Source organism: Mixophyes fleayi, chromosome 4, assembly GCF_038048845.1.
Source record: "Mixophyes fleayi isolate aMixFle1 chromosome 4, aMixFle1.hap1, whole genome shotgun sequence".
Lineage (NCBI taxonomy): Eukaryota > Metazoa > Chordata > Amphibia > Anura > Limnodynastidae > Mixophyes > Mixophyes fleayi.
In genome coordinates, this window is record NC_134405.1 from 103,786,954 (window position 1) to 104,305,053 (window position 518,100).

Sequence of the window (518,100 nt, forward strand, 5' to 3'; positions counted from 1 at the left end):
GTTACTATTCCAGCCATGACATAACTGCCTGTGTTTGCGTCTCTTTGTTTAGATTGCAGCCTCAGTGGGGTCACCAGGTTTTGCAGCTGTATATTTATTTTTAAAATGAAAAGCTGCCGTACTGGCAAACCTGTCACAATTATTAGGGAATAATGAGGCACAATTGAATGGAGTATAGTGGTGACATTATTAATGGACCATCATAATAGTTTAAATAATGTGGTATAAGTGTGGCTCGATAAAAGGGTTGTCCACTTTTCGAAATTCCCCCCCCCCCCCCCCCATCTTATTAAAACCTTGGGTCCCACCTCATGGGTACCTGAAGTTGGATCACCGCACAGCTTGGTCAGTTTCACAGTAGTAACTTTACAGCCCAAAGCTGAGACCTACAATCTATCCAGAGGACTGGTTGGTTGAATCCTCCCACGAGATAAGGTAAAGTGTAAGTTAAGCAAGATTCAGGTAACAGGGGGCTTCCAGCATTTGCTATATGGGCAGAGGGGATAGGGCACAATGAGTAAAAGTCACAGATATGTTTTAAGTCTAAATGGAGTATTCTACACCACACTACATACTATGACACACTATTAAACCTACCTCAGAATGTCAGTTATATGTCTCCATTAACATGGCACCTGCTGGACATACTATTGGCTCTCAGTACACAGTCCATGTACAGTATGGGACAGATTGCATGTGGTCAACAAATTATGTCACCAACAATAGTAGCCAATTAGTGCTGAGCCTCATCAACCAATAGGAGACAGAGGGTAAGTGTAGACCTAGCCACTGTACAGTCAGCGAACAGCACAAGGAGGTCCTGATTTGTGAGTCACCAAATCAGAGTGGTCTGTGTTTGTATGGAAGGAGCAGAAGGAGATGCCATATTAAAGAGAGGCAAATCTGGGAAGTTACAGGGTGACAATGACAGCTCTGTCTTAGAGAAAATAGAAACCCATCATCATGGGGTCCACTGGCCTACAGGGAAAACTCCTGGTGAGACCTATGGCCAAATCGCCCCTGAATATATTGGGCGCTGATTGTCAAGTGCCTATTGTTAAAATGAGGTTTGGGGCTAGATTTACTAAGCTGCGGGTTTGGAAAAGTGGGAATGTTGCCTTTAGCAACCAATCAGATTCTAGCTATCATTTTGTAGAAGGTACTAAATAAATGAAAAGAGGATTTATGTACTTACGTTAAATCCGTTTCTCTGATTCCGTCTGGGGGACACTGCTTACCATGGGTTGTGGAGGGGAGCTTGGGAGTTGGCACCTAACTAGTTAATTTAGTACTGCTGGCAAACCCCCTCCCCTCTACAAACCCCCTGCCTCTTCCTGTCCAGTTAGTTTTAACAAGCCCAAGATAAAAAAGGGCAGTCACACAAGAACACACAGAAGGGAGGGATCGCAGTGTCCCCCAGACGGAATCAGAGAAACGGATTTAACGTAAGTACATAAATCCTCTTTTCTCCTTCATCCGGTCTGGGGGACACTGCTTACCATGGGGACTTTCTAAAGCAGCCCCCTAAGGGTGGGACTACTCTGAAAGCCCTGCTCGTAAAGCACTACGAGCAAAATTTGCATCCGCAGAGGCAAATATATTAAACTGGTAAAATTTGGTAAAGGTGTGGACAGAGGACCAGGTGGCTGCCCTGCAAAGCTGGTCCGCAGAAGCTCCATTTCTTGCTGCCCACGAGGCCCCCACCGATCTGGTGGAATGGGCCGTAAGTCTCTGCGGCACAGCACGGTTAGCATTAATATAAGCTTGCCTGATGGTAGACGTAATCCATCTGGCGATGGATTGTTTTGAGGCTGGCCAGCCTCTCTTATTAGCGTCATAAAGAACAAACAGTGAGTCAGTCCGTCTAATCTGGGAAGTTCTTTTAACATAAATGCGGAGAGCTCTAACCACATCCAACTTTTTCATCGATTGCTGATCCGTATGAGAAGTGGATGAGAAAACCGGAACAATTATTTCCTGGTTTAGATGAAAAGCCGAAACTACCTTTGGCACAAAGGAAGGAAGGGTTCTTAACACCGCTCTGTCCTCGTGGAACACCAAATAAGGTTCCCGACAGGACAGGGCTCCTAATTCAGAAACTCTGCGAGCAGAGGCAATAGCCAGAAGAAAAAGGACCTTCCAGGTCAAACACTTCAAATCCGCCTTATTCAAAGGCTCGAAGGGGGGTCCCTTGAGCATGTCCAGAACCAGATTGAGATCCCATGGAGCTGTAGGAGGGACATAAGGAGGCTGTATATGGAGAACTCCTTGGAAAAAAGTCCTAATGTCTGGTAAGTCAGCCAACTTCGTATGGAAAAATATCGAAAGGGCTGAAACCTGAACCTTTAAGGAGCCTAATCTAAGGCCTGCTACTAAGCCATGCTGAAGGAAAGCTAACAAGCGAGGGAGGCGAAAGGAGGACGAGTGGTATGTCCTACTTTCCCACCATCTAATATATGCCTTCCAAATCCGGTGATAGATGCGAGATGACACTGGTTTCCTAGCTCGCATCAACGTTTGAATTACACTGGAAGAAAACCCTCTAGCCCTCCAAAGGCTGGCTTCAACAGCCATGTCGTTAAATTGAGCTGATGTAAATTCTGGTGATGGAATGGACCTTGAAGAAGAAGGTCGTGACTATACGGAAGGTGGAATCCCGGACCTTCCGCCATAGATATTATTTCTGCGAACCACACACGCCGTGGCCAGAAGGGGGCTACCAGAATTACTGGTAGGGAACCCTGTCGAACTCGTCTGAGGACGCGAGGAAGCATGGGGATCGGAGGAAACAGTTATCCCATCCTGAATTCCCATGACATCGTCAGGACGTCCACTGCCGCCGCTAGGGGATCTCTTACCCTTGCGCAGAACCTGTGGACCTTTTTGTTGTGTCTGGAAGCCATGAGGTCTATGTCTGGAAGACCCCACCTGTGAACCAGAGATTGGAAGACTTCCGGGTGAAGTGACCACTCCCCCGGCATCATCTGGTTTCGACTTAGATAGTCCGCCTCCCAGTTTTCTATTCCTGGAATGAAAACTGCTGATATTGCCGGAACATATAGCTCTGCCCAAACCAATATTTGGGCTGTGATATCCATCGCCGCTGCGCTCCTGGTTCCTCCTTGTCTGTTGACATATGCCACGGCCGTGGCATTGTCGGACTGGATACGGACTGGGTGGCCCTGAAGAAGGGATTGTGCTCCCTGAAGGGCTAGAAGAATGGCCTTCAATTCCAATACATTTATTGGGAGAGCCGACTCCTGAACCGACCAACATCTATGGAGCCGGAGGTGCAGGACCACCGCCCCCAACCTTTGAGGCTGGCATCCGTCGTGGCTATGATCCACGACCAAGGTGCGAAGGATCTGCCCACATTCAAGTGATCCTGGCACATCCACCACTGAAGAAATGTTCTCGCCCTCTTGGATAGAGAAATCTTTTGAAGATCTAGGCGTAGGTGTGAACCTGACCACTTCGACAATAGGTCCCACTGGAAACATCGAGAATGAGCTCGACCGAAGGGAATGGTCTCGAAGGAGGCCACCATCTTTCCCAGTAGCCTCATGCACAAGAGCATTGAGGGTCTGGGAGAAGACAGAACCTGGGAGGTTACCTTCTGAATAGAGGTGATCTTCTCTACTGGGAGAAATATCCTTTGTTTGCTGGTGTCCATGATGAGTCCCAGGAACACCATGCGCTGACACGGAACCAACTGGGATTTCCTTAAATTTATCAGCCATCCGTGGCCCTCGAGAACCGCTTGGGTGAGGGATAGGTGATAGCTTAGGCAACTCTCTGAGGAAGCCTTGATTAGCAGGTCGTCCAAATAAGGAACGACCTGAACACCCTGCAGGTGAAGACATGCTGCCATCACTGACATAATCTTTGTGAAGACCCTTGGCGCTGTTGATAGGCCAAAGGAGAGGGCCCGAAACTGATAGTGAACTGATCCCACCGAAAATCTGAGAAGGGACTGATGGTGGATCCAAATGGGAATATGGAGATACGCGTCCTTTATATCTATGGACGCTATGAACTGATCTTTCTCTAGGCCGTTTATCACTGACCTTAGAGATTCCATCCGAAACTTGTCCACCCTTAAGTGAACATTGAGGCCCTTTAGATTTAAGATAGGGCGAAAGGAGCCGTCCGGCTTCGGGACTAGGAATAGGTTGGAATAAAACCCTGTTCCTATCTGGCAATCTGGAACCTTGGCGATGACCCTCTGAGCTAGAAGAGAAGCTACACAATCCTGTATAGCCTGTCTTTTTACTGGATTTCGGGAAAGAGGGGCCTGGAAGTAACGGCGTGGAGCCGGGCCTGAAAGGTCTATTTTGTACCCCTCTGAAATAATTCCCCGAATCCAAGGATCTTGGGAAGACGCTGCCCACTGTTCGTAAAACAGAGACAGACGTCCCCCCACAGGCGCCCCCTGCAATACAGGGTGGTCGTCAGGACGCAGGCTTCTCCTGAGATTTAGGGGCCTGGCGTTTGGATGCAAACGAGGACCTCCCTCTGGTAGAGGAGCCTCTGGAATTGGATTGCCTGCCTCTAAAGGGCTGTCCCCTATGGGGAGAGGCCCCACGAAAGGGCTGACAAAAGGCGCTACCCCTCGGGGCGCGGCTCCTGCTAGCATAGACTGGCAAGGACGTGCTCTTGCCCCCTGTGGCCTGGGAAATAAGGGTATCTAATTCCGGGCCGAACAAACCTGCAGCCGAGAAGGGGATAATTTCAACGGACCTTTTCGATTCCGCATCACCTTCCCAGGATTTCAACCAAAGCGTCCTTCTGGCTGAAATGGAGGCCGCCTGAATGGAAGAGGAGACTGCCGCTGAGTGCTGCTTCATAAATATACCCCGAAGCCTCCTTTAGGTGTAAGGCTAGGGGAAGAAATTCGGAGTCCTGTAAGGCCTCAGCTAGCTGGCCTGCCCATGCCTCCATGGCTCTAGCCACCCAGGCCGAGGCAAATGTGGGTCTAAAGGCAGAACCCGCAGCCTCAAATATGGATTTGAGCTGTGATTCAACCTTGCGGTCATTGGCGTCCGGCAGGGACGCTGAACCCGGGGCTGGGAGTAAAGTATGTTTTGCTAAGCGAGCAATGGGAATGTCCACCTTGGGAATACTTTCCCAGCGAGCCACTTCTTCTTCCTGTAAGGGATACAGGGAAGAGAACCTCTTGGGGATAGAAAATCTTTTATCGGGATGTTTCCATGCCCCTTCAGCGATATCTCCGCGGAGGGGGGAAAACGGCTGGCCTTCCTCTTGGCCTTTTTAAAGAGACTTCTGTCTCTGGGGGTTACATCTTCCGGTTCCGGGAGATCCAACGCCTGTCTTGCCGCTAAAACCAAATCGTTTACAAATTGGCCCTTAGACACTTCTCCCTGCTCAGAGGAATGACCTTGGTCAGTGTCCGAATAAATTTCCCCTTCTTCTTCAGACTCTTCCTCAGAATCTGAGAGGGTCAATAGGGGATTAACATATCTAGGCCTCTGTCTTTTAGCAGGCGGGGTACTAGAGGGGTCAAGTAGCTGGTTAAGCTTATTCAGCCCTCTGATAAAATCTGTAGACCATGCCGGTTCTGTAGCAACCAGGGCTGGGTCAGTCTGTAATGAGGATGGTCCCGGCAAACTCAAAGCACTAGAACCTGAGGAAGCCGGGGGGTCTGACTGTAAACTTGCATTACTAGCCACAGAAGTTGCCACAGTAGTCAGCAACTGGTTAGACTGAAGGACCATTTGAGCTAAAGAGCTAACCGACTGCGTAAGGGAGGTAACCCAGGCCGGTTCCACCGACGGTGGGACTGAAACCTGCGGTATCTGTGCAGTGGAAGCATCTGCTTCGCATGTCGTGCAGAGCGCCAACGGGTCCCTCTGAGCAATAGGTAATTTAACATTACATTTTGAACATGTGAAATATTTTGGCATAGGGCCCTTTCCCTTATCTGTCATATTTATAAAGGAAGGCACACCAAGCACACAGAGTAATAAAAAATCTAGCTGAATATACAGATAGATAGTTAATATAGAGAGAGAGTAAAATAAGCAATGAAAAACAGAGCAATACCAAGTAAACAACTGATATATTCTAAAAGTTGTACTTGAAATAGTAAACACCATAAATATCAATGGCTAGTAGGAGGCTATAATAGTAAACCTGCTAGCCCAGTATAACCACATCAGATATGTGTGTAAATAAAGGTGATACTTAGCCAAAGGCCACCCTGGGGAGCAGATCTGACAGCAGTCTGTGCTTTCTCCTCAGCTCCGTTCCTTTTCCCGGGCTTGTGCTGGCGCCAAAAGACCTGGGAAGGACCATCTCTCTCTCTGAAGGAAGGGGGGAACTCTATGTATTAACTCCCCCTTCCTGTAGTTCTTTTTCCCATGTCTTCTCCTTCTTTCTTCAAAAGAACTATCATAATAGTGGCAGAGTGGTGGAGACCTCTAGGACAGAGGTCTCCGCAGCGGAAGGTATCCGACGCCCCCCTCCTATGACTGAGGGGGGAATCTTGGTTTAGCCCCTTCTGCTCGGCGCTTCTGCCGAAATCCAAGATGGCCACCGCCATCTTCATTACCCGATAACCAGCGCTCTATGCCTGTAATGGCAGCGCCGGTTATCGGGGAGGCTATGGGAATGCAGCGGTCCATGAGACCGCTTGTCACTCCCTTCAATCAGGAACCTTGTCTTCAGCCCCTGTCAGTGAGAACCGCTGGCTCTCAGCTGACAGGGAAATGCCTGCGCTGCCAAGCTGTGAGTGTGTTCTCTATATTAGAACACACTCCAGCGCTGCCACCTAAAAAAGTAAAAAGTAAAGGAAAAAAATAAATTTTTAAACATTAAACTAAGCAGTAAAAAAAAAAAGGCTGCCCAAACTCCAGGGCACCTAAAAAAAACTGGACAGGAAGAGGCAGGGGGTTTGTAGAGGGGAGGGGTTTGCCAGCAGTACTAAATTAACTAGTTAGGTGCCAACTCCCAAGCTCCCCTCCACAACCCATGGTAAGCAGTGTCCCCCAGATCGGATGAAGGAGAAAGCTAGAATCTGATTGGTTTCTATAGGCAACATCCCCACTTTTTCAAACCCGCAGCTTAGTAAATCTAGCCCTTGGTCTTAATGGGAGCAACATATATTTTTCTAGTTGCTATTATTGCATACATTACTGATTAAAACAAGTAATGCATTTTCATCTCATTGAGCCTTTTAAAACCCCCACAGTCTATGTACCTCTTCATTTCTGATTTCCATTCTCTTGTACACAGCCATTGTTTAAGCTGGAATAGCTCCCGTTACATTTAATTGGACACATTCATACTACTAGCTGGAGTTCCTTCTCAGATATCCACTGGCACTTTGGAGTTAAAATTACCGGAGTTCCAAATTGCACCTTAATTACTCTACAGCTTTATCGGAGCAAAAAAAGAACATTCTGTTGCAAGATAAGTATAGAGTGAGACTTGGCCAAGACTGCACAACACTGCAGGTATCTGTGAATGTTGGAATAGACCACATATCAATTATACCAAAAAAAAATTATAGAACAAGTCAGTGCGGAGGAGGTCATTTTGTGGCATGCCAACAGTAATTGTATAATGCAGGAACATTTTAATGTATTAATAGATCCAGAAAATTCCTCCTATGATGTTATAAATTGAGGCTGTATTTGAAAATGTTTGATTATTCTCATGCAATCACTGTGCTTAGTTATTGCTAAATAAAGGAGATCAATAAATATCTATACAGGTTTAACGGTCTGGAGTTCAAAATAATAATTGTTTTATGTGTTATCAGTGAAAAAGCATGTTACATAAAAGCACTTTAAATACAATGCATGATAAAAGATTTATTAACTAGTGAAAAATATTTTTGCGGTGTTTCAGCTATTTAGCTTTGTATTTAGTTTTGACAGTGAACAATTCATTTCTGCAACAATTTCTTGTAAGGATTCACAGGTCCAGGGGCAGGCTGGGCTGGGGCAATCAAAACCGGTTATAAAACTGAGATGTTTTAATTAAAAAAAAAAAAATATGATGGCCCTTCTGATCTTCAGTTCTCAGATGCAGTGATTAAATAAAAAAAATAAAATATTTTTTTCAATTCATTAACCTTGTGGTGAAGCTATTGTTTCTGCAGTCTTATATTATATGAGCAATGACCAATATTCATATACATCCTATGTTCGTGCCTATTGAAGGAAATGTGTATAAGAGTCTTCATTTACATATAACAAGCCCTCAATTATTTTGTTTACCGTTTGCCCTGTTAAATTATACAACTATAAAAGTCAGATGACTGTGTGGTTAAATGCTTTAATTAGCAGAACCATAATATCTGTAATATTGCAAACTCATCTCAAATGCAAAAATAGACAGACATTTGATGCATTTCACCTACAGTCATGTGTTTAATTAAAAATGTGTGAAATTACTTAAAAGCAAATATAAGTTATTACATAAATAAAACTAGTATTGGAAAACCAAAGCCTAAAAAAAATTTAAAATCTATTTCCATCCAAAACTTATTTCGTTTTGGGTGGAATGAAGTTAGATTAAATAAAATACCTAATGTTAGTTACATGCAGTGCAGCAACCCAGCCTACTCCCTGATGCATTAAATGGTATAGAGGAAAATATCTTATCCCCTGCTTTGATTGCTTTCTTCACCCAAACACATAGCAGCACAATGGCTTAGTGGTTAACACTTCTGCCTCACAGGTCATGAGTTCAATTCCTGACCATGGCCTTATCTGTATTTGGAGTCTGTATGTTCTCCCCATATTTGCTCCGGTTCCTCACACACTCCAAAAACATACTAGTAGGTTAATTGGCCGCTATTAAATTGACCTTAGACTTTATTGGTCTGTGTATGTATATGTTAGGGAATTTAGGCTCTAAGCTCCAATGGAGCAGGGATTGATGTGAGCGAGTTCTATGTACAGAGCTGTAGAATTAGTGGCGCTATATAAATAGCTGATGATGATAAAGGACCTCCAGGTGAACTTCCTATTCATTAGAAGAAGTGTTCAGGGAAAGGGGATTAGACAACCCTGATCCTAGCCACCCACCCTCACAGGGGAAGGACTGGGGCAGTAGATAAATAACAATTAGTATTCTATTTCAATTCCACTCAAAACTAAAAAAAATATATATTTAGACTTCCATTGTACAGATATGTCAAATAGTGTAACGAGTCTGCTCCTTGTAGCTCATCTCTACTCCAACTGGTTTTTTCCACAGATGAAATCCAAATGAATGGAGAAATAATTAGTGTTGGGCTAACGCGCTGTTCTACTAAGCAACATTGGAAAACCTTAAATTACTGAAAGCTAATGCATGTAAATGAATCAAAACCATCCACTATAAAAAGTTTATATGAAAGGCGTTCATTTTTAGCCAAATAAGAAATGATACATGATTAATGTTAAAAAAGAATAGAGTGACTGGTGTGAGTATGGCACAATCCAACAGGTCATCTGCACCTTGGGAAACTGCTTTCAGCTTGCTGAACAAAATGGGCTTGTGTGTTTGCAGCTAAAAGTTTTAGATAACTATAAAAACCAAATATAATAGATAAAATTATGCATATGTGGAATTTTGTTTTTCCTATGTACATTACATCTCCTGTTTGTAAGTCAACAGATGAAAACTTTTACAGTAAAAACAGGAAAAGTAAAGTACAGATTACACGCTACATATAAAGGTTGCATACAAGATCTGACATCGAATGAAGACTTTTTCATATACAATAGAAAATGCTAGAGGATGTCTTCAACTATTGGATGTTTATGCAATATGTGGTTAGTGGCCCTTTAATAATGACTTCACTACAAATTCTGAAAAATAAAATCGTTTTCTTAACAAATATTATCCAGTGCATTTTTATATACTGAAATTAAATATATAATAACAAATTACAAGAAACACCCAAAGCCTTCTTACATTGACACTTCAAACTGGAAGCATATCAGTAGAGGCTGGATGTTTGTATATTAAAGGGCATTATTTGTATGATCACCCAGAGAAAGGACCCACATTAAAGGAACAATGGAGAGCAATACTGTTGGGCTTATGTGTCTTCAAGTTGAATATAGAGTGGATCCCTAATCACAGCAGTTACATCACACAGCCAATAGGAAACAAGCAGGATGTGCTCTGGTGCCTCCAGATAGTTTTATGTAAAGTGGGTAGGGTTAGAGTGAAGTGGGGAGGTCACGCTGCTATATGCCTCTTTATGTGTCCCATTCACCACTCATATATTCACTTTTCTCTTCGTCATCAGAGTCATTGGATACTTTTTTCATTCTCTGCATGGCTGCTTTAATACTCTGCTCAAATTCACTTTCTTGCTCTTTCTTCACATGGTCTTTGCTGACTTTCCTCAGTTTTACTCCTTGTTTAATAGCTGCTAGTATATTGTCTCTTACGTTGCTGATTGATGCCTGTGGTTGTTCCACTTTATGGAGAAGAGTTTGCCCTCGTTTCAATGATGCCAACACTTCTTCCATGGAACCTAAAACAAGATACACACATGACAGATGGGAAAAGGAAAAATATGTCTTCCCCTGTGGCAATTTCACCTAGAGGTAATCTGCATCATTATTACTATGATTAATATGAGTAAGATATTACAATATTATTTAAATATATTGTTCCCTAACAAAACAATAGGGTGCAAAATGTCTGCTGCCACTCTGCCTGGGGGATGGGTGTACTTTACTTAATTTGCAAATGGTACTAGCAAAGTCCCTGAAAAACTGCTCCAAACAGATGTATTACATTTACATATAATAGTCTTAAACTGTTATAAACTGTTACCTTGCAACATATTTTGTCTCTTAGTTTGGAAAATAACAATAAAAAAAAACCCCTTAGACCAGTGGTTCCCAAAGTTTTGCAGTTCGCGGCACCCTTAAAGTCTCCATAATTTTTTTAAGGCACCCCTCCAAAATAATTACAGAGCAGTCCTGTTTTAGAAGTAGTTGGGTCAAAAAATTGTAATAAGTATGTAGGTCAGGACAGAAATGCTTATTTAGTTGTATGCAAAAATGCCCCCACTGCATCCAGACACTCTGCCCTCTCTCACGCTGCCCCCTCTGCCCTCTCTCATGCTGTCCCCCCTCCTCTGCCCTCTGTCACGCTGTCCCCCCTCCTCTGCCCTCTGTCACGCTGTCTCCCTCCTGTCATGCTGTCCCCCTCCTCTGCCCTCTGTCACGCTGTCCCAGCTCCTCCGCCCTCTGCCAAGCTGTCCCAGCTCCTCTGCCAAGCTGTCCCAGCTCCTCTGTCACGCTGTCCCAGCTCCTCTGCCCTCTCTCACGCTGTCCCCCTCCTCTGCCCTCTGTCAAGCTGTCCCAGCTTCTCTGCCCTGTCACGCTGTCCCAGCTCCTCTGCCCTGTTTCCCTCCTCTGCCCTCTGTCACGCTGTCCCAGCTCCTCTGTCACGCTGTCACAGCTCCTCTGCCCTCTCTCACGCTGTCCCCCTCCTCTGCCCTCTGTCAAGCTGTCCCAGCTTCTCTGCCCTGTCACGCTGTCCCAGCTCCTCTGCCCTGTTTCCCTCCTCTGCCCTCTGTCACGCTGTCCCAGCTCCTCTGTCCTCTGTTTCCCTCCTCTGCCCTCTCTCACGCTATCCCAGCTCCTCTGCCACGCTGTCCCCTCCTGTCACGCTGTCACTCTCCTTTGTCCCTCTCCTGTCACGCTCCTCTGTCCCTCTCCTGTCACGCTGTCACTCTCCTCTGTCCCCCTCCTGTCACGCTGTCCCTCTCCTGTCACGCTGTCACTCTCCTCTGTCCCCCTCCTGTCACGCTGTCACTCTCCTCTGTCCCTCTCCTGTCACGCTGTCACTCTCCTCTGTCCCTCTCCTGTCACGCTGTCACTCTCCTCTGTCCCCCTCCTGTCACGCTGTCACTCTCCTCTGTCCCCCTCCTGTCACGCTGTCACTCTCCTCTGTCCCTCTCCTGTCACGCTGTCTCCCTCCTGTCCCTCTCCTCTGTCCTCTCTCAATTTGCCCCCTCTGCCGCGCACCAGCCATAAAAAAAACAAACAGAAACACTTACCAATCTGCGCGGCGCTGGGACCCAGCATCCTCCTCTCTCACGCAGCAGCTGTCACTGATATGACAGCTGCTGCGTGAGAGAGGAGGATGCTGGGTCCCGGCGCAGCGCAGATTGGTAAGTGTTTCTGTTTGGTTTTTTTATGGCTGGCCCGCGGCACCCCTGAGACAGCGCCGCGGCGCACAGTTTGGGAACCACCGCCTTAGACCATAATATTTAGGAAACATATAAAGTTATAAATGTTTGTTCTACCATTCATGATTATATTTTTATTATCATCCATTAAGGCACACTTTATGCTTTGAAAAAAAAGCAAACAAAAAAACCTGGGCAATAAATAACCTGTGCCTTATGGGGTGGATGTGGCTCTGCAGCACAGCTAGCTGCTGTTACTAACAAGTAATGTGGCATCCAATAGGACGATGTAAATCCTGTTCTTCTGAAAATGATCCAATCAGTTGTACAATGGTGTCCCCAGACGAACTGCAATCATCCAGGGGGCGGCTACTGTACAAGCAACGTGATATCTGATTGGATGCCTCTGACTACTAAATGTATAGAGCAGTCTCAGGAAAGGGGATTGGAAAGAGCAGGGAGATATGCAGCAATGCCAGCATCAGTAATGGTGGAAGCGTTTTCTAGGACATAAAAAGGGGACGGAGGGGGAGGTATTTCTTTTTGGGATGTACTCATTCTGGCATCGGTGAATATGTCACTACTTAAACTGATAACTCCAAAATGGTGACAGTGTAAATGTAGACATTCATTCTGTCAACTTGTTTACAATGGTGACAGTAGTAATGTTGACATTCACAATGTTGACATTCAAAGGCCAATGCCAGCTGCATGGATGGTATATGTGGGGTAATTAGAAATAATTCTATAATAAAGGCACGGTTTTGCCTTGGTGCACTACATGCAGGCTGCCAGTAAAAGTTTGGGCATGCTGGTGCTTGCAGCACTACAAGCACTAGCACTGCTGCGGCTGCCAGGGCATGCTAGCACTTGGGGAACCACACGTGTCAACATGCTCTGGCATCCAGGATCCGCTGGGAGCTGTAGTACACCAAACACAATTTGAAGGGGAAAAAAAACCCTTCCTGTAAAAATAATTTTATTGTAAATGAATAAAAAAGCCCAGTAATACTCCCCAAGCACCTTCATTAACGTAATTTGTTTAAAAACTATCACTTTTTTTCTATCATTCCATTAAAAAAACAAAAAAAACATGACCTCTGTCCCAAGAGGAGATCTGGGAGAAAAACAAAATTCACTGTGGGAGCGTAGACACCGATGTGGGATTGGATGGATCCATTCCGTTTTATTATTCATTGACCTGCCAGTGTAAACTAGATCTTACTTGATAGCATAGGAACATTGCATATAATTCCTTACCTGAATGTTGGTTCAAGGTTGATTTTGATGTTGCTGGTACTTTATCTACCAACATTTCATTAGGTTTTAGTGTTTCTACTGAACGAGGTAATGGAGCTGGGCCTATCAAAAGAGGCGTCAGGGATGGTAGAGGCGGCGGTGGAGGAGGCAGAGGCAGACGCAGTGCTGGTGGAGGAGGCAGTGGTGGTGGTGGTGGTGGTGGCGGCGGCGGCACAGTAGGTGGTGGTGGAAAGTGACTGGCTGGCTTGAAGGCTTCATCAGTAGGAGTTTCATGTCTAAAATTTCCTTTCTGAACAAAAATCTGCACAGGGATGTCTGCTGGAGGACTTCTGCGCCTCTTTGTTATACAGGGGGGTTGTAAGCTCTCGTGAGATTTACTGGATAAACGAGACTGTATTCGAGAGGTTTTCAGTACCACATTAGATTCCTTTTTCTAGAGAACGGAAAAAAAAAAAAAGTTACAAAGAAATGCTCCATTAACAAATACGCTGCTTGCTTCTATTCACAATTTTACATTCTACTTCAAACATAACATGACTGTGCACAACTTGAACACTGCAATTTAACACTCACATCTTTAAAGCTTTTTAATCTCTGTAGAGTTTTTTGACGTTCCTGATCGACCCATTCTTTTTTCTTTCTATCCTCTTCTTTTTTCTTGTCTTTTTTCTGTCATAACACAAAGAGCGGCTGTTAAAGTGTCTCCCACACACTGTTTTAAATGGTACAGAAGCCTCCACTTGCACTAAAGGTTGGCATGAAATCAGACAAGTGAAAACAAACCATTCATAGACTCGGTACTCACCATCTGTGCAGAGTGATGCTGCTGGAGCTGCTTCTGGCTTTCTTGGTACTGTTTTTGTTTAAGATCCTGTACCTCTATGCACTGATCCTAAAAGCAAGAAGATGCACACAAGAATTAACCCACATGTATTTACCATTACTGTAAAGTGCTAAACAGACTATTCAGATTATAACTTGTTGTGCAATCTGCACAACAAGTTATAATCCGCATGGGGCCAGTTCAATGTAGGCCTTCTGTATCCCTAGGTAATTCCCCTACATTTCATACAGGTTACCTGGCTTGTTCCAAACACGTTTAGAAGATAATGAAGTAGCTATGAAGGTTAGTACGGACAAGGTATTATAAAATGAATGAGAGTGTAGCAATATTAACACTATACCGATCATGCAGAACTTGAGGTAACGGATGTGGTCAATGGAGGATTAACACCTTGGAGTCCTGGGCAATAACAAAGATATGGGCCGCTGCCATTTATTCTCAAACCATCCTCCCAACTGCTGTTTAACTGACAGCTAGGAGCCAGGGCCAGAAGTAATTTTGTAAGGAGCTGTACAGTTTGTTTTTTTAGGGCATACTATAACATATTATACTGCACAGCTTAGCATAAAATTGAGATGTATATTGCACATCACAAAAGACCTAGTTCAGCAGAAGCCGTTGAGCCCAACTCACTATGTCAGCAAAAGGCACTGAGGCCCCTTGCTAGAAGATCTTGCCTCCCCCCCTCATTATATTTGAATAACAGCAGAGAAAGGGTTAAATTATGCTTTCAGAAACAGGAGCTGGTAGCCAACTATCTTAAACAGATTAACTAACCCACATTAGATGCAGAGAATATACAAAATGTTAGAGGCACCCTTTTCCATTTAGGAACTAGAGGAGGCATTTAAGACGACACCCTCAGGAAAGTCCTGATGGTTTTACAGTATCATATTACAAAACTTTAAACTAAAATTGGTCCCACTCATGCTTCAGGCCTTCAACTCTATATCCGCACAATCCCACTTCTTACAACATTCTCTGACAGCACATATTATAGTTTTGCCTAAAGAAGGGATAGAACCAGCACTATGCCCAAGCTATAGCTCCATATCACTGCTCAATGTGGACATAAAACTATATGCCAAACTTCCAGCCAACAGGTTAAAACCACTCTTGCCTAAGATAATCCACTTTGATCAAGTGGGGTTTGTCCCAGGTCACAAGGCTCGACAATACTACAAATATTATTGACCCGATTCAGTTTGCTACATCCACCAACACCCCAACTGTTCTGCTGTGCACAGATGCAGAAAAAGCGTTCGATAGAGTAGACTGGGACTTCATACTGGGTATACTGAGTCACCTGGGTTTAGGATCATTGGGCCTGGAACGGATTCGAACCTTCTACACACATCAAACGGCTAGAGTCAAGTTAATGGAGACATGTCGAACCCAATTGGAATTACAAATGGAATGGAGACAGGGCTGTCCCTTGTCTCCAATGATTTTTATCCTATGTATGGAGGCATTAGCTTGGTTTATTAGAGCAAATCCAGACATCTCAGGATTGCACATGGGAGACAAAGAATTTAAACTTGCCCTCTTCGCAGACGACCTTCTTGCTATTCTCAGGAATCCTGTAATTTCGTTGCCGAATTTAATGACAGAATTTTGTATTTTTGGAGATCTCTGCAAGTTTCAAATCAATTATTTGAAATCTGTGCCCTTAATATTTCGACACCTTTGGACATAGTTGAAGGTCTGAAGCCAGCATTCCCTTTTATATGGCACCCCACACAACTTAAATACTTGGGGATGGTCATAAACAGACAACTCAAAGATTTACGCAAATAATTTCTTGCCCATAACAACCTGAGAGACTGGCTCCCAAAGGACTTTACCCTTATAGGTAGAGTTAACATAGTGAAAATGAACTTACTCCCTAGAATCCTCTACCTACTACACAGTTCCGATTCACATTCCCACCTCATGGTTCAATGAACTTCATAGGGCCATACAACACTATGTTTGGAAATGTAGGAGACCCCGCTTCAAACACAACAGTCTATATAAGCGCAAACATGCTGGTGGTTTACAACTACCACATTTCTCTACGTTCTACGATGTCGTCATATAAAATAGAGTATTTGTCTGATCCCCCCCATCCTCGTCCAATCAAACAGTGAGTTTGGATCATGGGATATTCACTACACACACAGATTAATCTTACTTGCTGGCGATCATTACTTCAACACCATTAAACAACCGACAATTTCTTCTACCCTCGACTAAATGGTCACCACTTCCCAGATACACCTTATCCTCCATATATAGAATCCAAATTGAACATGCCTTTAATAAACTACCCCAATTCACTAGCGATTGGGAAAGAGAGTTGGATCTGTTATACCCGAACAAGACTCAGGTGATGTATTCCACCACTCAAGCAAGCTCAATCAGTGTGCGTGTGGTCAAAACACAATATTAAGTGTTGACTGTCTGGTACCGGTGTCCCAGTCTATTGGCTAAAATGTTCGCTGTGGTCCCAAATCTCTGTTAGAGATGTCAAATGGTGCTGGGTACTACATATTTGGTGGGAATGCGTATCACTCAAACCCTTCTGGGACATAGTTTTACTTATCTCCAAAGCAATTGTAGGAACAGAGTTACCAAATTGCCTGAAATTTTGGCTATATTTATAATATTGCCGATTTCCCAATATAAAAAAAAAAAATCTCCTGTAAAGTACCTCAGCTGTGCAGCAAAGGCTGCGAGACTGGTCCACTGGAAATCCACAATAGCCGCTTCTATCAAGGAATGGTTTGAACACTTGGGGCTAGATTTACTAAGCTGCGGGTTTGAAAAAGTGGGGATGTTGCCTATAGCAACCAATCAGATTCTAGCTGTCATTTTGTAGAAAGTACTAAATAAATGAAAGCTAGAATCTGATTGGTTGCTATAGGCAACATCCCCACTTTTTCAAACCCGCAGCTTAGTAAATGTAGCCCTTAGACTTTTATATGTCAATGGACAATTTCATTTACTCCTCCACTATGTCAATGGACATTTTCATTTACTCCTCCACTGCTAAGAGTATACCACTTACTATGGTTTGAATGGATGGAGTTCAAAGAAACCACACTGTATGCCCAGTGAAAATAATGGAAATAAAAGAATAAATAAATAAAGCTCAACCCCTCCTACCCACACCCCCCTCCCCAAAAACACACACTTTTTCTCTCCCTTCCTCTTTTTCCCTTCTTCTCTCTATCCCCTATCCAATAGAGTTCTTAATTAATTACACATCTCTTGGTGTGTTCATCCATATCCTCCATAGTTCTGTGTGCGAAACTTGGTGTTCAATGAACGAACTGCCTTACGGATGTCGTAAACTTTTTGTACACATGTTTATACTGTTAAATGTATTACACACATACATACATACACACGCTATTTCATTTTCAATAAAAACAGACTAAGAAAAAAAAAAAAAAAAATGCTTTCAGGAAATGGGAAGGTGAGAGGGACAGATGAGGGCAGGGTGCTTCAAGCTATGTGAAGCCTATCAATATAGAGAAGTGCCACACAGAGTACGATTTACTAAAAAAAAAAAAACTAATTGCTTAGGAGTAAGTTGGTTTATCGGCCTTTGACACCTGATTACACACACACACAGTTGCCACTTTACTAGGTATACCTTTCTAATACAGGGTAAGACCAATCTTTGCCCCCAGAGCAGCCTGAATTCTTTGTGGCATGGATTCAACAAGGTGCTGGAAACATTACTTAGAGATTCTGGTCCATGACAACAAGTTAGCATCACACAGTTGCTGCAGATTTGTCAGCTGCACATTTATCCTGCGAATCTCCTGTTCCACCACATCCCAAAGGTGCTCTATTGGTTTGGGATCTGGGTGGAGGCCACTGGAGCACGAACCCAGTGTCATGTTTGTGGAACCAACTTGGGATTTGTGTGCTTTGTGCCATGGCATTCGTTATCCTGCTGGAAGTAGTCATTACAAGATAGGTAGACTGTGGCCATAAGTGGATGGACATTGTCAGCAACAATACTCAGGCCGCGGCATTTAAACAATGCTCAACTGTTATTAAGGGCCTAATGTTTGCCAAGAAAACATTCTTCACACCATTACACCACCACCACCACCACCACGAGCCTGCACAGTTGACACAAGGCAGGATGGATCCATGTAGTCTGAGTAAACCATATGCATCAGAAATTGAGATATACTATATGGACAAAAGTATTTGGCCACACCTGTTAATTATTGTATTGAGGTGTTTCAATCAGACCGGTTACCAGAGGTGTATAATATTATAAAATCAAGCCCTAGCCATGCAATCTCCATTTACAAACATTTGAGATACAAAATGGGTCGTTCTGAAGAGCTCAGTGACTTCAAGCGTGGTACTATGATAGGATGCCACCTTTGCATTAGTCGGTTTGTGAAATTTCATCCCTGTTAGATATTACACAGTCAACTATAAGTGATATTATTAAAAAGTGGAAGCATTTAGGAACAACAGCAACTCAGCCACAAAGCGGAAGACCACGTAAATTCACATAACGGGGTCAACGACTGCTAAGGTACATGGTGCGTAAAAGTCGCCAATGCTCTGCTGATTCACCATCCATCTGGCACCAGCTATCATTCCACGGTCAAAGTCACTTCGATCCCATTTCTTCCACATTCTGGCGTTTGGACTGAACATCAACTGAACCTCTTGACCATGTCTGCATGCTTTTATACATCGAGTTGCTGATTAGAAATTTGCATTAACAAGCAGCTGTAACTAATAAAACGGTCACTGAGTGCACATTATAAATCTAAAAGTACACCATATATATTGATAACAATAGTGTGCAATAATAATCTTTCGTAAATATTCACTTAAACAAATATACTCAATTCTCAAAAGCTCAACTTCACCTTAAAATCTATTATAGCCAATTTAAATAATTTAGTAGCAATGGTAATTGATAGTTTAACTAATGATTTATAAAATTCATCAACTAATTCCCATAATCACAGACCTAAAACAAAGATCTTGTTGAAACAATACAGTCTGGGAAGAAGGAAAACTGAATTCAACTGTTATACAGTCCTTTGTATCAATGGTGATTAAGCGCAGAAATACATTGTTAAAAGTTAAAGTTTATGCTCTGCAGAGGTTGTTTGAACTTAAGTGATTCAGTGACGCATGCGTAGAAAGTTTGGCAAGGACATGGACTATCAGTTCACTAATGAGCAGAGCCGGATTTAGACCTCATGGGGCCTTAGGCAAGATACTGGTTTGGGGCCCCCTCCCTGAAAAAATCCATAGCACTATAGTTTTTTAGCATAACATATACCCCTATTCAGGGGCTGGCTGGCAGACTTTAGCCCGGGGGGGCAAGCATATAGAACTAGCCCATAAGTAGCGGCCCATTTTTAAAGGGTGGTCTCACTTCCGGCCCTGGGAGGGCCCTGGTGGGGACCGCTGGGCCCTAGGCAATTGCCTAGGTTGCATAGTGGTAAATCCGGCCCTGCTAATGAGTGTCAGCTCTCATGTGACGCCAGTCATGTACATCATTACAAGTGTTCATTTTTAAAACAACTTGCTCTATACAGATGTGGGCAGCACTGTGGCTAAGTGGTTAGCACTTCTGCCTCACAGCACTGAGGTCATGAGTTCAATTCCCGACCATGGCCTTATCTGTGTGTTTGTATGTACTCCCTGTGTTTGCGTGGGTTTCCTCTGGGTGCTCCGGTTTCCTCCCACACTCCAAAAACATATTAGTAGGTTAATTGGCTGCTATCAAATTGACCCTAGTCTCTCTCTGTCTGTCTCTCTCTGTCTGTCTGTGTGTGTGTGTGTGTGTTAGGAAATTTAGACTGTAAGCTGCAATGGGGCAGGGACTGAGTTCTCTGTACATCGCTGCGGAATTAGTGGCGCTATATAAATAAATGATGATGATATAGAGTAGAGTAGTACACAACACAATGTAGCTATAATCAAGAACTTCACAGAGCTCAGCTAAATTATTTTAGGGTCTTGTCTGCATCTGAGCAGCGGTTCAAGGAGTGTGAATTGAGTTTTCAGAAGGTCCAACACACATTTCTATTTTTAAACTTTAATCTTTATTATGTTTCTATGTGAACTGTATAATGGGGTACAGCATATTGCGTAGTTGAAAGACACAGACTTATGTTACAGAAAACATGGTGAGTGAATAACCATATCATTACAGTGAATGATCAATGATCAAATATATCAAGAGCCTCCTGGCAGTTATCATTGTATACAGTGCATCATGAAAGTATTCACAGCACTTCACTTTTTTCAAATTTTTACAGCCTTATTCCAAAATGGAATAAATTCCTTTTTCCCCCCACAATACCCCATAATGACAACGTGAAAAAAGTTTGAGATTTTTGCAAATTTTTGGAATAAGGCTGTAACATAACAAAAATGTGGAAAAAGTGAAGCACTGTGAATAGTTTCCGGATGCACCGTACTTTCCTTCAGAACAAAACGCATTTCTTAACTGTGGTTAACTCCTGACTGCTGGGAAAAAAATCAAGAGATATTTACAATTTCTTCTCTCACTCCCGATGATAGCTGCTATCAGGGATGCCAAGATGAATTAAGGGCCCCGATACAGCAAGTTCATGGGGCCCCGCTTATAGTTGAGCATGGCAAATTAAAATGTTGTGTGGCTGTGCGTGTCTAGCAGGTGAAAAGTGCTAGGCCACACTCAGAGAAAAAACCCTGCACTGCTGTGTACACTTGCCGGAGCGTGACAAATGTCCCATCAGTCCTGACTTTCAGGACAGCAGGACAGTGACCTCATAGTGCCTCTTGGTTGTGCACTCATAGTAGAGGCCCAGTTAATACTGTGGTAAATAGTCCTCCCCACAATTCATAACATACCACATAGTAGAGTTACCAGTTCATATTATACCACAGTAATGCCCCCAGTTCATGTTATGTCACACATAAGTGCCCACAATCACATTATGCCTCACATAAGTGCCCCCAGTTCACATTCACAGGGGGGGGGAATACAATGGTAGAGGTCCACCAGAGGGGGTGTGGCCAGCCACTGGAGAGGCCTAACCAAACAACCAGAGGGGGTGTGGTAAGCCCACGAATGACATCTAGCACCATAGTGTAGTAGATAAAGAATGCAGTGTGTACATAAATAGTTCACAGACTCGGCCTTCCCCCTTACATTGGGCAGAACAGTCACCAAAAATTGTGATTGCCCCTCCTAGAATCAGAACATTTAACAGACTGTCCTGCTCTCTCCTACCTGTTCTTGTCACTTTCGCCACCTGTGGCTGCAGGATTCTTTAGTTGCAGCTTGTTTGGGTCCTGGAATGTTGGAGGCCCATTTGGAAAAAACATGGATACATTTAGAAATTTCCAACCAACACCGGCGTTAAATGAATAGCACCCACAATTAATAATTAGGCCTTCCTCCATCCCCAACATTAAAATAGTATTCCCATTTAATAAATAAACCTATGTCCCTCCCTCCAAACAGCCCCAGCAATAAATAGTATTTACATTTCATAAATATACCCATTTCCCCGCAACCATCATTGCCATTAAATAATTCATAGTCACATTTAATATAGAGACCTCATTTTCCCCAAACTCACCCCCATTCAACAGCCCCCAAACCACCCCATCTTAAATTAATAGTCCCCACTATTAAATTGCCCCATCATCACCCCACAAACAAAAAAGCACCCATTAATCAGCCACCACCTACCTCACACACACTACATTGCCACAAGCCCCAATGCCATCATACTCACATTACTGTGCCCCTTCATCACCACCATGCTGAGCCCTACATGCTGCTTTTTCCGTCTTCACCTGGCCGTCCCTTCATCACACTGTGCCATGCTCCCCCCCTCTCAACATCACACGGTGCCTTTCTGATTCCCTCCGCCCCTCTCATCATCACACAGTGACTTTTTGCTTCCCTCTCCTTGCCTCCGTTCCTTTACTTACCTTTGTATTGGCTTCATCTCTTTCCTTTTGTCTTCTTGCTGGGTCCTCTCTGCGCCGCTCCTCACTGAATGTCGGGTGCGACGTGATGATGTCATGCCCAACATTCAGTGCGAATGGAGCAGAGTGAAGGGAAGAGGGACGCCGATGCCGCGATCATGTGGGTATTTGATTTTTTTTTTTTTTTAAAGTACCCTGCTCCCCCCACCAACGAAGGGGGCAGAGCCACGACTCCTGGAAAAAAAAACCAAAAAAAAAAAAACAATTTAGGTTAAAAAAACCCAAAAACAATCGGTGAGGGTCCGGGCCGGACACCCTGGCATGTCCAGACAAGGGTAATTAGTACCCACCCCCCTCAGCGGCCCTGAGTACTATCCAGCTAAAGCAGGGGAGTAGGAGGAGCAATGTTCAGTACGGATACTCCTCAATGGAGAAAACAGAGACCCCGATAGCCAGTCAAGTGTCATGCAAGAGAATGCCTAAGAAGGCTTAACTAGCTCAACATAATGCCTCTTGATTTTCATATAAGATACCTGTACATTCCATAAAATAGGGTCAATAGCAAGATGAAGCAAAAAGAGATCTCTGCTTATAATACCTTACATACAGTATTTATCTATCAGCAATTGACTACCACTTAAATGGAATATGACATTTATCCTTTAACAGTAAATCATTTTATCATCATTTCCAACTAACAGTTCCTTTCATTAGATAGCATAACACAAATGAAATGCCAGATGCATATATGTTGCTCCAGCTTTGTTCTATCAAGTGTATGACAAAATTATCTTACCCTGTCTTATCACTGATAAGGTTGATTGACAAGTAAAAATAGCTAGTTTGTAAACAGTCATTTTGTGGCCAACATCAGATTTGCACGAGTATAGAACTGCTCCATGTGTGGCTGTTGTGAAACTACAAGTACCAGCATGCACTGTCAACAGCTAGAGAGCCGCAGGTTGCCTACTTTGACATTCAAACAAATAAATACATAAATGGTGAATTTATAAATAAATAAAAGCTGAAAGCAAACCTTTAAATTTATTACACTCTTAGACATGTAACAACCCATTCCCAAAAATATTTTTGCCAAATTGGATTAACTAGTTTACATTCAAAGAATATAAAATGATGCTTGGTAAGTGCTAAAATATATAAAAGCTCATTATGTGAGAGATGGAAAATGCTGCTGCTCCACAAATATTCTACGGGGGAAAACTGGCACAAGAATAGGCCCTAAGACCATTGTCGTGTGTGGTCATTAGCTGTCATTGTTTATAAGGCGCCAAAAAAAAAACCTCTGCAGCGTTGGACAATCAGCAATATAAAGCATACACAATACAAATCGCACATAAAAATAGAACTAGTAAATAGAAGGATTACTATGGGGGTGCAGACATGAGACAGAAGGCCATGCTTTTTAAAAATTTAAGTAACATGACCGCTCTAGGTCTATTTGTTTATTAAGCCCAACGAATGTTAGTCACACACGGCGGCGACAGTATCTTCAGTAAGGATAGAACATACTTTTTTGTTCCTCAGAAGAGCTCGCCTTGCACAGATATTCCCTCGTTTTGACTCCAGCTGCTGAGACTTCCCTCTGAGCGTCATGTACATAGAACTGTGCTTGTTATGGGACTGCTCACATGTCTGTAGTTCCTGAGGATCTTCACATGTGTCATAGTAGACCACCTCCTCCTGCTTCTCTGTAACCATAAGAATACTTGATAGTTACTGGTGTACAATTCTATTCTCTCTAGAAATATCTCAACCATACCCCCTCACACTTCCTTCTGGATATTAATGAATGCACATATACATTATTTTTATTGTCTTTTGTACTTTGTTTTCCACATTCTCTGTTTAATTGCTAAACGGTTTCTTTAAGCAGGAAATCTTAACCAGAGTTGCTGAATTGAGGCCACTATGGCTTCAGGTGGTCAGATAAAACGCTTCTTGTAGCCACAAACACTACATTCCCTTGTTGCAATAAAGAATGTGCTTGAAGAAATGAGTAAAAAAAAAGCGAGTGTGTCAGCACTGACCACAGTTATAGATGTGCGTTTCCTCCAGGCTATTGCTTATGTTCCGAGTGACAGCTGAAAGCTGGGTCAGTTTAAAAAAAAAAAAATCTTCCTCTGCAAGATACACTGATATCTCCTATTAATGATCCACATACAAAGAAAATAATGAGCCTGTACATGTACAAAAGTCTCACAAAGTACTTAGGTGGTAGGTATGTCATTAACACATATCATCAGCTATTTATATAGCTGATGATATGTATGATATATATATATGCAGCGCTTTACAGAGAACTCACATCAGTCCCTGTCCCATTGGAGCTTACAGTCTAAAATCCCTATCACACACACACACTAAGAGACTATGATCAATTGATAGCAACCAATTAACCTTCATGTATGTTTTTGGGAGTGTGGGAGGAAACACACGCAAACACAGAGAGAACATACAAACTCCACACAGATAAGGCCATGGTCGCAGGGTCGGACTGGCCCGCCGGTGGACCGGACTATCGACCGGTAGGCCCCGACCCTGAATCGCTCCCCTCTTCGTTGGTGAGGGGAGCTAGAAACTTTAATAGAAAAAAAAAAAGAAAAAAAAACTCACGTGACCGCAGCGCCGGCTCCGTCCGCACTGAATGCCGGGCGTGACGTCATCACGCCCGACGTTCAGTGAGGAGCGCCGGCAAGACAGAGGAGAAGAAAAGGAAGAAGCAGATAGAAAAGGTAAGTGATAGGGGAGCATGGAACAGAAATAGAAGTATGGAACAGAGAAGGGGGAGCATGGAACAAAAATAGGAGTATGGAACAGAGAAGGGGGAGCATGGAACAGAAATAGGAGTATGGAACAGAAATAGGAGTATGGAACAGAGAAGGGGGAGCATGGAACAGAGAAGGGGGAGCATGGAACAGAGAAGGGGGAGCATGGAACAGAGAAGGGGGAGCATGGAACAGAAATAGGAGCATAGAACAGAAATAGGAGTATGGAACAGAGAAGGGGGAGCATGGAACAGAGAAGGGGGAGCATGGAACAGAGAAGGGGGAGCATGGAACAGAAATAGGAGCATAGAACAGAGAAGGGGGAGCATGGAACAGAAATAAAAGCATGGAACAGAGAAGGGGGAGCATGGAACAGAAATAGGAGCATTGAACAGAGAAGGGGGAACATGGAACAGAGAAGGGGGAGCATGGAACAGAAATAGGAGCATGGAACAGAAATAGGAGTATGGAACAGAGAAGGGGGAGCATGGAACAGAGAAGGGGGAGCATGGAACAGAGAAGGGGGAGCATGGAACAGAAATAGGAGCATAGAACAGAGAAGGGGGAGCATGGAACAGAAATAAAAGCATGGAACAGAGAAGGGGGAGCATGGAACAGAAATAGGAGCATTGAACAGAGAAGGGGGAACATGGAACAGAGAAGGGGGAGCATGGAACAGAGAAGGGGGAGCATGGAACAGAAATAGGAGCATAGAACAGAGAAGGGGGAGCATGGAACTGAAGGGGGAGCATGGCAGTGTGAAGGGGGAGCACAGACAGTATGGCAGTGTGTGAAGGGGAGCCAGGAGAAGGGGGGAGCAAAAGCAGCATGGAGGGCGCAGTGTGATTATAAGGAGGCACATCATGGTGATGAAGGGGCGCAGTAATGTGTGTGTGATGGCACAACGGGCTTGTGGCAATGTAATGTGTGTGTGGTAGGTGGTGGCTAAATAATGGGTGCTATTTTCTTTGTAGGGTGAAGATGGGGCAATTTAATTTTATAGTGGGGACTATTAATTTAAGATGGGGTGGTTTGGGCGCTATTAATTGAATGTGGGGCTGAGTTTGAGGAGCATGAGGCATATTTATTAAATGTGAATATGAATTATTTAATGGCAGTGACGGTTGCAGGAAATAGGTATATTTATTATATGTAAATGTGATTCATTTATTGCAGGGGCTGTCTGTTGGGAGGGAAATAGGTTTATTAAATGGGAATACTATTACTTTTATGTTGGGGCTGGAGGAAGTCCTAAGTATTAAATGTGGGTCCTATTGATTTAACGCCGGGGCTGGTTGGAATTTTCTAAATGTACCCATTATTTTTTCCAAATAGGGCCCTCAACATTCCAGGATCCAAACAAGCCACAGCTAAAGAAACCAGCAGCCACAGGTGGTGACAAGAACAGGTAGGACAGTCTGTCAAATGTTCTGAGTCTAGTGCAGGCTTGGCTAACCTGTGGCACTCCAGGTTTTGTGAAACTACAAGTCCCAGCATACCCTTCCAGCAATAGGCTGCTATATATTGGTAAAGCATGCTGAGGCTTGTAGTTTCACAACACCTGGAGTGCCACAGGTTAGTCAAGCCTGGTCTAGTGGGATAATCCCGATTTTTGGTGACTGTTCTGCCCAATCTAAGGTGCAGATCAAGACTGTACTCTTTATACACACTGCATTCTTTATATACTACACTATTGTGCTAGCTGTCCTTTGTGAGCTGACCACTCCCCCTCTAGTGTCTGGTCCCGCCTCTTTGATGGTTGGCCACACCCCCTCTGGTGGGCCCCTAGCATTGCTGTCCCCTGGTGGGCCCTTCATGCCCCAGTCCGACACTGCATGGTCGGGAATTGAACTCAGGACCCCAGTGCTGTGAGGCAGAAGTGCTAACCACTAAGAGACTGTGCTGCATGCATAAGGTGTTAAAACAGATGCTATTAGGATGGATGAGGGAAGGGTAAATAGAACAAGGATTTTGAAAGACCGGCTATGACTGGATAACATAGAAATAATTTAGTGTAGATATTTAGTTTAATTAAGGGTGCAGTGCACCGCAGTGCATCATTGCAAATGTACTGATTTTTTTAATATTGTATTGTATTTCGGTATAGGAAATATATTGATTTCTAATGTATTACGCCAGGTTAGAGGAAATCTGAAATGCTAAGTAAGTCTTTTCATCTCAGACGTGACAAACACATGCTTTAGCCTGAATGCCCAGCAGGAGGTCATTACCTGTTATCAGGTCTTGTTAGAGAGGCAGGAAACCTCTTTACAATGTAGACAACAAATTTGAGGAAATCACCGGTTGATGTGAAGGTTAAATTGTGTTAAAAGCAAAATAGACAAACTACATGAATAATACTAACAGCTAGTTTTAGGAAATCCCAAATTTATGTAAACTTCATCTAAACTTGTGTTAACTCCACTTCTAGAGAAATATCACATCCTGGCGATAAATTATCTGATGTGACATCAGATGTTTCAGTGCCTGGTCGGATCAGGGGGGTGGGCTACCCCCTGACAACATGTGTGTCACAATCTGTATAAAAAGGAGCTCTGTGACATCATCCATATTACAAATTCCAGGAGATCCCCAACTATTATGCTCTCTCTGGATGCTGAAAAAGCATTTGACAGGATCTCTTGGGACTTTATGAAAGCGGCTCTTGAGTCGTTCGGCTTCGCTGGCGACTTCCTCACTGGCGTCCTAGCATTATACACCACCCCTACTGCTAAAGTCCTGGTTAATGGCACTCCCTCAGAATCATTCTCCATTCGAAATGGAACACGACAGGGTTTCCCCCTTTCCCCTCTGATATTTGCTCTGATAATTGAACCTCTGGCTTCCCAAATTAGGTCTAATCCTAGCATACAGGGGGTCAAGGTGGGTAATACGAACTCCAAGATCTCACTCTTTGCAGACGATATCCTCCTATCACTTACCCAACCTGGGATCTCCTTGCCCAACCTATATGCCATCCTTCAGAACTACAGCGATGTTTCGGGCTATAAGATAAACTACACCAAGTCAGAGGCCATGCTGCTTCACGTTTCTCCTCGGGATACCGAGCTCCTCCGGGCTAACTTTAATTTCAAATGGCAGAAGAGGAAGATCAAATACCTGGGGGTTTTCCTCACTTCTCGCTATGACCTCCTCTTTCGTGAGAATTTCCTACCCCTTTTCTCCAAGACGCAATCAGACCTGACCTCCTGGAACCGCCTTATTATTTTGTGGCTGGGCAGGATCATAGCTGTCAAAATGAACATACTCCCCAAATGGCTGTACCTCTTCCAAACCCTTCCGGTAGCTGTCCCTGCCTCTTTCCTTGCCAACATCCAGAAGGCCCTCACCCGCTTTATTTGGAACCATAGACCTCCTAGAGTCTCATCCAATATCTTAAAACGACCAATCCCTGGAGGAGGAAGAGGCCTTGCCGACATCAAATTATACTACTTGGCATCCCACCTTTCGCAAATCGTTGCCTCCTACGCTCCCTCTGGCTTCACTGCATGGCTTGATATAGAATCGGCCCATCTAACCCTGCCCGATCTCTCCTCTCTCTGGGGCGTATCTCCCGCCCGTCGCCCCCCTGCTGTTAGAGCACTGCCTTCTATCAAATTTGATGCTATGCTCTGGGACTCCAACTCCTTCAAACTAAAACTTTCAACTGCAATATCTCCTTTAACCCCCATCTGGCATAACCCGGTGTTCCCTCCCGGATCTGCCTCTACAACCCACCGTAACTGGTCTCGTGCAGGGCTTAAATTTCCAGTAGATTTTTCCAAACAGGGCCGCTGGCTTTCGCTAGCGGATCTCCAACCCCAATCCCCGTCCCAAATCCTCAGCCCCTTTGAATTCTTCCAAATTAATCATTTCTTGCGATCCCTGCCACCAACCTATGTTCTTAGGGACCTTACTCCATTTGAATCTCTTTGTAGAAAACATCCCTTGGACAAGGGCATGATTTCTCAAATATATAGCATTCTTCTCACTTCTGCCCTTCCCTCTCCAAACCCTCATAAAGACGAGTGGGAAAAGGACCTTGGTCCTCCCCCGGATGAAGAGGCTTGGGAGGACATGAGACTGGGGATAGCTAAATGCTCTATATCAACTAAACTCAAGGAAACCTCTTACAAAATGTATTACCGTTGGTATTACACTCCCACAAGACTCCATAGAATGTTTCCCTCTTCCTCGCCCTGCTGTTGGCGGGACTGTGGCCAAAGGGGTACGATGTTTCATATTTGGTGGTCTTGCCCAATTATCACCACCTTCTGGGATTCAGTCCATAGTTTCCTAAATACCCTTTTTGAAGCTCCTATCCCGAAAGATCCCTGGATATTTCTTTTATGTTACCCTCCCCAAGACCTGGACAAATTCTCCAAGAAATTAACTGCCCACATCCTGACAGCAGCCAAATCACTCATAGCCCCTAATTGGAAAAAGACCTCACCTCCATCCCTTTTGGCTCTCAAGAAGCAGATTTGGCACGTGGCCGCTATGGAGGAGATTACGTACTACCTCCACGATAAAGGCCACGTCTTCAGTCAAGTCTGGGCTCCATGGCTAGCCGTGGAACACACCTTCCCCCCTCAACGCTCCACGTCCTCCGACCTGACCCATGTGCGATGACCCTAACTCTTCCCGACACATATCTCCCCCTCTGCTATAGGCTCAACACACCCTAGTTATCCTCTAAATACTTACAGTGCTTATCTTTGTGGTCTTACCCCCCTCACCCCTCCCCCACAATCCATTTTGTTCCTACACCCATTTTATATTACTCTTTAAAAATGTAAAAACCGGTCATTTTTGTCTAAAGGTTTCCTAATATGCGATACACCACAATAACTGTTGTGATTTTACTGTGCATGCTACACAGTGTTATCGTTTTGCTGTCTGTATTTTCTTGATTGACCACTGAAAATAAAAAATTATAAAAAAAAAAAAAAAGGAGCTCTGTTTTATCATATAATGTATCATTTCCATCTGTACGTTATGAATGATCACCAGTACCTCAAACTGGTGTAGAAAAGTTCTGGTCAGGACTCTAGAGCAATAAACCATCACTGCTTAAAAATTCTGCCTGTGACTTATCTGCTGTATCCTGTGACCAACTGATAAGAGCTTACACTCTAATCCGTTCCCCGGCTGTCCTGTACTGAAGCCAGCATCTGTGTCAACACTCTGCCCACTACCCAGCAGTCCTGATCCATAGTAAGTGGTCAGGAGGTACCAGCCAGCTCACAGCAAAGAGGCACTGAAGTAGGTATACCAGCTACCCCAGAAGTAAGCGGTTCTGGGTGCTGCAAAGGAGACCAGTGGAGGCAGCCGAATTCTCCTCCAATTATTGCGCAGTTGGCCTTCGCAGTCGGCGAGTGTCTGGTGGCAAGGCGACGCCAGAAGGAGTGGTCAGCAACAGTCGGTTACTGACTGTGAGAAGGAAACCAAGATAAACTGTGCAGGAAGAACATCCCTCCTTTCCTCTTCCCTCTACAGACCGGGTGGCAAAGTAAGCCCATCCGGTCACACTGACCTTGATTATAGCATTACAGGTTAATGTAATGGATACCAACAAAATCCATTTGTATTAAAATGATCTCTAAAGCAGAGATGTAGAAGATAATTTTACCTCCTACACCCCATACTGCAAGCTTTGCTAGCATTATATATATATATATATATACATACACACATACATACATAATCTGGAATAGCCAGTTGAATAGGGATTCATTCTACCTTGAAACAGAGTGGTCCACCTAACTATGCTCGACCAGTTAATATGAGACCAGAGTAACAGTTCTGTTTTCAGCTGATATTTCTTTCATGACATAATGGGAGCGCAATTACATACTTTTTGGATTTTACTGTGTTTAATCATTTTAAGTGATTTATTGGAGAATTGTCTCCTTTTATGCAATGGCCTCCCTGTTTTATATACACACACATGTACATAATATAGAGAGTCATGTGCTCCCAATAAAACTATGCAGCACATGAAGGCTGCTGGAGTTATTCTTCCAGGTAAACTGTACTGATGCTTTTACTGGGGTCTGCCCTGTAGAAGTGAGGGCTGATGTGTCTGATAAGAACAAGATCAGTGGTCACTAGTTAAAAAAAAAAAAAATATTTATTTTTCTTTGTTTTGTTATTGAATATAGTCAGCTAATGTATGATTTACATTTACTATGCAATCTATTCAAATATTTTTAATGTACAACACTTACATACCCCTACAGTGTCCACTTATCTAGTATTTGTGAAGAATTAAAAGTTTCCATTTGGACTACAGTACTTCACGCTAAGGCCCCTCACCCACAGGCATCAACATACATTCATCTGTGATCATTACTGCTAGTAAGAACATGTAAATGAATATGAAAATGGAACCCATGTGTTCCAACAACCTCATACCTACAGATATTTGCAGTCATTACTACTGCATGTGAAATGTGATTGTGTGTCACTGGTGTTTAAAGCTACATTAGTGGGTAATCAGACTAATTTTGCCTATACAGCTCAAATAAACCACTATGATGTTCATGTGAGAAAATTCCAAGCAACAAGAAGTCTGAGCTATAACAGAACATACAAAATTTAAATGGATATGAATAAAACATTTTGTACTGTTAAACCAACACATAGCACAAATGCTAAAATTGGTCTGGTCATGAAAGCACAAACTACCTTCAGTCATGGAGAGGTAAAACACATACAATCACATTGTTGACAGAAATTAAAATATAAAATACTAAAGCAAATTAGTACACTAGTGTATTGGTTGTTGTAGGTGCTACTAAGAGGTGGACCACTTAATCCTCCACGTAGAGCTTGCACCCATTTCCCATCTTGTGTACACAGTGGCCACTTTAATAAACCTCAACCCGCACCTATTAACCCCAATACTTAACATCTCCATTCCTGCACCTTCCTCTTCTATCTCTCACCCACCAAGATGAGTCAAGGATTAGGGGGCAAACCAGGTAATGCCTCCAACCCTTCGCTTTTGCTGGTGTCTGATATTCTAGTAAAGTCAATTGTGTGGGAACAGGGATATACAATTCTGCAACCCCTTATTATCAAAGGGTTATCAGTGATACTCACCCATCCCCTATATCTCCCCATATACTGTGGAATCCCCTATGCTTACCTGTCTACTGTGGATCAACGTATACTATATGGACAAAAGTATTTGTCCACACCTGTTATTTTAATTATTGAATTGAGGTGTTTCAATCAGACCCATTGCCAGAGGTGTATAAAATCAAGCACCTAGACATTCAGTTTCCATTTGGAAACATCTGCGATACAAAATGGGCCGTTCTGAAGAGCTCAGTGACTTCAACCGTGGTACTGTGATATGATGCCACCTTTACAATAAGAGGGTTCGTGAAATTGCATCCTTGCTGAATATTCCACAGTCAATTGTAAGTGATATCATTAGAAAGTGGAAGCATTTAGGAACAAAACCAACTCGGCCACAAAGTGGAACATCACGTAAAATCACAAAGCAGGGTCAACGACTGCCAGAGCCGTAACTTAGAATTCTAGCGCCTGGGGCGATAAAGACAAATGCCGCCCCCCTAGCGCTCAATTTTAACGAAATGAATCTAAAATATTCCTTCAGCGTTGCGCCCTGGGCGATCGCCCCCTTCGCACAACCCTAGTTACGGCCCTGACGACTGCTAAGGTGCATGGTGCGTAAAAGTTGTCAATGCTCTGCTGATTCCATGGCTGAAGAGTTCTGAACTTCCACTGGCATCGATCTAAGCACACAAACGGTGTGGTAGGAGCTTAATGGAATGGGTTTCCATGGCCGAGCAGCTGCATGCAAGACTCACATCACCAACACCAATGCCAAGCGTTGGATGGAGTGGTGTAAAGCACACTGACACTGGACTGTGGAGGAGTGGAAACGTGTTCTGTGGAGTGACAAATCATGCTTCTCTGTTTGGCAGTCAGATGGGCGAGTCTGGGTTTGGTGGATGCCGGGAGAACGTTATCTGCCTGACTGCATTATGCCAACTGTGAAGTTTGGTGGAGGAGGGATAATGGTATAAGGCTGTTTTTCAGGGTTTGGGCTAGGCCCCTTATCTCTAGTGAAGGGCAATCTTAATGCTTCAGCATACCAAGTCATTTTGGACAATGCTATGCTTCCAACTTTGTGGCAACAGTTTGGGGAAGGCCCTTTTCTATTACAACATGACTGTGCCCCTGTGTACAAAGTAAGGACTACAAAGACATGGTTTGATGAGCTTGGTGTGGAAGAACTTGACTGGCCTGCACAGAGCCCTGACCTCAACCCCAATGAACACATTTGGGATTAACTGGAATGGAGATCGCAAGCCAGGCCTTCTCGTCCAACATTAGTGCCCGACCTCAAATGCTCTACAGAATGAATAGGCACAAATTCCCACAGAAACACCCTAAGATCTTGTGGAAAGCCTTTCAAGAAGAGTGGAAGCTGTTACCGCTGCAAAAGGGGGACCAACTCCATATTAAAGTATGTATTTGAATACAGTGTCATTACAGTCCCTGTTGGTGCAATGGGCAAGTTTCCGAATACTTTTGTCCATATAGTGTATGTTGATTCATCTATTCTGGGACCCCCAGTGCCTCTGTCTGTTATAGCCTGCCTGTCTCCGACAATTCATAAAACACAAAAATAAACAAACAAAAACATATTTACAAAACATGAAACAGCTGTTTGCACACAAACGTATATAAACAGTAATTTTTATAAATGTTGAATATTTTAAACCAATTAACCACTGCATGAATAGCTAATATTCAGATAAAACCCACATGGATTTCATCCTCATAGCAGGACCGTTTGGTTATAATCAAGTGCATCCATGTTTGGTTCCTACAAGACATACGAGTAACCCACACCACAAACCCTTATCTGGAAAGCTTGGGATTTGAGGTATTCTAGTTGAGGTTATTTTCCTGTAATTTAGAGCACAATCAAAATATGCTAAAACATATTTAAAAGTCAGCCCCATCATTTGACATCCCCTTCCTCATGCAGTTGTTTAGCAGCACTCCTCACAGTGACTATTGGAAGAAAGACTTGGTAATTATTTTTGAGTGTATGATAGAAGGACTGAACAGCAATATCTAACCTTTTTTTTTCTTTTTGGTTATCAGAACTTTCTGAATAACAGGTTTACAAGTAAGAGTTCCCCTGTCTGTATTTTATTTTAAATAGACTGAAACATATATGGACAACATTTACACCTACACTTTATATACATTTCTTGGGGCACTAATGTGTTTTATAGGATGTGATCTATGTGATCTGATGTGAATGTGTTCTCTGTACAGCGCTCCGGAATTAGTGGCGCTATATAAATAAATAATGATGATGATAGGAACCACTTAGTTATAACCACCCGGGTCCTGCAGTGAAGAGTGCAGATGAAATCCACGTGGGTTTTATGTAAATACTAGTATTCAAAGTTTTTAAAAATGAAACTGTTCCTTTCCTCACTGCATCTGTAAGCAGCACAAGCTCTCAGCAAAGAATGAGCAAAACGCTTACCCTTCATTTGTCTCTGCAGTGTATTCAATTCTGCTATCAGCAACATTTCTTCATGCTTCAGTATTTCAAACTGAACATCATACAGTTCAAGTTGTGTTGCATAGTACTGCAGCTCCAGCTCGTCCACCAGTACCATGGCCCCGTCCAGCTCACTCAGGTTTCCCATCTGCGGGGTCAAGTATAAGTGTACAAAATATACATGTATAAAAATAGCTGGAATCACGTCTATTGAAGATCATATACATTGTATAGTTCTCGCTCCTAATGAAGTGTTTTCGTTTTTTTCTTTTATGAGACAAACCCTCCTCAAGAACAGCAATACCAACTATTTCAGTATCCAATGATATTTAATGTTACAAATAGGATGTTACTTATTACGAGTTCTTGTTTCTATAAAATTCATAAATTAAATGCTACGTCGATTGTTGACTGCAGCTCTTCCTAGGCATTCTAGTTGCTAGGATAGAAAGAAGGTAGATAGAATACAACACTTGGCTGGATGGTGCAATCAATACACAGCTTAACTCTATGAAGTATCTAAAAGGTCTATGTTGCTCCTCCAGTGAAGAGAAGTAGTTGCAATCAGGTTGTGAGGATCCTAGGTAGCGAGACTTTTACCCATGAGCTACATGAGAGTGTTTAATAAGGAGGGGGCCGTCCTACCATGGTTGACAAGGTCATAAAAGTTTCTTATAAGACTGAGCCATCACCTTTCACTAAATCAACTTTCAAAAAGTACTTCTAAAACTTCCAGCAATTAGTTAAATTGTGTTTACAGAATATTACTCTGCAAACTTTTATAGGTAAAATTAAAAAGTGTTTGTTAATAAATATTAAGAAATGAAAACATACTTCCAAATCAGACTCTGATTTACTTGATGTTGAAATGTCTGTCTTTTGACTATTATTTTTGTAGACAGTATCAGACATACTATATACACAAATGCCTGCAAGACTCTTGCTGTTGGTTTTTTAATCACACAAAGGGGTATATTTACTAAACAAGAGTGACTGACTTTGGCCAAGAGGTGATGCTCTGCCAGAGATTCGCTGTGGAACATATCCCACTGGATTTCCTCACTTGCTGGACCTGCTATTGTTAAAGGTACTGTGCGTTATTTAATCCTGTTATGCAGAATAAATAATCCTATTTTTCCTCTAATAGCGTGTCTGAGTGATTTTGGAACCACGTTTGAAAAAGTTGGGATATTGCCTATAGCAACCAATCAGATTCTAGCTGTCATTTTGTAGTATGTAGTAAACAAATGATAGTTAGAATCTGATTTGTTGCTATAGGCAACATCTCCACTTTTTCAAACCTGCAGTTTAGTAAATATACCCCCAAGTGTTTTAGACTACTTTTCAGAAAGTGGTTGGCAATTTCAATCAAGGTTTATGACCATCATTAGGACTAGTAAAGCACAGTCACTGGCAAAATGCCACTGCATGTCAAGGGATAGTCCACAGACAACCCTGCATTCACTTACGTCTTAAATACTTTTACTAGCATCATTAAAAAAAAAAAAAAAAAAAAATACATATCAAATGAACTCTCAAACAAATTATTGAGAATTGACTTCCCTTTGATTTAATGACTAGAGTACATTCTTGTCAGTATGGAGTCCCTGAGCTTATACTGTTTGGTATTAAATATTTCCAACTGCAATTTACGCATTTAAAGGGGCACACATTTTCGTATCCTGTACATTTTATAAATATAAATAGGTATCTTATAATCAAATACACTAAAAATATAAAACAAAGAATATTATTATAATACTAATAATAATAATTTATTTGTTTAGTGGAATTTTAATCACTGTGGACTTTATTTACAGTTAGATGCAAATCCAGCAAATTTGCATTTAAACAAAACATTCTGCAGGGGGTGCAAATGCAATTTTTTTTTTTGCATACAGGGAAAATAGTGGCTGCTTTCGCATATAGTACACAAATACGGGACAGGTTTATTGTTACACTGCACTTTAGGGTTGAGCGATGGCGTAACAGAGGAACTTTTATGTCACACTGGGTCAATGTATCTCACTGTATCCTCACTTCAGAATGCAGCGGTTTAATGGTCAAAAAACTGCAGTGCCTTTGGTCTTAGGTAACTCTTAACTAATCAGTGGTAACATCTGTGTATTTGCAGGATAGTAGGAAGCCATTAAGGCGGAGAGAAAATAGATACTACCATGTCAACTGAAGCTTCCAACAATGTATTGCGATGTGAGAAAACCACAGGTAAAATAGAACAGACTAGAGATCTATTGATCTCTATCCGGCGTCATGTATGCTGTCCACATGCACAGCAATGATAGATACGGCATGGCACAAACAAGGGAATCATGCTGGTAGACCTGCTCTATTTCACCATCAGTCTTCCTGTGTTGCACTACATTTGAAACCAAAGCAGACAGACCGCTCATGTAGTCAAGCCCTAAATTGTATCATTTAGGTGTAACTATAACAATTTTACACAATTTGGACAGTGCCTCTGCGATGTCCCCCTGCTTATGTACTTATGCTGACCCCTAAGTGGAAGCTGCTCTTTTGATGGTAAAGCCCCATCTTTTGTAAAAATCTAAAACAGCAACCTAACTTTGCCTTTCTAAAATGAAATTTAGAATTATTCCAGGGTAGAATAAAGGGATTTCTATGTTTTAATAACAATTATGAAATCTGTCACTCAGACAAGTTACAATGTAAACAGAACAACATTTCAGAAGGGACCGTGTAAAATATCTCAGGAGACTTACATTCCGCTTGATATCGGCCCTCTTCTGGTTAAGGCACAGCTCCTTTGATCTCATATGTTGAAGAGATTCTTTAGCCAACATGGATTTTATCTTCTCCAGTCTAGGCTGCGCCGAGGACCAAGTGGTTTGTCCAAATCTCCTTTTATCCAACTCCATTTGTTTTTGCATTGCTGTTAGAAAAATAAGTGTCACCAACATTAGAAAGCTGTTCATGCACCGAGCACAAAAGCCTCAAACATTTTAAGCATTTGTTTCTAAACCAGAAAAACGAAACAAAAAAAACCAACCTGCATAATTTTGAAATTCAACACTTCAGAGCAAGAAGAAAAAAATATTCTGGAGGCCTAGCCATAAAATTAAAACATTTGGTTGGCTACTTAGCTTGATATGGATTTAATGGGCTGCCAAAATAAATAGAATGCTTCATCTGATTCCTATTACGTTAAGAAGAGGCAATGGGACATGTCTGGATTTACAACAATGTCAAAGAACCAATACGAGCAAAGCCAGATAAAAGATATTTTACATTTAATTGGCACCTTTCACACACAGACAGTGGAGGTTTTGTTTGTGAGCAAAACCAAAGTTCAAGAGAATGCAGCCTATAGATTTACAAAGTGTCTGAGTGATATCACTGGTTAACAATGACTTGCTTGCCTGTGTTTTCATACTGGTGCAGCCAATAAAATGGCCGGCTCCACTCTGTGTAGGTGACAGCTGTACTTTAAGTACAGTTCAATGTCAATACTCTTTAGCAACAGAAGGATGAAACACAGGGCAATGACAGTTACTAATAGATTAGGAAAAGCAATTGATGATTTCTCTCTGATCACTGTCAAATCCACTCACTATAGATGTCATTAGTCCCTTAATATCTCCAGAGCTCCCACATTTCCTGAGCCTTGTTGGATATCTCCTCACTGAAAGAATGAATTCTGCCACAATAATGAGAAAATCGTTCTATTCCAAAAAGGATGCGACAGAGATCTGCATCATTCAAATGCATTGATTGATAACGTAAGCACACGATCTACCATATATGCATAATAGTCTTGGTGACTCGGGGTACTGTTTAAAGTTATTCTTTGGAAATTTTATGCATCCTTGACCAAGCAAAAAATATGGAAACTAGAAAAATACAAAAGACATGTGTTCCTCTAGGCACAGTGAACTTATGTCCAGAAATGTCTTTATATGGGCAAGAACACAATGTATTTGCTTTGAGGTCCATGTGAGTTCACACATACCAACAACAATAGGTCTGAGGCAGAAACTTGTGCGATGTCATTACTTGAGTAATGTGCAGATAAGGATCTTGGGTGGCAGAGCCACTCAGACTTAAGAGACCCAGATCAGCTGTTCTCCAGAACCACAATGTCCCACAAAGCCTGAATGTGATCTGATGCCTAAGCTGATCTAAACTGGGGTCCTTATGGTGAAAGAGTACCCCCACTAAAGTGTAAAAATAAAAATATTAAAAAAATAAACTCACGTTATTTTAAACATTAACAGTTAAGTAAATCAGCAGCTGAGGCGTTTTTCTTGACGAGCATTGAGCTGGAAATCAGAATGGAAAGGAAAAAAAGCAGAAAGCCGAAACTTTTCATTCAAAACAACGCTTCCACTCAGACCATTCCTAATTGGAAATACATTAAAATTAGTGATTCTGTGGAGGAAGTGTGTGTTTTATACATACTCTGTAAAACATGTCACATTGGGAAGTCATCTGGACTATATCTAAACAAATTATATCTAAATATTTAATAACCACTCTTATTTCCATACCCGCCAGTGCTTTTTCAGTCTCCTTGAAATAATTCACAGTCACACTCTGTATAGAGCTCACAGCCTCTTTTGCTCTTGAGTTCCATTTATCAGCCTCCTTTTGCAATGCCTCAATACGTTTTGGACCCAACTCATCCATTTCCAGGGATTTCTGTATACACAAAAATAAAAAAAACATAACTTTTAGTGACTGCCGAAACACAGTGGAGGTCGACATTTGCGGATTAAACAGATATTCAACTTATCAAACCACTGTGTACCAAGTACAGCAGCTATAGAGATTGCCACTCTCCAATGCAATAAATGTATTTGTCAATGTTTTAGTGCATCAGCACCACCATTATTAAGTTAATGTTTAAACTGATGGTGGGTGTTGCAGTCACTCCACGTCTCTTTACCCATAATGCTTGTTAGCCGCAGGTCTGTGATTCTCTAATCGTCCAATGCATGGTGTCTAATAAAGTCATAGGTTGCCTTCTCATGAATATGGATTCAGACTAAAATGACTGCCTCCAAAGAGTGACAGCAACAGGTACACTTTAAGGGGCTTGCACATGGAGATTCTGCTTCAATTCCATTTGCAAATAATGAGTAGATTATAGCCAGCTCAAATAGCAGGGGTCATTAGGCCTATTTAAGAAGCTGTGGACACAAGGTAGAGTAGCGGTCCACACAGAGATGGGGAGTGGAAGAAACGTTAAGTGCACACCCAGATGCACAAACATGGTGTCAGACAACCAATTAACACCATAAAAAGGGAAGAGATGGTAGAGGGAAAAATAAAAATAATATTCTGATTAAAGAATGAGAAAACTAGTACCAGTGACAAATTATGTATAGCACATTATGATGTATGAGGGTGGCAAGCCTGCAAACCCATCAAATCATTCCATTCCACCCAGGGATAGGAAACAGAGGGAGGTACACTGATCAAACATTTCCGTCTAAGTAAGTGGACATAAAAGATTAACATCATGGGAAGAAGGAGACAATAATTTGAGGTTAACGTTTAACTAATTTGCTGTGATGATGACCGAATCAGGGACTAAGGAAATAAGAAAGATTGTAATTTGTGAATTCACTGTGTACAAGCAAAGAAGAGGTTAATCTGACTATGCAGACATCTCCCCTGGCCATTTGTTCTCGCATAGCAATCTGCCTGTATTATACTACACAGCAGGGGGTGTCATATTTAGGAGTCTTGATGACTCCCACCCCCAAACTAAGAACAGTATATGAGGTTTTTAAAGCCCCGGCTGAATGTGTCAATATCAAAGACACATAGGGGTATATTTACTAAACTGCGGTTTTGAAAAAGTGGAGATGTTGCCTATGGCAACCAATCAGATTCTAGCTGTCATTTTATAGAATGTACCAAATAAATGACAGCTAGAATCTGATTGGTTGCTATAGGCAACATCTCCACTTTTTCAAACCCGCAGTTTAGTAAATATACCCCATAGTGTCAGTAAAATAAGATAGATTAGATGTGTCACACTAGAATAGTATGGAGCAGAGGTAACAGATTAATGTCATATCATCCTTAGGTGATTATATTTCATAGTCATATTTCATATGTAGCTGTGTGAAAATGTATACTCTGCTGATTCAATGTATTATGTTTTCATGATGTTCTGGTAAAAAAAAATATTTTATTCATAAGAATTCCTGAATATAAATGTACTTTGATTACAGGTCTTAAAGACACTCATAAATCTCAATTAACATAGACATCTTTTAGTGACCTCACAATTAATGGGGGAAAATGGCTGCATAAAAATTAAATATTAAGGTTGTCAGTCATTTTGGGGGTCAATCTGACCAAGTAGCTGCCTTTATTCTTGCCATCGCTCAAACCAACAGACTACATGAATATATGTCAGTGGTAGTTTTCTGTTCTTTTTATTTTAAGAACCTGTTTAGCAATATCTTAAAGTATGTAAATGTATTACCCTTTTTTATATCTTAAGTATTGTGACATTTTTTGTCATATTAAACTCCATTTAATAAAGTTCTGTCTGTGTTCTTAAATGATTCATGTGATAGATAAATGTGTTTATAAAATAACCAAGCTTAAGGCAGGTAATTTTTTCGTTAAATTTATGTTCTAAAATACCTTGAGATGCCAATGAGTAACCAAAGACATCCTGTGAAAGTGTAAATTTTAGAAACAAATCTTGATGGCAGAAAATAGTTATATAGGGAGTATATTAGAATTAGTATTTTGAGGGAGTTTAGTCATGTTAAGCAAACTGGGTGGTATGTTACTGATTAACCCTGTCACACTCACACAGGTCCAGTGATTGCCAGAGGTGACAGAACACTTATCAGCTGAGTTGAAATGCTGAAAAATAGAAAAGGCCCTTGTGGTAGTGTATCGGTAGTGCAACATTTACTTGGGACTCCTTTTCTATAAAATATAGTCCAATAATTTCAAGTCTGAAACATCATACAAGATTTTAAAGTAACCAGAAGGCAAATTTAGAAGTTGGATTTGCTATGCATCTGTCATTCTGACTAGTATATGTACTGTTACTGAGTTGATGGGATATTAAGCAACACACAAAGATAAGAAACAAATGTGCATGGTAGATTTGAAATTCAATAAGCACAGGCTGCATTTAGACTGATACAATTGCAAATATAAATCACTTTGACTATAATTGGTTCAAACTACTTTGTAAACAAATCCCTTAAGTATTTCCAATAGAAAAAAGCTTAAAACCAGATAAAAGAAGTAATTCCTTACCAGTATCTCCAGCTTGTATAATATCGCAAGCTCTCTCATATCCCTGAAAGGCTGCAGTAAGTATTGATAGAATTGGGTTGCCACGGTAACTAATTCCATAAACGCTTCATCTTCTTCCTCATAAACTTTAAGTAAACACATCATTTTATCTGTATTTTTGTGCTGATGAAGACTCTAAAACAATAAATACATTAAAATGAATGTCAATAGAGTTGCTACCCTAGTAATTTTTTCTGGTTCTCATAAAAATGATACATAACACATAATCCCCAAAGGGCATGATCTATGAGGAACTTTACTTTTCAATGTTTATTAGGCCTGTTACTATAAAACAGTAACTTCACTCTGGATAAACATCTTGAAATCTTTACAGCAAAGATGGCAAACAGCCATATTAGGCTCTAAAAAGCTAAACTATCTAAAGCGCAAATTGAGAGTGCGTAAAAGAAAGTGGACTAATGTGCAGGGTGCCAACAAAATCACGTTTAAGATTTATGGCATCAAACCCCCCCCCCCCCCCCCCCCCCATCCCCATCTGCTGCTGTTTCCTACTTATCAATCTTTGTCACTCCTTCATTTGGATGTATTACACCCCATTGGGCCTCATTTAGAGTTAGCAGAAAGGAAAAAAAATAGCCCCGTCTCTCATTATATTTGGACCACCTCCGTCATTTTAATTCTTCCTATATTGTTCCTGAAATACAGCTAACTTGGCATCATTTTTTTTATGTAAATTTAAGACAGTAAGGTGGCTGCCATTATGTCTATCATCATCAGCAGCTACTTATAAGGTACCACTAATTCCGCAGCGCTGTACAAAGAACTCACATCAGTCCCTGCCCCATTGGAGCTTACAGTCTAAATTTCCTAACATACACACAGAGACCAAGATCAATTTGATAGCAGCCAATTAACCTACTAGTATGTTTTTGGAGTGTGAGAAACCAACGTAAACACGGGGAGAACTTACAAACCCCACACAGATAAGGCCATGGTGGGGAATCGAACTGATGACCCCACTGCTGTGTGGTAGTGATGCTAACCACTAAGCCACCGTGCTGCCCACGTATCACAATTTTATTTTTATCAACAGCTGGTTAATGTGTACATATTCATGTATTTCCTTTATAAAATGTATCTAGAGTGAAAAACGTTATCCCATTGAAAGTAAAAGGTCTAATTACTGCCACCTCCTAAGTGGTGAAAAAGATGAGGCTGTTTGGAGCAGATTGCAATGATCTACAGATCAACTGCTAAATTGGGAAAACCAGCAAATATGTTTAACTTCTTGGGGCTCACTAGAATATCTAATCCTGTAACAAAAGAAATTCTCATTTTGTTCAGGATATGATACATTATTGCACCTAGTCTTTAATTATATGTAGAGCACCATCACATGCCTATGCCCACCAAACAGTGAGAAAATATTTGCTTATACACAGCTCAGCAAATAAAAAATAATTGAATTGATCCTGATAAGTGGGGTTAAAACAATTGATGTCAGTTTCAGTTTTTCTTGATTCTCATGTCAATATAATTGGGCTTTAGCTCCAAGTACTAACTGCTCTCTTCTGTATACCGCACTGTAACAGATCAGTCAGTGATGTCAGTGTTGAACTCATGATCTCTGAAAGCACTGAGAGCAGGAAGCTCTACAAAGTAAACTAGTTGTTTCCAACAAATACATCTTCAAACTGAAAGTGAAAATAGAAGGGGCTTAAAAATACATTTTTGTTTTTTTGTGGGAGAATCCCTTCTGACATGACTTGGTCTGACCTCACTAGGGAACTAAACTATAGTACTACAGTAATACATACAACTGTAATTCTGTTTAAGTCATGTACAAACACTTTATGTTCAATTAACTTGCACTGCTGAAAGTTGGCCAAAGCTGTCAATCAGTATTGGCCAATGATTAGGCTACCTGAGGCTCTCCACCTGTTGTACTGGCATCACTGCCTGTGACCTGTATTTACACAACTGAGGGAGAACCTCAGGGTGCTCATGTCTGCAGTAAGCTCTTAGTTCTGGGCACCTGTCTCTCTATTGCCCTCATGCCCCCATGCTCGCACCCTTCGCAGGTTCTCCTTAGCCCGGGTCACTTGCTCCTCCAGACTCTTCTTGCGAAATTCGTGCAGGTTTTCAAAGTATTGCTCGTCGTCCTCCAGATCCTCCGGGAACAGCACGTCCAGCACTATCTTGCGCCCACATTCTTCTATGGCATATCCCAGATACACCTCCAGTGCCCGGCAGACCGCATCCAGCTCCTCCGAGCTGCCCTCCCATGACGGGGCACCAGGGAACAGCAGCGTCCACATACTACCGGCGGGCTGCGGGGCTGGCAGGCTGGGGAAGCTGTCTTCCAAGCGGTTACACACCGAGCTCAGCTGTCGGTGAATGTGTTCCAGATCCTGCACGGAATAGAGCCCGGCTCAGCTGCTCTGCTCCCCGTCCTCCCCCTCTTCCTCCCGCCGCCTTCTCCGCTGCAGGGTCCGGTTGTGACAGGTCACCGCGAACCTGCTCTCCACCTGGTTCCAGGCCACGATGAAGCCCAGCTTGTACTGCTCCGGCTCCTCGAACAGGTTGGGGCGCACGGCCACCCAGCCTTCCAGGCTGTCCATCCTCTCACACTCCATGCCTGGGGCCCTAGATTCCGGGGACCCGGCTCCTGTTCCGGTGTGGGCTCAGTGACAGGGAAGCACGTCACGTGAGAGCCCTTTAAACTGCCATGTGACATGTTGTGTCCCTGTGCCCATGTCTGAGGGTCATCACGGTGCCCTGTGCCCACATGTTTACACTACGGGGCAGAAGAAACAACTTTGTGGCCTCTTCTCCTACGTCTCGCCGCTACCGGCTCCCTATCTCTCCCCGTTTATTTCCGAGCCTTTTACAGATGATTCCATGTAAACATGACCTTTGTACACAGTGAGAGGAGGGAACAACCTTTCGGGACTTTCCGTATTAATAGCCATTGGCTGCCTCTTGTAAACGTAACTCAGTGACGAACACTGAGCTCTACTCTAGCTAAGAGCAGCAGAGGCATCATGTTATGTCATCGTTCATGTGACACTAGTGTGACTGGCTGATTATAACTTACTGAACAGTCTGACATTTATGTAGTCTCATTTTATTCTGAATAAAAAGTGACTTCGTTTGTGTTTCATATACCTTGTCCATGTGACAGGTATAGAGTCACTTTTTATAAAACGAGATGTTAGTTTTACCAAATACTTAATGTTTTCTACCAGGCTGAAGTTAGCTTCTTATTCATGATCCATCTTCTTATTCAGAAAAGCATTTTGAATAAGTAGCTGCAGTTTTGCAAGAGTTAAATGCTGAAAATGCTATCTGCCCATTTTGCCATCTGATTTCATGCCCAAAACAGTGTTGGGCCAGGCAAAAGACAGGTGTTTTATATGTTAACTGACCACCCTGTGTTGATTCCCACTGTCAAATTGGTGGCCCAATGGCATTTAACGCTTGCATATCTGCAGCTACTTCTTGAAAATGATAAAATATGGTAACTTTGCCCACTTTGCCCCCTGATTTCATGCCCAAAACCTTGTTGAGTCAGGGTAAATACTATTGCAGTTTGTATAAGGGACCCCCTTTAGTGTTAATCTGATGTGAAATCAGTGATCCAACTTGATTTAATCCTTTAAAAATAAGCTTCTCTGAATAAGAAGCTGGAGGAGCATGAATAAGAAGTGAATAGGAAGCTAACTTCAGCTTTCTATATTTTCTGCTGTCATGATAGTTTCTAGACAAACTGCCAATTAGATGGAACTTGCGTGCCTTCTGCCTAGTATTGTTTCTGCCCATTGTCATACACTCTGTACACCCTGGATAGGGTCACATAGCTGGTTTATCAACCCTTGGTTACCCAGTAACTTAGCTAATGCGGTACATAGTAATAAGTACCATCTAGATAAATACCCGTGAAAATAAAAATGAAGTATTTATTGTTAGCGTCCACCAAAAGGCTATAAAGCACATTATTATTATTATAATACAATAATAACTGGTAAAACAGGAGGATTACACGCATGAAAGCACACTGCGGTGCTGATTCAGAGTGAGTACTACACAAGTTTGTATAGCGTATCTTACAAGAAAACTCTGCGCATGGCAAGTGGGTGCACACATATGTGCCCATGCAGATTTGCGTGATTCTGCCACTTATGCCAGCCTTTACCTGGAGAGGTTGGAGGGGGAGTCTTAGGCATACTTGCCAACTCTCTCGGAATGTCCAGGAGACTCCCAAAATTCGGGTAGGTCTCACGGGCTCCCGGGAGAGCAGGCAAAATATCCCGCATATGGCAATATGCTCCTTAAAATGACGCGTCTCGCAGGGAATTGCGTCATTTTGGCCCCACCCCCGCGAAAAAAACGGCATTTTGTCGCGGGGATGGAGCCAAAATGACGCAAATTACCAAGGCCCCGCCCTCCAACCACGCCCCGCTGCCTGGGATCTCCCAGAATTAGCTTGCCAAATGTTGGCAAGTATGGTCTTACAATAAGTACAATAAGGATGTGCTTGAACAAATAAAATCTGATGCAGACCGGGAAAATAGACGCGTATACGCCTGAGAAAGCCCTTTTATTTGTGAGTAGTGAGGGGCAAATAGAAATAGCGGATGATTTTGATAATGTTCTTCGGCACTAGCAAACTGCTTGTGATTGGTTGTTAGCGATGATACTGCTGACGCTGATTGGAGTTTTCTTCGTCGCTCGGGCATTTATTATGTTTTTGTGTGCATGTTTAAAAAAACCAAATTCATGGTTGTGCTGTATTAGTGGTTTTTTTACATTTTTTTGATGCTAATAGCGAATATTTTTGTTGCATATAAAATAAATGGATAAAAACATGGGTACAAGTAGTACGCAAGTGTCTATGACATGTGCCTGACATAAAACAAGTGCATATGCTACTGCTGCGGATCTGCACGGAGCTTAAGATGCGTATGACTCATCATATGGCATAAATACACTTTTCTTACATGCAGTATTTTTTATATTAAATATTAAATAAATTACACCCAATTTGCAACCAATGCTGCATAAGCTCCTGAGTGACTAGCCCGGTTACCTTGGAAATGTTGAATGGAGTTAGACAGCACTGCTTGGTGTTCCACACCAAATAAAAGCAGCTTTGGTAAGACGTAACCCTACTTTTGACTGGCAAACACCTGTGAAAGCAGATCGGTCAATCTGCTATTTGATGGAGAATTCCTGCACTTGCACACATGTTCTGGGTAGGGATGTGCACCGGCGACTTTTGAGGTCTCGTGTTTTGTGTTTTGGATCCGGATTTTCTCGATGTTTTGGGTTCGGATTTGTTTCGCAAAACACCTGCCGAAAGATTTCGGTTCGGATTTAAGCTTTTGGATTCAGATTTTTTTTGAAAAAAAACTAAAAAGTGTAAAAATCAAGTTTTTGGGCTTATTTTCACTCCTACGCTATTATTAACCGCAATAACATTCAATAACAATAATTTCCACTAATTTAAAGGCTATTCTGAACACCTAACACCTCACAATTTTTTTTTTAGTACAAAACGTTGCAACGAGGTATCTTTCTGGACTGCGTAGAGGAGTGTTCCCCACAATATAATTAAAAACCTATTAACTGGTCTGAATTACACCCAAAAATAGTATCTGGACTGCGTAGAGGACTGGCCACTGGCCACCACAATATAATATATAGAAAACCTTCAACAGGTCTGAATTACACCCAAAAATAGTATATATTGTGGTGGCCAGTGGCCAGCCCTTTACGCAGTCCAGATACTATTTTTGGGTGTAATTCAGACCTGTTGAAGGTTTTCTATATATTTTTTATTGTGGTGCCCAGTGCCCACTACTCTACGCAGTCCAGATACTATTTTTGGGTGTAATTCAGACCTGTTGAAGGTTTTCTATATATTATATTGTGGTGGCCACAATATATAATATATAGAAAACCTTCAACAGGTCTGCATTACACCCAAAAATAGTATCTGGACTGCGTAGAGTAGTGGGCACTGGGCACCACAATAAAAAATATATAGAAAACCTTCAACAGGTCTGAATTACACCCAAAAATAGTATCTGGACTGCGTAGAGGACTGGCCACTGGCCACCACAATATAATATATAGAAAACCTTCAACAGGTCTGAATTACACCCAAAAATAGTATCTGGACTGCGTAGAGGACTGGCCACTGGCCACCACAATAAAATATATAAAAAACCTTCAACAGGTCTGCATTACACTGCACATACGGCTGCTCCTCCATCCTCTCCATCATATACATGTTGGAGTTTCAGCGTGTAAAAACCTCTTGTTTTTGATAATGTCAGTGCATTTTGAATATTCTTCAATTTGCCCCACAACACTGAATGTACTTTATCTATGATACGCATCTATCTTTCTTGACTGCGTAGTGTGGTGGCCCCGGTACACAATTTGGTACCGAGGCCACAATATAATTAAAAAACCCTCCACGGGTCAGAATTCCACCAAAAAAGGGTATGGACTGCGTAGTGTGGTGTGCCCGGAACACAATTTTTTACAGCGCCAACAATATAATTAAAAAATTGGGCATCAACTGTCACCGTTGTTTAATATCTGATACACCTAAATATGGACTGCACAGTGGAGTGGCCCCAGTAGTAAATTTGGTGCCGGGGCCACAATACCTCCTCCAACTTCCAAGTGGAGTGTTTATAAAGACAGACAGCGTCTAAGTGTTATTAGTTGACTTTCTTAACCCTAAAATTGTCCCTGTTGTAAATATTCGTGCAATGGAGAGTTACTTTTTCATTGAAAGACTCAAGCTTTCAAGTGTAGTGTTTATAAAATATTAACAACAATACAGTAGTTTTAGAGCACGTCAATACCTCTTGTTTTAAATTATGACAGGGCATTTTACTTTTGGTTTAATTTCTTGAATTTGTTTAAATTTGGTTTTACTTTTTGAACATGGCAAACGACTGTTGATTGGTCATATAATGCAAAAAAAAAAGTTCCAAGATGGAATTGTCCTTGGGCCCTCACATCCACCCTTATGTTTTGAAATAGGACATGCACACTGTAACAAACCAATTATTTCAGCGACAGGGCCTACCAAACAACTTTGGCTGAAATGATTGGTTTGTTTGGGCCCCCACACCAAAAAAGCTATTCATCTCTCCCTGTACAGACAAAACAGGCTCTACTGAGGCAAGATGTCGTCCTCATCCTCAACCTCTGATTCCTCTCCCCCTACAGTGTGTACTTCCTCCTCATCACACATTATCAATTCGTCCCCGCTGGACTCCACAACCACAGGTCCCTCTGTACTATCTGGAGGGCAGTGCTGTACTTCATTGAGGAATTGATTATTCATTTTTATAAACATCATTTTTTCAACGTTATGAGGAAGCAACCTCTTTTGCCGCTCACTGACCAGGTTCCCCGCTGCACTAAAAACTCTTTCCGAGTACACACTGGAGGGGGGACAACTCAGGTAAAATAGAGCCAGTTTGTACAGGGGCTTCCAAACTGCCTTTTTTTCCTGCCAGTAACAATATGGACTGTCTGACATGTCTACTTGGATGGTGTCAGCAAAGTAATCATCCACAATTTTTTCTATTGTGACAGCATCCAATGCAGCGAGAGTAGACATGTCTGCAATGGTTGGCAGGTCCTTCAGTCCGGACCAGATGTTATCAGCATCCCTGCCAGCGCCTCTTTTAGGAAAACTGAGCTTTTTCCTCGCAGCCATAGATGTGGAAGAAAATGAGGGTGGAGCTGTTGGCATGTCACAGTCCTCTTCAGAGGACAATCTCCTGACCAGCAGGTCTTTGCACCGCTGTAGACTTGTGTCCGCCGGAAACAGAGACACAACATACGCTTTAAACCGAGGATCGAGCACGGTGGCCAGAATGTATTCCTCTGACTTTAAAAGAGTGACCACCCTCGGATCCTGGGAAAGCGTACGAAGGGCTACATCCACAAGAGCTACATGCTTGGTGTAATCGCAATGGCTTACCACCTCACTTTCTCCAGCTGCTTCTGCAACAGCCTGATCAGGGGAATCACCTGACTCAAGCTGGCAGTGTCGGAACTGACTTCTCATGTGGCAAGTTCAAATGGCTGCAGAACCTTGCACAACACGGAAATCAGTCTCCACTGCGCTTGATGAGGCGCATCCCCACTCCTTTGCCTATGTCGTAGGTGGCTGTGTAGGCCTGAATGGCCTTTTGCTGCTCCTCCATCCTCTGCAGCATATAGAGGGTGGAGTTCCAGCGCGTCACAACCTCTTGTTTGAGGTGATGGCAGGGCAGGTTCATGCTTTTTTGATGTGCCTCTAGTCTGCGGTAGGCACTGGCTGAATGCCGAAAGTGTCCAGCAATTTTGCTCGCCACCGCAAGCATCTCCTGCACACCCCTGTCACTCTTGAGGTAATGCTGCACCACCAAATTAATGGTGTGGGCAAAACATGGGACGTGCTGGAAATTGCCCATATTTAATGCCCGCACAATGTTACTGGCATTGTCTGACACCACAAATCCCCATGAGAGTCTAAGTGGGGTAAGCCACTGGGAGATACTTTCCCTCAGTTTCTCTAATATGTCAGCGTTGTGCCTCTTATTAAAGCCTGTAATACACAATGTTGCCTGCCTTTGCACGAGCAGCCATTTTGTAGATGCTGCTACTGATGCAGCTGTTGCTGTTGCTGCGGAAGGGGATGCATCTACCCAGTGGGCTGTCACAGTCATATAGTCCTTTGTTTGCCCAGAACCACTTTTCCACATGTCCGTGGTTAAGTGGACAGTGGGTACAACCGCATTTTTTAGAGCACTGAGGACACTTGATCGTACTTCTCTGTACATTTTTGGAATCGCCTGCCTAGTGAAGTGGAATCTCGACGGGATTTGGTACCGGGGACACAATACCTCCATCAACCCTCTAAATCCCACTCCACTGATGGTGGACACCGGGCGCATGTCTAACACCAACATTGCAGTTACAGCCACAGTTATACGCTTTGCAATAGGGTGACTACTATCGTATTTTGTGGTCATGGCAAACGACTGTTGGACGGTCAATTGTTTTGTGAAAGACTTAGCGGTCTTACGACTTCCCCTCTGGGAAGATGACCGACTAACAGCAGCAACAGCAGCAGTGGCAGTAGTAGGCGTACCGCTGCAGGATTCCTCGGATGAATCCCGTATTGAGGAGGACTCAGTCTGGCTGCTGACTTGGGCTGCAGGACTGAATCTGATGGAGATCGTGGAGGAAGTTGACGAGGAGGGTGTTGCTGGTGTGTATCCAACTGGACCACGGGATTTAGGTGTCCCTGTACCGATGAGGGTCCTAGCCCCAGTTCCTGAACTAACCACTGAACTATGAAGGTTATTCAGGTGACGTATAAGGGAGGATGTTCCTAGGTGGGCAAGATCCTTACCCCTGCTTATTTGAGCTTTACATAAGCTACATATGGCCATACATTGGTTGTCTGGATTTGGATAAAAATAACTCCAGACCGAAGAGGTGCATTTTTTGGTCTTCTGACCAGGCATGACGATGGGCTTTTTCATCCCATGGACATCAGCTGTTTCCCCCCCTGGTGCCTCATTTACAATAACCACATCACCATCCTCATCATCAAGTTCCTCCACAGCGCCAGCTACATCATCAATAGGCTCCTTCCGAGCCACCTCTTCCCGTACAGTGATGGGAAGGTCAGGCTTGACAACCACCAACACCCTTGGATTCGCCTTGGGGATTTGTGATAATTTCTCTTTAGAAGGCAGAGTTGTTTGCTGTTTTGTTGCTGACAGCATAACTCTCTTCAATTTTCTGTAGGGGGGGGAGGAGGGGGAGGGCTAAGATCCGTGGGTGAAGCTGAACCACTAGTCATGAACACGGGCCAGGGCCTAAGCCGTTCCTTGCCACTCCGTGTCGTAAATGGCATATTGGCAACTTTACGTTTCTCCTCAGATGATTTTAAGTTTCTCTTTTTGCTACTTTTTCTTAACTTGGGCTTTTTGGATTTTACATGCCCGGTACTACGAGATTGGGCATCGGGCTTGGAAGACGACGTTGATGGCATTTCATCATCTATGTCATGACTAGTGGCAGCAGCTTCAGCATTAGGAGGAAGTGGGTCTTGATCTTTCCCTACTTTATCCTCCAAATTTTTGGTCTCCATTATATGTAGCACAAGATACTGCAGAATGTGTGAACTTGGTAATATTGCAGTACCAATGGACTTATACTGCTGGATTGGTTTTGCAAATTTGGTTATAATTATTTATTTATTTATTTTTTATTTTAAAAATTTTTATAACTTTTTTTTTATTTTTTAAAAACTTGGGAATAATGGGGAAATAACTATGCCCTTAGAAGCACAGAGCACAGGACACAGCACCACTGGACTGAACAGGACACAGCACAGGACCCAGCAGCACTACTGAACTCAGCAGGACAGAGCACAGGACACAGCACCACTGGACTGATACTGCAGAATGTGTGAACTTTGTAATATTGTAGTACCACTGGACTTTTACTGCTGAATGTGTGAACTTGGTAATATTGCAGTACCAATGGGCTTATACTGCTGGATTGGTTTTGCAAATTTGGTTATAATTATTTTTATTTTATTTTTTTTATAACTTTTTTTTTATTTTTTAAAAACTTAGGAATAATGGGGAAATAACTATGCCCTTAGAAGCACAGAGCACAGGACACAGCACCACTGGACTGAACAGGACACAGCACAGGACCCAGCAGCACTACTGAACTCAGCAGGACAGAGCACAGGACACAGCACCACTGGACTGATACTGCAGAATGTGTGAACTTTGTAATATTGCAGTACCACTGGACTTTTACTGCTGAATGTGTGAACTTGGTAATAATGCAGTACCAATGGGCTTATACTGCTGGATTGGTTGTGCAAATTTTGTGGTAATTAAAAAAAATTAAATTAGTTTTTGGTATTTTTTTAAATAACTTTTTTTTATTTTTTTAAACACAGGGGAATATTGGGGAAATAACTATGCCCTTAGAAGCACAGAGCACAGGACACAGCACCACTGGACTGAACAGGACACGGCACAGGACCCAGCAGCACTACGGAACTCAGCAGGACAGAGCACAGGACACAGCACCACTGGACTGATACTGCAGAATGTGTGAACTTTGTAATATTGCAGTACCACTGGACTTTTACTGCTGAATGTGTGAACTTGGTAATATTGCAGTACCAATGGGCTTATACTGCTGGATTGGTTTTGCAAATTTGGTTATAATTATTTATTTATTTATTTTTTATTTTAAAAAATTTTATAACTTTTTTTTTATTTTTTAAAAACTTGGGAATAATGGGGAAATAACTATGCCCTTAGAAGCACAGAGCACAGGACACAGCACCACTGGACTGAACAGGACACGGCACAGGACCCAGCAGCACTACGGAACTCAGCAGGACAGAGCACAGGACACAGCACCACTGGACTGATACTGCAGAATGTGTGAACTTTGTAATATTGCAGTACCACTGGACTTTTACTGCTGAATGTGTGAACTTGGTAATATTGCAGTACCAATGGGCTTATACTGCTGGATTGGTTTTGTAAATTTGGTTATAATTATTTTTATTTATTTTTTTTTATAACTTTTTTTTTATTTTTTAAAAACTTGGGAATAATGGGGAAATAACTATGCCCTTAGAAGCACAGAGCACAGGACACAGCACCACTGGACTGAGCACAGCACAGCACAGCACAGCACAGCACAGAACTGAACTGAACTGAACAGCACGAGATATAGCAGGACAGAGGACCACCTAACACACCCTCCCTCTACCCTGATCAATGCCCGAGTGAAGATGGCGGCGACTAGCGGGGAATTTATAGGATCCGAGTATCGCGAGATCCGACAACGGGATTATGAGTCAGAGCCTCAGTTTCACATTTGAATTTGGCGCCAATACCCGGATCCGACTCGGATCCGCAACGTTCGGGTGGGCTCGGATTTCATAAATCCGAGTGCGCTCATCCCTATATATGTGCAGACTGCATATTATGAGATTGTTATTGTGATTCTATATCCTTGCTGTGTTCGTTGTGTAGAATGGTTTGGGGTTTGGTTCAGAATTTTTTTTTCCTTTTTTCCTCCTCTAAAAACTAGGTGCGTCTTATGGTCAGGTGCGTCTTATGGAGCGAAAAATACGGTAACTCTTATTGCTCTGGACAGTTTTTGCTGCGACAGCTATAAAATAATGTTAAATCGGGGGATAAGAAATTTTGTAATCACTGTGATAAGTGTTTTATAATTTAGCCTCTGTATGTACTGTGTGGATGTCAACTTATGCTTAAACTTTTCCTTGGTCCCACTTTTATATGCATGAAGTTCCACCTGATGTTGGCTCTCTAGTGCTGCATTTACATGTGTGCCGAATTCAGGGCTTCATAATCTAGGGGGGCCTCGGCCTCTGGCAAAAAAAAAAAATTACCATTAATTTTATTTCATTTGTAATGATAAAATTCAGGGGTGTACTTAGGCCAAAATAATGTGTAAGCACAATTCCAAAATTCAGGAACACATTGATGGGAGTGCCAAATGCACCTGCCATTTAATCCTTGATTTCACTATTTTAACTCAGTTGCTTAGTAACATCAAACATGTGACGTATGAGTCTAGGTTATATTTACTATACGGCGGTTCTGTAGAAGCATCGATTCCTGGCGCTTTGAAGTCATTTTCTTCAAATGGCACTTATATTAAAGACAAAACTCAATGGGCTTTATCATGTTATAATTAGAGATGGGCAGGCTCGGTTCCCCGAGATCCTAACCCACCCGAACTTCACCTATCCGAGTACCGAGCGATTGCCCCGATCGCCCCGCCCCCCTGGATCCGCCACTGGTCCCCATTCTGCCAGTCTCTGCACTGGTTCTTGCCCCGCTACCAATTTTCTCAATAAAATTATAAGAGAGAGCAAGTCACAAAAAATTCAATACAGGAAGTGCTTTTGTGGTGAGATATGCGATGTGCGATGAATGAATGAGTCAGATCTGCAGGCTTCCTTTTTGCAGTATTCGCTTCAATTCAATTCTATTATTATTACTTATTCTATTAGCAATTGTTAGAGCAGGAAGAAAGGAGGATAGAGGAGGCATTTTTTTTCCAATATTTTGCACTACAAGTGCTTTGGGGTGTCCCATATTCCCCAGTGTGAAACAATAATTTTTCTGGCTGTAAAAAGTCATATCTAGCAGCAGTATCTATTGAATATTTTGCACTACAAGTGGTTTGGGGCTCAGTTTCAGATTTGAATTTGGCGCCAATACCCGGAACTGTCTCGGATCCGACTCGGATCGGCAACGTTCGGGTGGGCTCGGATTTCATAAATCCGAGTGCGCTCATCTCTAGTTCTGGGACGCATACGTATAGTCATCACTACCCTGTAGTTGGTACAAGTTATACAGCTAAAAAACACGTATCTAAGAATTTGAATTGGCCATATGTGCATGCGCTCAACCTCGGCACGCCCTTACTGTGCATTGCCTATGTCAGTCTGCCCCTTCCCACCCCGTTCCACCCCTTTAAGTCATAAGAGTCAGTTATGTTCAGACATGAATTGCATGTAAATGCATTCACTGGCGTATGTCTCATTCTGGTGAATGCACAGAGCAGTTTCACACAAGATACAGCACACAAATGGACTTGCATTCGAAGAAGAATCAGGCACAAGTTCTTTAAGCAGTCACTTGTGGTGGGATGAGGCTATGCAAATATTGGCACTGACAGGCAGCGAGGTCTTGCAATAGAAACTGGCACCTGGCTGACATGGGGCCTGAATCATTAAGGATCTTAACTTAAGAAACTTTTTATTTAAGTCTCCTGGACAAAACCATGTTACAATGCAAGGGGTGCAAAATTAGTATTCTGTTTTGCACATAAGTTAAAAACTGACTGTTTTTTCATGTAGCACACAAATACTTGATAGCTTATTTGTACACTGACATTTAAAGTTGATATGTGTGTGCTACATGGAACAACAGTCAGTATTTAACTTATGTGCAAAACAGAATACTAATTTGCACCCCTTGCATTGTAACATGGTTTTGTCCAGGAGACTTAAATAAGAAGTTTCTTAAGTTAAGATCCTTAATGAATCAGGCCCATGGTGTGAATAATTACTACTGTGTCTCCTCCTTCTAGACTGTAACACAAAAAAATAAATAATGACTAGCGTAGAGTAATATATCAACTGTGGAAAATTATCCAAAACTCAGTTGTCCAGAATATAATATAGCACCTATGTCCAGAATTTGCAGCATATAATGCACGCCCAAACTTTAGGTATCCGAGTACCAAGTGATACTCTCCCGCCTACTCGGATTTGAAAACGAGGGACAATGTCATCGTGACGTCGTCAGAGCTTGGTTCTCGCGATGTTTCAAATGCATAAATATCCGCCTCCACAGCAATCCAGCGCCATTTGACAGAGTGAGAGAGAAGGGTTAGGTCACAGCATTAAAGCATGAAAAGAACAGTGATTACAACACTTATTACAGCAGTAAGAGAGCAGTTATTAGAGCAGGAAGAAAGGAGGATGGAGGAGCCATTTTTGCAAAAATTACAAACTGTTTGGGGTGTCATATTCCCACCTAAAGAAACAATTTTCTGCCTGCAGAAATAGTAATATACCAGCAGCATATATTTCTGAATTTGCACTACAAGTGCTTGGGGTGTGACATATTGCCCTGTTCCAAAAAATCGATTTTCTGGTGCTGAAATTATCATATACCAGCAGTATATATTTCTGAATTTGCACTACAAGTGCTTGGGGTGTAAGATATTCCCCTCTTTGAAAAAATCAATTTTTCTGGTGCTGAAATTATTATATACCAGCACTATATCTTTCTGAATTTGCACTAAAATGGATTCACAGCAGTTCACATATGAGCAGGATCTGCAAGCAGCTGCTGGCACCAGTCCTGATGGTAGTCTTCCCTGTATGTCATCTGGTAAAGACTATGTAAAAGTACATAGTCTTTTTAAGTCAGGGAAAAAAACAAACAAAAAAAGCCCTTTTACCTTGGTGAAGAGAAAAAGAGCTGTAACTGTAACTGATGAAAAATTAACTGCCGAGAAAAAAAATATTTGCCAACATGCCATTCTCCACACGCAGTGGCAAAGAAAGAATGAGGCCGTCGCCTTTCTCTATTAGTGTGAAATCTAAAAATGTTATTGAGCTTTCTTCTTGTAAGGTCACTCGTGACCAAGCAAGACCAAGTAATTTGGAGTCCAAAAGTGGTGCCCAACTACTGTTACTTGTGAAAGCTGAGCTGCAAGAAAACAGTAAGGCATTAGAGGATAATGTATGCTCAGAATCAGAAATGACACCAATCCCTGAGGAGAGTCCATCCACGAGTGGTATGTGTAATCGTGAGCATTCTGGTAGTGTACCCATAGCATTTCTGCTGATGTGTGCCTGAACAGCCCGGTGATACACCAAGTGAGGATGACACTTTGGAATTAGAAGAGGATGAGGGGGAGATTTGTGTAGCCGACGAGGGCACTGATGAGGATGCAGTTGATTGTGTAAGTCCTGCACCAGTGGCAGCAGTGTGGCACCAGTGGCAGTAGTTCTGGCACGTGAGGTTTTGGCACCAAATTGCACTTTCCAAACAGAAGCAGGGATGACGCAGGTGGCAGACCACAACAGTTTGACATCTGGGCTGGTTTGAAAGATTTTACCAAAAAATGTGTGACCTTGTGTCACGGATCTCAAACAGAAGTACAGCTAGGAGTCACGAATTTGGTGAAAACACTCTGTGTTTATTTGCAGAGAGGTATTAACAACAGGTAATAAGGAGCAGTGATAAATACCAGGTTCCAGCTGATGCAGAAAGTAGCATGAATGTCCAGAAACAACCAGGTAAACGGTAATGCAGGGTAGCAGAGAGTAGGTATTAACAACAGGTAATAAGGAGCAGTGAAAAATACCAGGTTCCAGCTGATGCAGAAAGTAGCATGAATGTCCAGAAACAATCAGGTAAGGACAACAGGAAATTACATCAGGATTGGACAACAGGAAAGGACATCACAGGATGGGACAACAATAACCAGCCCTGTGTGCTGGGAGTGACAGGTATATAAAGGGAAAACCACACCCAGGTGCATGGGATAATTGGTGAACAAGTTAACCCCTAAGGCAAACAAGAAGGGCATAATAGCAGCACCTCTGGTAATCAGAGGTACTGCTGCAATACAATACAATAATAGGACACAAAGGGCAGGAGCTGCCATGCAAAGCAGCATGTAATGCATAAGCTGAGGGCAGATCGTGACAGTACCCCCTCCCTTAAGGGCGGATTCCAGACGCCTAATTACCAGAAATGTCTGAATTCATCGGAATCATAGTCCAGAATTGGGGGCCCGGCAGAAAAGTCCTCGTCCAAGGGCGGAAAGGCAAAGGAGACCATGCCAGTTGCCAGTTCAAGCACTGCAGAACCACCTCTTTTCTTACGTCCTCCTCTCTTACGGGACTTCCTTAGAGTTGGGACCTGTGCCAACTGGGTGGAGCACAAGGGTAGTTCTCGAACTGTAGTGCCGGGTAGTGTTGCTGAAAGCACCGGTGATCCACAGGATGGCACTGCAGGGGTTGGAGAAAATTTTTTGATTGCTTCCTCAACAAACCGTTGTAGGTCAAACAGGATGGGATCTTGGGTTTCAATAAAAGGATTTGCCCATTCCAAAGCTTCTCCTTTAAAATACGAAATAAGGAACAGTACAAGTCCCTTAGGGTTGTTAACAAGCTCTGGTATGGAGGGCATATAAGAGGCAGCAAATTTCAGAAGAGCACAAAGTTGGGAAATGTGCCCCTCAAAGAAAGGCAATGGCTCAGCCTCGGCACCCTCAGCACAGGATGACTCGGACTTGGCAACAGACCTGACAGGGGACCCGGACTGGGCGGCAGACTTGGGAGCAGGCCCGGACTGGGCGGCAGACTTGGGAGCAGGCCCGGACTGGGCGGCAGACGTGGGAGCAGGCCCGGACTGGGCGGCAGACGTGGGAGCAGGCCCGGACTGGGCGGCAGGCTTGCCAGCACTTTGAGAAGCCTGAGGGCAGACAGCACTTTGAGAAGCCTGAGGGCAGACAGCACTTTGAGAAGCCTGAGGGCAGACAGCACTTTGAGAAGCCTGAGGGCAGACAGCACCAAGTGGTAACTCGGGCTGAACCGCATGGACTGGCAACTCGGGCTGAACCGCATGGACTGGCAACTCGGGCTGGACCGCATGGACTGGCAACTCGGGCTGGACCGCATGGACTGGCAACTCGGGCTGGACCGCATGGACTGGCAACTCGGGCTGGACCGCATGGACTGGCAACTCGGGCTGGACCGCATGGACTGGCAACTCTTCTGGAGCAGACTGGAGGGACAGGACCCCCTCTGGAGAAGTCTTTAAGGGCAGCGCCCCCTCAGGAGCAGACGATAAGGGCAGCGCCCCCTCTGGAGCAGACTGGAAGGGCAGCGCCCCCTCTGGAGCAGACTGGAAGGGCAGCGCCCCCTCTGGAGCAGACTGGAAAGGCAGCGCCCCCTCTGGAGCAGACTGGAAGGGCAGCGCCCCCTCTGGAGCAGACTGGAAGGGCAGCGCCCCCTCTGGAGCAGACTGGAAGGGCAGCGCCCCCTCTGGAGCAGACTGGAAGGGCAGCGCCCCCTCTGGAGCAGACTGGAAGGGCAGCGCCCCCTCTGGAGCAGACTGGAAAGGCAGCGCCCACTCTGGAGCAGACTGGAAGGGCAGCGCCCCCTCTGGAGCAGACTGGAGCTCAGGAACAGAGACAGTGGCAGGAGACTCGGAACTGGACACAGTGGCAGGAGACTCGGAACTGGACACAGTGGCAGGAGACTCGGAACTGGACACAGTGGCAGGAGACTCGGAACTGGACACAGTGGCAGGAGACTCGGAACTGGACACAGTGGCAGGAGACTCGGAACTGGACACAGTGGCAGGAGACTCGGAACTGGACACAGTGGCAGGAGACTCGGAACTGGACACAGTGGCAGGAGACTCGGAACTGGACACAGTGGCAGGAGACTCGGAACTGGACACAGTGGCAGGAGACTCGGAACTGGACACAGTGGCAGGAGACTCGGAACTGGACACAGTGGCAGGAGACTCGGAACTGGACACAGTGGCAGGAGACTCGGAACTGGACACAGTGGCAGGAGACTCGGAACTGGACACAGTGGCAGGAGACTCGGAACTGGACACAGTGGCAGGAGACTCGGAACCGGACACAGTGGCAGCAGGCTCAGGACCGGACACAGTGGCAGCAGGCTCAGGACCGGACACAGTGGCAGCAGGCTCAGGACCGGACACAGTGGCAGCAGGCTCAGGACCGGACACAGTGGCAGCAGGCTCAGGACCGGACACAGTGGCAACAGGCTCCAAGCTGGAGGCAGATGATGTGACCTCAGAGCTGGAGGCAGATGATGTGACCTCAGAGCTGGAGGCAGATGATGTGACCTCAGAGCTGGAGGCAGATGATGTGACCTCAGAGCTGGAGGCAGATGATGTGACCTCAGAGCTGGAGGCAGATGATGTGACCTCAGAGCTGGAGGCAGATGATGTGACCTCAGAGCTGGAGGCAGATGATGTGACCTCGGCACAAGAGACAGAGGCTGGCACCTCGGCACAGGAGACAGAGGCTGGCACCTCGGCACAGGAGACAGAGGCTGGCACCTCGGCACAGGAGACAGAGGCTGGCACCTCGGCACAGGAGACAGAGGCTGGCACCTCGGCACAGGAGACAGAGGCTGGCACCTCGGCACAGGAGACAGAGGCTGGCACCTCGGCACAGGAGACAGAGGCTGGCACCTCGGCACAGGAGACAGAGGCTGGCACCTCGGCACAGGAGACAGAGGCTGGCACCTCGGCACAGGAGACAGAGGGAGTGGGTGCCTCAGGACAGGCGGCTGGAGCTGGCAGATTGGGTCTCTTCGCAGAGAACAGGAATGCTGGAGCATAAACAGATTTGGAGTGCCGAGAGGAAACAACAGGAGATGGTTCAGTAAGCTGACGTGGTCTATGGACAGGACAGTCCTGCAAGAAATGTGCATTGCTGGCACAGTAGAGACACAGTTTGTTGGTTATTCTGCGCTGTCGCTCCACGTCGGTCAGATGGGGGCGTGGCCCACTTGTGAACCGGGCATTAGTTAAACTGCAGTTGTTAGTTAAATGCAAATTTGACATGGTATTATTGCAAGGTGCTGGCGGCACGGATTCAGCAGCAGACAGAGTTGGCTGGGTCAAATCAACAGTATTAGATTTCAGTGAAACAGTCTCTGATAGTCTCCTGAGTGGGTCCAAAAGCAAAGTGGAAAATTTAGCCAGCTGGGAGCGTAGCAATATAATGTCCATTTGTAAGGTTTGTAGCAGTGGTAATTCCATGATTGGTAAAACAGACATGTTGCAAAAGACAAATGAAAACTTGATTGCAGCAAAAAAGTCCCAGAATAAAACAAAACTTTCACCTGATTCCAAAGCTGTTTTTTGGGCTGGTTATACTGTCACGGATCTCAAACAGAAGTACAGCTAGGAGTCACGAATTTGGTGAAAACACTCTGTGTTTATTTGCAGAGAGGTATTAACAACAGGTAATAAGGAGCAGTGATAAATACCAGGTTCCAGCTGATGCAGAAAGTAGCATGAATGTCCAGAAACAATCAGGTAAGGACAACAGGAAATTACATCAGGATTGGACAACAGGAAAGGACATCACAGGATGGGACAACAATAACCAGCCCTGTGTGCTGGGAGTGACAGGTATATAAAGGGAAAACCACACCCAGGTGCATGGGATAATTGGTGAACAAGTTAACCCCTAAGGCAAACAAGAAGGGCATAATAGCAGCACCTCTGGTAATCAGAGGTACTGCTGCAATACAATACAATAATAGGACACAAAGGGCAGGAGCTGCCATGCAAAGCAGCATGTAATGCATAAGCTGAGGGCAGATCGTGACACCTTGCCCATAACTCCAACCAATCCTACTATTAACAAGCAAAGGATGGTAGAGGGCCTAGCAGGGATTAAACTGTATTTTCCCTAACTTGCACTAATAAGGTTTAGGTGTAATATACACCCAAAGACTAGTGCTCAATTGCTAAGAGTCATTGATGAAGAGGAAGCTAAGCAGGCTTGTCTGTAGAATTTGCAGGCAAATTCTACAGCGTTATATAGGTAACACCCAAAGAGAAGAGCTCCATTGCTAATTGTAATTGCTGAAATAGAAATTATAGGCCTGCCTGGCTTGGTCTAAATCTGCACTTACATTTTATTGTGCCATAGCTTACTCAGAAACAGGAGAGGTGGCAGGGTTTAGTGATAATCTTCCTCAAACAATACTAATTCATCCCACTATCATAGAAGTCTGTGTACTATGATGTAATTGTCGATTGCCTCCCGAATGGAATTAGTAGTTCATTTTAGGGCAGAGCTGTGACAATTTTTGGCCAATTGTTTTACAGCAGAGCAAATATCAAAATGTTGTGCTGACTCATCTGCATCACCACTGGGTGTCTTGGGAAAGCTACTATTTTTCCGACAAGCAGTTGTCAAAGAAACTGAAGGAGTAAACGTCATTACAAGATGTTGATAGCTCTTGGATCCTGGCAAAGTGAATTAACTAGTTAATCTACAATTAAAATATAGTTAGCACATTTACTTTGTTTTATTTCATCTGTTAAATTTCTGTAGCTCCTTCTCAAAATGTATAATGAAGGCAATCACTTGACTCAAGCTAACCGTGCCTGCACTCTCTTCACAGATGACTACTTCGCTGGACTAAAGTACATTCCCCTCAAATGCTAGTCTTCTTTCAGCTGCTGCATTCTCCTACATGTTGTTGCAGAATCCCGAAAATGACCCTAAATTTTTCGGGACACAAACAGTATCTCCTGCATGTCATTGTCATTTTTTAAAAGTTCTGTAACACCAAGTTGATTGTGTGAGCAAAACAGGAAATGGGATGGAATTAACTCCCCCCCCTCCCCCCCCCGCTGTAATGCTTGAACAATATTGGTGTCGTTATCAGAAATGACATATCCTCAGGAGAGTCCAAGCAGGATTAGCCATGTTGCAATGACATCCCTTACTTTTTGGAACAGATTGTCAGCTGTATGCCTCTAACTGAAGCCGCTGATACACAGAATAGCCTACTTCTGAAAAATGTGATGTACTTGGGTACATGCTGCTGCTATTCATGCTGGTGAAGGCGAATCACCAACCCAGTGGGCTGTCACAGTCATATAATCTTTAGTTTGCCCAGTTCCGCTTGTCCACATATCTGTGGTTAAGTGTACAGTAGGTAGAATGGCATTTTGTATCCCAATAATTACATTTTTATGAACCTTCTGGTAGAGGTGAGGAATAGCTTTTCTAGTAAAATGGTGTCGAGATGGAATTTGGTAACAGGGACAGAAGACCTCAAGTAACTGTCTAAAACCAGCTACATTAATAGTGGACATTGGACGCAGATCTAATACTAGCATTGTCCCCATGGCGTCTGTGATCCGCTTTACGACTGGGTGACAGCTTTCATACTTGCTTCCTTTTGCAAACGATTGTTTAACAGTCAATTGTTGCTTCTCTGCATATTGATGATGAAGGTGTTGGGGGTGTAGATTGCAGGTGCTGGGATCTAGATGAGAGAAGGGAGGTAGATGATGCTGGACTGCTTGTTGTTATTTTTTTAACATAAGTTTCTAATTTTCCCAACAGCTTTCCATGAACTCACTTCAAATGCCGTAACATGGATGAGGATCCTAGATGGTTAAGGTCCCTACCTCTACTGAGTGTGGCTTTAAAAACGCTACAAATGGCTAGACAACTGTTGTCAGGATTTGTGTAAAAATAATTCTACATTTAAGAGGTGGATTTTTGGTCTTATGCCCAGGCATGACAATGGCCTTTTTCTTATCACTGGCAAGAACTGCTGCAATCTTTGTTTGAAAGTGTATGAAAATAATATTGTGACCTATGAGGTGGTCAAAGTTGAATGGAAATGACTGGAAATTAGTGGTAGTGAGGTTAATAATAATGTAGGTACAAAATAATACCTAAATTATGTTATTTTAGCCCAAAAATGGAATTTTTAAAAAAATAGCAAAACAAAACCAAAGCCAAAACACGCAAGGGCGGTTTTGGCAAAACCAAAACACGAAGGTAATCCAGATTCAAACCCAAAACCAAAACACGGGGGTTAGTGAGCATCTCTACAATAAAGCCCCATTCATACTCAACATGGTATATACTCTGTGCACAGCATATTATTTAGCCTCCCAGTTGTTCAGTATATAATTTATCATCCAGTGTTGACTACTTAATGCAACCCCCAATTGTCAAATATATTACACAGCTCATAGGGCCATGACCACTAACTCCAGGAGATAAAGTATTAAGTGCCGATTTTTTTCAACTTGCTGCTATTCGGTGAGTTTGCAGTGAAAATTTAAAGCGGCAATGGCTCTATAGACAAAACAATGCCTTTAAAGCCATTGCCGCTTTAACTTTTCACTGCAAACTGAATAGCGGCGAGTTGAAAAAATCGTCACTTAATACCTTTACCCCTAGGTTGGCCTCTTCCACCCCTTAGTAGTGTCATTTGTTACCACCACGAGTTGAAAAATAATTCTGGATGCATTAGCCGGTACTTGCAACCTGTATCTCTATTGCATAATGATTACATGGGCCAATGCAAAGATATATGCCTGAGGCATAGTATTACTGTTTTTGCCCTGCCCTGAGTCAAGCGATTCCCTTAATTAAACTTTTGTAAAAGCAGCTTGAGAAACTGAAGGAGGAGATTAAACAAAGCAATTATGCTAAGTATGTCAGACTTGTAGATCAATTACTTTATTCGCTTCGCCAGTATCCAAGAGTTATCAAAATCTTGAAATCGGATCACTACATTTTGGCGACTGTGCTTGATCGTCGGTTTAAGAGCTATGTCTTCTCTTTGTTTCCAACTGATCCAGATCTGAAGAGATGCAAGGAGCTCCTGTTGAGCAAGATGACAGCTCAAGTGTTACGCGACAGGACGGCGTTTTCTCCTTAAGTTTCTCACTCAACTGCTGCTAGGAAAAACTTTGCTTTCCCAAGACACCCAGGGATGATGCAGATGTCTCTGCACCAAATTTTGACATCTGGGGTAAATCTATGAAAATCCCATTTCTGCAAGTCGCCGGAAATCGGCGACTTTGCAGTGACAATTTAAAGGGGCGATGGCTTGTAATGGCAAACTTGCCTTTACAAGCCATCGCCGCTTTAAATTTTCACTGCAAAGTCGCCGATTTCTGGTGACTTGCAGAAATGGGATTTTCATAGATTTACCCCCTGGTCTGGTCTAAAAGAATTGACCAAAAAACGTGACACCTTTGCCGTAACTCCACCTGATCCTACTATCAGCATCCAAAGGATGGTGGAGGATTATTTTCACGTCAGAATAGAAATAGACAGATCAGACAGTCCCTTTACATACTGGGAGGAAAAAATTGGAATTTGGAGACTCATGTACCAACTTTGCACTGCCTAAGCTGCCCACCCTCTAGTGTGTACTCGGAAAGAGTTTTCAGCACAGGTGGGAACCTTGTCAGCGATTGGTGTAGGAGGCTACTTCCTCAAAATGTGTAAAAGATGATGTTCATAAAAATGAACTTCAAGTTCCACGAGGAAAGCCTTTCCCGCCAATTACATCAAAATACTGAGACTTCTGTAATGGTGGATTCCAGCGGTGATTAATTAATAATGTGTGAGGATGATGTACACACTGATGAGGGTGAGGATGAGGCTTAGGATGATGACAACAACATCTTGCCACAGTAGAGTTAATTAACAGCACTGTTACCTTAGGTGGCTTTAGGCCATTGTTACCTTGTTTTGTGGGGGCCCAAACAATCCAAGCACTTCAGCCACAAGGAGTGGCACTTTTGTGGCTGAAGTGCTTGGTTTGTTAAAGTGTGCATGTCTTTTTTAAGATCCAACATAAGGGTGGGTGGGAGGTCCCGGGTGGGTGGGAGGTCCCAAGGGCAATTCCATCTTGCACCACTTTTCTTTTTTGCCACTGCTGTGTGACAATGTTTCCTAGATGTGGTAGGAATTGCCATGAGTTTGAGTCATTGCTCTGTTGCTTACAATCCAGCCAGGTCGCTGCAGTATTTGTCCGAAAGTGTATGAAAATAATATTGTGACCTCTGAGGTGGTCAAAATTGACTGCAAATGACTTGAAATTAGTGTTATTGAGGTTAAAAATAATGTAGGATAAAAAAAGAGCAAAATTATGTGATTTTATCATATTTTAGTAATTTTTCTAAAAACATACAGATCCAAAACCAAAACACACAAGGGTGGTTTTGCCAAAACCAAAACACGAAGCTAATCCTGATCCAAAACCACTTCACGGGGGTCAGTGAGCATCTCTAGCAGCTACCCCCAGCAGGAGTGGGGGATGAGAGCATATGTGTTTACAACCACCCACCCCACTATAGCCTAGCTGTGTGGGATGAGATCTCCGAAAAAGGTGAATTTATGTCTAGCTCATCCACATCAGACGCAATTTTTTTTAAAAAAAACAACAACAATATTAATAACACTTTTATTTATTACACATTTTTGGTCTGAGATTATAATAGTAGCCAGTTGAGTGTTAGTCTTGTCAGTTGGACAAGATCTGTTTATGTTCCTGTTTGCATAGTCCAACTAGTGAAAAAAACATCTAAACACCTACTGCTTTCTTGTATGCTAAAGTCTGCCAGGATCTAATACCCTGAAAAGTGAAACAAACTACCAGTATATCAGTAGATCTACCAATCTCACAGATATAATGCTCATGGAACATCTCGTCTACATCCAACACAAAGATTCTTACACATTTATACTGGTAGGAGGAAAACAGCTTCAATTTATTCAGCCTCCATCTAAATAGCCTAAGTCTAGGCCTGATTGAACTGACGGCTTTCCTTTAAACAGTAATATCCCTTGCAAAATTAAATATACACCTTAGTTTTCTACAATAAGATTACTGTCTACTTCTATTCTTTTGTTTTAATGTAGCAGGAATTTAGGGGGGACATTTACTAACCTGCAGTCTAATCAAACCGCATGGCAAACTGACATTTTTTAGTTAAAAATAAATAAATGTAGTACTAGAGGGAAAGGGAACGCTGAAACCGCATGCTGTTTGACTTGTCTTGCCTGTCATAATGAAAATATAAATAAATAGATAAGCAAAAAAAGAAAAAACTCAAACCCTCCCTTACATTTTCAATAAGGCCATTCTACTCAGCAAGGCGCACCTAGAGAGCTCCATCCCAATGCTGACTAACACTATGCCCATTCTGGTCCCTGGCAGGTGGGTACCAGGATAATAAAGTAAAAATAGAGAACAGCTTTGTGGCACTACAAGTGCTAGCATCTACTGGCAGCCCATGACTGTTCTGGCATGCTGGTCCTTGTAGAACTACAAGCGCCAGAATGCACATGGGTGACAGTGCATAATTGTAGTGTCGCAGGAGTGTGCCACAAGTGTTGGCCCCCTAATAAATAATATGAAAAAGTCTGCCCCTTTATCTAAATAAATTAATAGTAGTCATTTTATAATATTAAATAATCCACTGTGCACATTTAGAATAAATAAGTAAATAATTAATTGCGCCACTCTTAGAATACACAATAAAAAGTCACAGGAAGCTAAAGCCCTGTGCTCTATGTATTTACCCCAATTATGTGTTTTCCCAGTTGTACTGCGACCTATCCCCTTTCCCATTTTACTATTGCCCCTGACAGACCCCATAACAATGATGTAATCTGCAAATGCTACAAACTGCATATATCCTTCCTACTCCCCTTTCCTAGTGTAACTTACCCAAAACCACCCCCACGCCACTTCAGTGCATTATAAAGATAATAGTATAGTCTACAGCTCCACATCCAGACTGAGTCTATGCACTGAATAATGTGTAAAAATTGCTTTATTGATTACCCCACCTTCTATCCCACTTTTGCTTTCTGTACCCTTTCTTAATGGAAGCTTTAATTTAAAAAAATAAGTCATCCAACTTATGGCAGATTTTATATTCCTCATAACACATTCAAATCTGTATTGGAGATGGGATATTGCAATATATATATATATATATATATATATATATATATATATATATATATATATATATATATATATATGTTCATGGTGTATTACACGAATATCCTATCTTTTCCCCTAGTGAATATTCATGATTGTATCTGTGTTTGTCAGGTTGTAGTACTAAACACTGTGACATATTCTCAGCCACACTTCTGATACGTCTCCCATCTGACATGAGATGAGAGCAGGACAGCTGCAGGAGATCTATATTTGTCGTCCTCTCTCACTGCTGGGAAATCAGTATTTCTGGACACACTTTAAAATGTCTAAAATTACCTTAGTGCTATCACGCTTCTCCCCTAGAAGCTGAGCCTAAAGCCTCCTGTATATGGTTGTCTTACAAAGGGATAGGAACCCAAATTACCAGGTAATTGTGTGCATGACTATTTTATCTCTGTATAACATTTAATAACTTCACACTGTGGCTATAATGCATTTTTGTATTATAAAAGCACATGCTCCGCAGTGTGGGATTTAAGAACCACATAATACACATCTAATATTCTTTTTAAACTTTACAGTCTTGGACACTTTATTGTCTAGCTGTTGTTGAACTGCAATTCCTAGCTTGTTATAGCTTGCAGATAGATGATGCAAACTCTGGCTTGTAAGCTTCCAATGTTCTATGTCAAGTATGGTAATGCACACAATAAGCATTCTACGCAAGGTTGTGTGTATTCTGCTGTAGGTGTTTTCATTTTACGTGTTACAAAGTTGAGAGTTCATGACATTTGAATACGGTTTAAATAAAGGACATGGAAGAAGTGCTTCAGTTGCGGGTAATAGTCTAACAATAGCTGTAGCAGTTTATGTAATAATTTGGGCCTGCATGAAATCTGGTAAGTTTGCTGGAAGGGGAGGGTCTCAGTCCTTAAATATGGCTCTGCCACTAGATGGAGTAGTAACATTTATGGGTGTTAGTGGTAACAAATGAAGGTGTCCTTGTTTATGCAACAGGGTAGACTACTTGCTCTTGCATATCACTGTGGTTTACGCAAGGGTAATTTACAATACAACTTGTGGCTGTGAAAAGTGCTGATTAGAATTGATCAGTGATAATTTTAACCCTCCAGTGTTCAACAGATCAAGGGCACAAGGGCCTGGAGCTGAACCTTAACAAGGGCCTATTATGAGAAGTGCGGTCCCACTAGAGGAGGTTTGGCCAGGGATGTGTGGCCATGGCAAGCACCATGGAGGGCATAGCTAGCATCTCCACCAGACCACTTACAATCCCCTCCCATTTTCACTTGATCAGTGGCTGCTTGGCCAGATCCTGGAATGTTGGGGTCCTCTTTGAAAAACAGATAGTTATTATTCATCTCCTGGAAATCTGAGCAGTGAGTGAACAATCCCTTCTCACCAACCAGACAGACATTAAATCAGAAGCTTTTTTTTGTTTAATATAAACAGGCCAACTTCCACCCAAATAGCCCCAAAATGTAATTGATAGCATTCCTATTTAATAAATGTGCCTATTTCCCTCCATACAGCCCTGGTGCTGATTAATAGCACCACATTAAACAGGACCCTAACCAGCTCAACATTAAAATAATAGGGCCTGAGTCATTAAGGAGAGCAACGTATGAAAAAGGAGTAACTTTGCACCTGGCCAAAACCATGTTGCATTGGAGGGGGAGGTAAATTTAAAATGTGCCGACAGATTTATAGTTGGGTTAGGGCATGTCCTAAATCAACTTTAAATTTCATTGTAAAAATAAAGCTATCAAGTATTTGTGTGCTAGATGGAAAAGCAACCAGTGTTTAACTTATGTGCAAAATAAACTAATTTCCATCCCTTGCATTGTAACATGGTTTGTCCAAGATCAAAATTACTCATTTTTTCCCTTGCTTTCCTTAATGACTCAGGCCCATAGTGTTTACATTTAATAAATAAGCCTCCTTCCTCCCAACCAGCCCCAATATTAAATGAATAGTATTCTCATTGATAATGTAGATCTATTTCCCCCCGACATTAAGTTAATAGAATTCCCATTCAATAGACCAAAATATTAGCCAACAGCAGCCCCAACAATAAGTGAATAACATTCCCATCTAATAAAGAGACCTATTTCTTCTCCACAAGCCCTAACATTAAATTAATTAGTCATCATGAATAGTCAGAGTAGTCTGTATGTCATGAGGTTGCGTGCATTGGCTACATTTTATTTGAAAATAATGGAAGTCCTAGCTAAGCCCTAGGTTCAAGAGTTTAACTCATCCCCCTGAACTTTGCTCTATCCCAATGCAAGAATGTCCCCATAACCCTGTACAGCATATCTAATTTAACTGATTTCTTCCCCCAAAAACAATTCATGCTGCCTTTTATCATATAAGCATGACATTCTTTTGTGTCTCCAAGCCATCGCACACTGTCTCAGCTTTACTACATGAAAAAACAGCCAGTATTTAACTTATGTGCAAAATAATAAACTCAATTACACCCCTTGCTTTGCAACATGGTTTTGTCCAGAAAACTTAAGTAAGAAAACTTACTCAAATTGTTGCCTAAGTTCCTTAATGAATCAGGCCCAATGGCTTTCTGGGGATCGCATGGACATAGAGATACCCCTTAATTTATTATTAACATTAGCATGGCCATTAGCATTAGATGGTGGACAGCACAGTGACTTAGTTGTTAGCACTTCTGCCTCACAGCACTGGGGTCATGATTTCAATTCCCGACCATGGCCTTATCTGTGTGGAGTTTGTATGTTTTCCTAATGTTTGTGTGGGTTTCCTCTCATAATCCAAAAACATACTAGTAGGTTAATTGGCTGCTATCAAATTGACCTTAGTCTGTGTGTGTGTTAGGGAATTTAAACTGTAAGCTCTATTGGGGCAGGGACTGAAGTGAGTGAGTTCTCTGTACAGGGCTGCAGAATTAGTGGCGCTATATAAATAAATGATGATGATGATATATTTATATATTGGCAGTGTTCTGTAACACTGAATACATAATTGTCCATGAGGCCTACATGCACTTATGTACACTACTAGGTTTATTCATGTTTGAATTATTACTAGGTAATTCATAATAAAAACCAAACTAAAAACAACATGGTAAATTAATTTCTCTTTCTTTTTCTTGAAACATTCAGTTGACAATGAAATAACGTCATTGGGGAAGTAAATAATGGAGACTGGTAAAGTGGAGGAATTTGAAGTTGTCAGACCAGATGATGATGAATCATCTATAGATAGCGCAGAAGAACAGCTTGAGACTATAATAGAGGAAAATGAACCAGAGCAGGAGGACTTGACTTTTTATCACACTGATGTGTGTGATTCACAGGGAAGATTAGGCATCGTTCCTGAAACAATAAAGGAAGAGCACGAAGAGGAACTGGAAGAAGCAGCCACAGAAACGTGGTCTCCTGGTTCAGACCAGGTACTCTCAGGTTTACAAAAAGAAGTTGGTGAACTGGCAACGGTACATGGATTGTCTGAAGATAAAGATTCATGTTTAACAACACAATCATTGCAACACACCCCTAGAAATCAGAATGCCCCAGATACAGAGAAAACCTTGCACAAACAAGATAAAATAAGCAAATCTGTGGAAGAGAACGATTTTGAAGGCAACAAACTGCTTCGCCTCCCGAGTACTGAAATCAAACAAGAAAGCGAACATCTTAAATTTGAAGGAGGTCATTCTGAGCATATAGACAAACATACTCAGGATGAAATAGAAGAGCAAGAACAGGAAGTCAAACATTCCAGATATACAGATGGACACTGTAAAGGCAAAGAACTTGAAGAAAATCCAGGGCAGGAAAACGAGCGCCAAGAACAAAGTGGAAGTCCAGTACATAAAGATGAATGCACTGAACATACAGAGGCTCACCAAGAAAACAGAGAACAACTTGATACCCTTGGAGATGCAAGTTCAATTGTTAGCAAAACAGAGGCTATAGAAGGTCCACACACAGATAATCAGGTCAATGATGAGAAAGAGGAACCACCAAACATTTTCTGTGTTTCATGCAAAACTCCTATCAGAGCCTCTGAAACATCTGGCATACACAAAGGTCATGACGTCAAACAAATTGCTGCTGCTGTAGAAGAGATCAAGGTAGGATTAGACATACTAATTATAACATGCACCAGTATAAACCTGTGTATGTAAGGATGTATGGATGCACTGAATTAGGGCTTTGGTTCGGTATACCAACCATTGCTTGGAATTTTGTTGACCACTTCATCAATTATTGCTTTTGGGGGCCAAAATTCTAGATACAATGTTTTTTTTATTTTAATATTATTATGAAAGTGTAGATTAAATGGAAAAGTGCATGATGGAAAAAATAAAAATGCCCACCTGCAGTAAGGAATGTCCTCATCAATCCTCCCATCAGAAGATCCACACTTTTGCACCTCCAAAAGATTGATGTGCATATGCTTCCTGGTGCATTTATGTAAAAATAGCATAATTTGCGCTGTGTATGTAAAATAATATTTCTACATATATTGTGTGGAGCAAGAAGCTGCTTAAAAATTGACCTTCAATTTGCTTTATAGGAAGAAATACAGAAAAACATGTGCAAGCTGGAAGAGCAGATTGCACAGATGGACAACTTTGCAAGTCACCTGGAAGAGATATTTATCACAGTAGAGGTAAGTCATATAAACAGAGTTAACTAGTATGTTCAGCTGGCTAACTTATGGCATATTACAACTTCTAGGAGAATTTTGGGAGACAAGACCAGAACATTGAGATGCATTACACAGAAGTGATGGACACAATTACTTCTAAGCATGAGGAAAAGCTTCAAGCTCTCGGCGAGGAAAAGAAACTGAAACTGGAGTCCTTGTTTGAACAATTAATTGATTGTGGGAAAAGTCTTGACACCTCTAAAGATTTGATGGAGAAAACACAGGAGTTATTTAAAAGGAAGGACAAAGTGAAGTTTGTGAAGGTATGAGCTTTAAATGCTTTCACATTTATGTACATTGTTGTCTTATAAGAAATCTACATACTGTTTCGGTAACTTATGAAAAGTTTTTTTTATAGGAATAAATACAAATTATCTTATATATAAGGAATTGTCTGCTCTAGGACTACACCACCTCATGTATATAGTCTTTTTAAGGATATTCTTATGTCTATCTCAAGCATAATTAAATTGCTCTACTGTATTAGCCTCTACTGCCTCTGAAGAGAGGCTTTTCCACTTATCCACTACCCTTTCTCGGCAGTAGTTTTTCCTCAAATTTCCTCGGAACCTATTTCCCTCCAGCATCCCTCCTGTACCTTGTTATATTTGAAAGTTTCTATCATGTCCCCCTGGTCCCTTCTCTGCTCCAAACTATACAAATTAAGATCTTTTAGTCTTTCCGGGTAAGTTTTGTGCTGTAGGACATGCACCATTTTAGTTGCCCTTCTTTGTACAGTCTGTAATGTATTTATATCCTTCTTGAGATATGGCCTCCAGAACTGAACACAGTATTCTAGATGAGGTCGTACCAATGACCTATACAGTAGCATTATTACTTCTTTCTTTCTGAAACATACAACAGGGTACATTATTATGATTGTACATTTGATATATATATTTTAAATATTTGGACGCTCTTAACTGCTGTTACTTAACAATTTTTTTGTTTGGTAGCTTAAGTTTGGTTTGGAACAATTAAATGATAATTGTTTACTATCATCTGTGTATTAATACTTTATACTCCTAATTCATATTGATAGTTTACCATTACTGTATATTGATTAAATAATTCTTGTTTTTGTTGTTTTTTTTTTCTCCCTATTGTAGATTGCACTTGACACAACCAACAGGTAATAATATGTTGTTTAGTTCTAACTGTAAATGACTGAAAACATTTTTAGAGAATACCACATCTAGCATTTGTCTCCCAAGTACGGTAGTGATGGTATTAGTGGAAAGTGGGTCTGTAGATCACATAGATGCCATATGTCTTGCCGAGGGTAATGTTAGAAGATATATTAATTATTTACTCCTAGGTTTTTCTATACATGGATTAAATAAATGAACCCTTACCTCTGGATATGATTTATGTATCACTTGAGTAGACTCAGTGTCATTATTATAATGATTATTTATAATGCACTAATGTATTACACAGCACTATTGTTTGAGGGGATCATGATACAAACAAATGACATACAATCAGTGCGCTAAGTGAGCGGTATTTCCCGGTATGACATACCAACACTTCTTCCCGCTTCCTTTCAAGAGAGCATAATCAGTGGTGGTAGGATGATTAGGAGGAAAGGAAGGCACGAAGAGTAAGGGCATTACTTTATTGCATTTAAAAGTTGCAATTCTGGAACATCTATATACAGGGGGAAGTCAATTTTGTATGGACGTTGTCATAGAGACGCAGCTCTTACTTCCATATGCAGGAATTACATTTTTTCCCCAGCTACCTAGTAGAGTGGTAATGGAGAGCCAGATGACCCTGTTCTAGACCTAACGGATAGGCAATGAAAGACACATTACATAGGTTAGCCCTCTTATATTCAACCATAATACACCAGGTTCCTACACCTTTAGAACTGCTGAAACAACAGAATGTATCACACTGAATACTACCTGTTGACTTTTACCTTTTTCCAATTGCGGAAGGGGGTGCCGAAGTGGATAGTCAACTACGGCTTCCTTGCAAGAGCCACGGGCCCACACCTTATCTAATTGATGGGGTTTGTCATGGAGATATTATGCAATACTCTCCCTGCTTGCGACATGCCAAATGTAATTCTGTAATTCCTGCATAGAGGGAGGGTTAGGGTATTTGGATATTAGGCAATTGCCCCCTGTCCCCCATCCCATGTTGTCACTGCATAGAATGACATAAAATAGAAGGTAAAGATGGTCCAGGTCAAATTAGTTTACAATCTAAGAATTGTGGGGTACATTTGATACATAAGGTAACAGAATAACAATTGTAGCTGTTGGTAGAGATACATGTTCATGTACACAGACACTGTGCTAGTTGTTGGCTCCAGGCAGTTGATAATCACAGGTACAGTGCTAGCTACTGGTTTAGGTAGTTGATAATTACAGGTACAGCACTAGTTCCTGGTTCTAAGCACTTGGTGACTACAAAGACCAAGTTCCTGGCTCCTGGCATGTGATAATTACAGGTGACTACAGGCATTTGGTTCCAGGCTCCAGCCAAGTCCCAGGAAACTCACTGCAACAAAACTCCATTTTGCCAGTATTAACCACCTGATCAACGGAAACAGGAGCACTTCCTACTACAGGTCTCTCACGTCTGATGTCACGATCCTCCCGTCAGCCAACGTGTTTCGGCTCATCTAGAGCCTTTCTCAAGGCATGTTTCCCGGGACTTGGCTCGCTACATATATGTACCATCAGACACGCTTTTTGCCTTCCTGAGCACGGTAAGGGTCCACCTAACCCTACTTATCAGGTCCCGCCTGACGTTTATCTGTCTGTTTGTTTTTATTGTTTTTTAATAAATTACCTATACGATGTTACACTATGGAGCATTTCTTCTTGTATTGGAGTCTGGTTTAACCGAAGGAAACTCTACATGAGCGGATTGATGTATATCAAGAAATACACCTTGGTTATGGTTTCGGTTTGACCAAATGATCTGTCCGGTATTATCGAGTGAATTTGTATTAGAGGACTGACGAACGTGAAGAATTACATCTTTTGATACAGGCTTGTTTTATCAGACTATTTGGTGAGTGCGCAACCCTGAGGGGTTAATTTTAACCCGTCATCACGTGAGGTGTTCCCGTTTATTTAATATTGCACGGAGTACATAGGGATTTTTTTCTCCTCTATCTACAACTTGATATATATGTGGATTGCACTATGTTTTTTGTTTTCTTTTTTTCTTTCCTATGTATGATCTACGAGGAACATTGATTTATTCGGGACTTTATTAGAAGATTCTACATCCGTGCTTTTTGGAACATAGGATTTCCTGTGTACCCATTTATACCTCTTTTGTTTCTGGACTTTTCACTATTGAATGTTTTGGATTTATAGATGATTGGCGCCTGTTTGCAAATTTTGCTGTTTGTCTATATATATCTGATAGGGATTGGTGTTTCCTATATAGTTTGCTACAAGCTGCCTTTCTTGATTTGATACATTGTTTTGCACCGTGGACTTAGTCATCCTTTATCTTTACCTAGGTAGGACAGTCTGTCAAATGTTCTGAGTCTAGTGCAGGCTTGGCTAACCTGTGGCACTCCAGGTTTTGTGAAACTACAAGTCCCAGCATACCCTTCCAGCAATAGGCTGCTATAAAGTGGCAAAGCATGCTGAGGCTTGTAGTTTTACAACACCTGGAGGGCCACAGGTTAGCCAAGCCTGGTCTAGTGGGATAATCCCGATTTTTGGTGACTGTTCTGCCCAATCTAAGGTGCAGGTCAAGACTGTGTTCTCTTTATTTACACAATGCATTCTTTATATACTACACTATGGTGCTAGCTGTCCTTTGTGGGCTGACCACTCCCCCTCTAGTGTCTGGTCTCGCCTCTTTAAAGGTTGGCCACACCCCCTCTGGTGGGCCCCTAGCGTTGCAGTCCCCTGGTGGGCCCTTCATGCCCCAGTCCGACACTGACTGGCTCTAGACATGTGATAAATACAGGTGACAGCAGGCCCTTGGTTCCTGGCTCCAGGCCTGTGATAAATACAGCTGACTACAGGCATGTGGTTCCTGGCTCCAGTCAGTTGATAATTACAGGTACAAATCTCTGGACAAATCTTGGATAGAGGTACAGTGCTAGTTCCTCGCTCTGCGCCTAATGAGCATATAAATTACTGAGTTAATTAATCGTCATGAAATAACTGAAGTGTATATGTTCAACTAACTAACTCCCCTTGCTTTCTTTCACTCCTCTGCAGCAGTTGTGTTGTCCAGAAGGAAGTTCATCTCTAACACAGCAGATACAGAATGACTGACCACTTAAGAGATTTGCTGTACCAAAATGCAATATGTGGCCTTGTTGATTCATAGACATAGACATGAGCAGTAATGTCAGAGTGGCTCAAATGACTTTAGTCCAGTATATTGACCTATATTAGATCCCATTAAGGGAATTTCCTATAGATGTGGGAGGAACTTCAGCTCATTACTGTTCAAGAGATCTGCAGTGGAATGTCAAGTTAACACTGAACAATATAATTTACTTTCATGGTTCATATCTGAAAATTTCAATTTTGGGGTTTAGTGGTCCATTAAGTTGCAAAGCCAGATTGTACTGACTGATAATTGCAGACTACATATATTGATGTTAGTGTTGCATATCTATTATAAGCTGTATATATGGGTGCGAAACCACATGATTTAAAAGATGCAGTGAAGAAAGAATGTGGTGACAGATGATGAGAACAACATTGATATGAGATATATAGGGAAGATAAGGTGAAGTGATGGATACAGGAGGACAGCAGGATAATATAAGAAAAATAAGGATTTGGGGAGCTCTATACACTTAACTCTATCACTAAAATGATAGTGATTATCGTACTACTTTATACTGATACCCAGTGCTTTTAAAATGTAATTATTCTTTGTGTTTGCAGATTGCAGGAATACTTCAATACCGACATCAATTTAAATATTTCCACAAATGCAGATTTTCAAATCAATAGTTCAGACTTCTCTGATGTGGAGCAGCTTTTGGATTCCATCAATACACTCCCCGGTATGTGCATTGCCATTGTGTAGCCTGGCATACATGGGCGTTTTTTAGTCATCTGCAATGTGAAGGGTTGCATTGCTAGAAATGTATATGTGACCACATTGAAGGTTAATGTTTGCTGATATCTTTGGGGAACGCTCTAGGCCGCAGTCATTAAGGCACGCAAAACGAACGTAATGTGCGTTTTTTTTAAAACGCACATACATCGGGCACATGCACATCCGTATTCAACAGGGAGTGGTTGTGAAGATACGTCTGCTGATGAATACGGGTCTAGGTCCACTCTGCTATAATAAAAAATACACTGCAGGATACGTCTAATACATATATGGAATATGATATGCGTCCAATAAATATGTGGAATGTAAAGTCACAAAAGAATGTACAGAATGTACGCCCATACACCCCTCTATGCTGGCAGATGCGGGAGAATTGCCAGCTCTCTCGGAATTCAGGAGTCTCCCAGACATTCCAGGAGAGTTGGCATGTATGACATATATACCTTTGAGATGCCCAATGCTTGAAACAGACGCTGCTGCGTGCGCTCTAGCTTGGCACATCCTTACTGTACACTGACTACATGCATGCGCCCAGTCCCCTCCCCATTCTGTCCCTGAAATCCTAGGCTGTAGCAAAGGTCCTTTGCGCCCGAAGATTATGTGAATGTTGCTGCATTCACTGGCATAAAGTCCGGGCATGCGCAGTGCGATTTCACACAAAATAGAGCACGTGTCGGCATTTACGATCCTTAATGATCCAGGCCCTCTCTGTGCACACAGGCAATGTAGGGCAGTTTTTGGGTGTGCTTGCAGCACTTCTTTGCATCCAAAGACTGCTCAGCATTCGCGGTGAGTGTCTGAGCGTGCAGAGAGTGTTTCCCATAGGGACTAATGAACCAAAAGCTTTAGTGTGGTTATATATTCATTTAAATAAACCACTGAAAAAATATTTGGATGTACGAGGCCTCAAGGACCGATGTAAATAAATAAACAAAATGGTTTTCAATAAATGTAACAAATATTCTGCTTAAAGGTAAATGATAGATGCAATAAGATACAATTTTTACCAAATAGGAAGTATGGGTGTCTTTTATGGGCTCAACCAAACTCATGCCCCTTGGTTTTCCCAGGTTTTCTGTTTCAAACTGATGTGAAACCTATTATTGTGACATAATGCAATAAATATTGTGCATAGTCCATAAAATTGTTTTATAAGGATGAAGGTTTCTGGAACTAAAGTGCATCAATGGAGTAGAGAGAGATGTGGGAGAAAAGTGAGAGATGATTTAAATAGCTGCTGCTGATGGTAACCAGTCTAATCACAGCTAGAGTTCTGCACATTCCACTCACCAGCAGTCCTGCTCTTCATTGGACAGTCCCATGAGAACTAACCAAAGACTGGTTATGATGCTTTTTCACTTCTTGAGAATTCCAAATGCTTAGAGATAATACAGCAATGTTTTTTATGTGTGTCAAATAAGCCATATAATATGGTCTATAACAGAATAATGCAGTCTGTGGCTCTCCAGCTGTTATGGAGGTGCAGGTTGCAGTGTGCCTGAGCCTATTCGTCAGTTACTTTCAGTTGTTATTTGTTCTGAGATTGCATCATTCAAGGCTGTGATTTGTACATGCATTCAGTAATGACATCGCTCATATTGTAGTTCCCTCAGCTCCTGTAATCAATCCTCAGACACCTAACTCCGCCACAGCCACATCTCTCCGTGTGTGCTGGAGCCTGTTTTCTGATGACACAGTTGAGCGCTACCACCTGTACTATAAACCAGTTTCTGATGTTACACCGGGAGAGGATAGAGAAGGTAAGAGTTGGGCCTCTTAAACTATGTTACTTATAATCTGCCTCAGATCTAATTAATATGCCCTAATTTCACAATTGTTTAACCCATTTTTCTAATCTGACTGTATATAATATTGGTAAAAGAGGTGAACACTGATCTATTAAAACGATACGATTTGAGTCAGAACTATATAACTATACTACTAATTATATAAATCTTTATCTTTCCCACTTAATGTATTACCAAATTTTTCGAAAGAGAGTAGATATATCTAATGTCCACTAAACAGTTCTGATCAAGTTCTGCTCATTTTATCTGAGTAATTTAGGAGAACTCCATGAAAATTCCTAGAGGAGTGAATATGTGTAAGAGAGAGAGAGGGAGAGGGAGGGTATAGCCCCTTATCTCATGCAGTCATGCACAGTATTATCTATGGTCTACCGATTCACCCCCTTAGGGCTGCTTTAGTAGAGTAGGGCGCACCATTAACACAGGGGCAGCTGAAGCACAGCACCATTGTTTTTTTATTTATTAAATAAATAACTGTTATAAAAGAACGTTTGTTCATCCAAATTCTTTTTTTTTTTATTCACAGAATTTATAATACGATCCAAGGAAACATATTGCACAGTAAAAAACCTGATGCCAAACACACAGTATGAATTCTGGGTTATTGCCATAAATGCCAGTGGCGAGAGTCCAGCAAGTGAAAGTGCTGTGTATGTGACAGGTAATTGTACTGTTGTATCATAATAAGACCACACAAAGTCTGATACAATATATCTGGAAATGAATACCCATTAGTGAAAATATACAGACTCAGTACTACCTGAATGTTTGCTACAAACAAACTGTAGACTGTTTTCATTGAGATTATGGGCTAGATTTACTAAGCTGCGGATTTGAAAAAGTGGGGATGTTGCCTATAGCAACCAATCAGATTCTAGCTTTCATTTATTTAGTACTTTCTACAAAATGACAGCTAGAATCTGATTGGTTTCTATAGGCAACATCCCCACTTTTTCAAACCCGCAGCTTAGTAAATCTATCCCTATGTCTGCTGTACACTGGATATGTCCATGTGCAATTTCCATTGAGAAGTATGTGCTGTGCTGCACACTATCTACAATGGCAGCACACTTTTATTTTTAGAGTCTCTACTTGGTGTTTAAAGCCAGGACACCTATCAATCCTAAGGTTTATTCAGGCCATAAAAGTGACCCAAATAATAGGTCTCATATACTGTATATAGGAACTTGTGCTATTATTTTGGGTTAATTTAGATTAAATTTAAAAAAAATAAGTATTTTGAGTTATAGATTTTGGGTGACAAAAAAAGGACTTTATTGGGGAAAGCAACACATATGGGAATCCTACTTATAGGTGAAACGTCACATTCAACCATATAAGCTTCTCTACAGCACTATATTCTGAGTTTCAGACAGTAACAGTCAGTCAGGCACCTGTGAGTTACAAGGGTTGTCAGGATCCATTGAAAAGCAGAGTGGGCTGTGACAGACAATTGTGTTTTCAAAGGCACTTTGTGAAGGTCAATTTACTGCATATGAGCAAATGCGTTAAAACAGCTTTTGTAAGTACTTTGTTTGCAACAGAAGGCACTTGGACGATTGCTAAATTATCTATCGACTGGAAATATTACTTTTTGGGGGAGGGAGAAGTACATTGGGAAATTGGTTGGAACTTCATTTTTTAACATAGAGAATGCATTTCATGTCAGCAAATAATATATGTTATATGTTTTAGCACCAGCCCCTCCCATCATTAAAACCAGGGAATGTCTGAGTTGTGAAAATGCAGCTTTAATTTGCTGGGAATCTGGGAACATAAACCCTGTTGACTCGTACACAGTGGAAATATACAATGTGACAAATGAAGTAAAAGAAAGTTCTATATCAGAGTAAGTATTCTTTCTATACTCAAGTTATACCAAAAATTATGAACTGTAATGTCTATGGAACTTACAGACAGGGAATGGTTAATGGACCAGTTGATCAGTTTAGGGATATAATTCAATCACTTAATTCCATTGTATAATTAAAAGTTTAAAAATCTAAATGATTGTCATACAGGTGGTTTTTATAGCTTTAGTTGTTCCTGTGCTTAAAAACTCTTTATAAAAGCTACATACAGTATTTGTAGCGGGTTGTTTGTTTAAAACTCAGGAACATTAATTGCCTGACAGGTCACTTAAACACAAATCCCATTGAAATCAATAAGTTGAATATATGAGGTGCGTTGAAGTGGAAGTTGAAGATGAAGTTCTCGTATCCATCCATTCTTCCCTTCTCCCCCTTCCTCGACTCCGTCTCCGTTTCTCCCGTCTCTCCGTCTCATCCATGTGTCTGTCTGTCTTCCCCTCCCTTTAGATGGTTCGCTTCTTTGAGCAGGGCTCTCCTATCTCCTGTTTCCATCACTTTTAACTGCGCTCTCCAGCTACTCAGCTCACCTCCTCTCGGTCCCTCTGCCCTCTGTCTCCTCTCGCTTCTCTCCGCTCCGCTCAGTGACTCTCAACCTGTCATCCGTGCCCACCCTTTTGGGCCATAGTTACCTGCCTATACTCACATTTCCCCTCCCTCCCTCTCTTTCATGCTGTGCCTGAGCCCCCAGAGTTATAGTGTTTACTGTTACTTGTACTGTGCTGTTTCACCTTGTACTGTGCCATTGTTTGTCCTTGTACGGCGCTACAGATACTTTGTGGTGCCCTATAAATAAAAATGAATAATAATAATAATCATAATAATAATAATAATAATAATAATATCCATTGTAGGTGTGCTTGCTTTACCTGATTTTTATTTGAATAGCCACTTAACTCTTATCTGCAAATGAAGCAAAATGCATAAAAGATTTTATTAATTTGAGCGTTACAAATGGGGAAAAAGAAATAATGAGACCACAAAATAGTGACAAAATTACCAATGTTTTGATGTGGAGCTTTGCCATTAAGTAGAGTTGCCAGACTTTCATAGACTAGCCTATCCCATTCTATGCGGGTTCTAATTGCCTGCTCCCAAACTTAGCCATAAGAGTTCTTGAGCAGACAAATTACTGTATGGAATGAGTCAGCTGATGGCTCTGGAACATCTATTTAAAATCAGACAGGCAGACACTAGTCAGATGGCACACCTTCGTTTGACTTACATGGCGTGATTTGGTGCCAGTTGGCAAAGTTCGGTCTACTGAGTGTGCCGCTAGCCCTAATCTCACACTCGCAGAGAGGTTTATGTGAGGGTTTTTTTGCTGTGACCTTCTGATTACCTGTATTTAGAAAATCAAATGCCATGTGACGCTACTCCGTGTTTGCCCATGGCTCCATTGCAACAGACGGCTAAGTATGACTTTCTTCTAATCTTACTAGGTGGACAATACCATGTTTGTATTTCACACGCAGCAAAGTGTCCTCATGTGTGTATTTTACTTCTCTTTGGTATTTCATGTATGTTTTGCTTTAAATGTTTGATTTTGGCGTCCTATTTTCATTGCTTAGGAGAAAACAAAATTGTGGAAAACAATTACTAGGTAGTATAGATAATGATTGCTCCCATTAAATACCTTTCTGAGCCACAGAACGCTCTCAGACTTGTATGCTAATGAACTTTGTACACTCTCACTGCTGGAAGAGCTGTACAAGTGTTTATTTTGCTGTCACTTGGATGTGTGTGTTACTCATAATTCACAATTTTTTTCGCAGGTCTATTGTTGGAATTCCTATCTGTGAATCTCTCATCCAGCTGAATCAAAGGGAGACATATCACATCAGTGTCAGAGCTGTGAATGTGGGTGGGCCGAGTGAGAGCAGCAAATCTATTACCATTCACACCACAGGTATCTTAACAACACTATCGACTGTGTTACACACAATAAGAGCATCAGTATAGAGGCCAGAAATTACCTTCACATGGGGAATTTAGAGTTTGTGGCCTGAACCATCAAGCATGAGATACAAAGTGCCTCTCGCCTCATTGATGTCACTAGTTCCCAGTGGACTGGCTGCATGCTCATGAATATTTGTTCAACCCTCCATGTGATGTAGGTGATAGGTATATACATTATTGGCATTCAACAAGGCGTTGCAAAACTTCTCAGAAATAATGACCTATGTATGAAACAGGTGACAGTATTGACTTCCTTTATTGAGCTTTTGTGCCACCAGGTCAAAGAACACTGCATGAGTTCTGGTCAATACGAATGAACATTTTCTTATTTCAGTAGTAAATGAGAAACAAGCTATACATAATGTAATGAATTAATTCTGCAGCACATAGATTGTTGTGATGCTATTGTGGGTGGCCAAATTGGATGGGATCTAGACATTTGGAGCATAGAGAGAAAAATAGGGGATGAGGACTCATCAGGAGAGGAAACAGGAGGGACGGGAAGAAGAGACATAAAGGAGAAGGGGAGGGGGAGCACATGAGGGAAGCCAGGTAGATCATAAGGGAGGAGAAGCAGAGATCAGCCCCTTGCCCTGACTGGCTGTACATGTGCTGTGCAAGCAGGAATACATTTTATAGTGTGGCTGGCTGGAGGAGCCAGCCACCAGGAAAGATCACAGTGCCAGACTAGCCCCTATAAGTATGGGACATTTTTTATTTAGGTAGTGCAACCAATATTGGCACATGATTGATATTGATATATCTTTATTGTTTCCTACTGAAAACAACGTGCTTGAGCTAAAAACATATGTACTTCTGAATCACAGCACTCTCTACCCTTACAATAAAGCAAAGATTCACCAGTATAATAAAATACTAAATTATAATGGAACATCTTGGTTACTTTTTTCATAAAGATAAATAATGCATACTTGAATATTAACCAACATTTGAAAATAACTTCAAGGGGCACCTTGCTGCTGAACATGTGGATCTAAGGTCTTAAAGTATGAGCAGTGAGAAGACCTTTTGACCTCAGTGTTATGAACCTTAGTGAATGGTACTGGAAATTAAATGTCCTAAGCCCTGTGCACAGTAATGTGTATTTCCCTGTCCTTTGATTTCACATTTGCTTTTATTGTGCCTGATTCATTAAGGAAAGTAAGGCAAAAAAGGAGCAACTTTGCTCCTGGACAAACCATGTTACAATGCAAGGGGTGCAAATTAGTTTATTATTTTGCACAGAAAGTTAAATACTGGCTGTTTTTTCATCTAGCACACAAACAATTGATAGCTTTATGTGTACGCTGAAATTTAAAGTTGATCTAGGACAAGCCCAACTATAAATCTGGCTTCGAATTTTAAATTTACACCCCTCCTCCAATGCAACATGGTTTTGCAAAGATGCAAAGTTATTAATTTTTTTTTGCTTTACTTTCCCTAATGAATCAGGCCCATTATCTTGTATGTTCCTGCCCCCCCTATCCAGTGCTGCAGAGTACTCTGGCTCCTTACAAGTCAACAATTATTATAATACTGCATAACTGCGTGTTTAATATGATATACTTACACTGAGCCCACATAGCCCACAAATGTGTTATCTATATAGGTACATCATTTTATCTTAATGAAGAAACTGCTCATCCGCGTCTGGCTATTTCTGATAATGGATTTACAATTTCTTGTGAAGAGGAGGAAAGTCTGGAGGATTTACCTTACCACTGCAACAATTTTTCAAGGTATTGTACTGAGAATGAAAGAGTAAAGTAACTGTAACCTTGCATTTTCTCATAAGTTCCTGTACTGTTTTTATGGTGCCGTCAATTTGTTTCCCAGTTTGTACAGTACTGCAGAATACATTGATGATCTATAAATAAATGAATAGTTGACATTTACAAACATAAATCATTAAAATAGTACTTTTCAAAGATCAATTGACTGAATCTATCAGTTTTGTGAGTTTAATGTTGAGATTCATACCAGGAGCATGGCAAGTGATTTACCCAATGCACAGATGAATGAGGTTTATTGGTAATATACAATGTCTTAGTTAATGCCTCTCTACCCTTCTGTCTCACACCTGGGGCCGATGCAAGGTTTTTCGGCGCCCTAAGCTAATTTTCAGCCTACCGCCCCTCCACCCCCTAATTCCCACTTCCTAGCACACACTTGACATTTGTAAAATGAAAATAGTAACTATTACCTCCTCCTGGCTGGCTGGTAAGGCTGCAATCCAGATGCACTGATGTCCAGATGTACTGATGTCCAGATGTACTGATGTCCAGATGCACTGATGTCCAGATGCACTGATGTCCAGATGTACTGATGTCTGACCAGTGGCGGATCCAGGGGGGGGGGGGCGATCAGGGCAATCGCCCCCCCTAGCAGGGGTTTGCTGCCGGCGGCTGCACACTATGTGCAGATCCGTTCAGCAGAGAGAGTTAGGGAGAGAGTCCTGCCCAACTGCTCTGATTGACACAATCAGAGCAGCCGGGCAGGACTCTCTCCCTAACTCTCTCTGCTGAACGGATCTGCACATAGTGTGCAGCCGTCAGCAGCCTTAGGTGTCAAAAAGGGGGCGGGGCTAAATCACCCCCCCTAAATCGTCCCCGGTACAATTAACTTCTGGATCCGCCCCTGTGACTGACGCAGAATGCTGTCCAGGCTTGACTGCTGCCCAGGAGCAAACGCAGGATATCTATAGGGGAGGCTCCAAATGTTAGATTTTAGAACAATGCAATAAAAACCTTGACACAACTCACCTGTTACATACTGACATGTCCCCCGCTGCCCACCAGCTTTCTCACATGCCCCTTACCCACTAGCATTTCTTTCATATGCACCCCTGCCCTAGCCAGCTTTTTCACACATGCCCCCTTGCACACCAGCTCTTCTCAGACATACCCCCTGCCAAACAGTTTTTTCTCCAATGCCCTCTTGCCCACAACATTATAAGAACTACACAGCTCAATGCTGTATATATGTCATTTGGACTACCTTTTGCTTATGTGTTATCTATGCTATTGTGTTTTCTGCAGATTTAAATTAATTATACTAATAGATAGCAATGGGGGGGGACAAATAGTGCGCATATAATAATAAAATAAATGGTTGCTCAAACCTTAAGTTCCTTTAAATTAATAGTATGTAACTCGGGGTCTCTGAGCAAATAAACTGTAATCGCACTAACGGTAATACTGCGCACTTTTCCCGTAGTAACGGTAATAGTGCGCAGGTCACGTTATTCCTAGAAAAACGCTGCCGAATTGAATTGGCCCCAAAGGATGAGTTTAAGAAGTTCAGTCTTTAAACTATACTTGTTAAATAGAAATCCAATATTTGAAGAAATATTTGAAATATGTAATATTAGAATATTCCTACATCAATACTTTGCTGTAGAAACTTAAATCCATTCCACATGTGGAGTAGAAGATACGTCAGTTTTCTGTGTATTTTCTGCAGCTGGCGAGCTCACAGGCTGTAACTTAATATGCGATTGGCTAAAAGTCTTGAAAATAAACCATGACTGCAATGTGTTTGTGTCCCTGTCACAAACAGTACTCATCTGAGCCTGTGTGACATATGGCAAGGGGTTAATATCTACAAGACCACCCGGTCTGCCTAAAAATTCTAAAAACAAAAAAAAAAAAACCAACAAAATTATGCTTCACACTTACTATTTATTGTCCAAACTGCCACCTCCAAGAGTTTTATCAAAGCTAGCATTTTGTAGGGGCTTTTAGGTCCCCTAGTTGAGCCCTCATTTCCTGCAAGGTAACGAAAAGCGGACTGTGTGTATGGTAATAGGGTTTTTTTATGATTTCCCCTGAACACAAAATTCTGTGGGGAATTCTTAAAGTTGAACTATTCCCTGGCCATTAATTTACACACAGATTTATATGAAAATGGAAATATTATAAAGTATAGTATAAATAAAGTATAGTATCGGGGACACTAAAGTATTTCAGTAACTTCTCTGACTCATTAGGGATTGGACTCCACAAGACCTCTGAAGGTGTCCTGTGGTATCTAGTACCAAGCACATCCCAGTGATGCTCGATTGGATTGAGATCTGGGAAACTTGAAGGCCAAGTCAACACCTTTTAAGAAACTCTTTGTTATGTTCCTCAAACCATTGCTGAACAATTTTTGCAGTTTGGCAGGGCGTATTAGTCATCTTGGAATACCGTTGTCATGAATTGGTGTACTTGGTCTACAACAATGTTTAGGTATATGGTACGTATCAAAGTAACATCCACATGAGCTATCCAGCAGAACATTGCCTCTGCTGTTTCCCTTCTTCCCATAGCCGTCCACATGATGTAAAAGAAAACGTGATTCATCAGACCATACCAACTACTTCCATTGCTCCATGGTCCAGTTCTGGGGCTCACATGCCCATTGAAGGTGTTTTAGGCAGTGGACAGGGGTCAGTATGGGCGCTCTGACCGCTCTGTGGCTGTGAAGCACCATACACAGACTGTGTGTTCTGACACCTTTCTATCAAAGCCAGCATTAACTTTTTCTGCAATTTGTGCTAGAGTAGCTCCTCTGTGGGATTGGACCAGATGGGCTAGCCTTTGCTCCCCACGCACATCAATGAGCCTTTGACGACAATGACCCTGTTGACAGTTCACCAGTTGTCCTTTCTTGGACCAATTTTGGAAAGTATTAACCACTATATACCGGAAACACCCCACAAGACCTGCCGTTTTGGAGGTGCTCTGACCAGTTGTCTAGCCATCACAATTCGGCCCTTGTCAAAGTCGCTCAGATCATTACGCATTCCCTTGTTTCCTGCTTCCAACACATGAAAGTCAAGAACTGACTGTTCACTTGCTACCTAATATATCCCACCCCTTGACACGTGGCATTATAAGTAGATCATCAATGTTATTCACTTCACTTGTCAGTGGTTTTTATTAGTGCTTAATCCCACTGATGATAAATACACATAGACATTGATGCCAGTATTGGTATGAACACTCTTCCTTTGATGTTTTACAATTCCTATATGCCATACTGTTCCTTACAGCTAGTGTCCCTTTTGTGATTTGAAAGGGATTTCAAATCTCCTCGCCCCTCTGTGGAGTTGTATCATAATGGTAGTGAAAGAGCAATACCAACTAGTGAAGTGTAAGACTAGCCAACTAGTGAAGTGTAAGACTAGATCTAGGAAAGGGCACGATCATAGCAGTGTGCCAGGATAGAGCAAATGGTCAGGTAAGATAGCCTATCTAAATGAACCCCTTTATTATTTGACCACAGTGAGTTACATCAATTCATATTTTATATTTTAACCCCTGATTGTATCATAATACAACATTCCTCTTTTGAAGCAGTGAAGAAATGACCCTTTAAAAATGTTGCCTAAAGTGAGGTAAGCTGGTATTTTAAGTGTAAAAGCCCTTAAAGCAGTAGTGGACAACAGGCATCCAGCAGGCCAGTAAGATTGCCCCTGAGGCCCCCAAGTCTGTGCTCCATCTGACCTATCCCCTGCTATGTTATAAAGTGTCATGTGTGGGCATGTGGGTGGTCTGATTGGCATGTGTACATGTTGTATCTGACAGCATGTGAGAGCATCTTATGGCCTTAAAGGGAAGGAAGGATATTGCTCCTATCCAGAACTCATTTAATTTATTTTAAATATATGATTTTTTTTTCTACTTCCTAGATGCATTGCTGTCCTAGGAAATCTCATACCCTTCAGAGGGAAGCATTACTGGGAGGTAGAAGTTGATGAGTGCACAGAGTATAGGGTTGGAGTAGCCTACGAAGATACGAACAGAAATGGTGTTCTTGGAGCTAACAACACTTCCTGGTGTCTCAGACACATCTGTACACCTAAAAGGTAAAACAAGCCTACTTCAAGCAAGTATATCTCATTCACAGGCAAACCTTTATGTCTATCTATACATGTCATGCATAATATGTGCATATATCTGAATACTCTGCTTCCAGTGATGAGAATGTTTGGGAGTACTCGGCTTTGTGCAGTATATTGCTCAAAGTTAACACATTATGGGGGATCTTTATGAAAACGGTTTCTACAGGTAACACAGATGGTGGTATTGTCCTTAGCAACCAATTACATTCTGTAACTTTTCTAGTACAGTTTAGAACAGTTATGGGCAACAGCAATCCCTAGGACCACCTGCAGCCATCCGAGTCTTAAGCTGAGTCCTTCTTGTTTTTTGACCCATTATTCATTTTTTCTGTCAATCACAGCTGTTATTTTCTGTGTTATGTCCCTTGGCCCTCGCTTTTATTAAATGAAATTTCGGGTGAAAACTGAGAATAAGACCGAATTTGGTCTTATTCTTTGCCAACTTCCGCACCATGTGATCTCCTTAGTACAACGCAGGGGGTCATGCAGCACTAGCAGCATATCGGAGATCAGAGAATGAGGAACATGCAGTCTACATCACATGGTCTCTCTCCTTGCTCATGGGAAAGAGCTGCATGATTCCTGCTTAGTTCTTTAAAGTAAACTAAGGACTTTTTTAGGCAGGACTTGTCATGTCACTGTGTGTTGCAGAGTTGTAGTCTACTTTTGGTTCCACTTACACATGTGTGCAAACATTCTTGATCATGGGGTACATTAAAAACAACAAACTCAACAAGTTGAGGGATGGAAACCTCTCTGCAGAACTGCGTTGTGGCTATTCCAGCATTGCACATAGCTTTCCAAAGTTGGTGAAAAATCGCCCAGAAGTTACATTGATTTATCAGATTTGTCTGTTACAACTTGTAACACTTGTTTATCTTGCATTGCAATACCTGCTGATATGTTATTATACATTAATTTCTCTTTTGTTTCTTTAAATGTATTGTTTTAACTTATTACTGGGATCAAGGGTAATGTACGGTCCTTTTAAAGGTTAGAGGGCTGCAAATGTGTGATAGCAGTGTAACAGGTTGCTTTTGTTTGCTGTGGGCAACACCACATTACACAGTTGCATGCAAAACAGTTTTTATAAATGTCCCCCAATGCTGAGAGCTCCATGTGGGGTCCAGTACAAATGACAGACAGAGCCATACGCCCCCTCCAAAAATAACTTTGTCACAACCTCATCACAAAATCCTCCCACGTACTCTTTACTTGCTCCAAAATTCCACCACATGGCTGACAAGTCCTCCATGTTTTTATATTTAAACTATTCATTTGTACTATTGTTTTGAGGTGGTGACATTTTTTCCCCTTTTAACTTCTTTTGTACTGGGAAAATAGACTGGTGCATGGTACCTGACTCTTGTCTTCCCTGTCCATCTGCCATAATTTGCCCAGTACCCCATAGAGTAACCCTTGGTGATGTAATCATGTGCAATGCCGTACATGTTTAATGGGGAAGATGATAGTTAAAGCAAAGCTCATGGGCAACAGAGACAAACGCAGGTATCTTGATACTAAACATTAGATTTAGTACCATCACTAATGCCATTATAATGAGCGACACCCGCATGAGAAGTATCACAATGGGAGATACAACTGATCACATCACAATGGGTGAGGTCATTCATGGATTACAATGGGTTACATTACAATGATATAAAAACAGATGACATCACTATGGACAACCTCCTAATCTGTGACATCACGGATGACATTGCAATGTTTAACATCACTGGTAATATGAGAATGAGTAACATTACTAATTATATCAAAATAGATGGTATAACAATTTGTGACGTCACTGGTGATATGCAATAGGTGATCACATACGTCACAATGGCTGATGCCAAAATGACATCAATGTATGTGACATTACTAAGGCTCATTTACAAACCACAAAAATGCAAATCTACGCTGTATTCTGTATTTGTGCAATTGGTGAATTTCATGGTGTTTGTCCCATTTCTCAGGACTTATCGGGTATCAATCTTCAACTAGTTTGCAGGTTTACAGATTCACATTGTGAAAAGAGTCAAGTGTGACTTTAATTGTCCATCCCATATCCCCACTTCCGCTTTCTTCATAAATACTGCTCGGTTTAGCTTATTTAATACCTGGAGGCATCATCAATGTGTCACTGTTGTGTGTTTGAAGGTTTTTAATATTGTGGCTAGCAATGTACTTTCCTGTAAAATGCAACATGTGTGCCATCAGACGTTACAATCTTGTTGTTACAATGTTGTTTTCCATAGGCACAAATACGAGTTTTTGCATTGTGGAGTGTCTCCAGATATTCGGATAACAATACTGCCATCGAGGATCGGAATCCTGCTTGATTACGACTGTGAAAGAATATCGTATTTCAACATGAACATTCTACAGCACCTGTATACATTTGAATGTCATTTTCGGCATTTAGTGCATCCATGTTTTGCTCTGGAGAAACCAGGATATTTAAAGATACATAATGGTATTCCAATACCTCAGTCACTTATTTTGTCCTGAGAAAATAGAATAAAGTTTACATTAACTCCGTACAACTGTATACCTAAAGTGCAGCCAACACAAACATTAGAAGAGAATGGCTGGAGCTGAGCACCAAGTAACCGTGCTGCTGTAAAATTAGATTAACACAAGAGTTGATTAGTTTGAAGTGATCCAATTGGCAAAAGGATTTTAGTAGTTAAAAGAGATTCTAGTAATGTTCATGGAATTCCACCTGCATGAAAAAAAGTTAATTAATTATTTTGTTTGATGTTAAAAGAGCCAATAATAGCACCCTGAGCCTGAATGTTTTGTTGTCTTCACTCCATTCAAGATATTGGCACTTGCCCACTTTTGAATATGTGTTTTATAAATGTTAATAGTAATATTCACTCTCTCAATATATACAGATATAGAAATTCACATCTTCAGTTAAATAGCCTTATCTGTTTTATCTAGAAAGCACAAAATAAGTGTTGGCAGACAAAGTAGGTCATGAATCATCACGTCATACACTGACCTGTTCTTCTGCCATCTTTTATAGGAGGATAGTATCAGTAGAGTCTATAGATCTTATTTAGACTTACTTTCTTATTCCTCCATAAACTTTACATGGAATTCTCTACAAGCTCCTTGTGGGATTCAAACTCAGGACGTCAGATTCACAGTCACTGACACTACCAATGAGCTATTTTTTCAGCTACTGTAAACGGAAAATAACAATAGCCTGGAAGAACTACAATGGTTCGTTAACAATGAATAGATTATACAAACCTATTGGAGGGATTATAATCTACACACTTTATAGGATTTCAAACTTCATTTGATGTTAAAAGAGCTAATAATGGTTCTCTGAGCCTGATTGTTTTGCTATTGGTAACTTCCTGTTCCACTCCATTCTAGATATTAGTATGTTTCCACTTTTGAATTTGTATTTTATAAATGTTACTAGTAATGTTTCCTCTCTTTCTATATATATTTATAGTAACTCACATTTTCAGTTAAATAGCCTTATAAATTGCTTTAGTTTTATCTAGAACGTACAAAATAAATGTTGGCAGACAAACTAGGTCACTCTAGTCACCACTATGGAAACTGGCCAAATCTTCTGCCATCTTTTATAGAAGGATAGTATGAGTAGAGTAGATATCTTGCTTAGAATTAACTTTTCTATTCCTCCACAAACACCTTGTAGGATTCAAACTCAGGGCCACAGTCACTGACACTACCAACAAGCTATTGCTTCCATGATTGTAAAAAAAAGAAAATAATAATATACATGCCTGCTAGTTGGGAGACCTATAATGGTTAGTAAAGAATGGATAGACTATACAACCTTATTGTAGAAATTATAGTGTACTTACATAACCAATTTTACTAGACATTTGTATCACCTGGTATTTCCCACTTACATTTTAACTAAAATGGGCTCAATTAACTGAGTTGGTGCAGACAAAGACTTTTACATCAGTTATTTCATGAAGTCCAGGTCAATTCAGTGAAAGATTGTTAAACACCACAGAGGACAAATGTTCCCACATAAAAAGGGTCATGTTGGTATGTTTGTAATATTTAGGAACATTATATCATTGTTCTCCTCACACTTGGTCCCGCTCAGGCCTTGTGCACTATTTGACCGTCCTTTGAATGCTTCAATCACCCTTCTTGAATGAAAAGCTTCTGCTGCTTGTTTTTGTATGATTGATCCCTATGTATATAAATAAATGTTGCTGATGATGATGTAAACATACCTGCAGTGCGCACATATTTTTAAGCAAATTGAGGGCTGGTCACAAATCACCATGCACAAACTTTTTATCAACCCATCTTCTGTTTTCTGAAATACCGGAGTACACTGAAGATCCATTTCACAGAGGGATCAAGAATGACCAACATTGGCTGCAGTAGCAGCACATACGTGCAGTGGGTGTATGCACCGGCCAGGCATGTTCAGAAGAGACCCCCTCTCTGTTCAGAGCAGAGCTGGAGACCCAGGACGATACAGTGTCATCTCCGGGTCCCTACCCACACTTTGCTATGGGGCCTAGTCTTGAACAGTTCCACTCCTACCTACGAAAGGTAGATTTATCAGTATCTTTATTTATATGGTGCCAAAATATTACAGTGCTGTCAAATAAATTAATTCGTATCAGCCCCAGTGGGGCTTACAATCTAATTTCACACTAGAGCCAATTTAGTTACAAATGCACCAAACTGACAGTATGTTTTTGGATTGTGGGAGAAAACTAGAGCACCAGGAAGAAAACCCACTCGAACACGGGGAGAAAGTACAGATTCCATCCTTGGGGCCCAGCAATGCTAACCAATGTGCTGTAATTACTGACAAGTACATGCTCTGAACACATTAAATTATTACATTGTTCACCAGATTTAATGGATGGTTTTGATTTATGTACCCCATAAAGAAAATATATGTTTCTGACAACAGGTAAAATACTTAGATATTATTAATTGAAGGGTTTGAAAGAAACAATGCTATAGATAAGGTAACGGTTGTTCATGAATAAAATTATACTTTGTAAAATTCTGAAAATACTGTATTTCCATATATAAATAGAACTAGGGATATTGATTGTGTCTATGTGTGAGAATAGGGTTTAACCCTTTAAAATATTTTTTAAACACAAAAGGTTTTGTAGCTATTTTTATCTATGGAGTTTTTGATTGCACAAGTTATTTCAAGGTATATTTCCTACTCATATTAAATTGGACATAATTGGCTTATTTAAAGGAATATAAAGCCTGCACATAAATGAGGATATATGCTTCATTTAACACTGCTGCTGAAATGTTTATCATGTGGCCCGTTATGTTTAGTTTAAGCCTAGTAGGTAACTGATCCCAGAATCTGCATCAACTAGTGTCATACAGCTTGGATCTTAGCATGTGTTAGGGCTGAACAGTAGAAAGAATAGGTCCTTGCATTCCTACATTAATACTTCTTACACTAGGCGAAGAAGGTTGTCCGAATAACCGCTTGTTGCCTTCTAGTAAAGTCTATTTCTCCTCTTGCTATTCTCAGGTATTGTTAAACTTAACCCTAGCCCTATACAACAAATTCCTTATCCGTCTGCATGCTAATGTATGTAGCCTTTTAAAGAAACTAATCTTAATACAGACGTGAACGATACACATGGTGCTGGATGTACTTGTTGTATGTGAATCCTGACATCCATGTCTCAACTATCTGTTATTCAGACCTAATAGATTAACCAAAAGCTGTGATGTAGCCACCTACATGACAAATTCATGGTCATAACTCTGGACACATTAAACAAATGTCCTTAAACATTGAAATAGCAACATGAGTGTCCCTCCGCTTCATAGGTTATAGACCCCCATGCTTGGAGTCATAACTAGCGTCTACTATGCATACCAACGGAAACAAGTATACTGGGGGACCTTAATTATGATAAGACCTCAAGAACATCCCTTCCCTTAAATCCTTCTGTGAACCTATGCGTGTCAATATGAAAAATCCTACAAAAAGTACACTATTACTTGTCCTCCTAGTAAGTAAATCCCATAATTTAGTTACTAATGCTGGGGTCTCAACTACAAGGGTTTACTATTGCTTTATTGCTGGCATAAGAACAGTCTTTACACCAATGTGCTTAGTCAAAACTCACTTAAAGGCTAGAAACTGTTGTTGGTTTACGTCAATATTGAGGGAGCACTAGTAAAAACAGATACTCTCTGGAAACTATTGTGCACATCCAACAATTCAAAAGACTGGTAATCTTCCAGAAATGCAAAAAAATATTGTGAAAAGCTAATCTGCAAAACCAAGTCCAACTCTTAACACTCTGAACTTGATGTTGCCTCCAACTGCCCCAAGTTCTGGTCTACAATAATATAATAGAGATGCTTTTTGGTGTAAACCCCTGAGCCGAAAATAGAATCTACACCAATCTCTGTGTTTTTTACACTTATACACCACACTCCCAGGGTCAGAGTGGCATAGATACCTAGTGGAGTAAATATTGAGTGGTGGCAGACCCAGCTCGGCAACAGTGAAGGTCTGGGCTAGTTCCCACCCTGACACGTGAGGACCCCAGAGCCTCATAAGAGAAGTCTCTTCCAGCATTCACATTCTTTTGGAGGTTTGAGACCCTGTTCCTACACTCATCTACCTGCAGGTCCGGTTCTCCTGCAAAGGCCAGGAAATGGTTTGTTCACTACTACCCAGATGAATGAAGTGGGGACCACATCAGAAACAACATATTAGCCAGGCAAGTGATGCATATTACAACCACCTGCGACCCTGTGGACATAAGACTCTGCAACATCCCGCCTAGGCAATGTCTAGCTGGACGCTGGACTGCTTAACGACAAATGATTTTTTTTAGAACTGTTTTAGAAATAATATTTTTTTTTATTTATTAAAATGAGCTTCTGAAGTGTGCACCACCTATTCCTGGAATTAAGGATTTTGTAGACAAATAAGATAAGACTGTTAGACCCTCTACGATCAACTAACGAAAATATAGAACGTCTAAGAGGTCCTCGAAATGGGCATGAGCTTAAATGAATATTACTGAATTATGCATAAGCTGTTTTACTGAAAATGTATAGAAACCTGTTCATTGTAACTTTATGTATGCTTTTGGATTGAAGATTTCCGAGACGTATACATTCAGAGACGGCTGCTGTGTTAAACCTTTTCTGAAATATTGATTGAAGTAAACCTTCATTACCTCTCCTTACTTTTGATCTATACCTTAAAATCTGCCTTATCATAGATTATATGCATGTAGTATAACACCTGGATGATTTGTTAAAAAGTTGAGGCAGTGATTAGGGGGCAATTTGCTATGGGCCTGTATAGTATGAGATTTGCGAACGGAAGTGAAACATCTGGTTTTAATCCATTTGGCGCAGGGTGCTCCACAGGAGCAGTCCGTTCATTAAATAGGGAATTTTTTCTTTCTCCTTATGGATTCCCATTTGAATATGCTAGACCAAGAAAGAAGAAAGAAAAAAAAAGAAGATTTATAGGTATTTATAGGTATTTATTAGGGTGCCAACATTTAATTATTATTTATTCTGGCATTCATTTATTATTTCTTATGGGGGCAATATTTCTTATCTTATTAATGGGCAACCCTTTGCATCTGATTCTTATAGTACTACATGTACAAGTATGCAATAACACCCATGGACTGTCAGTCCATGCTGGCACTTGTAGTACCACAAGAGCATGCACTATATTTTGACATTTTTACTCTGGCATCCAACATCCAGGGGCACTGCGAAAACGTCTGAAATGCATCCTGTTCTAGGTGGCATGTTAGTTTAAGATTGAGACGTCTACTAAAATATTCTCAAATATCTCCCCGCCCCCTCTCTTTAAAGACAAGAGTCAAGTTTGTTAGAAAACATTGTGTTATATTGTGTAAGCAGAACAATATGTACAAGAGTATTGGTTGTACAGTATTGAATGCTACACGTGAGTATTTGGATGAAAACATAAATGAACAAGCAACTCACTAATCTTAATATTAAATAGATTAATATAAAAGACTGAACTGGTTGCAAAGGTTCCAAAGTGGAACGTTGGGTTACTGCTATCTTGGCAGCTTGTAAGGCATGTTTGTGTTCCTCAGTCCCAACAAATGAACTTTCCTTTCTCATCACGTTATATATGGGCCTTAGTATCATTTTCAAATGCAGCATAAAATGTTTCAAAAAGCCAAAAAGTCCTAATATTTTCTGTGCTCCCTTTACATCATGAAGAGTAACCAGTCTAGTCTTTGCAGGTTTTGCTATCACCTTTTGGGGGCCTGACCACATCATGGCCAGAAATGTCACAGTCTGGGCAGGCCCTTGTACTATCTTTGGATTGATGCACCATCCTCTGGTTTGCAAGAAGTCAGTCAGTACTTTAATTGCTTTGAGACCTGTTGTTCCTCAGCTCCATATAGCATAATGGCATCAATGCTGGTGCTTTCTGCTGGTAATCCATGGCATATAGTTACGGTGGTGGCCATTGTTGCGGCTATCACAATGCCGACAGACTTTACAACGATGTTAAAATAACGATGAGTGTAACAGCGACAAGCACACAATGTACACTTACCATCTAACCCACAGTGAATATTTCCCACACTTTTAATATCCCGGTACTTCTAAAATGCGACTTTCAGAATCTCTGCAGTAAGTAATGACGTCACTTGTAATGGTCATAGGGAAAATGCTGGTTTTAAAATGGCAATGGCCGGACCCACCGTCTGGGTTACATTATAGATTTATATATAAAAACACTATTTTATACAGAGAGAATTGCTTGGTAAGAACATAAGGACCAGGGGCCTTATTCATTAAGGATCTTAACTTGAGAAACTTCTTATTTCAGTCTCCTGGACAAAACCATGTTACAATGCAAGGGGTGCAAATTAGTATTCTGTTTTGCACATAAGTTAAATACTGACTGTTTTTTCATGTAACACACAAATACTTGATAGCTTATTTGTACACTGAAATTTAAAGTTGATATTTGTGTGCTACATGAAAAAACAGTCAGCATTTAACTTATGTGCAAAACAGAATACTAATTTGCACCCCTTGCATTGTAACATGGTTTTGTCCAGGAGACTGAAATAAGAAGTTTCTCAAGTTAAGATCCTTAATGAATCAGGCCCCAGATCATTTGTAGTAGATCCTGCTGCGAATAAATGCTGTGAATTTACAAGAGAATAAGTGTTGGGTATAGTTATTCCTGGGGAAAATATATGCATCTTAACCTTGTATTTAATGAAAGGCCATATGCCTATCATGGGAATAATCTTTAGGAATGAATAATGTAAGGCAATTTAAGCTCTAACATAAATAAACCTATAATTAGAATTTCCAATACTAGGAGTAATGCCCCAAGTGAATATACTCATATACCTAATTGATCTTGTTTTATAGTTTCACGGGAATCTAATTCCCAGAATGTAATAGTCACTCCAGAGAAGTCTATGGGATATATTAGAACACAAGCAAGAGCTTCCTCAGGATGTGTTATTTTACACCATTGTAATCACTTACTTCTACTATTCACTTTCTATTAGAGAGAACCTTTTTTCTTTTGTCTTTACATATCCTATGTCATACAAGAATTGCAGAGCATCAATAATGGCATGCCATGGCTTTACTGCAATGAGCTCTCACTGATTATCATGTACAATGCCTATGCAATTAAGTATCAGGAACAACAAATACATTTTTCTGTTTGTATCTCTAGCCAGCCTGGCCAACCCTTGTGACACTAGAGCAGTAATAATGATGCCCATCTGGCCAGTGATCTCAAAACCCATATTAAAATGCCTTTTCCCTGACACTGTGCATATCTCTGTCCAATTTCATTGTTCTGCAGCTGTGTAGTTACCAGATTCTCTAGTTAGAGTTTGTTCTTCTTCTGTTCCACTTCTGTTCCACTCCTCACCTGTCTCATATCAGTGTCTCTTGCAGCCGTGGCTGCTCCTGTTGCAATAAGCTCAGTGACATCCTCTCTAGTCCTAGGGCCTGATTCATTAAGGATCTTAACTTAAGAAACTTCTTATTTCAGTCTCCTGGACAAAACCATGTTACAATGCAAGGGGTGCAAATTAGTATTCTGTTTTGCACATAAGTTAAATACTGACTGTTTTTTCATGTAGCACACAAATATCAACTTTAAATTTCAATGTACAAATAACCTATCAAGTATTTGTGTGCTACATGCAGGGGTGAACAGAGGATTGTCGGGGGGGGGTTCCCCCCCGACCCCCAAAAAAAACCACCCCCCCTCCGTTTCTTCAGCGCTGTCCTATACAGCAGCCGCGGCGCTGTCTAAGAAGCGTCTGCGGCGGTGCTGTATACACTACAGCACTGCCGTGGACGCTTCTGTGACAGCGCCGCGGCTGCTGTATAGGACAGAGCAGCTATAGCGGCCACTTAGTTAGCGCAGGGGGGGGGGGGTTTCTGGAGACTCAAATCCCCCCCTACGTGCGCCACTGACATGAAAAAACAGGCAGTATTTAACTTATGTGCAAAACAGAATACTAATTTGCACCCCTTGCATTGTAACATGGTTTTGTCCAGGAGACTGAAATAAGAAGTTTCTTAAGTTAAGATCCTTAATGAATCAGGCTCCCTAGTGGTGATTACTGGTGTCACTTCTTTTTCTTTCCTCCTCCTTTCTAACCCAATCCTGATTTTCAATGTCCTCCCATTGCCTTTCTGTCACTAAATCTCAAGTGCCTGCAACAGGCGACCTATAGTTTTCTTCTTTTTGCTAGAGCACGCACTGCATAGTCTGTGCACCTCTCCTCTAAATCTATCTGCAGCTCCATTGGCCAAGATGCATCCTGGCACCATGACTGATGCTGGAGCGCTTGCAGCCACAAGGGCCTGGCAGCAGCTTCCTGCTCCGCATGAGGCAATGCCCATAAATTTAGATTTATTAAGTGTTGAGGGAGATTATCAACATTGATGAGTTGCTCATATCTGCACAACTCACGAGCCAGTGATGTCCAAGGTCTGGGTACTCTGGGATGCTTTGAGTTTGACCATCTCTTCTTTTTTTCTTTAACCAGCTAACCATCCTGTTTTTATAAGCAGGTATGGTGAATACTGGTACCACAATAACACCTAACCAAGTCCCAAACAAATGATAACAACAATCAATATAATTTCCCAAGTATACATTGTATGAGCGGAACCCTGCTCGTTGCGCCATTCATGTACCCTGAAGCACAGCACAGTCAGTGTTGTTACAAAGTTAAAGATATGCAATAGATATACACAAAAGTAGGGATGAGCGCGCTCGGATTTCTGAAATCCGAGCCCACCCGAACGTTGCGGATCCGAGTCGGATCCGAGACAGATCCGGGTATTGGCGCCAAATTCAAAAGTGAAACTGAGGCTCTGACTCATAATCCCGTTGTCGGATCTCGCGATACTCGGATCCTATAAATTCCCCGCTAGTCGCCGCCATCTTCACTCGGGCATTGATCAGGGTAGAGGGAGGGTGTGTTAGGTGGTCCTCTGTGCTGTTTAGTTCTGTGCTGTTTAGTTCTGTGCTGTTTAGTGCTGTGCTGTGCTGTGCTGTTTAGTGCTGTGCTGTGCTGTGCTGTGCTGTGCTGTGCTGTGTTCTGCAGTATCAGTCCAGTGGTGCTGTGTGCTGTGCTCTGTCCTTCTGAGGTCAGTGGTGCTGCTGGGTCCTGTGCTGTGTCCTGTTCAGTCCAGTGGTGCTGTGTCCTGTGCTCTGTGCTTCTAAGGGCATAGTTATTTCCCCAATATTCCCCTGTGTTTAAAAAAATAAAAAAAAGTTTTTTTAAAAAATACCAAAAACTACTTTAATATTTTTTAATTACCACAAAATTTTCACAACCAATCCTGCAGTATAAGCCCATTGGTACTGCAATATTACCAAGTTCACACATTCAGCAGTAAAAGTCCAGTGGTACTGCAATATTACAAAGTTTACACATTCTGCAGTATCAGTCCAGTGGTGCTGTGTCCTGTGCTCTGTCCTGCTGAGTTCCGTAGTGCTGCTGGGTCCTGTGCCGTGTCCTGTTCAGTCCAGTGGTGCTGTGTCCTGTGCTCTGTGCTTCTAAGGGCATAGTTATTTCCCCATTATTCCCAAGTTTTTAAAAAATAAAAAAAAAGTAAAAAATAATAAAAAATTAAAAAAAAAAAAAATATATAATAATAACCAAATTTGCAAAACCAATCCAGCATTATAAGTCCATTGGTACTGCAATATTACCAAGTTCACACATTCTGCAGTATCTTGTGCTACATATAATGGAGAGCAAAAATTTGGAGGATAAAGTAGGGAAAGATCAAGACCCACTTCCTCCTAATGCTGAAGCTGCTGCCACTAGTCATGACATAGACGATGAAATGCCATCAACGTCGTCTGGCAAGCACGATGCCCAATCTCCTAGTACAGGGCATGTAAAATCCAAAAAGCCCAAGTTCTCAAAAAACAGCAAAAAAAGAAACTTAAAATCATCTGAGGAGAAACGTAAAGTTGGCAATATGCCAATTACGACAAGTAGTGGCAAGGAACGGCTTAGGCCCTGTCCCGTGTTCATGACTAGTGGTCCAACTTCACCCAAGGATCAAAGCCCTCCTCCCCCCCCCTACAAAAAATTTAAGAGAGTTATGCTGTCAGCAACAACAACAAAACAGCAAAGAACTCTGCCTTCTAAACAGATGACATCACAAATCCCCAAGGCGAGTCCAAGGGTGTTGTTGGTTGTGAACCCTGACCTTCCCATCACTGTACGGGAAGAGGTGACTCCATCCAGCATTTGCAGCACGCCCTCTGCATATGCTGGAAGGATCACCCACAGTCCAGTTACAGATTTGGCTAATGAAGGTGTGAATGTTGTGCACTGGGAGGAGGATATTGATGTAGCTGGCGCTGAGGAGGATGTTGATGATTATGATGCAGACAGATACCAAATTGCATTTCTCAATTTCTATTTATATTCTAGATTATATAACGGCTGAAAAGTTTTCTGTTTTACTCCTAGTGGAGAGGGGATCTGATGCAGACAGATACCAAACTGCCTTTGTCCATTTCTTTGTATATTTGAATTGCTAGTTCTACAGTCTATGCAGGCTGCTTTATTTATATTCAACTACAAGTGTAGGGCGGGGGGGGGGGGGGCATAGATAGCCACCAAAGTAACGTGGTCCATTTAATTTCACTTTCTAGCTCCACAGTCTGTGCAGCCTGCTTTTTTTTATCTTCAAAGTATTTATATTTACAAGCCTTGCAATCTAAATTAACTAGAGGTAGTGACGTGGTAGAACTCCAAAAGGCAGTTTGGAAGCCCCTGTACAAACTGGCTCTATTTTTTAACTGAGTTGTCCCCCCTCCAGTGTGTACTCGGAAAGAGTTTTTAGTGCAGCGGGGAACCTGGTCAGTGAGCGGCGAAGGAGGTTGCTTCCTCACAACGTTGAAAAAATGATGTTTATAAAAATGAATAATCAATTCCTCAATGAAGTACAGCACTGCCCTCCAGACAGTACAGAGGGACTGTGGTTGTGGAGTCCAGCGGGGACGAATTGATAATGTGTGAGGAGGAGGAAGTACACACTGTAGGGGGAGAGGAATCAGAGGTTGAGGATAAGGACGACATCTTTCCTCAGTAGAGCCTGTTTAGTTTGTACAGGGAGAGATGAATTGTTTTATTGGTGTGGGGGCCCAAACAAACCAATCATTTCAGCCACAGTTGTTTGGTAGGCCCTGTCGCTGAAATGATTGGTTTGTTAAAGTGTGCATGTCCTATTTCAACAACATAAGGGTGGGTGGGAGGGCCCAAGGACAATTCCATCTTGCACCTTTTTTTTTGGCATTATGTGACCATTCAACAGTCGTTTGCCATGTTCAAAAAGTAAAAGAAAATGCCAACAAATTCAATAAATTAAATCAAAAGTTAAATGCCCTGTCATTATTTAAAACAAGAGGTTTTGACGTGCTAGAATTAGTGTAGTGTTAAGATGTTATAAACACTACACTTGGAAATTGGAGGAGGTAATGTGGCCCCGGTATCAAATTGGGTACCGGGGCCACCCCACTATGCAGTCCAGATACTTGTTTGGTGGAATTCCGACACGTGGAGGGTTTTTAAATTATATTGTGGCCTCGGTACCAAATTGTGTACCGGGGCCACCACACTACGCAGTCAAGATACTTGTTTGGTGGAATTCAGACCAGTTGAGGGTTTTATTATTATATTGTGTGGACCACTCTATCTATACCACACTACAACTCTATACCACTCTATTTCCTACTTTAATTCTATTTAATTCTATTTCCTACTTTAATTCTATTACTAATTAATTACCATAAAGAGGAACAAAAAAAACCAATTTTACCAAAAGTATAATATGACTTAGACTTACAAACACTACACTTGAAAGATCGTGCCTTTAAATGAAAAAGTAAGTCTTCATTGCACGACTATGTGCAACAGGGACAGTTTTTTTCTTTACAAAGTCAACTAATAACACTTGGACCCTGTCTGTCTTTAACATACTTAATGGGATCTCAATGACGAATTGTCTGTAGCATGTTTGGAGGAGGTATTGTGGCCCCGGTATCAAGTTGGGTACCGGGGCCACCCCACTACGCAGTCCAGATACTTGTTTGGTGGAATTCTGACACGTGGAGGGTGTATTTATTTTATTGTGGCCCCGGTATCAAGTTGGGTACCGGGGCCACCCCACTACGCAGTCCAGATACTTGTTTGGTGGAATTCTGACACGTGGAGGGTGTATTTATTTTATTGTGGCCCCGGTATCAAGTTGGGTACCGGGGCCACCCCACTACGCAGTCCAGATACTTGTTTGGTGGAATTCTGACACGTGGAGGGTGTATTTATTTTATTGTGGCCCCGGTATCAAGTTGGGTACCGGGGCCACCCCACTACGCAGTCCAGATACTTGTTTGGTGGAATTCTGACACGTGGAGGGTGTATTTATTTTATTGTGGCCCCGGTATCAAGTTGGGTACCGGGGCCACCCCACTACGCAGTCCAGATACTTGTTTGGTGGAATTCTGACACGTGGAGGGTTTTTTAATTATATTGTGGCCTCGGTACCAAATTGTGTACCGGGGCCACCACACTACGCAGTCAAGATAGATAGATGCGTATCATAGATAAAGTACATTCAGTGGTGTGGGGCAAATTGAAAAATATTCAAAATGCACTGACATTATCAAAAACAAGAGGTTGTCACACGCTAAAACTCCAACATGTATATGATGGAGAGGATGGAGGAGCAGCCGTATGTGTAGTGTAATGCAGACCTGTTGAAGGTTTTTTATATATTTTATTGTGGTGCCCAGTGCCCACTCCTCTACGCAGTCCAGGTACATTTATTGGTGCGAATCAAACAAGTTGATGGTTTTCTTATTATATATATTGTGGTGACCCACTCCTCTACGCAGTCCAGGTACATTTATTGGTGCGATTCATAAAAGTTCAGGGTTTTTAAGATATTGTGGTGACCCACTCCTCTACGCAGTCCAGGTACATTTATTGGTGCGATTCATAAAAGTTCAGGGTTTTTAATATATTGTGGTGACCCACTCCTCTACGCAGTCCAGGTACATTTATTGGTGCGAATCAAACAAGTTGATGGTTTTCTTATTATATATATTGTGGTGACCCACTCCTCTACGCAGTCCAGGTACATTTATTGGTGCGATTCATAAAAGTTCAGGGTTTTTAAGATATTGTGGTGACCCACTCCTCTACGCAGTCCAGGTACATTTATTGGTGCGATTCATAAAAGTTCAGGGTTTTTAAGATATTGTGGTGACCCACTCCTCTACGCAGTCCAGGTACATTTATTGGTGCGATTCATAAAAGTTCAGGGTTTTTAATATATTGTGGTGACCCACTCCTCTACGCAGTCCAGGTACATTTATTGGTGCGAATCAAACAAGTTGATGGTTTTCTTATTATATATATTGTGGTGACCCACTCCTCTACGCAGTCCAGGTACATTTATTGGTGCGATTCATAAAAGTTCAGGGTTTTTAAGATATTGTGGTGACCCACTCCTCTACGCAGTCCAGGTACATTTATTGGTGCGATTCATAAAAGTTCAGGGTTTTTAAGATATTGTGGTGACCCACTCCTCTACGCAGTCCAGGTACATTTATTGGTGCGATTCATAAAAGTTCAGGGTTTTTAATATATTGTGGTGACCCACTCCTCTACGCAGTCCAGGTACATTTATTGGTGCGAATCAAACAAGTTGATGGTTTTCTTATTATATATATTGTGGTGACCCACTCCTCTACGCAGTCCAGGTACATTTATTGGTGCGATTCATAAAAGTTCAGGGTTTTTAAGATATTGTGGTGACCCACTCCTCTTCGCAGTCCAGGTACATTTATTGGTGCGATTCATAAAAGTTCAGGGTTTTTAAGATATTGTGGTGACCCACTCCTCTACGCAGTCCAGGTACATTTATTGGTGCGATTCATAAAAGTTCAGGGTTTTTAATATATTGTGGTGACCCACTCCTCTACGCAGTCCAGGTACAATTATTGGTGCGAATCATAAAAGTTCAGGGTTTTTAAGATATTGTGGTGACCCACTCCTCTACGCAGTCCAGAAAGATACCTTTTTGCAACGTTTTGGACTAATAACTATATTGTGAGGTGTTCAGAATACACTGTAAATTAGTGGAAATGCTTGTTATTGAATGTTATTGAGGTTAATAATAGCCTAGGAGTGAAAATAAGCCCAAAAACTTGCTTTTTAAACTTTTTATGTTTTTTTCAAAAAAAATCCGAATCCAATACCTTAAATCCGAACCGAGACCTTTCGTCAAGTGTTTTGCGAGACAAATCCGAACCTCAAAAATAACGAAAATCCGGATCCAAAACACAAAACACGAGACCTCAAAAGTCGCCGGTGCACATCCCTACACAAAAGATGTAAATAAGTCACAGCTTTTTTTGATTATTGAAAAGCAAGATACTTAGATTTGCTTATGAGATCAGAACAGCTTCTAAAGTCAGGGAGACCTCCCCCCCATAATTTGTCCTGAGAGGTGATGGTCAATCACAGTAATCTGGCATATTCACGTGCAAGATTGAGGCTTAAGAACGTTTGCTCACAAGTTCTCAGTATATAAAATATATATCAAACTACATATGTAATGCCAAACAATCTTTGGCAGGTGTACAATTAATTGACCTATACACAGTTTTACACTCCTTATGTTATCTTAAGTGAGTAAGAGAACTGTCTGTTTAAATTGCTCACAAGCCATCAGCTACTTTCTTTGATCTCCAGCACCCTTTCTGTTATAAAAAAGGAAGGAAACAATTTGAATAGATTTTTTTCCGACCACATCAATTCAAAAAGCAATCAAGTGCTTTTCTCACCATCAGTAACCAACATGCTATTTCTGCACTTCCTTAAAAGGAGACGCCATTCTTTATTCATGCAGTAGAACCATACTTTAGCGTCATTGGCATCTGTTCCCATAGAAACTAGTGTAAGGAAAGATCTCAACAAATGTGTCAAGCAATATTATACCGGAGTATATTTATATGTACTGCTGTGATTGCTTCCAGTGGCTTCAAATAGGTGTGTAATACCCTTCACTGCCTGCTGTGCATTTCATCACGGAACACGTCAGGATGTGTTAAGATATAAATGGGAGGGATTTGGAGTATCTTGAATAAAAGAACAGCATCAGGATATAAATGTGAAGAAAGTTTACATTCATTGAGTAACAGGTACCAGAAATGTCTTTATTTACAAATGTAACCAGGTGACTACATTAGCTTGTGGAAATTCAGAAGTCTATGTGAATGCTCTGAAAATTATCAGTAAAGGCCAGTTTTCCATTGTCTCCAACATGTGGCTGATTCCACACATTCTTATTTTATTGTACTTCCTTCCTGCACCTTAGAGCACATTTTCATGCTTATGCCATGTGGATAAACCTCGTTTATTCAGGTGTAAGAGTCAATTACCATTTAGCAATGTACTCAGATCTCTGGTCTAAGTTTACTGTGATTTTGGCTAGATGGCAATTTTGGACATCAAAAATAAGCAGTGCTTATAGACAACAGAATGCGAATGAAGTTGAACCCCTAAGCTTTGTATGGTCCCCTGTTTAGGAGTGTAAATTTGTAGCCAATGCAATTGTGTTAAAGCCAGTTGAATATCCTACGTAGTTATGAAAGGTTTTTAAGTTACAGGAAGGGCCATGTAAAAAGAAGTATTTTAACAGCTCACATTCCTAAAATAAGAAGTTGCTACAGAAAAAAAAAAAGACTCAGGCGTTATCATTCTCAAATTTATCAATATACAACCATTCTAAATTTTACAATAGCATCCGTCGAAATGTAGAAAACTGGGCACTATTGATGTCCACTCCAAGACCGTGTCAAGTGCAACATTACCTTTCTATCCATATGGGGTTTTCTTTTAGAGCATCTCTAAAGATTATTAATGTTCAATTTAAATGTTTGTGTGTCAAATAGTCCTTAAAAACAAACATTATTACGTTCCATCTAATGCTGCAAATAATAACTAATGTTCCTAAAGGCATATTTAGAAAAGGTAATTATAACTTTTATTTTCATTCATAAGGTCAGATTTGCGATTTGGACCCAATGTCTTTTTTTCCACCGTAATCTCTGAAAGCACTGTGTTTTTTTTTTAAAAGTCTGCAGTAACAAATTGTCAGTAATCAACTGTTAAAAGTTGTGTAAAAGCCACTAAAGTTGCCCACATACGGACAGGTCTTATCAGCCAATTTGATGCTTTTTGATCAGAGATTGCAATGCCTGTGGCTTCCCACACACATCCCAGTGGGAATGGCCATGAAGAATGAAGCACTATTTGCAGTCTTATAAGATGTCCCAAACAATCAGATCTGTGCAGTTTGGCCCTGTCTGTATGGGGCTTAACTTGCTACAAATCTTATCATTTGGCAATCATGCCAAATAACCAGATCTGTCTGCCTGTTAATAGCTTAACATGGTTAAATCCTTCGGATTATTAACACAAAATAAAAGAATAATAAAAAATACCAACAGTTGACAATTCTTAAAATATACACTTTATTGTTACTGGTGCTTATTGTGAATGTCTTATTTAATTTGTGAAGGTACATACCTTTCCAAACTGGACTTAAGTAATACCTTTGCAAAACAAAATAGAGAAGCTACAAAATGTTTAAATATATTTTTCCTCCCCCCCCCCTCCAACTTTGCTGTGGAATGCATTGTAGAAATATTGTAGAAAATAAGGCAGACTTCTGATAAGGAACCAAACTGCAAAATATGGGGGAGAGAAGAGCATGGGCCGCCCTCTCCCCTTAAGAGCCAGTGGAACTTCCAACACATTGCATAGCAACTCCTGGCGCCCACTGGCATCACAGGGTAAAATCAACCGATAGTAAAACAGGGCCATCACCCAATGAAATAGTCTAAAATGCCCATCCTGTGGCACTAAATGCAATGCAACTGGATCCCTCTGCAACACCATTCAGAATAAGGAACATTTTCAATCAACATAAATCAGTGAGACTTACAGTGCAATACAAATGTGTCATTGGAATAATATTTATGTATTTGCATTATGAAAATAAAAGGTATGTACATCAATTAAGGTATAGTAATGACTATGAATCATGTGAATTTGTAATGCATCTAAAGTCGGCTTTGGCTTTTTTATTTTTTGTTATTTTTTTTTTTATAAATTCATAGAAAATATTGAACATCTAATAAAATAAATAAAACATATTTTAATCATAGATGCTAATGATCAAGTTCAAAACTCTTCTGTGTAGTTTTCTTTATACAATTTGCTACTAAACAGCCTTGAGAAAGCTCCCTACCAGTAGTGTGCAGAGGTGAGTGATTGCCCCTTCTGTGATAGTAAAAAATAGAGTAGATCTATTTTTCAGAGATCAAAAACTCCTTCATAAAGAGTGCATTTTAATGTGTTGATTGTTACAACTATAAGTGCTTTAAAAAAAAAGCAGAGTGTTCTCTTAAAAGCTGAGAGACACGAAAGACGATTTTCCTTCACTTGCAAATTCGAGTTTGTTTTTTGTTTTTTGAGCTATTTCTTGGAGAAAACTTTTATCCAAGGTATCTTCAAGGTTTTCATACAGGCATGAAGAAAATGAACAGATATTTCTCGTGTAGAACCCGTCAGTACTGATATTGCAGCAATCCAGTGTAATTTAACTTGAGAGATTAAGTAATGCAAAAGGCTTTTTTATTTTTTAAGTTTACTGCAGAGTACTGGAGGAAACTTCTGACCTGACAATCCTTGTTTCATGAACGTCTTGTAAGATGAAGAAGGTGGTTCTGGTAACGATGAATTAACCAAAACTAATTGGACTCCTTATTAGGGAAACCTCATTGGCTGAGAGGTGATACCGGGTGCCAGATTCAGCTATTCAGGGGGCGGTCGCAGAGTCTTCAGCTGTCTTTCGTCTAGTGATTTCCAATATTTGAAATTGTTATCCAAATGTTGCATTAAGTTGGGCAAGTCGGCAAACGCTGTCGGGAGAAAAAACAAAAAAACATTAGAGCTCTAACTGTAAAGAATTTGCATCATTTGTTTTTAAATTCAGTATCAGGATCAAGAGAATATTAAGTTAAGGAAACTATAATCAAACCTATAAAAGATAATTTGATTTTAAAGTGGAACTAAACTCAAAAATATATTTTGCATGTTAGAAGAGTGCTATATACCGCAAGAGATGGAAAACAGAAGTGGCTCACTGACAATGTTTTAGTCCATACCACGACCTTAGGATCAATAAACACACTTCTTTTAATTCTGTTCCTTTTTTTATATCATAAACAAAATCTGCAATAAACTCACAAAACATTCATTTTATTTACTTACCACCCACTTGGAGTATGATAGTAGGCTCCAGTGACATTGTAGAACGGAAGCATTGTAAATACCAACTAATAACTTTTATATGTACAGTATAAATAGATATTTTTTCAATATCATTTTAATAAATGTAATTTTTGGTTTAATTCCACTTTACATGAAAATCACCATAAGTTTAATACATACTTTTTAAAATACATTTTTTTTTTTTTTTTGCAGGGAAACCAGAAAGGTGGGGGGAGGGGGGGGGGGGGAGGTAGTAATAAATGGATTCAACATAAATATGTTCAGCAAGACGGGGTCTTGAATGCATATGAGTTCTATGTATAGCCCGACAAGTATATTACAACTCTCCACCAAACACCTACACCTCTTATTTGACTCCTCAAACTCATGGCTCTGCCCTAGATCCATCGCTAATTGGGCTGTCTTCTGCTGCATGTTGATCTGCCAAACTCCTATCATGTCCCCAGGAGAATTCATTACTTTTCACAGAAAAAAAAAATGATTGTGTGTGTTAGGCAGGTTGTATGTATGCCTTAAGGTGCAGTTCCCATTTTCCACAGTCCTCTTTTTTCCACCAGTAAAGTTACTTATTTCCATATAATTCAGACTCCTAAAGGCCCGAAAATTGACAAGATAAGTGGGAATAGGGTCTTATACAAGTTTAATATTATGTGGAACATAAGTATTATTATTAGCAATGATCAAAGTGGAGATGTAGAAGTGGCGTTATGAAATTTTGAAGTGATGGTATGAAAAATATAATGGGAATGTAAGTGAATGGAATCTGATAGTATTACAATGAAGGCAGTAGGAGAAGTGGCGGTGTGGCGTACCACCGTATACACCCCCGGTTTGACCGCTGATTATTAGTGGATTAGTGGGCAGCACAGTGGCCTAGTGGTTAGCACTTGTGCTTTGCAGCACTGGGGTCATGAGTTCGATTCCCGACCATGGCCTTATCTGTGCGGAGTTTGTATGTTCTCCCTGTGTTTGCGTGGGTTTCCTCCGGGTGCTCCGGTTTCCTCCCACACTCCAAAAACATACTGGTAGGTTAATTGGCTGCTATCAAAAATTGACCCTAGTCTCTACCTCTCTGTCTGTATGTGTGTGAGTGTGTGTCTATATTAGGGAATTTAGACTGTAAGCTCCAATGGGGCAGGGACTGATGTGAATGAGTTCTCTGTACAGCGCTGCGGATTTAGTGGCGCTATATAAATAAATGATGAAGATGATGGATTATTTTATGGTCTAAACATGGGTATCCTGGTTTTCACTTAGGGAATGTGGAGCCCTCTGTTTTGGTATGTACTTTATGTAATGTCTGCATATCTTAATAATTGTACAACGCTGGGAAAAATCTGGTGCTTGCAAAAAAGGAATTCTATTAACAGTAAGTGCCAGCAGATTACACGCACAATAGAATAGATAGAATAATAGATAACTATTGTTGCTAGAAACATAATCTTACCATCCCACGCATCAAACATGTCAGTGATGAAATAATCCACAAAGGAGATCTGAGATTTAGGAATGCTGCACGTATTCCTGTCAAACACAGGCATTACCACAGGTAAACCTTGTCGCTTCTCTTCATCCGTCTGCAGAAACAAAAAGCATTACATCCAAACAGAACATACGGTTCACATACCACTAAATGGTCTGATGTACAGAGAATACAGAGAAAATGGCATTATCCATTAAACTAAAATGGATTTGTAAATATATTATTGCTGTGTGGGACAAAGATACTCCCAGGGATAATTGTTGTTGGAGAGCAAAGAGGAAACCCTGAGCTCCAAGCTGCAGGGGCAAAATCGACCTAAATTAAACCTGGCCCTAGCTCAACTTACCTATTTTATAAGTGTATTTGAACCTGAGAATAGTAGAATTCCCACTGACCCCAGTACTCCCATGTTAGTGTGATGAAAATGATTACTTAATAAAGAAACGATTCCGCCACAACCTAGCACTGTTTTATTGAAGTTTATAGACAAAACATTACAATACTGTTAAGTAATCAATAAGGTCGCTTTCACAGAGTCAGAAAACTAACATCCAGATAAATCAAGTGTCACTTCATTTTCCTACATATATTCAATCAAACATTTGGGCAGACATCATAGTAAGAATTAACCAAGCTTTAAATTGGATATACTTTTACATTTGACCTATTAATTACATTGTTTAATAAAACTAATCATTTATTTTCATGTAATAGAATCAGGAGAATCATTATGTTCTGATCTGAGTATAATAATCATCATAACATTACATATAGGTGGGAAAAATGTAAATCACACCAAAAGGCCATACACAAATGCTCCTTATAGACAAGAGCAACAAGGGACCTGTCTATTCAGTTCAATTCCCAACCATGGCCTTATCTGTGAGGAGTTTGTATGTTCTCCCCGTGTTTGCGTGGGTTTCCTCCGGGTGCTCCGGTTTCCTCCCACACCCCAAAAACATACTGGTAGGTTAATTGGCTGCTATCAAATTGACCCTAGTCTCTCTCTCTGTCTCTCTCTCTGTGTGTTAGGGAATTTAGACTGTAAGCGTCAATTTGAATGAGTTCTCTGTACAGCGCTGCGGAAATAGTGGCACTATATAAATAAATGATGATATTATATATGCCTTGGTTTTTTTCAGCCTATTTAAATGAGGGTGTAAAAAAGAAACTATGTTCTAAAAAAGTACTGACAAAAACCCTAAGGGGTATATTTACTAAACTGCGGGTTTGAGATGTTGCCTATAGCAACCAATAAGATTCTAGCTGACATTTATTTAGTACATTCTACAAAATGACAGATAGAATCTGATTGGTTGTTATAGGCAACATCTCCACTTTTTCAAACCCGCAGTTTAGTAAATATACCCCTATATCTGTTTCCTTGTTTTTAAAAACAAATGCATTCTTTTATTTTCAAACAAGCATTAGGGGGCGTATTCAATTGTCCGCGTTAACGCTGAAAAACGAGCTCTCAAAAAATATTACCATTTATACGGTAATATTGCGCGCGAAAACCGTTAATACGGTAGTTTACTCGCGGAATTTCAGGGAGCGTGGAGCTGAAATTCCGCGAGTAATTACCGTATTAACGCTAAGATTTTTCGAGCGCTCGTTTGTTAGCGTTAACGCTAACAATTGAATACGCCCCTTAAAGTCCATATAAAGTATGCGCTGTGCATACTATACAAACTCATCTTGAATGGACATAAAACCTACACATGTGTACTATACATCCTAATGTGATCTATTCTTCCTTTGGTCCTGAAGTTTTTTAATCTACTCTACAAAATGACAGCTGAATGCTGAAAAACCAACCCTCACATTTCCACGACCAATACAATCATGGCATAGTATTTATCAGTTATGGATAGAAAGACATGTATAAAACACTGCCTCTGGCCAAAAGATGTCCCGTTAGAAATGTGACTTGTGCACTTGCAGATTCAGATTACAAAATTATAAATGACTGTGTTCCTGACATTAACAAAAAGCAAAATAACTCCTGATTTTATCTATCACAATTGTGCAACTATTTCAATAAACACAAATGTAATTTAACTTTTAAGCAGCTTTTTACTTTCAAAACAGTTACAGTAGCTGCACAGCAGATACATAACACATTTTCAATTATAAATATATAGCACTTTGTGATTAACATTTGTTTGCATTTGCCTAATTTTGCACATTTTCTGGTGTCCAACTATCACTGCTAGTGCTGCCTTACCTGTGCAAAGTACTCCTCTGATATCCTTCCAGCCCACTCTATGCATTGCTCCAGCGCGCGGCATGGATTGGAGATATCTGCGCACTTAATAAGCATCCTCTTTATGAGTATCCTATTTTCCGGAGATGTCAATACATTCTTGACAGAGTCATCCTCACCAATGATGCTCTGCACCAAAAGCAAAGGTGATTGATTTATGACAGAATAAGGAACAACTCAGGGGTTAAAATCACTGTCTGCATAACAATGACAAATACATTTAATGCAAAGTATGGTTTGAATTCCAGTGACAATATACTATGTGACCATAAACAAGTCACTTTGCAACAAGCACCACAAAAGCTAGATTGTGAGCTTGAGTGGGTAGGAGACTGTTCCTGACCAATACTGTGTACATCGATGCATAAAGCGGTGTGCGCTGTATAAAACAACTATAAATAATAATATATGTAACTAGAGATAAACAAATAGGCAGATCCCAAGATAACATTTAGTTAAAAGGCGCACAATCCTAAAATATAAGTTGTCTGACATTAAAGAGCTGCCAGTAACATTCACATCAATAACTAAATAGTTTCAGAGCTTGTCGGAACTGAACATAACAGAGATAAAGCTTTGATTGTCTGGATATATTTTCCCTATGAAAATGACAGATTCTGATTGTTTGCTATTAGTTACAACTACTTCTTGGCTATTTGCGTATCAGTTTTAATAGATGTCACCCAAAGTTTAATCTCTTAATCCATGCTATGGGAAGCAAAGGTAACTGTACCTGTCTCAGCACATTAGTTGTTAGGTAAAACTAGTTGGCAGCAGAGCACTCCTTGCTCCCAACACACACGCAGTGCGTCATTCACCCAAGGTCACTGGACTCATAGTCCCAATACCAATAGGCTGCTATCGTCTACTTTAAATCCACTGAAAACTTATGCACAAGGAGCAGATTTTCTCTGACTTTCCCTAGTATGACATACATACTAAATGCATGTTGTGGACTGAGAGGTAGTTTATTTATCTATATTCGGTTTCTGCATCACATTTAAATATTAGTTACTCTCTTGTGGTAACATTATTTGACTTGTTGTGGATACTTTAAAGTGTAACACTTAAGAACGGTGACATATCCTGGAGAACGGATTAAAGACACAGCTATGCTCACCCCATTTTCGTCTAGTGCTGCTAATGGCTTATTGATGCTGTTGACAAACTTGTTTACGTGTTCAAAGTGCTTTGTCATTTCTGTTGCTAAAACCATATCGATGATTGCTTGCCGCAGAGTACGGTATTCATTCCTGTTAAAGTAGCAGAAGATAAAATGCTTACTAAAAAATACTACCTAGAAAAAATCTAGAGCTGTGCAGAAAACAGTGCTTACAGTGAATGTTTTGGTAAACCAAGGAAATAAAGTAAGTTAACAAAGAGACCCTACTAAACCCTGTATACTAATTGTCAAGGAATCCTCCATTTCTCCTGCACATACCAGGCTACGCTCCTCTTCTACCCCTGCCCCGCACCACACATGGATTTACACAATGGGTAATGGAATCCATACAGAGTATAACCTAATGCTGTACATCTTGGTATGGAGATATATGGGAACATGGGAAGGATTGAAATGGATTAAGGAATTTAAGATGACTATGTTAAGATATTTTTATATGTGATAGATGATAAGGACTCAACCATGACTGATATGAGAGTAGAGTAATAATGCTAAGCTTTTGTTACTATTGAGTATATATTGAGCTTGATGTGATGTATAAATTACTGGAAATGCGGCCTGCTTTGTGAGAATGCTGCAAGCCTTGTGGGTATGCCGCGTGCCCTGCTGAAATGCCGCCTGCTCTGCGGGAATGCCGCCTGTTCTGCGGGTATGTCGCCTGCTCTGCAGGAATGTCGCCTGCTCTGCAGGAATGTCACATGCTTTGTGGGAATGCCATGTGCTTTGTAGAAAGGTTGAATGCTCTGCAGGAATGCCGCCTGCTCTGCGGGAATGGCGCATGCTCTGCGGGTATGCTGCGTGCTCTGCGGGAATACCACATGCTCTGCGGGAATGCCGCCTGCTCTGCGGGAATGTCGCATGCTCTGCAGGAATGTTGCAAGCTCTGCGGGAATGATGCAAGCTCTGCGGGAATGTTACATGCTTTGTGGGAATGCCATGTGCTTTGTAGAAAGGTTGTATGCTCTGCGGGAATGGCGCGTGCTCTGCGGGAATGGCGCATGCTCTGCGGGAATGCAGCGTGCTCTGCAGGAATGCCGCGTGCTCTGCAGGAATGCCATGTGCTTTGTAGAAAGGTTGTGTGATTTGTGGGGATGCCGTGTGTTCTGTGTAAATGCAGTGAATTATTACTACTGCGGTTGTAGAGGGGTGTATATATTGATGTTATGATACATGTGGAGTTTGACTTGGCACAGACGTGTCAAACTCGCACCCCGTGGGAAGCATGCGGCCCAAACGCATAATTTTTGCAGGGCCCGTAAAAAAGGTGAAGGGGAGCAAAAGCGGCATGAAGGGCACAGTGTGAAACAGGGGAGACAGATGAAGGGGAGCAAAAGCAGCATGAAGGGCACAGTATGAAACAGGGGAGACAGGTGAAGGGGAGAAAAAGCAGCATGGAGGGCACAGTGTCAAGCATCAGGAAGAAAACATTAAACTTTATTTTTGTTTTTTCTTAATACTAAGCCTTAAAAAATGGAATATGAGACTTTTTCTTTTTCTTGCGTCCCCAACAATCTTAGACTTTGATTATTTGGCCCAATTGGATTTTTGAGTTTGACACGTCTGACTTAGCATATAATATAGTTTGGGATATGTATGAGAATATGGTGCATGGCATACATGTGAGAGACAATAATAGAGTTTGTGTTTGATACATTGTACTTGGAGTTTGATAGTAGATATATGAATAATACTGGGTCTATGGAGCATATAAAATGCATGGGATGATGAAGGAGGTATACTGTAGATGACTGGGACTAAGAACATATATACAGCAAACAGTGAAATGCGTGATGTTGTATGAAGTTTATGATTGAGACATGTGGAGTTTGTGATTTATATTGGGCAAGAGGATAATAGCTGCAATGTTAGGGACCTGTAATAGATTCTGTAAATAGATAGTGTGTAAGGCTATGTAATGTATTATCTTTATGGAGATTATACTGGACGCATTTTGGAGATCATATTTTGTGCGCATTATGGAGATTATATACTGTGCTTATTATAGAGACTACATATTATGCGCATTATGGAGATTATATACTGTGCTTATTATAGAAACTACATACTATATGCATTATGTAGATTATATACTATGCTTGTTATAGAGACTACATACTATGCACATTATGGAGATTATATACTGTGCTTATTATAGAGACTACATATTATGCGCATTATGGAGATTATATACTGTGCTTATTATAGAAACTACATACTATATGCATTATGGAGATTATATACTGTGCTTGATATAGAGACTACATACTATGCACATTATGGAGATTATATACTGTGCTTATTATAGAAACTACATACTATGCACATTATGGAGATTATATACTGTGCTTATTATAGAAACTACATACTATACACATTATGGAGATTATATACTGTGCTTATTATAGAAACTACATACTATACACATTATGGAGATTATATTCTTTGCTTATTATAGAGACTACATACTATGCGCATTATGGAGATTATATACTGTGCTTATTATAGAAACTACATACTATGCGCATTATGGAGATTATATACTGTGCTTATTATAGAAACTACATACTATGCGCATTATGGAGATTATATACTGTGCTTATTATAGAAACTACATACTATATGCATTATGTAGATTATATACTATGCTTGTTATAGAGACTACATACTATGCACATTATGGAGATTATATACTGTGCTTATTATAGAGACTACATATTATGCGCATTATGGAGATTATATACTGTGCTTATTATAGAAACTACATACTATATGCATTATGGAGATTATATACTGTGCTTGATATAGAGACTACATACTATGCACATTATGGAGATTATATACTGTGCTTATTATAGAAACTACATACTATGCACATTATGGAGATTATATACTGTGCTTATTATAGAAACTACATACTATACACATTATGGAGATTATATACTGTGCTTATTATAGAAACTACATACTATACACATTATGGAGATTATATTCTTTGCTTATTATAGAGACTACATACTATGCGCATTATGGAGATTATATACTGTGCTTATTATAGAAACTACATACTATGCGCATTATGGAGATTATATACTGTGCTTATTATAGAAACTACATACTATGCGCATTATGGAGATTATATACTGTGCTTATTATAGAAACTACATATTATGCACATTATGGAGATTATATACTGTGCTTATTATAGAAACTACATATTATGCACATTATGGAGATTATATACTGTGCGCATTAAGGAGATTATATACTATGCGCATTATGAAGATTATTTACTGTTCACATTATGGAGATTATACTGTGCGTATTATGGAGATATGTGATTATTATTATTATTATTAATATTTATTTATAAGGCGCTACAAGGCATCCGCAGCGCCGTACAGAGACAAACAAAATCACAATACAATGGGAGACAGCACAGTACAGTAAACACAGCAACTCAGTACGCTCAATGCACAGCTAGAGAAGGCGGGGAAGGGGGAGGGAGGATCCAAAAATGACGGGGCCCAAGAAGGGGGGCGTGGAAGACAGGGAGACCCCCAGGGGGGAGGAGGGAGCGAAAGTGGATGTGGGGTGGAGGACCTTTGAGGAGGAGGGCTAAGTAGCTGGAGAGCAGAGTTAGAAGTGGTGGAAACAGGAGGAGAGATGGCCCTGCTCAGAGGAGCGTACAATCTAAGGGGAGGGGTGGACAGACAGAGAGACGCAGGGGAGAGAGGGAGAGTAGGGGGACAGAGGCAGAAGATAAGGTAGGAAGTTAAGTGGGAGACAGAAAGGCTTTAAGAAAAAGGTGGGTTTTTAGGGCCCGTTTGAAGCTGGATAGATTAGGGGAAGTTCTGATGGAGGGAGGGAGCTTGTTCCAGTGGAGGGGGGCAGCGCGGGCGAAGTCTTGGATACGCGCGTGGGAGGAGGTTATAAGGGGGGAAGAGAGGCGACGGTCAGAGGCAGAACGGAGAGGGCGGGATGGAGCATGAATAGAGAGGAGGGTGGAGATGTAGGGCGCAGTGGAGTTGGCGAGGGCCTTGTAGGTGAGTGTGAGGAGCTTAAAGAGGATTCTGAAGGGGAATGGGAGCCAGTGAAGGGCTAGGTAGAGGGGGGAGACAAAAGAGGAGCGGCGAGAGAGGAAAATAAGCCTAGCTGCAGCGTTAAGGACGGATCGAAGGGGATCGAGATGAGAGTGGGGGAGGCCAGTGAGGAGGAGGTTGCAGTAGTCCAGGCGGGAGATGATCAGAGAGTGGATAAGGCATTTGGTGGCATCTTGGGAGAGGAAGGGCCGGATGCGAGCGATGTTGCGCAGCTGGAAGCGGCAGGATTTAGCAAGAGAGAGGATGTGGGGGCCAAAGGAGAGAGAGGAGTCGAGGATGACACCAAGGCAGCGAAGTTGGGGGACAGGGGAGATAGAGGTGTTGTCGACAGTGATGGAGAGGTCAGAAGGGGATGGGGTATGAGAGGGAGGAAAAACTATGAGCTCAGTTTTGGCAAGGTTAAGTTTGAGGTTAAGTTATGTGATATCAAGTATATGGAGACTTGGTTGGTATAGGACTATACAGATCCATTTATGGAGTGATATAGGAGTAAATGGTTGCATCTGTATTTATAATAGTGGTAATGTTTCATGTAATGGTGGCGGTAGTGTTGTGCCCCAGAAGCAATGACGTTATAGTTCTGTGCATGATAATAGGAGTTCTATACTTCTAGCTGTAGTATTGCAATGGGCTAGGTATATATTGGGCACAAGCTGTATCGGGCATAAGGATTATTAGGCTATTGCTGCACTATATGTAAGGCAGAGGCCGCAGAGCTAATGTAGCTATAAAGAGTTCTGAGATGCACAGAAGCACGTACATCCGGAAAATACTTGTACATATTTATGAAGAAATCAGAAATAGAAGTTAATGTACCTACACACAGAGATTGTATCATCTGTATAAGCTCGGTGTGTAACATTATGTTATTGTGACATTATTGTATAAGTAATGATTTTATTTCAAACATATAGTTTGTGATTAAGGACTTTATACTCTTGATACTGTAACTATTGTACAGAGAACTTGGTGCGGGTGTTATTGTGTTCAAAGTGGTGGAAAGAACTGGAGTAGCCTTATGAGGAGAAGTGTAACAAGGAGTGTTGGTGTTTAACAAGGCTATTTAGGAATAGACCACAAAGATAACATGCACAACTAAGACACCCGTTTGTTTAACAGTAATCAATGAGAAAAGGTCTGTACTTTATCATTACTTATAGAAAAAAAAGCCTCTCAGGGAATATCATTTCCATTAATGTATGAAACGTTTTAATTAGGCCTTCAGTTTATCTATACCATGAACATTTACACAGCACCACATTATAGTATTTACCATGAGGACACAACCATATTAATAATGGAGCATAAGGGGCACTAGCCCTGTGCCCAACATGACAGGAGACCTACACTACATAACACCTCCTAACATGAAGCCTGGCTAGGAGTGGCCAAAGCTTCTATCTCCGGCTTCCGGTGACGTACAAGACATGTCACCCTCTGCTCTGAAGTCAGTTACTTGACCATTGAGAACCTAGGATTTACTTGGTCAAAATAAAAATACGTAAAAAATGAATTAAATAAATCTCAATAACAGTCTGGATCATAACAATTATAATGCCCTAACATTATCTGTATTTACATCAAGTTTTAAAGGATAATTCCATCCAAAACTGATCATTTAGTTTTGGGTGAAATATGCTAAGCAAGATAGGGTCCAGCAGGATCCAGAAGTCTTATGCATCCGCCGCTGCTCTGCCTGCTCCTTCACCCTCCCGGGTCAACAGGTATGAGCAGAGTGTAACGGATATCACTAGACTTTTCTTCACTCCAGTCCACCTAGTATTATGTCAGACAACTTGCTACATGCTGGAATGCCAGACCCCGGGTTAATAACCTTTTGGGACCTGAATTTACCTATGATATTTCAGCTAACATTGAGCCAAGCCCTAATCCAAGCTCAAGTCCTAGCTGTAGCTTGAACAGTACTCTGATTCTGCTTCCCCATGCTGTCAACATGTAAGGAACCCTCACACAGCATAATCCAAGTGGAGTCCTACAGAAAAAAGATCTTAAGTAAACTGGATATGCTTTACTTTGTGATGCAGTAATGTCTTGTATTTTACAGAAGGGTATACAGGCCCACTAATGTGATCTTTGCCTTGGGCCCACTAACCCAGGGTCTCTTACCTCTCCATGTTTTTGAATATATTGCACTTGTCATCTCTCGTTGTCAGCTGGAAGGCCAGTGCCGCATGGTGGCTCTCCAACACCGCCGTATCATTGTAAAGGATGGCCAGCTCACTGCCAGCATTGCAGAGGAATGAATTTGTTCTCCCGGGATGATCCACGTCATGAACAGTGGCAGCAATAAGAGCAGCAACCTCATCAATCTGGTCCAGGGTTTGCTGAACAGAGGTGTGACATCAATAGCATGATTTATACTTATGCAATGTGCCCACGTGAATGGGAACAACTATACTTCTATTACAATTGTTTTCTGGCTGTTTCCTATGGAGCCAGCAAGGTCCTAGGTTTACATGGTCACATCACTAGGGAGTGAGGCCCTAGTGATGTGACCAATCCACTTGCTGTATAGATACATAGGTGGGTGGGAAGGGTTCAAATAAGATCACCAAACACATCACCAATTCTGTTATTACACTTGTCATTAACATAATATACTCTCTAAGCAGGACAGACATTCTTCTGCTCAGACTTTTAGAATCAACAGTATAACCAGACTGACAAATCCACGGAATGCAAGTACCATTCTGGATCTTAACACAATTAATTGCACTCAAAACTAAGGGCCTAAGGCGAGCAAAGTATTAAAAAACAGTAACTTTGAATCTGGGCAAAACCATGTTGCATTGGAGGGGGAGGTAAACTTAAAATGTGGCAACATATTTATAGTTGGAGTAGGGCATGTTCTAGATCAGGGGTCGGCAACCCGCGGCTCTTTCAGCCACCTGCTGCGGCTCCGGAGCCGGGTGTCAGTGGCAAAGGGGGTGACAGAGCGCCTCTCTGTCACCCCCTTTGCTAAACTAATTGCGAATAAAAAATATAAAAATATAATGGGAGCCGACAGAGGAGAGAGCGCTCCTCCCCCGCCGCAGCTCCCTGCTGGCTGAATGACGGAATGACGTTGACGTGACCCTAAGGTCGCGTCAGCATCATTCAGTTCGCAGAGAGCGCGCCGAGGAGCAGAGAAGAGAAGATCCAGGACTTAGACATCACCTGAGTGAAGGTAAGTAAATAAAAAAAATATTTTCTTGAGGACTGCATAATAAAAAAGGGGGCTACATTATAAAAAATGGACCTACAAGGGGGCTACATTATAAAAAATAGGACCTACAAGAGGGGGGCTACATTATAAAAAATAGGACTTACAAGAGGGGGCTACATTATAAAAAATAGGACCTACAAGAGGGGGCTACATTATAAAAAAGGGACCTACAAGAGGGGGCTACATTATAAAAAATAGGACCTACAAGAGGGGGCTACATTATAAAAAATGTGACCTACAAGAGGGGGCTACATTATAAAAAAAAAATAGGATCTACAAGAGGGGGCTACATTATAAAAAAGGGACCTACAAGAGGGGGCTACAATATAAAAAAGGGACCTACAAGAGGGGGCTACATTATAAAAAATAGGACCTATAAGAGGGGACTACATTATAAAAAATAGGACCTATAAAAGGGGATTACATTATAAAAATGGGACCTATAAGAGGAGGCTGCATAATAATGGTTTTGTGGCTCCCAAAGTTTTTTTTTCCCCGGCAAAACGGGTCCAAATGGCTCTTTGAGTGTTTAAGGTTGCCTACCCCTGTCCTAGATCAACTTTAAATTTCAATGTAAAAATAAAGCTCTCAAGTATTTGTGTGCTAAATGAAAAAACATCCAGCATTTAACTTATGTGTAAAATAATAAACTAATTTGCACCCCTTGCATTGTAACATGGTTTGTCCAGGAGAACATTTGCTCCTTTTTTTGCCTTACTTTCCTTAATGACTCAGCCCCTAAGTGTTTACATCAGTGCAAATTTACTTTTATAATATGTATGCATCATGAAACATATTACTCATCAGATTGTGCTGTGTGTGACTGCTCTGTATGGCAAAGTTTTGCAAATGTTTTGCAATTTAATGGCTACTTTAACAGCTCTCACAAAAGAAAATAGATGCCAAACGGTGACCTATAATATATTCAATTCAAATTAAAATAGTTTTAAAACAGCTCGCAACATAATTCTCTTTAAAAATGGTTATTACACCAACTGTGAATTATTTTACTGCCAATTGAGATTGTTTTCAAACTTTTAACATGTTTTTATCGCTTTTATTTTTATAAAATAAATCCCTCAATGCCCCATGCCTCAGTGATGTCACTAGTTCATAGTTAATAAGTTGAACACTGATTTAGCCCATAAATGGTTTTCTCCATTGTGTATAAGCTATGTTAATATGAGAGATGGAGTACAGAATAAATATATACACTTATTTTCTAAAGCAACATAAAATGAACTTGATAAGAGCTTACCTTCACCCTTTCTTTGCTCAGGAAGTAAGCAGTGGCGTGTAACACATCGGCGGAATGTGTTGAATTATGGTAAGAGTTGCTTGAATGGTAGTTTGACTCAATAACATGCAGCCAAGACCTCAAAGTAGCTTCTGAGCAGTTTAGGAATGAACAAACCCCAAATCGAGCAAACATTTTAAGGCCAAGGTAAACTAAAGGCCTGCATGAAAGGAGTAAATTGATTCAGTCAAAAGAAGTGGAAAAAAAATCGAATTGACAGAATGCTTGTGAAGAGATTACATAATAAATGACACTATTAGTAGCCAGTGTAGAAATATATCAATACAAAGCTATTTATGAGACTCAAAATAGGGGTAATAAAGAAGAAAATAAGATTGTAGTACAAAAGAGACACGGGGGAGGGGGTAATTATATTGTACAATATTTTGCTCTGCACTGTTTAACCAGAAGGTGCTTGCAGCTCCAGTGGACCTTAAAATAGTCATCTGATAATCAGGGCACTACATATTTTGTCTAAATGCACCTGTGGCTAACCAGATATTTGGAGTCGTGGTCTGGGCACAGCTCTGCTAAAGTGCGGTGAGTATAGACAAAGCATTCCTCATAAGTCACTATTTTAAGGTCTAAGTTGATTTTAAATGTCAGACGGATGTACAACCGCACCAGTACATACACTAAAAGAGGATGACTGTACTGTACTTTAATTAGTTGACTGACGGGAAGTCTACTGTGTAAATAGAATGTCAAATATTTCAAATTCTGTCCAGGTATAGTATGGTTAGATACACATGGAAATCCTTTCTTTTAGACAAGTAGCGTCATTTGTTATTTGTTAAATGGAAGTTATTGATTGCAACATAGTACAACTCCACCTACAGACATATCATTGTACGTGAGTGTGGTATGGCCTAAGGTGGGTGGCACAATTGTTGCGCTCTGTGACAGGGGCCCAACTGCACCTCTTGTCTCACAGAAAGCGCTCCATCTATAAATGTTTCAGCAGTTCTAGTATACAAGACATGTATTTTAGGTTACAGCACCATTTTTTCTTTCACCCCAGATTCATTATAAACTGATCCGGCCTACAGTCCTTCCAATACTACATTGAGCAGAGGAAAAGAAACGACAACGACCATGCCAAGAGACTTCTCTTTAAATACCAGTGTGTTAAGTCTATAATACCACTGCTTCTGACATTTTTGGTGTTGTGACAGACATGCCACACAATTCATAATTTTCTGACACACTATTGTTAACATAATGTAATAGATGAAACCAGAAAAATGAATAAATACTATAAAGAATATTCACCCACTTTGGCATTTTTCATTTTCTTAACATTATGGAATAAAACTGGATTTGTTTGGTCATTCTTACCACTGATCAACACAAAATACTCTGTAACGTAAAATAAAAACAGGCCTTTTCTTAACTAAGAAAATAAATCTTCTTGTATAAAAAAAAATCCAGACATGAACTGATTACATGGCCATTCACATAAGTATTCAGTTGTAATAATACTTGGTAGAAGCACCTTTAGCTGTAATTACAGCTGTGAGTCTATATAGGTCAGTCTCTACCTCCTTTACATATCTGGGCACTGGAATTTACACCCTCTTTTCTCATATTGAACCGTTGGTGAACAGCAATTCTCTGATTATTCCACATATTATCTATATGATTGAGATCTGGGGGTAAATGTATCAATCTGCGGGTTCTTCAACACACGCGTGTTCAGCCTCTTCCGCGATTAAATTTCAAGCGGCGCTGCATTGTAAAGGGTTAACTTCCCTTTACAAAGCAGCGCCGCTTGAAATTTAATCGCGGAAGAGGCTGAACACGCGGGTGTTGAAGAACCCGCAGATTGATACATTTACCCCCTGGAGTTTATCTAGTCCAGACACTGATTTGTAGTATTTCAGTAATTGTAATGTGGCTTTGTTGCATGCTTTTGGTCACTGCCTTGATGGAATATAAATCTCTCCCAAGTACAAGGTCTCGTGGAGACTGCAGCAGGTTTCCTACAAGAGTTGTCTTTGTCTTGCTCCATCCATTTTGCCATTTTAACAAATTTCCAGTCTCTGAGAGGCATCACTATAGCATTATGTTCCCTCCACAATGTTTCACGGTTAGGGATAGTGTTCTGATGGTTCAGAGTGTTAGTCTTGCATCAAACATAGGGCCTAGCATCAAGGCCAAGAAGGTAAATCTTGGTCCCATCAGACAATAGACTCTATATGCTTCTCCCGACTATGCTTTATGGGATTTCATGATGAAGCTCTTGTTTGGAAATGCACAACCAACTATTGAGGAATGGTGGATCCAGGGAGGGGGGTGGGATCCCCTAACAGGCGCACACTATATACAGGTCTCTGTTGGCTGAGAGGCAGACAGAGAATCCTTAAACACAATCAGAGCGATCGGGCAGCATCCTCTGTCTGGTCTCTGCTGACGAGGACATGAACAGAAGAGAAAAAGGTGGTGGGGTAGGAAATCCCCTCCCCCCCCAGCTACCACCACCTAAGAAAAAATCTAGGTCCGTCTCTGCTATTTAGGTGTATTTTAACAAAAGGGACGGACTCTTATGTAATCAATTATTGACTGTTTTTAGTGCTGATATTTTTTTTTTACAGAAATCTCCCTCATTTTTAGAGGTGTGAGCAAAAATGAGAGCCAATTTTTTACCGTAGTAATGGTAAAAATGCATGGTCGCGATGTTCTGAAGAGCATCGCAGCTAATTGAATCTGCCCCTGTACATTTCAAAATTAAAGTGACTTAGAGCTAAATTAAATACAGCTATCAATTCAGTAAACTACAATGTGTGTATAATATATATATATATATATATATATATATATATATATATATATATATATATATATATATTACATATACATAACATATTATTTAGTTTCCTTACTGAAAACTAGTTGGTAATTAGTGGTCTATCATCATCATCACCATTTATTTATATAGCGCTACTATGCTGTATTACGTTAAGACTATTCTATAAGAGCTAAAGGGTTACTCACTGTAAATCTTATGGAGTCCACCTATGAAGGAACACATGGAGGAAAGAGTCCTACTGTATGTTGTCCCATTGCTGGGATCATACCGTGTGACTTCATTTCAATGAAATCAGTCAAATGAAATTTGAGCAATGTTTGTCATTTTCCATAAATCAATGGTGACCTACCAGTTTTCTGTTAAATTAGTGGAATACCATTTATTTACAGTGAGTGCGTGTGTGTAGGAGTGAGTACATTTTATTGCCCTTTTGTATTTGTTTTCACAGATCTATTGATCCCCAGGCTGTGCCACCTACATGGGCAGCAATGAAGAACGCATCACTGAAGTGGCTGCAAGACAATGTGTCTGCACACTTGTCTCACAGCTTCAGCATGCTTGGTACGGCATATGGATCATCAGATTTCTTGCCAATGGTACACCCGTGGCACATTTCGTTAGGAGTGCCACGCGAGTAGACAGGTGGAAAGATTTTCGCATCTTTTTAAGGGAAATTCAGCACAAGGTCACGTAGGAGCCTTGTACAACACCTAAAACATGTGATTTTCGATAGCACCTCTATGAGGTACGAAGGAAAATCAGTACCGAATATCCCACGGAGACGCATCAATTTGAATTGAATTCCCCCCTTACTGTTCTACTGAGACTGCTTCTATGACTTTTCACATGCTGACCAGAACATCCTACTCTGCACCAATGAGACCAAACTAGGACACAATATATCTGTCTGTAGGTGGATGTTATGTGCCAGCACCAACTTGTGTAACGCTCTAAAGTCAGTGGGTGGGGTATAACGCACAGTGCTGCCAGGTATATAGCATCACTTAGAAAGTCCTTCTGCTTTTGGAAAGGCTTAATTGCAAGTTGATTCTAATTTACATATATTGGATTTTATTAGCGATCTAATTCAGTGGTACTCATTACAGGAACAATGCCCATCTTATTGTATTTATCCCACATACAGTAAATTATTTTGCTTGTGTAATAAAGACCATGATTGATTACTGATATGCGATATTTGCAAGTTGTAATAAAATAATATATATGTATTCAGCTATTTTTGAACCACAATCCTGGGTTGCTCCTAGCAAAAGGCATCTATAAACATCTGTTGCCCATAGTAACTTCACGAGCTAAACCAATCACTACTTTCTATTGCTGTGTTTCAAACACAGTTCCCTTCCTTCCTACAACCACAGTGATTATCGCCTCAATATACTGAATAAACAAATAGACTGTTTTTGTAGTTTACCAATGGTGATAAATCACATAAAATAGAACATATTTTATAGGAAACTAAAGCAAGAAAAATAAATGCACTACATTCCTTATCTGAAGCAGATATTGTTTTGTATCAGACATTCCCAAGTCCTCTGGCAAATACTGATGATTACAGTGAAACATAATATATTACAAAAATAGTTGGGGTTAAGGATGCATATGACAGACACATTACTCCCTGTATACACAGTCACGTATAACGGCTGCCAATCTATTTAAAGCTTCCTGTGAAAACAGCCTCTTCACAGAAGCACTGTGACAGCTTATGAAGGAGATCTAATTATTATCATTATTACCCTTCATTTAGATAGTGCCGACATACATAGTAGCACTTTGCAGTTGGATGCCGACTGCAAATCAGTTTTGACACTCCTGGATATTTATGATCCTACAATAAGCCTGATGACTGGTGATGACTGAGGTATCAATTATTATAAGCTGTGTATGCATGTCTCAGTGGCAGCCCTTATTCCTCTGCTCATGTAATGTTGGGGGGTGTAGTGCCTTGCTTGTAACTAAATACAGCCCCTCTCTATCATGTGACATCTATGACTTTCCTATTGCTCCTGTCAATCAAAAAAAGTATCCCTGGGAATTGCATAGACATGTTGACAGCTAGAGGGTTATAATATATAATACCACCAGCTGTACAGCCTCAATGGAGGTATATATTCGTAATCTATCAAGGTAATACAGCATTAATAAGGCTATACTGACTATATAAATGTTTAGCAACATTTAACGGTAACATTTTCTGACTGTGTTCAGGGGCAAACGCAGGATTTGTAGAGAGGGTTTCCACACCACGCCACCAGTGGGTGTGACCAGCAATCATGGGGGCATGGCTATAATATCAGACAGTGCTTGGCTGCTCTCCAACTCTTCCTATACCTATAATATACATGGGCAATGCTGCATGCACTACTGTTAGGTGTACACAGCTCTCCCTTTTCAAGCAGAGCCGTGTGAAGCGGGGACAGGGTTCAGCCACCCCAATTATACAGTGCCCCAGGCTTGGAGGGGGGTTACCGGGCACTAGGAAACCCCTCCTCGGTTTGCCTATGGTGTTTGTGTTTATGTGTTTAATAAATGTTACAAAGATGGTGGCTATAGTGCTGCCCTCTGTGCTCTGTCAAAGCAGAACACATCTGCTCCCATGGAAACTTCCTACTGCAGAAAAGTTACACTCCTCAATACAACCTGAAGCGGATGCCATACAGACGTATTACACAATTGTGCTTTTCCAGTAACACAAGCAGTTTGCTCTGAAGCACACATAGGGGTATATTTACTAAACTGCGGGTTTGCAAAAGTGGAGATGTTGCCTATAGCAACCAATCAGATTCTATCTGTCATTTTGTAGAATGCACTAAGTAAATGAAAGCTAGAATCTGATTGGTTGCTATTGGCAACATCACTTTTTCAAACCTGCAGTTTAGTAAATATACCCCATAGTGTCACCTTGTAGTGACCTTAGAAATGCTATTTCTCTGTAACACGACAGCTCTTCAGTGCAATGTTTCTTAGTAGCCCAAGTTGTTATTTATTTTAATTTCACAAATTATTTGTGTTTCAAACTTACTATTGTGGGGCACTAAGGGAGCATCCGAACACCTTCCTTTTCTCCTGGGAACAGTGGGAATTTTATATACACCGACCTGAGTACTTTACTCAACAACTTGAGTAGTATATAAATAAAGCGAATGTTCCATTCAAATGAAAGAAGCCTGCTCCTATATATTTACTATTTTTCGAACCAAGTTTCTGCTTGAGCAGATTACAGAGACAATATATGTACATTGTACCTTTTATGAGTGGCAGCCTCTAATTCAAAAATATCAAATTCCCAATCCTCTTCATTCTCCATCGCTTGTGCTATCCGCGGCGGGATGTCAGTAAGGGAGAGAGATGAGATTAGGTGCCCAGAAGACGGATGGACATCTGCTCCAATGAAGTAAAAACAGAAAGGCAATGTATACATTTTCTCTACAACTTAAGACTACCACTTAATGTTATTGTAGTAAAGACGTCCCCTGGAAGAAAAGAACTTACGTTTTGATGCGAAAATGTATTCGTTCCCTGATAGTCTTCTTAAACCGTCCTAAGAATCATAAATTACAGGGAAAATTATATTTTCAAACAAACTTCTATGCAAGAATTTATAGAAATACAAATTTTAATTCTAGCAGAAAATATTTCCATACATTACTATTCCAACAATGCTTGCAGCAAGAAACTTGTAACAAAAACAGGACTAGTAGCTACAGGTAAAATACACAGACAGCACACCGATAGCATGTTCCAATGCTAATGGATGGAACTGTTCTCCACTCATGTTGCAGTAATCTTTACAAACTGCTAGCAGCACAGTGCCCTCCAATGTTACCACCATACTTGCTGCTACTGCTGTGCTAGTAAGCACAGCTGAGATTGGAGAGGCACCAGTAACATGAAAATCCCTCACTATGTACAAAGAAAGGACCATTAGAACAACATTATGCCACATAGGGCATATACCCAGCTTAACCGCCACTTCTAAACTTCCACTTGGACCACTGTATGAAAATGGAGAACTGGCGGTATGAAAAATATAATGGGAATGTAAGTGAATGGAATATAATCGTTTAACAATGAAGGTAGTAGGAGAATTGGCAGCGTGGCATTCCACTGTATACCGTCTCACTTTGACCATTATATATATATATATATATATATATATATATATATATATATATATATATATATATATATATATATATATATATATATATATATACACACACACACAAGTTAACCCGTGCATGATACTCATGCATTCTAGTCAAATCAAGATACTTAAGGTCTTAAAAAGGTTCTTGTCATGCATTTGGGCCTAGCCCAGGCCTCCTCAGGGGAAGATCGTTACTTCCTGAAGCAAGCGCCCTTTTTAATGTGTGTTCATGAGGTAAAATTACCTCACGAAAATGAGTTTGACCCCTCAACTCGTAAATTTAGCCTTTACTACCCCTCCCACGGGGGGAAGGGGGGATGATGGAAGTTAACTGACTTGACTATTCTAATTTTTTTTGTCAAATAATGTCAGTATACCAAATTTCAGGTCAATTGGATGAGCCCTTTCTGAGAAAATAGTTTTTTCCACACACACACACACACACACACACACACACACTCTAACGCACGCCTCTACACATGTGTGTTCATGAGGTAAAATTACCTCACGAAAATGAGTTTGAGCCCTACCAAATTTCAGCCCTTTTTGAATTTTTTTCCCACACACACTAAGAATTTAGTAGGTCAGTGTATAACTCTGCCCAGCAGGTGGCGCTGCAACTTGTTTTTTTTTTTTCACACACACACACAGACAGACAGACAGACGCCACTAAGCATTTATATATATATATATATATATATATATATATATATATATATATATATATATACAGTGGCGCATGCAGGGGAGGTTTCTGGATCTCCAGAAACCCCTCCCCTCCGCTAAAGAGGTGCCCCTGTACTATCCAGCAGCCGCGGCGCTGTCAAAGAAGCTGGATAATACAGTGATGCTTTTTTTTGGGGGGGGGGGGGGGGGGGGTTGGGAAATCTTAAAAATCCTGCGTGCGCCCCTGATAGATTATATATACACACACACACACACACACACACAAATCTATACGGAAGCACAGCGAGTGTGTGACCATAAGAGGCAGTGTCTGGGTGCCCAATCTACGGCAGATAGGCCCAAGCAAACGCTTTGAGACAAAACAAACACATGTGTATTCAGTGCTCAGACAGGAAAGGCTGGTGCTTAAACTGGCGTGCATGCACATATATAAGCATGCCAGCTGCCCTCATTCTGTGCTTGGATGTATTCAACCTGTCTGCTGATCCTGGCATGTTCCTGCTCTGGATTTGTCCTGACCACACTGTTTGGTCCTGAGCTCATTGCATTCTACTGCTACTGCTCCTGGGCTTGACATAAAAGGTATGTCTGAGCCTGCAGATCATTATTAAAGACTTACTGCTGGCACAAAACTTGAAGTTCCCACAAATAAATGAGGTTGACAGGTGTAGCTACAAGACAAATATGCGGAGCAGTGATATTTCATAACATTGTCGAAGAAAAATAGCATGTCCGACAATCACAACCTCCAGTCCATTCATTAAGATGACTACTGTGTTCCTGTACATCACAGCTTTTCAAATACCCCAGTCAAGAAAAACACGGATGCTTCTCTCCTGTGGTTCCTCATCAGAAAATAAATAGGCAGGCTGTTTTTCCTATGCATAACATAACTTTTATCAGAAGAATAACCTCTAACATGGGCAGCCACATAGAGCAGGATGTGGGAAAGACAGAGCTGTCTTGATGTCAGGACTTTCTCCGCACACTTCCTGAATGCTGGCAGTGACATGTAAATAGCATGTCTGCCAATCTGTTAACCCATCGCAGGACACACCGACAGGATGTATACATTTGAAGTAAAAAGCGATGTAATGTAACTTTGGTGTTACTGTGTAATATATTGTACTAAAGTGACACTGACTAGGATAAATGATGCATAATAAATATACTCTTTTTTTCTTTATGTTTAAGAATGCAGCAAAGTTGTTACAAGATAAAAAAGCACATTTTCTACATATCCTACCACTTTCCTTATCCTTCCATTCTTAGATCTCCTTTGTCAAATTGAATAAGAAGCACAATAACTATTTATCCCTGTTTTATTATCTACCTCCGCAGAAGCCACTTACAAATGTGCCCTCCTTTAACTATCCTCACATTTTAATAAAGACCCCTGTGGTGCACGAGACTGACACATTGTAGCACCATGCTGTCTCCTGTCCAACAAGCAGCAATACATAGTGCGTCCTCTGGCGGGCCGATGTACCGCTATAGCAGTGGATCCCAAACTTTTTCGGTTCAAGGCACCCTCAGGGTCTCCATAATTGTTTCAAGGCACCCCTAAACCAAAATAATTACCAAGTAGTCCCCGCCTTGCTTACCACTGGCCCTGGCACCCCTGTGAGATCGCCGAGGCACCCCAGGGAGCCTAGGCGCACAGTTTGGGTACCACTGCGCTATAGTATAGTTTTGCAATGATACGAATAAAAACAACTAAAAAACAAACAAACAAATCAATAAGTAGCAAAAGCGGTACAGCCTGGACTGGTTCCCACTAAAGCAGTCGTACAATGACCATGGGGTTATCTGTTAAAGGGGTAACCCACCTCTCTGTTTAGACATAGAAAGTAGGTGCACATTAAACTATTTTGTGCCTAAAAATTTCAGAGGTTTGTTTTATCATAGACCACAAAAATCACTAAATTCACTATCTGGTAATATGGTTTTCACTACATCTGCCACTATACAGTAACATAATATCAGCTCTGCTGGTTGACTTACTGTCATCAAACCTCCAACCAAGTCGCTGGTGTGAGGATCTTCGTCTTTGGTTCCAAGCTGCGGAGAATACAACTCTGTAGTTCTTAAGATCTCCAGCACTCGGTCCAAGGCTTCTGCCACTGGCATTGGGCTATTTTCTTGTGCAGCATTGATGATGTTTATTACCTAGTTAAAAATGAAGATTTTTTTAGCAGAGTAGCAACATATTATAGGTAATATAATTATAATGATATTAATATGGTTGACATAATGATATTTAAGTGACCATCATGTCTCAACATCAATAGCTTAGTGTAGTCCAGTGTTGGCTAACCTGTGACACTCCAGGTGTTGTGAAACTACAAGTCCCAGCATACCCTTCCAGCAATAAGCTGCAATATATTGGCAAAGCATGCTGGGACTTGTAGTTTCACAACACCTGGAGTGTCACAGGTTAGCCAACAGTGTAGTACCTATTTGTAAAAGCCCTTTATATTTGGCTATAAGTGTAAATGCCTGCAAACCCGTTTTACAGGCTGATGTGCTAAATCTCTCACATAGATTTCATAGGTTGTTATGGACACACATAAGTCCTCTTGTTATAGGTACTCGCTGAGATACATTGTTGCATATTAGGAGTTTAGAAATAACAATATTTATTTAATTGGAAATGAAATGTATTGTAGAAAGTACATGAACTTCTTAGGTTTTATGAGTCCTCTAACTACAGTACAATACAGTAGATCATTATTGTAAAGCAGAAAAAACAAAAACAAAACACATTGTCCCTAAACAGAGATATTGCTTGTTCTTTGCAGAAAAAGAACTGGCAATGCATTCTATGGCAGGTACATAGTGATGCAATGAGTCCACCGTTTACTAAACAGTGGTGCTAGGTGAAGATGCCCCAACGTGGGGAGATGAACCTGCCATCTTTTAGATGGTGAATGTCAGTATAAACTTAGGCAAATGCTGGAAAACCTGCTGTAATCTAGCTCCTAAGGTTTAAATGTCATTTCATCAAGAGGTATGTAATAATTGTAAGTGTATGTTATTGCTGGCTTGTAAACTGTAAAGCACTTTGAGTCCCATGGGGAACAGTGCTATGTAAATATAAATGTATCCACTTAATCCCCACAAAGATGCAAGGAGGAAACAATACAATAGACACCAGACAGGGGGGTGTGTGGGGAGGGGGCTGTAGTGCAGAGGGTGGGTGAAAGCCCTAACCTTGTGCTGCCGACCCCAACCTGCAATCTGCTGATATGGAAAGTCTACCTAACCCTGACACAATGGAAATTAGGAGAAAGTCATATTCTCTACTCTAGCACTGGGAGCTGTAGTTCAAGTTCATCTGGTTTTGCTGGGACCCTGGTTGCAGTAATTCTGATGTTGCCAGTATCCCCCAATGCAGAGCCGGCTGGGGTACACAAAGACTCTCAGGGGACATTCCAGATTATATATTCTTCAGTGAGGTCTGAATAGTAAGAAGCAGGAGTTTTCTTTTAGTAATGATGCTTATCCACAGAGGGCCTGAACGCAACTTGTACTAAGTTGCATTTTTAAAAAGGGCACGGACCGTATTCAAATCCAAGCATATCTCAAGGTACATTTCAGTTTTAATCTGTGTGGAAGTAAACGTTACTTGCGTTAAGTAGATCGACAGATCAGACTGCAGTATACACACATGTATATGTACAATAAAGGTCACATCACAACACATAAAACTTTTTATTTTATCATAAAATAACATAACTCTTAACAGTATGTTATTTATATGAATATTTATTTTCAAATATATATTTTGTATATATAATTTTTTCCCCACATTTACCCAAATAAAGATACATTCAATACGTACAATAGGCCTGATGCATTAAAGCACGCATCTGCCTGGCCAGAACCGGGTCATACGCCACTAAGCCCAGCAAAGTTCACTGCGTCTACGTATGCAAGGGACACTTACTACAGCCTATGATTTCTGGGAGTGAATGGGGATGGGAAAGGGCATTCGCCCATAGTCAATGTATAGTAAGGGCCAAACTTGATCGCACGCAGACACGTCTGAATCAAGCTTTGGGCATCTCAAACTGACTTGTATTTCTGCTATATCTCTTGCTCCAGGTACAGGGCTAGTCTAAGTCCTGACTACTAGTGATGGCAGTTACGTATGTATGCTAAAAAATGTGTTATTTATGTTTAGTGGACATTAAGTTCATCATATTAAATGTATTTCATGGGAATATATATTGTTTTTAGCTGTTTTGTCATTAATGCTTATATTATTAACTGGTAACATTAATTCAATACTTTTATTTCTTTTTTCTGTGCGTTCTTTTGTGAATGTAAACTCCACATAGGCATTGGACGTAGCCTGCAGTGTCTGGTGTCGTAGAGCAGACGAGTCCTGCACCTGTATCCTCAGATCCGTTCTTTGGTGAATTTGGGAGGACACTGGTTGTACTCACAATGTGTGCCTTAATGAATCAGGCCCAATGAGTTTATGTAGTATATATTAGTTGCATACAGTTCTGTAATAGCTACTTACAAGCATATATGTAATTTTTAAAGCAAAGACTGCTGTGTGAGACATCACTATCAGTCGCATTTACACTTGCCCTCTAGTGGGTGCAAAAGATACAGGTGAAACCAACTGTGCCAGGGAAAGCGAGAGGGCTGTATTTAACACAGGAGTACACATCTGGAGCAGGGGACAGGGAATTCCATATACAGCTACAAGGAAGAGATTAGTCAGAATGAGGCCACCTTAAACTTAATGTTTATGATGGTGATCTAGTATCAGCTGATGTTGTAAATTCCCGTAATTACCAGTCTCTACGGCTTAGAATAAAACTATCATGTTTAGAAGAGAACAAAGGTTTTAGAATTTAGATAATGTAACTTTGCAGAAATTGGAAAATGTTTAAGTATTACCTTGCCTGGTCTGAAAGTACGCAGAAAGCCACTGAATTAATAAATAACTGACTGGAACCATTCAAAAAAACGGAACACAAGTGGGAGAGTATACATTAAGGGATAACAATTATTATGTTGAATGAGACAAAAGCATAGCTATTAAACACTATCTTACTCAAGAGGAAGTAGGTGTTTAACGTAATCCTCCCACCTAACAGCATGGAGGACACGACACACCCTCTACAAACTTCTGCAGCATATAATGTCATAGTGCTAGGAAGGCAGCTGATATATTGGCAGTCTCTCAGTTGGGATAAGACCTTGGGTCTGATACATTAAGGCGATGTTGTGCATACAATGTACACAATTACTCTGTGTGTGCCCAGATCCGGACAATACGCCACAATTAATTCATATTCGAGTGCAAAGTAGACTTACTAAGCCTAGGATTGCTGGGAGTGAGCAGGGTGGACAAGGGGCTTTTGCCCAAAAGTCAGTGTACAGTAAGGATGTGCCAATCTCGAGCGCACACAGCAGCCTCCGATTAAAGCTCTGGGCATCTCTCAGGTACTCGACATTCATAACATACTAATAAATGTATTTCATGGAAAAAATAAAATAGTTTTTTTTTTATCTTTTTAATGTTTTATCATTAATACCTATATTATTAACAATGTGACATTAATTGAATAGTATTTTTTTTTTTTTTTTGTGTGCACTTTGTGATTTTTTATTCCACATAGGTATTGGACATATCCTGCAGTGTCTTGTCTAGTAGAACAGAGCAGACCTAGACCCATACTCATCACCACACTTATTAGTGTCGTATACCCGATTTACGTGCGTTTTAAAACACACACTGCGCTCAGTATGTGTGCCTTAATTAATCAATACCCGTATGTCTAAGGCTTCTCAACCAAATATCTGGGAAATGTGAATCATCCCCTTAAAGTTTATGTCTAATATACAGTATATTATTTATACATAGGGGGGGTTCAATTGGCTGCATTACTGTAAAAAGTAACGTGGCCTGTGCATTATTACTGATATTACGGTAATGGTGCGCTTAAATACTGTTATTACGGTAGTTTACACTCCGGCTTTTTGCTGGCAGTTCCCTGAGCTGCGAACAGAAAGCCGGGTTAAATTTACCGTAATAGCAGTAATAGGTTAAGCGTGGCGATACTCTGGGGGGAACTGAATTCCCCCAATAGGAAATTAATATAAGATAAAGTGCCAAATGCTGCCCATGTTAATGCAGGATCATGGCACAGTGTTTTATATCTCTCATATGAGCAGCTTAAATGAATATCAGACTACATGACACAGTGAGACTTTAATTGAGTGCACTTAGTGATTATGAGGACTTATCCGAATTTAGAGGCGCTCAATGTGTTAGCTTTCATTCTTGGCATGGAATGATGGGGAGGACGATCAGATGCAAGATTTGCACTAAAGACACATTGTAAGGACACATTGTTAGATAAGCCTGAGGGGGAAAAGCTACAAAGTCACAAGGGATTGGCTTGAGTTTTAACATCCATGGATATGTTGTTGTCTGAACAATACATGGCAAAATGTTGCAATTAATGGACTACATTCAGAAGAAGGTCAGGTTCAAGTGCAATGCCTCTGGCACTTGTGCTATAAGCCCATGCTTTTATCTTGATGCTACAGATGGCCTAGAAGCAAAGATGTACTTTCTTTTATAGATGGCACGGAGACATTTAACACCACACTGACAAGATGTCTTTTAAAGTGGGAAAGTTCTCAAATATAAAGTGATAAATGGTCATAAATATTGACTTAACTATCTACAGTTTAGAACAGTGATGGGCGCCCTGATACACTCTAACCTTCACAGGGGCCGCACATTGTCATTAGTCTCAGTAATCATTGTAAACACTACATATAATTACAGGAAGAGACACCTATCAGTAATGACATATTAGCATGTATATTAAACAAGTGTTACACGCTATAACAAACAAATCTGGCAATAAAGTGGGATGGAGCTGGGAGCCACAGGAGAAGGCTTGGAGGGCCACAGGTGGTCCTAGGGCCACCTTTTGCCCACCACATAATCAAAATGTATCTCGAAGTGGGTGGCATAGAGAGCAAAGACAATTTATATGATAAAAAACATTGTTTACCACTGTAGTCTATCACGGTGGCTTAGTGGTTAGCACTTCTGCCTCACAGCACTGGGGTCATGCGTTCGATTCCCGACCATGGCCTTATCGGTGTGGAGTTTGCATGTTCTCCCCGTGGTTTCGTGGGTTTCCTCTGGGTGCTCCGGTTTCCTCCCACATTCCAAAAACATACTAGTAGGTTAATTGGCTGCTATCAAATTGACCCTAGTCTCTCTCTCTCTGTCTGTGTATGTTAGGGAATTTAGACTAAGCTCCAATGGGGCAGGGACTGATGTGAGTGAGTTCTCTGTACAGCGCTGCGGAATTAGTGGCACTATATAAATAACTGATGATGATGATCTTTAAAAGCATAACACTGAAATGGTAGAGGAGGTAAAAATTAAACCTTTGTGGGGCCCGGGCACTTAAGACCCTGTGGTCTAAAATTAAGAACCTAGAGAGACATTTACCCCTTTATCAGTAAAGTCCTTCATCCTCAGCCATTAACCTCCTCACAATCATTCAATATTTTAACCTCATCATAACCTCTTTATTAACACAAACCACCCCATCACCAATTAACCCTCAACAACAGAATTAACCCCTATATAATCATTAACTCCCTCACCATTAATGAACACATCATAATCATTAACTCATTCAGCCTCATCATAACAACCATTTCCAGATCATTAATCCATTAATAATCATTAACTCTTTCATCCCTATCATTAATTAATTCCCACATCAAAAATGAATTCCAATCATATTCATTAACCCTCTCATTACCCTCAGGCTCCGAAAAAGAACCCCTTCATTGCAATTAACTGCATTAAGCTCTTTAGCCAGCCCACCCTCATAGTCAAAGCCAATCACCATAAGTAACCCCCTCAACCTCAACACTATCTTCCCTCAATTACATTCATTCCCAGCAGCACAAATAATCAGCAAACATGGAGGCACTTTTGAAGGGCCCTATTAAAAGTGTTCCGCGGGTCCCGTACCCCGGCTTGTATTGTATTCTAGGAGAGACTGCCCTCTCAGACACAAGCTGCCCTCCTCCATACATTCAGCCTCACTTGGAGAAGTGCTCCCCACCTGCCTCAGACTGCCGATGCTCTAGTGGGGACTCACTACATCAGAAGAAACCAGCTGTGAGGGCCTGAGACTTCTGACTCTCCTGGCGGCTCTGCAAGGGAAACTAAATGCCTGAGACTTATAGCGGCTGCAAAGAGCTGCAGAGCTGGTAAGTAACATTGGAGGGATTAAAGAGGTGCCCAGCTTTTCTCTTTTAAATAACAAATAAAAGAGGGGTCCCCTGAGAGAGGGGACCTGGGGGCATGTGCCCCTCCCCCTTCCTTTATCTGGCGCTGGCTGTAGGTATGGACCGAATTAAGTGACTGTGGATGAAGGACAGGCTGCAGCACTAAGACCATTGTGCTCCACAGCCACTTGCAGAAAGTAGCTTGAGAATTCTTTCAACCAATTAAAGTGCCTTCTCTTTAACCCAACTCTCCATTCACCTACTGCACCATGGTTTTATATTGCAAAGCTCCAAAATGATTGCCTGTAGAAATACTGTATTGACATGCTGTGTAACAGCCACAGCTGGGTGAGGGATACATATACAACCACCAGGGGGCATGAGATGGACATGTTCACATTTCATTAAGTAGATGTTGGGACACATGGAAATATGTCCATTCACTGCCAGAAAAACATATGGAACATAAAAAAATATGTACAACAGAACAAGACTCGAGCAAAGTTGATAACAATTTCACCACCAATACATCCTAAGGAAATGACTCAGCAGCATTCACTGCATTAAATATATTATATAATACATGGTAAATGTATATGTTTTCTGTGATGTTTTGCAATAAATCACAACAAATATGTATTACTGCACATATTGTTAACTATTTCACAGTGTTTCCCTCAGAGAAGAGCAAAGGCCTCTGTCTGAGTTGTGCCATGTCTACAACATATCGCTGCCTGCTGACAGCACAACATAAGAGAGTCATTGCGCTCATGAAAAACGGATCCTTATTACACACCTGCATTTAGAGTACACACTGTGGCAATGACAGTGGATCATGGAAGCAACAAGTTAAACTTTTATGTACCCACAGTCTATCATTTTGTCAGAACCCTTGTGTGCATTACATGTCCACCATGCAAAGGGACAGATGATCTCTGTGACAAAGTATGTGAGCAGCACTTCCTGGCATCCTGTGGAATAATGCTGTCTAGTTTGGCTGCTGCGCCTGCAGGCAGCTTGGTGATGATGTCACACATGAGAAACAGATATTGGTTAGCGCTATTGTGAAGCATCCAATGCATCATGGGAGAAATAATTCTCTGTCACAATCACTGCACATAGAACTGTGATATCACTGCAGACACCACTAGGACTGCATACTGAAATTATTGATAGCCAGAAAACTGGTCCTAAGATTCCCAAAAGCTCCTAAAGTGTATTTATTGGGTCACAATAATATTATTATTATTATTATTATTATTAACAACAACAACACAGATATTTTGCTGGACATATAATAGTTTAATTTCAGATATTATTCCAAGATGGAATTACCCTGCAACTAATAACTTAATTTACCTTTGTAATAGGGGCTTCAATAGTCATTGAATGTATTCTGGCCATTGAAGAATGCCGCCTCTGTGAACTACCTGCAAAGTAATGACAGAAGTTAAATCCATGTCAGCCATGCCATCAATTATACAGGAAATGACCAAGAACAACCCTGCACACTGAACTCAATTTACACAAAAGAAAACTAAAAACAAAAACACTGGAATTATTGACATCATTTCCTGGAAGTGACACCCAAATGTAGCCCACTTCCTTACTACCACACACCTCGTGTGTCCCAATCACAAAGTTCCACATCCTCCCTACTGATCTTTAAATTATTGCAGGACATCACTTTTTAGCACCTTTTGTGCCCTCTCGCTGTCTGTCTTGTAAACATGCCTGGGTATTAGGATGAAAATAAGCAGTAACCTCCGCATTTGCTGAGCCAATGTGTTTTATTTTATTGGTAACTTTACCTGCTGCTGTGATTCCATTGGTTGTATTTTACCATAATGTATGAATTTAGATTTGTTGCTCTACCTCTAATGGAGGCAGTTTTATTTGTGACTTATCATACACATGCCAAACTGTGTTGCATAATATACTGGGGAACATTTCTAAAAACTGTTGCAAAGCAAAAATGTAGTGTTACCCATAGCAACCAATCAGATCTTTGATTTCATCTTCTAAGCTGAACTTGACAAATGACAGAATCTGTCTGGTTGCTATAAGCTACAATAACTTTTCGCAAATGTCAGTAATGTCTCTTCCATGGCATATGTTTGATTCTTGCCTTACAGACCAACGTAGGTAAAAACAGTAAAATGTAAAATTAATAGACAAAAGGCCCATGGCCTTATGTCTATTAATTTAACCCTGTATAAAAGTGTCACGGCTGTAGCAATATTAGAGCAAATGGATATGATTCTTAATGAAGAAATTAGTTAAATGTTTTTTTATTCCCACTTGTTTAAAAAATTTCATACCGTCACTTCCTCGGGAGGTGGTTGACCTAACATCTAAGGAACCTTTCCGCCTGTCCTTGTGTCTGCAACTCTGGATATCTGTGGGAAAAGTAACATGTTTGTTTGAATCTTACTGAAATTTCTGTTATCAGCTTCCAGCAAAACAACCCTTAACATTCCGGCAATTAAAGTCAGTAATGCAAAACACTGTTAGTCACAGACTAGAATCTAGTGACTATTTCCATCCCCAGTGGCCAAGGACTGTATGCCACTCTCAAAAGTTCCACTGAGCCCCCAGCTTTTTTGAGTATTTCTTTAGACTCTATCATCATCATCATCATTTATTTATATAGCGCCACTGATTCCGCAGCGCTGTACAGAGAACTCATTCACATCAGTCCCTGCTCCATTGGAGCTTACAGTCTAAATTCCCTAATGTACACACACATACAGACAAAGAAAGACAGACTAGGGTAAATTTTGATAGCAGCCAATTAACCTCTTAGTATGTTTTTGGAGTGTGGGAGGAAACCGGAGCACCCGGAGGAAACCCACGCAGACACAGGGAGAACATAGAAACTCCACACAGATAAGGTCATGGTCGGGAATTGAACTCATGACCCCAGTGCTGGGAGGCGGAAGTGCTAACCACTAGGCCTCTATTGTATATTATCATTTTTGTGGAATACAGCCTGTAAACAAATGAAAAGCATTCACAGTACTGCTCTGCTGTATTAATTGGTGTCTTACATATTGTAATTATTTTGCATTGCAAAAAAAGCAGAAACACTATGGTGAGAATAATATGTTTATTAGCAGCTGAGGAGTACAGAGTAACTGTAACCGATATAACCTGCTTCCTAAACATTACTCTATGACAAGACATAACAGATTGTGTATAAACATGAAGGAGCACAAATGCCATGTCACTGCAGTAGTCCATTTTAATTTGGAAAGTAGGACATTTCATTAACAGGAAGTTTTCTCTGAAAAAAAAACCAGCTCATAATTTATAAATGCTCTAAGCATGTTGACCCAAATATAGCAGTTCCAGTTCTTTATTTGTCTGAGAGGCATGTTGGTGTCAATAGCTGAGGGGGAGTACTGACATTGGATTGCTATTTGGAGGTCTCTGGGGTACCTCTTTGGTAAGTTAGCTCTCAATTTAAAAACACATATGTATGGCCCAAATATATGGGACTCTTATTGTTTAGAGTAGGACCACCCTATTAGCAAAAGCACCGTGGAGTGGTGGGTGGCTTCAACATACATTTGCAAATGTGTGCAACTGAGACTTTTGCATTTTTATCTACAGTAGAAATAGCAGATCTGTTGCTGGCTATAGCAGTGTGCTGGGGGAATTTGTCTGTGTTTTTTCCAAATATAGCAGTGTAGCGGGCTCAATTGTAAGAAATTAATCACAGAACAACGTTTTGGCATCACGCACCAGGACAGTCCAACAAAAGTTGGGACGATGGAAAACCTATATAAGCATATAAATGTGGGTAGTACTACGTTAGACTTGTGGCATGATCTGGTGCCTTACGAGATAATGAGGGAGTGCTGAGTGATAGACTCTCAATTACACGGTGTTCCAAAACAGTAGTTATCTATCTGTTCATCCCTCTACCTATGTTGCACCAATGAAATGATGGGGCCATATGGAATTTCCATGTACTCTAGTGTGATAAAGACATAGAGCAGATGTCCTGGGGAGGCGGGGGGCAGGACTATGGCTCAGGGTAGGCAGTCACATACAGGGCAGATGCGGAGTTGCTCGTACACTTGCAGATTTGTACAGCAGATGCCCAGAGAAAAAAACGCAGATATATGTGTACGCAGAGCTGTCTAATGTAGGCCCAGTACAGGAGGGGTGTGTTCTGTAAACGCAGATGAGGCAGACCAGCATGGAGATGCATATATTCCTGTCAGGAGTCATATGTCTGTACAGCCTGTTGACACTGATGATGATGATGGTGGTGGCCAGCACTAGCTAGCTGGTTCTGATTGGCTGATTGTGTATTCACCTCTGTGAATATTATTTTTGCTTTCATTCATATGCAGGAAGGAATATTACATCTGCTTTATACTAAGCATAATGGGGGTGTATGTATGCTTGATGCAACTCTCTGCTACAGGTACAGTGTTAGCCGCATCTTGAGATGTCTACAACTCAGTATCAGGCCCCCAGTGTTTAGGCCAATCACTGAATGGCTGGATCTATACTCTATAAGGCCACACGATTTATGGCTGAATAGGTAGGTTCCATCATTCCACGGGTAGGCCAAAATAATGGAATGGGTGTCAGGGTGGCCTATTTTGGCCAATGTTGTTATTGACAGAAAGGACTGTTCAACATGAGTTTTGAAAGCCAGCAACTGAAAGACAAAATCTAGACGCGCAAGTAGTTAATTTGTGGTTGTGTTGACTAACGCATAGCTTTTTACATGCTCATTCCCACTACTGCATTTCAAATTTTAGAATGCAGCTCCACCTATTTCTCATGCCTTTAATACACACTACCAGTGCAATAGATTGGATTGGAAAAAGAGGGAGCATGGATAACATGTCCATCACTGAAGTACGTCTAAAGCACGTTAGTCTTCATGCATTTTTACCCATGTTCCCAGTGCATGTGTGTGTTCTAGTGCTAAGTGTCATATGTGTAGATTTAATGTTTCACACAGTGATTGGTGCTAAAATGCTTCGAAATACTTTTGTATCTATTTTTCATCTCTAGTGGCCGAAATATGAAAAACATACTATGATCATATACCTTTATTTCCTGGAAACTCTGCATCTACCCTGTTTCTATAAAGCTATATATACATAAGCATATCACCAGTTCTGCTTCATTAGAAAAGTCTGTAGTTTGAGAAAGATTCTTTCATTGCTCATCAGAAAGTTCTGCAGTAAAATGACTGTACAAGCGTCAAAAACTGATTTGATACACTCGGGAGAAAAGGGTCTTGGCAACGTTTTTGCAAACTTAATTTTAAGTTGCTGATTGTATGTTCATCATAAAATGATTTTCCCCCTTTAGACAACTTTAATGGATTAATTTAGTTCTGGTCCTCTTCTGCTTTTGCCAAGTCTTTTATGCAATCTAGGTTGTTTATTTAAGCTGCCCTTGTATATGAAACAAAATTGCTCTGTTTCATTATATCCAAGGGCAACACAAAGAAATATCTATGCTTAGATGATATAAAAGTCTTAGTGAACAAGGCAAGTTTATTGAAATTTCTAGGTGTACTTTTCCTAACGTAAAAAAAGTGCTTCAAAACACCCAAAACTGCTATGAAGAATATCCCAATGTTTCCTCTCTCTCACAATTCATTTAAGCCAAAAGCCGAGTAGTATATTAGGATATGCACTAGGTGAGCCATCTATGAACACCAGTTATGATCCAGTGCACATTTGGTAGTGTGCACCAATACACGGGGTCCAAAGTTGTAGATGAACTTGTATAAACCATTAAAGGAGCAAGACCGATTTAAATGAGATATATATATATATATATATATATATATATATATATATATATATATATATATATATATATATAATATATTTATTAGGACTGATGTGGTTTACTTTTGGTAGCGTATTCAAGTAAATTTATTATTTATATTATAGGCATTATATTGTGAAAAGCAAGCACGTTTTTGTGATCCTTCCCATTGATACTTTCTAGCAAATACTGTAACCCCAGATAATTTAAAAATCTAGTTCTCCAGAACTTAAGGATATGCAATCCCTATATGTGTACTATGGTTTTGATAATATATAAGGCCTGATGCAGATATTGGGCCATAAACAGAAGTACAGTTTTGTGCGACTACACGTGGGTACAACTTACCCAAATGGAAAATAAATCTGTCTTCGGAAAATTGTGGGAATACACATGTCGGGTGCCTGGCACCATTTGGGAAAGCTTTCATGCTGTGTGACATTCACTGATTTTTGCGAATGGGTGACACACATATAAAGCATTAATGGTACACACAATGCATGATAAAATCATGGAATTTCTTTTCCACAGAACATGGGGAACCTGTCACAGGAGGGTGTGATGGATTTTCTCAGCACACCATCACTAGTAGATGTAGTGTTATCTCCACTATCAATAGCTGGCACACAAGCTACTTCACACCCAGCTAACACTAGTTTTAATAGTGTTGATGACAGGGTGACCCAATCTGGTCCTGCCATGTACCCCAACAGGACGCCCCTACATGCACACACTTGTCTCTGGTGATGTCACAGTGTCACATCATTCTCCCTGAACTGAGTTTAGAGCTTCTGCATAGAGCACGCAGTGTTCACATTGATAGAGAACCCCATCCCAAGCAGCCTGGGCACAACATGGTAAGATATATAAATGTATGGTGACTAATCAAACAGGCGTTAATACAAACGTCAGACCAGTCGCATCTAGGGACATCAATACAAATTATGTACTGAAGTCACAGAATGACCGATGTAACTTTAGTGCTAGTACTATATGGCATAATGATCTGATACCCTCCATGTCCCACTCTCTTAAAATTACATAGATCTTTAAGGATGTATCTCTTCCCTGGTTCCAGGATCACACAATATCATACTCCCAGTGTACTACAGTGAATTGTGTAGTTTTTGCTTAGGACAGCTGAATACTGCAATCCTTATTTTTGTTTCCTGGGCCTAAGCACGGCCCTGTAAAGATATTGCTAACATACAGGGACAGGTATGTACTAAGCTTTAGCATACAAGAAGTTGTTACACAATGTGACTGTAAAACATATTAATCCTATTACCAGAAAGACAAACCTGTTTGAGACTCAGCCTGAACTCGCTCACATTGTTTTTCTACCTGAAAGTAAATGTCAACAATCAGTCTCTGACATGACAATAATATGGAGATGCACAGTACATGTGTTACATAAAGAATCTTACATACCTTATTGTTGTCATTACACGGCCGGCTAATAGACACATAGTGTCTGATCTTACTGTAAAAAGAGACTCTGCTTTAAATTTGCACATCTAAACTACGGAGAGTAAAAAGCTATAGTGTGCGTATACACACACATTACATTATACAAACAGTACAGTAGAAAGTCCTGTAATAATGGCATTTAGCTTTACGTAGAAGTCACTTTCATTATTAAGAAAGCTGTGGTAATAATGACTCATTTGCAATTTCCTAGAATTACCTGGCTGAGCATCACGGCTGGATATTATGTCTCTTGTACAAGACAATAGTGTCCATTTGATTGCTGAGATTTGTAGACAGGGTGTGTGGTGTTGTATTTGCCAGAGCACAAGTTTGCTGCTAATACAATATTATGCAATAATCTCTTCTCCCTAGCGCTGGGAGAACAGCTCCACATCTCCGACCTAGCGGTGGCTTGGGGTGAGTGGTAGGGGGTGACCCAAACAGCAGGGATCCCAGCCACTAGGTGGGGAGAGGTTTATTGCATAATATTAACGGTGGTTGGAGTTTTTTTCGTTAAATACTTTTGGTGCTAATGTGGTGAGTGATTTGAGAGGCAAACACAGCAGAATTATGCACAATACCTGCACGCTTCCCCAAGCTCCAAAGATGTCAAAATGGCTTACCCTCGATGTCCAAAAACAGGAATTATCTTCACATTTTGCTGGATATTATCACCGTTTTTGTTTTTGGCATAGTAAACACCTTCCCATTCCTGTGAGATAATAAGTATTAATTAAAACATATGTTCGACAGCCCACATGTAAATAATAAAAACAAAATCTTATGATTGCTAATGTTTTTTCTTTGTATCTATTCTGTGTTTGTTGATTTTCATGACACTGCTGATGCCCCTGTGTGGGTTTAGTTTAGTATTGTTAATGTTAAGATGAAAAATATGTAAAACGTTCAATAAAAATGTCCAGATTTAAAAGAAAAAAAACTAAAAAACAAAATCACAATAAACAACATTGATACCGGAATTAGAAATACACCAAATTCAAAACTTGGTTCAGGGTAAATGCTTTTTAGCACGACCTTTGTCCAAATTATTAGGATTCAGTACCAAATACAAATCCTGAGTTTTTAAATTCATGTGTTTTACTAGTATTCATAAGAATATTTTGTACAGTGATTCAGTATTTGGCTGAAACCTGAAAGTTTTCCATATAGTCGGAAACGTGTGATATGCTATAATTGTGTGTTTAAGGGCAATGCACATGTGAACTACAAACATTGCAGCATATGGCCATGCCTCTTGGACCTTTCTTAAGGCACATCTGTATTGCAAGTGTAAATACTTAAATAATTTCCTACAACATTTTAATTAGGCACCAAACACAGTCAATTTACATCATGCATGTATTAAGTGACATCACTCATATTTCGTGATGTCACACCTATATTAAGTGATGTATAAGGTACACAAACACATACATGCATGGCTTGCGTATGCTTTTAGAAATAAGTATGCTTCTGATTAAATCAAGTGCTCTGTTCAGATACATGTATACTGTTCAAAACACCACAGAGACTGTATGGTTCAGATTCAGCCCCCAACATTTCATTATATGATCCTTATTCCAGAGCCGTAACTTAGAATTCTAGTGCCTGGGGCGAGGAAGACAAATGCCGTCCCCTAACCCTCAATTTTAACCAAATTAACCTAAAATATTCCTAATTTGCGCCCCCCTTCAGCGTTGCACCCTGGGCGGTTGCCCCTGTCACACAGCCATAGTTACGGCCCTGCCTTATTCAATTGAAAATAGAAGCCAGCCGTGGTCTGAGGCACAGTGAACAAATGGGTTGCAGCTGTGTTTTAGATTATCTTAAAGGTAGATCATACAATTGAATGTTTCCCACTAAAAACACAAACTGATTTGCACACTCTGGGCCTGATTCATTAGTGATCTTATCTGCCGTTTTTTGCTTCTCTTAAGCAATCCACTCTGTGCATGCTCAGAAAAGGGAGATAAGAAGCAAAATCCACTGCGTAAGTGAAGAATTTCTTAAGTTAAGATGAAAATCTTAACTTCACTCTTATCTCCCCGTTTCTTCTTAACAATAAGCATCTTAAGTTTTGCACAAGATAAGAGCACTAATGAATCAGGCCCCCTGTTAGGTGTTTTGAACAAAAATTGTGTATCTGAACCAGTAGCACTTGATTTAAATAGAAACACACTTTTTTTGTAGTAGGATACTGGCTGTAAAAGGTGTGTTTGTTTACCTTTCATGCTGATTAATATATATGTGACATCACTTAACATACGTGTGACATTTAGGGCCTAATTCATTAAGGAACGTAAATCCTGATATGTGCCGCAAAATTGTTATGTGCATGCCCAGAATTGGACTCTACTCCAGCCAACAGAAGTGTATGCAACTCATCTTCCAATGCAAAGGACACTTCCAACAGTCTACTATTTCAAGGACGGAACAGGGGAGGGAAGGATGCATGTAGGCAAGGTACAGTAAGGCTGTGCTAAGGCCGAACGCACGAACATCTGTCCGATTCAAGCTTTGGGCATCTCTCAGCTACGGTATTTTTAGCCTTATCATTTGCACCAGTTACAGGTCAGGTGTAAGTACTGATTGATAGTGATGACGGCTGTGTACGCAAGTTACTACATGTGTTTTCAAATAAGACCAACTGTAAAAATCATTTTATGTATAGTAGTCATTAAGAACATCATGATAAATGTATTTCATGATAAAAATAAAAATGAAAAATAAATAAATAAAATAAATGTCAATGTATTTTTATGAATGATTTTTTATGAATGATTATATTATTAACAAGTGTTAATGTGTTTAATAATTTTTTTTAACTGCATTCTGATGGAACTTTATACCTACATTTACATTGTGCGTATCCTGCAATGTTGCAATGTGTTGTGTCTGACTGCATACAGCAAGTGCTGTATAGGCAGAGCGAACTTATACCCGTATTCATATGGATACGCTTATTGAGATCCGCTTGTACTTGAATGCGGGCGTACTTGTGTGCAAATTCTGTCCAATTTTAGACAATAAAAAACACAAATTGCGTTAACTTTGTGTCCTTTGGTGAATCAGTTCCATAGTCGTTATGTTTTTGTTTTTTTTTAAGAGTGTGTACGAACGAAGAACAATTACAGTGCTCTTCACCATCTGTTAAAAAAATGTAGACATTTCAAAATGAAATTTAAATGAATTAAAGTCAGAAGAAACACATCCAGTGTGGCTTGGTACTGCCTCTGCATGCCTCTCATTGATGCTATTGGATTGTGTGTCCTATGAGCAAGTATAATATTATCATATGGTACACACATTTGGGGGCTGATGCTGAGTTGGACCTATACGTGTTTGCGTGGGTTTCCTCCGGTCGCTTTGGTTACCTCCCACACTCCAAAAACATACTAGTAGGTTAATTGGCTGCTATCAAATTAACCCTAGTGTGTGTTATGGAATTTAGACTGTAAGCCCCAATGGGGCAGGGACTGATGTGAGTGAGTTCTTTGTACAGCGCTGTGGAATTGGTGGCGCTATATAAATAAATAAATGATGATGATGATATGCGTCCAAAAATAAGCTCTATCAAGACAAACCTAAAAATAGCGTATATTAAGTCCATATGCTGAATCAGAAACATCTCCAGATGTATTCAGCCCTGCACCAGTAGCATACACGCTAGGGTTACTTCAGACATACAACAGATACGCTTACACCAAACCAGGTCATAAGCACAAGAATATCTTTTTAAACATTTGATGCATTTGCTACTAGGTTTCATTAAATGAAAAAAAAAAAAAACCTCTGTAATACAGCCAGAATAATCTTGCTTCTGATGTAGGAATGAAGGGACGATCAATGAAGAAAGCACTATCAGTTTCAGCAGTCAATCTAATGCGGTTAGATAGTGGTGGTGACTATCATCATCATCATCATCATCATTGTGAATTTGCAGCAATCCTCAAGGCACCCACAAATGATACAGCTACTGACAGGGGTATATGCACCTCCGTACTGGCCTGCCTCAGATCACAACTAGGAGAAGACGCTCTTACTGTACTCAGACTATGTTTGACAGCCCCTTCCCTACCCTGTTTCACCTCTCTAAGTATAAAGTGGTGTAAGTGTCAGACATGCATATGGACGTAGGCTTATACATTATGTTGTGGGCATGCGCAGAACTGATGTGCGTATTTTATGATAAACAACCGGATGTATGCCCAACTTAGCATCAGCTGCCTTGTCTTTTTTGAAGCTGCTCTAATAATATATATATATGTATGTATATGTATGTGTATATATATATATATATATATATATATATATATATATATATACATATATATCCATGTATAAGTATGTATAAGTATGTATGTATGTGTGTGTATATATATATATATATATATATATATATATATATATATATATATATATATATATATATATATATATATATATATGTGCCCTCTCGTCTTCCTACCATCTTGATGTGATCAGATAAGCTTTTATATTTCAATCCCATATACAAGTTTTAATTTACATATTTTAATAAAACGTTTAAAAAGAACTAGTATGGCCGACATTATCAATTCGGGTATATCCATACTTGCCAAAGTTTTATACCTCTACCTCCGGGATCCCGGAGAGAAGGTAAAGTGTGAAGATGGAAGTGGGTGGGACGAGTTGTGTGATTTTGGCACCCGCTCTTGCAACGTAATAACTCAAAAGCGTAATTTTGCTGCGGGAGCAGGGATAAAATTACACGATTCACTGCAAATTGCGACATTGAGGATCTCATCCTGCCCACTTGACTAGGAAGTGGGCAGATGGACAGATGTGGGAGAATTGCTTACTCTCCCGGGAGTCGGGGAGACCTACCCGTAATTCTTGAGTCTCCCGGACAGTAGAGTGGGCAAGTATGGATATATCCTTATTGAAAGTGTTCAAGGCAGGCCTATTGTGTGCTACACCCAGTCATTGTGTACTGGAGAAAGGGCAGCTAGAATCACCATCACCATTTATTTATATAGCGCCACTAATTCCGCAGCACTGTACAGAGAACTTAAAGACATAAACAAAAAACTACTAATAGTAATAATATATATATTTAAACAAATTTAACTTGAACACATATTTTCACCTACCTTTCCCGTTTTAATACAAGAATTAATAGTATCTATGAAATCAGATTTTTTTTCATTAGTAGGCACTTCAATTAATTCTTTTCCATATAATTCATCCTTCTGATAACCCATCATACTTTCGAAAGCAGGATTCACATACTGCAAGGAGAAATTAGATATCAGATAACAGTTTAACAGTACACTGATCATAGAACTTCACATAACTAAAATCAGATCACATTCATTATCCAATAAAAAACGGTGGATATTTGTCTACAGCAAGGGTTCTGAAACTTTTTCTAATTGTGAAATTTCCAAAAGTTCCTGAATTTTTTTTTGTATTCTTATCTTTGTCTTAGAATGAACTTAGAATTATAATACAATAAATTCGGACTTTTCAGTGCCCAACAAATTACATAGTAGAGTACAAAGCAGACCACTAGTTAGCTGGCCACTACTGATAGGTCACTCATACACCATGTAATCATTAATTGTACTGAAATGGTGTTGTGATTAATTGCTAGATCAAACCACTACAAAATCATACAATGATTGTCTCAGATTTCTTTCTACTTCCTCCTCAGCCAACATTACTTATTATGTTTCTTGTGGAACACTTTCATGTAGCGTATGGAACACTAACAAGACTCAAACAACTAACCTGTGGCTCACCAGCATTTGTATAACTACAAGGCCCAGCATGCCGTGCCAGCCTGTGGAGAGTCAAGCTAAGGACCCAAGGTTATCTAACTGTGTTCTGCATAACACATCGATGATATTGTAAAAATACTGTTTTTGTCATTAAGGTTTGCAGCTGTGATCACATATTTAACCGTACCTGTATTTTGTGATCCTCATTTGTAATTTCAATGGCTTCTTGACTCTTCTCTAGTGTAGTAAATAGTGAATTACAAGCCCTTAAAATAAACACAGTTAAACAGTTACTGTGGTTGAAAAAGACATGTGTTCATCAAGCTCCTTTCACATTCCTAATAGTCTGCAAGCTACTGCATAGCAATCCAAAGTTTCTAATTGCCACAGGCAACCATGAAGTAATCCACAGCTCTGAAGTTCAGGAGGATGCGGGGTGTGTTAATGTACTTTTACACATCTTCCAAATATAAGTATAGCAGAAAAATGGAATAGACGGAGAGGAACCTTTAAGCCAAAAATATGTTCATGCACTTCCAAAAACATGCCCATCTTCGGATTCCATGGGGACCCACAGACAAATATATATATTTCTAGGCAGGAAATTCTCCAAAAGTAGAGGAAGCAGAAAGAGAATGTAAGTGGGAGATAAAACTTTACATTCAGTAAAAATGACCAATGCCACTTACTATTTCACTTTTGTAAAAGAGTCTCCTATGTTTCATGGTTTTAACAGTGGTGGAAGTGGGCCAGTTTACAGTGATATGTCAAACTGCTTCCATTGTAAAACTATCACATTCCATTCACTTATATTTTCCATACCGCCACTTCTAAATTTCCACCTCGACCACTGGGTTTCACTACATGGCACTTTATGCATTCAAATGGAGGAATGTTACGTCATCAACAGTCTGTGTGATCGCTACATGGAACTAATTAGGATGCACTTCCATCTGTATGACTATGAAGCATTTTGTTTTTCACATTTTATTTGCTTACATTATGGAATCAAAATTGATTTTTTTCCAGAGATTCTTACCACTGATCAACACAAAATCTGTAAAATATCTAAAATGTTTTACAATTAGTACAAAATATAAAAAAAGCAACAACAGAAAATAGTTAATTGGTTAAGTTCATTATCCCCTTTGTTAAGATACACCTAAATAAATCCCAGTGTATTCAGTTGTCTTCAGAGGTCACATAGTTAATTGACCTAAGTCTTCTTGTATACAAAAAATCCCACAAATGGTGTGTGTGTGTCTAAACAAGTGATTCATCATGAAGATCAAAGAACATTCAAAGAAAATCTGAGACAAGGGTATTGAAAAGAACCAACCATGGGAATAATACAAGAAGAGTTTACTTTTAATATTTAAATTAAATTATACAGCAATGCCATGTCCATCATTAAGAAATGGATACAATACGGTACAAACATAATTTCTGTTGATCAGTGGTAAAATTCCCAAATAAATTAATTTTGCTTCTATGATGCAAGACTCTAAAAGGTGAAAAATGCCAAAGGTGGGGGGGGGGGGGGTGAATAATTTTTAAGTGCCACTCTCCCAATGCACTGCAATCCAAGGAAATTTTTACATAATTTGACATATTCCTATTTATCCTATTAATCTAAAAAATGAATACACTTATTTAAAGGCTAATTAATCTTTTCTATTAAACATGTTCTAAAATACCCTTCATGCCAGTTGCTGGAAATTTGGGGGCCCTGCCCTGGGATCCCCATACTCTATGCTGTTCTATTCTACTTTGCCCCCCAATAGAGAGTCTGATACATAAGTAGGCTCCTATCCGATTGCTATGTCTTCCAATGTCATCAGTGTAAAGCTGAGCGGTAATGTAACGAGGGACGGATGTGCTGGCCCAACAGAAAAATGAACACCAGCAGCGCAGTTTAGAGGGTGCCAGGAGAGAGACTCAGTCAACGGGAAGAGAAGGTGGAAAGGGTTTAATTACAAAATGTTCAATAGAAATGTGGAATTAGCCTTTAAATCACATGGTTCCTCAGTAGTTTGGAAGTGTACCACGTCTTAAAAATAACAAACACGTGTATTATGTTTCTTACATACTGAAAAGTACAAATGCTACAAATATAAACACCAAGTTTCCAGCTGGATAGCCCTGGTCTCTGTTTTGCAATGCAAACTCCAAGGTTCCATTCATCATAGAACACATATGCTGCACAGGCCAGACAGAAAGGGGTTGAGATGCTGAGCACTGTCAGATTTTTGAGAACACATCAGAAACATTTCCTCTACTATGCTGCTGAAGATTCCAGCGTACGTCTAAAATCAAATTCAAAGATAATTGACAAAAAAAGTATGTTTCTACTGGCTCAGCAGCAACATTTTCATTCATTCATTTAGCTTAATAGTTTTCCCAGAATCTTGTGGTTATAGATCTTTCCGTTCAGCTGTGCTGATCTAAGGGCCTAGCACAGACAGCAAGTAAAAGACATGGCTTATTGTTATTTAAATCGGCACCTCTCCCATCTTTTAGTGGTCAGTATTTGGTGCCAGCATCCCCCCTATTGGCATAAAAATCATCGTCATCTATGACCCCAGTGCTGTGAGGCAGAAGTGCACCATAGAGAAGCAAATTTTCATTAATTGTTATGTGTGTTTCATAATGGTAAATGTGTCTATGCCTAATTCGTCTGCCACTCTGGAATGCCCTCCTTCTTGAACAGGCACAATGATAGCGCTGCTTAACATTCCCTCAGCGGTGAAATGTACCTCTATACACCAGCTGTCCTGACACTAAGGGGTAAATGTATCAAGCTGAGAGTTTTCTGGCGGGTTTAAAAAGTCAATCAGATTCTAGCTATCATTTACTTAGTACATTCTACAAAATGACAGCTAGAATTTGATTGGTTGCTATAGGCAACATCTCCACTTTTCAAACCCGCCGGAAAACTCTCAGTTTGATACATTTACCCCTAAGCCTGATCACCAAACTACATAATCATTGTCTGGATTACTTAAGGCTTACACAGCAATTTTTTGTGGTTTCAATACCCATGTAAATCAACGCTGTGCTTACAGGGGGATCCCAAGCTCAACTCTAAACAAGGCAATTAATTGTCCAGTTCTGAATAGACCTACCAGCACTGGGGTGTACAGTAGAGAGATGCAAATGGTAAATAACGGTAGAGTAATGCATAAAATGAGCAGTAGCTAGCCCCAGCTGTGGTATGAAGATGAGATCCGAAAATAATGAAGTAGGTTTATAGTATTCTTTATAGGTAAGAGTGTATTTAGAGAAGTCACGATTACATGTGACTACTAATATGACACAACACATGTATTATACTCCACATTAAAGAATAGATACCCAGACTGAGAAAATGTTCCTAGATTTTATATGCAACAATTTATTCTTGATTAGCATTTGGTGGAAACTGAAGAGCAGACCAAATTTGGGTCCAGTAGTTTATCGCAGAAAATGGAAAATGGAACTGCGGGACAAAAAAGATTTTGAGGCTTAGACATCACTGGCCTGCCTCCAACACCCAGCAGTCCACTGATTGCTGGACTTCACAATTATAACCCAGGTGGGCTCAGACTCAGGCTAGAGATGACAGAACACCTCTTTCAGGTGTTACCACTAACCTCCAGTACCGATGACACTGTGGGGAATCACCAATCATCATCATCATCATTTATTTATATAGCGCCACTAATTCCGCAGCGCTGTACAGAGAACTCATTCACATCAGTCCTTGCCCCATTGGAGCTTACAGTCTAAATCAGAGCTGGATTAAGGCTCTGGGGGGCCCGGGGCACTTTAGACAGGGGGGCCCCTATGATGTAGCATGGTTATCATTTTATACAAATGCACAGGCAATACAGTGTGCACTACTGTTAGTTGCACACAGCTCTGCCTTCACCAGCAGTACAGTGTGAAGTGGGACATACCTCCCAACTGTCCTTGTAGTCGGACCCAATCCTGACTACACGAGACAGTCACCCAAATTCAGGACTGCCCGACCAGATTCAGGACAGTTGGTAGACTGTCCTGCTCTCTTACCTGTTCTTATCACTGACCTCACCTGTGGCTGCTGGAGTCTTTAGCTCAGTTGCTGCTTGTATGGATGATGGAATGTTGGAGGCCCTATATGGGAAAAAAAATGGGTACATGAAATTTTAGAAAATTCCAACCAGCCCCAGCATTATTACCACAATAGTATTCCTATTTAATATATAAACAAATTTCCCTCCCTCCAAACAGCCTCAGCAATAAATTAAATGGCGTTTAAAAAATATAACCATTTCCCACATCCACGGCATTAAATAAATTATATCCACATTTAATAAAAAGACCTAATTTTCCCCAAAACAGACCCACATTCATTTTTGAACTTCCAAACCACCCTAGCATTAACTTTTAAGGTCCAATCACCCCATCTTAAATTGATAGACCCCACTATTAAATTAAATTGCCCCACCATCACCCCACAATAAAATAGCACCCATTAAATAATTAGCATCCACCTGCAATCCAAGATTAAATTAATAACCTACCTCCCACAATATATTAAGAACACCCCTTCCCTCATACATTTTATTAGCATACTACCCCCTCTCCCTCACACATTTTATTAACATACTACCCCTTCTCCCTCACACATTTTATTTACATACTACCCCCCCTCACACACACATTATATTTACATACTACACCCACAAACTTTGTTCTATCCATGCACTGTATGGTATTGTTCTCTTCACACATGGGACGGCACCTGTCATGTGGTGCATGTCCCATGTGACACCAATAGCAGCCACACATAGGGTAAGGGGGGGAACGGATCGTAAGGATCCGCGGCCAATGATAGAAGTAATAGAGACTTGGGCCAGTGCAGGGACCTGCCCAAAATAGTCTTTTTTTTTCTGTCCGGCCCAGCGGGCATATGCCCCCCAGCTCTCTGTCCCAGCCCGTCCCTGAAATTAGCATTGATACTGCACATTAAAAAAAAAGAAGCATGTTATCAAGGTTTCTTTTTTTGAATGTGCGGTATCATTGCTATATATGTGAGTGTGTGTGTGTGTGTATATATATATATATATATATATATATATATATATATATATATATATATATATATATTTATTCTCTAATAATGATTAGATGATTAATGATTATGACCCAGACCCACTCCTGTCACCCACAGACACCCAGTCACACTCAGACCCACTCCTATTACCTACAAACAGTCAGACCCACTCCTGTCACCCACAGACACTCAGACCCTCCCCTGTCACCCACAGACACTCAGACCCTCCCCTGTCACCCACAGACACTCAGACCCTCCCCTGTCACCCACAGACCCTCTCCTGTCACCCACAGACACTCAAACCCTCTCCTGTCACCCACAGACACTCAGACCCTCTCCTGTCACCCACAGACCCTCTCCTGTCACCCACAGACCCTCTCCTGTCACCCACAGACACTCAGACCCTCTCCTGTCACCCACAGACACTCAGACCCTCTCCTGTCACCCACAGACACACAGACCCTCTCCTGTCACCCACAGACACTCAGACCCTCTCCTGTCACCCACAGACACACAGACCCTCTCCTGTCACCCAGACACTCAGACCCTCTCCTGTCACCCACAGACACACAGACCCTCTCCTGTCACCCACAGACACTCAGACCCTCTCCTGTCACCCACAGACACTCAGACCCTCTCCTGTCACCCACAGACACTCAGACCCTCCCCTGTCACCCACAGACCCCCCATGTTCAGTCACCTTTGGTCAGGCCTCTGGCTGGCAGGTTAAGCTGGCCACTCTTCATGCCTCCTTGATCAGCCCCTGGGGCACCGCCGGCTCTCTGATCTATGAAGCTGTCCAGGGATTAGGAGCTGCTGCTGCTGCACATGCGCAGCAGCTCCATTTCAGCCTCTTAGAATGTACAGCAGCCGCGGTGCTGCTTGTACATCAGGCCAGCTGACACATTTTGTGAGGGGTGAGGGGGAAGGGGGGGGGGGTGCGCCTACGTCAGGGGAGCCCCACAGCCGCGCGCACAAGCAGAAGAATCGGATCACCAACTGACAGGTGATCCGATCAGCGTGCGGCCGGCGGCGGCGGGGGGCCCTCAGAGAGAGGGGGGCCCGGGGCACATGCCCCCTGTGCCCCCCCCTTAATCCGGCCCTGGTCTAAATTCCCTAATATAGACACACACTCACACACAAAGACAGACAAGGGTCAATTTTGATAGCAGCCAATTAACCTACTAGTATATTTTTGGAGTGTGGGAGGAAACCGGAGCACCCGGAGGAAACCCACGCAAACACAGGGAGAACATACAAACTCCACACAGATAAGGCCATGGCCGGGAATTGAACTCATGACCCCAGTGCTGTAAGGCAGACGCGCTAACCACTAGACCACTGTGCAGCCCCCAATCAACCAAACACTATAAGAACCTACTCAGTGCGCTCCTCAGTGTCTGAGTATCAATTGTTGTCTTCACTCCTGTGTCCAGTTTCTCCGACAGCAGCACACCCATACCCGCACTTCTATCTGCTGTGTTTTTTATCGGCAGAGTCATCATACCAGATAAATACTCTCTTTCACGGAGGGAACCAACTGCACTGGGCCGCAACCTCTGTCCTCATTGAGCAAAGTCAACATCCTCTTGCAGGTGATCCCTGGTGAAGTCTGGTGGGGGTCCTAGAATCCACACCAGAGTATTTGGTTGCGCTAATCCCGCCTGTTAGTTATTATGATCTGTGTGTGTGTGTGTGTGTACTCTGCTACACTTGCTGTCTATCTCTGCTCTACAGGGTCACTGCGATATACTACTTTGTATCCATTTGTTTACTGTCTTAACAACGTCAACACATCTGTGTACCTTATTGAACGATATGCGCTCTTCAAACAGTGCCAACACATCCGTGCACCTTATTCCACGGTACGCGCTGCCCAGGCAGTGCCTACAAACTTTGTGTACTACATTGCACGTTACCAAACTCCCACACTTCGTGTACTCAGCTGTACCCCAGGCATTTTGCCTACAGTGTGAAATATCTCACTGTATTTCGGTGGGACAATCTCTCTTTTGTATGGCATGAATACATCTATCTGTATGTTCTACCGTAGATACAAAACCCCAAGTTCTCACAGACCACTTGTTTCAACTTAGGTCTCTGTCAAATTTAATGTGATATACATATTGAAACAAAAAGTATGCATATAATATTTGTAGTGCACTTAACCTGCAAACTAGAAATATGGATAATATGGAATAACACGGAATCCAATCAGTGTGGAATAGTTACAAGGTTTCCCATGCTTCTAGATGGATGCCATATTATATATCCAACCACTGAGAAGGGCCTTGGGATGGAGACTGCTTAATTTTTCCACAATCTCCCACAACTACTCTATTCTCTTACAACTGCAACTTGACCAACACTTTCATATTTTGGCCCTCCCACAGTTCTAGTGAGAACAGTTTTTTTTAACTAGCCTTGCTAATTGAAATTGGGGCTTTCACTTTGAAGGCCCAATGTACGTGCAATCTATCTCAAACAGTGTTCAGTTTTCAGTTCTTCTTCAAAAGAGGAAAAAGCCATTTTTATTCCCGTATCTCTTGGCCATAAGACTCTGACAGAAGCTAGTCTTTATACCCACCCTTCACCATAAGGGTGTGTTGCATTACCCTGGGATCAATTGGAACAACATACAGGGAATAGATCTTCAGCTAACTCTGAGAGGTAATATTCAGTAATGTCAGAAAGGTAGGAGCTATAAGGACATACCGACCCACCCCACAAGTGATGTAGACCCCCTCTATACAAAAGTTAAAAAAATGCAAAAAAGGGAATAAAACGATTAACAAATAAAAGTTGTGCAGTGGATTAAAGGTGTAGTGCAAAGTACCCTACTAATCATGTGGTGTCCCTACTCCCAGATTGGATTGTGCAGCCCCTGGTACAAGATAGTGCATTCTACAAGATAGGTACAGCAACATAGAAGTCTTTTTAGCAAGAGTGAGAGGTCTGAAGGGAGGTAGGATAACAGGAGTAGGTAAATGGCAGATCGGAGAGCATATTTTATAGATATAGATTATACAAATTGCCGTTTAGGTCCCAATATGCGATATATACACTGGAAATTCAATCTTTAATCCCCATATATATTAGGTTGCACTGAAGATACTCTTCAATATTGTTATTTTATGTCCACTATAGTCGGGGTCAGTCTACCAGAACGTTTCCATTACCAACATAATAAGATATCTGCTTGCTTTTGTTTGTTCTCTGACTCTAATAAAAGCAGTTTAAATAAGGTGCTTACAATAACTTATGACAGTTAGACAACAAGGAATTATCAATTTAATTCCAAAACATAAAACTTCTTCAGATCGTAATCCACATATATTTCATATTTTCATACTCAATAAAGAGCAGCAGAATAAAGTTAAACATGGCATAAATATGGCATAAACATGGCATAAATATGGCATAAACATGGCATAAACATGTAGATTTACTACTTCCTATTCATTTTCCAAAATTATTCAATCATTGCATAGTGAAAATGTAAACAATTAGTTGGGTCATGAAGGGAAGCAGTTAACCAGCAAATGTGCAGTAGACACTGGGAAAGTATATAGGAAATAACTGGAGAGCCCCACTGCCTACCTATATTTTGTCCTTATACATGAGCAACAGACACACTAACGCTAACAACAGACACACTAACATTAACAACAGACACACTAACATTAACAACAGACACACTAACGTTAACAACAGACACACTAACACTAACAACAGACACACTAACACTAACAACAGACACACTAACGCTAACAACAGACACACTAACACCAGACACACTAACGTTAACAACAGACACACTAACACTAACAGACACACTAACACCAACAACAGACACACTAACGCTAACAGACACACTAACACTAACAACAGACACATTAACGCTAACAACAGACACACTAACACTAACAACTGACACACTAACATTAACAACAGACACACTAACACTAACAACAGACACACTAACACTAACAACTGACACACTAACACTAACAACTATACTCTTTACATTACATAGGAGACTTTGGAGGTTGTATATTTACCACCTCCTGGGGCCTCATTAATTATGCTAACAACCACATACTCCAGATTTTCAGTGCTTTGTTTGGTTTATGTGTAGTATAGAAGGGATCTGGAAGCTGGAGGTCACTTACAAAGTGCATATGGCAAAACACCTTGGGTTTGCACCTGTGCGTCTGGATGTACTTCAAGGCCCATGTCTACTCTGTAGTGTACAGAGACGCCTCCGTAACCCAGAAGGACACTCAAGACCATGGTGCAACAGTAAACGGCACATCAAATCCCACCCGTCTACAATTTACTACCACACCTTTCAGTAAAATATACTTTTTCAGATTTTTCCTGAAATACTTCTTAATGTAGGCTCATGTATAGCTTACATAAATCATGAGCAGGAGGGGACATGTGGACTGTTTTTATTTTGTGTGTGCAATTTTGGGAGTATAAAGCCTTTTTTATATTGCTTTAAGTGTAGCTAGAAATGTGTTTCTCTACTAAAGTGCAAGATTAAAAGTACAGGAGACCAAGACTGTCAGCAATAAGTGCAAAATTCTCTAAGCATGTGCCCCTCTACGCCCCGCTCTGACCCTAGTTGCAGAGAAATAATAATAATTATTCAATAATAATCTTGCAGATAAAGGGGTGGAGTTGGCACGTGCCCATTTTCAGTCCACAGACGGAGATGACTTTTCCACAAGCTCATAGCTGGAGGGCTCCTGGTCTCATGTTATAATTATAGCGGGACACACTTTGCACCTTCATGTTACACTTCGATGGAATAAGGCAATTCTAGGAATACTTTGAGCAATGTAATAAAAAGCTCCACTCACACAAATAAGCCACGTGTAATTATTATTATTATCTTATTTACAAAGCACTGATATATTGCACAGTGCTGTACATTGAGGGAATCATGACATAATAAAGACAGCCCAAGATCCCCTAACTGGTAATCATTAATTTAAGCCATAAATAAGGTGAAAACAAGCAGTATTTTAGGAAAAAAGCAGGAAAGTTTAATTCAGTGAAAGGGTTAGTAAAGCTGGAGTTGAACTTTGATGTGACGTTTGTGCTTTTGCAGATCTTTACACCTCTCCGTACACCTGGCACACTTGTAGTTTGTGGAAACAGAGGAGGTGCACTAGTGCATCTCCTGGTGCTCATACAGGTGCTTTAGTTGCATTGAACACAAACTGCGCTTCTAGCGTACAATACGCTTTTGTAATTCTGGACAAATGCACCAAGCACTAGTTACGAAAACAGTGGTGTGCCCGCATGCTCAGATGTAAGAATGCGTATTATAAGCCAGACACTAAATTCGCATTCAACTTAAAATGAGCCCCTCCAAGTGTGGTGCATAGAATAATCCCATGATGATCCAAGCCAAAAAGACAGCTATATATAGAATTAGCTATTTAAGATTAGGCAACATGGTTAGACTTCTCATATATCCCAATTGTCTACCCATGAAAGATATTTGCAGTATGTGTGTGTTGTTATATTTATCTGGCAGTGTTTAGCGAAGAGTTTTATGGAGTGGTCTTGCATAATAAAATATACACAATACACGTCATACTCTTACCTTAATTTAAATTGTGCACGTACTTCTCCATATTCTAACTGAATAAGCTCATTGTAACAGGCCATGATATTGGAGTTCTCCACATATCTCTGGAAGTAAAAGGACAAGCATTGGTTAATTTCACTATTGCATTAATCCAATCATATCATGTGAGTAGGACACCTCAACATAGTTCAATCAATGCAAATATGAAGTATTTGAGATGACAGAGCTAATATAAGTAGTAAGAATAATTTCATCTACACAGACATAGGCTATACACTCTTTTACTTATTATTAAATAAGCATAATTGTAATTGATCCTGATGGGGTGGATTAAAGGGCACATAAACCCACCAATGTATAGTAATAAATATATACATATATATATATATATATATATATATATATATATATATATATATATATATATATATATTAAAGCATGTGTTTCGTAGCATTAAATCATGTACTTGATGACAAGACATTAGATTTGCAAAATGATAACATTATAGATGCCTTCTCCTCACCGATCCTCAATTCACCTGTGTACTCACCATCTACCTCCTACAATCACAGCACAATCTGACAAATAAACATCCAGCTGACTGGAGAACAACATCCCCAAATAGCCAATATACAACAGAGCCCTAGATGACAAGTAAACGATACAACCCAATAATAATAATTACTCACCCCCACCCATGATCTGTTCTTTCAGCATTGTATTTCTTTCAGTGACTTCCAGCGGTTAGTAGGAATTCACTACATTTCTATGAACTGCAATTTGCTTCTGGAGGTAATTACAGCAAAAACAACCAGTGCCTCCAATGACAGCTCTGATTGCTTGCAATTAGGTAACGCCATTGGCCAGCAGACAGGGGGGAATGTACATATAATAGTTAAGTAGCCCACCTACAAGCATTGTTAACTTAACTTAGTGATTCCTGAAGGTCACCACAAGAGGCTGTTGCTGTGACCCATTTGTTTCCTGGTTCGGCCTAGTGTGCTAGAGTAAGATTTATGTTTTGCAACCATAGCGAGTGTCCAGGTCTCTTATTGGTAGAAGGGTTAGGCTGCGTAAAATTACTATGAAGGACCAATGCATAGTGGAAATAAGTTTCCCAAGGAAATAACTGTACTACAATACTACTAAAGAGGTTGGTCAAGTTGACAGTATACATCAAGTGTCATTTCAAAATGAAAAATAGTTGCAGAAGCACCTGCAGTAAAACAATAGCTGCTCCAGTCAAGAGGTGGCAACTAAAGTCTGTCGCTGCCGAGTAACTATAGTATGAGAACATTGAAAGTCCTTCTGACTCCGCTGAGTGAATGTTTCTTTGCAGGTAATTTAAACTGTGCTACAATCCTCACCCATCCCATTAAAATGTATTCTGAATGACTTATTTGCATCACACTGTACAGCAAAAAGAAATTCTACTACTGTTAGGTTGCGTACACAATACAGTGTTTTCAGCAGATAATCGGGCCAATCAGACAATAAACGACTGATATCACAGTAGTGTGTACCTTGCAACGAGAAACTATTATTATAGTTCCAAAAACAATGTTGTTCCAATTCTGCAGTGTGTATGCACTCTGCAGAATTGGAACGACAATTTAGCTATCAGTGTGCTGTCACTGAGAGGTGAGGCAGAGAGGAGACCATGAGTTGCAGCTGATGGTTATGACAGATGAAGAGCACAGATCTGAAGGTAATCATGTATAGTGTGTACACATGAATCGGCATGCTGATCGGGACTTTTATTTTCTTCTGTCCTTGGTAAAATTGTTTAGCTATCGCATTGTTAGAATTTTATTGAAGGGTGTATCCAGCCTTATACCTGAGACTATCCTATACTGAAAGGGCTGACCTTATATCTGTAGACTGATAGTCACAATGAGACAACGCAAGCCAGATATAAATATAAAATTAAAATGTAATCATATAAACACACACATTTATTTTAAAGCACCATGACAGCCTAAAATACAAGTATCCTAGTCAAAACACCAACAGATAACATTTGTTAAATTTCTTATACTTTGACAGAACTATGTCCAACAGTCTATTTGCATTTGCTATGTTGAGGCTATTGTTGAATTGCAGATACAGACATGCAAATGACTATGAAATGCCTTTGTGCCCTATGTGCTTTATGAATCCTTATCTTGTGATGATAAGGTCCAAAGAGCTGTATTGAGTTGGAACGTTGACTCTGCACCTCTGTGTTGTTCCTATGCATTAAAGATAGCAATGTGTAAACACAATAATTCACATTAAAGTGCACCCATCATATACACACAAAGGAAGCACCCATCTTGTGGGCTGACCCAGCATTCGTGAGAATACAGCTAGGGACTATAGCTGACTAGGGACTGGTCCCATTACTGAGGCCAGTCAGCACTGCTTCATGCCTCCGTTCCTAGTGACTGAGGCTGCATTCTCATGAATAGTGGTTGAGCTTTTAAACACATAAGATACATCGGCATTTTCATCTTCCTACCTACAATTCCTAGGAGCAGGGCTTTTTCTATATCATTTTGTTTGGTGTCAGAACAGCTTTCACAAGAAAAGAGAGAGAAAGAGAGAGATCGAGATCGTAAGGTTTTTACAGTATTGAAAGAATAAACAGATCTTGCAGCTGAGAGTATACGGCAAGTACAGCACATTGATCCAATCATTGCTTTTTTGTACTGATGTCAGTACAGATCACAGTGTAAGCTGACTTTAAGCGGTGCCAGAGAATACACTTCTCACGTAAATGTTCTCTGCCAATTCCAGGAAAAATGGGCTCTACAACTGACTCTGTCATATCGCTTTCAGATTTCACAAGTGAACTCAACATGCTCACTATATGGATGGTACTGGCCCTGTGAAATGTAACACGTAAAACTAAAGCCTGGGCAAACACATCTGTGTCAGCATGTCCAGTCTCCTCTACAAGAGGTGGATCAAATGAAAACCAAAGCAATTAAAATTGACCTGTCACCTGCTCAGGACCAATGCAGCCATCTTGTGGGCTGAACCAAATGTTCATGAGAATGCAGCCTATAGACATATTTACCTGGTCTCTTGGAATATCAGGGAGTCTCCCAAATTTCAGGGACTTTTCTTGGGCCCCAGGCAGAGTAGGCCACCCTACCGGACCCCGCCTCCCCCCCTTTGGAAGCGGACGCAATTCAAAGGTAAGAGGGCCCAGGGCACAAGCTTAGAATTTATGTTTCATACAACTCCTGACAGGGAACAGACTTTTGCCTCTATTATAAGTGAAATATATATTTAAATTTAATTTTCATGATTAATTGGTTTATGTATGCATGTTGTACATGATTTGCTCCTACATAGCAATATGGTGTTTGTTTTCCACTACAAGCTGACTGCAGCAAATAGCAGCTTACATATCTGCTCCCCGCAAACAACAACAAATATTTTCGAGTGGCCAACCCCTCTAAGCAAAAGAAGATTAGGTTCTTTTTGGGCTACTGGACAGTGTTCTAGCAGCTGAAAGGTTGAAAGGTGCCCCAGGGAAAGCATAGGACAAGGCCTGACCTCTGCCACGTCCAAGCATGTGTAAAGATCCCAACCCTTAATTATAATTCATAATCATCTCCCCGCAAAAGGTAATCTCATTTTTGCATTTGAGCATAATACGAGGTGCATGAGTGCATCTAGCAAGCACTTCGCTAGGAAAGCCTAGTTCCTCTCATAAGAGGATGAAAGCTTTTTAACTACAGAAGAAGACATCTGGACTTGCAGGTCCATGCACTTATCGTATAAATTAGCATATCTGTGCAAATATTATTATTATTAATTTTTATTTATAGGGCGCCACTAGGTATCCGTAGCGCCGTACAGGGACAAACAAATTTACAATACAAAGGTGAGAGCACAATACAGTAAACAAAACGCACAGTAACTCAGTGAGCTCAAAGCACAGCTAGAGGGGCGGGGGAGGGGAGAGGGGAGTGCATATATAAGTGCATGACTTCCCAAAGCGGCAGTTGCGATGTGCCCCAATATTGTTGCAGGCTCGTAAATGACCATTTTATGACCATCACACAGCCAATCCCTGGTTCTGATTGTCATCTGTTAGAAAATTGCAATGGTTTTAGCTACATATTATAGACAAAAAGTAATAAATCTGGTGGTCTTGTATATGGAAAGTTAAGAGTGGTCATGGTCTCACTCAAAATAGGTGTGGTTTACGGTATCACGGACTTGGTCAAATTTTTCCTGGTTTTCCATTCGGGGAAATTGGAGGGAATAGAGCCTCATAGCAGGGACATAACAGTGCGTTGCCAGGCAGCATAGTAGACTTTGGGTTTTGGCCCAGCAGTCCTGTTCTCAATAGACTCTGGTCTTATGCACCGCTCAGGAGAGGCATCCGCCGCACCCCTGCACTTCTTATTGTTACACCCCTGACTCATACTCATCAGAAACATGTTTTTACTATATGTATCCCCCTCCACTGAGCAGATGAGAGCTGTGCATCTGTTGTAGTCAGGGAGCTTAAATGTTACAATATTGTGGAGGCCAACGGTACACACAAGCTTTCAGAGTGATTCCAGGACAGATGATGTATGCAGCCATGTCCTTAGAATCTTCGTCTGTTACATGTCCATTCATGTTAAGGATTATCGGTGTTGTTTAGATAAAAGCCACTCCCTATCATCATTTAAACAATGGGATGTATAAAATCGTTGCAATTTCTTGCTTTAACTTAGACAGAAGTCTTTGTAAGATGAATCCCTATAATGTTACCTACAGCATCACAATGCTAGCTGGCTGTGATACCATTAATATGTTTTGCAAAGCCTTTTAGCATTTTTGGATCGAGGATATTACTAGGGAGACCTAGAATTGAAGTGACAAGGAGTCCCTTTTACTAGAGTAATGACATCATAACTGCTCCTCTACTAGGGAGCTTCTCAGAGCTTAAAACAGCAATCCCATGAAAAAATCAGGTGTGTTTTTCACATAAATCACTGTGGCAAGTTATAATAATGCTTGGCAATTATCATTTTCCTTGGTTTGTTTCTTAAGGCTGCAGTTATTGATTTATAATTCTGTAGAGTTTCCAGAGTGTCATGTGACTACTATGACATCCCAGGGGGGAACCCAGAAGGGCTTAAAACACAATTTGAGCAGTCTGCTTATCAGCCTCCAGGATCAACTGTGTAGTGTGGGGCTGCAGAGTTACTGGGTATGGCATTGTCATGCCCAGTAGCACCCTTGTTTAGTGGATGCCACTGGCCATTCATCAAGCAGAGTAGTGGGAAGTCTCCATGCTCTAATTGGTGATTGGCTAGAACTATCCACCAATTACAGTGCATGATGCTGTTACATTGTCCGTACAGCATGCTGAGGGACCACGAGAGGGGTAAGTAATTTAAACTAAAATAGACCTGCAAATCTGGGATCTGATTTTTTTTTACAACAACAGAGGTTAAGGATGGAGTTGGGGTGGGGGTGTTGTATTAAAATGCCCCTTAGAAATCTGGGCTCTGAATCTGCATTATTATAGAAATTACCGATGAGGATCTATTCTATGTGGGATTGCCGCTTTAATATCAGGAAAAGCAGTTAATATCACAAGCAATTATATCAGACTTCACTCATTTTTTTTGTGCAAAGAGCACAGCTCAAATATATTGTACTTAAGTAGTTAATAAGGCACTTACACAGGATACTGTACACAGACTCTTGGAAGCTTGTCAGAATCATACAGTTTCCAAAGGACCCGATTTCCACTTTCTGTAATACTGACTAATTGTTCAGTACTGTATAGATATGCATAATAGACACAGGGACATGGGTTTATATATTAATAGAGAAAAGCCCTGAATACAGCAAAATAGATTTAGGGTTTCTCCCTATTTATTAAAGTCCCCTGGCTGGTGGAGAAAAAATAGGTATGTTTTCTTTAATCACTGTGGTAGGCTATAAGAAAAAAGATGTGCAATTACCATTTTCCTTGCTTTATTTCTTCAGGTTGCTATTAAAGAGTTTCCAGTCTCATGTGACTACCATGGTAACCACAGTCACATGCACAAGATGTAGCGAGCAGAGAAGCTTTGCAACTCCCTGAGCTCTGTCTGCACTATAAAATACCCCTCTTCACATGACATGCTGAGACCTTTGAGTGTGTGTGTGTGTGTGTGTGTGTGTGTGTGTGTGTGTGTGTGTGTGTGTGTGTGTGTGTGTGTGTGTGTGTGTGTGACTGGCAGCCATACTAGTCTTCCCTCCAAAAAGACTTTGAAAAGAAGGTAATGATTTGTAGGAGGAAAGCTATGAGAAATGATCAGATGCCTGCTTAAATGTACTTAACTTGCTATTTAAATAAGATAAAATAAATGGGATTGCTTTAACACTAATTTATAACTTTCACAGTGAGAATCACGGTAACTCTGACATACAGAGCAAGACAAGTGCTTATGTGCATTTTTTCAAACAATAATAGAATAGATAATATCCCTTTTCAATTGAAAGAAAACCCAAAGTGAATGAAATGTAATACTTTAGTAGCTACCTGTATAGGAAATCATTGTACTAAGGTCCCTTTTCTTCAGACAGGTTACAAATGAAAGTAAAATAGTGTATCATATTTATTTGCAGGGGGGCCTGATTCATCAAGTCACAAATACTGGGCACAATGTGCGTTTGTTTTAGATTGCTTGTAATCCAGGTCTGCACAGGACCGAAATCAACAAGGAGCAGATCTGAATATACGTGCACTGATGAATACAGGTGTAGGTCTGCACTACTACACTGGACACTGCAGGATATGCCCAGTACATATGTGGAATTTCTCAAAAGAAATCACAGGAAAATATAGTCATAATAATTAATGTCACTTGGTAATAATATAGGCATTAATGACAAAACACTAATAATTTTTTTTTTACATGAAACACATTAATTAGGACATCATTAATGTCTGATGTACATAAAATAAATTTTTACAGTTGCTACTGATTGCATACACCTGTAGCGTGTATACACAGCCCTCATCATTAGTAAGCGCCACTTAGACTAGCCCTGTAGCTGGAACAAAAGACACGGCTGAAAACAAGCAGCTGAGAAACGCCCAGAGCTTGGATCAGGCGCATGTTGTCGAGTCTGGCACGCCCTTACTGTACATTGATTACGGCCAAACGTCACTTCCCTGCCATGAAATCGTATGCTGGAGTAAGTGTCCTTTGCGTTCGAAAATTAATTGAACGTGGCTGTGTTCTGTGGCATACTGCCCGGTTCTGGGCATGCGCAGAATGATTTTTGTAGATCGTCGTTTACGTCAATTGTGGAATCAGGCCCAACATGTAACGCAAACACCATATAAAATACATAAAGATAATCATGGGGGAAGACTACAGATAATCCACAGATGTGACGGGATCAAATAATTTGATAAGAGGTGTTAGGTGTTAGATTGTCTGTGATTAATGATGGTACAGGTGCTATGTCAGCAGATACTTTGCATAATAAATAACCACAGGCTGTGCAGTTTTTAGATTTGATAATTTGCCATGAATCCCAGTCCTAGTTTGAGACTTGCTTATATATATGGCCTGATGTAGAGTTAAGTGTAAAAATGCCACATTTGTGTACACTTTTCCGTACAAGTTTCTACAGCTGTATTTTGAGTTGCACATACCGCATACATGCCAACTCTCCCAGAAAGTCCGGGAGACTCCCGAAATTCGGGTCGGGCTCCCGGGCAAGCTGGCATTTGTCCCGCATCCCAATCTCACCGAGAATCGCGTCATTTGACGCGATTCTCGGTGAATCACGCCATTTTGGAGGGCGGGAGGGGGCGGGACGAGGACAATCGCGTCATTTTGGCCCCGCCCCCCGTGGCGCAAATTACGTTTTCGCCAAAATGACGCAATTGGCCTCGTCCCGCCCCCTCCCACCCTCCAGTCACGCCCCCCTCTCCCGGGAGTTGGTAAGTATGACATACCGTAAGATATTTAAAGTATATAGATATGTGCGGCGCAAATATGTGTCCATCTTCATTATTAACTCTGAATCTTGCAACATGTCTATAGGACGCTCAAAGGTACGCTGCCTAAAAGGCGGATCTCAAAGATACATGCAAGTCAAGATTGGGAGTTGCGTGGTTGACTTGCATCACTGTGTCCATAGTGAACTTACACTGGAACGCATCTGACCCCGATCCCACAAGTATTAAGACTCAGCTTACATCAGGGGTCAGGGAACTTTTTTACCTTTTACTCCCAAATATATTTGGATACGCCAACGTTACCCCCTTGATTTGAAAGGAAGGAAATCATATATTATTAATTATTGGAATTCAAAATTTTATTGAATCTATTCAAAATTTCTTTGAAAGCTTCAACTTCAAAACTTCAGGTTTTGGAGAAATGATGTTGCTTCATTTTTGATACGAGAGCATCAATATTGGGGCATTTTGATGTCAGAGCAATTTGGATACAGTCTTCAGCATCCAATCGATTTCTTTGCTTTGTTTTTATGTTCGTTAGAGTGGAAAATCCTTGTTCGCAAAGGTAGGTTGTTGCAAAAGGCAGCAACTTTTTGACTGCCTCCTCATGTGCAATTTTGAATGCCTTTGCAGCTGTTGACATCCAAAAGTATGGTAGATCTGCTTTGCTTTCAAATGCAACACGTGCTTCATTATTACATTGAAGCTCAAGAAGTGCCTCTGCCAATCCTTGAGGCTCTTCTGGTACAACAGCAATTTCACATTTAAAGGGGTCTACAATCCAACTGACAGCATGTGAATCGGCAGCATTACCCCCAGGAATTTCATTTTTACCCCATTTGGGGTATCTTACACCGGTTCCCTGACCACTGGCTTACATTATGTATGCAAGTTGTGTGCATATGCAGTGCAACAAGTTTTACGTGAGTTGTTTTTTTTACGTGGCACAAACTGACTTACATCCAATTGTATATCAGGCCCATATTTTGTTAAATGTTGTCATGAGTTTAATTTAGCAGAATTTTCTTTCATCTCCAGCTTCTAAAAAGTGTTGCCCTATTGTTGTCTCAAATTGATTCTGCTTCATAGTGAAGTAGTTGAAATTGTTCCTTTTTGGGAGACTCTGCTCATTTTCACTTACAGACATTTGGATATTTTTATTAGGTATACTTAGGGTTCCGCTTTCAGTGTGGTGGCATGGTGCTTAGCACTGCTGCCCCACAGTGCTGGAAGGTGGTTTAATTCCAACTAGGACACTGTCTGTGAGGAGTTTGTATGTTCTCCTGGTGTTTGTATGGGGTTTCCTCTGGGAGCTCCAATTTCCTCCTACTGTCCAGAAACACACTTGTAGGTTAAATGGGTAATGACAGAATGGACCCTAGTGTGTGTATTTGTGGAAGAGTACTTAGACATTAAGCTCCAATGGGGCAGTGACTGATGTGAATGTTTATTCTCTGTAAAGTGCTGCGTAATATGGTGGTACTATAATCCAGGGGCGCACGCAGTGGGGGGTTTCTGGTTCTCCAGAAACCCCTCCGCGATGAACAGTCTCCCTACATAGCGGCACTGTACTATACAGCAGCCGCGGCGCTGTCAAAGGAGCGTCCGTGGCGGTGCTGTATTGTGGTACAATACAGCATCTTTGACAGCGCCGTCGCTGCTGTTCAGTGCAGTGCCGCCGAAATGGAGCTGCTGCGCATGCGCATGCGCATGCGCAGCAGCTCTCTCTATATGTTTTTTTTTAAAAATCCTGCGTGCGCCCTGTAATCAATAATAATAATGTTTTGGGGGAGTTCTCTGTGTATTATTCCCATTTTGTTTTTGTTGGACACATAAAAAAAACTCAGTGTCTTTCAGTGGTACTGAATAAAGATCCAGTAAATACTGTACATAATTTGGTGATTATCTTCTTTTTGTTTTGAAGAGGAGAGAGGGGAGGGTATCAGGGGACAGAATGTGAGGGTAGAGTGCCAAGGGAGAGAGGGCAGGATGTCTGGGGACAGGACCACAGGGTAGAGGACAGGGTACTATCTTGGCAGTTGTAATGGCCATTCTACCCCATACTTACTTGATGCACTTCTCTTTAGGAGTAGCACATATGTTTAGTGCTTCATCGTCATTGCTAATTGCAGTGGTATCGCACAGGGAAAGAGGGGTGCTTTTGCGGAGGCCTTTGGGATTTCACTGGGATGCTCCATGGGGACCCAATACTAATGGGATTAGTGGTGATGATAAAATATTAAGCCGATGCACTGCTCCTAGAATGGATAATCACATCTAGTTTCTGTGTAATAGCGGCGCATTGGTGGTGAGAGGGGGACTTGCTAAAGTGTTGGTGGAGAGTGTGTAAGGTCCTTGAATGTTGCAGGGGGACAAGTGACTGGCTATCAGGGGGTATATTCACTAAACTGCGGGTTTGAAAAAGTGGAGATGTTGCCTATAGCAACCAATCAGATTCTAGCCGTCATTTTGTAGAATGTACTAAATAAATAATAACTAGAATCCGATTGGCTGCTATAGGCAACACAATTTAGTAAATATACCCCAGATCTCAAACTTTTTTGGTTTTAACCAAAAAGACCAAGTGTGTGTTTTATTTCTGCTTTTTTCTGTTATAACCGAGAATCAGAATCCCTAGATACACAATTAGAACTTAGAATCAGAAACTAGTGAGCTGCTAGAAAAGGACATTGTATCTGCACATAGGGGGCCTGACTCAGCTTCAGAAGTCCATTCGCTTGTGTGAAATAGCTCTGCGCATGTTCAAAAAACGGACATTACGCCAATGAATGCAATTGCATGTCCGAGCGCAAATGACACTTATGATTGCCTACGACTAGAAGAGCGGAGCGGGGGAGGGAAGGGGCGGATGAACGTAGGCAATGTACAGTAAGGGCGTGCAGAAGGCATACCAAAGCAAATGTGGGCGACTCGAGTTCTGGGTTTCTTGTAAGTACACTTGGTTTCACCTTATCATTTGCACCAGCTACAGGGCAGGTGTAAGTAAAAACCGATAGTGATAGCCGATATGGAATAGTCTTTCTTTTTAAAACTACACATGTGTGCCACTAGCTAGCACAGAACAACTGTATGCAAGTAAGGTAAACTATAAAATGCACTGTATGTCCAGTACGCATTAAAAATATTCTAATTTATGTATTTATTGTTTTTAAAAAAAAAATATTTTTTACAAGTATTTTTATTAATGATTATAGTATTAAGGGTTGTTCATTTGTTTTATCTATTTTTTTGCATGCCTTCCGAAAGGACCTTATATTACACATATTCAGGTGCGTATCATGCAGTCTGTTCTGTCTGTCTCCATACAGCAGGTAAAGTTTAGGCAACGTGTACTGACACCCAGATTGAAATGAAAACGCATCCGGAGATCCGCTTGGATTTGTGCACGGTTGGAACTACAATCAAGTTCCATGCTCGTTTTATAAACGCAGGTTGCGTCCGCAGATGAATCAGGCCCAGGATGTGTGTTCAGGTCTTACGTCTTTTGAGCCCACAAGGGTGAATTCCAGTTGTGCTAGGATGTGATAAGATATTAGTGTATGACCTACACTCTATGAATAGGACATGCTATATTGACTTCATTTGTGATCTGTCAGAACAAAGGGCCTTAATGCAGTGAAATCAAATAACGTTAGCTACTAAAGGTATCACCTTTTATTCACTTTTCTTTTCTTTCATTTGAAAACTATACTCTGAATACAAGCATGTGTGCTGCTTTGTTCATGGATATAGAATACAAACTGTACAGGAGAAAATTACAATTATGTCCACCATACAGACCCTGATCAGTGGTGATGTGCAGTTTACTATAGACACATAATAACAACGGATACTGATATACAAATAAGGGAGGTTACAGGAGAACGGTCTATGCTATTTAGCCATCTTAAGTTTGATTTCTATGGAAAACATAAACATGCCAAACCACAGAGCTTTAGTGACATGAACTTAGTTGACATTTGAAAACGAAAACACAAAGCACTTATACCCCATACACACTAGAAAGCAGTCACACAGACACATTGGTCCTATCTTGGCTAAAATTAAAAAATGTAAGACAAAATCCATCAAAAGCTTTTTTTTACAATGGCCTTTAGCTGCAGCTCTATCTTTATAGTGGCTGTTATTCTGCTTATTTTAGTTTGTTTGTCAACTTGGTTACTTAGCTGTTTAACGTGGTATATCAGGTTCTAGGCGCTAGAAGGTATAGCATGTATAGCAAAGTGGGTGAGGAAGCGCACTGCCTTTTGGCCACTAGCGAAACGCGTTTGTTGATAACACTACCACCTACTGATTCAGCACTGTCAAATGCTCAACACCTCTATTCTAGCATGCTAGATCGCCACCTCCAGCCTACTGAGTACGCAACCGCTGTCCGCGAGGGATACTAAGAGCACGCATATGCTACCTCCGCCACACACAGGCTGTGAGTCTGCGTCCTGCACCACTATATAAACCAGAGGCAGGAGACGCCGCCACACTATAGGAGGGACCCCCACCCAGCGGATATCTACTATCAAGCGTTACCAAGTAAGTCACTTCGGATTTTCCATTGACTATTTGGGATAATCTCTTTATATTGGACAATTCCTTCACCATCGCCACAATGTACATGGCCTCTAGGTCCACTTAGTGCACCTATTCGAGTGTCAGTACTCTTTTGGGACATCTGACTCATTTTGATTTGCTACTAATCAACAAAGTTGAAAGGGCATTTGTCTACATTGCCATATCGGACATTCCACAATACGGGTTACAATACAATTGATGTGTATGGAGTGATATGGTTCAATTTCATCATTTGTTTTTATTTGCTTTTTGTTGTTTCACATACCGTTTACCAAGTGCAAATGTCAGTTTATTCTGTTTCCGGCCGGAAAAATTACCGTGTACATTATGTTGCAATAAATAACATTAACCACCCACTTTGCTATACATGCTATACCTTCTAGCGCCTAGAACCTGATATACCACGTTATCAGCTCTTCCTGTGAGGGTAGGGATTCCCTCCTGTACACTTGCAGGTTCTACTTTGGCTGCTTTACATAAATATAGATAGCGCAACCCACCCTTTTGTTTATTTCTACTTAGCTGTTTAAATTTGCATTGCTGCTAACTAGACAATTCTGGACGGGGATGTTTAATAATAAGATTAAAAAAAAACTAGAAGAGAGACAGGGTTAAAGGTACAACACCGCCAAGGTCAAAACCACAAGAAAATAAAACATAAACAATAAATTACCAAATTACCATTGAATTTCATGGGAATTTGACGCTTACCACTGCCTTCATGTTCTTTTTTGTAATGATTACCATGGTACTTATTTTTACAAGGGATGGAAGCATGTGGTGGAAATAAGGTTTCCCCCATTATGACATGCTTACTAGATGTGCATATAATGTAAAAGACTGTCTTGAGCAAAATAAAATCCAAGGTGACAAAAATGAGGCGACCAAGCCTGTTAAATAAGTTTACCACAGCTACCACATCTCAGAACTTCTATTTATTTGTAAGAGACATTTAACCCAAAATGATTTGAAATGCAACTATTGAATTCACTAACATTAAGTATATTATTTTTGTGTCCTATTATATTAATGGCATACAGAGGAATTCATGAATTCCAAACCAAAAAAAAGTGATCCTGATACAAGACTGGCACATTGATATTCATGATTAATGTATGACATTAGACATTATAAGGTACAATCTATAGTACACTTAGTTGTTTTTGTATTTTAATTAAGCTTGAAAAGATATATATCACATAGGTTAACAAGTGAGGTTTTGGAATTGTGCTCATGCTTAACAATCAACAAAATGTACCTTAAACTGGATACAACATGACTGAAATTGGTAACTGAAAACATTCTACTAGACTAGATATATTTGCACATACCCTGGTAAATCCAGCAGATATTAGGGGCATTATTGACGTTTCATCTCGATCACTTTGTCTTCAATAGCAGGACATGAAGAATCAAAAGGAAAGGTAATTAGCAGAATAAGCATTATCTAAACACAATGTTTAATAGCATTAATCCTGTGGGCTGTATACATGCTATTAAACATGCATCTCACACTATTCTTATTACTATTATTATTAACATTTATTTATATAGCTCCAGCATATACCATAGCACTTTACAATTGGGAACAAATACAGTAATAAAATGAGACTGAGTATGACAGACAGACAGTCCTCATGCCATCTCTATTATTAAAGCCCAGTAATTGTACTCAATGACATTAAGTTTCTTGCTCCTATTGGATGTTTAGTTCCTCCATATGTGTATGTTCCTTAATATGGATACTGTTGTATGAACATTCCCGCTCTAGGAGCCCCGATGTGCCTTAATTTGCGCACTCTTGTAAAAACAAGATTTTGGGCTGCAGGACGGTCTTGTTAAAAGAGCACATTCTCCAATATAACAAATACACTCTAGATGCCCTTTTTCTCTCATGAGTTATACAAATGTTCTCAAGCACTATTTTAGGGGAAAATATTAATATAATTATTTAAGGGACTGGTACTAAAGGGTAGAACTATGAAGTGACTTTTTCCCCCTCAAAGTGTACACACACAGAGCAACTTCCCACATTAGGAGGTGAGCATGCACCGTTTTATGAGCCAGGCAAATAGGGGCATTAGCCTTAACAAGTAATATTTCCTTCCTTCTAGACTACAGTGAGCAACAACATTCAGAAAATGTAACTGAACTTTAAATGTCATTCAACCATTTCTTAACCCGGGTTAATGTCAATGACATGGAGTCAGTGGCTGTGGTACGGCCTGTGCCCTCGCTGGTTTCATGCAATAACACAGCTAGTGGTCTTAAAAAGCCCATATGTCCACTCAGTGGATGCAGCCATTTGTGGGTTGAACAATATTCATGAAAATGCTACCAATTAATTCACCAGGAACCCGAACCTGATGAACATTAGACAGGCCTCATGAATATATTCCTCAGTGCTGCACTGATAGACTACATCCTTATGAGTATTGGCTGCCACCTACAAAATGGCTGCCTCCACTGCTTATTGACGACCGTAACCCTTTAGCACAGGCCTGTCTAACCTGCGGCCCTCCAGGTGTTGTGAAACTACAAGCCCCAGCATGCTATGCCAGTAGACAACCAGTTGATAGCTGGAAGGGCATGCTGGGACTTGTAGTTTCACAACACCTGGAGAGCCGCAGGTTGGACAGGCCTGCTTTAGCATATATTTTTGTTCCTACAAGAAGCAATCATGTTACTTTCAAGGTACAGAGTGGTGGAATCCTAAACCAGAGCATTCTCTGCATAGCTATGTATGTCTTAGGCTACATACCCACTTGTGATTAATATACATTTAACATGCGTTAAATGTACAGACACATCATTGTACTAATTGAGAACATAAATATTTGATTTTTTGTGTGCGTTTAACTTGCTGCTAACTTGCTGCTCGTGTTGCAGTATATTATTTTAAATGGTTTTTGCTCCATTTCAGTGTGCCTACTCAGTTGAAATTTACAATTTCAATGGGAAGACAATGAGAACGCATTGAGATGTGGCTACGAATCATTTACATATACGTTTTTCTTGAACAAGACAAAAGTTTCTCGTTTTGTCACATATGCCTGTTTAATAAATGCAGATTTAACGAACTGCTCCTAAACACATACATGAGGTTTACATGTGCTCTTACCTGCATTTTAACATATGTTAAAAAACACAAATGGCTGTGTGTACATAGCCTAATACAAATATTTATTAACCTGGCCATTAGGTTGAAAAAAGGACATAAAGTTAAACTACGATATTGATACTTACCTTCTAACTACAGCGATTATAACAGCGTTTTCTGAGGGTTTGGTAGCTCTGATGGACCTTAAATGTCAGAGGAGAAAATAAAAGTTAGTTATGAAACACGTTAATAAATCCATCAGATTTTAAATGTTCACATTTTAAACATAACTTATTGTTCTCAGTTCACTGCATTAACAAATATCTTAAACTGGGAGAATGCCAGACTGTATTAGCACTATTTTGGCAATGTGTGCCTCTACGGTTACTGATGAATTACAATCCTCATGCCCAGGCCAGCAGGCTTGGATGAGAGCATATGGGATGTTAGAGCACATCACCAGGTAGAAAGGCAGAGATGACCAGGCAGGAGACGGGGAAGGTAAACACGACAAAGCAAATGTAAAGCTTATCATAGCAGTACAATAGGTATGTTAGTAAACCACTGCAGCCAGCTCCTGTGTCAGAAGTGAAGACACTGCAAGGTGACCAGTATCTAGAAACCATTGTCATGACTATTGCCAGCGATACAAAATGATATCACACATGTATTTTTTGCACCCTGTAGAGAAACAGCCTTTCATCATTATTTTACTCATCACAGCACCGGGAATTGACGGCTGGATATTTACTTAACGCACTGCCAGGATTTGTTGTTGTCCAGAAAGCTAAGTATGTATCACTTTAGCTAAATGTAAATAAACACTTCCAATATTTTCTTCTTCTTTATTTAACAAAATGTTTTAGAATTCTCCCTTACATTAAAATAAAACATATTATAATAGCAGAGGTGTCAACTCAAATTCTTTTGGATTTTCTTTTTATAAATAATATTTTGTAACTCTTATCATTATTAATAAAAATATTTGCAAAATTCCTAATTAATAATAGGAATATTTGTAGCTATATGTATTGCTTTTCTGTGGCCTTATGGTTAAAAAACAACATTTTAACGTATTAATTTATTTGCAACATTAAGGGGTCATACCCACTGTTGTCAAAATACACTTTACTTGTTTGGTAACCTTGTGAACGCATGTAAATGCGTAGGAAAGGAACCCAATACCCTCTAGCGGGTTGGGTATGTAATGTTGACAATTAACACGTCGACATTGACAACTACACCATATTTTGACAGTCGTAATGTCGACACATACTTTGTATGAGGTACAACTAGCCCCATGTTCTTAGGTAGATCGCAGCTACGTTTTTGTTTTTTTTAATAATTTTTATTTAAAGGTTTTTACAAAACAACTTAACTAAACACATACCCAAAAAAGTATACATGTGAAACACAAAATGTTTACAGACATTAAAATTAACTCAAAGTAACAAAAGGAGAATAGGTATGCTATGATTAAGGAGCAAGAATATTGCTATCCTTGTTTTCATTTCTTGGGGGGAGAAGGGAAGACAGACAATAGGGGAAAAAGGATTAGGGGAGGGGAGGGAGGAAGAAAGGGGATTGCTACTCATTGTTCCATGAATCAGGTAATGAAGAAGCGGAAGAATAACGTGTATAGTTGTCAGAAGGTGAAACTAGATTATACAGTTCTATGATTTAAGTGTATAAACACCTTCAAAGCCTGTAGGGATCGTGAGTCAAGACAACGAGGGATGTCAAACGGTTGCTAAGGGAGGTTCAGCAATGTAGTAATTCGTCCAAGAGGACCACGTATTTTGGAAATTTACTGGCATGTCGCAGCTACGTATTTTTACCGTTAGTACGGTAACAATATACGCTGATTTTTGCTCGCACCTCTATGGGGTGTGAGCAAAAATCAGCTGAGATTTTACTAAAAAATATGCGCGCAGTGTCTCCAGGGCCATTCATGCTACACATCACACTTACTTATTTGTATCTGAATCTCCCCCTTTATGTCAACATTTTGGCTGTTGACTTTACAACCTGTAGTTATTTTACATGTCTACCTTTTAACTGTGTCGACCTCATAAACATGTTGACATTCTGACAGTCTGCTTCTTAACTGTCTCGACATTATGACGGTTGACTTTATGGTGCAGACATTGTGAATGTCGACATGTTAACTGCTGACATTCCAACTACATCACCCTCTAGTATTTACACTTCTAGTCAAGAGTGTTTGCACTGCCACACTGGTTTCCTACATTACTTTCATTCTACATTGAACAGCAAGTGCAACCTAACCACCACTTGTTGGACACAATGCAGTGTCAATGGTGGGGGTGGCACTACAGTGGAAGCAGGGAGTATAAGGACTCTAGAACCCCTCACTTGAGGGTCCCCTCTTTCACAGCTCCCTGTCAAAGCCACACAGATGTAACCATGCCCATAAAGCAGGGATACATAACAATTTTCCAAATCATAGTTCCATCATCAATTATTAAGGTACTTATTACTATTGAAAAGTATGCACATTAAGGTTATAAATATAATGAATAGCAAACTGGAGTCTTGCACTGTCCAAAATAAAATTATGTGTATAATATAGTAAATTATGTTAACAGTGACAGGGATTTGCAACCAACCAACATTAACTACAGATGGCAGGATATGATGGCAGCTATACCATGTACTCAGCTGTTAATAGCAGTCTTGGGCTCCATTGATGTGTCTAGAAACCGCTCTACGCTGTTCTAAGGGAATGTTTTGCACAGTTCATTGTGGAAGTGCAGGCTTCTGCATTAGTAAAAGAAAATCCTGTGATGTCAAATTATAAGGGATTTTCCCTCAGTGTGAGTAAGGTCAGGAAGCTACAGGGGAGATTTGTCTCAGATCTCCCCTACCTGTCACTATTTATATATCCAATGTAACATGGTATTAGAAGTAACTTCAATGTCAGCTGCTGTTAGATCCAGGGTACACTGCATCTACATGTACATGCTAGGACTTAAAGTTCTCTCCATGTAAAAGAAAAATAAAAATAAATGAGAGAGTAAAATAATAAGAAGAAAAATGAAAAATAAATGGTGAGATTATATGTATGTATATATATATATATATATATATATATATATATATATATATATATATATATATATATATATATATATATATATACACATATACACACACATACACACACCCCCATTAGCCAAACATCATTAAAATCACTGACAAGTGAAGTGAATAACATTGATTATCTCGTTATATTAGCACCTGACAAGGGATGGGATATATTGGGCAGCAAGTGCACAGTCAGTTCTTGAAGTTGATGTGTTGGAAGCAGGAAAAATAATCAAGAGTAAGGACCTGAGGGCCTTTGACAAGGGCTATATTTTGATGGCTAGACAACTGGGTCAGAGCGTCTCCAAAATAGCAGGTCTTGTGGGGTGTTCCCAGTATGCAGTAGTTAGTACCAACCAAAAGTAATTCAAGGAAAGACAACCGGTGCACCGGCAACATGGTTATGGGTGACCAAGACTCAATGATGTGAGTGGGAAGAAAAGGCTCAATCCCAAAGAAGAGCTACTGTAGCACAATCTGTTAAAAAAGTTAATGCTGGTTGTGATAGAAAGGTATCAGGAAAGACAGAGCATCGCAGCTTGCTGTGTATGGGGCTGCATAACCACAGACTGGTCAGACTGCCCATGCTGGCCCCTGTCCACTGCCGAAAGCACCTACAATGGGCACATGAGCACCAAAACTGGACAATGGAATGGAACAAGGTGGTATGATGAATCACGTTTTCTTTTACATCATGTGGACAGCTGGGTGCACATGTTTCATTTACCTGGGGAGGAGATGGCACCAGGATGCACTATGGCAAGAAAGCAAGTCAACGGAGGCAGTATGAAGCTCTGGGCAATGTTCTGCTGGGAAACATTGTGGATGTTACTTTGAGATGTAGCACCTACCTAAACATTGTTGAAGACTAAGTACACCCCTTCATGGCACCTGTATTCCTTGATAGCAGTGGCCTCTTTCAGCAGGATAATGCGCCCTGCCACATTGCAAAAATTGTTCAGGAATGATTTGAGGAACATGACAAAGAGTTCAAGGTGTTGACTTGGCCTTCAAATTCCCCAGATCTCAATTCAATCAAGCATCTGTAGGATGTGTTGGACAAACAAGTCCGAGCCATGGAGCTCCACCTTGCAACTTATAGGACTTAAAGGATCTGCTGCTAACGTCTTGGTGCCAGATACCACAGAATACATTCAGAGGTCTTGTTGAGACCATGCCTTGACGGGTCAGAGCTGTTTTCTGGCACAAGGGGGTTTAATGTTGTGGCTGATCGGTGTAACGCCTTATATTTTTTAGTATGCATTAGTATATTTAGTGTACCCTGGATCTAACAGCACTACATTAAGTTACTAAATTAATTAGTATAACTGTGAAATGTTGCCAACTCGTAAAGGGTATAATATTATCTCTCTCTCTCTCTCTCTCTCTCTATATATATATATATATATCTATAATATAAATGCCTAGTGGCGTGTTAGTCTGTCTGTGTGTGTGGAAAAAATAAAACCAAGCTGCAGCGCCAGCTGCTGGGCTGAGTTATACACTGACCTACTAAATTCTTAGTGTGTGTGGGGAAAAAACCTCAGAAAGAGCTGAAATTTGGTATACTAAGATGTTTTTAATTTGTTAATTTAATTTGTTAATTGTTAAAAGTGTTTATAAAGATTTTAAAAAAATATATATATATTTCTTGAAGGAGAAGTGACAGTTCGGAGTGGTTGGTGGTTGCCGGGGGTGACAGAGCGAGGGAGTGTGATACTCAGGACCGCTGAGAGAGATCCCTGTGTCTGGATAGACATCTGGATAGATGTGGCGATGAAAATGAAGGATGAGGTGATGGAGAAGAATGATGAGGTGGTGACATGTGGACAAAACCAAGTTAAAAAAGGGCGCTTGCGTTGGGAAGTAACGCTCTTCCCCTGAGGAGGCCTGGGCTATGGCCCAAATGCATGACAAGAACCTTTTTAACACCTTAAGTAGCTTGATTTGACTAGAATGCATGAGTATCATGCACGGGTTAACTTGTATATATATATACACATACACACATACACACACACACGTATATATACATACACATAAGAACAGCGGCCATAAAGGTCCTGTGTGGTTCAAGAGTGCAGACACATTCCCCTGCAAAACTACGTAAACAAGCTAAGGATGGTGTGCATTGTGTGCTTACAACACAATTGTTTTTCCAACTAGAAAGCGCTACAATTAATAGAGCTTGATCGCTCTCATGCTTACATACTGAAGTGAAGGTAGCGATTAAGCTTGGAAGATATTGCACTGAGATATTTTCTGACAGTAAGTGCTCGTGTAACAGGAGAGGAGCCTTCTCCCTTCACTCCCTAAATGTATCAGCGATCAAGCAAAATGTACTTTACAACTTCCTAGTTGGAAAAAAAGCTAGCATTGAAAGCACCCATCTGACACCCACTGTATACTTATGAAAACAAATGGCTGAATGGTTGCTATGGGTTACAGCATTTTTGTACCATGAAATAAAATATATTTTCAATATTCTTTTTCTGAGTAATCAGTTACCACAGAATCCTTCAAATCCCCATGGACTGCAATGTTTTTCAGTGTCTGAGATCACCTATGGCACCAACATGTTATCAAAACTGTATTGTGAGCATGAGCTTATTCACATTGTCCAAGTAGAGCTGCAGCTTGCTACAACTTGTCTGTAACACTGAACTGACATCAATTAATTTTAGTAGACTGCAACAGTAATTAAAAGGTGATACAACACAAACATGTTTGTTTACTTCCTCTAGCTGATACCATAGAGGGTGTCGTAAAGGTCATTCCATCTCAGGATAGTCAAGTGCTCAGGTTGGGGTCTGACATTTATTAAAGGGACATTATACAGAAAAAAACTAATTATTATCAATATTTTCCATAGTATATGTGTTTCATTTGTTATCAAAAATAACAAGTAGTGAATAAAACAAGGGCACTCCTGTGTCAGAGATGTCTTGTTCAAATGTTATAAATCCAAACAAATGCTCTACCACATTCCATGATAGTTTAGCCACACAGGTCACTGTTTCATTGGAGTCTGTTGATTAGGTGTATTTTCCCCTTACTAGGGCACTTTCCTTGCACATTTACTTGCGCACCAGTACTCAGATATTTTCCCTAATGTGTTCTGTTTCTAAATGTTACACATGCTTTGAATTGCTTCCTTGCATTAAAAAATGAAAGTAGGTGAACTGCTTCCCCACCATCCACTTCAATGTAATGAGTTGCTGTTCATAAATTGCATGTAAAGATAGTGCTCCTCCCAGTGCAGGAACACAGCCTCTGCTTCCAGAGCCATACCCGAGAACTGTTTTATAAAGCCATAAGCTGATCCATACATAGTGTTTACTCTGTATGTCAGGTAACTTAATGTGGAATTGTGTCCGGCGCTGTCCTTGTGACTGCTTGGCCTCTTTCCGTCCGCCGAGTGTGTCCCTTTGCCTACCAACATGTCACAATCCTATGTATTCTGCAGGACCTTTGGGGTCTACTTGGCTTAGCACCACCTACAGGAAGGCACAAGTCTAACGAGGGAGAAGGTGTTCGCCAGTGACCCCAGCAAAGAAGTATGGGCTTTGTGGCTTCTGCCCCGCAGGCCGCGGTTCTCCAAGTAAGTTCCAAGCGAGACCCATTGGAGAGCACTGGAAAGGAGAAGATGTAAGAGGAGGTGAAAACCCAGGAAGCTGCCATGCTTGGGAGCCAAAGGTCCAGGATGGCTGAGAGAGATGAGGTCTTGACCACAGGAAGTGGGAAGCGATGCAGGCAAGTGAACATAAAGGTCCAGATAAGCTAGGAAGCTCTGAATCAGAATCATCATCGTCATCACCATTTATTTAGAACTCACTCACATCAGTCCCTGTCCCATTGGAGCTTACAGTCTAAATTCCCTAACATACACACAGACAGACAGAGAGAGAGGGTCAATAGTGATAGCAGCCAATTAACTTACCAGTATATTTTTGGAGTCGGAAGAGGTGTAACGATCTGCAGGCAGGAATACACAGAGGTCCAGGTAAGCTAGGAAGCTTGTAACAGTCTGCAGACAGGGAGTAACAGGAGCCACTGAAAACTACATCCACACAGGTAGAGAGTCTCAAAGGTCTGCCACCAAATGGATAAAACAGGTGCTTTAAATTAGAGGGCACTAGCCAACTGCAGGAGACAAGATTCGCAGACCTGAATCAAAGATTGTGGCTGCCCAAGGCAAGCAGCAGCATTTCAATGCCGAAGAGGACCAGCATGTCGACCCACAGGTAAGTGCACCAGCACCTGACCGAGTGATCGGCAGGTCTGGTGTGTGGCACAACGTGACGAGTCTTCTGCCTGGCCATTCCCGACGCTTCTGTGTGGGCGGTCAGCGATGTCACTGACTGCCAACAAAGCCCCTATATCAGGCTTAGCTAACCTGTGGCACTCCAGGCGTTGTTAAATTACAAGTTCTCGCATACTCTTCCAGCAATAAGCTGCTAATATATTGGCAAAGCATGCTGGGGCTTGTAGTTTCACAACACCTGTTGTGCCACAGGTTGGCCAAGCCTGCCCTATATAATGGCGACTCCCTTAGGCACCATTAGGCAGCCAGAGTATTAGGTCTTCCTATACAGCACCGATCTGCAATAGTAGACAACTTATAAGTGATGTTTTACTGGATACTTGTAAGTGGGATACGTATCAGGTCCCCTCTGTACAGATCTGGTCCCCCCAATATATAAAAAATACTAAATGGAAAATCAAACAAAAAATAATTTTAAAAAATATTTAAAACGCTCAACACAAAATAAAAAAAATGGTCCCCATCTCCGCCACCAGGTATTTTACTCCACAGTTTACACATTCTCTCCAAGAATGCATGTAATCTCAAACCTACAAAATAGGTGCCACTACCCTAACCATTGTCCACCGACTTGAGGCACTATAACAACTCTATGGACTTGTGTAAACAGATGCTTTAAATCCATATGCAGTCATGATAAATGGCAGATTGCCAATAAAACTTACTTGGAGATTTCGTGGCAGGCCGAAGGCCCCCCATTACGTTATGGGGCTGCTTGGAGTAGGGGACATGCTGGCCCGGTCCCAAATGCAATGATTTGGGCAAACATCTTTGTAGACTGGACAGCGCTCAGTCTGTCTTTACAGAGGCAGCACATGGCCATTTAGACAGGCAACGCTGCCTATTGGTACCTGCTTGTGTGCCCCTATCCCAGCCTCTGCTAGTCCCCTATTCTGCTCCTTCCCTTCCTCCCAGCAGCTACCTCCATTTTCCGGGACTTTGCACAGCATAATCCCAGCACAAGCAAGAAGGCAGGAAGCAGCATCCAATACTCCTCCCCTGCCAACCAGACTCCATTTACTACCCATATGTGTTTCATCAACTGTTTGTGTCTGCGGCTTTTGGCTCCCTCCACTGTGTATCTGTATCTGCCTCCCCTTTGTTAGTCTCCTGGTCTCCAATTTTGTATGAGTACCTTTCTCTCTGTCTCCCTTATCTGTGCCTCTGTCCTCCTGTTTGTGTGTGTGTGCCTTCATCCTCCACTTTGTGTGTGTGTGCCTTCATCCTCCACTTTGTGTGTGTGTGCCTTCATCCTCCACTTTGTGTGTGTGTGCCTTCATCCTCCACTTTGTATGTGCACCTCTGCCCCCCCTTGTGTGTTCACCTTTGTTCCCCCCTTTGTGTGTATGCCTCTGACCCCCCTCCTTTGTGTATGTGTGCACCTCTGTCCCCCTCTTTGGTTGTGTGCTTCTCGATCTCCAATTCTTTAAGTGTACCAATATCTCCCCATCTGTCTCTCTCTCCCCAAGTGTGTTTCTCTCCACCAGCTCCTCTTAATTGTTGTCTCTCCAAATTATAGATGCATGCCCCTTTATTTATCACACTTTGCATGTTTCCCTTTGGCCCCCATCCCATCTGTCCCCTCCTTTTTCTCCCATCTGCCCCCACAACACACTTGCACCACAACTTTTCCCCCTCATCTTCCCCTTCTCTCCAATTCAAGGCTTTCCTTCCTCCAGTTCTGCTGGAGTTAATTTGGAAAGAAGGACCAGTGCCAGTGGCTGCAGCTCTGAAATGACTTGGATGAAAAGAAGCACAACCGTATCCTATGCCAAAAAACTGAATCTAATGGCAGGTAAGAACAATTTTCTTATTTAAATCATTTTTGCTGAGTGCCTCAATAGTAAACTTTTGTTATTGTTATAGGTCTTATTAATCATACTTTGAGACATTGCTGATCAGGGATATCTTATTAGAAATTTTGCATGCTCTTGGGGGCTCATTTATTAAAGGCCAAAAAGCCCTTTAAAAAATAAATAGGGCCTTTTCTCGTTTCAAAGGGTTACTGCCGGCAATTATGCTGCTATTGCCGGCGGTAACCAGGGACGGGTTGGGCCGGATGGCAGGGTGGCATATGGCCCCTGGGCCGGACAAAAAAAAGACTGTTTTGGGTCGGTCCCTAGATTCCAGTGCTAGGTGGCTGGACCCTCCTCCGGGACCAGCCACCTCCTCTCATTGGCCGTGGATAGTTAGTGAGAGCCACACACTTGACTGAAGCACTGCTTCTTACTATTAAAAGAAAATATGCCCAGGAAACTACACCACTAGTAGTTAGACATGTATATATACCTGTTTTGAGATCTAACAACTGCTATTTTAACTCTCTAATAGTTCATTTTGACACATTAGCGATACATTCAAATCAGTGGATAGATCTATCTACAGAGGCTGGCACCAGGCTCCATTAATATAAGCACTGCATATCCTATTAACGTGTAATATCTTTATACAAAATATTAGAAATAATAACAACAATTTAAGTTTTAGAGACATTTTAAAGCAATCCTGTAAAGGTGTAATCAGTAAAAAACAAGAACAAATGCACAATTGAAGTGCTCAGTTGTGCATGCCTCCAGTTCTAGACCTAGGACACATAAAGATTGGTAAAATAAGTTCATTATACATATCATAATGGGGATTGTGCGAGGATGAGGGGGGCAGGGGGGGGGGGGGGGAAATCTCATCATTTTGGACCAAAATGACGAGATTCACCATGAAGCACATCTTGGAGGCTCCCACCCTGCCCACTAGGAAGTGAGCAGGATGCAGGAGAATGGCTGCTCTTTGGGAGTCTCCCAGACATTCCGGAAGAGTGGGTAAGGGTCGTTTCACATCAAATCAACACAGGTTTTCAAACTGACCATTTCAGATTGCAATGAAATCCCCAAATCTTAGGCTGATATGTACACTTGTTTTGAATTTATATGCCTTTAAAGTTGGACTTTTTTAGCAAACAATTTGCTTTTAATGTTTATTTAAATTGCCTTTGTAGCTCACCTGATTGAGCTCGAGAGTTGGGCAAGGTCGCATTTTAAACCTCTTTTTAATGGGCTTACCTATGATATATAACACAGCATCATGTTTCAATAAAAATTGAAAAATGTAAAGTTTGCAAAAATCTAGATTTTGATTTTCTCAAAAAGCCATATTTTAACATTTTTGAAAAACATCTCAAAAATTGTTCATACTGTTGTTAATAAATTCCCAAAGTTTTATTTTGAGACCATCATGGGATCATCTGCCACTTTGGACTGTTTGTTAAAATAATGAAAATGAGAACCATCTAGGCCTGTTCAATACTTTTAATTATCTTCTTAAACAATCCGTTTGATGTATATTATGTACAATGACACAGCATGTTAATACTCAAATATTTAAAACATTTGTGATAATTTTATGCCTTTCACATATTATAAGAACGCTTACTACATATCACTACCATTTGGTGCTGCTGCTCTGGATGGATGGTGCTACTTGATGGGTTGGAACTGGCTGAAGGCTTCATTTGTTTTCAGTATTTCCATTTCAGTAATGGTGTACATCCGACCTGTTGGAGTTAACGGATTCACCTTATACAGAACATCTACAATGGTAATTCATAAAACATCCGGCTTCCTTGGGTATGAAAAAGATGGTGATGGACCAGCTGGATGGAGGAATGTAACTTTCATCTCATCAATGTTTTCATCTTTCTCCAGAATAAATGCGAGACACCATTTCTTGTCATAGACAGCAGTTACATACCCTCTGATGTCAGCAAGTGGGAGCAGATACTACATTATCTTGAGGAACTGAACAATGATCCTATTACTCTTTTCAAAGTGTCCAAAGTCTTTTTCTGCAGCTGGCCCAAACTTTTGCAACTTTTGGCATTTTAGAAAATAATTTACACATCCATTCTGAAACGGTTCTCAGTTGAAACAAGAAGGTACCTGTTACTTTACTTCATCTTTATTCTTCTTTACTTTTGTAAACCAATTTAAATTCCAACCACTGCAAATACTGCTCTAAACCAATTTAAACACCACAGCAGGATCAGACTGAGCTGCTGGGGTGTCAGGAAAATAATTCCCATGAGACTCTGCTGAGGGGTGAGAGGAGCATGTGCTGAGCTCTGATTGGAGGAGCCCATTACACGCTCCTCTGACCCATGGAGATCAGCAGCAGCCTCATGGGTTGTGCCTTCTCTTCTCTGCCTGGCCGGGTGACTGCAGGTTCTTCTTGTGAGTACAGTGTTGCTCCCAGTCTGCTGTTTCTCTGCCTCCCAGTTCCCCTTCTCCAATTTACTGTTCCTCCCTGCTCCCAGCACACATTCTCCCAGTCTGATACTCCACTGTAATTAAACACTCCGCTTTTTCAAATGTGACACAAATGGTCCAGGGTCAGATTAGGTTTGGTTGGACTTAAATTAGTGACCAAGGGGCCTTTCTTCACTAATTAAAGCCCACCCAAACCTAACCTGCCCCTGGAAGGGAATGTAAAAGGCGGACATATTCAACACTATTGAAGTGTCTTTCCACATGGAGTAACTTTCCACTTAAGTTCACATACCTGTGCAGAAGTGGGAGCAGGCACTATCTGTAAAATCTGGTCCCAAAACACACCTGAGGAGGAACGTGCATTCCTCTAATGAACTGGAACAAATATTGTTTTGATGATTTTCTCAGAGGTGTAGTGTCTCAATAAATACAGTTTTCATGAATCACTCAAAACTTAAAGCTCTTGTAGCAGATGATCCCAAACTAAAACTTTGGGCATTTATTAACAACAGTATGAACAATTTTTGAGATGCTTTTCAAAAATGTTAAAATATGGCTTTTTGAGAAAATAAAAATTTTGATTTTGAAAATTTTACATTTTAAATTTTTACTGAAGTATAATGCTGTGTTATATATCATATGAAAGCCCCCATAAAAAATAAGTTTTAAATGAGACCTTGTCCAACTCTCTAGCTCAATCAGGTGAGCTACAAATGCAATTTAAATAAACATTAAAAGCACATTTTTCATTAAAAAAAGTGCAGCTTTAACGGCATATAACGTCAAAACCAGAGTACATATCAGCCTAAGACTTGGGGAGTTTTCTTTACATCCATGACAGTATTTATTATACCAAATTTAATTGAAATCTGAGAATGTAAGGTAGAATTTTTTCGAAAATTGTGTTGATTTGATGTAGAAAGACCCGTATGAATCTGACATGGCTATTCATATGAGGATATTAGCACAATGGATCAAATCTCGTGTGAATAGCTATACGGCATACTTTACAACTGTCTTTATTTGGGTGGGATAATCCCGGCTCTGTTCTGCCATCCGGTTTACAACAGCTTTGTCCCGCGGGTGGGAAAGTGTCATCTAATCACTGCATGTCAGAGCAGCAGTGAACTGGTGGCGTGTGCACGACAATGAATGGTGCTTGGAGGGGAGGGGAGGAGAGTACACGGCAAACTAGCACCTCAAAAGACATGCCCCAGGGGTGTGGCCACACTCCTGTTGTGACATTGCCATGCCCCCATTGTAACCGGTCACAACTCCTGTCTAGATTGAAAAAGAGGCAAGGTTGGGAAGTATGAGATGGGATCAGTGATCACTGTGCTTTTGTTAGAAATGCATTTTAGCGTAATTGCATGTGCCATGAGCGCTGTGGTTTTCCAGCAGTCACAGCACCTACAAAATGTCCTGAAAGGGTCCATCTGGATGTTACCAAAAACGGTTTATCTACAGGGCAATATTAGAAGACTTTTATTAATTTTCAGAAATTATTCATTACTCCCACACACACAAAAACTAATTTATAGTCAATCCAAATATTCCACAATAAATAAATTACAGTAATATTTGTCACTTTCATAATATTGTTGCCAATAAATAGAGCTACTTAGGTTTTGCTTACCTGCATAGAGCTTCTGCATCAAAACATCGTGTCTGTCTATGATCGATAATGATAATTTCATGATGTTTATCTAAAAAGCTTTCCAAAGCAGATTCTGGTGTCTTGGCAATGTTAGACTTAAAGCCTGCTTTCTCACACGCACAACAAAATCCATTACTCTGGCTATCTTCTTTGGCAAATACTAAAAGTACCTAATTGGCAGAAATGAAAGAAAGAAGAAAGCATGTCTTTAAAATGTTTCACTTGTGTTTATCTGAAATAATATTTTCAGCTTGTAAATAATTTATTTTACGGCTACAGAACAATGAGCACTCTCTTATTTGTGTATGATTTATGTTTTATGTTGTTTTGACATAAAACCACTGAAAATTGCTTTCCAAATTCACTGTGTGTTAAATACATACACACATTTTTTAAAAATTCAATCTTTTTATTGAAACATTTATCAAACAATGAATGATACAGAAAACATATATACATTTTAAGCTACCTTGGCAGGGGACATGTTTACACTCTTAGAATGCCCGATGAATCTGCCTCCTTCCCTTCCTTAGTACAGAATACCACTGGCCATAAAGGAGAATTAAAAATTACAAAAACAAAAATGTATGCATTTCTCAGATAATTTTAGGTGTGCTGATAAACCTGCTTTTCCCACGAACATGTATAATAATAGAGAGTCATCTGTGTAAACTAATGCATCCTACATAACGGGGCTCATTTAGCAATAGAAGCAATGCAGAAACGGCAGCAAATTTGCTCCTGCAAACCATGCTGCAATGCAAGGGGTGCAGATGCATTTGTTTATTGCATGCAGGGAAAAAACTGTCTGTCTTTGCATGTTGCACACAAACACTGTACAGTAAAATTTTTATACTGCAATTTATAATCTGTCAACACATTGTGAATTTGACCCCCCTGAAGTGCAACATGACTTTTCCAAGGTGCAAATTTGCTTTGCCCTTATCTCTAAATGAGGCTCAAAATCTGTTGTTTATTCAACACTTATTTTGTAAAGCTGGGTACACACTACAGAATTTTCCACCAATTTTTTATGCCGAGCGATTTTACATGCGATCGATGGTCCGATCACTCGGTCCATGGACGGCATACACACTAGCCTTGTTTAGGACGATAAAGGGAAGAGCTGACGTCCCTTTAGCGACTTTTTACAGCCATGTTGTCGTGAACAATGATTTTAATTTCGTATACACTGCAGCGACATTTGTGGGAAATGTAACGAGATACCAAAGGCATTAGTATAAAGGGGCAGAGCTTTCGCTAAAGTTAACACCCAAAGCTGCATATTTATATACAATAAACCCAAGCCACATCAAGACCTGTTCTGCCACAAACCAGTAGCACCTTTAAAAATACTAAATACTAAAAATAATACTCTGCAGTACTCAGCTCTCTGATTGGTATGGGCGCGCTCACTTCTCATGCGGATCTTTCAGACAGTTGTGTGTGTGTTAAAATTTTTGTACCTTTTTCCTGCAATAAAAATGTTGCTTGAACACTGTGTGGTTTATTCTGGGTTCTTCACAATTATAAGTTAATCAAGGTTAATATAACTTTAATAGGTTATAAAGGTATAAGTGTATAAAGAGTAAATATGAATAACACACGTGCTTTACACAAGTGTAATGGTCTACAGCCAGACAGGTGCAATATACATCAATACAAAACACTAGTCAGTGATGTGTGGATTCCGCACCATGTGGGACTGGGACAGACATAAAAAAATTAACATACACATGCCCCCCAGGTCGAGGAAGTATCGGAGGATTGTTGTGGATCGGTCGGAAGTTTATACACACTACACAGCGGAAACGAGATTGGAACGAAAATATTAAACGGTACGACCAACCAAATGAGGCGACAATCGTCCATTTGGGCAGACTTTCGACCATCGTGTCACTGCACACACTGACCCGACTTTTGAACGAGCGGTCGTATGTCGGCTGATTCAGCCGATTATTGGACGAAAACAGTGTAGTGTGTACCCAGCTTAAGACTGTGGACCAAACAAAGGGCGGCATACATGTACATGGGGGGAAATAAGCAATTAGCAAATTTCCCAGCAATAATGTTACCACTATATTATGTAACTGTGTTATACCTAAAAGCATTGACCTCTTTTTATTTTCAATTATTAAGAATTTGCTCAAACAGTAATACCACATTTACCATTTAAACCACTTTTAGTAGCATATGTGATAATGAATGGTTGTCCGTTTAGCTTTCTGTCTCAGTTTTATCTGGGCAACAATTTGAAGCTAGTTCTAAATGTATTCTTTTTATTTTATTGAGCTGGTTTCCACCACAGCTGCCAACCATCTATTCTCCTTTTTGTATAACAGAACACTTCATAAACGCCTCAGCTTTTTACTCTCAGAAAGAGAATGTTTCTTCCAGCTTGTCTCTTAATATGAAATATAAACTACCACCAGAACGCAGATCTTTCTATCATACCTCCACTATTTAATTTTCCCATTGATTTACATTGGTTCAATTACAATGGTTCTGTGCAGAGTGGAGTCCTAGGAACTGTCTTCTGAAACAGTTTTCCCGGGGACTCCTCTGTTTTGGCGGCTAAGACCCTGCAAATCTTTTCTGCTCATCACTTTACAATGGTAGGGATGTGAGTGGGAGGAGCAACGGAAAGAGGCAGGCTCTGAGATTGTGGCTTCTTATTGGTCAAAGAATAAAGCCCAAGGAAAAATGGCTGCATGGAGCAGCCCCTGGTTCCAGTGAGCACAGCAAGTTAATTTTCACACTACCTGGCAGTGCATGTTTAGTTGTCACTTGTGAAGTGGAAAAAAATGGGGCCCAGAGCACAAATTACTTTTTTTCCCCATGTACTGGGCTTTTTCTTGCACAATTGCTCACTCGCTTAAACAGAGAGGGCATGGATTAGTGTGTGAACATGTTTTGCACTTTCTGATGTGGGGAGCTGCTCAGTTCAGGGTGTTCCATGGTGTATGTGGGCTGTCTGTAACAATATCAGCAGCAGCAACTATTTATATAGCGCCACTAATTCCGCAGCTCTGTACAGAGAACTCACTCACATCAGTCCCTGCCCCATTGGGGCTTACAGTCTAAATTCCCTAACATACACATATCGAGAGAGACAATTTAACAGCAGCCAATTAACCTAGTATGTTTTTGGAGTGTGGAAGGAAAACCTATGCAAACAGAGGAAGAACATTGAAACTCCACACAGAGTTTGGTCAGGAATCGAACTCAGCACCCCAGTGCTGTGAGGCCGAAGTGCTAACCACTAAGCCACTGTGCTGCCCAACACAAAAAAAACAAACCAAGATTTTGTTTGTGAGATGAGATAATCTAATAGAAGTGGAGGAGTATTTTTAGTCCTGCAAAATTACTGGATTTTACACACATCATCTGAGGTGGTGGTGATTGGGTGTTGGCTATTACTTTGAATAGAATGACTTTTGCACCACTCTGGCACTTTTGATACAGGAAAAGTGCCTTATACACTTTTACTATTTAAAAACCAAAACAGGAAACATGTGAAGCATGAAATAAGACAGTCTTGTTTTAGGTGGGTGGATTAGAATGCTATTTTCCATCCATGAAACTGCTGCATTCTAAAAACCAGGATACACTCATATTGTGTAACATTCAAGTAAATGGGAAACAATACCAGAGCGACTGAAAGCGGAATTATTCTGGTGTGACAAAGGAGCAGCATTACCCATTCATATTAATGTTACGCTTACGCAACTTAGAACACCAAAGATTCCTGGTCAAAAATTACAGCATTCTAAAAAGCTTGTCTTGCAAAGTCTCACTATTGTGACTTAAGCACAGAAGAAACTACAATAAAGGGGTTGGTAAAGCATTCTTCAGAGATCTCCCCTCCGGGAGGAGAGATTTTGCTGCTGTGTTCTGGGGGCACGGCCATGTGCATTGCGTCATTCACTGTGAATCGCGTTGCTAGGCCCTGCTCTTAGCCACTTCACTAACAAAGTGGCCAGGAACCGGGAAGTTGCCCCGCTTTCCCAGGAGCCCAGGAGAACTTCCAGAATGTCCGGGAGACTCCAGAATTTCTGGGAAAGCGGGTAACTATGAGGTAAAGCGTTCATTGTGTTGCAGAAGCATGCACAGCTGTTTTCACATCACAAAAACAGTTGCATTTTGCACCAGCTCTGTGGTTGCGGAGATCAGGTCTCATCCTATACTTTTAATTGCATGCGTTTTAATACTGAGCTTCAAAGCTAGACATACACCTTGCATCATTTACAAAGACAGTTTTCTCATCAGAAATGCCAATAAGATGTACATTAAAAAAAAATTAAACTAATTATCACATAATTGTACCTGAAGTTGATCTTGGTGGAGTCTCATTGGACCAAACTGCACTTCTGCTACAGCTGCCTATGAGATAAAAAATAAGTTTTCAATTTATATTCTAAATCCATTAGAGCCAATCATACAACATACATAAAAAATGGGAGAGACAAACAGGCAGATGTACTGTGCATGTGCAAAGCAATGAAATATGAGACATTAAGCAAGGACTGTAACTTACAATACAGACCACAATCTGTATTTTGGTTTATTTTCAATATAGCTCTATATCTATCTTAAGATTTTTATATGATCTCATTTAGGGATAGTTTTAATGAACTGTAAATAGATTTCCTAATGAAATGCCATACCCATTGAACTCTATCCTAATAAATACAGATTTTCTGTAATGGATTGTGACAAGTACTTTAAACTTGTGTTCTGATATATTAATGGCTCAAGAACAGACACTTCAGTCCCTCGTATTCTTGTTGTAATATTAACAGTGTCTTGTAATGAGCAACAAGCTGGTAGAAGTAGGAACAGTAGAGAAATAAAATCTGAAAGAATTGAATAATTGGCTTCACAACATGTTTGTAATTTAAACCCGCGTATAGTGATGGGTGCATTAATATACACATCTGCACAAATGAAAAAAATCTGCTCCCATAGATTTACAGGGCAGCAGATGCTTTTCTTTGCTTTCATATTTGTAATCCTGGTTCCTAAAGTTATCAGTGAATTTGGTGCAAACATCGTGCAAATAGAAGTTGGTTATAAGAAGGTTGGTTTTTTTTTGGTAACTCAATAAAACGTGATGCTGTGTCTCACTTGGCACAGGGAACACGTTCCCTGTATATTTGCATTTTATAACACGAGTAGAAAATGCTATAACTGGGTTAATGTACCACTCAATTGGTGTTATTTAGTAGGCAGTAAGTTATAGCTAACAATAAGTAATTAGCTATGATAAGTGTGGTGCAAATGAAACAATACCAGGAAGTGTTTTATTGGTTGCTATGGGTTACTGTGCATTTCATTGCATTAGTTTGTCTGGTCTTTGTATTTTGTTCTTCATGTATCATGTTATGTGTTTTAGATCACTGTTTCTGTATATGTCATGTACGGCACTGCGGACCTTTTGTGGCGCTTTATAAATAAAATATAATCATCTCAAATTTGTCATATGACAGATGCAGGGTCCACCTAACCAACTGTCTTTGCGTTTTAAATATTCATTTGGAAATTTAAATAGTGGTATCTGCTTTTTACTACCCATAAGTCCTGTGCACCTGAAGTGTCTGGGGTATTTGCTACGATATTGAGATTATTTTAGGGGTTTCATTGAAGTATCCTCAACATTCTACTGAGTGTGGGAAGTGCATGCTTAGCATGTGATTTCCTCTGGGTGGGTTATACTTCAAGTAATAGCTTTTAAACAAAGAATTTAAACAAAATAAGTAATCTGAAAATACAATAATAGGTAAGTGACGTCATCACTGTAGTATCAAAACCAATACTTGAATTCATGTAGTGGAATGAATCCTGCTCTAAGGAAAAAGCTATTTCACCACTGAGTTCCATGATCACTGCCCAGAGACCTACAGTGGTACAAGTGTGTACATACAGAGCTCTTTATGCCCCCAATGAAACCTGGATTAGCATGAATATAGGCTACATAGGTTAAAGAAAAACTAAAAAGGTCAACCTGTCAAATAAATTTAAACAGCTGGTCCACTGTTGCACTCACTACACATCACAGAAGTGGGAATGTACCACTACTAAGCAATATCATTAAAAGGAACACCTCACCATACAGATAACTTATATGTGCTATGACCATACGAACAAGGTCAGCATGGAAGTCTCAATAACTTCTGATGTTCTTATATAAACATAACAAAATGGGGTAAATGGACATAAGAAAAAAATATTTTGTAAGGACAGTTGCTTTTTTGGACCTAAATTCTCTTTTCTGAAAGGAAAGTGTGAAAGTGAGAGTGTTTGTTTCCTAAATTTAATGTAAGACTGCCTTTTTTGCTAATCGTAGCTTTTTATGTGCCAATTTTTCCTGTTAATTAACTGACACATAAAAGGTTGCAAACTACTCAGGCTTATGCACCTTAAATGTCCCTCTTTGGCCATTTGAATGGGTTGCATGTCTTAATTAATATGATCTACCACCTATATCAAACTCCTGTCCAGACACACTGTTGTTTGATGAATGTGGTCTGCATCTACCTTTAAGTTATATACAAGCAAACGTATGTGTGTACATTCATTTTAGGGTATACTTTTCTAGCCACAATCCCTCTATGACTGTGAATTTGAACCTATTCTTTCCATATGCTCACTGCCTGAAAAACAATTCCCTCTTCTTGGTTCCGAATGGGCTCTGTCCTCAAATTTTAACACAGGTAATAATAAAATCACACCCACAGCCACTTGCAGCAATCACTTTGCAAAGTACAAAAACCATATACATAACATACAAATAGGCAGGATACGCAGGGTGAAGGAAGAAAGAGGTTCAGAAATATTATTTTATCAAGAGGTCTCCTTTAGTTACAATACACTAAACTCTGTTTGCGATACAGTCCCACTTGCACAAAGCGCATTGCATAGCTGCTATGGAGCATTTGATGTCCGTTTTTGTCCTCAAACTTCCCAACTTGCTTCTTGCCCTCATCTTGGCTTGTCTCACCGGCTGCCTGCGATTGCTGTCCAGACACATTTTGGGCTTTTTTTAGGTTACACTTTTATCAGCTCTTAATTGACCATCTCAGGCCACTACCTGTAGGCACCAAGCGCCTCAGTTCCCTAGCTAGCACCTCTAGCACTCACCTGGATATCATTAATCTGGAGCAGACTGTGCTAAACTTTAATGGCCTAATTGATCTGCTCCCCGTGTCTGGTGTCCCTTACAAAGATGTTACCTTCTAATACTGAATAACTGCCAGCTACATGTCTCATTCTTTGTGGGTATAATTAACACTTTAACCCAACCGCTGGAACAAGGTTTGTTACTGTCTAAGAAACTACAAAACTAAACATTTATCATTTGTGTTTGACCTTGGCTCCAGGAAAACTCAGAACTGATGATAGTTATGTTTAGTCTTCTCTAGATATTACTTACAATACTCAATTATTCAGGCAGACAAGATCATATTTCATGGAAATGTGAAACAATGGTGCATTGACCTCACATATGATCATTATTGAACATATCGCCCAACAACATTAAAATCCATAAATCAAAAATGTATAATTACTACCCAAATAAAGTGAGATGTGCACATGCTATCATTGGTCGGCGCAATATCACTGACATCAGCAGTGTCATGAAAGACGCAAACTATTCACTGTTAAAAAATAGAAGTAGTAAGCAGAATTCCAATAACAAATCACAGTGCAGAACAGGAGAGGAATTACAACTTCCAAAACCAGACCGGAGAAAGCAATTCACTGTAGAAAATTTCACATAACGTGCTGTCCTGAGTGGTAAGCAGTCTAAATGAACACTTTCAGCGATAGAGATTTTGATCGGTCAGACTGAGCCACATATCCTGACGACAGGATCAAGTTTAGTTTACCATTTACATTGAAAGGCACTATTGACATTAGATACAATTCAGCCCTCGTGTATGTGTAGTGTCATACAAAGGCTTCAGTTGTTTTTAAGGTGTGCACATCCTTTTATATTTTATGTATTGTGATCTGTATATTGTGGAACTTCTTGTTATTTTATAAATAAATTAGCCTATTTTGATTATATCTCTTCCCTTGTCATTATATAGTTTGATTAATTTAATGTTTAAGAGTAAGTGAGCGACTCTAAATAATTAAAGAGAAAACTGTCCTCAGCTGACCCTCCTACTCTCAGAGCTGAAGAGTCCCCTCATTCACATACAAAACCAGACCAGGAATCCCAAGACAGGGAATCTCGCGTGTCCATCTGTGCCTGGGCTTACAGGTCTGGTTTCCGACATCTACCAATATGGAAAGTGCTGACCCTGGAGGGAATTTCCTATACGTTCCTTTACACAAGTTACCAGCTCTCAAAGGAACAATAACTTTTTAAGTGTCCACTTTTTCTTACATTTTTTTAGGGCTCATTTATTGATTCCATTATCATGTCTGTTCATTTGACATAAATTTATCACCAAGAAAAATGTCCGGTTTTTAGAAGTTTCTGCACAAGTTGAGGATTCTCCCAAGAAAAGCATATTGTGCAGGAATTGATACGAGGTGGCGATAGAAGACTTCTGCTGTCTAAGCATCCTCTCCTGAAACTTCACTGTCATCAAACGGAAGCAGCTAGAGGAAAGCAACCTCCCATATCAACCTTTAGTGGTAATGAGTTAAGACAAGCAACATCTGTCATTGTAAGATGTGTGTTCTATCCCTTCTTCCATGGAGAGAAATACAAATGTGTCTGACTTCAAGGGGGAGATTCAATTAGCAAAAAATACGCACAAAGGGGGGAATTCAATTCCACCCGAAGTAGCGCCGCGATAAGTCTATTATTCATTATTACGGTAAACTTAACCCGGCTCGCAGCTCAAAAAGCAGTCCTTGAAACTTCCGGAATAACGGTATTTAAGCGCACTATTACCGTAGTAGCGGTAATAGTGCGCAGGCTGCATTACTTTTACAGTAACGTGCCCAATTGAATACCCCCAAATTGTCTCCAAAACGGCTGCGGAGACTCTTTGTGCAGATTTTTTTAGTGAAATATCCGTTGACTTAGAGGTAAAAATACACAGCTGCAATGTTCTCAGGAACATCGCGGCTAATTGAATTCCCACCTAAGTTGTTTACTTACAAGCTTTTTGAGCAGGGCCTGATTATCCAATAGGCTGACTAGGCTGCTGCCTAGGGCGCAAGGCTTTCGGGGGGGGGGGGGGAATCGGGATGCAAAATTTGATCTTAATGAAATTTAAATAAGTGACAAAGATTGACGTGACCCTTTAAAAAATCCAAGTGGACCTGGGCTTCAAAAATACAGGAACATAAACATTGGCGGGGTGATTGTGGATGGGGGTGGCTGGAATTTCAATTGAGGACAAATTAGTTTTTACATACCACTTATTAGCCTGGTGTAGAAAGCGAAGGGGCACCACGGGTTTATTAGCCTAGGGTGGCCTGAACCCTTAATCAGGACTTGAGCAGGGCACTCTTTTCTTATGTTTTTGCCACTTTGCACCCCCATTCTATTTATGTATTTGTTTACCCTATACCTTTTATTTTGTTTTGCTTTTGCATGTTTACATTAATAAACAACAGTCAACGATTACATAATCCTTGACTTAGAAAATGCAAAAACCTTTTTCTTAGACAGCAATAGTAAACAGTAAATCGTAGCTGGTCAAGGCCATGTACGCCAATGTTATAAAATTCCTTCTTGCAGAAAGAGAGTAATTTTAGAAATATATTTCGCTTACTCTAGGAAACAGCCCAATGCACAATATTAATGTTTATTAAAAGAGCGGATGGTTATGGTTATTAGATCTGTGTGTACCACAATGACATACACTGCGACATTAATATCCATTGTCTGGTAGGAAGAATTGCACATATATGTTGGATACTCATTTGTTTGTAAATTGTGTGAGTCTGTATTTTAGTCCTTAAAAATAAAGATCTCTTAAAGTAATAATGCACTAGCTCTGCTTTCATTTATGTTTCCGCACATGTCTATCAATGAGTGAACTGAGTGAGCATCAGAAAAGAAGCAATTGCAGACACATTCGTCTTTATATATTGAATAAGGCTGAAATACAAGAGCACTGATAGCAAGTGCATCACCAAAAGGGGACAACACCACCGGGACAAATAGGCACTATCACTTGGAGTGACTGGAAGTTTTTAATGAATATCACTCTAAAAGGTTAAGGTTTATCACATGGATGCCATTATGTTATAATGGAATTACCATATGTATTTAATTTTTTTACCTCACATATCGATTAGTTTTTTGGAAGTAAGAAGAAAACAAAAAAAGACGAGTCACAGGATAACAGTGGAAATATAATTGTTATATTTTACTTATTTTCTTCACACATTGGGGTTACTAACAGCGCGTATGTTCTCTTAACCTGATTTGATGCTGGGTTAAACAAGTCTGATTTTGACCCTTTTGATGGACACACGCTGTACAGCCGTTGGTCAAATTGGTTGAATTGACCAAATTAATCAACCAAACACGTTGACAGATTAAGACTGTTGTAAAACGTGTTCTGAGCCACTGTATTAACCGACGACACACTAAGACATTTCAGTTCCTGGGCACATGATGAATAACATATAGATCACATGTGACCAGTGGTGGAAGTGGGGTGTATAGGGTGGTATGCCATACTACCACTTCTCCTAATGCCTTCATTGTAAAACTATCACATTCCGTTCACTTATATTCCCATTACATTTTTCATACCGCCACTTCTAACTTTCCGCTTCGACCACTGCAAGGGACAGTACTGAGAACGCGACTCTCGCTGTAAGGCTGGTGTCACAGTGTTTTATACAGCAATATAAGGCAGCAGATAATACTAAAGTTGATGGTGTCTGCTCTTTGTGGGCACACTAGTTGTTTCCAAAGCATCGAGAACTCACGAGCACTACAGGTAGAGTTGTCACATAGCTGCTGAATCCAGACCCATTATAATGAGTGTAAACTGCACCAACCTTTTACACAGAAGCTGTAAAAAGCAAATTAATCTTAATAACCAGTGTTTGCAGATATATACTCAGAAATGCTCATGAAAAAAATGTAATGCCATAGGTGTAACACCAACACCAAATCCAGCAGCCATGCTGTTAATTCATATCTCTAGTCTTTGTGATCTGCTCTTTACAGGCACAGAGCTGTTTCCAAAACTTCTAGCGCTCAGGAAAGATACATGTAGCAGTCTCACCTAGCACATAAAGCTCAAAAAATCCAGGTCCGCTGAAATTAATGTATAATGCTTTAGCCTGTTACAATCGAGCTGTAAATAGCTAATGAAGAATCAGAGCAGTGTTTTCCCTAGAAGATAAAAAAAAACAGCTCAGAAACGCTCATGAAAAAGCTGCAAAATGTTTTCTGACCATTTTTAAGCAGCAAAGATATGTCGTTTGTAAAAACGCAGGTGTGGTGCAAGCCTGCGGCTTTGCAAAGGTAGCTCGTTTCTGTGACACATTATGTGATTGTTGGTAGTAAACAAAAAACCTCCCCCTCCCGATATCTTTCTCTTATTCTGTTACAGAAGATCCAGTAACTATGGAAACAGAACTCTCCATAGACTCTCCTCTCCCTGCAGAGCTGGGCTTCATCACAAACAAGCCTCGTGCAATGATACATGGGATACATACAGTAGTGTCCTATTTCATACATCAGTTCTTCCTTTAGGAGAGTTTAAGATCTTTTTAAAAACAAGCAAAAATGACCATTGTGAAATATCTTTATTTGAATACCTTTCCCCTTGAATGGGTCTCAGTTGAGTCCCTTGGTTCCTCATGGGGATATAATTTGCATTTGCAAGCATATGATAAAAAATTAGTCATGTTGCAAATTAATCCATGACTGGTGAAAGCTTCATTATACAATCATTATTTTTTTCCATCAGAACTATTATCATGGTGATAAGTGTCATTTATGTCATCTCTGCAAAAAAATGACTTTCCTGCGATTTATTCTTATTTTATTGAAGTCTGCACAGAAGTGGTCTTCATGGAAGAATTGCGGCCAAACAGCCAAGCTTCGACATGGAAACAAGGCCAAGCAACTCAATAATGCACGAAAACATAGAAATTGGGGTGCAGAAAAATGGCAGAAGGTGCTCTGGATCGATGAGTCAAAAATAGAAATATTTGGCTGCAACAGAAAGCAGTTTGTTCGTCAAAGGGCTGGAGAGCGGTACAATAATGTGTCTGCAGGGAACAGTCAAGTTTGGGGCTGCATTTCAGCAAATGGAGTTGGGGATTTGGTCAGGATTAATGGTGTCCTCAATGCTGAGATATACCGCCAGATACTTATCCATCATGCAATACCATCAGGGAGGTGTCTGATTTGCTCCAACTTTATTCTGCAGCAGGACAACGACCCCAAACAGACAGCCAATGTCATTAAGAACTATCTTCAGCATAAAGAAGAACAAGGAGTCTTGGAAGTGGTGATATGGCCCCCACAGAGCCCTGATTTCAACATCATTGAGTCTGTCTGGGAATATATGAAGAGACAGAAGGATTTGAGCAAGTCTACATCCACAGAATCTGTGGATAGTTCTCAAAGATGTTTGGAACAACCTCCCTGCCGAGTTCCTTCAAATACATGGTGCAGGTGTACATAGAAGAACTGATGCTGTTTTGAAGGCAAAGAAGGGTGGTCACACCAAATATTGATTTGATTTAGATTTCTCTTCTGTTCATTCACTTTGCATTTTGTTAATTAGTAAAAATAAACTATTAACACTTTTATTCTTTAAATCATTTGTACTTTGCAGCATATTTTCCACACCTGCCTAAAACTTATGCACATTAGTGTGTGTGTGTGTGTGTGTGTGTGTGTGTGTGTGTGTGTGTGTGTGTGTGTATATATACACACACACACACACACACACACACACACACACACGTATAATTGGCACACCTGGGCTTGAAAAGATTTTTGACGGCGCACTGACAGAAAAAGGTTGCTGACCCCTGCCATAGATTAACAGCACACTTGGTACTGATGTATACTCCTTTTACTACCCTCAAATTCCAAAAAGGTCTCTTGTGCATGAGACAGAGATTGACACGTTCTCGCACCATGCTACCACCCGCCCAACCTGCGTCAGTACCTACCGCATCCTATGGACTATGTATTGTTGTACAGTTGTTTCGTACCTTGGGTCCATGACAGTCCTCACCCGGCTCCAATGCATAGGAAGCAATTTCAGTGACACACATAAGAGAGGTGGCGGAGACTGCTTGTCAACACAAGTCGTTGTTTACATAAGTAATAAAGTGCAGAATGGCATAACACAAATCACTTTGAACATAAAGAGTAGTAGAAAGTCTGGGCTGAGTCCACAATAACAGGGAGACCATGAGTGTGGGATTGGTTAAGGATTTTCCATGCTGATTGTTAATGATTTTTTTATTACATAGTGTATGACGGGAAGATATGACAGTCTGCGGGAAGAGTTTTGTCTCATGCCTGCTGTATATCATTGATTGTGTAAGCCAAACCAGCCACCCCAACAAAGCAAAAAATACTACAGTACTACTACTATATAAAGAGAAACAGGCTGAATCATGAAATCAATGAAAGCTGATCTACAACTGTTTTCCACATCTAACACATAGACACAGAAACACTGTCTCCACGGTCTCCCCTGGTACCGCAAGTTGAGAAAACACATGCACCTCATTAAGCTAATGTCCTCTGTAATCAACCATGTTAGGTAAAGGAGGTTCCCTGGGGTGACCTTAAATAGGAATTGACAGTCTAATGGAACTAGGAAAAAATATGTATTTTGGGAACATTTTTAGTATCTATTTCATATCCAGTTAAACAACTTGCATTATATGTTTATTTACCAAGCAAATGATGCAAATAGTACATTTATAAATAACTGAAAAAAGAAAGTATTCCTCAGGAAGTGGCCAGCATGACCCATAGGTATCCTGGTAGTCAGCATTTAATGGAAACATGTTAACTCATTGTACTATCACTACCACTGAGCAGCTGTACAACAATCAGTGATGTAATGTGGACACTGCCTGTTATACCCACAGGCTGACCGACAGACTCATCAGGTAAATGCAAGAAGTAATTCTTATTATCATCTAATATGCAGATAGTACATAAAGCTTGGTATACATTTTCATACAGAAAACAATAACAAAATAAAGCCTTTATTTGCTAATGCCTTATCCACTTTAGAGGATTTACCGCTCAGTACTTTTTTTTAGTATAATTCAAGGTGACCATTTAGGCAATTTTTACTACAGAATAAAACAGACAACCATAATTTATCAGAACAGCAACCATATTTACTTAAGTATGCTGCATTAACCTTACATCCTGACTGTTGTATGTATCCGGCTCCATGTATCTGCACTCAGCGGCAAATAGGAGAGCAGCTTTCCAAAGGCCAAAAAACAGGAAATTTGATGACATTGTTCAGTGAGCACACGTCAGCAAAGAGTCATACATAGTGTAAATAACTTCCTCTAAAGCACTGGACAAGCGCTACAGAACTGCAGGAATCCTAAGCTATCTGCTGCAGTTTGTTTGAGAAATGTAATGTCTCAGTGACAGTATTCACATTAATGTTTCTTAAAAGTAACCTAAATATTCTAGTGGGAGAATGGGTAAAAATACAAGAGTCAGATCAATTCAGTTTACTACTTATAGTCAAATAGACAAAAAAATCATTGAAACTCAGACCTGAACGGCAGGCTAGGCAAGGCTGCACAGAGTCTTTAAGCTGGACCATCACTTTAAAAGTACACTATAGTTATCGTGAGTTTCTAAACTACATATTGTAACTGATATGATGTTAGGAACAAGATATGATGTTAGTAATAAAATATACAATTTCATTTGGCACTACTAATTCTGGCCAGGTTCGAAATAAAAAAAAACCCATCTAAACAAACTCCAACCCACCACCACTACCACTCCTGTCCGAAGTCAGAAAACAAAATATCAAATAACACTCACAAAAAAAGGCAGACTATTGGGACTTGTAGGTTCATTTCTGTGGTTGTTTGTTTCTGTGCTGCTATTTTCCCATTGGTTCATTTAAACTATATATTCCAAAAATGACAAGTCCAAACAATATATTTATTTTTTTTATTTATATTTACCACATTCTCTGTATGAGTGGAATTACAATCTAAGTTTACAAACATACATAAGTCAAGAGCAAAATAACCAATTTTGGGGTGTGACGAAACCAGAACAAGTACAGGGAAGTATAAACTATACTCAGATACTGAATTCAGAAATACTTATGTAAGAGACCCAAGCAGAATTAATACATTTTACAAATGAGGCTATCCAACAAAAAGCAAGGTACTTAGAAAATGTGCATACATAAGTCAGGCAAATCCCATGCCCATATTTAGTTTATATAGGGATTTATGTCAAGTTCGACACACATTTCTTACTTTTATCTGTTCTTTGATATGTCATTTAATTTCATCAATATTTCATTAATATTTAGTATACAACTCATAAACAAGTCATGTGTATTGATCTATACATGCAAATAATTAATAATATGAAATTGCGCATATACTCCATTATATTGATGGAGGGTAGTTAGCCTTGAACAGCCAATGACTTGTTTAAATAATGGGCAAAGGATAAAAAAATTATCCAAAAGCCATGACAAACTTATTCTTCAGTTATCACCTTACAACTAGATTCAGCAGGTTCAGGTTCAGAATCTTGTTTAGACTGACATGACCAATGCCTACAAATCCTTGATGTCTGCCATTGAGACTTGTCATATCCATATAACCACAGAAATATATTTACTAGGCAGCATACATAGTACTGTGCATACTTATATATTTGCCTTAGGATACTGGCTTACTCTCAAGGAATGTTAGGGAAGCTTGCGGATTTTGGGGAGTGATCCCGGACAAGCAGATACCCTCCCGGATCCTGGGGTTTGCATCATAAAGCCCCGCCCCCTGATGCACAAATGCCATGACTAGTAGGGAAAGGTACTATGGTGACCCAATTGCGTTGCCACACCCACTCCCCACTTGATCCCTCCTCTGGTATCTCCTAGTGGGAAGACTCGAAAAGTTGGCAAGTATGGCCTTATGTAGTATGCAGGCATTAATACTGACCACTTATTTGCTTATACAGCCTAAGGGGTATATATTAGGGCAAATATGGTGGTGCATTTTCACAATTTAATTATTTTTTTAAATAAAAAATAAAAGACAAAGCAAACATTAAGTATTTTTAAGCCATATAGCAGCTATAGTGGGAAAAAAACCAGAAGCAAAAAACACAAACATTTGCGGAAGGTGTTCTATTAGAAATTAAGAACACTGGTAGACCAATGTTTACTGTAGGCCTATGCTCTATACTACTGCAACCCCCCCCCCCCCCCCCCCAGCTGTGGAAGGGTTACATAAGACCTACTCTTTGTACTACTCTGAGCACATCAATGGTGTTTTCAAAGTGAATAAAGCATGATTTTTTTTAAATTATGCAATTTCCATTTTCCTCACTTCGTTAATTGATCACCAAAACAAATTTATCAGAAAAGGCCCCCTCGTGGTAGTCCATCATCAGAAGGATTTCTAACTGGAAATAATCTGAAAGCCCTCATATGTGGACTAGAATGCATACATGCATTTGTTGAAAGCTACAGCAAATTCTGCATCACTGCTGTTGAACAGTTAACAAATAAAGTTACTAGAAAACAAATAAAAAAAAAAAGTAATGTTTATCTATGGAGGGGGAACTATTTAATGATAAAAGAGGACAATACAACTGAAATGAAAACTGATTCAGTATGAAAAAAAATTATTTTGTAAACCTCGAAAATGAATAAGTTAATTTTAAATATCCAGGAGTTTAAGATTGTGGACACTGTACACTTGCTGTATATGCTGTGCTGCTGAATGTAAGCAATTAAACTTATTATCAGCTATTTCATTACAAGGCTCCGTATGTAATGTGCACAGAAAAATTACTCCCCCCAACATCACAACCTTATCTTAAATATCTTCTTTTCTGAAAAGTACATAAAGGGTGTAATATATATTTATATAAATGTTGATAATAGCGCTTTTCTATAAAACAATGTGTATTATAGGGTCAGGGGTCTTTTTAAAACACACTGTCATACAAGTCAGTTGGTAGGAACTCAGCTAATCTTACTTTTGAGTAAGAACCAAAACATTTCAGAGTCTTGATTCCAGAACTACAATTTTTTTTTACATTTAAAATCAGCAAAATTGCCAAATCCCTGTATAAATTCAATCTATACAGCACTCTACAATATAAACACCCTCATTTACCAACACCTATATTTACCACAAGTATAGATTAAAAAGTGATTTTTAAAGGTAGAAATGTCTCTCTTCTCACTAAGTCATGAAGAAATTTTCTTTTTTCTTTTTATGAGCCTCTGGCAACAGTCTGATCTAACATTATTAAAGATTGCATGTAAACCTGTGAGCAGAATGGGGGGTAAATGTATCAAGCTGAGAGTTTTCCAAAAAACCAATCAGATTCTAGCTATCATTAATTAGTACATTCTACAAAATGACAGCTAGAATCTGATTGGTTGCTATAGGCAACATCTCCACTTTTCAAATCCGCTGGAAAACTCTCAGCTTGATACATTTACTCCTGGGTGTCAGCTGCCCCTTCTATTAAGGGGTAGCCGTTGTCTATACAGAGCCATATTGTAGACTGTGCTATTATTCATGAGACCTATCATTCACCCTCTATACTTAACGAATCGGCTGATGAAATATTCATCATACGTACCGTTTATAAGTGTACTTTAACTTTGTAATTCTCCTTGGTTTAATTTGTCAGCATTTATACCTAACCCATTCCAAATACTAGCTCTATGTTGACGGACTACCCATTTCTGGGGAGACTCCCCACCTCTCTTGTATACAACATCCCCACCCACCAGTCTCGCAGAATAATTATACATATACAGAGGCACACAAAGCCTAAGCTAGTGGTTGAGCTGGTGGTTGGATATGTTTTTAATAAACGCTGGTGTTGTTCCTAGCACTAACCATGTGTGTTTGTCCCTGTTGGACTTCGCATGAGTAGCCTCTTCCATTGACTGCTGGTGTGAGCTGTGTTTATGTTTCCTTGTCAACCATAGCAACAGGACAGACAGATCCCAGCAGCTTCAGCAAAATTAATCAATGTAGGTTGCCACTTGCAAATAGGAAAAGAGGAGACAGAACAATGTGATTTGACATATGACTCTGAAGTAGTTTTTAATATCATTTATTTATATATTCTTTACTTTTTCCATTTTTCCCTCTGACATCTGAGACTCTGGATCTCAGTAAGTTCAAATCCTGTTTAGGATAAAAAGCACTCAAGCAAAGCTTTTAAAGAGCAAAATAAAAGTATAAAACAAACTCACAAATCTGAAACTATGAGTTCATAATTATAGGAGATGGATACTATTTTAAGGCGCACTATAAACATAGGATCTTTCTAACTGGCTCACACAGAAAATGTAATGTAAGGGAAAAAAACATTATTAATGCTACAATGAAAAACAAAGTGTTTATTTCAAATAGTATTTTGTGACTTACATCATAAAGTTTATCCATCACTGGTATAAAGCAGAGAGAATGTGACTTATTAAATGCCCAGGAACCGTGACATTCCAGTGTCCGGAGGCACAAAAATGGGAACAAACCGGGTATTATGCAACACTTTTTTTATGTATTCATATTCCAATGTATCTCTCTCTCTCAGTTATATATATATATATATATATATATATATATATATATATATATATATATATATATATATATATATATATATATATATATATATATAAAAACAAACATGTTGTGGTGGCACCAGATGTTTGAAATACCAAATTGCGCCTAATGTGGATCGGTAAAAAAACAGGTGAACTTCTGCCACTATAGTACAGGATGGGGCATAGAGATCTCCCATATTTTGAGTTGGCACTGTGTGAGCCGTAGTGGGGGTAAAGAGGTGGGGTAGATTTAATTAGGTAAGTTAGGCTCTGCCGTTTTTAGTACATATTATCATGAATTAGAGCGATAAACATCGGGGCTTTGTTGCTCAAGCGTATTATGAGAACAACCGTTCTGTGATAGCGACGCAGAGAGCGTTCCGTACATGCTTTGCGCAAGGTCGAAATGCATCTGTACCAGATCAGAAAATGATTTTGCTATGGATTTCTAATCTTTGGCCAACAGGATCCACACGGAAAAGAAAATCACCTTACAGACCTAGGACGGTTAGGATGCCAGAAAGTGTGGAAGCAGTGAGAGCATCCATTCTGCAATCCCCAAGGCATTCCGCTCATAGGCATGTCATGGCACTGGGGATATCAAATCGGAGTTTGAAGAGAATTTTACATGCTGATTTAAAATTACATCCTTACAAAATGATATTGTTCAAGAATTAAGCAAGGGAGATTATTCCAAGCGCAGAGCCCTATGTGAGAAAATTCTTGAACAGGTTCCTGCTGCACCAGTTATTCTGTGTAGCGATGATGATCACTTCCATATCAGTGGAGCCGTAAACAAGGAGAATTTTCGCTATTGGGCTGAACATAACCTTCGTGAACGCCACGAACAACCACTCCAGTCTCCTCGCGTTGTTTGGTGCTTGGTGTGCAGTTGCCGACTTTGGTGTGATCGGCCCATAATTTTTTGAGGAAGCTGATGCAACAGTAACTGTGACCTCTGACCGGTATGTTGAAATGTTGGAGACCTTTCTGCGCCCCAAACTGGACAATGTGGATACAGAACATGTGTAGTTTCAACAGGACGGTGCCACAGCTCACACAGCACGATGTTCGCTCGGAGTGTTGAGGGAATTGTCCTCTGGGCGTATGATCTCTTTAAGGGGAGAAGTGGGGTGGCCGGCCTGGTCACCAGATTTAAGCCCATGTGACTCTTTCCTTTGGGGATACCTGAAGGAAAAGGTTTTCAATCATTGTCCTCGATTCTCTTGAGGATTTGAAGGAAAGAATCAGACAGGAACTCAGACATTCCACCTGATATGACCCGGAGAGTGATGGAGAAATTCCGGGAGCGTCTTCAGCAATGTATTGCCAACGACGGCCGCCATTTGACTGTTATGAATTTTAAAACCCTTTAAAACAAAACTGTTTTTTATGTTCTTTTCAGAAATAAACACTATGTTTTCTTAAATATTTTCATTTTTTATACCCTTTCAAAATATGAGCTATCTTTATGCCCCACCCTGTACAAAGTGAATAACGAAGCATGCCATTGGTTACTGCACATGTTCTGTTTGCACCATTTAATAAAATGTGTAGTGCAGTGCAGTTCCACAACATATAGGGCACCTTAGGTGAATTTATGAATATTATTAAGATACTATTATTTTTTTTCATCAGAAGTACTGTGCCTGATCAGCAATTTTTTATCTTATACAAACCTGCTATTGTGTGTTATGTGAGGGGGCACAGCTGGACTGACTAGCCCAGAAATGAAGTGAAAACTGGTCAGCTGCTGACTTATGTAATCCCGAAGCAAGCAGGCAGTGATGTGACATGATAATATCATGGAGGATGAATGGAACCAACCCATGCACGAGAAGATCCCCCAGCTGCCTGAGCAACCATCAATCACATAATCAACATACCGCCCAACATTTAGAAATGTGAAATTAGGCCAAAATAAGCCACGCCCTGATCTGCCAACTTTTCTACAAAACTCCTCCCACATTGAATAAGCCCCTTTTGAGGCCTGCGATTTAGGACATTTGAGAGGTATGCATCAATGAAAATTTAGTTTAAACTCTCTTTGTGTAGGTGGATGGCACTGTGTGAAAGAGGGGCCACAAGACATTGCTGCACCAGGTCCTTAACTGTTCTTGGAAGCCTTTGTACCATTATGCTCAATGGTGCGGCCGTATATAAATATACATTATAGATCTAAGATTTTGTCTCAGTAACTGCTGCATTTGAGGTATAAGAAAGGGTGTAATGTTTTTACCATACACTAGGTTTTTATCAATTGATTAGTTAAAGCTGCTTGTGAGCAGCGGAATTGAATTACGAATGACGTGAACACACAGAGCAGGATTGTTTGTATCTGTGCATAAGTGCTTCAGAGATTATAAAAAATGTGAGGAGTGATGGTGGCCATACCCATGATGAAAATCGAGGAACGGAACGCGTAGAGTGGCCTTCACATTGAATGGTGACATTGTCATTTATTTGTGGAGACGAGAAAAGCTTTGTGCCCATGGTATAGCCTCATTATTAGTCACCACATTATTAGGCAGCACAATGTCTGATCAGAGTCCTTTGTGCTGGTGTTACATACACCCGGATCCTTCAAGATAGATATAATATATTGACATTCTGCTCTCCTTATATTCCTGGCTGCAAAGGGGGTAGGGTACAAATGTACCAATTCTCCCCCTTTTAGCAAGGGTCTATCAGTGGACATTTACATTATTTAACTGTTAGACATACTGGGCCTGATTCATTAAGCAAAGTTAAACAAAAATAAGTAAGGCAAAACCATGTTGCATTGGAGGGGGAGATAAATTTTAAAATGTGATGGCAGATTATTATTTGGAGTAGGGCATGTCCTAGATCAACTTTAAATTTCAGTGTACAAATAAGCTATGAAGAATTTGTGCGCTACATGAAAAAACAGACAGTATTTTCCTTATATGCAAAATAATAAACTGATTTGCATCCCTTGGATTGCGACATTGGTATTGTCCAGAAAACCTGAGTAAGAAAACTTACTCAATTTTTGCTTAACTTTCTTTCATGAATCAGGCCCACTGTCTACGTTACTTTGATTATACAATGGGATGGCTTGACTTAATTAACTATTTGGCTGGATACACTTAACAAATGATCACAATATTACATCAGGGAGTGAAACATTAAGTCAACTGACACACTATCTGCAGCGTTACACGATCTAAGTCTGTGATACATTCTGATACATTTATATTGATACATATTAGTAAATTTCCTAATGATATTTCAGCCAGTATAGTACTGTGGAGACACATTGCACATAATCTGAAAACTCTAAACTAATTACCTCTTAGATTACCTGTTGACCTGGATAACCAATCTGGGCTGCTAGCTAGCTATCCTAACAGTCACTCAGACATTGTTCTGATTACTAACAGTCCAGCTCTATGCCAAACCTCATAACAATGGTCATTTGAGACAAATGGTAATTACTTTAGCTAACTCAACTACCTCAGCTAACACAACTTTCCATCCTATCATGTAATATGGCTTCTGCTGTCCTGTCATTTTCAAACAATATACCAACAGTCTTTATATTTCCAATACAATATGGCATGTAAAATATACCTAATAACATGAAATAGCAATACACATAATACACTGATGATATGGTGTATATACTTAGACTGGGACAAGGATTAAAAACTACAATAAACTGTGAGAATTGGGTGTTGAATAAAAAGTCCTCAGTCCATTGGAACCCAGTTTTGTCACTGTTATTCTTACCCATTGTAAGGGGTTTTAATTGGTATCTCAGAAAAAAATTGTTTTACACATGTGTGGCCATCTTTCGGTCTGTGTTTATTTGTAGTGCAAGACACCGACACCTGATTACATTTGAGTTTACCACAACGGAAGATCGGCTTCAAGGAAGTCATCTACAAGTAAGTGCGTAATTTTTTTAATATTGTATGCTGCTTTTCATTTAATTATACCTGGGGGTGTCTAATCTAATATACCATAAGTGCCCATTTTATTCATTTCTAGAGTTGTCTACAATGGATTGTGGAATTTGGAAACAAGGAGCCCCCAAAAATTTCTAATTGGACATTGTTGTAATATATTGTGTTTTAAATTGGTAGTTTGAGTACTAAAATAGGGATTTCTATTATTAATATATATCCATCCATGATCTGCTATTATCTCTATCCTTTCCATGCTAATGCAGCTCCATTATCCTTATGCAAATAGGAGACCAGTCATCTTTACCACATCCTAACCTTCCCCCATGGTTTAATAACTTAGTGATACATTGTCTTTGTGTTACATTATTCAATTTGCGCTGATAATTATTATTATTCTTTTATTAAACTAGTTGGGGAGCTAAGGGAATACAACAAATGTCCTTTCTGTCTATCAATCATTTGTCTATTCTGTTTCTGTATTTTTCTTATGTACAGCTGTGCAAACATTCAGTGTGTCTACATTGGCAGCATTATCTGTCCAACATCAAACTCAACAACTACCATATGAGGACTATAGATGAGAGTACCCATTTTGCAATACAATGGAATAAAAGCAGTTTTGGCACACAACAGCCATGTCATCTCATTTAAAAAAAAAAGTGTACAAATGACATATTGGAGCTCAAACAGCCACTAGCAATTTAAGTGCAAGAAATTGCACACAATAAAATTTCCAACGATATGCAATAACACATTATCAAATCCCAGAAACTACAAAGACATACTCAATTAAGTGTTTTTAAATTAGTATACATGCAGTAATTTGATGTTGGAGCGTTACTTTTTATTCAGTCACACAGGCCCATAAACTCTGCTACTGTACTCAGTAGGAGAGAGAGCTCAATCTGTGACCTGGTTAGAAACAGAGAGTCCTAAGGGTGAACATTCTACGTCATAGAACAGCTGTAGTTATCCAACTCCGGTACAACCTGAGGATTTCTAACAATTACTAAGCAACAAAAATACATGTAGCACATTACTCACTTGATAGACCTTAAGCTTTTTTTTTTATGGCTTGGCAGTCTGTAGTGAAACTTGGCCTGAAACATGCTTACAGAAAAAACTAAAATAAGATAATTAGTGACTCAGAGTGCAAGAAAGAGTTCACACCAATTACATGACTTTTGCCGTTTCCCTTGCTTACCCTGTTTTAGTTGGGCATTAGCAATGGAGAATTGCCGGGGTTCTGCCACTATGTCTTGTTAAATGAACGTCAAGCAGCAAGCTGTCATCAAATTGCCATAATTGCTAACACTGAGCAAGAAATATTTGCCAAATCCAACCCACTAGATTTCCGCTCTATATAAATCACTAAAGCTGTATGAGAGCAATCGTGCCATTCATAAGTGTTGATATAGCTCCATAGGAAGATGATGCTTATGGTTCTCATGGCACAAGATATCCATATTCATCACTGCACTCTATTTTCCCATACTGAGAACAGATTGATGTATTTTTCTTCATACTGTAATGGAATACTCTCCATGATGTTTTACTGAACAAATTAAAAAGTAATATTATACATATTTCCAATAAAATGCTTTCCCTATGCATTATATAGTGAACAACAGTAGGAAAAAAAATAAGATGCTTTATTGGATAATTTAGTAGATTTCAACAGCAAACTTTTAAGTCTTCTAACAAAAGGTGGGAAATGAAAAGTGTTAGATCTATGGTGGCCCAGAACAGGAGGCGTTACAATGTATTAAGTTATTTACAAATGCTACAAAATGTAGATGCATCTGTGCCAATCTTAAATAACTGTGCATAAATGTGTTCATGCCCCAAGCAGAAATGTCATGTTCTATCTACTCAGATACAGAGACAAATACAGTATAACCATGTGTCCTGCAGAATAGTTCAGTCCGCTTATTGATCACATGACATTAAATCATCTGCAGTTTCAGAGATCCAACAAGAGTGTGTTGCGAGCCAAAGCAGACTTGCTCGATTAACGCCACAAACATATAGAGACACTGGCAGCTTGATTCAAAGAACATGTTCTTAAAGCTGCACTGCCACCTATGAATAATCTGGTCCTTCCCAGAGCCCTGACACAATCTCCCTGCCTATGGCCTCAGTTTGGTCCTCCCACTCACCGTACTTGCAGCCATTTAAAAGAGACGATCTTAAATGTTCAACACTTGCATGATAGTGCAGCTGCAATAAAACAAGCTTTAGGTATACTATGGTGGTTAAAATCTCAACTATCACATTTGAACCTCTGCTAATCACTTCTTGTTGCAGCCTCATTTATGTATTATAGGTAAACAATTACATGAAAAAAATAGGCCAGGGGGCTCTCTCTATTTCATGTGTCACAGTTTGAAATATCTAGTCTTCAAAAACCATTTCTAAAGGTGCACCTAAACCATACTTACCTAATCTCCTGAAATGTCTTGGAGACTTCTGAATATTCATATTTTACACCATACTGCACAAAAATCTATTGCATGTTTTGCAGATCTGCACATAATGGACCTCATTTAGAGTCGGACGCAAAGTCCGTTTAAGAAGTGTAGGAGTGGGAGTGTGCCGCAGCTTGGTAGGGTATTACGAGTGGCAAGCAACCCCAGTTACATCCCACTCGTAATACCCTATCGAGCTGCGAGCAGTTCCTGCAGCTAGCTAACCTAATTCCTGCCGCACAGCTTTAGCCCTGTTTTGACGTGTGTTGCGTCTGCGCCTCACTGCGACTAGGATGTATTTACATGGTCACGCCTTCACAAATCCGTGTTCCTCCTATTCTCTTGTAGTGAGTCGCAAGCTATTGCAAGTGTTAATTGCGTCCAAGATGAAGGCGGATTTGGTGCTTGCTGCACATGCCTGGTAGTGTTTTTTTGCTGGATGCGCCTAAAACGTACTTTGCGTCCGACTCTAAATGAGGTCCAATATGCACATTGCTGTGAATTTCCTACATTCCATCTTGAACACCCCATGCCTGCCCAATATTATACCCAAATATTTCCTCATCCCAAAAGTGAAATTTGTTTCCCCATAAATGAACCCCATACACTTGAGTATTATAGTAGTGTTAAAAAGGCTGTTTTGCTGTATAAAAAGGAACTATAAAAGGAAAAGAGATACACTTAATGTATTCTGATACTAAAATATAAATAAACATTAATATGGTAAATTTAATCTGGCTTTCTACTCACAGCTCTCTGAGCTGCGAGCAAAAATCTGGCGTTGAAACTACCGTAATAACGTTATTTAAGCACACTATTACCAAATGAATTCCCCCCTAAGGGTCAGATTAAATTCCCTGTGTTGTTCTAAAGGGCCACGCATTATTACTGGTACTATGGTAATATGAATGCAGATTTTTGCTTGCGGCTCACAGAGCAGTAGCAAATATCATAGGAGAAATTTCCGTAGTAACGGTAATAATGCACAGCTGTTACCGTGGTAACGGTAATAGTGCGCGCCTGTGAGTCATTTAGAAACTGCAAAACTTGTGAACCCACAAAACATATTTCTAGGCGCATGGTCACTGAGTTTGGAAATCCCCCTGTAAAAGCAATCTGCGTCTAGTTTTGCAAGATGGACAATTAACCTTAAAAGTCCAGCCTACTATCAGCTTTAGGACCACTCAATTATTCATTTAAAGATTTTTTTTCTTATAAAATTCTGCTTGGCTTAGCCTCATTCATAATGCAAACAGGTCATGAGAGGGTTTTTTTTATTACATGTCACTTTTGTGTGTTTGAATGTTTTTTATAACAAGGGTTGTAGTTTGCCTAGAAATGTTCATTCTAAGTATTGGGACAACAGCCAATCTCTGACACCTCCAAAGTGGTAGAGAATCAAAGCCCTTTTGTAGAGAGAAAAGGGATGTGCAGCCTCCTGCAGGAGGGAATGTGCCTTTCTCCACTGTTGTATCCCTTTTATGTTATTCTGCCACACAAAATAAAATCTTGGCCGAAGGATCCATGGGCAGCCCTGTACAACTAGGCACAAAGGTAGGTGCGTGGCTCTGCAAAAGAGCATTTGTGCTGCTGTTTTCCACTTTTCTGGGTCATAAATGACTTTTAAAGTAAAGAAAAGTTGAGTCATGCATGACCGTTACCAGAATATGTGAGTCCAGAAATATCTGCATTAAAACGTTTGTGATTGTGTCTGATCAGTTTGCTATTTAAAGGGAGTTGTATGATTTTTTCTGTTAAAATCCAATCACTGTTTTTAGTGAACAAATAAGAGTGGACTGAAGTAAAAAAATATTGCAATTTCATGTGTTATATTCAGGTCAGCTGGCATCATTTCCTCTTCTATCTCACCATTTCCTCTTTCACTTTATCGAAAATGATCATTTCATTTACCAGCAACAAAATGGCTCAATCAACCTGAAATTTGCACTGAACAGTACTTTGTTTTTTGAGATTGGTCAGACCCTGTGATTGGACAAAATTAACAAATATTTAAATTTGTGGGAATTGGTTTAATATTTTAACAAGGAAATTGCTGAAGTACCACAAAAGTAACCTGGGACTAAGATACACAAAATGCAATCTTGTTATTCAGCATGATTGGTTAACAATCAGATCTGAGAGCAATTTGGCCACACACCTGAAGAACCAGATTGCACAGATCTTGACATTTAGCAACATCCATACTGCAACAAGTGGGTGTTTAAGAGTGATAACCATATAGCAAAGTAAAGGTCCCCACTTTAACTTTTCGGGTGGCTGATGACCTCAATCATTTGTTGGAGTAGGTTTCAACCACTCTGGTTTTCTACTCTTTCCAAACAAATCTGATTTAACTTTGATTATTAAGAGCGATTGATTGTGGAGCTACAGAGAATGCAATGACCAAATCATCCAAATCTGCTCCAAAATATGGGCCTGATTTTGAGTTAGGAGCAAAGGAAAGAAAAAAAGCCAATTTGCACCTGTTCAAAACCATGTTACATTAGAGGGGAGGTAAATTTAAAATGTGGGGATAGATTTATAATTTGGATACGGCATGTTCTAGATCAACTTTAATTTCAGTATAAAAATAAAGCTATCAAGTATTTGTGTGCTACATGAAAGAACAGCCAGTATTTTCTTTGCGTGCAAAAAAATAAGTCAATTTGTAGCCCTGGCATTGTAACATGGTTTGTCCAAGAGCAAAGTTACTCCTGTTCTTTGCTTTGCTCTTAACTCAAAATCAGGCTCTATGTATTTACAATTGTGGTAGGAGTAATATGTAGAAAAATGAAAATATAGGGCCTGATTCATTAAGGATCTTAACTTGAGAAACCTCTTATCTCAGTCTCCTGGACAAAACCATGTTACAATGCAAGGGTTGCAAATTAGTATTCTGTTTTGCACATAAGTTAAATACTGACTGTTTTTTCATGTAGCACACAAATACTTGATAGCTTATTTGTACACACTAAAATGTAAAGTTGATATTTGTGTGCATAGCCGGATTAAGGGGGGGGCACAGGGGGCAAGTGCCCCGGGCCCCCCTCTCTCTGAGGGCCCCCCGCCGCCAGTATGACTTCATCTGCTGTCAGTTGCTATCTGACAGCAACTGACAGCTACCGCTCCGTGCCCCCCCCCCCCTCTCCGCGGGTGTCCCCCCGCCACCAGTATGACTTTCTCTATTGTCAGTTGCTATCTGACAGCAACCGCTCCGTGCCCCCCTTTCTCCGCGGGTGTCCCCCTGCTGCCAGTATGACTTTCTCTATTGTCAGTTGCTATCTGACAGCAACCGCTCTGTGCCCCCCCCCCCCTCTCCGCGGGTGTCCCCCCGCCACCAGTATGACTTTCTCTATTGTCAGTTGCTATCTGACAGCTACCGCTCCGGGCCCCCCTCTCTCCGCAGGTGTCGCCCCCCGCATTACCACTCCTGTTTATAATCAGCTGTCAGTTACTGTCTGACAGCAACTGACAGCAACCGCGGCCATCTGACAGCTGACGCATGCGCGATGTGCACCCACTCTTTCCACCACGGCTGCTGTAATACCTCAAATGTCCGGAATGGAGCTGCTGCGCATGTGCAGCTGCAGCAGCTCCTCCTCAGCATGAAGACCGAATAGAGAGATAGTAGGTGAGTGGGAGAAAAAAATTATACTAAAATACTAAAACTAAATATAGAAAACCCTTAATAACATGGTTATTTCTTATATGTAAAGTGTAGCCACCTATAACAGTAAGAGTATATATATATATATATATATATATATATATATATATATATATTATATATATATATCCTGGCTACATTTTACATATTTAGTCAAGCAATCTAGTAATAATCATGCTATGAGGGGTCTTCTTAAATATGTATATACATATGATTATTAATTTTATCAGTAATATTTCAATAAATATACATTAAACATTAATATTAGGCTGGTAGAGCCAATGTCAGAGTGGCAGATTCTATTTTATTATTCATTAGTAAAGTAACTACTGAAGCTGTCCAGTTATATTAAAGTTTGAATAAAATTGTAGTACATTATATATAATTTATATTTATATTTATTTATTTATATACACATATTTATGTAATTTAATTAAAGCTTTATCATAAGTGGCAGGCTTCGATAATAACTTTAATAATGATTAATAAAATGTAGGGTCTTGCATGATTTTATATATATATATATATATATATATATATATATATATATATGTATATATGTATAGTCAAAATTGGTGTTACGTTATCAATGTTTATTTTTTATATTAGTTTAAATGTACGGTATCATTGCTAGTTTTAATTGTCAATGGAATTTTTAATTTGCGGTGTCATTGCTATTTTTAATGTGCATTATAAATTGTATTTTTAAAGTGCGTTATCATTGCTAGTTTTAGCGTGCGTTATCATTGCTAGTTTTAGCGTGTGGTATTATTGCTATTTTTAGCGTGTGGTATCATTGCTAGTTTTAGCTTGCGATATAATTGCTAGTTTTAGTGTACGTCATCAATGGTATTTTTAATGTGTGGTTCCAATGCTAGTTTTAATGTGTGGTGTCAATACACATTTTAAGGTGGGCTTTTGATGATTGTTTTAATGTACAGTATTTTAGTTTGTGTAAGCAATGATTTGTCTTATGCAGACAACCTAAGCAAGTCCTCTGGGAGAGCTGTAAGTGTCATACTGTGAGCTGTAGGTGATGTAGGATGTGTCAATGATTATAGCCATATACCCAATGGCGTTATTTTACATGCGTTTTATACAGAGGTGCTTGTACATTTTACAAGTACCTGTACTAATATTAATATATATCTATATATATATATATAGATATATATTACATCCAGCGTGACGGCATCATGCCCGACATTGGTAAGAAGAAAAGACAGAAGAAATAGAAGAAAGAAGGCCAAGTATGGTCAGTAAAAAAACGGAGGGGAATGGTGATAGGAAACAGCAATGGAGGGGCAAAAGAATGAAGAAGGGGGCAGAGTGAGAGGATGCAGAGGGGCAGAGTGTGTGGATGCAGAGGGACACAGAGTGTGTGGATGCAGAGGGGCACAGAGAGTGTGGATGCAGAGGGGCACAGAGAGTGTGGATGCAGAGGGGCACAGCGAGTGTGGATGCAGAGGGGCACAGCGAGTGTGGATGCAGAGGGGCACAGAGAGTGTGGATGCAGAGGGGCACAGAGAGTGTGGATGCAGAGGGGCACAGAGAGTGTGGATGCAGAGGGGCACAGAGAGTGTGGATGCAGAGGGGCACAGAGAGTGTGGATGCAGAGGGGCACAGAGAGTGTGGATGCAGAGGGGCACAGAGAGTGTGGATGCAGAGGGGCACAGAGAGTGTGGATGCAGAGGGGCACAGAGAGTGTGGATGCAGAGGGACACAGAGAGTGTAGATGCAGAGGGGCACAGAGTGTGTGGATGCAGGGGCACAGAGAGTGTGGATGCAGAGGGGCACAGAGTGTGGATGCAGAGGGACACAGAGAGTGTAGATGCAGAGGGGCACAGAGTGTGTGGATGCAGGGGCACAGAGAGTGTGGATGCAGAGGGGCACAGAGTGTGAATGCAGATGATGCAGGGGCACAGTGTGTGTGGAGATGATGCAGGGACACAGAGTGAGTTAGCTGTAAATTGGATTTATGTGTATTATTTTTGCATACAACTAAATGAGTATTTTTGTCCTGATCTAAATACTTATTACGCTATTTTGACCCAACTACTGCGGGACTGCTCAGTAATTATTTTGGAGGGGTGCCTTGAAAAAATTATGGAGACTAAGTGTGCCGCAAAATGCAAAAGTTGGGGAACCACTGTCTTAATTTTAGATCTTAGGGGCCCCCCTGTTTAAAGTGCCCCGGCCAGCTCTGTTTGTGTGCTACAAGAAAAAACAGTCAGTATTTAACTTATGTGCAAAATAGAATACTAATTTGCACCCCTTGCATTGTAACATGGTTTTGTCCAGGAGACTGAGATAAGAAGTTTCTCAAGTTAAGATCCTTAATGAATCAGGCCCATAGTGAAGATAATCTTAACATATTCTTAAAGAAAAATTATATTAGACAGAGAGGGCCGGAACCTGTAATATATATATTAATGACAAGTAACTCATTTGTGTCCCCCGAATCCACCCAGAAATAAGGGACTAGTAATTATTTCTTGACTAGCAAAACCACTTTATGCTTAGAATAGGAGATTAGAGCCTGAAACATCCTCTGGGATATTTCGTAAACTATTCATAATACAAGTCAAGACCCAAATAGATTCACATTTATTAAATTAAAGCAACTGTAAATTAAATTCGTTATTTCCTCTGATAGGTAGGTGCCACATTCATCTAACTTTAATTTATTAGCTTGCACATATCCTATTGCTTTTTATTTCTAGCTTTTGTTTTGTTCCTTTGTAGCCTATTTGTAGCATATTTTTATGTCTTGTTCACTGAAATGGAAACAAGTGTATACAAAGTGCAACCTTCTGCCTTTTCCCCGGGCAAGTAAAATAAAGCAATGTATGCAGGAAAAGCATAATTACCTACTCTCCTGGAAATTCTGGAATGCTCCCGTAATCCTGAAAGAGTAGGCACCCTCCTGGATCCCTGGCGGAGGTGGGGTTTAATAACACGATTGGAGTCATCAGGCCTACCCCTGTAATGTGATGCCGTGAATCTCGGCATTACATAGCAGGGGGTGGTGGGCCACATCTCCCTCTCGCAAATGTCACCTGACCTGCCCTCTGCTATCTCTGGAGTGTATAAAAGTTGGCAAGTATGTTTGTAAGTTTAGAAGGGCATGCACAAGCTGGAAAAGTAATGTGAAATTGGAAAACTTCTTTGATTCAACAAGTGGCCCTACATGCTTTATTGTCTTCAGGTGAAAAGTGCAGTAAAAAAAAAAAAAGCGCCACAATCATCACCAATAATATGGCATTTGTCTCGTGGCAGTTGTGACAAGGCGTTGACAGAAGTTTCGTTAAGCCTTAGAAGAAAGAATTGTTTCAGCACACAAAAGATAGAAAAAAAAGAAATTATTTTCATAGAAAAACAATAACTATGCAATACTATACCAATATCAATACAACATGCTAACATTTTCCTGTGTTTATAATAAAATGCTAAAAACAAAAAGGAAGTGTTGTAATAGTTGTCTCATTAGTCACCTGAAAGCTACAGTGGCAGATGCAATCAATCTTTTTAAATTACAACTCTATAACCTGCTGGATTGGATTACCCCTCCCGTTTGTATGGGTCAGGCTTGGCCAACCTGTGGCTCTCCAGGCGTGGTGAAACTAGAAAGTCGAAGCATGCCCTGTCAGCTATTGGCTGGTTATCTACTGACAAAGCATGCTGGGGCTTGTAGTTTCACAACACCTGGAGAAGCACAAGTTGGCCAGGCCTAGTATAGGTATTACACAAACCTGCCAGGAATGAGGAGATAGGAGACATAGATAGCATAGATTAGCGGTTACCAAAGTGTGTCACAGGGGTGCTGCGATCGCCCTAGCAATAAAAAGAAGAAAAAAACAAACAAAAAAAAAAAAAGACTTACCAATCATTCAGCGCCGGATCCTCCTCCTCACTGACTGCCGGGCGTGACGTCATAACGTCCGTCAGCCTCAGTGAGGAGCAGCAGCAGAGAGGACGTCAGGAAAGAAGACAGCAGAAAACGAGGAAAGAAGTTAAGTAAAGGAACGGAGAGTGAAGGGGGGACAGAGAGACACGCTGAAGGGGCACAGAGAGACACGCTGAAGGGGAACAGAGAGACACGCTGAAGGGGGACAGAGAGACACGCTGAAGGGGGACAGAGAGACACGCTGAAGGGGGACAGAGAGACACGCTGAAGGGGGACAGAGAGACACGCTGAAGGAGGACAGAGAGACACGCTGAAGGGGCACAGAGAGACACGCTGAAGGGGCACAGAGAGACACGCTAAAGGAGGACAGAGAGACACGCTAAAGGAGGACAGAGAGACACGCTAAAGGAGGACAGAGAGACATGCTGAAGGGGCACAGAGAGACACGCTGAAGGGGGACAGAGAGAGACGCAGGAGGAGGGGGGACAGAGAGACGCTGAAGGAGGGGGGACAGAGAGAGACGCTGAAGGAGAGGGGACAGAGAGAGACGCTGAAGGAGGGGGGCAGAGAGAGACGCTGAAGGAGGGGGGGACAGAGAGAGACGCTGAAGGAGGGGGGGACAGAGAGAGACGCTAAAGGAGGGGGACAGAGAGAGACGCTGAAGAAGGGGGACAGAGAGAGACGCTAAAGGAGGGAGACAGAGAGAGACGCTGAAGGAGAGGGACACAGAGTGTGAGATGGCGAAGAGGGGGGCAGAGTAATATGGTGAAGGGGCGCAGTGATATAATGAAGGGGCACAATGTGATGGTGAAGGGGCCTAAATACATCTTATGTCATTTTGACCCAACTACTTAAAAAACGGGACTACCCGGTAAGTATTTTGGCTTAGGGGTGCCTTGAAAAGATTATGGTGACCCTAAGGGTCTGAGAAAGTTTGGGAACCACTGGCATAGATGATGAAAGATACTGTAGCACATTTTTACATGTGGTAGTGATCTCAGTATAGGTGTTGTCTCAGCTGTACTTGACCATGGAGCTTGTGATCAAATACTGCTAACCATTTGTCTACATGACAGCCTCAAAGTAAAATGCATGTATATCATCACATTCTATTGTACTGTGATAAAATAAGAATAACTCCAGAGAAAATGTACTACCTCAGGTGAATGAGACCTTATGAAGGCTTTCTAGCATACGCCAGACTGCTACATGTTTAAACCAAACAATAGACTGAACACAGAACTGGTGTAAACCACAACTACCGCTGATGCTCCACTGTCAGCACTGTAGATGATATCATAGTCGGCTGGACAACTGCCAGCTTTAAGTGTGACGTGTACGATTTATCAGCTTCCCATGGCTATGGGCACCAGTGATTTCACATGGGTCATCATGGGGACAATATAACAGTTACATATGTTCTTTACATTTCGTGAGCCTGGACGGAGCTTGGTGACTGAAGAGAGCAGATGATGAAGAATTCGATTTTTCAGTGCAAATAAGTTAGAAGAACTACCACGTTGTAGGTCATTAGTATTTGTATCAGTAGTAGTAGTATATTTTATTTATGGTGCAGCAAAATATTCCACAGTGCTGGAAAGTCGGAGAGAATTGTTCAGGGACAGAAGTCCCTGACTCAGAAGCTTACAATTTAATTTCCCTACCATAGGCAGACACACACACACAAACAGTACTGTAAGGACTTATTACATATAGTTTGGCAGGTAAAGCCAGACACTCGTGTTATTCTTATAACTTATGGATAGTTCTGTGCTTGCAATTGAAGAGGGATTGTCATTTATTATTTAAGTAAATTTCTTTTCATGCACAATGTATGGTCTACAAAAAATTAAATTCCCCACTGTTCCTTCCACCCAAAACAAAGCATAAAACGTCTCCTTGTACTATATGCAAATGGCTATGTCGGTTGCTGAAACACACACATGCTCATTCCTGAGTAGTTTATTCCTATCACAGCTACCCTCCTTTGCATGGTTCTCAATCAGTTGGACGTGAGGTTAATATTAAGGCAATGTTAGGGTTAGACTTTAGAGAAAATTCTATTTTTTTTCACTTGACCAAGGAGATCTTAGAATGAGCTTGGTCAAATAAGTTTAAAGAGGAAACTTGCCTCTTGGAAACAAGGGGTACAAAATACCTGGTTAATGGTAGTTTTTCCACAGGAAAGTAATTGACGGTCCCTAATTAGAGTACCTAGATGTCCTGCTTTCCAGGACTTTCTCTCCTTGTTTGTTTCACCTTGATTAGCATAAGAAGTTCAAATTGCACCTTCAAACTCTTTTACAGTCATGGCCAAAAGTTTTGAGAATGACACAAATAATATGTTTCACAAAGTCTTCTGCTTCAGTTTTTATGATGGCAATTTGCATATACTCCAGAATGTCATGAAGAGTGATCAGATGAATTGCAATTAATATAAAAGTCCCTCTTTGCCATAACAATGAACTTTATTTATTTATAATATATTTACACTGCGTTTCAGCCCTGCCTCAAAAGGACCAGCTGACATCAGGTCAGTGATTCTCTCGTTAACACAGGTGAGAGTGTTGACGAGGACAAGGCTGAAGATCACTCTGTCATGCGGATTGAGGTAGAATAACAGACTGGAAGCTTTAAAAGGTGCTTGAAATCCTTGTTCTTCCTCTGTTAACCATGGTTATCTCCAAGGAAACACATGCAGTCATATTGCTTTTCACAAAAAGGGCTTCACAGGCAAAGATATTGCTGCTAGTACGATTGCACCTAAATCAATCATTTATCGGATCATTGAGAACTTCAAGGAGAGAAGTTCAATAGTTGTGAAGAAGGCTTCAGGGCACCCAAGAACGTCCAGCAAGCATCAGGACAGTCTCCTACAGTTGATTAAGCTGCAGGATCAAGGCACCACCAGTGCAGAGCTTGCTCAGGAATGGCAGCAAGCAGATATGAGTGCATCTGCACATACAGTGAGGTGAATACTTTTGGAGGATGGCTTGGTGTCAATAAGGCCAGCAAAGAAGCCACTTCTATCCAGGAAAAACATCAGGGACAGACTGATATTCTGCAAAAGGTACAGGGATTGCACTGTCGAGGACTGGGGTAAAGTGATTTTCTCTGATGAATCCCCTTTCAGATTGTTTGGGGCATCTGGAAAAACGCTTGTCTGGAGAAGGAAAGGTGAGCGCTACCATCAGTCCTGTGTCATGCCAACAGTTAAACATCCTGACCCCATTCATGTGTGGGGCTGCTTCTCAGCCAAGGGAGTGGGCTCACTCACTATTTTGCCTACGAACACAGCCGTGAATAAAGAATGGTACCAAAATATCCTCCAAGAGTAACTTCTCTTAACCATCCAAGAACAGTTTGGTGATGAACAATGCCTTTTCCAGCATGATGGAGCATCTTGCCATAAGGCAAAAGTGATAATTAAGTGGCTCAGGGATCAAAACATCAAAACTTTGGGTGCATGGCCAGGAAACTCCCCAGACCTTAATCCGATTGAGAACTTGTGGTCAATCTTCAATAGGTGGGCAGATAAACAAAACCTCACAAATTCTAACAAACTCCAAGCATTGGTTAAGCAAGAATGGGCGGCCATCAGTCAGTATGTGGCCCACAAGTTGATTGACAGCATGCCAGGGTGAATTGCAGAGGTCTTCAAAAAGAAGGGTCAACACTGCAAATATTGACTCTTTGCATAAACTTAATGTAATTGTCAATAAAAGTCTTTGACACCTATGAAATGCTTGTAATTTTACTTCAGTATACCATAGCAACATCTGACAAAAAAGGTAGAAAAACACTGAAGCAGCAAACTTTGTGAAAAGCAATACTTGTCATTCTCAAAACTTCTGGCCATGACTGTACATGGCATCAAAAAAGAGGCGAGTCTAAAGCTGGGTACATACTACAGGTTTTTCACCCGATTATCGTGCCAATCACACAATAAACAAGCATTTTGGTCTGATATAGTGTGTACATTCCCACAATTATATTTTAGCGTACCAAAGCTCATCGTATCGTTTGATTTGATTTTATAACCACACTAAAATTCTCTAAAAATGATGGAATGATGTCGGGCAAATTTTGCAGTGTGTACGCACTCACGACCAGCAGTGTCCATAGATCTCTATGGAGTGTGCAGAGACACAGTCTTTTCAGCAGATGGTTATGACAGATGAAGAGCACAGATCTGAAGGTAAACTATGTAAGACGTGTATAGTGTGTACACATGAATCGACATGCTTATCAGGACTTTTAGTCTTTGGTAAAATCATTAACAATATCACATTAGGAGAAATTTTCTGTAGTGTGTACCCAGAATAAGCATCTTGTCACATACATTCTGTGCTGTACCTGTGCAGACATGGCTCAAGGATTATTATCAAATATCTGTGGGCAAAACCCTTCAGAAAGCTGCCAGCTGGGGTCTGGATTACCACCAAACCTTTTAGGGGGTGAATTTAAATCATGCATCATGGTGAATGGACTATGTGTTCATAAGTCACTATACAAATTATAAGGAGTGGAAATTAAGGTGCTTTACATATACACAACTGAAAATCTTTATATGTAACTGCTACCTATACAGGATGGAATTGCATGAGCACAAGCATTCACCATAGTGTAATATCTGTATACCACAAAAGCAAAAAATTACATATCCATTAGTACAATATTAACCAAGTGTTTTAAAGTTTAAATACAACCTACATAGCAAATGATAATTATTTTCAATGTGCAGAGACTGGAATGGTACAATGCATGCAAGCCATAAGATGTCTCTATATTTATTTATAAAGAGATACATACATAATGCGCAGCAAATTTGTAACAATAGGTGTAGGTTCAATGAACAAAGACCAAATTGATGCAAGATTTGCAGCCATCGCTGCCATTTAAAATTCTCATATGCAACTAAACAGCTGTTAAATATATAATTTGTATTGCCCCTATATTCAGCCAAAGCATCAGCAATGGCCCCATTAACCTTTCCCTGAATATACAAGAACCTGCATGCAAAAGAAACTCCATTCTACAAATGTGCACAGATTGGTTATGTTTCCAAACCTTGTGGAATTCTGGAGGTTTGGAAATATACAGAGAAATTTAAACAAAGTGCAACCTGTTATTTGTATAATCTCACACAGAATCTACACATAACAGTTGCAAAATATGTTATTTGTTGCCAGGTATATCTATTGTTAAAGATACAGGCACATCTCTCCTTGACTTGTTTATTTGGCTTTGCTAATAAGAGTGTTAATAGTAATACATCCTTCTACAGCTTATGCTGCTTACATAATGACTTCCCCTGTATCAAACAAGACAAATGCAGGTAATTAAGCAGATGTTGTATCATTAAATTATTGTTTGTATGACAATTCCTGCTAATTGCTCTGCACAATGCCACGCTACAATGAATCATTCCATCCACTACAGGTAGGGAAAACAAAAAATAAAAACATGAATTAAAGTGAAATTAGATATGTAAAGAAATACATAAATGAGAATGGTCTTGAGAAATAGGTTGGCTTTTTAAAGGAAGAACTTCAACAGATATATAAGGAGTAAAGAAAAATGGAGTATAGATATGGACAGAGAGGTTGCTACTCAGCAGAGCTTACAAGTAGATGCTACCATGTCAACTGTGCACTGAAATCAGCATAACATTCACATTTAAAACATTTTAAAATCATCTATGGAATGAGCTTGCCAGCACATTATGTGCCCACTATTTCCAAACTGTTGTCTTATCAAAAGATTGTTTCCACAAACGTATAAGATGGTCCTGTATGTGTATAACATTTACAAATATAAGTACATCTTCAGCAGGCTCCACTGCTAACCACGTCACAGACATGTCAACCCCAAGGTGTAACAATTGGCAAACATCTGAAAACAAACTTAATATACAGTTGCTTTTGACAGCACAGTTTTCCTGCACTGGTTTGTCAGGCACCTCACACCTCTACTCTGTGCTGTCGCTCCTTCCACTATCTCTCAATCTATGGCCGCATCACCCTTATGCCATCAGTGCACTGTGCCGTCACATGCAGCGCTGTCCATCTTCGCCACAGGCTCATTGCACTAATCTATTGAAATACTCTGTGCAGCTATGAACCATGATGTGGTTGGCTGCACTTTGATCTCTACCCACCTAATTCAAAACTAGTGATATAACTGATGAGCAGGAGATGAAGTTTGATGAAGTTTTAATATAATAAGGTGTTCTAACTAAAAAAGCAATTATAAAACACAAAATGAACCACTGAGGCCTTGGTTGACCAGCAGCTACCATGACCTAACCAATTATATCGGTTACCCTTAGCAATAAATAACAGTTGCAGAATATAATAGAGTGAAAAAAAAAGTATGTGGTTAGCATGTGTCTGCAAATAATGTATAAAGAGAATAAACAAATGAATATGAACAATAATATCTACTAACATAATATAAATCAAATGATGGTAGTGAAGAAAGTGTGCTCTAATTAAGCCTTGCAATGGCCATTAAAGTTTCAAGAGAGTTCATATGTGGACCGGAAATCTCCGTGGGCCTTATTAGTATGCTTCACAACTTGAAAATGTGAAATGTTCCAACAAGATACATTAGATGTGTTACCACAACAGATAAATATTGAATATTGTTGTACATTGTGAGCACAAAATATGCAGCAATTAAAATTTTAATGGTATATAAGTAGTAGATTGTTATGGCAAGTATATTGGACCTTTGAAACCCTAGTATGATGTTCTAACACCATTACCAATGTTTTATTCCATTCAAGTAATTGACAAACAAGTAAAATCCTAACAATAAGTAAAGCTTATTTCGAAGATAAATAAAGATTTGGACTTAATTGGCCAAATTCAGACCTGCTCAGACCACATCAATTTTCTTCCCAGCCACACCCACATTCTGCCCAGCCACACCCACATCCTGCTCAGAGCACACCCACATTCTGCTCAAATCACACCCACATTCAGCTCAGGTCACACCCACATTCTGCCCAGCCACACCCACATTCTGCTCAAATCACACCCACATTCAGCTCAGGTCACACCCACATTCTGCCCAGCCACACCCACATCCTGCTCAGAGCACACCCACATCCTGCTCAAATCACACCCACATTCTGCTCAAATCACACCCACATTCTGCCCAGCCACACCCACATCCTGCTCAGAGCACACCCACATTCTGCTCAAATCACACCCACATTCTGCTCAGGTCACACCCACATTCTTCCCAGCCACACCCACATCCTGCCCAGCCACACCCACATCCTGCTCAGAGCACACCCACATTCTGCCCAGCCACACTCACATTCTGCTCAAATCACACCCACATTCTGCTCAGGTCACACCCACATTCTGCCCAGCCACACCCACATTCTGCTCAGATCACACCCACATTCTTCCCAGCCACACCCACCATCTATCATGCAATGCCTTCATTTTGCTGTGCCAGAATCCAAAATTCAGGGTACGCCTATCTGTCTGTGGAATATTATGACTATCCTCCACTTGTGGAGTATGAATAAAGGCACAACATTGGGAAAATATAGTAATACAAATAAGTACACATTTGTAATTCACTGCTGCCAAAGTTATCAAATTTGTGTTTGCCCTACCTTTATCACACATGATGAGTGACCGATTGAAAGGAATAAATAAAACTTGTACATGGATGTTGTCCATGTAGCTTATGGATGAAAAACGCAAATATGACGCTCATGCAAAGACACAGGAAGTAGCCAGAAATCTAGAAATCAATTCAGCTTCATTCGCGATCACTTTTGTTTGCTATGAGTTAAACACTGAGGAATATCCTATGGGGTGAGGTTCATCTCTAAGCTATTATTTTCTCTTTTTTTGTAACAGAATCTTCACCAAGCCAAGCACAGAATGCAGTGACAAAAAGGAAACACAAAATGACAGGGCAAAGACGGTTTTTAAAGGATTTCTGAAAAAAGGCCTTCAGCTATATTTACCCAAAACACTTCTGAAGTCCCTGACTTTTGAACCTGAGCAGAACTGGAAGACCCTGAACCAGTGCCATCCATGGGATGTACCACAGTCCAGAAATGTGGCTTAGCCTGAAAACCTGAAAGAAAAACAAAAAAGCCTTCTCTACCCAGTGCGAAAAGTCGTGTCCACTGACAGTTCCTGAGTCTTCATAGTGCTACATTTATTCAATGTAAAATACAGGAACTGTTTCATGTGCACAAGGTAAGAACATTACATTTTACCTCTGTAGAGCAACTTCAATGGTCAAAATGCACATACAACAAAGAATGAAAGCAAAATAGAAAATGCACATTTACAAGTTTTATTAGGCTGGAAATACAAAAAGAAATGTGTGCTATACAAGAGAAAATCCCATCATTAGACAGATGTACTAGAACTAGCACAGGAGCTATTGACATCCACATCACCATCTTGCCTACAGCAGGTGTCCTGGTTGGAGAGTTTTTTTAGCCACTGAAAATATTTAACTCCTTCAACATTTAATTGATGATGCTTCTTGGTTGTCGGGAAGAAAGTGCATAGAATCACATAACTATTGTACTGCACTTAGCACCAAAAAGAAAATATAGGTTTGCACATATGATATAGTGGAATCATACCTCCCAAATGATCCTTTTATAGGGGACAGTCTGTCTTTTTAACTCAATCCCCATCCCTCTCTGCTTTCAGTCTTTCCCCATTTGGGGTCTGATGTATAGATCTGAATGGATGGGCTACTCTATTGAAACCTTAAAAGGTTTTTCAGGGTGTGTGCTTATAATACCATCAACCCTCTATAGCAGGCCCAGAATACCTTGCCAGCTATCGGCTAACTATCTGCTGGCGAAGCAAGCTGGGGCATTTAGTTTCACAACACATGGAGAGCCACAGGCTGGCCAGGCCTGCTCCGTTATATTGTATTAATTGTTTTAGTGATTTTAATCTGGTTAATTATGTTATAGTTTGCATTCAAAACTATCCCATGGAACCTGTTTGTGTCTAAGAGGCAAAAAGTACATCTATTCACAATAAATAATATATGTCCATCTTTGACCATTTGGAATGTGGGAAGGATTGTTTTATGCTTCAAAACACTGAAACCACCGGCTGGTAGAGAGCAAGATGGCTGATTGCACATTGGACCTGGCTGGTGATGGAAGTACCCATTTGCTATCCAAACATTCACACAGATCATTTCTATAAGCTATAACTATGCATATTTCCAACTTTACAAAAAGCTCTGTCTGAATAATATAAATATACATTTTCATAGTACAAGGCCACTGCCTATCTGGAATAATTTCTAAGTGACAACTCCCTCTGTTAGCCATAATGGCTCAAGGGCTAGGGTAGGCTTCCACGAAAACCCTACTTAATTTAGTTTCAATTTTCGGCAGCATTTTTTTAAATGTTAAATCTTTTGATAAAATAAAACTACAGTGCCCTGTCTCTATACAAACCAGCTTGAAACACAGACGTAGACTGGTGTTATAGAGAGGGTCCTGTTATAGAGGGTGACAACTGATCCTATCCTCACAGGACCTTGTTCTTTAATGAACTTTAATGCAATTTGCACATTGTAGCTCATTAATTTCCACTAGAACAGCGTGGAAATGAATGTGGAAGTGCATGGAGTAAGAGGGCACTGTTTGTGTCTCCTCCTATACTTTTAATGGGGACCACTGTGCACCTCCATATTCCAACTTCTGCGGTGAAGCACCAAATTGCAATGTAATTTAGACCGTCCTGATGTCCCCTCACCTTCACGATTATTTTAAAATAAAAGAGCTAAGCACTATGTTAGGTGAAAAATTGAAAAGTTTATTTTATTGAAAGTGGTGGTTCTAAAGAGGCAGCAGGTTGGACTATAACATTTTTTCACCTAGGTGCACTTCTAGGTTGTGGAGGTGTCTCCCGAGGACGTAGGGTTGGCGTGGACTATGTTGTCCTCACAGCATGTTATATTTCCAATGTATGTGTTTATGGTATGTATGCGCATGTTTATACTGGGTATATGCACACATATGTAATGTTGGCTCTTTGCAGTACCTATAGATATTTTTTGTCTTTTGGTTTCTGACTGGTTGGCCACCCCTGCCCTAGGGAATTCAGTCCATGCTAGAGCTGGTACAACTTTTCATAGTTTTTAATTTAATTTTATTTTATCTTTGCACTAGCAAGGTCCGTAGTGAAGATCATCAAGTCAGGGATAAACAAATCACTTAATATAGATGCAGGGATGTGCATTTTCTTGTGTGCATGCTCAGTACAAAAAAAAGCTTATTTTACTCTCTAAATGGTGGATACTATTCATTTTGAGTTCTTCTAGAGCAGTGTTTCCCAAACCCAGTCCTCAGGGACCCCTAGCAGTGCAGGTTTTCCAGGTGACTAGTGATATAATTATATCACCTGTGGATCTTTCAAAATGTGTCAATCAGTAATGATTACACCTAGGCTCGCATCATGTGACTTAGTGGTTAGCACTTCTGCCTCACAGCACTGGGGTCATGCGTTCAATTCCCGACCATGGCCTTATCTGTGTGGAGTTTGTATGTTCTCCCCGTGTTTGCGTGGGTTTCCTCTGGGTGCTCCGGTTTCCTCCCACACTCCAAAAACATACTGGAAGTTAATTGGCTGCTAATAAATTGACCATAGTCTCTCTCTCTCTCTCTCTCTTTGTGTCTGTCTGTGTATGTTAGGGAATTTAGACTGTAAGCTCCAATGGGGCAGAGACTGATGTGAATGAGTTCTCTGTACAGCGCTGCAGAATTAGTGGTGCTTGTATAAATAAATGGTGATGATAATGCTCCAGCTAAGAGATAAGGAAAACATGCACTGTTAGGGGTCCCCGAGGACTGGGTTTGGGAAACACTGTTCTAGAGGTAAGTCCAGCAAAGTGAAGTGAAAATAGCTGCAAGGGTTTTAGATAGATCAGGTGGGAGATCAGATTCCACTATGCCATGGTTTAACTTTTTCTCCAGCTTCCATCAAATGTGTCATGCAAATGTTGTTGATCAATAGCTCTTCTTGTTTTTCTTCTATGTCAATGAAGGTGTTGCCTTACCTGTGTGATCTCATCTTTCAACTCTCCAAGCTCTGTTTTAAAGGAGCTCTCTATAGAGTTTAGACGAAGGACAAATCTCTGTTTGTTGGTAAGGATTTCAAGTGACAGAATCTTGTTGCCAGGGATCGTTCAGCTGTTGAGTTTCTTCAGGATCAGAATCCATCTCTGACTCTAGTGGAGTGGAGCTAGGGCCTGAGCCAGCACCATCTTGGCTGAACTAGCTCCAGGTAAGTTAGTACTATGGAGTATAGTTCCTCGGCGAAAGAGAATAAATAAATATAAGGCATGTTATGTTCTTGGTAACAATGTATAAAAAATAATTATGTGAAAAGCAATCACCTAAATAAGGTGAGAATAAATCTTTTCAGTCAAATGAGATCTGTTGTGTGATATTCAAATCTATATACTCACATTAAACAGGTGAGTGATATTGACACAGTTAATGTTTTTAAAATTTGCCAAGACCGTTGCATACCATATATATATATTCTCTCTCTCTCTCTCTCTCTTTATGCAGAGGAACTGTAATACATGTCACATCTGAAGGGAAGGATTCTATGATCCTCCATTACCTTGGGTGTATTGAATAGCTGATATTCTGAAATAATTGGACCTTTTTCATTTACACCAGGTAAGTTAGTTTCTCCAGAGCAGAACATCTTAGCCAAATCTTAAGAAGGTTTGGCTGTAGCTGGTCTAGAGGTCGTCTCTTGGGAATTTTGGACATGGTATTTTAAGGAAACGGGTGCGAGTCTATTCTCTGTGACCTTAATGGGGCCAGTAAGTCTTGCCAGCCATGCAAGAAGCTGTCCAAGCCATGTCTCCTGGTCACTCACTTTTAATTTTACAATGCTTTTATTGGACGTGTGTATATGGTCCCTCGCCCATAAATTCTACGGGCAGCACTAGTATACAGCATTTTCCATCAACAAACTTACAGACAGAGAGTGGGTAGTGCATAGCAAAACTGTATCTCACAGAACTGCAGCCTTATTTCAAGTATGTCTAGTACCTAGACGTCTGACACATTTACATATGCATTTTGATAATCATATCTCTTTTATATACAGTAGAGATGGTCACTGACCCCCGTGTTTTGGTTTTGGATTCGGTTTTGGATCTGGATTACCGTCGTGTTTTGGTTTTGGTTTTGGTTTTGCAAAACCGCCATTGCGTGTTTTGGTTTTGGTTTTGGTTTTGTTTGGTTTTGTTTTGCTATTTTTTGGGAAAATCCATGTTTTTGGGCCTAAATTAACCCAATTTAGTGCTCCAACTGTTTTAGAGACAAGTAATCTAATTGTTGAGGTAATAAATCATCCAAAAAAACAGTTTAATTCTTCGTTGGTAGGCCTATTCTACACACAAAACAGATTGTCTTCCTCTCCATCTATGCATATTGGCAATGCAGCCATCGTCTTTGAATGTATATTACACCCTACACTTATAGTTAAATATGTAAAGAAATGGAAAAAGCCAGTTTGGTTTCTGTCTCTCAAGGCCCCCCTCCACTTGTATAAAATAGCAAAAAATTCAGCCATTATAGACTGTACAATATTAATTGACATGGAGAAAGCCAGTTTGGTTTCTGTCTCTCTAGGCCCCCCTCCACTTGTATAAAATACTAAAAAATTCAGCCATTATAGACTGTACAATATTAATTGACATGGAGAAAGACAGTTTGGGGTCACTCTGTCTCTCTAGGCCCCCCTCCACTTGTATAAAATACCAAAAAATTCAGCCATTATAGACTGTACAATATTAATTGACATGGAGAAAGCCAGTTTGGTTTCTGTCTCTCTAGGCCCCCCTCCACTTGTATAAAATACTAAAAAATTCAGCCATTATAGACTGTACAATATTAATTGACATGGAGAAAGACAGTTTGGGGTCACTCTGTCTCTCTAGGCCCCCCTCCACTTGTATAAAATACCAAAAAATTCAGCCATTATAGACTGTACAATATTAATTGACATGGAGAAAGCCAGTTTGGTTTCTGTCTCTCTAGGCCCCCCTCCACTTGTATAAAATACTAAAAAATTCAGCCATTATAGACTGTACAATATTAATTGACATGGAGAAAGACAGTTTGGGGTCACTCTGTCTCTCTAGGCCCCCCTCCACTTGTATAAAATACCAAAAAATTCAGCCATTATAGACTGTACAATATTAATTGACATGGAGAAAGCCAGTTTGGTTTCTGTCTCTCTAGGCCCCCCTCCACTTGTATAAAATACTAAAAAATTCAGCCATTATAGACTGTACAATATTATGAAAAATGGACAAAGCCAGTTTAGGGTCACTCTGTCTATAACACCCTACCCTTAAGGATAAATTGCCCTAACAGCAGCCTTTCAAGATGGTATGTGATATGGAAATGCCACAAGTCCCTTTCCTCTTTGGGGGTAGATTGCACCCTACACTTACATAGAAAGTTTTAAAAAGATGTTATCGGCATCATCTTCAGCTTCATCCTCACCCTCATCAGTGTGTACGTCATCATCACAGACTATCAATTCATCGCCGCTTGAATCCGCCATTAGAGAACAGTCAGTGCTTGGATGTCTTGGATGGTGAAGGCCTTCCTCGTGGAAGATGTAGTTCATTTTTATAAACATCATTTTCTCCACATTTTTGGGAAGTAACCTTCTACGGCGATCACTGACTAAGTTCCCTGCTGTGCTGAACACTCGTTCAGAGTACACACTGGAGGGTGGGCAGCTTAGGTATTGCAAAGCAAGTTTGTACATGGGTTTCCAAATGGCCTGCTTTTCTTCCCAGTAAGGAAAGGGACTGTCTGACATTTCCATATCAACTACCTCTTGAAAGTAATCCTCCACCATCCTTTGCATGTTTATACTCATATTGGATGGACTTATGGGCAAAGTGACACATTTTTTTGAAAAATCCTTCAAACCAGCCCAGATGTTAAATTGTTCTCGTCTGCCCCCTGTGTCTTCCCTGCTTCTTTTTTGGAAATTTAATTTTTTACGAGCAACAGCTTGAGAAAGTGAAGGAGGACACGTCGTCAAGCCGAGGCCCAGTTCAGCGGCCAACTTGCTGAGCAATAGCTCCTTGCAAAAGTTCACATCTCGCTCATTTACAAGTAAAGACTCAATGTAGGTTTTAAACCTTGGATCAAGCACAGTGGCCAAAACGTACTGATCCGAGTTCAAGATCTTAATAACTCGAGGATCATTGTGAAGCGAATTAAGTACTTGATCGACAAGGCCAACATACTTTGCTGAATTGCTTGCTTTCAGCTCCTCCTTCATTTTCTCAAGCTGCTTTTCCAATAGTCTAATTAAAGGAATGACTTGGCTCAAACTAGCAGAGTCTGCACTGACCTCACATGTCACAACTTCAAATGGTTTCAGCACCTTGCACAGCACTGAAAGGATTCCCCACTGTGCAAGAGTGAAATACATCCCCCCTCCTTTCCCAATGTCATGACTTGTGCAATATGCTTGGATGGCTTTGCGCTGTTCCTCCATCCTCTGAAGCATGTACAGGGTGGAATTCCACCGAGTTACCACCTCTTGCTTAAGTTGGTGGCAGGGCAAGTTAAACTGCTCTTGGAGCTGCTGTAATCTCCTACATGCTGTGGCTGAATGCCTGAAATGGCCTGAAATTTTACGGGCCACCGAAAGCATCTCCTGCACCTCACGGTTATTTCGTAGGAAGCTCTGCACCACCAAGTTGATGGTGTGAGCAAAACAGGGAATATGTTGGAAATCACCCAGCTGTAATGCTCGCACTATATTGTTGGCGTTATCTGAAATGACATACCCTGGGGAGAGTCCGAGTGGTATAAGCCATGCATCAATCACATCTCTCAGTTTGCGTAACAAATTGTCAGCCGTATGCCTGTTAGTGAAGCCGGTGATACAAAGAGTGGCCTGCCTGTGACAAATGTTACGTAGTGGTGTACATGCTGCTGCTGTTCCTGCTGGTGAAGGTGAATGACCAACCCAGTGGGCTGTCACAGTCATATAGTCTTTGGTTTGGCCACTTCCACTTGTCCACATATCTGTGGTTAAGTGAACAGTGGGCAGAATGGCATTTTTCAGCGCAATCTCTACATTTTTACACACTTTTTGGTATAGTTGTGGAATAGCTTTACGGGAGAAATGGTGTCGCGATGGAATTCTGTAACGCGGACACAAAACCTCAATTAACTGTGAAAAACCAGCTGCGTTTATTGTGGAGATTGGACGCAGATCTAACACTAACATTGCAGCCATGGCGTCTGTGATTCGCTTGGCGACTGGGTGACTGCTGTCATATTTGCTTCCCCTCGCAAATGATTGTTTCACAGTTAATTGCTGAAATGTAGGACTGCTCATTTTATTCACCTGCCTCTGGGATGACGATTCACCCCCAGCAGCAGCAACAGCAGCAGCAGGACTAACGCTTTCTTCAGAGGAATCAATAATAGTGCCGGAGTCATCCAGCCTTAAGTGGGATGCCGGGCTAACTCCGAGCGCTACTGAGGATATTGATGAGGATGGTGTGGTGGGTGTATTTTGTAGCCGTCGGTATGTCGGTGAGCGGAGGGTCTTAGCTGATGAGGGAGTGCTTGTATTCTTTTGGGAAGAACTTTCAGCTTTTCCCAACACTTTGCCATGAACTCTCGTTAGATGGCGTAACATAGACGAGGTTCCAAGATGGTTAAGGTCCCTCCCTCGACTGACTGTGGCTTCACATACACTACAAATGGCTATACAATTGTTGTCTGGATTTGGGTAGAAATAATTCCACACATAAGAAGTGGATTTTTTTGTTTTATGCCCAGGCATGACAATGGCCTTTTTCTTGTCACGTGCCAGAACTGCTGCCACTGGTGCAGGACTTACACAAACAACCTCATCCTCATCAACATCCTCATTAGCGCCCTCGTCGCCTACACAAATCTCCCCCTCATCCTCTTCTAATTCCAAAGTGGCATCCTCAATTTGGGTATCACCGGCTACACTCGGGCTATTAAGGCACACATCAGCAGAATGCTCACGATTAGACATCCCACTGTTGGATGGACTCTCCACAGGGATTGTTGTCATTTGTGAATCAGAGCAAATATTCTCCTGTAATGCCTCACTGGTATCTTGCAGCTCAGCTTTGACGCGTAACAGTAGTTGTGCACCAATTGTAGCCTGGGTAACTTTTTGGGATCTGCCACTAATAGCCAAAGGTGAAGGCCTCATTCTCTCTTTGCCACTGCGTGTGTAGAATGGCATGCTTGCAATTTTTTTTTTATCGTCACTTAACTTTTGCTCAGTTACACTTCTTTTTCGCTTCAATACAGTAAATTTTTTTTTGGTTTTTGTTTTTTGCACTAATTTGAAAACACTCTGTTGTTTGACATCGCCTTGGCCAGATGACGTACTGGGAACACTAACATCAGGACTGGTGACAGAACCTGGTTGCTCATTTAGATCATATGTGGACTGCTTTGAATCCATTCTGAGCGCAAACCACTGAGGAGTGCTAAAAATTATTGAGTAGATACTGCTGACAGATATGACTTTTGACAGCCAGAAATATTAATGCACAATTAGGGAGGACACCCCAAAAACACTGAGGAGTGCTAAAAATTATTGAGTAGATACTGCTGACAGATATGACTTTTGACAGCCAGAAATATTAATGCACAATTAGGGAGGACACCCCAAAAACACTGAGGAGTGCTAAAAATTATTGAGTAGATACTGCTGACAGATATGACTTTTGACAGCCAGAAATATTAATGCACAATTAGGGAGGACACCCCAAAAACACTGAGGAGTGCTAAAAATTATTGAGTAGATACTGCTGACAGATATGACTTTTGACAGCCAGAAATATTAATGCACAATTAGGGAGGACACCCCAAAAACACTGAGGAGTGCTAAAAATTATTGAGTAGATACTGCTGACAGATATGACTTTTGACAGCCAGAAATATTAATGCACAATTAGGGAGGACACCCCAAAAACACTGAGGAGTGCTAAAAATTATTGAGTAGATACTGCTGACAGATATGACTTTTGACAGCCAGAAATATTAATGCACAATTAGGGAGGACACCCCAAAAACACTGAGGAGTGCTAAAAATTATTGAGTAGATACTGCTGACAGATATGACTTTTGACAGCCAGAAATATTAATGCACAATTAGGGAGGACACCCCAAAAACACTGAGGAGTGCTAAAAATTATTGAGTAGATACTGCTGACAGATATGACTTTTGACAGCCAGAAATATTAATGCACAATTAGGGAGGACACCCCAAAAACACTGAGGAGTGCTAAAAATTATTGAGTAGATACTGCTGACAGATATGACTTTTGACAGCCAGAAATATTAATGCACAATTAGGGAGGACACCCCAAAAACACTGAGGTGTGCTACAAATTATTGAGTAGATACTGCTGACAGATATGACTTTTGACAGCCAGAAATATTAATGCACAATTAGGGAGGACACCCCAAAAACACTGAGGAGTGCTAAAAATTATTGAGTAGATACTGCTGACAGATATGACTTTTGACAGCCAGAAATATTAATGCACAATTAGGGAGGACACCCCAAAAACACTGAGGAGTGCTAAAAATTATTGAGTAGATACTGCTGACAGATATGACTTTTGACAGCCAGAAATATTAATGCACAATTAGGGAGGACACCCCAAAAACACTGAGGTGTGCTACAAATTATTTAGTAGATACTGCTGACAGATATGACTTTTGACAGCCAGAAATATTAATGCACAATTATGGGGGACACCCCAAAAGCGCTGGGGAGTGCCAAATATGAAGAAAAAATAATAAACCTCTATCCTCCTCTCTGCACTAGCGATTTTGGTTAGAGCAATTGCAAGAACAATATGGTATTCTCTGTCCCTGCTCTAATTAGCCTATGACTACACCCTGCTCTCTCCCTCTGTCAAATGGCGATGGATTGCTGTGGAGGCGTGTATTTATAAAGTTGAAGTATCGCGAGAACCGAGTCCCGAGATCCGACGACGTCACAATGACGTTCGGCCTCGATTTGGATTCGGAATGGGCGGGAGAGTACCGAGCTGCTCAGCTCGGTACTCGGATACCCAAAGTTCGGGTGGGTTCGGTTCTCGGAGAACCGGACCCGCCCATCTCTAATATACAGTAACTTGCATTTTAGTGTTAGTGGCCATTACCTCAATACACTGCTCTGCCTATGTGCAGAATCTGGCTTCTAACCAGTTTACTTACATATCTGCTTATTATCCTGTAGTCAACTAATTGATCCTGCCCTGGAATGTCATGCACACAGCTACTGTAAGATAGATGTTTTAGCATACACATCTAAAAAATGAAACAGGAACTCAAACTAGGGTGTGGGTTTAAATGTGATTACAGTACACACATCATGGCTTAATATAATTACTGGTTACACAATTATAATTACGCGAAGGGTAAATTTAAGGTGCAGTGCTGCAATGCCATCACTGAAAAGGCTGGGTATCTTTCCTTTGTTCTGAAATCTGGCTCTGCTGAAACTACTGCTACATCCAGAGAGTCGCTCCAGCACCTTGCAAATAAAATTAGCCAGAGAGGTAGCGCTCAAGCTGCCTTGTGCTCTCAGCCACTTACAGGCTCACCAGAGTGGCCAAATTGCACGTGATTGGACACCTCTGAACAAGTGATCAGATCACTCATTCTGCATCACTGATGAGGTTGAAAATCCCAGCCCATACATGCCATCTTCCAACCACAATTACCAACATGCCCAATAATGATGGGATTGAATTCAATCAGATAATTATTATCTATCGCATTCACATATGCTGCAATACCAGCTCCTTGGCAACAAAGGCGGGCAGCATTAAGAGAACTCTTGCCGCTTTGCCATCCAGTCCAAGGAGCCTCTGCACATGCTTGGTGTGCACTTCCAGTTCCAGATTCAGCAAAAATAATAATGAAGCATTTTTTTCCTTGCCTGCCCCCTGGCTATCTCCAGCCATAAGGGATCCAGTGGGTTAAATTGTTAAAGTAAAGTAAAGCCCTAAATACGACAAAAATGGATTTGGAGCTTTCCACTCTTTCATAAATAGACCCCTAAATTCAAAATCCTTTGATTCAGTGATTTGCTAATATATAGATATTTAAATTTAAAAGTGTCTATTCTTGTGGTCCATAGCTAAGATACTACAGGTACTCAGAGACCACGGTCTATTGCACTAACATAGACAAAAGTGGTTTTAAAACACTGATAATTTTTTTTTACTGATAAATGCAAAATCTTAATTCAGGTCTGGAAAAACCTTGTCATCAGTTCATCATATCACAAGAAATGCATCCTGGCAATTATACAGTGTGCTTTCTGTGCACATCTCACCCCTATACACCGTCTGTACAAGACATCCCCATTGTCCTGTGTATCTGCTGGGACCCATAAGAACTGGTTCCTTACAATTAAGAGTTATACACACAGAATTGCAACACACTGTACTTTTACTGGGGCGACAGCCAAACTAAAGTATTTGCTTGAAACCCTGATGACGTTAGCATGAGTCGGGTTTCATTACAGGAGTGTGGCTCTAACCACAGTAACTGCATAGCTTGTTATAATGCTGTTTTGAATGGTTCCCAGCATATAGGTGGGGGACCTAGTATGTCAGAATTGTGGCCCCCAGGGGTCCCGGCCTTAGCCTCACCTCTCGCCCATCACCTCCTGCCCATCCATAATCACTTCCCAATGTCCCTCGACCTATCTTACTTATGCCAGTCACAAACACACATCCTCATGACACCACTTTCCACTCCATTCTGAATCACCAATCCAATATCTGATTTCTACCCGTGCAACATTTAACTGTTTAACTGCTTATGCACTTGTTGTTATAATCTTGATTACTATCACCTTGTAAATTTCTTCTTTTTGAAATAGTAAATAAAGTTCTTAAACAAAAACAATTTTGCTCACTCACATACTTTGTGAATAGGGTTAGTATATTTTAGTAACTATGGCTGTAAGTACAATCCTGACTCTGGTAGCATATATACTTATTATGAAAACATTATGTTCATAGCAGACAAGATATTAATGTCTTCTATTATTCTGTGTAGTACTAGGCAGTTTATAGCTGTGCTGGGGTTGAGTGATTTCAGTATTTTGAAGACTGAACACATTATTATTATTATTTATTTATAAGGCGCCACAGATTCCATAGCACTGGATACAGGAGCAAGTAACAAATAGATGATGTAATACACATAAGTAGCACAGATGAGTGTGAATAATGCTATGGGGACTCACACAGAGTGCAGCAAAAGACATGACAGGAAGTAAAAGGGAGTCAGACAGTAGATAGACATGGGACAATGGGTAGAGAGGACCCTGCCCACAACAGCTTACATTCTAGAGGGAGGGGTAGTTGAGAGACAGTAGGACCAACTGGGAGAAAATGGAGATGGCAGGCGAGGAACAGGAGGTAATGGATAGAATGGTTAGGAGGTGGTAGGATAGGCGAGCTTGAAAAGGTGAGTTTTGATTGACCGTTTGAAGGACTGAAGGTTGGGGGAGAGTAGAGTGAGATGGGGTAGGGAGTTCCAAAGAATGGGCAGAAGTCTCGGAGGCAAGCATGGGAGGAGGTAATGAGAGGTGAATTGAGGTGGAGGTCAGAGGCAGATCAGAGTAGCGGAGAGATGTACAAGGGAGAAATGTTGGTAAAGGCTTTGTAAGTGACGGAAAGGAGCTTGAACTGAATTCTGAAATGGATAAGGAGTTAATGAAAGGATATGCGTAGAGGAGGAAAATGTGCAACGGGAGAGGAAGATGAGCCTAGCCGTAGCATTCCAAATTGATTGAAGGTCAGAAAAGCGAGAACCAGGCAGGCCAGTGAGAAGGAAGTTGCAATAGTCGAGATGAGAATATGTTGAGTGAATGGACCAGGATTTTGGCTGCTACCTGAGAGAGGAAGTGACGTATTTTTTAATGTTACGGAGAAGGAAGTGACAGGATTTGGTGGGGTTAATATGAGGGGTAAAGCTGAGTGGAGTCAGGTGTGACTCCAAGGCAGCGGGCTTGGCTGAGAGGAGAAAGAGTGATGTTGTCAACCAATAGTTCCAAGAGGGAGCTATTGGGAGGTATAGCAACATTGGCAGGAGGAAAGATGATGAGCTCAGATTTGGAGATGTTAAGTTTGAGTAAGCGCTGTGACATCCAGATAGCTACAGCAGAGAGAAAGCTAGATACCTGGGTGAGGACAGCGGGAGAGAGGTCAGGGGAGGAAAGATAGATTTACGTGTCATCAGCATAGAGGTGGTATTGGAGGCCAAATAATATAATTTCACCGAGAGAGGTGGTGTAGAGAAAAAAGAGCAGAGGGCCAAGGAGGTTACTCCAATAGAAAGAGGAGTGGAGGAAGAGTCAGAAGCAGATACGATAAAGGAGCGGCTAGAGAGGTAGGAGGTAAACCAGGAGAGCTGTTTCGCAAGACCTACAGAGTGAAGGGTGGTGAGGAGAAGAGAATGATCAATGATGTCAAAAGCAGCAGAGGTCGAGGAGAAGGGAGAAGAGACCTTTGGACTTAGCTGAGAGTAATTTGTAAGTTTGTTACTTTAGTGAGGCAGTTTCAGTTGAGTGAAGGGGACTGAAGCTATACTGGCAAGGGTTAAGAAGAGAGTGAGAAGAGAGAAAGTGGGTCAGACGATTGAAGACAAGTCGTTTGAGAATTTTAGAAGCAAAGGGAGCAGAGAAACAGGGCAATAGCTGGAGAGGATGGATCAAGGGATGGTTTCTTGAGAATAGAGAGAGGAGAGCATGCTTAATCTCGCTCTCCCAGTGGGGAGAGCAAGATTAAAGAGGTGAGCAAGGTGACAACAGGCATTGGAAGAGAGGGAGCGGAGGAACTTGGAGGGAACAGGGTCGAGAGGAGCGGTTGTAGAAAAGCGGAGGAGAGAAGAGAGAGGATCTCAGACACAGTTACAAGAAGGTAGGAGATAATGGTTGTAGAGTGAGTGAGTGATAGAGAGGACCGGTGGGAGGAGGCAAGTAGGACAAGGACAGATATCATTGTGGATAAGTTAATTTTGTCTTTGAAGTAGGTTGCAAAGTCAAGAGCGGTGATGGAGGAGGAAAAGTAGAAAATTAATGGTAGCAAAGAGGAGTCAGGTTTTATTGGACAGGGAGGAAATGAGGGATCTGAAATAGGTTTGTTTGACAAGAGAGAGGGCAGAATAGTAGGAGGAGTGGGTGAATTTAAAATGGATTCCTCCATTGGAGTTTAAAGGAGTGGGAGCACTTTGGAGAAGACAAGTAAGAGGGGAGTGCTAGGATTGGGGGATTTGATTGGTGGAAAGGAAGGGGCGGGGCTGGGGCTGCAGTAGTAAGGGCAACAGAGAGTGTGGATTTGTAAAGAGAGACAGCAGTGTTAGGGCATGATAGGGAAGAAATGGGAGTGAGTAAGGGTTCGAGGGAGGACACAAATATGATGGTGTTAATGCTGTTGATGGGACGCAGCGTGCAAGCGACTTTGGGTGTATAAGCTTTTAATTTGATAGATTTTAAAGTGGTAGTGTCAGTAATTTTTAAGTTTAACTGCTGGAATGTATTACTATATCTAAATATTGACCAATTAACACCTTTGTTATTCAAGTTTAGTGCTGAAAGAAAAATATTATCCTAATTCATCTGACAAACCAGAAGGCAGGTGGAAGAGTTCAGTTTTATTTTTCTGATTTAAATGCTGGAATTGTGGGACATATGGGGATAAGTGGAACACACTCATTATCAGTAGTACAAGCAAGCACCTAAATCTGAGGATGACTGTCACTCATCCTTGGCAGTAATAACATCAAAATGAACACTTACAGTAGGTGCATGTGTGCAAGCTGCTAAGATGGCCACCATGCCAGGGAGCTGTTTGCCATCAGGAGAGAAAAGCTAGAATCAGCCCATTTAGCATACCATTACCACCACTGTGCCATTCCAGACATCGGAATTTCTGTTACATGAACTGTTGATGGCAGCAAGCAAACATTAAGCACCTGTCCTGAAGGCATTCTTTCAGACCCCTGGTAAGCAGCCTTCCTTAAGGCCTGTGCACTTCCTAGAGCCTAATAATTCCCATAGAGAGGAGGAAGAAGAGAAAAGTCAGGTCAAAACCATGCAGGCCTTACAGCAAATACACTGCAAGCCACATTTAAAGACTCCTTAACGGTAGAATTGCCATTACTTGAATAATCCATAAAAGTCATACAGGAAATTGGCAAAACTATTGGTGATATGGAAGACCATTTAGATTACTTACAAAACCACATGATGAGCATGACAAAGAAATTATGATTTTACACAAAAGATTGGACAAACTGAATAAAAACACGAGTATCTGAAAAAACGTTCCAGGCTCCATAATATGAATCCGCAGTATCCAAGGGGAGAATTATTGACCTCCGAGCTTACACAGCCCATCCGTTGCAGCAAGAGGTCCCTTTTATCCCAGAAAATGAATGGGTCATAGACTAGATCCTCAGAACCCTATAAAAACCCAAGAGAGATGCAAATCAAAGTAGAGTACTGGTTTACAAGGTTCAATCAATTTCTGACAAAGGAGGATCTACTGGCTAAGGACCATGTCTGCTCTTTTGCAGAAGAAGGGAGTATTACCCTGCATTTTTGCTGGACATTGCACCACACTAGAGAGACATCACAATCTATACCCTATTAACAAGAAATTGCGAAAACAGGTAATTTAATATCAATGTGTCCAAGGGTTTGTTCTGATCAAATTTATTTCTCTCATTCCAATAGAGAATAATCACTGTCATGAATATGAAGTTCTTAGAATTTGTTGGATTCTATCAACTGAAGAACAGTCTCGACAAGAACAGCTTAGGAGATTCTCCAGAAAGGGAGCCTCTGACATCGCCATGATATTGGCTTTACAGCTGGACCTCTGTGTAGTGGATCATTGAGATCCTATATGTTCAACAGTTCATCATCATCATCAACAGAAGCTATTTATATAGCGCCACTAATTTCACAGCGCTGTACACTCACATCAGTCCCTGCCCCATTGGAGCTTACAGTCTAAATTCACTAAGATACACACACACAGAATAGGGTCAATTTAATAGGAGCCAATTAACCTACTAGTATGTTTTTGGAGAGTGGGAAGAAACCAGAGCACCTGGAGGAAACCCACGCAAACACTGGGAGAACATACAAACTCCACACAGATAAGGCCATGGTCAGGAATCAAACTCATGACCCCAGTGCTGTGAGACAGAAGTGCTAACCTATGCCGATATTCATCTTTACTTTGGAACACTTGGTTATTAATAGTTCAAATTGCAAAACTGGCTATATATATGTATCTACTCTCTGAATTCCAGTTCCTCTACTAGGCTAAAACCTGCAATATGACAAGGACTAATGTCCGTTTAGCTATTGTCATTTACTTCCGATTTGCTAATGGTCACATATTCAGCAGTTATCTATTGCTATACTTCCAATACGCAGACTGGTGTCATTTTCTTACTCGGTAGTTAAGCAAAAAAATTTTTAGAAGACAACTGCTATGAAAGTTTGTGAAACTGATCTGATCCTGGAATATGAGGAGGAGGAAGGGCAGATAATTCATGAAGGCATTGATTAATTTGGTTTAAAAGTTTTACATCGAATGTACAAAACCCCTATGGACTGACAAAGGTTCTTAATTTTATGTTTTGTGGACATACCGAATAATTAAGCAACTCTGGATACAACGTTTAGCATAAATTACAGACATAACACAAATACATCTGCTATTCACTCCAAGGTTACAGCTCTCCAGCTCCCATCAGGTTACAACTGTAGCCAGCGCTATATTGATGTCATGTTTAGGGTAGTGTCTGAGAACTGATACAAAACCTTCCATTAAACCGATGCACAATGCTTGTGTGACATCAGCAGCACAAAATTAGTTGTCCTGATTGATATATTATTTTTCAGACTAGTGGTCTCCTGCAAATAAAAAAAAAACAAACTTTTACTATAGAGGAGCCGCTAATCATGCTTTTTTGGCACCAAAAAGTGCATCACAGGCTATTTTAAATGCAATTATCTCTGATGATATTCACAGATTCCACAACTCTCTGTGAATATGAAATTTCTCAAAAACTTGTTTTCTGCTCATTAAGTCAAGTGAACAATTTTAATGAGAAGACCTAGAAGTGTACACACTGCCTCTGACACTAGAAGGCTCTTTTTCTAGACTAAACTAAACAAATATATATTTGCTAGCAAATCCACATAAGTCTTTTCACTTTTGCAGCTCTCCTTGTGCCCTTTCTAATTCCCTAATGTCCTTTTTAAGAACTGGTGCCCAGAACTGAATTCTAGAGAGAGTTGGGCAGTCTAATGAATAATTGTCCTATTAAAAAAGACACTCATCATGTCTATATATATCACCCAAATGCATCATCTTAGAATTAATCTACGTTGAACCTCACCTGCCAATTTCTTGCGCAAGATCCCGCTCTATCCAAATCCATCTGGAGACAGTAAACATCCTGTTCTAAGTTTATGACCTTACATAATTTGGTGTCATCTGCAAACAGATATTTTTCTCTTAACATCCATATTAAACAACTTTGTGCTCCTCAATCCTCCAATCTAGTGGTTCTCCCCAATGACTCCAATAATTTCGAGCAAGAAATCCTCCCTATTGCTTGTTTGGGCTTTTTTCAAACTGCTACTGGAGTTGTTAACGCCCTTGCCTGTAAATTTTCCATTCAGATGAATGAAAAGTTGACATGGAACACTCTTCAACTACCCTCGGTATGGCGCTGCAACCATTTAAGGCAAACTATAAATAAAGTATAATAAAAATAATACCCTGCTAGGAGTATAAAAAAAACCAGACTGAGCAGGAGGGAGGATCTTATCATTGTATACATATTCTGCAATGGATTGCATTTTTACATGCAGCATTTTGCATGCAACATAAACTCGCAGTATTTTAGGACAAAAATGTAAACATTTAAATTAATGAAGGGAGTGTTTCTAAAGTGTAGGGTAGACTTTGATGTGATGTTTTAGTCTTTCCACCATGGGAATTGTCTGGATTATCAAATGGAGACATGGGTTGATTTTATGAGGTGTTTCCACAGCCTGTGAAGGGAGCATACCACCTGAAATGCACTAAGCACATGTCTAGGTGCTAGTTGCACTAAGAACATGTCTAGGTGCACTGGCACAGATACAAAATGATTATTTTAGTTCAAAACTTGGTTTTGGTTTATTTGCACACAATCCTGTGCCGTCCTCTGCTCCCTCCCTCTCCTCCCCCCACTCCCCTCTAAACAAATGTCTGATAAAACACAAAAATAAGTGGTGGGGATGGACTTTGGAGGGGGGGGGGGGGCTTAACACAATCATGAGGAAAAGGTATTATCTGGAAAGACAACAGGAATAATAATAGTGTTTCAAATGGACAGTTTAATTACTGCTTACAGCAAGCTATGGCACAGAACATACAGAACACGTTTCTGTACATATGCTAATACCAAGACTTTAAGACTTTTATCGTATTGGAAGACCTTAAAAAATTAGGTTACTAAGCCTTTAAATACTCATATTTAATACTGTTTAACTAACAATTCTTACAGAATGAATATAGGCACTGCATCAACCAATGAAAACAAGTGAAGTATTAATGACCAATTGGTCATTACATCCCTCTCAACTGTCTTGATTTCAGTGGGTGGGAATGTTGGGGGAAGGGAGGTATGTAATGGGCAGCCTAGCGCTTAACAGGGCTAGGCAGCCTTCTGGGGGCAGGGCCATGCCGTCCAATCACAGCATGGCCATGCCTACATTGTTTAGTGACCACGCCCCCTGTCATGTTGGGAGGTATGATTAATTGAAGGAAAAATAAAACAATTATACCTGTGAGTTATTAACTGCACTATAGTGACGGGAGCGGCACTTTTGAAAATAAATTTCAACTGTGTGAGAAACCTCAAAATTTCCAATGTACTCATCAAACTCCCTACACTTACTCCAAAAAACACATTTGCTCCCGTGTGCAGTATCTTCAGTCAAAATTCCCATAGCATCTTTTCCTCACTAGTACCCAAATCCCAATGCCCCTCTCTTCTCCCAAACTGGTGTTCTTTTGGGAGGTAAAGAGATTTGCTCTATTTTCTTCAAAATGTATAATTGTAATCTGGTGTGCAGAGCCCTATAACCTATTTGGTAATACATGGTTTTATTTTTATAATGTGATTGTTTCCAATTCTAAAGTGATGGGAGCATGCTGGTGCTATATAAATAAATATTGTTAATAAATAACAATAATAATAATAATAATAATAATAATAATAATAATAATAATAATAATAATAGCATTCACCCTGTATATTACTGTCATTTTATGGGCTTTTTATCTGTGTGTTATATGTGTGACAATAGTTGTGTTTTATATAAGCTGCTTCAGAAAGTCTGATATGTCACATATTCACGACTGGGGAAGTGTTTCTTTCTAAAGTAAAATATAAAAATAAAAATAAAAGGGATTTCTCAACTTTCAAACTACTTTAATTTAATGGCTTTTATACACCCTCCTATAGTGTCTACTAAATACTTTGCTTTATATCTATTATTGCTTTCTGTGCTTTGTGGTCATGTGTTGATAGCATGAGGTAAAGTTGCACTCTCTCCATTGTATGCCATGGAAAGTCTACAACTGCCTCCAGACAAAATAATTTTATTCAGTATGCCATACTGCCCCCGTGGTACAGTGGCAGTGGTGGTATGATGGTATGCCATACTGCCCCCGTGGTACAGTGGCAGTGGTGGTATGATGGTATGCCATACTGCCCCCGTGGTACAGTGGCAGTGGTGGTATGATGGTATGCCATACTGCCCCCGTGGTACAGTGGCAGTGGTGGTATGATGGTATGCCATACTTCCACTTCTATTACTGCCTTCACTGTGAAACTATCAAATTCCATTCACTTAACATTTTCCATACTGCCACTTCTAAATTTTCACTTCAACCACTGGTTGTATGTCATATCCAAGGGCAGCAAAAATCAATAACTGTCTTATTATACAAATGTATTGCTAAAATCTCTAACAATTATAGCTGTTAAGCCATCATCATCATTTCTTTATATAGCACCAGCAAATTCTGTAGCACTTTACAATTGGGAACAAACAGGGTAATAAAACATTACTGGGTAATACAGACAGAGAGGTAAAAAGGCTCTGCCTGCAAACTTACTATGGGCTGTACAAGACAACAAATTAAAATAATCTGCTCCTCTTTGGCCATCTGAAACGGTAGGAGGTGTACGCGGTTTTAAGTTTGTTTGCCCAATGTTCAGCTGGAAATAGTATTTTTACATATACTACTGTAGAACACTTCTTCCCAATTCATTCTGGTAAGAACTGCTCTACTGTGCTAGATAAAGATAGAAAGATATGGCAAATATGTGATTTCTAGAATACATTGTCTTCCCAAGTTAAACAGGGCCTCATAAACTTTCCACTACATCCCCATTGGGAGTCAAAAGGTCATTGCTAGCTTCGAGTTAAAAACAATGGGATGTGGAGGAAATCATTCTTACAAATTTGCCCAGAGAATCTGTGTTATTTTTTCTTGCATGGACTAAGCAGGGAAATTGGGAGTTCTATGAAAACAAACAGCCAAGCTTACACCTACTATTACTGAAAATGCAAGGTAACATGAATAACATTTAGGACTATTTTATATCATTGTTAGACAACCTACCTATATGCAGCCAACACATCCCTCAATCTGGCCAGCGCTTGCTCTTACTGTGAAGGGGACTTCGTGAGCACACACATCTGTTTCTATTGTGAATGTATATCAATATAAACATGCCGGTAAGAGAGAAGAAAGAAGTCAGTGTTTATGAACAAGGTAGCTCATCTAGCTGGGCTTACATATGGTATTGCCGGGGCAGTCACAGTTTTTTTTGCCATTGGAAATCTTTAAGTTACAATTTATTATAATTTATTTATTTACATATAAGGCACCACAGATTCCGCACCAGATACAGAAGAAAGTAACAAATAGATGAGGTAATATACAAAAGAAGCATAGACGAGTGTGAGTAATGGAACTCACAGAGAATGCAGCAAAGAGAGGACCCTGCCCGCGAGAGCTTACATTTTAGAGGGAGGGGCGGTGAGAGACTGTAGGACCAACTTGGAGAAAATGGAGATGGCTGGAGAGGAAGAGAAGGTGATGGATAATATGGTCAGGAGGTGGTAGGATAGGTGAGCTTGACAAGTCTTGAGTGAACAACAATTGAAGGACTGAAGGTTACGGGAGAGTTGAGTGAGACAGGGTAGGGAGCTGTGGGCAGCGCGGCAGATGTCTTGGAGGTGGGCATGGAAGGAGTTAATGTGAGGTGAATTAGGACGATGGTCAGAGGGGGAGCGGAGTGAATTTGTACCTCAGGACAAGGTCAGAGATGTAAAGGGGAGAAGTGTCAGTAAGGGTTTTGCAAGTGAGGGTAAGGAGTTTGAACTGAATTCTGAATTGGATATGGTGCCAATGAGGGTATTTACATGGAGGAGTAGCGGAAGAGGAGCGATGGGAGAGGAAGATGAGCCGAGCCGCAGCATTCTGTATGGATTGAAGATCAAGTGAGAGACAGACAGAGCAGTGAAAAGGAGGTTGCAATAGTCAAGATAAGAAAAGATGAGTGAATGGACCAGGATTCTGGTTCATGATTGTCCCAAAATTTGGTACCCTGGTGCACCAGGATTAGTAAGAAATTGTTCCTATAGATTAGTTTGAGGACACTATTATGAGCAAAGCAAAATTGTCTCAAGTGCCTGTCCTGTTTTCTAATTTAGAAATATTTTTACAATGGAAATTTTAACTTTCTTAATTCAAAATAATTCTGCCATCTTGTGCGCCAGAATTAACATGATTGGTAGAAATCTGTTGCTATAAATGATTTACTGACTTTAGCACTGATAGTAAGTATAATTTGGCGTCATTAGGCTAAACATCATTCATGTCTCATGCATCTTCCAGTTATATGTTCCACAGATATCTGAAGACTAGCAGAGGCTAAGGAGATCATGAAGTGGAATGATGTGAGATCATCAGTGAAAGGCTACAGTGGGAAGAGACAAACAAACCGGTGGAGGAACTACCACTGGTGCAGCAGGTGGAGTGTACCGGGGCCCACTGAGATCATGGGGCTCGCTGGACGGGAAACTAGTGTGCTGTGGGCCCCAGTTCCCTCCTCCCCACTTTCCTGCATCGGGGCCCACAGCTCACTAGTTCCGCCTCTGGAACAAACTATAATCATTAAATGCATTAACAACAGGTCTAATTAATGAGTTACAGCTAGGCTGTAACAAGGATGCCCACAAGGAGACACACTTGTGGGCATCCTTTTCTTTGAAATGACTGTGCACCAGCTTAATGCACAAGATTATAGTTTTCAACTCACAAACAACCTTGATTCAACCACATTAATTGGCTAACTGGCATATACAAAAACACCCACTCATTATTATGGCAAAATTAGAAACAAGTACCAAAAGAATTCTAACATTTACAGTATATATGCGGTGTCAGAAATGATACAGAGAAGAGTTTGAGAGCCAAAAAAGACAACATTCTGTGGTCCCCAATTTTGGGCAGCTGCTGCAAAGGCCAACAAATATGTGAAAAATATATGTACATGTGTGTGTGTGTGAATACATACATATATATATATATATATATATATATATATATATATATACACATATATATATATATATATATATATATATATATATATATATATATATATATATATATATATATATATATACACACATACACATACACACACACACATACACATACATACATACACGCACACACATATATATATATATGTACATATACATACATATATACAGATACATACATACAGTCAAGTCCATAAATATTGGGACATCGACACATTTCTCAATTCTCATATTTTGGGCTCTATACACCATCACAATGGATTTGAAATGAAACTAACAAGATGTGCTTTAACTGCAGACTTTCAACTTTAATTTGAGGGTATTTACATCCAAATCAGGTGAACGGTGTAGGAATTACAATGGTTTCTATATGTGCCTCACACTTTTTAAGGGACCAAAAGTAATGGGACAATCGACTCAAAACCTATTTCATGGACATGTGTGGGCTATTCCCTCATTATTTCATCATCAGGTAAAAGGTCTGGAGTTGATTCTAGGTGTGACATTTGCATTTGGAATCTGTTGCTGTCGACTCTCAATATGAGATCCAAAGAGCTGTCACTATCAGTGAAGCAAGCCATCATTATTAGGCTGAAAAATTAAAACAAACCCATCAGAGAGATAGCAAAAACATTAGGTTTGGCCAAATCAACTGTTTGGAACATTCTTAAAAAGAAAGAACGCACCGGAGAGCTCAGCAACACCAAAAGACCCGAAAGACCACGGAAAACAACTGTGGTGGATGACAGAAGAATTTTTTCCCTGCTGAAGAAAAACCCCTTCACAACAGTTGGCCAAATCAAGAACACTCTCCAGGAGGTAGGTGTATATGTGTCAAAGTCAACAATCAGGAGAAGACTTCACAAGAGTGAATATAGAGGGTTCACCACAAGATGTAAACCATTTGTGAACCACAAAAACAGGAAGACCAGATTAGAGTTTGCCAAACAACATCTTAAAAAAGCTATTACAGTTCTGGAACAACATCCTATGGACAGATGAGACAAAGATCAACTTGTACCAGAGTGATGGGAAGAGTAGAGTATGGAGAAGGAAAGTAACAGCTCATGATCCAAAACATACCACCTCATCAGTGAAGCATGGTGGTGGTAGTGTCATGGCGTGGGCATGTATGGCTACAATGGAACTGGTTCCCTTGTATGTATTGATGATATGACTGCTGACAAAAGCAGCAAGATGAATTCTGAAGTTGTTTCGGGCAATTTTATCTGCTCATATTCAGTCAAATGCTTCAGAACTCATTGGACGGCGCTTCACAGTGCAGATGGACAATGACCCGAAACATACTGCAAAAGCAACCAAAGAGTTTTTTTTAAGGCTAACTAGTGGAATGTTATGCAATGGCCAAGTCAATCACCTGACCTGAATCCGATTGAGCATGCATTTCACTTGATGAAGACAAAACTGAAGGGAAAATGCCCCAAGAATAAGCAGGAACTGAGGAAATTTGCAGTAGAGGCCTGGCAGAGCATCACCAGGGATGAAACCCAGCGTCTGGTGATGTCTATGCATTCCAGATTCAGGCTGTAATTGACCTCAAAGGTTTTGCAACAAAGTATTAAAAAGTGAAAGTTTGATGTAGGATTGTTTAGTTTGTCCCATTACTTTTGGTCCCTTATAAAGTGGGAGGCACATATAGAAACCGTTGTAATTCCTAAACTGTTCACCTGATTTGGATGTAAATTCTCTCAAATTAAAGCTGGAAGTCTGCAGTTAAAGCACATCTTGTTAGTTTAATTTCAAATCCATTGTGGTGGTGTATAGAGCCCAAAATATGAGAATATATATATCAGGAGTGGGAAGTACTGAGAACCCTCGTGAATGTGGCCGCTGCGCAGCAACAGCAGCAAGCTCAGATGCTACAAGTCGCCGAGACACAGGTGGAAAACACAAGGCTCTTAAGAGAACAGTTAAGCCAGGTGAGGCATGACAGAAATGAACCACCTGGTCCTGTTCTCCAGAAAAATGTCACCAGCTGATGACGTAGAAGCATATCTGGTGTTTTTCGAGAGACTTGCAAAAAGGGCAAAATGGCCTCCTAAAGATTGGGCTGAGAGACTGGCGCCATATCTGACTGGTGAAGCTCAGCGAGCTTATATGGATCTAGATGAGGAACGGGCCTCTGATTATCTGTGTCTAAAGTCTGAGATATTGGCTCGCATTGGAGTTTCCGGGCCAGGCAGAGCCCAGCGCTATCACCAATGGCGCTATGATAAAGAAAAACCGGTCAGAGCGCAAGTGGCTGAGCTTTCTAAAATTTTAAAGAAGTGGCTGCAGCCTGAGGAGAATTCGCCTTCTCGGATTATTGAAGTTCTGGCGATAGATCACTGCATCCGGGGGCTGAACCGCGATTTGCAAAGGTGGGTTCTGCAATCAGACCCACAAACTTATGAAGAGCTTTCCACTGTGGTAGAAAGGTTTTGTGCGCTACAGCAAATGACTAAAGAACCTGCATTTGTGCCAAAGCCGCTGCCACGCCAAAAGCCAGGTTTGACAATCCTTGCCACAGGGCCCAATGGCAAAACTGCTACGGACAGAGGGCCAGGTGCAAAGCTGTCTAATCTGAAGTGTTTTGAATGTGGTGAGCCAGGCCATTTTAAGGCAGAGTGTCCTAAACTACAGGAACCCATGGACTGTTCTGTAGCACATATTGGAACTGCATTTCCAAGCTGTTTTACCATGAGTCCCACATCAGGAAGTCCTTGTTTGTTCCGGTTGACTGTGCTAATCAACCAAAACCTTGTTCTGGCCTTGGTTGACTCGGGGAGTGAACTCTCATTGGTTTCCAGCTCTGCTTTACCCGAAACCATAACTTCTCGGTTGCCCAAAGTGAAAGTTCTTTGCGTACATGGCACAACAGAGGAGTATGAGAGAACAATACTACCAGTCACACTCAAAGACAAAACTGTTATGGTGGTAGCTGCCATAGCACCTAAACTCCCATATACACTAATTTTGGGGCGAGACTTCCCACTGTTTAATGATGTCCTCGGTGAGCGGATCCGGCCGGACATGCCAGCAACTGATGCAATGGTCGGAAGCCCGGTCTTAAAGGAACCGCCTAAGAATCCACAATATCTGGACATCAATCTTTGGGAACCGCCAAACCGGAATGCCATCCTGGGAGTCACAGCAGGAGTTCCACAAAAGCATCCAACTGTGGGGAAACATGGACAGTCCAAACTAGCATTGGTTGGTGATGTCGCAGATGAGCCCACCCCACCTGTCAGTGAGGATACGGACTGGTCCGCAATACCAATTTTGTTTCCTTTGCAGGACTTTGCTCGAGACCAACTTAATGATGCCACTTTGGAACATGCGTTTAAAAAAGTGTGACTGAGGTAAATGGGGTAGTGAAAGCCGCCCAGCCTGCAGAAGGTATACCATATTTTATTGTTAAAAATAATTTCCTGTATAGAGTTGCTAATGTACAGGGGGAAAAAGTAGAACAATTAATGGTTCCTCAGGTCCATGTAACCCTAGTGTTAAAAGCAGCACATACACATGTCTGTGGGGGACACCTAGGGGAGGATAAAACACGGGAACGAGTTCTGCTTAGGTTTTACTGGCCCGGTGTACACATGGCAGTGAAAAAGTATTGCCGGTCCTGTCCCATTTGTCAGAGAACCTGTCCCAAACCCATGTACAGGGCACCTCTCATTCCAATACCAATAGTACAAATTCCCTTTGAACGCATAGCTATGGACCTTGTGGGGCCCCTGGAAAAATCCGCACGTGGGCACCAATATGTACTAGTGGTGCTTGACTATGCAACCTGGTATCCAGAGGCAATTCCCCTACGAAACATAAAGTCCAGCACCATAGCTAAAGAACTTGTATTGATGTTTACACGCTTGGGAATACCCAAAGAAATTCTCACAGATCAGGGTACTCCATGTCTAAACTGATGAAGGACATGTGCCAGTTGCTAGGGGTTTACGGCGCTTCACACCTCTGTATACCATCCACAAACAGATGGCTTGGTGTAACGCTTTAACCGCACATTAAAGCACATGCTCAGGAAAGCAGTGGATCAAGAGAAAAAAGATTGGGACACTCTTATTCCCTATTTGATGTTTGCCATCCGTGAGGTACCTCAAGCTTCAACAGGGTTTAGTCCCTTTGAGTTATTGTTTGGGAGACAGCCTAGGGGTATCTTGGATATGTTAAAAGAAGGGTGGGAGCAGCAAGGTCCCAGGGAGCCAAATCTGGTACAATTTGTGTCCCAAATGTATGAGAGGCTAGGAAAGATAGGGCCCATTGTGCAGCAACATGTAAAAGAGGCTCAGGAACGACAGAAGAAAAGTTATGACAAAAGTGCTGTTGAGAATGTCTTGCCATAAAATGGGCTACAGAAGCTCTGCGCTATTATCTCCTAGGCAGAGAGTTCACCCTAATAACAGACCATGCACCATTAAGATGGATGCAGAACAACCGGGAGGTAAATGCCAAGGTAACCCGCTGGTTCTTGGCACTACAACCTTTCAAGTCCTCAGTAAAACATAGGCCTGGGATTCTACACAAAAATGCAGATGCGTTGTCACTAAAATATGCGCTCCTCGCGAAATCCGCGTCCCCCTACTTGGAGACGCTAGGGGGAGGGATATGTAACAAAAGGAGGCATTTAGCTGGCAATATGCATAGAAAGCAGGGAAGTAGAGTAAAACATTGGCACAGTTATGTATCTAGGTGGAGATTAAACCAGGTAAAAACATATGTGTAGTTTAAAATTGGTTTACTTACATGATTTAAAAGCTGCTTCCTCTCAGCAAACAGACAGGGTGGGTCTGATAGTCTAAACAGAGCCAGGGATGGGCGTTTCCTTTTAAAGAGAAGGTGGGTGTGTCACCTGTCCATCAAGCTAGGCCTGTGGGAGGAGTGTCAGGTATAAAACCCTGCTTGTTTCATTGTTCAGGGAGATCAACGCTGGGCTAGCTGGCTGATCTGGACAGAGAGCTGGACTATGTATAGTAAGTGTTGAGGGTCTCCATAATTGCTGTACAAGTATATGGTGTCAAAACATTATTACCATCCTGACAATAAAAAACATAAAAAGGAAGAAGTTGTACGCATGTGCTTCTGCAGTAGCGGGCTCTTGCCACAATACATATATATATATATATATATGTATACCGCCCTGATGGGGCAGGGAGGTGGGAGCCACAAAAACCGCATCACCTTCCCCAGATTAGTGATCCATAAGGAAAACCCATTTCCTAACAATCCCTGAAAAAAATCCCACACGTAGTGAAAGGCTCAAAGTGAAGTACAAAAAAGTGAAAGGTGAAAATAGATAGGTGCCTGTAGGTCCACAGCTCTTCAGCTGGCATTCTAACTTGTATTGACTTGTTTTTAAATAAAAAGTGTCAACAGTCAAAGCCATGTGTTCCTTAGGGGGGTATTCAATTGTTAGCGTTAACGGAAAAAAATGAGCGCTCAAAAAATATTGATACGGTAATATTGCGCGAGAAAAGCGTTAATACGGTAGTTTACTCGCGGAATTTCAGCTCGCCGCTCAGGGAGCGCCGAGCTGAAATTCCGCGAGTAATTACCGTATTAACGCTAAGATTTTTTGAGCGCTCGTTTTTTTCCATTATCCCTAACAATTGAATACCCCCGTGTTATAAACATAACACTAGATAAAGCAAATAATGAATGATTATTGAGTTATGTGTGGACATAAATTGCAATTGAGAAACTGAAGGCAAAGTTAAACTTAGAAAATACAAATATTCCTGTTAACTCTATGTTAATCTGAGCTACTTATAGTGCATTTACATATGTGGCCCAGATCATTACTCGTAGACCTGAAAATTGTAGTTAAATCACAGAAATTTGTATTCAATACCATATCAGTATCAATATTAGTTTAAAAATACCTAATAGTTTCATTTTGTCTACCCTTTGCATATATGCAGATCTTTTCAAATCCATATATATCCAAGACATATCCAGTTATGAAAATTGACTTTAAAAAACTGTAAAAAAAAAAAGTATGAAATGAGCAAGTATAACCTTTAAGAGGAACTATATACAAATCATAAAACACAGCTAAACTCTATAAAGCAATAACCAACAAAATAATATAAAGTGCATGGTATTACACATTTTGGAGCCAAAATAAGATTTTGAGATCTTGCTTCTACAGTCATTATAGTCACATTAAACTTTTAAAACGACTTACATCTGTAGCTTTGTTTAGGTTAATTTGTATTTAAATGTCTAAATAATTGGATCTTCTTACATAGCATTGTTGCCTAACCGGGAGATTCTCAAATTTCTATGAGTTCTCCCGGACTCATGACAGATTAGGCCACTGTCCCAGATCATGATTCACTTTCTTCTTGATGATGCAATTTAATGCGAAACGCGTCATCATGACACCGCCACACACCCCCCCCCCCCCCCCCCCCCGATGCTCGATGACATGACTTCAGCAGAGTTCAGCACATCACATTGTCACTCCCCCCTGCACTTGTCCCTTGAACCACTACCCTGGGAGATCCTGTAGGGAGAGCCCCATGCTGCAAGGGAAAGAATATAAAAGTCTATACACAAAGAGAGAGAAAATAAAAACACATTGGATGAATATAAAAGACAATGATGGAAGAGCATATAAAAGCCCATGCAGAGTGTAGGGATTTTCAGAGCGGTGCTGTAGATGTGAAGAGAGAGAGGAAGATCAGTCTGGCTGCTGCATTTAAGATGGGTTTAAAGTGGGGATAGATGTGTGAGGGGCATGCCTGATAGGAGGAAGTTACAGTAGTCAAGGCTGGGGATGAGGAGGATGTTGATAGAGTGGATAAGAGATTTGGTAGTATCTTGGGTAAGAAAAGGGCATATTTTGGCACTGTTTCTAATGTGAAGGTGAAAGGACTGGGATAGAGAATGCATTCCTAGTGAAGAGGGCAGGATGTGAACCTCCATAACACTATTCACTGTGAATCACGTAATTTTGCCCCCCCCCCCCCCCCCACCGCAGCTAAATGTCTTTGCTTCCCCTCTGTCCTCACACTCCACCTCCCCTTCACTGTCTCATGGAGGAAAAGAGGAAATAATTGTCAAGTGAAATAAAACAGAGGGCGGAGTCAAATGTGACATCAAGGCAGCAAGTTTAGGAGAATGATAATATAGTGGTGTTGTTAATGGTGAGGGAGATATGAGGGGAGGTGGTGACCTTGGGAGGAGGGAGACAATAATCTCTGCTTTAGACAGGTTGCACTATCTGTAATATCATTAATATTTCTTACCCATCTTCATCAGACAAGATCATTTTCTAGTTTTTTTAATATAGAATTCTAACCCAGTATAAAAAAATAACTAATAAATATTAAGTGTAGTCTAGAAATGTCACATTTTATTGTTGCTTTAGCTAAGCCATACACACATTTTACACATTAACAGAAGATGAGGTCCAAGTAGCAGAAAAGATGAAATCATTATTGCATATGAAGTACAAGGAAGGAAAAGCCTATGGTTAAGAATAAGGAAAATGTACATTCCTCCTCTTTTAAAGAATATGCCCCAGTACAACTTTAACTTTGTGCATAAGAGATAAAGGGGCGAAAATTAAAGAAAAAAATGAGGTAGCCGTTGTTGTTTTGTGAAAAATAATTATTTTTAAAAGCGAAGTTTTCTATATTTTTCCAGGCTCAAGACTAAAACCAACAGCTTTTATGTTTGTGGTTTTAGGAGAATAATTATGTTGCAACTTCCTCATAAAGCCACTCAACTAGAATGACATGTTTTTCATGTGCTGTATTTTCTAATTTCATCAGTCAGCTGTGAAATACAGTGCACTTATCAAGAGCTGCATGAGTCACTTATTGTGGAAGTGTTAGTCCTACCACACTATTACACACTGTGTGTAAACTGACGTTTTACAGTAAATGTTTCGGCCACAATTTCTCTGATCCTGGGTTTTGATTGGAAAAATTAGATTTACATTAAGGCAGAAATAAAAGGTTATTGTTATAATTAACTTTCTCTTTGTAAGTACGGTGACTTTGGTCATAGAACACCAAGCCTGCACCACACATGAAGTGGTTTATAATAATTATTAGAGAATTGTGTTATATTTTGTATACATTTTTTTTTTTTAAATGTAGCTTATACACCTTTAATAATAAACACACACTAGCCCACAGATAGCGAAACATTAATTGAATGCAGTAAGCACTGATAACTGTAGAAGCAACTTGACTGTATGTAAAGTACACATTAATGGGTGATTAACTGATAGGAGCTACATTTATATACACAGGATTTTTACCAAGCAGAAATTCCATGTTGAACCTTAATGGAATGCTCTCCATACATTTGAAGTTCCGATCATTTGGGGTAGGGCTGGCAAGTGGGGCAGAATGGGCAACTGTTTTTACAATAAATGGTCAGTACCTAGAGACAAGTGTTTTATCATTCTTTACTGTAAATAGTATAGTCAGCAGCACACAATCACTGTATAGATCACTTCAGTGGCTGTGGCCCTCTCTGGTCAATACCAGAATCCACTATACAGGCCTGATTCATTAGGGAAAGTAAGGCACAAAAAAAAATTAGTAACATTGAACCTTGGCAAAACCATGATGCATTGGAGGGGGTGGTAAATTTAAAATATGATGTCAGATTTATAGTTGGGATAGGGAATGTCCTAGACCAGTGATGGGAAAACTTTTTCAGGAGCGGGCCAAATAAAAAAGAAAAACTTTAGGCGGGCCAATATAATTTATTAAAAAAACTCAAATATCGAAATATATAAGACAAAGTTTTTGAATGGTAAGGGAGGGTGTTCTATAGCAGTGTTACCTCTATAAGTGCAGCGATCGTACAGACACAGCACTTATCTCAGCAGGTTGTTGCAGATCCGTCTTTCTGGTGAGCCACTAACTGACAACACAGCAGCCAATCGAAATCCGCCTTAGTATATGGCCCAGCCCATCTCTTCTCACATGACTTTCAGCCATTAGGGGCGGGCAGGTGTTTGAGTGATTGACATATGAAGTGTTCTTTTAGGAAGGAGGATGAAGTGTAATGGAGGAAATAGCTGGGAAGGCATAAAAATGAAGGTTCTGACACACAGGGTCGGCCCTAATAATTTTATGCATATTTTAATGGCATTTTTAAAAATATTGGCGGGCCGGATAGAACCTCTAAGTGGGCCGGATCTGGCCCGCGGGCCGTAGTTTGTCCATAACTGTCCTAGACCAACTTAAAATTTCAGTGTTATAATAAAGCTATCAAGTATTTGTATGCTACATGAAAAAACATCTAGTATTTAACTTGTGCGCAAAATAATAAATTAACTTGCACCCCTTGCATTGTAACATGGTTTTTGCCCAGGAGAGAACTTACTCAATTTTTTGCCTTAATGAATCAGGCCCTACAAGTTTTCTGACACTATATCATCAACTTGATTATTCTGCTGGAGGACCAACACACAAGTCATTGTAGGGGCAATTATGCTGAAAATAACCAGACTACCCAACTCTATTGCTCTGTATGTGGTCAGCTTAGAAGTATTTTAAATAACCAGGGATTCAGTCAAGTTACATTTATTTATTCCACATAGATATGTCCACTATCACATAAACGTTTCTAAACTGTCACCAACAGTCAAGATTTTTTTTTAGGATTCCCGACACGCAGATATGGAATAAGTTACAATTTGATTCAACCAATGCAGAACAGTGCTCTTCTGAGTCAAATTAAAATGATACATTATATAGAACAAGGTTATGTAAAGCAATAACCATAAACAAAGCATCATATTTTTGGATTATTTCACAAAATGTTGCTATGAAACAAACAAAACTCAACAAGTCATCAATATGACACTGTAATCATATGGCCATATAGGTCAGTAAAGTACCATTATGGCTGGATAGGGGAAGACACAAAAATGTTTATTTTCAATGTACATCAGCTTAAAAGTACTTTGGGTCTCAGAACCATTTTAGCCAGGTTGACATGGTCTTAAACCGAAAGGGAAAGCCTGGTCCAAGTTGTAAGCTTCTTTAGAGAAGTTCTAATGCCTCCAATACATTTACGTTAGTGACTTCTCTTTAGTCACAAAAGGTTAACACAGAGTTCAACTCTTATTGGAGTTCTGGTGCTTGAACCGTATCTATGCATTTCTATATACAGATGATAGAATGATCTCACCACAGCCAATGAGTAGCAACTCATCCTAATCAATCCTAAACCATCTGTGAAAAAGATCAGGTGTAAAAATTTCCAGGGATCAACAGTATTTTGTGATTACAGATCTCAATCAAAGCAGTTAGCTACTTGTACAATGCCCATCATCAAATAACTATTTCCCCTATTCAACTAAAGCTAAGTACACACTACAGTGTTTTCAGCCAGTTATCAGGCCAATAACACGATAAACAACCGTTCAGCCAGATATCGCATTAGTGTGTACATTGCAACGAAGAACGATTATCGCTTCAAAGCTCATTGAATCATTTAATTTCATTTTTAAACCGGACTAAAAATGTTGTTTAACGATGGAATGATGTTGTTCCAATTCTGCAGTGTGTATGCTGCATTTATGGCCAGCAGTGTCCATAGATCTCTATGGAGTGTGCAGAGTCACCATCTTTTCAGCCGGTGGTTATGACAGATGAAGAGCACAGATCTGAAGGTAAATCATGTAAAATGTGTTACGTGTGTACAGATGAATCAGCATACTGATCATACTTTTTTTTAATCTTTGCTAAAATCGTTAAAGATATTGCATCATGAGAAATTTTGCATAGTGTGTACCCAGCCTAACTCACAGTGCAACATGAATGTAAATGTCAAAAAGTCTGTCTGGTGGGCAACATTTTTTTCTTCTTATAGGAATGAGTGCATAAGCTATGAAAATTTTACACAATAGTAAATCCGAACTGTCCTTTTCATATTTATGTAGAAAAAGGTAGTTTGGGTGGTTTACTGAATGCCCATTCATTCATCTATATCATTAGCTCTGAGTTAAAATGATACCCTTTAATTTCCTAGCAAAGCTAGATCATAAGCTTTTGATACTACAGTAGGTATCTTATTAGGGTCTGTTATCACATGTCTGCAGTTATAACATCCCTTATAAAAAGAGTGGTTTGGAAAGGTTGCCATCTATATCTGCTCAGTTACCATTAAAGTTTATCACTTAACCTTTACTTTTTTCCTTCCTGTAATAATGTATAACACACTACAAACCTTAACTATCATATAAGAATAGTGTATGGGAGACATGTGCTAGGAAAGGATATCCGCTTGTTTCCATGTAAACGTGTACTCAGCACTTTCTATGGAAACTTTATAACACCTTTATTTATTACAGCAACTGGGAATCCATTTTGTCTTAAGAAAGCAAGTCATTTTAATATGTTCATCCAATATTAACTAATTCAACAGGGGCACACGCAGGGGGGGTTTCTGGGTCTCCAGAAACCCTTCCCCACCGCTAACGAAGTGCCCCACATAGCGGCACAGTACTATATAGTAGCCGCGGCGCTGTCAAAGAAGCCGCGGACGCTTCTTTGACAGTGCCATGGCTGCTGCATAGTACAGTGCTGCAGAAACCCCCCTAAAAATCCTGCATGCGCCCCTGTTAAAAGCATGGAAGAATGACTAATCTTACAACATTTATATGTGGATTCTAACAGTGAATACATTAGATTGCCCTTTGAGAAGAAAAAAAGCAGAGTCAACATTTAAAAGATGTAAACCAGAGTTGCTCAAAATCAGTTCTCAAGAACTACCAACAGGTGGGAGAATTACTGACCCAGAAAAGGTAACTCACCTGTGCAGAATTACAGAAATCCTGAAAACATGGACTGTTGGTAGCTCTTGAGGACTGGGTTTGAGAACCTCTGGTGTAAACCATTCATTACACTAAATAGCATATGCTCAAACAAGTCATACTCCCATGTAAGAAACAAAACAAGGAAAAATTAAAAATAATAAACAAAGACAGAATTGTCCATGAAAATCAGTGACTGTTGGCATCTGACATTGCTTTTGCTCATATCTTTTCAAAAAAATGATCATATTTAATTTACAAGTTATATGTATAGTGACTTTCCTTGTTATAACGAATATTAATATTAATGCATTAAGCTGCTAGAATTTTTGTGAAATTTGTGAACTACACCTTTACTGTTAGGCCCATGTGTACAACTATCGTTGGTATTAAATTGGACTAAAAAAAAAATAGTTCACAGGCCAATCCTACTGCTCAGACTGAGCTCTAAGCTACAAGATCAATGTCCAGTTTGGCTACTCACATAGGTAGGGTGTAGGCACATCATCTGTACTCAGCTTTTGACTAAATTTAATATCCAATCTATTTCAAACGGAATATTATTGTGCATGATAGTCACACTGTGATCCAAGCCAATCGCCTGATATTGTCTGTAATATTGCAGAGTGTGTGTGGCCAGCATTAGTTGTATTCTGTCACGTGGAGCAAAATATACAAACAAATTGGTAGGCTTTAAGCAAAAACACACAACTTTGTCCAACACAACAATTCTACATTCAATTGAAACTGTATCTTGCTGCTTGCCAACTGGATTAAAAAAAATAGTGTTTGGAAAGAAATGTTTTTTTATAGGAAAAGCTGTGGTGCAGCATCTCAATACATATTCAGGCAAACTTCTCAGAATAGTTTTGTGTAATTTATTGAGAATGTTAACATAAAGCTACATAGACGTATACATGCGGCCTACGTCTGTTCCCATAGAATGCTATGTGGTATTTAACAAGCACTATACACTGTGAAACGATCTTACTAAGCTTAAATTCAGCATCTGTTACTAAAAAAAAAAATATGTACACAGACAAATACAAAAACCGTCTATAACAAATAAAAATGTAAATTATAGTGAAGCTTATATAATGTTTTTATTACTAGTATAGCACTTACTTCCTAACTTTACATATTTGGCTTGACATTTATTGTTAAGCATGTATTTATTTATTTATATTCCTTTTGAGGTAAATCTGCAGCCATGATGTCATGTGCATCTATACACTCGAAGTATGGGAGACTTTTTAAAATATCTCACATTCCAGGCACCGGGAAGACATTTTGTTGTGGAACAAGTGAAGGCCAATGAGACAAAACAATTGATAACATAATGTGCAAATGCTGCTCAGTCTCTAAGTTCCTTCAATTAATGCTCCTTTTTTGCCATGTTAATTTGCTAATATTATTCACTCGAATAATGTTACCTGTTAAAGTTGTGTAATTCACCCTAAAAACTAAATCAACATTTTAATCTTTATCTGAAAAAGCATGTATGCAAATAAACACTGAATTGACACAACCTACCTAGCCTAACTTAGTAATGTCATACTGTGGAATAAATTCTCATAATATGTTAACATATCAGAGACCTTGTAAACAGAATGTAGCACACGAGACTATTACACTATAACATAAAACCGTACCATACTCTGTAATGGCCAATGAACTTACAAAGCCCTACCTGGTTCTCAATCTAAATAAGCCCGTAGTTTTCTAGCCACTATAAAATATACTGAATGCATGTATAAATAGACCCTTTCTTTGCTTCATAAAGAGAACAGAGGCCTTCATTTTCACAAGCATAGGTCAGGGACTCGTTACATGGAATTTCACTAATTTCGAAGTCTATGAATTATATTGCATAGCAAATGTGATCCCTAGCTAAGCAAAGAAAAATTACTGAAAATAAGCTATTTCTTGGTAATTGTACTGTAAATGTAGGTGGTCTATTCAGAAGGCTTGAGTAAAAACAACTTTTAAAACTTCAGGATCACATATAAAGATATAAAGGCCCTGCCACCTTTTTTCACAGGTAAATAGTAAGTTCATTTATGTTTTGAAGGAAAAAAAGTTAGTGCATAAGCAAGTTACTCTCAAAAAGTTTACAGAGTGAGCTGAAATTGACTCATTTGTGTCAAGGCGTGATTTAGAGAGGTAGGTAAAAAATAAACAACATCTGAATCGGGATTTTTAACCCAAAATGAGAACATATCTATTCTAAATACCAGAGTTGTTGCTCTCCATTTGTCTGGATTGTAAGATAAAGGTTAAAAATAATATTGGTTACATCAAGCGACATGCCAGGCTGTTCAGGTGGCAGGGAAGTGACCAACAACAATCGCTTAGGATGTGTCATTTTCATTTTTCCTCCAATGCACCAAGAATGTCACGTTCCTGCAATTTATACCCCGGAAACTTCCCAGCATCCACTTTTATTCCCAAAAGTGACAAGCCATACGGAACTGCACTTAAACACAACATTTAGTGACAACATTTTTGTAGGCGTCCCCAGCTTACTAGATGACCAATGATGGTAGAATATACGACCAGCAAGAATGGTCACATGCCTGCAATCTTACAAGACAACATAAATTCTCACTTGTTCGACAGGGAACTACTGTCAGACTTGTTAATGAAGGAAACAAAATATCACAATAGCTGTTGCAAGGGTGAATAAACAAACAGATATTTTAATTCAAAGTATATTTTAACGCAAACGTTGTTTCTGACAGCAGAGATTTCACCTTCTATATCCAAGCCTCACTTCCCTATAGTCCATTCTTTTCACTGTCTGGAAGCCTTATAGCAGTAACAGCAGTATGTACAGTATTCAGCACACAACTAACAGCAGTATGTACAGTATTCAGCACGCAACACGCACTATTAAAAGCAACAAACCTAATAGTCTGCATTGCCAGAAAGTAAACTAGGAAAAATAATAATAATAATAATAATAATCTCAGGTAAAATCTTACATCCCTGGAATTATAGGGATCTGGACACAGATTGTGCAAACTCGTACAGTCATTCTAACATTAACTTTTATGTATTACTAGCTTTCATATTCAATTAGTGTATATAAACAGGGCAAGGTTATGCTCCTCTGTAATTAAGGATAATTTTTTTATGGCTACTAAAGTTGATTCATATTAAATTTAAGAAATATTAATAAAATTATAAAAAGAAAATGTGTGTGTATATATAAATTTCCCCCACTGAGTAAAAGCTGTGTTCTTTATGAGTTATGATTAGCAGTGCATGGTCCATTTATTAAGAAACAAAACAAGCATATGTAGTTGTTTTGTTTTTTTAATCATGATTCATGAGTATAATGAGATGGGCCTAAATCAGAATCAGTCCACCATGCCCATACATGACTACTGGAAGGTACATATGGTGTGCAAATGCGTAATGTGCAATTTGAAACAACGGGTGAAACATTTTACATCCACGAAACGCATTTTCCAGGTTTGCCACGTTAAAGAAAAAAAACGTTAATTACACTTTATTTCTGTCTCCATATTTAATTTTGCCTTAAATCACTTGATTTATTTTTAATCTGTAAGTATTATTTATTTTTACAGTTAGGCCTCCATTTCTGCAATGCAGATTTTGCTCGTTTTGCAGTGATTGGAGGCAGGGGGAAAGTTTCAATAGTTACAATTTCAGCATTGGAGACAATATGTTGGAGGCTGAGTTATCTGTGGTGTGCAGTGATTCTCACTATTTAGTATATGCTGCGAGATGTCATTTTCAGAGTGGACCTATGAACACAGAAGACCCGCTTCACTAGAACACAGTATGAAAGAGACAGTCTGCATTGAGTATATTTTGCAAATTCCCTGGCTCCCTATCCATCTAACAGGTTGACAGCTTCCAACAAGCGGCTTTTCTTTCCAATGTTAAATATTTCATTCAGCAATTAGTGATCAGTGCCAGAAAATACCTATACAAATATAAATATTTGCCTGCTGATGTTTAACACTGACACAAATATAAGCCATATAAAATAACCTGACATGTACAGCAGAGCCGTAGCTCAGAATTCTAGCGCCTGGGGCGAGAAAGACAAATGCCGCCCCCCTAGCCCTCAATTTTAACCAAATGAACCTTAAATATTCCTAAACTGCGCCCCCCTTCAGCGTTGTGCCCTGGGCGGTCGCCCCTATCGCCCAGCCCTAGTTACGGCCCTGATGTACAGTCAAGGACAGAAAGAGGTAGGCCCTGTACTCACTGCAAAACCCAGATAACTATGTTTTTTTTTTGACAGGTCTCAAAGTAGCCATTGATGAAAACACCCCATTGGTAAACAATGGCCATGAATGTGACTCTCATTAACAGAAATAGTAAGATTAATTGCTGGAGTGACAAATAAGGAAGCACATAGTGTATCAGAACTGGCCTAAAAGTGACATTTGGGAGGCAGTATTAAATGGCCCCTTAGTAAGGACTCCGATCAAGGGTAAATAGGAATTAGATGATTTGGATTATGAATGATTTACTTTGTCATACCAAGGTGACCAGCTACACAACCGAAATACTTTCATTTATCAGAATATTAACCCTCATTGTGCTGGAAAGGCCTACACTGCATAGGTTGGGGCTTAAATGTTGATTTACCATCCTGCTGTTACCTTCACACTGGATCTGCTGGTGTATATCTCTGCCTCCATGCTCTGGCTGTTCTCCCTCCTGCCTTTCTTAGAGGAATTAGCCCTCACCTTATAAGTGGATGTATTAGAGGATTTAATGAATAATCCAGGGACTGAGTTGGTTTGCTGAGACAGTGTGTTGGTCTGGTGTGGAGAGTTGGAATCGTCAGACTCCTTGCCACTGTGATAAACCACCCTGCTGTCAGAGATGTGAATGCTTGGAGCACAGCCCATGCTTTGATACCTCCTTAGCCAAATCCAAACCACTGGGTGCCTTCAGTCCTTGCTGCCAATCAATCCGAATGGCAATGCGATGTATCCTGCAGCCGGCGATGTGCTGCTGCCACTCTCCTGCATGTCCCTCTGCAAAAACCAAAACCAAAGGGATAAATTATAGGAATAAACTCTTCTGCGTTCAGGGAATGGTCGTCGGTGTCTGATCCACCCGCATTAACTCCCAAATGATGGGGACATCGGGATCCCTGATTTGATTCCTTTTGCTACACACAGCCGAACGTCTTGTCTGATCGACTTTCCTGTGCAGCTTCAGCATGGCAACATTGTATCCACGGATCAATGCATGTGAACGGCTGCACAGCGCTGATGATCGCACGGGCAGGAGGGATGCAGTGAGCTGTATACTGCTGCCCTCGTCCTCCACGCCCTGTGCACCCAATGCGTTATCCTTCCCCGGCTACAAGTTGGGCATCAGTGATCTGCCCGGGGTTACTGGGTGAATGGTTCAGATGGGGTACAAAAGGCACAGATCTTCCTCGGCGTCCCCACCACGGCTACAAAGTCTTCGTGGGGACCCTGGGACTCCTCCTCATCACCATCACCCAGCAGAAGAGGAGGAGGAAGAGTCTTATTTACATTTGCACACTCCGCTCTTCTTGGCAACAGGAAGATTCCCCCTCTCCGCCCCCTGAAGACCGCAGGGAAAGACCTGCAGCCTTATCCGGACACACATACCCCGTAGCCTGCGCTAGCCCTACACCATGGGAGCGCGGAGAGCCACAGTCACACCAGATGTTAGGGTATCACAGGCCTGCAGAGGGATGCCCAGACCTGCTGCAATCTGGGGGAGACCCCAATTAATTAAGACGCCGATGTTATAATGGAAGTGCTGGGCTATGTGCTAGTGGGAGGCAGCTGGCTTGTCAGTGCCATTAGACTCTGCACTGCTGCATTGCCAGTCCTCAGTGTGCGCTATATATGACTGCACCTCTCTCCCCTCTGCCTGTTCTCCTGCCCTCCTCCTGTCTCCAGCCAGCTCTTCTCTCTCCCGTAGAACTCCTCACCGCCACTCTGACAGAGCCACAGCCAATAAAAGCACCACAAACGCATGACCTCCAGCCTTTACTGACGTCAATGTAAATGAGCTGAGGGGGAACCAATCACAGCCGCGGAGAGCCGGTGTGGGCGTTCTCCAGACGCGGAGGGGAGTTTGAATGGTTCCTGGTGCCTCCGTGCACTGCTCCAGCAGTCACATCATTACAGGTAGCGCCCGTCTCACACGAGCTGCAGATGTATCCCGGTGCAGAGCCGCAGCTCATTCATTGGGGGATTGTCTCCAGCATCAGAGCAGCACAGGCATGGGGCTGCCAAACACTCATCCATAAGCAGTAACATATCATTGTGTCCTTCTCTTATTTCTGCATTGGGGAAATGTAAAAATTCAATTAAGCAGTTGCACTTCTCTTGCTACAGAAAACACTGACAATACTGTCCAGTCTTTTAATGACATTGTAAATGAAGATTTAGTTTAAAACCCGTCATTTTATCATTGTCATCTCAAACTGCATTTTTATTCTTAGGGAGGGGGAAGCTGGACACTACATATAAATTAACTAAATATATATCAAAGTAGAAAGGAAGTGTTGGTGTGTGTGTGTGTGTGTGTGTGTATGTGTATATATATATATATATATATATATATATATATACACTCACACACACACAGATACTGGTCATAGTATATTTATTTTTATTTATTTTTTTCAATTTTAAAAGATCACCAACAACCCAGTATGAATGTCACTAGTAGGGTCAGAACCCAAACACAGTTTTCCGAGCCGGTATCATTGATAATGACTTGTACAGGGATGCTTGTACAATATTTCCCTACTACCAGTGTTCACGTGGGGGTGTATTAGGGGGTATCACCTATCTCCACATTTCTGGGACTTTTATTGGTAGGCTGATGGCTTCAAGGGGGCGCGTGATGGATCTTATGCATTTTTATTCCCAATCCGTCCCTGCTCCACAGACTTTCAGGACAGTGAGTATCAGCTCGAGGCCCAAGAAGCAGACCCCAACCATTAATCTTTAAGGAAAACTTTGTTTTCTTTTCGCTGATGTTTGTCAGAGAACAACTATTGTTTGTTTTTCCGCTTTAACTTGCCCCAACATGCTGCTCATGCCCCATCCCCTGGTGAACTTTAGCACTGGATGAGAGGAATACAAATGGAAAAAACTGAGATGCAAATTGACTTAAGAATACTAGTCGTCAGAATGCTGAGTAGCAGCACATGGTGCCAAGAAGTGGCATCAAAAAATTATGGGATTTATAAATAGGAGAATAAATACAGGCAACGTAAAGATAATATTACTATAATACTCTTTCTCATACCAGATCTGAAATATACAGTACAGTTTTTGGTATCTCACAGTAACAAGGACATAGGAGAGCTCGAGAGGTTTCATAGACAAATATTTGTCAAATGAATGTTTCACATTAAAAACCATAAACAGGAAGAGGGATCATCAATTGCAAATGAAAGACAGCATCACCATTAGTATAGACGGGGTTTAGGCCAGACCACATGGTTACCCAATTCTGAAAAAGTGATTGGGCCCCTGAACTTAGAGAGCACCAACCCAATGCTGACTAGCACTGGGTCCCTCCTAGTTCCCATAGCCGTTGGGTAGCAGCGTTACAATATCAAAATATAGTGTAAGCCCTTGTGGCACAATAAGTGCCAGCATGCACTGACAGTCCATGACTGTTCTTGCATGCTGAAGTGTGTAGATTTATAAGTACCTGGACACACATGGGAACTAGTGCATACTATCACTGGTAGTGCCACACGTGCTTTCACTACAAGTTTTGTCCCTGTACTAACTTAAATAACTAGTATGTCCCCCTTATGACAACAAATAACTAGTAGCATTACCTTTATAAAAATATATAACTATTAGTGAGCCCTTTCTGAAAATAAATAACCAGTATCAGGCGCATGCAGGATTATTAAGGGGGGGTTTCCAAAAAAAAATATAGAGAGAGGGCTGCTGCGCATGCGCAGCAGCTCCATTTCTGCGGCACTGCATTGTACAGCAGCCGCAGCGCTGTCTAAGAAGCGTCCGCGGCGGTGCTGTATTGTACTACTGTGCTGCTGTTCAGTACAGTGCCGCTATGTAGGGGCACTGTTTAGCCCCCGAAACCCCAGAAACCCCCCCTGCGTGCGCCCATGAGTATTGCATTATTAAAGTAACTAGTAGCATAATGGAAACCTGAACTTGGACTTCCAGTTTCAGATTTGCTGGGAAAAAAAGGAAAAAGCAAGAAAAAAGCTGAAATTAGTAAAAAAAAAACATAAATAAAAATGCTTCTTTTAAATAATAAAGCATGTTTTTCCTGTGAGGAGTCTCTGCTATTGGATGTCGTTAGTTATAGGAGGACAGCGGGGCCTTTGGTAAATAGGCAGAAGTCCTAATTCCAGATGTAGGGCTTTTCTCCCTGTAATATATAGCCCCCTCAATCACCGCTAGAAAACAGCCTTGCACAGCTAGCTAGTTTGTTTTCTGTTTTGATTTATTTGTAACTGTGTGCATTCCAGTATATACTGTATATAGTTGCACTAGCATAAAAATAAACTATGTGATAAATACTTTGCAGCTGTTCATAGACCATAACTCCCATGGCCCAAGACTCAACTTTTCAGCGAAAATTACCCAGATTCATCACTTTCCAATATAACACCATATAACTTTGCAGAGTCGAACAATGGGAATCTTACTGTTAAGTATAAACCTGCTGCAAAGGGAAAGCAAAAAACTTCAATGGACATAGTATGACTGCAGGATATCTTGACATAGTTGTCATCACGTGCGCTGAACAAGAGGAAGAAATAGAGGAGCAGCCTAATGGGTGTAACACAATAGCTATTTTTAGTGACATAAAGTAAATGAAATATTATGCTTTCCAGAGTATATGTCAAAGTCACCTGTCATCTAAGTTGTAGCATTTAAATGCACAATGTTCAAACTGTGGTGTTTGACAGTAAAGGCCGTGTTTATTTCATTTGGAAAGTGACTTATAAGTTATAACGCATTTCACTTGTTCTTTTTTAATTTTCTTAAAGGAACATTATAGTTGTTTGAAGTTTACAGAAGCTGTACAATGTATTGTCTTTCTTATGTCTGCTTCAGGACTAGGCAACATAAATTACATTCAAAAAAAATATTAGATAGAATGAATAGAGAAAAAAAAAAATACTTCTGTCATAGAAAAAAAAAAAAGTTGATGAGATACTTTTTCTTCAACAGAGCCTTATTGTTCTATCTTATATTGCAACAGTGTGTGTTAGACTGTGTACTTTAGATTATAAGATTTGGCATAATAGTTAGCTATTTATGGAGTCAATGGGTCCATTTCTATACCATTACCTATATTCGCCTCTGAATCTAGTTGCTGTTGCAGCAACAATGCAGTTAGCATAGCAGGGCAGGAGTTTCAGACACTATTTACACATGTATCCGATATATGTGGACACACAGAAGAATGACCTTCGATTTGAGTAGTGTAATTGTTGATTGTGTCATTACAAAGGTATATAGGGAGAAACAGTTACTTGCTCTCTGTTGCACTTTAATAATTACCATCAACTCATTACCATGCCATGTGCTCAGTTTCTATGTCATAATAGGCACAATGAGGAGGGCTAAGCAATGGATTTCTGGAGAAGATTTAAAGACAGAGGATTGAGCAGGTATATTCACAAGCTGTATATAAAGATCATAGGAAACGTATACAGTGGAAGCGTAGTCAGTCAGGTATGAGACTGAATGAATTAACTTGCCTGTCGTCTTGTATTATTAAAGGAAACTACAGATGTGGAAACTGCAATTTATACTGTCACATCGCCAGAGATAGTCACTAACTGTAGTGGGTTGGTCTTATATGATCAGTGTGAATTATCACTGAATCTATTTGACTAATGAGGAACACAGTCCAGGAACCAGCACGCCCCCCTCCCCAATCGTAGGCAACCTGGTCTGGGGTACGTGTCACACCATCATAGTTACATCTCTGCAATTTGACCACAATCTGTGTTTATTTGCAGCACAAATACAAATACTATTTAAGGACAAGGTACATCCATACCCAAGCCAAATGCTGCATTGCTTCGATTACTGCCCGCCACAACATATGTTTTCATCAAGTTGCCATTCATGGCAGCATGACAAAATGAATATAAGTACGTCACAGTATGACACGGCAGTATACCCCAGTCCTTGCCAAAGTGCCCAAATTCATACCATTATGCAGTGTACAACAGAAAATCACATATGGCATTAAAAACTTAATTGGAAGAAGCAGCTGCAAAATATGCAACGCTAAACTAAGATAAACTAAGATAAAAAATTCATAGAAATCAATAACTATTAAAATAAACAAACAATATTCTACTTATAAATAAGTAATTGGATAGATCAATACATTAGATTAATATATAATAGATCATAGGGACCTGTTTATACACTTCATAACCAATGTATTAATGTTATTATCAAAATAAATATATCAGCCTCCGTGGGCTTAAATTGAAAAGTCAATTGATTTATTTTTTAATAGCTGTTTATAAAAATTAATTTGACATGTATTTGAATATTATGTTACCTTTCTTTAAATTTGCACCTGTGGTTGGAGTGTTGATTGTGACTTCAAGCTAATGTAAATGTTTAGATGTGTAAATTGAAGTCCCCATATGTATCTTGATAACGTACGGTTATCCAAGTGGTTGGGTTTACGTGCTTTTGGTGGCTCATCACATACTATTATTTAATAAATACATTTTTAAAAATGTTCACATGACAACTACATTTCCCCTTTGATACACATGATTTCTTATGTGACATATTGCTGAGGTCACTCCCCATTACTGCAGAAAAAGTATAATATAATGAATTTGTTAAGCTCATCATATCATTGGACACAGTCCTATGCCTTATAAAAACACATTTCGTGCCAGCTTACATTACACACCTATCCTAGCTACACTCCTCTACAACACAAAACAGCCTGTAGCAAAATACTACAGTAATTACCTTATCAACGACACCATCCATCACAATGTGACATCTCACAAACTCGTACCTTGTGTGTAAACCAAGAGACATTTTGTGTACATTAAACTAGTTATGCCAAAGAGGGTCTGAAACTTGGCAATAACACAACAATTTGTAATACTCTGGAAAAGGTCTGACTGGAAAAATTGCACACCGTATATATTTGTTAAAACAGTGCAGATATAGCACTGTTATTACAGATGATATGGTCAAAATTGATTGACTGTGAGGTGGGGGCGTAGAGTCAATTTTGGTCAGTTTAATAGAGGAGAGTAATTCCTGGGCTATGTATAGAAATGTATCGTTGGTTGGGTGTTTTTTTTAATGTAAGTTACATAACGCTTCGTAGTATGCATTAAAAAAATTTCAGTTGGGTCATATTGCAGAGTATCATTTATGTGTTTGATAGATAGTTACTACATGCAATACTCTTTGTGCTTGTTATTTTTTGTTTTAATTGTGCCCGCTTTATTGCTGTTTTCATAAAAGGTTTGATTTAACCAGTAAAGAGATTCCTTGTTTTTTTATGGAGCGTATATTCCATCTAGCTGCTTAAGGAATAGGACTTTTATTGCGAGATCTTCAGTGTGTTGTTTTACTTGCGTATTGCAAAGGGATGCATAGGTATCATTATTTCTCTAATGACATCCTTATGTGTTTCCCATACTAATGGGATGTTCTTACCTTTTATAAATAATTAGAAAAATAATCAGCTATGGTCTCTGCAATATTTGTTTGAAATTGTGGAATTTTAGGAGGGTTTGTTTTATTTAGCCTACATTAAGTTCTGCCTGTTGGGCCCCCAAGGAGGCTACATTCAGCGGAAACTTGCAAATGATCTGACCAAGGGTTTGTCTATATTGTGAAATGCAGTAATAATTTATATGGACTAATCCCCAATGCCATGTGCACCTGTGCACATGCCACCCGTTCAGTGGAACAGAATCTCCCCCAACTTTCGCACCTACATGAACAAAGCTGTCCCAATCGGGATGGTGGGACAGAGCCCTAAAATTGGGACTGTACTGCCTAAAATGGGACAGTTGGGTAGTAAGTGACAATACCCATTTTACCAGGAACTATTTTAACTTTTGCTCTGATTAAGCAAATTGTGTTTGCTGTTGATATTTTAATAGACGCTTTTAACTTATTAGCAGACTTGCAAAAATGCAATAATGGGTCACATAATGGTCACAATTGCAAAATCAGATGCAATGACAGCACATTTTGGACAAGAGGATGTGAGCCTGATTCATCTTCGGACAGTCCCTTTACGTGCCATATTTTGAGTGAAATCGATCTCCACATGCTCAAATACAGACTTTAAGCCAGTGAACGCAAGTGCATCCAATTCATGTCCAAACGTAAATGACACTTCCGACAGCCTACGATTTGAAGGGCAGAACAGGGAGGAGGAGATGTATGCACTCGGTGGTAATGGTTAATGCAACACTTTTAATAACAACACTGAGTATATAGACAAATATAACCCGATTGCCATAAAACCGACCTGCTTAAAATGCTGACTTACATTAATACAGACACAGAACATATCCGAAAACACTACCTTTACAACACAAATCAGAGCGACATTGAGGTTCGTGAATTTAAAGCAGCAAGCCTAACCCTAACCCTTAAAATAAATTGTCGAGTTGCGGGGTCCTGTCATTGCTGCTTTAAATTCACAAAGCTCAATGTCGCTCTGCTTTGTGTTTTAAAGCGGAAGTGCCGGCATACAGCGAGTTCAGAATTTATAGCAGTCTGCAAGGTAGTGTTTTCGGATATGTTCTGTGTCTGTATTAATGTAAGTCAGCATTTCAAGCAGGTCGGTTTTATGGCAATCGGGTTATATTTGTCTATATACTCAGTGTCGTTATTATAAGCGTTGCATTAACGCACCCCACCCTATGCACTTAGGCTATGTCCAACTCTGGCAATCTTTTAGGTACCAGATTTTTAGCTGTATCACTTTCACCAGTTACACGGGTGTAAGTGCCGACTGATAGTGATGACGGACACGTTTGCATGCCAGAACGTGTGTTTACAATTAAAAGCTTCTGTAGAAATGCATTTTATGTACAGTAGGCATTAATACTATACATATTTCATGTAAAAATATATTTTTTTAAAATGTATTTATTGTATGTTATTGTATTACATGTATTTATTAATGATTATAGTATTAACATTTATTAGTGTATTTAATATATATGCATTGTGTGTAACCTGCAATATGTTCTGTCTGTCTGCATACGGCAGGTACCTTATAGACAGAACGTACTTATACCCATATTTAGCTGGAAATGTTTCTTTATATCTGCTTGTACTTGAATACAGTCGCGCAATTTCCGTCCGATTTAAAAAAAACACAAATTGTGTTGACTTTGCATTCCTTGATGGATCAGGCCCTGAATGTGTAACATGTACTATGCTGCATTCTGTCTATACGTATTATGCACAGTTTTCTAATGTAAAAACACAACAAAAAGTACCATAAACAGACATATGGGTAAAATGCTGTATGCTGAAATGGTAAAAGCAAGTATCAGTACATAGTAAAAAGTGAACTTTGACAACTGTACAAAATTGTCACATATCTTTCTATATTAGTACTATTACTAACACTTTTACTGACTATAGTTATTTATATCTCCTGTAGTTTTTTAAAATAAGTTACATTGAAATGATTCTGAATCTGACACAATGAGACAGGTATTACTTTAAAAGAAAGAATAATTGCAATATGACTTCGCCAAGCTGAAATATAAATGGGCTTATTATAACAATTGTCAAGCCTGTTGAAAATGCAATAATGAAATGTTTATTACGGTCTAAATGATTTTGTCGGTAATAAAACTGGCATGCCTAAACTGTTTACACAGCATTCATTTAAAATGGCAGCCCTTTATTCCAACGAGTTAATAAACTACCTCAGACAAATAAATGTATAACTACTTCTTCAGCCTTTCCATGGCACATGTGTTGAAGAAATTATTAAAACGTTTAACAAATCATCACAAAGTTATAAGCTGGTCACACATATAAGCTGTCATTAGCTTATTTACTTTATTGCACATTTTATATCAATATAGAAAGAAAGTTGTCAGCGCTTATCCTTTAAACTGCATATCTGTGTGTGTCTAGCAAAATGAAAACATGAGGTATTAGTTCATATTTTGATCAAAAGACTTAAGCCTGCATCCCACGTCAAGGGTACCTCATTATATGCAGGTCCTACACTGACCTATATGCTTTAAACACTATTAAAATGCAGTTAAAATCAGATGCACTCACCTCCCAGGTATAGGGGTTTACATCGAGCAAAGGCTGGCTTGTGAGCCACACCCAAATGTGCCTTAAATAGGCTTGATGGACAGCTGCTATGACAAAAAGGCAATATTTTGAAACAAAACCAGAGAAAAATCCAAGTCTATCAAGCCTATTTAAGGCACATTTGGGTGTGGCTCACAAGCCAGCCTTTGCTAGATGTAAACCCCTATACCTGGGAGGTGAGTGCATCTGATTTTAACTGCATTTTAATAGTGTTTAAAGCATATAGGTCAGTGTAGGACCTGCATATAATGAGGTACCCTTGACGTGGGATGCAGGCTTAAGTCTTTTGATCAAAATATGAACTAATACCTCATGTTTTCATTTTGCTAGACACACACAGATATGCAGTTTAAAGGATAAGCGCTGACAACTTTCTTTCTGTTTTGTATACATATATGGGCATTTATATTGCCACGCAGCTGGTACCACATACAATATGGGATATACCAAGCCCGGGCTTGTTGCCAAGCAGCTGGTACCATATATAATGTGGGATATACCGAGCGCGGGCTTATTTTTCTCTGGTTTTATATCAATATGTTGACTCTCCCTTGTATTGACTTTACCGTTTTATAACCACAAATGTTTTTTATTAAAGAATCCTGGACAACCAAAAATGACAAGGCTGGGTACACACTACAGGGTTTTAAGCCATTTATCAGGCCAATCACAGAATAAACGACCGTTCGGCCCGATATCGTATTATTGTGTACGCTGCAACGCTGAACAATTATCTTTCAAAAGCACATTGTACCATTTCATTTGAACTTTAAACCGAACTAAAAATCTCGTTCAACGATGGAACAATGTGATTCTAGTTCTGCAGTGTGTACGCACTCAGGACCAGCAGTGTCCATAGATCTCTATGGAGTGTGCAGAGTCATCATCTTTTCAGCAGATGGTTATCAAAGATGAAGAGCACAGATCTGAAGGTAAATCGTGTAAAATGTGTTTCGTGTGTACACATGAATAGTCATACTTATCATACTTTTTTTTTTAATCGTTGGTAAAATCGTTAAAGATATGCTGATCGGGACTTTTTTTTTCGCTCATTGGTAAAATCGTTACTGACATCGCATCGGAGAAACTTCCTATAGTGTGTACCCAGCCTTAATATTAAATCTATGATAATGAGCAGAATGAACAATCACACTTCCATCAAATTATGGGGTCTGTTCATCAAGCTTTAAATTGTTAGGCACAAACACTATGCACTGCCCTGCCTGTGTTTCTTTGTTGTACAGCATGAGTACAGCATTTGTAAGGTGTAAATATATATATATATATATATATATATATATATATATATATATATATACATGTACATAACATATATACACACACATTTATTTTTTTAAAAACTTTACTTAGGTTTTTTGTACTATTTTTTTTTTTTTACTGTGTGGCATAAGTGTTCTGTTTGGCAGTTGCTGCCATATTCATTCTCTGACAGAACAGTGTGAGGAAGTTTCCTTAGTGGCACAATGTCCCCCTGGTATTATACACAATTAAAACATAATGCCTTCCTTAAGCCATTAGTAAGTTCTTTAAGCAATTACACTAGCTTCATTGTAATGTCTCTATTTGACCTGTCAAAGATGGTTATCGCAGTTTGTTGAATAGTTGATGCAAATATTGGTGTTTGTGCAGGGATTACTGGTGAAAGAGAATGCGGACTGAAATTTTAACACATTTTAATAAACAGATTCCTAAATGAACAATAACTTTCTTCTGACATTCCTTACAATATGTATGTTTATGTCTACAAATCAACTTCAAAAGAATATGGTACATTCATCCTTCATCTCCCCCACAAAATCATATCTCTTGACATAGTTCAGCCCATGGGAGTGACTTATTAATGTATATTTGCAAACAATGTTCAAAAACATTTATGTACTTTAAAATCAATAAACAGTATGTAAACAAAATAATAATACCTATGTCTACAACCTCAAGCTTTAATGTGATCACTGAGGAGTGTACCAGAACAGTGATTTCTATTATCCTTATAAATGACACTAGGAGGGACAGTATCCCAAATATAATACAAAAGTGACATTTACGTGTACAAATTCATGTGGATGCTATTTAAGTAAACTGTCAAAAGTTCAATGTCCGTTAGAAAACTTGTGTATTGTATAAAAATCACATACATATATCCTAATGATTCTTGAAGTCTTCTAATATATAAATACATGTGTGTGTGTATATATATATATATATATATATATATATATATATATATATATATATATATATATATATATATATTAGTGGCAATTGGGACACTCTGTGTGGGAGACTGGTGCAAAAAAGTGTCCAGTGTCCAGTTAGGGACCTAACTGTTATAGCCAGAGTTGATGGCTATGGGATTATGTTTATTGCTGTGAAAGTTTAGTTTTGTTTGCTGAAGACACTGCCAAGACTGTTTATCCATCCTGACAAGTGGATAAACGTTAAGTGGTTCAGCTGAAACCTGTGTGAGGAGCCATCTGTTTGCACACTTTTCACAAGAGGTGTCATTGTGAGATGTGCAAAAGACAACTAGATCATTGCTGTCCCTCAAGCCAACAAATCCAGGGTGGTGAGTTATGCAAAAACCTCCTAACTACAATGTTGTTTGCTGCATGCAAAAAGTGTTGCAAAACACAAAAGCAAATGCATAAAGTTTTTTTGGGTTGCTTGCAAGTAAGGCAAAAACCTGCTTATTTCAAAAGTTTGTTTGCAAATGTGTAAAACTGTTGACTACAAAATCTTTGCTGCTAATGTGAGGAATTTATAGGTGACACAAACCTCAATCACAAAGCAAATGTGTAAAACTGTTTATTACAAAATCTTTGCTGCAAATTTGTGGAGTTTATAGGTGATCTAAACCTTAACCACAAAGCAGGTGTATGAAATTGATTGATGGTGGTTTGTTGTGAGCTACAAGTGACATACAGCCTTTCCCCACAAACAAGTTTGTTTAATTTATGCTTAGGGAAACAAAGTTTCATTTTCCTTCACACCAAAATAGCAATATGGAGGAACTTTTGAGGGCTCGGGTTCATTGCTAGCTGTAGCTGCTACACAACAAGCACAACAGGCCCAAATGCTACAGGCTGCAGAGGCCCAGATAGAGAATACCAAGCTCTTGTGTAAAGAGCTAGCACAAGTGAGGCAGGGGCATGATGTGTCTGAGGTGCCTGTCTTACAGAACATGACCACCTCAGATGATGTGGAGGCATATCTCTCAGCCCTTGAGAAAGTCTCCACGAGACTAAAATGGTCACCAGGAACCTGAGTGGAGAAGCTGGCGCCATATTTGAGTGGTGAAGCTCAGCGTACTTATGTTGGTTTATCTGATGAGCAGGCTGCTGTCTATCAGGAAGTAAAGGCTGAAATCTTGTCCCGGATAGGTATGACTGGAGCAGGGAGAGCTCAGTGCTACCATGACTGGCGTTATCTCCCAGGAATATTGGTTAGCTCACAGATGGCTGATCTATCTAAAGTGATAAAGAGTTGATTGCAGCCACATACCAATACATCTGGCCGCATGGTGGACATACTGGCAATAGACCATTGTGTCCGTGGGCTGGAAAGGAGCTTCAAGAGATGTGTACTACAAGCGGATCCACAGTCTTATGAGGAACTTGCTATGGCGATAGACCATTACTCAGCACTGCAACACATGTCTAAGGCTCCAGAGGAGAATCCAAAACTGTTGTCCAAGGCAAAGTTGTCGCCTTGGCGCTTTAAATATGGCAGACCTGGGCATTTCTGTGCTGAATGTCCAAAGCAACCAGAACCTGTGAATTTATTTAGCTATGACCAGCCTTTCCTACTTGTTGCACCATGTCCCCCTTCACAGGGAAACCGGTACTGTTTCGGGTGACTGTCTTAATAAATCAACATGCTGTTTTGGCCCTGGTTGACTCAGGAAGTGAGTTGACATTGGTTTCCAGTTCTGTGGTTCCGAAAGATGTAACAACAAGGTTACCTAAGGGGAAGGTGTTATGCATCCATGGAGCTACTGAGGACTATGAACAGACTCTCCTTCCTATTACTATAAAAGGCCAAACAATTGAGGTAGTGGCTGTCGTAGCCCCTAAGCTACCATATCCCCTTATCCTTGGGCGAGACTTTCCCATGTTCCAGGAGATTCTTAGTGACTGGATCCGGCTGGACATGTCGGCAACTGATACACTGGCCAATCTTAAAGGAACATGTCCAACTCTCACTGGGGCCAGCAAAAAAAACAACAGAACTGTCGTCTTTGGATGCTCAATACAGGTCCACGATCGCTACTCGTCCCAAGTCTCACAAAAGGAAACAGAAGGAGCCATTGAGACAATCGCTTGCCGGTGACCGGTGGAAAATGTGGAGCCACCAGACGAAGTTGAGGACTTGTCCCCAATTCCAAAACTGTTTTCATTACAAGACTTTGCTAGAAATCAGCTTATTGATGCCTCTCTAGAAAATGCATTATGGCATATATGTATGTGTTTAGCTATATGTCATCAATAAGATGACAGTGTCTAGCCTTGCAGCCTCCTTCTGCAGCATCTCAGGGACATGGTTGACATCTCAAGCACAGCTATATGAATTCTCCTCGACAGAAGACAGCTTATAGTAATGGAGTAGGCTAAAATTGGTCATATATAATATGTATACAGATGGATATATATATATACATGTGTGTGTGTATATATATATATATATATATATATATATATATATATATATATATATATATATATATCATCATCATCATCATCATCATCATCATCATCATCATTTATTTATATAGCGCCAGCAAATTCCGTAGCGCTTAACAATTGGGAACAAACATTAATAAAAGAATACTGGGTAATACATACAGACAGAGAGGTAAGTGAACCCTGCTCGCAAGCTTACAATCTATGGTGTATATGTGTGTGTATATATATATATATATATATATATATATATATATATATATATATATACCATAGATCAGAACAAACCAGTGCATGGTGGAAAGAGTGAACTCTACCATTTAAAGTCCTTTCTTTCCCCTTCATTAATGGCAACATTTCCTTTTATCACTTAAGATGAGAGATCTAAGTGTAAATTTTGAACTGGCGGTATGGAAAATGTAATGGAAATGTAAGAGAATGGAATTTAATAGTTTTACAATAAAGGCAGCAGTAAAAGTGGCGGTATGGTATATTCCCGTATATATCCCCGATTTGACCACTGCCTAGGATACTGCTTGGATGAGCCACATTTATGAGTGTCATTAGTATATATTAATAAAAATAATTAAGATTTAGTAGAATGTTTATTACATTGGGGGACATGCACTTCCCCATATAAAGTGCGCCTGGAATATGAAAGATGCACAGTTTTACACCCTCGCAAGCACAGCCATCATGACACTCAACTCCTTGCGCTTCCCATAACCATGAGTGCATGTGAGCAAGACATAGGCGCATGACATCACACAACGCAATGTGACCAATGTGCATTTTGTATATGACCTCAAATTCTTAAGATACACATCAAGATCACATTGACGTACTTTCATTCTGACATTGTTTGAATGATAGAATTGTTCATGCAGAGACACAAAATGAAATAAATAAGGAAATAATACTTTTTAATGAGTTTAATTAGTATACCATTTATTGTTAGACACAGGCTAGATATATTTTACATTTATTTTGCAAAAGAGAAAAAAAAGATTACTGTGATATCTTTGCTGAGTTCTAGTAATGAAGTGCCCACAGATCCCTTCTCTAGCTACTTACAAGGGAGGTATACTTCTCAGCCGCTATGTAAGCTTTCACATGCTCTACCGGGCTCCAAAATGGGAAAGCAAGAGGACTGAAATAACAGGGACAAGGTAAAGTCACATGATGCTGCTGTGCCTGTTTGCAATTCATCTCTCCAGCAAGGTACAGCTTGACCTTGGGTGACTGGTAAATTAGGAGGCTCAAGGCAGTGAAGAGAAAAATGGTGAAAAACAGGAAGAAGTAAGCCTGCACTTAGGCTACAAGACAGCAAAACCCTTTTAGGAAACTGCTATGTTTGCACCGTTCATATATGCTTAATAATGGATATTTATTAAGATACATAGCACTGGCAGTATGCCATGGTCAATGTAAACTCTGCACGTAGCTCTTTTATGTTGTTTGATATTTTTTTTTTTAGCAATGGTCAACTACAGTTAAAAATCAACACGAGAATTTGGGCTTGGCTGGCTGACGCAAATGTCGAAGGAAATACACAATCCAATTATAATTACATTATACAATTTATAAATAAAAATTGATCTACAAAAAATGTTATTCATTTTACTGCTTGTATGAAAATCAGCAATGAACCTTATCTGCTCCTCCTCTGCTGCTCCTCTACAGCACTAAGAATACCCTGTCTTGAATAATGCAGATACATTGTTGCAACAAAGTAAAAACACTAGTCTTGATTGCTGTCAAATTCTATTGTCGGATTAAGGAACAAGTGCCAAGATTAGTATATTTTAAAGCTGCACCTACCATCCATTAAAGGGTGGGCAGCGCAGCTCCCCCTAGTCAGAGCCATGGAGCTACTACATGCCCAGCAATTAAAGTAAGTTAATCACCTTTAGATTGTGATGTCGGGGGGTGAGTGCGTGGGAGGATGAATCACAAGTAAGTAATCTCTGATTGATGGATCACAACAATGCATTATCACCCCCAATCCCCCTGCACACTGTAAGGTAGCTGTTAAAAGTTGGCAGCTATGTCCTAGGCCTAGTCCTAAGCATTAGTCCTAACTCTAGACCTAGCATTAATCTAAGCAGCTCTATCCCTGTCCCTAGTCTAATATAAAGGACCTTGGTCTCCCTGTGTAAAAATGTAAGATTTACCTCACACAGCAAAGTGCTGTACAAATGTCTTACATTCGTTATACCTGTAGTTTATAAATCAGTCGAATTTACATCTGTCAAGAGCACGATCACTGGCCGCTATCAACATAAAAAAGAATAATAAAATCTTAAGTAGAATGTTCCATATCATATGTAACAAAAACTATTTTGAAATATTTTCACCTATCTTAATATATTACCTTTTAGAGGTTGCTCAGAATATTTATTATGCATAGTACATATATAATCATAACAAGCCTGATTCATTAGGGAAATTAAGCAAAAGTAAGCAAAACCATGTTGCATTGGAGGGTGAGATAAATTTAAAATGTGACAAAAGATTTATAGTTGGTGTAGGGCATGTCCTAGATCAACTTTAAATTTCAGTGTACAAATAAGCTATCAAGTATTTGTGCGCTACATGAAAAAACAGACAGTATTTTCCTTATGTGCAAAATAATAAACTAATTTTCACCCCTTGCATTGCAACATGGTATTGTCCAGAAAATTTCAGTAAGAAAACGTACTCAATTTTTTGCTTAACTTTCCTTAATGCATCAGGCCCAACATTGCAGGGTTCAACTAAACTTTAAATTGGTTCCTTACACCGATGAGCATATACTATATAATATATAGATATTGAAGACCAGGGCCTGATCAACCACTAGGCTGACCAGGCTGCAGCCTGGGGCGCTGGGTCCCGGGGGGCGCTGCCCTGTGGGTATTTTTTTAAAAAAAAAAAAAAAAAATTTTTTTTTTTTTTTTTTTTTACATTTTTTTTTTCTTCATTCATTTTTTTTTCCGGGGTGGGGGAGGGGGGGGGGGTCGCCGCGGGGGGGTGGAGGGCTCGACAATCAAAAGCAATGGTGGTCAGTGGTTAGCAACACACAGCCAATCGCCAGGCTGCCTGTTGCTGTGCAGCAGACAGGAAGCAGGACGTCTTCACTTCCTATCTGCTGATCTGAGGAGAGGAGCGACGCTGGCACAACTACAGGTAATTGAAGGGGGGAACTGCCCTGCATATCTATAGGGGGGGGGAACTGCCCTGCATATCTATAGGGAGGTGGGGGGGGGAACTGCCCTGCATATCTATAGGGAGGGGGGGGGAACTGCCCTGCACATCTATAGGGGGGGGAACTGCCCTGCATATCTATAGGGAGGGGGGGGGGAACTGCCCTGCATATCTATAGGGAGGGGGGGGGAACTGCCCTGCATATCTATAGGGAGGGGGGGGAACTGCCCTGCATATCTATAGGGAGGGGGGGGGAACTGCCCTGCATATCTATAGGGAGGGGGGGGAACTGCCCTGCATATCTATAGGGAGGGGGGGAACTGCCCTGCATATCTATAGGGAGGGGGGGAACTGCCCTGCATATCTATAGGGAGGGGGGGGGGAACTGCCCTGCATATCTATAGGGAGGGGGGGGGGGAACTGCCCTGCACATCTATAGGGAGGGGGGGGAACTGCCCTGCATATCTATAGGGAGGGGGGGGGGACTGCCCTGCATATCTATAGGGAGGGGGGGGGGACTGCCCTGCATATCTATAGGGAGGGGGGGGGGAACTGCCCTGCATATCTATAGGGAGGGGGGGAACTGCCCTGCATATCTATAGGGAGGGGGGGGGGGGAACTACCCTGCATATCTATAGGGAGGGGGGGGACTACCCTGCATATCTATAGGGAGGGAGAGGGGGGACTGTCATGCATATGTATAGGGAGGGAGAGGGGGACTGTCATACAAATCTATAGGGTGGGAGGGGGTGGCTGCCATGAAAATCTATAGGGAGGGAGAGAGGTTGATATGTATGAAGGAGGGCAGAGGAGGGGGGCTGATATATGTGACTGGGGGAGTTTTGATGTGACGGGGGGGATAGCTAGCTAGCAGAGTGGAGGTAAGGAAAATAGCTGCAAGGGGGATGGATGCAGGATGGGTAGTAAAGAAAATGGCTGCAGCAGGGGTTAAGGAAAATGGCTGTGGGGGGGGGGGTTGTGGTTAAGGAAAATGGCTGCAGGGGGTATTTAAAAAATACAGCAGCTTTGGGGGGCAGAATGTCATGATTGTGTGGTGGTCACATGGGTGGTCTCAGCAATCACTAGAATACTAAATATTAGTGAGATGGGGCTGGTAGAGGTTTGTATTTGATTGACAACAAATATTCAGATATTGCTTATATATGCCTGTCCAATGGGGTACTTTTAGTTGGCCATAATGGAGTGTTTTGTTTTAACTAAAGGGCCTAATCATTCAGGGTTTGCATTATAATACATTTTTGCATTTTCAAAACAGGACGCCAACTTTCCAGAAGCCAGCGAGAGGATAACAAAGTTGCAAGAAAGAAGAGCAAGAACAGGTAAGAGACAATGGCACAATCTGTCTAAATTTGAATGCTGGAGAATACACCTGAACATTCATATTCAGGAGTGTTCCTATACACCTATATATTCGGAGGAGGGGGGGGGCGCTGCGGCCGTATTAGCCTAGGGCGGCCAGAACCCTTAATCAGGCCCTGTTGAAGACCTTGCTCTCAATAACAGTGACTCAATGACTGACATGGCATAGTCTTTGTATTACAAACTACACATAAATGTGCCACTTGCTTGCACAGAATATGTGCGCAAAGAACATTTACTATATAAACGGATTGTATGCACAGTACGCATTAAGAGTATCCTGATTTATGTATCTAATGTATAAAAAAAAATATTTACTGTTAAGGGCTGCTCATTTATTTTATAAGACCAATTCTGTGCCCTTTTCTAAAACACAAGTAGCATGCAAGTTGCTTCAAAACAAAAATCAGGCCCAACATGTTCAGCAGAATTCGCACAGTCTACAGCAGTGATGGGCAACAGGTGGCCCTAGGGCGGCCCTCTGAGCCTTCATCTGTGGCCCCCAGCTCCTTCCTGCTTTATTGTCAGATATATTTGGCCACGTCCACATCACAACGTGGCCATGCCCCCTGTCCCGCTCCCGACGACTGACATGTTGGAAGGTATGTGCTTACAACTGTCCTAGGCAGAAATAAAAAGGAAAAGAAAGGAAGTGGATAGATGGAAAACAGACATACCTAGAAGCATTTCTGGAATATGTAGAAAGAATGAATTTATACGGATAATGTTTAACAACTGGATGAACATCTGTGACATCAAAGGAAAATTAAAAATACATATTGGGGATATGACAGACCACCCCACCCCTATCCCAGTTCCAGGCTCTCAGCAGAACATTACCAGGAACTAAAGCAGACTATCAACCTAATCTTCAAGAATCGATTACCCCCCCCCCCCCTCTTTCTTCTTGTTGTACGTCATGTAGTTTCTACGTAGCACTAACGTAGGAAAGAGAGATCATCAGCATTAGGCTGAGATGATAAGATTAATCCAATTAATCAAAGACAGAGCATGTGTGCTGATGGAACCTGAATGTATTGGTTATGCGTCATTAACTTGTAAATGTTATGACATGGTATTGTCTAACTTCTCTCTCTACTTGTTCAGCCCGAAAAGCAAGTTTATGCAACACATTTCACAGTAGTAATTGCCAAGGACAAATAATATGGATGGCAAATGTTTGCATACTTTTACTATATCAAGGTAATGTAACACACCATCTATAGGCTGAAATAGGTCAGGGCATATTAGCATTAAAATCAAAGTATGGTTCTAAGTTTGGTGGCAAACTTAATTAAAGGAAGTTTGCTCTTATTCTTTAAGTTGAATTGGTAAATACTGTAGTTTATAAAGATGTTATTGAATAACAAATTCCATTAAAAATAAATAAATTTGAATCAGAAAAAAAACAATCTAGAAATCAATTTGACAGGACAGAAATATTGGCTTAATTTTCAGCAATCAAATTTGCAGAAAAAATTAATTTGATTTACCAAGTGTGAATAGCCATATAAAGCCCTTGTCATATTAATAAACGAAGTGGGAGTGTTTCATTACGGCATGCAAAATAAACGCATGCATTTGTTTAAAACCAGGGGCCTGATTCATTAAGGATCTTAACTTGAGAAACTTCTTATTTCAGTCTCCTGGACAAAATCATGTTACAATGCAAGGGGTGCAAATTAGTATTCTGTTTTGCACATAAGTTAAATACTGCCTGTTTTTTCATGTAGCACACAAATACTTGATAGCTTATTTGTACACTGAAATTTAAAATTGATATTTGTGTGCAATATGAAAAAACAGTCAGTATTTAACTTATGTGCAAAACAGAATACTAATTTGCACCCCTTGCATTGTAATATGATTTTGTCCAGGAGACTGAAATAAAAAAGTTTCTCAAGTTAATATCCTTAATGAATCAGGCCCCAGAAGAGGATCTGACGAAACCTCTCCTGTTTGAATAGGGTTCTAGGTACGCTCTGCTTATACGGTACTGAGAGAGGCACAATACACTGCTGAATACGTACAATTAACACACAGCAGTACGCACAGAAAGAAAAGTATTCAATTATTGTTACCTGCTACTGATATAGTCATTAAAAAACATTTAAAAAGTCTATTTTTTCCATTCTTTCCCCATAAAATACATTTATCATGATGTTATTAATGTCTACTGTACCTAACATGCAATTTTACAGTTGCCCTTGATTGCATGCACATGTTCTCTCATGCATACGTGACCATTACCAATAACACTCAGCACTTACACCTGCCCTGTAGCTGATGCAAGTGATACAACAGCATATTTACTCCTTATTCTGCTTTGCTCCAAACTCAACATCAAACCCAGTGAAAACATACAAACCCCAAACAGATAGTGCCCTGGGTAAAATCAAACCCACAACCCCAGCACTGTGCTAACCACTGTGCCACAATGCTTGCACAGAATATGTGCGCAAAGAAGATTTACTATATAAACGGATTGTATGCACAGTACGCATTAAGAGTATTGAAAAAATATATACAAAACTTTCTCAAGGTTTTGGTTTTTTCCTCCCCACAATTTTTTTTTTTTTTAGAATTTTTTTTTTGTTAAACAGGGGAGAGCTTGAAGAATCATTTCAGGTTACAACTTTTCTCAGGGACAAAAAATGGATAAAGATAAATAGATAGATTTATAGATAGATAGATAGATGATAGATTGATTAGACTTTTACTAATTACTTAATGCAGCTTTAAAATGATCCACTCTTATAATTGTATGTACTGACATTGTAAGCTTGTGTGCAGGGCATTCTCATCTCTATGTCTATTTCACCCAGTTTATTTGTTACTGTGTTTGTCCACAATTGTAAAGCGCTACGGAATGTGTTGGCACTATATAAATAAATGATAATGATATTGATTTTGAACAGTATTAAAACAAACATTCAATAATGTATTTCAGTGCCGCTTTTATAAACGAAACAAGGACATTTTACAGCATACTTTTCAATGTAAAAAAACATCTGTCTGTGGGATCATAAATATCATAAAATCCTATAAATTAATTTGCCAAGTGCACATACGTATGTGCTGTAGACAAAGGTTCTCCTGGCCCTGTGTAACTATGCACATAGTTTTAAAAGCGAAGAATAAACCACGTTGCTTTGTCATATACAGTTTCTGATTTTGTAAATCACTGTTTAAGTATCAATCTGCTATTATTAATGCAGGGTTCCGACAGATCCAGTCTATAGGATAGTGACAAAGATTCTACCCTGTCACTGTGTTATGGGGAGAATATAGAGGTCAACAGGCAATTTGTATTTTTAACTCATTCACCTAAACCAATCCTTGTTCAATGTTTCAAGAACAAATGTTATGTGGGGGTGACAGCTTTACATCTCCAGTTTGAGCTCTTTCTAATCTAACCCCACCACCACCTCACCTTTCCGTTCATCTGTGTACCGGTACAATTCCTTTTATTATAATTGTTTGCAGGGAACTCAGAATTGCCCAGCGAGACTTTACTGGTTATATTTACAGAACAATCTGATTCTCTCCCACACAAAACAAACCTTAGAATTACTCTCCATTACGCTTCTTCAAATAAAAAAATAATTGTTGGAAAGGAAAATATTAAAACTTCTATACAAAACGCTGCACATATTGAAATGATTTAATTCTTGCCGCACTACCACCTAGTATATACATTTTACTAGCTTGCTGATTTCTCTACAGGAGACTGGTGGGCTGCTCTGTACAGCTGTTTTACTACACTCACAGGCTTTGTAATACAGAACCGGCAAATCTATTTAATTTACTATTTTCAAATAATGACAGTGGAGGAGGGGTGTAAGCGGGAGAACCAATCAATAGCCACAGTTTCTCGTTCCCCAACCCCCTCCACAGCGAAACTCTGCCCTAGTTTTCCACTGGGGCTGTGGAAAGAACCGCGGAGCAGGAGTCCCTGGGAGCTGCTTTTCCTGGGGTGAATGCTAGGGGAATCACCAAGTTGGTAAAATGTATAGACTAGGTGGTAGTGCAGCTTTAAGTAAGCCAAGGAATGCATTTTCATGGAATTATTGTGATTGTTTATATTATGACTCAAGTCACATAAGACAAATACTGTTAGAGGCAATACAGGAAGCAAAGTACAGAGAATCTGAACAGCTTCATAAACAACAGAAGGAAACTTTAGAATATTAGTGACTATTTGAAATGTTCCAAACGAGAACTGCGGCTAAATGAAACTGTTCAGGTTTTACAGTTGGCTGATGGTAACAGAGGAGGATTATAGTGGATTTGTAGTGTGGTTTCACTGCAGATTATTTCATTGTATCTAACACCATGGTTGAGGTTTTGTTATGAACGGCCTGCATGACGGAGTCAATGACAATATTTGAAGCATTGTCTTTCTCTATTGACAAAATCATGAAAGGTTGCAGGCATCATGAGACATTGACGTCATGCACACCTTTTAATGATAAACCTGGCGACCTTCAGCTGTTTAGAGCAAACCACAGTAAGGAATTTGACAGCAAACTACGAAAGAGTTTTACGTCACGGTGCCTTCCTTGAAGGGATACGACAGTAACATGCTCTTACTTGTTCCAGCAGAACAACTGATTTAAGGAAAGAAAATATTTGCGCTTCTAATCTATAAGAATGAAATCATCCTTGCACTTACTCTAGTTGTCATATATGTCAGTTATATAGCCAAGTGGTTTTATTAGCTTTTGTTGGTAATATATAGAATAATTGATTTATCATTGCTGCTAATGGAGACTATTTTTTATCAAGTTGAAAAAAAACAAAAATACAACCATTTAAAGAGAAACTACAGGCAACAGAAAAACAACAACTTCAGCTATGCTGTAATGCAGGATGAACAGTGTTGTCTTAGCTTTACTTTGTTCTCAGAACAGAGCTTTAGTAAAAAAAAATATGTATTAGCTTTACATTGCTGCCCACATATATTTATATATCTATATATATAAAAAAGTCTACAGTAACGGACTTCAGTTGACTATAGAATTAACATTGTTAGCAGACGCAGTATTTATTCAAAACACTTATCAATTGCTCCACCTATATGCAACATAATTATATTCTGTAAAACTGGTTGAAGGACAAATGGATACTTCTAAAATAGCTTTAATAACGTGTAAAAATGTGCTGTAAGCCATAGAAACCTATGAGACATTTGCTTTAATTTCCACCATCTACCCAATCCATGTCCCAAAAGATGCCCAGATCTAACCAACAATACCTACATTTGATATCCTCTTTCCTATAATTCATGCCCATTTCGGGGTCTGGGAACCAGAGCAGTCCTGCCCAAATTGGGCCCATTAGGAGGAATGAGATGGGTTGTGCATACAGTAACATTTCATTAAAGAATCTCCACATAATTTTAAGCACTTTAGTTTTATGTGTCTTGTTACAGTTTAACTGTAGGACTTATTTACCATTAAATGAGTACCGAGACATATTGTTATGTCACAATTGTTTTTAGCTTAGCCTGAAGGGGAATGGCATGCTGAACTCTTCAAAGCTTGAAATATAAAAAAAAAAACAAGACCACAGAAACACCACAATGCACTGGAAAAAAAGAATTAAGCCAATACAATAAAATTTGCTTCGCTGTAGGAATATTTTTAAAGCAAGTTTAAACCGGAAAAAAATATTTAAAATATTTTTATATGTTGTAGTAGATGGTGAACTTGTCTATAATTCCTTTATTTTAATGACAAAACTGCTTAGTGTAATGAGAAAGGCATCTAGAGGTAGTTCAGCACACACTGTCATATTTCTGTGAATGTCCATTCCACATTCCTAGTCACAGACATTTATTAAAATGAATCACTGAACAGCAATGCATAGCTCAAAAAAAAGTATACTAAAATAGTGAAAGTATGTAAATAAAACATAGAGACATGATTTTTAAAATAAACTTAATTAAACAAAAACCTACCCAAGCACCGACGCAGATGCATGTGAACTGAATTGACCAGTACTCCTCTTAGCTCAGCCAATAGCATGCGGTCTCCCACACTAAGCAATATTTGATTGGATGGAGGTAAGAGAGTCTTCGGGACTCCCTGCTTTGATCACACATCAACAGAGGCTTGAATCTCTATTGATGTATGGAAAACAAACAATGTTGTGACACTCCATTCATGTAATTTACCAATTCATTTTACTGTTCTAGTAATTTAAATTGTTGGTTTCTACATATAGCACACAACTCCATTGAAATGAATGTGCCATTGGAATGAATGAGCCATTGACAAGAATAAGAAAAATAAAGCACACCGTTAGTGTAACTACTCTTCTTAACCACTAGTAGGTATGCACACAATGCACTCCTAAAGAGATGAATGGACGTTTTCAAGTGTGGTAAAATGCTTTGAAATGGAGCAATTGCTCAAAAAATGCATCACAATGCAAATGCACAAAGAACCAAGTATGGGAACGAACACATGCATTAGCATGGGTTTATTTTCACATCTGATTGCATGCTTTGCACTTTAAAAAAAAAAAAAAAAAAGAAAGTTTAAATGGCAGGGCCAAAGGGCCCCTATACAAGGAAGCAAGTACATTTACAGCGCAAGGTGGTGACTACCATGAGTATGTCCAAATCCAATCCTTGTATTTCAATCACATGCAAAAACAATATTTAATTTTGGTGGGAAAGATCTTAGATTCAAGGGGTGCAGAGGGCATACTTACACTGCATTCCCTGGTTTGTAGTTGGGTGCAAAGCCTTTTATACTCCTTTCATATGTACATGTTCTCGAAGGTGCCAGAGATCAGGACTATTCTTTCCGTTCAATAAGGACACATATGATGCCCTATTACTGTTTTGACTAATTTAAGATATAAATAAGACTGGACCTAGCAGCATTTCAATTAAAAAAAATATTTCCAGCTTGACCCATAAAACATGCATAAGTAGGCAAATTGTTGTTAATGATCTGAGTAGAAAAAAATAAACTAATTTGTTCGCATTGCGAAATCTTGTTGGAACTTTGTCAAGAATTGTGTAACGCAACTAATATGATACATTAATAATCATTCCAAAAATATTGTTATGGTTAAACTGCAGAATTGTCAGACAATTATTAATTATCTTGTATATAAAAATCATTGGTCTGTTTGTTTGGTTGTCCGGTTCTGCATTCATACACCCCTGCGCCAACTGGGATGAAACCAACGCGAGGTGGTCCAGTTACATCCTGGCAAGCTTTTAGGGGGGTTCGTGTCCCTGTTGGACCTCCTTTTGGTGTACGCTGGGCAAAACTTTGACCCGGGGAGATGGTTCTGAACCTGCATTTGGACACTCCTGCACCGATTGAGATGAAACCAACGTGGGGTGGTCCTGTTGGATCCTGACCAGGTTTTAGGGGGTGTTAGAGTCCAGGCCGGACTTTCCATTGGTGTACGCTTTGCAGAACTTTGACCCGAGGAGCTTGTTCTGAGCCTTCCACTGGATGGATTTGCAGAAAACTTCACAGACTGTTAACATTGGATCTCAGAAGACACACTAGGTGGTTGGGGTTTCGGTTGGACCTCCCGTTGGTGTACGCTGGTCAGAACTTTGACTCGGAGAGCCTGTTCTGGGCCTTCCACTGGATGGATTTGGATGACATTTAGTATGAAAACAAAAATTACACTGAGCAGCCACCTCATGGGTGTGTTGGAGGAGCTGCTAAGCTGCTAATAATGTTTAAAAGGTTGACAGTTGCATCCAATTTATTGATAGCTTAATAACATAAAGATTTAAACCTGGGCAACTCCGGGTACCTCAGCTAGTTATATAATACATTAGAATTAGGTCTCCATGGTCAAGTGTGAAATAGATGAAAAAGGTGGGTCAAAATACATTATTCATTGTTACCCTGACACTGTAGCTCTGTTAAAAACTAAAGTCTAATAGATGATTACCACACTCCATTAAAGACAATATGGCTGAGCCAGAGAGGGACGTACATTAGTTTGTGTAGCGTATGTTGCGTGAAATGTTCCAGTGCATGCCCAGAAAGTGGGCGCTTTGCTGCTGATGCAGACACATCTTGAGATGTGAATGGCTCTGTATATGGGCGGAAATGCGTTATTTTTCTGTGCACTTTTCTGTTACAGTAATTTATGACCATTTTGCCAACAACTCTGCATCCATCGCAATGTGTACGAATCCACCACTTCAGATCGTGGCCCAAGATTCCTCTGTGTGTTCATGGCCAAAGCAGTCCATGCTGCTTCTACGTGACCCTGTCCTAGAAGGAAAAATGTGCCTGGAAGTACAAACTTTATATGGCTTCATAACAAATTTATCCAGGCAGTTCTATGGTTTTTAAAATAATCAGGATAGAATGACCATATATAATCCAGGCTGATGTGCCAGATTGCTACTAATGTAATTAGTACACTGCCCTTGGAAAATAACCGGGGATGGAGCAGACATCGTGACAGATATGACTTTATTATGGCACATAGAGGGTCTCAATATAATGTTACTATTGGACCCAGGCCGATACAATATAGGGCTGAAGTGCTTATGGCTGCACAGTGCATGGGCAGGGCTGACTGAGAGACTGGCAGAGGAAGCTCCCCGACTGATATGATTGAGTTTAATTATAAACATAAGTGGAATGGCCAAAGAGTAGCCTAATGACTGTCCATCAGCTCTCAGCCGCAGCCAAGCACTGTGCAGTCGCACAGTTACTGGGTATACTGTCATAACCAGTTGTGGGCGCCTAGCAGCTGACTGATGGGTGACACTGGCATTCACCAATCAGCGTGTTAGAAGGTCCCCATACATGGATTGGAGAATTGTGGAAACTAGTCAACAAATAGAGGGCAGGAAGCTGTCTATTGGGTATGACGATGTTCAAGAACAGCCAAACCAGTTCTCCAGTGTGCCAGAGGAGGGGTCTGTATAGTAAAGCCCTAGAGATATGGGGTGGTCTGCTTTATAAAGGCACTAGAAATTGTAGAATTGCACTGTAACACCACCAGAGATTTAAGGGGGGTTGCATTGTAAAGCCATCAGAGATTTGTGGGACTTGCATTGTAAATCCAATAGAGATATGTGGGCTGTGGTTTATAGTGTCCTCCAATACAGAGTTGAATAGTAGCCACTGGTATGCATTGTGGATAGTGCAGTGGGTATGTGCATGTTCTTTGCATTTTATGGAGGTGGCTGGAATGCTCTCTGTATTGTACATCGGTCTCTAGGATGATCTATGTACTGTATACTTGTCCTGGGTCTTTAGAATAGTCATATTAGAGAGTCAATATATCCAAACATTACCTTCATCTAACATCTTAGAAACACCAAATGTAACCAACATAAGTTGACCACCTGCACGTGCGTCATTCTGTAAATTAGTCCAACAACCCCTTAGTATATTGGGGATCATATATAGAGGTATTGTGAACAGCTGGAAACATTGGTGATAAACATCAGGGGGTAAATGTACCAAGCTGAGAGTTTTCCGGCGGGTTTGAAAAGTGGAGATGTTTCCTATAGCAACCAATCAGATTATAGCTGTCATTTTGTAGAATGTACTAAATAAATGATAGCTAGAATCTGATTGGTTTTTCAAACCCGACAGAAAACTCTCAGTTTGATACATTTACCCACATGACTAGAAGAGGAGAAGACCTCATTGGTATTGAAAGAAAGGCCCTATTGGGAGAGCTTTGCTGGGGTTTGTAGATGTTTCATGAGCAGAAGTTAGCATGGTGACACTGGCATAGAAAACCTAGGAAAAGTCATTATTGGCATAGGACAGCAATAGGAAGAAGGGCATACTTTGATATGTACATATTTATATCTCAAGCAGAGTACTTGTACACAGCAGTGCTGTAATATGGTCTGCAGAGACAAGTAATATTGATAAATGTCACTGATTCTTCAGGTGATAACCATGGAGATAAAAACATATCTTAGCTGAGTAATACCCTGGATATATTTTGTGAAGCTCGCTGGAAAGTTTTTGTACAAAACATGGCAGAACATTTGACAGATTACATATTGTAGCTTTGATGAATAGATTTCTTTGTGAGTCTGCCAGATGTGCATCTCTGATTATTCCTCCGTACTCTACAAATATCTATGAATGTCAACCATAGCAAAAGCTAAAGCACAACTTACTAAATTGTCTCCATCTAGTAGTGTCAGGTTCTGAGTTTCTCTGCACATTTTTCCCCAAACACGCAAATCACACATTTTGGACCTGATTCAAATAGGAACGCAGCTTGAACACATGTTGCGATTTAAAAAAAGAGCACGGAACTCGAGCATAGTTCTGACCATATTCATACCTTAGCGGTTCTTAAGATACGTTTCGGTTTGAGTCTGGGTGTAAGTACTCTCTGCTTAAACGTTATTTGCTAAACGGTACTTATAAAAAAAGCAAGCGTACTTAAGTAAAAGCCAGGACTTGAATCGGCCACATGTGCCACTCAAGCTCTTACTGTACACTGCCTACGTCTGTCCACCCATTCCCACCCCTGTTCCGTCCTTCAAGTCTTAGGTAGTCTTGTAATATGCGTAGAATGTACTTGATAAATGATACCGAGGACAGCGGCAGATGCAGATGGGGATTTTGACTGGAGCAGTAAATTTTGCCCTTCTGCTCCGTGGGAAGTTTCTGCCCTCCCTGAGTTCGCCTTAGGACACCTGCATTACAGTTTGACAGGTGTACCTACCCCCAAGAATCACAAGAATCATTTTTTTTGGAATAAGCCTATGTTTTAATTAATTTTAGCTTCAACAAAATATCCACTATTAGTGTTTCTTATAGTTTTGACTCTATTGTGTTGTTCTTAGTTATGTTTTGACTTTGTTTTTCTTTAGGACGTTAGGAAAGAACAAAATGCATTAAAATGAATTTGCCTGTACTTCTCTACAGTGTATTGGCTGCTGAGAGTGAGCTGAAGCACTGAGTAACTGTAACACTAATTGTATTTTGTTGTTCATTTTAATTGGATGAGAGGGGAGATTAGTATTCATTTTGTAGAATTGTATTAATTTACAAAGTATTATATTAATTTGGATTTATCTAAATTGAGGTCAATATTAATATTATTTTACATTAATGTACAGCGTACTTTATGCCTTTTTTATTTAATATACGTTAATTTAATTTACATACATTGTACTTTGCTAATCCTACTATTATTGCAGCAAATGTTTTCTTGTTTTGCTTTGTTCTGAAACCAAGCATTAGGACACCACCTTCTAGAAATCCTGCCCCTGTAACTGGCAGTCTATAGATCAGATATTTCCTTCTAAATTACTTTAATAGCATTTGGCCTGTGAGCATGTAATTATAAAACATATGCCGTCTTTTCAAAGCAAATACTTGCAGAGAAATATACTTTATTTATAAAATGTTTTCTTTTCACTAAGGTGTATCATTTTAAATAGTTTTATATTACTTTTGCACTAATAACAAGTGTTTTACACATTTTTTTGTTGCTGTTTCTACTGCAGTTGGCTCAAGTCTCTGCTTTTAATGCCTTACCTCCACTCATCTTAGTTCTTTACCGGCGATGCTACATGTCAAATAGCTGTCATCTATAGATCATGGCTGTCAGTGAATCCCATCTAAACCCAAACCAGATGGTTCCTGGCACCAATGCTGGAACCTAGGTAGTGGGTAATCACCCAAGTCACTACTTTGTCATCATCTTTTAAAGCTATAAAAGAAAGCATGGGTATGAATATTAGGGAAAGGATCATGCCATTTGGTTCCTCGTCCTGTATTGGTCTAAGAGAACACTTGGGTCAATAGCATCCTAATTTCCCTCACATATAAATTGACTTGAATGAGTATGGTGCCAGATCCATAGGCCTTCCTGTGTCTGGACCATTCTCCACCATTATTACCTGCCCCCAAGGTAGGCCTGGGATCAAGTACTTTGTACCCATTCCCCCAAGCACCTCTGCTTGTTGTTAGTTTACACAGCAGAAATCTGTGTGTATAATGCAAATGTGCAGAGCCAGAGAATACCTAGAAATGACTTGGCCCCATAGCAGCTAAATCCCCCATCATGATCTGTTCTATCTCAAAGCATATTCATTATATTCACTAGATCCCATTTTTGGTGCTTGAGATGAAAGTAGACAAAGTGATTTGGCCAAGGTAACAAGGTGCCAACACTAGGATAAAAAAGTTGTCTTCATCATGAGCTATAATTAACCACTTGTGTCCCTGTAATGAAGCTCCTGCCTATTCCGCAGAGGAGAGTGTATGTCAACGTAAAACCTTAAACTGCTTTGGTCACTGTCATTTCCTGTACTTTCTATTCAGAGGTTTTACCAAATCCAGAGGCAAGAGTCAGGAAGTCAAAACTGTAGGCCATGGTGCTATGTTGTCACCCAATATTGACCTGTATGGCATTGTGGTTATGTTTATGAGGTGCCATTTTCTATTTACACAAAGATATCTACATCTCTTTGAACTTGGTCCCTTGTTAAGTTTAGTTGTTCATAAACACTGCAGATTTGACAGCCAGGTAGGCCATTTGGGACCTAGATGGCAACAAGTTGCATTACTTATGGAACCAAAAAAGGACTACGATTCTCCATCTGTTATCTGTTTCTGTTTCCTTGTGTGTGAGAGCTGTTTGTTTTCAATTAGTTTGAGCTGCAATGCAGGTGGGCTAACGGTATGTGGTAGGATTCTGTTGTCAAATGTCAGATTTTGCTGTATTTTTTTGTGTATAAGAGCTCTCTGCTGTCAATTAGGATGAGCTGCATTGCAGGGGTTTTACCGGCATTATCCTGATAGCTTGCCTGCACTATTTCAGGCCTGTCCTGGTTCCTGTGCTGCATTAACCTGTGTCTGCTTCCTGGTTCAGATCCTTGGCTACATCTGACTACGATTCTGGTTCTGATCCCTGGCTACATCTGACTACGATTCTAGTTCTAATTCCTGGTTCTTACGAATCGTGTTGCACTTACCTGCCTGGCTGCCATATACACAGCCTTCCATTCTTGGCTGAGGTGGTGGTGTCCTGAGAAAGCTCTAACGGTGGTACCATTACCATTAATATAACACATTCTGTTTGCCAACAACTGGTGAAACATCTCTCTGTTGTTTAGCTCCTCCACATCCATTCCGGCCTACATCCTGACCATCAGTTCTACTGCTCCACTCAAACCTATTGGAGTGGTAAGAATTTGCATTGATTTTTGTACTGCTTCAAGGGCTGTTGTGGCCGGCTGTTCTGAGGGACTCTGGGTCTGTCTCAGAATACTTTGGAGTTTGTTATACACTGCGGATATGAACACTGTGATAATCCACTGTACCACATCTGCTGATTTGGGTTAATCTCCTGCTCTGATGTTCTGACATTCTGTATCCTGCACTTTTTGCCTGTTGATTGCAGAGCCATCTGCATATGATTCTGAACCTGATAATCTGCATATTGAAAAGTGAAGCCAGAATCTAAATGCCCTTAAAGTCAGAGGATAGGGTTCACTTTGCTTACCATGAGGTCGTCAGTTCACTGTAGATTCCAGCCAATGGGAGGGTTATGGGAGTATCCTGTGGGACAGTATAAATACTCCCACAAAACATTCTGGATCCTTCTTCTCCTGCTGGAAATCCCTCCCACCTTCCTGTCAATTCAGTTATATGCATATGTTTATGTTTAACAATTTATTTCTCCTCCACCATTTAATTTCAATAAACTGTGACCTTTATTTCACCAAAAATATTTATGGCGTGTCTTTATTTTAAGTTAAGCAATTAGGAAGTTTACTTTGGGATAGCAGATAAATGTGGCATCTTCATTCTGAAGTTTAACTGTTTCTTGCAGATCTATTGTGTTATGAAGTAAAGACTGTTGTTTTTAGTCACGTACCTCATAATTTCTGCTACTAACCTAACAATAACACTGATTATCATGGAGCTAAAAGATGGTAGTCAAATAGTAAATTCAGTAATGTGATCACCGAATCTGAACATCTATATGATTATCAATTTTCCAAAACTTGCCATTGGTGCCTTGTTGAATCCTGCCATGTGGCTTAAGTAATAAACACCTGTTTTTTTTTAGATTTGTTCACATGTATATACGTGTAAGATTAAATTGACAGAGATCTTGCCGCTTAGTGTTTGGGCCAAGCAGCAGTTGGCCTGTGTATAACAACTTTTACTTCTGGTTCCAGTGCTGGAGTTTCACGGCCTTCTTCTCATCTTTACCCACCTAGAACCCATTTTATACTACTGCCAATGGTTAGTGTACTCCCTTTTGTCCTGGCTTCTTTCTAAATACTGGTGTTGACTGATATAAGCAGAGTCAGTCACTTGACCATTGCTCTATAGCGTTCTGTTCAGGTCTAGGAAGCCATGGGGAAACACTGGATTTCTCGAGGGTGGTTTCCAAATTTTAAGGAACAAATTGAGGAAAAAAAAAACCTCACCACAGTAATAATAGTGTTAGAAACATACAAGCCCTGATTCATCTTCGAACATAAGTACCGTTGTGTGACGTATTTTGCGTGAAATTGCTCTGCGCATGCTCAGAAACGGACTTGAATTGAAGTATAAACGCAAATGACACTTCAGACCGCCTACGATTTGAAGAGCCGAATGGGGGAGGGACGAGGCATAGGCTCTGCACAGTAAGGGCATACTGTGGTCGAGCGCATGCACATTCATCTGATTCCAGCCCCAGGCATCTCTCAGGTATGTGTTTTTTAACCTTATCACTTGCCACAGCTACAGGGCAGGTGTAAGTGCTGATTGATAGTGATGACAGAAGCGTAGGCATGCCAGAGCGTGTGTTTGTAATTTAAAACAAACTGTAAAAATGCATTTTCTGTAGAGAAGGCATTAAGAACATTCTGAAATATGTATTTCATGTAAAATAAAATTGAAAAAAATATATATATTTTTAAATGTATTTGTATTAATGATTATAGTATCAAATATCAATGTATTTTTTTTCCCATGTGTTCTGATGGGACTTTTATTGCACATATGCATTGTGTGTATCCTGCAGTATGTTCTATCTGTCTGCATACAGCAGGTAGCGCATAGCCAGAGCATACTTATACAAGTATTCAAATGGAAATGTGTCTTGCGATCCTCTTGTACTTGAATACGGGCATATTGCATGTAATTTCCGTCTGATTTTAAAAAACACAATTGAATTCACTTTTCATTCAATCAGGCCCACAGTGTATATACATTTAAGAATGTATGTTAAATAAAAAAGGGAAAAAAAAAGAAATAGTATTAATTTATATACTCATAGGGCTCAAGGCACCTTTCATTGTTGCAGAGGGTGAGGCAGCCAACGTGGGCTGCTGCTGTTCTATGGAATCATTCTCATCAGACCCTGCCCCATTGGAGCTTACGTCTCAGCCATTAGATGTGTCAGACACAGTGTTGTAAATAGAATGCTTTGTACATGCTGATGAAGTCACATCAGCAGTAACCTGTACCTCCCAACTTGATTTGAGGGGACTGTCCTGCTGTCCTGTGTGGGAAGAAAGCACATATCAGAGGCAGGTGCAATTCTTGGAGGTTTATAGAGGAAGTGAGGGAGTTGGAGGTGGCCTAAGACTCCAGCACTTCAGCTGGGATGTGGTCATAACAACTGTGATGTGGACACTCCCATTAGGTAACGCTGCAAACACCCCTTTTTGGAACCGTGTACAAATTTGGACTTTACAAATGATGGGAGGCATGCGTAAGATCTTCACTGGCGTTTCACTGTAGGATGGTGAGCCCATAAGTCTATAAGATCCAGATAGCTCTCCTCACAGTGCCTACAATGTCAGCATGATCTAACATTAGCTTACATGTCAGTGACATCTAAACTTAGGTTGTTGCATGTTTAACATATACTCTTTTAATAATAAATTAGTAAAAGGGGGGGATTCAACTCCCTAAATGTCTGCGAGATGTGCCTTGGGAACGACTGCGAGACACCTTGCACAGATATTTTTTTATTGAAGTAATGCTGGTTTCTGTTCGCGTCCCAGAGAGGTGGGAGCAAAAATGTGTGTTACTTTTTACCGTAATGTTGGTAACAATGCGCGTCCGTGATGTTCTTAGGAGTGTAGTTCATTTAAGGGGATATTTGTTGGTTAGCAGTAAAAGTCTGTGAAAAAGTCCATGAAAATATAAAGGGCAGAACCCTGGTTAAATACATTTTTTTTTTCTATTTTTGCACTTAGTTGATTATAGTTTTAAAAGGACAATATCATTTTTAAATAAAAACCACAAAAAGCAAAGGGTTATATAATTAATAGAGCACATATTCTTTACTTCATCTGTTTTTTTACACATGAAGACTTTCTGTTAGTCTTTAGAAAAACTTATGTATATAATAAGGCAAAAGGAAGGACATGATGCAGCTGCAGTTCAACACAGCTGAAACACAACTTGTCTGCTAATGGTCTATATATGATTAAAACAAATCTCCCATTAGTGGGTAAATGTATCAAGCTGAGAGTTTTCCGGCGGGTTTGAAAAGTGGAGATGTTGCCTATAGCAACCAATCAGATTCTAGCTGTCATTTTGTAAAATGTACTAAATAAATGATAGCTAGAATCTGATTGGTTTTTCAAACCCACTGAAAAACTCTCAGCTTGATACATTTACCCCTAGAACAGAATAATTATTATTCATTAGTCTTATAGCTACTATATATGCCACAACTACATATACAGTAAGTGCATAAAAGTGATTTAAGACAGATACATCTGGATATGATATATACCTGATAGAAAATGAGGACCCTGCTCACAAGAGCTCACAATCTAGCACAGATACTTCAATGTGTTGGACAAACATGGCTTGATGGACGGGATATTATTTTATTCTACTGGAAAAGGAGATAAGTATCTTTGAGGCTAGAAAACATGTTTTGCTTCTTTTTCATGTAGTGAGTTCTTAAAAATATTTGAACAATGTTACATAAGTGATGTAGAAACCCCCCTGACTATGTTATACAAAGCTTTTTATGTGCAGTCTTCGGAAAGAGCATTCCCCCCGATGAAAGCAGCATTTGCCTGGGAATGAACCAGAAGACATGAAAGGAATCGTACACAGAGGGATACAGTGTGAATTTAACCAGTACACTACAGCACTCAGACAAAAGCGATACTTTGCTGTATAATCACAACTACTTTTTCCTTCACTTAATTCTTCCCCTTTCTATTAAATCCACAAACCAGACTTATTTTTGTTGTATAATCTGTTTTCTTGTCTGTGGGCTTTATTTTACAAGTTCTACTAATGAGACAATGTTGCAAAGTATGTGTTTTAGTACTAATTTATTATATATGATCCCAAGTGAAACACTTTAGTAGTTCCCACAGCTGGGGTAGCATTGGCATAAACACATATTTGTTCCAATTACGGGCAAGGATTGGAATATGGATCAAACAATAAACTCATGGGGAAAAAAATAATACAGAGACACAGCCTCTTTTTAAGGACAATTATAACACAAAACTGAATATTTCATAAATTGAGCATTAAGGTTGAAATCACTATTTATTCTTACGTCAATTTGCACTGTCAAGTTTGCCCTGTAAACTGGGATTCATCTGAAGGGCACAACAGTCCTGTTTTGGTCGAGATTGTGACAATGATTGACTTGCCTGTGATGGTCACATCTGCCATAAACACACACATTGTAGAAGCACATGTGTATGGGCTCAACCTTCACCCGTTCAATACACCGGAGGGGAAGACTCAAGACCACAAGACCATTCTTCCCTTGAGCGAAGAAACGAGTCGGTCACCCGCTGCCTTGCAGTCAGTGAATGACGAGAGTATCTTTAACTACATAGTAACATAGTTGATGAGGTTGAAGAAAGACACCAGTCCACCAAGTTCAACCTATTTTGGATCTCCTGCGATCCTGCACTTATATTTGAAATTGACCCACAGTAAGCAACCGCCAATCTGTTTCAATTGTGAAAATCCCCCCAGACTAAATATTGCAGTCCTATTTTTACCCTATATTCACTACTATCCTTCAGTTTAGTTAACGGTCGTATCCCTGGATACAACTTTCCGCTAAAAATTTGTCTATCCCTTTCTTAAACATATCTATTGAATCTGCCATCACAACCTTCCCTGGCAGTGAATTCCATATTTTGACTGCCCTTACTGTAAAGAGCCCCTTCCTTTGCTGGTTGTGAAATGTCCTCTCCTCTAACCTTAGGGGGTGACCACGTGTCCTGTATATGGTCCCTGGGGTAAAAAGTTCCCATGAAAGGTCTCTGTTTTGACCCCTTCTCTGTATTGAACTGGTCCTGTAATCACTGTAGTATGGTGACTGACAGAGTAAGAGAAGGAACAGTAGAAGGGAAGAAATTATTCTTCCTCCTTTGCCCCTAAACCTCTCATGCACTCATTCCTGTCTGGTAACGGGAGTAACAGCAGGGGGGGGGGAATCAATATGCCGCCTCAGGTGACAAAAATGGGCAGAACGCCCTAGGGTGATTGCCTCCTTTAGAGAGAGATGGGGTTTCTTACATTTGTAGAATTCAGGGAAGCCAGATCAGAGAGCTGTTAGAACTGGCTGGAGTAGTTTTATAAATTGGGATGAAATGTAGGGCATGAGTTACTATTACGGTTATTTAAAAGTTATGGCTTTAGCAGACTATATTAGCATTTAACAAAAAATAAAAACTGGACTCCTTAGTGCATTCCTGTACAATCACATCCATATGCAACTCATACATACATGTTAAAAAAAAATAATCTGATCCATATTCAATACTATTATTTTTAAGCAGATCTTGAGACAAAATACAAAAAGTTGCTTCACACAATTTTTATCTGAGAGCAGAAATTCCTTATCAGTGCATATGTCATGTAGGAATAATTCAGGGCTAGATTTACTAAGCTGCGGGTTTGAAAAAGTGGGGATGTTGCCTATAGCAACCAATCAGATTCTAGCTGTCATTTTGTAGAAGGTACTGAATAAATGACAGCTAGAATCTGATTGGTTGCTATAGGCAACATCCCCACTTTTTCAAACCCGCAGCTTAGTAAATCTAGCCCTCAGACTTTAATCGTACAATCACAATACACACTCTTCAACTTTAATGTGATCCTTTGTATGAATATTTTACACCCTAAGTTATTTGATTGTATTTGATAGATTTTTCCAACACACATATACTTGTACATTGCTAGGTGCATTTTCAACCAATGTAATAAAAACATTCTAATGTATGATAATGATACATAATAAGGACAGTCCAATGTCTCTTGGCTCCATAAATGATGTGAATGGTATTGGTTTGGATCATCTGCTTTCCTATTTTATGTAGTGCTGTGTATCAGGATATTAATTTATGAAGTTAATTTCTACTAACAACGCTACCCAAAGAAATGAATGGATCATGGTGGTATTAAAATCCACAGGAAGGTGTCAGTAGCAACAACAGGTCCTGGCACTACAACAAGGAATAAAGTATTAAATAAAGGAGGAAAGGAAAGTATTTGACGCTAAAATTGCCCTGTCTACCCTCCGTAAGTGCCGTCTCTGATCAGAAGCCTCCCTATACTCCGAATGGCACACCATTTGTACTAACCAGGTTTAGTTGATCCAGGTAAGTGCAAACATTTAAGCATGTATACCAATGTAGTAAAAATATTCAAACACACAAAAGTGACATGTAATAAATATAGTCCCCTCAAGCTCATACTTTATTTAAACAGTAAAGAAGACTAAACCGGGTAGTATTTTAGGGCAAAAGCTGAAAAGTATTTTCTGAAAGAGATTTTATTAAAGGGGTAAGAGACTGGTCTTTGTTGTGATGATTACAATGCACCTCCTAAAGCTTTTTCCACTTCTCCAAACATCCAACGGACTCTTTCCGTATTTTAGGAGAAACGTGTAAAGGTTTAAAATTAATGAAGGGAGTGGTCCAAAGTAGGATGGAATTTGAAGTGACCTTTATACACTTTCCACTATGCATTTATTCACGTACACCTACTATCATGCCAAATTAAATAGAACATCATTTTATAGGGACAGTTTGCAAAAAGTAACTTTGGTGTAATCTAAGCGCATTCATTAAAAACAAAATGTTTTGTTTCCACATATTTGCAGTTTGTGAATGACCATGACTGTGCTACTAGTTTTAACTTCTTTCCTTCGCTAAATGCCAGCATCCCGCATTTCAATGAAGACTGTCAATACAGGCATTGTTTTAGCATTTCTACAAATACAAATGGAAGAGAAAAAGTAAAAGCAACAACAAAAAAATAAGAAATTGAATATTCTATTTTATGAAGTCAATATTTGTATGAGCATCATGGTGGAAGTGGTTAGCACTTCTGCCCCACAGCACTGGGGTCATAAATTTGATTCCCAACCATGGCCTTATCTGTGTGGAGTTTGTATGATCTCCCCGGGTTTGCGTGGGTTTACTCCGGGTGCTCCGGTTTCTTCCCACACTTCAAAAACATACTAGTAGGTTAATTGGCTGCTATTAAATTGTACCTTAGTCTCTCAGTATGTGTGTGTGTTACTGAGTTTAGGCTGTAAGCTCCAATGGGGCAGGGACTGATGTGAGTGAGCTCTCTGTACAGCGCTGCAGAATTAGTGGCGCTATATAAATAGCTGATGAGCAATAGCAATAAGATATTTGCATTAGTTATTGGTAGCACATGAGATGCATTGTCACTATACATTTTCAGGTGGAAATTATAATAGTTCTTACAAGACATTTGATACCAGGCATTGTTTTAGCACCATTTAGGTAATTTAGGGATTGAGTCAGCTACCTCTTTGACTGATTTCTTGACATTGCCACTGCATCAATGATATCATGCCACCCCCCAATGATGTTACATATATCCCTTACAACTTGGTCAAACAAGTTATTATATTGTGGAAGATATTGTGCAAGGCAAACAATTGAACTTTTCTAAACAGTGAGCTTTGCAAGCAGCCCAAGGGCTCGCACTCACAGGCTCTTTCTTTGCATACACGGTAGTGTCTGTCTGAGCAGCATTCACTGCTTGGCGGAAACAGCTTAACTGGCACTTCAAATGGAGCTAATTCAACCCTATGAAGAACAAGCTGACAGTACATACGAATGTTTAGAATGAACGGTGGTTGTATCATAGCAGCAGCATATCCTATTACATTGAGTCCATGATCCATCCTGCATTCAATCTGATCTCTTGTGTGTACTGCTGGCACATCCTGCATCAAGTTAAATAAACTCTAATTAAAGTGCTGGTTAAGATGCATTAAAGTAGTGAGCGGAGCTGTGGAGTTATATACTACAAGTGCATGATAAATTCCCTTACAACAATGAGACCTTACAACACCATTATAGAAATTAAGTAAAGTTTTCTAAATAATATATTTTTATAGAAAAATCCCTTGCAGTAGAATAAAGTGATTTAACAAAAATGTAACATAAATATCACAAAAATTTGACATTTAACAAGGGAGATTCAATGTTGCATTAAATCATACACATATGAAATCTTAACAAAACATTAATATCAAATTAATGTGGAACCATAGTTAAATGAATAAAAAACATTCATTAAAAATATAAAGATTTACATGATTTAGGAAAGTTTCATTTGTAGCATAAAAATACTCCTAAAACAAATGCATTAAAACAGCTATTAACTTGTTTCCAGCGAATAAGATCATTAGACTTGCAAACTGATCTCACGGTTTTATACAAATTTTATGCAAATCAGCATCATTGTTTAATAGCAGATGTATACTTAGACAGAGAACCTTTGTTGATAAAATTAAAGGAAATCAGTTAATCAGTGGTCAATTTAGACATCAGAGGAAATATAAATTGTACATAAAATGATTAACAAACATAGTAAAAACCAAGGAAACAGAATGGGAAAGATTCTTGGTAGCTAGAGCGTATTATATACAGGTATAAATGTGGGCTCACTCCGGGTATAATGTATGAGCTCATTGCTGAGTTTGCTGTGTGAAGGCACTGTTGGGTAATGTGTTAATAGTAATGGTAGATGGGGCTGGCTTATGATGGGTGTGTGTGTAGGGGTGCATCTTGTAAAAGATGCCTTGAGTTCCAAAATAACTTGTTATGCTACAGTACATAATAGTTTTTAAGTACTTTATTAGTAACAAGGGGCCTGATTCATTAAGGATCTTAACTTAAGAAACTTCTTATTTCAGTCTCCTGGACAAAACCATGACAAAACCATATTACAATGCAAGGGGTGCAAATTAGTATTCTGTTTTGCACATAAGTTAAATACTGCCTGTTTTTTCATGTAGCACACAAATATCAACTTTAAATTTCAGTGTACAAATAAGCTATCAAGTATTTGTGTGCTACATGAAAAAACAGTCAGTATTTAACTTATGTGCAAAACAGAATACTAATTTGCACCCCTTGCATTGTAACATGGTTTTGTTCAGGAGACTGAAATAAGAAGTCTCTCAAGTTAAGATCCTTAATGAATCAGGCCCAAGATGTTGAATGCAGAGCCATAACTAGAAATGTTAGCACCTGGGGCCAGAAGGATATCCCCCTCCTCTCACTAGGCCCTGGTTGAACGACAGTTTTATTGTGAAGGCGAACTAACCCTATTAAGCAAGATTTTGTACATTGTACAAAGGGAGATTTTTTTTTTCCGGGGGGGGGGTTTCCTCCAGGATTGAAAACACAGCACTATTTTACAAAACTGTGCAAGTGTTGTAGGTATCATATAGGAAATGCACCACTGGTGTAGATGCTATTTGTTTGCATAGTTTATGATGATATCGGACTGCCTCTTGCTGTGCATTATACTATACATTTTGCCTGTAGCTTCAAAAACCATTGAAACATGTACGAATATACATGGTGGGAGATTCTGTTTAAAAGTTTCAAACCAAGATATTCAAGGTTATTGCATATTGTAAAAGTGAAAATAACAGCTACACAACTTAAAATATATATATTTTAGAGTAACTATGAAGCAAGTTATGTTTTTTCATAACAAGTCCACTAGTTTAGTTTACTTTAATATTTGTTGTTCTTTATTGTATATGCTGCTATGTCACTGCTGCTATAGCTATTTATGAAGTTGTTGCTGCAGTTACAATACATTCTATAGACAGTAAAATGCATGGCACCACCTATCAAATATTAAAAGGTACTGTAAACCATTTAAACTGACACAAAATGCTTTACACCAAACCAACCTGAAACATTTTAATGATGCAAAACCGGTGCCATTATTTTAAATGATAGGATCATATTTTGTGGAATATAGATATATAGCCTAATAAGACCGTAAAGAACATTTTTACCAGCACAGAAGGTTATCTGAACTGGAGAATGATGATAAAGCAGTGGGAAGTGACTACAACGTTTCTACTAGTTAGTGTGTCTAAGGCTGATGTCACATAGGCCCTGTATGTGTATTTTATTCTCTATATTTGCCTGCACATTACAAGTAATGTAAGAAGAATTCCTGACACATAAACAGTGACACGCAACATGAATGCTCTAGGCAGCTTTCAGAGAGTGTTTCAGTGCATTTGCAAAAGGTATTTGACACTCATACTGCCTACACTATGCAGACAAATACAGTTGACAAGCACCAAGTTCCCCAGGCTAAAATCCATGGACAGACGAGCACCCAAAGTGCCCACATACAGGCCATACATGGGTGTGATAAATGTGACAGATCTGGACATGTGAGGCTGGAGTGGCAAAACTGGATCAGACAGGTGAGATTAGTGCAGTGAGACAATGACTGCATACATGGTCAGATATAGTCCTAACAAATTTACTATCAATCCTGATTGATATATAATCAATCCCAGTCATGTATTGATTGGGGTCTGTAGTCATTTTTGGTCCATATATATTGAGATTTATGGCCAGTTAGGTCTAAAACATTGTAATTGATGGCAGCGTGAGTAGGCTCCTCAAAGCAGATAGGTCAAAACTTCACGAGCCACTTTAGGGCCTACTTAATTGACAAAGTAAAGTAGTCATATCCTTTAAATAGCAAAATAACAACAATCTTAACCTATTTCTCAAACCTCTTTTTCCAGTACAACATCACATGATTGTTGTGCTTTCTCTTTCTTCCTGTCTTCTCCCCCATTACTGTAATTTCATGCAAATAAAAAGGTTTGTAAAGATGAAAAGATGGAGTAAGTCTAGTCTTATCTCTCATTGTCTCTTGGCATGACCCAACTTTTTTTTAGGTAGGAATAGCAGATATGTATCCAGTATTCATACTTGATTATTTGCTATTTATTATACCCTATGAATCACAGAATACACCCTATAAATTTAGCTGAATCTCCCTCCATTGGCAAATTGTAAAATAACAAAGGTGACCCTGTAAGTAGAGACAGTCCTATTAAGGCGATAAGTGCAGACAATTTTTTTAATCCTCCAGTTTACTGAAGCTTCCACTGCTACAGTAACCAATAAGAAACAGTCTACACTGTTTTAACCAATCACAGGCTTACTTTTCGCTACTGCAGTAGCCAGAGCTTGACCAACAGAAGGAGCTTCAGTAAGCGAAAGGAAGAGAGAAAATATTTGGAGCCCCATTTCTGCTGCATGGGGCTTTGACATGGGAGGCCCACTTAATAGCAGCTACACCTCTGCTACCATGGTATTTCTGCCCCTGGGTCCTATAATGAAGCAGAATTAGTTAGCTATCTCAGGCAACAAAATTATGGAAATACATTTTTAAAATGTTAATATAACATTCTTGTAAGCACTGAAAAATGTCAAATGACAGATCCTGCACCAGGCAGCAGAATGGTAAGGGCCATCCCTGCATTTAAGCCTAAAATCAATCACTGATAAACTGTGTAAAATGATACTAAATAATAAAATGAAAGAGAATTTTCCACCATATAACTTCTATGCCATGATTAAGGTGGAGGTCTGTTAATAGAAAAGAGCAGGGCGGAGTAATCTGTATGTAATCTGGCGGTGTACATGATGTGGCATTGACAGTGCTGTGTCGGTATGTGCCATGTGACAAATGCTGAGTGCGCCATTCCTTTTAAATAACAGTACCTCATCATGTATAGGGATATTATCAGGGGCTGGCTGGGTTGGGGGGCAGGGTGGGCATCTGCTCCACGGGCCAATCCATAGTGGGTTACCTTGGGCCTGGTCATTGGGTAGCCTGCATTTTTTCCCTTTAAAATGTTCCTAATAGGCGTGTCTCTCCCCACTCTTACTCTGGGGTAGCTGATAAAGCTTCTGTAATGCCTCTTTGTTGTGGGCTGGCATGTAAATTCTGACCTCTTACTATGGATCAGGACTGCTTGGTAGCGGGCAGAGCATTGACACAAAGACACTGGGTTCAACTGAGGACAGCCGGAGAATGGATTAGAGTGTAAGCTCTTATCTGTTGGACACAAGATACAGCAGATAATAGTCGCATGCAGAATCTTCAAGCAGTGATGGTTTATTGGTCATGTGTTCTGACAAGAACTTTTCCACACCAGCTTGAGGTACTGGTAATCATCCAGAAGTTACAGATGTAAATGATACATTACACAGTAAAACAGAGCTCCTTTTTATACAGATTGTGACACACATGTTATCAGAGGGTAGCCCATCCCCCTGATCCGACCAGGCACTGAAACATCTGATATCACATCAGATAATTTATCATCAGGATGTGATATTTCTCTAGACGTGGAGTTAACGCAATTTAATTTACAAAATTCACGTAAATATGTGATTTCCTAAAACTTGCTATTAGTTTTATTCAAGTAGTTTGTCTATATTTTTGTCAAGGCAGGATACAGGTAACTACTCCCTTCCTGTACTTTTAGGCTAAAAAGAGATTTAAAGGTCTAATTAACATGAGATTAACATGGGGTCCTTTCTTCAGACAGTTGCAAAAACACATTTCCTTCACACACATGCCTATTGCAACATAACACAGTATCAAAAATCAGCACATGACATAAATCGGCACACTGCGCCCCTAATTGAAATACATTTATACAATAAGTTATTTATAAGTGATACAGCCACAGGCATTCAATGGTCATCTCATGAAGTTGACCTTTGAGGTCAACTTCATGAGATACTTACAACCTGTTGTTTCACATCTGCTGCAATGCTAGAAAGCGACAATCACATGATATTACCTCATTGTCCTATTAGCTGTCATGATCTTCAAGATAAAATTAAACATTTAATGTAACAATTAGTTTGCTATGGCTAATTACATTGTTACTTAGTATAGATTTGGTATCTAGGTGGACTTTTCTCTTCAAAGCCTAGGGGGGCTGCTACTTCAAATTACTGCTGAGTAACCCACACTTATCCCTTCTTTCTGTGCTCCATATGTCTGACCTTCCAAATTATAGCTTTAAGATCACTGTTGTCTTCCAATGGTTTCCTAGCACCTACCACACTGTACTGGCAGATCCTGTTGTCAAGCTATTTACTGCAGGCATCTCAGCATTGAAAACAAATCTTCGCACTTTATATGGTTGTCTTGCCTGCCTTTACCATGCTGCCTCGCTAATATACATTGCAAAAACAAGCAAGCATTGTGCAGCAAGTCAGCCATAATACAGTCCACTGACATCATATTCTTATACTGCTAAATGTATATTATATTATTATTGTAACACCGATGCTGTATCAAGTTTTATTACATATCTGTCCAAAACAACCAAATATATAACAAGCATTGTGAATAAGCAACAATTCACATCCGTATTTGTTATCATCTGTAATATTACACTCTGCAAGAGTCAGTTCCCACTACCCGTAAATGCAATGCAGGTAACTGCAAAATCTTAAATAAGCAAATGAAACAATAAATAAATACAGCAGGGATTAAACATGATTTCTTTCTTACCTGGTGCACAGGACCGTTTTGTAATTTGCTGCCTCCCAAACTTTTCCGTTTCTTCCACTCCATCGCTTTGTTTACAGGTTAATATTGCAGGGATTATTCCACTGGCATTTAGACACAAAACCAAGCCATTAAATGAAGAAACGGGAGGACAAATAGTCACAGTATTCCAGAGCATATAACCATGTCTGTAATAGCAGTCAGGCTTTCATCCTTTGCTACATGCTAAAATGCAGAAAGTGACCACACAACTCTGACAGGTCCGGTAGGCAGGAGGCTGCAAGAAGATCAGTGCACTGTATGACAGTGGTGCGTCTTGTATATACCACACTAATAGAAAACCAGAGCTACACAGAAAAAAAAAACTTGACAGACCAGTGTTAATTCAATTTTAAAGCCACTCCTTCTTCTCTCATAGCTTGCCTAGATTATAAAAACCAGAGGCAAGGTCACCAAGCAACCAGATTTCACGTCACTCTGGCAATAAAGTCAGGTCCTATTCAGTGCATTACCTGGCTTGTGAGTGAGACACATGCTGCTCTGTTATTCGTCTGATAACTGTGTAGTCAGAGAGCATTCTCTTTTACAACATCAGTCTATATTTATGTCATATGTATGAAGGCTGGTAAATGTTTATGACTCTTAAAGGAGGAGTGTTTCAAGTGTTGGACTGTGGACCTGTACCTCTGGGCTCATCATAGTCTGTGAAATACTATCTATACTGAGATTAGACTATGAACTTTATGCACTATGTAAAGTGGACTGCACCTCTTCTTTAAGATAATATACATATATATGTTGATGGTTGGGTCTAAGAGAAAACTAATGAAAGAGTAGATTGAGATAGTTAAATATATTGACAATCTTTAATATATTCAACCTTGTCAGGTTCTTAATCGATAGTAATTGGATGAATATTTACTTTGCTTGCTATGGTGGGATGTCTACATTAGCAAAGGGCAGAGGTTGTTAATCTAAGGTTCTTCTGCTGTTGTGTAACTATAACTCCCAGAATACACTTACGAGTACAACCTCTAGAATCCTCTTCACCCATATTTTTACATGTTCATTGTACGTAATGGACCTGATTCATCAAGGCACGCACACTGAGCGCAACGCATGTTTTTTTTAAAACCACACCGAAATCAGTTCGGCATACTCCGAAATTCAACAAGGAACGGATCTGGAGATACGTGCACTGATTTAATTTGGGTGTAGGTCTCCTCTGTTCTACTACACAAGACACTGGAGGATATGTCCATTGCCTATGTGGAATATTCATTCGCAAAAGAATGCACACAAAAAAAATAACCGTTGAACCTGTTAATATAAGTTAATATAAGTATTAACGACAAAACAGTTAAAAACAAAAAATAAAGTGTTTTTTTTTTACCCCCACAATAAATACGTTTATTAGGATGATCGTAATGTCTACTGAACATAAAATACATTTTTACAATTGCTCCTGATTTAAAACACATGTTATAACATGCATTTGAGACTGTCATCACCAGGGAGGGCTGGCAAATTTTAGCCTGGGGGTCAAGACTGGACTCAGCAGCCTATTAGGAACATTTTAAAGGAAAAAAATGTAGGTGTCCCACTGATCCAGCCCAATGTAGCTCACTATGGGACCGGTCCAGCCTGCCCCTGGTCATCACTAGTACTCAGGACTTAGACTAGCCCTGGAGCAAGAGATGTGGCAGGAAAGCAAGTAACCTTGAGATGCCCGAAGCATGATTCGGACGTGACTGTGTGCGATCAAGTTTGGCCCTTACTATACATTAACTATGGGCAAAAGGCCTTTCTCAGCACCGTTCTTGCCCAGAAATCGTAGGCTGTAGTATGTGTCCTTTCCATATGTAGATGCAGTGACCATTGCTGCGTTTAGTTGCACATCGTCCAGTTCTGGACATGTGCAGTGTGATTTTGCATGCAATACAGACAAAATCGGCAGATATATTATTCTAAATTAAATTGACCAACTTACCAACACAGTGGTCCATGTAGGGAAGAGTGGTGTATTCCCACTCTTCCTTCCATATTTCCATGGCAGTTTTGCATGGCCACTAAATTGGAATGTGGCAGGATGAGAAGTCAGGACACAGCATGCTTTGTGATTATGTTTATCATCACCATGTGGCCCCATTGCAACACTCCCATCCTCAGTGCGCTGCAATCCTTTTGTCACCTCTGAAGTGATATTTCTCCTCCACTATAAGCAATATCTAAATATAACATATGGCCTTGATCTGCACAATGGGGCTCTATAATAGTACAAAGAGCCCACAGTTTGATCCCATTGAGCCGTGAGTCAAGATATTTTTTAAATATTTAATTCTAAAAGGTGATACCAAGGATCAGAGTAAAAACAATTATGAACTAGTAAACCAACATTCAAAATCTGTTGAGTTATGCAATGTGAACACAACTGTATCCACAATATAACCATTACAGGGGCAGATTGGGATTGAAAAAAAGTCTTGAACTGGCCTCATGTTAGCGGGACCAAATCAACTGTAGGTGGGGCCAACACAAAAGCAGGCGGGGTTTAGAACTACTAGAATGTGGTTTTAGTAACATTTAGGAAAACCTAGATGTGATGACTTAAGACACAGTGGCTCATTTCTAAAGCAATGCAGGGAAAAAGCTGCTAGTCCTGTGTTATAAAAATACATGAACCCTTTTGCATTATCTGCAACAGGTTTATGCCTCTGTGCTCAAAGTTGTTTAGTTGCCTACTAACACATCCTTTCAATATTCCCTTCATAGAACCATATCTGACTTTGTTTAATAAGTTTAACTATTACAAAACATAGAACAGCATATGAGCACCTCCCCGCACTGTTGCATCTTCCCCTGATATCATGAGATGCAAACTACCAGCCAAACTTTTCTCTTTAATATATAATAATGTGTACTGTATGTTTTAAAAAGTGCTTTAAAAATAAACCTTACAATAAATGACTATCCAGTGCGATCTCCACAAAGTTGAAATGCTTCAAGCATCTGCAAGAAAACACTTATTTTTTTAAACAACTGTGTATGAGCCCTAAATGTGCCCGGGGATTGGTGGTGATATGAATTAATAATAGTGCAGGGAGGGATGGCATAAGTGAAGAGGAGAGTTATTCCAAGGCCTTGCTAGTGATATAGTAAGTGCAAAGGAGGAAGGATTAATGACATTGTCAGTGCAATGATAGAAGGCAGGTAATGGAATCAATGCAAGAACCACTAAAGTATCACCAGAGCTGGAATAAGGCTCTGGGGGGCCTGGGGCACTTAAGACAGGGGGTTATTTTGGATACATTTTAGACAAATACATAGGGAAAACTGTGTGCACTACTGTTAGGTACACGCAGCTCTGCCGTCACAAGCAGTACAGTGTGAAGCAGGACATGGCTCCCAACTGTCCTTGTTGTCGGACCAAATCCTGACTAAGCGAGACAGACGCCCAAATTCAGGGCTGCCCCACAAGATTCCGGACAGATGGCAGACTGTCCTGCTCTCTCCTACCTGTTCTTGTCACTTTCACCACCTGTGGCTGCTGCTTTCTTTAGACTGGTTGCTGCTTGTCTGGGTCCTAGAATGTTGGGTGCCATATTTGGAAAAGAAAATGGGTACATGAAATTTAGAAAACTCCAACCAGCCCTGGCATTAAATCAAAATAGCACCTACATTTAATAATTAGGCCTCCCTACAGCCCCAACATTAAAATAATAGTACTCACGTTTAATAAATAGATCTATTGCCCTCCAACCAGCCCTGACATTAAATTAATAACATACACTTTTAATAAATAGACCTATTTTGCTCCAACCAACCCCAACATTAAAGTAATAGGTTTATTTTTTAAATGGGAATAATATTTACCTCCCTCCAAACAATAACTTAATAGCATTTACGTTTAATATAACCATTTCTCACAACCATCCCCGGCATTAAATAATTAATATTCACATTTAATTACTAGCCTTCCTCCCCAAACTCAGCCCCACATTAAATTAATAGTCCCAAACCACCCCAGAATTAAATTAAATGTCCTGTCACCTCATCTTAATTTAATAGACTCCAGTATTAAAAAGCCCTACCAATAAAAAAAAATTGCCCCACCACCACCTCACAAATAAAATAGCACCCATTAAATTTAAATTCCACCATTAAATTCATAGCCTACCTCCCACCCATGTACAATTAAGATATCCTTCCTCCTTTCCCTCATATCACACAATATATTAAGAGCCCCAATTCCCTCACACAAAACAGCCCCCCCACTCTGCCCTCCTTCACACCTAACAGCCCCCTCTGCCCTCCTTCACACCTAACAGCCCCCCTCCCCCTGCCCTCCATTACACATAACAGACCCACCTCTGCCCTCCATCACACACAACAGCCCCCCTTCTGCCCTCCATCACACATAACAACCCCCCCTCTGCCCTCTATCACACATAACAGCCCCCCCCCACTCTGCCCTCCTTGGGAAAAGTCCTGGTAGGTTATATGGCCAATCAACCCCTGTCTAAACCCAAACCTTTGGGCTTAACTCTTTGTTTTGTTATTAGAGTCCTTTAATCCCAAGCAAGCCAACAGGCATCAGGGCTAGAGCTAGTGACAGCCACAAGTGCGCACCAGAAGGAGTTATAAAAGGTAGACTTCGGGACTTGTTGAATGACTTACCTGTGTGTCTATGAGAAAGAGAGTCTGAGTTCTGAAAGGGAGACTCCGGAACCCAGCATGTGGAAGAGAGGTGTCAGTGAAACTGCAGAGACCAACAGTGAGCGATCAAAGGCACGGCTAAGCCAGGCACTGTCAGACTGACTGGTCAGTAAGTCTAGAGTGCAGGAATGAAGATGTCCACTCGTAGAGGCATTCTTAGAGGAACATGTGTGAGTGACTGTCCACCCGTAAGTATAAAGTGGGGCAGAATGCAGAACAGCTAAAGGGTGCGGAATACACTGTAGTCAGCCGAGATCAGGGCAAGAAGACCCTAATTGTGTACAGGGTGGAGAGAGAAAGAGACAGAGTGATGATCACAGATAGTGTTAGCTTTGGGGACAATTGTGTGATGTAATGTTGCTGTGATCCTGCAACTAGGAACTGGGCAGGAGGAAAAGATATAATAAACCATATTATTTTTTTCATCAGAAAGATTGTGTTGTGACCATTTGTTTGTCTGTAACTGTATGGCATTACCATTTGTTTGTCTGTAATTGTACGGCATTACCATTCCTGTATCATCTTCACATTCTTGTTACTAAACCTGCAAGAGGATTGAGCTAAGCCTGGGTAGTGAGTATGAGGATCTCCAGCGGTAAATGCCTATGAGTATGTACCTACACCACCCCAAAGGCAGGCCTAGTGAAGAAGAAGCATTCTGGGTCTGCAGTTTTCGCAGTTCATAAATTACCCTTAGTGAGCAGATAGTGGTATCCATGTTAAGCTTCTTCACTTTTCCGCCATAACATACACCTCTTCTGCTCATTATAAATCTTAAAAAGAAAATTACCGTGGGGCAGCACGGGTGCACAATGCTGCCTCACAGCTCTAAGGACTTGACTTTTACTCCTGACACCATTCCAGTGCACAATGCGTGGAATTTCTATTTTCTCCCCATGTTTATCTGGGTTTCTTCCAGGTGCTCTGGTTTCCTTCCACACCCCAAAAACATACTGGTAGGTTAATTGGCTGCTGAGTAAACTGGACCCTAGTGTGTGTATGTTCTTGTGTGTTATGGAATTTTGGCTGTAAGCACCACTGATGTGAATGGCAAATATTCTCTGTACAACGATGTGTACTATGGTTGCGCTATAGGGAGTAACAAAAATCAGAGCTGGCTGAGAAGGGAGTGTTTCCCTATAATGTTGCTTGGTAGCGAAACAAAGGGAGAAGAGAGGCAGGACAGAGACCCTGTGAGAGTACCAGTAGTCTGAAAGAGGAATGGAATGAAGTCTGAGAAGAGGAGGTAGCAGTATCTATTATACTCCTATATACAGAGGAGACATATTGGTAAATAGGAGCTGTTTGTGAGTCGGGTACACCCCTGTCAGTTGGTTGAAAGTTCAAGCAGAGGACTGTAATAAAGGAAATTCCCCAGAGTAATAGAGAGAGACACAGTGGAAAGAAGGAAAAGATATTTTTAAAAGAGAGAGATGACTGGAGTCCTGACCTGGAAAAGCCATCTGGGACTCAAAGGCTGATCGTTATATGGATAAGTAACCTCTTATTTGTTTATTGAATTACCGGGACAGTGTATTATACTAATAGTCAGATAGGGACTAGGTGGGGAGGCCTGAAGATTGTAATGCAAAAGAACCCTTTTGCTGTGCTGACATAATATTAATAAGGGATTAGTGCAGGGACAGTTAGTTAGGCAGCAGAAAATCAATTATCTGTATGATAATCTGCAAAGACAACCTCACTATCCTTTCAGCCACATATAAGACAATTCATAAACTTGCAGTGTGAGGAGCTTACCATATTGGAGTGACTATATGGTCAAGTCTAAGGGAGAGATGATGAAATCCAAAGTGTAAACATAGGTCATTTTAATGGTGGAGAAAGGAAAGTCTGTTAAACTCTTGATCAATTGGAGACATAGAAGGAGAGAAACTTCCTTCAGAAATACAATTAAAAACAAATAAAGAACTGCATAATTACTTATATTTATTTATGCTGTTGAACATATTTCATGCTAATTGTTTGATATTAGTTATATTTGTCAGATAACCGTAGTTAAAAGAGAGGTACCTTTTAGTTGTAGGATAATGAGGAAAGAAAATTTTTCCTTCATCCACTCTGGGGGACACTGCTACCATGGGGTTGTAGGAGGGCGCATGGAGTTTGCACTTAAATAGTTAACAACTAAGTTTGCTGCTGACTCCTCCCCTCTGCAATCCCACAGACCTCAGTTTTGTTTAAGTGCCCAAGGAGTTGGGCTGCGTTTAGTACTGTTTAGCAGTACTTGCTGCTTAGGTTTAGATTTTATTATTTTTATTAGATTATTGGTATGAGTGTAGGTGAGGATGGATGTATTTAACATTTTTTTTGTCACAGGTTTCAAAATGGAGCAATGCTCCATTAGATTGCAGCTCCTCTGAGCAGGGCCATCTCTCCTCCTGTTTCCACCACTTCTAACTCTGCTCTCCAGCTACTTAGCCCTCCTCCTCGTGGGTCCTCCACCCCACGTCCACTCTCGCTCCCTCCTCCCCCCTGGGGGTCTCCCTGTCTTCCGCGCCCTCCTTCTTGGGCCCCGTCATTTGCGGATCCTCCCTCCCCCTTCCCCGCCCTCTCTAGCTGTGCATTGAGCTTACTGAGTTGCTGTGCTTACTGTTTACTGTACTGTGCTGTCTCCCATTGTATTGTAATTTGTTTGTCTCTGTACGGCGCTGCGGACGCCTTGTGGCGCCTTATAAATAAAAATTAATAATAATAATAATTAATAATGCTCCATTTTCCTTTAAAAAAATAGAAGAAGAAGAATATTTATAAAATGACTGCACGGCTCAGTGTGGTGTTTATTGATCAAGAGCAGTGACAGCGCTAAGCGACTGTCACTGCAGTGTCCCGACGGGTCCGGCACTGCCACAGGCAGAGAGTGCCGCACTCCGTCCGAGGACTGGACATACTGGGAGGTACCAAGTCCCCCGCTGAGGCGGAAGGGGGACTTGGATCTCATAGATCCCTAGGAAGGAAAATGGGCATTGATACAGGAGCACAACGCAGTGCGGCAACCTGGACTGATAGAGGCTTCCACTGAGTGTTTGAACCATCAGACAGCGGGGAGTGAGTGAGAGATTCTCCGGCTGTCAGTGGTACGCTCTGGAGCAGGAGATATTCGCACCTTCTCCTGTCATCGCAGTCCGACTTCAGAGGCACCTCAGAGAGTTACTACTGCTGCTGGCTTCTCCTCACAATTACTCCTTGTGTCAGCTAAGTAGCCCATAGGGGATATATATTTAAAAAAAAAAGAAAAGAAAGAAAACACCAGTGCTGGGAGTGTAAAGGAGACCCCCCCCCCCTGCTGATTGGTACACTCCAAAGGCGGGAAAATTCAGCTAGAGCAGTGGTTCCCAAACTTTCTCAGCTCAAAGCACCCTTGGGGTCACCATAATTTTTCCAAGGCAACCCTAAGCAAAAATAATTACCGGGTAGTCACGTTTTTTAAGTAGTTGCCCCTTTATCATATCACTCTGTGTCCCCCTCTTCGCCATCTCACACCCTGTGTCCTCCTCTTCGCCATCTCACTCTGACCCCCCTTCAGCGTCTCTCTCGGTCCCCCTCCTTCAGCGTCTCTCTGCCCTCCTCCTTCAGTGTCTCTCTTTGTCCCCCTCCTTCAGTGTCTCTCTATCCCCCTCCTTCAGCGTCTCTGTCCCCCTCCTTCAGCCTGTCTCTCTGTCCCCCTCCTTCAGCCTGTCGCTCTGTGCCCCCTTCAGCCTCTGTGTCCCCCTTCAGTGTCTCTCTGTCCCCTTCAGTGTCTCTCTGTCCCCTTCAGCGTCTCTCTCTGTCCCCTTTCAGCCTCTCTCTGTCCCCCTTCAGCCTCTCTCTGTCCCCTTCAGCGTCTATCTGTCCCCTTCAGCGTCTATCTGTCCCCTTAAGCCTGTCTCTGTCCCCTTCAGCGTCTATCTGTCCCCTTCAGCGTCTATCTGTCCCCTTCAGCGTCTCTCTCTGTCCCCTTCAGCGTCTCTCTCTGTCCCCTTCAGCGTCTATCTGTCCCCTTCAGCCTCTCTTTGTCCCCCTTCAGCCTCTCTCTGTCCCCCTTCAGCCTCTCTCTGTCCCCCTTCAGCCTCTATCTGTCCCCTTCAGCGTCTATCTGTCCCCTTCAGCGTCTATCTGTCCCCTTCAGCATGTCTCTGTCCCCTTCAGCATCTATCTGTCCCCTTCAGCGTCTCTCTCTGTCCCCTTCAGCGTCTCTCTGTCCCCTTCAGCCTCTCTCTGTCCCCTTCAGCGTCTCTCTGCCCCCTTCAGCGTCTATCTGCCCCCTTCAGCGTCTCTCTGCCCCCTTCAGCGTCTATCTGTCCCCTTCAGCGTCTCTCTGTCCCCTTCAGCGTCTCTCTGTCCCCTTCAGCGTCTATCTGCCCCCTTCAGCCTCTCTCTGCCCCTTCAGCGTCTATCTGCCCCCTTCAGCCTCTCTCTGTCCCCCTTCAGCGTCTATCTGTCTCCTTCAGCGTCTATCTGTCCCCTTCAGCCTGTCTCTGTCCCCTTCAGCGTCTATCTGTCCCCTTCAGCGTCTATCTGTCCCCTTCAGCGTCTCTCTATGTCCCCTTCAGCGGCTATCTGTCCCCTTCAGCGTCTATCTGTCCCCTTCAGCCTCTCTCTGTCCCCCTTCAGCCTCTCTATCCCCTTTCAGCGTCTCTCTGTCCCCCTTCAGTCTCTCTCTGTCCCCCTTCAGCCTCTCTCTGTCCCCCTTCAGCCTCTATCTGTCCCCTTCAGCGTCTATCTGTCCCCTTCAGCGTCTCTCTGTCCCCTTCAGCCTCTCTCTGTCCCCTTCAGCCTCTCTCTGTCCCCCTTCAGCCTCTCTCTGTCCCCCTTCAGCATCTATCTGTCTCCTTCAGCGTCTATCTGTCCCCTTCAGTCTGTCTCTGTCCCCTTCAGCGTCTATCTGTCCCCTTCAGCGTCTCTCTCTGTCCCCTTCAGCGTCTATCTGTCCCCTTCAGCGTCTATCTGTCCCCTTCAGCCTCTCTCTGTCCCCCTTCAGCCTCTCTCTATCCCCCTTCAGCGTCTCTCTGTCCCCCTTCAGCCTCTCTCTGTCCCCCTTCAGCCTCTCTCTGTCCCCCTTCAGCCTCTATCTGTCACCTTCAGCATCTATCTGTCCCCTTCAGCGTCTATCTGTCCCCTTCAGCCTGTCTCTGTCCCCTTCAGCGTCTATCTGTCCCCTTCAGCGTCTATCTGTCCCCTTCAGCGTCTCTCTCTGTCCCCTTCAGCGTCTATCTGTCCCCTTCAGCCTCTCTCTGTCCCCCTTCAGCCTCTCTCTGTCCCCCTTCAGCGTCTCTCTGTCCCCTTCAGCGTCTCTCTCTGTCCCCTTCAGCGTCTATCTGTCCCCTTCAGCGTCTCTCTCTGTCCCCTTCAGCGTCTATCTGTCCCCTTCAGCGTCTATCTGTCCCCTTCAGCCTCTCTCTGTCCCCCTTCAGCCTCTCTCTATCCCCCTTCAGCGTCTCTCTGTCCCCCTTCAGCCTCTCTCTGTCCCCCTTCAGCCTCTCTCTGTCCCCCTTCAGCCTCTATCTGTCACCTTCAGCATCTATCTGTCCCCTTCAGCGTCTATCTGTCCCCTTCAGCCTGTCTCTGTCCCCTTCAGCGTCTATCTGTCCCCTTCAGCGTCTATCTGTCCCCTTCAGCGTCTCTCTCTGTCCCCTTCAGCGTCTATCTGTCCCCTTCAGCCTCTCTCTGTCCCCCTTCAGCCTCTCTCTGTCCCCCTTCAGCGTCTCTCTGTCCCCCTTCAGCCTCTCTCTGTCCCCCTTCAGCCTCTATCTGTCACCTTCAGCATCTATCTGTCCCCTTCAGCGTCTATCTGTCCCCTTCAGCCTGTCTCTGTCCCCTTCAGCGTCTATCTGTCCCCTTCAGCGTCTATCTGTCCCCTTCAGCGTCTCTCTCTGTCCCCTTCAGCGTCTATCTGTCCCCTTCAGCCTCTCTCTGTCCCCCTTCAGCCTCTCTCTGTCCCCCTTCAGCGTCTCTCTGTCCCCTTCAGCCTCTCTCTGTCCCCTTCAGCGTCTCTCTGCCCCCTTCAGCGTCTATCTGCCCCCTTCAGCATCTCTCTGCCCCCTTCAGCGTCTATCTGTCCCCTTCAGCGTCTCTCTGTCCCCTTCAGCGTCTCTCTGCCCCCTTCAGCCTCTATCTGTCCCCTTCTGCGTCTATCTGTCCCCTTCAGCGTCTCTCTGTCCCCTTCAGCATCTATCTGTCCCCTTCAGCGTCTATCTGTCCCCTTCAGCCTCTCTCTGTCCATAGCCGGATTAAAAGGGGGGGCACAGGGGGCACGTGCCCCAGGCCCCCCTCTCTCCGAGGGCCCCCCGCCGCCACGCGCATAACCTCTACTGATTTTTTTTTTTCCTAAATGTCGGTGGCGGGGGGCCCTCGGAGAGAGGGGGAGGGTTGCGGTTGGGTTCGGGGCTCCCTGCGTTGGTGGGGGGAGCAGGATAGTGGAAAAAATATATATATAGTTACTACTCACCTCATCGCAGCGCCGGCGTCCCTCCTCTCTGCACTGTTAACACTGAATGACAGGCGTGACGTCATCAAGTCACGCCTGTCATTCAGTGAGGAGCAGCGCGGAGAGGACCAGGAAAGAAACAGGAAAACAGAAGAAAAGAAAGAAGCTACAAGAAAGGTAAGTAAAAAAAAAAAAAGGGAATAACGAAGAAAGGGACACTATGTAGGAAAAAGGGGGAGAAGAAAGGGACACTATGTAGGAAAAGGGGTAAAAGAAAGGGACAGTATGTAGGAAAATGGGGGAGAAGAAAGGGACACTATGTAGGAAAAAGGGGGAGAAGAAAGGGACAGTATGTAGGAAAAAGGGGGAGAAGAAAGGGACACTATGTAGGAAAAAGGGGGAGAAGAAAGGGACAGTATGTAGGAAAAAGGGGGAGAAGGAAGGGACAGTATGGAGGAAAAAGGGGGAGAAGAAAGGGACACTATGTAGGAAAAAGGGGGAGAAGAAAGGCACACTATGTAGGAAAAAGGGGGAGAAGAAAGGGACACTATGTAGGAAAAAGGGGGAGAAGAAAGGGACACTATGTAGGAAAAAGGGGGAGAAGAAAGGGACAGTATGTAGGAAAAAGGGGGAGAAGAAAGGGACACTATGTAGGAAAAAGGGGGAGAAGAAAGGGACAGTATGGAGGAAAAAGGGGGAGAAGAAAGGGACAGTATGGAGGAAAAAGGGGAAGAAGAGAGGCACAGTAAGGAAAAAGGGGGAGAAGAAAGGGACAGTATGGAGGAGAAAGGGGGAGAAGAAAGGGACACTATATAGGAAAAAGGGGGATAAGAAAGGGACAGCATGTAGGAAAAATGGGGAGAAGAAAGGGACAGTATGTAGGAAAAGGGGGAGAAGAAAGGGACACTATGTAGTAAAAAGGGGGAGAAGAAAGGGACACTATGTAGGAAAAAAGGAGAAGAAAGGCACACTGTGTAGGAAAAAAGGAGAAGAAAGGCACACTATGTAGGAAAAAGGGGGAGAAGAAAGGGACACTATGTAGGAAAAAAGGAGAAGAAAGGCACACTATGTAGGAAAAAGGTAGAAGAAATGGACACAATGTAGGAAAAAGTGGGAGTAGAGAGGCACAGTAAGGAAAAAAGGGGGAGAAGAGAAGCACAGTAAGGAAAAAAGGGGAAGAAGAGAAGCACAATAAGGAAAAAAGGTGGAGAAGAGAAGCACAGTAAGGTAAAAAGGGGGAGAAGAGAGGCACAGTAAGGAAAAAAGGGGGAGAAGAGAGGCACAGTAAGTAAAAAGGGGGAGAAGAGAGGCACAATAATGGGGACAATTAATTAATGTGGGGGTGAGTTTGGAGAGAATGAGGTCCCTTTATTAAAATGTGCCTATGAATTATTTAATGGCAGTGACGGTTGCGGGAAATAGGTATATTTCTGAAATGTAAATACTATTAATTTATTGATGGGGCTGTTTGTAGGGAGGGAAATAGGTTTATTTATTAAATGTGAATACTATTATTTTAATGTTGGGGCTGGAGGAAGGCCTAATTATTAATCATGGGTGGTACTGATTTAACGCCGGGGGTGGCTGTAATTTTCTAAATGTGCCCATTTTTTTTTCCCAAGTAGGGCCCCTAACATTCCAGGATCCAGACAAGCTGCAACTAAAGAAACCTGCAGCACAGGTGGTGAAAGTAAGAAGAACAGGTAGGAGAGAGCAGCAAAGTCTGTGAAATGTTATGATTCTAGTGGGACAATCCCAATTTTTGGTGACCGTTCAATGGTGTACACAACAATGCAGGTTTTCTGTCTGTAGGAGGGTGGCCTGGCCATGCCCAATGATGCATTATCAATGGTATTTTAATTTGCGGTATCATTGCTAGTTTTAATGTGCATTATACATTTTATTTTTAAAGTTCGGTATCATTGCTAGTTTTAGCGTGCGGTATCATTGCTAGTTTTAGTGTACATTATCAATGGTATTTTTAATGTATGATATCATTGCTAGTTTTAATGTGTGGTGTCAATACCCATTTTAATGTGGTGTTTTGATGATTGTTTTAATGTACAGTATTTTAGTTTGTGGAAGCAATGATTTTTCTTATGCAGACAACCTAAGCGAGCCCTCTGGGAGAGCTGTAAGTGTCATACTGTGGGCTGTAGGTGATGTAATGCAGGATGTGTCACTATGCCCTTAATTTTAGATCTTAGGGGCCCCCTGTCTTAAGTGCCCCGGGCCCCCCGAAGCCTTAATCCAGCTCTGTCTCTGTCCCCTTCAGCGTCTCTCTGCCCCCTTCAGCGTCTATCTGCCCCCTTCAGCATCTCTCTGCCCCCTTCAGCGTCTATCTGTCCCCTTCAGCGTCTCTCTGTCCCCTTCAGCGTCTCTCTGCCCCCTTCAGCCTCTCTCTGTCCCCCTTCAGCGTCTCTCTGTCCCCTTCAGCCTCTCTCTGTCCCCCTTCAGCCTCTCTCTGTCCCCCTTAGGTGTCTATCTGTCCCCTTCAGCCTGTCTCTGTCCCCTTCAGCGTCTATCTGTCCCCTTCAGCGTCTATCTGTCCCCTTCAGCGTCTCTCTCTGTCCCCTTCAGCGTCTATCTGTCCCCTTCAGCGTCTATCTGTCCCCTTCAACCTCTCTCTGTCCCCCTTCAGCCTCTCTCTATCCCCCTTCAGCGTCTCTCTGTCCCCTTCAGCCTCTCTCTGTCCCCCTTCAGCCTCTCTCTGTCCCCCTTCAGCCTCTCTCTGTCCCCCTTCAGCCTCTATCTGTCCCCTTCAGCCTGTCTCTGTCCCCTTCAGCCTGTCTCTGTCCCCTTCAGCGTCTATCTGTCCCCTTCAGCGTCTATCTGTCCCCTTCAGCCTCTCTCTGTCCCCCTTCAGCCTCTCTCTGTCCCCCTTCAGTGTCTCTCTGTCCCCTTCAGCCTCTCTCTGTCCCCCTTCAGCCTCTCTCTGTCCCCTTCAGCGTCTATCTGTCCCCTTCTGCGTCTATCTGTCCCCTTCAGCGTCTCTCTGTCCCCTTCAGTGTCTCTCTGTCCCCTTCAGCGTCTATCTGTCCCCTTCAGCGTCTATCTGCCCCCTTCAGCGTCTCTCTGCCCCCTTCAGCGTCTATCTGTCCCCTTCAACGTCTCTCTGTCCCCTTCAGCGTCTATCTGTCCCCTTCAGCGTCTCTCTGTCCCCTTCAGCGTCTATCTGCCCCCTTCAGCCTCTCTCTGCCCCCTTTAGCGTCTATCTGACCCCTTCAGCCTCTCTCTGTCCCCTTCAGCGTCTATCTGTCCCCTTTAGCGTCTATCTGCCCCCTTCAGCCTCTCTCTGCCCCCTTCAGCGTCTATCTGACCCCTTCAGCCTCTCTCTGTCCCCTTCAGCGTCTATCTGTCCCCTTCAGCGTCTATCTGTCCCCTTCAGCGTCTATCTGTCCCCTTCAGCGTCTCTCTGCCCCCTTCAGCCTCTCTCTGTCCCCCTTCATCGTCTCTCTGTCCCCTTCAGCCTCTCTCTGTCCCCCTTCAGCCTCTCTCTGTCCCCCTTCAGCCTCTATCTGTCCCCTTCAGCGTCTATCTGTCCCCTTCAGCCTGTCTCTGTCCCCTTCAGCGTCTACAAGGTAAAAAGTCATTCCAGATTTTCAGTTGTTACTTGGGAGATACTGTGCTCTGTCCTGCTGATCAGTTTAGTGGTGCTTTGGCAGTGCTCTGTCCTGCTGAGTCCAGTGGTGCTTTTGTCCTGTGCTTTGTTCTGCTAAGTCCATAGTTATTTTAAAATTCTAAAAAAATCATACATTTTTTTTAAAAAAATAAAAATAATTATAGAAAAATAATTACAATTTTTTTTTAAAAAAATGATACAAAAATAATAAAAAAAAAATATAAAAAAAATTATTTAAAAAGTATAAAAAAAAATCTATATATATATATATATATATATATATTCTTGCAGTCCAGAAATATTAGTACTGCTAAATTAAAATACTTTCACTGTTCTTGCAGTCCAGAAATATTAGTACTGCAATATTTACCTACGTTCACTGTTCTTGCAGTCCAGAAATATTAGTACTGCTAAATTAAAATACGTTCACTGTTCCTGCAGTCCAGAAATATTAGTACCAGAGATTAAACTACGTTCACTGTTCCTGATTGGTTTGTTAAAGTGCGAATGTCCTATTTCAACAACATCAGGGTGGGTGGGAGGGCCCAAGGACAATTCCATCTTGCACCTCTAGCAAACTCTTGCAAACTGCCATCCTGTCTGCCACTGCAGTGCCACTCCTAGATGGGCCACGTGTTTGTGCCGCCCACTTGTGTCGCTTAGCTTAGACATCCAGCTACCTCAACCTTTTGGATTAAAAACAATATTGTGAGGTGTGAGGTGTTCAGAATAGACTGGAAATTAGTGGAAATGAATGTTATCGAGGTTAATAATAGTGTAGGAGTGAAAAAAAAACAAAGATATGGATTTTAGCACTTTTTATGCTTTTTTTAAAAAAAATCAGAACCCAAAACCCAAAATCAGAACCAAAACCTTTCGTGGGGTGTTTTGGCAAAACAAATCAGAACCCAAAACCTCAAGCTAATCAGAACCCAAAACCCAAAACCCAAAACCCCAAAAGTGGCCGGTGCACACCCCTAATTATTACCACAGATATTTATATTACTGTTTTGAGGCTATTAGCCAGAGTCAGAACTAGTAATTATTTTACTGTATTTCTCTCTGTGAAAGTTGCCTAATCTATATTTCTTTAAAAAAAAAAAAGGAAATATAATGTCTGATAAGAACAAGAATTATTGTGCAGAATTTTATAACTTCACAATACCTGTCAAATTATCTGTCGGGTAAAGAGACCAGGGGGCCATTTGTGCTCAGTGTGACACTGTCCTCAGCAGCTAAGTGCCCCACTGGGGAATAACTAGTTAATGAGGCTCCTTGTGGTAATAGAGAGAAAACTGTAATATATATCTACCTAGTTTAGAGTTTTATTATAGAAGGATCTAAAGTTAATGCAGACTGTATTTTACATGCGTGTTCAGTCAATGATTATGACACATAATTTTATTATTAAGAGTTTAATTTTCATATTGTTTTGAGGCATTAGCCAGGGTCAAAACAAACGTGGTTATACTATTATCTTTGTGCTGTGATTATTTATGGCCTGTCTGTTCTTTTTAAATAATAACATATAAAAACTGAGGAGGAGCATGTTATTTTCCTATAGGACTGCTCCCCCTTCACAAATTGGTCTGTTCCTTGAAGCCAATTCACGGAACTGGACAGTAGACAGTTGAAGAAACTCCTGAGCAGTTTTACTTCACAAGCACTGATCAGCAGTATATACTGTGTGTGACTGACAGGCTGCTCTCTATCAGCAGTATACTGTGTATGTGACTGACAGGCTGCTCTCTATCAGCAGTATATACTGTGTGTGACTGACAGGCTGCTTTCTATCAGCAGTATATACTGTGTGTGACTGACAGGATGCTCTCTATCAGCAGTATATACTGTGTGTGACTGACATGATGCTCTCTATCTGTGGGTACTACAGGTATCACTGATACTGATCAGCAGTATTTACTGTGTGTGACTGACAGGCTGCTCTCTATCAGCAGTATACTGTGTGTGTGACTGACAGGCTGCTCTCTATCAGCAGTATACTGTGTGTGTGTGTGACTGACAGGCTGCTCTCTGTCTGTGGGTACTACAGGTATCACTGCCACTGATCAGCAGTATTCTGTGTCTAACTGACAGGCTGCTCTCTCTCAGCAGTAGACTGTGTCTGTCTGACAGGTTGCTTTCTATCTGCGGGTACTCTGCCCTAGACATGGTTCTGGAGGGATGAGTACCTTACATCAGTTTTGCCTTACACATATCTGTACAAATATATTTCTGTAGAATATTTACTAATTCCTTCACATAGTTATGAACTTATTGTTGAGATTCTTCTATTGTGAAGATTGTTCTGTTTCACATATATATATATATATATATATATATATATATATACAAGTTAACCCTTGCATGATACTCATGCATTCTAGTCAAATCAAGCTACTTAAGGTGTTAAAAAGGTTCTTGTCATGCATTTGGGCCTAGGCCAGGCCTCCTCAGGGGAAGAGCGTTACTTCCCGATGCAAGCGCCCTTTTTTAACGTGGTTTTGTCCACATGTCACCACCTCATCATTTTTCTCCATCACCTCATCCTTCATCTTTATTGCCACATCTATCCAGATGTCTATCCAGACACAGGGATCTCTCTCAGCGGTCCTGAGTATCACACTCCTCTCGCTCTGTCACACCCGGCAACCACCAACCACTCCCAACTGTCACTTCTCCTTCAAGAAATATATATATTTTTTTTAAAAATCTTTATAAACACTTTTAACAATTAACAAATTAAATTAACAAATTAAAAACATCTTAGTATACCAAATTTCAGCCCTTTCTGAGTTTTTTCCCCCACACACACTAAGAATTTAGTAGGTCAGTGTATAACTCCGCCCAGCTGGTGGCGCTGCAGCAAATTTCAGCCCTTTCTGAGTTTTTTTCCCCACACACACTAAGAATTTAGTAGGTCAGTGTATAACTTTGCCCAGCAGGTGGTGCTGCAGCTTGTTTTTTTTTTTTTTTTTACACACACAGACACACGCCACTAGGCTTTTATATAGTAGATATATATATATATATATTGACACAGGATTATGTTGGGTAGTATGATTAGCCAAGCAACCGGAGGTAAAGGTACTTTACTGCCGGTGAATGCCCCTAAATCACAAACTACGTGTTATTAATTTCAGCCCGCCAATAGAGGTAGTCTCCTTGCAATTTGAGGACAGTTGCAAACGAGTAGAGATGCTTACTCTAGAAGATGTCTGAATCTCAAGATCTTAAAATAAAAAAAATAAAAAAAATACTAATCCGCATGATGGGACCTTCCTCTCCTCGCGACTGTGGAGGTAGGGGGTCACCTACAATTATTCAAATATCAGTGGGGGGCGTACACCTAAGATATTTGGAACTTGGGGATCATGTCCAGAGTGGCAGAAACACCAGGGGCTTTATTCAAACCTGTTATTGGTGCCCAAACAGGACGGTTAATTTCGATCATTTCTAAACCTCAAAGGGCTAAACCAACATCTATGAGTAGACAAGTTTCGGATGGGATCAGTCCTTTGTTTCTACAGTAGCAAGCTCCCATTATCAATTCAGGTCTTTCCCCTTTGGCTTTCCACAGCTCAGACAGTTTTCACAAAGATTAACCTCTGAAATGATGGCTAGTTCAAGAGCATCTGATGATGGGCCGATCTTTTGTCCTGTGGTCTTGGATTCTGGTGACCATATATGCTAGTCTGAAGGGCTGGGGAGATGTTATTCTCCAGCTTTGTCTCTTTGGAAAGACAGGGAGGTGATTCGGCCCATAGATGTTCTCGAGCTAAGAGCCATGCTGTTAGCCCTCCAGGGAGCTCAGTGTCTCCTTCAAGGAAAACCAGTCCACCTCCAATCTTTCAATGTCATTGCAGTGCCAAGGAGGAACAAGAAGTGCAGAAGCAATGCAAGTAGCAGAACAGGTCTTCTTGTGGGTGAAGAAATTTGTTCCAGCGATTTCGGCAGTGTTTATTCCCGGAGTGAACAACTAGAAGCGGATTATCTCAGCAGGCATGCAATCCTTCCTGGGAGAATGGGAACTGCATCCTCAGGTGTTTCAGGCATTAGTTTGGAAATGGGCATGTCAGATCTGGATCTGATGGCATCCAGACACAATCACTAGGTTCCAAGATTCTGCGCAAGAACCAGAGTTTCTCTGGCTGTGGAGGTAATGTCCATGAGGTTTAGAGATGGGCGGGCTCAGTTCCCTGAGATCCGAACCCGCCCGAACTTCACCTATCCGAGTACCGAGCCAAGCAGGCTCAGTACTCTCGCACCAATTCGGATTCGAAATCGAGGCAAAGCGTCATCGTGACATCATCGGATCTCGGAGCTTGGTTCTCGCGATATTTGAAATCCATAAATACCTGCCTCCACAGCAATCCATCGACATTTGCCAGAGGGAGAGAGAAGGGTTAGGTCGCAGGCAGCATTAGAGCAAGGAACATTAGAGCATGTTCAGAGCAATTATTCTTGCAATTCTTCTAGCAATTCTTTTAGCAATTGTTATAGCAGTAAGAGATGAGGATAGAGGCATTTTTGCAAACATTACCAACTGTTTGGAGCCTTGTCCCGTAGGGGTCTTTATCTGGTGTTCCATGAGAATAGGACGGTTTATAGGACTGTACCTACTGTCTTGCCTAGTTCCTGGTTTTTATTTAAATCATGAGATAGTGGTTCTGGCCTTTACAGAAAGGATTGCTCCTTCTGGACCTTCTTCCTCTGTTAGTCTGGACGTGGTCCGGGCTTTACGGGTTTATGTGGACAGCACTTCTGCTGGTTGCAGGACTGACTCTTTTTGTTTTTTACGAATTTCATAGGAGAGGTTGGCCATCCACCAAGCAGACCATTGCTCATCAGATCAGATCTATGATTAAGCTTGCTTATGTGTGTAGAAATCTACCTGTGCCTCAGGTTCTTACGGTGCACTCTACCTGTGCGGTGGGGGCTTCCTGGGCTGCTCTCCAGGGAGCATCTGTAGAGCAGCTGGGTAGGGTGGCGACCTGGTCCTCAGTTCATACCTTAACGATGTTTTGCCAGTTCAACATTTTTGCATCTGCGGATGCCAGTTTCGTCCGCAGTGTTTTGCGGGCTAGTAGACCAGAGAATTCCCTCCCTTAGGGGCTACTTTAGAAGGTCCCCATGGTAGCAGTGTCCCCCAAAGTGGATGAAGGAGAAAAGAAGATTTTTGTACTTACGTTAAAGCTCTTTCTCCAATTCCATCTGGGGGACACTGCGTTCCCTCCCTTTTGCTGTTCTACAGTTAGTTGTGTTGTTGAGCCCTTTTCTTGGGACTTTAGTATTACTGAGGTCTGTGGGATTGCAGAGCAGAGGAGTCAGCAGCAAACTTAGTTGTTAACTATTTAAGTGCCAACTCCATGCGCCCTCATACAACCCCATGGTAGCAGTGTCCACCAGATAGAATCGGAGAAAGAGATTTAAGGTGAGTACAAAAATCTTCTTATATGTGTGATAGTATAGGTATTATGTAGTACTACTTAGTGAATATATACAATTGTTTGTTTAAACTACAAAATATATTTTTTATTTAAAATACTGGAAATTCCCTTTAGAAGCTCATACCTCACCAATAAATGTGCCAGTGTGACTTCTAAAGATAATTTCCGTGTGATATTACTCATTTGTGTGTGCCTTTGGTCCAGTGAAGGGGGACAGAGAGTTCCTTGGACTCCCTCTGGTGTTGCTACATCCAGGACACTACCCAACAAAGCCCCTTCGGTAATCAGACCAAAATGGAGGCACTTCGCATTCCGGAATACAAGGTACTAAATTAATTTACAGACCGCACACACAAATTGATATATCCACCCTAACTGGGAAAAGGTCATTAAGGTGGACAGCTTAAGTATACCATAGCTAGTTTGTACATAAGGCTCCAAATTGCCTTTTTTTCCCCTCCCAGAATTCAAAGGCACTTTCTGAGATGCTAATATGTACATTATCATTAAAGTTATCTTCCAACATTCTACTAATACAAGTTGTATCAGATTGAGACATGGTAGAGGGGTCATTATATTTGGGCATTTCTTTTATACCCGACCAGATGTCATAATAACCTTTCACATTGGTGACTCATCATAAGTGTGACTCTTAGAAAAGGGAAGTTTTTTTCTGGCAGTAGCAATATTAGGAAAAGCTAAAGTCGGGGACGTGTCATGTACAACTTCGACAGCTTGCTCACAAGTAGCTGTTTGCATCTTTGAAGATTTATAAAAGTTGTAAAAAATACATAACATATGTCTTAAACCTAGAACATATGTCTTAAACCTAGGATCATGTATGGTTGCTAAAATGTAGTGTGGTTCCTCTTTCAATGCAGAATCACAGACAATTGTGTAAAACTATGCTTACTCTTCTTGGTCCCCTTCTGTATAGATGTATCACCCACAGCAGCAGCTGTAGCATGCAAGGATGTCTCTTGGGAATCCTGGATTGCATCAGGGGAGTCAGTTGGAATTGGAGAATTGGATGCTGGACTACATACTAATAATGAGGAGGCTGATGATGAAGGTGTTGATGGTGAAGAGTGCATGAGGTGTCTATCCATTCTGCTGCTAGCTGATGCTGGGCTGCTTGCTACTATACACAATTTTCCACCTTTTAAAGAGCTATTTAACTGAACTAACTGCAAATTACATAACAAGGAAAAGGAGCCTGGATGATGAATGTCCCTACTCTACCTATCGTGGCGTCAAAAATGGTAGAGATGCCTTGCCAAATGATTTCTGGGCTGAGATAAAAATATTTCCAAATACAATAGGTGCTTTTTATGGTCTTATGCCACCTCATGCCAATGTGCTTATCATTGGCATGAGGTGGTACAACTGGTAGCTGCCTTATTTCAACACAATCATCATCCTCCTCCTCATTATCTTGTTCAAGTACAACATATTCATTTTAAAATCCACGCTTATCCCCCTCATCCTTTTGCACATTTGAAAGTTCCAAAATAGCATTCTCAATTTTAAAACTAAATCATCATCATTACTACTCATCTTCACATTTCCAAATGGTTGAAAAATTTTGGAAGGTGGCTGCTCTACAATTACAATGTCAGTATCTGAAATGCCAGATTCACATACAGCACTCATGGAAACCCTTAGACTCTGCTCAGGATTCTGTGAGTTGTTTTTCAGCCTCAGTGTACTTCTCATACTCTGATGTGCCTCTTTTGGATGTGATAGAATGTGGTGCACTGAAGGTTAAGGAAGATAGCAGTAGCAGGATCCCTACTAGCACAAAGTGGACATGGTCTGAGTATTTTCTTACCACTACAGGTGGTGTATGGAATGTTAGCTAAATTCTGTTTTTTGGACAAATCACCACATTCATCAGAAACTTGTCTTTGAGATTGACAAACAGTGTTTGGATTTGGAGCTCCCTTTCTTACACATTCTTCTCACATTCTTCTCACATGACCTATATTTACTAGAAGAGGTTGAAAAAGTACTACTACTGCCAGTAATAGTACTGGGATACTAATGGTGCTTGTAAACCAGAAGGATATAATGTAACAGTGTGTTTTAGTGAAACATTCATCACATGTGGAACCCGTAGGCTAGTCATAAGTCCATTGTATGAAATAAGTTTTTTCCCCCAAAAATGTAAAAAACACTTAAAATAACACTGTGCTTGTGTGTTGTGTAGGTGTGAAATGGTTGATCAAAAGAAAACTAACTGGATTACATAAAAAAATGCTATTTCACATTTTTAATTCCTTTCTGCCACCACTTTGATTGTTTCAAAAGCTGACACTATTACAGGAAGTCTTCGGTTACACCATAACTTAAATTACTGTACACTCACAAGTTAAATTAATAATCAAATTAAAGATATATTGTAAAACAATTTCCTGTATTGTGTTATGTAGTGATTCTAAATAATCAAACTTTTCCATCATGTTACTCCTTTAAGAACACAAAAACAGAATATTGCAGTATGACACAATCAAATGTTAAAATGTAAAAGATGAATTGCTGTAACTCACTGGGGGCAAGTAAGTAGGAGGTTACTTTAGCTAGGCTGACAGTCTCACCTGACCATCTGCCGTATCCTAGCATTGCCTTTTCATGAATGGATTCTAATACTTAGCTAATGTGAGAGCCGCAGCGCGTGTCGCCCGGTCGGGGAGCCAATCAGTGCTCCCCCCTACCGGCCATTTAAACAGTGGCGCCGCCACGAGCCAATCCGGGTTCTTGGCGGCGGGAGCGTGATGACGCAGCAACGTGCTGACATCATCAGGCGTCGATGCGCCCGCGTCTATTTAAGACGCTCCCGTCGGCGCCCAGAAGTTCAGTCGGCAGCGGCGATCAAGGAGAGAAGACCTTGTGGGATCGCGGCAGAAGAAGAAAGAAGACCGGCCGGCACAAGAGACAGAGAGCCCTTGTCAGGGCTGGGAGCTAGTCTGTCTATTGAAGACCCGAAGGCGCATAGAAGAAGAGAAGAGTCCCAGCGGCCGCTCCTGGATGGCCAGAAGAGGACGTACGCCGAAGTAGCAAGAGGTATCCCTGGACCAGGTAAGGCGCCTGGGGCACCACCTCTCCCGGACCCGTGCCCGCATTCTAGACCCTCTTCTTTGGCATCAATCTTTCACAGGGCACAAGGCCTGAGCCGCACACCAGGGACTAGGCCTGAGCTACAGTTAGGGGTGGCCACTGTAGGCTATTATTGGGCTTAGGCTCATAGCTCAGGTAGGCGGCTCAGCCCCAGAAGCAGGGCACAATGCCCGTAGTCAGTTAGTCCTTGGCTTTACGCCCACTATGTAGTTAAGGGGCTTAGCCCCACAATAGGGCACAAGGCCTTTAGTTAGGTCCAGGCATTAGGCCCAGAGCCAGGTAGGAGGCACAGACCCACAGCAGGGCACAAGGCCCTTAGTTAGGATTGGGCGTTAGGCCCGTTGCCAGGTAAGAGGCTCAGCCCCACAGGCAGGGCACAAGGACCTCATCCAGGTAGGCCCCTAGTTAGGGCAGGGCACTAGGCCCATCATTCTTCTAGGGCACACAGCAGGCTCCGGACAGAGTAGGAAGGTATAGTGTGCATTGTGGTACTGTATTGTTGTGTGCAATGTGTACTGCATTGTTGTGGGCCTGGTGGTACTGTATTGTTGTGTGCGTATGTGGGTTGTCGGGTTGGGTTGTGTTTCCTCCCTAGGAGCAAGAAGTCAGTGTCCCGTTGGCGAGAGCCTCTGGTGTTTGGTCCGTTCTCTGGTCGCATGCTAGGCCTGGAAGGACCAAGGAGAATGGGCAAAGTACCACGCCAGAGGAAAAGCTACACGGTAGTCCTCCTGCCCGGTATGTCCCCGTCATACCCGTAGGTTCCAGAGGTAGCGGTTGGGTTTCTCGCTGGCATTGCAACACAGCCCTTGTGAGTTCCAGGGGGAGCTTCCCGCGGTTCCATTTGGGTGCCAGTTCTGAGTTCTGGCAGGTTAGCCTGATGGTTCCAGGGCAGACAGTGTCTCATGGGCTAGGGCGTGGTTCACCTGAGTTCCGGCAGTGCACTGACGGTTCCAGGTGGTAACTGCCAGACCCGGAAATGATTTGCTGGCAAGTGTAGCCCTGTCACTTAAACCACTGGGTGGCCCTCACCTCTGGTGAGTAGAGTGTTCGGGCGAGAAGGTTCTCTGTCCCGAATACTCGCACCCCCGTGACCAGGCTAGAGTAACACTGGGTGACGACAGGCATAATTGAGCAAGTCTCTCCATTCCTGGTCGTAGCCCCAGACAGCCCCTTCCCTTCCCCTTGGGGGTACGTCTCTCTCTTTTGTCCTGTCTGCAGGAGGAGGGGAGCTAACGCCACAAAGTACGGTGGTGGAATTGCTGCAGCCGGAGAGAGTAACACCTTCCATAGCAGTCCCTCGGGAGCAGGTGAGTACCTTTAGTGTAGACCAGGGGAACTGCCCTGGTAGGTACGCAGGGTAGTGACCCCCACACTAGTTTGAATGGCTCTTTCACAGTCTGTGGAATTTTAATAATTGGATGAAGTTGTTCTAAATTAATAAATATCAATTGTAATAGTTTTCCGTGCGATTGTGATTAGTACGCAATATACATTAAAGGTAATTAAGGTTCATGATATAAGAAATGTATTGTAATAAGAAAAATACGTACACAAGCGCTCATGGATGTTCATATAAGGAATATGTTCTTCTTTCACCAAACCAATGGTATATATAAAGAAAAACAGAATAATATAGTGTAGTATATTTTAACAAGTTGTTCTTATTATATAGGGTTCTCAAAAAGTTCCCAATAAGAGAAGTGAGGAAATCCACGTTCTTCAACACCCTGTGTTCTAATCGAAATCCTATATTCTATGTGCTTACAAGATAGATTTTTTCATACTTGCATTGTACAATGTGAAGGAAATATATTGATCATCTTTATAGGAATCTCCTCTCAGCCATCGTCATAGAAATAAAAATAATACTACATAGTGTATTACAGTTTTAATTCCATAAAAACATAAAAACATGTAAAGCAGTTAGAAGCCAATGCATTTCTACCCATAGGCTGGGGTCTTTTTCAAGGCTAACATTAGCCTTGAAAAAGACCCCAGCCTATAAGATAAATACTCAAGAAAACTTTGTTAATGGGTTAGTTCAAACCAGATTTTCGTTGGTTCCCTAAGTCAAGACACATACATAGCTGTTGGAGTGAGCTAACCCCACCTTGGGGGTAGCATCGTTTGAATTAAGCTATGAGCTGTACTGTATTGGACTAACCTGAATCCTGAACCAATGAAGAATGATTCTAGTGTTATATTTGTGTACCTTGTGACATCATCATTGTTTTTTTCAACCCAAACTGTATTAAAGGCCACTGGACCGAGTAGCTCTCTCACTCTCTCTCACCAAGCAGACTTCAGGATTGAAGAGCTGTTACTAGATCCAGTGTACAGCGTAATATATTGGTTATACTTTCTTAAAAGCCTTAAATGATGTCTTTAGCATATGCACAGCCTTCTCTTTCAGTGACCTTACAAAGGAGAGGACTGAGGAGGAAAGGACTTGGTTTTAAAAACCATAAAAAAGTTACACCTTGTCAGACTAAAGGGATCACTTGGTTAGTAAAGTTCTGTCCAACTTTCTGGTTTCCCCAGCACACAAATCAAGATATTATATATATTATATAATTTTATATTAGTGTGTGCCATTTTGTGCTATTATTTCTTACCTTTTACCCATTGTGGCTCTGTTGCATATTAAATACCATTTAATAATGTTCTGCCTTTGTGTTAAGAATTCATGTGCCAGATAGCTTGGTTATTATATTTTACATAACTGAAATAGAAGGGGTTGTTTGGTTAACGATACCTCTGGTTAAATTAAGTTGAATTGTAATGAGATATATGCTGTGAAATTATTTTGAATAAAGGGGAGTCACCTAAGACTTCCTCAAAGTGAGATCTTGAAAATATACCTTGGTGCTGGCATTTATGTGAGTGTGAAGTATCATTTTTAGGGTTTTTAAATATTTTTTAGACAGTCCAGATGGTCTTGAAGTGATAAACCACTCTCATAACTCCTCTTATAGAGGTGCAAGTCAAAATGAGCAATGTTTTCATTACCATAATTGCAGTATTTGCATGCAGAAACATAGCCACAAGGTTACTACGGAAACTTGCAAGAAGTTGAATTGGCCCAGTGAATTCAAATGACCCCAGATAAGTGGCAAGGCAACAATCACTTCCAAATACAAAATTTTCCATGCCTTTGGTGGTTTTTTAGCCTAGCTACACCCTGGGCGAAACTGGCACACAAGGAGTTCACAGGTTAAAACAGCTCATATTACTGGGATCAAGCAGGCCATGTTGATATTTTATTTACTTGAGATTAGGCCACTATTTATTTTCCATGCAATATGAATTTAATTCTAAGAATTTAGCTTTAAACTTCTTTTGAGACCATATTCTGTAGTAAACAATGCATCAGAATGCCAATGTACTTATGCTGATACACCAATATATTTAGTGCAGAATACATATATTTCAGATGATAGAATGCAATGTACTGGATGTATGATGCTTGTGCTCATAGAGGTGCATTTGACACCACAATATTTGACGATAACTCTTAGCATATGTCCTCTCACTTGTCTCCTTCCCACATCATTACACTGCCCCTGTCACATGCAGGCCTGCCATCAATGGCAGAACTACCACCACAGTATGGATGCTACTGAGCCTGAAGGTGCGGGGGGTATGCACAGTGAAGCCACAAGCAGGGAACTAATTTTGTTTTGATGACAATTTTCACTAAGTTACTTATTTAAAGCTAGAACTGTGTAAGGAATTACTATGATATTTGCATCTCTGACCACTAGCTGTGTTCATAAACTTGCCCTTAGATTTGCCCTTATCCAAGATGGCAAGAATGGCATCAAAGATAAACCATCTCACATCCTGTTTCCTGTTTGGGCCTATAATAGGCACTTCCTGGATCACACATGTGCTTGAGTATTCTGCCTGCTCAGCTTCTAAAACTTGCTGTAATTCCTTGCATTCGTGACAACCCTCTTGTATACCGACCCAGCAAATGTCTGACTATTCAGCTTGTATCGACTCGGCAAACGTCTGACTACCCTCTTGTGTACCAACCCGGCAAACGGCTGACTACTTGCTGGATGTCTACCAGGCTGTTGGGCTTCAGACAATACCAACAATATTGTTACAAACTGTGTTTTATTGGGCTATTTCCAATTATGCTTTGATAAAAAAAAATCTCCACAATCCAATAGCCTTGGGACTGAGGAATGAATTACAAGTGTGATATAAATACCAAGGGATATATGCAGACACTTATGTGTACACTCTCCTACTGTACTGAACTTTTATATGCATGCCCCTGTAACTCCTTTCCAGATATTAGGGAGCGCAAGTGCAAGTTATTTGCAAAACTAAATTCGTCAGTGCAGCAATGCACATTCTAACATGCCGCAAGCGGACTTTCTGTCCAATTCTAAATCAAACACAGCGTGCAGTTGGTATAATCTATATTTAACTGATGTTGATTTCCACAACTACATTTATCCTGCAGCTATACTCTATACACTAATTTGTGGCTAATTAAATTAGATCATAATAATAATGTAAAGAGTGTACCCAGTCAATACTTGGCTTCAGAAAAGCAGATAGGCCTTGATTTATTTACATGTCACTAAAGGTATTGTATTCAGTTCTGGGGACCTCACCTCCAGAAGGGGTATGATAAACTGTAGAGATGTTTATTGTAACTCCTAAAAAAGAGTAACAAAATTGTGCAGGGCATTTGGTAAGCAAACAGTTTACAAAGCGACATTTTGTAAATGAGGGTTTAATTTAATTTAATTTAATTACAAAAATAAGTGTTCATTACCTCCACAGTACAGCATTACCCCCACAGAATAGCAACACCCTCTCTCACTTATTAGCAATACTAACCCTCAAACACTCTACACAACATTACCACCATCATGCCACCCTCACACTACAGCAATACCACCACCACACTACAGCAATACCACCACCGCCCTCCCCTCTATAATAATACCACCACTACCCCCACACTACAGAAATACCACCGCCACCATCTCCACACTATTGCAATAGCACCACAGCCACCCCCACACTACAGCATTACCACCAATTATACAGATGCCTCTGTAGGAAACCAAAGTTCTGCTTTTTTCAAATCTCCCACAAAATAGCAACAACAGATAGGTACACACATATATTTAACAAGTACCCTTTTCTCTGAATCACACTGTAATGGCAAAATTTTCATTAATCATTCCACACGAAATAAAACGCTAAGAAATATATCAGAAAAAAAACATGTTGAATGAGCACTTGAACCTACATTTAAAGTATTTCCATCTACAGCAAAATGTCAGAGGAAAAAATATTTTTTTTACTACAGTAATTGGATATGCGTCTTTTCTATTAATTTTAAACAACACAGTATATAAATTAAGGGGGGTGGAGTCGGATGGCAGCTAATTGGATGTGATCAGGGCCGGTGCTAGGGTCCATTGCGCCCTAGGCATTTTGAAAAAATCGGGCCCCCCCGCAAAAATCGGCGCCGCCCCCCCCCCCCGCAAAAACGGCACCCTCCTCCCTCCTCCCTCCTCACCCCATCTTTCCTTACCTCACCACCGCCGCCTCTCTGCTACGTCACCTCCCCTCCACTCACTGACGCTAGTGAGTGGAGGGGAGGAGACGGAGCAGAGAGGCGGCGGTGGTGAGCAATAGCCTCTTCCCCCCTCCCCCGTGCATCTGAATGCTGTGCGGCGGCCGTGACAGGTATGGTCAGCGGTCGCCGCACAGTTTTAAAGTAATTTTCATTCTGGAGGGCAATAACAGAGACAATAACAGAGACTTGTGCATGAAAAAGTACTAGTTCAGCCTCTTTTGGCAGAAGTGTGCAGCACCAGAGCGTGACATATCTCCCCACAGTATGGACAAAGGTCTTGACTTTTAGGACGTGCCCTAAAAGCAGCATTTTTAGTGGAAGGTATGTAGATATTATAATGAAACAGACAATATGAAACATTTCTGATGTAAACAACAAATCAATAAGAATAAATAACATACATTTTTGTTGTAGAGAGATAGAGGAACTTTGACATGTTAAAACTTTAAACATAAATATCTAAACAATTTAGGTGATACAAATCAGAGCTATTGCAAATACCTGTAAAGTACAGACATTACCAACCATGTGTAAGTGCCATAACCCACAGTTACACATTGTGGTGATAAAGTATTGCACTGAGGCTCTCTTTTCATTGTTTTACCAAGGAAACCAACATGCAAAGTAAATACCCAACACGCCATTACATCTGACACATAAAGCACCATAAAATATATTAGGAGTTAGTAGTGGTAGTTCAAATTATGCAGCACCATAGTGCCCCCATTTCATATTATGCCACAACAGTGCCCCCAAGTCATATTATGTTATACAGTAGTGCCCTGTGTTCAAATTATGCCTCACAGCAGTGCCCCCAATTCAGATATGTTACAACTCACCTGTCCTCGCTCCAGCGCCGCAATCCTCTCTTCCGGGTCGCGGCGGCGCTGTCACGTGACAGTCAGGGCGGGGAATTCAAACTTGCAACCCTACTAAATACCTGCTCTGGTGCCTGGGCAGCGTCAGAGCAACTTCCTATGTTCCCTGACTAGGTGCTTCTCGTGTGTCTCTCCGTGTACCAGTTCCTTGCAGACTTCTCAGACATTCTCTCCACTCCAGTGTACCAGACCCATGCTTGCTGACAACATATTATCTCCACTCCAAATGTACCAGACCCAGGCTTGCTGACTTCGTATATATCTCCACTCCACGCAGGGCCATCTTAACAACATTATGGGCCCCCGGGCAAAGCAGTGCACCGGGGCCCCTATATATATATATATATATATATATATATATATATATATAGAGAGAGAGAGATAGATAGATACAGATATAGATATATAGAGATAGATAGATGTACTTGCTCAGTGACCCTTGAAGGGTTTTTTTTGCAGGTTTTTTCTTTTGCAGGATTATTTATTCTAATTAAGAGCCCTACCTATGGGGCCCCCTTGCCCGTGAGGCCCCTGGGCACCTGCCCATCGTGCCCAATGGAAAAGATGGCCCTGACTCCACGTGTACCAGATCCAGGCTTGCTGACTACGTATATATCTCCACTCCAAGTGTACCAGACCCAGGCTTGCTGACTTTGTATATATCTCCACTCCACGTGTACCAGACCCAGGCTTGCTGACAACGTATTATCTCCACTCCAGTGTACCAGACCCAGACTTGCTGACAACGTATTATCTCCACTCCAAGTGTACCAGACCTCGGCTATCCTGATACTACCTTCCAGTTCCAGTGTTATCATGAGCTACCTCCTACATCCTTACCTCTAGAGGCAGACCAGTGGGCCGCGACCTGCGATCCTCCGCAACAAAGCCCATCCCGCCTTGCGGCGGTTCTTGGTGGGTGAACACCAGGGGGTTCGTTAGACTCCGCACCACCGGCCGGCCAGCGATGATCTACAGTAAGGCAAGTACTCCATATTGAATACCTACATTTCTACATTGTTGTACACCCTACATAATTGTTACAAGATAATGCCATAGTAGTGCCCCTTATTCATATTATGCCATATAGTAGTGTTCCCCAAAACATATTATGCCACAATAGTGCCCCAAAATCATGTTATGCCAAACAGTAGTGCCCCCTATTCATATTATGCCACACCATCGTGTCCCCAAATAATATTATGCCGTACAGTAGTGCCCCATTTCATATTATGCCTCCCTCTCTTTTTCCTCAATTGAGATACACTCTATGCGCCTATTCCACCCAGTCCACCTCCGTGTTGCGGTTATATACCGTCCACCCGGTCCTGTCTCACTATTTCTTGATCACTTTGCCACCTGGCTCCCTCACTTTCTCTCCTCTGCCCTTCCCTCCCTCATCTTGGGGGACTTTAATATCCCTATAGACAATCCCTCAGACCCTGCTGCCTCCAAACTTCTCTCCCTCTCCTCCTCCCTTGGTCGCTCTCAATGGACCTCTTCTCCCTCCCATCGCAGTGGCCACTCCCTAAATCTGTTTTTTTCACACCTCGGTACTGTCTCTGACCTCATTAGTTCACCTTTTCTCTCGCACCACCATCTCCTCTCTTTTAGCATCTCTCCACCCCTCTCATCGCCCCGTCCTGCAAGGTTTTTCTCACTGGGCGCAATCTTGACACAGTTGATCCTACCAGTTTCTCCTCCTCCCTGGGCTCGCTCCTCTCCCCCATCACCACTCTTTCTTGCCCTGATAAGGCTGTCTCCTTTTACAATTTCACTCTTACCGCTGCACTTGACTCTGTCGCCCCGGCTGTCACAGTCAAGCTTCGTCGGTCCCCGTCGCAACCATGGCACACTAAACTTACCCGCTATCTTCAAAAATGCTCCCGCAGTGCAGAACGGCTCTGGAGAAAGTCACGCACTCATGCTGACTTCCTACACTTCAAGTTCGTACTTGTCTCTTACAGTTCAGCCCTATCGCTCTCTAAACAATCTTTCTTTAAAGCTCTCATTTCTTCCCAATCTCCAACCCCCATAAGCTTTTTGCCACCTTCAACTCCCTCCTCTCCCCTCCCCCTCTCCCACTCCCCCCCACGCTCTCTGCTGTCGACTTTGCTACCCACTTCACCTCCAAGATTGAGTCATACGTCATGACATCTCCCAGCAGTCCCTTCTTACCCCACTCTCTCCCCCCTCCATGCCCACTCTGTCCCCCTTCTCACCCTCCTCTGCTGCTGCTGCTATCTCCTTTCTCCCTTCCCCTCCTGCTAGCTCACACTCCTTCTCTTCCTTCACTCCGGTATCTGCAGATGAAGTCCATACCCTTCACTCTTCCTCTCCCCTCTCCATTTGCCCACAGGACCTAATCCCCTCCCACCTCCTCCGCTCCCTCTCTCCTGAAGCCTGCTCTCACCTTGCACACCTCCTCAACCTATCCCTCTCCTCTGGAATCTTCCCCTCCTCTTTTAAACATGCTCTTGCCTCCCCCAAGAAACCATCCCTTGATCCTACCTCTCTCTCTAATTACCGCCTTATTTTGCTTCTTTCTTTTGCCTTCAAACTTCTTGATCGGGTTGTCTACAACCATCTCACCTCCTTTCTCTCCTCTCACTCATCATCATCACCACCATCACCATTCACTTATATAGCGCCACTAATTCCATAGCGCTGTACAGAGAACTCACTCACATCAGTCCCTGCCCCATTGGGGCTTACAGTCTAAATGTCCTAACACACATACAGACAGATTAGTGTCAATTCTCTAACTCCTTGACCCGCTCCAATCTCGATTTCGCCCTCTCAACTCCACTGAAACTGCTCTCACTAAGGTCACTAATGACCTTCTCCTCGCTAAATCCAATAGACACAGCTCCCCTCTTATCCTTCTTGACCTCTCTGCTGCCTTCAATAACGTTGACCACGCACTCCTTTTGCAAACTCTCAAATCTAGAGGCCTATGTAACACTGTCCTCTCCTCATTTTACTCTTATCTCACCAACCGCTCCTTCTCAGTCTCTACTCATGATTCTACATCACCCCCTCTTCCCCTACCTGTTGGCGTTCCTCAAGGTTCCATTCTTGGCCCCCTGATTTTTCCTTCTACACCTCCTCCCTTGGTGTCCTCATCCGCTCCTTTGGCCTCCAGTAGCACCTCTATGCTGATGATACCCAAATTTATCATTCATCCCCTGACCTCTCCCCTTCCCTTCTGTCTCATGTTTCCTCCTGTATCTTGGCCATCTCATCTTGGATGTCCCAACGTTTCCTTAAACTCAATATTTCCAAGACCGAGCTTATAGTCTTCCCCCCTTCCAGGACTCTCCCACCTCCCCCCCTCTCTATTTCTGTTAATAACACTACCCTTGTTTCTGTCCCCCAAGTCTGATGCCTTGGGGTCATCCTTGATTCCTCCCTCTCATTCATGCCTCACATTCTGTCCCTCTCAAAATCCTGCTACTTCCTCCTTCGGAATATATCTAAGATACGTCCCTTTCTCACCACGGAAGCTACGAAAACCCTTGTTCACTCGCTTGTTATCTCTCACCTTGACTACTGTAACCTCCTTCTCTCTGGCCTACCTGATTCTCGCCTTGACCCTCTTAAGTCTATCCTCAATGTTGCTGCCCGCCTCATTTTTCTCTCCCGCTGCTCTGTCTCTGCAGTCTCCCTCCAACAGTCACTACATTGGCTCCCCATACCCTACAGAATTAAATTTAAACTCCTCACCCTCACCTTTAAAGCTTTTAGGCAATCTTCCCCTCCCTACATCTCTAATCTCATCTCTACCTACACTCCTATCTGCCCCCTCCGCTCTGCATGTGACCGCTGCCTCACTACTTCACTGATCACCTCCTCTCACTCTCGTCTTCAGGACTTTGCCCGGGCTGCTCCCCTGCTGTGGAACGATCTTTCTCGTTCCATCAGGTTAGCATCTACTCTCAAAGGCTTCAAGCGTGCCCTTAAGACTCATTTCTTTATTCAAGTCTATCAGTCCTCCTCCTAACTTTCTTGTCCTGGCTGTCTCCCTCAGTTAGTACCACCCTATTTGTGTCTACCCATTCCCTTTAGGATGTAAGCTCTCATGAGCAGGGCCCTTTTTCCTTGTGTGCTCCTTATACTATTCCATCACCCTCTGTACCTCTTGGCCTGCTTCGCTAGCTCTGTTTTCCTTGTTTTCTTAAGCTTTGGCCTACTTCTCGCTGATTTCTACAATCCCTTTCACTATCTGTCCCATAAATAATCTGATTTGCTTTACCCTGTCACCTGTGTTTGTATCTATTTTTGTTCTTTCTGTATCATGTTGTGTCTTGGTTCTCTGTTTTCTGTATATGTAATGTACGGCGCTGCGGACCCTTTGTGGCGCCTTATAAGTCAAAGATAATAATAATAATAATAATAGTGCCCCCAATACATATTATACCAAAATAGTACCCACAATTCATGTTATACTACAATAGTGCCCCACATTCAAATTATGCCACACTGTAGTGCCCTCAAATTATATTATGCCACACAATAGTGTCCTCAGTTCAAATTATTCCACACAGTAGTGCCCCCAAATCATATTATGCCATACAGTAGTGGCCCCATTTCATATTATGCCACAATAGTGCCCTCAATTCACATTATGCCACAGTAGTACCCCCAATTCATATTTTGCTATACAGTAGTACCCCACGTTCAAATTATGCCACACAGTAGTGCCCTCAAATCATATTATGCCACAATAGTTCCCCAAAATCATATTATGAAACACAGTAGTGCCCCCAATTCATATTATGGCACACAGTAATACCTCCATTTCATATTATGCCACAATAGTGCCTCCAATTCATATTATGCAACAATAGTACCCCCATTTTATATTATACTATACAGTAGTGCCCTGTGTTCAAATTTTGCCTCACAGCAGTGCCCCCAATTCAGATAATGCCATAGTAGTACCCCTTATTCATATTATGCCATACAGTAGGTGTCACACAGTAGTTCCCCCAATTAATTTTATGCCACACAGTAATGCCCCCAAATCATATTATGCCACACAGTAGTGCCCCTAGTTCAAGAAAGGATGGTTAAAAGGTAATCAAACCTACACTGCATACGAAAAAATCTGTTAACATACCTGATTATTACGGAATCCTGTGTTCTGATCTCCTACTGGGCGTGCTGGGCGAGGAGGGAGCTCAGGCAGACAGACTTTCGAAATGTGTGCATTCGATGAGAGCAGGGAATGAAGGAGGCAAGGATCAGGAAGGGGGGTCAGACCAGTCATTGGCTGATCCGAGTGCACATGTAGTAAGGTGGCTGGTTCCTGGGGAGGAGCAAGCCACCAAGAAGCCTGTCAATGTAGGGGCCAGCCACTAAAAGGCTAGGGCCAGCCCCATTCAAACTGACATACCGGGTCCCTTGGTTTCTTCCAGTTATACATATATTTTTTTTGTAAAGAAGGGACCTGACTTGGTCATATCAGACCATCTAGCCATCGGCCCTTCTGGCATCAGGGCCGATGTCTCTATATATGGGACCCCAGTGGGTCAGTGTGCCATAATTCTGGTACTCCACGGGTCAGTGTTCCCTAATTCTTGGAGCCCATTTTCAGGGTGTGTTAAGAGTGCACACCAATTTCAATTGAGTCTATTGGGTTCTATCCAAGCAAGTTAAGGATTTTCTGTTACAGTATCCAGCTCCCGATGGTTTGGAGACTTTAATGCAATTGACTATCAAAATTTATAGATGCATAAAAGACAGGAAACTTGAGCGTGATTTTTACTCCACGACGAATTGGGGTTTTCCTGTTGTCGGACGAGGAGAAACAGAGGCAAAGTTCACTAGGCCTCTGCCTGTTTTCTAGAGAAATGAGATGCTATATGCATTCCTGCCTTTCAAAGTCAGGAAATGACAGGGCCTTGGTGTGTACAAGGAAGCACACAAGGTCCATGGGTATTTCCTTATACTCAGAACACATTGCTAGTGCTCATCAAGTTAACTTTTGGGGAATTGCCTGTTGATAATATTCCTTTTATTGATAGCGGTTCAGCAGGAAATTTCATAGACATGACTTTAGCACAGACACTGAAGATACCCATTTTACCCCTTGAGGCATCAAACTATATGGGTTAATTGGTAGCTCAATTTCTGTGGGTTTGGTGAAAGGGTTTATTAGACCAACCACATCCCTGGTGGGAGCTGTATTCCTCTTTGTGGCAAAAAAAACCTGGGTTTTTGTGCCTTGTATTGTTTACAGGAAATAATTTGATTAGGATCAAAGAAGATGATGAGCAGAAGACCACATTTAATATTCCTATGGGCCATAACAAGTATTGAGCTTCGGGCTATGTAACCTCCAAGCGGTCCTTCAAGATTTTGTAAAAAAGATTTTTAGAGAATATTTGGGCAAATTCCTAGTGGTTTACTTGGATGACATCATCTCTACATCTATTGAGGATCATTGTTATCAGGTCCTGATGGTACTGAAAAAAGTAAGAAAATATAATTTGTATGCTAATCCTGAGAAATGTGATTTTGAACTGGATAAGCTGTTTTTTCTGGGCTATGTGGGTTCTGCATGGATTTCTCTGATTATTATTAAATCATGCACCACTATTGTGACCCCCATCACTGCCATAACTAAAAATGAGTTGATCCATTTGTGTGGTCATCCTAAGAATGGCAGGAACATGCTGAGGTATTCGAAAGCGTACTGCTCTATCCAAGGTCCAGATTTGTATCTGCTTTATCTGAAGATTTTCCTTGTAAGGTCCAGCGGAGACCCTGACATCCTGGCATCAATAAGGACATTGACCTTCTCTCTCGAGAAGTGTGGTGCTGCATGTGATATTTGTACTAGGAATAAGGTTCCAGCAGGACAGCTTATTCCTTTACCTGTGCCCACAAGACCCTGCAAGCATCTGTCCATGGACTTTATAGAGGACCTACCTTTCTCTAAATTCTATAATATATGGGTGATTGCAGACCTTTTTAGTAAGATGAGTAACTTTGTACCTCTGATGGGTTTGCCACCGCCTAAGGTACTAGCTTTTGTGTTCATCCGGAATGTGGTCAGACTACATGATATTCCTGTCAACAGTGTCTGGTAGAGGCTCAGTTTGAGTCTAAGTTTTGGAGAGAGTTTTGTATCACGCTGGGTATTGATCTGTTGTTCTAATCTGCCTATCACCCTCAATACACTGGACAGATGGAACAAATCGACAAAATCCTTGAACAATACCTCAGTTGTCTTCTCTCTGAGTTACAACACGATTGGTTTAAGGTCCTACCATGAGCAGAGTTTGCTCATGATAATGTGGCATATCCTTCGTCTTAGGTCTTACAATCCAAAGTATTGTTCAATTTCTCTGGTACGATTGAGAACAGTTTTGAGAAAAGATCCCAACTATTCTTTTGGACATGCATTCTTTTAGCTGGCGTGTTTGAACCAATCTGTCTCTCAGTTTAAGAAATGTGCTCATCTGCACAAAAGTACAGCCTTTGAGTTCAAAGTAGGAGATAGAATGTGGTTGTCTACCATTAACCCTACCATTAACTTAAGGCTGAGAAAATCTTCTGCCAAACTGAGACGTAGATAGAATATATTGCTCCTTTTAAAATCTCTAAGACTATGAATAGTGTCATTGAGCAATTACAATTACCTCCCTCTGAACATACCTAAGACATTCCATATTCTCTACTTAAACCAATGATTAGCTCCAGTTTCCTCATAAGAATCCTCCTAAACCTGCTCCTGTCATTGATTTTGAGAAAGAATATGAGACTGAAAGCATATTGGACTGTCTGCCCAATTGACTCATTGCCTATTATAGTGTTTGCTCACTTGCTGTGTCTGCTGTCCATCCTGACCATGGTTTGTGACCCTGACAATTTAGCTAGCCTTCTGCCTCGATTTGTGGACTGTTTCTGACTATTCCTGCCTTTTGTATTACTGGTTGCTTTGTTTGGTTATGTGATATTTTTCTTGTCTCTGCATAGAGATCTAGGGGTGAATTTATCAAGCTGCAGGTTTTAAAAAGTGGAGATCTTGCCTATAGCAACCAAACAGATTCTAACTATCATTTATTTAGTTACATTCTACAAAATAACAGCTAGAATCTGATTGGTTGCTATAGGCAACATCTCCACTTTTTCAAACACGCAGCTTGATAAATTTACCCCCTAGTCTATACTATTCTGTTTGTATGCACAAGTCCTGAGTATAAACCTATTGCACACAAGACCTGGGAGTACCGGTGAGCACATAACACTCTGAGGAAAACAGGATCTGCTATAGATGAAGACGGGGCGCAGTTCTATCGGGTTATGTATAAGCTGGTGGCATACATTACATTGTTCCATAATTCTGAGACCACAAGAAGTCTCAGTGTGCCATAGTTCTGGAACCACAAAAGAGGCAGACAATTTATTTGTGCTAAGAAAAAGTACACACAGAGCATTTGGTTGATATTGAATAACAGAAAATGCTGTCTATAGCGTATAGATATACAAGGCACTACACAAGCTGCTTCATGCAGAGATAGTCAGCTGGTTTGTCATATTCTCCTTGGTTGCTTCAGGGTAGGGTATCTGATGGTATGCATGTGTGAAAAATATAAAGCTTTCAGTATAAGTGTTAGAATGATGCTTTGTTGCCAGCCATAACTATGAAACAATTTCATAACAAGTCATAGAAATAATATTTTCTTTAATCACAAATAGTGATTTATCAATAGTGTTAGCTTTTTTGCATAAACTGTTTTTTTAAACTATAAAGAACACAATAAAAGTAAGTGCATTGACTAATATATGCAAATAACTTTATTTCCTGCAAGTAATTTTCTCAAGAAATAGAGGATGGATTAGCTGCTAATTAGGAATCTGAAAGACAAAGAAAGACTGGGTCACTTGTGCGTTATATAAATTTATACCTTCTATTATTCGCTATTTTGTTAGACTGTCCTGATTTTAAGACCCACATGTTGGTAGCTATCTATGTGCCTATATGGCAATTTGTATCACTATTGTCATTTTCTTGTAAGGCACCACAATGCTCCACAACACTGGACCCTGGGGAAAACAATGACAATAAAAGAGGTATATACAAGGTAGACATATATGCAGATCTGAAAACAAAGGGTAAGGAAAACCCTACTCATGAGGTTTGAGATGTAGGAATGGGTGAGGTTTTTGAGGGCTTTATAGGTGAGGGAAAATAATTTGAATTTGATTTTGGAGACTATGGGCAGGGGCGGACTGGACCGACAGAAAATTACTATTTTGGACCTCTGCATGAAACGGCCCAAGTCTCTATTATTTGGTGGCTGGCCCCTCCTCCGGGACCAGCCACCTTTCATCATTGGCCGCGGCCCCTCCTCCCCTCCCCTCCTCTCTCCTCCCCTCCCTGTGTGGTTTGTCACATGGGACACGCATCACATGACAGGTGCCGTCCCATGTGTGAACTGTGAAGTGACGCAGATGCGCGGGTGGAATAAGGTAAGTGCGTGTGTGTGTGTGTGTAGATATAACTATAGCGTGTGTGTGGGGGCAGTATACAGAGCCGTAACTTAGAATTCTAGCGCCTGGGGCGAGAACAGAAAATGCCGCCCCCCTAGCCCTCAATTTTAATCAAATTAACCGAAAATGTTCCTAAACTTTGCCCTCCTTCAGCGTTGTGCCCTGGGCGGTCGCCCTTATCGCACAGCCCTAGTTAAGGCCCTGTGTGTATGAGCACCGTATATAGTGTGCAAGTGGGCAGTATATATACTGTGTGTGTGTGGGCAGTATATATATATATATATATATATATATATATATATATATACAGGTTAACCCGTGCATGATACTCATGCATTTTTTTGTCAAATAATGTCAGTATACCAAATTTCAGGTCATTCGGATGAGCCCTTTCTGAGAAAATAGTTTTTTCCACAGACACACACACACACTAACACACGCCGCTACACATGCAGGGGCGGATCTAGAAAATGTTTGTTCCCCGGGGGGATGTTAGGGCGGGGCGATTTCCCTTTCCGACTTCTGAGGCTGCGGGGGGCTGCATGGTATGTGCAGGTCCGCTCAGCAGTGACAGGCAGGGACAGTGTGCTGCCCGGCTGCTCTGATTGTGTTTAAAACACAGCAGCACACTGTCACTGCCAAACGGACCTGCACATACTGTGCAGCCGTCGGCAGCAAACCCCTGCTAGGGGGGGGGGGGGCGATTGCCCCGATCGCACCCCCCTGGATCCGCCACTGTACACATGTGTGTTCATGAGGTAAAATTACCTCACGAAAATGAGTTTGACCCCTCAACTCGTCAATAATGTCAGTATACCAAATTTCAGCCCTTTTTGAGGTTTTTTTCCACACACACTAAGAATTTAGTAGGTCAGTTAACCCGTGCATGATACTCATGCATTCTAGTCAAATCAAGCTACTTAAGGTGTTAAAAACTCCCCACTGTCACCCCCGGCAACCACCAACCACTCCCAACTGTCACTTCTCCTTCAAGAAATATATATGTCAGTGTATAACTCTGCCCAGCAGGTGGCGCTGCAGCTTGTTTTTTTTTCCCCACACACAGACAGACTAACAGACTAACACACGCCACTAGACATTTATATTATAGATATATATATATATATATATATATATATATATATATATATATATATATATATTGTGTGTGGGCAGTATAAGTTGTGTGTGTGTGTGTGTGTGGACACTATATATTGTGTGTATGTGTGTGGGCAGTATATAGTGTGTGTGTGTGTGGGGGCAGTATATATTGTGTGTGGGTGGGCAGTATATATTGTGTGTGTGTGTGTGGGCAGTATATAAATATAGTGTGTGCATGGCCAGTATATAAATATAGTGTGTGTGGGGCAGTATGTTAATATATGTGAGGGAAGGGGGGTCTTAATATAGTGTGGGAGGTAGGCTATTTAATAGTGGAGTGTAGGTGTGGGCTAATTATTTAATGAGTGCTATTTTATTTGTGGGGTGATGGTGGGGCAAATTAATTTTTTGGTGGGGCTATTTAATTTAATATAGGGCCCTATTAATTTAAGGTGAGGTGGTTTGGGGCTATTAATTGAATATGAGACTGATTTTGGGGAGGAGGGCTATTTATTAATTGTAATTGTAAATATGAATTATTTAATGCCAGTGATAGTTGTGGGAAATGATTATATTAAACGTAAATGCTATTTAATTTATTGCTGGGGCTGTTTGGAGGGAGGGAAAAGGATTATGTATTACATGGGAATACTATTAATTTAATGTTGGGGATGGAACTAGATCTATTTAGCAAATGTGAATATTAGTATTTTAATGTTGGGGGTGGAGGGATGCCTAATTCTAAAATTTGTGTGCTACTGATTTAACACTGGGGCTAGTTGGAGTTTTCTAAATCTCATGTACCCATTTTTTTTTCCAAATAAGGCATCCAACATTCCAGGATCCAGACAACCAGCAAATGAGCTAAAGTATACCAGCAGCCACAGTGGTGAAAGTGACAAGAACAGGTAGGAGAGAGCAAGACAGTCTGCCAACTGTCCTGAATCTGGGTGACTGTTTCGCTTAGGACAGTTGGGAGGTATGTCCCGCTTCACCATGTACTGCTCGTGAAGGCAGAACTGTGTACACCTAACAGTAGTGCACACAGTATTGCCTGTGTATTTGTCTAAAATGATAACTATGCTACATTATAGGGGGCTACCCTGTCTAAAGTGCCCAGCCCCCCCCCCAGAGCATTAATCCAGCTCTGGGCCTGGGAATAAAAATATAGATATGGATTAAGCAACACTAAAATAGTCTCTTTTTATATAAATAAATATAAAGTGTGCCAAAAACCACCCTTTAAGGATGGGCCGCTACTTATGGGCCAGTGTTGTGTGCTTGCCTCCCGGGCTAAAGTCTGCCAGTCCTCCCCTGACTAAGGTAGGCAGTGGTGTGGTGGTTGTGGAATGGTGAGAAGGGATCATCAGTGTTGCTGCTATATTTAGGGTAGATTAAAGTGGGGACATATAGAGGATGTGTTTGCCAGATAGAAAAAGGTTGCAGTAGTTGAGCTAGGAGAAGAGGAGACGATGAACATGAATTTATGTGCATCTTCGGTAATAATTTTTTTTGACAGTGGAGGCCAGAGTGTGGAGTAAATCAGACGGTGGAGTCAAAGGTGAAACCAAGGAAGCAGGCTTGGGAGACTGTGGAAATTGTAATGTTGATGGTGATAGTGAGAGAAATTTGAGGGAAAGTGATGACTTGTGGTCTGTTTAAAGGAAGATGGCAATGTGCCAGTGAAGAGAGATAGATTGAGGTGGGCATGCAATGGGAGAGAGGGAGCAAAGAATTGGAGAGGGAACAGAATCGAAGTGCAGGTTGTATTGTGAGATAATGAGATGACTTTGTCCTTGGTTACTAGGAAAAGTATGATGGATTGGAGGTTGAGTATGCAGTGTCTGACATTAGGAAACATCCTGTAAAAAGGTGTGAATTTTGTCTTTGAAGTAAATGGCAAAGTCATGGGCTGTGAGAGAAGGAGGAGACAGTGGTGCAAGTGGACAGAGCAGTGATTTGAATGTTGCATAGAATCGTTGGGTATATGAAACCTGGGATGGTATTAAAGAAGTGCTTGGCATATGCAAGGGCAGTATTATAAAATGAATGGATGCATTAATCGAATGCATTAGTCTAATAAAAAAACCAGTAAACTTGGTGGCAGCAATCAGTCTCAAAAGGCTGTTAATTAAATAGGAGGCAGAGTGCACTGGCAGGGATGCGGTGGTGATTCACAGAAGTGAGGTCCCGGCTGTCAGAGCAACATTAATTAAACAAACAACTCGTGGCGGTGGCTCGTGTCACCAATAAGGAACATATAGGGATAATGTATCTCCCCCAAGGAATCAATATAATGAACCTGTGACAGGATGGCACCCTGTCTGTTGTTGCTGAGAACCGGCTGGGCTTACTTTGCCACCGGTCCCTTTCGTTATCCCAAATGCACCCTCTAACCGCAGTAGGAGGGGCTTATAAATGCTTCCACCACATACTGATTTAGAGTTAGTTGCAGAGAGGTGCTCCCCAGATATAGGGTTTTTCTTATATATCAAAGGCCCTGGGCCGGTAAGAACTATCACCGGGTCGGCAGTAGCCTTGGGGTTGGGACTTACCAAGGACAGTTGCTGTATAAGTGCTGCAGCTGTCCTATGATTGCTAATGTCATCTAAATATGATGTTAGCCGGAGATCACTGCAGGAAAAAAATGATTTGTTAATAATATAAAGAATTCCTCCCTGGCCTATCACACTGGCCAAAGCTGCTGGGTTGCAGACAGAGCAGTGGTGCTGGGAAGCTGGGTCCAAACCTCAAAACAGCTGGGAACAAATTAGATTTTGAGTCTAATCTGTAGTTCACAGGATTTTCAGCATGGAAGACATTTTCAAGCAGGTCTTTGAAGCAAGTGGTATTTATTTGCAGTCACACTGATTGAAGGTACCAGTGATCAGATGGAACAAGAGTGAAGATTCATTTCAGTGTAGAAGGTCTCTCTTTTTATACAGTTTGGACACAGCCTCACAGTGTAAGCCAGCCCCCTGAGGTCTGAGTTATTTTTAGTATCAGGATACGATATATGTTTCCCAAACATGGATTTACATGCAATGCAAAGCTAATAATATTTACACTACTCTGCTATGTGCTAAAACGTCACGCTTGCATTATCTGAAATGCAGCCATATTAGACAGCCAAGCAGCGGCCCCCTGCTGGGTATACAGGCTAAACAGGTGTTTGTCACTTCACAGAAAGACTTATTTAGTATTTCCTGCTATCAGCAAACAGACTTCCTTTAACAAAGTTACAAACCCTAACAGTGATACGATGATACTTCCATACAAAACACATCCCAATGTAACACGATAAGTGCCTGCACCTCTGATTAAAATACATTTCTACAATAAATTATTTCTACATGAATTATCCACAAATAAGCTATTTATAAGTGATCCAGTCTCAGTACTCGTGTTTTATATGCATATGTGAGTAAAATTTTTTTTAGTGTAATTAGTACCGTATTATAGAATCTTAAAGAGAGACTCCATGAAGGTTTAACCTGTGCCATAAATTGGTATTGGGCACTGTCGTCTGCAGTGTGTCGTGTCAGTCTGCATACTGCCAGAGCGTACTTATACCCATATTCAAATTAAAACATTTCTTGATATCTGCATGTATTTGAATACAATATGTCCATTTTTTTAAAACTTAAATTTCATGAGGTTTCTGTGGCACAAGTTGTGATAATATGTGTAAATGTTTAAGGCTCAGGGCTCTGTGCTTACATAGTGTCTATAGCTTAGTAATGCTCTTAGAAGAGCGTTTTTTGTGTAGTAAGCAGCAAGAAGTAGTGTGTGCAGGCTTATTGCTAGTGTTTTTTCTGGATCCAAGATGGCTGCTAGAACGCAAATCTGTTGCCGTGGAATGTACGCTCCAATTTTGCTTTCTGACTGTTTCAGCTTTCTTCTGGTGGTCTAGTGGGGTGCTTGGAGAACTGTGGGGCATTAAAACTATCCAACACACTTCGTCTAGTGGGCCCAAAGTTCCGTTGAGCCACATCAAGCTAGTTCTGCGAATTACATTACAAACACCTATTTGTAATTTTATGTGAACCGTAAGTAGCTGACATATGGTGCTCCACAAATGTACAGTTATACAGATTGAGAGGTTTAGGGAATATACAATTAAAAGTGTAAAACTCCTGGAATAAACGTATGAATGAATGTTTATTTACAAATGGTTGGAATTTCATAGAAACATAAATTGTTAACAGAAAAGATGCAATTGGCCAAATTAGACTGCAAATTTGATATTTATTTCACTGTTTGCAGGGTTTCTGTTGTTTATATGTTGGGGGACTAGTTCACAGGACTAAGACAACTTTCTGCTAAAAAATAGATTCTAAATGTATAATATGCACTTGGAAATTATATCTGTCTGTACATAATACAATGCCTTAAAAAAGCATTCAGCCCTCAGCACATTATTTACAGTGGACCCATAAATTGAATTAGATTGAAATAGGACAATTAGGGACAGATTCACTTAGCCAATTAACCATTTGTAAAGTAAAAAGTAACCCTCATTTTTGCTTATGTCTCTATGGGGGATATTTCACTAAATAAAATTTGCGCGTAGAGTCTTGCGGCCGTTCCTCTGACCCACAAATTATACACAACACTTAAGAACAGCTAGAAGTATTCACTACATGAAAAGTTTAGATACTTGAGATATTTCAGAGTCACCATAAAGGATTGGCTTATTGATAAATAAAAACACTTTAAAAAACATTAATCAGAAATAAGACTACAAAAACAAACATAATAAAAACATGACAACATAAACTATTTATAATAGCTTAATATTCATATCCATATATGAATGGAGCTTTTACGATCAGAGGGGTGAAATCCAATTGAGGAACCCCAATATTTTGCCTCAAATCACAATTGATAATCCTTTAGTGTATAGATTGTGATTTGAGCCATAATATTAGAATTCTGCTATTGAATTTCACCCCTGTGATTTTAATTTTTGTTTATTGGATGTTTTACTTTTCAATAAGCCAATGATTTGTGTCGAGTCTGCCATACTTATGACACAAGAGTCCCTATAGATGAAAGCACTTAAATGGTGTACATGTGTGCTTCTATAATCTTGCATATACCTGCAGGGGTTAAATCCTTCTCCCAGGCCGACCAATGAATAATTCAGGGGAGTGTCCTGGAGTTTGCTTTATAGGTGACATCACTTCCTGGCTGACTCACACTTCTTCACAAGATCCCGCCCGTCCGCACCAATTATAGCAGTTTTTTCTTTGGTTAGTTTCACATTTTAACACATATTTCTTCCATTGTCACAAAGCAGGCACAGTTGGTAGGAAGTCACTGCGATCGGCTGCTAATACATAGGGCGCTATCACTTATTGGCCATAGGTCACTGACTCCTTCGAGGCAACAGTAACTCTTTGGTCCTTCAGTGAGTAGTGATCCCTTGCCGATTTAGTGAGAATATGGCATTGTGAGTTTAGAGGGGGTGCAGTCACTATGATGCCAGGTTTAGCACCAGCCAGGCAGTTAGGGATTTGTCTCTGTTGTAAGTGGAGGGACAGCGGTCTCGTCATTTCCACGCTTGGTTAGGTACCATTTTTAGTCAGCTGTCCTGCAGTGCTTTTCTCCGCCACCAATTTTATTTAATAATAAATTGTGTCCTTTTGCCACAATAACAATGTCTCAGTGTGTTTTATTTTAGTTAAGTTATTTAAGTTTAATCTAAGAAAGTAAAGGTGAAGGGGAAGATGGTCATCCATGGTAAACAATTTATTGCGCCATGTCTGTCTACTGTTTGACTCCCCCGTACGTCCTGTCTTGTCTTTTGCTGTACTGTGTGTGAGTCCCCATAGCATTACTCACACTCATCTGTGCTACTTATGTGTATTACCTTATCTATCTGTTACTTGCTTCTGTATCCGGCGCTACGGAATCTGTGGCACTTTACAAATATATAAATAAATCAATTATAATAATGTCTTAATATAATTATCTGAACTTTTTATTTATGGAATACTTCATGCTGTTAAGTCCAGTGTTTTGGGTGTTTTAAGAAGTAAAATAAAAAAGGGACTGGCACATTTCACTTGTATAAACAGCTGCTGGAAATGAACAAAGTATTCTCTTTTTGAATTAGGGATAAATAATATTTATTTATAATGATACAATAATATATTTTATTGCATTGTTATTTTAGCACTTGAGTTTCCATATCAATTCAAAATATATATATTCCAAAACATTTCCACAAATTACTAAACAAGAAAAAGAGAAACCTAAAAACTATTGATACTTATTTAGAGTTAAGTGCAGAGAGGTGCTCCCCAGATATAGGTTTTTTTTATTTATCAAAGCCCCTGGGCCGGTAAGTACTATCACCGGATATTGTCGGCAGTAGCCTTGGGGTTGGGACTTACCAAGGACAGTGGCTGTACAAGTGCTGCAGCTGTCCTATGATTGCTAATGTCATCTAAATATGATGTTAGCCGGTGATCACTGCAGGGAAAAATGATTTGTTAGTAATATAAAGAATTTTTCTTTTTCTCTTTTTTTAATATTTTTTTTTTTTCATCATTTTTAAAAAAAATATAACTTTATTTTTATTTATTTTGAGAACCGGGAACTGGAAGTCCAAGGGGTAAATGTATCAAGCTGAGAGTTTTCCGGGGGGTTTGAAAAACCAATCAGATTCTAGCTATCATTTATTTAGTACAGTCTACAAAATTATAGCTAGAATCTGATTGGTTGCTATAGGCAACATCTCCACTTTTCAAAACCGCCGCAAAACTCTCAGCTTGATACATTTACCCCGATGTCTGCAAGCTTGCTTAAGCATAAATTGTTGACTGAAAACATGATACACAATAACTTGTTGATCTGCACCTAAAGTCATTCCAACATTATATCATTCGAGATACAGAGCATATGTATCATCATGCTTTCTTCTTCTTCTTCTTCTTCTTCTTATTATTATTATTAATTTTTATTTATAGGGTGCCCCATACAGGACAGCACAGTACAGTAAACAATAAGCACAGTAACTCAGTGTCACTCACCGGACTGTTAGTGCCTCTAGGTTGGGACATGGGTCTCTCTCGCTCCTGCCGGCGCCTCTCCTGAGCCGCAGCCGTCCGCCATCTTGACTAAGATTGCGCATGTGCAGAAACCCTGAACTGTTAATACCTCGCCTCTAGTCTCATTGGTTAATTAATCACCTCTCAGTACTTAAGGCACCTGTTGCCCTATTACCTTTGCCTGTTCTTGGTTCTCCTTCCTTGAGACTCTTAGGTGTTTCCTGTTTCTGCTCGTGTTACCTGCCTGCTCCTGGACAAGTCTCCTCTCCACATCGGTAGTAGAACTTACCCGCTGCAGACTACTCTCGCTACCTCCGTTACCTGCCTGCTCCTGGACAAGTCTCCTCTATACATCAGTGGTACAACTTGCCTATTGCAGACCACTCACGTTGCTCCGTTACATGCCTGCACCTGGACAAGTCTTCCCTTCACATCAGTGGTACAACTTGCCTGTTGCAGACCATTCATGTTACTCCGTTCCACGCCTGCACCTGGACAAGTCTTCTCTACACATCAGTGGTAAAACTTGCCTATTGCAGACCACTCACGTTACTCCGTTCCATGCCTGCGCCTGGACAAGTCTTCCCTTCACATCAGTGGTACAACTTGCCAATTGCAGACCACTCACGCTATTCTGTTACACACCTGCGCTGGACAAGTCTTCTCTACATATCCGTGGTGAAACTTACCAGCTGTAGACCATTCATGTTTCCTTGTGATATAGCTACTACTCTGTATGGTATCTATTAGCTGGACTAAAGTCTACAAGTGCCTCTGTATTGTAGCTGCAAGTCACTGACTCTTCTACTATATTGTTGATTGGTCTTTGCCTAACGTTACCCAGTTATCAAGTACTGGCCTGCTATATGCTACCTGTGTGCTAAGGCACTTGGACTCTTTCCTCATTTTATCCTGTTTACTAAACTGCTGTGCCATTGCAGTTTCACGGTGCCAAGACTCAGCATTTATACTGTTGACATTCCTTTCCTCTATTCTACTGTATGGTTCCACTGATTCACCACACTACCCAGAGGTCCGCACTTCTGGTAAGTGTAGCTACACCTGGTGAATTCTGGGTAAAACTCCTAGTGCCCATGACAGTAAGAACAGGCCACGACAGACCCAGGATCGGAACCAACAGCTTAGGATATGCTGCAGTACCTGGTTACTCGGGTTGAACAACAAGATGCTCGTCAGCAACAATTATTTCAATGTTTGCAGTCTCTAGTCTCTCGGGGAGATCCTGTGCAAAATTAATCTTCTACTAATAATCCCCCGGAGTCTTCTTCTCTCCCAGTGCCATCCCAGGTGTCTGTTGCTTCTACTCTACACCTGCCTACTCCCGCAAAATTTGATGGAGATCCAAAAGCTTGTAGGGGCTTTCTCAATCAGTGCTCTATTCATTTTGAGCTCCAACCTCAAAATTTCCCTACTCATCGCTCTAAAGTGGCCTATTTAATCTCTCTGTTTTCCGGACAGGCTCTGGCATGGGCCTCTCTTTTGTGGGAAAGAAATAACCCCCTGCTGGAGGATAGTGCCATGTTCATTTCAACTTTCCGAAGAATTTTTGATGAACCTGGTCGTGTTATTTCTGCTGCCTCTAGTATTCTTCGATTACGCCAAGGATCCCGTTCAGTAGCACAGTACGTAATTCAATTTCGCACACTTGCCTCTGAACTCCAATGGAATAGTGAGGCATTGATAGCTGCCTTCTGGCAAGGTCTTGCTGACAAGATTAAAGACGTGTTGGCTTCCCAAGAGTTACCATCTTCTTTGGATGCTTTGATATCTTTGTGCAACAGAGTGGACATGAGATTCCTAGAAAGAAATTCCGAAAAGGAGTCTTCACCTAAAGTATCGGGTCGCCTGCCTTCTCGATTTCGTCATCCCTCACCTTCAGTAGAACCCATGGAGGTAGGACGTTCTAGATTGACTTCAGAAGAGAGGGAACGATGGTTGAAGAATAAGCTCTGTATTTATTGTGCTGATCCTAATCACTTGCTGAACCCATGCCCTAGAAAGTCGGGAAACGCGAGGCCCTAACCTGTTCTGGAGAGGTAAGGTTGGGGTCCCTGGAATCCTCTACACACCTTTTGAATTCTAAAGTTTGCTCGTTTGCTGTTACTGTTTCCACTTCTACTACCGTATATACTCGAGTATAAGTCGACCCGAATATAAGCCGAGGCACCTAATTTTACCACAAAAAACTGGGAAAACTTATTGACTCGAGTATAAGCCTAGGGTGGGAAATGCAGCAGCTACTGGTACATTTCTTTAATAGAAAAAACTTGTCAGCTGACCCAACACCACTCTGTTTGCAGGATAGACTGTTATAATAGACCATAATGCTAAATCAATTGCTAACACTAACATCAAATAACACTAACACTTTTTAAGACACTGTGGTACACTATTCAGAAGAGCATACAACTCAAATTTCAGGACAAGTCAGGCAGAGTAAACAAATATTTAGATACCAATTTATAGGAAATAAAACTGTAACCTTCATGATCTGCACTTGTACAGAAATGTTCTAGAATTTAATGGAGCTCATTGATGCACTGCCAACACTCACAGATTCACAAGTGTATGTGCCACGTTATCTGCACGGTAAGAGACACTCCTCTATCATCCCACACCTCACTCAAAGGGAACTAACTGTTCAGGAAGTACTTAAACAGAACATTATGCAGCATGCAGGAGCTATATTACACAAAATACATAACATGCATGTCCTTTATATATACACAGTGTCCTCACATTAACCGTTTACTAGCCACTGACTACACGATCACGCAGCCCTCTAGGAATCTTGTGAATAAACAAAGACTGCTTATAAACAAAGGACTTACTACTACAGTACAACTGAACAAAACGCAGATGCTGAAAATGAAATTCATACCAACGACGCTGGCTGACATGAAGAAGGCATGTGGCAAGTGTATGTGCCTTATGTCGCAGGTCCCGTTGAAAACATGTTGCTACTATCGAGAGAGAGAGAGAGAGAGAGATGTTTCACTCACCTCCGCAGTGGAACGCATGTGCGTTCCACAGACAGGAAGTTCGGCATTTGAAACACAAATGCAGAACTTCCTGTCAGTGGAACGCACATGCGTTCCACTGCGGGAGTTAAGCTGTTCCACTGCGGAAGGTAAGCTGCTGACTCGTGTATAAGCCGAGGGGGAACTTTTTCAGCATAAAAAATGTGCTGAAAAAGTCGGCTTATACACGAGTATATACAGTAAGTCTTTTACATCGCAAGCACTTCTGGACTCTGGAGCTGCTGGGAGTTTTATTTCAAGTTCCTTAGTGTGTCAGTGGTCTTTACCTGTGACTCCTTTATAAACAGCTATTGCTGACTTCCGGTGGGCGTGTCCAGCAAGCCGGTACACGCTGCATGAGCTCCGCTACAGCAGAAGAAAAACCGAGTGTTTTAAAAACTGAAAAACGCGGCCACAGCTTCACATTCTGCAGGGATAAGTACCAGGCAAAGGAGATCGCGACTCTCACCGGCTCCCTGGGTGAAATAACACCGGATTTCAGTCTCTGTATTATCGGGGCACAGCTCCGTCGGCCATTTTGGATTCTTCCAGCCAACGGGAGTGCTTGATTCTTCTGAATTTCTACCACCAAACAGTGAGTACAGTGAGAAAACAAGAACCCTATATTCTACCTCAGTGTGAATGTTTGGATGTTTAATGGTCGATCAAATCAAAGCAAACAAGCAGTTCCCTGAGAGGGGCGACGGCCATTTTAACCCACAACATTCCAAGTTTAAAGTATGAGCTATAACCAAATTTAGACTCATACACACCAAAGAGGGCTAAGGATATGTGAAAAACGAATATGGTACTCACCCTGGGTTGCAACTTAAAAACAAATACAGTAGAGAGCATGAAACGATTTACAATGATATTTGGGTCTGAATAACAGATACACTGGTGATGTATATGGAGACATAGAGAGAGGAGGAGAGCAGCAAAATATAAGGAGGAAAAAAAGAAGAAAAAAAAAAAAAAAAGAGAAAAGGAAATTGCTGTACACAGATAATAGTCTGTATTATGGACAAATTTGTCACTATGCCGCAAAATGCTAAACAACAACGCGCACGCAATGAGCGAGATCGTAAAAAAAGTGACCTCTCCGAAACACAACAGGCAAGAACACAATCACAGCCAATGTTAGAGAACACACTTAATGCACAATCACTTGAGGATATATCTGGAACCATGGATAATGTATCAAAGGCCTCATCGCACCCAGTTTCATATTCTGATGTAGTACGAGCAATTAAGGAAACCATGGAGCTCTTGATGTAGGCTCAGGCATCCAAACTTACAACAGAAATTCAAGCGCTAAAAGAACAGATGTCACATATTACTCAGCAAGTTAAAGCCAATGAACAACGAATTGGAGAAAATTTCCGCGAAACTGTCGCTTTAAAAACAAAAGTGGCAAATTTAGAAAAATCTCAGAAGCAGATGAGCAATAAAATAGATGATCTAGAGAACAGATCTCGCCGAAACAATTTGCGCTTAGTTGGATTGCCGGAGTCGGTAAGAGGCCCATCTCTAGATCACTTCTTGACAGTGACATTCCCTGCAATCCTACAAATTCCAGAAGATCAAAGAGGAATTATAATTGAACGTGCACATCGTCTTGGACCACCAAGAGATAATGGATCTCAGAGGCCTAGGACAGTGATATTCAAATGTCTTAACTTTACACACAAGCTTCTGTTGTGGTCAGCAGCGAAGAGGCTGGGACATATCTCATGGGAAAATAACAAGCTCCTACTGTTTCAAGACTATTCAGCGGAGGTCACAAGGGCTCGGAAGGAGTTTGCGTCAGCCTGTTCAAGGATGATCACCGCGAATCGCAAATTTGCATTACTATATCCAGCTCGCATGCGCATCTTTGGTGGAAATGAATACAAAGATTTCATGACAGTCGAGGATGCCAACTCCTTCTTAGATGAAGAATTAAATGCAGCGCAAATAATGGAAACCTCCTCAAGCCTGGCAAACCACCCCTGAGTAAGACCTCATCTGAAGGCTGTTGTTGGTATTGACTTATTAATATATAGTTAAACAGAAAGTTTTAAGTTTACATTTATCTTCTTTTGAGTTCTACAAAGTTAAGACCTATGTGTTGTTACCTCTTTTAATTGATATATGCCTTTGTTTCCTTCAAATGTTGAAAGTAATGGAACCATGGTCAGAGGCTTTTGAGAAATCCAGTTTAGATAATGAGTCTGATACATGTAAAGCAACAGATACTGGGATATAATACCAGACTTAACATAGATGATGAAGTAATCTAATACTCAGTAAATTACCCCTGAGAGGTATGGTTTAGTTGTATAGTTAATTACATAAGAAACCACTAACATTCAGACATAGAAGCAGACTCAATATGGATGTCAATACAGCCTATGGTTATTTCCCTCCTTGATGTTATTTAACCTAAGTTTACCAGTCTTTGTTATTGCCATTTCCTATTTGTCTTCTCTCCTCCTTCTCCCCATTTTCTACTGTGGGTATAATACCACATATACCGGTTAATATGGTATGTTATATCTGATAACAAATGTATTTGACTACTACTTTGCTCTCGGTTCTTATCTGAGAGAAAGTTGCATTATACAGGATTTGAGTTTATGTACATATCCTATTTTAAACTACCGTAACATTTTGAAGATGTCTAAAGTGACCTAGGGTGATCACTAAATTTTGTATTACAATGTTTTCTGACACCTCACCAAATACCCCCCCCCCCCATGCACACCCCCATTAACCCACCCTACAGGTATCTTAGATACCTTCCCCTTGGTTCCTTCACCACAAGCTCAGAAGCTGGAGTTTTCAGAGATATTATTAGGGATAGAAACGCTAATAAGCAGCCTTGAGAGATATAAAGAAACACTTAAGAGCATTTCACTAAACTATTACGTTGAACATGGCTGACCTTAAGATTTGCTCTTGGAATGTAGGAGGAATTAATTCCCCTATAAAGCAAAAGAAAATACTTACATTTATCAATAAAATAGGAGTGGATGTCTCATTTCTACAAGAGACGCACCTGACAAGTACAGAACACGCAAAACTCAATATGCTTCGACAGGTAGTACTTGTGTCAGCATCTTATAACTCAAAAGCAAGAGGAGTGGCTATATTGATACGAAAGGGCTTAAATTATGAAATCCATTACACATTTGCAGATGTAAACGGACGTATGACATTACTAGATATCACAATAGAAGGAATACGATATACTCTATGTAATATTTATGCCCCAAACGTATATGACAAAACATTTTTTCAGAAGGTTCTGAGTATGCTATACACTTACATAGATACTCCATTGATTCTGGGAGGGGATTTTAACATAGTGGTGTCCCCTTATTTTGATAGAACAGGACAGAGAGTACGTCGTCCGAAACATCCTATCGGTATCAGTCATTTAATAAAACAATTACATGTTGAAGATATATGGAGGGTAAGGAATCCGACGACATTGGATTACACATGCTTATCTGCTGCTCACGCCACATTTTCACGAATAGATATGTTTTTGATTGCTTCTTCCCTTCTTACCAGAACCCAGTTAGCTCAAATTGAACCAATATGCATTTCAGATCATGCTCTTATTTGGATTAAAATTGAAAATCCTACTCCTAGGGGGGATTATCGACATTGGCAGTTCCCCACTTACCTGATGACATCTATTAAGTTCCTAAACAGACTAGAGGCTGCATGGGCCACATACTCTCAAAATAATGCAGAACATCAATTAGACTACGCACTCTTTTGGCAAACAGCTAAAGTAGTAATGAGGGGCGAAATTATGTCTTTTACAAATAAATTTAAAAAAGAGCAATCCAGAACGTATAGTGTAGCGCAGAAAGAGATAACTACTGCATTACATAGAATGAAAGCAAACCCTAGCAACCGAAACAAACAATTATATTACAAAAAAAAAGAGACCTTCAATACAATAGTAACTCAAATGGGGACCAATTATGCAAACAGGGGTAAATTTTAATTTTATAAACATGGAAACAAGTCAGGGAAACTTCTATCCAATCTCCTGAGAGGTGAAAGGCCTAAGGTTAACATCCCGGCACTAACAGACGAACAGTGTATCCTTCAACATACTGGGGAAAAGATTATTGGTATATTAGAGTCTTTTTATCAGAAACTATACACATCAGCACATATAAATGAAAACTCCAAGCGTGCTTTTTGGGGACAGATTACTCTACCACAAATTTCGGAGGAACAAAGGGAAACACTACTTGCACCCATTACAATAGAAGAAGTAACCTCAGCTATTAAGCATTTAAAACCCTTTAAAGCCCCAGGTCCAGACGGACTGAGTGGGGAGTTTTACAGGTTACTACAATCACAAATTGCGGAACCGTTAACTAACTTTTACAACTCCATTCTGCAAAAACAGTCTATCCCGAGGCACTTTAATAGTGCTATTATAAAAGTGTTGCCGAAACCAGGGAGAGACCCCAAAAATCCCGGTTCGTACCGCCCAATATCTCTGTTGGATGTGGACTATAAACTTTTTACAAAAATCATGGCAGAACGCCTCAAATTTGTAATCCCATCTGTCGTACATAGTGATCAAACAGGATTTGTATGGAATCGCCACTCAGTGACTAACGTACGAAAGGTATTAACAGTAATTCAAGAGATTGAATACTCAGACTCACAGAAGCCAAATTTGGTGCTTTCTTTAGATGCTGAGAAAGCATTCGATATGGTGGTATGGGATCACTTATTCGAATCCATGCATAAGTTTGGCTTTCCCTCGGATTACATAACAATCCTACGTGCGCTATATACCAACCCATTAACGAGAGTCATGGCGAATGGATTTATCTCGTCCCCACTTACAGTCCAAAGAGGCACTAGGCAAGGGTGTCCATTGTCTCTGTTACTATTTGCTCTGGCTCTCGAACCACTGGCAGTAGCACTGAGAGAAAATACAGCATATGAAGGTATCAGAGTAGGGAAAATAGAGTGTAAGTTAGCATTATTTGCTGACGATATGCTTTTATTAGTAACCAACCCAGAGACCTCAATACCAGCCATATTGGACACTATTACACAATATGGAGAATTTGCCGGATACAAAATTAATTTGAATAAATCAGAGGTCCTACCCATATCTGGTAATCAATCTATCCTGTCGAGTCCATTGATTACTTCCAAATTTACAGTAGCCAGTCATAAACTTAAATATCTAGGGGTAAATATTACTCCTCGTATACAAAATTTATATAATAAAAACTTCACCCCAATACTAACGCAACTGACTTCCATGTTAAATAACTGGGAAAAATTACATTTATCTCTGCTTGGTCGGAATGTAGTTCTTAAAAGTGTTGTATTTCCGAAACTAAGTTATTTACTTCAGATGTTACCAATGGGACTTACTAAATTAGATGCCCATAATTGTACAAAATTATTTCTGCGATTTCTATGGCAATCCAAACGTCCGAGAATTGCTAGAAACAAACTTAAACAAAATAGAAAAAATGGAGGCATTGGATTTCCTGATGTGATAGCATTCTCTAGATCAGCCCTATTCCAATATGCACTAGATTGGCTCCTTAATCGTGATGTATACACCAATAATAACTTAGAGAGGGAAATATTTACACCATATTCTAGTGCAGCATTGCTTCATCTACCTGAAGCAAAAATCCCTCCACATATACTGAATAATATATTGTTCATTCATACTTACAAAGCATGGTTAGCAATTAAAAAGACTTACCAACGAAAGAAACCATATACGAAGTATATAACTTTCTGGGGTAATCCAGAATTCCCATCTGGTATAGACAACACAAACTTTTTAAAATGGAAAGCAAAAGGAATTGCAGCCATAAAAGACATTTTTGACCCAGGAGGCACAATGTATACCTTCCAACAACTCCGAGAGAAATATAACCTACCAAATACACAATTTTATATGTACTTACAAGCCAGACATTATACCATGAATATCACTGGTCATAAACTTTGTCTTCCAATATCTGATGAATTTGAATCTCTCATACATTTCTTAGTCACTAATACCTATAGAATTAAATATATATATAGCGACATCATTGCTAGCAGCATACCTAAATTATGGTCAAAAACCTTAGCTTCCTGGCAGAAAGACTCACCTGAGCTGACAGATTCTGACCCACTATTGAAACATGTGGATCGCATAATGAAAGCTCTTACCTCAGCTGATCTCCAAGAGGTTCATTATAAAACAATTAATAGAGCATACGTGTCACAACATCAAAGAAAGCTCATGTTACCAGGTGAATTAGGATTTTGCCCTAAATGTGGAGAAGCAGATACCACCTTCTTACGCAATATGTGGAGTTGTAGGAAAATAGAGAGATTCTGGAACAAGATTGTGGTGTTTACAAATACCAGTTTCTGCATTAAACTACAGAGAGACTTTAATGCATTGATGTTCGCAGATTTCCGTAATTGGATACCCAGTCTCCCAGAAACTGACATAAAACCAACACTGATTGTATTGGTGACAATAGCAAAAAAAAAAAAATGATATTGAGACATTGGATAAAGACCTCTTCCCCTTCAGTCGCTCAGGTGAAGGCAAAAATACTAGAAACTCTCTATTTTGATAGAAGGGCAACAATTCCAGACATTGAGAGGGGAGTGTCACATTTTTATCACAAATGGGTACTCTATATAGAATCCCTACCTCAAAATATACAAGACACAATTATGAAGATTTTTGAGTCAACTACATGGTCTTTATTACGTAGACTATAGCAAGATATTTACCAGTATAAGATAAACTCAGAGAACAAAGTTCTATACCATGTGAATATTGGAATACAATAATTGGAGGGTAAAAGATGGTATTAAGGATTAAATTACACTTCTCCCATCCATTTGTTTCTTGTGGAAGAAAAAAAAAAAAAAAAAGAAAGAAAAAAGGGGTTCTATAGCGAATATTATATTGCTTATGGTATCTCTAACGCAGCCAAAAGATACTCCAAGCTGAGCTTCACTCCCTTGCCCCCCCCCACCTCGGCCCACCATACTAATCCTACCCCCCCCCTATATTCCTATCATTTAAAAATGTGATTGAGAATCAGATACAAAACAGCTAAAGCCAAATTTCTTGTGCATTTTTTTTTATATCAGAGCAAATATAACTAAAATATTGTAAGTCAAGATTGTTGAATCGAATTGTTAATCTTGTATTTTTATATGCACAAAAAAAAGTTATATATTTTGTATGTATGACTTCAAGAAACAATAAAAACAGATTATAAAAGAAAAACAAAAAAAAAACAGCTATTGCTGTTATACGGCCATTGATGGTTCACAAATTATCAATGGAACTATTACTCAACGTACCATTCCTGTAAACCTTCAAATCGGGGCTTTACATCAAGATCAAATTTCGTTTTTAGCTCTTCCGGTTACTACTAGTCCTATTGTACTTGGCTTTCCGTGGCTTCAACTCCATTCTCCACAGATTGACTGGAATGTTCCACAATTTATTTCCTGAGGTTCGAATTGTCATCACAGATGTTTGACTCAAGTGGTTCCAGTGAAAATAAATAAATCATCTATAACACCTTGTCCACCTGGTCTTCCTCCACAGTACAACTCCTTTGCTGATGTATTTGATAAAGCCCAGTCAGAACGTCTTCCGCCCCATCGGGCTTGGGATTGTCCAATAGATTTACAACCTGGCAAAAATCCTCCTAGGGCTTGTGTTTACCCCCTTGCGTTACCAGAGACCCAGGCGATGTCTGACTATGTCAAGGAAAATCTCCATCGTGGGTTTATTCGACCGTCCATTTCTCCCGCTGGAGCGGGTTTCTTTTTTGTTAAGAAGAAGGACGGGTCTTTGAGACCGTGTATAGATTATCGAGGTCTTAATGCCATAACCATCAAAAATCGTTACCCCATTCCGTTAATTACTGAACTTTTTGATCGCATTAAGGGAGCTCGGATATTCACTAAACTGGATCTTCGTGGTGCTTATAATTTAATTCGGATCAAGGCCGGAGACGAATGGAAGACAGCTTTTAACACCAAGGATGGACATTATGAATATCTTGTCATGCCCTTTGGGTTGTGTAACGCCCCAGCTGTCTTCCAGGGGTTTGTGAATGAGATTTTTAGGGACTTGTTGTATGATTGTGTCGTTGTCTATCTAGACGACATATTGATATTTTCTCAAGATCTTTCATCCCATTGATTACATGTGGCAGAGGTCCTGGAAAATTCTTATTCTGTAAACTGGAGAAATGTTCCTTTGAATTATCTCAGATTCCCTTCCTGGGACATATTGTGTCTGGAGTAGGTCTGGAGATGGATCCGGAGAAAGTGAATGCAGTGTTACATTGGCCCCAGCCAACTACTCTCAGAGCTATTCAATGCTTTTTAGGATTTGCTAACTATTATCGACCTTTTATTCAAGGTTTCTCCTCCATTGTCTCTTCTATTGTGGCGCTTACCCGTAAGGGTGCTAATACCAAGCAATGGTCTCCTGAGGCTCTTCAAGCATTTCAGGTCCTCAAGAGGGCGTTTTCAACTGCTCCTATTCTTCGACAACCTGATGTTACCCTTCCTTTTTTCCTTGAGGTAGATGCCTCTAATGTTGGACTAGGAGCCATTCTATCTCAGAAATCTGAACAAAAGAAATTCCATCCTTGTGCCTTCTACTCACGAAGTTTATTACCTACTGAGAAGAATTATATTATCGGAGATAAGGAGCTATTAGCCATAAAGGTGGCTTTGGAGAAGTGGAGATACCTACTAGAGGGTGCTCGTCACCCCGTGACTATTTTTACGGACCATAAAAATCTTCTCTATCTACAGTCAGCTCAATGTATGAACCCCCGACAAGCAAGATGGTCACTTTTTTTCTCTCGCTTTGACTTAATTATAACCTTCAAACTGGCTTCTTAGCATAAAAAAGCGGATGCATTGTCTCGGGCGGTGGCCTCTTCCTCTGATATTGAAGATTGTTTTGATCGTCCCATACTGGATCCTAAATGTGTCCGTTTAGCTGCTTCTTCCACCAATGTTCTACCGTTTGGGAAAACCTTTGTTCCACCACTTCGTAAAAAGATTTTGTCATGGTATCATTCCTCTCGTTTTGCTGGGCATTCTGGAGAACAAAAAACATTAGAGATTCTCTCTCAAAGTTACTGGTGGCCCTCTATTAGGAAAGATGTCAAGGAGTTTGTGGCTGCTTTTGATGTTTGTTCCCAATTTAAAGTTTCCCGTAGAACACCGGCGGGTCTACTTCAACCACTACCCATTCCTTCTAAACCATGGACTCATATAAGTATGGATTTTGTTACTGATCTTCCTCTCAGCAAGAAATGCAATACCATTTGGGTAGTGGTAGATAGATTCTCTAAGATGGCTCATTTCGTCCCTTTGATAGGATTACCTTCTTCTTCTACATTGGCTGATCATTTCATCAAGGAAATATTTCGAATTCATGGATGTCCATCTGAAATCGTTTCGGACAGAGGAGTGCAGTTTGTCTCCAGATTTTGGCGAGCCCTTTGCAAAACCTTGGGTATCCAACTGTCACTATCATCGTCATACCAGCCTCAATCAAATGGACAGACCGAGAGTGTCAATCAAGATCAAGAGACTTTCATAAGAATTTTTTCTTCAGCCAACCAGGACAATTGGGTAGATTTGCTTCCATGGGCCTAATTCGCCCATAATAATATGTATCATGAGTCATCTTCTAAAACACCATTTTTCGTTGTATACGGTCACCATCCGTCTCTCCCAGAATTTCCTGCCCTCCCTCCCACCCAAGTTCCTGCTGTGGAGGGTTTATGTCAAAAGTTTAAATCCATTTGGGCTCAGGTTAAATTCTCTTTGAAAAAGGCATCTTCAAGATATACATTTTTTGCTGATAAAAAGAGGCGAGCAATTCCAGCACTTAAAATTGGAGATCGTGTATGGCTTTCTACCAAGAATATTCGCCTGAAGGTTCCTTCCATGAAGTTTGCTCCACGTTTTATTGGTCCTTATAAAATCGTTCAAGTGATAAATCCGGATTGTTTTAAGCTGTCTTTACCGAAGAACCTTCGTATCTCCAATTCCTTCCACGTTTCATTACTCCAACCTCTCATCATCAACCGATTTTCTGTTCCTTCTTCAGTATCTCGCCCAGTTCAAGCTCAACAAGAGGAGGAGTTTGAGATTACTCATATACTTGAAGCTAAAATCTCTAGGGGAGTTCTTCGCTTCCTAGTGCATTGGAAAGGTTTTGGTCCAGAGGAGCGCTCTTGGATCCGTGCAGATGATCTTAATGCTCCAGCTCTTCTGAAAAAGTTTTATTCCAAATATCCGGGCAAACCTGGTTCTAAGTGTTCTGTGCCCACCTTTAAATGGGGGGGTACTGTCACTCACCGGACTGTTAGTGCCTCTAGGTTGGGACATGGGTCTCTTTCGCTCCTGCCGGCGCCTCTCCTGAGCCGCGGCCGTCCGCCATATTGACTAAGATTACACATGTGCAGAAACCCTGAACTGTTAATACCTCGCCTCTAGTCTCATTGGTTAATTAATCACCTCTCAGTACTTAAGGCACCTGTTGCCCTATTACCTTTGCCTGTTCTTGGTTCTCATTCCTTGAGACTCTGAGGAGTTTCCTGTTTCTGCTCATGTTACCTGCCTGCTCCTGGACAAGTCTCCTCTCCACATCGGTAGTAGAACTTACCCGCTGCAGACTACTCTCGCTACCTCCGTTACATGCCTACACCTGGACAAGTCTTCCCTTCACATCAGTGGTACAACTTGCCTATTGCAGACCACTCACGTTACTCCGTTCAACGCCTGCACTTGGACAAGTCTTCTCTACACATCAGTGGTAAAACTTGCTTATTGCAGAGCACTCACGTTACTCCGTTCCATGCCTGTGCCTGGACAAGTCTTCCCTTCTCATCAGTGGTACAACTTGCCTATTGCAGACCACTCACGTTACTCCGTTTCATGCCTGCGCCTGGACAAGTCTTCCCTTCACATCAGTGGTACAACTTGCCAATTGCAGACCACTCACGCTATTCTGTTACACACCTGCGCTGGACAAGTCTTCTCTACATATCCGTGGTGAAACTTACCAGCTGTAGACCATTCATGTTTCCTTGTGATATAGCTACTACTCTGTATGGTATCTATTAGCTGGACTAAAGTCTACAAGTGCCTCTGTATTGCAGCTGCAAGTCGCTGACTCTTCTACTATATTGTTGATTGGTCTTTGCCTAACGTTACCCAGTTATCAAGTACTGGCCTGCTATATGCTACCTGTGTGCTAAGGCACTTGGACTCTTTCCTCATTTTATCCTGTTTACTAAACTGCTGTGCCATTGCAGTTCCACGGTGCCAAGACTCAGCATTTATACTGTTGACATTCCTTTCCTCTATTGTACTGTATGGTTCCACTGATTCACCACACTAGCCAGAGGTCTGCACTTCTGGTAAGTGTAGCTACACCTGGTGAATTCTGGGTAAAACTCCTAGTGCCCATGACACTCAGTGAGCTCAAGGCACAGCTAGAGAGGCAGGGGAGGGGAGAGGGGAAGGTCTGCCAACAGCGGAGCCCAAGAGGGAGGGCACGGATGACAGGGAAACCCAAGAGGAGAGAGGAGGGAGCGAGAGGGGACGGGGGGGAGAGGGTCTTCAAGGAGGAAGGCTAGGTAGCTGTAGAGCAGAGTTAAAAAATGGTGGAGACAGGAGAAGAGATGACCCTGGTCAAAGGAGCGTACAATCTAAGGGGTGGGGAAGACAGACAGAGAGACACGGGGGAGAGAGGGAGAGAAGGAGGAACGGAGGATAAGGATAAGGGAAGGGGAATGAAGGGGAAGAGGCAGAAAAAAAAAAGGAAGGAAGTTAAGTTGGAAGACTGGAAGGCTTTAAGAAAAAGGTGGGTTTTTAAAGCCCGTTTAAAACCGGACAGATTAGGGGAAGTTCTGATGGAGGGAGGGAGCTTGTTCCAGTGGAGGGGTGCAGCGCGGGCGAAGTCTTGGATACGCGCATGGGAGGAGGTGATCAGTGGGGAAGAGAGGCGACGGTCATTGGCCTATCGGAGAGGGCGGGAAGTAGCATGAATAAAGAGGAGGGTGGAGATGTAGGGTGCTGTGGAGTTGGCGAGGGCCTTGTTTGTGAGAGTGGGGAGCTTGAACAGGATTCTGTAGGGAAAGGGGAGCCAGTGAAGGGATTGGTAGAGGGGGGAGACAGAAGAGGAGCGGCGACAAAAGGAAGATAAGCCGAGAGGCTGCGTTAAGTACAGATCGAAGGGGAGCGAGATGAGAGTGGGGGAGGCCAGTAAGGAGGAGGTTGCAGTAGTCCAAGCGGGAGATGATCAGAGAGTGAATAAGACATTTAGTGCACCTAACAGTAGTGCATGCAGCATTGCCCATGTATGTTATTGGGATAGGAAGAGTTGGAGAGCAGCCAAGCACTGTCTAAAATTATAGCCACGCCCCCATGCATGCTGGTCACGCCCACTAGCGGCGTGGTGTGGAAATCCCCCTCTACAAATCCTGCGTTTGCCCCTGGATCTACACTGGTACCTACTCGGCCTGTATTGCTGACTACTGTCACCTGTTCCACAATCCGTGGTAAGCTGCTATTTATCGCTGCTGTATGTCGGGCTGTTTAAATCTCTGCATACCTGTTTCACTGCTTGGGGTAAACACTATGATCCACATCTGTTATCTACTTGCCCTCATTGTTGACTATCGTTATCAGCTCCACAACCCGTGACAAGTTGTGTCTATCGTGGCTGAGTATGTCTGGACTTTGTTGATTCCTGTGCCTCAATTCTACTACTAATGGAGACTCTGATTATTGCATATGCAGCTTGTATTAATGAATGTTGCTGACAGTTACTATTCTTGCATGTCTTCGAGATCATCATTTGCAAATTACTCAAGTCTTCATTGAACTCTTGTATTAATGTTTTATAATAAAATGGTAATCTTCGTTACCACCATTTGATGTCCGGATCATCCTCCTGCTATGTAACTTGTTCTCTAACTGTCACATTGGGAGCTTTCCTGGAGGGCCGCGGCCTGCAAGGTGGGAGCCGCAGAAGTCCATATTCCCTTGCGGGAATCCCTGGTGAACACCTCCCATTTTGTTAGACTCCGCGACTCCAGGGAAGTTTAGTCAATTCTCATTGAGACAGCAGGATCTCACTCAATTATTCGTGAGCTAACCTGACAATACCACTGTTCAATGTGCTGTGTGCTCAGGGATGCTCTTCTGCATACCACTGTTTGAGTTACTGTATCCTTCCTGTCAACTTAACCAATTTGGCCATTCTTCTCTGATCTCTCTCATTAATAAAGCATTTTCATTCAACAGTAGCTCTTCTGTGGGATTGGGCCAGATGGGCAAGCATTCGCTTCCCACATGCATCATTGAGCCCATAATCCTGTCACCAGTTCACCAGTTGTCCTTCCGTTGGATCACTTTGGGTAGGCATGAACCACTGCATACCAGGACCTACTGTTTTGGAGATGCTCTGACCCAGTCATCTAGCCATCACAATTTGGCCCTTGCCAAAGCGGATCCTTATGCTTGCCTGCCTACTGCTTAGCACACATCAACTTAAAGAACTGACTGTTCACTAGCTCCCAAATATATCCCACCCATTGATAGTTGTCATTGTAATGAGTTAATCGATGTTAGTCACTCAACAGGTCTTTGGTTTTAATGTTTTGGCTAATCGATGTGTGTAAATATAGATAGATAGATAGATAGATAGATAGATAGATAGATAGATAGATAGATAGATAGATAGATACATAGATATACATTTAATACAAATATACATATTTCATATTCCTCTACTAAGAAAAACTAGTTTAGTACAGTTAAATTAATGGGTCTGCGAACTCATAAAATACATTCCATCAATAATGAGTTAATAATTAGACACATCAGTGTTTTGTTGGTCTCACTCTTGTTTTCAATGTAACAATAGTACTATACCTTAACAGTAACTGCTCTTTGTTTTAGGAGACAAAGTTTTTTAAATGGCATAATTTACATTGTAATTTTACAGATGGAGAGGTCATAAACATTACATTAAACATTGCAGTGAATAATGTATTGGTTTTGCCTTTCCTTTTTACATAGCATATTGAATCTGAACTCTTAAAACAGCATGACTTTCTCTTCTCTTTAGAATGTTGGATGGAATTCAATACTTTTTAACCCAGGATCTAAGAACTAAGAATTAAATACACAAATGTATTTCTATAGCTGGGCACAATGTCATGCAGTATCTTTGGTTGTGACGGTAATGTGTTTGTAACATAGTCTGATATTATCTCAGTTTAATTGAACAACAAGGAGAGCAAAGCAAAAAAGGAGTAAATTTGATCCTAGTCAAAACCATGTTACAATACAAGGGGTGCAAATTATTTTATTATTTTGCAGATAAGATAAATACTGGCCATTTTTTCATGTAGCACACAAATACTTGATAGCTTTATTTTTACACTGAATTTCAAAATTGATCTAGGACATGCTGTACCCCAACTATAAATCTGCCATCATATTTTAAATTTACCTTCCCCCTCCAATGCAACATGGTTTTGCCAAGGTGCAAAGTTACTCCTTTTTTTTTGCTCTACCTTCCTTAATGAATTAGGCCCCAGATCTTCAAATTATTATTATTTACAATTATCCTTTATTCATATTGCCCCAACATATTATACAGTACAGATTGTTTATACATTCACATAAGCCCCTACCCCAGTGAACCTTACAGTCTAACTCATAGGCTTACTGTGATATATGGATATAATTACTGTATACCGACAACTTGTCTCATACAAAAACAGCAACAAACCCTCTACTAGGGGCATGCAGTTATAAGTCCTATAAGAGGATGTTGGGCATTGCCACAGCAATACTGCATTTGTTAGTTTACATTACCAATTATTACTCCAAATATTCCATCTGTCTCTTTGCCAAGATTTGATTTAAAATTAAGCTCATTGAGCTGGCCACACAATGTCAGATTCATTCTCCAATGAGTGGCTGGTGCTATCTACCAATCAAAGTGCAGGAAACCATCTACTGGGTGTGCTGAAAGGAACAACCCTAAAAGTGTGCCTTCTTCACCCGTTTGTATCAGTTTCATTATCTGGCTCCACAAATTTAAATTCTTTAATTTTACAAAATGTACCTCATCCCCCATACTATTACAAAGGTGAGGGTTTCCTTCCTGTGATCCCCACTGCCTTCACAATGTAGCTGAGCTCCAAGATCAACTGAATCTGGTAGCAGTATTGATTGGAAAAAAAATTTTTTACAGCCAGGATCAAACACATCCCACAAATGACAGCCGGCTTCTTGGATCCAGGATTACAGGCATGCTGCTCGTTAGCAGCTTTCCTGCCTCTGTTGTTATTTCATACTTGCCAATTCTCCCTGAATGTCAGGGAGACTCCCTGAAATAGGGGTGATCTCCCTCACTCCCTCAGTCTGGCATTCTCCCTGATGCTGAGCCAGTACAAGACATGGTTGGCTTCGCCATCTGTGGCATGATGACACAGTTCAGAAATTGTGTCCTATGTCCATGTATTGATGCTTATGGAGGTGGCCATTTTCATGGAGACCAAGATTTAATCAGAGACTGACAGGTAAAACACTATGACTTCAGTAATGGAGATAGAAATGTAAAAGACACTTCAGTCTCTAGAGATTCATTAGCTGCTTTTCTTTAGCGCATAGTTGCCCTGCTCTGCTGGAATGCCCGGGAGACTCCCGCATATCTGGGAGACCAGGACAACCTCCCGGTTCTCACCCCCACAATAGGTAAGTTGGGGGCTTAATGACGCAAATATTGTGTCATCTTAGCCCCCTGCTGTAATTGTCCAAAACTGTGACAATCGTTTAGGCTCGGGGTCAAAAGGATGAGATTTGTCAAGCCCCGCCCCTGCACGCCCACCTCCCCCGGGATCTTCCTGAAGCCAATAAGGGAAAAGTTGGCAAGAATGTGTTATTTGATTCTATAGAGCTCACGCTCAATAACATATTAGACCAGGATAAAGGGATAGTTGTGCAACCCGCATAAACATTGCAAACCCTCAAAACATACTATCAGTGCTGTGGATCTTCTGTTGATTGTGCTGTAGTATACCATAATCTCTGCCACATTTTTACATAAGCTCTGTATATGCGTAGACAAGGCTGACGTGCACGCATTAGACCAAAGGGCAAGATTAAAAAGTAAATAAAAGTAACAACAGTGGTTTTCAATTGCTGTACATAATGCATGTGTGAAAGACGCAAGTCCTCTGTCTAGCTGTATACAGATTCTGCCTGGAGAAACAGGTTACACCACTAGTTACGCAGAACATGATGGCCTTGGCTCAGCAGAGTCATTTACTGTGTAACTACACATTTCACTGTCATAGCACCAGTGTTGTTTTAGTACTTGTCCTATTAGAGAAATCTCTGTGTGGATCATTGTGTTTTAATGGGGTGCATAAAAGGTTAAAGGAAAATATTTTGTGAAATGGCTGCTGAATCCACACTATGAATTTACAGAAAAACTGTCCTGGTACATAAGTAGCTAAAATAAATATGTGTTTTATTGACAACACATCACATACAAACATTTTTTTTTTTAAAAAAAGAACCTATTGAAATGCATACCTGTCAAAAGTCCAGTGCTCTATCGGAGTCAGCTGGCTAGACCTGACCTCCAGTACGGAGCCTGTCAGGAATCCAGATTTTCCTGGGAGCAGGTAAATTCTCATTGGTCATTAGAAGGAGGAACAAGATTGTAGTGAAATGTAAGGATTTTAGATGCTCTGCATAGGTGGATAGGAGTGTGGGAGGAATAGAGGAGGATGAGATATATCATAGTGTCATAAAAAACATCAGAACACACGGAGCAGGGCCGGATTTACCGCTAGGCAACCTAGGCACCTGCCTAGGGCCTAGCGGCTCTCGGGGGCACAGCTGGGGGGGACAGGAGCAATTTAAAAAAAAATAAAAAAAATCGGCCCCTCCCCCGAGTCGCGGGAGGGGGGGGGTGCCGCGAGTCGGGGGAGGGGGGGTCAGGTGCCGCGAATTGGGTCCTGGCAGCCTCTTCTCCTCTTAGTGTCTCAGTGATAGAGAGAGGAGGAGAGGCTGCCGGGACCCGACGAGCGATCACGTGACTCTTTTTTTTTTTTTTTTAAATCTGGACTGACCGAGGAGGAGCAGCGCGCTGGAGAAGAAAGGCAATAGAAAGGTAAGTAAAACAACGGAGGGACAGAGGTGGTGATGGTGAAGGGGCACAGAAATGGTGAAGGGCACAGAGGTGGTGATGGTAAAGGGTACAGAAATGGTGATTGGCACAGAAGTGGTGATGGTGAAGGGCACAGAGGTGGTGATGGTGAAGGGGCACAGAATTGGTGATAGTGATTGGCACAGAGGTGGTGATGGTGAAGGGGCACAGAGGTGGTGATGGTGATTGGCACAGAAGTAGTGATGGTGAAGGGCACAGAGGTGGTGATGGTGAAGGGCACAGAGGTGGTGATGCTGAAGGGGCACAGAATTGGTGATGGTGATTGGCACAGAGGTGGTGATGGTGATGGGCACAGAGGTGATGGTGAAAGGGCACATGTGATATTGTGAAGGGGCAAAAGTGACAATGAAGGGGCACAGTGTGATGATAGAGGGACAAAAGCACATACTTGGATTTATGCATATTATTTTTGCAAACAACTTAAGTAAGTATTTCTGCCCTGACTTCAATATTTATTAAGTTGTTTTGACCCAACTACTTAAAAAAACGGGACTGCTTGGTAATTATTTAGGGGTGCCTTTTTCTGCAGCAGGGTGGCCTTGCTCTTTTCACATGTTAGGTATGCCCCCAAAGATGCAAGCCACGCCCTCACCTCCTTTGGCGGTGCGGCGGCACATGCTTTCATATCTACTTAACTATAGGGGTATATGGTAGGCATGCGGCGGCACATGCTTTCACTTCTACGTAACTATAGGGGTATATGGTAGGCATGCGGCGGCACATGCTTTCACTTCTATGTAACTATAGGGGTATATGGTAGGCATGCGGCGGCACATGCTTTCACTTCTACGTAACTATAGGGGTATATGGTAGGCATGCGGCGGCACATGCTTTCACTTCTACGTAACTATAGGGGTATATGGTAGGCTGCAAAAATATAGTGTATTCATAACAGCAAGATCGCATGTACAGCTGATACTGGGGTGATAAGTCCACCTAAATGTTTTAAGAAAGAGGGTTTGAAGGCTCTGAATTAATCTGCCAGAATAATATACTGAAAAGTTGGCAAGCTTATGGGGTTCCTATGTTCGTGGGGCCCTCTGGCAACTGCCCAGCGTGCTCATGCATTAAGATGGCTCTGGAGGGGGTAAAAAGCAGATTAGTTCTTCAAAAGTGCTAGGCACGCCACCTGGGTGGTGACAACACCCCCGTCATGACATGACCATGCAAGTTCCCAGCGCTCCAAAGTTGAGAGGTATAAATACATGAACATGATAAAACATAAAACAACAACATTTAAGTGGTAATGAATAGAAAATCTTCACTGTGGAACTAGAACTCAAGAACAGGGGGCCTGATTCATTAAGGAACTTAAATTAAGAAGTTTCTTATTTAAGTCTCCTGGACAAAACAATGTTACAATGCAAGGGGTACAAATTAGTGTTCTGTTTTGCACATAAGTTAAATACTGACTGTTTTTTCATGTAGCACACAAATATCAACTTTAAATTTCAGTGTACAAATAAGCTATCAAGTATTTGTGTGCTTCATGAAAAAACAGTCAGTATTTAACTTATGTGCAAAACAGAATACTAATTTGCACCCCTTGCATTGTACCATTGTTTTGTCCAGGAGACTTAAATAAGAAACTTCTTAATTTAAGTTCCTTAATGAATCAGGCCCCCTGTTCTTGAGTTCTAGTTCCACAGTGAACATTGTACCATGGTTTTGTCCAGGAGACTTAAATAAGAAGTTTCTTAAGTTAAGATCCTTAATGAATCAGACCCAGGGTGTGGTAGTCCAGATACAGGTATTCTGAGACAAAGTCCTATGAAAAAAGTTTCCATGAATGGTATTTTGTATGCACAAGCTCCTGAAACACCTCATCCAGACGCGTTGAAAGGTATCTGTGAAGAACGATAGGAGCAAGAGGGCAAACTTGTGCAAATCTTTGATATTTTAATATAAATCACATGAGCATTTTAAGTAATAATTTTCCTTGACTTCACCTTACCCCTACCGTAAAAACAATTGAACATGTTGACAAATCTACCAACTGTTCGGATAGCAGGACAGTACCCTAGCATCGGGACTGTCCTGATTAACTTGTGACACTTGGAAGGCATGCAATATTGACTTTATGTGACTTATATTAAAATATCAAAGGGTAATTGCAAAAGTTTGCTCTCTTACTCCTACCTTTTTTCACATGTTTTGCCTTTGTCTTTTTACTATATTTATATAAATATTGTTTTTGAGATTAGTCTTTCTCTCTTTAGCAACCTGTTTTTTGCTCTGCACGTGTCTCACAAGTGAAGATGTTGTCCCTTCTGATGTGCATTTTGTAAATGCCCTCTCCTTTACATTCTTTTCTTCTTCTATTTCTGTATTTTCCTTTGAAGTAAGACACATGGGTTCTGATTTTGTTCTTTTGTACTTGTTCCTCACAGGTGCTAGTAGTTTAGAAGGAGGGATTACTAGTGAATCCCCCAGAGCGTTAGCTGGGGACCCAGCTGAGCAGTAATTGAAGCAGAGTCTGTAAAATGTATTCACCCCGTGACAGTCCCACTAATTGGGCTATACCTCTGTTGCCCAATTAGAGTCAGTAGTTGTTTTAATTGTTAATCACTTAAAGCATTACATACCAAATGTTCCTGGGGATACTCACACTTATGTCAAACCTGCAACATTTTTTATTTTATAAATCTTCCTGTTACTCCTTATGTACATCATGCTAGCAAGCTTGTGTATCCTAATATTAACACATTCCTCAAGGTTCGTTGTGTCCTCCTGAGCACAACGTGTAAAGAAGAACACAGCTTTAGTGCAATAATTCTTTTAAAACTCATCTTTATAGTTCCATGAGCCAGCATGACTTGAATGGTTTGGCCTTATTTACTTGTTATTTTAAATGGATAGTGTTAAAAAAGATTTCTCAGGAATTTTATATGGCAGTTATTATTGATTATATCAGCCAGCATACAAAAAAAGTTGCTGCATATGTATATTTCCTTTTGTATACGACCTATATTATATCTTCCATTTCTGGAATCTCCCAGCCCTGTATTCTCACTTGCATTTGTACCTGACCGGAATAAATTGGTAAATTAATTTTTGTTTAAATTAATTTTAATAGTCTTCACTCTTTGATGTGTTTTGTGTTAAGAAATCTCCATCCCAACCTGAGTTGAATTGATGACCTCAGCACGTTAAGTGTTTTGTTAAACCAACATGGTCTTCTTTTATATAGTTTCTGTTATGCACGTTCTGTCGCTATCCAATAACGATTGTCGAATCTCGATTTGTGCTTCCAACGCACAAGGATTTATTATCCAAAAGTAGCAGAATAATTCAGGCGAAATATAATAAGTACAGCTGTTACTTATCGCAGGCGCTCTGGATCAAGTGAACAGTCATTCAGGTCTGAAGTCTGTGGTCAAAGATGACTGCTCACTAGATGAAAAGCTCCTGCTTATATGCAGACAGAAATACAGTAAAACAATTCAGATGATGTGGCTTGCTTCTATTGGTCCAGGTTTCAGGAATATCCAGGATGTTGCAGATCATAGGTTAGTTCAAACCAAAATATCCAAAGGTGGGGGTCATCTCTCCAGGGGATGTGCTCCGACTTTCCCGCCAAGAATCCAGTCTCAAGTAGTCTATTAGCATCTTATAGTCAGTATTACTTTAACATTTATTCCCTAACATCGCTAACTAGAGTATGCAATGTGCGATCTCTTCGGCGAAGGAACCGGACAACTGCTGATAAATAGGGGATTAAAATGATACCAGACATGACACATTTCCTTTAACCTGTACCATATTGTCACAGAGGTGGCTTCGGTACCTGTAAGTATTGGCACTACTACGCAAGGAGGCGCGGAGTCAGGAACCAAGCGGGCAGATAAGGTACCAAATCAGGAGGCAGAGAATAGTCAGCAGATCAAGGTCAAACTGGAGTAAACAAGACAAGACAAAAGGAGAATCCAAAGACGAGGTCAGGAAGCCGGGTCAGTAACAGGAATCAAACAGGTAGAATGTAATATATATATCACAGGAACGCTGGAGGCTAGATAACTAGTTGCTCTGGCATCCTAGTGGTGTCAGAGCAGGATATATATAGGAAGTACTTATCTCTCATTGGTGGACAGTGATTCAGCGGTCAGACACGCTGACCGCCGTCAGGAAGCTCAGCAGCGCGTCCCATTGTTATGGCGAAGGGCGCGCATGCGCACCACGCCGCCGGAAGAGCGTCTCCGTTGCTTAGCAATGGGGCGCTCAGAGAGAGACAGATGTCCGTCCCTGCTTAGCGTGGAGGCGCGGGGACGGCGTCTGACAGTACCCCCCTCCTCACAATCGGGGAAAACATCTGGTAAAGAGCGCCGCTTAAGGAAAGCGGATAATAATCTTGGGGCATGCAAATCTTCTTTAAAAACCCAAGACCTCTCCTCTGGTCCAATGCACTAGGTAGTGTAGGCGTCCTCGAAATTTACGTTCCTCCAGGACTTGACTAACCTCATATTCATCCCCCATAGTGGATGGAATAGCCTGAGGAACAGGAGTGACATGAGAAAACTTGTTGAGTACCAGAGGTTTAAGGTGGGAGATATGGAAGGTGTTATGGATCTTCAGCGCAGGAGGAAGTTGGAGTCTAACTGTAACTGGATTAATCACTTGAGTGACTAAGAAAGGCCCAATGAAGTGGGGTGCCAGTTTCATAGAGTGAACCCGTAGTTTCAGATTCCATGTGGACAACCAGACTTTGTCCCCAACTTGGAGAACTGGTACGACTCGTCTATGATGACCAGCGGAATATTTATAATGACGTCCTGATTTGAGAAGGTTCTGCTTAGTGGAAACCCATAGTTTAGCCATATCTTGAGTCATGGCATGGGCGGCAGGAACCGTGGGAGGTGGGGAAGAAAACGTGGAAAGAATAGGATGAGTCCCATACACAGTGAAGAAGGGAGAATATCCAGAAGAAGAATGATTATTGTTGTTGTGGGCAAATTCGGCCCAAGGCAGCAGAAGACTCCAATTGGACTGGTTGTGTGAAGAAAAGCAACGAAGAAATAATTTTAAATCTTGATTTACTCGCTCCGTCTGGCCGTTGGTCTGTGGGTGATACCCAGAGGAGAATTTAAGACCAATACCTAAATCTTTGCAGAAGGCTCTCCAGAAGCGAGAAATAAACTGGATGCCACGGTCAGAGATTATTTCCAGAGGACAACCGTGGAGGTGGAAGATCTCCTTAATAAAGATTTGTGCTAGTTTAGATGCAGTTGGAAGACCCTTTAGTGGAACAAAATGGGCCATCTTAGAAAATCTGTCCACAGTGACCCAGATGGTGTTGCAGCCATTGCTGAGTGGCAAATCAGTGATGAAATCCATTGAGATGCTAGACCAAGGGTGATCAGGAATTGGAAGAGGTTGTAACAGTCCTGCGGGAAGTTGCCTAGGTACTTTATTCTGAGCACAAGTAGTGCATGAGGCTACGAACTCCCGGACGTCAGTACCGACAGTGGGCCACCAGTAATGTCGAGAGAGCAGCGAGAGGGTCTTCTCTGTACTGGCATGACCAGCAAACTTAGAGGTATGTGCCCAACGGAGCACCTTCAGGCGTAGGTGTGTTTCCAGGAAGGAACAACCGACAGGAGGTGTACGAGTAATAGCCACAATACATGAAGGTTCTAAGACCGGTGGAGGTTCTACTGAGGGTGGAGTATCAGAGATGTCAAAGGAACGAGACAGAGCATCAGCCTTGGAATTCAGAGAACCAGCACGGTAGGTGAGTTTTAGATTAAACCGGGCAAAAAATGAGGACCATCTGGCTTGACGGGGGTTCAGGCACCGAGCATCCCGAATGTAGATGAGATTCTTGTGATCGGTAAGGACAGTGACCGGTAGAGAGCACCCTCCAGAAGATGACGCCATTCCTCGAGTGCTGACCTCACTGCTAATAACTCTTTATCTCCAATGCCGTAGTTAGACTCAAAGGGGGAGAACCTCCTAGAGAAGAAACCGCAGGGTAATAGCCTCCCAGAAATAGATTCTTGCGACAAAACTGCCCCGACACCAACGGAAGAAGCATCAACTTCGACTAGAAATGGTTTGTTCTGATCAGGCTGGGCAAGTACAGAAGCAGAAGAGATAGCTTTCTTGAGGACTTCAAAAGCGGTGACAGCTTCCGGAGACCAAACTTGAGGATTAGCTGTTTTTCTGGTTAAATAGGTAATGGGTGCAATGATGGAAGAAAAGTGAGGTATGAACTGCCGATAATAGTTGGCGAAGCCAATAAATCTCTAAATTGCCTTTAGTCCCAAAGGTCTAGGCCATTCGAGGATCACAGATAACTTCACAGGATCCATCTGCAGACCGACCCCCGACACAATGTAGCCCAGGAAAGGAATCCGTGGTACCTCAAAAACACACTTCTCGAGTTTGCAATAAAGCTTATTTGCTTGTAAACGGGATAGGACCTCCCTTACATGACCACGATGGGTGACCAAATCTGAGGAGAAGATTAAAATGTCGTCTAGATAAGCTACTACACAGACGTAGAGAAGGTCTTGAAAAATCTCGTTAATGAAAGACTGAAACACAGCAGGGGCGTTGCACAATCCGAAAGGCATCACTAGATACTCAAAGTGACCCTCTTTAGTGCAGAAGGCAGTCTTCCACTCGTCTCCAGAGCGTATACGAATGAGGTTATATGCTCCTTGCAGGTCTAGTTTAGTAAGGATCTTTGATTTAGCGATCCTATCAAACAGTTCAGAGATGAGTGGCAACGGGTATCTGTTTTTAACAGTGATGGCATTCAATCGCCGGTAATCAATACAAGGCCGTAATGAGCCATCTTTCTTTTTAACAAAGAAGAATCCTGCGCCCGTGGGAGAGGTAGACTTCCTGATAAATCCACGCTGTAGATTCTCAGCTATATAGGTAGACATAGCAGCGTTCTCAGGAAGAGATAATGGATAGATTCTGCCTTTAGAGAGCGGTTTATCAGGTAATAATTCAATGGAGCAATCCCAGGGCCGGTGAGAAGGTAGGGTCTCGGCAGCGGCTTTGCAGAACACATCTTGGTAGGAGATATATGAAGATGGTAATTCAATCTGAGGTGATGTCAGACGACAAGGGAGAGAGGACTGGCCGGGTCTCAGGCCAGACAGACAGGACTTGAAACATTGTGGGCCCCAAGAGGTAACCATCGCACGATTTCAATCAAATTGGGGTGAGGGAAGCTTGAGCCAAGGTAATCCTAGAATGACCATGTTGACAGAACGAGGAAGAACCAGGAACTCGATGACTTCAGAATGTAGCACCCCTACCATCAGCCGAATAGGAGAGCAGATGTGGGAAACCGACCCGTTGGAGATCCGATTCCCATCCACCGCGGTGAGAAATAACGGCTGAGGCAATTTTAGTGTAGTTAATTGGAGTTGTGATGCCAGAGTGGAGAGCCGGAATCCACAAAGGCTAAGGTCTCGAAGGGGCCGACAGATGTATCCAAGGAGATAGGCATGAGGCAATCAGTGCTAGAAACAGTATAGGGAGTAGTAACTCCAACTCCTAAGTCGGCCTCCCTGCCACCGACTAGGAGGGGTCGTTTCCCGGTCTTTTGGTACAAGAGGATATGGTATGACCAGGATCCCCGCAATATAGGCACAGGTTTTGTTTGAAGCGTCGCTGACGTTCCTGAGCAGAAAGCCGAGATCGCCCGATTTGCATTGGTTCCTCCTGATGAACCGGATTTTGAAACATGGGAGCAAGGCGAGTAGAGGTCCGTCTGGAGGCGGAGCGTTTCATGAGTACGTTCTCGGAAGCGTAGATCAATGCGATTGCATAGGGAGATCAGGGAATCCAGATCAGTAGGAAGTTCCCGAGAGGTTAACTCATCCTTAACTCGGTCTGACAGTCCTTGCCAAAATGCTGCTACCAAGGCTTCATTGTTCCAACTGAGCTCAGAGGACAAGGTGCGGAACTGTATTGCGTACTGACCAACTGTCTGGGATCCTTGGCGGAGGTTAAAGAGACTGGAGGCAGCTGAAGATATGCGCCCGGGATCATCGAAGACTTTTCGTAAGGCCTCAATAAAGGTAGAGGCGTTAGAAAGCATTAGGTCATTTCGTTCCCACAAGGGGGAGGCCCAGGCGAGAGCTTGTCCGGACAATAGGGAGATAATGAAGGCTACTTTGATGCGTTCAGAGGGAAAAGATGCTGGATTGCACTCGAAGTGGATAAGACACAAGATTCAGAAATCCTCTGCATCTTTTGGGCTCACCGTCAAACTTATCCGGCGGGGGAAAGTTTCAAAGCAGCAGTGGACGCCACAGCAGGAGAGGAGGAGGTTGCCGCAGCAGCCGAGGTAGTCACGGGAACATTCTGAGCTGAAGTCACAGAGGCCTGGAGGGTCTCAAGGCGTGCAGCGACTCCTTGAATGCAATGAAGCAACTGCGCCTGCTCAGCCTCCTGCTTTTCAACTCTATGAGCCAGGTGGAGTAGAAGGTCTCATGCAGAGGGTTCATTAGATGAGTCGGTTGACATGGCCAGAGCAAACTGTCACAGAGGTGGCTTCGGTACCTGCAAATATTGGCACTACTACGCAAGGAGGCGCGGAGTCTAACACGCCGCCGGTATTCACCAGGGACCCCAGCAAGGAAGTTTGGACTTCGCGGCGAGCGACGTGCAGGTCGCGGCCCTCCCAGGTAGCTACTTGCGAGGTGACAGGCAAATCCGTAGTCGTACAGGCAGAGTCAGGAACCAAGCGGGCAGATAAGGTACCAAATCAGGAGGCAGAGAATAGTCAGCAGACCAAGGTCAAACTGGAGTAAACAAGACAAGACAAAAGGAGAATCCAAAGGCGAGGTCAGGAAGCCGGGTCAGTAACAGGAATCAAACAGGTAGAATGTAATATATATATCAATCACAGGAACGCTGGAGGCTAGATAACTAGTTGCTCTGGCATCTTAGTGGTGTCAGAGCAGGATATATATAGTAAGTACTTATCTCTCATTGGTGGACAGTGATTCGGCGGTCAGACACACTGACCGCCGACAGGAAGCTCAGCAGCGCGTCCCGTTGTTACGGCGGCAGACGCGCATGCGCACCACGCTGCCGGAAGAAGGGTCTCCGTTGCTTAGCAACGGGGCGCTCAGAGAGAGACAGACGTCCGTCCCTGCTTAGCGTGGAGGCGTGGGGACGGCGTCTGACACATATGTTTTACTAATATGCATATAACTTATAATATTAAACATAAATACTACTATATTTTGCAATAAATAACTATGTGTTACAACTACAATTAATGTGTACTAATTACAAATGTGTGTGTTTGTGCGAATGTATGTAAAAGGGTAAAAACTGTTATTGCCACGTGTTGCGGCTGGATACGCCCTTCCATGCCGTAGTGTGCTCAACGCATCTTTTCAGACAAAGACAACCAAGTTTTTTCGATATTAATCGAAATGACTTTATCCAATTTGCTGACTTCGACATTTCACACAAAAGAGACGTCACTGGGATCACTACTTCTCAGGTTCTCGCTAAAGTAAATGATTGTGATAAGCTCTGTACTGTTTGGAATTACAAGATCCAACAAAGTAGTTTTTTTACATAGGGCTTCCCCTAAATGACCCAATGACATTGTACTGTAGTGCTAGCAGTCCCATCACACTAATCAGTTTCAATGTATGTAAAATTCCCTACAATGACAAAACTATCCAATTGTTTAACTGTTTTTTTATACGGACTAGTGCTCACTCATGTCCTCATCCTTTATAGCAAGCCAGCTTATAACATACTTATAACATAACATACAATTATCTTGTTTTATTTGATGTGAAGCTCCCTCCACAATGCTGCCAAAAAAGTGGTGGTCTGCATTCTGAGGTCCCCAGAAATATTGGGGATGTGTATGAGTGTGTGTGTGTGTGTGTGGGAGGGGGGGAAGGTGGTGGTACTGCTCTGCATTGGGTTCTAACGTCTGCTTTGCAAAGCCAGAAAAGTTTTGAATGTCTGCATTATAAAACCACTAGTAATGGGGGGGTCTGCATTGTATAGTGGCTTTCAGAGCATGGTTGGCATTTTATAGAAGACACAACTATGTACTGTATTTTGTATAGTGACAAATGTAATGCTTGTATATCAGTCTTTAGGATGGCCTTTGTGTTCTACAGTGGTCACTAGATTGCTCTGTGTATCAGTATCTTGCATAGTCTCTGTACTGTTAGTAGGTTACTAGAATGTTCTCGTTATTGTATATTGGCACTAACATTCACATCCCAGGGCAACTTGGCAGACTCCCATGTGGAATAACCACATCCCTAACATGGCATAGCCACGCCTAAAATTCTGTACATGCCGCCACAAAGTACTGTTTATCCCAATATAGAATGCTCTCTATAATGTAATATGTTACTAGATCACACTCTGCATTGTATAGAGCAGGGTTGTCCAACCCCCGGCCCGCGGGCCGCATGCGGCCCAGCACGCCTGTAAATGTGGCCCAGAAGGAGTTTTGGTTGTGGCAAGGGGGCAGCACTGTTAATGGAAAAAAAAATCTTGCAAAAAAAAAAAGAAAAGAAAATACTTACCTTGCGGTCACGTCAGCTGGTACTCCGGCTCCCTCCCTTGTCTCCTCCTCCGTGCAGGGCTCGCAGTGAATGTCGGGCGTGATGTCATCACGCCCAACATCCATTGCGGAGTGCAGCACAGAGGAGTCACCCGCGCGAGAAGAACAATCAGCAGCACAGAATTGGAGAAAAGAAGAGAAGAGGGCAGGAGAACAAGCCGATTAAAAGGTAAGTTAAGGGGGATTTTTTTTATTATTTCAAGGGACGCTGACCAGTGAATAAAAGTCACCTGGTCCTGGAGCATCATGGACCTTATCTCCCTGCTACATACTTCTACTTTTAATACTAATGGGGAATTATATATTATTCTCTTTGGCCCATTATAAGTTGTTATCCCTTAACTAACATAGTGGTGTAATTAGCAAAACAGGTCACAATTTGGGGTCACAGTGATGTATATGTCAGGTACCACAGGCCTGGTCAGGGCACCCTGATATACAATGCCTGGCTTAAATGCACTTTATTGATATTGCATCGAAACAATACAAAAAATGATTATAGTATAATAACTAGAGAGGATTTTTTGAACAGGGCAATTGAAAGGTAAGTATAGGGGGATTTGAAAAAAAAGGGATTTATATATATATATATATATATATATATATATATATATATATATATCACTTTATTTCTCATATATATATATATATATATAGTTATATGTTAACTATGTTTTCTATGGTTTTTTGGATGATCAGCTATCGTTATTGTTAGTGTATCTTATGTGCGGCCCAAACCAACTCGTCGTCTTCCAATGTGGCCCAGGGAAGCTAAAAGGTTGGACACCCCTGGTATAGAGGTCAATAGAGTGCTCTTTATAATGTAATATGTTACCAGAATGCACTCTGTATTGTATAAAGGTCAGTAGAATGCTCTTTATAATGTAATATGTTACTAGAATGCACTCTGTATTGTATAGAGATCAGTAGAATGCTCTTTATACTGTAATATGTTACTAGAATGCACTCTGTATTGTATAGAGATCAGTAGAATGCTCTTTATAATGTAATATGTTACCAGAATGCACTCTGTATTGTATAGAAGTCAGTAGAATGTTCTTTATAATGCAATATGTTACTAGAATTCTCTCTGTATTGTACTGAGATCAGTAGAATTCTCTTTATAATGTAATATATTATTCGAATGCACTCTGCATTGTATAGAGGTCAGTAGAATGCTCTTTATAATGTAATATGTTACTAGAATGCCCTCTGTATTCTATAGAGGCCAGTAGAATGCTTTTTAGAATGCAATATGTTACTAGAATTCTCTCTGTATTGTATAGAGATCACTAGAATGCTCTCTATAATGTAATATGTTACTAGAATACACTCTGCATTGTATAGAGGTCAATAGTCTATAGTTAATAGTCAATAGTTTCGCCCGCGCTGCCCCCCTCCACTGGAACAAGCTCCCTCCCTCCATCAGAACTTCCCCTAATCTATCCAGCTTCAAACGGGCCCTAAAATCCCACCTTTTTCTTAAAGCCTTTCTGTCTCCCACTTAACTTCCTACCTTATCTTCTGCCTCTGTCCCCCTACTCTCCCTCTCTCCCCTGCGTCTCTCTGTCTGTCCACCCCTCCCCTTAGATTGTACGCTCCTCTGAGCAGGGCCATCTCTCCTCCTGTTTCCACCACTTCTAACTCTGCTCTCCAGCTACTTAGCCCTCCTCCTCAAAGGTCCTCCACCCCACGTCCACTTTCGCTCCCTCCTCCCCCCTGGGGGTCTCCCTGTCTTCCACACCCCCTTCTTGGGCCCCGTCATTTTCGGATCCTCCCTCCCCCTTCCCCGCCCTCTCTAGCTGTGCATTGAGCGTACTGAGTTGCTGTGTTTACTGTACTGTGCTGTCTCCCATTGTATTGTGATTTTGTTTGTCTCTGTACGGCGCTGCGGATGCCTTGTAGCGCCTTATAAATAAATATTAATAATAAAATAATAATAATAGTCCCCCACCTAATTGACCTAGTTGACCTAATTGACCTCCTCCCAGTCTCCCCTATCCCCCTCCCACTTCTGTCCCCCTCTCCCCCCCTCTCCGTCTCCGTTCTCCCCATTCCCTCCTCCCACCATTGCGTCTCTGTCCGTCCTACCCTCCCCTTAGATTGTACGCTCCTTCGAGCAGGGCCTCCTCTCCTTCTGTTCTCCACCACCTTAACTCTGCTCTCCAGCTCCATGTCTCTTCCGTGAGGTCCTCCTGCCCTTCTACCCCCCTCTCTACCCCGCTGGGGGCTCTCACCTCTCATCTAGCTGTACATTGAGCTTCTGAGTTACTGTGCTTTTTGCTAACTGTACCATGCTGTCTCACCCTGTATCGTGTTTCTGTCTGTCCCTGTACGGCGCTACGGATACCTAGTGGCGTCCTACTAATGCTCTTTATACTGTAATATGTTACTAGAATGCACTCTGTATTGTATAGAGATCAGTAGAATGCTCTTTATAATGTGATATGTTACTAGAATGCCCTCTGTATTCTATAGAGGCCAGTAGAATGCTTTTTAGAATGCAATATGTTACTAGAATTCTCTCTGTATTGTATAGAGATCACTAGAATGCTCTCTATAATGTAATATGTTACTAGAATACACTCTGCATTGTATAGAGGTCAATAGTCCCCCACCTAATTGACCTAGTTGACCTAATTGACCTCCACCCAGTCTCCCCTATCCCCCTCCCACTTCTGTCCCCCTCTTACCTCTCTCCTTTTCATTCTCCTCTCCCCCCCTCTCCGTCTCCGTTCTCCCCATTCCCTCCTCCCACCATTGCGTCTCTGTCCGTCCTACCCTCCCCTTAGATTGTACGCTCCTTCGAGCAGGGCCTCCTCTCCTTCTGTTCTCCACCACCTTAACTCTGCTCTCCAGCTCCATGTCTCTTCCGTGAGGTCCTTCTGCCCTTCTACCCCCCTCTCTACCCCGCTGGGGGCTCTTACCTCTCATCTAGCTGTACATTGAGCTTCTGAGTTACTGTGCTTTTTGCTAACTGTACCATGCTGTCTCACCCTGTATCGTGTTTCTGTCTGTCCCTGTACGGCGCTACGGATACCTAGTGGCGTCCTACTAATGCTCTTTATACTGTAATATGTTACTAGAATGCACTCTGTATTGTATAGAGATCAGTAGAATGCTCTTTATAATGTAATATGTTACCAGAATGCACTCTGTATTGTATAGAGATCAATAGAATGCTCTTTATAATGTAATATGTTACTAGAATGCACTCTGTATTGTATAGAGATCAGTAGAATGCTCTTTATAATGTAATATGTTACTAGAATACATTCTGTATTGTATATAGGTCATTAGAATAGTTTCTGTGTTGAATATAGGTCAGATGAGGCTGTGTACTATTTGAAATAACATCTTTTTCACACGTCTTTGGCTGTATAAAATCAAGCCCAGATTAGGGAAACAACGCCCAATTGGTTTGGCTATGCCCATTTTCCCATTGCAGCCACTGCTACAAGTGCTTGGGACACTTGCCTGCATTTGCCTCGATTACCAAAATTTCCCTGACAGTGATGCCTTGTTGCAACAGGTTGATCAGTCATATATGTTTGCAAATCTGTACCCTGCTGTTAATGCTTATTTTAAAAATAGTGTCTTTTTTAATATTTTGCCAATGAGGGTCTAAGGAATTTTGCTCTTGCTCATCTGGCATCACACTCATGAGCCTCTCTCTATAAATGAATTAGTGCAGTTTGCAGCTTTTCTATTTTCCGTGCAGTTTTACTAGGTGTGCTATACTGAGAGCTCTGGGGTCTCTATTGGGTAATACTGGCGTTCCATGTGAGCATGACACCTTTTTAGATTTAAGATAGTAAATTGTGCTCTCCATTTTTTAAAGGTGATGGAAACTTCCAGCTGTATTGCAATATTTATCATGATTAGCCAGGGGATACCTGACTGACAATGTAGCACCAGAGTAAAATGTGAGACAATATGATTATGCTCATATTGAATTCCGGGATGCCCTCTTCAACCAGGTACAGCCAGCTGCTGCTAAGTCCATTGGACAATCATGATAAGCATTCTGAAGCTGTCATGGATTGTATCCCCTTTAATTTACATGTAATCCAAAGTGGCAGCTCTCAATGTTGTTCAGTTACTTAAACACCCTGGTTACACTTAATTTTGCCTACATATTTTGAACATATAGGGCTCCAATCATTTTTAAAAGAACAAAAAATAGGTCACCCTAATGATCTGTAATTTCCTATAGCTGTAAGGTGCTTATAGAAGCATTTTCCAAGGGGTCATGTTAATTTGGGTTCATCAGGAGTTTAAATGATGGGAAAATAATTTTTGTGAGTTAAGTATTTTGGATGGGAAAGAAGAGGACTGTCCTGGGAAAACCAAGACCCATGGGAGTCTAAACACACAGCTGACCAGTGCATTATGTGCAGAGCTCTCTGCACATTGTAAACAGCTCCTGCTCCTTATTAAATGCTACACAATTCAGTCCTTCTAAACTACACAAAGGGAAAGTCAAGAAACGACAGACAGTTTATAATATGATTAGTAGAATTCTGTTTAAGCTGTTGCAAAACACATGATATACTGTATCCGTCACGCCCAATATAAATCAAAGGAAAACAAAACTAATTGAGTGGCTATGGTAAAACACTAACGTAGAGTGATTAAGAATTCAAAATGTTTGTAATATAATGATTAAAAAAAGCTTTACTATTTAGAAAAGTAGACTGCGTCATACACAGTCATTAAGACAATCCGTAATCTTGTGAACTGCAAAATATTTCCTATTCAGCCAAATTCACGCTCCAGTGCATACTAATGTGAATCAAAAGACAGACTGTACTTTTCCTAAAATTGCCCTCAAAGGAATTCATTAGATTGTACTTAACAGAAACATGAAAGCAGCATACAAAACAAAAGAAACTATTTCTTATTAGTGTATTCTACACATGACCATGTAGTTGTCAAGTGTCACGTAGAAAAACAATCAGGATGGCATTTTAGTGTCATGTGTAACATCTCATGTTAAACCACAACTACATCCATGAAACTCTATATCAGCCTGGGGAATGCAGTGTATAGGTATGTGCTGCAATTATTTATCATTTAGAAAGCCTATCATCCGTGGGAATGGATTATTAATTGTGATATGCCAAAATATACCGAATGATAGAAATTCACATAATACATTAGTGGTTTGTGATAATCTCTTGTAAATAATATGCTAAAAAACCTTTGAGTAAGGATTAGAGATGAGTGACATAATTTGACCATTTCATAATTCATAATTTTAGTACATTTTTAGCATAAGGTGTTGAAAATCCTTGAAGCCACTGGCACTTGTTGGGAGACTGTAAGTGTGTCAAGCAGTAACAAATAAGACAACTTTCATTGACTCTCTCCCTCTCTCTCCCTCTCCCCCCCTCTCTCTCTCCCTCTCTACCTCCTTCTCTCTTCCTCTCTCCCTCCCTCTCTCTCTCTATCCCTCTCTTCATCCTTCACCCCCTCTCTCTCTCTCTCTCTCCCTCTCTACCTCCTTCTCTCTTCCTCTCTCCCTCTCTCCCTCTCTCTCTCCCTCTCTTCCTCCTTTACCCCCCCCTCTCTCTCTCTCTCTCTCTCCCTCCCTCTTCCTCCTTCTCTCCCTCCTTCTCTCTCTCTCCCTCTCTTCCTCCTTCACCCCTCTCTCTCTCTCTCTTTCTCTCCCTCTCTACCTCCTTCTCTCTTCCTCTCTCTCTCTCTATCCCTCCCTCTCTCTCCCTCTCTTCCTCCTTCACCCTTTCTCTCTCTCTCTCTCCCTCTCCCTCCTTCTCTCTGCCCCCCCTTCCTCCTCTCTCTCTCTCGCGATCCAGATATTTCCCATTATGGCATAGCTAAAGGGGAATCTTGAATTCTTAAATCTTAGTCTGCAATGCTCCTGCATTCATCATCAGAAATAACCAACAAGTAATATGTCATTAAAGTGTCAGGTTCCATAATATACAGTATATTTGTAAATTGATTTTTATAAAGTGCTGGTAACCCTGATCACATAGTACCATGTTGTCAGACTGAAGTTATTTTTTTAGTTTTGTTTGTCAGAAGTTGTTCATCTACATGTGGTCTAGTTGGGGGATTCTGGGCACTGTAAACCTCTGTGTTTGTTCATAGAGGAATAATCTTAAAGTTTCCAAATCATCTAATGCAATTACTGTAACATCAATAAATAAAAAGTATTACATACATTCCACTTGCACAATTTTATTAGATTACAAAACTACAAACATTTGTCTCTTAAAGGGGATATCAATTTTGGGACAATCTCCTCTTCACCGCGTAGCAATTTAGTGATTTATTTACTAAACTGTTGGTTTGAAAAAGTGGGGATGTTGCCGATAGCAACCAATCAGAGTTTAGCTGTCATTTTGTAGAATGTACTAAATAAATGATAACTAGAATCTGATTATCTGAATTTCCACTTTATCAAACCCACAGTTTAGTAAATATACCCCTTAAGCTGTAGACCTCAATAACATAAAATATTGCTTTACTTTTTATTCTGTGACTTAGCGCTGTTATTAGGCACATAAATAATGCTTAATTTGTAAGGATACTTTAGCTTGTGTATGTTTTATATATACAGCTTTCAGGAAAATACAACTATTAGATTATTCTTTTTTATTTAAATTTTACAAAATTAAGAGAAACATCTGGGGAGGGATATTAAAATAATACAAAATTAGCCCTGGAAAGTATCTCGTACACAAGAATAGGAAAACCCTTTGTGCCAGTGACACGAAGTACCAATTCCAGTGTATACAATACATGAAGAAATGTCTTTAATCTAAATCATATCAGACTGTTTTAAAGAATGAAGCCTTCAACAGCACTGACAAACCACATGGAAGCTAAAGAAAAGAGCGGAGAAGAAAGTGGGACAGGACATGCCGGCGATTAGATAATGCGGGGAGAAAACGAAGGCCTTCCGTTTGCATTTCCTTATAGACTTGAGTACTTTTAAACCTTACCCAAGGGCCTAAATGATAGCAAAGGTAAAAGTGAATCTAGAGACTTATGGCATCTCCATGTGTCACATCCACTTTCTCAAAGAAAGAATTACAGAGGTCTTCCTATACCTGGGGATTAAAGCTTTGGTTGCATTTAAAAACTGTGAATTTGTTTCTTTGCATTTAGAGATAAACTACGGATTTATGTAAACATTTCAACAATGGTCCTGAGGGATGGTAATCTACACACGTCCAGAGGGAGAGACCACAGTATCACAACATGGTCTGAGCTGGTGAATCTACCAAATAGACAGCGGTGGAAGTGACTGTGTATACAGTGGTATGCCATACTGCCCCTTCTCCTACTGCTTCCATTGTAAAACTATCACATTCCATTTAAATACCAAGGCTTCTAAATTTCCATACCGCCACTTATTAATTTGCACTTTGAGCACTGCATATAGATATATCATGGAAGAAATAAGAACACTTCCAGGCGGACTCCTTCAACAACAGCCCTGGGTGCATCTCGTCATTATTGCATGAAAGGCTGTCATTTTTTTTGCTCAGTTCATAAACAAAAGCATTTGATAGGTGGTCACTGTTTCTAGTATAAAAGGGCAGTAACCCTGTTCCTCTCTAGGCAAACGGTTATCCTTTTCTGAAACTGGTCTAATGTAGAAATTCATGTGTGTAACTAACAAGAAGTTATGTGTTAGGAACCCCTCCAGCCGGCACAGCACAACCCGGAATCTACTCTGCCAATCAGGTGTTCACTGGAGCCCCTGATGGTGGGGACAGACTGGGCCGCAGACTGACAGAGGGTCGTGAAGTGTGTACCGGCTGGGGAGAACCCAGGCAAGCGGAGTGAGGTCCACGCAGAGGTCAAGGGCCGGCAGCAGACAATAGTATTGGTAAACAAGCTGAGGTCAGGGGTCACAGGCAGATAGCAGAAACGGTAAACAGGCCGAAGATCAGGGTCACATGAAACACAAGCGAAGTCCAATTCAAAGCCAGGGGTCATACACGGGAAATCAGTAACAGTATCAGGATACAGGAACAAGCAGGTCAGCAGACTGGAGCACAGAAGCTATAACCGACAATGAGGTAGCAGACCTCATTACCTTAAGTAGTAGGCCCAGCCAATCAGAGCCTGGCTCTGATAATCCTAAGCCCCCTGCACCTAGGTTTAATTAGCCCACAGGTGTAATAATATGTTGAGCGCATGCGCCCGGCTTCTCACCGCCGGGACGCAGCGCTGAAGCGTCCATCCGTTGCCCCAGCAACGGCCGGGTCATGGGCGGAAGTGACGTCCCGGTCGCCATAGCGACGGCCAGGACACAGGTAGGAGAGTCGCGGCGGCTGGGCACCGCCGCGGCTCGTAACATTGTGTACCTTTTTCAATGCTGTTTCCCAGAACATCATCTGTAGGGTCTATGGGGCCTATTTATTACCCTTCATTTTTTTTTAGTAGAAACTTTTCAATCCTTATCTACTTGATAAGGATTGAAAGTCAACGGCAATGTATTAAAAAAAGATCTCAGGGACAGCAGGTTATGGCACTGTTATGTATCACAGTCTTTTCTCATTGATGAAAGCTGCGTTGATCTTCTCTTTTATTTTTTTTGTTACTGCACATGTGCCCACCGTAAATGCCGGGCATGTGCACAGTCATCTCCAACTGCGAGTGTGTGTTGCTTGTGGGACGGATATTTCATCTGTTAACAGCGAAGTGCACCCAATGCCAAATGAGACACAGGACTCACATTATTTAATGATTTAACTTAGTGAACTTTTGCATGTGACTGGGAGGGGTCACATGATCCCTCCACACATGTGCTGTCCAGCTCTGCTCTTCGGAGCAGACCTGACAGATGAGAAAGCTTTCAGTTAGGAAAATGTACGCCAGCTTCAGATGCGTACATTTTCATGTAGAAAATGAGAAAGCTTTCAATGGCCACACTTTGATACATAGCGATACTGAGCACTCAGGAAAACGCTAATAGGTGCAAAGCAGCAGATATCTGAGATATCTGCTGTGATGCTACAATAATACATAATGATTTACTGTTGTTTTCGGGGTTTTACAAGGGCGGATAACTTTGATAAATAGGTCCCTATGTCAGCTAAGGAATTTTTCAAATGCCACAGCTTCCATTAATCTGCAGAAATGTTTGGGGTTTCAGACCATCTCTAATAGAAATAATAGTGTTAACTCCACACCTCACATCAAGGGGTAAATGCATCATACTCCGGTTTCTTCAACTCGCGGGAGTTCAGCGAGATGACAGCTAAAATTTAAAGCGGCGCTGCCTTGTAAAGGGAAACTTGCCTTTACAAGGCAGCGCCGCTTTAAATTTTAGCTGTCATCTCGCCGAACTCCCGCGAGTTGAAGAAACCGGAGTATGATACATTAACCCCCAAGTATCTAATGAACAAATGACGTCAACCCGACTTTGTCTGAAGGCCCAAGGGTTTATCCAGATTGATCGAGAAGATAAGGAAGAGAGAATGCACTCTACTCTCACCCACTGTATGAACAGCTTCCCAGTCTTTCAATATCAGCCCCATAATTGGGTGTCTCTTAATGTCTGAAGGTCTTAATGTCTGAAGGTATGCATTTTGGAAACAGTCATGATAGGTTGGTCAAGGGAAAGAAGCATTGCTTGTCTCCATATGACAACAAATGACAGCCTTCCATCAAATTTATGAATTGTATTATCAATTTTTTAATTAATTATAAAAAAATATTTAGTTTTAATGGTATATGTAAGTCCCCAAGTGTGCACCTAATTCAAACAATCATATTTTCCCCTCTCTATGTTCTGGATGTATTACTTTTGGTTGCAAGGTAGCACCTTTTCCTAACAACTTCATTAGCAATGATCTAATACTATGATAGGGCGGAAGACCTATCGATGCGGTTATAAGAACAACCCACTTTTTTACTGAAATATTTTAATTTCTTGTCTGTGAACTGTTTATGTAGGGTTCTTACATAGACATATCTATTTACTGCAGGGATCAATCAGGGGCGGATCTAGAAAAATGCTGTACCCGGGGCGATTTAAGGGGGGGGGCCCCTTTCTAGCATCTTAGGCTGCCGACGGCTGCACACTATGTGCAGGTCCGTCCAGCCGTGACAGGTAGGGACAGTGTGCTGCCCGGCTGCTCTGATTGTGTTTTAAACACGTCGGCAGCAAGTGTCTGCTAGGGGAGGCGATTGCCCCGATCGCCCCCCCCCCCTTCCCCTCTATCCGCGCACTGGGATCAATGACCACTCTGTTTAAACCATTCAAGGGGTAAATTTATCAATGCTGCAGGTTTGAAAAAGTGAAGATGTTCAGCATCATTTATTTATATAGCGCCACTAATTCCGCAGCGCTGTACAGAGAACTCACTCACATCAGTTCCTGCCCCATTGGGGCTTAAAGTCTAAATTCCCTAACACACTAACACACAGACACACAGACTAGGGTCAATTTGTTAGCAGTCAATTAACCTACCAGTATGTTTTTGGAGTGTGGGAGGAAACTGGAGCACCCAGAGGAAACCCACGCAAACACGGGGAAAACATACAGTCTCCACACAGATAAGGCCATGGTCGCGAATTGAACTCATGACCCCAGTGCTGTAAGGCAGAAGGGCTAACCACTGAGCCACCGTGCTGCTAGATTCTAGCTGTCATTTTGTAGAATGTGCTAAATAAATTATAACGAGAATCTGAATGGTTGCCATAGGCAACATCTCCACTTTTTCAAACCTACAGCTTGTTAAATTTACCCTAAAGTAATTTTAGGTTAATGTAATGCAATGCATTGGTGCACAAGAACATTACTAAATGCCAGGGCTTCTAAAGACTTTTATATATAAAATTTCCATGCTAGTACACCATCCCAAGTTAGTCCAGTCTTCACTAGGATGAGATTGTTGTTCCCTTGAAATGTTATTATGCTACTAGAAATGTCAGCATAAATTAACTTTCTATAAAGGATACCTGCTTTGCAATCTAGCCTTTGTAATTTTACAAATGAATGGGAAATAAATTAATTGTCAGTTTAGATAAGTAAGGATTTTAATACAGTGGGAAAATTTTCCTTCTTAGTAAGTAAAAGTAAAGTAAATCAATCTTTTTATTAGCTTGGATATTATAAATTAAACAATGCAAATGATGGGAGTTTTATAGTTTAGTATATCTTGTGTTTCTTTACAGAATAAAGAATAGTTTATCAGAAAAAATATACATAGCTCTCATATATAAAAGCTTACTTATTGTCGGCACACAGCTGTGACAGCCATTTCATGGGCGGTACCCGTACTCATATTCATTATAATGCAAAATATCATTTTACTTGTAACCAGTGACATCTTAACTCTTTATTCAGTTCACAAAATGGCTACCTCTTCTATATGTAGGTGCCAGGTGCACTGTATTATTTTCCATTCTCCTTAGTATTATGGGTAGTGGCTGCTTGGTGTCACTGTTACTATTAATGAAGATGACTAACCCTTCCCATACACAGCAATAGCAGAAGTGGCTCATTATGTCATTTCATGATGTAACACATTGCAGATGTGTGCATAAGACTCTCCTCTGATCTACAAACTTTCAAGCATCCTTGAAAACCCACCTCTTCAGACAAGCTTATAATATTCCTCAACCACCCTCTTAACCTCACTACATTACCCTATTACCACCCTTTACACAATTTCACACAAGACAACTACCCCCTGACCAACATTGTTGTGTGACAGGATCATTTAGCTTATGAGTCACTTTTACCTTTGCAGTCTGGCTGGGCCGAACTGCAAAATGTAGACTTAACCTCATGTGTCAAACTCCCATTGTCCCATAGATTGTAGGCTTGCGAGCAGGGCCTTCTCACCGCTTTGTCTGTTTTACCCAGTTTGTTTATTAGTTTACTGTGTTTGTCCCCAATTGTAAAGCGCTACGGAATATGTTGGCGCGATATAAATAAATAATAATGATGATGATCATCTCTCAGCTATGTATTGCAATCATTACTTAAAAGATTAAACACCAAATTATTTATTTTAAAATAAACAGGTTATATTGTTTTTATTAACTAAAAATTGTATAAAAATATATGTATTATTTCATGTGACATGAAAAATTTAAGAAAACCACAAATCTGTTTTTCAGAAGGACTCTGAGGTTTTGAATTAATTGGGATCACTGTCATATGATTCCCCTTATTATAACTTGCTGAAGTGTTACTAACCAGTACAGATTTATTGGATTAAAAGAGCCGGAAATGACGTGGTACGTTCACAATGACCTTTTATGATAAGACAGAGGTAGAAAGATAAAACAAATACACCCATTTTCCTGGTCACTTTGCAGCTATAACCTTTTTATTATTTAACTCTTGAATGCAAATGCAACATATTAAAAATGTTTTAGCTCAGCAGAAGCAGCAAAACAATGTGTCACTCAGCATTTTTTGGTCTTAAAAAAGCTTAATTTTAGAAGGCAAAACAATTAACTTTCTCATTAAACCCTTTCATGTCAGGAGAATTTGCAGTTTCTAGCAGGTTTACCCGGAAAGGCTTCATTAAGATAATAGCTTTGTTTATACATCGAGGTGATAAAAAGCTGATATAATGCTATTTTCCAGCTTCGCTTATTAGCTGAAATAGGATTGCAGGCTTCCACGGCGACGAACGTCACAGGTCCAGCAATGGAATCCGCCTCCTAATGAATTCGCATGGCGAATACTCACTTTAACGGTGGAGATGCCTGTCAAAAAAACGATTGTTATTCAACAATTGATAAATTAAAAAGCACTTTATATTTTAACAGTTTTATTTTAAACTGACATCATATTCTGTAATGTTGAATAAAAAATGAATCTCTTACTCCAGCAGAAAAAGCAGGCTTTATTGATTGCTCATTGGCCACAAAACCTATATACAAATACAGTTGTTTAATGGAGGGATACATTTATGAATTCTGGGGGTCCCAATGTTAGCTGATGACTTACTAAATCAGAGTCAGAACTAGCGAGCTGTGGGCCCCAGAGCAGGCAGGTGGGGTGGAGGGAACCGGGGCCCCCGACACTCTGCATCTGCCATGCAGTGGGCCCCGTTATCTCCATGGGCCCCAGTGCATGACACTTTCCGCACCAATGGTAGTTCCACCACTGGACTAAATTGTGTGGGTTAAATTTTAGATTAGAGCAGTGTTACTCAACCCCAGTCCTCAGGACCCCTAACAGTGCAGGTTTTCCAGGTGACAATGGAAATAATTATACCACCTGTGGATCTGTTACAATGCGTCAGTCAATAATGAATACATCTGTGCTTAAGCAGAGAGATATGAAAAACATACACTGTTAGGGGTCCTCAGGACCAGGTTTAAGAAACACTGGTTTAGAGAATGTCATGTTTACGCAAAAGAAATATATTCAATGTTGCAGGATGTCAGTAGTGTAATCTTATAGGGCCTGATTAGTTTCAAGGGCACAATCAGGGTCAATTAATAAAGTAAGGTGAAACCGAAAAGTCACTCCTGATTCTTCCTTTAGATATTGACAAATGCACAGTACACGTCTCTTGCACTGTATGTTGGGCTATATAACACTATATTCATAATTCCTGTTAACACATGAATGGTATTTAAACTAGGAACATTTCCTATGGGTTTTCCTACCCAAGTTCAGTTTAATACTAGTCTCACCCTAAGACTATAAGTACCCAGTCCTAGTAACATAAAGGAAGGTATTTTGTCAATTGTAAATTTATCAAGTTGCGGGTTTGAAAAAGTGGAGATGTTGCCTAGAGCAACCAATCAGATTCTAGCTGTCATTTTGTAAAATGCACCAAATAAATGATAACTAGAATCTGATTGGTTGTTATAGGCAACATCTCCACTTTTTCAAACCAACAGTTTGAGTAATTTATCCTAAAGTATCTTTTAGTATTTACTGAAAGGTCATCTGTCCCCCCATGTATTTTACACACTCACCTAACTTCTCAAACATCTTATGAATGGAAGTCTCGTTGGCATCCACCATTACACGTTTCTCATCCAACATTAAGACATTCATTGAGAGCCATTTTGAGGACATCCACAGAGGATGATCTAAATAAACAAAAACAAAACAATGTACTGGGGGTGGCCGGGGCTGACGGTGCTTTTCATGGGTTGTGTCATTCAATAACATCAAAATAAAATGGATAAACTGTTAGCATAGAGAGGGGAAGGAAATATTATATCGACAGTATGTTTTCTCAGCAGACCCAATTGTATATCTGAATATAAGTGTAAAAGCAATAGTGGAACTGATCAACAAAGTCATTATTGGTTCAAAAAATAAAGGGCGGTTCTATTTTGAACAAACTTGTTTCATTCAAGACTTCAGCACTGGGTTCCTATGATACAGCAATAGCCTGTGAATGATACAGACTTGCTGCACCAGCTACAGGCATAAAGATGCTGTCCTGTATCTACATCTGTTTGAGTATAATTAGACAGTAAGAAGATGTGCCCAGGTAACATGTTTTATCCCTCCGGAAGAGTACAATTATTGCAAACAGTAACCAGGATACCACCTTCACTTACACTCCTCACTAAGCTACAAATAGTAACCAGGACACTACGTTCACTTACAACTCACTAAGCTACGAATAGTAACCAGGACACTACATTCACTTACACTCCTCACTAAGCTACGAATAGTAACCAGGACACCATGTTCACTTACACTCCTCAGTAAGCTACAAACAGTAACCAGGACACCACGTTCACTTACACTCCTCACTAAGCTACAAATAGTAACCAGGACACCACGTTCACTTACACTCCTCAGTAAGTTACAAACAGTAACCAGGACACCACGTTCACTTACACTCCTCACTAAGCTACAAATAGTAACCAGGACACTACGTTCACTTACACTCCTCACTAAGCTACAAATAGTAACCAGGACACCACGTTCACTTACACTCCTCAGTAAGTTACAAACAGTAACCAGGACACCACGTTCACTTACACTCCTCACTAAGCTACAAATAGTAACCAGGACACTACGTTCACTTACACTCCTCACTAAGCTACAAATAGTAACCAGGACACCACGTTCACTTACACTCCTCACTAAGCTACAAATAGTAACCAGGACACCACGTTCACTTACACACTAAGCTACAAATAGTAACCAGGACACCACTTTCACTTACACTCCTCACTAAGCTACATATAGTAACCAGGACACCACTTTCACTTACACTCCTCACTAAGCTACATATAGTAACCAGGACACCATGTTCACTTACACTCCTCACTAAGCTACAAATAGTAACCAGGACACCACGTTCACTTACACTCCTCACTAAGCTACATATAGTAACCAGGACACCACTTTCACTTACACTCCTCACTAAGCTACATATAGTAACCAGGACACCATGTTCACTTACACTCCTCACTAAGCTACAAATAGTAACCAGGACACCACGTTCACTTACACACTAAGCTACAAATAGTAACCAGGACACCACTTTCACTTACACTCCTCACTAAGCTACAAATAGTAACCAGGACACCACTTTCACTTACACTCCTCACTAAGCTACAAATAGTAACCAGGACACCACCTTCACTTACACTCCTCACTAAGCTACAAATAGTAACCAGGACACCACCTTCACTTACACTCCTCACTAAGCTACAAATAGTAACCAGGACACCACTTTCACTTACACTCCTCACTAAGCTACATATAGTAACCAGGACACCATGTTCACTTACACTCCTCACTAAGCTACAAATAGTAACCAGGACACCACGTTCACTTACACACTAAGCTACAAATAGTAACCAGGACACCACCTTCACTTACACTCCTCACTAAGCTACAAATAGTAACCAGGACACCACCTTCACTTACACTCCTCACTAAGCTACAAATAGTAACCAGGACACCACCTTCACTTACACTCCTCACTAAGCTACAAATAGTAACCAGGACACCACCTTCACTTACACTCCTCACTAAGCTACAAATAGTAACCAGGACACCACCTTCACTTACACTCCTCACTAAGCTACAAATAGTAACCAGGACACCACCTTCACTTACACTCCTCACTAAGCTACAAATAGTAACCAGGACACCACGTTCACTTACACTCCTCACTAAGCTACAAATAGTAACCAGGACACTACGTTCACTTACACTCCTCACTAAGCTACAAATAGTAACCAGGACACCACCTTCACTTACACTCCTCACTAAGCTACAAATAGTAACCAGGACACTACGTTCACTTACACTCCTCACTAAGCTACAAATAGTAACCAGGACACCACCTTCACTTACACTCCTCACTAAGCTACAAATAGTAACCAGGACACCACGTTCACTTACACTCATCACTAAGTTACAAGTTGTAACCAGGACACCACCTTCACTTACACCTCACTAAACTACGAATAGTAACCAGGACACCACCTTCACTTACACCTCACTAAGCTACGAATAGTAACCAGGACACCACCTTCACTTACACTTCACTAAGCTATGAATAGTAACCAGGACACCACCTTCACTTACACTTCACTAAGCTATGAATAGTAACCAGGACACCACCTTCACTTACACCTCACTAAGCTATGAATAGTAACCAGAACACCACCTTCACTTATACCTCACTAAGTTACAAGTAATAACTAGGATACCACCATCAGCACTACACTCTTCACTAAGCTACAAGTAGTAACCAGGATACCACCATCACTTATACCTTACTAAGTTAGAAGTAGTAACCAGGATACCACCATCACTTATACCTCACTAAGTTACAAGTAGTAACCAGGATCCCACCATCAGCCCTACACTCCTAAGTTACAAGTAGTAACCAGGATTCCACCATCAGCCCTACACTCCTCACTAAGTTACAAGTAGTAACCAGGATACCACCATCACTTATACCTCACTAAGTTACAAGTAGTAACCAGGATATCACCTTCACTTATACCTCACTAAGTTACAAGTAGTAACCAGGACACCACCATCAGCCCTACACTCCTCACTAAGTTACAAGTAGTAACCAGGATACCACCATCACTTATACGTCACTAAGTTACAAGTAGTAACCAGGATACCACCATCACTTATACCTTACTAAGGTACAAGTAGTAACCAGGATACCACCATCACTTATACCTCACTAAGTTACAAGTAGTAACCAGGACACCACCATCAGCCCTACACTCCTTACTAGGTTACAAGTAGTAACCAGGATTCCACCATCAGCCCTACACTCCTCACTAAGTTACAAGTAGTAACCAGGATTCCACCAATAGCCCTATACTCCTCACTAAGTTACAAGTAGTAACCAGGATATCACCATCACTTATAACTCACTAAGTTACAAATAGTAACCAGGATACCACCATCACTTATACCTCACTAAGTTACAAATAGTAACCAGGACACCACCATCAGCCCTACATTCCTCACTAAGTTACATGTTGTAACCAAGATTCCACCATCAGCCCTACACTCCTCACTAGGTTACATGTAGTAACCAGGATCCACCTTCACTTACACACTCCTCACTAAGTTACAAGTAATAACCATGATTTCACCTTCACCTACACTCCTAACTAATTTAGATGTTGTAACCAGGATTTGACCTTCACCTACACTCCCCACTAAGTTACATGTTGTAACCAGGATTTGACCTTCACCTACACTCCCCACTAAGTTACATGTTGTAACCAGGATTTGACCTTCACCTACACTCCCCACTAAGTTACATGTTGTAACCAGGATTCCACCATCAGCCCCACCCCAAACCCATCACTAAGTTCATTTCTCCATCAATAGTGCTGGGATTCATAAACTCTCTTGATCAGCACCACAAAACTTCAAAAATAACTGCGCACAAAATGACATAAGAAATTGATTCCTGGTTTACAGGCTCCGCCATCACCTTGAAGTGCCCTATAATCCATGTCATGAAGGATGAACTGGCACTTTGGTGTGAGTACCATAATATTTTTTACACTTAAGTAAAATGATATGGGTATCATATAGAAATGATAAAACAGAAATATGGGTTTAGCCTACCATCTGGGATGAGTGGAGTGGGAGGAGTGACCACAGTCCAGCCAGCCTTCTTGAACAGTTCAATCTATTAATATATATGTATATACAAAAAAATCAGCATGTGCAATAGTTACTACATAATAGTGCAGCTCTATATAAATAAACAATAAAAAGAACAATTATAAAATAATAATAATAATAATAATTGCATTTGAAAAAAGTCAGACTTATTGCTATTCACCTGATGGCAGGGGCGATCTGGGTTAGAAAGTACAAGGCCTGGTCCAATAATATTGAAGGTGGCATCAATATGCATAGGATTAGGATCCTTAAATGAGATGACATGCACTTTGTACTCTGGTGCCAGATGTCGGCGCATCCATTCAATTCCGAGGTAGTTTGTCACCTGACAACAAATAAATTAAACACTGTCTGTCACTTTTATTTCACAGTTAGATGTGGAATGAAAAAGAAAATGTAAATCTGAATTCACTTATGGACTTATTTCCTGGTGTCGTCTATATTGTATGTCAGGGCTGTCACGTAAATGCTGACAATTGTATGTAATTCCTATGTCACCTTGAGGATGCGTGTATTTCCCAGATATAGTGGATTGCAGATGGACATAAGACACTACTAGTTCAATGTGGCATTCAAAAATGATATAAACTTTTACAGCCCGTGCATGTGAACAAATACTGAGAATTGCACCAATCACACACAACAAAAGTAGTTGTAAAGTGAGTTGGTAAATATTAAAAGCCCAAGGGATACTGGTAGGTTAATTGGCTGCTAACAAATTGACCCTAGTCTGTCTGTCTGTCTGTGTGTGTGTATTTAGGGAATTTAGACTGTAAGCTCCAATAGGGCAGGGACTGATGTGAGTGAGTTCTCTGTACAGCGCTGCGGAATTAGTGGCGCTATATAAATAAATGGTGATGATGATGATGAAGGGTCATCTATCCCCAATGCCAAAAATAATTTAATGTTAGGTAAATAAGGCACTGGTCTCGAGACCCTGGTACTGACATGACATGATTGCATCCTAATTGTAGAGTACTTTCTGTCAGTGTTACAGCTAGCACATTTCTATGCAGTTATTTGCAGGCACCTATCTATATTTGCATGTGCCAATACATAGCCTATCTGTTTGATTATTTAAGTATTTATTATAAAATAAACTCTGAATCTGACAACTGTTCATGGTCAGTCTACCTGGCTTCTCTGTGCAAATATATCTCTCCCAGCTCTCATGAAATCAGCAGCATCAAAGCAGGGCTCAAATTCTGTAGTAACAAATTTCCCCTGAGCAGCCAGCTTGTGTCGGTCTTCTACAGTACGAATGGGGTATTCCTGAAAGAAAGACATTCAAATAGTAAATAGCCAAGCACAGCTTGCTTATCACAGAGTGTCCCTACAAGTTCCTTCATCCTGTGTTTATTTGCTACACTGTATTGTGATAGACCAGTGATAAACCACCCAGTGTTGCAGTGTGAATGTGTCGGATACATAGAGGGTGTTTAACTGGCTACGCTGGAGGACCATTAAACTATTAAAGCACCACTATGTTACTCAATGAAACATTAATTTATATTCCTCTTAACAGATATAGAAACAATGGGAAATTTATTACAAAAACATGCATCAAAAAAATAGCATTAGGTTTTACGCTTTACTTAACAGAACCTGTTGCTGTACTTTGTTGTTCACACAGCTAAAGCTTCACTAGTGGACAGCTACTGAAGCCAATCAGCTGCGAGTTCTGGAGACTGGGGTCCTTTTGAGTGTCTATGCTAGTAAATAATTTTATACCAAGTCTGTGCCAAGTGCTATGTTTAATGCTATAGAGACGTTAGGGCTTTAAAAATATTTGGATTATTGTTGATTATCTAGTGACATTAAGGGCAGCTATACAAGTCTGATAACAATGTTATCAGGTACCAGGCTTGTTTCTGAGCGTGAAGAACTGATTTTGTGCTCAGGACCACTGAAATATCAGCACTAATGGTGATTACAACTATTAGTTGAGGTCCAATGCTTTGTGTTAATTACACGCTAAGTTAGGTTGGCTCTACACTGCATTACAACCCCCTCTGGTGGAGAAAAAATGTATTTGAAAGAGCACGTTTTCTGTGCAAAATAGAAGATTTTAAGAGCATGCGAAGTGGGAATAAAACAATGCTTCATTACTTATGTATTTATTTTTAAATATGTAAACAGCTGCCATATACTCAGAGTATGGCAGACAGACTACCCGAGTTGGATAACACTAATCCATTTTCTATTGGCCACATAATATTTCCTGTGACTTCTAATGAAATTACTCCTACTGTTATTTTCTTGTTAGAGTACCCTATGTGACTGTGCTTTTTATGGTCAGGACACACAAAACTGTGAGGACCTTCAACGAACGCCTCATAAGAGAGATTTGTTTTCAACAAATTAATGGCTCTTCCCATACTATCCCACAGTAAGACTTTGTATACAGTCACTCAATGTCAGTCTCAGCAAACTATGAGTCACCTAGAGACTGAGAGATGGATGCCATGAATGATGTCATCTCCTAGTATTGTTTTCTACTAGACAGTAAACTAACACGCCAAACAGATTTATTGGGGATGTCTGGTTAGTTAAAAATAGAAACTATGTTACACGACGGGCTTTATTTCAGATAATAATGAATGTTAAAAAAAAGGCAACATGGGAATACTGAACAAAGGGAGCTACAATAAATATAGATATGTGGCTACATTTTAGGTAAAAATAGGAATACAATGGTTAGTATTGCTGCCTCACAGGACTGAGGTCATTGGAGCGATAGCAACCAAGGTACTAGCTGTGAGGAGTTTGTACGCTCCCGTGTTTGATTGCGTTTCCTTCAGGTGCTCCGGTTTCCTCCCACAGTCCAAAAAACATACTAGTAGGTTATCTGGATTCTGTGTGTGTGTTAGGAAATTTATAGACTGTAAGCTCAAATGGTGCAGAGATTGAAGTGAATGATTACATAGGACAGCAACTGAGCATGCCCAAAATGGCTGCCTCACTACCTGCAAAATATATAATGCTTTTGGCTCTATTGGTAGAAAATTGCTAAATAATATTTTTTTTTATTATTATTAATAATAATAATAATAATAATAATAATAATAATAATAATAATAATTATGTATGTCAGATTTGTAGTTTTTACAATGCAAGAAGAACTGTAGTGCACAACTTAATTTGCAATTGTACAGTTCTGTACTTATTATTTTTATTCTTAAATAATTGTGTATTGGTGATTGTGCTTCTACCATCATAGCTCCAGACATCTTAAACAGGTGTTTTCTGGTATTATTTTAAAATATTAGTAACATTGAACATACTTTATTACAGTGATTTTATGCAAAGCAAACATTAAATGTGTAAATCTGTTATATGTAATCAAATTTTAATTGCCAGTAAACTTACTGCTGGCTGCCAAGTGCTGTGTGAATGCAGTTATTGATCATAAACATAGTATAGAATAGCCCCACCCCAAACTACATACATATAAACTGTAATACTCACAACAAATACTTACACACTACCCAATATGACTTGCTCATTGGTGCAGCAAAATGGAAGGACCTTCGTAGATTCCAAGCAAGTCACTTGGTGCATCTCCATTAAGGTAAGACCATATTCACATGAAATGATAAAATAACATGGACTACATCTGTACACAGACATACACTGCACATGCGGCACAACACAGGATACACACAAGATACGGTATACCTGCTCCCACAAAACACACCTGCCATCATGCTGCAGAGGAGCCAGGGCCCTGCAAGAAGCCTCAGCCTGTGCTCTTCAGCACCCTCTGGTGGTCTGAGACTGCAGAGAGCTGCACACTGCCAGCATCTCCTCTCCTTTAGACCATTTGGCAGTCCTGCCACCAACTATACATGAGAGAAAGTACCAATGGGGGAGTAAAAGCTGGAAAAAGCAGCACATTAGCCCTTTTCTAAAGGTCATCGTTTTAGCATGATATAATAGGAAATAAAAGAAACTGATAAAAAAAATTACCTGGTCATAGAGTTCATCAGCCATTGTTGGTTTAGGTGCAGTGGTCCACTTTGCCCCACGACGGAAATAATCCTTAATTAGGGGACGGTAGGCAGAGTATTCAAAGAAACGGGATCTCCATGCCATGGGAGCTTCAATGATCTCGTTACCAACAACCAGCAGGATGTCTCTAGGCATAGCAGCATATAGACCTACAGATACAATGCAGGAGATTTATTTCTGCAACATGCATCTATAATATACATGTACCTGTTGGAAATAGGATGAATCTGTTTATCATAGCAGACAAGTGCTAGAAGAAGACAACTTCTGAATAGAATGGTCACTGTGTAAAAGTAAATGCAAATCAATACTACTGACCAGGATAAGACTTAAAAAATATATTTTTTATATAAGACCGATGTACAACAGGTTGCAAATAGTAACTGCCCTGGGGCACGTTGGACCATTTCTAGTCCGCAGATGTGATATTTAACCCTTTCTCCCTTAATTGGCAGAATATATATTTATATGAGATAAGGAATATAGAATATTAGTAGAGTATCAAGATCAGGGATTAAAGTATTCAAAAACCCCAATTACCCAAGATCATTAACATAGTGCAGCCTAGTCTATATAGTATATTAGTATCAGGAAGATTCTTCCTTCCACTGGAATGCAGGATGAATATTGTATGTAATTGTTCCTGACAGTAAATTTAATGATAGTTGGCCACAATTATTCTTGGCAGGACATCCTGACACTTCTTTGAAATTAGGTAGAAAATGATGGAGTATTTATTTTTAATGATCGGTTATGTGGAGAGGTTAACAGAAAACAAACCAAAGCACAGCTAGTTCCATGTCATTGTCGGGGCCAGTAACAACACCAGTACTCTAGTTTTGGGGCTGATCCTTTCACCTGGCAGAGGAGCAGTTAATCTGTTAAACAGCGTTATGTCATGGAGTAGAAATTCCCTCAATGGTTAGTGCAAACCCACACAGAATGTGGAGCTGGTGATTATGATTGAAAGCCATTTGCTGTCATGACAACAAACATTGGCATGAGAATCCCGGCAACAAAGCTTCTACTCATGAGCTCCGAGTGGCCTACTTAATGAATGCCCTTTTCATCTGGCTGCTCGTGGAGAGATAAGTGCCCCTCACTGTTCTTTGCCACCTCAACAAGATCTGACCAATATGCCCTCAGGCTTCCATGGGCTAATAATAACTGGCATGAATCAAAATAATATCAGTCCATCTAATATAATTAAACCTGATTAAAACAAAAATGACCAGTACAAACTTTGTTTTTCAGTATTACAGCGTGAGTGACTTTATTCAAAGGTTCTTATCAACCTGCTGCGATTTTCCCATGCTGGAGAGGAAGATAAGTCACTTTTATTTGAACAAGGCTGACCTCTCCTGAGCCAGCATCACATTACAGAGAACGAAGTCCAAAACGGGTCATTCATTAAATTATGACAAAGTAATGTGCTGAATATTTTGCCGACTAGTCTAGGGAATAAGGGTAGCCCCAAATCTTAAAAGAAGAAATTGGGTTTTCCAAAGGCTAGTTTATTTTTTTTTTTTTTTTTTTAACAGAACATTACCTGCAATGCATAATTACCCTTCTAAATGTAAACTTGCAATGAGGAATAACCACACGGAGCGCCAGCCACTGACATGAAGCAGTCAGCAGCTTCTTACATGCAATTCCAGTACGCTGCTGGCTGTAGTCAATGTAAGGCTGGGATTGTGGTGCATGGCTCTAATGTTACAGTCATGCGCCACACTAGAAGCCAAGGATGCCTCACCAATGCACTTCTCATATACAGACTGGAGGAAGTGCAGGATAATAGAGTCATTCACTGACCAACTACCAGGTTTTGTTTCCTTTGAGAGCAGCGTATACAGACAATGTGGGAATGAATGGTATAGGGCAGCAAGGAGTGGAAGAGGAAGAGTTAAAGTAATGGAAGCAATGACGTGGTCCAGTCAGCACATACAATTACATGTTTTAATTGTTATCTTTATGTTTCTTTTACTTGTTTTATAAAAGTTATTCTTATGCCCCTGCAAGGCTGGAGTTTATTGGACTGGGAATAAAGGGAATGACAAGGAACAGGTGTTCCTAGAACCTCAGAAGGAACATAGGCCAGGGATGTCCCTGTTCATTTTAATAACCAAGTAGTGAATTCAATTCCCCCCGAATTTGCGCTGCTTTAAAACTATTACCGTTATTACAGTAGTTTTAACCCAGCTTTCTGCTCGCAGCTCCGAGCAAAAATGCCGGAGTTGAAACTACTGTAATAACAGTAATAATGCGCAGGCCGCTTTACTTTTACCCGTAATGCGGCCAATTGAATTCTCCCCCAACAATGCTCCATACACCCCAAGTTGGTAACTTACCTGAAGATTCGAAGTGAGGTGTTTTGTATTGCACTGACCAATCGATTACTTCAGGTCTCTGTACAGTAACGCCTTCAAGTCGTAAAATATTGCACATATCCTCAATTTCCTGTACAGCTTTCTTCACATGTTCCTGAGGAAAATTATGGCCTCCAAACTTCTGGTAAAAAGGCCAATACTTTTCATACGTGTTCGCCTAAATATGGACAGTTATAAAAACCAGTTTACACAGCAATACTTTGAAAATAATGTTGATCTAATTTTTTTCTAATGGAAGTTATTTCTGTAAATGTTGTCCTATAATATATCTGATTCATACTTTAATAACATGTGTGTTCAAGAGATATCTGTCTCTATCATCCAAGACTCTGGGCTGCCTGCATATGTTACATAATCCTGTCATTTCAACTTCTCTATTACTTTCTGGGAAAAATATTTTGAGAACCAGATGCAACACTAGATGCCACGGACAGCTGCCTCCTGACACAAGTTAATGACTTTGCCAGAAAAGCACTGTCACTAGTGCATTTCTCTGGTGACTGCTATACATTAACCCTTTTATTGCATCAACTGGCCTTCATAAGGCTGGAAAAAAAAGATGTTTGTCCATAAGTGATTAGGATATAAGAGGAGGAAGTGCTGTGGTTGTGCTTTCACCTCCCCCATTCACAAACCACAGTATGTGCTGCAGGGAAGAGTTTGCTGGGAAAGATGTTTTGTATAGTTTGGTGTCCCTGTCTCTGAGGTCTGCAGCCCGACAAGAACACCAGCTGTCCCTATGTCATATGCTTCTCATGTGAGGTTCCACACATTCTCCCTGCAACCACTTCTATGCGCAGGAATCAGATGCTGTCTGTGTAGCAGATAAAAACACCATGTAATACTATTACTATTCTGTGTGTACCTTATGCATGGCGGATAGTGGAATATCATGCAACATCCTCTCATCACTCACTAGTCACTACCACTATATAAAGCAAAAGTATCAAGATACAACATTATAATTATTCTTGTCGTAGATTTGTCACAGTGTTCCGCAGTGCCCAATAGAATAGAATAACAATTCAAAAGAAAACAAACAAGGTTGTTAGTTTAGTTGATGGAAAAATACGCTTTTACTTGGATGTGTTTATATTAGTCTCCTACACTTTGGTATTTTTATATATAATTATTGAATTTAAAAAAATTCAGAAGATATCCTTTAAATTTGATAAATTATATCCAGATTCCGAATCCTAACCATTTATGGTGTAAAATGCATTTATTTATGGTGAGTAACGTGTTTATTCCCATTGCTTTGATTTGAGTGATATAACATGCCATTGATATTACCGTGAAAAGTTTTAGCCATATAAAAAAAAACCAATATTCTAATAATACTAAAAAAAAAGCAGCATCATAACAAAAGTTAATATAAGGAAAAATGTTTAATGCAATAGTATGATTGAAGTAATCTGTTAATACTAAGTAGAACATGTAATAAAGTATAATGCTGGACACCTACATATGACATGTTTAGTAATGTGCATTGCCCTTCCATTTTACACTGAATCATTGTTTTACTATTTTAGTTTGTAGACTATTCTGAGGCAGGATTGATTTTTGCCATACTGAATATACAAGCTCCACGCTTGTGCTTCTAGAGTAAGTTCAACGTGTAGCGTGTGACGTGGCATTTGGCAATTAAATAAGTGTTTAACAGTACCCATGAAAATCTTGTGCTTGCCCTTGTGATAGTTCCCATTCTGCTATCACCTTATAGATCAAATCCCCCCTTCTGATATCCCAAGCTCCCCGTCAGCTCATCCTCAGATTCCGAGTGTTACAAATGTGACATTAAGGAAACATGTGGCATAACTGTTTGTATGCCTTCTGAGGAAGTGATCAGTAAAATGTTCCTTTAGTTGATGAAGCAGACTGTAAGGCCAGCATTTGAGCGTATCATTGAAGAATAGATTTATAGTACACACAGTGAGTGAGCTTACTCTATTTCACATATATCCACAAGTTACTCTTTAGCAGCCATCTGTCAGTTTGGGAAGATTTGTATTTCAACTATGCAGATAGGGTTATTGGCTGCAAGACTAGCTGCAACAGTTGTCTTTGTTTGTTGTTGCGTGTGCCTGTTATAATATCTTTGATAAACATTGCGCATGGTTTGGCAGTGAATAGCAACCTACCTTCACTTCTACTGTAAATGGAGGAACATTTGCATTTTCTGGTCTCCCCACAATGACTTCCTCCAGTGGGTCCCATTCATTGTAAGAGCAGACAGGACTGTCTTGGGGGACCGTTTCATCAGCAGCGCAGGCCTTTTGGGTTACTGCAGCTGCCTGGGTGCTCTGGAAAGTTCGCTGCACCCATCCAACGAGGCCTTTACTCAGCTGAAATTAAAGGAGTACCTGGGTTACAACAATACATGCCCATTTTTTTCCATTAAAATCATTACATTGCTGAGCATTACAAAACTGGCTTACTGACAGGTTATACTGAAATTATGGATAACCTTGGTTTGTCATTTGTGCAAAAAAAAAAAAAAAAGAGAGATTTCGGGGGCACATTTTTAGGGGCAGTTTTTGGGACACACTGTCTTGTCCTATACTCATAATGGGTTCCGTTTTACCTCTCCATATTCCTCTTTTATGGAGAGGAACATTTACATGTCCACTCCTAGCAAGGTAATAAAATGCTTCACACAGTCGTGGCACTTATAATAAAAAGAGTCCAGAGGTTTCCTCACTCTCAATTAGTTTACGCAATAAATGAGGTTCAATCTCATTTTAGGAGCAACATGTTTAATTTCATTATAAGGTGTGGCTTTAAAGTAGTAAGAGGATGAACTTTGATGTGACATATACACTTTTGCACTAAATATTCTGCCATTCCACCCACCTGGGCTCACTTTTAGTTTGTGAGGTGTCTTCCGAGGCGTGTAGTGCACATCCACTGCATCCTAAATGTTGCAAAGTTACTGCTTTTTTATGCTTTGCTCTCCTTAATGACTCAGGCCCATTGTCATTAAGAAAGGTAACTCTTTTTAGCCAGTTTTCCCCCTTTAGTGGGAATCCCTTATGTTTCCACCTGGTGGTGACTAATAATATTGCATGCTTTCATGGCTGTACCAGAGTAGCACGCTCCCACGTATGGGCCTCTTGTTTGTGTGAGCAGATATTTATGACCCTGATGTTTGCACTTGAAGCCTGTCTTTCATGCTACAGTGCACGTACGCAGCTCACTTTTTTTTTTATCAAGCACTCCAGAGAGTTGCACTGTGACCCCTTTACTATTGGAGAACCAGTGGTCAAATTAAACCATATAACAGCTGCTGTAAACACGATTATGGATCCTATCTTATCTGGAACCCCTGGACTGAGCATGTGGTCTTCCTGTGGACACAGCACATTCTATAGAAAGCCTGACAGCCAGAACAGTTTGCACGGCAATAATGCTTTGCTTAACCCTTTTGTTGCCAGGGCAACAAACAGGTAAACTACACTTTTCTTATTCATTCAAAGAAGTCCTAATGACTGTAAGAGGTACAAGGCTTGTAACACTAGCTTTACAACGCCAAAAACATGCTCCTTCAAAATAAAAAACAAATCAGCCTGCTCAGACTTCGCTATACTAACCATTATCTATTGTACTGAGGACTGATTTCAACTTCAAGATTTCTGCACTATTTCAGCGATACAAACGTGTTATGGGAAGCATAGTCAGATATGTCACTCAGTGTGGATGCAAGGATACATGACTTTTATCTACACCATGTGCAGGTAACGAATATCTTGCGTATTACAACTGTTAGTATATTAGAGCACACTATAATAGTTTTTGTGTTTTTTAAATGGAGTATGATACACAATGAAAAGTAAAGAGCAAGTCACTTGTATTGCTTTATAGGACAATGCCAACACAGTGGGACTTATATATTGGACATATGCCATTAGTTTTGCGTAATATACGCATTTCCATACTGCGAAATGGGAGCAAGCACAGGCGGGCTAGCATAGGCTGAGTAATTTCACGTAATTGTGACATAATGGGGGGGAATTCAATTGGCCGCATTACTGCCGAAAGTAATGCATTCTGCGCTCTAGTACCATTAATATGCTAATTTTAACCCATATTTCTGCTTGCAGCTCCCTGAGCAAAAACCAGCATTAAAAATTACCATACTAACAGTTATAATGTGCACTATTACTGTATAAACGGTAATAGTGCGCAGGCTGCATAACTTTCAGCAGTAACGCGGCCAATTGAATTCCCCCCAATGAGTCATGTACATGCATAACCTCTAGGAGGCGTTTCTCTTTAAGGTGCTGGAGATCTGGAACATTGATACAGAATGATGATGACGTTGTCTAGCCATTCTGATTAGCTTATAGTACTTAAATCATTAGTGTTAGGGCTATATTATGTCAAGTCACAGATGGCTATTCGGATTATAAAAATATGTCTATATATATATTTATATATAAATTAATATATAAGACTTCATTACATTATTATATTGTGTACAAATAGGATAATCTACATCCCCATGCTATAGTGGGCAGGAAATATACACACTAGTATGTCTAAAGATAAACGTAAGTATGCTTTTTGCATGCCTCATTTCCTCTGGATAAATGAGGCCTTAATCATTGAGGAAAGCAATGCAAAAAAATGAGTAAGTTTGCACCTGGACAAACCATGTTACAATCCAGGGGTGCAAATGAATTTTTTGTTTTGCTCATAAAGAAATACTGGCTGCTTTTTCATGTAGCACACAAATGCTTTATACCTTTATTTTTACACTGAAATATAAAGTTGATCTAGGACATGCACTACCCCAACTATAAATCTGTCCCCACATTTTACATTTACCATCCCCTCCAATGCAACATGGTTTTGTACTGCTTTTTATTTTGCTTTGCTTTCCTTAATGAATCAGGCCCTTGGGGCTAGATTTACTAAGCCACGGGTTTGAAAAAGTGGGGATGTTGCCTATAGCAACCAATCAGATTCTAGCTTTCATTTATTTAGTGCCTTCTACAAAATGACAGCTAGAATCTTATTGGTTGCTATAGGCAACATCCCCAATTTTTCAAACCTGCAGCTTAGTAAATCTAGCCCTTGGTGTTCAAATGCATCCAACTGTGAATGACTCTATCCATTCTGGTGTCCCCAGCTGCTGTGAGTCCCTAGAACTTGTTGTGGAAGTACAAGAACAAGCTACTTTTGGCTCTCCAATTATTGGGCATATATATTTCCCAACATTCCCAGCAAGTTAGCATTAAGCAGGGCATGCTGAGACTTGTAGTTTTACAACAGCAGGGGAACCACCTCTGTTTAAGTGAGCCTGTAAGTGTTGCATTTGCATTTGTTAACACTATTAAAAATGCAAGTGACTATGGACCATACCGTATGGCAACTTTGGAAACAATTGGTTCTAGTTTCAGGCCCATTTACATGTGTTGTTGTAGCATGAACAACAGAAGTAAAAACATGTTATTAACGCCAGTGGGTAAGAAGCCTTGCGCATTACGGGCCTGATTCATTAAGGACCTTAACTGAAGAAACTTCTTATTTCAGTCTCCTGGACAAAACCATGTTACAATGCAAGGGGTGCAAATTAGTATTCTGTTTTGCACATAAGTTAAATACTGACTGTTTTTTCATGTAGCACACAAATACTTGATAGTTTATTTGTACACTGAAATTTAAAGTTGATATTTGTGTGCTACATGAAAAAACAGTCAGTATTTAACTTATGTGCAAAACAGAATACTAGTTTGCACCCCTTGCAGTGTAACATGGTTTTGTCCAGGATTCTGAAATAAGAAGTTTCTTCAGTTAAGATCCTTAATGAATCAGGCCCTACATTATTACTGGGTTCAAAATCATTCTCTAAAACTGCCCCACAAGTCCAGTCTCAAAGCCCTAGATGATAAGAAGACCTCAGTGCAAATGTGATGTAAAACTGTTAAGAATCTGCAACATATATGAAAAATAAAAAAATATATAACTACAACTATTGTAGGTCTAACAACAGCTGGGGAACTACAGTTTGCCCCAGGCTGTGCTAGAACAACATTTATAATTATTATTAAGAATCGTAAAACTGTTAGAAAAACCTGTTGTCTATTACATTGCTGAAAAAAACAACAATTTGATGTTTCTGAGACTTTACCATTATTTCACCAGGGCTCACACACTGGGGCAAGGGGGCATGAAAACAATAATCAAAGTCTCCATCATAAATGTAATCATTCTAAGTTGCTCAAAATAAAATTAGTGATAGGACCTAGAAGGGGGTCCAGTTTAAAGATAACATTTATTTCTCTGGCACCTGTTCAGTTTTCTTGATAAATCCAACACAGGGAAATAAAATGCTAATCTGTAAAACAGATTTATCACCCACAGTTCCCAGGCTCACTTGACAGGTACAAGGAGATGAATGAACTGCGTGCGGTTGACAACGTGGATATGGTAGGAACAGAGCAAATCCGATAACAGAGACATTCGACAAATTGCAGCCTTGGCAATATCATGATGAAAGATAATATGGTCAGTTTAGCAATATTACATTCATTTCAAGGATGCCGTTTATATATCGAGGCACTAGAAAGATAATACTTTAATTACATGGCAGTAAATTCTATATATAACTGCATGTAAATAAATGTGTTACATGATCTGACATAATACTGTATGAACTGCAGTAACCAGACACTTATTGGGAGTACTTGTCTGAGCCAAGGTTATGCAATGTGAACAGGCATGGAATGTAAGGCAGGGAATATACCAGGAATACAGACCATAGATCCTATGTAGTGAACAGCTTCAGCTCCCCTGCTTCCTCCTCTCACACACCTCACCCGCAGCATGGTACCTGGATCACCTGTAGGTAGGAATGATCTCACTGAATGAAGGAGAGCTGTGAGCCCTGTGCTATCTCTACAAATACCAAGTGGTATAGTGCAGTCTACAGAGCCGTAAAAGCTCTTTATATGAACTCCTCAACCTCCTCCATTGGCTGCTGCTGATAACAGGTGGTGATAGTGTCAGAGCTAAAGGTCACAAATTCCCAGATTAGAACTGGTCTCTTCCAAGAAGCAAAACAGCTTCTCCTTTTTTAGCTGCCACAAGACATTGGGGATCAGTGTGTAAGAAAATAAAGCATTGGAACATCTGCAGGACCTATAGGACAATGTACACACTGGGATGTAAACATCTGATCATCTGGTGTCTGCTATGTCTCATGTCCATCAGATTGTAACATACAGTAGATTATATGAACAAGGGAGATTTAGTCTTTTTTTTCTTTGTGAGTTATTATCTTGCATGCTGTAAAATATAGTAAACACAGCACTGAAAAATTAAATAAAACAGTATTTTAATCTTGTCCACTAGTCATGTCGTGCAAGTGTGGTGTGAGCATATAACAAGTACTAAACATGCCTTACGTTAGGTGCTCCACGTAAAATGTGGCTTGTGTACAATTTCTCACACTGCACATTGAACAGACGGGTTACGTGTGTTTATTTGTAAGTTCACTCCAGTACTGGCGTGAAGACACAAGTCAACAACACCCCTTAGAAATGTGTTGGACATAGACGTATCTTTATGTGTCACATATGCCTGGTGACGGGTGTATTTTTGCTCCAGTGTATGGATAAGTTCACTAATACAGCCTCAGAAATCTAAGTGTACAGAGGCATTTATGCGTGTATGCAAAATTTGAACTTTTATGTTTAACCTTCAATCAAACCCATAGTGCACAAATTCAACTTCTCAGCAGCAAAGCATACGTTCCCAACTGTCCTGATTTTAGTTTTTCTTGCTGAGCCACGCCATTCATAGTCTTCATATTATTTTGAAATACGCAAACCCTTTCTTTTGCGTGAATGCAGCTTGGTGTTTGGCTGGCAGAAATTAATTTGATACTGCACCTAAACCTATTTTTATATGTATTGTATGTGGAGAATTAATGTACTTATCCCACAGGAGCCTGTGTGCACAGCTATGTTCCTCTGTGGTCTATCTGTCATAGTTGGGAGACATTGGGGTTGCAATGAAGAAGCGCCTGCATAACATTCCAGCAAACACTTTCAGATCACCTGTGCGGTGTCTCCTGCATAGTATACCCAGCGTCCTGCTGCCATGACAAGGGGAGAGAACTTTGCTATTCACACATATACATATCTGTGCTGAACTTCATGTACGGGGTCTATGCTTCAAGCTTAATTGACACTTAAAAGCATACTTGCCTACTTTTGAAGGTAGCTGTCCGGGAGGGGGGGTCCGTCGAGGGGGGCGTGGCCACGTGGTGCACCTTTAGGCTCCGCCCCTGACAATCTTAGGTCATTTTAGCCAATCGCAGCAGGGGCGGCGTCATGATGCCGCATTTAGCCCCGCCCCCACCATCTTCAACAACGGCGACAGCTGGATCCGTGATTTTTGCCTGCTCTCTCGGGAGTCCGGGGAACTCCCAAAAATTTGGGAGTCTCCCGGACATTCTGGGAGAGTAGACAACTATGCTTAAAAGATACCGAAACTAGTGTTTCCACATCTTTTAAGTAAGTTTGCAATGCTCATAGAAATCTCCTCTGTTTAGGCAAATACCATGCAGCATCGCTATCCCTATAGATTACTATGGGAACTGCAATGTTGTGCAGTCTATCAAGCTTTAATAAGCTTAGCATTGCGCAGACAGGTGGCGTTACCTGTTTTTTTCTTTGGAATTCTGCTGAAGCCTCTTCGGTGTTGCAGGATCCAATACATTGTTATGCGCACAGCACTTCCTCCTGTCACCGGCAGCGCTAAGCTGCTGGTAAGCAGGAAAATTAGATTGCAGGAGAGGGGTCACTTCGCCAGGGCCTCGGCATGATGCATTCAAGTGGTACATAAATCACTGCGATGTGCGGCAATGCATATTTAGTTGTACCGCATCTAATTGATGCATAGATCCCATAGTGCTAAAGGAGCAAGTAATTAAAATGATAACTAGGAGCAGGAGAGCATGGGAACAATTACTGAGCAGCAGGGACAGGAGAGGGTGAGGTTCCCCAACCTGGAACTCCTTGTACATTACACTCATGGTACCTCGTTAAAATTAACCCTGTTCGTTAGGTCTGCAGGACTTTGGGCATGCATCTATATATACTGTATTTAGTTGTAGCAAAACTTAAAGTACAGTAGGTTTATATTATTCTCAAGTGTCCTGCTCTGGCCATTGTGAGGGTGGAAAGTATGTTATGTAGGAAGTCTCACAACATAGGATGTTGTAGTTTATGCCTGCACAGATATGTGGGAACTCCGGAAAGGGAGATCCTATTCTGGTAAATGCTCTCATCCCAAATCACGTAGTGCAGTAGTAGTAGTGGTGTGACTGCTGTCTGTGGTGCAGTGTTACACCATTTATATACACACATGCAATATAAGAGATACTGATGTGGTGAGTGCAACAAATACACAGAAGTCATAAATACACACGGGGGGGGGGGTGAGTCGAAAGTAACGCGGCCTGTGCACTATTACCGATATTACGGTAATAGTGCGCATAATTACCATTAATACGGTAACAGTGTGCATAATTACCATTAATACAGTAATTTCAGCGCCGGCTTTTTGCAGGGTTAGGCTTACCATATTAAAAGTAATAGGTTTGCGCTACTTCGGGCAGATTTGAATTCCCACCATAGATGGCTGCATCCTATCTAAATTGGAACAGTTACATTGTGACAAGAAAATAATGCAGTAACATTTGTAAGTTCTTAAGAAGCTAATAAGACACTCCTATTGAGAAGAGATTTCTGGTTAATGGTTTTTACAAAGGAGTCCTTTGATATGTGCCGATGCTTGGTTAGAATCCATGACACATACTCTATAGGCAATGCACCATCTCTGAGGGCTGCCATGTCAGTGACATCTCACAAAAAACACTTTTCCTGAGTAAGGTTCCAAAGAAGGTTCAATTGCAACATTTTAGTCACTGCTGGAATCCACAAAGTCAGTGCCCGCAGCCTGAAGATCTGCTACGACCAAACAGATTTTAGGATGAAATGTGAACACAAATGTGAAAAAATATGTATTGGTCCAAGTGTTCAGCAAGCAGCTGCCTCTAGTCCAGTCCTGTCGTGCCAGCGGTAAACCCCTCCCCCCTTCTGATATAAACACTGGAAGAGGAAATGCATTTCAATATGGTCAGTTTATTGTGTATTTTTATGAATGGCTCAATGCTTGGAAGATTGGCACCCTGGTGATGTGAGGCACAGTGTGCCCAGCAGTGCTTATTGAGTTCTCTGAACAACAGTGGATGACAAGAGGAGTGGGATAATAAATTATTCATGTAAATATTTGTGATCCTTTTAATTAGCCACATGCAGTAAACATAGAGGGGCTCATGTGGGGTTAGACACATATGCATCCAAAACAAGCCCTTAAAAGCTGCACGTAAAAATAGCATATTTATGACCCTATGCTGAGTCTGAGGCATCTCACAGTGCATCCAGCTTTGCACCGGTATCATATATGCAAAGTTTACACCAGACTTACTTACACCCAGATACCCTTACCAACCAAGCACAAGAAAAATTGTTAACTTTTGTTAACAATTGTTTAATTGTTAAAAAATTATTTTATACAGCAGGTATAATATTCCTTCTAGTGTACTAACGAAAGTAGCAAACAATGAATTATGAAACACGGTCACACAATCATATATTATCGGCAAAAGCATTGAAGAAAGTTTTAGTGGTGAATCTGCAATCAGCCAATCAGAAGCAGTTAGCTAATGTTGGCGACTGTCATCACCATCAGTGTGTATTAGCTCCAGCCCTCAGGCACCCGCAAGTGATACGGCTACTAGGATACGTATATGGGTCTTCAACCTGGTCTGCCTCAGCAATTATGAGAATACTCCGTAACTGTACCCACTCTGCATTTACACGCCCAATCTCTCCCCCTTTCTGCCTTTACGAGTGTAAGTAGTAGCAGGTGTCAGATTTGCATATGAAAGTAGGTGTACGTTTGTATTTGTGGGCATGTACAGTACAAATTTGCATATGTTACTCAACCAAGCAGGTGTGCACCCAGCACCCCAGAGTGTAATCATGCAATTCTGCACCAAAATGTTTGCCATTGATTGAGGTAATGTAAATTGTAAAATTTTGGCTGTGGGACAAATTAATTATGCTAAGGAATATGTGGGTCTTATCGATGGCGATTCCAGCAACATGGACCCATAGCTCCATACTAGCCGTACTCTCGCTGGTAATGCTTATTGCTCCACAGATCTATGGTGGTTTGGCACGAAAATAGCAAGACCCAATTTTCTGTACAGTTCAGCTTTTCTCTGTGCATCAATAGAATGGTGTTATCATAAAAATAATGCCTGCCAGGGAGGGTCTAGCACTACTCAACAAAGTAAAACAGCACCATTTCCTAAGCCAGTATTTTGGACTGCTTGCTATACAGAAATATTGCTTTGTTGTGTATTGTGGCAAACTGTCTTTTGGTTGATGGTAGTGGCTTAAGTGTTACCCATTGAACCTACAACTCATACTAGTAGAAGAGACATTGTCCTGGGAGGAAAAAGGATTTCAAGTAAAAAGTTTTGCAGTTTACTAATTTCGTTCATCAGTGCCCTGATATCTGGGGCTCTGGCCAGGTGGGGTAGATACTGTGGGTGCTGGTCCGCAACTGGTAATCCAAGTGTATGAACCATGCAACATACCTCCTAACATTCAGAAAGGCAAAACCTGGCCAAAATTAGCCACGCCCAATCTGCAAGACAGTTCGGAGGTATGCATTAACCGCTATAGCAATGCTGAAAGAGTTGACCACAGTTCCCTCGAAATTATGCAATTTATAAATTATATGGACATTAAATGAAAGTGTTAAAAATGTAACTAGTTAAGAAAAATCTTGTATATTGTGAATGCAGTCGATCAGGATGGAGTCCCCATTCGACTATCCTTTTAGCTCTTTCTTCTCAGTTTAGAGGGATTATTGATCATGACTATCATGCGGAAGTAATATCAGGTAACTTTTAATCTTGTAATAAGTAGTAAGAAACATATTCATGGAATACTACCCAAAAAGTGACATCACACGAGTTTTGAGAGGAATTCTGCTCTAAGTCATTGGCTCCATGTTTTGTCTTATTCATATGTAGAATTTAGACTTGAATAAAAATGTAACTGCAGTTACTTTTTGGTCTGCTACCTTGGAAATAACCCGTGCGTTGCTGCAAAGAAGCTGAAATATTAGTATTAATAACATGGAGGAGGAATATAAAACAGGTTGCTGAGTACGATGACACAACGACAACAGAACTGGGTTGGATTTGATACTTCCTGATTGAAGACTCCATCAGAATCTTTCAATATCCCTGCTCCCCTCTCTATACCTTTAGGGTTCACCGACACACTATTTTGCAGAATTGAAGGAGATATCCACCCATGAGAGTATTTTACCAGAAATCTCCCTCCCCCATTGGATGAATGTCTGGGACCCCTGTCATTAGGGAGAAACATATTCTGGTTATTGTCTAACAGCTAATTCATACAAACTACACTGTGTGGAACGAGTGACATTTTGAAAATATCCTGCAGAGTTAGCTGCCAGGAGGGTGAGAATCTCCTAAACAGTAAGATCACAAGATCTGACCCCTGCTGTTATGACATCTGGAGAGAGGAGGGTTTTAATAGTAAATACAGTTAACGCTTTACATTTTTCATGGGATCAGGAAAACTGGTGTACAGTCTGGGAAAGTATAAAATGAAAGAAATGTATAAAGTCATCCAAACCTGTAGTAAAATAAGGGAACAACACAAGGCAATTTATAATTGACCACATTGATTCATTGATTTAAAGATTTTTTGAGGAGGGAAAATTAAAATATAGAGATTGAGGGCCTGGTTCATTAAGGAAAGTAAAGCAAAAAAATTGAGTAACTTTGAACCTTAGCAAAACCATATTGTTTTGGAGATGGAGGTAAATTTAAAACGCGAGGACAGATTTATAACGGTGGTAGTCATTAAAACGATGAGCGGAACCCCGACACCGGATATCCCGACATGAATACACCGATTGTGTAGTCCCCGACAGACTGCTAATACTGACAGCTTGAAACACAGACCTGAAACACTGCCGACGAATGAAGACCCCGGCAGCCAGCGATGACGTCACTGTCAAAGTCCACACTATGATTCCTGCTGTTAACCTGATAATTTAGGAGGTGCCACCTATACAATGTTCTTTACAAAGCCTAATATGCTGGCTGCCGGGGTCTTCATTTGTCGGCAGTGTTTCAGGTCTGTGTTTCAAGCTGTCAGTATTAGTAGTCTCTCGGGGAATACACCTTCGTTGTATTCATGTCGGGGTATCCGTTGTCGCGGTTCCGCTCATCGTTAAAAGGTACCCAACCCATTTATAATTGGGGTAGAGCGTGTCTTAGATCAACTTTAAATTTCAGTGTACAAATAAGCTATTAAGTATTTGTGTGCTACATTAAAAAACAGAGTATATAACTTGTGTGCAAAATAATAAACTAATTAACTAACCCCTTGCATTTTAACATAGTTTTGTCCTGGAGAAATCTTACTCATTTTTTTTGCCTTACTTTTCTTAATGAATCAGGCCCAGAGTGTTTTGTACGAAGGGGGAAGGTTTGCAGGAGAGGTTTCATACTTTTCAGTCAGTGTTCAGTATGGTCTATATTACAGCTGTAATTGCTTTTCGATGATAAAACGGCCTTACAAACCACATTGCAATCCAACATACATAATTGCAAAAGCTGTATTTTTCTTAAAAAAATGGCTTTTATTTTAACATGGTTGTCGTGTTTTAGGATAATTCCATAGTAGAGTCAATTAAATAGAACAATGGTAATTGACGACCTGAGGAGAGGGGAAAAACAAAGAACAAAGGTAACAGACATCTATGATATGCTGTCTGGGTCAATATGCAAAGCAAACATATGACAAGCAATGTGAACAAAGGGAACAAAGTAATAATGGATCATCCACCATATAGATGAGTAAATGGAGGGTGATTTAATCAGTCACAGATAAGCTCTGAGTCTTAACTTCAAATACCCTCCTCCAGGCCAGGTTACATGAACTGCCAAATAAAGAGGATAATGTCCTTACCTTTCAGTATAGAGTCTCATTTGAAGTGAGGAGCAAATTCAGCTAAAAGGTGCAAACATGAACCTGGACAAACTATATTGGGGTGCAAGTGCATTTATTAATTTTTGCATGCAAGGAAAATATTGGGCAGCTATATTTTTACACTGCAATTTCAGGTGGACCTAGGTCTCAGCCCCCTCCCAAATCTAAATCTGCCTGCACATGTCAACCCCCAAGTGCTCGCTGGCAGTCTTTAGCCTGGGGATCAAGTACTCAGCACTAGCCCACAAGTAGCCACCCATCTTTAAAGGATGGTTTTATTTATTAATATAAAAAAAAGAATGTTGCTTAATCCAGCAGTACGTTACTACTATAAATGTACATTTTAAATAATTAAAATAATTAATGCAACAAAAAACAAACTTCACTTTATATTAAATTTTATTTTATATGCTCCTTTCCCCTACAGCACCAATTGTTCACATACCTGTCTAATTATAATGGAGTATCTATCTATCTATCTGTCTGTCTGTCTGTCTGTCTGTCTGTCTATCTATTGTCTTCGGGCTCATACGCACAAAAATTCACATATCCATCTCTGGGCCAGTGTTTTGCTTAAATGAAGCAAAAATAGGTACAATTGATTAATAATTATTTTTTTTCCAAATAGGGATGACATGCCAAAATATTCATGAACAATTGCATACTTTTTTATGGGTCTGTACATACACAGCTGCATTATGAAGAGACCACAAGTAAAACTTGGGGTAGTCCCCAGGCGCCTGTACACAAAAACAGAAGAGGTTGATGGATGAAATGGGTATTTATTCAAACATAATCACAGGGGTGAAATGAAGGCATAAATTTCCACCTTCTTATGCTGCGATGATATTAAAAATAAGCACAACAAACATTCAGCAATCTTGCTGATATGAAAAAGTCTCAAAAACAGACGGCAGTCTGCTTGATAGATCATATAATTGAAAGTAGTTGCAAAGTTTGAACCAATGGTGCAGTCACCATGTGCATAAAGCCCAAACAACAATGGGTAATGTGGTCACATAAATAGCAAACAACTAATTTCCGTACAAGTTGCACAATGCAAAGTCAATATGAGTAGGCAAATAATAACTCCAAAGATGCTAGCAGCTCCGGTACATCATATGAGGGGGAAGGGAACAGAGAGAGGAGTTGACTTACCCCGCTTCTGCAGGATCTGTTCCACAGATGTCCGTTCGGGGAGGCCGCTGTGCGAGTCTCAGTCCACGGTGTTAGGCATCCAGCAGCCGAGTGAAAGTTGGTAGTTCGCGCATACGCATGCGGTTGTTTGTGTCCGGTCTGTGTTAGCGTGCAGCCGGCTTGATAGTGGAAAGTGTAGATGCTGCTGAGTGTCTGTTAATCCGTTTGGAATAGGTATACTACGTGTTTCGCCCAATGAAGGGCTTCCTCAGGGATGTTTGAAAGGCAAGGGACACTTAGCCTCCTTTTATAGTTTTTAAAACGGAGTTTGACCAATGTAAGGTCTTTGTAGACCAGTTGTAATAATTGAGACCTAACGATGAATAGGCTCAATAATAGCAGCAAATCCTTCTCAGTATATGTAGGCTTGTATAGAGAATGCCTCATCTGAGAGCAAAACTTCTTAAAACTATCTAAAGACATATGCAATAATATGTGAAAAACTCCATAGGGGGCCGGGAATGTTGCAAGTTGTAAAATAAAGGCTCATTTCTCCCCCATCAATAGAAAAGCTACCATGGAGGTTGTCATCAATAAGCCCAAATGTTGATTAAAGAAAACTGTTAAGCTCAAAGTCAATGTTTAGGCCTCGTGGTATTAAAGTCTTCAGTGTGTAGATCCATTTACTCTCTTCGCATTACATGGATCGGATAAAATCTCCTCCTCTCCATGATCTCTTCACTTTACAAATGCCCAGAAATTTAAGCAATGAGGCATCTTTGTTGTGAAGAAGTTCAAAGTGACTTGAAACACTATGTCCCTTATTGATGTTTCTTTGATGCTCGCTGATACGGGTATGCAGATCTCTTGCAGTCCTTCCTACATACTGTTTTCCGCAAGGGCACTCAAGCATGTATATCACCCCCTTAGTATCACAGGTGATTTTATCCTTTATGGTGTATGTGGCACCGGTAGCAGTTGCAATGAATGTGCAGGTAGGTTTAGTGCCCCTCATATGGCTAGTCCTGCATGCTTGACATCTTGTGCAGTGGAAGAAGCCTTTTTTATCCTCTCCCAACCATGTACTAGTAGGTGCCTGTCTGATAGTAGGAATACTGCTTGTTACAAGCATGTCTTGCACAAATGAAAATATCACTACAAACCATGGTCTACCATCACATTTGCTAACATTTGACCCCCTCGTTTAATTAAACATTTCAGGTTTTTTTCACAATTTACTGCTTGATTGGTCCTTATTCATATTTAATATAACTATGAAAACTAAGTCTCAGGGGGAACGCCTTCATTTCCAGTGGCACATATCCCACTATGGCTAAAAATCCCTTTGGTGCCTTGCAGAATCAAGAAGGTCATCAATTATGCACAATTTCCCTCTAGTTAAAAATGATTTAATTATGAATGTAGTCTGGTGTATTATTGCAATAATACAGTCACATTGAGAAATATCCTCATCTGTCATTGTGACAAATATTGGCCTAGTGGTTAGCACTTCTGCCTCACAGCACTGGGGTCATGAGTTTGATTCCCGACCATGGCCTTATCTGTGAGGAGTTTGTATGTTCTCCCCGTGTTTGCGTGGGTTTCCTCCGGGTGCTCTGGTTTCCTCCCACACTCCAAAAACATACTGCTAGGTTAATTGGCTGCTATCAAAAATTGACCCTAGTCTCTAACTGTGTGTGAGTTTGTGAGTGTTTGTCTATATTAGGGAATTTAGACTGTAAGCTCCAATGGGGCAGGGACTGATGTGAATGATTTCTCTGTACAGCGCTGCGGAATTAGTGGCGCTATATAAAAAGATGATGATGATGAATTGATAATATTTTACAGTGCAAAGTCCAAAAAAATAAACAGACCACAGATACAGTTTTGTGATGTCACACTGTCACATGCGGAACTCTTGTGCTAGACCTTGGTTCATAAGTTAACCAACTGCACTAACCTGTTATCGAAAAACAGTGTGTTCCAAATTCCCTTTACCCTTTTAGCTATGAGTAACGACCTTTTGTCATAATGTTTTTACTTAATTTAGATAATAATATTATTTGCACATAACACTTCTAAACTAATGTTATCCTTATGAGTCCAAAATACAAAGTAAATTTGCATCATATTAATCCTGCATGAAAATGATATATTGATCAAGAGAATAAAGTAAAATGCAACTGGTTGTCATATATTTGGTTAAATATGTTAATACTTTACCCTCAAGGCTGATTACCCTTAACCTATCTAGTAATCATTTTATTCTTTCATTGGGCAGGGTAAAGGTTACATTTACCTTTAGAGGAGAGCTGTAAGTAATTTTTGGATGACCTTGCCACATTTGTAAGGCATAAGTGAATGGCACACAGATGTTCAAATACAGGTTTTATTCATGCGTGTGAAGTCCAAACCGTGTGTGAACTAAGACATATATAGAAAGGCAAATAGTGCATTCTACAGCTATGTTATGCCCCAACTTTTTAATGTCATTATAAAAAACAAAAACAAAATTGGGATATGGATTCATAACTGTGCCCAGTTTTCTGAAGTAAATGGCAGACAGACATTATTGCACACTTTAGGAAACAGTCCCTATGTATATACCTTTACAGAATAGCTGATATTGTACCGTAAAGCTGAGAAGCAACCATTAGACCTTATATAAATGTGTAGAGCAGGACGCACACAGACTAATCCTGTGACCTGAGAGTCCAGCAGCAGCATCATAGTTACATTTGGCCACACACATATAGAGACACAGCCATTCAGCTCTCTGGGAAGCCACATAAATCGATAGGATGTGTGCATGGCCAAATAATAGCGCACAATAATGTTGCCACTTTCTTTTAACATAGTATCATATTTATTCCACTATATGATACAACAAAAGTATCACTTAGCCATTTTTTGCACAAAACATTAAAACCTCCCACTGCCACTCTGTTTGTGACCCTCACTATGGTTCTACCAAAAACAGATAGCCACTGAAAATATATGTGTGCGTGAGTGCATGCATGTGTGTGGAGACCTCAGCCATAGTGGGGACACCAAACGAGATCCCCATGAACCCAACAATACTAGTCAATGCAGGAGACCTTGCTAATATATCCAGCATCAAAATCTGCCATGACCCAATGAGTCAGTTTTGTTGGACAAAAGGTGTATGTGTGTTTATACCATGGAGGGTAAGGTGTGTGCACCCCACCACTGGCTGTCAGTGGAACTGCAGGTTGATAAACATGTTTGATTTTGTGTCCTCAACCATGTCATAGAACCACCATGACCCTCAGTGCTCCGGAAGCAAAGGGGATTGTGGCTCTTCCTCCTTCTAACACATAGTGAGAATCATAGTGAGACTATTACAGCCTCCTGCTGCTGAAAGGATGATAGCAACAATGGGGTATGATACAGCCATGAGGTTTAAATATGAATATGCTCAATGTCTTTGGTGGAGACTCCAACTATAACCTAGAGAGCAGTGGAGATGAGTATGTCGCTGACCCTTCAGAGGAGAGTGGTTCAGACACCAACAAAAGAAGTGGTAATGTACTGATGTTGGGAAGTGCAACGAAAAAAAGAACACAAAGACTTGATCTACAGGCAACGATTCTCAACAGCCTTTTAAACATAGAAGGCCGAAAATCTGATGAAATGTCCGGCTTTAAAAAAATAAAAAAGGGATCGATCCAGAGCATATAAAAAAAAAACCCAGTACTGTCTGTAGTGTGAGATGCCTGTCTTATAAATAGCCCGGCATATCGAGCATGTTCACCAAATTGAGACTGAAGTTGATGGACTCAAGCACTCGAAGGAAAGGTGCATTTAATTTGAACATATTTGGAATAGAGGCATGTTAGCGCACAACTCAGAGGTAATAAGGACAAGATACGGTGTTCTGATTCTATGCAATCCACCAGAAAAAGACACGGATCCTGAGGGCTTCATACACTTTGTTGCTTGCCAAAGCTTGTTTGCAAGAAAATACTTATGGCGACAGATGAAGAAATATAAGGCAAACACAACCTCTGTGTGACTTCGCTCAGCCTATTCCACCTGACATCCATGGTGGCTTTTGGAAGCTTTTGACAGGCATGACCCTAGATTATGTTTTGTTCACAATTGAAAATGACAGATGCATCATGCAGATGGGGCAGCATTTCTACAACCAAGTCACATCCATCAGAATTTTCGAGAAATGGGAAGGCTACTGTTACATGCCAGAAGAGCTACCCCTTTGCAGAGAATGGAAGACTTATTCCATCAATATTTCTCATGTAGTAAATGCTGTTCACTTTACAAACATTAAAATCTGGGTGAGAAAAGCTTCAATCGTGCTGACAAAGGTTAATAGAACTTCTTGCAGAGAAACGTGAAGAATGTGGAGGGGCTACCCAAAATGTCTACATGTTTGCCATACCACCTCCCTTGTCACACTTCAGAGGCTCTGATTGCATAACTCTGTTTGCATGAGAGTATGGAGCCAAGCATCCCCACACGCTGTCTTTCACGAAGCTTCAAAAGCACTTTGCCATTTTCTCAAAGGTCCTCAACATAAACGACATAGAACTGGATCAGTTGGTGGACTTCCTTGGGCACTACATCAATGTGCACAGGCAGCATTACTGCCTCCCAGAAGCGACCCTCCAACTTGCCAAGATCAGCAAACTTTTAATGGCTCTCGAGAGTGGCATGCTGGCTGCATTTAAAGGCAACAATTTGGACGAGGTGCACATTGATCTGGACAGTAAGTTGTGTCTCATGGATGCTTTTGACTTTTACCTATCTGTTTTATTTTCAGAACCGGTCCAGCTACAGAGCGACAGGTTGGATGAAAAGCATTGGTGGTCAGTGGTCAGCAACAGGCAGCCTATCACTAGGCTGCCTGTTGCTGTGCAGCAGACAGGGAGCAGGAAATCTTCACTTCCTGTCTGCTGATCTGAGGAGCGAGGAGCGACGCTGGCCAGCACAACTCATCTACAGGTAAGAGAAGGGGGGAACTGCCATGTATATCTATAGGGAGGGAAAGGGGGGGCTGCCATGCATATCTATAGGGAGGGAAAGGGGGGGACTGCCATGCATATCTATAGGGAGGGAGAGGGGAAGCTGCCATGCATATCTATAGGGAGGGAAAAAAGGGGAACTGCCATGCATATCTATAGGGATGGAGGGGGGGGACTGCCATGTATATCTATAGGGATGGGGGGGGGCTGCCATGTATTCTATAGGGATGGAGGGGGGGACTGCCATGCATATGTATAGGGAGGGAAAGGGGGGACTGCCATGCATATCTATAGGGAGAGAGAGGGTTGGACTGCCATGCATATGTGTAGGGAGGGAGAGGGGGAGGGGACTACCATGCATATCTATAGGGTGGGAGAGGGGGGACTGTCATACAAATCTATAGGGTGGGAGGGGGGGGGGCTGCCATGAAAATCTATAGGGAGTGAGAGAGGTTTATATGTGTGAAGGAGGGCAGAGGAAGGGGGCCGATATACATGTGACTGGGGGAGTTTTGATATGACGGGGGGCAGCTACAGAGTGGAGGTAAGGAAATAGCTGCAGGGAGGATGGATGCAGGGTGGGAGGTAAGGAAAATGGCTACAGGGGGTGTTAAAAAATGGCTGCAGCAGGGGTTAAGGAAAATGGCTGTGGGGGGGGGTGGTTAAGGAAAATGGCTGCAGGGGGTATTTAAAAAATAGAGCAGCTTTGGGGGCATAATCTCATGATTGTGTGGCGATTACATGGATGCTCTCTGTGGTCTCAGCAATCACTAGAATACTAAATATTAGTGAGATGGGGCTGGTAGAGTTTTGTATTTGATTGACCACAAATATTCTGATTTTGCTTATATATGCCTGTACAATGGGGTACTTTTAGCTGGCCATACTGGAGTGTTTTGTTTTAACTAAAGGGCCTAATCATTCAGGGTTTGTTAACATTTTGCATTATAATAAATTTTTGCATTTTCAAAACAGGACGGCAGAAGCCAACGAGAGGATAACAAAGCTGCAAGAGAGAAGAGCAAGAACAGGTAAGAGACAATGGCACAATCTGTCTAAATTTGAATGCTGGAGAATACACCTGAACATTTATATTCAGGAGTGTTCCTATGCACTTATATATTCGGGGGGCACTGCGGCCGTATTAGCCTAGGGAGGCCAGAACCTTTAATCAGGCCCTGGGTGTCCCTATGTACTATGTTCTAGACATGGATCCTCACGATGCAATAAAAACAAGTGTGTGTGTGTGTATGTGTTGGTGGGGGTTGACACTTGTCTTGTTTATTGTTTTTGTTTGCAAAACATATTTTTCCTAGTTTTTATGATGGTACTAACAAGCACGTTTGCAGAGTTCAACATTCAGCACTGTGGCAATTAATTAAATTCCCATAATTATTATTATTATTATTAATTTTTATTTATAAGGCGCCACTAGGTATCTGTAGCGCCGTACAGGGACAGACAGAAACACGATACAGGGAGAGACAGCACGGAACAGTTAACAAAAAGCACAGTAACACGGAAGCTCAATGTACAGCTAGATGTGAGGTAAGAGTCCCCAGCGGTGTAGCTAGAGGGGCAGAAGGGCAGGAGTACGGGAGCATTTTTGGAGGAAGCGGGTGAATTTGGAGTGCCAGGGTTGGGATTTGGCGCAACGGGGGTTGACAGAGTGGGCCGGGGCGATGGCATCAAGAGCAGAGGTGAGGGCGTGGTTGTAGAGGGAGACCGCCAGGTTGGGGCAGGCCTGGGAGGAAAGGGGGGAAAGGAGAGTATCGAGAGTAGCAGACAGGGTAGCAGGATTGAGGGCGTCAAGGTTGCGCCTGGACTGAGTAGGAATGGGCGTGGGGAGGGGAGCGGGAGGGGAGGAGAGAGAGAAAAAGAGAAGGTGGTGGTCGGATAGAGGAAAGGGAGAGATGGAGAAGTCAGAGAGATTACAGAGGTAGGAGAAGACTAGGTCGAGGGAGTGACCAAGGCAGTGGGTAGAGGAAGAGGTCCATTGTGTGAGGCCAATAGAGGAGGAGAGGGTGAGCAGCTTAATGGACGCAGGGTCAGAGGGGTTGTCGATAGAGAAGTTAAAGTCGCCGAGGATGATGGAGGGGAGGTCAGAGGAGAGGTGGTGAGGAAGCCAGGCGGCGAAGTTGTCGATGAAGAGGGAGGTGGGACCAGGGGGCGGTAGATGACAGTGACTCGGAGGTGGATGGGGTAGAAGAGATGGATAGAGTGGGATTCAAAAGAGGAGAAGGTAAGGGAGGGTTCAGGGGGGATGACACGGAAAGTACAGGTGGAGGAGAGGAGGAAGCCCACACCACCACCTGGACGGGCGCCAGGTCTGGTGGAGTGGGTGAAGGAGTGAAGGAGAGGCCACCATAGGAGAGGGCGGCGGGGGAGGCAGTGTCAGAGTCAGAGAGCCAGGTTTCCATAATGGCAAGAAGGCTAAAGGAGTTAGACAAGAAGAGGTCGTGGACAGGGCCGCCTTCAGAAAAAATCGGGTCCAGTACGGGCCCCCGTGCCACTCGGGCCCCCCCCATGTGATCTGTCACAGGCAGAGCACATGATCGCAAGGGGAATGAATCCTCCACCCCTGCGATCGGATCCTGGTGCCTGGCTGTCACGGTGACAGCCAGGCTGAAGACATAATAGCGGAGACCAGCGGCGGGCCCCAGGTAAGTCTGTGCTAAGCTGTTGTACCGGGCCCCCTGGTGAGCCCGGGCCCGGTACAACAGTACCCCCCGTAACCCCCCTGATGGCGGCCCTGGTCGTGGATAGCATTCCACAGGGCACAGGAGAAGGTGAAGGAGGAAAGAGGAGAGATAGGGATGAGGTTGGCAAGGTTGGCAGAGCGCTGGGGAGAGTGGGGGCAAGAGGGTGAGGTGGGGCAGCGGGAGAGAATGGGAATGGCGTTAGGACAGGGAGGCATAGTGGGGGGAGAGAGAGGCACGGAAAAGGGGGGGGATGCAGAGAGGAGCGAGGGAGACAGAGAGAGGGCTAAGGGAGGATGCCAGGAGGGCAGAGGAACAGGTTGCAGGTGACTGGGGAGACAAAGGACACAAAGAGAATGAGGGGGAGAGAGGAAGTCAGTTAATGAGGCTAGAGGTGGAAGGGAGAAAGGGTGTGGCAAATGGAAAACAAGGCAGGAGGAAAACAGTGAGTGATAGAGTGAAAACAGTGAGTAATGGAGACAAAATAATGGCGTAACAGTGGATAATAGAGACAAAAACAGTGAGACAAAATAATGGAGTAACGGTGGATAATAGAGACAAAAACAGTGAGAATGGAGAGAATGAATAACAGATGCTAACAGGAAAATAAAAATAGAGGCAATAAAACAGGCTATAGAAGCAATTGGCAATAGGTAACAGGCAATAAATGGCAGTAAGCAATGGGTGCCTAAATGTGGCTAGGAGCTATTCAGAGTGGCAAGCCAAGCCAGGGGAAGAGTCCGAGATTCTAGGGAACAGTCAGGGAAAATGTCAGAGGTGTGATCCAGAGAGACAATAGTGTAGACGATACCTGGAGAGCATGGATGAAAGTTAGAGGAGAGCCAGGAGACATCAAAGGAGGGGCAGCATCCGTGGACATCAGAGGTGGCAATAGAGACAGTCCAGGGCATGGATGGAGGGACCGCGGGCAGCGGAGGCAGCGATGGAGACAGACCCGGGCGTGGAAGGAGGTAACATTTCCTTGAATTACTCGCCAAAGGAGGTTGCTTGTAGCTTCAAGGTGCTGGTGTGTGCTTAGATGGGTGAGTAGTTTGTTGGAATCCTGCTCAAGTCAAACCCGGAGGGTAACTGCAGAGTGGAGAGGCGAGGAGGCCGGGGGAGGCAACGGAGTCCACCAGGAGGAGGCCTCAGAGCAGGTCAGTCCGGGGAACACTGGAGCGGAGTGGAGGACGGTCGTCATCGGGAGGAGCGCTGAGAAGAAACTGGAGCAGTGCAGGGGTGCTGGACCACTGGTGCAGGTCAGTCAGGCCGAAAGCAGGACCCAGACGAGGTGGAGACGCGGTGGAGAGGTGCGGCACTCGAGACCAGGGATGAAACCGGAAGTAGGCCTCGCGGCCGGCAGCGGGAGGCTCCAGGAAGACAGCCGGGGAACACTGGAGTGGAGTGGAGGACGATCGTCTTCGGGAGGAGCGCTGAGAAGAAGCTGGAGCAGCGCAGGGGTGCTGGACCACTGGTGCAGGTCAGTCAGGCCGAAAGCAGGACCCAGACGAGGTGGAGAGGTGCGGCACACGAGGTGGAGAGGTGCGGCACTCGATGCCGGGGATGAAACCGGAAGTAGGCCTCGCGGGCGGCAGCGGGAGGATCGGGGAAGACAGCCGGCTGGAGGTCCGCAGGAGAGGAGAGCCGGGCAGCACTGAAGATCGTGCGGTGAAGCCAGTTAAGGGTGGAGGAGGCACGGTGGGGGCAGCTGGGCCGGAGCCGGGGACCCGAATAGGTGCTGCCGGGGGACGAGGACAGGCACAGCCGGAGGAGCCAGGTAGCCAGGCGGGTGTAGGGACACGGCAGAAGGCAGGGTGGAGGAGAGATGGGTAGGCGGTAGGCTGCGGAGAGGTGCCGGGGGCTACTCCACAGGAATAGGGAGCCCAGGCTCTGGGTCCCAGTGGAGAGCTCGCGGGGCACGTCCGAGCAGGGTGGTAGCAGGAAGCTTTATAATTCATAATTCCTTTATTTTTTCTTACCAGAGCTATCCTGTCAATCTTATTGAGGTCTCATTGTACACTCACATTACAACAACTTGGGAATATTGCCTAGAAGCAAGAGATATGTAAGACATCATTGTGAGTATGACCAGATCTGCAAAGCATAGGAAATATGACAAGGAGAAGGCAAAGAGATAGTAGACACAGAGGTATAGCACAAAGCCATAGCATAGAGATAGCATGAACAATCTATTGCATATGTGCTAGGAACAACAAAATTCTTGGGGTTACAGTTCCTTTAAAAATAATGTAACAGGGAGATTAGGATATTCACATACCATTATTGATTCTTACTCTGTGGGTTGATCATTATATAGCTTTCTTTCCATACCGCTCAACTAAGCCTTCAAATTATAAATACTAATCCAAGGCTGAAAAGCTGAGCATAGTCTATCTCTTTTGTGTAAAGCTGTTAGGCAGTGTGTCTCATATTCACTGTGGTATGTAGAAACTGGCTGCCAGCCCAGTGCCAGTCCTTAATTCCTGGACAGTATATGCCTCGTGTGCATTGACAGGCACCCAAACTACTGTATACAGTATTAGATTTATACTGGCACAGATTCAAGGTACGAAAGCAGAAAGCAGTGATCAAATTAAATAGTTGACCCTCAGAGTGCATTGTCCTTAAGAGTCACTGGGATCTTACTAGCATTGCTGTTTTTTATCTCTGAATCTTGCTGAGAGCAAATACGTGTCTACAATGACAAGGTAACACAAAATAAATATTACATCAGTTTATATTCCTTTCAGTATTGCTAAATATGTTTTTTCTATACCGAATTCTATTCATATTCCACCTGCAGCTTGTAATTTATACAGCTGGCAGCACAGAATTACTAAAGATTAAATTCATCATTAATAGTAGAATTTTTTTCCTTCCCACTGATGTAACATGTAGCTAAACATTTCAATTAACAACATGTATGTGCACATATCTGTACATACATGTAGAACTGGACCAGGGTTGTGATGATGAACACCCAAACTAGCGAACCGCTTGTAATTAGGTTTGCAAATGGTTCACAAATGCTTTTTGAGACTTTATTAGCTGTTCGCCATAGATTAGGATTGACAAACGTGTTGTAGTAAAGATTAAAAAAAATCATTTTGCTTTGCACGCATGTCAGGAAGTAGTTCCTGCTGTATTACCTTGGTTTTTTCAAGATTAAATGATGCATCATAGCAATTGCGTCCATAACATGTAAAATAAAATAATTTTGTACATGTTAGCAAGTTGGACTTAAGTGTCTGACATCTATGTTATGGGCAGCATGGTAACCACTAGGTTAGCACTTCTGCCTCACAGTGCTGGGGTCATGAGTTCAATTCCCAACCATGGCCTTATCTGTGTGGAGTTTGTATGTTCTCCCCGTGTTTGCGTGGGTTTCCTCCGGGTGCTTTGATTTCCTCCCATACTCCAAAAACATACTGGTAAGTTAATTGGCTGCTATCAAAATTTACCCTAGTCTCTCTCTCTGTCTGTGTATATTAGGGAATTTAGACTGTAAGCCCCAATGGGCCAGGAACTGATGTGAATGAGTTCTCTGTACAGCGCTGTGAAAATAAATAAATGGTGATGATGATGATGACGGTGAGTACCTGTTGTCAAGTAGACATGTCTATTACTCATTGAAACCTGGATGTATCTTCAACTCTGAATATGGCATAGATGCAAGTTATGTGTATGCTTGTGTTCCACTCTGAATCAGGCATTGAACATAAATGAAACATTCATGAATTTTCTACAAATACTATTTGGGGCATTTATAAAAAAAAAAAGAAAGGAGCACAGAAAAAAGCTGTAACCCATAATGATCTATCAAATTTCACTATCATTTTTCAGTAAGAAAAAGAAAGAAGATGTTACATGGGAAGATCTATCTCCTCACACTTAAGCTGGGTACACACCTCACAGTTTTCATAATCGGCTAAATCAGCCGACATACGACCGCTCGTTCAAAAGTCAGGTCAGTGTGTACAGTGACACGATGGTCGAAAGTCTGCCCAAATGGACGATTGTCGCCTCATTTGGTTGGTCGTACCGTTTAATATTTTAGTTCCAATCTCGTTTCCGCTGTGCAGTGTGTATAAACTTCCAACCGATCCACAACAGTGAGTACGAAATTACAGTCATTGCTCACGACAACATGGCTGTAAAAAGTTGCTAAAGAGACGTCCGCTCTTCCCTTTATCGTCCTAAACAAGGCTAGTGTGTATGCAATCCATGGACCGAGCGATCGGACCATCGATCGCATGTAAAATCGCTCGGCATAAAAAGTTGGTTGAAATTTCTGTAGTGTGTACCCAGCTTTAGTGACTACATCTATGTTTAATTTGGCCTTTTGGTTCTCTAAACACAGCAGTTGGACAATGTCCGCTAACACAGTCGTATTATTTACTCAGTCATTTAAATTACATCTTCCACCAGTGTTGGTCAAGATCTGAAAGATCGTAATCAACAGTAATTTTGTGCTTATACAGGCTGAAATGTGCAGACTTGCAGTGTGTCTGGGCACCATTAGAGCCGGACCAATTACACTTATCAGTTTAGAATTGGATCAGGGAAAGAATACAATGTAGACAGTTTCAAGCTAATATCTTTCCAAATAGGGTGTAAAGGTATATGTACACAATCTTTATTGCCCACACCTAAGGACTCCTTTATTTACCCTTGTGGTGATTAGAACACTTCAGATATGGGACTCAGACATTCATATGGTAATTTCAGTGTCCACTTAAAAAGACTTCAAGGAAAGCACAGAACAAAGCAAGATCACTATTTGCATTAGTTTTTTTTAAGGCATGCTATGTCCTGTGGTTTTTCTTAAGTCCATAAACATTAAATCGCTTTAAGACACTTTTGATTAGGGTTATCAGGTCGACACATGAAATACAAATTATTATTATTATTATTATTACCATTTATTTATATAGCGTCACTAATTCTGCAGCGCTGTACAGAGAACTCATTCACATTAGTCCCTGCCCCATTGGGGCTTACAGTCTAAATTCCCTAACACACACACACACAGACTAGGGTCAATTTTGTTAGCAGCCAATTAGCCTACCAGTATGTTTTTGGAGTGTGGGAGGAAACTGGAGCACCCAGAGGAAACCCATGCAAACACGGGGAGAGCATACAAACTCCACACAGATAAGGCCATGGTCGGGAATTGAACTCATGACCCCAGTGCTGTGAGGCAGAAGCGCTAACCACTTAGCCACCGTGCTCCCCATGTGCTACATATGCTGCACGCTCTTATTTTACTTAAATCGGATATACTGATAATTATAGGAATGCAAGTTGTATGAAAAAAACACGGAATTCGGGCATCCGCCTGCACAAATTCAACTTTAATATACAATAGAGAGTCATTGATAGTGCTTAAGAACCCAATGTTTCGGTGTCATCAGCATGTCTTTTCTTGGAACAATATTCTCTCTAATTTTTTGAAACATGAGTAGCAATTTTGGCAGGGGTTAGTCATAGACAAAGTGTAAGTCATGTGCCATATAAATCATGCACAATTGTAGGTGTCATTGGGGGATTATGTAAAATAGTGGGTGTGGCTTTATCTACAATTTACCTGTGTTTTAAAAATATCCTTTTAAAAGATTCTTTCTCAGGATGCCGCCAAAATCATTATCCACGCTCTCATAGTTTCCCATCTCAATTACTGTAACCTTATCCGTACCGGCCTCCTTCACTCCCATCTTGCCCCTCTTCACTCTATTCTCAATGTGGCTGCGAGACTCATCTTTATTTCATGCCGCTCTTCCTCTGCCTTCCCTCTCTGCCTTGCCCTACACTGGCTCCCTTCCCCCTACAAAATCCTCTTAAAACTCCTTCCAGTCACCTACAACGCCCTCTCCCATTTAATTGCCCCTAATATCTCTAACCTCCTCTCCATTCACACTCCCACCTGTCTTCTTCATTCGGCCGCACTGATTATCTGTTCCAACACCAGAATTTAAGATTTCTCCTGTACTGCCCCTCCACTGGAATGACCTCCCTCGCTCCATCCGTCTGTCCCCTAATCTGAGCACCTTAAAACGGACTCTCAAAACCCATCTCTTCCTCAAAGCCTAGCAGCCATCTACCTAACCTTCTCCATCCTTGTTCTCCTCACCTCCCACTTCCCTGTCTCCTCTTGCGCTTGATCCCCTCCACTGACTCTTCTCATGCCTGCTGTTGTTTTTTCCTCCCATTAGTATGTAAGCTCTTATGAGTAGGGCCCTCTTCCCTTCTGTTTCAATACCATTTCTTCTTCTCCAACGTCACAGTACTTGTTATGCTTGGAGCTATTGAAGTCTTGGTTTTACTTGTTTTGCTCTGTACTGCAGAAGAAAGCAGAAAAGAGAAGCAGAAAGTGGAGATGTGGACAAGAAGAGGAAAGAATGTGAGGTGAGTGATGTCAATTATTTTTTTTATTTGTTCTGAAATCTAACATTTGGAACCTCCGCATTAGATATCCTGTGTTAGCTCCTGGGCAGTGAAGCCTGGACAGCATTCTACATCAGACATCATTACGTCTGGACATCCGTGCATCTGGACTGCAACTTTGCCAGCCAGCCAGGAAGAGGTAAGAGTTAATATTTTTATTATACAAATGTCAAGTGTGTGAGGGGCGAGGAATTGGGAATTGGGGGGAGGAGGGGTGGTAGGCTGAAGCTTTGCCTATGGCGCTGAGAAACCTTGCACCAGTCCAGCCCCCATGTTTAACAATCATATGTTGTACAAATTACCCCCCCCCCACACCTTTCCCCCACACTACAGCAATTTAGGAGTTAATAGGTTTTTTATTATTATGGGGCCTCCACATCACTGTTGAGATGTTTTAGGGTTATAAAGGGATATGAGCAAGTGCTCACTGATCCTGAATGCTCCCAGAAGTTATATGAAGGAAATACCTATAGTGCGAGCATACAAGTCTATCCAGGTTAGGACCAGGATGCTGATGGAATATGTGCAAAATGGGGGGATTCTGGGGAACAGGGCTGGATAACTGTGCAATGTAGTAGGATGCTTGTGTATTTGACTGGAGTTATATGCATTCTGATTGGGCCCAGATGTCACAAGGGTCACAGTAACAGGACACTATTGCAAGAGTAGCTGAGACCTAACTGTAATCAGATTACTAGACAGCACTTGACTTCTGCCATTCTGTTTATAAAAACATAAGAAAGAAAGAAAGAAACCAATATGTATTATTTTGATGACTGATCAATTTACAGAGCTGTAGACGATATGCTACCTTTTGAGCAATAAATATTAAAAAATCTGTCAAAAATTTATTGGAGGGATAATATTTGTTTTTGATTGTCACCAATTAACACACAGAAATTATTTAATAAAATATGCCCTTTGTTATGTAGGATACTATAAGATAACAGCTAGTAAGGTACTGGAAGGGCACCAAGAAGGTAAATTGAGACACACACATGATAAAAAACCCTAGTTGAACACAGATGCACAGAGCTGGTCCAAGCAAGCCATATCAAGGTGCGTGCTTACTCTCTACCCTGTGGGTGCAACTCGGTATTCAGGGAGCCTCAAGAGACGCACATTTCAAAACTGTAAACTAAATGTTGAATCTCCTGCCAGTGTATAACCATCATTTATTTAATGAAATGTAACTTTTTTCTTAAAATAAAGGTCGGTTTACGCCCATTTATACCTTAAATGAATCATGATATTATTATTATTATTACCAGTAATTTATATAGCGCCACTAATTCTGCAGCGCTGTACAGAGAACTCACTCACATCAATCCCTGCCCCATTGGGGCTTACAGTCTAAATTCCCTAACACTGACAGACAGACAGACACAGACACAGACAGGGACAGACACACACACAGACTAGGGTCAATTTGTTAGCAGCCAATTAACCTACCAGTATGTTTTTGGAGTGTGGGAGGAAACCGGAGATAGTCAGGGGACATCACAACTGTCTTTATATCATATGACACTTGTTATTAAACTGGTACACAATTTAAATCCTTTTGCACAATGGAAATGTCAGCACACAGCACTCAGACAAAATGTGTTCTCTGAATCCCTTTTTCATTTAAATGATGAATTCTTTTTTCTGCTTTGTTCTGTAAAACTAGGTACAGCCACTCTGTACTTAGGAAAGAATGTCTCACTCCACCCAATTCCCCACCTCTCCTTACGCAATTGTCTTCTCCTCCGCAAAACGCTGCTTCCTTGCTCTGTATATCAACCAATCTCAATCAATCAACCAACCAATCTCTCTTTTTCTCTCCTATTGGTTAATCACATTGGTTAATACTTATACAGAACCCCCACAAATGCAATGATTCTATGAATTACAATCAAGTAATCTAATTCATAATCAATGTTATAACTGAACAATTTACACCCATATGAATTATTATTATTATTATTATTATTAATATGAAGCAATGTAATTGTGGGATACTTGCATGTACAATAAAATAGATCAGTTATGATTAATTCATAATGTTTAAAAATTCCATAGGGGGTACAAACTACTACAGGGTGTGATAAAAACTATGGTAGGGTGAAACATTGCAGTTTTCATTTTTTTGTAAGTTCTCCCTATAAGGAATTGACTGCTTTAAGTATTTAGAATGTTGCTGCTGCCACTTTCTATTATTTATTAAAATGTTATTTTGTAACATTGTACTGTAGCCAGTATAACCTGCAATAGCATTTGAGGCAGCCATATAGGACAACAACCTCGGGGTCCTTTGGCCAAAAGTTTTTCACCATTGCCAATGTCGGTTGCATGTTGGATATGTCTATGCTTGTGTTGTAATACACTGGCTTCTCAGAGACAAAGATTATCAAAAGAATCAATTATACCTAAAGGTGGGGGTAGAGCTTATTGTGACATTTACAATTGCCCCATCACTCCAGCCCTACCGGGCGCTGTAAATAAATTTGATAATCCCTGATAATCCTGTCAAATTGGTTGCAATAAATTACAAAACATTTGTACTATTTGCATGTTAATATAGAAGTCATTAATGTTAATAATTCATGGTCTCTGAAGATAAAAACATTGGATTGATAGTCTATTTATTCCTATATATCCCAGATTTCTATTCAGAAGCGATGGTGGACAATATTTGCACTTAGGTCCTTTTAGTAATGTGGGTGTCTAAAATCTTAATTTTAAATTGTCCAAGTAAGCATAGCTGTAACTTGCCTGGTTTGTACTGTGTTCAGTATTTACTGCTATTCAATAATTACATTTACGCTTTGGTTCAATCATCATAATTTGACATTCAGTATTACATAAGTGCTTGTACACTTAGGCTAGGTACACAGTGGAGGTTTTTCAGCCAATAATCAGGCCAATCAGCCAGTATTCGACTGTTAGTGTGTGTGCTTACACGATGAACAAACGTCATTCCAAAGTGCCAATTGTCGTTTCATTTGATGGGTCATTCTGTTTGACAATCACGTTCCAATCACCTTCCGATCATGTAGTGTATATGAATTCATGACGATTTCCATAACCAACTGCTGATAGTTCTTGAAACTGCGACTCCTTTCGGGGGTCGTGTGTATGTAAATTTCTGATGTCTTTACCTCTCCCAAGTGGTGCGGTATTAGCACGTCAGTCAAATGGCAATGAGGTGCTTCTAATGGAAAGCAATAGTAGCTGTGTAGTGCATTGATATGTATAGCATATGTCTGCTTGCCTAATTATATGCCTTTGGCAGTATAGTCTACAAGAAAGGCACATACATTTCAAATACTAAAGATGTGTATTGAATATGTCTGCTTCCATAATTAAACACCAGTGTACATCTAGTCTACAAGAAAGGCACGTAGCTATGTATTCTATAGATGTGTTTTGGATAAAACCATACATGTGCATTCAACATGTTTCATACCTATGACTTTATTGTAAGTAAATATATATATTTATTGCAAGTGCTCCAAAGAAACCACACTTTTCTAATCCAACACATTTATTAGTAGACAATATCTATAGAAAATGGATATAGCAAAAAAAAAATTTGCATCACTTATAAATCCACTGACATATGTAATGATTAACCAGGCTACAGCTTTCTAACAAAACTTTCTCATATACTGGAACCACTCTTTGGTCCAACAAGACCGATTCTTTCTCCATCTTTCCCTCCGGGTCTGTGTTTGCAGTCTTCTTGCCATATCGAGTAGAAAAAGACCAATAGCTTCAACATTATCTATAATATTTAAATAAATCGTTGCTGTGCAGTGGCGAATGAACATACACTGTACACAAATATGTGTCATAGAATGAATGATGATGACGTGTTTACTTTTTCTTTTAAAAGTTTTTGGGAGGCTTTGCCAGAGATATTTTGCAGTTTATTTAAATTTCTTCAGCATATCGCTGCTGGGAGCCCATATTTCGTTTTAGTGTGTACAACATCAAAATCTTTTAACACGGCAATATTACTGCAAAAGTTGTTGCCTGAATGGTTGGTCTTCCAATCGATTAAAACGTGTCATGTCTACAAATGATTCGCCTGACTGACCAGACCTTCAGCCGCAGGTACAATCATTGCAGATAAAGCATGGGTCGGAAAAGTCTCCAGTGTGTACCCACCCTTAGTCACCCCAAACAGAGACAGCTGCCTGATGGAGAAATCACTTTATGAAAAATAAAATTCAGCACTAACTTCTGTTGGATACACAAGAGCACCTTCTGACATATACAATGCAGAACCTTCAAGAAGTGCCAATGAGTGGGATTTGCAACATTCCCCTGTTGGTACTGTATGCGGTTGTGATTTATCAGTCGGGTGAGTGAGCATTGTTGCTGTCTACCATAAATGAAGCAACTTTACTGCAGACAACAGAGAAGATTTTATAACCTTTCATTATGACATTTTAATATTGATCTGATCATGTTACGGCTGACAGGGAACACCATGAACTTGTAGAACAGGCAGGAGAGGTCTTCACCTATAGCAGCCGTAGAGCTGGACATGCTCACAGGTACACAGATGTCCCCAGGTCTTAAACTCAGAGTAGTACAAGTTTATGATGTCACCACCGTGCTGGCGAGGGCCAGATAGGAAGTAGCAACAGAGTCCAGTAAACAGGCCGAGGTCAGAGGGCAATAGCAGACAGCTGGTTGAAGTCCAGGCAAGGGTCGGGGGCCGGCAGAAGGTAAATGTATCCAGAGAACAGGCTAAGGTCAGGGTCACGGGCAATCCAACAAGGTCCAGAAGCAAGCCAGGGGTCATACACGGGAGATCAATAAAGAACACTGAACAGGAGCAGGAACAGGGAACTTGCAGTGAGATTCAGTCCTCACTGCCTCAAATAGTGAGGGGAACCAATAGCAGCAGAGACCAGCGAGCCCCCTCCCTAATTAGTGCTGCACTCATATCCCTATGTACGCGCGGCCGGCTGTTAGACAGCTGGCCGAGCGCAGGGGCAGGGGAACTAAGCATCCCAGTTGTTGCCTAGGCAACCGGGACGTGGAGGGCGGAAATGACGTCCCATAAATATGAAAGTTTAACTATACATTGGAATTTCAATACTTTTCTGCTTGATGGACATGCTGGGACATGTTCCTCAATAGCTAGAGAGCCAAAGGCTGCCTATCTCCCCTGTAGGGGCATTGCTGATCATTCCTAAACTGGCTCTACTTTATCTTATATATTGTACTTATATGTATTTGACCGTCTAATGTTCAAGTGTATGTTATTCATTTACTATTATATAATCATGCCAAATGTGTTCATTAATTTACTTAACAATTCATTTGTTTTATTAAATTAATTTATTAATAATAAAAGTTTCCTTTTGTGGAAATTGGTGAGAGTAATTTCTATTAAAAAATATGATTCAATTTAGACATCTTGCTTTGGCATAGTGTTTATGTCAATTTGTATGTATAGATTTTATAAGCTGACACAGTGTTGCAGCACAGTGCTAGATAAACAGTGTTCATGACCTGGAGCTGGTCTTACTATATTTGCCACAACCTTTCCTTGTTCTTGTTATACCAGCACAACCTGAGCAAGTAGGGTCTGGGTGGGGACATGGCGTTGGTTATACCCTCTGATGTTACTAAAGGTGTTCAGCAGTGTTAACGTGGATGTTAGCTTGCGAGCAGGGCCCTCTTACCTCTCTGTCTGTATGTATTACCCAGTATTGTTTTATTAATGTTTGTTCCCAATTGTAAAGCGCTACAGAATTTGCTGGCGCTATATAAATAAATGTTGATGATGATGTTGATGATGTTAAGCCACAACACTTTTGTAACTTAAACAGGTTGCTGTTTATTTAAAGATGATAACAACAGATGAATGCAGTTACTCACAGTTGCTTGTAGTACAGCGGTATTCAGCAGTAACAACAGTTGCAGAAATCAGGCAATACAGATATACAGTACTGGTATATGCTTGTACACTCTTGTAGATATGCAGTTGGTGATTCACTCTTATGCAGATATACAGATGCAGGCAGGTTTTACTATATACTGCACAGTGCAGTTTATTGTTGCAGACTCCTCTAATATGTATTAGGGATACAGTAGGAAGCCCCCGGTTATAGTTGTGGGCACTTTGAGGGCTTATATGAGTAACAGTACGCAGCTACTAGTTAGTGCGTCCGTCTCTCTTAATATCTTAATGGTAGTAATGGTGCAAAGCCAAACTTCCGGTTATCGGGGGCTGGCGCATGCGCAGTAACGCAATCTGGACGCCGATTGTCTGCCCCATTTCCTCATCTCCTCCTAGACCACCGGGGAAAGAACGGTTGCCATAGCAACCATGGGAGACAAGGTGAAAGCGCTCCTACACACACCAACACATTGATACCCTGCATGGGCGAAGCCATACTTGTTCTGTTTATTGAGTGGGCAACTGAGCGCCAGAACTTGGTCTGGGGCCCCTACAAATCTTAATCATTCTTGCTGATTTCTACCTTCTCTTTTACTATCTGTCCCAGAAATAATCTGATTTGCTTTACCCTGTCACCTGTGTTTGTATATATTTTTGTATCATGTTGTGTCTTGGTTCTCTGTTTTCTGTATATGTAATGTACGGCGCTGTGGACCCTTTGCGGCGCCTTATAAGTCAAAGATAATAATAATAATAATAATAATAATAATAATAATAATAATAATAATAATCATGCCCTGTGAATGTACATATAGCTTGGTAGGGGTGTGTCAACTGAGGTCACGACTGTAACTAGACCCAGGTCTGAAGAGGAGCCAAGAGAATTATAATTCTCAGCCCTCATCAGCTCAGTACACAACATTTGGGGGAGGTGGTGCATGTTTATGTTTCAAGTCAAAAGGACTCTACTGTCAATTGGCACAAACAGCTCCGGGTTCCCTCACAAGGTAAAAATTCTAATCTTTACTCTTAAAATTGATAATTGTTAACTTCACAGTGAATTGCTTTCTTTTGTCTTAAAATAAATATATGCAGTTAAGAAGTGCATTGGTCATTATTGTTTTAAAGTAAATACTTATATGTTCAACACGAATTCAAGAGAATTCTTCATCATCATCATCATCATCATCCTCATCTATTTATATAGCACCACTAATTCCGCAGCACTGTACAGAGAATCCATTCACATCAGTCCCTCCCCCATTGGAACTTACAGTCTAAATTCCCTAACATACACAGACAGAGACTAGGGTTAATTTGATAGCAGCCAATTAACCTACTAGTATATTTTTGGAGTGTGGGAGGAAACCGGAGCACTCGGAGGAAACCCACACATACACGGGGAGAACATACAAACTCCACACAAATAAGGCCATGGTCAGGAATTGAACTCATGACCCCAGTGCTGTGAGGCAGAAGTGCTAACCACTTAGCCACCATGCTGCCCATTCCTTCCATGCTTGGCTTATGGACACAGTGCAAACTGACTTTGCATGTATTTTTTATGAACAAAAGTTTGTACTGGGTTAACCATTGATAGAAAAGAAAAAAGTAAGGGATATATTTTATAGGTTATCTAAAAAATAAGCTAATATTTTTTAAGGCTATATAGGAGTCTTCATGAGGCATAGTATGATGCAAAAACTCAAACCCATTTACCAATGTACAATGCAATAAAATGGCTTTGATGACACACACGTGAGCTTTAGTTGTGAATTATTCTTAATTTAGTAGATGAATATAAGGTGAGGCCAGAGAAAAGGCCAAGTCAGAGGGGCATAATGGTGCATAATGCTCCTTAAAGGACCCCCTCTGAGCCTCCCGCAGACTGCTCCCACAACCACCACTGACCTGGCAGGTGATGTGTGCATACTGACTGCCTGGAATCTCCCACAAAGTCACACACCTACTATCAACCACTGCTATAAATTGACTGATAGCAGCTCCATTTTGTCTCCTATGTTGAAAGTGAAGTTCCTTGCAAGATAGGAAGCTGAATGTTAGCAGCTAGTAAATCCAGTGTGGGCTGTCAGGTGTGTACCCACTAGTTACTAGAGACGAGGCACTAAATTGGCCACCAGGAACTGAGATCTGTACAGTAGACACCAAATAATGTGCTCTGTAATACTCACTGGACACTGGGAAAATATCTCTATATTACACACTTGGCCACCATGGAATGGACTATGTATTGTACACCAGGGATTTTGCACTATACTGTACACTGGTCACCTGGCAATCCAGTCCTATCTATGAACACTCTGGTTTCCCCTCAAATCTGGAGAAGAGCATCATATTGAGGTAGGAGGAAGGTCCCAGGTCTCCAACAGGGGTGTACGGGGCGGATGTCACAAGGCCACATATGAGGGTGACTCCATTAGGGAGTCTAAAGACACTCATCTTTTGATAGAGGCACCAACAAAAGGTAAGTGCATGGCAGAGGTCAAGAGACATAATTTAGGGTGAGACCCATTACATAGGGGCAGTAACGTAAAAGAGATGAGAGGGGGACCACCATCATCAGGGGTACCCCAAAAGAGAAACACCCGAAGTATGTGAAGAGAGAAATGTTCCCCATAGTGTGGGGGGTGGCCCAACATGTTAAAATGGCAGTAATGAGCCAGGGTAAATAGACACAGTAAGGTACCAGTAGGGAGCTCCCCACATTCCAGGGTATCCCAGAACTAACATCACCACAGTAGACACAGGTTGGCATTACAGTGAGAAAAGCAGTCAGAGTCTGAGAACTCCTTCCACCAGGTACCCCATGAAGTAGACCCTTTAAAAAGACATACTGTGAGAGGGGGTCTCTGCTGGGTGCAGCGGGGCTAATTGGGAACAGTGGCTGATATAGAGGTAGAAGACTGCATGGCAGAGGAATCCCTGGAGAGTGGGATGGAGGTCTGTGACTGGGTGAGATGACATATCTTGAAGAGCTTGTGCGATACACCTGCGGTCTCTGAATGTGGAACTACTGCTCCCAGCAGCACAGGCTGGTATGTATCATGCTGTGAGTTTATCAGTACTGTGCAGGAGTGTGATAAGAGGAGATAACAATAACATCTGCTGAAGAAAATGGGCAGGAGGAGAAGGCGTTTAAATTGTGAATATTCTTGCAACCCTTATGCTTTCGCGCTGGAGGAGTTGAGAAAAACTTTGCATTTCATGTGTTTAACAGAGATGCCCTGGCGCCCAAATTTCATTTGCACTGCACCATGCACACACTAGTGTCCATTCCACATCATGACTGTGTATTCAGGGAAGTCCTTTGGTTCAGTTTGACTGTACCCACCAGCTACCCGGGGCAACAAAGACTGCCATTGTATTTACCTTAGGCCACTATAGGGCAATTTATGTATGCGTCCACCATTTTCTGTCTATAAGTTTAAAAAAATAAATAAATTAATAAACAAATACAAATTGTCCCATCAACAAATAATTCTTTTCTATAGTTATTAGACTTTCCCTTTCACTGGGAGGGAGTTTTGGACACAGTTTGCTGAATTTCATTATTATCATCGTTTCCTCTGATGCGTGGTTGTTGTGAACATGGTGCATTTTTCTCTCACATAAGTTACTTCCTTATTTTTCTGTATGAATGACAAAGAGTTTGTGTAATAGTTTTTTTGGCAATGAGCAAGCATTGGCTTCCCTTTAGCTATGCTAAAAAATGTACCCTCTTCCACTTGTAGCGTTTTCACAAACACACTAGTTACTATCAGTAGATTTTGATGGTATTTATACACCTGTATAGCTAATGTCATTAAAGTATCAACCAGTCCATGTTTTAACAAATACACCACTTGAGGTGCCAATGAATTGCCTGTGTATATCTGTACCTACATAGGTAATGGCACTACTGACATGTACAGAAAACAATTGTGCTTCTGCCAGTCAGTGTGTTATAGTGTTGGTGTAAAATGTGTAAGATAAAGATGGAAAAAGATAAATCAGGCAAGTAGTTACAGTACTGTTTACACAGATATGTACAGTGTAGGAAGTGGGGTTGTATGCGGGGGTATGCCATACCACCACTTCTCCTACTACCTTCATTGTAAAACTATTAAATTCCAGTCACTTGCATTCCCATTACATTTTTCATACTGCCACTTCAAAATTTCCACTTTCACTCCTCCAGGACCAGTCACCTTCTTTAATGTGTCTGTGGATCTATTCATTCGTCCCTCCCTCCTCACCCAATCTGTGGCCTCCTCCAGAGGTCACATGGGAAAGGCACCACGTGACAGGTGTCAGGCCATGTGTGCAGAAGAAGGAGTCTCCTACAGTAGCAGCAGTAACAAGGTAAGTGTGAGGGAAAGGAGGGGCTGCTATAATGTGTGAAGAAGGGGAGGGGTACTATAATGTGTGACGGAAAGGAGGGGAGGGGGGCTGCTATGATGTGTGAGGAAGAGGGGGGTATATTGCTATAATGATTGAGGGATTGGGGGGGTCTTAATATAATGTGTGATATGAGGGAAGGGAAGGGGACTGTGTTAATAGTACATGAGTGGGAGGTAGGCTATTAATTTAATGGTGGAGTTTAGGTGGGGACAAATTATTTAATGGGTGTTATTTTATTTGTGGGGTGATGGTGGGGCAATTTAATTTATTGATGGGGCTATTTAATTTAATACTGGAGCCCTATTAAATTAAGATGGGGCGACGGGACCTTTAATTTAATGCTGGGATGGTTTGGGGCTATTAATTAAATGTGGGGCTGAGTTTGGGGAGGAGGTTGTGGGAAATGGTTATATTGAACATGAGTGCTATTAATTTATTGCTGGGGCTGTTTTGAGGGAGAAAAATATGTTTATTAAATTGAAATACTATCAATTTAATATTGCGGCTGTTTGGAGGGAAATAGTATACACTATTAATTTAATGTCAGGGCTGGCTGGAAGGAAATAGATATATTCATCAAATGTGAGTACTATTATTTTAATGTTGGGGCTGGAGGGAGGCCTAATTATTAAATGTGGGTGCTATTGATTTAATGCCGGGGATAGTTGGAGTTTTCTAAATTTCATTTTTTTTCTAAATAGGGCCTCCAACATTCCAGGATCTAGACAAGCAGCAACTGATCTAAATACACAAGCAGCCACAGGTGGTGAAAGTGACAAGAACATGAAGGAGAGAGCAGGACAGTCTGCCAACTGTCCTGAATCTGGTGGGGCAGTCCCAATTTTGGGTGACTGTGTCACGGGCACTAGGAGTCTTTACCCAGGGATCACCAGGTGATAGGCTTACCAGAGCAGTATAGGTGGTAATATGGTACTCTGGTAGCAGGGTGATCACGGAACAGGAAATAGCAGATGATGAGATGCTCAGGAAAGTCTATGACTAGCAGCACTGGCAATATGGAGGTAGTAATACACGAGGAACTGTATGGACAAAGGACACGTGAAGGTAGTCAGTGGTCTGCGGTAGCAAGTTGTACCACTGCTATAGTGAGGAGGAATGTCCAACAGAAACGAGGAGGTGATGAGAGTCAGCGGTCTGCGGATAGCAAGTTGTACCGCTGTCTGAGTGAAGGAATGGAATCCAAGTGGAGGTATCCGGGGAGTCAGTGGTCTGCGTTAGCAAGTTGTACCACTGCTATGTGAGAGGATACTGGAACAGGTGAAACAGTAAACAGGAGTCAGTGGTCTGCCACTAGCAAGTTGTACTACTGAATATATATGTGAGGAGGTGCACGGGGAGAGACTGCAACACAATATATACACGGGCACCTTGACTTTGATCCACAGTAATATGCACAATATAAATGTATAAATGACTGAACAACACTGCCAATATAGAAAGTCTCTTGAAGTAATCCGGCATGAGATAACACAGTCAATGATGGCAGTAGAGTCAGCAGATAGTACACTCCAGAGGAGAACCAACACAGTCAATGATGGCAATAGACTCAGCGGATAGTACACTCCAGAGGAGAACCAACACAGTCCAGCAAGGTATGCAATACACAGCACAGTCAATGGGAAGTATGCATACCGTGGTTCAGGAGAAGGCAGTCAGACAGGAGTGCAGAGATACCTGAAAGGCAGGAGGCCAGCAGGATACAAGTCCCTGGATGGGTGAAGCAGGGGTCTAGCAGGTGCAGCGCACAGGTAGGTAGACCAGCAGGGAACACAGGAAGGCGTGGAGAGCGGATCAGCAGTAGATGGATGAGTAGCGCTGAGAAGTAACAGCAGCGGGTCTCTGCGGGAACACGGAGGTAACCAATAGCAACCAGCAGGTGCAGTAACGATGGGACACCGGAGCAGAGTTGAACTGGAACAGATGATCACGGAGAGTAGCGGGTAGCAATAGTGGCAGCAGACTCAAGGAAACACGGTAGAGTAGACAAGGACTGAAGACTGAAGCGCACAGAGGCAGCGGATAGGAATCAGCTAAACAGTCACGATGAAACACCGACGAGTTGCAGGTTGAAGACTGTAGTGCACGGAGGCAGCGGATAGGAATCAGCCAAACAGTCACGATGATGAAACACAGACGAGTTGCAGGTTGACGACTGTAGTGCACGGAGGCAGCGGATAGGAATCAGCTAGCAGTCACAATCATGAACAGGTGAGTGGATGTGAATGAAAGACTGTAGTGCACGGAGGCAGCGGATAGGCATCAGCTAACAGTCCCAATGATACAAGGTAGAGTTGAAGTGGTTAGAAGACTGTAGTGCACGGAGGCAGCGGATAGGAATCAGCTCACAGTCACGATGATACAGTAGATGGTAGAAGTGGTATGGGAACCACAGTAGTAGAAGTGGTTTGGAAACCACAGAGGTAGAAGTGGTTTGGAAACCACAGGAATCAGCAGGGCTGAATAAACAAGGAAACACAGGAACACCTTCAGAGACTCATGGGGAATGAGACTCCAAGATCAGGCAACGTGGTGTTGACCACAGGTGCTTAATATAGGGAGGTTGCCTGATCTGCCAATTAAGTTAAAGGAACATACACTGGAGGTATAGAAAGGGCTGCGCATGCGCAGTCCCTCAGGATGGAGGACGGCCACGGTTCCTAAATGTCCGGGAAGAAGCACTCACAGTCCGGTGAGTGACAGTACCCCCCCTTTTAAAGGTGGGCACAGAACGCCTGGAACCGGGCTTGTCCGGATTTTTGGAATAAAACTTCTTCAGAAGGGCAGGAGCATTAAGATCTTCAGCTTTGATCCATGAACGCTCTTCAGGACCAAAGCCCTTCCAATGAACGAGGAAACGGAGGACTCCTCGCGAAATTTTTGCATCCAATACCTCAGTAATCTCGAAATCCTCCTCCTGATGAACTTGAAGTGGCTGCGGTGCTGAGGAAGGAGTCGAGAAACGGTTGATGATGAGAGGTTTGAGCAAGGACACATGGAAAGCATTGGAGATCCGAAGATTCTTAGGAAGAAGAAGTTTAACACATACTGGATTGATAACTTGAATGATCCTATATGGACCAACAAAACGAGGGGCGAATTTCATAGATGGAACCTTCAAACGAATATTTTTGGTAGATAACCAAACCCGATCTCCAATTTTTAGTGGTGGAATAGCCCGCCTCTTCTTATCTGCGAAAGACTTATATTTGTTAGATGTCTTCTTTAAACAGGTTTTGACCTGAGACCAGATATTTTTGAAGGTCTGACAAGCAGTCTCCACAGCAGGAACTTGGGTGGGCGGGAGGGCAGGAAATTCCGGAAACGACGGATGGTGACCGTAGACCACAAAGAATGGAGTTTTGGATGATGACTCATGGTACATGTTGTTATGGGCGAATTCAGCCCAAGGGAGCAATTCTACCCAGTTGTCTTGGTTGGCTGAAGAGAACATCCTAATAAAAGTCTCAAGATCTTGATTGACTCGTTCCGTTTGTCCGTTAGATTGCGGATGGTAAGACGATGAGAGTGCTAATCGTATGCCCAAGGTTTTACAAAGGGCCCGCCAGAATCTGGAAACGAATTGTACTCCTCTATCTGACACAATCTCAGACGGACATCCATGGATGCGGAAGATTTCTTTAATGAAATGTTCAGCCAGAGTAGACGAGGAAGGTAAACCGGACAGAGGGACGAAATGAGCCATCTTCGAAAATCTGTCTACCACTACCCAAATAGTATTGTGATTCTTACTTGGTGGCAAATCAGTAACGAAATCCATACTAATATGGGTCCAAGGCTTGGACGGAATGGGTAGTGGTCGCAGCAACCCTGCTGGAGTTCTGCGGGAGGATTTGAACTGAGAACATAAATCACAGGAAGCAATAAACTCTTTGACGTCTCTCCTCATTGAAGGCCACCAGTAACTACGAGAGAGAATCTCAAAGGTCTTATGTTCACCGGCGTGTCCAGAAAAACGAGAGGCATGGAACCACGAAAGGATTTTCCTCCTCAGAGTAGGAGGCACGAGGGTCTTCCCAAATGGTAGCATTTTGGTGGATGAAGCAGCCAGAGAAATACATTTGGGGTCTAGAATAGCATGGTTGGGAACCTCTTCTACATCAGAGGACGTCACAAAAGCTCGAGATAGAGCGTCAGCTTTCTTGTTCTTAGCAGCTGGTTTGAAGGTTATAATTAATTCAAAACGGGAAAAGAAAAGAGACCATCTTGCTTGACGAGGGTTCAAGCATTGAGCAGATTGCAAATATGACAAGTTCTTATGATCCGTGAAGATCGTCACCGGATGGCGAGCTCCTTCCAACAAGTATCTCCATTCCTCTAATGCAGCTTTGATGGCCAGCAACTCCTTGTCCCCGATAGTATAGTTTTTCTCTGCGGGCAGAAGACCCCGAGAGTAGAAGGCACAAGGATGTAATTTTTGTTGCTCCGAGCGTTGGGAGAGAATAGCTCCTAAGCCCACATTAGAGGCATCTACTTCTAGGAAGAAGGGGAGTGTCACATCAGGTTGTCGCAGAATGGGAGCAGACGAGAAGGACTCTTTGAGGATTTGAAAGGCTTGGAGAGCCTCAGATGACCATTGCTTAGTATTAGCCCCTTTCCGAGTTAAGGCCACAATGGGAGATGCAATGGATGAGAAGTCTTGAATGAAGCGTCTATAGTAATTGGCAAAACCTAAAAAACGCTGGATGGCACGAAGAGTAGTTGGCTGAGGCCAATGTAGTACAGCATTTACTTTGTCTGGATCCATCTTCAGGCCAACTCCGGAAACTATATACCCCAAGAATGGAATCTGGGGTAACTCGAATGAACATTTTTCCAATTTACAGAACAATGAGTTTTTCCGTAGTCTGGAGAGGACCTCTGCCACATGTTGGTGATGAGAAGGCAGGTCCTGTGAGAAGATCAATATGTCGTCCAGGTAGACAACGACACATACATATAATAAGTCCCGAAAGATCTCATTGATGAAACCCTGGAAAACCGCGGGGGCATTACACAGCCCGAAGGGCATTACTAAATATTCGTAATGCCCATCTCTGGTGTTAAACGCGGTCTTCCATTCGTCACCGGAACGGATTCTAATTAAATTGTAGGCACCACGAAGATCCAACTTAGTAAATATCCGAGCTCCCTTGATGCGATCAAATAGCTCAGTGATCAGCGGAATGGGATACCGATTCTTGATAGTAATGGCGTTGAGTCCACGAAAATCTATACAAGGGCGTAATGATCCATCCTTCTTTTTGACGAAGAAGAACCCAGCTCCAGCGGGAGAGGTGGAAGGTCGAATGAACCCACGCTGGAGATTCTCCTGTATGTACTCAGATGTGGCTTGAGTTTCAGGTAACGAGAGAGGATAGACCCGACCCCTGGGAGGAGTCTTGCCAGGTAGAAGGTCGATCGGACAATCCCAAGAACGATGAGGAGGAAGACGTTCAGACTGAGCTTTATCAAACACATCGGCAAATGAAGCATACTGAGAAGGGAGTCCCGGGGAGGAAGATGAGATGGAAGATTGCTGTACTTTAAGAGGAATAACTTGAGAGAGACAACGATGGTGACATTCAGGCCCCCAAGACGTAACTTGAGGGGTACGCCAGTCAATCTGGGGAGAGTGACATTGAAGCCATGGAAGGCCTAAGACAATCGGACTTGTCGTAACAGGAAGAATTAAAAACGAAATTTCTTCATGGTGTAGTACACCAATCTGAAGGGTTACTGGAGACGTACTCTGGGTGATGAGACCATTGATGAGACGTGATCCATCTATAGCCGTCACAGTAATGGGTGTTTTTAAAGTGATCACTGGTAGGGACCATTGATTCACTAGTGATTTAGAAATGAAATTTCCTGCTGCTCCGGAATCAATCAATGCCTGTGACTCAAAGGATTTGGTAGCAAAGGAAATCGTAACATCGAAAGCGCAGACTTTAGATTTCATAGACAATGGAGAGGACTCCAGGGACCCTAACTTCACCTCTCCAGAACTAGTTAGGGCCTGGCATTTCCCGATTTCTTAGGGCAAGAACTGAGCATATGTGTGGAATCAGCACAATAGATACAGAGTCTATTCTTTACTCTTCGTTTCCTCTCTTCTAAAGATAATTTGGAACGTCCTATCTCCATGGGAATCACAGAAGGTGAAACTGGACGAAATTGAGGGTTTAAACGAAGAGGTGCTTTAGCAGAAGTTGTTTTCTCAGATTCTCTTTCACGAAATCTCATGTCTACACGATGGCAAAGAGAGATCAAATCTTCTAGTGACAAAGGAAGCTCTTGGGTAGTCAGTGCATCTTTAATTTTATCGGAGAGCCCCTGCCAGAAGGCGGCAACTAATGCTTCAGTGTTCCACTGAAGTTCAGAGGCTAAGATCCTAAATTGAATGACATACTGTCCTACTGTATGGGAGCCTTGTCGCAAACGAAGAATGCTGGAAGCAGCGGAGGTCACACGACCTGGTTCATCGAACACACTTCGGAACGTGGAAATGAATTTGGCACTATCTTGTAGAATTGGATCGTTTCTTTCCCACAGAGGGGAGGCCCAAGCCAGGGCTTGTCCAGAAAACAATGAGATAAGATAGGCCACTCTGGAACGATGGGTAGAAAAATTTTGAGGTTGGAGTTCAAAATGGACTGAACATTGGTTAAGGAAACCTCTACAAGTTTTGGGGTCCCCGTCATATTTTGACGGAGTAGGCAGGTGAAGCGTAGGAGCTGTAGACACCTGGGATGGCACTGGGGAAACGGAGGAAAGCACAGGAGCTTCAATACTAGCTGTAACAGTCTGTCCAGATGTTCCTTGGGAGGTTAACGATTGGTAACATTGAAGTAACAGCTGTTGGCGAGCATCCTGTTGCTCCACACGGCTGACCAGATGCTGCAGCATCTCTTTAGCAGTAGGTTCCGTATCTGGGTCTGTCATGGCCTGATCTTACTGTCACGGGCACTAGGAGTCTTTACCCAGGGATCACCAGGTGATAGGCTTACCAGAGCAGTATAGGTGGTAATATGGTACTCTGGTAGCAGGGTGATCACGGAACAGGAAATAGCAGATGATGAGATGCTCAGGAAAGTCTATGACTAGCAGCACTGGCAATATGGAGGTAGTAATACACGAGGAACTGTATGGACAAAGGACACGTGAAGGTAGTCAGTGGTCTGCGGTAGCAAGTTGTACCACTGCTATAGTGAGGAGGAATGTCCAACAGAAACGAGGAGGTGATGAGAGTCAGCGGTCTGCGGATAGCAAGTTGTACCGCTGTCTGAGTGAAGGAATGGAATCCAAGTGGAGGTATCCGGGGAGTCAGTGGTCTGCGTTAGCAAGTTGTACCACTGCTATGTGAGAGGATACTGGAACAGGTGAAACAGTAAACAGGAGTCAGTGGTCTGCCACTAGCAAGTTGTACTACTGAATATATATGTGAGGAGGTGCACGGGGAGAGACTGCAACACAATATATACACGGGCACCTTGACTTTGATCCACAGTAATATGCACAATATAAATGTATAAATGACTGAACAACACTGCCAATATAGAAAGTCTCTTGAAGTAATCCGGCATGAGATAACACAGTCAATGATGGCAGTAGAGTCAGCAGATAGTACACTCCAGAGGAGAACCAACACAGTCAATGATGGCAATAGACTCAGCGGATAGTACACTCCAGAGGAGAACCAACACAGTCCAGCAAGGTATGCAATACACAGCACAGTCAATGGGAAGTATGCATACCGTGGTTCAGGAGAAGGCAGTCAGACAGGAGTGCAGAGATACCTGAAAGGCAGGAGGCCAGCAGGATACAAGTCCCTGGATGGGTGAAGCAGGGGTCTAGCAGGTGCAGCGCACAGGTAGGTAGACCAGCAGGGAACACAGGAAGGCGTGGAGAGCGGATCAGCAGTAGATGGATGAGTAGCGCTGAGAAGTAACAGCAGCGGGTCTCTGCGGGAACACGGAGGTAACCAATAGCAACCAGCAGGTGCAGTAACGATGGGACACCGGAGCAGAGTTGAACTGGAACAGATGATCACGGAGAGTAGCGGGTAGCAATAGTGGCAGCAGACTCAAGGAAACACGGTAGAGTAGACAAGGACTGAAGACTGAAGCGCACAGAGGCAGCGGATAGGAATCAGCTAAACAGTCACGATGAAACACCGACGAGTTGCAGGTTGAAGACTGTAGTGCACGGAGGCAGCGGATAGGAATCAGCCAAACAGTCACGATGATGAAACACAGACGAGTTGCAGGTTGACGACTGTAGTGCACGGAGGCAGCGGATAGGAATCAGCTAGCAGTCACAATCATGAACAGGTGAGTGGATGTGAATGAAAGACTGTAGTGCACGGAGGCAGCGGATAGGCATCAGCTAACAGTCCCAATGATACAAGGTAGAGTTGAAGTGGTTAGAAGACTGTAGTGCACGGAGGCAGCGGATAGGAATCAGCTCACAGTCACGATGATACAGTAGATGGTAGAAGTGGTATGGGAACCACAGTAGTAGAAGTGGTTTGGAAACCACAGAGGTAGAAGTGGTTTGGAAACCACAGGAATCAGCAGGGCTGAATAAACAAGGAAACACAGGAACACCTTCAGAGACTCATGGGGAATGAGACTCCAAGATCAGGCAACGTGGTGTTGACCACAGGTGCTTAATATAGGGAGGTTGCCTGATCTGCCAATTAAGTTAAAGGAACATACACTGGAGGTATAGAAAGGGCTGCGCATGCGCAGTCCCTCAGGATGGAGGACGGCCACGGTTCCTAAATGTCCGGGAAGAAGCACTCACAGTCCGGTGAGTGACAGACTGTCTCGCTTAGTCAGGATTTGGCCTGGCTGCAATGACAGTTGGGAGATATGCCCTGCTTCACACTGTACTGCTCGTGAAGGCAGATCTGCGTACAACTAATAGTAGTGCACACAGTGTTCCCTGTGTATTTGTCTAAAATGTATCTAAAATGATAACCTTCCTGTCTTAAGTGCCCTGGGCCCCCCAGAGCCTTATTCCCGCTCTGGAGATACTTTAGTGCAGGGTTGTCCAACCAGCGGCCCGCGGGCCGCATGCGGCCCAGCACGCCTGTAAATGTGGCCCAGAAGGAGTTTTGGTTGTGGCAAGGGGGCAGCGCTCTTAATGGAAAAAAAAAAGAAAAGAAACTACTTACCTTGCTGTCACGCGGTCACGTTAGCTGGTACTCCGGCTCCCTCCCTTGTCTCCTCCTCCGTGCGGCGCTCGCAGTGAATGTCGGGCATGATGTCATCACGCCCAACATCCATTGCAGAGCGCAGCACAGAGGAGACACCGGCGCGAGAAGAACAATCAGCAGCACAGAATTAGAGAAAAGAAGAGAAGAGGACAGGAGAACAAGCCGATTAAAAGGTAAGTTAAGGGGGATTTTTTTTATTATTTCAAGGGACGCTGACAAGTGAATAAAAATCACCTGGTCCTGGAGCATCATGGACCTTATCTACCTGCTACATACTTCTACTTGTATAACTAATGGGGCATTATATATTATTCTCTTTGGCCCATTATAAGTTGTTATCCCTTAACTAACATAGTGGTGTAATTATCAAAACAGGTCACAATTTGGGGTCACAGTGGTGTATATGTCAGGTACCGCAGGCCTGGTCAGGGCACCCTGATATACAATGCCTGGCTTAAACGATATTACATCGAAACAATACAAAAAGTGATTATAGTATAATAACTAGAGAGGATTTTTTGAACAGGACGATTGAAAGGTAAGTATAGGGGGATTGGAAAAAAAAGTGATATATATATATATATATATATATATATATACCGTATATACTCGAGTATAAGTCGACCCGAATATAAGCCGAGGCACCCAATTTTACCTTCAAAAACTAGGAAAACTTATTGACTCGAGTATAAGCCTAGGGTGGGAAACCCAGCAGCTACTGGTAAATTTCAAAAATAAAAATAGAATTAACAGTTCCATTTTGATGACTTTTTATAGATGTTTTTATACTGTGCAACTTTATATATTATTATGCCAATTTGCTAATCAATGAGCTGTAGCCTATGTTCCAGGTTTGGGCTACCTTCAGCTCTCCAGTTCTTCTGGACCATAAGCAGCTGTCACGGGCTGAAACTTGTACAACAACAGGTGCTACAAGTTCTCTAAACCTGATAAATGCCTCCATGACAGCTTACAGAATTCTGCCCTTAATAGTGTCTGGACATCATACATAAAGAGGGGACGTTATTATGAGAACACAGGAAGACACTTTATAAAGGAATTACAGAACAATTCCTAAGTTTAGAGATGGTTCTCTCTCAGTAAAACTAGAGTAAAGGGACTGCAATGTATAGATTTACATTACCATTATCTGTTTTATTTGGATTCATAGTTTGCAATTGAAAAGTGTGAATGAATAAAGATTGTTTAAACCAAACCCCCCTTATAAGTAAGCGCTCAGTGCTTGGGGACTAGAGGATGATGCGTCCCAGGCACTTCACTCACCTTTTGGGTCTATCTGGAAGCCGCAAGAGTTGCCGAGGTTGCAGTGAAAGATGGACATTTCCCAGCAGCTAAACGGAGCCCAAGACGCAGACAATCAGGAACAGCAGTCTGCAACGGGACCCGGGAGAACCGCTGCATATGTGCAGTCTAATGCTGGGCAGCGTCTGAGCGAGTGTTCCCGACGTGGCTCTGCGCAGTGTGACGTGATTTCAGAGGTCACTCTGCACAGGCCGCACCTCCACCACCCACCTTGCCCGCTTCTCTCCCCACTAGGGATGCCGCTCACCTAGCTCACTCGAGTATAAGCCGAGGGGGGACTTTTTCAGCACAAAAAATGTGCTGAAAAACTCGGCTTATACTCGAGTATATACGGTATATATATATCACTTTTTTTCTCATATATATATATGTTAACTATGTTTTCTATGGTTTTTTGGATGATCAGCTATCGTTATTGTTAGTGTATCTCATGTGCGGCCCAAACCAACTCGTCGTCTGCCAATGTGGCCCAGGGAAGCTAAAAGGTTGGACACCCCTGCTTTAGTGGGTCTTGCATTGATTCCATTGCCTGCCATGCACTGGTCCCATTCTAAGATCACTTTGTAGAACATATGGCCAGCCCCCATTGCACTGACAATATCATTAATCCTGCCTCCTTTGCACTTAGAATATCACCGGCAAACCCTTGGAATAGCTCTCTCCTTCACTTATGCTATTGTCTGCCAATCCTCCCTGCAATGTTATTAATTTAAACCCCCACCAATCACTAGACACATTTAGGACTCATACTCATACACAATTGTTATAAAAGAAGTGTTTTCTGCAGATGTTTGAAGCATTTCACCTTTGTGGTGATCGCACTGGATAGCCATTTATTATAAGGATTATTTTTAATGCATTTTTTGAAACACACAGTACACATATTTATATATTACATTTAAAGAGAAATTTGACTAGTAGTTTGCATCTCAGGACGTCAGGGAAAGATGCAACAGTGCGGTGAGGTGCTCATATGCTGCTCTGGCAGACTGATCAAATAAGATTGTGCCAGCATATTTTGTAATAGTTAAATTTATTAAACAAAGTCAGATATGTTTCTATGAAGGGAATATTGGAAGGGTGAATTAATAGGCAACTAAACAAGTTTGAGGCATAAACCAGTCGTAGATCATGCAAAAGGATTCATGTACTTTTATAATATAGGACTGGCAGATTTTTCCCTGCATAGCTTTAAAGATGACCCACTGTGTATAATTAAGTCATCACATCCAGGTTTTCCTAAATGTTACTACAACAAATTGTAATACTTCTAAATCCCGCCTACTTTTGTGTTGGAACCATTTACAGCTGATTTGGTCCCGCCCACATGAGACCAGTTAAATAATTTTTTGCCAGGGCCACTTTAAGTTCCCAATCCGCGCATGCCACTGGCTACATAGCAGGTGCAGAGTGCACACGAATGTACTAGCATGTGTTACAGTCACAGAAACCATCCACAGACCTTTTTGACTGCTACAATCTAGAATGAATGAGTGTGTGAGAATAAAGCTCTTTACAATCTAAAAAGAATGAGTGTGTGAGAGTAAATATGTTTACAATCTAGAAAGAATGAGTGTCTGAGAGTAAAGTTGTTTACAATCTAGAAAGAATGAGTGTGTGAGAGTAAAGTTCTTTACAATCTAGAAAGAATGTGTGTGTGAGAGTAAAGTTCTTTACAATCTAGAAAGAATGAGTGTCTGAGAGTAAAGTTCTTTACAATCTAGAAAAAATGAGTGTCTGAGAGTAAAGTTCTTTACAATCTAGAAAGAATGAGTGTGTGAGAGTAAATATGTTTACAATCTAGAAAGAATGAGTGTCTGAGAGTAAATATGTTTACAATCTAGAAAGAATGAGTGTCTGAGAGTAAAGATGTTTACAATCTAGAAAGAATGAGTGTCTGAGAGTAAAGTTCTTTACAATCTAGAAAGAATGAGTGTCTGAGAGTAAAGATGTTTACAATCTAGAAAGAATGAGTGAGAGTAAAGTTCTTTACAATCTAGAAAGAATGAGTGTCTGAGAGTAAAGTTCTTTACAATCTAGAAAAAATGAGTGTCTGAGAGTAAAGTTCTTTACAATCTAGAAAGAATGAGTGTGTGAGAGTAAATATGTTTACAATCTAGAAAGAATGAGTGTCTGAGAGTAAATATGTTTACAATCTAGAAAGAATGAGTGTCTGAGAGTAAAGATGTTTACAATCTAGAAAGAATGAGTGTCTGAGAGTAAAGTTCTTTACAATCTAGAAAGAATGAGTGTCTGAGAGTAAAGATGTTTACAATCTAGAAAGAATGAGTGAGAGTAAAGTTCTTTACAATCTAGAAAGAAAGTGTCTGAGAGTAAAGAAGTTTACAATCTAGAAAGAATGAGTGTCTGAAAGTAAAGTTGTTTACATTCTAGAAAGAATGAGTGTGTGAGAGTAAAGTTCTTTACAATCAAGAAATAATGAGTGTGTGAGAGTAAATATGTTTACAATCTAGAAAGAATGAGTGTCTGAGAGTAAAGTTCTTTACAATCTAGAAAGAATGAGTGTGTGAGAGTAAAGTTCTTTACAATCTAGAAAGAATGAGTGTGTGAGAGTAAAGTTATTTACAATCTAGAAAGAATGAGTGTCTGAGAGTAAAGTTCTTTACAATCTAGAAAGAATGAGTGTCTGAGAGTAAAGATGTTTACAATCTAGAAAGAATGAGTGAGAGTAAAGTTCTTTACAATCTAGAAAGAATGAGTGTCTGAGAGTAAAGTTCTTTACAATCTAGAAAAAATGAGTGTCTGAGAGTAAAGTTCTTTACAATCTAGAAAGAATGAGTGTGTGAGAGTAAATATGTTTACAATCTAGAAAGAATGAGTGTCTGAGAGTAAATATGTTTACAATCTAGAAAGAATGAGTGTCTGAGAGTAAATATGTTTACAATCTAGAAAGAATGAGTGTCTGAGAGTAAATATGTTTACAATCTAGAAAGAATGAGTGTCTGAGAGTAAAGATGTTTACAATCTAGAAAGAATGAGTGTCTGAGAGTAAAGATGTTTACAATCTAGAAAGAATGAGTGAGAGTAAAGTTCTTTACAATCTAGAAAGAAAGTGTCTGAGAGTAAAGAAGTTTACAATCTAGAAAGAATGAGTGTCTGAAAGTAAAGTTGTTTACATTCTAGAAAGAATGAGTGTGTGAGAGTAAAGTTCTTTACAATCAAGAAATAATGAGTGTGTGAGAGTAAATATGTTTACAATCTAGAAAGAATGAGTGTCTGAGAGTAAAGTTCTTTACAATCTAGAAAGAATGAGTGTGTGAGAGTAAAGTTCTTTACAATCTAGAAAGAATGAGTGTCTGAGAGTAAAGTTCTTTACAATCTAGAAAGAATGAGTGTCTGAGAGTAAAGATGTTTACAATCTAGAAAGAATGAGTGAGAGTAAAGTTCTTTACAATCTAGAAAGAATGAGTGTCTGAGAGTAAAGTTCTTTACAATCTAGAAAAAATGAGTGTCTGAGAGTAAAGTTCTTTACAATCTAGAAAGAATGAGTGTGTGAGAGTAAATATGTTTACAATCTAGAAAGAATGAGTGTCTGAGAGTAAATATGTTTACAATTTAGAAAGAATGAGTGTCTGAGAGTAAAGATGTTTACAATCTAGAAAGAATGAGTGTCTGAGAGTAAAGTTCTTTACAATCTAGAAAGAATGAGTGTCTGAGAGTAAAGATGTTTACAATCTAGAAAGAATGAGTGAGAGTAAAGTTCTTTACAATCTAGAAAGAAAGTGTCTGAGAGTAAAGAAGTTTACAATCTAGAAAGAATGAGTGTCTGAAAGTAAAGTTGTTTACATTCTAGAAAGAATGAGTGTGTGAGAGTAAAGTTCTTTACAATCAAGAAATAATGAGTGTGTGAGAGTAAATATGTTTACAATCTAGAAAGAATGAGTGTCTGAGAGTAAAGTTCTTTACAATCTAGAAAGAATGAGTGTGTGAGAGTAAAGTTCTTTACAATCTAGAAAGAATGAGTGTGTGAGAGTAAAGTTATTTACAATCTAGAAAGAATGAGTGTCTGAGAGTAAAGTTGTTTACAATCTAGAAAGAATGAGTGTGTGAGAGTAAAGTTCTTTTCAATCTAGAAAGAATGAGTGTGTGAGAGTAAAGTTCTTTACAATCTAGAAAGAATGAGTGTCTGAGAGTAAAGTTCTTTACAATCTAGAAAGAATAAGTGTCTGAGAGTAAAGCTCCTTGCATAAGGCTATAGACACGTGACATTTATTGATGCTTGCTGATTGTCTTCTTACGTCCCTTGCTCAGTGATTAGCCTCATTTTCAATTAGCACTATATCTTAGAATTTCAGAATCAGCTAAATGAATATCTTATGTATTTTTTACTACATTTTGGTTTTGGTGGCATCAACTAAAGGTTACTTTGCAGAAATACAGGTCAAGTTGCTAATCACCAAATCAATTAAATACATAAGGACAATGCTGAGTTGGACACATATGCATAAAAAATATATAAAAAGATGCACATAAAAATAGCATATTTATGCTAATAAATAATAGAGATGTTCACTGACCCCCGTGTTTTGGTTTTGGATCTGGATTAACTTCGTGTTTTGGTTTTGGTTTTGGCAAAACCGCCCTTGCATGTTTTGGTTTTGGTTTTCGATCTGTATTTTTTAGAAATAATAGCTAAAATATGCTAAAATCACATAATTTTGTTCTTTTTTTTGTTCCTGCATTATTATTAACCTCAGTAACACTAATTTTCAGTCATTTCCAGTCAATTTTGACCACCTCACAGGACACAACATTATTTTCATCCACTCTCGGACAAAGACTGCAGCGAGCTGGCTGGATGCTAAGCGAAAGAGCAACGTCACAAACACATGCAGTTCATAGCACATCTAGAAAACAATGCCAGGCAGCAGTGGCAGAAAAGAAAAGTGGTGCAAGATGGAATTGTTCTTGGGCCCTCCCATCCACCCTTATGTTGGATCTTAAAAAGGACATGCACACTTTAACAAACCAAGCACTTCAGCGACAAAGAGTGCCACTTTTGTGGCTGATGTGCTTGGTTTGTTTGGTCCCCCACAAAACAAACTAACAATGGGCTTAAGGCACCTAAGCTAACAGTGCTGTTAATGAACTCTACTGTGGCAAGATGTTGTCATCATCCTCAGCCTCATCCTCACCCTCATCATCCTCACACATATTATTAATTCATGACCGCTGGAATCCACCATTACAGAAGTCTCTGCATTTTGATGTAATTGGCAGGAAAGGCCTTCCTCGTGGAAATTATAGTTCATTTTTATGAACATCATATTTTTACATTTTGAGGAAGTAGCCTCCTACGCCGATCTCTGAAAAGGTTCCCGGCTGTGCTGATAACTCTTTCCGAGTACACACTGGAGGGTAGGCAGCTTAGGCAGTGCAAAGCGAGTTGGTACATGGGTCTCCAAATTACCTTTTTTTCCTCCAGTATGTAAAGGGACTGTCTGATGTGTTTATTTCTATGCTGTAGTTAAAATAATCCTCCACCATCCTTTGGATGTTGATAGTAGGGTGTGGTGGAGTTACAGCAGAGGTGTCACGTTTTTTGGTCAATTCTTTTAGACCAGACCAGATGTCAAAATGTTGTGCTGCGTCATCTGCATCATCCCTGGGTCTCTTGGGAAAGCTAAGTTTTTCCTAGCAGCAGTTGAGAGAGAAACTGAAGGAGGAGATGCCGTCCTGTCACATAACACTTGAGCTGTCATCTTGCTCACCAGGAGCTCCTTGCATCTCTTGAGATCTGGGTCAGTTGGAAACAAATAGAAGACATAACTCTTTAACCTAGCACAGTCGCCAAAATGTAGTGATCCGATTTCAAGATTTTGATAACTATTGGATCCTGGTGAAGCGAATAAAGTACTCAATCTACAAGTCCAACATCCTTAGCGTAATTGATTTGTTTAATCTCCTCCTTCAGTTTCTCAAGCTGCTTTTCCAAAAGTCTAATTAAAGGAATCACTTGGCTCAATCTAGCAGTGTCTGAACTCACTTCACAGGTGACTATTTCGAATGGTTTCAGCACCTTGCACATTACATCCCCCCTTCTTTCCCAATGTCATGGCTGGTGAAGTAAGCGTGGATGGCTTTTCGCTGGTCCTCCATCCTCAGAAGCATATACACAGTGGAATTCCATCTTGTCACCACCTCTTGCTTCAGTTGGTGGCAGGGCAGACTAAATTGTTCTTGTAGCTGCTGCACTCTCTTACATGCTGTTGCCGAATGCCGGAAATGTCCAGATATTTTACGGGCCACAGACAGCATCTCCTGCACGTCCCTGTCATTTTTAAAAACACTCTGCACCACCAAGTTTATTGTGTGAGAAAAACAGGGTAAGTGATGGAATTCACCCAGCTGTAATGCTCTCACAATATTGGTGGCGTTATCAGAAATGACATATCCTGAGGAGAGTCCAAGTGGGATAAGCCATGTTGCAATGAAATCCCTTAGTTTTTGTAACAGATTGTCAGCTGTATGCCTCTTAGTGAAGCTGGTGATACACAGAGTAGTCTGCCTCTGAAAAATGTGAAGTTCTTGGGTACATGCTGCTGCTTTTCCTGCTGGTGAAGGCGAATCACCAATCCAGTGAGCTGTCATAGTCGTATAATCTTTAGTTTACCCAGGTTTGCTTGGCCACATATCTGTAGTTAAGTGTACAGTGGGTAGAATGGCATTTTGTAGCCCAATAATTACATTGTTACGAAACTTCTGGTAGAGGCAAGGAATAGCTTTTCTAGTAAAATGGTGTTGTGATGGAATTTGGTAACGAGGACACAAGACCTCAGGTAACTGCCTAAAACCAGATGTATTAATAGTGGATATTGGACACAGATCTAATACTAGCATAGTCGCCATGGCAACTGTGATCTGCTTTGCGACTGGGTGACAACTTTAATACTTGCTTCCTCTTGCACAGGATTGTTTAACAGTCAATTGTTGTAAACTACTAGTAGTCTTCTTCTTGGGATGAAGATCCACCCGCAGCAGCAGCAGTGGGACTAACACTCAAGAATTCTTCTGAGGATTTCAGGATAGTAGAGGAGTCATCTAGCCTTAGCAACTTGGATGCAGGGCTAACTCAGATTGCTACTGAGGATATTGATGAGGAAGGTGTTGTGGGTGTAAATTGCAGGTGTCGGAAACTAACTGATGATGCTGGACTGCTTGTTGTCCATACCTCTACTGACTGTGGCTTTACAAACACTACAAATGGCTAGACAACTGTTGTTAGGATTTGGGAAGAAATAACTCCACACAAAAGAGGTGGATTTTTTGGTCTTATGCCCAGGCATGACCATGGCCTTCTTCTTATAACGTGCAAGAACTGCTTCCACCAGTGCAAGACTTACACAAACAACATCATCCTCATCAACATCCTCATTAGCACCCTCGTCAGATACACAAATATCCCCCTCCTCCTGTTGCAATTCCAAAGTGGCATCCTCAATTTGTGTATCACTGGCTACACTTGGGCTGCTTATGTACACATCTGCAGAAATGCTGAAGGGGGCCTTCTTTATGGGTACACTATCAAAAAGGTCAGGCTTACACATAGCGCTCTCCTCAGGGATTTGTGTAATTTCTGAATCTGAATATAAATTTTTCTCTAGTGCCTTACAGTTTTCTTCCAGCTTGGCTTTTAAACGTGTGAGTATTTGGACACCACTTTTGGAGTCAGAATGACAAGGTCTTGCTTGGTCATGACTAAACTTACAAGAAGATGCCTCAGTGACAGTTGCAGAACTAGCACTCATAGAGAAAGGCAAAGGCCTCATTTTTTCCTTGCCACTGTGTGTGTAGAATGGCATGTTTTGGATTCTATAAGTATAGAAATCCATTTTGATAACAAAGTAAAATGTGACTGCAGATTTTGAAGAACACTGCTAGTCTTATTATTTCTATTTCAGCAATGGCAATTAGCAATGAAGCAATGGACCTCTCCTGTTTGTGTGCTAGCTATATAACACAGTACAATGTGACTGCAGAATTAGAACAACACTGCCAGCCCTATTATTTCTATTTCAGCAATGACAATTAGCAATGGAGAAATGGAGTTCTCCTGTATGTGTGTTAGCTATATAACACAGTACAATGTGACTGCAGATTTAGAATAAGACTGCCAGCCCTATTAATTCTATTTCAACAATGACAATTAGCAATGTAGCAATGGAGTTCTCCTGTTTGTGTGCTAGCTATATAACACAGTACAATGTGACTGCAGAATTAGAACAACACTGCCAGCCCTATTATTTCTATTTCAGCAATGACAATTAGCAATGGAGAAATGGAGTTCTCCTGTATGTGTGTTAGCTATATAACACAGTACAATGTGACTGCAGATTTAGAATAAGACTGCCAGCCCTATTAATTCTATTTCAACAATGACAATTAGCAATGGAGCTCTCCTGTTTTTGTGTTAGCTATATAACACAGTACAAGGTGACTGCGGATTTAGAACAAGACTACCAGCCCTATTATTTCTATTTCAGCAATGACAATTAGCAATGGAGCAATGGAGTTCTCCTGTTTGTGTGTTAGCTATATAACACAGTACAATGTGACTGCAGATTTAGAACAAGACTGACAGCCCTATTATTTCTATTTCAGCAATGACAATTAGCAATGGAGCTCTCCTGTTTTTGTGTGAATATAACTTAGTAGAATGTCACTGGAGTTTTTAAAGAACACTGTTACCCCTCCTTTCTTTTCTAGCTATGACGCTGCCCAACTGCATTAGAGACTGCCAATAACAGTGTTACCCCTTCTGTGTCTCTCTGTGAAATGGCGCTGGATCACCGTGAAGGGCGGTACTTATAGAATCCAAAACTCGCGAGATCCGACAATGTAACAATAACGTTTTGCCTCATTTTCAATTCCAAGGACGCGCAAAAGTACCGAGGCGGCTCGCTCTGTACTCGGATCTGCTACATTCGGGTGGGCTCGGTTCTTGGAGAACCGAGCCTGAGCATCTCTAGTAAATACGCATATGGTAAGTTGTACAAGTCTCAAGATGTATCGAGTTCTGCACCATTAGCATATGCACTAGGCTTATTTCAGGCATACATCAGATACACTTATACCTAATTAGGACATAAGCACAAGAAAAGTTTTTTAACATTTGTTTTAATAGCGAAAGATACATTTTCTATTAGATTTGATTTAAATAAAAAACTCTACAATACTCCAATATAGCTCTAAAATACGCCTATAAAATCATATAATATGTACAGGATCAGCTTCCGAGATGAATCCGCAATCAGACGAGGCTAGCACTCAGGCTCCCGCAAGTTATACGTCTACTGGCAGGCGGATCTATGTCTCCTTACCGGTCTGCCTCAGTCACAAGTATGCGAGCACGCCCTACTGTATTGAATCTGCATTTCCCTGACCCTTTCCTTCCTCATCCAACCTCTCCAGTTACAAGAAGACACAAGTTTAAGATGCAGCCAAATCTGAATATGGATGTTTTTGTACGCTTTATATTTTTTTTTGTGGGCGTGCGCAGTACCAATTTGTGAATTTTATGTTAAACAAAAATACATCCAAATGAGCATCACCCCAAAACTGACCTATCAATCATCAGTTTCCAAACTGGCCCCCAAAAATTCGCCAGACATCACAAAATCATTCCAGGCAATAATTCCCAGTGTGAAGTATAGTAGTGGGTGAATCTATAAAAAGTCAATTTAGTAAATCACTATGGCAAACACCAAAATGTTTTAATTGGTTTCAGACACTCAAGATTGCAAAATCAGTGAAATGGAAAAAAAATAATTTATGCATGGGGTTGTGTATGTTACAGTGACACTGTAAAGACAGACAACACTTACATGAGGACACCGAAGCTGTCATCCCCGACAAATTCTTCATACCGACTGCTTTAAAAACAGACTTGAAGGAATTCTGATAAATAAAAATCCCGGGTGGTTGCAATGGCGTCACTTTGAAGGGTGACTCAATTATTGCTGCTGTTAAGGTGGAAATTTAAGGAGTGCTTGTACAGCCGGCGCCTGCTTAGATTACCACCTTAACAGCAGGAATAATTGAGTCGCCGTTCGAAGTGACGTCATTGCAGCCGGCCGGGATCTTTATTCATCGGACATCCTTCAAATATGTGTTTCAAGCAGTCGAAATGATAAATCTGTCAGGGATAACATCTTGGTTGTCTTCATGTCGGGGTAAGTGTTGTCGGTCTTTACAACGTCGCTCTAAAGACGGCCACCATATGCATGTACAAGTATTGGAATGAATGAGCCCACTGAATAGAAATCTCCAGGCTGGCACAATGTAATGTAATGAATGAATGGGCATTGAGCTATCCCCTCCTAATCCTAAAGCAACACCAGTACTAAGCAGCCTGGGCTTGTGTCCACAATAACAGGGAGACCAGGAGCATAGGATTACCCTGACATAGTGAAAATCAGACATAGGCTGAGCAGCGCAGAGCTGTTATAACTGTGGGAGGTGGAGAGCTGGGGTAACATGAGTAGGACCCCTGGGGGTATATTTACTAAACTGCGAGTTTGAAAAAGTAGAGATGTTGCCTATAGCAAGCAATCAGATGATAGATATCATTTATTTAGTACATTCGACAAAATGATAGCTAGAATCTGATTGGTTGCTATAGGCAACATCTCTGCTTTTACAAACCCGCAGTTTAGTAAATATACTCCCTGGAGTAGAAACTTAGCAGATCAGGTCCCTAAGTACCCTGCTCATTATACCAATAGAGTGAAACACACAACTGTTTAATACATTTTAATTGAATACATAACCCCTTGTTCACAACTTTATTAATTATAACATAAGAAAGATTTTTAATACAATACTAGTTAAATTGCTGGAAATAGCTACAAATTGCATAAATTAATAAAAAATACTTTTTACACATTAGAGAGATTTTGAGAGATTTTGATTGATTACAAATCAAAAAGGTGGGACAATTGACCTTTAGTGGGTACCCCCCTTTAGTGTAGTTTAGTGTTTTGTAACATGTCTTAGTACATTCATGTCTGTGTATATTAATAAAGCACAAGCAAAATAAATTACTATTTATTCTAAACGTCAGTGCCCACTTTTGGTTCACTGATTTACAATAAACACTTTTTAGTCCTAGAGGAAATATGGCTGTATTATCTGATCTTTAGGACAATAGATGTGTCATGTGATGATTGCTAGATTGCCTTTATGGATTTATAATGGAGACTCATATTACAACTAACAGAATTTCAGAATGTGTCAAGTGATAGAATATATCTGTCTAAAAGCATAAATGAGCAAAGTCTTCAATTATAGCTAATATATGTACATTATTTTAAAGTAATGGAAATTATGTTTATAGAGGGGATGTCTCCTTGAAGGAAATTAAATTAAAGACCCATTTGGGAGTAGATGTGATCACGGCTGTTTGCTTCGTCTTCCCATCATAAACCAGCAACAAATATATCCACTGGTTGTAATTCCATATCATGTCTTGTGATCGCTATTTAAAGAGAAACCATCACACATGTCTTAATTCCATCTTGGATGCCATGTAGATATGTGGCAAGTTGACAAGTGTTTACAAAAAGATAATTATTAAGTCAAATTATATTCTTAACTGTAATTCAACATGACATATAATATTTCATACCAGTTTTTGTAACAGAACTAGTATTTTATAGGGTCTATTCATAAATCCATTTTCTGTGCACAGATTTCCTGTGCTGCATACACTCCACAGCAAGTGAGAACAGACCATTGGAGGCATTTATGAAAGCTGGCGCTTTGATAACTGTATGCAAACGTTGCTGTAACTCATACCATCTAAACTGTGCTAGAACAAAAATGACAGAATCTTGTTTATAGCACACTTGTGCAAAGATACCTGGACAGCAGTTTTCATAAATGTCCCCCAATAATTTTTTTCCCCATTCATGAGCTGTTGTGTGAAATGGAATTGTGTTTTTGTTTGTGTGACATGTTTTCTTGGTGCATATGTATAAAACCATGTTACATAATCTCTCACTGAAAGCCCAAGTTTGGACAAGCATACAATTTCAGCTTGTTTGCCCTCTGGATTCAAAAACACCATCTTCTAACATGCAAACACACATCAAAGGTCACTCACAAATCTGCAAAACTACTGCCTTGCAGTGCTGATGGCTGTCTGTGGCACTATGAAGCCTATTTATCAATCACATTTTTGTTTTTTGTTTTGCTAAACAACTTCCAATTGTGTGTATACAGATGCATCTATAAACAACAAAGAAGCCTGTTCACTAAGCTATCTATTCCAATGTTATCAGTCAGCGCAATGGATTTTACATACTAATAAGAGACATTCAAAGGTCATATTAAATACTGAGGGCTAGATTTCCTAAACTGCGGTTTTGAAAAAGTGGAAATGTTGCCTATAGCAACCAATCAGCTTTTAGCTGTCATTTTGTTAAATGTACTAAATAAATGATAACTAGAATCTGATTGTTTGTTATAGGCAACATCTCCACAGTCAGCGCAATGGATTTTACATACTAATAAGAGACATTCAAAGGTCATATTAAATACTGAGGGCTAGATTTCCTAAACTGCGGGTTTGAAAAAGTGGAAATGTTGCCTATAGCAACCAATCAGCTTTTAGCTGTCATTTTGTAAAATGTACTAAATAAATGATAACTAGAATCTGATTGTTTGTTATAGGCAACATCTCCACTTTTTTAAACCCGCAGTTTAGTAAATATACCCCTGAATCTTTTTGTTGATCAAAGAATTATCAACTATTTGCCTTTTGATATTTTTTTAGTATTAATTATATGAATTTATTAATCCATGGTCAGATTTTGCTAAGATACTGTCATCAAATTTGTGGTTGGTATTTTATTGTGAAACAGGGATTTTATGATATTGGATCGCAAATGTCGAGCAATACCCAGTCTCAAACCAGGGGATAAAGTCTGACTCTCCACTCGCAACCTGATGCTTAAGGTACCTTCCATGAAATTTGCCCCTCGCTAAATTGGTCCATTTACCATTGAGCGCGTCATCAACCCAGTAGCTTACAAACTCAAACTTCCTCCATATCTACGAATCCCAAATTCCTTCCACATGTCCTTGTTGAAACCTTTGGTCCTGAATAGGTTTCATTCTGCACTCCCTAAGACTCCTAAAGTCCAAACTCAACGAAGAGTTGAGTATGAAGTGGAAAGGATACTCGATTCTCGGATTCGTCATGATCCTCTTCAGTACCTTTTTGTTTGGAGGAGTTATGGCCCAGAAGGACGAGCCTGGATCAAAGCCACTGATGTATATGCTCCACCTTTGGTCCGTATCTTCCATGCAAAATTTCCTTTGAAGCCCAAGAGGTGTCCAGGGTCCACCCTCAAAAGGGGGCTACTGACGCACACCAGGCTCTCAGGTCCTGTCACTTACCTCCTTGCTGCCTTTCAAAGTTGTCCCTGCGGTTCTCAGGCTCTGCTGATTTCAGACCTCTCTGTAAGATGCTGTTCAGTCTGTCTCCACTCCAGAGATCCCTCCAGATTCGAAGTATGGGCGCAGTCATCTTGGATTCAGTCCCATGATTCCTCTCAGCAACTCAGAGTGCTGTTTCTGCCCAGCTGACTTCAGTCTCCAATAAGGAATCAATAACAGCTATAAAATGATTTGCTGGAGCCTTTACCTGTTGCCAGCGCAACGTTGTATTCCAGACGCCAACTTGGTTCCTAGCAGTTTTCAATCTCACTATCTTGCTACAGTCTTGCTACTAACCCAGCTCTGACAGTGCAGTCTGCATTCTGGCTCCAGTCCGATTCCAGCACTCTGGTTCCTTCCAGCATTCCAGTCACAGCATTCCGGTTCTATTCCGGCTACAGCAATCCTCTTCCAGCATTCCAGTTGCAGCATTCCAGTCACAGCATTCCGGTTCCATTCCGGTTACAGCAAATCCTCTTCCAGCATTCCGGTTACAGAAATCCTTTTTCAGCATTCCGGTTACAGCATTCTGTTTACAGTCCGGTCTAGCATTCCGGTTCCAGTCCAGTCCAGCAATTCTGTTCCTGTTTGCTCCCCCTGCTAGAGTAACCACCATCTGCACCTGTCCATTCACTACATGCAGAGGGATATTATCAGGCCACCCAGCATTGTCTATGTAGTCACCAGTACAGCTCCAGAGACACAACCCAGTCCAGGTACAGACAGATCCTCAGGTGTGACAGTGATCTTGTTCTATGCCATTTTGAACAATGCTGTTATTGTGAAATAATATGAAAGCTTTCCTTTGCATAAGAGGATCTATATCTCACACAAGACACTGTAAAAACCTTAATTCATGCACTCATCATCTCCCGCATCGACTATTGCAATTCCCTCCTTATTGGTCTTCCCAAAATCAGACTTGCACGCAGTGGCTACAATCTATTTTGCACGCAGTGGCTAGATTGATTTTCCTTGCAAACCGTTCTTCCTCTGCTGAGCCACTCCGTCAGTCTCTACAGTGGTTACCTGTTTTTCAGCGAATCCAATATAAAATTCTTCTACTAACATACAAGGCCGTCAACAAAATTGCACCGACATACATCTCCTCACTCAAAATATCTTCCAATTTGACACCTCCGCTCTGCACAAGATCTGCGTCTCTCTTGCACTCTCATCACATCCTCCCATTCCCGGTTACAAGACTTTTTTCGGGCTGCACCCACTTTGTGGAATTCCCTCCCTCGCACAGTAAGACTTTCCTCTAGTTTTCAAACCTTCAAGCGTTCTCTAAAAACCCACCTCTTCAGACAAGCTTATGATATTCCTCAACCACCATCTTAATCTCCCTAGGTTACCCTATTACCACCCTCTACACAGCTAACACAAGACAACAACCCTCTGACCAACATTGCTGTGTGACTGATCACACAGCCCACTCAATACTTTTTACCTTTGCATTCTAGCTGGTAGAATGTGCAATATAATGTAGCACGTACCCTTGTGTTTCAAACTGCCATTGTCCCATAGATTGTAAGCTTGCGAGCAGGGCCCTCTTACCTCTCTGTCTGTATGTATTACCCAGTATTGTTTTATTAATGTTTGTTCCCAATTGTAAAGCGCTGTGGAATCTGCTTGCGCTATATAAATAAATGTTGATGATGATGATGATATGTTGGACTCAAGAAAGTCCACTACTCTAAGACCTTTGAACCCCTTGCTGTTATTAGGATATTGTACGGATAATAATACATTGAAATCCCCTCTTTTCTGATCATCACAATAAGAACCACTATCCTTGAGTGGCCAGATAGGAGACTGGTAGACTCATCATGAATCCCACCCAATATGGTGAAGTGAAGAAACTTTTTATAGACAAATGGAATTAGGACTTTTTATTCTTCTTTTTCAAACACATACTTGATTGTTGAGAGGGATTCCTTGATAGGTTATTAATACATATTTGTTAAGAACTCTAATAAGAGTGGGTGCAATTGCCTTGATGTTTTAAAATGAATGGCTTAGAAGGATTGAATGCAATAGTTAGAGAGATATTTTAGCAGTCATTGGAAATTTAAAGGATCTTTTTCTGTCTCTAACAGAATGACCACATCTTCAAGGTAATGGACAAAATAGAAAATTACAATAGAACCTGAAATCTGGCAAAGAACCTCCTAGCTCTATAAACTCTTTCTCTATAAGAGGAATTGTATTCTTTTCCATGGACTCTTCAATGATCTCCTTTTCTCACTGAATATTTCTCTAAAATATTGGCTTTAAAAAGTAATGAATTAAAACTGTTTTTTGATGTGGTGTCTGCCACCCATGTTCTCATAGAAGCCACAAGCAAAGACATAGCTGTTTCAAATAAACTTGTAAATCATTTATAACTGCCTTGTAAAGGTGACTTATAAAGGAGTCAGGTGCCGCAGTATACAGCTCAGGAACAGAAGAGAAAAGAAAGAAATCTCTCAGGTAAGTATATAATCAAAGGAACACTATTATAAATTCCAATGATCAAGTGGGCACTATTATTCATTTCAATAATCAAGGGTGTACTGTTATTAATTACAATCATCAATGGGCACTATTATTAATTTAGATCATCTAGGGAGCACTCTCAATTATTTAGATCATCAAAGCCCCCCCACCATAAAAAAAAATGTGTAGGAAATCTGTGGTACTTACTTCAGACTTCATCAGTTTTTTTTCTTTTTATTTATGAAAGAAGTAGATGTAAACAATCACATTAAAGATATAAAACAGGCAATCAAATCTTTCCTTCTTTTTCAGCCCAATAGAACAGGTAGGGGGCAGGAGGGTATAATGGGGGGCGAACAGGTACATGACAAGAATGATCAATAATAATATACAAAGAAAAACTAGGTAGTGCAGGTAGACATATAAACCAACAATACAAGGTATACCAAACCTCAGACATTCAGATGGTGCGGGGGGGGGGGGGGGGGCAGCTCTTGTATCGACAAGAGGAGTAAATAGTTACGGTGGGGAAGGTTTCCTGAATGAAAGTGAACATTTGTGGCTCTCCCATGTATACCAGGGGGCCCAGATGGCATTGAATTTGTGTTGTTTATCGTGTAGATAATATATGATGTTTTCCATGTTTGCGATGTGCCAAACAAAGTTTTTGAAAGCTCTGGTTGTAGGGTGATCAGTATTTTTCCAATTTTTGGCAATTAGGAATAAAGAGACAGCAAGGATGTGAGAAATCAAGTTGTTTGTCTGTGCACAAGAGAAAAAAGATCCATGGGTCTGTAAGGGGTGCTGTAAGTGAGAAGGACAACGCAACCGGAAAATCCCCTCCTTGCACCCCAGGTACTTACCTGATGTCATGAAATCAGAGTCAGAATGGGCCTCAAAGTCTGCTCAGGTGGATATTAGCCCCAGAGAGGTGCCAAGTCTAACGGAAAGAGATGTTTTCACCAGGGATCCCTGCAAGGAATTATGGGCTTAGCAGCTCTCTAACCGCAGGTAGCGGTCCTCTAGGGGGCGATGAGCGAGACTAGATGGAGGATCAGGAGATATTGGTTGCAGTAAGGATATGTCAGAGTGCTGAAGACGGGAGCAACAGGTAAGTGGAAGATCAGGATTATAGAAGAGAACAATAGACTGCAGGGTAATGAAGCGCTGAGGTCCTGATGAGCTGGAAGCCTTGGAGCAGGCTCAGAGGAAATGCACAAAGATCTGCAGAGTGATGGCAGCAACTTTACTGTGGAGGTGATACAAGTATACACAGGAGAGCAATAAACAGGACCTAGAGGAGGAGACGTCCTACCAGGTAAGGAGACCTGAAGATCTGACAACCATAGTAAGGAACATACACACAACATTTTTTACCCCCAGCACACTGCTATAGCCAGCAACAGATCTGCCATTTCTACTGTAGATAAAAATGCAAAAGTCTTTGTTGCACACATTTGCAAATGTATGTTTAAGCCATCCGCCACGCCAAGGCGCTTTTGCTAATAGGATGGTCCTACTCTAAACAATGAGAGTCCCATATATTTGGGCCATACATATGTGTTTTTAAATTGAGAGCCAACTTACCAAAGAGGTACCCCAGAAGCCTCCAAACAGCAATTCAGTGCCAGTACCCCTTCTCAGCTACTGACACCAACATGCCTCTCAGACAAATACAGAAGTGGAAGCTGCTCAAATCAATTTATAGGCCATAACAGGTGCTTGACAGGGTGGGGTTATCCTGCAAGAAACATACACACAACATTTTTTCCCCCAGCACACTGCTATAGCCAGCAACAGATCTGCCATTTCTACTGTAGATAAAAATGCAAAATGTGTGCAACAAAGACTTTTGCATTTTTATCTATAGTAGAAATGGCAGATCTGTTGCTGGCTATAGCAGTGTGCTGGGGGAAAAAATGTTGTGTGTATGTTCCTTGCAGGATAACCCCACCCCTTCAAGCACCTGTTATGGCCTATAAATTGATTTGAGCAGCTTCCACTTCTGTATTAACCATAGTAAGGAGACAGGTGCCTTAAATATTATTATCATTTTTATTATCATTTATTTGTTAGGCGCCACAAGATTTCCGCAGCGCCGTGCACAGTACAAACAGTAGACTATACAGGGTGAAACAGTACAGAACAATAAACAAAAAATACCAATACTTCAGAAACTCCAGGCAGGCAGATGCAATAAGCACGGAGCAGAAGAACAGGTGAGGAGACAGGAGGGAAGAGGGCCCTGCTCATGTGAGCTTACATCCTAAAGGAGGGTAGACAGAACAGGCACAAGGGGAGCCAGAAGAGAGAAGGGAGAGCGAGTGGAGGTGGTGAGGTGGTCAAGTAGATGGTTGGTAAGCTTTACGGAAGAGGTGAGTTTTCAGTGCACGTTTGAAGGAACACAAAGTAGGAGAGAGACGGATGGAACGAGGGAGGTCATTCCAGTGAAGGGGGGCTGCACGGGAAAAGTCTTGGATTCTGGAGTGGGAAGAGGTGATAAGAGAGGAGGAGAGGCGGCGGTCATTGGCTGAGCGCAGAGAGCGAGCAGGAGTGTGAATGGAGAGGAGGTTAGAGATGTAGGGGGCAGTAGAGTGTGAGAGAGCCTTGTACGTGGTGGTGGTGAGGAGTTTGAAAAGGATTCTGTAGGGGAAGGGAAGCCAGTGTAGGGCGAGGCAGAGAGGGGAGGCCGAAGAGGAGCGGCGTGGGAGGAAGATGAGTCTTGCGGCCGCATTGATTATAGAGCGGAGGGGGGAGAGATGGGAGTGGGGGAGGCCAGTGAGGAGGAGGTTGCAATAATCCAGGCGGGAGATGATGAGTGCGTGGATGATAGTTTTGGTGGCATCCTGAGAGAGGAAGGGACGGATGCGGGGTGTGAGTGTATGTCTACATTAGGGAATTTAGACTGTAAGCTCCAATGGGGCAGGGACTGATGTGAATGAGTTCTTTGTACAGCGCTGCGGAATTGTGGCGCTATATAAATAAATGATGATGATGATGATGATGATGAATGTTGCGCAGTTGGAAGTGACAGGACTGGGCAATGGAATGGATGTGGGGGGCAAAAGAGAGAGAGGAGTCAAGGGTGACACCCAGGCAGCGGAGTTGGGTAACAGAGGAGATGGTGGTGTTGTTGACGACAATAGCGAGGTCATGGTGGGATGGGAGTCTAGGCGGAGGAAAGACTATGAGTTCCGTTTTGGAGATATTGATTTTGAGAAAACGTGTGGACATCCAGGAGGAGATGGCGGAGAGGCAGTCAGATACCCGAGAGAGGAGGGTGGAAGAAAGATCAGGAGAAGAGATGTAGAGTTGAATGTCGTCAGCATAAAGGTGATACTGAAGACCAAAGGAGGAGATGAGAGCGGCAAGTGAGGAAGTATAGAACAAGAAGAGTAAAGGGCCGAGAACAGAGCCCTGCGGGACGCCTACAGGGAGAGGGTAGGGGGAGGTGGAAGAACCAGACGTGGATACAGAGAAGGAGCGGTTAGCAAGGTATGAGGTGAACCAGGCATGGACAGATCCAGAGAGGCAGAGAGAGAGAAGGGTTTGCAGCAGGAGGGTGTGGTCCACAGTGTCAAAGGCCGCGGAGAGGTCAAGGAGGATAAGTAAGGAGAAGTGACCCTTGGACTTGGCCGATAGGAGATCATTAGTAACCTTGGCCAGGGCAGTTTCAGTGGAGTGAAGGGGACGGTAGCCGGATTGGAGAGGGTCAAGGAGTGAATAGTCCGAGAGGTGTCTGGTGAGGCGGCTGCAGACAATCCGCTCAAGTAATTTGGAGGCGTAGGGGAGTAGTGAGATAGGGCGATAATTAGCAAGAGAGTTGGGGTCGAGATTGGGTTTTTTGAGGATAGGAGAGATTAGAGCGTGTTTAAAAGAGGAGGGGACTACACCAGAGGAGAGTGATAAGTTGAAGAGGTGTGCGAGGTAAGAACAGGCAGTGGGAGAGAGAGAGCGAAGGAGGTGAGATGGGATAGGGTCGAGAGGACAGGTAGAGGGTGGGGAGGAAAGACAGGCTGACAGGTATTTAGCCAATCAAGTGAATGTAGGGAGTTTTGAAAAGACCAGGTGTGCGCATGCTCAGTTCAGAGCAGCCAGAATGAGAGGTTAGCTGGTGCAACATGTGACAGTAAACCCCTTTTAAAGGTGGGCACCGCACACCTAAGATAATGCTTGTTGGAAAACTTGGAATGGAATTTTCTAACCAAGGAAGGAGCATGAACATCAGCGGAATCCACCCAGGAGCGCTCCTCGGGCCAAAACCCTTCCAATCCACCAAGTATTTGATTTTACACTGTAGGATCTTTAAGTCCAAGATTTGGGAGATTTCGAATTCATCCAACTGCTGGGCGACAGGAGGAGGAGAAGTGGTTTTGCTGGAAGAGTATCGATTGACCACCAAACGTTTTAGGAGAGAAACATGAAAAGCATTGGAAATGCAGTGAGAGTTCGGGAGCTTGAACTTGAGGGAGACTGGGTTGATGACCCGAAGAATTTTAAAAGGGCCAATAAATTGAGGTGCAAACGTCAAGGATGGAACTTGAAGGCGAATATTCTTAGTAGCCACACCTTGTCCCCAACTTACAAAGGAGGAACTTACAAAGGAGGAACGGTCCGATGTTTCCTATTGGCAAAGCGTTTGTAACGAGAGGAAGCCTTCCTGAGGCATCTCAGTGTCTGGGTCCAAATGGAAATAAAATTCCGATGAAGGACGTCAATAGTCGGAACCTGGGTTGGAGTGTGGGAAGTAAACCTGGGTATATTGGGATGAAGGCAATGGAAAATGTAGTGGCACCAGTTGACTCATGGTAGAGATTATTATGGGTGAATTCAGCCCAAGGCAGTCGATCCGCCCAATTATTTTGGGAAGCGGAAGAATATAGACGAATTAAGGTCTCCAGATCCTGGTTCACTCTTTTGATTTGACCGTTGGATTGTGGATGGTAAGAGGAGGAAAATCTAAGCTGGATGTCAAGAAGTTTACACAGGGATCTCCATAATATAGAAGTAAACTGCAATCTGCAGTTGGAGATGATGTCAACTGGACATCTGTGGAGCCGGAAGATTTCCTTAATGAATAAATGTGCCAAGAGAGAAGCAGAAAAGAGACCAGTAAAGGAAATAAAATGTGTCATTTTTGAGAACCATTCTACGACAACTCAAATGGTGTTGGATTTTTTGCTAGGAGGGAGATCAGTTACGAAATCCATGGAGATATGTGACCATGGCCTGATTGGCAGAGGGTAGCAGAGGTCAAGAAGGAGCTTGACGGGAGGTCTTGTGTTGTGCACAAATTTTGCTATAAATTGTTTGACATCAGAGTTTAGGGTAGGCCACCAATAATTCCGAGAAATAAGTTTGATGACCTTGAGGGAGCCAGCATGCCTGGAAAATCGGGAACAGTGGTACCACTACAAAAGTCTCTTACGTAGGTTAGGAGGAACAAAGCTTTTCTCCGGTGGTGGTGAAGGAATAGGAGACACAGAAGTAACATGCAAAAAGTTTGGATCCAGGAGAGGACGGTTAGTGGAATCTGCCAACTCGCAGTCACTGGAGAATGTCCGTGAGAGGGCATCGGCCTTCTTGTTCTTGGACCCGGTTCAAAAGGTAACATGCAAATTAAAGTGGGAGAAAAAGAGAGACCAACGACCTTGTCATGGATTCAAGCACTGAGCCGACTGAAGATATAAATAGTTTTTGTGATCAGTAAAAATAGGGACCGGGAAACGTGCCCTCTCCAGGAGGTATCACCATTCTACAAGCGCCAATTTCTTAGCCAGTAGTTCCTTATCACCAATGGAATAGTTATTCTCTGCCAGCAGAAACTTGCGTGAAATGAACGGATGGAATCATTTCTCTAGGGAGGTCTTCTGGGATAGAACTGCCCCAACTTCTACTCATGAGGCGACAACCTAGACAAAAATTGGCAGAGAGGTGTTGGGCAGTCTAAGGACAGGAGCCATAAAAAATGCCTGTTTAAGAGTGCTAACAGCGTATATAGCATCTGGAGACCACGTCGACCAGAGCAACAATGGGAGCCACAATAGAAGAGTAGTCTTGGATAAATTGTCTATGATAGTTTGCAAACCCCAGAAATCGTTGAATGGCCTTTAGTCCTGAGGGAATAGGCCAATAAATGATGGCTCAAAATTTTTGGGGATCCATTTGCAGGCCGTCTCCGGAGACAATATAACCCAGGAAGATGTCTGAGCAGTCTCAAACACACACTTTTTAAGCTTGCAGAACAATTGGCTAGACCGTAGTCTGGAAAGTACTTCCTGCAAATGATGATGGTGGGAAGACAAATCTTGGGAGAAGATTAAAATATCGTCCAGGTAAACCACTACTAAGGAGTAGAGAAGATCTCTGAAAATTTAATTGACGAAACTCTGAAATACAGCTGGAGCATTACTGAGTCCAAAGGGCATAACCAGGTATTCATAGTGACCATCTCTGGTGTTGAAAGCAGTTGTCACGGTTTGGTAAACTGGATTCTTATGTCTGCCAAACTCCCAGTAAGGCGCGGAGTCTAACAAGCGGATGGTTTTCACCAGTGACTACCGCAAGGTGGTTTGGGCTTAGCGGCGTCTGTCCGCAGGTCGCAGCCCTTACCAGGAGTGTCAGGTGAGACCCTAGGGGAGTAAGTAGGATAAGATGTTGTAGAGAAGCACAGTGGAGACTGATGGAGCGTAAGCTCTTTGGCCAGCGGCACAATGGAGGCAGGTGGAGCAGAAGTTCTTTAGCCAGTGGCACAGTGGAGACTGATGGAGCGTAAACAGGTCAGCCAGTAGTATAGCAGAGTCAGATGCAGCGTGAACAGTTCAGCTAGCAATATAACGGAGACAGGTGCAGCTTGAGCAATTCAGCCAACAGGATAACGGTGACAGGTGCAGCTTGAGCAGTTCAGCCCATAGTATAGCGGCACAGCGGAGAAAGGTGCAGCGTAAACAGTTCAGCCAGCAGGATAACAGAGACAGGTGCAGCTTGTGCAGTTCAGCCCGTAGTATAGCGGCACAGCAGAGCCAAGTGCAGCGTGAACAGTTCAGCCAGCAGGATAACTGAGACAGGTGCAGCATGAGCAGTTCAGCCCATAGTATAGCAGCAGGATAACGAAGACAAAAAAGTGCTGAGGATCCAAGGTAAAACGCTCAGAAGACAAGACGATAAGTCTAATCAGGCAAGTAACTTGATCAACAGGCACTGAGGTGAAGGGGGAAGTGCCTTTTCAAGTTTGGAGCCAAACTGATAGCCAATGGAAACCATGCAGAGGACATGAAGGGTAAAGTCTGCGCATGCGCAGAACCAAGGTCAGGATGCCAGCAGCTGAAGTATTAATAAGTGAGGAACAGGTGAGCGTGTCGGTCTTCGGTTGTGAAGCCGAATGACTGCCGTGTGACAGCAGGCTTTCACTCATCCCCTTCACCAACGGGATAGGATACTGATTTTTGAGAGTGATGACGTTTAGACTCCTATAGTCGATACAAGGACGTAAGGTACCGTCTTTTTTATTTAGAAAGAAAACCCTGCATCACTGATATACTCTGTCATGGCCTTGATTTTCTGGAACAGACAGAGGGTAATCTTGACCCATGGGGGGGGGGTGTTTGCCGGGAAGGAGGTCAATGGGACAGTCCCACGTGTGAAGTGGAGGCATAACAAATGGAGCATACTGCGGTGGGAGCAAAGCTTTGGAGGCCTCGGAGCAGGTGGAGGAGGCAAGTAGCGGTTTCACCTGTTCTAGACAACGAGACTAGCAGGCAGGTCCCCAGGCTAGTACTTGAGAATTGTTTCAATCGATCTGAGGAGAATGCTGTTTGAACCAGGATAGACCCAGAATAACTGGACTGGTAGTTTGAGCCAGGATAAAAAATGACATCTTCTCATAATGCAAGGCTCCTATTTCGAGGGACAGAGGCTCAGTCAGTCAGTTTAACAGAGAATGTCAGGAGCGTCCAAGTTGTATAGGCTCATTGAGAGTAGAGGGAGACTGAAAACAGGGTGCTAGCTTCAAGGAGGAGCACCAAGCCGATTCTTTTTCGGAGGCCCTTTCCCGATAACGGATGTCCACTTGATGACAGAGGAAGATTAGAGCATCAAGAGTAGTAGGCAATTCCTGAGAAGCCAATACATCTTTTGTTCGGTCAGCAAGACCTTGCTAGAAGGCAGTGACAAGGGCCTTATTATTCCACCGTAATTCTGAGGAAAGAGTATATAACTGAATCACGTACTGGTGAGGGTACAAGAACCTTGGCAGAGTCTGAGTATATTGGAAGCGGCTGAGGAATCACTACCCGGCTCATTGAAAATGTTCCGGAAGGATAGGGTCATCTCTCTCCCATAGTGGGGAGGTCCATGCTAAAGCCTGACCGGAAAGGAGAGAAACAGTAAAGGCGACTTTGGAGCGATCCTTGGGAAAATTCTGCAGGTGGAGCTCGAATTGAATTGAACATTGATTCAAAAATCACTGACAAGAGCGAGGATCACCATCAAACGTTTAGGGTGATGGTAATAATATTCAAGTAGATGTAGCTGCCGGAGCGGGAGTAGATGGTTCAGAGGCAGGGAAGGCTGGGAAGCCGGCAGGGCAGCCTGTAGAGAGTTCAAGCGAGCAGCTTGCAGACACTCGAGAAGCTGAAATTGAGTGGCATCCTGCTGTTCTACTCGGCCAACGAGGTGTTGTAATATATCTTTGGGGGAGGGTTCACGTTCGGGGTCCATCCCTTTTTGGCCAGATCTTACTGTGCCGAAATCAGAGTCAGGATGGGCTTCGAAGTCTGCTCAGGTGGATACTACCCCCAGAGAGGTGCGGAGTGTAACAGAAAGAGAGGTTTTCACCAGGGATCCCCCGGAAGGGAATATGGGCCTAGCAGCTCTCTAACCACAAGTCCAGGATTATAGAAGAGAGCAATAGTCTGCAGGGTCATGAGGTCCTGGTGATCTGAAAACCCTGAAGCAGGATCAGAGGAGATGCACAATGATCTGCAGAGTGGCGGCAGCATCTTGACTGTGGAGGCGATGCAGGCAGGGCCGGTGCTAGGGTTCTCTGCGCCCTAGGCAAAGTTTCAAAATACCCCCCCCCCCCTGTGAATACCCACTTCACAGGCCCTCACATGCTTAACTTTGTGCTTTTGTGCTTAAAATAAAGATAAGCCTTACCTCCTCCAGCGGTTCAGATGCAGCGATGTTTGATGCAGAACGCTGTCCAGACTCTACTACAGGCACAGGATTTCTAGAGGGGAGGTATCCACGTGTTAGATTTCAGAACAAACAACTTCCCACAATAAGCATCACACCACTGCCCCCCCCCCCTCTGTATCACATCACTGCCTCCCCCTCTGCATCTCAATGTTCCCCCCCTCAGCACACTGCCCACTCCCCTGAGTCTCAATGCCCCCCCCTGCAGCATACCAATGCCCTACCCCCCTGCAGCATACCAGTGTCCCCCTCCCCTCTCTTTCCTTACCTGAAATTTGTCTCCATTATAAAGATCCACCTCTCTGCCGGGCGAGGGGGAGGAAAAGGGAGGGGGAGTGGAGTGGAGGAGGCGGAGGGATGGTGCGTCCCATCGGCTATTGGAGGGGAGGGTGGCGGTGGTGGCGATTGATAGGCCCTCCCCCCTCCCAGTGGATCTATCTGAAGCTGTGTGGTGACCGTGGAAGGTATGCTCAGCGGTCGCCACACTGCAATACTAACACAGCACCTAACTTCTGTGGCGCCCACCAGAGCCCGGCGCCCTAGGCAGCTGCCTAACTTTGCCTAATGGGAGCACCGGGCCTGGATGCAGGTATCCACAGGATAGCAATAGACTGCAGGGTAATGAAGCGCTGAGGTCCTGATGAGCTGGTAGCCCTGGAGCAGCATCAGAGGAGATGTACAACGATCTGCCGAGTAGCGGCAGCTACTTAACTGTGGAGGTGGTACAGGTATACACAGGAGAGCAATAAACAGGAGCCAGAGGAGGAGAGAAGGTGTTGCTAGGTTGCATTCCAAGCTGGGGGTAATGCCTTGTTGACATCATCAGGCAACACACCAATCACAGGATGCCCAGCCATAGCTCTGCCCCTGGTATCCTGCAGGGCTTTTCAAACAGAAGCAGGAGTGAGAGCAAAGGAACAGTTTGTTGTGGAACACAGATAGACAGCAGCAGCAGCAGAGCTCTCAGCGACCAGGAAGGAACAGCTAAGTGCTCTGTGTGTGTGTGTGTGTGTGTGCCCCAGCATAGTTCCAGGCTTCCTACCTTAGCTCTCATCCCTAGCCTCCTAACCCTTAGGCCAGCCATCCCTAGTCTCCTATCCCTTAAACTTAGCCCTAGGCCGGATCTACAGCCACTAGTCCTAGGCCAAATCCACAGCCATTATCCCTAGGCCGGATCCACAGTTATTGCCCCTCGGCTGGATGCACAGTCACTGCCTCTCGGCTGGATCCACAGCCACTGCCCCTAGGCCTCACTAGGTCACCTTCCTGTACCACCTACCCCTAGTCTAAGCCCGTAGTGAGTGTGTCTTTTCATACCGCCTAGTGTTTAAATCTTGTATTGTAACTGCATCCTGTACTCTCTCCCTCTCTCTCTGATTATACTCTTGGTTATATCATTGCTGTGTTGTGTATCTCTTGTTGTGGATTGTGTATGCCAGATTGTTGTCAGGGTTTGGTGTGCGAGCGAGTTTAGAAATGTAACAGCAGTTAGGATAGGGAAAGCCTAGGTAGGGAGTCTGTGCTCTGTTTACAGGCATCGGTCTGCAGACAAGGACACTGTAAGACCCCAGCCAGTGGGAACCCCCTGAAGTAGCAGGGACATAGGAAGTTGCCATAGTTGACCAGCTTCCGTGAGTATAGTCTTTGCGGTACTGTCCTTCCCGCCTTTCACCCCACCCTTTTACAGCAAAACGAGCGCCCGGCATGCGAGACAAGGGGCTCTCTCCCCTGTGCGTTCGGCTACTTGGACACCCCCCCTCTTCCGTGCAGCCGCCGTCGATGAGAAGGAGGCACTCCTGTAGACGACCAGAGACCGGCACGATGTGTAGGGTAAGTGTGAGTTCCTTTCCCGTCCCAGGCAACCATCCAAGATGCAAACGGAATACGGGGCCTACCTTCTGAATCATGGAAGTGAAAATACTAAAACAGGTACCGAACACACTTGTACCCAGGTGAGACCGTGTCCCAGTCCCTGGGGCTTACTGTGGAAGCTAACTCTCCACTGACTATTAGGTGTTCACCATCTGCTATGGGCTAATAGCCACCCCAGTTGAATGAGGGCCAGCAAGGAATAGCATAATGAAGAATGAAGAGTCCTCACCTGGAACTGTCAGTGGTTGCTACCAAAACACAGAATGATTATCTCCAACACCTACTGCCTAAATTGGAACTAACGGGTACTGTGTCGGAAGTCAAAAGTAAGCACCCAGACTTGAACCACTAGCACCCACTGCTGGGACTCAAAAAGAGCTGTGCTGCACTGTCAACTTGGAGCCTGCCAGACAGGGCACTATCAGACCACAGAGGCTTAATGCCGACCTGAAGGAGTACATGGACGGGAAAATAACCACTACACTACTCAGGGAACACAAAAGCCAAAGCTATACTAACTACTGGTGCCTACCTACCACAGATGCCGGGACGTGGCGCTGACTGCAAAGGCGTCTCGGCCGTTGCCTTGGTGATGGCCGGGACAGTGATACCGGAAGTGACGTCCCGGCAGTCATGACAACAGGTTAGAACGGGCGGGCTCGAGCCGCCACTCGCAACACATATATACCCCTTCCTTCTTCACCCTAAATGTCCCTTCCTTCTTCACCATACATGCCCCCTTGTTCATCACCCTACATCCACAATCCTAATTCACCATGCATGCACCCTCCCTCTTTACTATACATGCCCCCCCTTCACCATACATGCCCCTCCCTCTTCACCGAACGTGCTCCTACCTTCTTCAAGATACATGCTCCCTCCCTCTTCATTAAACATGCCACCTCCTTCTTCACCACACATGATACATGCACAATCCTCATTCACCCATACATGCCCAATCCTTGTTCACCATACATGACCCCCTTATTCACCATACATGCCTGCCTCCTTCAAGATACATGCCCCCTCCTTTTTTTTCTTATTTACCATAGATGTCCTCCGCACTCATACATAAACCAAATTCACATACCATGTTCTTGAAGTGATGCGGCGAGTCCCAGACTGTGATAGACTGCAAGTGCGCCACGCAGTGATGATATCATCATCATCATCACCATTTATTTATATAGCGCAATCAATTCCACAGCGCTGTACAGAGAACTCATTCACATCAGTCCCTGCCCCATTGGAGCTTACAGTCTAAATTCCCTAATATAGACACACACTCACACACAGACAGACAGGGAGACAGACAAAGAGGGAGAGACTAGGGTCAATTTTGATAGAAGCCAATTAATCTACTAGTATGTTTTTGGAGTGTGGGAGGAAACCGGAGCACCTGGAGGAAACCCACGCAAACACAGGGAGAACATACAAACTCCACACAGATAAGGCCATGGTCGGGAATTGAACTCATGACCCCAGTGCTGGGAGGCGGAAGTGCTAACCACTAGGCCTCTGCGCTGCCATCCTATCAGTGACAGTCACGGCATTCAGACTAGAAAGCCCAACAGACTAGGGGGCCCAGACAGACGGAGAAATCTGTCCTGGCCTCCTAGTCTGTCTGGACCCCTTACAATTGTACCTCCTGTACCCACTGATGGCGCCCCATTACCTTTCCCTGTTTCAATTTTGCATCCCAAAAAGATATTGCGCCCCCCAAAAGCCTTGCACTTTAGGCTACAGCTTAGTCAGCCTATTGGATTATCATGTCCTGTCCCTGTCTTAATTGCCCAAGGCTCCCAAAAGCCTTAATCCAGCTCTGACACCAGGTCTTCGGGACCCACAGTAGATATACCTCCTAAGTGGCACATAAGGATGATGCAGCCAATTTAACGGGTGCATGCACCTACTGGACTGAATTTGCACATGCACACCTCAGTTTCTTCTTTACAAGCATAAGGGGTTGCAAGTGCAAATTTCTAGAACTGTATTGCAAGGTGAATTTTTATGCACCGCGTTTGGACTCATGTCCAGCTGTAAATCAAACCCAGTGTATGTATGAGATGAGTAAGAGGGGTATGGCAGCAAAATGTGCACCAAAACAAAGGAAAAACTGTTCTATTCCTTCAAAACTGGGCTATTAATAAATTCCACATATTATAGCAGTGTTATGAATACTTTGCATACATATCTTCTTGCTACTGATGTGTTGAAATTAAGCGGTTTGTTCAAGGTTATAATCTATTTTAAGATGTAGAGTGGTGGAAAACTGAGAGAACTGAGATCTAATACATAGCTACGTGAATTACTGCACATATCTCCCACTGAACTAGCATCTGGTAACCAAGTGACGTCACTCTTTCCTAGAAAACACATGTTGGAAGCACAGCTTTCACCATAAAACGTCCTCTGAATGAATGTGAACTTAGCATTTGTCCATTAGATGGCACTGCTGGCTTGTGCAAAACACACATAATGTGTTATCATTACTTGATAAGGCAACTGTTCCTGAAAAACATTTCTTAGGCTAGGTACACACTACAGAATTTTCCAATTAATGTGTTATTTACAACCATTGTACTTACCACTGAAGGTCCAATCGGTCAGTCAATTCATGCGCACACACTATACACATTTAAAACGGTTTTTGCACAACCACCAACCAAGCAGCGAATTTTGTCAGGCATAACATCATCTGAAATCATTGTTATTCCATGCACACTGAAACAATATATAGTCTCCCTGCAGCAATATGGCAAATACATTTAAGTAAAGGGCTCAACATCACCGGCAAAAACTCCCACAAACTCACATTCAGGAAAAGTTAATACGTCATTGGCTTTCATTCGATAACACATCTTTGTATATAGTGTAGAGATGGTCACTGACCCCCGTGTTTTGGTTTTGTTTTTGTTTTTGGATCTGGATTACCTTCGTGTTTTGGTTTTGGTTTTGGTTTTGCAAAACCGCCCTTGCATGTTTTGGTTTTGTTTCGCTATTTTTGAAAAAAATACAATTTTTTTGGTCTAAAATAACCTAATTTAGTGCTCCACCAGTTTCTTAGATAAGTGAGGTAATTCTAAAGCTAATAAATTATGAAAAAAACAGGTTAATCCCTGGTAGGCCGTCCTTAATTCGAACACTTGTCTGCAAATAATACAGACAAACCTGGTTGTCTACCTCCTCTATCTTTGATTATTGGCAATGTAGCCATCGTCTTTGGGTGTATATTACACCCTCCACTTGTAGTTGAATATAAAAAAAAGCAGCCTGCACAGACTGTGGAACTAGAAATTCGAATATACAAAGAAATGGACAAAGGCAGTTTGGTATCTGTCTGCATCAGACCCCCCCCTTCCCCATCCACTTGTAGTAAAATAGAAAAAAAAGCAGCCTGCATAGACTGTAGAACTAGAAATTCGAATATACAAAGAAATGAACAAAGGCAGTTTGGTATCTGTCTGCATCAGATTCCCTCTCCACTAGGAGTAAAATAGAAAAGTATTCAGCCGTTATATAATCTAGAATATAAATAGAAATTGAGAAAGGCAATTTGGTATCTATCTGCATCATAATCATCAACATCCTCATTAGCGCCCTCGTCACCTCCACAAATCTCCCCCTCATCCTCTTCTATTTCCAAAGTGGCATCCTCAATTTGTGCATCACCGGCTACACTCGGGCTGTTCAGGTACACATCAGCAGAACTGCTGAAAGGGCCCTTCTTTATGGGTACACTAACAGAATGCTCACGATTAGACATACCACTATGGACTGGATGGACTCTCCACAGGGATTGGTGTCATTTGTGAATCAGAGCAAACATTGGGCAGTACATACGTAGGGCAGTACGGTGGCTAAGTGGTTAGCACTTCTACCATGGCCTTATCTGTGTGGAGTTTGTATGTTCTCCCCGTGTTTGCGTGGGTTTCCTCCGGGTGCTCCGGCTTCCTCCCACACTCCAAAAACATACTGGCAGGTGAATTGGCTGCTATTAAATTGACCTTAGTCTCTCTCTGTCTCTGTCTGTGTGTATGTTAGGGAATTCAGACTGTAAGCCCCAATGGGGCAGGGACTGATGTGAGTGAGTTCTCTGTACAGCGCTGGGGAATTAGTGGCGCTCTATAAATGGCTGCTGATGATGATGATGATGATGAAACATTATCCTCTAATGCCTTACTGTTATCTTGCAGCTCGGCTTTGACGCGTAACAGTAGTTGTGCACCAATTGTAGGCTCGGTAACTTTTTGGGTTCTGCCACTAATAGCCAAAGGTGAAGGCCTCATTCTCTCTTTGCCACTGCGTGTGTAGAATGGCATGTTGGCAATTTTTTTTTTATCGGCACTTAACTTTTTCTCAGTAACACTTCTTTTTCGCTTCAACACAGTAAAAAAAAATTTTGTTTTTGTTTTTTGGACTGATTTCGAAACACTGTGTAGTTTGATATCGCCTTGCCCAGATGACGTACTGGGAACACTAACATCAGGACTGGTGACAGAACCTGGTTGCTCATTCTGCTCATATGTGGACTGCTTTGAATCCATTCTCAGCCCAAAGCACTTGTAGTGCTAAAAATTATTTGGTAGATACTGCTGACAGATAGTAATTTTGACAGCCAGAAATATTTATGCACAATTATGGGGGACACCCCAAAAGCACTGTGGAGTGCTAAAAATTATTTGGTAGATACTGCTGACAGATAGTAATTTTGACAGCCAGAAATATTTACGCACAATTATGGGGGACACCCCAAAAGCACTGGGGAGTGCTAAAAATTATTTGGCAGATACTGCTGACAGATAGTAATTTTTAACAGCCAGAAATATTTATGCACAATTATGGGGGACACCCCAAAAGCACTGGGGAGTGCTAAAAATTATTTGGCAGATACTGCTGACAGATAGTAATTTTTAACAGCCAGAAATATTTATGCACAATTATGGGGGACACCCCAAAAGCTCTGGGGAGTGCTAAAAATTATTTGGTAAGATACTGCTGACAGATAGTAATTTTGACAGCCAGAAATATTTAGGCAAAATAATGGGGGACACCCAAAAAGCACTTTGAGTGCCAAATATTGAAAAAAAAACAAAAAACTCCTCTATCCTCCTCTCTTCTCTAGCGATTTTTGTTAGCACAATTGAAATCAGAATATTGTATTCTCTGTCCCTGCTCTAATCAGCCTGTGACTACACCCTCCTCTCTCCCTCTGTCAAATGGCGATGGATTGCTGTGGAGGCGTGTATTTATAATCTTCAAGTATCGCGAGAACCGAGCCCCGAGATCCGACGATGTCACAATGACGTTCGGCCTTAATTTGGATTCCAAACGGGCGGTACTCGGATACCCAAAGTTCGGGTGGGTTCGGTTCTCGGGGAATCGAGCCCGCCCATCTCTAGTATAGTGTACATTTGTTCGCTAGCAACTGCACATTAACGATTTTTTTTTAGTGTAATAAATACTATTGAACTACACATAAATGTCATATGGAGCGTGTAAAACAGGTTTACTATTGATTCTCAATTAAGAGCACATTATTCCCAGTTCCTTGATGTTCTGATACCGCTCCACATGGGAGAGGTAGAGACATCTTACATTTAGATACACACACCTAGAAAGAAGTCGCTGTTTGAGGAACTATCAGCAGTTAACCGAGCAATTGGTCGTGATTTCCTACACACAGCAAGATCGAAAAGCAGTTGGAACGAGATTTTTAAACAGAACAAGGAATCAAATGAAACAACAATTGGTTCTTTGGAATGACTGTTGTTCATCGTACAAGTATACACATAATGTGATATTGGGCTAAATGGTAATTTTTTGGGTGTTTCGCCCAATAATTGGCTTAAAAACCTCTAGTTTGTATGTAGCCTTAGGTCTTGTACCCACTGGGGTAAAACATGCATGTCAAATGCGAAATCCTTAAAGCTTTCTTCTGTCAAAACTGTGAATATCCTATGGCAAATAGTAATGTGAGCACTATGCTCAATAGGCTTACTGAATATGACCATCAATGCTTGCTACAGTACTCACTAATTTACTCTAATATTGCCTTCAAATATAAGTTCAACTTACAGAAATGCAGCAAATACAGAAAGAAAATTCTATTTATACAAACAAAAAATTGCAAACAATGTCAGAGACTTAGATTACCTCCACTCCATCTGGATTCTTTTCTATTAGAATGGTATGCTTATTTTAACTTCATGTTATATTTATATTATATTAATATATACACACCAAAACTATAAATCTTTTTCTGGAATAGGTGTGATTTGTCAGGAAAGAGTTGTGGCATCAATAAAAATGGCTATTATTTGGGCAGATCAGGGGGCTGTTGGTAAAAATTAGAGATGCTCACTGACCCCTGTGTTTTGGTTTTGGTTTTGGATCTGGATTACCTTCGGGTATTGGTTTTGTCCAAACTGCCCTTGCGTGTTTTAGTTTTGTTTAGTTTTGTTTTGCTATTTTTTACAAAATTCCATTTTTTGGGCTAAAATAACATAATTTAGGTATTATTTTGTACGTACATTATTATTAACCTCACTAACACTAATTTCCAGTCATGACCATTCAATTTTGACCATCTCACAGGTCACAATATGCTTTTCATACACTTTCAGTTAAATAGTGCAGTGCAGCGATCTGTCTGGATGGTAAGCGACAGAGCAATGACTCAAACACACAGCAGTTCCTACCAGATCTAGGAAACATTGCAACAAGCGCTTCACGTGTTTCTTGGATAAGTGAGGTAAATCTGCAGCTAAAAAATGTCAAGGAGCTCTGAACCCCCCCCCCCTCCCGGGATGTGTGCTTTTATCAGACACACACCAATCCAGGGTGCCAGACGACGCACTAAAAAGAGCTATTGAAACTCAAAGTAAAAAGCAAGTTGGGTGTTTAACTGTATATTATACCCTACACTTATAGTGAAAGTAAAAAAAAAAAGCAGCCTGCAAAGACTGTACAATAAATAGAAATGCCCAAAGCCCCTTTTCTCTTTGGGGGTAGATTACACCCTACATTTATAGTGAAAGTGGAAAAAAGCAGCCTGTAAAGACTATACGATAAATAGAAATGCCCAAAGCAACTTTTGTGTTTGGGTGTATCTTATTCCCATACACTAATAGTGAAATAGAAAAAAAAGCAGCCTACAAAGACTGTACATAAAATAGAAATGCCCCTTTTCTCTTTGGGGGTAGATTACACCCTACACTTATAGTGAAATTTTCAAAAAGATGTTGTCGTCATAATCTTCAGCATCATCCTCACCCTCATCAGTGTGTACATCATCATCACAGACTATTAATTCATCTCCGCCGGAATCCACCATTAGAGAAGTGTCAGTACTTGGATGTATTTGCTGGTAAAGGCCTTCCTCATGGAAGATGTAGTTCATTTTGATCAACATCATCTTTTCCACATTACTAGGAAGTAACCTCCTACGTCGATCACTGACAAGGTTCCTGGCTGTGCTGAATACTCTTTTTGAGTACACACTGGAGGGTGGGCAGCTTAGGTATTGCAAAGCAAGTTTGTACATGGGTTTCCAAATGGCTTGTTTTTCCTCCCAGTATGGAAAGGGAATGTCTGACATTTCCATATCAATTAACTCTTGAAAATAATAGCCCACAATCCTTTGCATGTTAATAGTAGGATTGGATGGAGTTATGGCCGCGGTCACACTTTTTTTGGTAAAATCTTTCAAACCAGCCCAGATGTCAAACTGTTGTGATCTGCCACCTGTGTAATCCCTGCTTATATTTGGAAAGTGCAATTTTTTCCGAGCAGCAGCTGCCTGAGAAACTGAAGGAGGAGACGTCGTCAAGCCAAGGCCCAGTTCAGCGGACAACTTGTTGACCAATAGCTCCTTGCAACTGTTCAGATCTCGGTCATTTGGAAGCATAGAATCGATGTAGGTCTTAAACCTTGGATCAAGCACAGTGGCCAAAACGTAGTGATCCGAGTTCAAGATTTTAATTACTCGAGGATCATTGCGAAGCGAATTAAGTACTTGATCTACAAGGCCAACATACTTTGCGGAATTGCTTGCTTTCATCTCCTCCTTCAGTTTCTCAAGCTGCTTTTCCAATAGTCGAATTAAGGGAATTACTTGGCTCAAGCTAGCAGAGTCTGCACTCACTTCACATGTTACAACTTCAAATGGTTTCAGCACCTTGCACAGCACAGAAAGGATTCCCCACTGTGCAAGAGGGAAATATATCCCCCCTCCTTTCCCAATGTCATGGCTTGTGCAATACGCTTGGATGGCTTTGCGCTGTTCCTCCATCCTCTGAAGCATGTACAGGGTGGAATTCCACCTAGTTAACACCTCTTGCTTAAGTTGGTGGCAGCGCAAGTTAAACTGTTCTTGGAGCTGCTGCAATCTCCTACGTGCTGTGGCAAAATGCCGGAAATGCCCTAAAATTTTACGGGCCACCGAAAGCCTCTCCTGCACCTCACGGTTATTTTCCAAGAAGCTCTGCACCACCAAGTTTATTGTGTGAGCAAAACAGGGAATGTGATGGAATTCACCCAGCTGTAATGCTCGCACAATATTGTTGGCGTTATCAGAAATAACATCCTGGGGAGAGTCCAAGTGGTATAAGCCATGTATCAATGACATCCCTTAGTTTTCGTAACAAATTATCAGCAGTATGTCTATTAGTGAAGCCGGTGATACAAAGAGTAGCCTGCCTGTCATATAATCTTTGGTTTGGCCACTTCCACTTGTCCACATATCTGTGGGTAAGTGTACAGTGGGTATAATGTCATTTTTGAGCTCACTTAGTACATTTTTACGAACATTCTGGTACAGTTGAGGCACAGCTTTTCTTGAAAAATGGTGTCACGATGAAATTTTGTAACGGGGACACAAAACATCAATTAACTGTGAAAAACCAGCTGCGTTTATAGTGGATATTGGACGCAGATCTAACACTAGTATAGTCGCTATGGCGTCTGTGATCCACTTTGCGACTCGGTGACTGCTGTCATACTTGCTTCCTCTAGCAAAAGATTGTTTCACAGTTAGTTGTTGTAAAGCACTAGTGGTCTTCTTCTTGGGCTGCATCTGGGAGGAAGATTCAAACCCCAGCAGCAGCAACAGCAGCAGCAATGGGACTAACGCTCAAGAATTCTTCAGAGAAATCAAGGATAGTGCAGGAGTCATCGAGCCTTACCAAGTCCGATCGCTACTGAGGATATTGATGAGGACAGTGTTGTGGGTGTAGATTGCAGGCGTTGAGATGTAGGTGAGAGAAGGGTCCTAGCTGATGATGGACTGCTTGTTGTTAATTGTTTTACCATAACTTTCAGCTTTTCCCAACACCTTGCCATGAACTTGCATCAAATGGCGTAACATGGATGAGGTTCCAAGATGGTTAAGATCCCTCCCTCGACTGACTGTGGCTTTACATACACTACAAATGGCTAGACAACTGTGTCAGGATTTGTGTAGAAATAATTCCACACATAAGAAGTGGCTTTTTTGGTCTTATGTCCAGGCATGACAATGGCCTTCTTCTTATCACGTGCCAGAACTGCTTCCACTGGTGCAGGACTTACACAAACAACCTCATCCTCATCAACATCCTCATTAGCGTCCTCGTCGGCTACACAAATATAGTGCAATGACTGCTAAATTAGGATGTCAGCACTCAGAAATTAAGCTCTTTTATAAGGGTGTATATGAGACCCCAAACACTTTGTAGTGCAAATCCAGAAAAATACAGTGCAATGACTGCTATATTAGGATTTCAGACAGCTCAAAATGTATCTTTATTTGTAAGAAATGCCACAAGTAAGCATCCATGCTTCTCAGTTTTCAACATTCTAGTGCACTCTTATGTTACACACTTGTCCCTGTGCCTCAAACAATTTTATGACCCTAAATTAGTGATTTGCATTTACAATGTTCCTTTTATTTTGCTGGTATTGGTTTGCGTGTGTGTCTGTGTGTGGGGGGGAGGGGGGGGGGAGGGGGTGCTTGTGTATGTGTTTGTTTACACTCACCAAAAATTTGACAACATTCATCAATTGATTTCGACTTAGCAAACACATTGCTGGCCCATTTGCATAGTAACCAGTAATTTTTGTGTTTGGATATGAGTGTTTTAAGTTATGTTGACTAAGTGTACTGATTTAGCAGTGTACTCACAAACAACAAAATGTTACCAGTTTTCATTTCAGCATAATATTTAGACAATAAACTACAAACAAACATTTTAAATTGTGTGCCTAATTTTATTAGTATTAGACTCCAGGAATTTTTTTTTAAAAAAATTTAAATTTAACAACAAAAAACAATAAAAATAAAATCAATTTTTTTCAAGCTTTTTAGCACTTTTAGTTGCGGCTAAATGGGTCTGACTTCGAGTCACCCATGATGTTGAGGGCTCGGAGGAAGCATCAAAACTCTCTTGGTCAGCAGGGTCTGACCAACAGCGTGACGAAGGGGCAGGGGGGTGGGCAGGGGGGTAGGCCAGAGGGTAGGCCAGAGGGTAGGCAGTGGAATAGGCAGGGGTGTGGACTCGCCGGTTCCACAGCACGGCCGCGAGCCAATCGTGGCTCCCGGCCGGGATGACGTCATCGGGGAGCAACCCGCCGGAGGATATAGAAGGCGCCCACGTGGGTGCCAGGCAGTGCAGTGGTCAGCGGAGCTGGAGACGAGAGGATCTGGTACAGCAGCAGCAGCAGCAGCAGCAGAAGCGGACATCGCCAGCAGCAGAAGCCCAGAGAGCCCTTGTCAGGGCTATGAGCTAACCTGTCTGGTAAAGACGTGGGAGCAAGGGAGACCAGCGGAGGGTGCCTGGGCCCATCACCGTTGGGAGTGAGGAGGAGCTACGCGGATGTGGCCGGGAGGCCACCTGGAACAGGTAAGACCCCAGTGGGGACCACCTCTCCCGGGCCCACGCCCACACTCTATCTCTCCCCCTTAAAGCAGGGCACCAGGCCCTACTCCCTTCAGGCCTTAGGCCTGTGCCGCAGATAGGTGAGCACACAGTAGGTACTCTACCCCCCACGTTTGGGGTGCAAGGCTCTTAAGTAGGCCCAGGACAGTAGGCCCAGTGCAGTATGCCCAATCCAGTAGGCCCCTTAACCCCCATAGGACACAAGGCCCTTAGTGAGCCCACAGGGCACAAGGTCCTTAGTGAGTCCCCGGCTTTAGGCCTCCATAGGTAGGAGCTTGGCTCCCCCGCAGGGCATCAGGCCCTTAGGTCGTCCCCGGCTTTAGGCCTCAGTAGGAAGAAGCTCCCCCTCTCTCAGTGATAACCCGTAGGTGGCAGAGTAGGGTAGTAACCTACCCGTGGGTGTACCTGGCATTGGTGTATTGTACTGTTGCATTGAGGTATTGTACTGTTGCATTGGGGAATTGTACTGTTGCATTGGGGAATTGTGCTGTTGCATTGGGGTATTGTACTGTCGCATTGGGGTATTATTATTATCATTTATTTTTTAGGCGCCACAAGGTATCCGCAGCACCGCACACAGTACTAACAGTAGACTATACAGGGTGAAACCATACAGAACAATGAACAAAAAGTACCAATACTTCAGGGTGCACATATTTGTGAGGGTTGAATTTAAAGTGGTCATGTGTTCCATATTACAAACATGGAATTCAATTGACTGAGTGGGGGATTAGAAGTTTTGGCTTATGTGCACAAGCGACTTCTGCCTCGAGAGTCGTGCATGCTCCCTCCGAAGGTCCTCAACATCAGGGGCAGCCACCCCCACTTGTTATATGTCATGGTCTTCCGCCTGTTTATCCTCCTCCTGCTCTGTAAAAGAAACAAAGCAGATGTTTAGGTTTATATTACTGTTCCTGATCTCCTGTGTATTGACTCCTTGGCTTGTTTGACCTCTCTCTCAGATCTCCCTTGTACTTCGCTGCTCGCACTGGTATTGACCTTTGGACCGTCCCTGACTACTCTTGTCTGCTCTTCGTGGTACCTCGCTTCCTTGGTTTCGACTCGGCCTGTCTGACTACCCTCCATTCGCTGCACTGGTGACTTCCTGGGAGAACCGCGACCTGCACATCACACGCAGCAAAGCCCAAACCTCCTTGCGGGGGTCCCTGGTGAACACCGGTGGTGTGTTAGACTCCGCACCTCTCAGGTTAGTAGCACAGATACCAGTCAGTGATATTCTTAGTGAAAAAGCGTGACAGAATACTCTGGCCATGAGCAGACCGGACGAACGTTCGGCCCGCGACTTATTAATTCACCTGGGCCAAAGAGTGGAACGACAAGAATCCAACCAGGCACAATTATTGCAATGCATTCAGGGAGTCATCTCCCGTCTGGACTCTTTGCAAGTCTTGCCACCTACCATTTCTACGGCCGCCACATCCTCTACTGCCTCAGATCCTACCGTCCCTGCTAGGGGTACTGCCATCAGAGGCCTCCGCCTTCCTCCTCCTGAGAAATATGATGGCGATCCGCTGAAATGTTGTGGCTTCCTCAACCAGTGCTCTATTCAATTTGAATTGGCTCCGGAGAACTTCTCATCAGAAAGAGCTAAAGTGGCCTATTTGATTTCGCTCCTCTCTGGGCAAGCATTGGCCTGGGCTTCCCCTCTTTGGGAACGGGATGATCCTATTTTGCAAAATTCTGTGGTCTTCATTGAGAGGTTCCACAAAGTATTTGATGAACCCATAAGAATTTCATCAGCCACCTCCGGTCTCCTAGGATTACGCTAAGGCTCTCTCACAGCAGGACAATTTCGGACTCTAACAGCCGAACTTCGATAGAACGACAAAGCTCTCATCGCTACCTTCTGGCAAGGTCTCAATGATCGCATCAAGGATGATTTAGCCTCTCGTGATCTCCCCTCCAATCTGGATGACCTCATATCCCTGTGTTTTAAGGTGGACATCCGCCACAGGGAGCGAGCTCTCGAACGGGACCGCACTCGCCGGCTGTTTCCTCGATTAGCACCTAACTTTATTCCTCCTGCTCCATCTGCAGAAGAACCTATGCAGATCGGCCGTTCTCGTCTGTCCCCAGAGGAACGTGAGAGACGAATGAAGAACCGCCTCTGTTTGTATTGCGGTGAATCAGGACATCTTCTCTCCGTTTGTCCCAAGAGTCCGGGAAACGCCACCTCCTAGGTGATAATAGGGAGGTCAACCTAGGACCCCAGTCCCTTTCTCCCTACCTTCGGAAGGAGTCAGAGTTTTTGATGCCAGTCACCTTGGTTTTCCCTAATGGTCCATTTGCTACCTGGGCCTTTGTGGACTCGGGGTCCACAGGGAACTTCATTTCTTCCAAGCTAGTGACAGAACTCTCTCTGGATACCATACCTTTGGCTCAACATTTGATGCTCACTGCTGTTGACGGAAATAGAGTCTCCAATGGCTCAATCTCTCTCTCTACTTCCCCCCTCCGGATGGAGATAGGAGCGCTTCACTCTGAAATCATAAGTTTCCTTGTTCTACCCCAATCCATTAACTCTATCATCCTGGGGCTACCCTGGCTGAAGCTCCATTCTCCACAATTTGGCTGGCAGCGAGCTCAAGTTATCCGCTGGGGTTTATCCTGCAATAAGAAATGTCTGAGATCCATTTCCTCATTAAAACCCAAGCTGGCCTGTCTTTGTACATCTTCCCTGGTGGGCCTTCCTGAAGCCTACTCTGGTGTTGCTGATGTTTTCTCTAAAACCGCTACCGAGATCCTTCCTCCTCATCGGCCTTGGGATTGCCCCATCAACCTCATCCCTGGAAAGAATATTCCTAGAGGCAGGGTATATCCTCTGTCTTTACCCGAGACACAAGCTATGTCCGAGTATGTTGCCGAGAACCTCATGAAGGGTTTCATTAGGAAATCATCTTCTCCAGCAGGTGCAGGCTTTTTTTTTGTAAAGAAGAAGGACGGCTCTCTCAGACCGTGCATTGATTACAGGAGACTAAATGCCATCACGATTAAAAATCGTTACCCCCTTCCTTTAATTTCTGAGCTCTTTGACCGTATTCAAGGGGCACAAATTTTTACTAAGTTGGACCCCAGAGGGGCGTACAACCTGATGAGAATTCGCAGAGGAGACAAGTGGAAAACCGCATTTAATACCAGAGACGGCCACTATGAATACCTGGTGATGCCGTTTGGGCTCAGTAACGCCCCAGCTGTCTTTCAGGACTTTGTGAACGAAATATTTAGAGATTTACTCTACCAATCAGTGGTTATATATTTAGATGGTATCCTAATCTTTTCACAAGACCTGTCTACTCATCTTCTGCAAATATTTAGAGATTTACTCTACCAATCAGTGGTTATATATTTAGATGGTATCCTAATCTTTTCACAAGACCTGTCTACTCATCTTCTGCATGTCAAAGAGGTACTTTCTCGTTTACGTTCTAATCTCCTATTCTGGAAACTCGAGAAATGTCTCTTCAATTGCTCTCAAGTAGCCTTCCTGGGATATATAGTCTCAGGCTCCGGCCTTCAGATGGATCCAACCAAATTGGAGGCTATTCATAATTGGCCTCAACCTTCCGGTCTCAAGGCTACCCAGCGTTTTATTGGCTTTACGAATTATTATGGCCAATTCATTAAGGGATTTTCTACATTAATCTCTCCTATTACTCTCCTCACTCGGAGGGGTGGCCAATCTAAATCTTGGCCCCCAGAGGCAGTACGAGCATTTCTAGCCATTAAGGAGGCCTTCATGTCTGCACCCGTCTTATCTCAACCCGATCAAAATAAACCGTTTTTCTTAGAAGTCGACACATCCTCTATTGGGATTGGAGCAGTACTGTCCCAAAAGAATCCTGCAGGCCTCCCTGTCCCTTGTGGTTTTCTTTCCAAAAGATTTTCTGCCAGTGAAGCCAACTACGGGATTGGGGATAAGGAACTTCTTGCCATCAAGACCGCCCTAGAGCAATGACGCTATCTGTTGGAGGGGGCGCGCTTTCCCATCACAGTGTATACTGATCATAAAAATCTCACCTACTTGCAATCTGCACAATGTCTGAACCCTCGGCAGGCCCGCTGGTCGCTATTTTTTAACAGGTTCCAGCTGATATTAACCTTCCGGCCCGGTACCAAGAATCTGCATGCTGACGCATTATCCCGATCATTTGATTTCTCTGATGTCTCGTCACCCATGGTTGCTAAACCTATCCTCAATCCCTCCACAATTGTAGCTTTGACCAATTCTTCCTTCAAGACTCCTCCTCCGGGTCGTTCCATTGTGCAAGAACATCTGCGCATCAAACTCCTGAGATGGGCTCACAACGCCAAATTTGCTGGTCATGCTGGGTTTAAGAAGACAGTCGCCCTCCTATCTCGCCTATACTGGTGGCCCTCTTTATCCTCGGACGTCCAGAAATACATCCGTTCTTGTGAGGTCTGTGCCCGACACAAGACGCCTAGGAGATCCCCTGCCAGCCTTCTCCACCCACTACCCATTCCAGATCTTCCATGGCTCAGTATTAGCATGGACTACATTACAGATCTTCCTGCCAGCCATGGCTTTAACACCATCTGGGTGGTGGTGGACCGCTTTTCAAAACTGGCCCACTTCATTCCCCTGTTTTCTTATCTTTTGCACTTCTATATTTTTTAACAATTCGCCTAGTCCTATGATATCTGATATTTGTCCGAATTTTTAACTCAATTACTAATAAAGTTGATTTTATTAATTAAAATTTCTATGGACAGGAGTGCCCCACATACTACTCCTTTCAGTTGATGTCTAATATCAATTGAATTCCTTATATATTCTAGATTCATCTAGTTTAGGGAGCACCCCCTCATATTATGTATTGTATTTAATGAGGTTGTCCTTACCTTAGAGCGGATTGGCAATCCCTTCTTTTTCTTTTCCACTTCATTCTTCTCAAGGGACTACCCTCTGCTTCCCAGTTGGCACTCCTGTTCATCCGAGAGATCTTCCGCCTTCATGGTTGCCCGAGGGACATCATTTCTGATAGAGGAGTCCAATTTGTCTCCTGATTCTGGAGGTCCTTTTGCAAACAGCTGGGTATCAGTCTAAAATTCTCCTCCGGGTACCACCTGCAAACGAACGGACAGACGGAACGGACCAATCAAGACCTGGAAGCATTTCTAAGGTGTTACTGTTCGGATCAACAATCTTCCTGGAGTGAACTTTTACCTTGCGCAGAGTTTACCCATAATAACCACCAACACGAGTCTACGGGTAACTCTCCCTTTTTTACCATCTATGGGAGACATCCTATTCTCCCCACTTTCTCCGATCTATCTGATTCCTCTGTACCTGCCGCACAAAACTTGGTCCGCAATTTTTCCCAAATCTGGTCCCAAGTATGTTCCAGGTTACTACTGTCTTCAAATCGTTACAAACACTTTTCTGATCGTCCCAGAAGAAACCTCCCAAAGCTTCGGGTAGGAGATAAAGTGTGCTACCCGCAACCTTAGACTCAAGGTTCCCACTATGAAACTGGCTCCACGCTATATTGGGCCTTTTTCCATCTCTCATGTGATTAATCCAGTCACCTACAGACTTCATCTACCAGCTTCCCTTCGGATTTATAATACATTCCATATATCTCTGCTTAATCCACTCATTCTCAACGAATTTTCCAGTAAATCCTCTCCACCTCCTCCAGTCAGGACCATTCGTGGTGAAGAATTCCTAGTTGAACGCATTTTAGAATCTCGCATCTCGAGAGGTAAACGCCAATTTCTAATCCATTGGAAAGGCTACAGCCCAGAAGAAAGATCTTGGGTCTATGAAGAGGCTATTCATGCTCCACTTCTGCTGGCAAAATTTCTGCAGGATTCTTGCACCACCCGCAAGAGAGAGGGGGAGGATACTGTCAGACGCTTCTTTGACAGCGAGGCACCTGCTGTATAGTACAGTGCCGTATGTAGGAGCACTTTGTTAGCGGAGGGGAGGGGTTTCTGGAGATCCAGAAACCCCCCCCCCCCCTGCATGCGCCACTGTGCACCCCTTGCATTGTAAAATGGTTTTGTCCAGGAGACTAATATAAGACGTTTCTTAAGTTAAGATCCTTATTAAAAACATTAATAACATTTAAGATAGATTATTTCATTACTATTACATCATCATTCCAACATTTATTTATATAGCACCACCAATTCTGCATCACTGTACAGAGAAGGCAATCTGTCCCAACAGAGATTACAATGTAAAGGCCATAAAACAGACAGACTGCGGTCAATTTGTTAGCAGCAAATAAAGAGACTAGTATGTGTTTGGATTTTCCAAGTAAAGCCACACTGACATGGGGAGAACACTAACTCCACACAGATAAGGCAATGGGCTGGAATCAAACTTATGACATCAGCACTGAAAGGCAGAGGTGCTACACACTAAGCCACCGTGCAGACCCGGTATTGGCTGCAGTGTTTTTCTTTACAAGATGGGGACATAACATACAAGCAGGAGATGATGAAAAAAAGGTTGGCAATTGCATTTCACAAAAAACAACTGGTGCCCTCAACCAACAACACCCTCCCTCTCCAAAAGGTAAGCCATTCATAGTAATATCATACACATAAGGAAAGTATATGCCAAATGGCAAATCAAATTAACACCTTCCCAAAATCATCTTGCATTGAAGGGTGAGGTAAATGCTAAATATGAGGTCAGATTAAAATTAGAAAAATAGCATAGTGTACATCAACTTAGAATGTCAGAGTAAACCCACACAAACATGGAAGAGAACATACAAAGTACACACAGATAAGGGCATGGTTGGGAATTGAACTCATGACCCCAGTGCTGAAAGGCAGTAGTGCGAGTGACTAAACCAACGTGCTGCTCCACTGTGGTCTGCATTGATTTTGGGTAATGATGAGTACATAACATAACACATACAAGCCATAGATGGAGAAATAACAAGGTTTCAAGACAATGCTGCATTTTACTCAAAATCACACCACCCCCCTCTGAGTCTTAGGTCATTCATAGTAATAGATATCACCATGCACATAATAATGTGAATGTGACCTGTGGGGCAGAATCCTTTTTGAAAGTGAAACATTGTAATAAATAAAAAATGCACCTTGTCCTAATAAAGTTGCATTTGAGAGAGAGTTACATCTAACATATGAGGTCATTGTGGTAGAGCATGTAGTAGATCACGTTTGAACGACAGAGTAAAAAAGAAGATAACCAGTGTTTGTGTGTTACATGAAAAGAAACCATTACTTTCCTTATTAGCTAAATACTATTGTAATACTAGCCCTTGTAAAAACAAAACATAGGCTGGTTAGGTTAAAGTTCTTCGTGTGCCTTTCATTATTGAATAAGGGCCACAAGCAGCACACAGATGCTACGGCCATGGTTGGTATTCAAACTCATGACACCAGTGTTGTGAGCCAGCAGTGCTAACCACTAAGGTACCAATGCGGATCTTAACTGGCATACATTTTTAGGTAATAAGGAAGATTACTATTATCTAGCTCTTTCATCTGCTGCACACATGCTGTATTGTTGTGCTTCTCACTCTAATCTACAGAATGCATTTATATTCCCAAATTAATGGTTCCTTAGTGGGTAGCCAGTCTACCTTCCAAGAATGAAGTCATGAGTTCAATTCCTGCCTCATATACCTTAATCTGTGTGAAGGTTGTATGTACTCTACCATGTATCGATTATGGAAGAGTACGCTGCGCATTTTGCAATGTTAATTATATAAATTTTTATAATACACTAATATTTATTTTAATATGCATGTTTATTTATGCTAGCAAAATTATTAAGAGATGATTTTGCATCCATATTCTTAGTTAAAATTAAACTCATTATACGATATTTTATGTAGGGAAATAAGAAGAAGGTGTATTAATTTAGCTGATTAACACTTCAGAGTCATTTGTGCCAGGTTATATTAACAGGTTTAAGTGTTAAAACAAAGAAAAAGGTTACAACAGTCCTGCATATTACACTCGGATTGTGTTTTTACATTTGTAAACAAACCCTTCATGCCTCCCACATTAGCCCTTACGTAACACTTTCTTATCTTTAATTGAGCAGCGGATCTTAAGACGCGGATCTTAAGATGGACTTGTTAGGAACTCCCAAGCCAGTACAGTGAAACTCGGGGACTACTCTGAAGGCCCGGTGTTCGCTGGAGCCCCTAGTGGTGGGGACAGACTTGGCTGCAGGCCGACCGAGGGCCGAGTAACGTATACTGACTTAAAGGAGCACCCAGGAGTGGAGTGATTGGCGGGCTGTAGTGAAGAGGGGATCCAAGGTCAAAGGTCACTAGCACAGGTACAAAATCCGGGGACAAGCGAAAGGTCAGACACACAGGCAAAAGAAGCAAAATCCGGAATCCAGGCAAAAAGGTCAGGGTCAGAAGCGAAGGTTCACTGGTCCAGGAACAAGCAAAGGTCAAAACACGGGTAGTCAATCCAAGGTAATAATAACCAACAGAGAGAACAAGCAGGCAGCAGAACTGAGGACAGAACACTATAACCGGCAGTGAGGCTGCAGACCTCACTGCCTTAAATACTAGTACCAGCCAATCAGAGCTTAGCTCTGATATCACATGGGCAGGCTCAAACCTACAACATTAATCAGCCCACAGGCTTGTGGGCACTTCTGCGCATGCGCCCGGCTGTCCCCGGCTGCCGGGACGCAACGGTCAGGTGAACACAGGAAG

The 518,100-nt window shown here is 41.2% G+C and overlaps 4 protein-coding genes and 1 non-coding gene across 8 annotated transcripts; 1 reads left to right on the forward strand and 4 right to left on the reverse strand.

The window, feature by feature from the left end:
* Window positions 1-7,380: 7,380 nt before the first annotated feature.
* Window positions 7,381-44,813, reverse strand: WHAMM (WASP homolog associated with actin, golgi membranes and microtubules). Its single transcript, XM_075207920.1, is given in 10 exon segments — window positions 7,381-10,501; window positions 13,433-13,865; window positions 14,006-14,101; window positions 14,238-14,324; window positions 23,772-23,950; window positions 34,575-34,740; window positions 37,334-37,503; window positions 39,119-39,269; window positions 41,868-42,041; window positions 43,940-44,813. Coding segments are annotated over 10 exon segments (2,301 nt in total). The 5' UTR covers window positions 44,504-44,813; the 3' UTR covers window positions 7,381-10,220.
* A 23,499-nt stretch (window positions 44,814-68,312) lies between these two features.
* FSD2 (fibronectin type III and SPRY domain containing 2) lies at window positions 68,313-93,536 on the forward strand. The gene is made up of 13 exons (XM_075207921.1): window positions 68,313-68,428; window positions 71,160-72,133; window positions 72,580-72,675; window positions 72,744-72,977; window positions 73,824-73,846; window positions 77,601-77,722; window positions 79,383-79,538; window positions 80,113-80,247; window positions 81,282-81,435; window positions 83,230-83,363; window positions 85,023-85,152; window positions 89,088-89,264; window positions 91,559-93,536. Exons 2-13 carry the CDS (start codon window positions 71,195-71,197, stop codon window positions 91,809-91,811), a joined length of 2,553 nt encoding a protein of 850 aa, XP_075064022.1. The 5' UTR covers window positions 68,313-68,428; window positions 71,160-71,194; the 3' UTR covers window positions 91,812-93,536.
* Window positions 92,262-92,393, reverse strand: LOC142156274 (small Cajal body-specific RNA 15). The gene has a single exon (XR_012692339.1).
* Window positions 93,537-108,377: 14,841 nt separating the features above from the next.
* Window positions 108,378-318,598, reverse strand: PDE8A (phosphodiesterase 8A). Of its 4 annotated transcripts, none has more exons than XM_075207924.1 (22): window positions 318,285-318,598; window positions 196,789-196,845; window positions 192,442-192,632; window positions 179,261-179,317; window positions 177,346-177,403; window positions 163,479-163,567; window positions 152,969-153,047; window positions 152,152-152,289; window positions 147,643-147,731; window positions 146,981-147,032; window positions 146,851-146,893; window positions 142,060-142,137; window positions 141,098-141,168; window positions 133,448-133,612; window positions 130,099-130,147; window positions 129,852-129,987; window positions 123,738-123,936; window positions 121,381-121,598; window positions 115,091-115,223; window positions 113,932-114,099; window positions 111,669-111,798; window positions 108,378-109,848 (listed from the first exon to the last, which is right to left on the reverse strand). In XM_075207924.1, the coding sequence occupies exons 1-22, from the start codon at window positions 318,345-318,347 to the stop codon at window positions 109,742-109,744; spliced, it is 2,370 nt and encodes a 789-aa protein (XP_075064025.1). In that variant the 5' UTR covers window positions 318,348-318,598; the 3' UTR covers window positions 108,378-109,741. The 4 variants fall into 4 exon arrangements, with proteins under 4 accessions (XP_075064025.1, XP_075064024.1, XP_075064023.1 ...); XM_075207923.1 differs by lacking the exon at window positions 318,285-318,598 and adding an exon at window positions 272,555-273,806; XM_075207922.1 differs by lacking the exon at window positions 318,285-318,598 and adding an exon at window positions 272,468-273,806.
* A 90,327-nt stretch (window positions 318,599-408,925) lies between these two features.
* Window positions 408,926-428,131, reverse strand: GATM (glycine amidinotransferase). The gene is made up of 9 exons (XM_075207926.1): window positions 427,959-428,131; window positions 423,339-423,542; window positions 421,159-421,354; window positions 418,769-418,959; window positions 415,934-416,071; window positions 414,960-415,124; window positions 414,740-414,803; window positions 410,629-410,745; window positions 408,926-409,401 (listed from the first exon to the last, which is right to left on the reverse strand). The coding sequence occupies exons 1-9, from the start codon at window positions 428,025-428,027 to the stop codon at window positions 409,289-409,291; spliced, it is 1,257 nt and encodes a 418-aa protein (XP_075064027.1). The 5' UTR covers window positions 428,028-428,131; the 3' UTR covers window positions 408,926-409,288.
* Window positions 428,132-518,100: the final 89,969 nt, after the last annotated feature.

Coding starts and splice junctions, on each gene's coding strand:
- FSD2 (XM_075207921.1), top strand. CDS start 71,195: ATGGAGACTGGTAAAGTGGAGGAATTTGAAGTTGTCAGACCAGATGAT. Junction 77,723..79,382: donor TTCCATCAATACACTCCCCG/GTATGTGCATTG, acceptor CTCATATTGTAG/TTCCCTCAGCTCCTGTAATC. Junction 83,364..85,022: donor TATTACCATTCACACCACAG/GTATCTTAACAA, acceptor TTATCTATATAG/GTACATCATTTTATCTTAAT.
- PDE8A (XM_075207922.1), bottom strand. CDS start 272,719: ATGGGCTGTGCTCCAAGCATTCACATCTCTGACAGCAGGGTGGTTTAT. Junction 177,404..179,260: donor ATAATCGCTGTAGTTAGAAG/GTAAGTATCAAT, acceptor CTGCTATTGAAG/ACAAAGTGATCGAGATGAAA. Junction 152,290..152,968: donor ATGAGGATCACAAAATACAG/GTACGGTTAAAT, acceptor TTCTCCTTGCAG/TATGTGAATCCTGCTTTCGA.
- GATM (XM_075207926.1), bottom strand. CDS start 428,027: ATGCTGCGGGTGAGGTGTGTGAGAGGAGGAAGCAGGGGAGCTGAAGCT. Junction 416,072..418,768: donor CTGATGAACTCTATGACCAG/GTAATTTTTTTT, acceptor TCTTTCTTTCAG/GAATACCCCATTCGTACTGT. Junction 414,804..414,959: donor CAGATCGCCCCTGCCATCAG/GTGAATAGCAAT, acceptor ATATATTAATAG/ATTGAACTGTTCAAGAAGGC.